At 37.4% G+C, this 576716-nt stretch overlaps 1 protein-coding gene and 1 non-coding gene across 2 annotated transcripts; both read right to left on the bottom strand.

The window, feature by feature from the left end:
- Positions 1–142685: 142685 nt before the first annotated feature.
- GPR158 (G protein-coupled receptor 158) lies at positions 142686–569382 on the bottom strand. The gene is made up of 11 exons (XM_045462585.1): positions 568432–569382; positions 532091–532196; positions 370897–370999; positions 339847–340070; positions 279962–280030; positions 202871–202980; positions 172800–173038; positions 156509–156647; positions 151049–151154; positions 147826–147972; positions 142686–147097 (listed from the first exon to the last, which is right to left on the bottom strand). Exons 1-11 carry the CDS (start codon positions 569322–569324, stop codon positions 145622–145624), a joined length of 3612 nt encoding a protein of 1203 aa, XP_045318541.1. The 5' UTR covers positions 569325–569382; the 3' UTR covers positions 142686–145621.
- On the bottom strand, positions 194809–194915 carry LOC123592276. The gene has a single exon (XR_006709674.1). It is a non-coding gene; the product is annotated as a U6 spliceosomal RNA (small nuclear RNA).
- Positions 569383–576716: the final 7334 nt, after the last annotated feature.

Here is a 576716-nt window from a genome sequence, read left to right as displayed (position 1 = left end):
GAACCAGAATTTAGAATCATGATAATAAGAATACTAGCTGGAGTCAAAAATAGATTAGAATCCCTTTCTGTAGAGATAAGAGAAGTTAAAACTAGTCACAATGAAATTAAAAATACTATAACTGAGCTGCAATCACGGATGCTGCGGTGGCAAGGATGGATGAGGCAAAACGGAGAATCAACGATATAGAGGACAAACTTATAGAGAATAATGAAGCAGAAAAAAAGAGGAAGATGAAGGCAAAAGAGCACAATTTAAGAATTAGAGAAATCAGTGACTCATTAAAAAGGAACAACATCAGAATCATAGGGGTCCCAGAAGAGGAAGAGAGAGAAATAGGGGTAGAAGGGTTATGTGAGCAAATCATAGTGGAAAACTTTCCTAACCTGGGGAAAGACACAGATATCATCAATACAGCACATTTTCCCTCTCAGATATGGTAGCCACAAACACTCTCTCCTTGACTTAATCTAGCCAGGCTCCTCTGAGCCCTCTCCTCAACTAGACCTTAACCTTGGCCTATAAAAACTGGAACAAACACTAGTTTGTAGTTTATAATAGCTCAAGGCTGTATCCCTAGGATGACCCTAGCCATCCTTAAAGTGCCTGCCTGAGAAAACTCAGGGTTGCCAAATGAATTGTTCCAGCCAACACATGAGGAGACAGCCCTGCCACCCAGGATCTGTGGGAGGGTAGGAGCCTAACTTGGATAAACACCGGTCAGCAAACCCAGGTAGGTTCCAATAGACCAAACCCTCCCTTCCTGCTTGTTGTAATTTTTCACTTCTCTGACTCTACTGAGCTCCTGCTCGCCGCCTCCTGCCACCCCATTCTCTCTGAAAAATGCCGAGTCACTCTGTACAAATCAAAGTTGAGTTCAGGTCATGCTTGGCTCTTGTCTTTATTACAGTAGTTATTACCAATTAAAATCTGTCCTTCCTGTTTTAACTAGTGCCCCCCTTTGCTTATCATTGACAACAGTCTGTATGATTCTTCATTCAGTTTCAATTCCCTTGCTTCTCCTCGGTGTGAAATGAAATCCAGATAAGCCACCAGCACTAGCATCTATTCCCATTGTTTCCAACAATGGGCGGAGGTCTTGTTTCACCATCTGTGCCAACATTTTGGAGTTCCTGCACCCTCTGCTTGCGAGACACAGCTGTAGACATTTTTGCCCCATGTTTCCTCAAACCCAAGTTTGACTTTGCCTCATAAAGACCATCTTTCTACATTATGGTTTCGGACTATAACTGTCTCCTAGATGAAATTTGTGTTTTTACTTTAAATTCTCTGTGATTTTTAGAATGATGTTAAAAAGGCAGAAAGGCAACACCATTTCCAGTCCGCCATTTTAAAGTTAAATTTTGGATTCATTTTTAAGATTAAATTCACTAAGAATACAGATCAAATCTAAGACTTAATAACCTTAGATTTATCGAAATCACAATGTTGGCCAGTAGTACCGAAGCTTTTATGCATTCATAGGGCTAAATCATCTCCACCATAGGCAGATGGGGTGGTCCCAAACACAATGGCCTGAATGATTTAAATTTGTTCCATGGAAAATATCATTAAGGTCTGCAGTGGGAGAATCTTTTTCCACTAGCACTACTTGTAGGCTATTACTCTTCCAGTTGTAAGGAGTTTAAAATGACCCATAGCAGAAAATGGATAGAGCTGGAGAAAAAGCAGCCAGTAGCTCCATACATCTCTCCCTGGTGTTACCCTTTCAAGGGAGGAAGACAGAAGTATTCAGAACATCCTGGAAAGAAGTAAGACTCCCTTACTAATCAAGTCCTGGGATCAGTCAAGGGGTAAGAGCAGTGGTCTCAGGTGAATATATTTTACTGTAAAGGCTGTATGGGGCACACAAATAAGGTACAATATTGAGAAAAACCAAGTGGAGTCCAAATTTTGATGCTCAGAGGATGCCCTAGGAAAAACCACAACTATTATCTAATTCAGTCACACCAGGCTTAGTTGCTGCTCTCAATGTGCCAGATTCCACATGTAAAAATTTTCTGCTTAGATTCTTACCAGTTCATTTCTTTACCCATTCACTCATTTATTCATCAAACAGTTTTGGGGATAAGTGTGGTGGATTACCACCGATGAATAGAGCAGAGGAGAATCTTCATCCAAATCAACTTCTCCTAATGAGTAAGGACTTCCAGACTTGAAAAAAACCTTAATTCTCCAAACCAGCCTCTAAGGAACAATACAGTATACCTATGTTTTAACAGAACATTATAAAATCAATAATCATTCTGGTTTGTTTAAATATTAAGAGTAGGGATGATGACCTGTGTCCCTTTTCCCCAACCAACACCTAGCGTTATCATGTATGCAGCAGACCCCCAATGAATATTTGTTAAAAGAAAAAACGTATGTGTTATATATATATATCATAGGTATATCACAGTATATCATGTCACATATCTACCATGTTAATTGAATAAGGAATTACTATGTAGGAGGTATTGCTACGATAAATCATAGTTGTACTAGCAAGAAAGCAAATAGTATATCTAAATGGCTAAGAGAGGTAATCATTTATCCATAGAGGTGACAGGGTGACATTATCCATTTATTAGCAAATTAGTTATTTGTCACACTCAAGGAAACCAAATATTTTCTTATTTTCCCAAAGATTGGACAATAAACTTCCTTCCATAAATGCTTTGGATCTGTAAAAATACTCATTAGTTTGAAGTGACAGAATTCTCTGGAAACCAATTCAAATAGCCTTTCCTGTCAGCAAGGTGACGGAACACATTTACTTGCTCAAATGCCCTAGATACCAATGTCAACTAGCAATGGCTTTGCTAAAGCCACTGGCACAAACTTCTTAATTAAAAGAGTCCATCTAAAACAAAATTGATGAACATACTGCTTTTTATATTCAGCTTTATTCAAAATTTTGGCTTTTAACTTTAAAATATGCTATTCTATTGAAAGTTCTTCATTGCGAAAAAACAAACAAACAGAAAAGGGTGGAATGAAATACAATAAGAAGAAGAAGGATTATTGAAACAATATATGGAAGTCTCAAGGAAATGAAATAAAATTGAGTTTCATGAGAACTATACTAATATCTGGGAAGTCAGGAACCAAATTCCATCTCTCTCTCTCTCTCTCTCTCTCTCTCACTCCCTTCACTCCTCCTGTGCTCCTTCTTCGTCTCTGTGTGTGGGATTCTTTGGCCACATGGACTCTCCTCTCCCCATTCCCTATACCTCTACTACAATTTCATCTTTGCACGTTGACTTCCCCAGCTTTCTTTTACTGTGGTTCCCTTTTACTGTAAGTAGTTGTGGCTTGCCATGGCGACCTTTAATTTCTGACTGTGGCTTCTGGTCTCTTCGTCCAAACTGTTGATAATCAGAGATAATCAGATGGTCTGCACTACTTGGCTCTTTGGAGGTCAGGCACCCATCCCTGGTCCAACTTGTTTAAACTATACAACATAAAATATGGCTGGAGGGTGGTGACGGAGTGGGTGGCAGGAGGTGATAGGCACTTTGAGCTCTGCCACCACATGCAGCAGTGGTCAGAGAGATAGATCTTAGAGGTCAGAGGTCTTAGAGGTCAAACCCCCTTCTCCTACCAAAGTCCATGTGTCTCAGGAAATGGAAAGTGTGTATTGAGTTCAGACTTCCTCTTACCCTTGCCCCACCATTGATTTACTCACTTTCATTAAGTACTTACTGAAGATCTGCTATTAGGCAGACACTGTGCAGTGGGGGAAAAACAAAATTTTTATCTTCTTCATTGCTCAGGAGAAGTGTTTAGATTCTGACATGATCTGTTCATGTCAAATGGAAGACACTGAAGAAATGATTACATTTCAAAAAGGCCTTCCTTCAACCTAAGTATTTGTCACTAGACATAATCTAAATTGGGGAAGAAAGACACTTGGAATCTAAGGGAATCTGGCCTTGACCCCAGGCTGACCCTTCACGGGTGAAATATATAAATTTAGGCGAGCCAGCTCAACATACTCCCTCAGTTTTCTCATCTCAAATTGGGACACATGGTATCTGCTGTTCATACCTCTCACAGATGGTTCTTATAAGAGGGTAAAAACTTAGATTTTCTATATGTGAAGTGATAAGACTTATAATTACTTTACAAAAGGTTTCCAAGCAAAGTTTTGGATGTGAGGGAAAATCTGACCATGGCCTGATCCATCCCACCCCTGCCATATTGCTTGCATTTATTTATTTATTTATTTATTTAATATATTTTTTTTACTCAAGTATAGCTGACACACAATGTTACATTAGTTTCAGGTGTACAACATAGTGATTCAACAACAGTATGTGTTAAGTTGTGCTCACCACAAGTGTAGGCATCTGTTACCACAGAACGCTATTACAATATGACTGACTATATCCCTTAGGCTGTGCCTTTCAGTCCCATGACCTACTCATTCCATAACCGGAAGTCTGAACCTCTCATTTCCCTGCACCCATTTTGGACATTCTACCCCCCAACCCCTCTGGCAACCATTACTTTGTTCTCTCTATATATGGGTTTGTTTCTGCTTTTAATTTGTTTGTTTACTCATTTGTTTTGTTTTTTAGATTCCACATATGAGTGAAATCAGGGTATTTGTCTTTCTCTAGCTGACTTATTTCATTTATCATTATACCCTCTAGGTCTATCCATGTTGTTTCAAATGGCAAGATTTTACTCTTTTTCATGCCTGAGTAATATTCCATTATATATATACCACATCTTCCTTATCCATTCATGTACGGGAGGACATTTGGGTTGATTTCATATCTTGGCTATTGCAAGTAATGCAGCAATAAACATAGGGGTGCATATATCTTTTTAAATTAGTGTTTTCCATTATATTGCTTTTAAAACATGATTGGACATCAGGGTCTGTTTGGTTTTTTTTTTTTTTTTTTAGTCATGTCATTTTAAGGGTTCTAATGTCCAATATGGTGAAGTATTTCTATACACACTTGATTTTTTTGAAAATCCCTAAAGAAGAAAAAAAAAGTATAGGTATTTCTTAAATAGATATAAAATTATCCCAATTTTTCAGTTTCTCCAGAAGTATGCAGATGAATACAAGCAGAATTGCCTGGGAAAAAACCTTACAATAATCTCCAGTATCTGTCCAGTCCTTCTGTATAGCTACACTCAGACTCTCAAAATCACATAATCACACAGCTCATGCTATGAGAAAAATCCATTATTGTCCAGTCCAGACAAAAGAAAATGAATTTCAACTGAGGCCAAAGATATTTAAGTGAGACCTATGACAGACTCTCTAAAGGTACTTACTCGTATCTAATTCTAGAATTCTTTGGAAACTTCATACTGAGGAGCAGAAGCTGTTCCATGAATTAAGACAGATCGGTTTGTTTTATCTCCTTGTTCTGGTTCTGTCTGTTCTAGAACATTCTCCTTCAACCTCTCTGCCTCTTACTCTTGGCCTTCACTGCCTTGGGACAGATGCCTCATCCTGTCAGGGCCAGTCCCCTCCTGTGCCCTCTGATAGCATCATTTTAGAAACTGTAATCATTCTTTGTTAACTGACAGTTGCCCTAGGGCTCTGGCCCCTGGGGAAATGTTCCTTCCCTGCTGACACATTCTAGAGCTTAATGTAATGTCCCTATATACTTAAAGCAGTGCCTGTGCATAGCTAGAGCAGTGCCTTGTGTGGAAAATGCCTCCCAAGACCTGACTTGAACTTAGAGGAGAAAGAAGGAGGACATGCCAGCCTGGGGGATCGTGCATAGAATATGTTTTATGATTCTCTTCCCTCTGAAAAAGGAAAAGTAAATGCACACCTACTATGTTTAAGCTTAGATGTTGGGTGTTGGTTTAAAGGACACGATGGATTTGGGGCGCCTGGGTGGCTCAGTCAGTTAAGCATCCGACTTCAGCTCAAGTCATTCATGATCTCGAGGTTCATGAGTTTGACCCCCAAGTCTGGTTCTGTGCTGACAGCTCAGAGCCTGGAGCCTGCTTCAGATTCTGGGTCTCCCTCTCTCTCTACCACTCCCTGCTTGTGTTCTGTCTCTTTCTGTCTCAAAAATAAATAAACATTAAAAATTTTTTAAAATAATAAAAAAATAAAGTACACAGTGAACCAGAGACAGCTGGTCAGAAAAAAAAAAAATTGTTTTAATCTGATGGGAGTTGAGCCTGCTGATTAAGGCAGACTCTAGAGGCAAACTTCTCGAACCTGAATCTTACTAATTTGCTTACTAGCTTTGTGAACTTGGGCACATTCTTGACCTCTGTGTCTCAGCGTCTTCATTTATAAAGCGGGGAAATAATTGCACTCGTCATATCTTCCATTCTGACCAAGGAGTCTTTCTAAATCACAGATCTGCTCCTGTCTCTTCCTTTAAAACAGAAAGAATAAGGCAAAGAACAAGGCAAACTGGGCCTTCTTGAGCTTCCCTTGGCTCCCTTCCAGCCCCCTTTCCTGCCCTTGTGTGTGGATGCCCAATTATCCATTCAGTGTGTATGTATACATGGCATGCCAGCTATGGGACCTGTACTGTTGGGCATTTAGCAGGACCAGCAGGTGGCATGCAGCCATGCCATGTGGTAGGCCCAGTTTGGATTATATCGATGCATAGCGTCCTAACTGGTGTAAAAGAGAGACAGAAGTCAAAAAAGAAAGATTCAGTATGTCACACAAAGTGCGGTAGGACAATGAAGTGGGTAAAGAAAGAGAGGCCGGCGAGGTAGTAGGCATTTGTCCTTTTACGGTGGATGGTCAGTGAAGCTTGCCTGATAAGGTTAAGTAGGAGCAGAGACCTGAAGCAGACAGGTGGGGACGTGGGGATCCTACAGAGCCTTCAGGGCAGAGGGAAGAGCAGAGGTTTGCAAGAGAAGTTAGGAGGATGCTTGCTGGGTTTGAAGATCAGGAAGGTTGGGGGGTGGGGAGGCCGGGCTGTGGGGAGCCATGAGAAGAACAGGGGTGATGAGGTCAGTGATGCAAGAAAGGGCCAGATAATTTAGGGCTTCGAGACCATCACGAGGACATTGGATTTTGTTTTGAATGAGATGCAAACCATAGGCAGGTTTTTAAGTGAGGAGCGTCATGATCGGATCCTGGTTTTAGGTAATTCGTGTTGCTGCTGTTGCTGAGAATAGCCCTGAAGGGGGCGGGGACAGAAGCAGAGAGACCAGAGGTGGGTGCCACTGTCTATCCCAGAGATGTTCTTCCGTGGCTCCTGGGCTCCAAGCTTCTCCGCGGTAGGCTCTGTGTCTTTTTGCTGTATTTTCCCCATCTCCTAGCACACAGCCCTGCAGAGAGAAGGTATCCAATAAACATTTGTTAAATAAATAAATGCTTCTATGCCATTGCAAATGTGTTTCTCCAATCCAGCATGCTCTTTCTGCCCCAGTGGGCAGTTCAGCCTTCAAAGCAGCTCAGACAGACATTGTTCTCTTCAGCAACCTAGTTAGACCTTTAAATCGGAGTCTCCGGGGAGACCTGGGGAATTAGTCTGTTCTAAAAGCTTGGCAGGTGATCCTAATGCGTAGCCAGGGTTACACAAGGAATCAAAAGGAGGGAACAGAGAGAACAGTTCTCAGAACGTGTCTGTCTCGGAGCACAGAGAGTTGCAGCATAGATGCTGTTCATTATCGGCTCCGACTCCTTTTCCTGGGGAGTGGTCAGGGTAACACTTACCTAGCCGGCTTGTTTCGGTCAACTTTGCAAATAGCTGCTTCCGGTTTGCCAAAATGAGAGAATTGGTTAATGTCAGGTGAGTGGTAAAAAGGCCAAGTCCATCGCCACAACTCTTGCTGGGATAAGGTGGTAATTAATTAGGAATAAAAATGTGGGCTGGAGAAAATGGTTTTTGTGAAGCAATGGAAGCGAAACAGGTGAATATATTCCTCCCTTATTTCCATTACCTTAAATCTCTGAGGCCTCTGCCTGGGTCTGGAATGCCACCCATAGAACTTGAATCCTTATCAGTGTTTCGCAAAGCAAGGCTTGAGGACTGCCTGCATTAGTGTCCCCGGGTACTTCATAAAATGGGGTCCTGCGCCTCATCCCAGATAAGTGAATAATCGCTGGGGTGGCATTTGAGAGCCTGCATTTTAATTAGATATTGCTTATTTATGTGGCCTCGGGGTGTTTTTCAAAGAGACAGCCCCTCTTGATAAATTGCCCTGGGTTCTCTGTTGGTTTGTTTTCACAATGCAGGAGGCATCAAAAGATGGTCTATGTTTCTTAAGTCCCAAGAAAAGTGCATGGAAAGAGCAAACCGGATTCTGCAGAATGTGGCACCCCAGACGGCAGACTCATGGCCAACAATATCTGAAATGAGGCTACTTCTGCTCCCCTAATTTGTCATTTTAGTAGTCAATAGCCTTTTGTTCCAGCAGGTAGAAGGGCGCTCCAAAGGGCTACAGAAAAGGAAAGGTTTTTTTTTTTTTAATTTTTTTTCAACGTTTATTTTTGGGACAGAGAGAGACAGAGCATGAACGGGGGAGGGGCAGAGAGAGAGGGAGACACAGAATCGGAAACAGGCTCCAGGCTCTGAGCCATCAGCCCAGAGCCTGACGCGGGGCTCGAACTCACGGACCGCGAGATCGTGACCTGGCTGAAGTCGGACGCTTAACCGACTGCGCCACCCAGGCGCCCCAAAAAAGGAAAGGTTTTTAAAGGTAGAGAGGGAGCGGAAAAAAGGAAATTATTAGCAAAGAATCCATCGTTTTAGGCGAGGTCGCCCTCCTAAGGAGAACCAAAGGGGTCCACCAGTACCCTAGTGCTGACCAGGAAGTTCCCATGTAGACTGGTGAGAGATAACCTGTCTGGGCGGGGGCGGGTGAAACCACAGTCTGGTTAGGTATTAAATCTTGGTTTACTGAGTTGGGGCTTTAACCTAAGCGATGGCATTCTGGGCCTGTGTTTCTTTCATTTATGTATTTATTACAGTGTATTTATTTATTTTGAGAGAACAAGAGAAAGCACAAGCGGGGGAGGGAGAGGAGAGAGCAAGAATCCCAAGCAGGCTCCGCACCGACAGCACAGAGCCAGCCTGTGAGGGGCTCGAACCCACCAATGTGAGATCGTGACCTGAGCTGAAGTCGGATGCTCAACCGGCTGAGCCATCCAGATGCAGGAGGTGGTTTTCTCTCTAACAGGGGGCACCGCCCACCACTTCCTAGCAGAAATCCCAGGACGAAGGGAACCAGCCTTGTCTTTTAAAAAATGAAAAGAGGGGCGCCTGGGTGGCGCCGTCGGTTAAGCGTCAGACTTCAGCCAGGTCAAGATCTCGCGGTCCGTGAGTTCGAGCCCCGCATCAGGCTCTGGGCTGATGGCTCGGAGCCTGGAGCCTGTTTCCGATTCTGTGTCTCCCTCTCTCTCTGCCCCTCCCCCGTTCATGCTCTGTCTCTCTCTGTCCCAAAAATAAATAAACGTTGAAAAAAATGAAGAGAGTATTTCTTGTCATACAAACCACATGTGAATCCACATGGTTCAGGTTTATGAGATTAAAAAAAATTTTTAATGTTATTTATTTATTTGAGAGAGAGAGAGAGAGAGAAACAGAGTGTGAGTGGTGGAGGGGCAGAGAGAGAGGGAGATACAGAATCTGAAGCAGGCTCCAGGCTCTGAGCTGTCAGCACAGAACCAGACCTGGGGCTCGAACTCATGAACCTCGAGATCATGAATGACTTGAGCTGAAGTCGGATGCTTAACCAGCTGAGCCCCCAGGTGCCCCAGGTTTATGATATTTTAGAATCAAATCTACAGATTGGATATTAGCGCTCATGAACAATGGCTTCCTTGTAATGAGTTGAAGCCTGGGATAGAGAACAGCCCATGATCTGCCACTGGTCACCTGAGGCCACCTCCAAAGGTTGGAATGACAGCTCCACCAGCCATGAGATACGTGGCACAGAGTCCTAGGCCAGTTGTACAGGCAAGTATCACATTTTAAATGTTTCAGATTCTATGCTTCGAGTAGGCACTTACTGAATACCTGCTGCTGTGGCTGGTGTAGCAATTGGCCACGAGACAGAGCTACCTTCCCAGCCAGCCAGCTGCTGTCTGTTTTTCACGGACTGTTTGTTGGGATCTGTTGTGTGATAGACACAGCCTCACAATATGTGGTGCCAAGATTTGATCTGAAACCAAATGGAAAATAACCAAATAGGTGGTAAATATCCAGGTGTTTCTGGAGTTACAGTACTGTCACCCTTGTTATCACCAGAGAGAAGGAAACTTGAGGTGAAACCGTAAATTGTTCATAAAAAGGTCAGAGGCTAGAACAGAGAGAAGGAGGAGTGGCTGGTTAAAAACAATCCAGTGTGGGTAATTGAAACAGACCTTAAAAATTACACACAGAAATTTGACAGAGCATGAGGGGATATACTAGTGTAACTTTTATGGGTAAAGTTGTTTAATTAGTATAAATCTTCCTTTAAGATGAAATGCATCAAAGGATAAACAGATGGCTGTCAAGTGAGTACGTTCAATAAATTGGCCTACACCTTAATGTTAGCCATGCTAGCATAATGCCTGCTTGCTTAATTCATCCAGTGGTGTTTATCCATTATATAATAAAGATTTATTTATTTTTGAAGGGTGGGGGACAGAATATCCAAAGTGGGCTCTGAGCTGACGGGAGACAGCCCGATGCGGGGCTCGAACACATGAACCATGAGATCATGACCTGAGCAGACGTCAGAGGCTCAACTGACTGAGCCATCCAGGTGCCCTAAATCCATTATATAATAAATGACAGTGAGAACTGATTCAGAGTTGATTCTGAAAACACCCAATTCTCTGTGACAGCGAATGTAACCATCCTTTATAATGCTGACCTACAAAACCAGCAATGGCTCCGTTCAGGATATAGTATCAGTATTCATACATCCCAGAGCAAGAATTTCCTGTCCTCTTTTAGGTCCTAGCTGGACTAACAATCAAATTTGACATGAGACAGGTAAACGGGAGAAAATCACCTTTAATTTTCTATCTACGAGGAATCCCTCACAGACATGGAATTTCAAGGATAGTCAGGCAAAATAAAGTATATACGCCATCCTGAAATAATAAGACAGACAGTAGGGGTCTGGGACTTCACAATGGAAGCAATGCAATTCACAGGAAGATGAAAAAGAGTAAATGTTTGGTAAACAAGGGTTTGCTGTGGCCTGAGAAACAATAGGACATAAAGGACTTTGATCAACTAGGTTCCTCCCTGTCCATCACCCCTAGTTCATAGTGTATGCAGTTCTTTGTGATGTTAACTCCCTGCCTGGAGCAAGTCCTCTCTCTAAATTCTTTTAGGCAGCTCTGGGGGAGGTAAAGATCTTTTCCTGAATCTACTGGATTTTGATTGCTTTTTAACTCCAAATACTCTTCAGGCAAGAGAGGCTCATCCAAGGGTGGCTGGTCCTAGATCTCTGGCACAGAAGTCCAAACTATTAAAAAAATAATAATAATAAAAACAACAAAAACAAATTAAAAAATTAAGAAATTAAAAAAAAAAAATTAAAACAACAACAAAACAAACATTTCCATCATGAGTCCAAGGATTCACACAAACAGTTAACTGAAATGAAATTGAAAAAATCTTAAAAATCTGACCTCTCTGGCTCCTCTTTCTTGAGCCTAGTCACCTGACCTCCGGTTCTTTTCTCTCGCTCTTGCCTAGACATCGCCAGTCAGAACAGCAGGATTTAGGCTGACCTATTCACCCCCAAAAGCCTGACCCCCAAGTATCATCATACTGGGGATCAGGTTTCAAAATATGTATTTTGGGAGGATACAATCGTTCAGTCCAAGCACTATCAACTGCCCATCTGATCTATGGTCTTAGTGTCACACCTTCTCTAAGACAGTGACTTAAGAGGTTTGCTCGAGGAGTTTCCTCACAATTGAAACTTCTTCATGGACCCAGAAGCTACCACTCACATAGGGGCTACAACATGTGGCAACCCATAGTTTCTCTGAGATTCTTTAGTAGATTGTTGGAAATGCAATCGGACCGACATAGAGAATTCACATACTGAAAAAAAAAAAAAAAAAGATCCACATACACATGATAAAAATTACTCTATGAGTAATGTAGAAATGCAAATGTTCATTTTTCTTTTACCAAGTCGACAGATGTTTTTTCAGTGATAATTTGGAGTCTTGGTGAGCATGCAATAAAATAGGTCCCTCCAGTTACTACTCGGGGGGGAGAAAAGAAATATTCCTGACCTGGTGATTCCATTGACATTAAATTGTTCTAAGGAAATAATCATAGATGCGTACTATAATTTATGTACAATGTTGTATTCTATAGTTTTATTCATGAGTGAAAAATAGAAATAAAGTAAGTATTTAACAATGGAAGGTTAAGCAAATTATGGTAAATTTATGTAATGCGACAACACTATGCCGCCATTTCAAAAAGCGCCTTTATTAATACCTAAGGATGTTAAAAAATACTGTGTGTATAATTTTAGATGAAAAGATTAGGTCACAAAACTGTACATGGCATGAATCTTATTTTGTTTTTTTAAAAATACACATACACAACATGCATAGGAAAAGCTAGCAAACTGGGCGTAAATATTTCCTGGAAATAATGGTGGCTATTTGTGATTAATAGGATTATAGGTAATTTTGGCATTTCTGATTACTTATAAATACTTTTTCAAAGTTTCCACAAAGATCAGGTATTACTTTTATAATCAGAGACAGTAAATATTTTTCTAGTCAGAAAGACAGTAAACATTATTTCCTAAAGGAGCTGAAATAGGGAGCCATCCCCTAGGGGATAACAGAAATATCACCGGAGTTCTTCCCCGAGGGATTCACAGAATGTGGTCACCTACGTTAGGGACAGGATGAAAGCAAGAAGAGCCCATCTTTGCAACTTACATTGAATTGGTTGTGAAGTATGCTCTTTGGGTCCTTGGAACAGCAAAGGCCAATGCCATTTAGAGATGGAAATGAGTGAATGTTCATCTCAGGATGGGAATGCTCTATCAAATCTGAGAAATTCAAGTCTGTGGCACCAGGAAACAACAGAGTCCTCTCTTTTGTATGGTCTGCTAGGTGCAGAACCAGCTGATGGGCTTTAAAATAATGTGAATTAAGTAATGAAAAAAATGTTCATTCATCATATACTTATTTATTCTAATTTATCTGACCTGGAATTCGTGAAACCTGTCCAAGGAAGGCACCATGGAAGGCCTAGGCTTACATCAAAAATTAGTTTGAGAAAGGAAAGAGAGAAAAATAAACCTCGAGCACAGCATCAGCTAATCAAAGATCGGGTTGTCCCGCCTTCCCAATTTCATTAAATCCAGAGAATTCTAAGGCTGAATAGGAACAAACTATAAACTATAGCATCATAGAACTGTAAAGACTTCACAGATTGTCTCTCCCAATCAGCATCTTTTACAGATGAAGGAACAGACCCTGCAGAGGTGAAGAGCCTTGCACGAGATCACACACCAATTTAATAGCAATCAACATGAGAATTCGGATCTTCTGACTTTCAGGCTACTCTCATTCCGCTACAACATACTGGTTTTCAGCGAGAAATGTCGCATTTGATCTGTTTCATTTGTGTATGTAGTCATGGAATGTCCCCACCACCATAGCAAGTGAGCCTGGGTGGCAGGTACAGTAAATAACACGTTCTCTAAAAATGCCACCTTTCTGTGCGATGTATTTTTATCCACTCTGATAGGTCATTTTCACATCAAGCATTATATAACACCCTTTAAAGTTAATTCTAAAGACCTCAAAGATCCTCATTTTCCAGCATGACCTATGCCATCAAAGTTCTGATGTACTTTTTTTTTTTTTTTTAATTTTTTTTTTTCAATGTTTATTTATTTTTGGGACAGAGAGAGACAGAGCATGAACGGGGAAGGGGCAGAGAGAGAGGGAGACACAGAATCGGAAACAGGCTCCAGGCTCTGAGCCATCAGCCCAGAGCCTGACGCGGGGCTCGAACTCACGGACCGCGAGATCGTGACCTGGTTGAAGTCGGACGTTTAACCGACTGCGCCACCCAGGCGCCCCAAAGTTCTGATGTACTTTATAGAAGGGTAGTGACTTTTTTTTTTTAGCTAAAAGCCACAAGCTTTTCGGTATCACATCTTGTGTAATGGGACTTTTATAGCCTGATGTGAGAGATCACAAATATACTCAGGTACATCCAGGTCTGAATAAATCAACCGGATCTCAAAAAAAAAAAAAAAAAAAAAATCTAGAAATATTTATTTATTTATTTAGAAAGAGAGAGTGAGAGAGCACAAGCAAGGGAGGAGCAAAGAGAGAGGGAGAGAGAGAATCCCAAACCAACTCCATGCTCTCAGCATGGAGCCTGATGCAGGGCTCCATTTCATGAACTGAGATCATAACCTGAGTCGAAATCAAGAGTCAGACGCACAACTGACTGAGCCACCCAGGTGCCCCTAGAAATATTTTTAAGGTGGGAGGGCAGTTACAAGAATAAAATGTGTATAAGGATAGCTAATATTTATTGAGCATATTCACTGTGCTAGCACTTTATAACATCACTACGTTTAACCTTCACAAAAGCCCAGTGAAGTAGGCATAATTAATTATTTTCCAAAGTTTACAGATAAGGAAACTGAGGCAGAGAGTGTTTAAGTTAAGTAGACCAAGGCAGATCCAGGATTTTAACCAAGATAGTTTGTTCGCTCTATCATCCATGTTGTTAATAACAATGAGGATAAATATGCCTGACTTATGAAATGAGAGGGAAAAGAAGTCGCTAAGAATTTTAAGAGTAAAGCCCTGAATATAAGCCCTGATCTTTCTTTTTATCTATAAGCCTGAGGGTACAAAAGTCACAGTTAAATGCACCTATAGCAAACAGATTTCTTTTTTTAATATTTTTATTTTTGAGAGAGAGGGAGAGACAGGGATAGAGAGTAACGAAGTATGAGCAGGGGAGGGGCAGTTAGAGAAGGAGACACAGAATCTGAAGTAGGCTCCAGGCTCTGAGCTGTCAGCACAGCCCGACATGGGGCTCAAACTCGTGAACCGCTAGATCATGACCTGGGCCAAAGTCGGATGCTTAACCAACTGAGCCATCCAGGCACCCCATAACAAACAGATTCCTTAATATTGATTTTGTTAGCTATTTCCTGGACACTGTGAGACCATATGCCTTAATAAGATTGCTAGTATAGTCAATTCACTATGGGATAGTATATTTAATTTGAGGGCTTATTGAGAAACCACATGGGAAAGACATAAAGGAACACACAGAAGAATCCTCATAGTATTTTTTTTCCTCCAGGGCCTCATAATCCAGTGGAGGAGATGGGCATATATGCCTCTGATGATAGCAGGGACAACAATAATTGCCATTGTAATCAATAGTATGCAATGCCTGGAGTGCTGTTTTGGGTGTTTATGTTCTTGTTTCTAATCTTATGCATTTTGAAGATTAAGAGAGAATGGTAATGTCTCCAAGCAAGACACTAGCTATGTTCTTTGGAATTGTGCTGGGCAAGCCTTTGAAATTAAAGAGTAGTAAATCTAAATATTATCATTTACTATGGCTATGACTAAACCTTAATAAATATAGCACATTAGTTTTTTCCTGAAGATCATAAATAATAGCTATGTTTTTCTCATTCCCTCCCATCCTTCCAGACCTAAGGTCTGAGGCTGGATGCTTGGTTCCTGGACCTGTTTTGAAAGCACGCATAAAGCAGAACTACAGTTGTATTAGTTGCATTATTAACTTAGCTCCATGCTGTTTTGTTCCCTACTTAATTATGATTTATGCATCTCATAACCTCATACGTGGTCAATCGTTAACTTTGCCTTTTTTACCCTTACTCCCTGTTCACCCACTGATTATAGAAACCTAATGGGGACCGGATGGTAACATTTGTCTTGAAATTATCTGATGTACCTGATTGTATTAGGTCCCAAATGGCACCTCATTTTCTGGAAGAATGCATGACTCCAGATTGTTTCAAGCCCTCCACCTCAGGGTTTCAAGAAACCGTTTACTCTCCTCTCATATATTCACCTTCTTCCCCAAACATACATAAGCTGTCCTTAGGCTCAACAGGGCAAGACAGTTTGGGGAATGACCCCCTCCCTTCTCATTGGGCTACCCTGCTGACAATAAAGCTTCCTTCGCTTCAAAATTGGTGTCTCAGACATTGGCTTACTGTACACTGGGTGCACAGACATGTTTGAGTTCAGTAACAGCTTCATCACAATGTTCGGCAACAGTTACGTAAATGTGCTTATAATGATGTGGTTATAACTCCTGGAACTCCTCAACTTTTCCCTGGTCCAGACTGTTAGCACTAGGCAGATATGGATTACGATCTCCTAACCAAAGACCAGATCATAAGAGAAATATACCCTTCTAGAAATTTCAACTTGGAAGGAATCTCATTCATTCAATAGAAATGTCAAATGTTTACCAAGTGTCAGCCCTGGGGATATACTGATAAGCAATATAGACAGTTCCCAGCAGTGATGTGCTACAGCTGGTCTGTTAAATTTTCAGGAACAAGCTGGTAGCCAGCATGTTGGTGGCTGGTGAGTATTTAATCACAGAGATGAGCAAACTCAGAGAGCTGGTTGTTTAACATTTACCGGCATGTTAATGGTTCCTGTACTTATAAACTTAACTCTAGAGGGAAGGGTATTTATAGTATAACTATAACATAATATAATAACATATAATATAACAACTATAACATAATTGGAAGTGTGATCAGCAGTAGGAAAGTTGAAATACAGGGTGCAGTGAGAGTTATGACAAGGGAATCTGGCTCATCTCAGAGGTGCTTAGAAGTAAAAATCAGAAGTAAAAAAAAAAAAACATTCCTTCTTAAAATCAGTTATATTCCTTCTTAATACGCTCTCAGCACTGGTCTTGATACCACTTTGAAACCCATTTTAAATCTCTCTTGTGCAATAATGTACTACCTGGTGCTACAGGCAGAGCACAGTCTACAAAGACATTTGAACTCAAAGTGCACCTCCTATACTTGCCCGGTGGTTTGTGTCTGCACAAATCACCTAATTTTACTGAACTCAGTGTTTTCATCTGTAAAAACAGGATACTGATTGTTAATTTCAGAAATGAGAGAGGGGACATCACTACAGATTCTATGGATATCGAAGAACACTGTGAACAACTCTAAATTCTATGACCACAAATTTAATAATCTAGATGACATGGACCAATTTCTTGAAAGATATAATTTGCCAAAACTCACGCAAGTAGAATTAGACATCTAAATAGAGCTGTGTCTAGTGAAGAAATTAAGTCAATAACGAATAATTTTCCAAAACAGAAAACATCAGGTCCAGATGGGTTCACTGGTGAATTCTACCAAACATTTAAGGGAGAAATCATACCAGTTGTCTACACTCTCTCTCAGAAGGAATACACACCAACATGAGACAGACATTACAAGAAATAGAAATGCAAAGACAAATCTCATTAACATAGGTGCAAAACTCCTCAACAAAATGTTAGAAAATCAAATCCAACAATGTATAAAAAAGTTGTACACTATGACTGGGTAGGATTTGTCCCTGTTATACAAGACTGGTTCAACATTTAAAAATCAATTTGTGTAATCCATCACATCAACAGGCTGAAAAAGAAAATCACATGATCATATCAATAGATACAGAAAAAGCAACTGGCAAAATCTCGAAGCCATTCATGAGAAAAACTTTCAGTGAATTAGGAATAGAGGAAATTTTTCTCAGTGTGATAAAGAATATCTGGGGTGTCTGGGTGGCTTAGTCAGTTAAGTATCTGACTCTTGATCTTGGCTCACGTCTTGATCTCAGGGCTGTGAATTCAAGCCCTGCATCAGACTCCACGCTTAGTGTGAAGCCTACTTAAAAAAAAAAAGAAAAGAATATCTACAAAAACCCTACAGCTTACATCATACATAAGAGTGAGAAATGAGAAGCTTTCTCACTAAGGTCAGGAACAAGGCAAGGATGTCCCCCCTCACCACTCCTTTTCAATATTCTACTGGAAGTCCTAGCTAATGCAATAAGAAGGGAAATCAATCATTGGGAAGGAATAAATAAAACTGTCTTTGTCCACAGATAACATGATTTTCCATGTAGAAAATCCAAAAATCCAAATTTTTGTAGTAAACATAAAATATCTTCGGGAACTAATAGGCAATTACAGCAAAGTTGCAGGATATAAGGTTAGTGTACAAAAGTCAACTGCTTACCTATATATCAGCAATTAGCAAGTAGAATTTGTAATTAAAAAGCACACTACCATTTACATTAGCACCCCCAAAATAAAATACTTAGGCATAAATCTAACAATGTATGTACACGATCTCTATGAGGAAAACTATAAAACTCTGTTGAGTAAAATAAAAAGGACTAAATAAATGCAGATATGTTCCATGCTCATGGATAAGAAAAGTCAATATTGTCAAAATGTCAGTTCTTCCCAACTTGGTCTATTATATTCAACGCAATCCCACTAAAAATCCCAGCAAGTTATTTTGTGGGTATTGACAAAATCTAGAGTTTATATGGAAAGTCAAAAGACCTAGTATAGCCAACACTATATATTGAAGGAAAGGAGCAAAGTTGGAGGATTGATACTACCAAACTTCTAGAATTACTATAAAGCTACTGTAATCAAGACCATGTGGTATTGATGAAAGAACACATAAATAGATCAACGGAACAGAATAGAGAGCCCAGAAATAGACCCACATAAATAAGGTCAACTGATCTTTGACTAAGGAAGAAAGACAATACAATGGAACAAAGATAGTCTCTTCAACGAATGCTGCAGAACAACTGGATATCCATCCACATGTGAGAAAACGAATCTACACACAGACCTTATATCCTTCACAAAAATGAACTCAAAATGGGTCACCGACCTAAATATAAATTGCAAACCTATACAATTCACAGAAGGTAACATGGGAAAAAACCTAAATGACCCTGGGTATGGTGATGACTATTTAGATATAACTCAAAAAGCATGATCCATGAAGAAATCATTGATAAGCTGGACTTCATTACAATTGAAAATTTTCTGCTTTGCAAAAGACAATGTTGAGAAAATTAGAAGACAAGTCATAGACTTGGAAAAAATAAAAAAAATTGCAAAAGATACATCTGATAAAGGACTGTTATCCAAAATATACAAGAAATGCTTAAAACTAAATGATAAGAAAACAAACAACCTGATTTAAAAATGGGCCAAAGACTTTATGGACACCTCACCAAAGAAGATATACAGAATGCAAATGAGCATATGAAAAGCTTCTCTGTATCATGGCATCAGGGAATTGCAAATTAAAACAACAATGAGAAACTACTACAGACCTTTTACAAAGAGCAAAATTCCAGAACACTGAGACATCCAATGCTGGTGAGGATGTGGAGCACTAGGAAATCTCACTCATTAGTGCAAAATTGCACAGCTACTTTGGACGACTGTTTGGCAGTTTCTTACAAAACGAAACTTACTCTTACCAAATGATTCACTAATCACTCTCCTTGGTTTTCACCCAGAGGATTTGAAAACTTATGCCTATACAAACACTTGCACGTGGACATTTATAGCAGCCTTATTCATAATAGCCAAAACTTGGAAGCAACCAAGATGTCCCTCAGTAGGTGAATGGTTTAATAAAGTGTGAACAGTGGAATCCAGGAAATGAAATCTTGCTCAGTGCTATAAAGAAATGAGCTATCAAGCCTTGAAAAGACATGGAAGAGCCTTAAGTACATGTTATTAAATGTGTACTCTGAAAAGGTTACATACTGTATGAGTCCTAATATATGCCCTTTAGACAAGGCAAAACTATAGAGATATCTTAAAAGATCGGTGGTTGCAGGGATGGTGTAGGGGAAGGGATGAGTAGGTGGAGCATGGAGAATACATAGAGCAATAAAACTAGTCTATATGATCCTCTAATGATGGATAAATGTCATTATAGATTTGTCCAAACCTATAGAATGTACAACACCAATAGGGAACCCTTACGTAAACTGTGGACTTTGGGTGATGATGATGTGTGCTTAGGTCGATCAATTGTAGCAAATGTACCACTCTGATAGGGGCGTTGATAACGGGGGAGGCTATGTATGTGTAGGTGTAGGGGACATATGGGAAATCTCTGTACCTTCTCTTAATTTTGCCGTGACTCTAAAACTGCCCTAAAAACTGAAGTCTTAAAAAACCCACAGGATAATGATGATATTTTGCAGCATTGTTCTGAGGATTAGGTACAGTGGACATATTTCAAATGACTACACATTATAAGTGCTCACTAAGTGGTGGTATTATTTTTATCTTATTTTTATTTGTGCACTGTTTTTAAAGTTTATATTTTGAGAGAGAGAAATCATGTGTGCAAGAGGGGGTGGGGCAGAGAGAGAGAGAGGCAGAAAGAGAGGGAGAGAGAAAGGGAGAGAGAGAGAGAATCCCAAGCAGTCTCTGCACTGTCAGTGTGGAGCCTGAGTGTGCAGGGCTCAAACTCACGAACCCAGAGATCATGACCTGAGTCAAAATCAACAGTCGGACACTTAACCGACTGAATCATCCCCAGAGCCCCTGTGCACTTGTTTTCATTCAATCTTTCAGATTTCAAATTCCTGGAGGAAAGGCACTATATTTTATTTCCAGTATATGCTAGAAGTTGACACATGATAAATGAAAATTTCATTGAATTAATTTATTCTTTTTAAAACAAATTTTTTTAGTGTTTATTCATTTTTTAGAGAGAACGAGAGAGACAGAGCACAAGCAGGGGAGGGGCAGAGAGAGGGAGACACAAAATCCAAAGCAGGCTCCTGGCTCTGAGCTGTCAGCATAGAGCCCAATGCAGGGCTCTGAACTCATGAACCCTGAGATCATGATCTGAGCCAAAGTTGGACGCTCAACGGATTGAACCACCCAGATGCCACGAATTAATTTATTCTTAATTGAATTAAATTGTCCCTAAATGTCTATTGGCAGAGAAAAAAAATTATTTCAATTCAAATGTAGACTATACACTGCTTTCCTGTATTAGGATCAAAGATACCATTTGTTTTAAAACTAAAACAAGGCAAAATGTTGACAGGTAAAAACTGTATTTAATTTTCTACTTAAGATAACCCAACTACTAAATCGTAACTACTGAATGATACTTCCTCATTATGACCCTGATAATAATAATCTGTTGTTTCATTGGATAAATTTTCAGAGGTAGAGTGCTGTGTTCACCTATGTAACATACATTCCTCCTAGGTATCTTTCCCTCCCCCCCCCCCCATAATTCTTATTTCCATATTCCAGATATTTTGTCAAAGCCATTTCTAAATAGTGGAGGAAACTGATTTTATAGTCATACAATTTCAGAGCGGCAAGGGATCTTAGCAATCAAGCTTTATTTTGCAGGTAATTGAGATAAAAAAAGAGATAACCAAAGGTCACACAGTGAGGAAGATTTTTGCAATGGAATCCAGAGGATACTCTTTAAGGGAAACTAGAAAATATGAGTTATAGGGGCGCCTGGGTGGCTCAGTCGGTTAGGCGTCCGACTTCAACTCAGGTCACGATCTCGAAGTGCCCCGCGTCGGGCTCTGGGCTGATGGCTCAGAGCCTGGAGCCTGTTTCCGATTCTGTGTCTCCCTCTCTCTCTGCCCCTCCCCCGTTCATGCTCTATCTCTCTCTGTCTCAAAAATAAATAAACGTTAAAAAAAAAAAAGAAAATATGAGTTATAAAAATAGGCCCATGAAACCATTATGGAAAACGAAAGAAAACTGAAAACCTCTCCCTGCTGGTACCGAAACCGTAGAAGCAGTAAAATATGAAAAAGCATAACAAGAAGCAGTATGAAGAGGCAGTAAATATGAAAACTATGAAATAAATATGAAAAATAGGAAAAATATGAAGAAGCAGTAAAATAGGAAAAACTGAAAAACATGACAAGTGCAAAATAAGGAGAATGAAGAAACCAGCGGACCAAATGTGAAATTCACTAGCGAAATATAAAAATGGGAGATGAAAAATTTGGAGGGGGGGGGGATGTTTTCTTTAGGATGCATGTGGATGACCCAATTTGAAGCAATGGCCATTATGCCTTTTTTTTTTTTAAGTTGCCTTTTTTTTTCCTTTCCAAACGTTTCAATTGTAATCCTGCAGTCTCTCTTGTGCTGGAAAACCTCCTCAAATGCTAAACGTGTCATGCGCTCAGATATGCGGACGTCGATAAAGTTCCCTAGCAGAGCATGGTTTTTCCTCTTTCCTTTGCGTAACCAGTTTTGCTTAATCCTTTCAGATCTGAGCCTACCGATTTTATATTTCTAAGCAATTAATTTTTTGGCCCGGGCGCGCGATCCACAGGTGCGGATGACTGACAGCGCGCTGATAGGCTCCATCTGTTGGCGGCTGATAATGGCCTCCTGGGGGCTCGCGGTGCCGGCTTCACACACGGAAAAAGCAGGCAGCCTAATCTATTCGCAGGCAGGCGGAAAAAGCCCTGCAGCGCGCATTGTTATTCGACAGGAACAATTGGTTACCGACAGCACTTTTAGAGGCACAGTGGGGAGGTCCGGGAAGGGGGGCAGTGTTCCCACAGTGAGTGATGTTCCTTTAGAGCCCGCAGTGACTTTCCTCTTTGGGAAAAAGAAAACAACAAAACAAAACAAAACAAAACCACAAAACAATGGGGCACCTGGGTGGCTCGGTAGGTTGAGCGTCGACTTCGGCTCAGGTCCTGATCTCACCGCCCCGCGTCGGGCTGTGTCCTGACAGCTCAGAGCCTGGAGCCTGCTTCGTATTCTAGGTCTCTCTCCCTCTCGGCTCCTCTCCCGCTCACGCTGTCTCTCTCTGTCTCTCAAAAATAAAAATAAACATTAAAAAAAATTTCAAACGAAACAAAACAAAAGGATGACACTGGAGAGATGGGAATTTTGTGATATTTCTAGGAGTAATTCCTGTCTATCCTCGGCTTCGTACTTTATAAAAGAAAGATGGGTAAAGGAGGTAGTTTATAATCATTACAATTTAGTTGTGATGTAAATAAATGAATACTGAAATGGTAGGGCTGGCTTCAGAGCTTCTGGAAAGATTTGGTTGAACTCCTGGATTCTTCCTGGATGTAAAGGACAGCATGGGTATTGTATTAAGGGCACCAAAGTGCAGGTGACCCTCCACTTAAACAGAAAGACAAGTTAGGCATGCATTTAGGGTGGGTGGAATGGGGATATGACTTTCAATGCTTTAACCCTAAAACAGATATTCTACATAGGCTACAGACAAGCAGGGCAAAGATTTCCAAATCAGAAATATTTTTTAACATTTTCTTAAATTATTTGTAATTAGCAAATATTTCAGATTTAGGCAAATAGTTGAAGTGGCCAATTTGCCGGGGGCGTGGGGGGGTGGATAGCTGAAGCCTTAAAAAAACATGAAAATTCTGTGCCTTTCTTGTCTCATGACTTTGTTCCCTCAGACACCATTTAGGGATGATTTAGCTTCATCTGGGTGTACGCCCCTCCCCACCCTTGCCAAAAGAAGCAAGGATTTTGAAGCAGTCAGGTCTACTTTGATGTTTCGCGTTGGGTTTTTAAAAAAGCCATCATTGATGGGGCGCCTGGGTGGCTCGGTCCATTAAGCTTCCAACTCTTGATCTTGGCTCAGGTCATGACCAATGGTGAGTTTGAGCCCTGTGTCAGGCTCTGCCCGCAGAGCCTGCCTGGGAGTCTGTGTCTCTCTCTGCTCCTTCCTCCCTCTCTCCCTCAAATTAAATAAATAAACTTGAAAAAAGAAAAAGCCATCATTGAGATAGCAAGTGGAATTTTTCCCCTTTAATTTCATCCTTACCGCCACCCCTATCCTGCCATCTTTCCCTCTTCTCCCTTCTCTTTGGAACTCAGTAAATACAAGACCTCTTAAGGAAGACGTGCACATCCAGGACCCTTGAAACCATGCTTTTGGTAACACTTGGTTCCAGGGGACACCTCAGACTCACTAGCATCACTTAGGCTCATCGACTTGCATCTAACCTCTTCCCTGGGTGCTTTTATCTACTTCGGAAAACAATCTACATGGAGATTTGAGAATTCCTAATGGGTAAGGAATTTAAACGCCTATTTGCTAGTAATAACATAAAATGCCTTGTTAACCTCTATCACGGCTAATGGCTAGATGAATATATTTCCATAAGTGTTTCTTTTCTACTTTTAGACTCAGGACTAACATCCACCTACTGGAAAGGTTCAGAGGTGATGCAAGCAGAATAATTAAGTCTTGTGTCTAAATAGCACCAACACCTCTGGACCTGAAGTGATAAAAACAGATTCAAGATTCAATAGGTCACATTCATCCAGAGAATAGGATAGTGGGGGCAAGCATTTTGGTTGACACGGTGCTAAATAAGTAGTTTATATTTCCAATGGATTATTTGCATGATAGACATTCATTTTTATGGTCATAATAATTGACATGACTCCAGGTATCTGGAAATACGACTTCAGAAAAAATCTCTATGACTCATTTTGATTTTTGATTCCCAGTGTCCAGTTGTGTTCTTGGAAGAAAATATAATCTAGTCATTTCTGAGATGTTTCTTCTATCGAATCCAGAGATTTTTCTGTCGATCCATCTCTACATGTTATTTCGTTCTCTATTCTACATTCCAGTCCATGGTTTGATCCTGCAATTCTCAGACGTGGTCTGGTGAGAGTTCTGCTCCTGTCACACCTGTTCCTAGCGGGTGGAGGGACGGAGGTATCTGGGTCCAGGAGAGCTTTTTCTGTCAGTGCAGAGAGACTGTCCGTGGTCACATGTCGTCACATTATAGACGGTGATTGTCTTGGCTGAGGCTCTGCCCTAACCTCACCTCTGAGCCTGTGGGAAACTCAAGGTCATCCGTGGGCGTAACACTGCCCCATGATCCCCTCACCAACATCTCTGTGAGATGCCAACTCCCAGAGTAGGAACTCAAGAGACACTAATTCTCTCACTAGTTTCTTCAACTTTCCCTCCTGTCTCCTGTCCCAACAATTTGAGGGGTTTTGGCAGGAGAGAAATTTTCTTCTCCATCTCCTTCCCTCCTTTCAGGTTTTCTTGTCTCATGCCTCAAGTGTCTCCTTAGAAAGCTGAAGTGTGTGGGGGCGCCTGGGTGGCTCAGTCAGTTAAGCATCTGACTTCATCTCCGGTCATGATCTCATGGTTTGTGAGTTCAAGCCTGGTGTGTTCCCTGGGTACATGGTACTGTATGGAAAAAATGTCCCAAAGCAGATGGGAATCTGGGAGAAGTCAGGAAAGGATATAAATAAAGGTTATTTTCTGGTTTGGAATAAATACCTAAACCCAACTTGGTGTTTGAAAACTTCTGGGGACTATGGTTTCCCCACTGAGAGGTTGGGCTGCTGATGGCAATGAACAATTTCCCCTGGAAAGAGGCAGGGGCTCCTTCTCTTGGGCACCGAGTGACCCAACACTGGATTGGAGCCACCAGATCAGACTGAGGGTTAGAGCTCTCCTGTGCTCTTCCCACGCTGGTGAGGTAGAGGAGAATGGGCATAGCATTTGCATAATTTTTGACAGAATGAATGAATATCTTCGTGTAAATTATTTCCCTTTTCTACATTACCTGAAATCCTTTTCCAAAGATCTAGAAGTTTATTTATTTTTGAGAGAGAGAGAGAGAGAGAGTGCAAGCAGGGGAGGAGCAGAGACAGGGTGACAGAGGATCCAAAGCTGACTCCAGGCTGACAGCTGTGAGCCCAAAGTGGGGCTCGAACTCATGAACCGTGAGATCATGACCTGAGCCAAAGCCGGATGCTCAACCGACTGAGCCACCCAGACATCCCTCTTTTTCCAAATATCTAAAGTCCCAGAAACACAAAAATGGATTTTCAATAATACCCATTGTCTTACCCAGTTTGTGCTGCTATAATGAATTACCATAGCCTGGGTGGCTTACAAAACGAACATTTATTTCTAGCTGTTCTGGAGACTGGGAAGTACCAGGTCAAGATGCTGGTAGATTTGGTTCTGACGACAATGGCCTTCTGATTTGCAGATGGCTGCCTTCTTGCCATGTGCTCACCTGGCAGAGAGAGAGAACAGGCTGTCCTGTGTCTTCTTAGAAGGGCACTCACCTCCTTCATGAGGGTGCCACCCTCATGACCTAATCATTTCGCAAACACCTTTGTGCTAAACCTGCAATGCACAAAATAGGCAACGGATGTCAGCCTTCTGTGACAGTCTCAAGTGACCTCAGGGAGAAATTAAAAAAAAACACAACAAGAAGAAATGGAAAACCCGTTAAGCTGAGGTAGGCAAGCAATACTTTTGAACAATCAGACATGATAGGAATATAATGTATTGAGGTGACCTAAGGGTCTTTCTTGTGTCTATGTGGAAATTAAACCTTAACTTTTACAACTATAACAAATCATACCTTGGGACATGCAGGTGTTTGGAGAGCTGGTCACAAGCAGGTGTACCCTTTTACCCTTTCGTGTATATAATCGTAGCTAACAAGCTTCGGAGCAGTTCTCCAGAGCAATCTTAAAGACTGTCTCCCAGGCTAGAGTCTGCATAAGACAACCAATAGAGTGTTTACTAATCCACTTTCAGGTTGGCTTTCTTTCAGTGGACAGGCCCCATCTCCTAATACCATCACATCTGGAGTTAGGATTTTGGCATATGTATTTTAAGAGGACACAAACACTCATTGATAAACTTTAACAGCCCTGGACTCGCTTTCCTCATCTGTGAAATGAAATCTGTGCTGAGACTATGCTCTCAGGTGCAATTTTGTTTAGCTGTGAGAAAAATCACAGATTCCAAGCCTAAAAGAAATCAGTGTGATTGCAGTTACTTACAGGTGTGTGTGTGTGCATATGTGTTCACTGCACCCTAGACTGTGAACTTCTTTAAAACACAGATTTGCCTTTCATCCTTATATTCCTAGTGCTGGATACATATTAGGTGTTCTGTGAATGTTTGTTGAGTGAATAAATGAAGAATAAATGCTTATATAATAATTCAGGGAATAAATATAACAGAAATTAGGTTGAGAGCCTGTGGTGTATTCTATTGCACTTTTCCGTTTGGTTTTCATGGAAACCCTACTGGCATGAAAATGTATGTTATTTCCTCAGATTCTGGTGAGGGGTACACATGGGGCCGAGTTTTGGGGCAGAGGTGTTCCTCCGTGAGCTTTCTTTTGTACCTTTTTTCAAATCTGAAAAAAAAAAAGAAAGAAAAAAAGAAATGCTTAAATCTACTTTGTTTTATCAAACAGTTAACACATTGGTTTTGACTGGTAAGCTCTTGAACTACCCAGGGGCAAATGTTCTGGGCATCGACTGAGCGTCTAAACATGTATTTTGCAGTGATGTAAATATAACTGTAGGAGATTAGGTAAGCTCTTTACTGGGCATAGAGCATTTTAGGAAGCTGCTTGGCTAAATAAACCTCTACTATTAACTCCTGCTACTACCCTTAACTTACCTCTTTTTAGTGTTGCAGGGCAAAAACCTGACTAATGGAGCATTTTATTCCAATGTTTCACTGAACTGATTTAATTGATTCCAATTCCTAAGGTAGTATTTAACCAGAGCAGTAGATGCAGCTTTTACCTTCATAAATGTGTACTTAAATGTATCTTCCTTTATGAGGTAGCAAGCACATATGCTCCATTTTGCTGTGTGAGTAAACGGTTAAATGTCTTGCAGGTTTGCTTTGCCACCCAGGGTGAGAAAGAAAACAAATCATTTATCCTCAGAAGCTCCCATGCGGCATGAAGAAGGGTGTGCTGCTTTTAAATAGATTTCTGTAGCAAAGTGCATAGTCATTTGAAAGCCAGTGACGTATTTTGAGAATTATTCATTTCCTATCTGTCAGCTCCTACCTTTGGAGTTTGTATTTTCTTCTGGTTCATAACAGGGAAGGGCAAGCTGACTCACTGCTGCCCCCAAGTGTCATTTGAAGAGATGGGCACAGGGACGCCTGGGTGCCTCAGTCGGTTAAGTGTGTGACTTCAGCTCAGGTCATCTCCCGTGAGTTCGAGCCTCCCACTGGGTTCTGTGCTGACAGCTCGGAGCCCGGAGCCTGCTTCGGATTCTGTGTCTCCCTCTCCGTCTGCCCCTCCCCGGCTTGTGCTCTCTCTCTCTCAAAAATAAATAAACATTAAAACAATAATAAATAGTAATAATGATAATAATAAAAGTAAAAAGCAAACCAAAGAGCCACTCAGCATAAAAGCAAAACACATGATCAGAATCCATGGTCCATCTTGAATTGTCCTTTCTGTTGCTATTGAAAGAGAATACCTTATGAAATGAAATCACCTCAACCAATATCTTTGGAGAACCTTCTCTGTGCAAAGCCCTGTGTTCTGTGTAGAGGATACAAAGAAATAGGGACATGATCTGAGCCTTTAAAGGCTTTTAAACAAGCTAGAGGGACCTGAGTGGGTTAAAGGTTAAATAAAAATGACTGATAGCTGTCACCAGAGATAACCTTAAAGAGTCTAATCTGTGTAGCTGATTTTTAAAACTGTAATATATACAATATCATTTTAGGGAGCACTGTGCTAGATCCTTTACATTTGGTATTTCGTTCAGTCTGTACAATAACCCTGTCAAAAAGGTAATAGTGTACCTTTTCATCTTTTCTCCTGAATGAAACTGAAGCTTTGACTTGAAAGCAGGGTCACCCAGCAGTGATGTGGCAGGAGCTGGAAGCTGCTTTTGGTGTCCTGACCTGAAAGCCTTTGTTCTCACCTGAGCTGCTTCAGGGCCACCGATGCAAGGGAAGGTAGTTTTTATGCAAGTAGAGGTGGCCCCGTGGGGTTTTCTGAAGACTGGGATTTCAATGGCTCATCTGAGCTCTCGTAAAACTCAGAAAGCTTTAAAACGAAAGAAGTGAGGAGTCAGGGAGGGAGGTATTGGCTCTTAAGATGAAGTCAGCAGCACTGGTTGGTTTGGTCAAAGGAGAAAGAAGCTTTCAATTTGTAAGATCTGGATTTATAAGCTTGGGTTTGAATCCCAGCTCAGTCACTCATTTAATCTGTGACTTGGAGAATTCCTTAAACCCAGTTTCTTCTGTGGAGGGAGGATATAATAATGCCCATCCCGACCATGCATCAGACATGTGCGAGAAGTCCGTGGTCCGTGGTGGGGCAGACTACATGTCAGTTCTCTTTTTCCTCATGGAAGATGAGTAGGAGTCTCGAACCCAGTGGTGCAAGACCATCAAGTCCAGACAAAGAAGAGACTACAGAACATGGAATCTCTCTAAGAGGAACTTTTATAACATATCCAGGCTCCTGGGGATGCCGCAGTTTTATAGATTATGAGATGCATACTTTCAAACACCAACTAGAATGTATTAGTTTCCTTCCACAAATGTCTTTGATCGGATTCCTACACTCCTGGGAACATAGCTGAAGAAAACACAGAAGATGGTTAGAAAAGATAAAAAGAAAAATTACCAAGGTCTTCCTAGGTCAGATTTGTAGCTTATTTATGAGCATCTCTAAGCCATTCATTGCCATATATAAAATTAGGTCATATCTGGGGAAACCCAGATTATCACTTTGTTCTGCTTTGCCCCAAGATTTTTTAAGGTGCTGTTGATTTAACAGGTCCCTGTGGGCGACTGGGCCCTATTCTGCCTCATGGCGAAGTCCTTCTCTTGAAAAACATACTGTCAGTGCCACACAATTTCAGCACTTTTACAATTACTATTGCTGTAAGTGTAATTTCCCTGCTGACCTGAAGCAGTTAATTTGCTTTTCTAAGGACCCAGCTTAGGACTGAGCTGTGACTCGGGCTGTCGCCTGCATGGGGAGATGGAAATGAACGTAAGCAATTTGGTCATCTGCTCTTGGCTTCATGGGGCTCTTTCTGCCTGAGTGAAACTTCCCTTTTGCTGAAAATTGCAGAAACCAATAGGCCCAATATCATTCTAATGTTACTTGTTTGAATTTATGCCTCCCCTTTTAAAATATATATATATATTTTTATTTTGGAAATAACCCAATTAAGAGTTTTTCACACTCTAGCTAAAAGAGTTGGTATTTATGTCTCTTTATCAGAGGATTTCAATTCATGGGATTCATGCTTTTTCACCAGTAAATAGTCCATTCAAGAGCACTTTTTAGCTTATATGAAATTTCTAAAAGAAGAAGAAGGAAGAGGAAGAGGAGGGGAAGGAGAAGGAGAAGAAAGAAGAGAAGGAGGAGGAGGAGGGGGAGGGAGAGGAGGAGAAATTTCTCTAATGCTATCCTCTCTTCCCAAAGAAGAATGCGATCTTAGTCCTTCCTATTACATTTAGAATTCATTGTGTAGTCTGTGAAACTCCAATATGAGATTTCTACTCTATTCATCTTACCCTTTTCCTCCCATTTTCTCCCATTTTATGTCCCTTGGTGCTCACTTCTCTTCTTCCTCAGATCAGATTCCATGGCCCATCGTTATAACTCTCCTGTGTGTGTTACACGGTCTCTTGCCCCCCTTTCCTTCGTCCTACTCACCTGACAGAACCTCCATGTGGATTCAACCCACTTCTCTGCTTATTCCACTCTTGTATCCAAGGAGCTGAATGCAGTTGGAGAAAGACACAACCATACTGGCTGTATGGTGGTGAACTTAGGGAGCCAAACTTCTCAAGGCACTCTGGGTCCTCCGCCAACCCTGGCCATGTCACCGACATTCCCAGACGACCCTTCACTGCCTCTCTCTTCCAAAACTCTTGTTTCTCACTCTAGTTGGTTCCTGCTTACTGCTTTCCTGAGATGACAGAAGTGATCAAAAAAGAACTTCCATCTATTATCTTTAAATTTCTCAATCTGTCTGTGTCCCTGCCCGTAATCCTGCCTTCCCTTTGGTGACAATGAATAAACTGCCCATAGCTCTGGGCAGCCACTTGTGCACTAAATCCCATGTCTAAGTGTCATCTCCTAAGGACAATGCTTCTCCGACAAAATCTTTTAAAGACTCGCTTCTTTTCACCTCCCTTCAAGCTACTGCTCCATGTCTTGGTTTCTTTTTTATACAGAAATTCAATAGAAGATTTGTCTTTTCTGGCTCTTCATACTTCCCCACTTCCCATGCTCTCTCAGATACATTCCGATCGTTTTCACCCCCTTCTTACCAAGACATCATACCTTCCTTAAATACCTAAGTTAATAGATGGTGACTTTGTGGCTTCTAACCACTGTTCTGAATAAAATCACATGGTTGCTTTTTGGATCCATTTTCACTTAATTCAGAACTGCCATGCTGCTGCAAATGGCATCTACCAATGTTTTTGGTTTGAACAGTTACAGGAAGACTCTTTTCAATGTGGTTGAGCAAACCTGTTAGCTCACAGGAAGTGCTGTGGGAGCTTGGGTGACCAGGAGTGGGACAGAGTAGACTCTAAGCGTTAAGAACCAGAATTCAGAGGTAGGTGTGCCACAGACAGAGAGGGGGTCCTGGTCTGACACATAGAATATGAATGGCATATAGCAACAGAAGCAGGAAGAAATCTTGGTAATAATTTTTTTAATGTTTATTTTTGATAGAGACAGAGAGACAGAGAGAGAGAGAGAGAGAGAGAGAGAGAGAGAGAGCATGCATGAGGCGGGGAGGGGCAGAGAGAGAGACACAGATCCCAAGCAGGCTCCAGTCTCTGAGCTGTCAGCACAGAGCCTGATGCAGGGTTCAAACTCATGAGCTGTGAGATCATGACCTGAGCCGAAGTCATATGCTTAACGTACTGAGCCACATAGGTGCCCCGAGATCTTGGTAATAATTTGATCTCACAGAGATTCAACATGAACTAGGGCTCCTGACAATTGATGATCAGGAATTACTTAGACATTTTAGCAAGAAGGCAAGTAAGCATTCTAGCAAGTGGAGCCCCCACTTATTCATTGGCCAGTGGTGTTTCACGGCCCTACTCCAGTCCTGAGGTGGAGCAAGTGCCTGGCAGGGAAGAGTCAGGGCTCCTAGCTCGTGAGGTGGGAGGTGGTGGGTACTTAGCGGGTAACCAAGGCGGTGACTAAGGCACTGTGGTCAAGGCTCAGTTGGGAGTCAAGGGATGAGAGCTGACCTCACAGCAAGAATGCATCTGGTATGTCGTGCCATTTTTTTCTGAGGCTTCTTAAATCCTACTAACCTGAGCTCCGGATTAGTTCTAGGAATTAAGGCAGAGGACAACCGTATTCCTGCGGGAAGAGAAAGGTGTGACGGATTGAATCAGTATCACTTATCCTTTAACTAACAACAGTAAACATGCCTACTATTTACCTTTTGAAAATATTCGCATCAGTTGAAGTCCTGGCAACAAACTCGAGGTACCTCAGGTTGTTCCCAGGAAGGGAAGACCTAGAGCGGTGTGTGCAGGATTAAAGGAACACACCGAGGATGTTAGCGACACAGAGACTAGCAACAATGTGAGGCCACACCACTGGTAGGGCAGAAGGGACAGGGAGAGAAAGCAATGTTACCGAAGCCCAGTGAGAGCCAGAGGGCCAAAGGGGTCACCACACAGAAGCCAAGAGGGACACAGCGACTTCCCAGGTGTTAGGGAGAAGCTTGACAGAAACAGAGAAAAAATACCCTTCCTTCTCTCTCCTCTCATCTATGGATTCCTCACAGTGGCCAAACCCAAAAGACTGCCAGAGGACAAGTGAGCCCAGATGAGATGGTCTACAGTGTGAAACCTCCCAAGACATGGAGCATGGCTGAGACGGATGGAGAAAAAAATGTGGGGCAAAGGTGATAGCCCACACAGCACTCTGCTCTTGCTCCCTGGTGCCCCCGGGGCCACAGAAGGGCCCTTAGGATAGCTGGAGGCAGAGACATTACTTATTCAGCTGGACTGTGAGCCCCTCAAAGGCAAGGGGAAACAGGACAGGCATTTGGGGCTAACAGGCCAGGTTCAAATCCTGGCATTACTTGGCACCTCACCTAATCTTCCAGAGTCTTAATGGCCTCCTATGTGAATCGAGCTTGCAAGGTTATTACGAGAATTAGTGCTGGTATATTTACGACCTTCAGCTCGAAGCAGACTATTGCTGTATTACAAACTACCCCAGAACCTAATGGCTTAAAACAACAGGCATTTCTGGGTGGACCTGGAGGGTATTATGCGAAGTGAAATAAGTCAGAGAGAGAAAGACAAACACCATGATTTCACTTATATGTGGTATCTAAATAAACCAAACTGATGAACAAACAACAGCAAACAGACTCTTAAATATGGAGAATAAATGGGTAGTTGCCAGAGGGGAGGTCGGTAGGCCAGAGGGTGAAAGAGAAAAAGGGAATTATGGAGTGCAGACTTGCATTTAGAAAATAAGTCACAGAGATGAAAAGCACGGCATAGGAAATACAGTCAATAATATTGTGATATCGTTGTATGATGATAGCTGGTGGTGGGCACTGAGAAACGCACAGAATTGTTGAATCAATATGTTGTATGCTTGTAACCAATGTAATATTGCATGTTAATCATACTTGAGTTTAGAGAAACCCAGATATTTCCTCATCTTTCCCGATTCTGTGGTTGGCGGGGCTCAACTGGGCAGTTCTTCTGCCCGTCTTCCTTGAGGTGTTTCATGCCGCTGCAATGGCAGGTGGGGCCCAAACCTCCATGACGATTTGCTCGCATACCTGGTGCTTGTGCAGGGGCTGCTGGAAATGTGTCTCAGCTGGCTCTCTGGATCGGCTGGGCCCCTCTCTTTCCATGGTCTCTGGGCCTCTTCTTTTCCATATGGTGTTCCCAGGAGAGCAGGAATCTCTTACATGGAGGGTGAGGGCTACCCAAAATGCAAAAATAAAAACTGTTAGGCCTTGTCAGGCATTAGGCCTGGGACAGGTGGAGCGTCACAGGGCCATCCCATGTTCAGTGTGGGAGGGGAATCCAAAAGGGCATGGACACCACGAGGGCTGCCTTGCTGGGGCCACCGTTGGGGACTACCTACCACATGGGCAGTCAGTTAATACTAATCATCTTTGAGAAACTCTGATATTCCACCAATGTATGTTTTGATTTACCATGTGTATCCTCAGTGCCTGACACAGTTCTCAAAAAAATTGAAAGAATGAGTCATCACTAGAAGCTCTGGAGCATAGTGGAGGAGATTGTGACCTGGCCACTGGAACCAATGTGAGCCAGCCAAATCCTGGCTTTTGTCACTCACTAGCTGCATGATCTCTGGCAAACTGTTGATTTTTTTTTTTTTTTTGTGCTCCAGTGTCCTCATCTGTAAAATGGGGATATTAATAGGATCCACCTAAAATAATTTTGTGAGGGTTCAATGAGGTGATAGATGCAATGCGCTTAGGGCGGTGTCAGGCACCCGCAAAGCATTCAGCAAGTGTATCATTGTTATGATGACCTCCAACACCCGTGCCGAGGGCTCCACGAATCTTTACTGATGAATAACTTGTGGCGACCAAGGAAGAATTGACTGAAGCCTGAAAAGGGCATCTCATTCCCCTGGCCTTCTCTTTTTCCTTCTTCAGATTCAAGTTCAAAGAATGACAGAAATGGGACCCCTTCTTTGAGTCATGTATTTTTTCCCAATCACAGAATGCCAGGTCAGGAAGTTGTGATAGTGCAGAAGGGCCAACCTCCTCTGGCATTTAGTCCCTGGGAGGAAGATGAACATAAAAGAGGGAGAAAACAATTATTTGCAAAGGAGGCCCCTGTGAGAGATATGTTCAGGCAACCCACCTCTCACCTTACCCGTGAAATGTGCACCTGAGCCCATATATAAATTGACTGATTGACTGGAATTCAGATACTTCATTCTACAAATGTATTTTTATTTATAGTCCAGGTGAGAGAAGGAGCGCTTCCTTCATCCATAAGGATAGTGGTTGAGCTGATGTCAAAGAACAAAGATGGAAGTGAAAAGAGACAATGAGAGAGAGGGAGTGGGGTGGGAAGGAGAACCTCATGTATTTTTGAGCATAGGACCAACCTAAATTAAAAAAAAAAAATTGGCACTTGACATCAATTTTTCCTGTGTCCGTTTCTGAGCTCTTCTCCATGCTGTCTCCAGCACCTTATTGTAGCTCCTACTTTTTCTTCCACAGGGACTTAGACTCCAAAATTATTTTCTACACTCTCTCTTATCAAAATGATCTTTTCCTGAGCACATTTGGGAATTAGACATTAGAAGTCGTGCATATTGATTCAACTAATTAACTTTACAGTAACAGCTCTTCAACAGCCCATAAAGAGTCCCATTTTTTTCCCCCAGTGTGTTTTTAAATTGGTGGAATATCAGAGTTTCTCAAAGTAAAATGAGAAGCAAAGTTTTGTAGATTTACGTTGCGTATGCAACTTTTGCCTCTTTGGGCTTCATTCTCACCTTCACTTCTGAAATCTGTGAGGTTCACCATCATCTTCCCAACGTGGCAGCAATATTAGGTGGTGGCAGAGGGATACGAGGTGGGAGGGGGGACATAGCTTTTTGTTCCCTTCTCTGAAGGAATGAGTTGTTTCTTTCTTAAAAAAATGTTCATTTTTGAGAGACAGAGAGTGCAAGCAAGTGGGGGAGGGGCCGAGGGGAGAGGGGGACAGAGGATCCAAACTGGGCTCTGCACTGACAGCAGCAAGCCCTGTGTGGAGCTTGAACTCACAAATGGCAAGATCACGACCTGAACCAAGGTCAGATGCTCAACCGACTGAGTCACCCAGGTGTCCCTGGAAAGAGCTGTTTCTAAGTTAGACGCTGCCTAAATCCCTCAGACTCTGAAAACCTCCCTGGACTGACACAACTTTCCAACCCAAAATGCTAAGTGTTTAGGCTCCTTTTCAAATTCTTTCTATAGCTTTGTTAGATAACAACTGTCAGAATGAGTGAAGGGAACACAGGGAAGAAGTAGCTTACTTGGTGATTAATTGGGACTGGTCCATATTTAATCACAGCTCTCAAACTCAGGCTGTATAATTTGAGCTTCACTAATAGTCTTCATGATTTGTCAGCCACTTCTACAGGCTATCTTTGAACTAAGAGCCTAGCTTATCTTTAGAATTAAAGCAGGCAGCGTTAGCCTCAGGTCTTCAATTTGGTGTGAGTCATTCAGTGGCTAAATCAAACAATGTGTCAGGAAGCAAATTGGTTTCCCTGGACCTCAGTCACTGATAATAATAATGAGCCAGACAATTCCACTTTAACTTCTTTGGGATAATTCCCCAGTACCTTGACGTGTGAATTTCCATGAATATATTCGGGGCCTAAAAGTACACAAATCACTTTGGGTATTACTATAGAAAGATGTGCTTGACATTTAATACTCTTCCTGGAAATAGATATGTGGGCAAAAGGTAATAATTCCGGTGGCCTCCCTCAAATCATATATTTTCAGTGACTCTGCTACCAATTGTCACTAGAAGAACACATCATACTTATCCATGATCTTCAGCGTCTCCCTAATCGCATTTTTATCATGAAGATCTGCCTTAAACTCTTCATCTGTGAATAAGGTTACCCAGTTAAAAAGAAGTTGTATTTGCTTAAATATTGACAGGCAGGCAAATCATCAACCTCTGAGAGTTATTAGAGAAATATAAATAGCATTTATACATTCAGACAGTTCAAATCAAATTTAGATGGGAAGAATGTATTTGTAGTTCTGAAACAGGGTTACAGCACCATAATATCGTTTCGAAAAATCCAAATGCTAATGTTCATAAAATATAAATCCAGTATGATCTGAAGTAGCAGAAATGATTTGAAATTAAATCACTCCTCATAATTCAATATCATGCTCATCCATATAAATAAGAACGTTTGAATTTTCATTACTTCTCTGTCAATCCGACTTTAACATCATTATCTTAATTCTGTGCTGGGATCATCTGAAAAACAGAAAAACTTTGCTGAATGCAATTCTGTAAAACACTGAAATATCATTTCATTGTGCATTGAGGGGTGAGGAGGAAAGAAATAGACATTCGTGCCTAAGATGATGCCTGGCCTATTGGACAAACTTTGGATAATTGTTGTGATGATAAAAAATTAAATCAGTTATATACTATTTTCAACAGTGCGAAAGGTATTAAAATTTAAATAGAGAAGAGAAAGAATTTAAGTTGTTGCTAAGGAGAAATGTGGGAAAGAAAATATCACCTGGAATTTAGCTTGAAGATTAAACACTGGTAAATAACTCAAAAAATTAGTGGAAGTCACAGGGACACTCAAACTAAACAAACTGGTGGCTTTGTGTAGACACATAGACATGTGGTCAAAAGACCTCACCTTTGAAAATTTTCCTCTTGCCTTTGACATCCTCTTAGCAGAACAATGAAATCCCTACTGTGTATACTTAATTTAAGCATCTATATGAATATGAAGTTCCCACTCTAGAAATTTATGGAAATCACCCTGGGAGACAATAAAGGGAATATTGCATAGGACCTCATTTTTACAGATTTGTTTTTCTCTGAAAATGAGGTTCGTATAAGGGAAGGGAAGCAAAAATAATATAAAAACGGGGAGGGGGACAAAACATAAGAGACTCTTAAATATGGAGAACAAATAGAGGGTTGCTGGAGGGGTTGTGGGAGGGGGGATGGGCTAAATGGATAAGGGGCTTAAGGAATCTACTCCTGAAATCATTGTTGCACTATATGCTAACTAACTTGGATGTAAATTAAAAAACAAAACAAAACAAAACAAAACAACAAAAAACCCAGCCACATCTTAAACTCACCAAGTTGTGCACATTTAATATGTATAGCTTTTTGTATGTCAATCATTTGTCAATAAAGTGGTTTAAAAAAACGAGGTTTGTGATCCATCATCATTGTCCAAGTGTTTTTTTATTTTCCAGAAACTTTTGAGATGATTGCCTCTTATAACTCTCCAAACAAATTTTTTTACAATAAAATTTTCGTTTTAGGGGTGTCTGGGGGGCCAATCCAACTCTTGGTTTTGGCTCAAGTCATGATCTCACAGATGGTGAGATCGAGTTCCATGTTAGGCTCTGTGATAACAGTACGAAGCTTACTTGGATTCTCCCCCTCATTTTGCCCGTTCTGCCCCACCCCCCTTACCCACTCTCTCAAAATAAATAAGTAAGCTTAAAAATATCATTTTAGGACAGCTTTAGATTTACAGGAAAACTATAAAGATATTACAGAGTTCCCATGTACCTCACATTCACCTTCCCCTATTTTAAGACGTCAGAATTATTGAACCAATATTAGTGCATTATTATTACCTAAATTCCATAATTAATTCAGATTTCCATATTGTCAACCTGGTGTCCTCTTCCTGTTCTAGGATCCCATCCAGGAGAACATGTTACATTTAGTCATCTCGTTTCCTTAGATTCTTCTGGAACATGATGGTGTTTCAGACTCTCCTTGCTCTTGACGATTTTGACAGTTTTGAGTACTTAATGGTTGGGTGTTTGTAGACTGTCCTTCAGTTCAAGTTTGTCTGATGTTATTCTCATGATTAAATGGGTTGTGGGTTTTCAGGAGGAAGGCTATGAGATAAAGTTCCATTCTATCAACGTGACTTGTCTCTGATGCTAACCTTGATCACTTGTAGAATTTGTCAGGATTCTTTACTTCAAAGATGCTCTTGTCCCTTGTTACCATTTATAAGAGAGTCATTGTGTGCAGCCACATGTAAGGGGTAGCTATCCTCCACCCCCTTGAGAAAGGAGTGTCGACATAAATTTTTCAGACTTCTCCTATATGAGAAATTTATCTATTCTCCCCCATTTATTTATTCATTCAATTATTTACATCAGCATGGACTCAAGGATATTTGTTTCTACTCTGGGTTATAACTCAATACTACATTATGTATTTTGTTCAAATTGTTTAGGTTTTGCCCATTGGGAGCTCTTTAGGTTGATTCCCGTGTCCCTTTTATACAACCCCCATTATTGTATTCCCTTCCCTTTAAAAAACTGTTTTTAATGTTTATTTGTTTTTAAGATAGACAGAATGGGAACAGGGGAAGGGCAGAGAGAGAGGGAGACACAGAATCCCAAACAGGCTCCAGGCTCTGAGCTGTCAGCACAGAGTCTGACGTGGGGCTCGAACCCACAAACTGTGAGATCATGACACGAGTCGAAGTGAGATGCTTCACTGACTGAGCCCCTCAGGCACCCCAATCCCTTCCCTTTTTTTAAACACAACTTCACCTGTTGCTCCTCACTCATCTTTCACATTTCCTCCCCCAGCTCTAGAATCAGGTGTCTTTGTACCTTTTATTAGAGAATGGTATTAGACACCAAAATCTGGGTGCTAGTTTGCTTGTTGTTATTAGGTTGCTTCTAAGTCCTCTCAGCTGATGCAAAGATATATCTGTGCATATACTAATGTGTTGACACGTCTTTAAAATATTTCTATATGTAACTATCTGTAGCTATACGAAGCTGAACATGAGTTCATATAAAATCTCACCAACTGTAATTATTGGGCACTTGCAAACCTCTAACCTCCCACCTACTCTCTATTTTCTTAATTGCTCAATTCCAGTATACAGATATGGTGGCTTCAGAATTGTTAACTTGTATGCCAATGGGAAACCACTTTGTTAACTAGAGTGCAACGCTTATCTACACTTTGTGTTGTTTGTTTTGTTTTCTTTGTTTGCCTTTAGAGTTGCAGACTCCAATCATTTCCAAAGTTTCTTAGGTCAGTTTCTTTTACCCTACTACCTGCACTTTCACACATTTTTAATAGAGTTGGAATCTTGGTCACATTCTGCATTCCATCCTAGGACACCCTTGAATTCTAAATGATTTTCATTTTAATTCGCAAACATTGAGATTCTTTCTTGTTGCAATAAAGTTGTACAGGCTTTTAAAAATGCATAATGTGATTTGTGTACCATTACAGTATCATGAAGAATGTTTTCACCAGCCTTAATATATCCCTGTGCTTTACTTATTGAACCTTCCTTCCCTCCCTTGAGCCCCTGGCAACCACTGACCTCACTGCTTCTATAGTTTTGCCTTTTCCAGAATATCACAAATGGAATAATATAGTATATAGCCTTTCAGACTGGCTTTTTTTTTCACCTGTAAATATACATTTAAAAGGTTCATCTGTGTCCTGTGTGGCTTGCTAGTTCATTTTTTTTTTTTTTTTTTTACAGCTGAATAAGATTTCCCTATATAGATGAATTACAATTTGCTTACGCATTTGATGATTGAAGGTATCTTAGTTGCTTGGTTGGGGAAATTACGAATACAACTCTTATAAACATTCATGTACAAGATTTTACGTAGTCATAAGTTTTTATAGACTTGGGTAAAAAGCTAGTAGTCCGATTGCTGGATCCTATGGCAAGATGATGTTCAACTTTATAAGAAACTGCCAAACTGTATTCCAAAATGGCTGTACTGTTTTGCATTCCTAAAAGTAGTAAGTGAGAGTTTCCATTACTTTGTATCATTACCAACAGTTGGTATTGTTCATTTTTGGATTGTAGCCTTTGTAATAGTGTATGGTGGTATCTCACTATTCTTTTAATTTGCATTTTTTATGCAAAATTATGTGAAGCATATCTTCACACGCTTATTTGTCATCTGATACGTTTTTGGCCAGGTATCTGTTTATATGTCTTAGCCATTTTTTTTTCAACGTTTATTTATTTTTTTTGGGGGGGGACAGAGAGAGACAGAGCATGAACGGGGGAGGGGCAGAGAGAGAGGGAGACACAGAATCGGAAACAGGCTCCAGGCTCTGAGCCATCAGCCCAGAGCCCGACGCGGGGCTCGAACTCACGGACCACGAGATCGTGACCTGGCTGAAGTCGGACGCTTAACCGACTGCGCCACCCAGGCGCCCCTGTCTTAGCCATTTTTGAAAATAAAGCTTTATTGGTATCTAATTCACATATCACAAAATTCATGCTTTTAAAGCATATAAGTCAGTAGTTTTTAATGTATTCACAGAGTGGTGCAACTATCACCATTCTGTAATCCCAAAACATTCTCACTGTGCCCCAAAGAAACCCTATACCTATTAGCAGTCATCCCCATTCCCCCCTGGTCCCAGCACCTGGCAACTACCAGTATACTTCATGTGTCTAAAGATTTGCCAAGTCTGAACATTCCATATAAACGGAATTTTACAATGTGGGGTTTTTCAAGTTTGCTTTCTTTCACTTAGAATGATGTTTTTAAGTTTTACAAATGTTGTAGCATGTATGAGTACTTCCTTCCTTTTTATGGCCAAGTAATATTTTTAATATACTACTTTATAGATATGTAATATTTGATTTATCCACTTATCAATTTTTGGACGTTTTGGCTATTCTGGCTATTTAGTTATGAATAATGCTACCCAGGCTTTTGGTGTCAGATCTAAGAATGTATTGTTAATTCTGAGGTCATGAAGATTTACCCCCATCTTTTCTTCCCAGAGTTGTGACCTTGGGTGTCCAACTTCATTCTTTTGCATGTGGATGTCTAGTTGTTCTAGCAATTGTTGAAGACAATACTCTTTCCCTGTTAAACTGTTGCAACTCAAGTGACTGTGAATATTTAGGTTTATTTTTAGAGTCTCAATTCTGTTCCAATGTATATGTTTATCCTTGGGCCAGTATCAAACTTTTTTGACTACTGTAGCTTTGTGGTAGGTTTTCAATTTTTGAAATTGGAAGTCTGAGTCATCCAGCTTTGTTTTGCTTTCTCAATATTGTTGTGACTATTTGGAGCCCCTTGTAATTCTATATGATTCGAGGACTGGCTTTTCTATATCTGGAAAAAAATAAAGCTGTTGGAATTTTTATAGGGACTGTATCAAAATCAATATTAAGATAGCAATCTTAACATTCTTTCAATCTCTGAATATGTAATGTCATTCCATGTATTTAGGTCTTCTTTAATTTTTTTCAGCAATGTTTGTAGTTTTCAGTGTATGAATCACTTAAATTTACTCTACATATTTTATTCTTTGATGCTATTGTGAACAGAATTGTTTTCTTAACTTTAAAATGTTCAACTTATCAATTTTTCTTTCATGGATTGTCCTTTTGGTGATGTCTCTAAAACCCATTACCAAACCCGAGGTCACATAGACTTTCTCCTATTTTCTTCTAGATGTTTTATAGTTTTCTATTTTACACAGAAGTCTGTGATCTGTTTTTAGTTAATTTTTTTGTAAGTTCTGTGTCTAGGTTCATTTTTTTTCATACAGATGTCCACTGCAAAAAAAAAAAAAAAAAGAAAAAAAGAAAAAATCATCCCTTTGTAGAAAAGACCATCATTTTGTCATTGAATTGCATATGGGTGCCCGATTCTTCCAGGGTCATCTTTTGAAAAGATTATCCTCTCTACAGTAAATTACCCCTGCATCTTTGTCAACAATCACTTGGCTGTATTTTCATAATTGTTGCTGGGAAAATGGATATCCACATGCAAAAGAACTCTATCTTACATCATGTACAAAAATTTACTAGGATCAAAGAACTAAATATAAGAGCTGAAGCTATAAAACTCTTAGAAGAAAACTTAGGAGAAAAGCTTCATGAATTAGATTTGGCAATGATTTCTTGATAATGACGTCAAAAGCACAAGGCAACAAAAGAAAAAATAGGTAAATAGGGCTTCATCAAAATTAAAACCTTTTGTGCATCAGAGGACACAATTAAAAGGGTAACAAGAAGCAATAGAATAAGAGAAGATATTTGCAAATCACATATCTGAGAAAGAATTAATATCAAGAATATAGAAAAAACTCCCAACAACTTAATAACAACAAAAAACAAATGGCCTAATTCAAAAATGGGTGAAGGACTTAAACATTCCCTCATAGAAGGTATACAAATGGTCAATATGCATATGAAAAGATGTGCAACACCACCAACCATTAGGGAAATGCAAATCAAAACCAAATGAAAAACAATGACATACCACTTCACACTTACTAGGATGGCTGATATATATATATATATATATATATATATATATATATATATATATATATATGAAAAAAGATATAAAAATAATGTGTTCATGAAAATGTGGATAAATTGGAACCCTTGTATGTTGCTGGTGGGAATGTAAAATGGTGCAACCACTGTGGAAGACAGTTTGACCATTTCTCAAGAAGTTAAACATGTAAGTAGATCATATACTCTATTCACTCCTAGGTATATACCCCAAAGATGTGCAAGCAGGAAATCAAATAAATATTGTACACCGATGTTTATGGTAATATCCTTTACAATGGCCAAAAGGTGGAAACACCCTAAATATTCATCAACTGGTGAACGGATAAACAAAATGGTGTATAAACATACAATGGAATATTATTCAGCCTTAAAAAGAAATGAAGTTCTGACGCACGCTACAATATGGATGAATCTTGAAAACATTATGTTAATTGAAATAAGCCAGACACAAAATGACACATACTGTATGACTCTACTTATACAAGGTACCTAGAATAGGCAATTCATAGAGACTGGAGAGTAGACTAGAGGTTCCCATGGTTGGTAGGGGGAGAGTAATTGTTGCTTTATGGGTACAGAGTTTCAGTTTAGGGTGATGAAAACATTCCGGAAATGGATAGTGGTAAGAGTTATACGACACTGTGAATATACCAAACATCACTGAATTGTGATGGGTGCCCGACACTGTTTTAATCACGTTGTGATTAAATGTCTCTGTTATGTATACTTCATCACAATAAAATGTGATTAAAATGTCTCTGTTATGTATACTTCATCACAATAAAAAAGTCTATTGAGTATATTTGCGTGTGTTTATTTCTGGAATACCTATGCTGTTCTATTGACCTATGTATCTATTCCTTCCTAAAAATCACATTGTCTTGACTACTGTAGCTTTAAATTTCTTTTTTTTTATTTTTTAACGTTTATTTATTTTTGAGACAGAGAGAGACAGAGCATGAACGGGGGAGGGTCAGAGAGAGGGAGGCACAGAATCTGAAACAGGCTCCAGGCTCTGAGCTGTCAGCACAGAGCCTGACGCGGGGCTTGAACTCACGGACTGCGAGATCATGACCTGAGCCGAAGTCGGCCGCTCAACCTACTGAGCCACCCAGGCGCCCCAGACTACTGTAGCTTTAAAGTAAATCTTGAAATCAGGAAGTGTGAGCATTTTAATTTTGTTCTTCCTCAGTATCATGCTCCACATTCTTTTTAGTCCTAAATTCCATTTTGTGCCGAGAAGATGACAGAAATAGAACATTTTGCAACGGGCAGGTCTGTAACCACCCTGCAAATGAAAAGTACATACTGCATGATTCTATTTTCATGAAGTGTCAAACCAGTGTATGGTAGAAAAAAGAGCACAACAGTGATTGCCTTTGATGGTAAGGGCAGGGATTGGCTGGAGACTGTGTAGTAGAAGTTAAAAGTCTACACCAGCATCCTTCATTGCCCCAAATTCTATGACCTGACTGAGAAAGAGAAGCCATAGAGACAACAGAAGCAACACTGAGAAAAATAGCATGAAAACTAGAAGTATGTGGTTTCATAAAAGTCAAAACAAGAAACTGTCTTAAAAGGAGGTGCCTCATCATGTCAAAAGCTTTCCATATGTTGAGCAAGTTCGAGACTGAGCTCTCTCCATTAGATTGCACAATAGGAAAGTTGTTAGAAGCCTTGTGAGAACAGTTCAGTGTCCTCAGGGTTTGGGAACAAAACAGGATGTCTTATGCAAATTTAAACCTATGATTTCTGAAAATCTGACAAGAAGGCCTTAAGCAATGAAAGTAATTATCGGAAATAATACAGTGTGACGGCCTAGAATATTATTTTTGATTTCTGAACTGGTCCCTTATGTGATAAAAATAACCCAAGCTTGCCCCCCTTTTCTATTCAAATATTTCTACATCTTACAAGAAATCTCTCATAATAATAGAGAATGTCAATTAAGAAACCTTATGTATAATCACAGTTTAGGACAAAGTATGGTGTCGCATCATTAAAATATTTTAAGTTTACCTTTTTCCTTATTCTGGAAGTGTCAACATAAGGCCAATTCCAGGACCAGGCTATGGTTTCTTCATTTGCTAAAAGTCCCTCTGTGGGAAATAATACTCATTCCTCCCCCCCACGTAAAGAATGGTATTCTAGGTTGAAAGGCCCTTTGAATTTTAAAACAATTGCGTACCATCTGGAAGCAGAACAGCAAGGTCCTTACTGTTTTCTTTATTCTTTTTTAAAAATGTTTATTTATTTTTGAGAGAGAGACAGAAACAGAACTTGAGCGGAGGAGGAGCAGAGAGAGAGGGAGACACAGAACCCAAAGCAGACTCCAGGCTCTGAGCTGTCAGCCCAGAGCCCTATGCTGAGCTCAAACTCACGAACTGTGAGATCATGACCTGAGCCAAAGCCAGACGCTTAACCGACTGAGCCACCCAGGAGCCCCTTGGTCCTTATTAGTTTCAACTGTGACAGCCTCAGACAAAGTGGAGCAGGGAAATGATGTTCTCTCTGCTCCTGCTTCTCCCAACATCCTCTAAGGCAAGTACTGTTTCTCCACAGCAGTGGTTTAATTTTAGGAAACCTTATATTTTTATAATATCAAAGCCCACAACCCCAAATGCATCTCTCTCTAGGTGACAATCCTGAGTTTATGTACCAGCCTCCAAGAACTTTCCAAATGCTTACTGATATCTCCTCCCTTCATCCCCACAGCCCAAGGAAACTTGCTATGAGTCATTTGAAATGCCTGCATACCTGCTCTCACTCTGTACTTCGCCCTGGAAAGGAGGCTTTTTTTTTCTTTTAATGTGTATTTAGTTTTGAGAGAGAGAGAGGGGTGGGGGAGGGGCAAAGAGAGAGAGGGAGACCCAGAATCCCAAGCAGGCTCCAGGTTCCTAGCTGTCAGCACAGAGCCCAACGGGGGACTCAAACTCGTGAATCAGGAGGTCATGGCCTGAGCCGAAGTCAGACGCTTAACAGACTGAGTCACCCAGGTGTCCCAGACATTTTTTTAACATAGGAAAAGACCTTGGTCCTCAGTCCAAAGAGATTTTAAGACAAAGGCCTTAAGATAAAAAGGCAACTATATGTCATCTCATCTGCTACTTGCTAATCCTGATTCTCTTTTAACTTGATGTCTGCTTATGTTAATAATAGTAGTAATCATTAGTATTTTTAAAATTAATTTTGTATATTTTTTAAATTTACATCCAAATTAGCATATAGTGCAACAATGATTTCAGGAGTAGATTCCTTAGTGGCCCTTACCCACTTAGCCCATCCCCCCTCCCACACCCCCTCCAGTAACCCTCTGTTTGTTCTCCATATTTATGAGTCTCTTATGCTTTGTCCCCTGCTTGTTTTTATATTATTTTTGTTTCCCTTCCCTTATGTTCAACTGTATTGTCTCTTAAAGTCCTCATATGAGTAAAGTCATATATATTTGTCTTTCTCTGACTGACTAATTTCGCTTAGCATAATACTCTCTAGTTCCATCCACGTAGTTGCAAATGGCAAGATTTCATTCTTTTTGATTGCCGAGTAATACTCCATTGTATATACATACCACATCTTCTTTATCCATTCATCCATTGATGGACAGTTGGGCTCTTTCCATACTTTGGCTATTGTTGATAGTGCTGCTATAAACATGGGGGGTGCATGTGTCCCTTCAAAATAGCACACCTGTATCCCTTCAGTAAATACCTAGTAGAGCAGTTGCTGGGTTGTAGGGTAGTTCAATTTTTAATTTTTTGAGGAAACTCCATACTGTTTTCCAGAGTGGCTGCACCAGCTTGCATTGCCACCAACAATGCAAAAGAGATCCTCTTTCTCCGCATCCTCGCCAACATCTGTTGTTGCCTGAGTTGTTACTGTCAGCCACTCTGACAGGTGTAAGGTGGCATCTCAGTGTGGTTTTGATTTGTATTTCCCTGATGATGAGTGATGTGGAGCATTTTTTTATGTGTCGGTTGCATCTGTATGTCATCCTTGGAGAAGTGTCTATTCATGTCTTTTGCCCATTTCTTCACTGGATTATTTTGCTTTTTGGGTGTTGAGTTGGTAAGTTCTTTGTAGATTTTGGATACTAACCCTTTATCTGATATGTCATTTGCAAATATCTTCTCCCATTCTGTTGGTTGCCTTTTGGTTGTGTTGATTATTTCCTTTGCTGTGCAGAAGCTTTTTATTTGATGAGGTCCCAGTAGTTCATTTTTGCTTTTGTTTCCCTTGCCTCTGGCAACGTGTTGAGTAAGAAATTGCTGCGGGCAAGATCAAAGAGGTTTTTGCCTGCTTTCTCCTCAAGGATTTTGATGGCTTCCTGTCTTACATTGGGGTCTTTCATCCCTTTTGAGTTTGTTTTTGTGTATGGTGTAAGAAAGTGGTCCAGGTTCATTCTTCTGCATGTTGCTGTCCAGTTTTCCCAGCAGCACTTGCTCAAGAGACTGTCTTTATTCCATTGGATACTCTTTCCTGCTTTGTCAAAGATTAGTTGGCCGTATGTTTGTAGGTCCATTTCTGGGTTCTCTATTCTGTTCCATTGATCTGAGTGTCTGTTCTTGTGCCAGTACCATACTGTCTTGATGATTACAGCTTTGTAGTATAGCTTGAAGTCTGGGTTGTGATGCCTCCTGCTTTGGTTTTCTTTTTCAAGATTGCTTTGGCTATTTGGGGCCTTTTCTGGTTCCATACAAATTTTCAGATTATTTGTTCTAGCTCTGTGGAGAATGCTGTTGTTATTTTGATAGGGATTGCATTGAATATGTAGATTGCTTTGGGTAGCATCGACATTTTAACAATATTTGGTCTTCCTATCCAGGAGCATGGAATCTTTTTCCATTTGTGTCTTCTTCAATTTCTTTCATAATCTTTCTATAGTTTTCAGTGTATAGATTTTTCACCTCTTTGGTTAGATTTATTCCTAGGTATTTTATGGATTTTTGTGCAACTGTAAATGGGATCGATTCTGTGATTTCTCTTTCTGCCACTTCATTGTTGGTGTATAGGAATACAACCAATTTCTGTGTGTTGATTTTATATCCTGCAACTTTGCTGACTTCATAAATCAATTCTAGAAGTTTTTTGGTTGAATCTTTTGGGTTTTCCATATAGAGTATCATGTCATTTTTGAAGAGTGAGTGTTTGACCTCCTCCTGGCCGATTTGGATGCCATTTATTTCTTTGTGTTGTCTGACTGCAGAGGCTAAAACTTCCAATACTATGTTGCATAACAGTGGTGAAAGTGGACATCCTGTCTTGTTCCTACCTGGTTATGGGTCTGTTCAAATTTTCTTTATCTTCCTGTTTCAGTTTTGGTAGTGTATATGTTTCTAGGAATTTGTCCATTTCTTCTAGATTACCCATTTTATTGGCATATAATTGCTCATAATATTCTCTTATTATTGTGTTTATTTCGGCTGTGTTGGTTGTGATCTCTCCTCTTTCATTCTTGATTTTATTTATTTGGGTCCTTTCCTTTTTCTTTTTGATCAAACTGGCTAGTGGTTTATCAATTTTGTTAATTCTTTCAAAGAACCAGCTTCTGGTTTCATTCATCTGTTCTACTGTGTTTTTGGTTTCAATAGCATTAACTTCTGCTCCAATCTTTATTATTTCGTGTCTTCTGCTGGTTTTGGGTTTTATTTGCTGTTCTTTTTCCAGTTCCTTAAGGCGTAAGGTTAGGTTGTGTGTCTGAGATCTTTCTTCCTTCTTTAGGAAGGCCTGGATTGCTATATATTTTCCTCTTAAAACCACCTTTGCTGCATCCCAGAGGTTTGGGGTTGTGGTGTTATCACTTTCATTGACTTCCATATACTGTTTAATTTCCTCTTTAACTGCTTGGTTAGCCGATTCATTATTTAGTAGGATGTCCTTCAGTCTCCAAGTATTTGTTACCTTTCCCAATTTTTTCTTGTGGTTGATTTCGAGTTTCATAGCGTTGTGGTCTGAAAATATGCATGGTATGATCTCAATCTTTTTGTACTTACTTAAGGCTGATTTGTGTCCCAGTATATGGTCTATTCTGAAGAATGTTCCATGTACACCGGAGAAGAATGTATATTCTGCTGCTTTAGGATGAAATGTTCTGAACTATCTGTTAAGTCCATCTTGTCCAGTGTGTCATTCAAAGCCATTGTTTCCTTGTTGAATTTTTGATTAGATGATCTGTCCATTGTTGTGAGTGGGGTGTTGAAGTCTCCTACTATTATGGTATTACTATCAATGAGTTTCTTTATGTTTGTGGTTAATTGATTTATACATTTGAGTGTTCCACATTTGGAGCCTAAATGTTTACAATGTTAGGTTCTTGGTGGATAGATCCCTTGATTATGATACAATGCCCTTCTGCATCTCTTGACACAGTCTTTATTTTAAAGTCTAGATTGTCTGATATAAGTATGGCTACTCTGGCTATCTTTTGTTGACCATTAGCATGACAGATGGTTCTCCATCCCCTTATTTTCAATCTGAAGGTGACTTTAGGTCTTAAGGGGGTCTCTTGAAAACAGCATATAGATAGATCTTGTTTTCTTATCCATTCTGTTACTCTATGCCTTTTGATTGGAGCATTGAGTCCATTGATGTTTAGAGTGAGTACTGAAAGATATGAATTTATTGCCATTATGATGCTTGTAGAGTTGGAGTTTCTGGTGGTGTTCTCTGGTCCTTTCTAATCCTTGTTGCTTTTGGTGTATATATATACATATATATATATATTTTTTTTTTTTTCTTTTCTCCCCTCAGAGAGTTCCCCTTAAAATTTCTTGTAGGGCTAGTTTAGTGCTCACAAACTCGTTCAATTTTTGTTTGTCTGGGAAACTTTTTATTTCTCCTTCTATTTTGAATGATGCCTTGCTGGATAAAGAATTCTTGGCTGCATAGTTTTCTGATTCAGCACATTCAATAATATATCCTGCCACTCCTTTCTGTCCTGCCAGGTTTCTGTGGATAGGTCTGCTGCAAACCTGATCTGTCTTCCCTTGTAGGTTAAGGACTTTTTTCCCTTGCTGCTTTCATGATCTCTCCTTGCCTGAGTATTTTGTGAATTTGACTATGATATGCCTTGTTGATGGTCGGTTTTTGTTGAATCTAATGGGAGTCCTCTGTGCTTCCTGGATTTTGATGTCTGTGTCTTTCCCCAGGTTAGGAAAGTTTCCTTTATGATTTGCTCACATAACCTTTTTACCCCTATTTCTCTCTCTTCCTCTTCTGGGACCCCTATGATTCTGATGTTGTTACTCTTTAATGAGTCACTGATTTCTCTAATTCTTAAGTTGTGCTCTTTTGCCTTAATCTCCCTCTTTTTTTCTGCTTCATTATTCTCTATAAGTTTGTCCTCTATATCGCGGGTTCTCTGCTCTGCCTCATCCATCCTTGCCGCCGCAGCATCCATTCGTGATTGTAGCTCAGTTATAGCATTTTTTATTTCATCCTGACTAGTTTTTATTTCTTTTATCTCCACAGATAGGGATTCTAATCTATTTTCGACTCCAGCTAGCATTCTTATTATCGTGATTCTAAATTGTGGTTCAGAAATTTTGCTTATATCTGAATTGCTTAAGTCCCTGGCTGTCATTTCATCCTGCTCTTTCTTTCTTTTTTTTTTTAAATGTGTATTTATTTATTTATTTATTTATTTATTTATTTATTTTGAGAGAGAGATTGACAGAGTGTGAGCAGGGGAGGGGCAGAGAGAAAGAGAGGAAGACAGGCTCTGAAGCAGGCTCCAGGCTCTGAGCTGTCAGCACAGAGCCCGACATAGGGCTTGAACCCACGAACCGTGAGATCATGACTTGAGCCAAAGTCAGACGCTCAACAAACTGAGCCACCTAGGTGCCCCATCTTCTTGCTCTTTCTTTTGGGGTGAATTCTTTTTTTCATCATTTTGAAAGGAGAAAAGGAATTAAGGAGGTAGAAAAAATTAAAATTAAAAAATTAAAATTAAAAAAATTAAAATTAAAAAATTAAAAACACACAAAATTGAATACATGATGCTAGATCCTAGGTGTGTTTTGGTCTGGGCATTGAAAATGGCTTGATAGATTAGAGGAAAAAGGGGAAATAAGAAAAAAACAAGGAAATCATTTGAAAATTTGAAAAAATGAATACACTGAAGTAGACTAAAATGAAATGATGGAAGTAAACTAGAATTTGAAAAAATTTACACAAAGTTAAAACAAAAATATATAGTAAAAAAATTAAAGAAACAAATCTTTAATAAAAATTAAAAATACAGATGGATTTTTCTTTCTGTATTCAAGAAAGAAGAAAGAAAAGAGAAAAAAGAAATGAAAAAGAGAAAAAAGAAAAATAGGAAATCGTTTGAAAATTTGAAAAAATGAGTACACTGAAGTAGTCTAAAAGAAAATGATGGAAGTTAAATAGAATTTGAAAAAATTTACACAAAAGTAAAAAATATAGAAAAAAATTAAAGAAAAGTGTTTTTAATAAAAATTGAAAATAAAAATGAATTTTTTCTCTTTCTGTATTCAAGAAAAAGAAAAGAAATGATAAAGAAAAAAGATAAAAGAAAAAAAAGAAAAGTGAATATATGGACCTGCTAACAGACTGAAATATGACTGAAATTATTTCGTTTTCCCTGAGGAGTCAGACTGTGAAGCGCTTTATAGTCCATAAACTAAGCAGGCAGTGAGACTTATGTTCTTGATGAGCAAGGTTGGACCAGTTGGGCAGTGCTTAGTGTAACGGCTCCGTTCTCCACTAGATGATGCTGCCAGCCTACTGGGGTGGATTGTTGTGGCACCCATAGGTGTGTATGCGCATGCACATGAGTGGTGAAAATGGCAGCACCCAGCTACCCAGTCTCTAGTATCGGCACTCTGTTCTCCCCAATCAGCAATTGCGCGCCTGTCCTCTGTCTTCAGCTTTCCTCCACTCCCCACTTTTACACTGTCCATGACCAAGCCCCAGGTAGTACCTGTCTCCTGAGTTTTGTCTCAGATGTGGCTGTTTTCCCCAGCCCCTTACTTCTGAGGGACTGTGGCCTTGACCCATTCCACCCCTCTGTGGAGGGTCTCTCTGAGAAATGACCAAATGCTGGTCACACCCAGGAAAGTTCGTGTTACTGTGCTGCTGCTGAAGCTCATAGACTGCAGCCAGGTGCCAGACTGCCCGAAAAAGTTTAGGAGAAAGTGAAGCAGCAGCATTTCAGGGATTATGGAAAATCACAACACACATCTGGCACCAGGCTTCACCCTTAAGAACCTTGTTCCAGCACCAGTGAATGTGGCCATTCTCTGGGGTCTGCTGGGCCCAGGTTGCCTTCCAGCCTCTACCAAGTGTCCTTCCAACAATGGAACCACTTCTCCCCATGTGGCCCAAGAACCTCCCAGACCCCACTCTGCTCCTGGGGATTTGCCCTTCCCACCAGAGCACTGCCAGGTATTGAACTGCGGAGTTGCAGACTTTGTGCTACTTGTTTACAGTCTTAATGGAATCTAAACCCTCTCCTTTCTCCTTTCTCCCTTTTTAGTTCAGTCCCTGTGGCTGTTTCCAATTTTCCACTTTCTCTCCCCAAGTGCTTTTGGGGAGGAGTGCTTTTCCCATATTCTCCCCCACGGTCTCCATCCTCTCTCCGCACTCAAAAGCACCTCCCTGCCCTCCATAGCTTCTCTCTCCCCAAGTTCACCTCTCTGTGCCGTGTATTTGCTGAATTCTGTGGTTCAGGTTGTGAAGATTGCTGTGTTAATTCTCCAATCAATTTTCTAGGTGTGCAGGATGGTTTAGTGTTGGTCTGGCTGTATTTCATGGACGCAAGACACACAAAAAACTTCCATGCTCTTCCGCCATCTTGCCTCCCTCCTTATCATTAGTATTATTAGTATTTATTGATCATATCCTATGTCTCAGGTATGGTTCTAAGTACTTTACTCACTTATTACTCAAAAACCAGATGTAGTAGGTAAAATTATTATCTTCTTTTCATAAATAAAGAAACCGAGACCCAGTACGGTTAGGTAATTTGCATGAGGGCACAGAGTCCCAGGGGACCCCAGCCAAGGTGGGACTGGAGCAAGCAAGCCTAGATTTCCCTTTGCTGGAATTGTGCCCAGTCCGTGACTTCCTTTGGTGTAAGTCACTGAGGAGCAATTGTTTCACCCGCTGGACAACATCAAGGAGCATGAGGTCAGGGAGCAACAAAGGGGCAGCCTTCAGTTCTGCAGGCTCTGTAAAAATCAGCCAGGAGAAGATGCTGGAGAAGGAACTGCATATCAGTGTCGTTTCTGCCCAGAGCTCCAGTTTCTAATTTCTTTTACTTGTCTGCACTCTGGAGGCAGAATCCCACAGTGCCAGAGAAGCAAAGAAAGAAAATATGAAGAAAGGGAGAGACAGACAGGAAAGAAGGTACAAAGGAAGATAGAAAGACAGAAGGAAGGAGGGAAGGAAGGAAGGAAGGAAATAAAGGAAGGAGGGAAGGAAAGAAGGGAATGAGGGAAGGAGGGAAGGAAGGAAGGAAAGAAGGAAGAAAGGAAGGAAGGAAGGAAGGAAGGGCGGGCATGAGGGAGGGAGGGAGGATTGCAGCTTTCACTGAATTCAGGGCAGGTGGTACCTTCCTCTGCCTGACCCAGTAGAGTATTCCTGCTGTAACAAATACTCCCTTTGTTTGGAATAACAAATGTTTTGTTCAAATGTTAAGGTGCTTAGGATTATTACTTTTGTTTTTAGCAAATCCATAAAGACGAAAACTCAACACACGTAATTTGGAAGGGAGAGAACAGGCAAATGCTAATGTAATTAACCACCACTGTGGAAGGGAAAAAAAAATAGGAACAAAACCAGTGTTTTTGAGTAGAGACCCATCTAGTGGCCATGAATGGATACACTTACATGTTAAAAAGCAATCACCAAGGAACTCAAAGTAAAAACCAGTGAGATAAGAAGCAATGAAGAGAGGGGCCTTGGGGCGCCTGGAATAGCAGAGTTTCCCCTTGTTGATGTATGATGTCTCATCACCGTGGCACGTACCCTCCCAACTCTCAACTTTGAGTTGAAGGTTTTCTGGGCAGGAGCCCCTCCAAATATACTTTAATTAGAACACTTGGTGCAGGGGCGCCTGGGCGGCGCAGTTGGTTAAGCGTCCGACTTCAGCCAGGTCACGATCTCGCGGTCCGTGAGTTCGAGCCCCGCGTCAGGCTCTGGGCTGATGGCTCAGAGCCTGGAGCCTGTTTCCGATTCTGTGTCTCCCTCTCTCTCTGCCCCTCCCCCGTTCATGCTCTGTCTCTCTCTGTCCCAAAAATAAATAAACGTTGAAAAAAAAAATTTAAAAAAAAAAAAAAAAAAAAAAGAGAGGGGCCTTGGCAGTTTCCATCTCAGTTCCCTCTTGGTCTGTTTCTGGGACATATTTTTACAACTGTAGTTGTACAATCTATCATGCAAAATACTTTTTCTTTTTATTATTTGAGAGAGAGAGAGAGATCGAGTGGGGGAGAGGGGCAGAGGGAGCATGAGAGAGAATCTTAAGCAGACTGCTCTTTCAGTGTGGAGCCTGATGCAGACCTCCATCCCACGACCCGGAGTTCATGACCTGAACCAAAATCAAGAATCAGACACTCAACCGACTGAGCCACCCAGGTGCCCTGCAAAATAGTTTTTCAAATGTGCCAAATTTAGAAACTATTAAAGGTAACTTAAATGATATTATCTTCAATCTCAGATCACATTTACATTAGTGAAGGAAGTAACAAATAATTTAAAAATATAGAGATAGGGTGAAAACTCAACACATGTAATCACCCTATCATACTCATCACCCTATCAATGGTGAAACTGGGAAAGGAGTCTTCCATAGGCCAGAGGTCCACAGATTTGTGTGAGATGGAGAACAAGTGACAGTGTAACTCAATACGAGCCATCCTACCCCTTGATCCATGGCACTTTGTTGTCATGCCCACATAACGTCTCTTGCTTTTCTTATTTGTTTCCTTGTATCCCCATTCCCTACCCTCTTCCTTCTTTCCTCACAAAGACTTACAACTTTAACCCTGGAAAATGAACAAGTAACCTAAATGTTACATTTGAAGAAACCATTCAACACTGTAGCTAAAACAGTCCGTTGTGTCTGAATATTAAGTTATCCCTCATTTTTATGTACGTTAGTGCAAAATATGTTTTGTTGTTTTGAATACATGTGTTTTGTTCTCTTTTCTCTTCGTTTTACATTGAAGTAAATTTTATGTATATTGAAATGCACAGATCTTAAGTGTGATGTTCGATGAATTTTGGCAAATATATATACCGTGTAGCTGATACCTCTATCAAAATATGAAACATTTCCATAAGCCCAGAACATTCCTTCATGAACTCGCTCAGTCAGTGCTTTCCCTCCCTTCACTTAGAGGAAACTGAACCCACTCAATTATCAGTTAGTTTTACCTGGTTCAGAAAGTCACATAGATGGAATCACAGAGTATACGATCTTCCATGTCTGGCTCCTTTCACTTAATTTAATGCTTTTGTGTTTCATTCATGGCAGGAGTTTTGGTGTTTTTTTTTTTTAAAGTTTATTTATTTTGAGAGAGGGAGAGAGAGAGAGAACTAGCAGGAGAGGGGCAGAGAGAGAGGTAGAGAGAATCCTAAGCAGGCTCCATGCTGTCAGTGCAGAGCCCAATGCAGGACTTGATCTAGTGATCCGTGGGATTGTGACCTGAGCCGAAATCAAGAGTTAGATGCTTAACTGACTGAGCCACCGAGGAACCTCTGTTTTGTTTTGTTTTGTTTTGTTTTGTTTTAATTGAATAGTATTCCATAGTGTAAATATAGCACAATGTACCTGTTCCCTGCTTGATGGACATTTGGGTTGTGTCCAGTTTCTGGCTATTACAAGAGAGCTTCTATAAACATTCATGTGCAAATATTTTTGTGGCACATGTTGCCATTTCTCTTGGATAATTACCTAGGAGTGGAAGGCTGGGTCAGGGGGTAGGTTTATAGTTACCAGCTATCTAAAACGGGAGGGTGATGTCCCATTTCCACACACGAAGTGTACTGTTCCAGTTTCTCCACATCACATCTGCAGCAACATTTAGTGTCCTCTTTCTTTTTAACTTTAGTGGATGTGAAGGAGAATCTCATTGTGGTTTTATTTTCTCATGATTAATAATGTGAGCATTTTTTAATGTGCTTATTTATATATCTGTTTTTATGAAGTATCTTTCAAACCTTTTGACCATTCTTTTACTGGCCTGATAACCATTTGATCACTATATACAGTTATCTTTAATAGATTCTGCCCATAAGTCCTGTGTCAGATTTATATATTGAGAATCTTCTTCTCCCAACTTATGACTGACTTTTTCATCTGCTTAACAATGTCTTCTGATAAGCAATTATTTATTTATTTATTTATTTATTTATAATATGAAATTTATTGTCAAGTTGGTTTCCATACAACACCCAGTGCTCATCCCAACAGGTGCCCTCCTCAATACCCATCACGCATTTATTTATTTATTTTTAGAGAGCGAGAGAGCGAGAGAGAGTATGAATGGAGGAGAGGGGCACAGAGGGAGACAGAATCTTAAGCAGACTCCGTGCTCAGTATGCAGGCAGACACATGGCTCGATCCCATGACTCTGGGATCACGACATGAGCTGAAATCACGAGTCTGATTCTCAACTGATGAGCCACCCAGGTGCCTCTGATAAGTAATGCTTAACCATATTGCAGTCCAGTTTCTCAGTGTTATATCTACGTTTAGTAATTTTCTGCTGAATTGTCCAGGAAATCTATGCTTATTCCAAGTTCATGGAAATGCTTTCTTGTCTTCTAAAACTTTTTAACTTTTATGTTTAGCTTTATGATTGTTCTTGAATTAATTTTGTGTGTACTGTAAGCTTTGAGTGAGATTTATTCCCCCCATGTGTTTACTCAGTCATTCAGGCACTATTTTTTAATGCTTTGTCAAAAGTCAATTGATCATTGTATTACATGACCATTTGTTGACTTCAGCAAAGATGTGCATAATTCAGTTTCACTCTGGATTGCTTCAATTGACTTTTACTTGTGTAGAATAAGCATATGACTGTACTTAAATGATCATTTTTTTTTGTTTTCTGCCCCCTTATATTTAAACTAAAAATTCCAGGGGCTCCTGGGTGGCTCAGTCGGTTCAGTGTCCGACTTCAGCTGAGGTCGTGATCTTGCGGTTGGTGAGTTTGAGCCCCATGTTGGGCTCTGTGCTGACAGCTCAGAGCCTAGAGCCTGCTTTGGATTCTGCATCTCCTCTCTCTCCGCCCCTCCCCTTGCTCATGCTCTGTCTCTCTCTCAAAAATGAATAAAAATTTAAAAAGATAAAAAAAATAAAGTAAAAATTCCAAGAAAAGACAAATATAAACTACTGACATGTGAATGTTGGGGAACAGAAACATTCAGTCCACAACACCTTGTTACGAATAGTACTCTATAAATGCCAGTCTGGTCAATTTCTGATAGTGTCATTTCAAATATTTTTTATCTTTAGGGTACCTGGCTGGCTCAGTTGCTAGAACATGCAACTCTTGACCTCAGGGTCATGAGTTCAAGCCCCACATTGGGTGTGAAGCCTACTTAAAAAAAATGGTAAAAAATCACAACACGAGCAACAAAACCCTTACTGCTCATTGTCCACTTGCCATATCAATTACTGGGAGATTAGTGACAACTCTTTAACTGTGACTGTGGATTGCTTATCTTTCCTCTTAATTCTGTCAATTTTTGCCTCACAGTTCTTGATGCTCTGCTTTTAAATCCATTTTTGTTTAAGATAACGTCTCCTTGATGACTTAATGAGTGTATCATTATGGACTATTCCTCTTTACCTCTTCTAACAAAAATTTTTTTTTAATGTTTATTCATTTTTGAGAGAGGGAGAGAAAGGGGGAGAGAGACAGAGACAGAGCATGAGTGGGGGAGGGGCAGAATAGAGAATCCGAAGCAGGCTCCAGGCTCCAATTTATCAGCACCGAACCTGATGTGGGGCTCAAACTCACGAACCAGGAGATCATGACCTGAGCCAAAGTTGGAGGCTTAACTGACTGAACCGCCCAGGCACCCCCCCTCTTTATCTCTTCTAATCGTCCTCATCTTTAAGTCTATTTTATCTGCTATTAGTAGAGATACACCAGGTTTCTTATGCTTAGTGTTTATATTCAACATAGTTGTGTCTTTATATTTAAAATGCATCTCTGTAGACAATAGATAGTTGATTCCTGATTTTTTAGTTAGTCTAATGGTCCTTTACTTTTAATTGGAATATTTATTTATGTTTATTCTATTTATTGTTATGGATGTATTTAATCTACCATTTTGTCATTGGTTTGAATTTTGTTTTGTTTCTTCTGTTCTTCTTCTTCTTTTTTCTTACTGATTTCTTTGGGATTAATCAAATATGTTTTAGCATCCATTATGGGTTGAATTGTGTCCCCCTCCATTCATATGTTTAAGTCTTAACCCTACAGAATTTCATAATGTGAACTTACTTGGAAATACTTTTGTTAGAGATGTAATTGGTTAAGATTAGGTCACACTGGAGTAGGGTGGGCCCCTTACTGAATATGACTGGTTTTCCTTGCAAAAAGAACACCATATGAAGGGAAATACACACAGAGGGCACCATGGGAAGACTGGAATTATCTATCACGAGCCAAGGACCTGCAGAAGCTGAGAAAGAGGCCTGGGACACATCCTTCCCTACAGACTTCTTCAGAGGGAACATGGCCCTGCTGACACCTTGATTTTGGACTTCTCGCCTCTAGAACAGTAATAATAAATTTCTGTTGTTAAAGCCACCTAGTTTGTGGTACTGTGTTATGATGGGCCTCAAAAATTAATACAATATTCCAATTAATGTATTTTATTGGATTTTTTATTCTTTTTTTTTTTTTTTTTTTTTTGAGAGACAGAGCACAAGTGGGGGAGTTGGGTAGGGGCAGAGAGAGAGGGAGACATAGAATCTGAAGCAGGCTCCAGGCTCTGAGCTGTCAGCACAGAGCTCAACGTGAGGCTTGAACTCAGGAGTCATGAGATCATGACCTGAGCTTAACCAACTAAACAACCCAGGTGCCTGGGGTTTTTTATTCTTTTAAAAATTATTTTTAATGGTTGCACTAGGGATTAACATATACATTCTTAACTTATCTCAGTCAATCTGTAATTAAAATTGTATGACATTAGGGGTTCCTGGGTGACTCAGTCAGGTAAGCATCCAACTCCTGATTTGGGTTCAGGTCATGATCTCATGATTTGTGAGTTTGAGCCCAGCATCAGGTTCTGTGCTGACAGTGTGGAGCCTGCTTGGAATTCTCTCTTTCCCTCTCTCTCTGCCCCTTCTGCTCTCTCTCCCTCAAAATAAATAAATAAACTTAAAAAAATTGTATGGCAGGGTGCCTAGTGGCTCAGTTGGTTGAGTGTCTGACTTCTGATCAGGTCATGATCTCACAGTTTGTGAGTTCGAGTGCCACATCGGGCTCTGCGGATCAGAGCCTGGAGCCTGCTTTGGATTCTGTGTCTCCCTCTCTCTCTGCTCCTCCCTTGCTCATTCTGTCTCCCTCTCCTTCAAAAATAAATAAACATTAAAAAATTTTTTTGAAATTGTATGACGTTACTTAAAATATAAGAAGCTTACAACAGTATAATTTTATTTGCCCCCACCTGTCCTTTATGCTACATTTATCATATATTCTATTTTTACATTTTCTATAAAACCTGTAATATAATGTTTTTTTTTTTTTTTTTTTAATTTTTTTTTTCAACGTTTATTCATTTTTGGGACAGAGAGAGACAGAGCATGAACGGGGGAGGGGCAGAGAGAGAGAGGGAGACACAGAATCGGAAACAGGCTCCAGGCTCTGAGCCATCAGCCCAGAGCCTGATGCGGGGCTCGAACTCACGGACCGCGAGATCATGACCTGGCTGAAGTCGGACGCCTAACCGACTGCGCCACCCAGGCGCCCCAGTAATATAATGTTTTTTATGATTACTTTAGTCACTTGTTTTTTACATAAGTTAAGAGATGAAAGAGAAAGAGAGTCCTATATATCTTCATCCACATACTACCATTTCCCATACTCTTCCTAGTTTTCTGTGGATGCAAATTTCCATTCAGTAACCTTTCTCCTCAGTCTGAATAGCTTATTCTAGTGTTTCTTGTGGTTCACGTCTCCTGGCCTCATATTCTTTCAACTTTCATTTATTTGAAAATATCTTTGCTTCAATCTCATTTTTAAAGCCTCTTTTTGGGGGCATAGGATGCTGAGGTGACAGGTTTGTTTGGGTCATTTCATTGCATATCCCCCTCTCCCCCCCCCCCCCCCCCCCCCCCCCCCCCCCCCCCCCCCCCCCGGGCTGTGGCTGGTGGGAAGTCAGTGGTCGGCTGCTTTTCAGGTTAGGTGTGATTTTGTTTGTGTTTTTCCTGCTTGGGATTTTCTGTGTTTTTGGGTTCTGTAAATTGGTTTTTCATCACTTTTTGGAAAACTTCAGCCACTATTTCTTCAAATATTTTTTTTTTCTGTTCCATCATCTTCTCTCTTTCTGACAGTCCAATTACATATATGTTCAGAGGGTCTTTCAAAGGCCACTGAGGCTCTGTTCATTTTTTATCTTTTTTCGCTCTGTTCTTCATATTGGATCATTTCTATTGATTTCTCTTCAAACCACTGACTTTTTATTCCGCCGTGTGCAATCAATCTTCTGTTAAGCCAATGTCGTGAATGTTTTTTACTTCAGTTGTTGTGAGTTGTAGTCCTACCATCTCCATTTGATTCTTTTTATAGTTTGTTTCTTTGCTAAGATTCCCCATCTGTTCATTAATGTCCTTTAAGTTCTTGACTATATGTATAATAGCTGCCTTAACATCCTTGACTACTATTCCAAAATTTTTGTCATCTCACAGTGAACTTCTATTATTTTTTCTTTATTATGGATCATATTTTTCTGCTTTTGTGGACAGCTATTAATGCTATAAATTGTATGATGGGAATTTTAGTTTATGGATTGTAGTAAGTTTACATTATGTCTTCTTTCTTTAAAGGTGTTTTGTGTTGTAGTGTAAGTCCTCCTACTTTGTTCTTTTAAAAAAAAAAGTTTTCTTGGATATTCTGACTCTTTAGCATTTCTATATGAATTTTAGAATCATCTTGTCAATTTCCTGGAAAAAAATCCTGCTGGGATTATGAGTGAGACTTTATTAAATCTATTGGTCAGTTTGAGAGAACTGACTTCTTTTCAACATTTGAGTATGTTGATGAGTATATTCATGAACTTACTTTATTCCTACATTTAGTTGTATTTTCTTTAATCGTACATAAAAATGTTCAATAACACTTTGCCTATATGATTTATAAGTATTTTACTGCATTTATTCTTTTGTATTTACTTTTTTTCAGATGTTATAATGTCACTTAAAAATTATTTTCTATTAAGTACTCAAATATAAAAATGTAATTGATTTGTATGTTGACTTTTAAGCAGTGACCTTACTAAGTTTACTTATTAATGCAAATGAACTGTGTACAGTTTTTGACTGTTTTATGTATTAATAATGCAAATAAAAATAATGGCACTTTTATTACTATGCCTTCAATTCTTGTATCTTTTGTTTCTTTTTCTTGCCATATGGCACTAAGACATGGTACAATTTTGACTCAAACTGATAATAATGGGTATCCTTGTCTCATTTCTGGTCTCAGGGGAAAGCTTTCAATACTTTACCATTCTGTATGGTATCTATAGATATTATACATATACACCCTTGATTAGCTTTATATGTTTTACTTCTATTAGTAGTTAAATAAGAATTTTATCATAAATGTTAAGTTTTTATTATTATCTACTTTTTCCATGTCTATCGAGATGATCATGCAATATTTGTTCTTTATTCTCCCAAAGTGATAATGGATTATTTATTTATTTATTTATTTATTTATTTTTGGTAATAGATTTTTGAGTGATAGAGCAAACTTACATTCCAGGAGTGAATTCAACTTGTCTTCTTTCTTTCTTGTTTTTTAAGAAAAAAATTGCTAGATTAGGTTTTCTAATGTTTTCTTCAAAAATTTTTGCATCTGCATCTATGAAGTATATTTGTGTTTGATTTACATTTCTTATAATGTTCTTGCCAGGTTTGTTATGCTAGTCTCATAAAATTAACTGAGAATTGTTCTCACTCTTTCTAGTCACTGGTGAATCTATGTAAGATTGGTTAATTGTAACTCCTTAGGATTTGCAAGTCAGGTCATCTACATCAACAATTTTGTTTGTTTTGGGGCCCAACGATTTTTATTATGGATTTTATCTTTCTAATACATATAAGAATATATTTTTTGTGTTTCTTGTGTCAGTTTGCTTCATAGTATTTTTTTTTAGGAATTTTCTTATTATGGAAAATTTTGAATATCACATAAGTAAATGGTGTGTGGTTTGATGAATCCCATGTACCTCTCACCCCCACCCCCTCAACAACCAGCAGAGCAAAAACACTGCTTTCCTTTCATGCCCCTACCACCAACTCTGCTCTCTTAATATATTGGAGCAAATCATTGGATCATCCCGTACAGTGGCACTGTGGTATGCATCTCAATGTGAGATGTACATTTTTTAATTAACTGTATTATCATCACCACACCTACAAGATGGTGACAATTCCTTGGTTATCCAATGTTTGGTGCTCACATTTCCAATTGTCTCATAAATATCCTAATTTTTACATTTTGATTGCAATCCTTTGCTGTATCTTTTAAGGGTTCCCCGTTATTAGCTTCTTTATATATTTAGGGTGTAGATTCATGTCTCTTTCCATGTTTCCATGTTTTCGTGTTACTTTTTGCTTTAAAAAACATCACACTTGCCAAGAACTTATCAATTTTTTTTAGTCTTCTCAAAAATTTAAATTTTTGTCTTATTAACTATCTATTGTACTTTGTTAGCATTAAGTTTTACTCTCTCCTTTATGTTTTTCTGCCTTCCATATTATTTGGTCTTAATTTGCTTGTTCTTTTTCTATCTTAAGACCAGAACCCCCAATTAATTTATCCTCAGCCTTTCTTCTTTTTAATATTTGTAGGTAAGGCCCTTTAAGCAGATTCTTATCTCTACTGCACATTTTGGAATGCTGTTTTTATTATTCTTCACTCCAATTATTTTCTAAATTCCAGCATTATTTCTTCCTTGATCTGTGTTTATTTATAAATGTATTATCTAATTTTAACCATTTTGGGTTTTTCTAATTATCTTTTTGTAATAAATTTCTAGCTTAATTCCACTGTGGTCAGAGAGCACACTCTATGATTTTAATTCATTAAAATATACTGAGACTTGCCTTATGGCCCAGCAAATGGCCAATTTAATTAACTATTCCAGGTGCTCTTGAAAAGAATGCAATTTCCTGGTGCGATATTTTATAAATGTCAAATCACTCAAGTTGCTTAGTCATTTTGTTCTAATATTTTATAGCTTTACTTTTTTTTTTTGTTGGTCTTCTTGTATCAGTACTGAAAAGGAGAGTGATAAATATCCTCAAATATGATTATCTATTTGTGTAATTTATCGTTACTTTTTATATCATTTAAATATTTTGAAAATACGATATTGGGTGCATATTGATTTACACTTGTGTCTTCCTGAAGTACTGCTTCTTCTATCTTTTTAAAAAAATTTTAACTCGGTTTATTTATTTTGATAGAGAGAGAGCACATGAGAGAGGACCTGAGCAAGGGAGGGGCAGAGAGAGAGAGAGAGAGAGAGAGAGAGAGAATTCCAAGCAGGATCTTCACTGTCAATGAAGAGCCCCATGTGGGGTTCGAACTCATGAACTGCGAGATCATGACCTGAGCCGAAATCAAGAGTCAGATGCTTAACCCACTGAGCCACCCAGGTGCCCTCTGACTCTTCTATCTTTATGAAATGTTTCTTTTCCTCTTAATAGTGTTTCTTGCCTTGGAGTCCATATTTCGTGATTTTGTTTTCCTTTGGTGTTTTCATAGAATGTTACTTTCCATGCTTGTACTTTCAAGCTTTATATTCACTTTTATTTATTTATTTATTTATTTATTTATTTAATATGAAATTTATTGTCAAATTGGTTTCCATACAACACCCAGTGCTCATCCCAAAAGGTGCCCTCCTCAATACCCATCACCCACTTTCCCCTCCCTCCCACCCCCCATCAACCCTCAGTTTGTATATTCACTTTTAAAGAAACTCTTGTAAGCCATGTATGGTGTTTGCTTTTAAATTGTTTTATCAGTTGTATCTGGGTATAATTTATGTACAATAAACTGCCTCCATTTCAAGTGTACAGTTCATGGGTTTTGACATATATACACCCATGAAAATATGACCACAATTCAAGATACAGATTTCCATTCCCTTCCCCCCCACCCTCACCCCCCGCACCAAATACACACTTTCTTGTGCCACATTATAGGCTATCTCTTTGCATTCTTGGTCAGGCAACTACAGATCTGCTTTTTGTCACTCCAGATTAGCTTGCATGTATCAGAATTTTGTATAAAGGAAATCATATAGTATGTACTCTTTTATGATGAGCTATTTCTCTCAGAGCAAATGATTTTGAAATTCATTCCTGTCATGTGTGTGTGAATCAGTAGTTTCTTCTTTTATTGCTGAATAGCACTCCGTTATGAGGATGCACCACAAATTGTTTTTTTGGTTTTGTTGTTTTGTTTTAAGATTTTATATTTAAGTAATCTCTACCCCCAAGCTTGGGCTCAAACTTACAGCCCTGAGATCAAGAGGGGCATGCTCTGCTGACTGGGCCAGCCAGGCACCCCTACAAATTGTTAATTTATATAGATGTCTAGGTTGTTTCCATCTGGGGCTATAAAGGAAAAAAAAAATGCTGTGAACATCCCTGTATAAATAGTGGTAAAGATTTGTAAACTATGTTTTAATTGACTTGGGGTTAAACCTTAGATGTGGAAGGGTTGGGTCCTGGGATGGGTTTATGTTTAATCACCAACACTTGATGTGGTAAATCTTTTTATGTTTAGCCCTTCTAATCGGCTATCTCATGATCATGGAAGACATCTCATTGTGATTTATATCCCCCCGCCCAAGTCAGTAATGACATTGAGCCACTTTTCATATATTTATTTGTGGGTACATAGACAAAAAGAAAAATAAACAAATAGTGCCATTGACCCAGTCCCCCATGCCCCCATGGGTGTTTTAATTCCTGAGGCTGTGTCACTGTCTGAATCTTAAACATTAGCATGACCCTGGCTGGCATCTATGTTTTCCAAGGGCAGTAAAGCCATCTGAATAAAACCAATTTATCATTATTGTATCTCAAATACAGTTAGATAGTTACTGCTGGAACTTCAAAAATTCTCTCTAAGGAAATAGTCTGACAATTTTTCAGGAAAGCATGTAAGATCACAACATTGTTGACAGCCACAAAGATTGCAAACAGACTACATGTTCGAAATGTCCAACAAATGACAATCAATTGTACAAATTATGATGCCTTTACAGCATCATAACTATGCAAACTTTAAGTAAACGCAGTGTGACATCTATGTATGTGGAAAGTTTTTCACATTGTATTTAGCCAGGAAAGCTAAGTTTTAAAAGTATTTAATAATAACAAATAATACATCAATATATAAATATATTTTATTGATTGATTGTGTTTACGTTAATATATTTGCCTACCTACTTACCTACCTACCTACCTGAAGGTTGTTAATAGTTTTCCACTAGTTGGTTGCTTTTCATTCTTTCTCTCTTTTTATGCTTATCTTTTGCATTAATTCATTTGGTTTTTTTACAGGGTCAGCCCTTTTTATGGAACAGTCCACGGTGGTATGACTGGCTCCAGGCGCTCCAATCCTGTGGTCAGACCCTGAGTGCTGTTCTCTTCTTGCCTTTGCCTTCCCCTGGGCTCCTTCATTTCGACATGATAACAGCTGGTCAGCAGCAGCTCCAGGCTGACAGACCACAAGCAGAAAGGGGCCATCTTTGTCCCCGTATGTCAAACAAAAGTTCACTTCTGGAAGTGAACAAATTTACCTAGTCTGGCTCCTGTGCTCCCGATAGAATATGAGGACTAGAGAGGCCTGAAGCTGGAGGGGTTGACCAGCAATCCTCCCCAGCATGTGGACGGTGGCTGAGAGAGGAATGAACTCCAAAATCCAACTGCACTGAGGTGGTGAGGGACGTGGATATATGGAGGACAGGTGAAAGCACACAAATGTTCATTACATCTGTATTTTATAAAATTTTTTACAAGATCCCTATATTTCTTGTGTATATATAAAGCAAATGAGGGCTAGCGATACTAAAATGCTCAGTCCCTCTCCATTCTGGGAGCTTTTTCAAAGTGCACCTTATGTCTTCTTCATCTTTATGCTCCCTGAGTAAGGCACAATTACTAACACACTGTAACTGGTCACTGTATTTGGAGAGTCAAAATACCTCATTTTTAAAAATCCTTACTAAAATTGGCCACAAGATGTCCCCTCAGCTCTAGAAGATGCTTTCTCTATGTCCACAGACAGGCTTTTATCATTTCCATTGATTTACTTTGAGGACATTAACCAGGTGATGTCTAATGAGATTTTTGTTCTCAACCTGCTTTTAAAACGTTATGCCCCTGAGAAATCAGGCATTAAGTGTTCCGCATAGTAGACCTCTTCAAACCAGAGTTAAAGGAATATCAACAAATGCCAATTGTATATTTGTCTTTGAAAGGTCCATATTAAACTATGGTTTTCTCAAATTGTGGGAATCCTTTGTGGTCACTTTGAATTCCTAAGTTATCAGAAAATGTTACTACTGTGACATGGCATTTACCTGCAATATTATTCTCTGTAAAAGCTAATTAAAAGTGAAGAAGAATTAAGGAAATTAGGTGCTAGCCGTGTTTACTGTGAGATATAAGAGGGATGCAAATATATATTATTTGTAAATATGTGCTCTGGAGAATGCTGAGTGAGTCTACATTGGAATTAGGGAGGCTTTCTTAGTCGTATCAAACACGTCTCAATTGTGGTTGCTCTGAGCCATCACATATTTATTTGTTGGTACATAGACCAAAAGAGAAATAAACAAACGGTGCCATTCACCCGATCCCCTGATCTCCCATCTCTGGCCCTGGGGTGCCAGTCATTCATGGCAGTTCTCTTCCTTACAGGTGCCTCATGGACACCTGAATAATGACAGGTGGTGTGAAACAGATAGTTTGTTGCCTGAAGGATTCCTTAAGTGGAAGGTGTTCTGAAAATAACTTCTAAACCTAACACTCGCATGAGTAGGAGGAGAAAAACAGATATGCTAAAAGGATCAGGAAACTTCTAGAGGCAAACAAATTTTATGCACTTATAAAGTGGGATCCATTTTATAATTGGGATTTTTATTTTAGTTGGCTTAGAAGATTTTTTCAAATTGCTTTTGATTTAATTATTCATTAAATTCTCTCATTACAGAAAATTCAGGTACATGTTGACTAAGACTGAGTCTTTCTTTTGAAATGAAAGAGGTGGGAAAATGAAATATTCTCACTATTTTTTAAATCCATGGACGGATAAGGTTATGGATTGAATGTATTCTTCCAAAATTGATATGGCCAAGTCCTGACCCTCAGTATCCCAGGAGATGAGGTATTTGGAAGCAGAGTGGTTGCACATGTAATTAGTTAAGTTGAAGTCATAGTAGGGGAGGGTGGGCCCCTATTTCAATGTGACTGGTGTTCTTATAAAAAGAGGTAATTTGGACACAGACATGCACACAGGGAGAATGCCGTGTGAAGACTGGACCCAGAAGCCTGGGAGCAGAGAGGAGCCTGGAGCAGGTACTTTCTAGGGTCCTCAGAAGGAAGCCATCCTGCTGGCACTTTGATCTCAGACTTCCGGCCTCCAGAACTGGGAGACAATAAATTTCTGTTGTTGTTTAAGCCATCGATTGGCAGCACTATGTTATGTCAGCCCTGGCTGGCTCATACAGGCAGTAATTGCCATAAGGACGTGATTAATGTTAATAAAAACTATAAACAGTGTATGCATTGCTTATTTTTCTAATTCTTTTTCTTTTTATTGGCATTCATCCTTATTTGGTATTTAGCCGTTAAGTGGTCATGATTTTAATTTAATCTTTCCCTGGGAAACCAACATGAAATAATTTTCTCTAGAGTCATAAGTAGATTTGAGTCCAACCCCACTAAATAATAGAATTGTGGCATCATCCAGGATATCTTATTTTATTATAGATCAGAGAATTAAGGTAGAGAGGTTTAGGGGCAAAGCTAACATGAAGACAGTTTTCTGTCCCCAGGAGGTAAAGTGGGAAACTTTCATATCTCTTCTATTTTGATTGATTGCCTCGTAATACAAGGTTAAAGATAGAGTTTTCTAGCCACAGGGGAAAGAGACATATTCTGGGTACTCTTGAACTGCCATGACAAGCAGAATATAGATGAAGGAAGGCCAAAAATCTTGAAACTACACTTTTATTAGCGAATTATCCAGAAGCAGGTGGGAGCTCCGTACTATCTATCGTCCCTGTAACTGGTGTCTTCCCTCTAATTAAGGGCAAATGAAACTCTCTTTGGGTCAAGTCACAGCTCATCTCATGACTGTTCCACATATGTATATGCATTTCTTCTCAGCCCACTTCTGTTGTCACCCGCTCTTTGCCCCACTAGGTACTATATTCCTGTAATGGGCTGAATTGCATTCCTCTCAAATTCAAATGTTGAGGGGCGCCTGGGTGGCTCAGTCGGTTAAGCGGCCGACTTCAGCCCAGGTCACGATCTCACAGTCCGTGAGTTCGAGCCCCGCGTCAGGCTCTGGGCTGATGGCTCAGAGCCTGGAGCCTGCTTCCGATTCTGTGTCTCCCTCTCTCTCTGCCCCTTCCCTGCTCATGCTCTGTCTCTCTCTGTCTCAAAAATAAATAAAAACATTAAGAAAAAAAAATTTAAAAAAATTCAAATGTTGAATTTGCCAGCCAGGAGGCTGTCTTGGAGCCAGGGTCTTGAATATGTTAAGTAGCTTTAAATGAGGTCACTAGGTTTGGTCCTGATGCAATAGGACTGGTGCCATAACAAGAAGACATTAGAACACAGATATACACAGGAGGACCATATGAAGACACAGGGAGAAGATGCCATCGACAAGCCGTGGAGAGAGGCCTCGGAGGGAAATAACTCTGCCAACACCTTGATCTTGAATCTCTAGCCTCCAGAGCAGCGAGAAAATAAATGTCTGTTGCTTAAGCCACCTGGCCTACGGTACTTTGTTATGGCAGCCCTTCCAGATGAATGCAACTTCTTGAGGACCAAGTCAACTTTTAACTGCCACTACTCAGGACATGGCATATTTTAAACTGTTTTCATTCTTACCCTTAAAGACTTTATCCTCAGTTCCAAGCATGGGAGCTACTAAATGCACTGTTGTCAGTAGAATTAAACCAGGAGAAAAATATGAGATTATATTATGATTTTTTAAAATTAAAAAAAAAATTTTAATTTTTGAGAGAGAGAGCAGGGGAAGAGCAGACAGAGAGGGGACAGAAGATCTGAGCAGGCTCCACACTGTCAGCACAGAGCCTGATGCAGGGGTCAAACTCATGACCCATGAGATCATGACTTGAGTTGAAGTTAAATGCTTAACCAAATGAGCCACCCAGGTGCCCCAATATGAGATTATATTTAAGTACAGACATAAGTATTTCAGTATAGCTGAGTCTATTATTGGACCCTATCTCCAGTTAACTTATTTTATGGCAGAAGTACTTGTAAATTCAATGATTTTGTCTTTTCTAGGGTCTGGAGTAAGGGGGCTGGAGTCCCATGTTCTGAGCATTATCAGTCGATTTCCTTCCAACATGTAATTAATTATAGCTCCTCTTAATCATAGGGAGTTTGTAAACCAACCCATCATCTTCTAGTCATAGATGATGGATGTTAATGGAAGCATGCTATTTATCCTCCCAGGTTGCATATTTCTGTGGTCACAGGAGTTTTCTGGCACCTGAGCCCTAATGCAGAGGGATTAGTTTAGTTGCTGTGGCAGAATCAGGGGTGTACAGTTTTATCCCATAAAGCCTTTCAGAGTCCCTAAGCATGGAGGTGTCTGCAAGGGACCAGACTTGCCATCATGACTTCCGAAAATTTGGCAATGACCTTAGGTTGTTGTGGGAGGCACAATAATGGCCCTCCAAAGTTAAGCCACCTGCTGGGGCACCTGGGTGACTCGGCTGGTTAACTGTCAGTTTGTGAGTTCAAGCCCCACGTCAGGCTCTCTGTTGTCGCTGCAGAGCCTGCTTTGGATCCTCTGTCCCCGTCTCTCTCTGACCCTCCCCCCTTCTCTTTTTCTCTCTCACTCAAAAAAAAAAAAAAAAAAACCAACATGTTAAAAAAAGCAAAGGGGGCATCTGGATGGCTCAGGCGGTTAAGCGTTCTATTCTTTTGACTTTGGCTGAGGCTCAGGTCATGATCTCGTGGTTCCTGGGTTCAAGCTCCGCCTGGGGCTCTGCTTTCATAGTGCAGAGCCTGCTTGGGATTCTCTGTCTCTGTTCTCTGCCTCTCTCTGTCTCTCTCTCAAAATAAGTAAACAAACAAACAAACAACAACGAAGATAATCCACAACCTAATCCGGGAACCTGGGGATATCTTCCCTTACCTGGCAAAAGAAAGTTTGCAGAGGTTAGGGATCTTGCAATGGGGAGATTATCCTGGATGGTCCCAGTGGACCAGCGTAATCACGAAGGCCTCATAAGTAAAAGAGGGAAGTGGCAAGCATCAGAGTGTGAGTGAGGGCAGAAGCAGACATCCAAGCGATGTGATCATGAGTCAGTGAGTGCAGGCCGCCTCTGTAAGCTGGAAAGGCAAGGCATGGATGGATTCTCCCCTCCGGCCTCTGGATGGAATGCCGTCCTGCCTACATCTTGATTTCATCTGCATTTTGTACTTCTGACCTCCAGAACTGTAAGATAATAAACTTGTGTTGGTTTAGCTGCTACAGTTGTGGTAAATTGTCACAGTAGGTATAGGAAACTGATAAGACTGTCCAGTGATGTGGTTACTAAGCTGTGTGTCTGAAATTGCAGGACTTCTAAAACCTGAGCTGGACAGAACCCAGGATCCCAAACAGCGGTTCACCACCAGCCCAACCCTCAGATTCTCCCCGTGTGAGGACATAAGGCCCCGGGAAGACTTCGCACTTTCTGCCTGTGAATGCTTCTAAAGAGCATTTGAGTAATCTGGTCTAATCATCTGGTATTTCTGCTCATCTAATTTAATCAGACCAGATCACACTGGCCTGTTATCTACTTGATCTGATTATTTAACTAAACTGATTGATTAATTTGGTAAATTAATTCATAACGACACATTAATGTTTGTCAATGTCGAAACAAATTACTTCATTTAGAAAATGCTTTTTTTTCCCCCCGGGAAAATCTTTAGGTTTATAAAGGGTCATGCCCAAGACCAGCAAGGGACTTTGTGGTTGTCTGGTTCTTTTTTGTTGGGGAAGGTGAGGAGTTGGGCAGAGTCATCCATAAACCACACCAGCCTCTGCTGGAGAGGGACAAGGGGGAGCAAAGACTAGCCCCAACTCATTCATGAGACAACTCATTCATAGAAGAGACAGTGCGGAAAGGGGCATCAAGGGGATGAGCCCAAGGATCTGGTTTTTCCTCTGCTTCAGTGAAGTTTTCAAACTTCTGTTTGGAGACCACTCTTGGGCAGAGATGCATCTGAACTCCGTGCATATGGTAGATGTACAGTGGGCATCAGGTGCCATCTCTACCCTGGGGTGCCCCAGCATAGGAGCAGAAGTGTGTGTGTGTGTGTGTGTGTGTGTGCATGCGTGTGTGCATGAGTGCGTGCCTGTGTGTGTGATGGGGGGGAGAGGAAGGCTGGCTTCGACTACTGCTGGTGCCCAATCCCAGCAGGGACACAGAGTGGATTTCGGGGTGTATACCTTTCAGTACCCAAACAAGTGCACTGAGCTAGCGAGGGCAGATGACCGAGAGCTGGTCACTGTGTGCCCTGGGAAGTTTCTCCCACCTTCAGGCCACAAGAATGTGACCTCTGAGCATGTGCTTAGAGATGACACATGCAGATCCCATGACACAGTGCCAAGCAACCAAGGAGACATGCAGTAAATGGTAGTGGTGAAGGTGGCGGTGATGAAGTCGATAGTGACCATACTAAGGAGGTGATGTGAAGTGCTTACCTCTCTTAGTTTTTCTTTTCTGTTCCCACTTCTTTTGCCTGACATTTCAACACTTTCTTGTCTCTCTTTCAAGCAAAGCATTGCCTTTCAAAGTACGTCAGGTTGAAGAATCTCTAGAACACCCACAACCTTCAGGGGAAAATCTAAACTGAAAAGTCTTGCCGCTAAAGCCTTTGAGCCAGTCAGGAGTCTGGATCGTCTAAAGTAAGACCTTGGTGGAGTGCCTGGGTGGCTCAGTCGGTTAAGCGTCCGATTTCGGCTCAGGTCATGATCTCACGGTCCGTGAGTTTGAGCCCCGCATCGGGCTCTGTGCTGACCGCTCAGAGCCTGGAGCCTGTTTCAGATTCTGTGTGTCCCTCTCTCTCTGACCCTCCCCCGTTCATGCTCTGTCTCTCTCTGTCTCAAAAATAAATAAACGTTAAAAAAAAATTAAAAAAATAAAGTAAGACCTTGGTGAGGGGCCTCTTGTGTTTGTGTGTGAATGAAAATTCAGGAAAGGGCGGGCCCTTCTTCAGCATATCCGGCGTGGGTGTGGGCGGGCAGGTCGATGCAAACATACATGTGCCCCTGGCTGCAATGTACTGCCTCCTTGACCCCAACCAACCACTGCACACCCACTCAGGCGAGAGTAGGATCTTGGATGTCTCGTTTCCCCTTGGCTCGCTTCCAATAGAAGTGGCTTATCTGGAATAAACCCGAGTAGTGCCTGTGTAGGAACAAAGCAGCAACATCTTGTGTGGTTCGACCACCAAGGACCAGATTCCCCGCTGCCACCTGGATCCTGAAACGCTATTGGAGTCTCCCAACAAACTAAAACACGACCCTTGGGAAAATGGGTGACACCTTGGTTGGTTATTTTAAAAAAATTTTAATGTTTATTTATTTTTGAGAGAGAAAGACAGAGCACAAATGGGAAAGGGACAGAGAGAGAAGGGGACCCAGAATCCCAAGCAGGCTCCTGGCTCTGAGCTGTCAGCACAGAGCCTGACATGGGGCTCGAACCCACGAACTGTGAGATCATGACCTGAGATGAAGTTGAACGCTTAACCACTGAACCACCCAGGTGCCCCAACAGAGATTTTTGGGTTTTTTGGCTGAGATTCTGCAACAGAGAATACGGACTGGAGGTTAAAAGGAGGTTGAATCCTAGAGCCATATGCCAGAGCCTGTATCCCCTACTGGGTAGGAACACAAGCTCTGTTGACAGACTGCTGAATTTTGTATTCCAGCTATGCATTTACTACCTGTGTGTGGTTGGACAAGACTAGACCTACTTGTGCCTTAATTTTCTCGTCTGGAAAATGGACCTAACAGTACCTGCCTGATAGGTTTGTTCAGTCAATACACTTTAAATGTTCAAGAAATATTAGCAACAAATCATTATCAGCAGCAAAACACCTGAATTTGAGGTCTGCACTTAATACATGCTCTCTTGGGATTTACTAGCTTCTGAGGGAACAAACTTCATTAACTTCCTGGATTTTATCTGTCATGGATGCACATTGTAGGTGATACCAAGGGTGAGCAGACACGGCCACTGATTTTATCTTTCGATGCCAATCCGGAAAGTGTAGAACTGTCATCTGGAAGAGGTCTCGCCCAACTTCTGAAAACGAATGCCCACCCTTCCTTGGATTTGCTTCACGTGTGTGCAGGGCTCGTCCCTCCCAGGGATTACCTGGTTATCTCCCAATTTGACTGGAGACCCAGGAGTCCGACGGCTGTGTTTGCCATTCCCTTTGGATCCTGCACAATGCCCAGCACAGGGTGCTGCTATACCCAGCGCATGAGTTCACATTTCAAAGAAACACTAGCTTGGTCAGGACTTCTGCCTTCACTCCTTTTCATACCTAATCTGCCCAAGACACATTTGCCTAGCCTTTCCTTTAAGATTATCAACTGTCCATAAAATCTCTACCTGATAGTTTTATGTCCTGCAGGGCATATAGCTTCTGCCCTTTTGTGGATGTAGGCAGAGTTCTTAGGACAGAGTTCACAGAATTACGGAGATATGGGGGTCATGACACCTTGTAACCACAGTTAGGTAATATCTGCACTGTTTCATAGAAGGTCTACACAGCTCTGAAATGGTGAGTTTGTATTTATTTTTTTAAATGTTTATTTATTTTTGAGAGAGAGAGAAACACAGAGCACAGACGGGGGAGAGGCAGAGAGAGGAGGGAAACAGAGAATCTGAAGCAGGCTCCAGGCTCTGAGCTATTAGCACAGAGCTGTACGTGGGGCTCGAACTCACTGACGGCAAATTCATGACCTGAGCCAAAGTCGGAAACTTAACTGAGTGAACCACTCAGGTGCCCCCAAATGGTGAGTTTTTTATTCCATCGAGTTTTAATCACATTTCATGGGAAATCAGTACAGGAGCTAAATGAGAGATTTAGAGGAAATCAGTTATATACAAATGTAAGTAATTTGCATCCAATAATTATAATAGCTAGTTTACTAAGCATTTTCTATGAGCTCTTTATAAGTATTAGCCCATTTTATTGACAAGGAAACTGAGTACTGGAGAGACCAGGTACACATTACCATTACACAGCCACATGAGATGAAGGCCAGCATCAAATATGACCGGGTGGATTCTGAAAGGGTTTGCTTGTAACCACAATCCAAACCCAGGGAACAAGAGAACAAACAAATGGCTGTATTAGTTCCTGATTGCTGGCTAACAAAATCCTCCAAGACTTAGCGGCTTGAAACAACAGACGTTCATCGTCCCCCAGTTTCTGTGGGACAGGACTCCAGGTGTGGCTGAGCTGGGTCCTCCGGCTCGGCCTCCCATGAGCTTGTGGTGAAGCTGTCTGCCGGGGCTCCACTCAGCCTAGGTTGTGACCTCCCTCTTGGCTGCTGGCAGGCCTCAGTCCCTTGCCACCTGGGCCTCTCCATCAGCCGTCCTGTGTCCTCACCGCGTGGTCCTCAGTGCTCCCAGCCGCAAAAAGCCCCTGGAGGCAGAACCCAGTCTTTAATCCTCATTTCAGAACTCACATGCCACCAGTTCTTTAATCATTAGAATTAAATCAATAAGGGCAGTCCACTCGGAAGGGGAGGGGATGACCAGGGGCAGGAGGACCGGGCAGCAGGACCCTCAGCCACAAGAGCCTTTGGAAACTGGACAAATCCAGCAACACAGGCACACTTCAGGCCCAAATCGTCAGGGAGGTTTCTTCTGCATTTTTCAATGGACAATGCAGGGTTTTTTCTCTCTCTTCATTTAAAGAAGTAAAACCTTCTTAAATTTATGTTTTTCTCAAAACACCAAAAAGGAAGTCTACATTTCTGCCCTTTCTGAAATGCGCCCACAGTATGGAAGAATCGGCCCCTAACTTTCGTGTTGAGTTTTTCTTGTTGGACGATGAGGAAGTCACCCAGGGCGAGATCTCTGCCAGACCCACAGCCGCCTCTGTAATCTCCCCATCTTGAAGGGAGCAACTTTCTATTGGGCACCCCTCGCCTCCCTGCCATTTTCATTGTGTAGCAATGAAAACTAGGTCAACCTGTTCTTTCATTAAGTTTTACCCAAATATAGCACCGTCAATTCCAGAGTGGTTTTTCGGGGCCTGGTCAGTCAGTGAGAAGAGCCTGAGGAACCTTGGGGGTTGCCATGGCAACCGCCAGATAAGAAGGGAGCTGAGGACACAAGCAGGTTAAATTAGCTGTCTTCTGTCACACGGGGCTGCCCGGGGGAGGACCGCCTCTGCAGTCCGGAGCCAGACGGGGATGCTGGATGCATACAGAGCAGCAGCCCGGGAGGCAGGTCAGAGTGGGCCGCTTGCAGGGCCCAGCGCTCCCGAGGCAGCCCTTCCTGGTGGGTGGGTGCTGGGGGCGACCTTCTGTCCAAGCCACCCCAACATCGGTCTCCCTTTCCAGAACCCCCCAATCTGCGTGTGCCATTCACTGACCGTCTCATGCCAACAACTTCCGAACACAAAGGAGGGACTGGCTGGGCTGGCTGGGCTGCAGGAGCCGGGGCCTCGGGGCGCCAGGGACCCCCGACGGCCTATAGGAAGTGCGCCCCCTGCCGCACAGGGGAGACAGAATTGTGCAGCAGGCCGCTCCTCCACAGGGCCTGCGCTGTCTCTCCCTTTCTTTCTCTGTATTTTTAACTCAACCTAAATAATTTTTCTTTTCTTACAAGATGCTCGTTGCCATCTGCTGACCAAACGCCATCACTGCAAATAACACTGCAAAACCTGAGCGCCTGGAGAAGGGACGGCTGCGTGGGGCGGTGTGCTAATGCTCCCGAGATAGCTCAGACCAAGAGACGTCTCTGTTTGTGATCGCTGTGGTGATGGACCGGAAGGGTCGTTGCAGTGTGGCTTGATAGGCGGTTGTAACAGTGGAAAAGGAGGACACAAATGCCAAATCTTTGAGTGAATTACAAAAGGACATCCATCCTTTTGCCCCTTGACATGCATAAACAAAGGGCAAATATCACAAATCCCAGTATTCATTTATGAAAATTAGTTGAGAATGTCATCGTTTAATGCTTTAAGGAGGGAATGACAAATGTAGACATAACGATATAAAATAAAGGGGATGGGGCGCCGGGGTGGCTCCGTCAGGTAAGCGTCCGACTTTGGCTCAGGTCACGATCTCATGGTTGGTGGGTTCAAACTCCACGTCTGTGCCGACAGCTCAGAGGCCAGAGCCTGCTTCAGATTCTGTGTCTCCCTCTCTCTCTCTCTCTGCCCCTTCCCTGCTTGCTGTCTCTCTCATAAATAAACATTAAAAATATTAAAAAAATATAAACTAAAATAAAGGGGATAAACCTGTGTATCTTTAGGCCCTATCCAAACAGAGTTTGGGCTGTGGGGTTACAGAGGAGAGAGGTCAGAGGAGGGCAGGCAGACCCCCATGTGCACAAATGGAGGTCCGCATACCATATGCTCAATGTTGAAGGAGAGATGAAGGTACAAACTGTTATATAAAATGTCCTATCCTCCTTCCTTGACAAATTGGCTTCACAATGACACGGAAGGTCAGGTTTGAATTCAGAACTCAGATTCCTAGATGTTGAGTGCCAGAATGTCAACCTACAAGGAGAACCAGCCTCTGTGCCCCTTCTTTTCTCATGCCTGGCTCCCTCCCAGGTGGTGAGGCGGCTACAAATGTGTGGGTATCCCACTCTCACGTCCCAGTTGTAGCTGATGCCCCCTCCCAGGAGAGGGCACATACACACTGGACGCCACCAAGGCCCTCCAGAGCATGGACCCTGTTAAGAAGGAGGTAGAGATGTGGCAGTTGACTTGAGACTGTCGGAGTAGATAATTCCAGGGTCCCACGTACACAGAATGTGTGGTCTAGGAGGGGGTGCATAGGTTCCAGGGTTCATGGCCCTGGGTTCCTTGTCCGATGGTGAAAAAGTGGGCTGAGGAGAGGCAGAACTGTTGTAAAGTATGGAGCTGGGGGCAGGGGCTCCTCTTGCCCACATTCCCCGGGAGCACTGACGTGACAGGAGGTAAGAGGCAGGAAGGCATGGCTGGGAGCAGAGAGTGGGAATGTCCTCTGCTGTTCTCCCCACACCTACTCTCTATCCCTCCCTTTCTTGACCCTGCTCAAATCACACATTATTCAAAGTTATTCATGCTAGGGGCACCTGGGTGGCTCAGTCAGTTAAGCATCCAACTTCAGCTCAGGTCATAATCTCGTGGTTTGTGAGTTCAAGCCCTGCATCGGGCTCTGTGCTGACAGCGCAGAGCCAACCCTCCCTCTCTGCCTCTCCCCCACTTGTGCTCTCTCTCTCTCTCTCTCTCTTTCTCAACATAAATAAATAAAACAAAGTTATGCATGCCCCCAACACACCTTTACAGTCTCCCGGCAAGATATCATTAAAACTCTGCTGTCTGGCTTTCCAGGTTTGTGTCATTTCCCCTTGTTCACTTTTCTGAAGAGGCACCAAGGATGGGTGTCATTTAAAATCAACAGAATCATTTGGGTATTTGTGCTTGCTGTTTGTTTTTCCAGGAGTTTTTATCAAGCCAAGATGTTGTAATTTCATTTTTTTATTTTTATTTTTTCAGATCTGAATGGTTCTTGTTCCAGATTTTATTTTTATTGAGGTAAGATTGGTATATCACATTATATACGTTGTAGGTATACAGCATTGTAATTCGACTGTATGTACTACAAAGTGATCATGACCCAAAATCTAGTTACCATTCGTCACCATACAATTGACTCCCTTCACCCATTTTGCCCACCCCCACCGCCTTCCCTTCTGGTAACCATCACCAGATGGTTCCCTTCTCATAACCATCAGTATGTTCTATGCATCTATGAGTTTGTTTTTGCATTGTATTGTTTCATTTTTGTTTGTTTTGTGTTTTTAGGTTCCATATGTGAATGAAATCATATAATGTTTATCTTTTTCTGTCTGACTTATTTCACAGGGCACAATATCCTCAAGGTCCATCGATGTTGTTGTAAGTGGAAAGATTTTATTCTTTATGGCTGAATAATATTCCATTATATATCTTTCTCTATCTATATCTATCTATCTATCTATCTATCTATTATATCCTCTTTATCCATCCATATATCAATGGACACGTAGATTGTTTTCATACATATCTTATCTAATGTAAATAATGCTGCAATGAACATAAGGGTGCATAAATATTTTCAAATTAGTGTTTTTGTATTCTTTGGTAAATATCCAGAAGTGGAATAGCTGGGTCATATGGTAACTTTACTCTTAATTTTTTGAGGGAACTCCATACTGTTTTCCACTGTAGATGTACCAATTTACATTCCCACCAACAATAAATGAGGGTTACTTTTTCTCCACATCTTCACCAACACTGTTATTTTTGTCTTTTTGACGGCAACCATTCTAACCTTTGTGAGGTGGTATCCCATTGTGGTTTTGATTTTCATTTGCCTAATAATTAGTGATGTTGAACATCTAGTAACGTGCCCATTGGCTATCTAACACTTTGTAACTTAAAAAATTTTTTCAACAGAGATGTTCTTCTTCTTTTTTTAATGCTTTTTTTTTTTTTTTTTTTTTTTTTTTTTTGAGAGAGAGACAGAGCGTGAGTAAGGGAGGGTAAGAGAGAAAGAGGGAGACACAGAATCTGAAGCAGACTCCGGGCTCCAAGCTGTCAGCACAGAGCCTGACATGGGGCTCGAACTCACAAACCACAAGATCATGACCAGAGCCAAAGACGGATGCTTAACTTAATGGACTGAGTCACCCAGGCACCCCACAACAGAGATGTTCTTAAAATGATCTACAGAGTCTACTTCTGTGTTGTCTTTCTGACCTTATTCCCTACCCTGTTTCCTTTGGTTTCACAGACTGCAATGGTGCTCTAGCCTCGTTGTGTGCAAAGAGACCTCCCTCTGGTACACACGCTATAACAGACATAGGAAGGCAGGCATGGCTGTTTCGTTTCTGAAAGAGCATGCCAGGGCTGACATAACAAAATACCACAGATTACGTGGCTTACACAACAGAAATTTATTTTCTCTCAGTTCTAGAAGCTGGAAGTCCAAGATCAAGATATCAATGGGTTGGTTTCTCCTGACGCCTCTCTTCTTGGTTTGCAGATGGCCACCTTCTCCCTGTGTCCTCAGGTGGTCTTTTCTCTTCTTGGTGTCTCTCTGGGTCCTAATCACCTTTTTTTTTTATAAATATACCAGCAAGACTGGATTAGGGTCTCCCCTAATGACCTCACTTTAATGTAATTACGTCTTCAAAGACCCCAGGTCCAAATATAGTTACATTCTGTGTTAGTGGGAGTTAGGGCTTCAACGTGAATTGGGAGGGAAAACAATTCACCCCATAACACCCCGGTACTCAAAGAAGAGGTTTAGAATAGCATCAGCAATGAAGGTAAAGTCATAAAATGTCATAAGAATGTCCTGAACTGAAGAAAAGAAGGACTGGACATGTACAAGGAACAGCTTCACCTCAACCCTTTCATTCTTAGGTCCTAGGTCTTTACACTACGTATGTTTGTGTAGCCACACAAAGGAGGGAGTTCTAAAGGTCATTGGCTAAGATTGGCCAAAGAAAGAGATACTGTGGCTCATCTCCTGGCACCTCCAAACGACATAAATGTATTCATGTTTCTTTGTGGCATTCCTCATGGTTGAGAACTCCCTTTAAGGGGCCTGCTTTCCTGGGCCTTGGGAAAACCATTCTGGCAGGTTGTGTACTATCTCTCATCACGAACCTCACCGACTCCTTTTTTCTTGGCCACCTCTGGTCCATTTTTAGTGCAAGGTTCCATCGTTTGGCACCTGTTCTTGTCACTCTATGTACTCTCCCTGGGCCACCCATGTTCCACGGCTTCAACTGCAATTTTGATGCAAATGATTTCCAGTCTCTGTTTCTAGGCTGGATGTGCCCCACATAGATGAAACAGGAGCCTTCACACTTAGCGTGTCCAAAGCCAGATTAATCAGCTTCCTCCCTGAATCTGCTCCATGTCGTATCTTCTGTAATCAGTACAGCCAGAAAGCTCGGAGCCAAATCAGATTTCTCCCCCTCACTGAGTCCCACAGACTGTTTTCTTTCTGTTTGATGTATCTATTGATCCCATCCACCCTTCCTCTCACGTCTGTGCTCTTCCTTCTGACCTCATCGTCCAGATGATTATACTTTCTTCATTTCATTTCTGTTCACTTGCACCCTGGTCATTTTCTTAGCTTTAAAAAAACATTAAAAATGAGCGAATTAATCATTTTGACTATTGGTCACATTTGATTCAATTCTTAGTAAGTCATTGAATGAGTTAAACCTTATAGAGTTAACAAATATTTCTTTTTCTCAAATGAGTCCATTATCTTTTGAGGCAACCACTATGTTGAATTTAGATTATAACCTTCAAATGAATTTTTATTACAGTTGTATGTACATACATGTATCCAGAGCAGGCAGCATGTATTCTGTTGTTTTAAATTTATAGAAATGGTATTATGTGTATTTTAAATGGGATTTTTATTTATTTATTTTATTTTATTTAAAAGAGAGAGAGAGAGTGCACAAGTGGGGTGAGGGGCAGAGGGAGAGAGAGAGAATCTTCAGCAGGCTCCATGCCCAACGAAGAGCATCATGTGGGGCTCAAGCCCCCGATGATGGGATCATGACCTAAGCTGAATTCAAGAATCAGACACTCAACCTGTTGAGCCAACCAGGCACCCCTCTTAAATGAGATTTTTAACTTATTTTTATTTTATTATATTAAGTTTTTTTTTAAGTTTATTTATTTTTGAATTTTTTTTTTCAACCTTTATTTATTTTTGGGACAGAGAGAGACAGAGCATGAACGGGGGAGGGGCAGAGAGAGAGGGAGACACAGAATCGGAAACAGGCTCCAGGCTCTGAGCCATCAGCCCAGAGCCTGACGCGGGGCTCGAACTCACCGACCGCGAGATCGTGACCTGGCTGAAGTCAGACGCTTAACCGACTGCACCACCCAGGCGCCCCTAAAGTTTATTTATTTTTGAAAGGGAGAGAGAAAGAGAAAGAGAGAGACAGAGTGCGAATGGGGGAGGGGCAGAGCGAGAGAGGGAGACACAGAATCTGAAGCAGGCTCCAGGCTCCGAGCTGTCCGCACAGAGCCCGACACGGGGCTCGAACTCACCAACCACGAGTTCACGACCTGAGCTGAAGTCAGACGCTTAACCAAGTGAGCCACCCAGGCACCCTTTAAGTGAGATTTCTTATTTTGTCATTATAATGTAGAACCTATCCCTGTCAATATATGTGTCATGTGTATGATGTATCTGTATGTGTATATACATATTTATGTCTACCTGTCATTTATCTATCTAGACAACTTGTTCACTCTTCTGACTTCAGAATCCTGGTCCAACACATAAATACATCACAATTAATTATTTATTCCTCTGTTAACTGTTATCTACATTTTTTCCAGTGAGCATCATTTGACATGTTTCCTTGTGCACACACACAAAATTTTTCATTGGGGTATACTTGAAACTATATTTTGGGGGTCATATTAAGACTTAAGAAAAATGGATTTTTTTGGAAGAAAATATGGGGACCGAAGCTGGAACAAAAAGGCAGGGATGACAATACCAGGTCCCCGCCTGGTCCTATGTCCCCCAGGGGCTCGGGTCTCCCTTGTGGCATCTCTGCTCTTCTCTGTCCATTCCCTTCTCTGCCTGCTGGCTCCTTCGGCGTGTGGATTTCTGCTTCTTCATACCTGCGGCTCTCTAGGGGTTATAGCCCATCATTGCCTAGCCTCCATCTCATGGCACCTTCAAAGCTTCTGACACCTCTGCTGAGTCTCTCTCTGTGCACTTATCATGTCCAATACTTTAGAACCATCATCTGGTTGGTCTTCCTGAGCCAGGCCGTGTGGCAGGATGCAAACTCCCCGTGGCTGCTGGGCACTGGCGGGGGGGCGGGGGTGTGAGGCACTGTGATACTGATCTTTGCAATAGCAGGGCCATGGGGAGGAGGCAGCTTCCATCAGGATGAGGGGTGAGTGTTGCAAGCACTCTGAGGTTTGGCCTGTCCAGCATACTCCCCTTTCCCCTCAAAACTCAGCTAACATATGTCTTCCTCCAGGAAAACTTCCTGATGTAGATGTAGATGAGCTTTTTTTCTCTCATGGCTCCAACACATACCTCTCTGATAATATTAATGACTTTGAGCTATTATTTCCGATAGATGGTTAGTTACCTTGATAGCAGGAACCACATCTCCTTTGGCTTAGACCAGTGCTCAGCGCAGTACTTGACCTACGTCAGATAATACATGCAGGACTCTGAGCGCACCAAGAATGCCCGGGAGACTGGACTAGTCAGAGAATGCTTCAGGCGTGAACTGGAGCTTGAGCTCAGCAGTTAGTCTGATGGCGTCGAGCTTTTTCAAGGTCGTAACTGATTTTTCTCCCGTCACTTCAACCTGTAATCCAGACAAGCTGGTCTTAATCCCATCACAACCTGAGCACACCTTCTCTGACCCCTTCCTCAGCTCTCTCCTTCATCGCCCACCACTTTCCACCCCCCACACCAACAAGTCCACATCCACGACTTCAGAACTTTTCCAGGTGTCCAGGTCTATCCCGATTCGATCCAAGAGCTCCGGAGACCAAGTGAAAGAGGAAATGCCAACAAAAGGTCAAAGAGGTCTTGAAGCCAGGAGAGGAGACCAAGTGAGTCAGAGGGAAGAAGGAGGCGGTTGGAAAGTGGAGTTGGCGTTGAGACGGGAGGGATGGCGGCTGAGGTGAGACCCTGCGGGCTTGATGGAAAGAGAGGCCGGGAGGTGGGCCCCAGGTCACTGGGGGAGAGGACAGGAGGGAGGAAGGGACCAGGCCAACTGTGGACACAGACTCACCCTGAATGCTGATGAGCATGGCACTGAGGAGCCACCAGGGAAGGAGCTGCCTCATGAGGAAGCGACGGGGAGGGCAGCTCAGAGTTCTGGAAAGGGCTGCAGCAAAGAAGGGCAGTGGTGGTGGGCAGAGGATGGGAGAATTTCAGAGGGGACAGGGCTAAGGGTCTGGAGTTGCTCTTGGGGCAAGGAGGGTGCTTGCTCCCCCTGCAAGGCAGATGCAAGGAGCCCCTTGAGCGGGTTTGCAGGAGGCGGTGGCCTAGGGGCAGATAGTAAAGGGATGTTTCAGACAGTCCGTGGAGGATACAGGGATTTGGCCTCAGACTGACCCTGATCCCAAAGGGTGTGGCAGAAGTGGATCAAAAGCTGAAACTGAAGGAAGGTGAGGTCAGGAGAGCAGCTTTGCAAAGGCCCTGGTTGTGGGGGTCGGCAGGGAGTCCAGGCCTTTGTGGAGACCGACTCTACAGGGGGAGGGTGCACTGGGAGATGCCTTCAAGGGTTGGGGTCCTGTAGCTGATGTGTTAAATTAAGAGTATTGCAGATTATGCCCTGCAGAGTGAGAACACACAAGCCACCCACATGACATGGGGTCGGCAGGAAGCTCCCTCGGCATCCGAACTCCCACTCTGGGGAAGTAAAATCCCCGGGGGGGTCATTCGACTGAAGGTGCAGTTTCAATACATCCAATACATCCACATGGAGGAAGGAGAGTCATAAGATTTGTTACTTACAGATCCCAGCAACAGAAGGGCTCAGGGGGCCGGTGAAGGGCAGTCCTCCGTCCCAGGTCCTGAGCAGGAGACAACGGGCGGGGTGGCCAAAACTCATACTTATAAGGTGGCTGGGATGGAGGTCACTAACTTTTTGAGGGCTCCACTCTAAGTGGCTATTGTAAAAGGTGCCCCTGGAGAAGCAAAGCGGGGTCTTGGGGCAGGAATCTTAAACTCGGGTCCTTCTCTAAACTCCAGGCTCGCTGTGAGCAGGGTGGTCCTACTGGAAAATGCTGGGGCAGCAGCTCAGGCTCTAAACAGTTCTCTTCTGGCCACTCGCTAGACCTCTCCAGAGAGAGAGGGTGGTCGTGAATGAAGCTCGAGGGGTGGGCCCGGGAATGGAGTTCTTCCCAAGCACCTGAAGAGTTTTGGGGGCCTCTGATCATTGCTGCCAACGGCTAGACAGACAGATGCCGGAGTGGGGAAGTCTCACCGCCTTGGGATGTGTCACCAGGGCTGAGAGTGGTTGACACCGAAGAACCAGGGTCTGGCAGGAGGTGCCTGCTCCACGATCGTGGCCGTGGCCGTGGCTGGCTTTCCTCCTTTCTCTCTCCCCTCTTAACCATCCCTGTGCCTGGTGCCAGCTTTTGCTCCAGGCTGGAGGTTCGCACAAGTCTCCTGGTATTGCCGGGGGGACCTGGTGACAGAGTTCCCGAGACCACAGGTCAGGTGGGCCAGGGGCGGCTCCTCTGTCCTCCAGCCAGCACGGCGTCCACTCTTCCCGAGCGGCCACAGGGCCCTGGACTCCCTCACCTACCCACTCCTCCACTCCATTTCATTTTATTTTCACTGGTGTCCACACAGCACACATGCGTTTCAAACTTTCACAAAGAATTGCCCACCACCTTTGCTCCTCTCCCCAGGAGAAAAAGTCTCTTCTGGTGACCGTTCAAAAAAAAAAAAATTATAATGGACATATTATTTTACTACAATTATTGCACAACCTATTTACCCCAATTAGAATTTAAATTTCCTACAGGTGACTAAAATTTAACTGTAATCTAGGGAAAATTCCACTTTAACAAGGTAACAGGCTTTAATAGAAAAATAGCCAGTGTTAGAACAGCCTTTGCTTTTTACACAGGTCACAGGTCAGACATTTAGATGCATTAAAACCTGAATAGTTTTGGGGCGCCTGGGTGGCGCAGTCGGTTAAGCGTCCGACTTCACCCAGGTCACGATCTCGCGGTCGGTGAGTTCGAGCCCCGCGTCGGGCTCTGGGCTGATGGCTCAGAGCCTGGAGCCTGTTTCCGATTCTGTGTCTCCCTCTCTCTCTGCCCCTCCCCCGTTCATGCTCTGTCTCTCTCTGTCCCAAAAATAAAATAAACGTTGAAAAAAAAAAAAAAAAAAACCTGAATAGTTTTGCATATTTTCTTCCACATATGGCTCAGGCACCTAAAGGGCACAGCCTTGTTTGGAGGCAGGGTCACGGCTTCCCCTGGGCTGCTAAGCAACAGGCTGAGAGTTCTGGCCTCACTCCTCCCACATCCCTCACCCTAGACACTGTCTGGAAGCTTGCAGAGACCCAGGAGGGAGCCACAGCCTCCTGGCAGCATTCCAGGGATCTAGTCTAGGGTCATAGTGGAAATACAACACAGACTGGATGCAGAAGTTGTCCTGGGAAGGCAGGTTCCGCCCACAGGTCCTGGGGGTCACAAATCCCATAGCTTTCTCCCCAGGAATACACAATAGGTCGCTGGGAATGGAGGCCCTTTGGGCTGTCTCTTTATAAGGCAGACCTACACCATCCAGAATCGGGCTCAGTTTTGGGTTAATGCCAAGAGGGCTGCCCTGCCCACCCTGATATTCCCGCTGCAGCTTGTTCTACCAATGAGCACTCCTATACTGGGTCTCCTGTGTTTTATGGTAAATGACCATGTCCAAGATTAAACTCATAAAATGATTCAATTTCTGAGTTAGGAGTAATCCAAAGCCTCCTCAGGGTCTGCCCCTGTGAAAGCTGATCTCAGGGGCTGAAAGATCACATTCTGCAGTGAGATACTACGTCCTGGGACCTCATGGGGACGCGCAGGGCTGGGCAGCTGGGGAGAGGCGAGGTGGGCTGAGGGAGTGCCCGCCATCTGACGGTTGACGATTGGAACTGACCATGGCTGTGGAGAACTCGCGGACCATCTAGGCATGCAGACAGATATCATTCTTCCCTGACTTTTTGTCATTTGTGTGGTGGCCTCTTATCTCAAAGGATTCTTCAGGAGGTCCTACATAATTTTCCTGCTGGACATCCTTGCGACCGTGATAGAGATATTGACCTTTCTCTCTATCATACTCTTCAGATATGTTTCGTGTTGCCCCCGCTTATTCTCACAAATCTTGTTTTTCTCCAAAGCGGTCATGGAAACGTGGGCTTCAGTCACTGTGGCTAAACTGTTATTATAAGTGAACCTTTGGATGTGACTCTTCCCCTCACTCAGGAGGATCTCCAGGCTCATCCATGGAGAAATCTAGGAAAGAGCACAGGGCCACCAAGAGAGCTGGTGAAAATGTCACCGCAGGGAATATCCATAATGGCATTTTATTTTTTTAATGTTTATTTTATTTTTCAGAGAGAGAGAGAAAGAGAGAGAGTGTTTGAGCAAAGCAGGGGCTGAGAGAGAGGGAAACACAGAACCCAAAGCAGGCTCCAGGCTGTAAGCTGTAAGCACAGAGACTGACATGGGGCTTAAACTCACAAATGGTGAGATCATTACCTGAGCAAAATCAAAAGCCAGATGGTTCAGCGACTGAGCCACCCAGGCGCCCCCATAATGGCATTTTCAGACAGCTCATGTATGACAACCAGAGATCACCCTAAAGTGTGATCCAGCAAAAGCGGGAGTTATCCTTGCTGCCAACTGCACTTGGCTGGAGGGGCAAAGGTGTTTTGGGCCACCCCCATTCTACTGCTTCCTTTGAAGATTTGTAGGGTGAATTTCACAACAGTTACAGTTTTCTGTCCCCAGCAAAGTTCATGCTGGCGTTATAGTGATCCCCCTGGATGATAGGAACAACTGTGGTGTGAGCAGACATGAGATAGTGTCTGTCACATAACAAGCTGGGCCACGGCACACAGCTCATTCCTCCACGTTCATCTAAGGCTTCGTTTCTACCAGCATCTTCACACCATTTGATTGATTTAATTGCTGACAGACCACATCTAAATAGTGGCATAAATCAACAGTAACACGTAGTTCCTCACAATTTTGCGGGTTGACTAGGTAGCTCTTCTGTTTCACATGATGTTGACTGGAGCCCTGGAGTAGGTAGAAGGTCCCACATGTCTACACTCAACTGGCTGCCAGTTGATGCTGGCTCTGGTTGGGAGCTCACACTGGGCTGGCAGCCAGGGCTTTCAATTCTTCTTCCAGTGGGCCATGTCACATGACTGATAGAGCTTCCTCCCATCATGGTGGCAGGGATTGAGAAGATGAAAGGGATGTCCTTCACCCATTCCCATCAGGCCTAATGTTTGGAAACTCAAAAACTATAACTAGATGAGCTTACAAATTTTGGGGGGTGGTGATGGAGGGGATGGTAGGACCCAGAGATTACAGAGAATGCCAATTAGTCAATATTTCAAAATAAGGAAACCCTACGTATGCTTACTTTAACACTACATGGACTTTGAACAATACCTTGTTTCGTTGAGGTGCAGCGTTTTGGACCTTGATCTAAGTTTCCAATCTATCTTTCTATAATTACATCTGTCATTTTAACTTATCACAATATGACTAGAGGTTTCTTGCTGCAAGAATTCATTATGAAATTTGTTAATTTAGGTTAAACTAAACATGTTTGAAAAAATAACATATATTGTATTTTTGTAAAAGCATTTTATCTATCTAGTAGACAGAATAATGACTTCCCTTCCCCCCAAAGTGTTCATGGGGATTAAGATCCCCAGAACTTGTGAATTTGTTCCTTATGTGGCAAAATGGACTGTGCAGATATGATTAAGGTTAAGGAACTTGGAATGTGGAGTTTGTTCTGGATTAATCTGGATGGGCTCAGTGGTTAATGAATCCTCAGAAGTGGAGAACGTTTATCAGCTACAATCAGAGACAAATACATGGTCACAGAAGCAGGATCAGAGAGATGCTACAGTGTTGATTTTGAAGGTGGAAGAAGGGGCTGGAAGCTGGAAAAGACAAGGAAACAGATTCCTTCCTGGAGCCTCCAGAAAGGAATATAACCCTGCCGACACCTTGATTTTAACCTAGTGAGCCCGGTCTCAGACGGCCTACGGGACCGTAAGATAACACATTTCTGTTGTTTGAAGCCACCGAATTTGTGCAAATGTCTATCAGTTTACTTTTTGTTAATAGTGATTGTTTCTATGTGATGCCTTTTATTTCAAACTTTTTTTTTGTACTTTTAAGCATTGCTTAGAATTTTTAAGAGAAGCGTGCACAGTTATTTCAGACTATTTCTCAGACTTCTGAGCAGGAAGAGGAAGAAAGGAGTAAGAAACATGTGAGGCAAAAGAAGAGAAGAAGAAAATAGAAGATTCTGGGGCACATTTCTATGCAGATTTTGTAGCCCATTGGGCCCTGATGGCCGAACAAACCCAGCCTCGGTTAGAGGAGGCTGAATGTGGGGCAGAGTTGGGTGGTGACTCTTCTGCTGTCCAGTCACTGCCTTGTTTGTAGCTGCTACATAATTAACCCAGAATCTGCCCCATTCAAGAGGAAGCTTGGCATGGGGGAATTTCAGGGTGTTTTTTGGCTTAAAAAAGTCCACAGTGAATTAAAAAAAAAAGTTGCTTGTGGTGCTGTGAATCCTCACTCAGTATCCTCTGATGTGTGCCTTCTGGAGCTTTTCATTTCCCTTGTACAGCAAAACTTTAGTTTGTGAGCATAATTTGTTCTGGAAACATGCTTGTAATCCAAAGCGCTCGTTATGTCAAAGCGAATACAAGAACCACAGGCTCAGTTGTGATCACGTGATGTTCCGTGTCACATAGTGCTCCTATTGGAAGACACTGCCCATCTATCAAGTTAAAATTGATCAGAAATGTTTGCTCCTCTTGTGGAAAACTCGCAGAGCAAGTTCCTCGCAATCCGAGGTTTTACTGTATTACATTTTCCTTCCTTGACTTCCTTCTTTTGTGCTCCCCTGCCCCAGTTTGATTGAGAAACAATTGGCACGCATCACTGTATAAGTTTAAAACATACGACATGACAGTCTGATAAACGTATGTTGTGACATGGTTACCACGGGTTCAGCCAACACCTGTCATCTCCTACAGACACTCCGAAAAGTAAAGAAGAAAGAAAAAGTATTCTTGGGATGAGAACTCTTAGGATTTACTCTCCTAACAACTTCCCTGCAGGTCATACAGCAGTGTTAGCTACAGGCATCATGTCGCACCCTTTTTTCTCTTACAACTGTTAGTTTGTATCTTTTGATTTCCGATAAGAAGACCAAAATGCTTTGTGGCTTTTGCGCGACTTCTCCTAGGCAGTGGGATCCCGCCCCCGGCATCCGGGCATTCATCCGCATTCCCTCCACGTCTGCATTCCCTTAAACATCTCTTGTCGCGTCTCCGTGGCTCAGATCCTCCTGTGTGGCTTTCCATCCTGCTCAGAATAAGAACCAAAGTCCTACCTGTTGCCTACAAAGCCCGTCACAAGCCGGTCCCTGAGGCCTCTCTGATTCTACCTCTGTTACCGTCCTGCCTGCCTACCACCCCAGCCACACGGGCCTCTTCATCCCTGGAAGAACACACCCACGTCAGGCCCCCATCGCCCGGTTTCCTCGCTGCCTCTCTTTCCCCACGCAGCTGGGCGTGGAGGTGGGGCTGCCCCTCACACCTTCAGGTCTCTCCACAAATGCCCATTTTCAGAGAGACTTCCTATCACTCTGCATAACCCTCCCAACTGTCATGCGTTCTCTCCTATAACTTTCTTTTTCCTTAAAATTTTTTTTAATGTTTATTTTTGAGAGAGACAGAGGGTGGGGGGAGCACAAGGGCATGTATGGGGGAGGGGTAGAGAGAGGAGGAGACACTGAATCCGAAGCGGGCTCCAGGCTGTGAGCTGTCACCACGGAGCCCGATGCGGGGCTTGAACCCACGACCTTCGAGATCATGACCAGAGTCGGATGTTCAACGGACTGAGCCACCAAGGTGCCCCTATTTTTCTCTAAAGAACTTGGTTCCAACTGTCATTATCTATCTATCATCTATCTATCTAGAGACCTATATGTTCTTATGTGTCTATAGAAAATAGTGTTTCTAAACACAGGGACCAGAGGATGCCTGCTTTAAAATCACTTAAGGGTCTTCTTCAAAATGCATATTTCTGGGCAGAGTCACTGAGCCTCAAAGCCTGGGGATGGGCTGTGACATGTGCATTTGCAGCAAAGTCCTCAAGTGATCCTCTTAGTAGAACTCGAAATCCATTGCTTTGTCACGTTTTATGAAAGAATGGGTACAAGAGAGAACGGATACAATGCAAATGGTTGAGCTCCTTTTAAGAACTGACTAGCATTTTTAGAGGGAGAGAAAACATATCACATAGAATAATGTAAAAAAAAAAATCACTAGAAACACACAATATCATGCAAACTGAATGCATCAGTGGTGGCTACCAATCATGGTCAGCTCTTTAAAAATATTTCAGGAAGTTCCAGGTCTCCAGGGCTTACACAACCAGTGTTATAATTGAGGAATAAGCCTCTTTATCATTTTCCAGACTCTCAAATTTAGGCAATTTAAGATTCATCCATGGCAGCAGAAACCGCTATTATTCTGAGCCAATAGCGATAAAACTAATGACAACTTCCTTTCCTTCTGAGAAGAATTCAATATCTTCAGGTCCCTCCTATTTAACTTGATGTGGGATTTTATCTTACAGACACGGAAGCCTTTGGAAGTCATTACACAGACCTAACAAAACACAACCCAGACTCTCTGGATGAACCAGTGTGACAAACACTCCTTAGAGGAGTCTGAGACATAGGACTGGTCGGGTTTTCAAGTCATCGATGTTCCTGGGTAATTACTAATTATTTTTGCCCTATTCATTCACTCCAAAATATTTACTGAGACTATATCAGGTTATGATGACAACAATAAACATTATCATCACCGTTGCTAACCTTTTTGAGCACTTACGGTGTGTCTGGATTGTTCTGGTACCTCACATGTATTAACTCAGGTAATCATGATGGTGGCCCACTGAGGCAAGGGCTGTTATTATTGTCCCCAACTTATAGATGAAGAAAACACAGCACAGAAAGGTACTTACATAGATGCTGAGGTAATAAATGAGATTAACTGAAGGCACCTACATAATAGAAAAAAAACAAAAACAAATTCCACAGAAGATAATGCCAAGTTATGACAGGCACAGGGATGAAAAGGTGTGCAGCAGGGGAACTGTGGCGGGGATGAGCGTTTGTGTTGAATGTTAAATATCTTAAAGGAATTCTAGACTCCAAGATGGCGTATGGAGAAGAATGGGTGAGGGAGAGGGGGTGAAGGCATTCCAAGTAGAAAACTCCCCAACACTGTAGCCATGCAGAAAATGGCGTGTGAGCCCATGGGTTGGAGGCGCCTATGCCCACTACAGCTCAGGGTTTTGGGGGGTGTCACACTTTGCTGGACTAGAGGCGTCACCCTGAACTCTAAATTCATGTTATCACCAGTCAGCCCAACTGACTGCTCTATTTGCCAGATTGCCAGGGCACTGACCACAACACACAGACATACGATGTTAGTAAAAGGGTTTTTTAATTTATTTTATGTTTATTACTTATTTATTTATTTATTTTGTAAAATCTTTATTTTATTTTTGAAAGAGAGACAGAGCCCAAACCGGGGAGGGGCAGAGAGAGAGGGAGACACAGAATGCGAAGCAGGCTCCAGGCTCTGAGCTGTCAACATGGCGCCTGAGGCAGGGCTTGAACCCACGAACTGGGAGATCATGACCTGAGCTGAAGTCAGACACTTAACTGACCGAGCCACCCGGGCATCCCAGTAAAAGTGTTTTTTAAAGCAGTCTACCAATTATGGAAACCAAGCCTCAGGCCGAACCCCATCATGACTTACAAATCCTGATTAAGGAGCATTTTCATTCACTGGCGCGTGAGTGGCCCTTGCTGGTCGCTGCCCTCTCCCAAAGGCACCCTGGATAACACCGGGGAAAGCTCGAACGTCTTCTCCGGTTACTTCTCTTGGGCCCAGAGCCATCGCAATGAAGTGTGCAAGCAGGGAAGCCCCGCCCCCGCCCCCCGCCCCGCCTCTGCTTGACCCTTGGGGTGCTAGAGCTCCCGGGTGATAGAGCGAGTCTGGAAGCTGCACATTCTAGGCGATGCCTCTGAGTTTCCTGTTACCTGGTGAAGGGGAACAGAGTACTGAGACCTTGCTACAGCTCAGCAGGGCTGTGTATGGGAATGTTGTCCTCTCCAGCAGTATTTTCATCCACCTTCAAGATGTGGAACCCTTTTTTATTGCTGCTTTTCCCTCCTTATTTCACCTTCCATCGGAATCAAAGCAACATCGGATCTTAGGATAACCAGCTCAGATTGCGGTGTTGTCCTTTGTATCCTGCAAGCTGGGTGGAAATTCACCCATGGTTGATTTAGATAATCTTCCACATTAGACCCTCACCAGAGAGTATTAGAAATATCTCGGCTGAGAAGGAATTTTGCCCTTTTATATAAAGAACAGCTTCTTTAACTATGTGAGGAGAACTTTCCCCTGGACCTAAAATAATAGAATTCTACACTGAAAGAGGGGTAAGGAGTGAGGCAATGATACAGTGGGGGTGGGGCTGGAGTGGGGGGTGGAAAATGTGTGCATGGGGAAAGGAAAAGGGCTGAATAAAATGTTACGTATAAGGCTGGGCTCCCTTTCCAAGGCTGAGGGAAGAAGGAGTTTGGCAAGTCTGAGTCTATTTGTGTAGGGTTCCAAGACCTTGGACACACAGGGTCTTCGTGGGGTATTTTCCACCTCGTTAACCCTGTTCATGCATGGCCATTCTCCTGGGGATGATTTCCTCTGCAGTCTATCAAAGTCGAAGATAAAATATTTAGAGTCTGTAGAGAAAGCTTGGATACAGTAACAGTGTAGCTTCATTTAAATGGCTTTCACCCTCCCGTGCCACAATTCCGGCCCCACACGGTGCTTGACCAACTACACGGTGTATGGCTCCTTATCCTTCCCATCCCCATGTATGCAATGTAGGCCATATGTATGTGGGTGAAAAATCTGGTTTTCCTCTGAGAACAAAATAACGAAGTGTGGGCATGCAGAAGTCAAGCACAACTGTATGTAAACAAAGTCACTCTAAGTTCTATTTGATTAAAAGAGTGGATTATGAACACCCAAGTTCAGAGATGGGGACACAGCTGGTGCAAAGACTACCCCTTAGGAGGTGCTCAGAACTGAAAGGTGGTAGACAGTAAGCCTGGGACACAGCCCAGAACATTCCCGGGGAAGGTGCGCTGATCTTCCGGCTGACCATGCCAGTGCCCCGCAGACACCCCCAGGGATTCCTTTCCATCTTAGTGCAGTTGGTCTGCCTGCGTGCTTTTGCTTCCGACAGCCGGTGCCTGCACCTCTTTGTCTTAAGTGCTGACCTGAGGCCAGTGCTGACCTGTGTTCAGGTTGCCAGAACCTGCTTCACCTGCCCCTGTGGGCAGCTCTAACCCGATGACTGTGGGAGCAGAAGTAGAAGTACTCCAACTCCTTTGGGTGCCTGGGTGGCTCAGTTGGTTGACTTCAGCTTAAGTCATGATCTCTCGGTTCATTCGTTCGAGCCCACGGGTGAGAGCTTGGGGCTCTCTGCTGTTAGTGAGCCCGTTTTGGATCCTCTGTCCCCCTCATTCTCTGCACCTCCCTGCTCGTGCACTCTCTCTCTCAAAAATAAATATATATTTTTAAAAAAGGGGGCGCCTGGGTGGCTCAGTTGGTTAAGCAGCCGACTTCGGCTCAGGTCGTGGTCTCACAGATCGTGGGTTTGAACCCCCTGTCAGGCTCGGTGCTGATAGCTGGGAGCCTGGAACCTTCTTCAGATTCTGTGTTTCCCTCTCTCTCTGCTCCTTTCCTGCTCGCATTCTGTCTCTCTCTCAAAAATAAATAAACTGTTAAAAATAAAAGTATTCCAACTCCCTTACCCCTGAATGGGACATTTTGACGTGGGAACTACGCTGTGCCCAGAGTTCTCCTGTGGTACTGAACCCAACTTAACTGCCTGGGGATTTTGCCTGATAACTCACGTTTGCCTAGCTTATTTTTTTTTTTTTTTAAGATTTTATTTTTAACTAATCTCTCCACCTAACATGGGGCTTGAACTCACAACCAGAGATCAAGAGCCACATGGTCTGCTCCCTGAGCCAGCCAGGCGCCCCCACTTGCATTCTTGTCCCATTTCCCTACTCACCTACCAGTTTTTCCTGGAAGCACATTCTAACTATCACTTTTATATACATTTTTGTCTCAGAGTCCGCCTGCATCTGGGGAGCCCAGCCCAAGACAGCAGGCATCATAGAGCCAGCCTGAGCCCGGTCACCATAGGTGAGCCAGGTTATTACAGAGCAGGGATATTAGCCATTCAGATGATACCATTTCCTCTCCTGCCCGCATCCTTTGATTCCATGATTACCAAACCACCTTCCAATCGTAATTCACCTTCCCATGTGCCTTTTCTATAAGAAGAGATGTTTATTAGCAAGAAAGAATGTGTTGTCCATTGGGAAGTTTTATTTCTCACTGTATATTTGGAGTTTTAGGTTACAGATCAGTCTCTCCCATGTCACTAAGGTAAATCTGTCCCCAGGAGTGAGACCACGCCTGGGAAACTGACAAACCGTGTTTCAAAACCTACAAGGCTGGGACATTGGGAACCACATCGGGCGTCACCTTGAGAGGCCTTGTTTTGGAAGCCACTTGGCCTATCTTAGCATTTTCTCTAGCAGGCTCCTCTTTAACTTCCAGAAACTTCAACACTTTGGTCTTGTGACTGGGCAGGGTTGAAGACATAGCTGTTAAATGTTTCCTTCACCTCCTTGACAGGAATCCCTTCCTCTTAGTCCTCTGAGAAGCAGACAAATTCTTTGGTTAGATAGATCCAGATTTGGAATCAAATCTCTTGACTCATGCAATGCATAAAATCCTTTGCTTGCATTCCGAGAGGTTTATCATTTGGATATTAAGGAGAGAAATATAATATTACTCTTGTGGGTGCATCACAGATATGGAGTGAAAATACAAGCACAGAGAGCCTTGAGAACTTTTATCTCTGTCTCCTCCACAACAGACAGACTCACGATCTATTCTTTTGCTTCTGTGAGTTCGGATTTATAGATAGGAGTGGTTTTTTTTTTTTTTTTCTTTTCCCAAAATGAAGAAGAAAGCTTGAATTTTGATGAATGAGTTTGCTTTAAGGTCTTGAGTGATTGATTACAATGATTAGTAGGCATTTGTAGGTACAATCACACACTGGGAGCACACATAAGCATATTAATGTATTTTTCCAAATAAGCTTCGCTTCACAAGAATCTTATTTGAGTGGAGGGCAATACAATTATCATCTTGTTTCTCCGTTTCTGGACAGAAGTTCCAAATTCACGTGCAGCATTTAATTTTCTCACCTTTCTCCTATATACCCATCACAGCGGGTGGCCGCTCCTCCTGGGTTAAAAACTGTAATATGTGGAGAAGCCACTCCCAGCTGGCCCAAGGAGAGAAGTGTTAGCCTTTCTGATTCCCGCTGGGAATTTTGCCTCCCAGACCTGCGTCCTGGTCTCAGAGCTCATTCACAGGGCAGTCAGCCTCCCTGCAGTTCTGGGGTGTGGCCACTGAGGGGCGCTGCTGCATTGAGTTCCACGGCGGAGAAACCAAACTGAAAGTTGCCAAAATCACTGACGATGAGATCACTTCCTCTGTGTGTCTTTCCATTTCAGGGAATGTTTTTCAATTAAAACTCCAGACACAGACAATCATCATTCATGGCCTGCCTCCTTCTGAGCTCGGTTGGAGGCCAGGGCAGGCAGGAGCAAGGCTCTTTATTTTGAGGAGCTGCCTGCGCGGTGGAAAGAGAAGACAGGAATAGACCGGAGGGAAGTAAGAGAATGGGGACTTAGCAGATGCTCAGAACCGTTTTTCTTTATAAATCTCTCTGTCCACTTCCCACTCTCTTCCTTGCCACTGAAGGCCATTAGCACTCTATTTTTGTCTCCGCGGAGGCTCTGGGCCTGGCCCACCCTGCTTCTCCTCCTGGCAGATTATCTCGTGAGGGCAGTACTCCTGGGCTGAGGGTTTGACATCATGAGTTATTTTTATCCCAGTAGATTGCAATATCATAACAGCATATATCTTGAGCCAAAGAACGGCCCCAAAGCTGGGGAAATTATCTCAAAGGTAAACTCCCTGATGTCAAAATGCCATTTAAGATACACTATTTAAAGCCATTGCCAAATGAGCCACAAAAATAGACCCATCTAGAGTGTGGCCTGGAAAACAGTGCAATATATTCTCTAGCTTCATCATCACCAAAAGAAGTGCTGAGGAAAATGCTGTGGTATGTCTAGATGAGGTCGATGGCCACCTGGCAGTGATTAGAATTGGGGTCTGAGAAAGATGCCCCCATCACCCCAGATCTACCCAAAGGTGTCCTCTTTGCTGTAATTAAAATTCTACTCCAATTAAAATTCTCTTATTGTGAATCTCATTGGGTCAAATTGTGATGGGGGCGGGGAGAAGCTGTGTAATGCATGAAGCCTCAGCCACAGGCAGGTGTGACCTCTAACTGGAGAACCTTGGATTTTGAGGCAGGGAGAGGAAACGGAGCTCAAGACGGTGCAAGATGGGGGCTCCAGCGAGAAGCCATGCAACTGGCTGGGACCCCGAAGAGGGTTGGGTGTAAGGGGGAAATAGCTGGATCACCGAGGGGCACCAAAGACAAACTGCAGGCAACAGAGCTTAGCCTTAAGTTGGACCACGTGAGATGGGCACTTTTGTTGGCCAGAATCCATGGAAGATCTGGAGCCAAACAGTCTTGAACCCAAGGGGGCCTGCCAGCAATGGGGAGCCCAACTCAGGCTGTGCCAGCTCCTGACTCAGAATATTGTGCCCGCACCTGTCACCCCTCCCCAGCCTCTTCGCGTCACTGTCCTTCCCCCAAACTTTGTGGGTTGTGGCGTGCGTTATCCTTAAGTTCTCTTCTTCTTTTTTTAAAACATGCTCACCAGATAACAGCTCTACGGAAGACACCCCATTAATAAGTGTGGCCACAGTGCTGGTTGTTTTACAATCAATGAGGTGATAGTCTTGGCACATTTCCTGGCTCACTATCTTATTCCTGCCTTTCTTGTTTCCAATAATCAGATGACTCTGTTGGGTGGACAGGACATCGAGGGACTGCTGGTCTGTAAGATCAGGAACGCGGGAGAGTCTACAGGAGCACAATTTTGTCAGGAACATGTACCAGCCTCTCTACTTCAGATCAAAAAAATTCCAGCCATATAAAGTCTCATTGGATTAGGCTTAATTTGAGGGTATCTGGAAGATGGAATCATGCATGACATTTACAGGCATTTGCATGGCTGATCAACTAAAATAGGTGGTTGTGGTTAAGGAACACTCTAAAAAGCTATGACACTGTGCCCCGAGTCAACTACTAACTCGGCGGGGAGCACCCAAGACACCATGACGAGAGACGTTGTTGTTGGGAGGCTGTGAATCGTATTTTCAGCAACTCACTGAGAGTAGAACCTTGAAACACAGGCCAAACGGGATGCTGTAACTTCCTGAAGGGATAGGAAATGAAGAAGGGTCAATCTTCTCTCTCTCAAGATTATCTCCTATCAGCAAGAAAGCCGGAGAGAGCTTGCCGATATGCTGCCGGATAGGTTCCTGTGGAAGGGCGACTCGTGAACACCACCCGGCAGGAAAAAGTCCACAAACACAGAAGCTCACATAGGACCAATCTGACAGATCAAAGTGCTTTCGCTCTTACATGTTCAAGGTTTAGAGAATTTCCATAAAATCATAGAGCAGAATTTAAAAATTTCTCAGAAAATAGTGTGGAATAGATACCACCTACTCACATCCCATTCATCCCACATCCAATCCCATTCATAATATTTTTTGTCATGCTCATCCCCCCCTTGGCTTTCCATTTACTAGTGAATATTTGCAACCCCCGTCATCCTGCGTAACTCATCTGTAAACACTCCTGGGATTCATCCCAGAATTGTTTAGCTCCAGAAAACCTTGCTTTAAACTGTGACAAAGTGGTCGTACCTCTTGGTGTTGTCACCGCTATTAAAATGTATTGAGCATGTGGTTTATAAAGTGCTGGCTGTCATTCACCTACCTCAAGATAAATAGATCTGCGAGGCATGGGTATGAGATAACAAGGATGATGCCAACAGTGGCACCAAGTATATTTTAAAACAATAACCTCATCTTGGGAATAAGTGTATAGGTTCCCGCAGAGACTATTTTGAAGGGGAAAATACACTCACATGTTTGGTTCAGTTGTGGTCTGTGCATTCGTATATCAATTTCATTTTTTTTTTTTTAATTCACAAACTTCTGGACCTTGCTTGGCTCAGATCACTTCTGGAAAATGAACATCTTCCATTTGAGAGACCTTAAAAGTTAGCATTCAACTTCTCTTTGCAGAAGTTTCTCAAGTAACTAGGTTAGCATGTGAAAATCTTTTTAACCCAGGGTTTTAGAGATACTACATTTATGAGGATGGTAAATGAAGGTATAACATTCAAAGAGTTTAGGAGCCGGCTTTGGGTCCAGGCAGCGCTGGTCTGGAGTAGAACCACTCACCAGCACTGGTAGGCCCAAGCTGAATTCAGGGTTAGTTGGTTCCAGAGCCAAATTTTGACCATATCTGGTTTCCAAAAATGGCCATTTCCTTCGATTCAACTCGATTTTAAGCTCTGCTGCCTTAGGCTTGTGGCTGTAATTTGAGCCACAAACCAGTATTTAACTTTCATAGGCGGGTTGCTGTAGTTAGTGTGGTACCAGAGAGCAGAAGATACATAACCATTTATAAGTTCAGGAGTACAGCATGTGCTTTTGCCTTCTTAGTAAATGTCAGAAAATACAAATACCAAAGGTCAGATCCAAAGTAGCCTGTGTCCTCCCTAGAGGTCTGAGCATTGTGGGTCCATGATACTTTCTCTACTGTAACAAAAGAATTATTCTCTTTGACTCCTTTCCCAACACACTATTCAACTGAAGGCTGATGTTTATTTGACAATGAGCATCTATTAGGTACAAAGTGAATGGGTGACTCTGACATAATTACAGACAGTTACACACAGCACAGTAAATGCCTTTCAAAGCCACTTGGCCTGCAAAAATTTTATTCGGCCTGCAGTAGGCACCAATCACATCAATGTTTATCTGACTCTTTTGTACCGCACACATTTTCTTTTCTTGAGTCATTTCCCAAAGCGAAGAAGAAACCAACTTCTGCCCACAGAAAATATATTCAGAACTCTCATTAAGCAGCTTTATTATACAAGCATCTTAAGGACAAACCAAAAGGGAAAGCCAATTTGCAATTGGACTCAGGTTGAATAACTGGCTTTCATTTTATTGTATGCTCCAAGGAAGGAACTGAATCTAAAAATCTGGCATCTTTTTGATCGCATACCACCCTTCTAGACTCTTAGTAAGATGGTCATTTTTTCCCCAAGTTAAGACAGTTGCTTACTTTTGTTGTTGATCTCCATACATGTCAATTTAGTGGTTGACAGAAGGAATCTCAAATCCTAAAACTTATTCTCATGATCTCCAAAGTTTTAAACTGCACTGGTAACGTTCTTTAGTATATAAGGCATAATATGTATGTGGGGTGAAATAATCAGTAATGAGAGCAGAAGTAGTTCGTATTTCAAGTAGCTTCTTGATAAATGCACTTTTGGGGGCCTCTTTTTGGGTAGACTGCATGAAGATTACTTTTATTGGTGATGTGGTAGGCAGAGAAATTGTATAAAAACCAAGGCAAATGGCGACTTCGCCTTTTTCTTATTCTTCACTTTTGCTGAAGTTGTTAGCATTATCATTGATATATGATTTTTTAGCACAAATCTATTTTTCAAAATTTTCATAATGTTTATTTAGTTTTGAGAGACAGAGAGACAGAGTGTAAGCAGGGGAGGGGCAGAGAGAGAGGGAGACACAGCATCTGAAGCAGGCTCCAGGCTCTGAGCTGTCAGCATAGAGCCCAATGCAGGGCTCGAACCCACGAACCCTGAGATATGACCTGAGTCAAAGTAGACTGAGCCACCCAGGTGCCCCTCAGCACAAATCTTTTTAAGTCAGCTGTTCCTTTTATAAGGATGCATATATATATATATATATTTTTTTTTTTAATTTTTTAAAATTTATTTTGAGAGAGAGAGAGAGAGAAAGACAGAGCAGAAGCAGGGGAGGGGCAAGAGAGAGAGAGGGAGACACAGAATCCAAAGCAGGCTCCAGGCTCTGAGCTGTCAGCACAGAGCCCGATGCAGGGCTCGAACTCACAGACTGTGAGATCATGACCTGAGCCGAAGTCAGATGCTTAACCGACTGAGCCACATCTACTTTAAAAGGAAAAAATGTAAAGTACAAAGTCATCTCATTCAGCGTGCTATTAAATTGCAATGGATCACAATGCATTGAAATCAAGCCATCGGGTGGGTCCATCATCAGCTTAACCTTGTGGGACTCCCAATTCCTTTGATAAGGGGTTCCTTGAGCCTTTCATGTGGCATCCAAACCATATAAGACCAATATCCACTAGTATGTTACTTTTCTTTTTTAATAATTTTTCTTTTTTAAACATAATTTTTTCTTCTTTTAAATAAAATTTATTATTATTTATTATTATTTTTTAGAACCCCTTGTGTGGGAGGGCTAACTTTCAATAGGTCACAGTGAGGGAGGTCCTGGACTATGGATGGAACTGTCCCCAGAAGCAGATCTTCTAGGAATGGGTTAGTACCAGCTTCCCCACAGATGCTCATTGCCCTTGGTGAGGGGTGAGTGGGGATGAGTCCCCCTTCCGGCCAGCTCCATTTCCCTGGTGGAGGGGCTTTCCACTCTAGACCCTGGTCCTGACAGTGGCTGGTGCTGGGGTGGGGACTAGCCATCCTAAGTCAACTGAAGCTCCATGGCACTGCCCTGTTGTGCCTGGGTGGATCCTGATGTGGAGGTCTTGTGTCATAATCCCACGCACGGGTGGTAGATCAACTAGGATTTCATTTTATTTTTATTCTTTTAATTTTATTTATTTATTTTGAGAGAGAGAGAGAGAGAGTGAGTCCAGAGAGTGGCAGAGAGAGAGAGAGAGAGAGAGAGAATCCTAAGCAGGCTCCAAGCTGTCAGTGCTGTGCTCAAATGGGACTCTAACCCATGAACTATGAGATCATGACCTGAGCCAAAATCAAGAGTCGGACACTCAACCGACTGAGCCACCCAGGTGCCCCTCAATTAGTATTTTAAATAGCATTAAAAGGATCTCTTATTTTTAGATAAAGAAGACAAATGGAAATAGAATACCAACATTTCCTACGAAAACCCAAGGAATTATCTTTTTTTATTTGCTGGCCCACCCCTCTTAAGAGCACTGGTGTAGATTACTGTCTCTTAAACTGGTCCATGAGCCACCAGCACCAGAATTATTAGAAATACTTATTTAAAATGTAGATTTTCCAAGAATCTGCTTTGGATGAAACTTTTCAAGTGTTTGAAAGTACAGTCCAGTAGCCTTTATTGAATAATAATACATATTGAGTGTGTGTTGTTTGACAGATACTTTCTTAAAGTATTTAATTTATAATTTAATTTAATTTAATTTAATTTAATTTAATTTAATTCTTGGACCAATGCTATGAGGTACAGATTATTATGCCCATTTTACAAATGGAAAAATTGAGGCACAGAAAGGTTAAATAACCTGCCCAAGGCTATGCGCTGATAACTGGCACAATTGAGATTCAAAACCAGAATTGGTATTCAAAATGCTCTTAAACACTATGAATACTAGTTCTCTGGATGATTCTTACGTACACATTAGGTTCAGAATCATTGATTTACATGATTTTCGGAACATCTTGAAACTGGATATATATGAAGACCATACTTGGCTTGCTGTTTCTGGGTCAGATGACTTGTAAGATCAACAAGGAATTAATTGTTATTAATAATTAAAATCTGAATGTAGATTAGTAAACTAAATGTCCCCGGAAAGTAGAAAACCAAATATGCCAAGATATACACAGTATTTGATAATTTCCTCAATTAGTTTACATGTAATGTCAATAGGTGTACTTAACATTGCAGTTTTGTTTTTTCCCCCCTCACACGGGTTTTTAACAAAAAAGAGGTCACACACATACCCATATGTCACTTCCTAGCAAGAGTACTTGAGAATACATGTTTCTAGAGCAATGTCCCTGCCTGGATCACAGCATCAGGAAAAAAAAGGAAGCAGCTCCATTTGAAATGTTTTGTGCAGGTGGGGTCTATTTTTAGTCTCTCCTGCTGTACCTGTGAGGTGGGAGTACGCAGGACATTAGAATCTCCTACTGGTACACAAAGTGCCCCATTAATGCAGGGGCAGCAATAAAGGCACAGAGCTGTTGTCTCAGGTTCCCAGTGCAGCCAGGCTCTCTGGTTGAGTCTCACCTTAAGGCAACTGGAGGTGGATGTATGAGTGATACATGGTCTTTGATCTCACTCCTTTGATGTAAAAAGTCTAGGTCAGTAGCCCAAAGGTGCCATAGCATCACTAAGGGAGTGTGTTAAAAATACAAACCCCAAGGGGCACCTGGTTGGCTCAGTCGGTTGAGCATCTGACTTTGGCTCAGGTCATGATCTCGTGCTTCTGTTCATGAGTTTGAGCCCTACATTGGGCTCACTGCTGTTACGCAGAACAGGCTTCAGATCCTCCGTCCCCCTTTCTTTCTGCCTCTCCCCTGCTCTCTCTCTCATTCTCTCTCAAAAATAAATAAACATTAAAAAAAAATACAGCCTTTTTGGACCCACTTTCAGAGATTCTGTTCAATGGGGTCCAAAATTCAGCAGTTCATGGAGTCCAGGCAATTCCAGAGCAGGTGATCTGATCACCACGCTTTGAGAAACAAAGTTGGAGAAAAGAGTCGTTTATCACTAGAACGGATATAATTCGAAGGGAAGATAACACTTTTCGATCACATAGAGCAACACAGAGGTGGGTCTCAAAAGCTGGAGGGTGGGGGAGGAGAAAACAAAGGCTGAGGAAAACGGTGAGTGTGAAAGTCAGGGAGAGGGTGAGGCTAACTCCCAAAGGTCCTTCCTCCACTGCCTCTTTCTTCAGTTGAGAATGACAGGAAGAGAGAATAAGGACCAAAGAGCCACTGGATGCCACCCTGGTCTGGATGACTTTGACGGCCGAAGAAGGTGATGAGGCTGTTTCAATATACTTGAGGGTGTAACTCGGAGGCCATGTTTTGATTGCCATGCAGGGCCACGAGGAGGCTGCTCTTGGGAATCAGAGTGAACAAATGGGGACTGAGGGACACTGGATTGTAGCACCGAGAGGGTGGGTGCCCTCTGGTTCCTGCAGGAGGATGTGATTGGGTTGTTTGAATAATATCATGGGGACTAAAACCTGCTACTCAGGGATTAGCAGGAACCTTGTCTGGTCCTCTTGACAAGGAGGTTTGTTTGGCTAGTGAGCCTTATCCACAGGAGCAGAGAGCATGGAGAGGAACTTGTAGTTAGGCCATTTAAGGCTCTCCCAGTTTCTGATGTCAAGGCAGCACATAATATTTGTGATATTGTTATTTATAATAAGAAAAATACATATTTAGTCTTCATCCTGTTCCTGGCACGGAGCTCCTAGAATCCTTGGAATTTCCGAAGCGTTGAGAGCAATAAAAAGGTGTCTTTTGTGATGTTAATAAGACAACTCTTAGAAAGCCCCTAAATCACAGAAGGATAGAGGCTGGTTGCCAGGGGAACCCTCCAGGTAATTAGAGGGTCGGAACTTTGCGTCCCACCTCCCTGACTCCTGGGGAGGAGAGAGGGGCTGATGATTGATTTTAATCACCAACTGCCAATGATTTAATCAATTGTGCTTATGTAATGGAGCCTCCCTAAAAACCCTAATGGGCTGGGTTCAGCGAGCTCCCAGGTTGGTGAACACACGGAGATTCGAGGGGATCGGTGCCCTCAGAGAGAGCATGGAAGTTCCACGTTTTCCCCACACCTTGCCCTATGCATTTCTTCCATCTGGCTGTCCCTGAGTTATATCCTGTTATAAAAAACTGGTAATCTAGTAAGTAAAATGTTTCCCTTAGTTGTGTGAGCCTCTCCAGCAAATTAAGCAAACCCAAGAATGATGGGGAGTGTTGTGGGAACCTCTGATCTATAGCCACTGGGTCACAAGAACAGGTAACAGCCTGGACTTTTGAGTGGCATATGAAGGGGAGGGACAGTCTTGGGGAACAGAGCCTTCAATTTGTGGAATTCGTCCAGGAAGATGCTGTCAGAGTTGAACTGGATTGTAGGACTCCCAGTTGGTGTCGGAGAATTTACTTTGGGGGTGGGGGGCGCACTCATGGGAACTGGTGTCTGAATCATAATATTCATCTTAGGCTTCACCACAGGCCGGTTGTCTACTTGCTTATGTTCTAAAAACAAGACGTAGTGGAGAGATGGGATGGATGCCTGTCCATTCAGTTGAGAGTCCCGATGAGATATTTCCAGATTTACAAAAATTTCCTCTTATCAGATGACATCCCCTTTGACGGCTGTGCTCTCAAATACCAGTGCTCCAGAGGAAAGTAACCTTGTCTTGTCAGCAGCTCAGCTTTTCATCAAACCTCTCCAAGGAGGGATCTTATATGTATTTAAGATTGAAAAATATGGGGCCCTTGGGTGGCTCAGTTGGTTAAGCGTCCAGCTTGAGCTCAGGTCATGATCTCACAGTTCGTGGGTTTGAGCCCCGCCTCTGGCTCTGTGCTGACAGCTCAGAGCCTGCAGCCTGTTTCAGAGTCTGCATCTCCCTCTCTCTCTGCCCCTCCCTGGCTAGTACTCTGTCTGTCTGTCTGTCTCTCTCAAAAATAAATAAACATTAAAATTTTTTTTTAAAGATTGAAAAACTATGATAGAACTACTAGAATTTCCCCCTAGATAAAGCTGGAATTAAGAGTGCAGACTGAATCTACCTTGTTTTAACATCCTTCAAACTTTATTTTGGCAATGAGTCTCTAGCTGACTTTCAGGGATAGTAGAAGAAAGAGACCTGCACATGATTCTGCTGTATTTATGGAAGGAAGTGATTGAGAATGTCATCCACTTACTTCTTCACTCAGTGTTCTCTATTTTCAGTTTCATGTAAGAAATTTATTTCAAGCTTAAGTGTAAGGAGAAGATTTCCTTTTGCTGGTAAGCTGGCATAACTTTTCCAAATGCTCTAAATATCTGGGTATCTGTTCCAGTCTTTATCTGACGCTTTCTCTTGTATCCATCGTTCCTCTAACTCTACTGGCTTGTATTTTCCTATTGAATTTAAACCTACGTGTATTTAATTTCTAGAAGTATTTCTATTCTGTTTAACTAAACTATTATTTATATTATTTTATGTTGCTTCAAATCTTTTGTGAAATTAAGTAGGTATGTAGATAGAGGATAGATATAGATAGGTAGATAGATGACAGATAGGTAGATGATAGATAGATAATAGATGATAGATAGGTGACAGATAATCGATAGATAGATAATAGATAGATGACAGATGATAAACAGATAGATAGACAGATAGATGATAAATAGACAGATGATAGATAGATATATGGATGATAGATAATAGATAGATGACAGATAGATAGATAGATAGATAGATAATAGATGATAGATAGATAGATAGATGATAGATAGATAGATAATAGATAGATGACAGATGATAGATAAGAATAGATAGATTAGATAGATAGATAAGAAAGATAGCAGTTCATTTTTTAAAATTAAGGAAGGTGAGTTTCTTTCCCTTATCATTTGCTTCTTTCCTGAAACCTTCCCTGTGAAAGTAACTCCAGACCAGGCACATTTAGTTACCTATAGTGCTACACCGTTCTTATTTGCAGTGTTTCTGTCTCTAGACTTCATTTACATGCATACTGTTTTTACTGCTCAGTGTTTAAGTGACTGCCCCATTATTTTCATCTTTGGTTCAGTGGTGACCATGAGCAAGACCTCATCCTTGGGTCATGGAAATGAAAATGTTTCCTAAACAAGAAAGCACTGTGCAAATTTCTTCACCATGGCAATTTGCAGTAGTGTTCTACAGTCGTACCTAAACTCAAATTACAAGCCTTGGTGTCACAAGGGAATAGCAGAGTTTCCCCTTGTTGATGTATGATGTCTCATCACCGTGGCACGTACCCTCCCAACTCTCAACTTTGAGTTGAAGGTTTTCTGAGCAGGAGCCCCTCCAAATATACTTTAATTAGAACACTTGGTGCAGGGGCGCCTGGGCGGCGCAGTCGGTTAAGCGTCCGACTTCAGCCAGGTCACGATCTCGCGGTCCGGGAGTTCGAGCCCCGCATCGGGCTCTGGGCTGATGGCTCAGAGCCTGGAGCCTGTTTCCGATTCTGTGTCTCCCTCTCTCTCCGCCCCTCCCCCGTTCATGCTCTGTCTCTCTCTGTCCCAAAAATAAATAAACGTTGAATAAAAAAATTAAAAAAAAAAAAAGAACACTTGGTGCAACAGCTTTCCTTTCTCTTTGGGGTCACACATATAGTTTGGGATGTATGAAGAGAGATAGATATTTATTCGGAGATTAAAAAAAAAAATCTTCCATACTGATTCCTGCATAATTTTCAAGTAGAACATACTCAGGCATTCATCCAAACACACACTTCATCTGTCATCGTGTCCGTGGGGTTAGATCAGAAATATCGACAATCAGGGGCTCCCGGGTGGCTCATTCGGTTAGGCGTCTGACTCTTGACTTCGGCTCGGGTCATGATCTCACAGTTCGTGGGTTTGAGCCCCGCATCGGGCTCTGCTCTGACAGCTCAGATCCTGATTGGGATTCTGTCTCCCTCTCTCTCTGCCCCTCTTCTGCTTGCTCTCTATTTTTCTCTCAAAATAAGTAAAAATAAACTTAAAAAAATTTAGAAATATCGACGATTAAATAGAAGAATGACTTACATTAGAGCCAGGGCCCCATGTGAGATATGTCTTTATTTTATTTTTTACTTTTTTGGATTTTGACTGTATGAACAACTTTAGCTTGTTGTCTGCTTTATGTTGTTTTCTTTAATGCTGCCGCTATGGGGTTTACACCGATCTGGGTTTACACCAGTTGGGTTTATAACAATTTAATAAATAAAATGTTTTATAAGCCAATTGAACACCAAAACCTTGGTAGCTTAGGAATAGGTGTTTGAAGAAAGCAAGCAAATCCATAATGGAGATAAAGGATGCAAATTATGCAAAGTTCAGATAGTTAGATAAAGTCTACAGTTCTTAGGAGGATTACATAGGAGAGCGGATGTAAAGCACACAGCACAGGGTACATGTGAGAGTGAAATAAATGATAGCATGGCAGGCTGTCTCAGCTGAGCACAAACTGAGATTCAGTTTGCTATTTGGGAAACCAGTGGATTCTGAGCACAGATACCATTGTAGGGACCTACCGCAGATTTCTATGGTGGAATATTTACCAAGTTGCATATTAAAATAAAATCAGGGGCGCCTGGGTGGCTCAGTCAGTTAAGCATCCCACTTGGGCTCAGGTCATGATCTCACGGCTTGTGAGTTCTAGCCCCGCCTCGGGCTCTCTGCCGACAGCTCGGAGCCTGGAGCGTGCTTCGGATTCTGCGTCTCCCTCTCTCTCTGCCCCTTCCCTGCTTGTGCTCTACCTCTCTTGTGTCTCTCAAAAATAAACAAACATTAAAAAAAATTTTTTTTTAAGTTTAAAATCAAACCAAGGGCTCTAAGTTGGAAATCAGTGACAATGCCAAGAGAGTCAGTGGGCTGCAAGGATTTCTGAAGTGGACCACAGTGCAAAAAAGTGCTAAAAAAACAGAAACACGCAAAGGAAGTGGGAACCCTGGGCTTGTATAAGACTGTAGAAAACACGAACAATTTCTCCAGGGAGAAAGCAGTCTAATAAAGGAGACAAATGATGGACATGTAAACAACAGGATGCAATAAAGAATAAATGTAAGGGGTTCCATGTTAGAAAGCTGAGGAGGTCATTCACACATGAGTTCTGTTAGAGCCAATTCCAAACTAGTGGAGCCTCCCTGGAATTCTTCCTTGGCTTCAAGTGTCCTGACTCGTGAGCATAAGAGAAAGAAAACGGCTTTATGAATATGTATTTTAGACCGTGTATATCTTAACCTGTGCTAAATGGCACAGTTGAGCTGCAAATTCAAAGAAATGAATTTTGCCTTATTCAAAGAAATAGCTCTCATTGCAGTGTCTTCCAAGCAACTGTCTTTTGTTTTGATCTTTCCTTGACCCAAATTCATAAACTCATTGAATTTTAGAGTTTTATATAACCTGAAAGATAAGCTTGTCTGACCTCTCCATTTGGTTAAGAGCAATGATTTTTGCGTAAAACAGATTTGGATTAAAACCCCTGCTCCAGAGCTCGGAAACTTTGGAGAATTTACTTAAGTCCTTTTAGCCTTGATTATAAAACTAAATATAAAAATGAACGCAAAGTGCTCCGTACGATAATTTCTCACAAGTGATAGTTGTGGTTATTATTATTTGTAGGCCCAGGCAGACTAAGCGACTCATTCAAGGCCACACAGCTCATTGTGGAAGAATTCAGGTTAGCAAAGAGATTCCCAAGCAGGTATTCTTACCATTACTTAAAATTAGCTTGTGTCTTCTGCCCTCCCCCGCCCCCAGCCAACAATCTTCTGTTTCTCAAAAAAGGTCACCTTTCTTCTGATTGCATTGCTGCCTGAAATGTTCTTTCAACGTTTAGTTGATGATTGTTATTTATGGAATGCTGGACATGTACTTCAAGGAATGAACTGCTTCTCCAGAAAGGAAACGTGTATTTTTTTATTGGTTAGATAATGTAAGTAGACGAGAAACACATTGGGTTGCCATGTGGGGGATAAGAACAAAATGTAGATCAGTATCTCTTAAATATACATTTGTCATTGCTGAACATTCCAAAGAAAGAACAGTGAGTGAGGAACAAGAGAGAACAAAATTAATATATATATGTACACACATACATATACATGTTATACCCCTGTTTTACTGGGCTCCAACTGTGTGCTCAGGCACTCTATTAGATGTTTATAAACGTTACCTTGTTTAATCTTTATCATAATCTGTAAGGTAGATATTGTTACACTTATCAACAAACAGAGGCTCAGAGAAGTTAAGGCACTCACCTGAAGTTACAAAGCTTGGAAATGACAAAACCAAGATTGAACTAGTCTGTCTGTCTCACAGACCAGTCATGACGAATGCGTAATATTGCATTTCTCTATTGTCTATCCTAAGTGAGCGCTAAATGGAAATTGAACTGGAGAAATCTCATTAGTAGACCCATGTGACTTCACATGTGACTTCACATAAAGGAGTAATGAAAATCACCAAGCAAGAGTCAGATTTACCAATCTTTATCTGGCCAAAATTTTGTCTGTGAAATGGACCCTCCACTTTGAGCGTCCCTTCTCACTCATCTGATCAATAGAGCTGACTGCTATGCCAGATCTGAACATGAAGTTGGGTTCTGAGAGGGTAGAATGAAATTAGGATCCTACTTGCTGTCCACCAAAACCCATTCTCCTCTTCTTACGTGTTGAGGTAGCTATACCATGGCTACCTGGCTACATTCCATGTTCTAGCCTCCCTTGTGGTTAGGTATGGCCATAGAACCAAGTTTTCACCACAAACGTGTGAGTTTTTGGACTTAGGCCATACGGATGGGCTCTCCTCCATTATATTCTTTCCCTACAACTGGCTGTTCTGGAACAGAAAGTGGCAGAAATCCAACTTTGATCATGCAGGGGAATGCGTGTGAAGGATGATGCTACAGTGACTTGAAAGATACTTTGGAAGGAGCTGCCTTGCTCACTCGGATCTGCTTACCTTGAAACTGTCAGCATAGACAGAAATTCCTATGGACTTTAAGGCACTGTATGTTATAGTCTCTTTTCTGGCAGTTGTCATAATGTAAACAGGGACGAAATAATTGGGTAAGATTCCCTGGAGAATTAGGCTTGAGTTGGACCTCAGAATACTCATTAAAGATTAATCACATGAACAGAAAAAAGGCAAAGACAGAGAAAAAGACTGTTCTTTTAATTGTCTTTCAGTGATTAGACACTCCCCTACCCATTATTAAATAGGACAATAAAATCTATCTGTGGTGAAAGTCTCACTTTAAGACAGAGCAGAATTTATTAAAAGTAAAAACCATCCTCTAAATGCAAATTTTCAATAGAAGTAAGTAACTTTACTTTAACTTTCATTATAGTGTCTAGACCTGGTTTCTCTATCCACGTTTGGAGGAAGTTTTAGTAGAAAAGAAAGGGGTCACTGTGGTTCTATTTGTGATTACATAAAACAGTAGGATAAAAGCAACTGTAGCTCAATGGTGCAACTGAAAAAAGTAAAAGCAATTACAATTTTACTGTATCTGTGTTCTGCTGTACCCTTACTTATGTAACTCGTTATACTTTATCTTTTTAAAAGGAAGTTTTCACTCAAGCCATGATGGAGGAATTGGAACCAGACTCACTGTCTTGCCATAAACAACGTGAAAACTGTTTTGAGACATTAGACCAAAAGCAATGCAGGACTAAAATGCTTGTGAGCTTATTGTGAGCTCGGCTTTCTGCCTGGAGGCACTTTCTGGACAGGAGAAACTTGAACAGATCATGGTCTCACTGAGTGGAGACACAGTGAGAGGAGGGTATACCAGCAAAGAGGTCCAGATCCACGCATGGAGGTCGCCTTAGTGCTGTGGAATACTAAATTGCACATGCAAAGGGTAAAATTCGATGAGGTGAAGAGAAAGAATGGCACGGGATGTGTGTGCTAGCAATTCCCACAGTTCACAGGGGCTGGGCGGTGTGCAGCTTTCCGTCAACCACAGTGGAGTAAACACCTGGAGGATCAGTAGAGTTCCTTGGAAGGTCACGGGTTTTAAAAAAATTAAATGGATCCAAACTAAATTAAACTACTCTGAAGTGGTTGTATGTTCGAGAACAATGTCCAATGCTCTTTAAAGACAACAAAATCTAGTATTCGACATCGTACTAATCACAAAATCTAACTTCCAATAAAAAAACGTACGAGGCATATGAAAAAATAATAAAATGTCATTCTTAATTTGGGGAAAAATATATCAAAGATCCAGAAAAGATAGAGATGATAAAAGTAGCAAAGACTCTTAAATATTTGCTATACAGGCACTAAAGGATTTAAGAGAAAATATAAACATCACCAGGTAAGATATGGAAAATCTATTTTTTTTTTTAATTTTTTTTTTTCAACGTTTATTTATTTTTGGGACAGAGAGAGACAGAGTATGAATGGGGGAGGGGCAGAGAGAGAGGGAGACGCAGAATCGGAAACAGGCTCCAGGCTCTGAGCCATCAGCCCAGAGCCTGACGCGGGGCTCGAACTCACGGACCGCAAGATCGTGACCTGGCTGAAGTCGGACGCTTAACCGACTGCGCCACCCAGGCGCCCCTGGAAAATCTATTTTAATGAAACTTACAGAGTTGAAAAATGCAATGTTTAAATGATATTTTTGCTGAAGGCAATAAACAGTAGATATTAAGAGATACAAAAGAAAATAGCAATGAACTCGAGTTCATACTCTCCAAATGGAGTATAGAGAAACCAAAAAGAAAAAATTAAGACTCTCAATGACCTGTGAAATGATATCAAGCAAACATGTGCCACTTCATTCCTTCATAATATGAAGGTTAGAAAAAATATTTTTAAAACTATAGCTCAAAAATGCATAAATTTGCATATTTTGGCAAAGTCATAGGGTTCAAGATCAATTATACTTTTTTATTTTTATTAAAAAATTTTTTTTAACATTTATTCTTGAGAGACAGAGAGGCAGTGCATGAGCAGGGGAGGGGAAGAGAGAGAGACACACAGAATCCAAAGCAAGCTCCAGGCTCTGAGCTGTTTGTCAGCACAGAGCCAGACGCAGGGCTGATACCCATGAGACCATGACCTGAGCCGAAGTCGGGCACTCAACTGACCGAGCCACCCAGGCCCCCCCTATACTTTTTAAAAAAGTGTATTTATTCATTGAGACAGAGAGAGAGTGTGAGTGGGAGAAGGGCAGAGAGAGAGGGAGAATCCTAAGCAGAATCCCATGCTGTCAGCACAGAGCCTGGTGTGGAGCTTGAACTCACGAAACTGTGAGATCATGACCTGAGCCAAAATCAAGAGTAGGACGCTTAATCAACTGAGCCACCCAGGCGCCCCGAATCTTATGTATGTAGTATGTATGTATGTATGTATGTATTTACATATTTATTTATTAAGCACGAGCAGGGAGGGGAGAGGCAGAGAGAGAGGGAGAGAGAAAGAGAGGGAGAGAGAAAGAGAGGGAGAGAGAATCCCAAGCAGGCTCCACGTTCAGCATGAGTCCCAACACAGGGCTCAATTCCATAACCCTGGAATCATGATGGGAGCCAAATTCAAGAGTTGGATGCTTAACTGACTGAGCCAGGTGCCTAAAAAACCAAATGTACTTCTATATACTAAAATAACAACTGGGAAATAAAACCTTATAAAATCACAACATTTAATAGGTCATCTAAAAACATGAGCTACTTAGGAATAAATTTAACAAAATATGTGCAAGAGTTGTACTCTAAAACATAAAAAAAATGAGAGACAGTAAAGATTATATAAATAAACACAGAGATCGAGCATGCTTAAGGATTGGAAAGTCAATATGTTAAGATATCAATTCTTGTGGCAATGAATCAATTATTGTGTCTATAGTTAGCAGTACTGCATTGTATGCTTAACATTTTGTTAAGAGGGTAGATCTCATGTTAAGAATTCTTACCACAATAAAATAAAATAAATAAAGTAAAATATAAAATAATGTCAGTTGTACCCAAATTGTTCTATAAATTGAATGCTATGTTAATCAAAATCTCAACGGGATTTTTTTGTGGAAATTGGCAAGTTGATTCTAAAATTTATGTGGAATCCAATGCTAAGGGCAGAGAATAGTCAAAATAGTTTTAAGGGGGAAAAAGAATCAAGTTGCAAGACTTAGAACTATCTGATTTCAAGACTTTCTAACAAATAACAAATCAGCATAATGTATTATTTGCATGCAGATAGATATATAGATCAATGGACTAGCATGAAGAGTCTAGATATATAGCACAAATGTATAGGCAATTGATTGCTTATAAAGGTGGCAAGATAATCCATTAGGATAGTCTTTCCAACAAATAGGTGTTGGATACATGAATAAACATATATTAAATAAAAAGAACATCAAACTCTGTTTCTCATGTCATATGCAAAAATTTACTCAAGATTGTAGTTAGACCTAAGTTTAAAACCTGAAACTATAAAACGTCTAGTGACAAACAGGAGAAAATCTTTGCAATTATGGAGTAAGCACAAAACAGCTAGCTTGGAAACAGTTGGCAGTTTCTTTTCAGTTGAAAATACACTCCCTATATGAGACAGCAATTCCATTCTTAAGCACTTACCCAAGAAAAATGAGAACATATGTCCACAAATATCTCTGGATGCTAATATTCATGGTAGCTTTATTCATTAAAGCCTAAGACAGAAAATAACCCAAATGTCCACAAGTAAACACATTGAGGTATATGCATATGATAAAACGCCATGAAGCAATGAAAAGGAATGGATTGCTGATGACATGAGGTATGGATTGAATTTCAAAAACCTTCGGCTGAGTTTTAAAAAAGTCATGGTGTTACTTCATTTATATGAAATTCTAGAAAAGGCAACACTAATCTATCGTGACAGAAGACAAATCAGTGGTTGTCTAAGACCAGGATTTGGGGGAGGGGTTACTACAAAGGAAACAATGGAGTTTTTATAATGACATAGATGTTCCATATCTTAATGTGGTTGTGGGGGGCGTCTGGGTGGCTCAGCCGGTTAAGCGTCCGACTTCGGCTCAGGCCATGATCTCACAGTATGTGAGTTCGAGCCCCGCATTGGACTCTGTGCTGACAATTCGGAGCCTGGGGCCTGGAGCCTACTTCAGATTCTGTCTCTGTCTCTCTGCCCCTCCCCTACTTACTCTCTGTCTCTGTCTCAAATATAAAAAGTAAGCCACACACAAAAAAATTTAATGTGGTTGTGGTTATGTGGAAATATACGTCAAGTTCCTTAAACTGTAAAATAAATAAAAGTAATATTTCTTAAAAGGGGGAGTGGTTCTCTGTTTTCTTTTCCCCCCTTGCTTTTCAGAATAAGAAGCATTGAGCAGAGTTGCCTGGTTACTTTCAATCAGAAACTCCTTGAAAAGTCTGTTGATGAAGGGAGAATCACAATTAGGCCATTAGAACAGCTTGTTTGACATCTAAATGTAGAAATTCCTACGGGGGAAAAAAATCACCATTTGAATTACTGTTGTGTATAAGGAATGGCCTGGAGAGAGGATGTCGTGGCAACTTTCAGGTAGGGTTACCTTTCCCGGGGAAGTGAAGGGCACAGGATTATGAGCTCATCATTGACAAGGATTCTGAAACTTCATTTTTATTAATACATTGTTGTTTGTGTGGCAGAGGGATTGCTAGGCTGATTGGGAAGTCTTTCCTGCACTGAAGAAATAGCACCAATTAACAATATTCATCGGCCACTTCAGCTCTGCAGGTTCAGGCTCATTTAATTTGACAAAAGAAGCTCCTTTTTCCTGAGTAGGGAGTTTTTCTCTGCCTCTAGCCCTGGTTTATGGGTAGAGGTGGTAGAGGAATTTGCTTCCAGCTCAGCCATCTATCTCCCCATCTCATGCTTTTTACCAGGCCATGGCGTTGCACACTTCAAGGGTACCCATTTCAAGACCTTCTTGTTTCTTTACCACCAAAGTCACTCTCCATATGTTGTTAGCCAAAGGCCCCACTGCAGTGTTGACTGGGTGTCTTTTTTCTCTCACTCTTAATATTGCTCTCTTTCCCTTCAATTCTCTCTTCCTTTCTATCCCTTTGTTCTTCCTTTCTTTTCTTTTATTGAGGACTTCGCCAGTCCCTGGCATATGTTCAACTATATGCCCCCCATATGGAATGATGGTAGACTGGCCCAAGCCATCATATGGAATGATGGTAGACTGGCCCTATAAAAAGTGACAATCATCAATTGTGGGTAAAAGAGAAGATGATAAATATCCATCACATCACAATGGAATTGATTTTTTTAAAAGTATATTCTTTGCCATGTAGTGGAAACAGGCAGACACAAAACAATTTATACTAAAAGAGTGTGAAAGACATGAGCAAAACTTTTAAGGGTGATTGACAGGTTCATTAACTTGACGATAGTGATGGTTTCATGGGAGTTTATTATGTCAAAACTCATCAGATAGTACAATTTCAGTATGGACAGTTTATTTACATCAATTGCACCTCAGCAAAGGTGTAGAGCAAGCAAATAGTCGAAAAACATCTATGACTTAAAAATAACCAGCCAGGCTATCATCACCTGCAGACAAGTGTACGTGGAACTTGGGCGTGTTATTTACCAGTTGCAACCTTACTATATGAAAGTCTCATTTTACCTTAAAAATTTATAGTGTGAAGATGTATCTAATGAATGTTGACTGCTTCTTGGGTGCTCTCATGCAAGCTTATCTCATTGTGAGCTGATGAGTCGCATAAAAGCTGCATCATGCCTCCTGATCACACCCACTTCCCCAAATAAGATTGTTTTAACTCACTGTTCCCATATTTTGAAGGGTACTGTGAAAACATACGAAGCAGAGATGTTATCCACCCTGAACCCCAGTAACTTTATCGTCCAACGTTGTCATACATGCTACCGGAGCTAATGTCCTGAGGTCACCTACGGAGGGCTTATTGCACATTGATCAATGCTATTGACCACATTGGTTTGTGAGGAAAATTTTCCTTTATCCACCTTCAAATAGACAACACTATGAGTAATCAAATATGAATGATGGAAAGATAACCTTACTCCTCAAAGCCCCTTTATTTATTTTTTCTTTTAACAACGTATTATGCCTAAAAGCAGAACATTTTGACAGAAATGAACATAGATTATGTGGATCGTCTATATTCTCTGTGTTAGACTCATTACCCTATTAACAATCCATGATTATGTTTTGTTCTGATTATGGATTTCTGTGCAGCAGACTTATTGTTTGATAATATTGGAAAAAATGGTTAAATGTGGTTATGTGTACTTGCTTTCAATAGCTTTATTGAGGTATAATCTGTATACAAAGAACTGCACATATCTAATAGATACAATTTGATGAGTTTGGACATATGCAGATGCCTGTGATTCCTTCAACACAATGAAGATAACAGATCCAACATCTCCCAAAGTTTCCTGGGTCTCTCCCATTTTGGTGGTAGGAATATAATCTGAGATCTACCGTCTTAAGAAATTTTGAAGCGCACAATACTGTATTGTTGACTACAGGTACTATATTGTACAGCAGATCTCTAGGACTCATTCATCTCATGTAACTGAAACTTATCCCCCTTAAACAACAACTGTGTGTTTCCTACTCCCTCAGCCCCTGGCAAGCACTATTGTCTTTTCTGCTTCTATGAATTGGACTATTTTAGATACCTCGTATAAATGGAATCATGCAGTATTTGTCCTTCTGTGACTGGCTCATTTCACTCAGCAGAACATCTTCCAGGTTCATCTATGTGGTTGCAAATGGCAGAATTTCCTTTCTTTTTAAGGCTGAGTAATATTTATAGTGTGTGTGTGTGTGTGTGTGTGTGTGTGTACCTTATTTTCTTTACCTATTCATCCATCGATGGACACTTTTGAAAAACTTCCCCAGAGTAACCATAAAGAATATATGTTAATGATAATAATTATTTCTCCATGCTTACTGTGGAAGCTGGAGAGCTATAAATCAAATGTAAAGCTCTGTTTTGGGGGATGTTAAGAATGCATCCTGGGTGCTCTCGTTACCCTGGCAGCAACTTATTTTTCTACCATTGTTTTCTCTTTATCTTCGTGTCTTTCTTTAAATCTGTTGTATTATTCCAAGCTTCCACCACTCCTTTTTCAAATAAGGTGGGGTATAAAAAAAAAGGAATCACAAACGTCCCTTAGATGTGAGAAATGCGAATCCTTTCAAGTGTTATTTTCAAGAGCCTCAAGGCAACACCAGGATAACAAGATAACATGAAAACTGTAGAGATAAATTGTGAATCTAAGTGAGCCCCAGGGTGGCTTTTACTTACAAATCATACTTCTCAGAGGGTTGGACAGACATAAGCCAGGGATTCAGAGACAGAGAGCTCTGAGACCAATGCTTGTCTCTGCCTAACAATGACATGTTCGCCGCAGAACAAGGATACACTGGGGAGAGCAGTGGCATGGAAGGAAGTCTATTTCAGAGGGAAATCATTGCAACGTCACTGTCCAAGCATAGCAATAGGTCATGACTATTAACTGATGAACCTGGAGAAGAAAATAAATCAGTCATAAGAGATCATGTGTGATAACCACAAAGGACTGATGAGTAACATTTTCCACCTGGATATTAATGCATTCTTAGTGTTTTTGTTGTTGTGGTGGTGGTTTCTATTTCTGGGGATTTTCATACAATAGAGGTATTGTATATGTATGTATACAATATGTATTGTATGTATTGCGGTGCAGGTATGACACTGCAGCAGGTGTCAGCCCTAATAGCCCTTCGCTTTGGTTGTCTTCACGAGGAGTCACTGCATCTAGTACGACGCCTTTCTTAGAGGGCCCACAACGGAGATGGGGTCCGGAGGAACACACAGAGCAGCCTTTCAGCTAGGGCCAAGCTTCCATGCTACTTTATAACCCATGCAGAATGCATAGAAGGTGAGGATTGGAGCCTGGTGTCTACTCTGTCATACTGAACAAGAACACCGTTAGGTTCATGTGGCTCTCATGCCGTGGTGACTGTAGATGTGGGGAAAACCCACATCTAAGCCTGCAAATGTCTCAGGGTGACAAGATGAAAACACTAAGGATGACCGATCACAGCAACCAACTAGACTTAGCCGTAGCCAGTAAAATCGTTTCCTCTCTTGGCTTCTGCACTTTCTCCAAGTCTGGCTCTTGCTGGTGGGTGGGTGCAGTGCCTCTTACTACTTCCTGTTCAGCTTGACGGATTAAAATTGATAAATGCTCACATAAACTCTTAAAACTTGCAATGCGACTTGGTTTATCTTTTAACAACTCGATTCAGCTGATTCCCAAGCAAAACCCTAATCCAGCTTTAGGTAATTGGCCTTACCAATATGGACATTTCCTTCTCATATTACTGAAGTCAAATAACTTTAGAGCTTAACTCGTTATTTAATATTAGAAGCACTATTCATATATAGCCTTTATAACCCTAGTTTTGAGAAGATCTTGTGTTAGATTAAGTGGATGTACCATAACTGAATTAATCATTTCCCTATTGTTAGATATATAGGTTTTTTTTCCTCATACTATTATATAGTTTCCTCAAACTATTATATAGTTTCGCCCCCAATTTTTTACTATTAAAGATCAGAAATACTTTGTGCATGTGATTTTTTCCCATATTTTGTAATGTTTTATTCGGCTACTATTTCATAAATTGAGGATAAGCCTATATAAAAGGTATACATCTTTTTTATTGCTTTTGATTCATATTGCTTAATTACTTTCAAAAAGGACTAGAACAATTGCTAGCTGCAATTGAAGATATGCTTACTATGAGTGATATCATTTAAAACAGCCTTTCTTTAACAGGAAAAAAAAAGTACCTGTGCAATTTCAAAGGAATCCCACATTGCCCACTGTATACTGGTATCTATTTTCTGCTTTGCAATATCTAGAAAACCAATACTGATCCCAAGTGGACTGGGAACATTTCCTAAAGACACATTCCCTGGACCACAGTTGTTAATTTCTGACTTGTGAATGCAAGCTGCTCAAAATATTGGGATCCGATCATGTACTTTCTAATTAAACTCAGATCCTGATTTGGATCATCTTGTGTTTGGAGAGGTTAAGAGCATCATCAGTGGAGAGAGTGTGGAGGCAATGGAAACACTGTGCAATTAATGTTCTTATCTTTTTTTTTATTTTAGGTAATGGCACTTCTGTTTTTCAGAATAACATCTTCAGGGAAAGCATATTGAATTCAATCTGTTGTGTGAATATTTTCAGTTAGAGAAGGTACAGTATGTATGTATAAGTGAATGTACAGGCTTCTTATGATTTATTTTTGTTCTATAGCAGCCTTGGAAATAGAACTGAGCTTTTTATATAGCATCTTCCAGAATCAGGGTAGCCCTAAGCTCTTTATGGAGCAGTCATTTGGGCTATGTCTAAATATGGCTCATCCTTATAGTCAAAGATAAAAAGTTCAGATAATAAACCACTTCATTTTTCTACATGACATCATGTAAATGGTTTTATTTGGGGCTTCCACAATTGCACGGCTATTTTTGCCTTTGCGGGTGCATTTTTTGCAAGTCTCAATGTCCTGTAAAAGTAGTAGGCTATCAAGGATGTCCCAGATGAATCTATGGGTAGGGAGTGGGAATACCCTTCTTGGAAAACAATCATGGAAACAGTCATGGGATCTGCACAGAACTGGAAACTTCAAGATATTGCCCAAGTATGTAAGGACAGACCTACCTCAAAAGGAGCAGCTGTAACTTGACCATAGTGGGGGAATTATAGTGGGAAGTAATTGAAGTAGTAATTATTGCTGATAATTTTTTGCCCTGCCTGCTGAAAGTACCTATCGGAGCTCTTCAGTTGCCTGGTGGGTAAATGTATATATGCAACACTTTCTTCCTTATGCTCAGGAATAAATTTAGTAACCATGTTTACCAAGAGTACCCTTTTATAGCCTGAACCACACATTTTGGTCTGTGTTGCCATATTAATAGCAATGCTTTGCATTTGTTCATTCAGACTTTTGAAAACCTACTTTTGTATTATCTATACAATAACATCTCAGTCATTAGCTGCTACCTCCTAACGATCTCTCAATTTCCGCTTCTCCCCACTACACTTCTATTTGAAACTTTTGTTATTCTTGCTTATACAACTATAGTTGCCACCAGGCTGGTGTTCCTACTTATTACACTCTTGATTCTGTTGTGACCTATTCTTCATAGAAGAGCTTGAGTAAGCTTTAAACGTCATAACTCATGACGTGTCTCTGCCCTGCTTAACATCCTTTATTGTTTTCCACGGTGCTTATAAAAAAACCTGAATGCACAAAGGCCCTATGTGATCTGGCCTCTCCCAACACTTCCAACTCATACAGCTCCCTCCTATCTCATGACCACAGCAGCCTTTGTAAGTTCCTCAAGCACAACCCAAACTGCCCTCCTGAGGACCCTTGCATCCGATGCATCTGAAAACCTCTTCAGGTGGCTGAATTCTTCTTATCCTTTGGGATCTAGCTAAATCCCAAAGGATAGTTCATGGAGTAGTTCATCTCCAAGAATCCTGCCCTCTAAAAATGAGGATTTATGGAGAATGTGAAGCCCGGATTAGGTTCTATAGCTATGGAAGCATGGAACCTGGAATGAGCCTAGTTTTACCACTCCTTGTCCACCACTCCTGCCATAATTTAAGCCAATCTGTGTTTTATAGACATTCCTCTGTCACTAACTCGGGAGATCCTAAATTATAGGGACATTTCTTCTATTTTTGTTTGCTTGCATTATTTTAGCTACAATGGTTAGGAAAAGAGGGAGGATGTTGCTGATGTTGAGTAGTTTCCTAATGGCTGAGATTGATTCTGGCGGGATGGGTTTTGACTACTTGACAACTGATAAAGATGCATGCTTATCAGCTTCCAAGGAACCATGCACCCTTGGGTTCTTTGGAGAGAGGTGAGGGCTCACCTTGCTGTGTATTTGTCTGTATTTGTATTTAAAAATGATCATAAAACAACTCATCATGAGTTCTTTGATTTAAAATGGAAACATATTTTAGGTTCATTTTCTGCCCTTAAGTAATATTTCCTCTGCACTAGGATATTACAGAGTAAACAGGTCATTTTTCCTCTGGGATATATATTTTTTCATCCAAACATTGTGTTGCAAATATAATTTTTACATCCATTTGTGACTCATTCTCACTCTCTTAACCTAGAGGCTCCCCATTGTCGGCTGGTCTCCTCTGAGTTATTCATCCAGGTCTTGAGCAGATTGTGTACATATGGCATGTGTCACCTTGGACAAAACTGAAAAAGGGTGATAAAAAAAGAAGCAAACACTACTTTCTCTAACCGTTAATAAGTGGTACGCATTTGCATCTCAGATGTTTTCATGGACCTTCATTTTAGAATACCTGAATCACAGAATGGAAAGAATTCTTAAAGATATTTAGGCCCCTAGCCTCACAGATGCATTACATCTTGGCTGTATTGCCACCATGTTTCTTCCAGCCTTACCACCTCAGTAGTGGGAACTTACTCTCTCCTGGGGGGACACCATCTTTGCACAGAATTGTTAGAAAGTTAAGGTAACCCTCAACTTTTGGCTATTACCTTGGTCAACAAGTAACATATTCTTTCATCCAGGTCCTTGAGTAAACACTAAAGAGCCAAGAACAGAGGACAGTGGTTGACTTCTAGAGAACTCTAGAACCGTCAATCAACATGGGCTGTGTCCTATAATCTGGCTGCAATGTTTAATGGGGACACCACGGAAGTCTTTGGCAATTAAGGTACACTATATATCCCATCCTATTAACATTCCTGGGTGAACCTCCCCAGTCTAGGAAACTTTGGTGACCTCATGTTGTCCTCTGACATGGGGTAGTGGGCAATGTTATTGAGTAAGCTAAGCCCAAGGTAAGGATTTGACAAAGATTTATATAGATTAACACCTCTTCTCTCATTGCAGATTTTCCAAAATCTCCTCAAAGTTCCTTACCTCTTTATCTCCATAACAACACATGCCATGATGATCCATAAGAGAGCCTGATAATTCGATTTTATCACAAACTGAGAGATGTTCATCTCTTCATGTGTCTCCTGATAATGGTATCTCCCTTCCTTCTGGGGCTCTTGACATTTGGAGATGCATAGTACATGCCCAACCACACTAGAAAAATCACCAGGTGAATCTAAAGCTCCCCATGTCTTCCTGCACTAAGGATATTATGTTTATGTGTCTTCTCCACAATAGTTAGCATTCACAAGAACCCAAATTCCACAATTTATATGAATCTTGTATCTCCAATGTGGAAAAGGTAAAGGATCCCAGCTGTACAAAGGTAATAAAAGAAGGAATGTGGATTCTTGCTGGTTGACTCCAGTGAGGGGAAATGGAAGATTATTGAGTTCTGAAAAAAGCATAGGCCAGGAAAACAAGGAAAGGAAAAATACAGACCAAGCTAGGTTGGCTATAGCCTGAAGCTGGGTAAATATAGCTCACCTCAATTCTGCTGGAGCACACCCCTCCCCTCCAATTTAGCTTACTTTGATAATGTATACACTTGTTTGTAACTGCATCAAAAAGGAGATGAGGTTAGCCTGGCATGACTTAACTTGTTCTAACTGAACCCATGCTGGCTGCTAATGATCGCTTTTTTTTTTTTTAAATGCTCCCAAGCCATCTGTTTAATAATCAATTCTAGAATTTTGTCTGAGAAGAATCTCAATGCTAGTGAGGTGGAAAGATTCCCCAGGCAAAGATCAAGAGACATAGGTTCTAGGGCCAGGCTCTGTCACTAACCAGTTGAATGTTGCTAGGCCAGCACCTTATTTTGTCTTATCCCATTTCTTCTCTAAAATGAGTGGGTCAGAGTAAATGATTTATATGGTTCCCTCTGGTTATGAACTTATGATTCCTCCACTACATTAGTCTATAGTTCTTGGAATCTGCTCTTTCCCCTGTTGAAAACCAGGACTTAAAGCAATTATAGTCATTAAGCCTTTCTGTTCTGTGGGTTCTAGATTCTGCTCTTTCACTAACTTGTTAGTAAACCAGGAAAGTTGTTAAAATTCTATAGGTGTCAGGTACTTCAAAAATGAAGGTGTTTAAACCATAGCACCTCGGTAGCTCAGTCAGTTGAGCACCTGACTTTGGCTTAGGTCATAGCCTCATGGTTTGTGAGTTTGAGCCCCACATCGGGTTCGCTGCTGTTAGCACAGAGCTTGCTTCCCATCCTTTGTCTCCTTCTCTCTCTGCCCCTCCCCCCTCTCAAAAATAAATAAACATTAAAAAAAAAACCCAGATGACATCTGCATTTCAGAGCATGAGCCCATAATGCCTAGAGAATATTGAACATTATTTTTGTGTCCACATCCTGCACATTCTTTTTTTTTTAATGTTTATTTATTTTTGAGAGACAGAGAAAGAGTGCAAGGCAGGGAAGGCAGAGAGAGAGGGAGATACAGAATCTGAAGCAGGCTAAGGCTCTGAGCTGTCCTCACAGAGCCTGAAGCGGGGCTCAAGCCCACCAACCCTGAGATCATGATCCATGCTGAAGTCAGACGCTTAACTGACTGAGCCACCCAGGAGCCCCACACCCAGCACATTCTTGAAGTAACCAAATATTGTGTGTTTGACCCTGGAAAAGAGAAACAGACTCCCAGGTTGGGCAGCTGGGCTAAGCTTAAGCATTATCAGTCAAACAATTTACTGAATACTATTTAGAGTGACCAGTTGCTTTCTTCCTTGCCTTAGATTGAAATAATCTTGAATTTCTAATTCACACTAAATTTTTAATTTAATTTTCCTTTTTCCAATTGAACATGAAGGTCTGCTGCTTGGCCCATTTGCACTGACTGAGGGCAACATGTTTATCTCAGAGAATGTTACAAAAGCTCTAAGGTAACAGTGAGAGGCATCTCTAAAGCTGCTTCTGTTTTTTTCTTTCATAGGTAATGAACGCTTTGGGTTATAGAGCTATTTTATTCTGGCCTGATGGTGTTGCATGACTCAGTGTAGATGATTCCCACAGGAAAGTCTGATTTTCATCCTTTGACTAAAAACTAAAAATAGAGCCTTCAACCCATCCTGGACTCTCAGCTGTCATATGCCGCAGAACCTGGGCACTTGGCATGGTTTATTGCAGCTTAAAAAAATGACTGTATTCTTTAGGTTAAAATAAAGAACAAACAAATATAAGTGTGCGACTCTGGGATGTTGTTTCATTTCCTATTGTCTTTATTCTCAGTGAGTTATGCAGCTGAAGGCAATTTTCCTTTCAAATTTATTTAAATGCAATTTTTTTCAAAGGTGACTGTAAGTAGGTATGGCCAGGAAAAGATATTCTGATTAATCACAGAGTCTTGTTAAATGTGCCTTCTCAAGAATAATAAATGCTGATGGAATTTCACTGTTTACATAGTCTCATTGTGGGTGGGCAAATCATCTGTTAGCCCTTCAGGCATAGGCAGAACAAGGTTGAGTATTTCGCCTCAAGTCACAGATCCAGTGAGTAGATGAGCTAGAACTGGGACCTAGGATTTATATCATTAGCCACTTCAATCTTTCCACTCTTAGCACCCCACAAGTGCCACTCCGCCACAACAAAGTGTCAGCTAAAGCCAGTGCGATCTTCTTCGCGAACCCTGCCCAGGGCATTCGTGCACACACAGATCGTCTCCGTCTCTGAGTACATCTTGGAGTTCATGTTTGTGCCACACAGCTGAAACCCCTTCTTAGTTCTCTGTAGGCTTCTCATAGGTTTATGTCCTGGCTAGACTATTTCTTCTGTAGAAACCTCCCTCAACACTGAGTGCCAAGCTGAGTCCACAGTAGGTTGACTAGTTCAGTTCCAGAAACATGAGCTTACAGGCCAGAGAAGAAAACTATGCCATCCCTGGAGGGAACACATGGGAATTCTCCCGTACTCAGCCTACTTCAAGGCTTGTTCTCGTCACGTGGCTGGATTTCTGCGTGCAACCCAATTAGTCATAGACTCGCCACATTTCGTCAGTAGAAAGATAAAAAAAGAACAATTAAACCTAAATTAAGTCCTCTGAGACCCTGGTTGATAAAATCCTATTCTTAAAAGTTTCCCTGGAAAAAGCTTTCTAGTGTCTCACGATGAATCTAGTACATGATCCTATGGTTAGGAAATTAATTTGACTTGCAGAAGCAACCAGTTTGACTCTTTTGACTGAATTAGTTGGTGAATTCAGTCATATAATTCATAGAAGCAATTTTATGATATTCAAATTGGGTTTATATGCTTCTGTAGCAAATGTTTTTTGCAAATCTCCCTTGTTCAGTTCCAGCTGATGCTGTGGGAAGTTACTAGTAATGGGCATGAAGCCCTAACACAGAGCTGCTGCAGATGTCTATCTCATTAGGTTTTAGACCAACCTGCTGAGAGTAAAGGGGAACTGGCCTATTACATCTTTTTCAAGAACTGGCTTAGGGAGGGCAGACTTAGTGAACTTGCAATTACACAGTTAGGAGCAGATTAATTGCAAAAGCCATTATGTCCATTAGTTAGTCCCAATATTTTCTTGTTGGAGATCAAGAACATGACATTGAAAATCACGTTGGTGGACCGAGGACATTCTCTAAACCTGTATTTCCATTTTGTGTACTTTGAAACTATGCCAGTTATTAATGTTTCAGTTCCAAATCCACTCTTCTTTGCTCTGCCTTGTGCTACTGGAGACGGACCCTAGAACACTTCTCCTTCATCAGCAGGTGTGGTGTTAGGGCTTGACGTTAGAGAGCACAGGAGAGACACTGAAAGAGGAAGGCGCTTTTCTTCCTCTTTCTGGTGCTGTTCTCTTCTTGCTTCTAGGGCATGACAATGGCGGGTATGTGAGACCCAGGGGTGCACACCCTCTGGTGATTTCCATCACCACCCAGCAAGACATTCATTCCATCAGCCTATCTCCCATCCTAAGGGCCATTTCGTCCCACCAGTCGTGGCTTGTGACATCTCAGCAAACCTCACCAGGCAGTGGGCTACACATGCACAGAAACATCCTCTCCAAAGACATGAGTCTCAGCTGCGGAGTGGAGCCTTTTCCAAGTTTGTTACCACTTGAGCACTTCTCTCAGCCCTAGGGGTAGTGGCTGCACTCGGCGCCTGCTATTTCTGTTTATTCGTAGTTCTTTGGGCCTTCTTTGAAGTTGATCCCTTGTTACTAGTTGATAATTTTCCCAGTCAAAATCACTAGCGTGGCTTCTGTTTTTTGACTGGACCCGGACAGATATAGAACCCTTTCAAGAATAGATCATTCTCGGTCTCTGATCCATTTGGCTTCAACTGTGAATTCTCTCCTCTGTTTTGGCCCTGGTTATGGGTTGGTATGGACTTTGCTCCCTGGGACTGACACAGAAAACTCTTCATGAAGGTCACGTAGCAGGAGTGGGAACCATGGGCATCTGGACTGGTTCCTTATGTAACTTTCTTGTGCCTTCAGGACCTGCTCGACCCTGATCTCATATAAACCACTTCCATTTGATGATGGAGTCTGCTAATCACACTCACTCTGGCTTGGCAGGTCAGATAACACTCAGTTCATGATGCGCTACTCAGGTCACATGGCAACTTGGCAGCTCATGGTTAAGCATTCAGTCTTTGCTAAGACCCAACAACAAGCCAAAAGCTGATTCTCAAGTGGAAAGTAATTATCTGCAGAGGATGGTTGCTCTAAGATCCTTGGGGTCTGGAGTATGATTGGCCCATAGAGGCTGCCAAAGGCTCTGAGCAGTATCTTTATCTGCCACTGACAACTTAAGCACCGGTGGGTCTGCTGGACCCATTCCCGCAAGTGGCGGAGCAGCCTGCAAACAGCGTAGGCTTGTTGCAGAACCTTCTCTTGTTCTGGGCTCCACTCAGAACTGGAAGCTTTTCTAGTTATTTGGTGAATGGGCCAGAGCAGCACACCCAGATGAGGAATATGTTGCCTTGAAACTCCAGAGACCCACTAGGCATTCTGCTTCTCTTCCGGTTATAGCAGGGATTCGATGTAACAATTTATCCTTCACCTTAAAAGTGATATCTCGAAAGGCCCCTCATTCCTGGACCCCCAGAAATTTCACCAAGCTGGAAATCTTCTGAATTTTTGTCAGATTGATCTCTCACCCTGTGACATGCAAATGTCTTACCAATAAGTCTAGAATTCTTGCTCAGTAGTTCCAATTAGCATTATATCATCATTGTAATGGACCATTATGAAATCTTGTGGAAAAGAGAGGCAATCAAGGTCCTTGTGGACTAAATTATGACATACGGCTGGAGGATTGATAAACCCCTGAAGTAAGACAGTGAAGGTGTGTTTCTGGTCTTGCCAGCAAAAAGCAAACTGCTTCCAATGGTCTTTACTAATTGGTAGGGAGAAAAGCTTTTTCCAGATCAATGGCTACACACCAGGTACCAGGGGATGTGTTAATTTGCTCAAATGAGGAAACCACATTTGGAATAGCAGCTGCCATTGAAGTCACCACCTGGTAAAGTTTATGATAATCCACTGATATTCTCTAAGAACTATCTGTTTTCTTCACAGACTAAATAAGTGAGTTGACTGGGATGTGGTGGAAATCATTGATTCTGCTTTCTTCATGTTTTTGATGCTGCTGCTAATCCCTGCAATACTTCCAGAAATGCAGTATTGATTTTGGGTTACTATATTCCAAAGTAGACACAATTCTAGTGGCTTCCACTTGGCCTTGGCCTTTGCCACCATGGTCTATGGGTCATAGAAACAATATGGAGATTCTGCCAATTGCTGAATATTTCTAATAATATTTCTAATAATGCATTTTGGAATAGCAGAAATATCTACAGGATAAGCTCAGAGACTAACCCTGAGATATACCTGAACTAAGACTCCATTGATCACTTGATTTCCATAGGCCACTACTCTTTTAAACCACAACAACATTTTGTATTTCCTGGAATTTGTGTCTAGTGTCCAGTGATCTCTGAAAGTCTGATTATTTCCTTTTCCCCAATGCATAGTCACCCCTGTGAAAGGCTCTTTCCCCTCTTTGCAGAAGGCCAGGAGAAAGATTAATAGTATCAATTTTTGGCTGCATAGGGGGGGCCTTCTCCAAGGACCTGGTGTCCTCTTCATACCAGGGCTTCCGGGTATGTGAGCTGGCTCAAGTCTGGGAACTGACTCAGGGGCCGTGACTCTCTGTTTTGATGATTCATGTTAGACTTCTATCACTTGACCTAAAACTTCCCCACATATGCAAATCAAGGAAGAATTTAGTAGACTGCCCACCTATTTCTCTTAGGGAAACTATGATCAAGTAGCCTGTGAGTCAGGATGTTATGATTGCTGCTTTGTCGCTGATGTTCACTATGATAACCACTGGCAAGTTGTTTTGGTGATTAATTTCCACCAGTGGTTCTTGCCACCTGGAATCCAATTATCTCTCTGACATTTAAGGATCCTAGGTCAGTGATAGCAGTTCACCTTATAGTTTTGAACTACAGAAAAAAGTGACCACAGAGTTCTTCTAGGATGCTGAGGTTCCCCTCACAAATGGATTTTTCATAGTCATAGTGAAAGTTATGTCCTCTGGCCCCCTGGCTGGGTTGGGGGGGGGTTAGCTGATAAATCAACTTCAACATTCCAATCTCCCTAAGCCTTTATATATATTTTTCTCTAGTACATCAAGGAAGTTCCAGTATTCAACTTCATTTAGTGTAGGCCACATTTAGGTTCATGTTTCAGTCAATCAAAAAGACAGAGCCCTTTCTAAGTCCTCAAGTTACAATAGTGAATCCAGAATCGCTGTTTAGAAGGCCTAATAAATTCACCCTGACCCAACTTTATATTCCTGTCACCATTATCTCACACTTTAATATTAATTACTACACATATTCCCCATATTCTTGTCTGTATAAACTAGAAAAATTGTGTCGTCTTTTGGAATGTAACACATGTCATAAGTCACCCCTTTTGGGAGCCCTGCTAGAACTTGAGTCTAGCTATGGGTCTAGAAGCAAAGAGGAGTGGTATAGGCATGTTTTGAGGTAAACCAGTTATGTCTTTCAAGGAAATTCCTTCAGAGGAGGCCATTACAATTTCATCAGGCAAAACTGGATTAATCTCAGTTGGGGGTGAAAGGGCCGTTTCTACAAATCAAGAAGACTCAGTGTCCCCAGCTTTATCAGTATCTACTCATTTGCCCCATTTCAGTTTTCAAGACTCCATTCCTTCCTAATCAATGCCTTTACTTTAATACCTTGTAAAGTTGGGAATTCAATTTGCATTGTAATTCAGTGAGTTGTAATGCAACTCACTCACTGCATGAGATTCTGGGTTAGGTTTTCATAAATCCAAATCCTATGGCTACAAGAGGTAAATATTTCCTTCAAGGAAGACGTAGAAGCTTTCAGGTGATTATGTGGTGCCGGAGGTGGGAATTTGAATCTCTGAACGCATCTTTTTCTTTCCCCATGCTGTCCACAGCAGTTAGGAACAAATAGCCAATCTTATTATACTTGTCAATTTGGCAAAATGTTCTAACATATCAAATGTTATGATATGTTCTGACATATCAAATGTTCTGCCATCCAGAAACTACTTTTGTAAGTATTTGATTAAAAGTGAGATTTTACACATATTTTATGGAAAAATTAGAAAAGTCTTGAATGTGTCAGAAAGAAAGAATCATCCCACCAAAGAAATAGTCTGGGGATTCTGTGTTAGGGAGACAAGAGGAAGCTAGAGGACCCAGAGAACATGGCACAGGAGGAGCCTGAAATTAAGTGCAGTGGACTGATTTTCCAGAGTATTTTCAAGCTCTTCTGCTCAAGAAGCCTTTCCACTTTGGTATTACTCAAACACCATTGCTAATTCCCAGCTTTGAAACTGAACTCCAAACTTCTTTAGTTCTAACTTTCATTTCTGTAGTATACTACTACAATATTTAATATTTAGGTAACTCTTTTTCCAAATTAATGTATTTTTCTCTTTTGTATTTCTGTGAAAATTAGCATCTCCCTTACAAATCTGATAGAGTTATCTGCCTAAAATGGGGATCTGAATGAGGATTATTCAGAAGGAATCTAAAAAGAAATAGTTAGGGGCGCCTGGGTGGCGCAGTCGGTTAAGCGTCCGTGAGTTCGAGCCCCGCGTCAGGCTCTGGGCTGATGGCTCAGAGCCTGGAGCCTGTTTCCGATTCTGTGTCTCCCTCTCTCTCTGCCCCTCCCCCGTTCATGCTCTGTCTCTCTCTGTCCCAAAAATAAATAAATGTTGAAAAAAAAAATTTAAAAAAAAAATAATAAAAAGAAATAGTTAATATTAAACTTCTGCTATTCTAAACAGGATTTTGCAACAAAACACTATGCTTGCATGCCTGGTTTGATGTAGGGAAAGAGGATTTTCTAAACTAGGCCTGGATGATATGGATCATAGAGTTAACTCCTTAAAGGTAGAGGACATAGTCCTTCCACTAATGAGGGAGTGGGGAAAAATATGATGAAGGAAAAACTAGAAGCCTACCCCTTCTAGTCTGGTGTGATTGTAGGGCAGAGAAAGGAGAAAGAGGGAGAGAAAGAAGGTCATATACCAGGTTCTCATCCCCCCACCAAATATAACTTCTGGTTGAAGCATCTGGGGTGGAGGAGTGGCTTCATGAAACACAGAGAAGCATGGGACAGTCCAAGTTCATGGCATACTTGTCCCAGGGGCCAAGGGGAGGCTGCAAACCCTCAGGAGAAAGTCTATATGGGTCGTTCTGGCCCGGGGTGGGGGGGTGATGGCATGAAGGCGGTGACAGATGACAGAAGGTTGAGTACAGCAGCTATTCTGAAACTCATGGCCCATACTCGGTGTGCAAGAAAGTTGGATGACTGTGTGCCCCAGGTATGAGATGTGGAGGTGCTAAGAGTACCCACCAGTGGGCTGAAGTGCCTTGGGGTAAAAATTTGCTGACGAATGAAGAAACAAGGATTTCTAAACCTGGGCCAAGTCTCTAGGCATGCAGGCTCCAGGATGACAGTGGTAAAGATTGCAAAAGACTGGATGGAGGTGATTCCTCCATCATCTGCCCAGTGAACAAACCAATCAGAACCAACGACCACGTCTCCCTCTCACCATGAGAACCCAGTAAGACCCTTCCCACACCCAGATGCACTGGAGAGAAGGGGAGGGGCAAAGTATGACATTATTTACACAGAAGTTCATCATACCAAAGATGGACATTATGCTAGGTGAAATAAGCCAGTCTCAGGAGGACAAATACTGCATGATTTCACCTCTATGAGGCATCTAAAACAGTAAAACCCATAGATACAAAGAATAAAATGGTGGTTGCCAGGGACTTGGGGAGGAAGAATGAGAAATTACTAATCAATGGGTCTGAAACATCAGTCATGCATGATGAATAAATGCCAGAGATTTGCTGTACAACATGGTGCCTACAGATAACAATACTGTGTTATACACACTTAAACATCTGTTAAGAAGGTAGATCTTGTGTTAAATGTTCTTACCACAACAACAAAAAAAGAAAAGAATGCTTACAAACAAAAAGGGAAGTGCTGAGATTGGAAGGAATTGAAATAATAATCATTTGCAAATCACAGTTGTCCCTGTCTCCCAGACTGGCTGGTGGAGGCCTGGAAGAAGAACAGAGCATTTCTGTGGAAGAGTAACTACTTTTTCTCTATGTATCTAAGTATAGGCTTATTCTGCTTCAGTTTGTATAGTAGTTCATTCTTGATTACATGGCGGTCTGAAAGCCCCTGAAGCAAACCAAACATTCTAAATGAAAATAATAACAATTTAAGTTGATATTAGGGATAATAACTGGATTTTTCATCTAAAAAAGGTAATTTTCTAGAAAACTGCTTTAATTATTTCTTCACAATGACTTGTTATGGATTTGATTCACAAAAAATTAAAACATTTAAAACACATTGCTTTATGAACGATATATCTCTGTTAGATTTCTCTTGTATCTCCTGGCTCCTAAAGGGAGGAGAGTAAGTTTCCTTTCAGTGAGTGCGACACATTTTACAGTGGTCACAATGTAAATGTGGTGATTGGAGGCCCTTTTTATTCACTGGGGATGATACAACACATATATGTTTTATAGAAAAGTATGAAGAAGGGCAAAGCAATTATGTTGCGTATTTAATTATACATACGGGCAACAACATCGTGATTTTCAGTTTGTTCAGGTTTCTGTTTTGTTTGTTTTTTGTCTCTACATTTCAGGACCCCAGACTGCCCTATTTGTTGAGGGCACTCATGCTACAGTTAGTCTGTCTGCACTTGGCTGACTTCATCACTGTTCATCTATTATTCATGCCATTCACAGTTCCATCTCGCCCTATTGTTTTTATTTCTTCCTTACTGCCTCCTATTTCTCCTTTCCCCCTCCTTTTCGGATACTTGCCAGTTTGATGCTCCTGGCACTAGGCTTTAACAACCTCATCTATTTACATCAGGCTCTTCTTTCCCACTGGACCTTCTGTCTTCTGTACTTGGAGCGTTTCTTGGTTATTTTGGCTACCAGTCATGGTCAACCACTAACTCACATCCAAGTTTGGGGCTGTTCCTGAACCCTGAGGCTGTTAGACTTCCCACGCAAGGAAAACATAGGTATTATAATTCAAATAAAACAAAAACAGATACAAAAAGTCAAGATGATGGAACCAAAATATCTGTCAGATGAAGCTTATAAGGAGGATTTTAAAAGTCAAGAGAGAATGGCTGCTAAATGGTCAATAGATCCTGAATAATTTACTTATATTTAATTTATGTTTGAGATGCAAATGAAGCAAATGGATTACTAGAATTGTGTTATTTTAATTTTTAATTTTTAATTTTTTTGAGAGAGAGAGCCTGCGTGCATGTGGAAGCAGGGGAGAAAGGCAGAGGGAGAAGAGAGACTCTCAGTCTGGCTCCATGCTCAGTGTGGATCATGGGATCGACCCTGGGATCATGACCTGAGCTGAAATCAAGAGCTGGACACTTAACTGAGACACCCAGGTTCCCCAGAATTGTGTTATTTTAAATGAAGGTGGAAACAAGTATATAAGTACTTTCTTGATAAACTAAAAAGATGGGAATAAATATGATTGGGTCACAGCATGGGATGTACCTTTAGGAGGACCCACAGATGAGTAGAACACCTGTGGGAATTCCTAGAACAATGAGCTCTTTGAGCTGGGGAAAGAGGTGCTATGTAAATGCCAGGTTATTTTTATATCCTTGTTACTTAAGATGCTCCAAAAAGGTCAAACATTAGCCAAAGAGAACAGAATCTTAGAACACACATGTTTTCCAGCTTTTAATGGACTAGACCCATTCATCTGGAAGAAGTTTACCAGAGGGGTCTCACAGACAAGGTAGAAAAACAAGGCTACATATTTTTACCAAAATACTAATAAATTAACTAGGTTTTAGTCCTTATAAATTGGTCTCAGAAGGATTTGAATCCTAATGCATAAACAACTTTCTATTTGTTTGGTAGATGTGGGGGATTTAACAGATTCAGAAAGAATATCAAATATCTTAAAGATAGGGAACATGTTCTTCAAAGTTCAGTTCTCAGTTCATATAAGGAGCTCAAGAAAAACTCATTGAATTGATTTGGTTGGAAAGGAATGTTAGCCCACTGTGAACTGGGCCAAACCAACAACTCAGTGAAGTGGACTGTCATTTCACTATCTTCTTGCTTAAATTTCATATTGGAAAGAATTTCCCTCAAACTGGAATTGTCTAATTCAAATATTACTTTTAAATGATCATTTCTAGCAAAGAGGAGCATTATATCCTCATGATGATCTTATGCTCAGTTTCTTTTGGATTTTATCTTAGACTGTTAATTGTACACCTTATAAAAGGAATATTCTTGATAAACTTTCTGGGTATTCACAAATTGTTCTGTTAAAACTTAGACTACCACCTAGAACCACCCACTGTAATGCCACCATCTACCACGAGGCAGCAGAAATGTTGCTTTATCATCTCTCTCTAGCTGCCCAGGGTCAAGTGTATATTGTGAACATCAAACAAGTAAATTATATTAATGTTATATCATAGGAAAGCCTAAAAAATGCAGTTACCATCTTGGACCGAGGGGATAAAACATGGAAAGAGAAACCGAGGCTACCAAATGATTTACATGCTGTTATGTCTCAAAGCATCACCTTCTGCAATATCAGGTTTTTTTTTAATTTTTAAAAAAATTTAATTTATTATAGAGACAGAGAGAGAGAGAGTACACAAGTGGGGGAGAGGGAGCCAGAGGGAGAGAGAGAGAGAGAGAGAGAGAGAGAGAGAGAGAGAGAGAGAGATTGAGAATCCTAAGCAGGCTCCACACTAACTGTGGAGCTCGATGCAGGGCTCAGTCCCACCATCCTGGGATCACAACCTGAGCCAAAGTCAAGAGTCAAACCCTCAACCAACTGAGCAACCCAGACACCCCTGTGATGTCAATTTTAAGAAGGGGTGACTGCTCAGGTAAATTGGTTGAAGGTAGTCAGAAAATTCAACTTTGTCCCTCAATGTGCACTCCTCAGGTGGATATTATAATATATCATACACTTCATCGTCATGACAGGCAGATTACTTCACTTTATAATTTCTCTTTTCTTGAAGTGCCACTATAAAATTAAAACTTTCTGTGCACCCAAAGCCCACCATGAGGAGTTTTACACCAAAAGAGCTTCGGACCTGTAGTATCACTGATTCCACAGTACTTGATAAAGCTGGTACATTCCAAGAGTAGACTTAAGATCTGTATTTAAAATGGAACTTTCACTCATTTGGCACCGCAAGTGGCAGGTGGAATGAATTATTATATAGATCCTTCAAAGAATGGATTCCTCATTAACAGGATGGTTTCCTATTCTATAAAAGGCCATTTCTCTCCTCAACAATTACTCTATTTGTGGCATTGCCTTCTCCTCATTCACCTCCATTGTTGAAAGGTCCAAAGTAAGGGCTATCATGATGGAATTTAGGCTACAGTTTGGTCAATCAATTGAACAGACTTTCAATATCAGTCAGCTTTCACTGGGTTAAGCTGTGCTAACAAAGAACCCTAAATTCTCAGCAGCTCACAAAAACAAAGTTTCATATTTTGCTCATATTATGTGTTGGCTGCAGAACTGCTATGATTTTGCTGAGCTCTGTGTGGCTCTGATCCACATGTCTTTTTTATTCTGAGATCTAGGCCAGAGGAGAAGTGCCAATGTAGGACATGCTGTTCTTGAAGCAGAGAGAAAACAACCAAGAACCACATGAACATTCTTAAAGCTCTGCTTGAATGTGTCTAAGCCTGAAGTCAGTGGGGGAAGGGAGTCCCCTCCTCCCCAGGAAGGCCTTGCAAGTCATGTGCCTGTGGGTAAGGATGTATATATAATAGTCTCACAGGGAAAGCTGTATATAAGTGGGAACAATCTCACATTCTAAAACAGTCCATATTCTTGTTCTCTTCCTTCATCAAGCAAAATACTCATTCATCCCTTTTTCAAGGAAAACACAGTCCATTTCTATTTAGTCACTCCAGCAGATAAAGCTTTCCTTGATCTAGAGTTCTGTGAACTACAAAGATGAGTTACTGCCCCTTCCCATCTTGTATACAACAAGAAACAATAGTTTCCCATTGATTTATTAAAGAAAGTAGTGCAGAAATCTATGACGTTTACATGCACTATCAAATTTAAAGCAAAAATTCTCTTTAGTCATATAGAAGGCATTGAAAGCCAACATAGCTTACATTACCTTTGCTAACATTCAAGCCACTGTCTGAGATAAACTAAATACTGGCCTCCTAGACCATAGCACAGAGGTTTAAGCTGGGTCCATTCATATTTTTGACAACATCAGAGTTTTGCCTAGTGTTAGCCTTGTCCTTCTTTTGTTCTTGCTATTAGGTATACTTCTACTGTCTGTTCATCTCTTAAAAAAATGTCCAAGCCACCTGGGCATAAATCCTGCCCCTTTAAATCGCGCTCTGGAAGGCTTCTTCAGGACTAACCTCAGATACCTCAGAACCTCTGTAACGTTCGTAATGATGCTATATGGCCGTTGTTTTGTGTGTTCTGGTCCCAGGCCAAATGGTCCAGAAGCCTGAATTTCATTAATTTCAACTCGAAACCAGGAAGGGATTTCAAGAAAAAATAAAAGTTTTATTCTAAATTTAACTTTCTTATATCAGCTGCCTGCTACAAATATTTTCTTGTCCTTTATAGAGACACAAACTCCTTGCTTACACAACACAGGCTTTCAATGAGCTATCTTTACTCCATTCCCGGTATTTCACCTACCCCTTGGGATCAAAGATAATAAAAATTTCTTAAGTTAAACACAGTTTTATGAAACAACAGGGGATAATTACCAGAGAAATAAAACGCAAAGGGACCATGATGCATTTGTGCAATATTTGGACTTGGGAGATTTGCTCTTTCAATATATAGAGAAGTAATGGGATGTAATGCATATATGTAAAATGGGCCAAATTTCAGGAAAACTGAATCAATTTTAAATTGATGTTATCCTTTTTATTTTAAATACAGTGAGAAAGTTGTAAACATCAATGTGGAGAAATCTATAGTACATAATTTGTGTTACTCATGCTATTTCTTCTCTGACTAGTAGTAATTGTCTACTCTCCAAGTTGACATTGAGTTGAGCATCAAGGGAGAATATGGTGTATTGTACTCTGGAGATCATTTTGAAAGGGGAGGCATTTATTACACAAAATTGACTCTCTGGATTAATCGTCCACAAATCTTACTACATAGTTGCATTTTATACTTATTATGTTTGATTCCATTAGTCTTTAGGCTCATAAAATTTATTTAAAACTTGGTCTCCCAAAAATATTTCGACCAGGCTTCTAATTATATATGATCATTAATAGCTACTTCTTAAAGAATCAGAGCTATTTATTCCCAGCAAGGACTAATAGTGAGAAATTGAGCCAGTCTCATGATTCAGAAAGCAAATTGCTTTCCAGCATCTGATTCAAGGAATGACCCTAGCTTCATTTTGCTTTTTTTTTAATTATTATTTTTTTAATGCTTTTATTTATTTTTGAGAGAGAGAGACAGACAGACAGACAGAGAGAACAAACAGGGGAGGGTCAGAGAGAAGAAGAAGACACAGAATCCGAAGCAGTCTCCAGGCTGAGCTGTCAACACAGAGCCTGCTGCGGGGCTCAAACTCGTGAACTGCGAGGTCATAACTTGAGCTGAAGTCGGACGCTTAACTGACTGAGCCACCCAGGTGTCCCTCATTTTGCTTTTTGAAGTACATTCCATGACTCCCCCACGCCCCGAACCTGAGAACTCTATAATTTTATATTAGTATAAAATATATCAAAAAATTAAGGGGATGGGGATTAGTCACACTGCTGTTCCCTTTCATTTGTTTGTCTTCTTTCTCTAGATAATTTTAAATTTGCCAAATGTTTGACCAGATGTTAAGAAGTTTGTTTAACTATATACATTCTAGCAAACAGCTTAACACATTCAAACCCAAAGTGAAATTATACACACAGACACACACACACACACACACACACACACACACACACCTTAGTCATAGAACTGGAGGGGTCCTGAGATACCATCTCCCAAAACCTCTCATTGTCTAGGTTAAGAAATGTAAATACAGAAAGCTGAAAAGACTTTCCCAAACCAAACATACCTGTGGCAGAACCAGGTTTCAGAAACAGTCTTGAACACCTAGTTTTTTTCTTAATTCATTCTTTTACATATCAGCAGTATTTACCACTATTTGTATATGTTATAAAATATCTATAAAATATCTCCCAACTAGAAGATATTTGCAAATGAAATATAAGATAAAGCATTAGCATCCAAAATATATAAAGAAGTTATCAAATTCAACACCTGAAAAACAAATAATCCAGCAAAGAAATGGGCAGAAGACATGAATAGACACTTTCCAAAGAGGACATCCAGATGGCCAACAGACACATGAAAAGACGCTCAACATCACTTATCCTCAGGGAAATACAAATCAAAACCACATTGAGATACCACCTCACAATGGTCAGAGTGGCTAAAATGCACAACTCAGGAAACAGATGTTGGTGAGGATGTGGAGAAACAGGAACCCTCTTGCAGTGTTGGTGGGAATGCAAACTGCTGCAGCCACTCTGGAAAACAGTGTGGAGGTTCCTCAAAATACTAAAAATAGAACTACCCTATGACCCAGCAATTGCACTATTAGGAATTTATCCAAAGGATACAGGAGTGCTGTTCATAGGGGCACATGTACCCCAATTTATAGAAGCACTTTCAACAACAGCCAAGTTATGGAAAGAGCCCAAATGTCTATCAACTGATGAGTAGATAAAAAAGATGTGGTTTATATATACAATGGAATACTACTTGGCAATGAGAAAGAATGAAATCCTGCCATTTGCAACAATAGGGATGGAACTGCAGGTAAGTGAAATAAGTCAATCAGAGAAAGACAGATACCATATGTTTTCACTCATATGTGGAACTTGAGAAACTTAATAAAAGACCATGGGGGAAGGGGAGGGGAAAACATAGTTTCAAACAGAAACTATTGACAATAAATTATATTTAAATAAATAAATAAATATCTCCCAACTACTTACACGTTTTTAAATTTACACTTTGAAAATGTTTTTAAACTTAAAGGTATAGAAATGTAATTAAAGCAAGTAGGTCCACAGAGCAGAAGGAAAGGTGTGTTTGTTTTGCTTTAGCCTTTTCATGGCCTCTGGGTCTTTAACCACCGAGGAGGGTACGCTGCTCTGTGTGGTGACTCTCTCTGAGTAGGTCAGATAATGTCAGAATTGAGCAAATAGATGATTCTTCTACATCTTTGCTGGAGGATGTAAAAAGAGACAGTGTCTATGTGTATTTGAATAACAGCCTTTCCAGCTTTCCAGCAAGTGGTTCCAGCAGAGTCATTCTGCTGACTTTTTTATCCAAGTGGTTATGAAACCAAGTTTGTACATGAGTATTCTTGAACAATTCTTCTTATAGTTTTCTCATTGCTTTCCCAGAAAGCAATTCCCGTATAAGGCACCCTTTTACTCTGGTTTAATACTGATTTATTTGCATGGCCTGAGAACCGCAGTAATAAATCCAAGTTTCTCATTTACTGTATGGACAGAGTATTGTAAGAAGTGGAGGGACAAATTCTTAAGCTACATTAGTCACCATTTGTGTTCATAGTTACTCGTCTTTAAGATATAAGAAAAGGAGAAATATCTTTCGTGATATTTTCACTATTTGGCAAATTTAGATAACTTTTGCAATATTCCAAGTTACAAAAAAAGTTGTATGTATGTACACATTTCTTTCACATATAGCACCTTTAGGGTTACTGAATGTGTACAATGACTCCTATGTAACATGAAATATATGGAAATGAAATCCTACAGTCATGGGGCACCTGGGTGGCTCAGTCAGTTAAATGTCCGACTTCAGCTCAGGTCATGATCTCATGGCTGAAACCCTGCATCGGGCTCTCTGCTGTCGGCACAGAGTCTGCTTCAGATCCTCTGTCCCCCTTTTTCTGCCCCTCCCCTGCCCATGTGCTCGCTCTCTTTCTCTCTCAAAAATAAATAAATGTGAAAAAAATCCTAAAGTCAGTCAAATATCCAAATAGTTTGTTCAAACTATCTCATTTCTCAGAAACATCTGAATGTTTAACATCAGGATCTATTTTTATGTGGATCATCTTGTATAGATCCTGACATGCTTTATTTTTCAGAAAGTGTTCAGAAAGAGTAGCAAGTTTCTACAGCCAAATATTTACTTTTTATGAAATATGGAGATGTCTTTTACAGCTCTAACAAATTGCAAGACCAATTAGTATTCAACATTTGAGAATTTTTGTAGCTAGTCGTCATCCAACTCCTGAATTTTTCTTTCTCTCCAAGTATATTTTAGATAATGATTAGTAATCAAAATTTGAATTGGCAAATATTTATCGAACTCCAAGAAAAGCACACTGCTTGAAATTGGGGATCTACAAATGGATCACAAAATTCCTCACCCTCAAGGAGCCCTTAATTTGGCAGATTATTCAGAGAAGCATGTGACTAAATTGTGAGTCAATGCAATTACAGACATAAGCAAATTCCTAAGGTAAGTATGGAAGAGGGAGGAATTCATTCTGATCTGGGGCATTAGGAAAGTGTCCCCACACAGGAAGTGGGGCATTTGTGCTGCTCCTTGAACAGGGTAAACAATGCAACATCTTGGGGTTCCTGGGTCAGTCCTGGTTTATGTTTTTGTCCAGTCACAATTGTAATACTGCAGTTGCACAATCAAAGGTTTTCTTTGGACAATACATTATATAATCGCAGTGGTACTGATGTTGACAGGGAAAAGAAGGAGGGAAAAGATTTTAGATGGACCAAGCAGCAAGTCAAAAGGCCTTGAGAAATAAAACCCCGTGGTATGTTTGGGGGAAAACTATGCATCTTTGTTTTATGTACTCAAAAGAGGGCATCTTCCCCCTTTTCCTATTACTGTTTGAACTGAAATGGGAGTATGTTCTAGAAGAGTATGTCCTGAACTTTTCTATTTGCATTATTTGACTTCTTTTTCTTTCCAGGAATGTTACTGTTATGCAACACAGACCCCTTTCTATATTTATCCCTCATTTTCCATTTTCATTTGATCAGTGTTATTTCTGACAAAGTACTCTTTTCACATCACAGAGAAAGAGAGGGAAGTAAAAAACCAATTCATACATTTCATCATCTGCCTTCTAACCAGTTAATATTGAATTAGAACATACAATTGTGCTTGAACTTTCCAAGCAATATATGCTACTTTCCAAGAAGCATATATTTGAAGAGAAAATAACTAAACTTTGATATTATTTCTGTTTTTATAACTATTTAAGGCAAAAAGGTTGGAATTTGCTGAAATAATAAAGCAAATCTTAACCAACCTGTAGTGTTTTAGAACAACAGATTTACATTATTACTTGCATGATAAAGGCCATTTCCAATGGAAATATTTCCCTTAGGTATTTTTTAACAGAAAGTTCTAAATTTAGAACAAAGAAACAATTACTAGCATTATGCAAATATATGGAAAAATAATACAGTCGTCAACTAAGCAATTCCAACAACGGATAAGACTCTACCTTCCTTATCACATGAGAAGGGACAGTAGACTTGACTTTCATGATTTGTTAATTGCCAGCTGCTTTTGTCTTAGCCCTTTAAGGTCAAAGAGCTCAAACCACTGATTCTATGTCTAAGCACAAAGAATATGTAGAATACAGGACACACATGTCTAAAGAGATGGGGAGGGATGTTCTCAATGACTTGGTTACTGGAAAGGAGCATCTTGCTCCCTCTTCTGCCCTCTTGCCTCATCTGCTTCTCTGCTTCAGAGAGCTGCCATTCTCACATGGGAAGCTAAGTCTATACTGCAGCTCTTTTCCCAGCCTGGTTTAATATAAGGTCTCCCCACAGCATGAATTTGCTATTCTTTTCCACAGCTTTTCTTGTGGGCAGGTGACAGGAGGTCTATAGATTTTCAGAGAGGGCTTTTAAATTTTTTGAAACGATCCAAAGTGTCAATAAGCTTAGAAGGAACATTTATACTTGATATAGTTATCTACTGCTCTGATTTTCTGACCTCATATAACAACACCAATACCATTTGAAGACTCTAGTTTCAGAAAATAACCAATAAAATCTTTTCCTCTCCTCTTTAGGCCCTCACCTTCCCTTCCTTTGACTCTTCTAACTGATGTAGCTGCCTGCAGTCTCTTCCCACTTCAGTCCATTCCTGGGCTGCTCCCCAAATGATCCTTCTACATGACTTCATTATGACCCAGTTTAATGCTTTTTGATAGGTCCCAGTACTGCAGGATAAGGCTGTAGTTAATCCGAAGCATGGCGTGCGAGGCTGCGCGCGATGACTTTTCTAGGGTTACACCTCCTGTTTATACCTGATGCCTTTGCAGAATTTCAGCCTTATGAGCTTGCACTACTAAGCCTCCCCTGACTCCATGACTTAGTCAGGCTGTCCTCTGTATTACTGCAGCAGTGACTGGATACTGGACACGGGATATTGGAGCTCCTGTTCATCTAAAGATCATCACCATTGCTTAGCAAGTTGCCCGTGTGTGTTCAGATAATTAAAAAAAGGTAACTGAACTACTTCCCATTTAGGCAGAGCTGTCTTAAATCAAAACCACTAGTCCTAACAGGTTTTATTGGCTCCAAATGGTTACCTGTTTGAGGCCACATCTGGCTGATCACATATTTCTGTACATAAGCATATGAGGATGTATGTGCATGTGTACCAAAGCCAAAGATACATGGGATTCCTTCTCAAGTTGGTTAGGTGAAATAAATTTGATTCTTTTGACAGACACACAAATCGCCATGAATCACTTTCATATAAATATGTTTTATTGCAGAGAAGTTATTATTATTTACATGCTGTAACACATCACAACATAAATTTACCAAATATTTCATGGTGGGATGCTGTAGGTTTCAGATAATAGTTTCAGAAGAACCACAGATTAAGTGAAGAGACTTACAGCTTTATTGACTCTACAACTCTCGGTTGCTAAATGCTAGAAGTCAAAAGGCAGTGTTTTTCAGTCCTACCTGTCACCACTTGCATGCAGAAACCTAGGAAGCAAATACAAGAGAACTGTCGAGTTTCAAATCCAAGTTGCCACCAAAGTTTACAATGGGCTGAGTTATATAATTCATGTCGTAAAGCATTTAATTCTTGCATAAAATATACAGTTCTATTAAGATTGGTATAAATCTACTTATTTATAAACCCTGGCTTAAAAACAAGGACAGGATGCAGCCTGCACATGCATTGAGAAGGACAACCTAGCAAATGTTTGTGACCTTAACAGTGTTTATTCACTTTCTTACTGTTATCGATCTAGGAAAATAACCTCAAGAATTGTAGATTTAAACTTCTCTTGGTGATAAGCAATGGCAATGAAACTCTAGGAAAGACCCTAGGCACTCTCACTGATTTATGCTGGTGGAGAAAAATCTATGGACTGTAGACTGTCACTAAGGTATAATTTGGCAAGTCTTCTTTAAGCCACATCTCTAGCAGGATCATCCTGAAGTGCAATAAAAAGTCACTGATGCTTGACTGCTTATGTCTCAAAAAGCGAATAAAGTGCTCACAGACCTTGAACATAAGTGAAACAAGCAGGTAGACCTGGCAATTCCTATCCAAGTTCACAAATATACCTTAAAGTTGTATTCCAAGGTTACTGAATACATAGGCCTTGACTGAAAAGGAAGAAAAGAAGGAAATAAATGAAGGAAATGCAGAAAAATAGAATCTCTATATCTCTTCAAACCTACCCCACCAACCTGAGTAATGTACAAAGTGAGCAAATGGGTGAGGAAGATTTATGCACAGCTTTGCAAAATGGTGACACGCTCATTGACTCCTGAATAAAAATCGTTGAGAAAATTTGATGATGAATAAAGAGAAGTCCTAGTTTCTACCCTCCACTGAGAATGATATTCTCTCAGATCAGCCCCATATCTGCCTTCTGATTCTCTTTTCTTGTCTTTCATCCTCCTAGCATGTTCTCCTTGCTTCTCATTAAATGAAAAGTTACTTAGGCTGGAAATGTCCTGGCCAAATAAGCCGCCAATACTCCAGCGTTTAGCGGGGAGAGAAAGGGAAGTCTGCATTCTATTTCTAAGTAATTCATCTTTAACTAAGATGAGACTGAGCTTCAGATCAGAATCTCTTCTCATGATCACATCAGTAGGGCTAAGTCAGCAGCTTAGGATTTCCATGCCAAATGATCAGCGTGGAAGGCAGTAAGTTTTACAAATTTCGCTCTGGGAGCTGTTTTGCTTTGCACATGAACCTGGCATTTTTAATTTTGAGCGAGGTGGCAATATGTAGGACTTGTAAGTTTTCCAGTGCTTGGGAGAATGAAGAGCCTGTACCACCTTACAGGCTTTGAATAAATCAGGTTATAAACCTCTTTGGGATTTAAGCCCAGCAAGTGCTACCCCTAGCTGAAGCAACGAGTAAGAGTTTATGAGAATAAGTAGTTGGAGGTAATTTAAAATATATATTCGGTCTGCATAATAAAAATATATCCATACAATGATCTTGATGCTATCATAATTTTTCTCTTTAAAAAAATACTCCCTTGAAAGTGCTATCAGTAGCTCCCTTTCTGTCTGTGTTTTGAAAGGCAAATTCCCTGGCTCTGCAGGGAAGAGAATTACTGTTGTAATTCTCATGTCATTCCTAGAGTCTTCCCTTTCGGTGGTGATACTAATGTGCAGTATATTTTTCTCACTCTTAGCTTCTTCCTTACGAAATGCTGCTAAGTATGAAATACTGAAAAGAGTTAAAAGGGACAATAGATTGGAATGAAGGCGTTACCTGTCTCTGACTCTGAACAAACAATAGGTAAGTTGTCCTTTACTGAGACATATGACTAGAGTAGGACCGCTGGGTCTCAGAGTCCTGACAAGAAGTGCAAAACAAGTAACTCAACTTGTATAAAAAACCCTGATTAAGACAGTATAACAAACCATGAGGTGAAACAATAGAGTCAAATCCAAATTCACAATATATATAAACCACAGCCAGAACGAAAAGAGTTTATCATAACAGTTATGGCTTCCCAAGCCAGAGAAAGCTTACTGTACTTCAAGAATCAACTAAAGTTGATAGATAGCAGGTATTCTGTAACTTGCGAGAACAATTGAGTAGCTGCAGATTGCATAAATGTGTTGTGTCACATAATATCAAAGTTATTTGCAAAAGTTATACAACCTGGAATGCTTGAATATGAGACACAACCATGTACTGAAACATACATTTATAAGAAAATGAGAGCAATCATTAATATAAAAGGTATTTTTGGGATGCATTAAGTTAGCAGTGCTATCAAGGTTAAATAGGTAAAGTAAGTTCAGTTAGCTACTTAGAATTTCGGTCGTATATGTCTATACCTTCTTCTTCTTTGCACAATCTCATACTGTGTCTTCTGGTTTGCCTTGCTTAGGATCTTCAAAGGGCCATGGGCAAATACTGATCAGGGGCAGACGGTGAGGGCTACTCTCCCTACATGCCGAAATGTAAGGATTCTCCTCATGTCCTCAGGGGAAAGACTTCTCTAGGCCAGTCTAATTCCTCCATCGTGATGTTGCTCTGCCCTCCAGGTCTTCTTCTGCCCTTGTCTTTCCCCTTTCCCTTGACTGACAAATATTCTTTGGGAATTTCTATCTTCTGTGGAATTCAGGGTTTCTTCCTTCTTCTCCTTTTCTTTCTGGGGATGCTACGCCCACAAGTATCCCAGACCTCTTATTTCCGAGGCCCTGCTATCTTATTTGCACTTAAAGTGGAAGAGGCAGCAGGTAAAGCACTTCTTTCAGCATTTGGTAGATCTGGGGTCTCAAACTCCCAAGGACACACCTCAGCTCGCGATGTTAAAGGTTGCTGAAAGTTATTACTTGAGTTATAGGAGCCAGGCACATTTTCCTCAGGGGAAGATGTTTTTTGTTCCTGGTCTCCCATTTGGTTGAGATTTCGATTCTCCACTTTTGATGCTACAGCTTTGGGGGGCAGCTCTTCGTATTGCCCAGCACACACGTTTATCGCATAACGCTGACCGCCATTCTCATCTTTAGCCCTCCCTGGGGGAACCTGAGTCTTGGAAATCAAATTCTTCTCATCTTCCAAAACGGGCTGACCTTGGCTCTCCCAAGGGCATACCTCAGCCTTGTCTATGCTCGTCTGATTGGTTTGCTGACATAGTTCAGCTGCCTTAGGCTTCTGATGAGATTTTTCCTTTAAGGAAAAAGTTGGGTTTTTCTCCATTTCAGAAGCTGCAATAGATACGTGTTTTTGAACTTTTGATTCTGAAGGCACGGGACCAGGGGCCAGGTCATAAATCTCCCAAGGGCACACTTCCCCTATGTCAAAGTTGTTCTTCATCTGGGTGGTGCCTGGGCTCATCTCAGAATTGGCAGTGGACGGGTTGACCCTTTGTTGCTTCATAATCCCAGATTTCTGAGGTTTTCTTGGCTCCTCCAAATGACTGGAGTTTGGGGGGGCAGAATCTTTAGTCTCTGCATTATCTGAATTTGAGTATTTTCTGTTTGCTTCTTTATCTTTTGGCAGAGGTTTCTGGGAGTTAGCACGTTCTTCCAGGCCTGATGTTTGGGTTTTCCCAGCTAATCCAAGAGTCTTCTCCTTGGCACTTGCTATGACACTGAGAGACTTTTGTAACATGGACGTTCGTGGGTGCCCCTGCTTCTTCTCTGAGCTGAGATTGTGAGCACTTGCTGACTTACACACCAAAGGCACAGACTCTGTGGACTCGGCCTCACTGTTTTCTTTCAGTTTTTGTGTTAATTTTTTACTTGACAGAGACTCCAGTGTGGAACGTTCTGTAGACTCCTCTTCTTGGCTTTCCCCCGGTAAACTGCTGGACTCTTCGGTGTGCTCCCTCACATGATCGTAAGTGCTGTGGGATTTCTTCAGTGAGAAGACTCGGTTTTTCAGGGACTCCTCCTTGGGCTTCCCGGTGTTACCTGAAGACTCTTGCGGGTTCTTCCTGACCAGGGCAGTGCTTTTGGCTGTGCTGTGGTCTGTGACTTCCTTATCCTCTTTGGAACACTGCCTGCTGACCGTCTCTGGGATCTCGGTGATACGCCTCATGATTGAACGGCCTAAGCCCTTCTTGGAGCACCGCTTTTTCTGGAGGTGGGGGTTATTTGTAATCATCTTCTTCCTCTTATATATTTCCAACTGGGCATAGAGTTTCTTCAGCTCATCCTGCCAGAACAAGAGCAAATTCACAGAGATGTGGAACTTAGTGATTTAGCAAGATAATATTACTAAATGTAATTTGAGGTTTATTAATTTGCATTCTGTTTCACATAGCGTTTGAACTTTAAGACCTGAACACATGCATTTTACCCTTGTTTCATGGAGCAAGCCCTTGGGACTTACGAGTTGTGTGTGCCAGACTCAACTGGGATCACAATAAAAACACAGCATATTATCTACCGAGAAGCCATACCCCTAAACGATATTGGAAGCATCATGTAGCCATTGATAAAATTACCCTTAATGGTAGATCAGATCTAGGGGACAACAGACCATCAGTTACTGAAAGCATCTTCTTACTCCAAATGCTGATATGTTGTCACAGATTATTCTCAGTAACCCATTCTCTCTGCTCACAGATCTGCCTTTCCATCAGCAAAATGTCATAAACGGTATTAGGGGACCAGTGTAGCCAGTTCATCATTATGGCTGCTAATAAAAGTCAGCTGAGACTATCAAGATTGGCCTGTAGAATTTCTACCATAATAAATGTTTTACACCTGAATTAACTCCCTTTGATGTCTTTGGTTCTTACAAAAACACACATTCCCCTTCCCTTTTTCTCTCTGACTCACACATGCACACAGATGAGCATACACGTACATCAGCCCACATGGGCTTGCCTGTATAAACAGGGTTAATCCGAAATAAGAAAGATGAAATACTGGTATTACCCGAATGTCTTCTGGGTCTAAGCTGTGCTCACTCCATGCTGAATTGATACTGCTGTTCAGGTAGGATCCAGACCGGCCCATGTCTAGCTCATCTTCATATGCTTCTGTAGCAATGTCATCTCGTGGGTTATTGCTTGAATGTGAAAACTGCAATAGATAATATGAGCTGTAGACATTAGCCCACTATAAGGCAGAGCATAATAATTTTCTAAAGGTTCTAATGTTCATATCATCTCTTCGGCTTAGAACTCTTCACAAAAGATCTGCCGCTATGTTTGTGTTTTGCTTTCCATGTTACATGCTAAAGCTCTTAGGCAACATTAATAAGTGGTTCCTTCTCTGACTACTATTTTCTTCTTTGTCTTTTCTCCAGGCTCCCGGTGTTCACTTACGCTACTCCTCTTCCATTATATTTGCATTTTGAAAACAAAAATAGGTAGAAAAACCCAAACAAATGTTTTCCAAGAGTGGCAATTTAAACTCCCCGGCAGTTGGATGGAAATATTTTTTGAGCAGTAGGGTCTACCTTGTGTTCGTCGTTTTGTTTCAAATAGGGGACACTGTATTTCATCTAAGGGCACAAGTGGCTCTGATCACAGACAGTGACTTTCTGTCTACTCCACTTAGCTTCAAAAAAGTTGCTTCTAAGACTCAGGGGACAAGGGATCTTAATTCCAACCTCAATTGTGTTGACAGTGATATCTTGAACAAATCGTGGAAACTCTCTGGAGCACAGAGCCCTCTCAGCCTAAAGTGATGATATCTAACTTTAAAAGTCAGAGATTCACTGAACTTACAGAATTTTTTCTCAAGCTCATTATTCTCAAGTTCCTCCTTCACCGAACATTTTGAGGTATTTTTATTATTTTCATGTGGCCTTTTGATATTTTTCAGTTTCATGTACTCTTGCTATCTCTATTCTTTTGCAGGGAGACTCAAAACAATCCAGCCACTTCGCACAATATATAAACTAAGTGACTATTCTATGAAAATTGAGAGAAAGGTTTAGGGAAATGAGTTCTCTTCTCACAGCTTATCATCAGCTCAAATACTCCTTTAAAAAATTAACAGATCACCCTTTGATGATACAGAGCAATTTCAATGTCAATACTTGTTAAAATATTTATGTGGGCTGGTGAACATCAATATAAGATAACTAATGTGAAATGGCAATTCTCTACTTAAGGAACCGTGAAGGTTTTGTTATAGGGACTGGTTGAGAAACCACAGAAATGGGTGAATCTTGCCTTCACTCTTCTACTTATGTTTGTGGTTCCCACATGTGTCAGGAACTTAAGGCCATAAAGATTAATAGAACACAGTCCCTATCCTTCCAAATCTCACAAGCTACTAGTGAATCACTGAGAGGTTATTGATAAGAATGGACTTGTTTTTGTCAAGCACAGTCTTAGAGGTGACCATGAGTTTAAGAAACAGTTACTTGTCAGATATTGTCCATTTTCTACTGCATTATATTTCCTTATATCCATCTAAGATAATATTTGAAATATTTATCTTATCTTTTCTGTTTCCCCCTTCTCCAGAACATAAGTACCACAAGAGCACATACGTTATCTGTTCATTACTCTTATTCTAGTACATAGACCAGTGCTTGGCAAAGCCCCTCAATGATTTTTTTGTAGTTATCTGAAGTTGATATATAATTCATATACCATGAAATTCTCAATTTCAAATCATACAATTGAATGATTTTTGGTATATTCACAGGGCTGTGCAACCATCACCACTATCTAATTCCAGAATATTCTCATCACCTCCAAAAGAATCTTGAACCCAGTAGGCAGTCACTTCCATATCCCCTCTTCCCTAGCTAGTGGCAACCACCAATCTACTTTCTGTCTCCATAGAGTTGCCTGTCCTGGACATTTCATAGAAATGGAATCATGCAACCTTTTGTGTCTAGCTTCTTGCACTTGGCATAATGTTTTCAAGGCCTGTACAAGTTGTAGCGTGTATCAGTGCTTTATTCCTTCTTATTGCTGAACAGTATTCCATTGTATAGATACACCACATTTTGTTTATACATTTATCAGTTGATGGGCATGTGGGTTGTTTCCACTTTTTAGCTGTTATGGATAGTGCTGCTAGGAACATTCATGTACAAATTTTTGTATGAACACGTGTTTTCAATTCTTACAACTGAATAAATAGCCTGAGTATACAGTATATCCATCTAATAAAAATGTAATCATATAATGGAAAGTATGAAAATGGATAGGATAAACTGCAGTAGCAGACTAGCCCATGGAAATTGTGGCTATTTGGTATAATTCAAGTAAGGAAAAAAGTAGGCATTTGACTCTGTTTACATTTGTTTGGGCTTTCAGTCAGGCTGAATTTCATTTAGTGTTTTGGTTAATTGTGAGAGGAGGTAAAGCCTGGAGTGAATGATAAGAAATCACAATTCTTGTCTCAACCATGCTAATAATATATTGTGTGCCACTTACACAGATACATAGTGACCTAATATTTTGTTTTTCCATGGGCAAAAGAGGAAAATAATAATAATGCTCTAACTTGTATGTTATTCTCTCACACTCTGCGATCATATTATTTCACTGTAAGCAGCTTTATGGCTATCATGCCCTAGATGAGGAAACTGAAACTCAGAGAGATGAAAGTCTCAGCTAATGATTCCCTACTGTATAACTAGTGTGGGCAGAGCACATATTGATAATTCCCCCCACTTCAGTATGCTGTCTAGATAAATCTTTGTCAGCCCATCTTTATTAAGCAGGATTCTTCTATACACAACATTATAATTATTTATTTCTATTTATATAAAAATTTTCTGAATGTTTGCAATACAATGCTTCTTGAATATCAATCCAAACAAGAGGACTCTTAGAAGAGGCTAATTCTTTTCAAAAAATAATTTTGATGTTATGGCTACAGTCAAAAGCCATCTTGAGCCCATAGTTAAAACATAACTGTGTATCAAAATATTTGAAAAACAACTGAACCAGACGATGGGTTTTGTAAAAATTGAAGCATTTAATAATTATATAGGATATTTAATGAATTCCAAAAGAAAAGAGACATCTAGTTCCCTGAGGAGAGAGCTTTAAAATTATTTTAGAGCGTCAAGCAAATCTCCACACCTCTCTTGGCCTATATGCCAGATATTTTTTTAAAGGAGAAACAACTCCATGCTTATTTAAAATAATTGTCTTGCAAGAGAAAAGTAATGTTAAAGGAGTACCTTTGGAATCAAAAGCAACCCAATGGTGACTGTCACAGTCAAATGAGTATGTGCAAAATACAGCATTAGCATCCAGTCAGACTGAAGTCTTGAGGCAAGAACGAATCTGAAATGAGAATGCACCAAGTTAGTAATCCAACAAGATCTCTATTTAAAACCCTAGGATACTTGGAAACTTTTTTCTTTGGTGTATTTAAAAAAAACAAGCAAGCATGGAAATGGTTGTATTGCTGTTTCTATGGCATATATTGTCATCACAGGAGAATAAGGCTCAAAGTGACTGCAATTGGATAAAGATATGAACTCTTTATTATTTATTATTTTAAGTTATTAGTAAGAAAGACAGCATATAGATATATAATGTGCTAATCATTTCCTGGAATTATTATTTTGTATGTAAATCGAATGTCTTAAATTTAAAGCAACGAACACTTATGAATTCAAAAGAAGAATGGGCTTACAAACTGGTGACTTCAGGAAAATTTGGGCTATGAGACACATCCAAATAACTCTCGATTCTAATTCTCTACATTTGAAAACATTAATCAAGAAAAAAAAATAAGAAAAAAAAAAGAGTAGGTAATTATCTGTCTTTGTGAATGACCTCAAAGGCTTCAATGATGAACAATGTAATGGAAAAATGAATATACTAATGGTTTGTAAAACGCCTCTTCTAAAATAAAAAATTTAGTTATTGTAAAGTATCAAACTGTTTTATGATAATTTAAAATGCCATATTTAAAATCATATCTTGCTGAGTAATTTATAAAGTTGTATTCTAGGAGAGTTTGCAGGAAACTTGTATAGGAAAACTTCAGTACTGAGATCTACTCTGGTAATTGCTGGAATATTTTCATAAATCATTAGGTATATGTACAAACAAACTCATGTTTTAAGGACTCATTCTTTTGCAGAAACCAGATGTTGCTTTTATCAAGGCCCTTTGCAATTATATTTTTCTTTTAATTTTTTCCCATCTACTGTTTATCCACGAAAAGCTAAATATGAGATTTTACTGCATTTGGAATTAGACAATCAGCATTTTGATTCAGTGATATACATCATCAAATTTAAAAAGCTGATATCTTGGGGCGCCTGGGTGGCGCAGTCGGTTAAGTGTCCGACTTCAGCCAGGTCACGATCTCGCGGTCCGTGAGTTCGAGCCCCGCGTCGGGCTCTGGGCTGATGGCTCAGAGCCTGGAGCCTGTTTCCGATTCTGTGTCTCCCTCTCTCTCTGCCCCTCCCCCGTTCATGCTCTGTCTCTCTCTGTCCCCAAAATAAATAAACGTTGAAAAAAAAAAAAAAAAAAAAAAAAAAAAAAGCTGATATCTTAAGACAATGCTTATGAACATTAACATATATAATGTTATATAAACATATATGAATCTAAACATAGAAGAAACTAATTTTATATCTGCATTATGCCATATTCATGACAAATTTACTAAGTAAATTAGTATTATTTATACTCAGAATTTCCACTAAGTGGATTTCTTCCTCATTTTTACCTCTATCCTATCCCCCACTCCCCCAAATACCAAGTTTCTCACCCCCTCTCCCTCAAATATCAAGTTAAAATGGAGGCTCAAGAGTTGTCCAAAATGGAGAGGTAGTTTCCCTTGTGTTTGGAGACATAGACAAAATGGACTTACAATACATGCATAGAAGTACAGAAAACTCACGATAGCTCACACATTACTAAACAGGATTTTATGAATTAACATCTTCTCTAATTCCTTTGTCAGAAAAGTGGCTTTATACCGGCCTTGGATATGACTAAATGAATATCCACTCTGTTCAGGGATGAGATATTTTTTGACAGAGTCTCTGTAGGGTCAGGTGAGATTTTTTTTTCTTTTTTAAAGCAGTGAAATAGGATCATCATCCTCAGTAACAAGTTACAGTATCTGAAGCATAGAAGCAATATAAAATGTGGCCTGGAAAATGATCTCATCCCAAACTGCTGGGGCCATTTCCAGTTCTGGGGCAGACAGTTATATGGAAGGGGATGGGTCTATAGTCCACAGGCTCACGCACTGGGGATTCCTATTCAAATGCCAGTGAACATTATGAATGCCAGTGAATGCAAGTGAATGTTAGCCTGACAGTATCTGGAAGGAACAATGCTTACATGTATTTTTAAAATGGTGAGTCTCCCAAAAAGTAATTTTGAAGTACTGTATACGAACATCAATTTTCCCTAAATTAACCAGCTTTTAAATACTGCTGGGCTTGTTAGGTTGCAATTCTGACTAGAACGATCTTAAGAGAAATTGGGTTTTGCAGTCATTTTAAAGATTGGTTTTCTTTGAAAGACTATTTCAGCTTCTAAAAAAATAGATCTAACAGTCAGGACCATAGAAATATTCAAAAATTCAAGTTAGGAAGAAAAGCAAACCTTTTAAAATCTCGCACTTTCCCAAAGCTCTGCTTTATGCTTAGTGAAGGATTATAGAACAGATTAAGCAAAATGCCTTCTGCATTATGAGACTGCCGGACTTAATCCTTTTAGTTTATTTGTTTAATCTGGCAATTTGATGGGAATAAAAGTAAATCTGTATATAAATATGCAGTTATAGCTTTACATATTTATGTATGTATATATACATACATACATACAGTTATGTATGTATAATTTTATATTTTAAGCAAATAAGAAAGAACAGATATGTCCTATTGATAGAGAATATCTTTGCTGACGTTGGATGCCTTATTTAATATTATTTGATTCTATTAAAAAATTACAAAGATGAACCCAGTTTATTTAAATTATTACGTTCTTGTTTCTTATTCTTGGACGTTACCAACATTGGAATCATAGCAGGTACAAATTCAGTCCACATGTAAATAAGAAATTGTATATACTTGACTCCTTTAATTATTACTGCCTATTACTTGCTTCTTGCTCATCTCCCTAAAGTCAGTGTTCTGTAGATTTAGTGTGTCAAACTATAATTCTATCCTTGGCTGTTTATGACCATACGAGTTAAATTTCTGAGAAAGTAGCTAATATATACTACGATTCTTTGAAGCCAATATGCTACAATCTAATTGAAAGGTAAGTTAAATTTGGAACTTAAAATGTAGGGCTTCCCACGCAGGTGTTCTTAGGCTTGCCTAAGAAAATACCAAGGCCTACCAAGGCTGGTCACCCTGCTGCCATTGGAAGTCCTCCCTGTTCAAAACTTATAGGGGACTACATAGTTGTCTGGAAGAAAATTGATCTTGTGAGTATGGCATGTCTACTAACACCAAATCTACTAGGTTCAACATGAACAATTCAGTCAGCACTTGTGCCTATGTGCACCCAGCTCATCATTTACATGGTTCATCTGGCTAGGCTAATGGGTTGTTTGGGACTCTGTAGGAAAGACCTAAGCAAAGTAAGAAAACTAATTTTGTTTTAAAGCAAGCTCGATGCCCAATGTGGGGCTTGAACTCATGACCTTCAGATCAAAAGTCGCATGCTCCCTGATTGAGCCAGCCAGGCTCCCAAGAAAATTATTCTCAGTGAATATTTAGCTTGTGTTTCCTAATATGTTAACAGTGTTTATCACTTTTGGGTGGTTGGATTAGGGAGTTTATTTTTTATCATTTTATGATTTATCTGTAATAACCACCTATTGCCTTCTTAAGAATTTTTTTTTAAGTTCATTTAAAAAGTGCTTTACCTTGCCTACTGCTGAAAAGACTTGGACCAATTGAGAGTTTAAAATCCATTGAAAAAATAAATCAATAAAATCAATCAATCAATCAATCAATAAAATCCATTGAAAAAACATTTAACAATGAAAATTGAAAAGAATAAATCTTCAAGTAGAAAAGGATAAGAATCAATTTAGGCAACTGCTTTAAACAGATTTAATTTCGTGGGCAATTTGGTTCTAAGAAATACAGCAGCTGATTGTAGGGCAAAAGTAGGAAGGCCTTTGCATGACATGGTCACATTCTGGCAACAGAAGACATTTAAACTCATCTTCAATAAGCCTCTTGGTATGCTTAGAACTCTGCAATTGGTTCATTTATATAACATTTAACTTATAAATGGTTCTAGAGAAGCATGTTTGTTATACCTTGAAACATATGTGTTTGATATCCTGGACACAAAAAACAAAAATGCAACTTTTCTTGGGAGATGGTTTGGGAGAACTGTGAAGACTTTGGGGCTCTGCCCATGGCAGAGTCCTCTCTGGTGCTCACTACACTGTGCACAGAGGACACCTCCTCTCGTGTCCTCCAGCTCTAGTCTAAATAGGATCGAGAGAGACTTCTTTTTGCCCAGTTATAATATCATATTTTGCTTCTCATCTTTCCTTCCTCTTCTCGTTTTCTCTTTTCTCTCTCTTTTGAGACGGGTCAAGACAAAGCAAAGAGGCAAATTCCCTGGATTCCTAGCCCTTTGATGGAGGCTCCAAGATGATCAAATCATAAATACCCCCTTTCTTACTTAAAAGATAAAAAGTGTAGGTGTGTCTAAGGCTCAACTGCTCTCTGCCATCATCTGTTCCTAGAAGTGCAAGATATAATTTTATAATTATTGACTAAAGTGAGAAATGATAAATATCTTCCAAAACTTCCACAGATCCACACCTTCCCACTCTGACTCCCACTATTATTAATGTTTTTCCACTGAGGGAAATGGCTGAATATTTAAAATTTCTCATTGTATTCTTAAGTACGTCCTAACTTTTAATATATGTCGAGCAAGTGAATGACATCTTTTTTGTTACTTTTGAAATTATAGGATTTCTTTTTTTGTTCTCACTGAGGTTTTCATTTCATTTTCAGACAGGCATAAATTCTCAGAAGATAAGTCACACATATTTCATTTTGTTCACTTATCATCAGCCCCTTTCTTCCTCCTTTGTACTCACCGAGTACAGAAATATAGGGGATACCCAAAAATGGAGGGCCAAGCATACATGCGTACAATAGAAGGTCACTGCTAAACCCCATTGCACACAAAAATCTAGTCCTTGGCTTGGAATGGTTTTTTAGTTTTGAATTCAGCAGAATAAATACACATAAATTGTCTACCTGAATATTGATTTTAAAAGCGTAACCCCATGCATTAAACATGAATGGAAACACAGATAATTTATTATATCAACTTTATGATGTATGCATGTGTAGCTTTATATCTTCAGAACAAAAAGTATTACATATCATAACAATATTCAATGACATTCCTGTAAGTGGTTTGATAGAATACAATAATACAGAGTAATTAACCTTCAAAATAAAGGTAGTAACAAAACATCAGCAGGAACTAAGAACAGTTAAAAAAAACAAAACCCTACATTCATTTGCCATTTCTGTGACAAAGATATTAGTCAGCTTAAAAACATTATCCTTCCTGAATCTTTCCATGATGCATTTTACCCAATTTTGCTATTTAAATCAAACCACAACACATCGGAGAAATAAAACAGTTATTTGCTAGCTCTACAGAGCACTTGCCTAATTGTATGGAATATAGCAGAGATAATGAGCTCATTGTGAACTGCGACAGCCATATAGCGTGGCTCATGAAATGCTGATGGGACTGTCCGCACTGCATAGCAGAGATAAACACCCCACAAGAGGAATAAAAATTCAGCTGTGAGAAGAAAAACAACAAAGAAAAGAACAATTTTCCATTAGTTTTATAGGCGAATAAAAATGCAAAATTTAAGTGCTTTAGCATGCATTTTGTGTCTATTACAGAAACATAAGTTTAGCTAGAAGTAGATGCATACAAAATGTCATTCACATATGAATACATGTGACATACATTTAAGATTTTATTCAGTGTGTAGACTTTTCAAAGGTACACTTTGGTTTTTGTTTTCTTGCTTTTTTAAAAACAGTGCTTGGTGTCTCAGATTTTTCTTTTGCTAATGCTTGGCTTTTTTCCTGAAACAACTGTAAAATTATTTTCTACATCTCCAACCTGAGTTTAAGATATTCATGGAGCATCTGGGTCATAATGAAGTCATCAAGGCCACAAAGGCTTGTATTGTGTTCATATGTAGCTTCTAGAAATGTAAGGTCTTACCGCATTGAATCTGGTTCAACAACATAAAAATATCCATTGCTAGAAATGTGAGAAAATAGGTTGATAAACATTCAGTGGCATGTTTTATAAATGAACCATTATTTCTTCACACATGACAGAAATCCCATCTTTTGTGGGTGGAGTGCTGAAGGCTTCGTAAAATTCATAATCACCTTGTTTGTGGGATCAAGCCAGAAGAGACAAGCATAGTAAAGCGGTTAAGGATAAGGGCTTCAGAATCACATTAGGCCTGATTGGAAATTCTGGCTCTGTCTCTAATTAACTTTGCATAATCTGAGGCAATTTAACGTCTCTGGCCACAGTTTTCTTATTTGGAAAATGAGAATAATAAAAAGTACATATTTCATGAGATTATTTGCTAATGAAATTAAAAAATGGATAAAAAGCACATAATATAGTTACGGACATGGTAGATATCAGATAAGTAAAGGAATACATAAAAACACACATTAAATGGATCTTATTGTTAAACATCTCGTTTGACTTTTTTTTTCCAAACTGAACATCACTACTTTAACCCTTTTTGACCAATAATTGCTACCATCCATTTTATCTGTCTTAGCGACATGACCTCACTGTAAGATAGTATCTACAGATAATAATATCTAATTAATAAGATAGATAATATCTAATTAATATCTAATTAATAAGAATAAAGAAGATAATATCTAATTAATAAGAATAAAGAAGAAAGCTCTAATTTGGAGAAAATATTTCATCAAATGCATTACCTGGAGGTAACCTACTTACTTATCTACTGAGACACTGACTTCCATTCCCATATGCTAAAGCTGTTTTACCTGCCAACCTTTCAGCCTATTTCTGTCAGTATTTAAACAATAGGTAGTGCCCTAATTATTGAAAATCCCTTAAATAAACACATCTGTCAAGAGATACTCTAAAACCCTGATGTGGTTAGAAGCCAAATAAAAAATAAGGCACACTCCAAGATCTCCATGAGATTTATTCAGTCCCAATTATTCAGTATGTTGGCCACTGGCCATGTGCTATAAATGTTCTTTCCAGCCGAGTTCTACTGGATCAGGAAAAGCAAATCAAGAAATGCTGAGGTCTTCATGTAGAACTTTCCTTCCTAACTCTTGTATTTCTTTTCTTTCTTTCTTTTTTTTTTTTTTTTTAAGTTTATTCATTTATTTTGAGAGAGAGAGAGAGAAAAAAAAAGAGAAAGTCCGGGTTGGGGAGGGACCAAAAAGGGAGAGAGAATCCCTAGCAGGCTCTGCATGGTAATCGCAGAGCCTGACATGGGGCATGATCTCACAAACTGAGATAATGACCTGAGCTGAAATCAAGAGGCAGATACTTAACCGACTGAGCCACCCAGTGGCCCTCTAACTTGTATTTCTGTCCATGGTACTGCTATTGCCTCTTCACCCGGGTTGAAAATCTCAGCTGCCTTTCTTTGGTACATTTCTACTTTGAGTTGTTTTTCATAGGGACCGTTCCTCCCAGTGCCCACAGTGACTACCCTTTAAGTGCCTATCATATTGCTCTTTATTTGTTACAGTTATTTTTCAACTGCCGCATCTAAACCTGGCTTCATCCTGTGTTCATTCATTCTTTATTTTCTGAAACTCCACTTTGATCACATCAGGATTTGTCCAAATCCCTGGCACTCCACTTGGGTTAGCTGATTCACATTTCCATTATAAGATTCACTCATACTCACTTAGGACCCTGGAAAGAATTCTTGCCCCAAAAGGAAGACTACAAGGGATTCATGCCTGGGCAGACATGTCCTCACATTTAAGCCTTTCTTGCTACCCAGGCTTCATGTTAGTTGCCCACTTTGCTTGGCCTTATTCTTTTGTGTTTGTATATTTCTCACCCCTGATTTATCTAGTTGTTAACCCCTCAGGTCAGGCTTTTGTGAGGTATTGCATGCATTGTCATTCAGATATCTCTAGTGGCTTACTATTATTTTACGAAGGCTTGGTCCTGACATTCCTAGCTCCCTGTGACTTCATGCTATACATCCAACATGACCTTCCAATACTCCCTAGCATGAACTCTGAGCTGGCCCAGGAAGACTGATTGTCCTCTGACCACTTCAAAGATTCTTCTTGCTTCTGAGTCTTTGTTTATGCTATTGCTCACACCAAAAATTTCTTCTCACCCACATTTTCCAATCTTATCCAAGTTTTCAATGTCCAATTCAGGTCCCACCTCCATCACAAGGCCACCTGAATTGATTCTGCCTTGCACTGAATTTTCCTTCCTCTAATCTCTTATGGGTTTTAACTATTGATATTGCACAATGCAGAGAATAATGCCACAGGATATATAATGGAGAGAAAATTATTTGTGGAGTCATGTTAATCACTCCCTTCTTTAGCCCCAAATAGTTATGACCTTCAGGAAAAGAAGCAAGTCTTATTTATTTATTTACTTACTTTTGAAATTCAAGTATAATTAACATCCAGGGTTATATAAATTTCAGGTGCGCAATCTAATGATTCAACAAGGAATCGAGGCTTTCAATGATTTTTTCTGCCTTTGCCCACACAGACAGCAACAGTATGGAGCATACATAGATAAGATTCAATAAATATTTGCTGAATTGAAAGAATATAAATGATATCACTTTCATGTTATTAGAGATGTAGACTTTCTGTTACCTTGTCACTCCCTCTAACACTGCAGGGATTACAGACGTGTAAAGGTCATACCGGCATTTTTATTAATAGTGCTAACTGCTGTTTACTGATGGGCCACGACGTGTATGGTAATGTGCTTGCCACTTAGGAATAATGAATCCAGAAATATTGTTAAACAACCACCAGCACAGAAGTGTGCTGAAATGGAAGGATTTCCACGTAGCAGAAACTATCTCCTTCTGAAGACACTACCTCCTGCCACTTACTGCAATCTTTTTACATAATGTTATCTTGAGGATTAAAAAAAGGAAAACAGGTTAATTAGGGTGCTGTAATGTATAATTATATTTAAAAATAAGAGATAAAGTAAGATTCCTCCCAACAGCTAAGCTTAACATTAAAATCATTTCATTAGCAATATCAAACAATATGCTCTGGCTGAAAAACAATTTATTATTCAAAGTACCAATTAAACTAAATGTGATATATAAAAGTTGTGCTTGGGAAAAAAAAATCAGTTTCATATAATTAACTTCAAACTAACACTGCAATTAGGAAAGAAAATATGCAGATGTTACCAAATTTTGCAGTGTTATTACGTGGGAGTTGAAATATGTGTTGTGCTTCTGCTTTAGAAAATAATTTCTGCTGTTAAATGATTTTGATGGGAGGCATGAGTACAGTTAGAGAGGGAATTGCATTTATATTCAAAGACCCAAGTGGAGCTTTCAGAAAACTGAGGTATTTTGCTTTTTAATCTATAAGGGATACCAGTTTGAAAGTGAGCTACCATAGCCTTTAAAAAATTTATATATGATAGTGAAAGCGATTTCAAGTTATCTTTCCAAAGGGCTGGGGTCAAGCAAAGTGAGAATTAGTATCAGTTCTTTGACACTGAAGACGCCTGGGCTCTGTGATCTCAGAACACCCACGATGGCTGAGAGGAAAACAACTTCAGAGTACAAATGTCTCTCAAGCTGTGGTTCCCTGCTTTGCTGTGCTGCAAAGGCATTTTTGTCTTAGTAACATTTTATGCTTCTTAGCCCCTTTAAAATTATTTTTATGTGGCACAAGTAAACATATAAATGACACATTTAGGTTGAATTTTCCAAGAATTTCTGTTTTTTTTAAAGAATTTTTTAAATGCTTATTTATTTTTGAGAGAGAGAGAGAGAGAGCAAGGAAGCATACGCAAGTGGGGGAGGGGCAGAGAGAGAGGGAGAGACAGAATCCCAAGCTCGCTCTGCGTTGTCACCGCAGAGCCTGATGCAGGCTCACGAACCGTGAGATCGTGACCTGAGCCGAAATCAAGAATCAGATGCTTCATCGACTGAGCCACCCGGGTGCCCCTCTAAGTATTTCTTTTAATGTCCTCCTCTGTTTTCCTCTAAGTCCTTCACTTTCAAAGTTTTCTGGTTTTGTGCATGCGATAACATGGTAGGCAGCACAGAAGTTATCATGAAGTATGAAAACAACTTCAATAATGCTTGAGAGTAACTCAAGTTCCAGTGTTCTAGGCCTCAACTGGCATACAGGAGCCTTGATATTTGGGAGGCTTAGTTGCCTTTTTTTTTTTTTAAATAAGAACAGTTGCGAGAGTTACAATGCTGAAAACAATGAGAATGATACTCTTGATAGAATTTTAAAGCTAGAAGTGACTTTATTAGACCATGGAGTCTGGGGGTGCTGTTTGGAGTGTGTATGTGGCTGCAAAGATGGGTGGTTGGTGAACTGCTGTGATTCTGCTTGCCTGAAGTCCCTTTATTGAGCTTTGGGACAGAGACTGAAGCAGTAGAATGTGGGTGGGTTTCACAAGGAGGACAGTGGAGGCAGGAATGTCTGCTCCCTCCTCGGCTCTCTGGAAGCAGTGAGTCACAGGGATGGGCAGCGCTGGGCTGCAGAACACGCCTGTGGAGAACCCTGTTGTATCCCTGTTGCCATCCCTGTGGTCACAGCAAAGTAGGGCCTGGAACACAGGCTCCTTAGTTCCTGACCAGTGCTCTCTAAATGACATCTTTAGGCTAAGATGAGGATGCTCTTACTAACTCTATTCTTTGCTCTATTATTAACAGAGGCATAGACAAAACCTTGGGAAATATTTTTTTTATCCTATTGAAGAAAACAAATATTTTCCCAAGCAACAATTGTTTGCACTTTAAATAATTGGTATGCTAATTAGGAAAAGCTAGTAATTCCATTCGGAATTACTTTTTGTCCCCTGAGTCTGACTTTGTAGCTAACATCTGTTGAACGTGCCAGGCACTGTACTAAATGCCTTTTGTACATTATCTACATGTATGAAGGCTTTATTGCAGGCTGGGCAAAATGTTGAATGTCCCAGTTTCAAGCTCGGATCACAGATACCATGTCATAATACTAAGGAATATGATTGTTAATCATGTGAACTATGTGGTGACTTGATTATTCCTCTCTTACACTCACTGCTAAGGAGTTCTCCAAGGCAAGCACTGCTGTGAATGGTCACACATTTGCAGGTTGGCTTTTCTTTATTGCTTCCTTTCATACATCTCTAGAACTTGGATCAAGTTTTTCACCATCTCCACTGCATCTTGAGTGGGAAAGTTAGAGAAGGCATATATTTTACCCCCTCTGTCTCTGGCACGTACATTTAAAGTTCTTAAGGTTTGATATGGGGTGATAGAAATTTAGTGAAATTCAGAAGCTCCAGAGTCTATGGACACACATTAAAGATCATGAACGTAGGAAGAGCTCATAAAGATAAGATAAGATTGGGGAACTTTCAGGGCACAGGGTCAATGTCACAAGGCACAGGGTCAATGTCAGGACAGTAAGTTGTGTCTTCTAGTAGAGTTCCTTCCATTTCCCTCTTGCCGTCATTTGCATGTGTGTTGTTTGAAGAGGGAGCTGCAGTCAGGATTATGTGTTACCTTTAAGAACTACATTTAGAGGCACCTGGGTGGCTCAGTCGGTTAGGCTTCTGCCCTCAGCTCAGGTCATGATCTCATGGTTGGGGGTGGTAGTTCGAACCCTGTGTCCCCTGTTTCAGGCTCTGAGCCTGGAGCCTGCTTCAGATTCTGTGTCTCCCTCTCTCTCTGCCCCTCCCTGCTTATGCTCTATCTCTCTGTCTCTCTGTCTCTCTGTCTCTCTCTCTCTCAAAAATAAATAAAACATTAAAACAATTTAAAAACTATGTTTAAAACTGTCAACCTGTTTTAAAGACTGACAGCATTGACAATTACTTACCTTTGGGCTACATCCCTAGATTCGCACATACTTTTTTAAGGGCTAGCTTGAGTGGTTTTAGGATGATTGTGTGTGGGGGGGGCTATATTCTGTTTATATTCTATCTTTGTGAAAATTATTTTACTTCTTTGAGATGTAGTTTTTTATATGATGTTAAAGGGGAAAGAGAAAATAAAACAATTTATTTTATACCTTAGTTTTATACTTACAGTGCCATTATCTCTTCTGGAAGTTAAAGAAATTAAGTTCCTTGTTCAATTTCTAGCTTATAAAATCTTTTGAAGACAATTTTGCTGAGTTAGGCTTGGCTCAGGACATTACTTGACCACTGAGTGGGGGACTCACATGGTCATTACAAATCTGCCTTTTTCTTGGCCTAAAGGTCTTTTTCTTATTTAATTTATCCCACAGTTTCCACTACTTTGGGGAATGGGTCTCAGTGAGTTGAAACTGAAAAGCCCACAAACCTTTCTACTCCTGCATATTCTAATCTCAGAGGAAATGGTGGTACCAGGCTCTTCATGATTACTGCAGAGATCGGAATGGGTTGAGCTGTAAGAATACAGGGAAGCTTGCAGTCCATAGGGATTAACAGCTTGTTATTTAAACTGTGATAGTCTTCTCAGTACAAGGAAAAGATCTGCCAAAATCTTCTTGACAACTGAGTTTAATCTATAGGATATTCTGTTCAAGCAACTAAAGACAGCCTTTTTTTTCCTTCTTAATGTTGCTTCCTCCCTTGAAAGTTCCAGGGCTCCCTTGGAGCTGAAACCCCTGAGAAGAAATTATGACCACCATGAGTATCTTAGATTCTCTTGCTCCCTGTCCTTTAGGAGCTGTCCCATGAGAATCCCCAGCCCTAACCTCAAATCTCCTAAATTTCCAAAAAGAAAAGTAGCACTGTAAGGATAAAATTAAGATAGAAAATAATTTGTCCTGTTAGCCCTGTAGCATCATATAAATAAATACTCCTCAAAGATGTAACAGACTTTTCAGAAGACATGGTATACAGATAAACAAAAAAATACCCCCCACTTCACTCTTTCTAAAAACAGTCAAGCAAGACGCTCCAAAAGCATGTGTGAGTTTCTAGCAATGCAGCCCAAGCCAAGGCAAATAAATTGTCTCTGTGGTCAGGCTTTTATCCTTTGATTGAAAATTAAAAATACATTTTTAAAGTGGTAACAAGTGATGCAGTGTGGATGAAGACGTATGGTACATTAGACTAAAAGAAGATGTATGTAAATGAATCTACATCATGAACATTAATCTAAGTCAGATGAAGAGGAAGTCTAATCTATTTTCTCCCACACTCATTAAATGGTGTTTATATCACATTTCACCTGTCATAAGATAGACTAATCTTCTACGGTAATTAAGTATTTACATCCTCAGAAACAATGACTATTTTAGAATTTCCCTATATAACTCAGTAAGAGAGTTACTGTGTTCTTGGTTCCTTCTAAACATTGGCATATGACTAACTAAATGACTGGACACATTGTTTTGTGTGTTTAAGATATCATACTAGGAAGGAAGAGAAAAAGAAGAGGATGTCAGTGAAGAAGAGAGTAAAGATTGTGTTTCCCGTAGTGAAAACATTCCATGTGGAATTCATGGAAATGAATTAGAACTTTTGAACAGTGGAATAATGAATATTGGGATTACTTTAGAACCACCAAATATTTAAAAATTCCCAAATGAAATGGGAACCCAAGCTCAACATGCCTGTTTGATTATTGCTTAGGTTTTTCTCTATGTCTTTCTTTCAAACTTGGTGAATAAAAGATACAGCAAGGGATGCCAAGCTCTAAGAAGTTTCCAAAACCACAAGATACCTCATGCACTGGTGGACTTTTCACAACTATGAAGACATGGACAAAGATCTTAATTTATAAAAGAGTCCTTATCAGGGAATAGTTATTAAATCATATAAATGTGGTTGAGAAGAGTTAAGCCATAACGGTGATATAGAAAGATACAGAGAATAACAGAAGGTAAACAGAAACCTGGATATAATTTTTTTGTATATATTCTTGTGCTTGATTAAGGAAGGCGGCAAAATAGCTTTATTCTCAATTACATCTCTTTTATTTATTTTTTTTTTTAATTTTTTTTTCAACGTTTGTTTATTTTTGGGACAGAGAGAGACAGAGCATGAACGGGGGAGGGGCAGAGAGAGGGAGACACAGAATCAGAAACAGGCTCCAGGCTCTGAGCCATCAGCCCAGAGCCTGACGCGGGGCTCGAACTCACGGACCGCGAGATCGTGACCTGGCTGAAGTCGGACGCTTAACCGACTGCGCCACCCAGGCGCCCCAACAATTACATCTCTTTTAAATCACATTAGATTATCATCACCTAACTTCTAGAAGAAACCAAGGAAACATTTCAGTGCTTGCCTAGATCTGAACTAAAGCTTGATGCTGAGATTTAGCCATGGAATAGAAGTTCCACATGTCCGTGACATTACCATCTATCAGTCACCCTTTTACAGCCTTGTTTCTTGTAGGTAAGGTATATGTCTGCTCACTTATTCTAATTTGTCTTGGTCATTGGTACTGTTTATCTTCAGTCTATGTTCTGAATGTGTAGTCAGATACTGACTGCTAACCAATGAAAGAATGAACTCTACTATATCACCACCTCTATTAAATTTATGTATTCCATGGGGTGCCTGGGTGGCTCAGTTGGTTGGGTATCCGACTTCAGCTCAGGTCACCATCTCATGGTTTGTGAGCTCAAGCCCCGCATTGGGTTCTGTGCTGAGAGCTCAATGCCTAGAACCTGCTTCAGATTTTGTGTCTCCCTCTCTCTCTGCCCCTTACCTGCTCGTACTCTGTATCTCTGTCTCTCTCTCACAAAAATAAATAAACATTAAAAAATTTTAAAAATAAAAAAAATTAAAGAAATTACGTATTCCAAACTTGGAAGCCCCATGTTGGAGGACTCTGCCTGCCAGCACTAAATCCAGGTGAAAAAGTATGGTCTTCCTTACTCTAGAGGTGACCTTATAAAGATAATTCAGGCATGAGAAGTTAATTCTACTCATGTGTTAGTTTGTACCAACAAATTAGGAAACTCATAGGGTAAAAGAATTTTAACTTTTTAGCCATGAAAAATTTAGTTGCTATTGTGCAAAATCTTGACGAGGCACAACTGACTAGCAACTTACTAAATAGGGCAAATAGATTTGGAAAAAAAAATCTGAGAATCCTACTACCAACATTTTTAGGATATTTATTTGCTGCCTCCATTAATTTAGAAGAATGTTTCTCAGTCCCAACTCCCTTATCCTTTACATAGAATAGTGGAGTAATAAAAATTATTTATCAATAGCATATCAGTTTTATTCTACTTCAATATTTGTAAGTGAATTATGTAATGTTTAAAAATATATATAATTTTGTTTTGCCATGTCAAATTTGTACCAATCTCTTATTTTGACTGTTGGACAAGTCAGAGGTAGAATTTTATAAAAGGGCTCAGGGCTGTCGATTTAGTTTGTATAACTTGCTCAAAAATACCTCCCAAATTTGAACATACCATTAAGTGAATATGGGGACCATTGTGTAACGGCTGGATTTTTAGCTTTATCATGTTTCTTCACACTCTTCTAATCCTGACCATAGAAAATATTACAAGATAAAGGGAGCTTAGCTCATTCTTTATTCTTTCAGCAAATATTTATCAAGAGCTGACAAATACTTTGTTAGGTGTCAGGGATATAATGAGAACAATCCAGTTGATGTTGCTGGGGAGTATTATAGCTACCAGCCTGGGAGAGAAAGGAGGGATGGGCATATGTAAGCATATGAGCTGTAGATAATGTATTGAAACATACTCAGAAAATTCAAAGGGGTGAGTCACAGGATGATAAATAGTATAAGTTTTATAGTATTTTTTTATTATCGTTATAGATGATCTCCAAAGAGGTATGGCAGCTAGTCTGATCCAGAAGTATTCTGGAACATTCACATTTTGAAATTCATTTTCCACCAGATTAAAAAAAAATCACTAGGGTTACTGGAGGGGTTGTGAGAGGGGGGATGGGCTAAATGGGTAAGGAGCACTAAGGAATCTACTCCTGAAATCATTGTTGCACTATATGCTAACTAATTTGGATGTAAATTAACAAAAATAAAAAATAAAACATAAAATAAATCACTAAAAATCTCCCAGACTTCTGGGCCTGGAAAACACCCTCACATTGTCCCATGTTCACCTGTCTTTTATAGTTGCAATGTTTACACTTCTATTTTATTTTTTTTAATTTAATTTATCTTCAGTAATCTCTTTGCCCAACGTGGGGCTCAAAATCCCCACCCTGAAATTAAGAGTCACATGCTTTACCGACTGAGCCAGCCAAGTGCCCCACACCTTTATTTGTTTTTCATGAAAGCTGACCTCACATTTTTTTTTGTATAGGACAAACATGATTATTAAGAATTATAGATATAAATAACAATGGGATTCTGAAAGTCATCATTTTCCCCTTTCTATGTTTTCAAACAAAGAAACTCAAAGAAGAAACTGAGTCTCATAGAGGTTTGGAGATTTCGCAAGCAGTCTCTACACCTGTTTCCTCCGTCTGAAACCCTGTGGCAGGGAAATCACCTGTCTGAGCAGTTCTGGAGATGCCCTATGCAGTGGGCATATTCTTTAAATGTATGACCCATATTTCTACCTAGAGTTCTACTTCAGTGGGAAGACTAGTACTGCACTCTTTCAAATGGTTCCCTATTTTGTATTTTTAAAAATTAAATCCTTTTTGACAGGGAAAGCTAACCCAGAATGCATGTTTATAAATATATTAACTATTACTTTCTCTTTTTTTTCTAAATTGACTCCTGACATTGATGTAAGTGTACAGAGCTTCTTGACGAAAATTTTCCACAACCTCCAGGTAAAACCTATCTATTGCTTCTCCACAGCCTGTCCCTTATATAGAAACATTTCCATTTAGGAAATGGAATAATTTAGCTTTTAGTACAGGTTTCCTCTTGGCTGACTGAAGATATAAGAATTTACTCTTGAATAACAGTCTGAGTATAAAAAAAATCTAAGGGCAAACACGCTACTTATAGAAATATATAAAGAGAACTGCAAAGAAGCATCTGCTGCACATTAGAAAACACTAAATTAAAAGAGGTTAAATACAGAATATCTAGTGCTACATGCACTAGAAAGAAAAATCAAAGATGCATGAAAGATAAATAAATGGAACTGCTGTAGGGTAGTGTGAAAAAAAATCACAGCAACCACATGTCGCTGATTTTTTAAGCCAGTCCTAATTTCAAATATTTGTTCCTGTTGTGAAACTTTGTGTCTTGACTTTTCTTTAGAGAAACGTGTTGCTGGAGTTTTTGAAACTATGGTGTTCCAGTAGTTTGTAGGAACAAAACAATGCCTGAAGATAACAAAACAAACACCACCACCAATTGACTTCCTCTCATCTCATGGTCTCTGCACCCTACCACTAGTCCACTAGTCTTTTATTTTCTGAGACCCTAATGCTACCATTTAACATCTGTGGCAATATTAGTTTCACTAATGCCTGCCTCTCAAGTCTTGCTACTTTTATCTCACTGCTAAAGCCATGCCCCAGATCTTCCAATCATAATCTCTCCTCTTAGCGTCTCTCTCCTCACCTTCACGGAGACCTGCTTATCATCCAAAGAAATGCATTTCCAGCAGCAGTTATGGATCTGTATTTTTTTCTTGTACTTCCTACCCCGCAGTCCTCAGGAAAGTGAGTGCAGGGTCCTCCTTGTTTTCTGTGTATCCCCTTCTCTGGTGTTATCCAGAATTACCGTATTTAAAAAATGTCTGCTTTTTCCATAGTTTCATCCTTGCTAGCGGAAAAATTTGCCACCAGGTAAGCTGTCTCTCTGGAGGAAAGCAGAGTCTAGTGGCAGGAAAGTACAATAAAAACAGCCCATGAATCTAAAGAACTATCGCAGAGGGAGCAGTTAAATAGCCTGAGAGAACGTTGTGGTCAGAATGGAATTCTTTTTTTTTTTTTTTAAGATTATTTTGAGAAAGAGAGAATGTGCATGTGTGTACGTGAGTGGGGGAGTGGCAGAGAGAGAGACGGGGAGAGAATACCAAGCAGGGTCCATGCTCAGCACCGAGTCTGATGCAGGGCTATTAGATCATGACCTGAGGCAAAATCAAGAGTTGGACGCTTAACTGACTGAGCCACCCAGGTGCCCCAGAAGGGAATCTTTTAATGAATGATTTGGGAGGTAGGGGAGTATCAGAAGACAGGAAAGTCATATAAAGTGAGAGAGGTCACTGGAGATAAGGGGGTTAATGTTGGATGAGGGGTTACTTTAGGTGATAAGAAGAAAAAATAAGAATGGATAGAAATACAGGAAGATCTATAGATATGTAGGTAAGATTTGGAAACAACTGATGTCTAATTGCTCCTACTTACTTTTTTCAAGGAGGAGGCATCTAACAGAAAAGAAGTTTGAAGGTATGAAGAGGGAGTACAATATAAGACTTGAAATAATCACTGCAAACAATGTTCTAATGATTGATCAGGGAAACAGTATTATGGAATGCCCAGAACACAGCTGAGATAAGTGACATGTGTTTTAGTATGTTCATCTGATTACTTCTTTGGAGTCAGTAGTTCTACACTTTAGAATAGCATCCAAATTACCTAGAAGGCTTGTGAAACACAGACTGCTGGGCCCCGCTATTCTTTTTTTTTTTTTTTTCAATATATGAAGTTTATTGTCAAATTGGTTTCCATACAACACCCAGTGCTCATCCCAAAAGGTGCCCTCCTCAATACCCATCACCCACTCTCCTCTCCCTCCCACCCGCCATCAACCCTCAGTTTGTTCTCAGTTTTTAAGAGTGCTTTGGCTCTCTCCCACTCTAACCTCTTTTTTTTTCCTTCCCCTCCCCCATGGGTTTCTGTAAGTTTCTCAGGATCCACATAAGAGTGAAAACATATGGTATCTGTCTTTCTCTGTATGGCTTATTTCACTTAGCATCACACTCTCCAGTTCCATCCATGTTGCTACAAAGGGCCATATTTCATTCTTTCTCATTGCCATGTAGTACTCCATTGTGTATATAAACCACAATTTCTTTATCCATTCATCAGTTGATGGACATTTAGGCTCTTTCCATATTTTGGCTATTGTTGAGAGTGCTGCTGTAAACATTGGGGTACAAGTGCCCCTATGCATCAGTACTCCTGTATCCCTTGGGTAAATTCCTAGCAGTGCTATTGCTGGGTCATAGGGTAGGTCTATTTTTAATTTTTTGAGGAACCTCCACACTGTTTTCCAGAGTGGCTGCACCAATTTGCATTCCCACCAACAGTGCAAGAGGGTTCCCGTTTCTCCACATCCTCTCCAGCATCTATAGTCTCCTGATTTGTTCATTTTTGGGCCCCGCTATTCCAGGGTCTGACAAGCAAGTCTGTAAATGGGTCCAAGAATGTGCATTTCTAACAGGTTCTAACAGGTTGCTGCCATTGGTTTTGAGAGCACACTTTTGAGAGCCACTGCTCTTTCTCCATCTAATGATTAGGTAGAATCAAAACCCCTGAATTTGGTACATCTATATATATCTATATATACCTTTAGGAGATGTATCTATATCATCTATATCTATATCTATATCATCTATATCTATATCTATTATTTATAATCTATCTATGTATATCTATACATGCCTTTAGGAGAGAGTTATACATATCTCTCTCCTGAAGGCAATCTAGATTGACTTTATGGATTCATCATCACATCACATTCCTGATTCTCCAAATTCCTATAACAGGTTTTCAAGACTCACAATAAACTTACATATCCAGCATTAGTCACAATGTATTCCAACATAATCTTCTTTTCTAGTTGGGCACTTCCTTCATGTTTCATACAATTTCCATCCACCTTCACCACTATTCCTATCAAAGGGAATGTTCTCTGTGCCACTTTACAGTAACCTAAATATTACCCATGGCTCAAAGAACTTCTCTTTTATAAAGATTCCTGGGTTCTGGTCCAGACTGTTGTCCTCCTTTGTTGAACTACTATTGTAACAAGAGTCTTCACCACATAATTTTGTTTTTAATAACTTTTAACAATTTCCATTTATTTATACAAACTAATAGTAAGCTATTTGGTGAGAGGAATAAGGGTTTTATTCATTTTATGTCTCCTGCAAAATGTTCAACACAGTATCAGAGAAATTATAGATACCCAGTGGGTCTTATTTATTGTATGAAAATTTACTTATATATAACAAAGTTTATGGAAAATAAATTACAGATTGCTGTCAGCTATATATTCTTATTCACTCTATATAGACATCAAATATCATAAATATGATTTTCTTTGGAGTGTAAAAGAAATTTTTAAAAGGCCTTGAATACATCTCAAAACCAAGATGTACAAAATACAAAAAAAGGCTAGGTAAATAGGCCATGCTTTCTGCTTGTTCATTCCCTACAATGATGTATTTTGAGTATTATAAAACAGAAAAGAAATATAGTGGGCTTTTCTTCACAGTAATATGGGGAAATGATTTTTCCTAGCTTGGTTAACTTGGATTGAACAATATAAAATAATGTCAGAGATTTATGTTGAGTAGAAATCTTTTATCTATATAACTTTTTAGATTTTCATATCCATATGAAAGTCAGAATCAGATTAGTTCTACGCTTTATCTTCTGACATTGATATATACTGATACGGATCTAATTATAATTTCTGATCTCTTCTTTGATATTATTCAAAATAATGATGTTTGGCTTTATATATTATCAATATAACCATTCTTTTATATACCCACATTGCTTTATTCATACAGATATCAGGCCCAGAAAATTTCTAAAATGTCTTGCCCAGAAAAATATTATTACATTTAAATTATAAACTAAATACATATTTTATTAATTAACTTCTGGCAAAATGCTAAATGTGAATATTCAACCAACAATCTCCAAGTCTGGGGAGACAGAAAATAGGAATTAAACTCATGTGTTTATTTTTTACATCTGCCAAATAAAATTAAGATTTGTCCTGTGGTTTACTGAGGGGAATGACAACAAAATAATAAAAATTCGTTTTCATTATTTTTTGTATCTTTAGAGGCCTAGCTTAAAATAGCCTAATGTTAACAGCAGAAAAATTCCTGCTGATTTCTCTTCCTCATTTTTCAAAAAACCAAGATGCCAGAGAAACCCGTGTTTCTGGCCTAAGCCTTTATGTGATTCTCCTGAGTTCTTTAGTTTCTAAGTCATCAAACTCTCACTAATCCCTAAAACGCATGGCTTCATTTTTGTGTAATACTGGACCTCCAGAGAATTCCTAATAAGTTGTCTTCAGATGAAAGATAGATTAATTAATCATTTTTCAAGGAAAGTCTCTACACAGGGAGTACCCTGGATCCTAAGTCTGATATATCACAGGACCAAACCTATATAAAAAATTTCAGCATGTCTCCTTTTTTTTCCCCAACTAAAGAAATAAATCAAGGGAACAGCTACTGTTAATCTAATGGGAATACAGTGAGAAGGTGGAAAATAGAAACTCTCTGTGCAAAGAAGTTGCCTTTATTTGCTGCATTTCTCCTTCCTAATTTCCTCAATTGCATTTTCTCAACAAAACTACAAAGCTACATAACTATGAAAAAAAGAATGGGAACTCAGAAAAAGTTTGCATTCCACATGTCATTATTGTCCTTTTCATAATATTGCTTTACCAAAACCATATCAGGTGAAATTACTTTCAGTTTGGTAAAGGGGAGTGGTAAGGCTTCTACAGAAGTCTATTTTAATGCCACTGGAAAAAGGACAAGGCAAGCGCACAAACAAGTGACCACATACCAACTGCTGTCATGTAATCCCAGCGCTCAGTGAGGCACATGTTGAAGATGAGGTGATCAGATGTTTGCCCTTGGCCAATAAGTGAAATCTGCCTCTCCAAATTCTGGCAAACAGACGAAGTCCAGCCAACAAGAAACCAAAATACTACCAGGAGCATTACTGCCAGCATCCTCATGACCCGTCCACCAGTCATATACGGAATCCGTTGGGCTGTTCGTGAAAGAAACACTTTCAAAACCCTGGAAAAGCAAAACATCAAAATGTGAAGGTAAGCTTAATAGTCAGAAAGTAAAACTCCACAATATTTTATTTTTCTAGGTGAAATTTAAACCCACCCACACCCTACTTATGCAGTTTTAACATGAAAAAACCTCAAAAACAGTATTGCTTATATTTTCACTTAATTTCATTCTAGTTTTTAATCTTTCAATAGCAAAACAGATGCCTACATTAGATGCCAGTGAGTCAACAAATTTGCAAAGGATGGAATTCCTTTGAGTATGTATTAATATTTCAAGGAAAATACTCAAGATCTTAAAAAAAAAAGATCCATAGGCAAACATTGCTCACACAGGGTTTCTAAGGGCTCAAAAATAGTCCTGAAAGTAAGTAGTTGGGTTTTACAATATTATACTAAGTCAAAAATTTCCTTAAACCAGTTTTTTTTAACAGTAGAATGTTACAAAAGTTATTTTCTGAAAATTATTCTAAATGACCTCTCTCTCTAATTATTTCATTACATTACCAAAAATAATAATGAAATAAAAATGAAAACAATGAGAGAGGTATTTAAATAGGGTAACTGAATTAAGATCACCATATTAAGGAAGAGGATTGGGATGACATAAAATGGATCTGGAGAAACTTAACAGAAGACCATGGGGGAGCGGGTGGGGGAAATTTAAAAACAGAGAGGGAGGGAGGCAAACCGTAAGAGACTCTTAAATACAGAGAACAAACTGAGGGTTGATGGGGGGTGGGGGAGAGGGGAAAGTGGGTGATGGGTACTGAGGAGCACACTTGTTGGGATGAGCACTGGGTGTTGAGTGGAAACCAATTTGACAATAAATTTCATATTAAAAAAACTAAAATAAATAAATAAATAAATAAATAAATAAATAAATATTATTTTTTCTATGTATGCAATTCAAATGGATAGCTAGAGTTGAGAACTACTGGGTTGTTATATCTAAGAACTATTCCATTTCTAGTTATTGTGTGAAGGCAAAATCCAAAGTTACTGTACAGGTCCTTCCATTTACCCATTTCTTTAACTTTATCCCCAGAATATTCTTAGCTGATTTTAACTCCCCACTCTCATTCTGAAATTTTATGTCGCAAAATTGTGACTTAAAATAAACTACCATGAATGGTTCATGATACTATGGGGGTATCCACAATCAATTTCCAAAAGGCAAAAATAAATTTATTTTCCCAAATTTCTATTCTGTCCTTCATCTCATTCTTTATAAAATTTTTATGAAGTATTCCTATGAATTCTTCACAAAAATCATTTTAAGTCCAGAAATGAAACATACACACTAAAAATAGCCTAGATGTCTTATACTATTTTTTCTGTCTCTATAGACCTTCAGTAGCTCTTCCAGAATCAACACAATACACCCAGCAAAGAAATTTATTTTTTTAGCAGACTTTTATTTATCCTTCTTTCCCCTATATCTTTAACTCCATTGTCCTTCAATGTCCTTCAACTAACACACAGCATGAAGTTATTTAATACTGAATAAAATACCCTCAACTTTGCTGTGGAACAATGTAGCAAGATATGTATAAAAAAGAGTACAGCAGAAGACCTCTTTAACTATTCTCCACTCAACTAGAAGGGTTATTCTCCATTCTCTATGTAAAACATGCTGAGTACTGCCCATGTCATGCTAAATGCTAGCAGCGACACTTAACTTGCTACCTCTGTCTGGTATGCCTCAAACACTTCGACTCCAATAAGTTGAATTGCTACTTGTTAAGAATCAGTTGTATGTGTCCCCAAATTGTGCCCATTGTTATCAATTTATATAATTTAACCAAATTATAAATAAAATAATTACACATGACTGAAACAAAAGGAGACTTATTTGTATAAAATCTGTCTTGAAAGCTTTGGAAAGACTCCATGTAGGTGAATCATTAAATAAGCTGTTAACCTAGGGGAAAGTGAGGAAACTTTAATATATTGGGGTGGTCAAAAAACATAAAAATCTAGAAAGATTCTATGCTCAGAATGCTTTAAAAAATCTTTAGATTTGTGGTCTTACTTATTTATTTATTATTATTATTTTTTAAATTTATTTATTTTTGACAGAGTCAGAGTGCAAGCATGAGCTGGGGAGGTGCAGAGAGAGAGAGGGAGACAGAATCCGAAGTAGGCTCCAGGCTGTCAGCACAGAGCCTGAAGCGGGGCTCGAACTCACAAACTATGAGATCACGACCTGGGCCAAAGTTGGATGCTTAACCGACTGAGCCACCCAGGCACCCCCAAGTTGTGCTCTTATTTAAAGAACCAGTATTGTGAACAGTAGATAATGCACTACAGTAATTTATGTTAGAAAGAGAACAATGCACTCCAAACGTCAGACCCATAGTCAAACAAGGGGCCTACTTAAAAAACATTGGTAAATGATTATTTGTGTGTTTTAAATTGTAGTCTCTTATACACACTTTACTTTAATGCCTTTCAGTTTTAAACAAGTTTATCAATTTATTGACCAGTGACTAATCCCCATAAGAAAGGCTTCTACTGTAATTAGCAGATCAAAAAATTCAGAGAACTCTTAGAAATAAGAGAACTTTTTTTAAATTAATGTGTTTTGCCAGTTCCAGTCTTATTTTCTGTAGGAGAAACTTGCAGCCACTAGGTACACATAACTGTTTCTGGTCATACCTGGATGAATTCTAAATTTTGAATGACTAGGAGCTTAAAAGAGGAAATCTGGCTCATTTTTATGGTCTTCTATATTTTGGCTAGGCAGAAAAAAAAGAGAATTGTTCTAATTTTAGACACAATTTGAATTGAAATAGAATTATAATAAACAAATATTTATACAGTGACAATCATATACTGGGTATCATGCTAAGCAACATGGGAAGAATACATTTCTAGAAGCTTACAATCTAACTAGAATCAAGTGTAGAAACAGCCATATAAACCATATAAAACAGCATATATTCTACATTGAATGTACCTAGTAAGTCTAATAACCTAATAGAATAGGTTATATTTGGCCTGGACTTCAATGGATACCAACAGAAATGGAGGAAAGTGGAGAAGATATAAGGAGATATTCTAGCTTGAGAATAACATAACATAACAAAGTACAAAGCAGGAAATGTAAGTTGCATTTTGCAGAGGAAATCTATATGATCCCACTTTGATAATCTTTTAATCAATAAATCTGAATTCTAAATTATTAGAAATTTTCATGTTTTCCAGGTGATGTCTTGGGTATTTATTGTATAGTCTGAGAATTCAAGATTATCATAGATCCCATAATCTCATTTCCAGAGAGGAAAAACCAAAGCCAAAGGCTTCATGGGTCTCCTGTTATTAGTTTTATTGGCTTTTGAATACTAGGAAACACACTAACACAATTGTGCACTTCAGTCTGAGCATTTCAGGATATTGGGTTTTGTAAAATGGAAGAAGATGAATTTTTCTAGCATTGTTTTCAAATAAAATGAGAAAAGTCTGCCATATCTTTAAAAAACAAGCTCTTGTTAGTTTATATGGGTTCACTCCCTAGATAGCAACTTCTAAAAATGAAATCCTTAGATATGCATTTATATGAAATACAGCTGTAGGAAAAAATACAATAATTAAATTTCTTAGATTACTTTACTATTTTTTTTCATAGATAAATCTTTAGGATACCATCTGTTCAGAAGGTTTCACTGTTTCTGAAGGAAAGCAGTAACATATACAAGAAGATTGCAAGAAATTGACAGAGTTTAAAAAGGCATATTTAAAGAATATATTCAGTTCTCATTATTAATAGTAGATAAATTCATGGAAATGATGTAACAATGAAAAGGGCAACCCAGGAATTGGCTGTCACTGGAGTATCTGTCTCTACTTTTTCACTTCCCACACATTTCTGGTTTGGGCTCATAAAACTCCACTGTCAGGACTTGTACTTCTCCAAGTATCTAATTGATATTTGTACTCTTTTTTTTTTTTTTTTTTTTACTTGATCTCTCTCCAGCTTTCAGCATGGCTAAAGCACTTGGCTTCCACTATGTCACATCCTCTTGATTTTCTTCCTATTCCTTTGTCAGCATCTTTTTAGTTTCTGATACAGATTCTGCTTCTCCAGTCTTCCCCTTAAGTGGTAGTGTTTCCCAAGGACCTCCTAAATGTAGCCATCTAGATCTATTTCTTACTTTAAATATTGTACCCAGGGAATTCCATTGACACCCCTGTTTCAGTTGTCTACATGCTGGTGAGACCCAAATCCATATCTTCAGTTTAGATCTCTCTCCTGAGCTCAAGATCTTTCTACTCAGTGACCTACTAGACATCAACAGGTCCCCAAATGAAATTATCCCTCTTTCCACTCCTTCTTCCTCCAGCCTACTTTTCTCCTGTGTTACTTATCTCAATGACTAGTATCACTTAATTGATCGAGGCAGAAACCTAGGAATAAACTTTAATTTGTCTCTGTCACTTACATTCCAGACATGAAATGAGTGATCAAGAATTTAATTTATACCTCTTCAATATCTTTCAAATCCTTCTCTTCTTCTCCATCTTCACTGCTAAACTGGCTCCTGGTCATCAACCTGCTCCTATAGTAGCTTCCTAACTAGTCTACTTACTGGTCTTGCCTACCTTCAATCCACACTCCACACTCCACACTGAAGCCACAATGGTCACTTCTGATCATGTTACTCCCTGTTTATAGTGCTTCAGTGGCTTCCCATCCAAATCCTAGCTCCTTAATATGGTAAAAGACCTTTAAATGCCTTTGAATATTGGTTCCCCCTTGTCTCAGCAGCCTTATCTCTCACCACTCTCCCTTTCCTATAGACCTGCAGGTCCCTGTGGACTATATCTGAACCTTTGCCCTCAGTTTTCCTCACTGCCCCCCCCCCCGCCCCATGCCAACACCTAATTTTGCTAATTTCTACCTATTATTTCAAGGTTCAGTTTAGATGTTGCTTGCTCTAGGCCACTGGTTCCCAAACTGGTATCATCAATATCATCTGGAAACTTGTTAGAAATGCAAATGCAGTTATCTACCTGCTCCCAGCTTCATTATAATTTAGTAAACATACATCAATAGGCAATTAAAATACGATGGTTTTGGGGAATAGTATCAGCAAAAATGATGGGATAAAGAACCCACAAGTCCATCCACCCATAAAAACAATGAATAAAGTGGCAAAAACTATTAGAATCAACTTTTTTGGAACCCTGGAAAAGAATCAAAAGCTTATAGCAACCAGGGGGATGCTTAACCAAGAGAAAAACAACTGAATCTGAGTAAAAAGTTTTGTGACATTTTAACATACTGTTCTATCCAGTGTCCTATCTCCCACTCCCCAGATCAGTAGTGGACTTGAAGACATCCCCCATTCTCATCACAGGCAACTAGGACTAGGCAAACAAAATACACCTTTTTCTTAAAAAATTGTGGTTGTTCATTTTGACCTTTCTGGTGGCTCTCTGGAGGACTAGTTCAAAAGGCCTGCCTTTATTTTTTTTTAATTCCAGTTATATTAGTTTCAAGTGGACAATATAGTGACTCAAGAAGTCTATACATTACTCAGCATTCAACATGACAAGTGCACTCCTTAATCCCCATTACTATTTCACCCATCTTCCCACCCACATTCTCTCTGGTAACCTTCAGTTTTTTCCCTATAGTTAAGAGTCTGTTTCTTGGTTTATCTCTCTCTCTCTTTATTTCTTTGCTCATTTATTTTGTTTCTTAAATTCCACATATATGTGAAATCATATGATATTTGTCTGTAATTGACTTATTTTGCTTAGCATTATACTCTTTAGCTGTATCCATGTCATTGTAATTGGCAAGATTTTATTCTTTTTAATGCTGAATAATATTCCATTATATATATATATATATATATATATATATACACCCCATCTTCTTTATCCATTCATCTATCAGTGAACACTTAGGTTGCTTCCATAATTTGGCTATTGTAAATAATGCTGTGATATAAATATAGAGTATGTATCCTTTCAATTTGTATTTTTTATTTTTGGGGTAAATACCAGTAGTGTGGTTACTAGATCATAGGGCAGTTCTATTTTTAACTTTTTGAGGAATTGCCATACTGTTTTCCACAGTGGCTGCTACTAGTTTGTATTCCCACCAACAGTGCAAAAGGGTTTCTTTTTCTCCACATCCTCACCAGCATTTGTTGCTTATGTTTTTATTTTTAGCTATTCTGACAGGTGTGAAGTGATATATCTCACTGCAGTTTTGACTTGCATTTTAAAGTCACCCAACTGGGAACTCTCCCAAGGCTGAGGGTCACTTGACTAAAACATTTAAAGGCAAATGGATTGGTTGATGTCACTTGGGGCAAGAGGTAACAGTTAGGACAAACTATTGACTAAACAAAAATGAATGAAGGCTGGGAAAGAGATATGCTGGGCAAAAAGGGCTTTGAAAAGTTCCCAAATATTCCCGGGCACCTAAATAGCTGAAAAATACTCAGAAAAGACCCAAGAAGGCCCTAAGTTCTCATATCCTGTTGACCCGAGGCTCTGTAGAAGCAGGAAGTCTAAGGCAAAGTGGTAAAGTGCTTGACTGAGTGTTGAAGACATGTCCCAATATACACATACACACACAGTCCGTATGCAAAAAATAAGAAATTTAAAAGAAGTTTTTATTTGTTTCAGACTTTAAGGAAATCTCTGTTAAATAACTAGCTCATCACTAAGTCAACAGAACAGAGACTTCAGTGGTTATACATAACAAAGGATACAGATATTACAGAATTAGCTCAGAAAAGCCAGTAAACAAATAAACAAAAGCAACTACAAGAAACAACAGTAAATGCTGGTGAAGATGAAGAATCTGATTCCAGATTTACCACATCATAATATTCAAAATTTCCAGTTTTCAAAAAAAAAAAAGAGACATGCAAAGAAACAAGAGTATATGGCCCCTATGAAAAGAAAGAAATTAATAGAAACTGCCTCTGAGGAAGCCCAGGCATTGTACTTATTAGACAAAGATGTTAACTGTACTAAATATGGTCAAAAAGCCAAAGAAACCATGCACAAAGACCTAAAGAAAGAATGATGTTTCACCAAATAGAGAATATCAATAAATAGAAATAAAAAGGAACCAAGAAGAAATTGAAAAGTTGAAAAGTACAATAACTGAAATGAAAAATTCTCTAAAAGGATTTAAATTCTCTAAAAAGATTTGACAATGTAGAAGGAAGAATCGGTATATTTGAATATAGGTCAATTGAAATTGTACAGTATGAGGAGCAGAAATGAAAATAAAATGAAGAAGAATGAATAGAGCCTGAGATACCTGTGGTACACTACTAAGAATATTAGGATTTACATAATGGGAGTTCCAGAAAGAGAAGAGAAAGAAACCAGAAAGAACATTTGAAGAAATAATGACTTAAACTTCTCAAATTTGACAACAGACTTAAATTTACATATTTAAGAAGCTCAAGTAATCAAAGTAGGACAAATTCAAAGAGACTCACATTAAGACACATTACAATCAAACTGCTGAAAGCTAAAATGAAGAGAAAATCTTGAAAGCAACTGGAAAAATGTTACCCATTACATACAAGGGATTCTTAATAAGATTAAGATCTAATCTCTTATCAGAAACTATGGAGGCCAGAGGGCAGTGGGATAACATATTAAAAATGCTAAAAGAATGCTTGCTTCAGCAGCACATATACTAAAAAAAAATGCTAAAAGAAAAAAACAAACCTGTCAACAAAGAATTCTATTATCTGGCAAAACTGTCTTTCAAAAATGAAGGAAAAATTAAGACATTTCCAAATAAACAAAATGGAAAGAGTTTACCATTAGTAGATCTGCTCTAAAAGAAATACTAAAGGAAGGGGCATGTGGGTGACTCAGTTAAGCATCTGACTCTTGATTCTGACTCAGGTCATGATCTCATGGTTCATGAGTTCCAGCCTTGCATCGACTCTGTGCAGACAGTGAGGAACCTGCTCAGGATTCTCTTTCTCCCTTTCTCTCTGCCCTTTCCCCACTTGTGCATGTTCTCTACCTCTCTCTCTCTCTCTCTCTCTCTCAATAAATAAATAAACATTAAAAAAAAGAAATATTAAAGGAAGGCCTCTAGGCTGAAATAAAAGACACTAGGCAGTAACTGAAATGCACATGAAATAATGAAGAGCATTGGTAAAGGTAACTATAGAAATAAATCTAAAGGTAAGTATTAATGTATTTTTGGCTTATAACTATTCTTTTTTTTCTTATATAATTTAACAGGCAACTGTATAGAGTTATAAGTATAAATCTATGTTGATGGTCACACAATGTTGAAAGATTGTAATTTGTGACACAAAGTAAAAGGGAAGCAGAGTGATATATGGCAAAGGTTTTGTATACTATTGAAACTAAACTGGTATTATTTGAAACCAGGTTTTAATATATTTAGAATATTAATTTTTTTAAATGTTTATTTTTGAGATAGAGACAGAGCATGAGCGGGGGACGGGCAATGAGAGAGAGGGAGACACAGAATCCAAAGCAGGATCCAGGTTCTGAGCTATCAGCACAGAGCCTGACGAGGGATTCGACCCACAAACTGCGAGATCATGACCTGGGCCGAAGTGGAAAGTTTAACTGACTGAGCCACCCAGGAGCCCCTATATATTTAGAATATTAATTGTAGAATGTGAATTGTAATCCTCAGGGCAACTATTAACAAAACAACCACATATAGAAATAGATGAAAAGAGAATAAATATGTAGAAGTGCTCTTACAATAAGAGCAGGTAGTAATGAAGATATTGAGGAATAAAATGATAAAAGATACATACAAATAAATACCAAAATGATAGGAGTATGTCTTTCCTTATGAGTAATTACATTAAATGTAAATTGGTTGAATTCTCCAACTAAAAGTTAAAGATGGGAGAATAGATTTTTTAAAATGATCCAACTGTATGTTGTCTACAAGAGATTCACTTTGGCTCCAAAGAGAAAATAGGTTGAAACTTAAAAAACAGAAAAAGATACTCCATGCTAATAGTGACCAATGAAGAGCTGGAATGGCTATGTTAAAAAAATAGTTTAAGACTAAGTTTGTTAAAAAAGACAAAGACACTACAAGTTATAAGTATCAATCCATCAAAATATTAATACTTGTAAATACACATGCACCAAACATCAGGGCCTCAAAATATATGAAGCAAATACTACAGAACTGAAGAGAGAAACAGAGTTCTACATTAATAGTTGAAGACTTCAATATCCTGATTTCAATAATGGATAGACTGTCTTGACAGGCAATAAGAAAATCGAGGGCTGCAACAACATTAGGAATCAACTAGATCTAATAGACATGTATATAAAACTACATAGCAGATTACACATTCTTCTCAAGTGCACAGAGAGCACTGTCTAGGATAGACACAAATTAGGCCACAAAACGAGTCATAATATATTGAAAAAGATTAAAATCCTACAAAGTGTTTTCTCTGACCACAATGGATTGACATTGGAAATAACAATGGAAGGAACTCTGAAAAATTAAAAAATATGTGGAAATTGAATGGCACACTCTTAAACAACCAATGTGTTAGAGAAGAAATCACAGAAGAAATTAGAAAATAGTTTGAAATAAATCAAAATGAAAACACAACATACCAAAGCTTATGAGTTTTGAAAAATTTAGTGTTTAGAGGGACATTTCTAACTGCTAATGCCTATATTCAAAAGAGAAGAAATATATCAAATCAAACTTTCCACCTTAAGAAACTAGAAAACAAAGAGCAAACTACATTGAAAAAAGCTGAAGGAAGGAAATAATAAATATTTGAGTCGAGTAAGATGAAATAAATAATTGCAAAACATAGAGACAATAAACAAACAACAGCTGGTTTTTTGAAAAGATAAACAAAATTGACAGATTTTTAGTTACTCTGACAAAGAAAACAGAAAATTCATATTATTAGAATCAGGAATGCAAGGGGAGGAGACATTACTAGCAACTTCACAGAATAAAAAGGATTATAAGAGAACACTTATGAACAACTGTATACCAAAAAAACTAGGTAACCTAAATGGAATGGGCTAATTACTAGAAACACACAAATTACCTAAACTGACTCAAGAAGAAGTAGAGTATCTCAAAAGATCCATAATAAGCAAAGATATTGAATCAATTATTAAAAACTTTCCAAAAAAAAAAAAAAAAAAAACAATCAGGACCAGATGGCTTCACCAGTGAATTCTACCAAACATTTAAAGAATTGACACCCATTATCTTCAAACTCTTCTAAAAGTAGAAGAGGGATAAACACATTCTGTATTATTTTATGAGCCCAGCATTATTTTGACTCCAAAGCCAGATAAAGACATCACAAAAAGACAATTACAGACCAATATCCCTTTTGAATATACATGCAAAATTCCTAAGCAAAATACTAGCAAATCAAATTCAAAAGCATGTTAAAAGAATTATATCCCATGACCAAGTAGGATTTATCCTGGGAATGCAAGGTGGTTTAACACACAAAAAATAATCAATATAATATACCATATTAATAGAATTAATAGAATGAAAAATCCCACATGATCATCTTAATTTGTGCAGGGAAAAGCATTTGACAAAAATCTAACACTCCTTCATGATATAAACATCAATAACTAACTATAGAAGTTAAATTCTTCAACTTGATCCATATTGGGCTTCTATGAAAAACTCACAGCTGATATATTCCATGGTGAAAGACTTAAATCTTTCCCCCTAATATCACAATCAAGGCAAAAAAGTTGTTCTCACCACTTCTACACATCACTGTACCAAAAGTTCTAGCCATGGAGATTAGTTGAGAAAAAGAAATAAAAGGCATTCATATTGGAACAGGAGAAGGACAGCTATAAGTAGATGACATGATCTTATATATAAAAAACCCTAAAGAATACACACACATGCACACATACACACACTATTTGAACTAAAAACCTAATTTAGTAAGTTGAAAAATACAAGTTCAACATACAAAAAAAAAGTTTTATTTCTGTATACTAGCAATCCCAAAATGAAACTGAGGAAACAATTCCATTTACTATAGCATCAAAATGAGTAAAATACTTAGGGGTAAATTTAACCAAGGAGGTAAAAGATACGTGTGCTGAAATCTACAAAACATTACTGAAAGAAATTAAAGAAGACCTAAAGAAATGGAAAGACAATCAGTGTTCATGGATCAGAAGACTGAATATGGCAATACTTCCTAAATTGATCTATAGATGCAAGTCAATCTAGAGATTGTAATGCATTCCCTACTAAGATTCCAATTGATTTATTTTCAGAAATGGACAAACCGATACCAAAATTCATATGAAATTGCAAAGCACTTCAAATAGCCAAACGATCTAGGAAAAAAACCAAAGTGGTCTTGGACGACTCATACTTTCTGATTGGAAATGTTGCTATAAAGCCACAGCAAGCAAAACAGTATGGCACTAGCATACGGATAGATATGAGTAAATTAAAGTATGAGCAATTAAAGGTAAATTTTATTCAATAGAATAAAATTGATTATCCAGAAATAAACCTTTACATCCATGGTCAACTGTTTTTGACAATGGTGTCAAGAGCATTCAATAAAAATAGTTTTTTTTTTTTTAACAAATGGTGCTGGGACCAGTGGATATCCACATGTAAAAGAATAAATTTAGACCTCTACTTTACATATTATACAAAAATTAATTCCAAAGGTATAAAACCCAAATGTGAGAGCTAACACTATGAAATGCTTAGGAGAAAACAGAGGTAAAATTTTTGATCTGGGATCAGGCAATGGTTTCTTAAATATGATATCAAAAGCACATATAACAAAAGAAAAAATAAACTGAACTTCACAAAAATAAAAAAAAATGTATATCAAGGCACACTATCATGGAAGTGAAAAAGAAAACCCCCAGAATTGAAAAAAAAATATTTTCAAATAATTTTTCTAATAAGGGTCCATATCCAGAATATATAAAAAACTCAGAATGCAACAACAAAAAGGCAAACAACCTAATTAAAAATAGGCAAAGGACTTGACATATTCAAAGAGATATAAATGACCAATAAACACACGAAAATAATCTCGACATTGTTAATCACTGAAGAAATGTATATCAACAGCACAGTGAAATACCACTTCACACAGACTAGGACAGTTATAATAAAACTAAGTGGATAATAACTGCTGAAGATGTGGAGAGGCTGGAAGCCTCATACATCTCTGCTGGAAACAGAAAATGATACAGCCCCGAGGAGAACAATTTGGTGGAAAATGCTAGACATAGATTTACTACGTGACCCAATAATTCCACTTCTAGTTCTTATATACCTATGAGAATTGAAACATAGATTCACACACAAAAAAACCCGTATGTAAGTGTTCATGGTAACATTATTCATAATAGGAGTGGAAACAACTCATCCATCAAATGATGAATGAATAAACCAAGTGTCGCACATACATACAATGGAATATTACTTGTTAATAAGAAGGCATGAAGTACTGATACATATTACAACTTATCACATATTACATATTACAAACATATCAGAAACCACCTGAGCCCAAATCAAGAGGCCGACATTTAACTGACTAAGCCACCCAGGCGCCCCTAGTCTTTCAGTTTCTTTACCATACATTTATAGATAAAAAATAGTACTAGGCCATAGGGGACCACAAAAAGATGACAAAATTCTTTGCAAATATAAAGTTACTCTTTTGTATGTGTGATTACTTATAAAAACAAGAAAATAAAATTCTCAATAACTAGTTGCATGTTAATATATTTAACCTATTTTAGGTTTCTCATAAAAAAGATGCTAAACAATATAAATACAAAAAATTAAATATATAAAAACTCTAAAATCACCATTGCATTCACCTTCACCTTAACCCACAGTAAAATACACAAAACATATTAGCTAGCAAGTAGAAGATGCAACCACAAAAGAAATTCGGATTTGCTATGTGAGTATGTAATGACTCTTCAGTTTGTCTGACCGGTAGTATTTTTAACTTTTTAGATAGTATTAATTACCCTTAAAATAGAAGAACTTTCAGTTATTGTCAGTGAAACTTTTGGAAATTAATTATAAAGTATTCCTGTGATTGCTCTTTGGTTCTCATAGTGTCTAGGTATTTACACTTTGTTTCACCACTAGATTTTAAACTCTGACTTAGGGGCGCCTGGGTGGCGCAGTCGGTTAAGCGTCCGACTTCAGCCAGGTCACGATCTCGCCGTCCGGGAGTTCGAGCCCCGTGTCAGGCTCTGGGCTGATGGCTCAGAGCCTGGAGCCTGCTTCCGATTCTGTGTCTCCCTCTCTCTGCCCCTCCCCTGTTCATGCTCTGTCTCTCTCTGTCCCAAAAATGAAACTCTGACTTAAACTTCTTTGCAGGTCCCAGAGTACCTACTACATTGCCTTGCCTATTATACAATATCACAGACTCATCTGTTTTTACATGCAAATTGATTCCTTCATTAAAACTATAATATATGGTCCAAGTAAAACAATAGAAAACTATAAACAAACAGAGAAAAATGAATGCCTAAAGTAGCACTAGCTGTACAGAAACACTTAGCATTTTGATGAATTTTATTCTCTAGTATTTTTTCTATATGTAAGCGTGTTTTATGATATTAGGATTACAATATATAATTTATGAGCATTTTTTGTCATACAACATTCTATATTTGTAAATACCATGACATATGATGGCACATAATCTTTTAAGCACATCATTATTTTTTTTCATTCTAAACTACAATCCAATGAACATTTTTTTTCTCACTCCTTCAAAGCCCCCAAAAGTCTAAGAATGGAAAATAGAAATCTAGTGCATTAACTTCTATACATATCAGTTGTTACTATCTATATTGGGGAACATTGTTTCATCTCTTTTATCACGTTTAGAATGGATTGAAAACTAATTGAAAAGGGAACTTACAAGAAAGGTGGTATACAAGGTCAAACAGATTTTTTAAAGATATAAAGTTTCATATTTTTATACTGGAACAGATGCCAACTTAGGAAAACTTTTCTAGTGACTAGAGAACATAGGAAAGATTTTATCTATGTAAACCTGGCTATAATATGAGAAAAGATCATAAGCCTTCTGCATATGTACTATTTTCTTTTTAAAATGTTTTTAATGTTTACTTATTTGAGAGAGAGAGAGAGAGAGAGAGAGAGGAGAGAGAGAGAAAGAGACAAAGTGTGAGTGGGAAAAGGGCAGAGAGAGAAGAAGACACAGAACCTGAAGCAGGCTCCAGGCTCTGAGCTGTCATCATGGAGCCTGACATGATGTGGGGCTTGAACTCATGAATCATGATATCATGCCTTGAGCCAAAGTCAGATGCTTAACTGACTGAGCCACCCAGGCACCCCAAGCAAATCTACTATTGTTGGCAACTTAAGAAGTATATGTGATTATAGCCTTCAAAGCCCCCTTTTTCATGAGCTTGACCTATTTTTTTAAGTGCCCCTCACAACATTCTTTGCTTATAGACTAGGACCTGCTGTATTCTTGGGTTAGTTTCTCTCTACTGTGTTCTACCTCCCCAGCCCCTGACAAACCTTTCTCTTTCAGGTCACCTTCCTAGGCTGCCTGACCGAATACTGTATTTTATGGCTGACACCTGGAGTGTAATCTATGTTTATGCATATGTTTGGCCTACCTATACACCAATATTTTAAGAACATTATGAATAATTTTTGCAGATCAATTTTTGTATACACTTTTCTTTAGCTTTCAAAAAAATAACTCACTTTTTAAAAAGCTCTTGATACATATTACCAAATATTTTCAGTGGATTGTACCATTTATGCTCTCTTCTTCAGAGTATCAGGGTATCTTACTCCTTGGATAGTTAATATTATGAACAATTATAATTTAAAAAAAAAAACCCTTTCTCCTGAAATAAATGAAATACTGATCCATAATTTCCCATTGTATTCAATTTTTTTTGCATTCAGTTTTATAATTTGTTGCAATTCTTATAAATTGAGATGAGACTGTGAGGTAATTTTTTTTTAGACAAAGAGCTAATTTTCAAAATTATTTGTTGAATTGGCCATTCTCATTCTGTTGTTTTGGAAAGCTTTCTCTAAAAGTTTTGTAGTGCTTTCATATCAACCCTTAAGATTATTCCTAGGTATTTCAGGTTTACATTTAAGATTGCGAAGAGGACATTTCCATAATTATCTTCTCCAATTTAAAGGTAAATAGAGGGGCGCCTGGGTGGCTCAGTCGGTTAAGCGTCCGACTTCGGCCAGGTCACGATCTCGCGGTCCGTGAGTTCGAGCCCCGCGTCAGGCTCTGGGCTGATGGCTCAGAGCCTGGAGCCTGTTTCTGATTCTGTGTCTCCCTCTCTCTCTGCCCCTCCCCCGTTCATGCTCTGTCTCTCTCTGTCCCAAAAATAAATAAAGTTGAAAAAAAAAATTAAAGGTAAATAGAAAGCTATTCTTTCTTATACAAACCTATACATCTTGCTTAAATTTTCTTGATTGAACTTTCATGAATGTATGAATAATTCCTTTTCAGAGATATAACTCATATACCATAAAATTCTTCATCTTATGGTAAATTTATGAGACATGGTAAATATGGTAAATTTGACTTTTATAAATTTATAAAATTCAGTTGTTTTAGTGTATTCATAAAATGTGCATCATAACCCCTATCTAATTTCAGAACAGTTTCATCACCCCAAAACGAAACCTCATACTCAATTGTTACTCCTCATTCTTCTTTTTCCCCTAGACCCTGGCAACCACGAATCTACTTTACATCTGTACAAATTTGTCTATTATGAAATATTCTGAATATTTCACGTAAATGACATCATAGACTATGTAGCATTAATGAATACACTTCATTACTTTTTCCACTGAATAATATTTCATTGTACAGATAAACCATGGATTGTTTATCCATTCATCAGCTGATAAACACTTGGGTTCTTTCTAATCTTTGACTTTCATGAATAATCTTATTATGAAAATTTGTTGTATATATTTTTTTCTGTTTGGACATGTATTTTCAATTCTCATGGATATACGCCTAAGAATGGAACTGTTGGGTGATATGGTAACTTTATGTTTAATATTTTGAGGAACAAAATTGTTTCAGAACATGGCTGTACCATTTTACAATCCCACCAGCAATGTATGAGGTTTTCAATTTCTGCACATCCTCACCAATACTGTTATTTTAAGACTTTTTGACGATTAAAAAAAAAAAAGAAGACTTTTTGATTATAGCCATCTTTATGGGTTTGAAGTACAATCTCATTGTGGTTTGAATGTGATATCTCAAATGACTAGTGAAAAGTTAAGCATCTTTTCATGTAGGTATAGGCCATTTGTATATCTTCTTTGGAAAATTGTCTATTCTATTCAATTCAATTCCCATGTTTAAAGTTGTATTGTTTGTCCCTTAGTCGTTGAGTTGTATTACTTCTTTACATATACTGAATATCAGACCCTTATCAGACTTGCAAATATTTTCTCCTATTCCGTGGGTTTTCGTTTCACTTTTTTTTGGTGTGCAGGTTTTTTTTTTTTTTTTAATTTTAGAGTGAGAGACACAGAGAGAGAGAGCGCATTCAGCACAGAGATGGATGCGGGGCTTTATCCTACGACCCTGGGATCACGATATTAGCCGAAACCAAGAGTTGGATGCTCAAGCAACTGAACTTCCAGTTCTTTCCTTAAAGTTAAATTTATTTACACAGAACAAAATACACAAATCAGTGCACAAAACAATGACTTTTGATGAATGCAACAGCTTATATAACCCACACTTCCATCACTTCAGAACAACTTGCTTATTCATTTTTCTGTTGCTGGACATTGAGTTGGTTCAAATTTGGGGCTATTATAAAAAAAAATCCCAAGCAGGCTCTGCACTGCCAGGGCAGAGCCACATAGGGCTTAAAACCATGAACTGTAAGATTCTGACCTGAGCCAAAACCAAGAATCAGATGCTCAACTGACTGAGCCACTCAGGCACACTTGTTATTGAGTTCTATGAGTTTTTAAATATATTTTGGATTATTAAACCCTTTATCAGGTATATGAATTGCAAACATTTTCTCACATTCAGTAGGCTGCCTTTTCATTTTGTTGATGGTTTCCTTTGCTGAGCAGAACCTCTTTATTTTGATGTAGTCCCAGTTGTTTATTTTTGCTTTATAAAAGCTTTCGTGTTTGGAATCAGATTCAAAATTCATCGCTAAGACTGATATCAGGGATCTTACTGCCTATGTTTTCTTCCAGGGGTTTCATGGTTTCAGGTCTTACATTCAAATCTTTAATCCATTTTGAGTTAACTTTTGTGTATAGTGTAAGATAGTGGTCCAGTTTCATTCTTATGCATGTGGCTGTCCAGTTTTCCCAGCACCGTTTATTGAAGAGACTATCCTTTTCCCATTCTTGCTTCCTTTGTTGTAAATTAATTCACCATATGTCAATGGGTTGATTTCCGAATGGTCTTCTGTGCCACCTCTGTGTGTTTTGATTGCCGTAATTTTGTAATATCTTTTGAAATTAGGGAGCATGATGCCTCCAGCTTCGTTCTTTCCAATTGTTCGTGTCTGCAATTTCTTTCATCAATGTGTTATAGTTTTCAGTGTACAGGTCTCTTGGTTAAATTTATCCCTGGGTATTTTATTCTTCTTGATGCAATTTTAAATGGAACTATTTCTTAATTTCTCTTTATGATAGTTTGTTATTAGTGTATAGAAACACAACAGATTTTTGTATATTTATTTTATATCCTACAACTTTACTGAATTCATTTATTAGTTCTAATAGATTTTTGGTGGTGTCTTCAGGATTTTCTATATATATCATGTCATCTGCAAGTTGTGACAATTTTACTTCTTTTCCAGTTTTGATGCCTTTTATTTCTTTTCCTTGCCTAATTGTTCTGGCTACGACTTCCAATACTATGTTGAATAAAAGCAGTAAAAGTGGGCATCCTTGTCTTGTTCCTGATCTTAGAAAAAAGTTTTTCAGCTTTTCACAACTGAGTACAATGTTAACTGTGGTTTTGTGATCATATATGGCCTTTAGTATGTTTAAGTACATTCCCTCTAGATCTGCTTTGTTGAGAGTTTTTATCATCAATGGATGTTGAATTTGTCAAATACTACTCTGCACCTATTGAGCTGATATGATTTTTACCTTCATTCTTTCACTTTTTTTATTGAAGCATAGTTGATACACAATGTTACATTACTTTTAGGTGTGTAATATAGTAATTTGACAAGTTCATACATTATGCTATGATCCCTGCAAGTGTAGCTACCATCTGTCACCATATAATGCTATTATAATATCATTGATATATATATTCCCTGTACCTTCTATTCCTGTGACTTATTCTTTGCATAACTGGAAGCCTGTATCTCCCACTACCCTTCACCCATTTTGCCTATCCTTGCACCCCTGTTATTTTGTTACTTTCTCGATAGTATCCTTTGATGCACAAATGTTTTTCATTTTGATAAAGTCCAGCTTATCTACTTTTTTTCTTTTTTTGCTTGTGCTTTAGGTTTCTCTCCAAGACTATGAATATTTGTGTTTCCTTATAAGAGTTTTATAGCTTTAGCTCTTACATTTAGGTCTTTTATCCATTTGGAATTAATTTTTGTAAATGGTGTAGAGTAGAGGTCCAACCTCATTCTTTGGCCTGGAGAAACTTGGCATTGATCTGTGTGCCTCTTCCTCTTGCTGTAGCTTTGAAGTAAGTTTTAAAATCAGGAAGTGTGAGTCTTCCAACTTTCTTCTTCTTTTTTAAGATTGTTTTGGCTATTCTAGTTCCTTTTCATTTCCATACGAATTTTAGAACCAGCTTGTCAATTTCCACAAAAAAGTTAGCTGGGATTTTAATAGGAATTAGGCTGATTCAATTTAGGAAAGATAGAAATCTGAAAATACTGAACTTGCCAAACCATGAACAAGGGATGTCTTTCCATTTATTTAGGTCTTCTTTAATTCTACAGTGTTTTGTAGTCTTCAGGGTACCTTTCTAGCAGTTCTGTTGTTAAACTTATTCCTACATATTTTATGGTTATGCTATTGTAAATGAAAATTTCCCCTTAATTTCAGTGTTAGTCTGTGGCTAGTGTGTAAAATACAACTGATTTTTGCATGTCTGTCTTGTACACTGCAACATTGCTAAACCTGCTTATTAATTCTAATAGTTTTTGGTGGATTCCTTAGGATTTTCTCTACAGAAGATCATGTTATCTGGAAACAGTTTTACTTCTTTCTCCGATCTAGATATCTTTTATTTCTTTTTGGAGCTTAACTGCTCAGGTGAGAACTTCTAGGACAATGTTGGCTAGAAGTAGCAAGAGCAAACATTCTTGTCTTGTTCCTAATCTTAGGAACAAGGGGTAAAGACTTTAAGGGGTAAAGACTTCAGTCCTTCATCATTAAGCATGATGTCAGCTGTGGGTTTTTCATAGATAACTTTTATCAGGATGAGGAAGTTCCCTTCCATTCCAAGGATGTAGAGTGTTTTATCATGAGAGTGTGTTGGAGTTTTGTCAAATGCTTTGTCTGCATTTGTTGGGATGATCATGTGGTTTTGTCATTATGTTAATGTACTCTATGACATTGATTGATTTTTGTATGGTCTAAATCCCACCGGGTCGTGATGTATGATCCTTTTTAGAGGTTGCTGGATTCTGTCTGGATTGAGATTTTTATGTCTATATTCATAAGAGATATCGGTCTGTAGTTTTGTTTTCCTGTGATATGTTTATTTATTTTTGGTATCAGGGTAACATTGGCCTCTTACAATGAATAGGAAGTGTTGCCTTATCTATTTTTCAGAATGGTTTGCAAAGAATTAGTGTTAATTATTCTCTATATCATTGATATAACTCATCAGTGAAGCCTTCCAGTACTGGTATGTGGGGGATGGGAGGGGCGGGAGGGGAAGATTTTTGATTAGTAATTTCAATGTCTTTACTTGTTTCAGATTTGTTTAGATTTTCTATTTCTTCTTGAGTCAGTTTTGGTACTTTGCATTACCTAAGAATTTCTAGAATAGTTGAGCTTCTAGTGTTAAATTCCTTGTTAGCTCAAATCCAGTCTTTTGGACTGGACACATGTGAATTCTGTGTGATGGACATTAGGATAACCAGAGGCCAAGCAAGCCAATGACACGTTAGAAAGTATTATACAGGTAATACTATCTAAAATCACAAGCTTAACAATAGCCATGTTTAAAGGAAAGTAGTCTAAATACACAAATTAAAAGACGGAGGTTGTCAGATTAGACTTAAAGATGCAAGTCCCCACCATAAGCTTTCTGCAAGAAATGCACATTAAATGTAAAACAAAGGTTTGGGGCGCCTGGGTGGCTCAGTTGGTTGAGAGACCAACTTCGGCTCAGGTCATGATCTCATGGTTTGTGAGTTCGAGCCCTGCATCGGGCTCTGTGCTGACCGCTCAGAGCCTGGAGCCTGCTTCTGATTCTGTGTCTCCCTCTCTCTCTGCCCCTTCCCTGCTCATGCTCTGTCTCTCTCTGTCTCAGAAATAAATAAACATTAAAAAAATCATTTTTAAAAATAAATATAAAACAAAAGGTTTAAAGTTAAAATAATGGGGAAAAAGATATAACATGCTAACACTGATCAAAAGAAATAAAAACTGGTTATATTAATATCAGACAAAGTAAATTTTATAGCAAAGAATATTACCAGGGACAATGAAGGTCATTTCATAATGGAGTCAATCCTTATGGATAGGACATGAATCCATGTCCTATGAATAGAACCGAACAACTCCAAATGTTTATGCATCTAAGAACAGAACTTCAAAATATCTGAAGTAAAAACTGAAAGAACTGTGAGGAAAAACAGGCAAATATGAAATTTCCAACTATTCTCTCAATAGAACAAGTAGAGAGAAAATTAATAAGGATATAAAAGATGAACAAAATTATTAAACAACCACAAAACCACAGAAGACACATTCTTCCAAGTGCCCGTGGAACATTTACCAAGATAGATTATATTCTGGGCCATAAAATGAGTCTCAATAAATTTAAGAGGATTCAAGTCATACAAGGAATGTGGGCTGACCAGAACAGAATTAAATTAGAAATCAAAAACAAGGATTTATGGAAAATCTCTCAAATATTTGCAAACTAAATAACCAATAACCTGTGGGTCAAAGAATAATTCAAAGTAGAAATTATTTTGAGCTGAATGAAAACGTAAACACAACTCAGGTATTTGGGAGTGGACACTTGTAAATGCTGGGGGAGGGGCAGAGGAGTAACCAGAGGCCAGGTGAGTGAGTGGATGGCGCATCAGGAAGGACATAGGTGTGTCCACGTAATAACATCAGCCGAGCCCCTGTCTCTGGGCCCAGACAACGGCAGGCAGATGGCAGCAAACAGCTTGCAGAAGCAGACTGTCTCACTGTGGCCTTTATTATTTATTTATTTTTTAAGAAATTAAAAAAAAAAAATTAAAAAAAAATTTTTTTAATGTTTATTTATTTTTGAGACAGAGAGACACAGCATGAGCAGGGAAGAGGCAGAGAGAGGGGGAGACACAGAATGTGAAGCAGGCTCCAGGCTCTGAGCTGTCAGCACAGAGCAGGACGCGGGGCTCAAACTCACGAACTGTGAGATCATGACCTGAGCCGAAGTCGGATGCTTAACTGACTGAGCCACCCAGGCGCCCCAAGAAATTTAAAATTTTTTTGATGTTTAGTTAATATATTTATTACAGCACATTGTTAGTCAAAAGTGTGGAAGCTTCATGAATTTGCATGTCACCCTTGCACAGGGGCCGTGCTAACCTTCTCTGCATCCTTCCAATTTTAGTGCATGTGCTGCTGCTGTGAGCACTCACTGTGGACTTTAAAGCCTGGCTGCCCTTCTTTTTGCTACATGAATGAATTAATCTCATTTCCCACTTATTCTCTCACATGTACTTCACATGAGGAAGAGAAATATTTCCACTTGAGGGCTTACAGTCTCTAACAAAGAACATTAGGATAAAGTATTTATCAACTATAGTCCAAGAAGTACTAATTCTGAATTACCAGATGGGCTCTTATTTGGCATTTTAATGTTAAGGAACACACAGAGAATTGCACACACACATATACAAGGTGACACCATACAATCCAGGCAATAAAAAACATCCCATGTTTCCAATGTGGCACATAGCCCCTAAACTATATACTCTAATTCAAACCTATTTCCAGAAATCTTGACATAAAATGCTCCTGCTGTGATTAGAAATTAGAGCCCCCATATATATATATATATATATATATATATATACACACACACACACACACACACACACACACATATATATATATATAATCTCAAAAACAAAAAAAGGAGTTTAATATTAAAAAGCTTTGAATGTAGATATTATACAATAAAGGGTATTTAAAAATTACGCATCACAAAAAATCAAGTAGGACATCTGAAGTCAGACAAAATAAGTGACGCTTTAAATCTCTTTAGTTTTCTGAGAAATGTTCCCATTTTATTCATGTCTAATATTTAATATGTTCTGAAAAGTAGAAAAATTAAAAAATGAATTTTGTTTTTATTTCTAATTATACTGAAAAGGTGCTCATTGATGTTAAAGGTTCTGTATGAATACAGACCTCTAGTTAATAAAAGACATCTTTTATCAATATGCTTACATATCCCAAGTCTTTTATTTCCTATAAGTAGATTAAATTGAGCATATTAATTCATAAATGAAGCTATTCAAGCCAACAACCCTTAATTAGCTTCTGAAAGTGACAAGAATATACCAACATAATTAACAATATTTAGGGCCATTCAGCTGGGCCAAACCTTTGGGTCCTGTAGGAAGCCAGACAGGGCAGCGTGAAGTCATTAGAAGGGGCAGGATGGGGAGGAAGGAGCAGAGGGAATTGTCTTATCCTCCAGCTGGAGATTTTATAATCAAAGAGTAACTCCTTGGAGCTTAGGGGACTCTATTTTCATGGTTTCTGCGGAGCCATTCATAAGGACTAGCTGTATACAAAGTCCCACAGGACTCAGTCTCAAGACAGCTGTGGACGGATTACAAGTACGCCAAGAAAGGGGAGATGAGTATAGGAAGGACAAGTGAAAGGACACAATTTGCTTATTTCTCAGGTTTTCAAGGCCTCACTTTTTCTAGGTCCTTCCAAGCATATGAGTGATCAGAATGACAGAAATGTAGGGCTTGCAAAGCTAAGGTATGTAACCACACACTTTCTGAAAGTTAGTTAGAATCAGGAAAGCACGCAAATAGTTCTGTGCATTAGTGTGAGTCTTTATGGTGCATTCCATGCCAATGTTTCTTGAATTAATGAAATCATGAGGTAAATTTATATTGTTAAGAGCCAAATGTCTTTTGATCTTTCCTGTTTCATTGCAAATAATTTAAAATGGTAAAAATATCTCTAGGGAAACTGTTTCAATCTTAATCTCACAAAGCCTACCTAGGTTGGCACTCAATGAACTAAGAAACAGGTAAAGAGAAAGTCAAATTATTTACAAATCTAATTTTTTCCCCAAACCTCTTAAAATGCCAGTATTAGACATAGTTCTGAAACATGAATTTGAAACTTATTTTCTAAATTTTCATCCTAAGCATGTCATTTTCCTGTACAGCACCCAGTTATTTTCCAGTAAATGCAAAGTGTGGGTATAGAAGGTAAAGTCTCGGGTATTTGGTAGTCTGCCTCTGAAGCTAAGTAACTTTCTTTGAATTTGGAACTTACTTAGTTTTCTATTAACAAAGAGTCTCTGTTTAATCAAACTTTAGCCAGGCTCTTCTGAACCTTCTGCTCGACTGGGCCCAATCTTTGGACTTCCCTTGTCTTTTTGTTTGTTTTTCCTAAAATTAAGTTTCAATTATTCCAATAAAAGGATATAATTGCTTCAATTACTAATTAAATTTTGTGTAATGACTATATTCTCTGTAATTTATAAATGCCTAAATTTCAATTTGCAACAAATTCCTGAGATAGTAGGTTTCAAAATACATAGAAGCTCAAGGTGTGTTGTTGTTTTAATCCACACAGTAAAAGAGAAAAAAGCAGAAGTAAATTCTCTTTGGATTTCCCTTTTCTTTACACTGCCCAATTGTAGCAAGATTCTTACTAAGTCAGTTTTGGGAGAATCTCCCACCCTTGATATCTGAGACCACCTTGGCTTGCCTTTGTCAAGACTCCTATCAAATTGGTTTAGCAAGAAATTCTCCTTTGCCTCTGATGCTTTCTCTTAGTAGTTTTCCATCCACTGCTCCCTAACTGTTAATCTCCACTATTCCTTGTTATCTTCAGAGTTGAGCCCAATCTCTCTCTCCTGCTGTAAAACTCCATTGTCATTGACCCCTGAATGGAGTCTGTCTCACCATTCTTTAATGAGTGTCAGAATAATTTTTTTCTTTAACATTGTCCAAATATAACTCTAACAGGAAAAGAGACCTTCCTCAGAAGCTTATGAGTTCCTTTTCTCTGAGACAATATGGTTCTCAAGAAATGTTACTATGAGTAATTCTCCATGTGAAGGTATTCTAAATCCAGAGTAGGCAGCCGGAAAAGATGATAAATCACAGTGAACTCAGCAGAAAGGAGGACCTGAAATCGTCATCATTATCATATTCCATATGGCAAACTCTTCCCATTTCCTAGTCAAAATGCAATGTCCGTGGTTACATGCTCAAAGGATGTTTAATTGAGACATTATTTTGGTTGAGGTGGGCAACTGGCTAAAACCATTTTGAAACTATTTCATATTCAAACCCCTATGGACCATGATTTGGGACCTTCAATATCATTCATCTGTGAGCTGGAGTTAACTGCAAGAGTTTTAGAGTAATCTTGTGTATGCCCAGAGGCATTTGCTCAGCCACCTAAGAACAAAAGTTGTTATTTTTTTGGCTTTCATAAATGAGGTCTAACCAACACCTTGCTCAATGGTCTGTTAAGGCAGATGGTTCTGCAGCTAATAGACAGTCTAATTTGCCTAAGTTCCTATCTCAAATTGCCTGCCAGCCAGTGGTTATCATAAGTTAAGCTAAAGAAGGAAACCTTCATCTTATTACAAGCTCTTAGCTTCTTTATATAGTCCCACACTTGCTTTTCTTTCTTTTGCTCTTTCAAAAATTTAACATACCTTACTGTATTTTATGTATCCTTTTAAAGAATACATAAAATAAATAAATATAAATATCATCCAGTCACTTTTCAAAATTTACTAGGAAACAACCAAAAATAAAATAAAATAAAATAAAATAAAATAAAATAAAATAAAACCCTTCTCACAAAGTGTAAATATTTGGTGCTAATGAGCACAGTAGAGAAAACTGCTATGTATTGTGTTGTATCTAGAGCAAGGAATACTGAATAATGTATGAAGTGAAAATCCCTCATCCAGACCCAGAAGAAGGCTTTTTCACAGCTTGCTTAAATATTCATTTTAAATATAGTACAACAAAGTCTTTTGTTTTTTCCTTGATAAGCCTTGGAAAAAGGAACACAGCAATTTGTCTCCAGAAACCATATTATAGGGAATAGGAAAATGTTCCTTTAGCATTAAGTTTCTTAATCTCTTTCCACCTCCTTTCCTTTAAAACATTTCCTCGTTTTGCCTCCTGAAATTATACTTGGCTTTTCTGCACCTAGAGATACTGCCTTCCCAATTTTCTTAAACCAACTTAACTTAGCAAGTAATCTGTGAACACACACATCCATGGAGGTGCTAGATGTTCTTTTAGATCTGTCTTACATCATTCATGTCCCAAGTCAAACATATGTATGGTTCCTGAAGGAAACTCCTTTTTATCAATGAAACTCCTTCATTTTTTCCTACTCCAGCACTATTTTCCCTTTTGATCCATATTAAGCAAGCTAAAACATGATCATTCTTCCTTCTTTCTTTCTCCAAAAAGGAACAAATAGTTTCAGGTTCGAATAAATTGCACTGCCTGAAGGTGGGGCAGTGGGACTGGTTTGCCCTAGGGTGTAGGTAACAAAGGGACTGATTTGCCTATAGATAATTTAAGGCAATAATAAGGACAACTAAAAGTTGGTCTGCTTTTTATCTCCATCATGTGTTAGTGATCCTTTGGTTTGGCATTGTAGTCTTTGACTGCGTGAGTCTCAAATGTGGGGAGACACCACTAAATTAAAAAGTAGAAGATTTGGTAAAAGTACATGGAACTTTGAAGTCCCCATCCCAGGCTAACAGTATCATCTCTGTGACAGAGTGAGAGAGATCTTGTTCCTTTTTCACATTTGCTTCAAGTTTTCTGAGATACTGGAATTCTGTAAACACTACAATCAATCAATGAGAAACCAGGAGATGGAGAAAGAAATGTTCTATTACTAAGCCTTGGGGGAAGTGACTGAAATAAAACAAAAACTCAGGTCTTTTTTGCCTGTCCTATTCTCAAGCGACTATAACATTCATCTTATATGTCTGTACTGATAATTTCCTTAGACTTTTCTGCCTAAAGAGTTGGGTTTACCTTTAAAAAAATCTTGAAATGAAAAATGAAGTTTCTGTGAAAATGATATATGGCATTCACTATGCTGTCTTGATTCCTCAATCTACCTTGGGTCAGGTTCTCTAAAGCCTAGTTCTGTGACTTTCTATCCTTCCAATGAATTTCCTTTTTGCTTAATTTAGCCATAGCAACCCCTCCCCCTTGATATATTTACATATATTCCAATCATATTTAATCTTTACAACAACTTTACAAGTGAAGTGAGATAACTGATTTTCAGATGTTAACATAATTTATTTTTGGTTTTGTAAATAGGATTAAAATTCAAATTTGGATTTGTTAGGATTTATGTCTTTCCTCTTTATCATGTTACTACAAAATCTTAGAAGTCATTTCTTCAGGGCCACATGTTGCTTGAATCTAAAAGATACCAACCAAAGACACCCCTAGCTGCTCCATTCACTATAACCCATTCATTCACTTAACAAATATCTAAATATATAAATATGGGCAAGATGCACAACTAAGGATGGAGAATACAAAGCTGGTTCAGCCGTCACTTTCATTGGGTTGTTCACATTCTTCTTGGATACTAACTGTTCAGTTTTATAGACTTAAACAATACTGGAATCAGTTCAATTTAAACAATATGGAAAAAAACCAGAATATAATATGAAGCCATATGTTTCAGACAGGATAAGAATAACTCAGCTCATTAAGTTAGAAACAGTTTCTATTCAATTTAGACTTCAGTGGGGGTAACTCTTCACTACAATGACTTCTAGAGATACATAGAAAGATAGAGCTTTAATTCCAGTCTTTAAACAAAAGAATGATGAACTAATCTAGTTTCTCAAATTCCAATCATTTGCAGACCCCACTCAAGATTTCTGCCTAGGTCTGCGTACAAGCTATACATTCTTTAAATCATTTTCTATTTATTGCTTTAAAATATTTTAAAGGAGGGGCGCCTGGGTGGCGCAGTCGGTTAAGCGTCCGACTTCAGCCAGGTCACGATCTCGCGGTCCGTGAGTTCGAGCCCCGCGTCGGGCTCTGGGCTAATGGCTCAGAGCCTGGAGCCTGTTTCCGATTCTGTGTCTCCCTCTCTCTCTGCCCCTCCCCGGTTCATGCTCTGTCTCTCTCTGTCCCAAAAATAAATAAACGTTGAAAAAAAAATTTAAAAAAAAAAAAAAATAAAATAAAATATTTTAAAGGAAACTTTATATTGCTACTTTCAATGAAGAACCAATAATCCAGAAACAGAAAGTAAGTATACAAGTGCAATGAGAGAGTTAATAGGTTATATCCAGACAGCACTGCAGTGCACAGCTCTGAGCCCAAAGCTTGATCTATTCTTTGTTGCAAAGGAGGATTAGAAACTGTTTGGCAGGTGTCAGAGACCTACTGGCTCCACACTAATTTTTCTCTTGGATATAATCAGAAGGATGGAAAGAGAACCTAAATGGAAGTAATTTTCTCATTACATGATTCAGTGCTATTTAATACTATATTTGCATCCCACCAAACAGCCTCTTACAGACCAGAGTTATATGGTCTAGATACTTGGGGACATACAGTGAGTCAGGGGCCTATGAATGAATGCATTATGTGTGGAGAGAACTGTTGGAAGCAGCTTTCAAGGCTGCATCTGACATTTTTATTCATTCAATCATCGACTAATGTGTATTAAACACCTCCAATGTATCAGCCATTGTGTGAAGAGGTGGGGATTTAATGGTAAGACCCTCATTTCAAAAAGAAAGTAAATTAGGTAAAAATGAAGAAGATAATTAAATAAACAAACTGTATTACATAATAAAGAACCCAAGAGATGCCAAGTGTTAGACTCACAGGGAGAAAGATAATTTTTAAATCTCAAGAGATCATCCTTTCTCTCAGGATTTCTAGAAGGCTTATTGTCTGTTATAAGCAATAACAATGATTACTCATTTTCTTTGGTGAACACCAGCTGAAAACAGCTATCATATAAGGAATGAAAACTGGAAGACACTTGGAGACTACGAGAACACAATAGCAAAGCGTGCTGTGGTGTGGGAAGAATAAAGCGAATGTCAGAAAGAACAGTAGAGATTTGTCCAATCCTTTCCATTTATAGGAAATAGAAGCCTATGCTTTCCTAGAGTTAGAGGCTGAACTGAGATTTAAGCTGGATTTCCTAAAACCCAGTCCAATGTGCTGTGTACTATAGGACATATATAAAAGAAAGGAATCTTGAGAGTTAAGGATATTTACATTTATTCTGAAAAGACAGTCTGGAGCATTCCCAGTAAATAAGTAAAAATGAAACAAGACAAACAAACAAAACAGAACAAAAAGCAACAACCAGAAAAAGAAATGGAGCTTCTTGTGTAATAGACAATACAATGATCACATTTTAAGATTGAAAGGGGAACATTTAAAGATAAATATAACACATATTATAGCTCTAAGATAAGCTGCTTTCTGAGCCATATTAAAATACTTTTATTGAGAAACACGATCAAATTAACATGGAAATATGAATGGTTTCCTATGGTTATAAAAATGACTTTAAAGCTAATCAGCATAAAGGTTTTCCTCTACAGGGCTGCAGATTTATCGTGCAGGAGAAATTACGATCTCTCTCTGATGGTCTTTGGCACCACTGCATTGAGAGAGCTTGCAAAGAGGAGGCATGGGAAACCTTTTTGTGCACAGATAATATATTATATTGCCTATTTCTTCTTCCTATTTATCATATACATTAAGAAAAGTAGGTGGTTTTGAAACTAAGTATAAAAGAATTCATACTATTATCTAATTTACAAGGTTGATAATCACTAGAGCACGCTGGTTAAGGAGGAAAGTCAAGAACACCATTTTTTTTTTTTGAAATTCACTGATAGAATATCAGCCGATCACCCTGGGGCATGTGATTGATGAATGAAGAACAGTAGTTTATGTCAAGTAAGCATATTGCTGAGTTCTACTATGTAAGGATTCTTTGGTAGCTCGGGACCTGGACTATTATTTCAGCGGTACTGTCTTTGTCTTCCTTCCTATTCTTAGCTAGTAAATACTGTCTTGCATTCATTCTAAACTATTTTTTATTCAGAATTAAAATTTTCATACCTAATGGCATATTTTATTAAAGCATGTTGTTCAAATTCAGTTGTATTAAAGATTCTCCTAGAGATTCTTCATAATATTGCCCTGAAAATGAAAAATATATATCATCTTGCTATCTCAATTCTTGAAATTAAACCATTTATGTGGCTGACCCAGCTTGCAATGACATGCCAAGACACTTTGATCCTCTCCTGGGAATGAAAACTTAGGAAACATAATGTACCTGTGAAGCTTGAGAGTGACAGTTCCATAAACAGTAGCAAAACCAAGAAGACGGACCCATCTTAGGAGAATACAGCGAAATGTGCTTGGCTCAAAGTACAAAATAACAACCTGTGGGATGAGAAGAGAAAGAAAGAGACCTTCAGGATCAACTGATGACCCATAGACTAAAATCAGTGTTTCATAATCTGATGTTTAACACATATGAATTTTAACATAAGCACACATCTTTTTGAACAAAACTTTATATTGTTTTGATCATTCATTGTCCATATCAAAGGACTGTAGAGTCTCCCTATTGTTTTCCAATCAAACCTAAGTTCCTTAACTTTTAACTTTCAGGAGTTTCTATCAATTGTCTCTAAGCCTGTGGTACATTCAAACCTAACGCTCTTTATTTCCCCAGAGGGCCAGCCAGGCTGGCCTCCATTATGATACTTCGCTGGAGCCTTGCTGATTCCCACCTCCACACTTCTGGCAGTACCTTTCCCCAGTCTGAACTAGCCCTGAGAGGATTAGCCCAATCTCCCACTCTGTAGTACTTTCTCCACTTAGTACTTGGCTCAATTGCTTCACTAACTCCTCTCTTCTCACTCCAGAGTTTTCATCGAGTAAATATTAATGAAGCATTTACCAGGAGCCAGACACTCTACTAGAAGCTGTAGACACAAAGGCTAATAAGAAAAAGAGAGACCCGGAGGTGAGGAGTTGTATTAATGTAACAGGTGCTGTCTGAGCATCTGTGCAGGTTCAGTGGGGTACAAAGAACACGTGGCCACTTCAGGGGTGGTCAAAAGGCATGTGCAAGGCACTGTATGTGCTACCTTTCATACGCTACTGGTATTTTGGTTTTGAACAAGCCCTCATAGAATAGGAATTGGTTTGGCCCCACTTAAGCAATCCAAAGAATAAATGTTGTTGAGAAAAATGTAGACTTTGATGTTAGAGCAGCTGCCCTGAACTGATTTTGCTGAAAACAAGGTCATCATAACAGAAAAAACTCCTCAAATACTCACCCCTAAAACCCTGAGTGTTATTTTACATTTTTCTACCCTAAAGATGTAAATATTGGGAAACATAAAGCATGGCTGGGGGACATGGGGTGGGTGCTGACATCTTCTCACTGATATCTTACAAATGAAGCCCCACTCTCCAGCAGGGCCAAGAATGGCATTACCTATAACTCTCTGCTGGTATTTCCCAAGTAGTTCTACCATATGAAGATATTAAACTAAGTACTTCCAATACCATTAGAATTACATTCTCAAGGAGTGGGAAAAAGGCTGGTATTATGAAGAAATCAAAGGAAGGTAAAAATAGGTGTGGCCCTGAGATAATGTTGCTTTGTGTATATGTGGTATTTGCCTTTAATATTCTAATTTACTAGGTCTACGCTGAGGATAGAGATAAAGATGTTATTTTAAAATTCAATATACCAGGAAAGTATTTGGAGTCATCCAAAAATTGATACATAAAAAACAGTTCTTTTATGGATTATTTTCACAAAACAAGTTAAAATTCTGTAAATGCATATTCTAAGTTTTATTTAGCTCACATATTTTAGAAATAGTTCCTTTACACAAGGGTCTGATAGTAATTATAAGTTCTGCAAAAGAGGCTGTATTGTTTAGTAAGGAATCTGAGCCTTAGGAAGAAGTGAAAATTTAGGAAGAAAAAAAACAAATAGAGAAAACTTGATAGAAGATTAAGGGATTAGGGGATCACATGTGTTCCTTCTAATGGCACAGAGAAATGACACATTAGAAACTAGAGAGAGAGAGAGAGAGAAAGAGAGAGAGAGAGAGAGAGACCTAAAGTCTAGAATATACAAAAGCTCAAATGTTTCCACTAGAAATGGTTCTAAAGATTATTCTAGCACAGTAGATTCTTGGAAGCTGAAAAATCCTGTGACTTATTGCAAAGTTTTCCATTGCACACCAAGCAATGGATAAGGGAATGAATAAGCAAAGGTGACCAATGTAATATACAAGTTTGCATATCTTTTTATTTTGAAGGAAAAAATTGCTCTTGAATTATTCAGGAACTACTGTTCTAGCTTCCAACTTTTATTTCACAGATGAAGAATTAGAGGAAGAATTAATGAGAGATTGAGTCGGTCAGAAATAAATGAAAGAATAATAGTCCATTTTTTCAGTATCTACAGATGAGGTATAAGCTTAAAAATCATAGAAAGTGAAATTCTGTTGAACTTAATAAAATATATTGTTAGAAATGGTTCAGCAATAGTGAAGTAGAACTCCTAATTTTGTAGTAGAGAAACACAGGTTCTGAATCCAGTCTCCCTGGGTTCCAATCCTGGTTCTCTTCCTTACTAGTCGTGTGGCTTTGACAAATTACTTAACATTGCCTTGCTATGCCTCAGTTTTCCCATCTTTAAAATGAACACAACACTAATACTTCTAGGTGGTACTGTTTTGAAGTTTGAATGTGATAAACATAGTGCCTGCTACGTTGAGCATTCAATAAAGTTTGGCTAATACCATTAGGAGAGTTGATTTATGCATGCTTTGTTCTAAAAGTGACCATTCTCACTGCAGTATAATTATATCTTATCTCAGTGAATTCTTTTCTGATTGTTCCACCCACTCTCTCTGAATTCCCCTTATCACATTTTGACTGTATACTTTTTTACTTTATCTTATACTGCAGTTAACTGTATGGGGGGAGGTCTTCCTGAATCAATGTAAAATCAGAAAAGGCATGCTTTTCCATATATTCCATGTGTTTCACACACAGAAAATTTAAATATGTTAAATGTTTGGTCAATGATTATTTTAGTCAATTTAACAAAGAAAATATTATATACAAAATAAAGTATTTGAAAAGTCCAATTACAATTCACTAATCATTGTGATTCCAACTCACAATTCACTATTTATTTACTCTGTGTGAGGCAGTAAGTGATTTAGAAGTCATAAGGATAAATCCAATGTGCATTAGGTTATCAGGTTATAGTTTAGAAGAGCGGATGTTATGTGTAAATGATAAAAATAATGGCATGATAATACCAAATGTTTACATAGCACTATTGCTAGACATGAAATTAAGCATTTTTACAGTATTTACTTATTTAATCCCCACAATACCTTACATAGTAGGAACGTTATTTTACAGAGGAGGAATGACACATAGAGAATTTAAGAGATGCGCTCAATGTCACAAGCCAGGAAATGTCAGAGCTAGGATCTGAATCCAGGCAATTGAGTTGCAGGGTTCACATCTTGCCTCTCTAAGTAGTTCTACCACATGGGGGAGGTGACAAATGCTAACATACTGTGAATCGAATCATATTGAGGATTCAGAGAAAAGGGAATTACTCTCAGTGGAAACAAGTGAAGTTATCCTGAGTAACAACCTGAGGGGGAGAGGGTTTAAGTATGTAAGCAAATAGGAAAGGGGGAGGGAGCCCAAGACAAAGGCACAGTTGTGGGAGAGCTTCAAGAGCATAGAGTATATGCTTACAGCCAGGAAGACATAAAGGGCAACACTAAAAATCAAGCTTTAAAACAGAGATGGAACCAGCTTTGAATAAAAGAGTGAGGAATTCAGATTTTATTCCCTGAGCAGACATGTCATTAAACTTCTTTAAATTGAGATCAGAAGTGTGTTCCAGGGAGTTAATCTGGCAGCAGCATGCGTGAGGGTCGGATGCTATGTAAGGGGAAGATACTGAAGGTGAGAGGGCCAGTTGGGAGAAAAACAAAACAACACAAAATGAATTCATCATCTTCCTCACCAAACTTTTTCCTGTTCTTGTATCTTATTTCAGCATCCCCCTTTGTTCCAGTCCCCAGATGCTTCTGCTGCCTTAACTCTCTTGCATAGAACATTTCAGTGGCTCCCAGGGCTCTTATGAAAAAGTCTAAATTATTTAGGATGATAGACACCAGTTACCTCTATTTAACATCAGTACTTTCATCTATGCCAACCCTCCAATTCTTGCATCTGCTCTCCCTTCTGACTGGATGCTCCTTAGACAATCCAACTGCCTCACCTGTGCGTGGCTTATTCTTACTCACCCTATGGGCTTCAGTCTAAATCTCTCTCCTTCTAGAAAGAGGAGACCTTCCCTGTGGGCTCAGCACACTGCCCCTACTTGATTATAGCACCAGATCCACAGCACTGAATTCGATTTGTAGGCTTTGTGACAACCATGTTTATCACGTTCAATTCTGTCGTAACGTCACTAGCAGTGCTGGCACACAGAAAGTGCTCATAAATATGTGTTGAATGAAAGAAAACATACAGCTGTAGGAAAATGGTAAAGAAGGATATAACTACTGTCGTGAGGATGGGAATTCAGGCATTCAAGAGAATAGAGGAAAGAACACGCTGATTCATGAAAATTGGGCAGCTGATTATTTGTTGAGGCAAAAGAGAATAAAGTATCAAAAATAATGTGAAGATTTTAAGCTTGGGTGACTGGGAGGATGATTGTGTTTGAAAGGAAACAGATAAAAAAGAAGATGCATGAGTCTGGGTAAAACTATGTTAACTCTGCTTAGAAACCTCCCCACCCCCACTTTATCCTTCCTGGATTGGTGCTCCCCAGACTGAGTTGGATTTTCATCTTCTGCACATTAGTTACTTGTGCTGAATTCTGAGCTTTTCTTCATTGCACTCACCAACTCTACTTTGATATAATTGTTTCTGTAATTCATTTGTTAAATGTGTCTACTTGCTAGTTTGTAAATTGTATGAGGGCAGGGATCGTAACTATCTTACTCATGATTACATACTCATTCCTTGGTATCCTATCTGGCGATGGTATGTGAGCCTTAAATGTATGTGGAATGAATGAGATTTAAGAAAGGAAGGGAGGGAAGGAAAGGGGAAGTAAGGAGGGAGAAAAGATGATAAGTTTATTTTTTGATGCACTGAGTGTAAGTTATCAACATCCCACCCAGATCTAGCTTTTTAGTAGTTAATATACTCTATAATGAGAAAGAAAGAAAGAAAGAAAGAAAGAAAGAAGAGAAAAGAGAAGAGAAGAGAAGAAAAGAAAAGAAAGGAAAAGAAAAGAAAAGAAAAGAAAGAAAAGAGAAAAAAGAAATACTAGGAAGTTTCAATGTCTTTCAAATCCCAGTATTTCACCTTTTCTTGTTAAATACAATGTATATAAATGTATGGATTAAAAAATATTATAGATACCCCTTCCCAAATTCTGAATTATTGACACATTTTATAAAAACCTTCATAACAGAAGAAATGGAGAAAATCTAAGCCACTGAGCTGAAGACTTTATGAATGATGATGATAATACAAATAGCTGCCATTTCATGTAGCAATAATAATAGCTCCCCATGCCTCCCACACACTGTTAGTATGATAGATATATTCCTTCCAAGATATACTTTACTATTCTCATTTTAAAGATAAAGAGACTGAAGTTTGATGGGGTTAACTAATTTTCCCATGGTTATCAAAAATAGTATGTTTTCAAACCAGAATCCATAAAAAGTTCCTCTACTAGAAGAACTGTCTGAGGTATATTTTCAAAGTACATATTTCAAGAGAAAACTTTCTGCATATTCTTTCCAGTACTAGAGGATAATGGTAGATATAAAGATACTTGGTGTGTGAGAAGCAGGACATAAGTGTACCACTTTTGTCCTTGAGTAACCTAAGGACCAAAGACCATGCATAATTGCTGGATGAACGAGCACAGGGTATAAATGTGAAGTAGGTTTAGAAGGGTAGGGTGAGAGAAAAAGAGACCTCTGTATATTTTAAGGACTGGTTCTTCAACATTGGAAGATTTTTCAGAGTGGGATACTCGAAGCATCGTGTTTTTAAAAAGCACTACTGTTGGGGCCTCTGGGTGGCTCAGTAGGTGAAGCGTCCGACCCTGGGTTTGGGCTCAAGTCATGATCTCATGATTTGTGAGCTCAAACCCCTGCGCTGACAACGTGCAGCCTGCTTGGAATTCTCTCTCTCCCTCACTCCCTGCCTCTCTCTCTCTCTCCCTCAAAATAAATAAATAAACTTAAAAAAAAAAAGCACCACTGTTTTGGAAATGGCCTTCCAAGTCTTCCCTTCATTACAAACAAATCTATATAGATTATTCACCCATATCATCAAATACGAATTTTTTTTTAGCTAGTTTTGAAGTCAGCTTGATTGCCTATACTCTTTGGATACTGAACACAGCTAATGGGGGAAGAAAAGAGAACCACAAGAGAAAAGAAATATCAGCCTTTCCAAACAGGCACAAAATAGAGGAACATTTTTAAATAGAATAACTTTCTTTTGCAAATACAGACGCAATATCAGAGACAGAAAATTAGACTCTGCTGTGTCAGCTCAGTAGGTGTGAGGCCCAGCGCTTTTGGAAGAGGACCGCTGAGAAGGTAAAATGGTCAGAAGCTCGCACAACCCAGTGCTCTTCCCAGAGCCTTGAGAGTAAAACGTGTGAAGCTCTGGTTTTAGGCCTGATATTTTAAGGATCTGGGCAACAGCTTCCTAACAGCCTGGGACACAGTAGTTCTATTTTCCTAATCGACTGGTCCAGTGTTATTTGCTTCAGTCCAGTGAAATTGGTTGTGAATTAAACTAGTCATATAGGTGAACGAGGCGCAACATGCTTTGGTGTCTGTGTTAGTAGGTGTGTGTGAACCGTTTTATTTACAGAAGAAAGAAAAAGATTACTGGGTAATGGGAGAGTAACAGGTGCCAATGACAGGAGTTTTGTTGATGAAGTTGTCCTCTGATGAGGATGTGAAGGACTTCTAAAGCTTTAAGGGCTCTCTCTGCCACTTCTACAATTTCCTTCTGCTTTGCCCAAGGAAAAGTCTTGCTAGTCAAATATTTTCCAGGGCTACTCAACCTTCTCCAGTTTACTCTCTCCCAACACTCCTTACCAAACAAGTAAAGGATAAAGCTGATATCTTGACGGAAGACAGTCTGCAAGGTAACGCTTGGAAATATCTAATATTAAATCCTAGTACTTAATCCAACTGGAATTGCTATCTTTTGAAGTAGGAGGCTGGGAACAAATCGTGTGAGTGGAACTACATATATTGAAGCACTTTTATACAGGATTTGCTTTATAAAATAAGTAGATTCAAAGTTCCTTGAGTGTGTTCTAAAATCATTTTTTCTATATTTGGCAAGAGATATGATTCCACACACAGGAAATATTTAGGATGAAAATGTATGTCTTGTGAATGTGTAATTATCTAGAGTTGGATCCAAATGACAAAAAAATAAAAACTACTTAATACAACTTTACACTTCTGCAATTACCACACAAATGAAAGGGACTATGGCTGTGATTATGTCTTTACACAACTGTGGTCTAGAACTTATTACTTTGCACTTGGCTCCTATTACTCCAAAGCAGCAAAGGAAGAATAAATTAATAGAGTAAAACATAATATATATATATATATGTATGTATATATATATAACTTTTAAATATTTAAAATGTAGAGAAGTAACATTTTGGGGTTATTGTGATAGCAGATGAGATATGTATGCCTGACACAGCCCCTCTAAAATCTCCAGTATAATACCCTTCAAAATATAAAAAGAAATTAAAAGGGTCACAGCTGTAAAAACTAAAGGCAAAGATGACAAGATCCCAAAGTCTCACTGGTGATTCTACTCACTGCCTGGTAGATGGTATCGAATTAACAAGCACACCTTTTAAATAAAACATCACATGCCTCATCCTCTGAACCAGAATAAGATCTGAAAGCCCAAAAATAACAGGGAAAGATTTTCATTCCTACTCCTTGTCAGGGTCTAATTCTGTGACCCCAGAGGCTTTTACTAAACGATACAAACAAATTAAAATGTCCTTGGTTGTGTCCTCACTGTGAGAGGACTATTTCTACCTCAGCCAGTCCTGCAGCCTTCTAGTCCATGACCACTTCTCCCCCATCGGCTGCCCTCTTCTCCATCCATTCACCGATTAGAACTGCCAGGATGCGGTACTCAGATATGTGATACTCAGCTGTCTAAGGGAAAGCACAGGCAAGGTGGAAGGAAGAACACTGAGAGAGGATGCTGCGAGAGGGAACAGAGAGCCTCCCGAGTCTGTTTTCCTATCTCTCCACAAGAAAAGGCACTTTGTGGAAATACTCCATCCCAACAATAAACATAGAAACAAATGACTATCTTTGTCTTAAGCTTTTATAACCTCAGTTTATGTGTTCAAAAGGAATAATTTTCTGGTCAAAAGTAAATTAAGGTGCATAAAGAGATTATACCATCCTTAATAATCAAGTTCTCAAAAATATTAATGAATACAGTGAAGTTCTTGGGATTTAAGTGAAAAAACAAGCAGCATATAAAATATAGAGTTTAAGTATGATACTGATCATGCTTAATATTTATTTTTATAAATGAATATATATACACACACGTATACATAAATGATAGTATATCTACTCCCCGCTTATTACCTTTAATACCCTTAATTTGTTCCACAAAGCAGGGCATGAAGGGGTACCCATAAAAGCCAGTGGGGGAAATGAATTGTATTGTTTGCTCCTATTTAGAAGTCCATCCCAAAATTATGTTTTCTGCAATTATCAAAAAAGCAAAAACAAAGAAACAAAAAATCTAATGCTATGGTTCTGCTTCCTATTTTCTCTCCTGATGCTCTTATGAGTGAACTGTATGTTCCTCTAAGAAAAACATACACTACACATACACTAAACATACACATGAGCGGAATGGTGAGATTATGACCAAAGTATTACAGTTAAACCATTTTGTCACTATGAAAAAAAATGTATATTCTCTGAAATGGTCATAAACTCTTGTTAGGCTCCAGTTGAAAACCTTATTGTCAATATTTATTAAGGGTTGGTTTTGAATCAATACAAATATATACTTATGTGTGTGTATGTATGTCAATCTAAGTATCTCATGAACTCAACAGCGTTGCCAGTGGGTCTCTGGTTTTAGTATTAAGTATGCACATACTTCTCAGTATTTTAAAAATTTTCTATAACTAGAAAAAAAAGGCTAATTTAAGTAAACAAGTATTCCAGTATCTCTTACAGGAGCTTAATAAATGGTAAGACAACACGAGATAGCTGAATCTTTTAGTTGAATCCATGCAGATAATGGGAGCATAAAGTTAAGCTTTCCAGATCCTCTCCTAAAATTTAACAATAAGAAAGGTATAGTTTATCTGATACATTGGCAGAGAGGCAAAAAAATATACCTCCTGAGAATGAACAGGTTCAGGAACAAATGAGCTCTAAATATGATCAATGATTTTCATATTCAGTTTTTTTTTTATAATGGACAAAGAATAGTACAAGAGTTGGTAAACAGGATGGTAATGAGAGGCCATTGGACATTGGGGGACTTTATTTAATTCAGAATATAAAATATATGCAGCATGTATCCTATGAATTTTTGCTGTGATTGCTGGCAGAATGATACACCTGGTTTAGAGCTAAATAAAAATAAACAGACACACACACACACACACACACACAAACACACACACACGAGATGAATTAATTAGCTTAAGTAAAACATATATGAAGCAGGAGAACAGATCTGATAAGACACAAAACTTTAAATATGAAAATTCTCATCTGTAAAATAGTGCAAATGTATGAGTTGCCTACCAGTCAAGTGGAAGGAGTTCTGCAGCCTAGTGCAATGAATAAAAAAAAGGAATTTGGAGTTAGCTGCCATAAATGCCAGTCTGAGCTCTACCACTAATTAGATATATAACCTAGAACAAATCCCTTAAGTTCTGTGGAATTCAGTTTCCTCAACAGTTTAATGAAGATAAAGCAAATCCTATAATATCTATAGAATCACTTAATAAACCACAGATAAATGGCAAATGCCAGTTTTATTATTAACGTAAGAATTACTTTTGATATTTGTCACATTTCAGTCAAAAATGTGTTTAGTCCTCTTGTACATATATCTTCAAATACTAACAGAAAAGAAGCTTCTGAATACTGTGGAGTTGAGAATGTAGTACATGCAGAATGAGAAAGACACATAAAGCAAACTATGTTCTTAAAGCAGTAGCAGAGCTATTAGCACGATTGGTGAAGGCAAGGAAAGCCAGGTATATCTGTTACCTATTGATATAACAAATTCGATAAACTTAACACCTTAAAACAATACATATCTACTGTCTCACGGTATCTGTGGGTTAGCAATCTAAGCATCGCTGGTTTCAGGGTCTCTCATAAGACTACAATTAAAGTATTAATCAGGGCTGGGATCTCATCTGAGGGCTCACGGTTCTAAGCTCATGTGGTTGTTGACAAAATTTGGTTCCTTGAGGGCTGAAGAAAGTGGGGCCCTGAGCTGGCTTTTGGTGGGAAGCCAGTCCCAGTTCCTTGCCATATGGACCTCTCCAACATAGTAATTTGATTCACTGAAGCCAGCAAGAAAGAGTCTGTTTGCAAGATAGATGTAATAATCTTTGTAGCCTCATCATGGAAGCGACATTCTTCATTTCACATTGATGGGTTTTATTGATTAAAAACAGGTTAGTTAAACAGAGGGAAATGCACAGGCTGTGAATACCAGGAAGCAAGAATCACTGGGGCCATCTTAGAAGCTATCTACCACAAAAGGCAACCCTACTTTTATTTTTAATATATATATTTTTAAATGTTTATCTATTTTGGACACAGAGACAGAGCATGAGTGGGGGAGGGGCAGAGAGAGAAGGAGACACAGAATCTGAAGCAGGCTCCAGGCTCTGAGCTGTCAGCACAGAGCCCGACGCAGGGCTCGAACTCACAGACCGTGAGATCATGACCTGAGCCGAAGTCGGACGCCCAACTGACTGAGCACCCAGGCGCCCCTAGGCAACCCTACTTTTAAATCATCAGGAATGCTGTTATTTTCAAAGTGAATGATGTAAGAAGAGTATGGAATCAAAAGCCGTTACATAACTAGAACATGCACTTAGAGAAAGGATTATATGAAAAATAATTTTAAAGGAGAACTCTTTAAAAGATGAAAAGGAATCTACCAAGGCTGCCTCTCCATGGAGTCCAATTCATTGTTAAGTTCGTAACTCTGGGATTGTTGCACATAGCTCATGACTAGAAGCTGTGGAGAAACAACTTTTTTGTTTGGAATATTTTTAAACAATGAGAAAAATACGGTCAGGGTGGTTTGGGAGAAATAATTTGAATCTTTTCAAGTATTTATGTCTATGTTTAAATTGTGACTAAGAAAGAATGCAAACTTCAAGTTAAACCTGGCAGATTGAACATGTGTATGTCTGCTACTTCTGGAAACTCTAGTTGATGATGTTACAACAGTCAAGACCAAAGAGAGGATGAGTAGAAATGCCAACAGATGACAGATATCAACAAAATTCTGCAAGATGGAAAGCAGATGGCAACATATAACCAGATGAAGAAACCAAAGAAGCAGAAACATGCATCCAAAGAGAGAGAAGCCTCTCAGAGGTCTGTCTCATAATCTTTTCGAAGGGAGATGGGAGATGGATAATAACAATAACAGCATCTAATGAGTGCTTTCTATGTTCCAATTACTTTTAAGGTGCTCTACATGAAACAACTTACTTGTTCCTTACACAAATCCTTTAAGGTGGGCATTATTAACATTTCCACTTTACGCACGGGGAACCTGATGGGCAGAAAAGTTGAGGAATTTGGACAAGGTTACACAGCTAATAAGTGACAGAGCTGGGTTTAAACCTGGCCCGAGTCTATAGGACAAGCTCATTATCATGATGTCTCGCTGCCTGCCATCATGTAGGAAAGAGTAATAAGTTAAAGACAGGGGCCTTTGATAGAGGCTGGATATTGTAGAATGCCTGGTCACCAAGAACTTTGACCAGCTTGTTTAGTGTAGCAAACATGGAGGGGTTAAACTGAATAATGTTTATAGGGTAAAAGTAATTTTCAAGTAAAAAGAAATGGAAAATATAACTAAAGATCAGAATGCAATTAACAAATGGGAAAATGGGGAGCGTGGGTGGCTCTGTTGGTTAAGCAACTAACTTCAGCTCAGGTTATGATTTCATGGTTCGTGGGTTCGAGCCCCACGTCGGGCTCTGTGCTGACAGCTCAGAGTCTGGAGCCTGCTTCAGATTCTGTGTCTCCCTCTCTCTCTGCCCCTGCCCTACTCACGGTCTCTCTCTCTCTCTCTCTCTCTCTCTGTCTCTCTCAAGAAATGAATAAACATTAAAAAAAAAAAAAACCCAAAAAGCAAACAAACAAAGAAACAAATGGGAAAATGAGTGCTGAAAACCAAAAGCAGAATGATTCATGAAGAAAATTGTGAAAGAAAAGAGTGACATCACAGAGACTGAACTACTGAGTCTGAGAGAAGAGATAGGCATCATCAAGGGAAAATTTGGAAGCCAGGAACCAATTCAGTGGTCTTCAACTCTGAGTCAACATTAGAATCACCTATCGTGTAAAACCATGGGAAAGCCCAGGGTTCACTTGTGGAAACTTTGAGTTAGGAGTTTCAGGGCACAGTTTGAATAATCTGAATTTTAAAAAATGCTCTTAGGTAGTTTTAATTTAACAAGGGTTAAGAGCTGCTGGTTTCGTTTAGAGCCCAGAAGCAAAGCACACATGGAGCTGGTGTAGCCACGGTTCAGACCAAGACTAGGGAGGGGTGAAGAAAGTGTCCAAAAATTAATAAAATACAGTAAGAATTCCATTTCTAAAAAAATGTCCTACATATACATGCATACAAAATATGCAAATATTTATGTCCAATATTCACTAAAGCATTATTCACAATAGCAAAAACATTGAAAATATTGTCTACCCAGAGGGGATGGCTTAAATTTATAATTCATGTTACATACATACAAAATGGGAAACAAAGAAATTTAAAATAATTAAATGGCTGATTCTGTTGCTACAAAAACATCTTTAAGAGAAACCATTTGAATGAAAAGAAAGTTGCAGAACAGTAATAAAAATATGCTTCTGTTTGTATATATGTAAAAAGGAATATATGGAGGCACACAATTAACTATTAAGATTATTTACCTTTGGGGTGGGTGGATTGGAAGAGGCAGGGAGAGGGGGATTTTTACTATTGAATTTACATCCTTTGGTACTAGTTGATTTTTTTTTTTTTTGCAATGAAGATATATTACTTTTATAATACAGGAATGAGAAAATGCATAAAAAGATTTCTGACATTCACTGTAATCACTATAAATCTTTATTTTAACATTTTAAGGAAAGAATCTCATGGTTGTCCTGACAGCTTTACCAGTCTTTGCCACCCAGTCTGTGACACACACACACACACACACACACACACACACACACACACAGGTTCTTGGGAGGACACTGCACAGCTCTTTCACCGTTGGAGTCAAGGCAAAGTGGCCACTCTACCTGCAGTCGAACCCTGAGTTTGAGTTTGTCATCCACGAGGATGCCTTACTTGAAACTGGTTTCAGGGAGGCTGCAGGTGAACCTCGCCTCCGGGGTGTGGGAGGCTGTTTCTAAACATCCGGATGAGAGAGCGAAGTGGAGAAGGTACAATATGTGATATCTATGACATTAAATGAAGATGGAAAGATACAGAAAAATGACAGAAGAGAAATGGGAATATTTTAAAACCCCCAGACCTCAATACAGTTACAAGGTGCAAAAGAGTTTGCACACACAAAAAGGACTGAAGTACAGCATTTTGAGAAGAGAAAAAAATGATAAAGTGATACAATATACAATAAGATGCTTAATAACCAAAACTTTTTTAAAGCCAAGAAAAGAATATATAAAAACTTGATCAATGTGCCATTTCTGGTCCTCAGGTGGCCCCTGTCCCTTGGCCACGCCCATCTGTTTACCTTAGCTTTATGGGTCATCCTTTTCATTGACAGTCTTGCATAGACCATTCATGGGAAAAACCGTCTTTCTGTTTATAGTTCAAAGATTGTTCCAAATTTGTTGAATAAAGTGTGCAGAATATATAAAACATTAGGGTCCATGAACCACAACCTCACTAAAAGTCTGAAAAAGTAATTATTCAAGCTGCAGTCACAACCCAGAGTCAGAATTGGCCTGTCAGTCGTAAGTGTGCCTTCACCATTGCCATGACCAACTCTCAAACCCCAGGCAGAAATGTGCATGTGTTTCTTGAGAAGCAGAGGCACATAGTGGAAAGATTACAGTATTTGAAGACCCAAGGGACTGCTCTGCCGCTTACCAGCTGCATGGCCTTCAGCACATCATTCTGACCATCACCTTTCTGACCATCTCCTTTCTCACCTAGAAAGCTGAGCTAATAATCCCTTTTCTCTCACCTCCATGGGATGGGAAAAATGTATGTGAAAGCACTATGTCCACTAGAGGAGTGTAATTGTTTCATATATATATATATATATATATATATATATATATATATATATATAGGATTGATTCCTTAAAGATTGATTCCAAACTGTTTTCATTTCTCTTTAAAGTGAGCATTGAGTGATTCTACCTGATCCTTATAAATTCTCTGTCAATGGCAAAGTGACATAAAAAATATCAGATCACTATGGTGAGGGAACTGCTTAGCCAGCCTGATTCAGTCTGAGTCATTCATTGCCTCGCCCCTCTTGGAGAGGACACATTCTTATAACTCAGCTCTAAATAAAGGAGCTGAAAATAAAAATCTAAGTTTAACTGTAGGATGCCATAAAAGCTCTTCAGCATTTGTCAGTAAGCAATAACAAATGGGTGTTCTCCGTATATTTTCAATCCTCCTTGTATTCACTTTCCGGTCCTGGAGTACTCTGTTTAACACACAGTCATTACCAATAATAAAAATAAATCTGTACATGGGATTTTTACTGTTTATTAAATACCTGATTATTTGTTTCCCAAACTGAGATACTTAGGAGGTTAAATGACCTGCCCAAGATGACAGTAATTTAAACATGTCAAAGGTGGAATTACTCTAAACTGTTAACATTTTCAAAGAATGTTCCCCCTCCTTTTTTTTTTAAGTTTGTTTGTTTGTGTGTTTGTTTGTTCGTTTATAGACAGAGCACACATGGGCAGAGAGAGAGAGAGAGAGGGAGAGGGAGAGAGAGAGAATCCCAAGCAGGCTCCACACCATCAACACAGAGTCCAATGCGGGGCTTTATCTCATGAACCGTGAGATCATGACCTGAGCTGACATCAAGAGTTGGATGGTTAATCAACTGAGCCAGCCAGGCACCCCAGTTCTCTCTCCATTTTAATGAAAAGTTGTTTGGTCTCCCAAACTTGCATTTCCTTATTGGTGAAAATCAAGTGACTAATTGCCCCACAACCTAAGTATTTCAGAGTCAGTGTTCTTCAGATAAATGTTCTATATTTACACATACACCTTCTCTCTTTGAAATTCTTGCAATAACCCCCTCCTCCGCCCTCGTCTCCACAAGAACTGAACTCCACGTTGTTTCACACACACAGAACTTTCTTCCACAACTCCCACTCTACCCTCTGCACTTCCACACACCCAAACTTCACCTTGAAGTTCCTCAACTTCATTGTCTTTCACCTCTGGTCTTTCTCAGACTGGAGGCGATATACACGGCCATGTGCTGGATCACGTGGAATATGGTATCACCTGGAAGAGCTGTCTTTTGAACCATATGCCACAGGCTCCAGGCCATGGAAAAAAGATGTTTAGTCTAAGAATACTACTTGCGTTTAATCCTAATTTCCTACTTCATCCGTGCTACCTTGAGGACATCTTTACCTCAGTGAATGGAAATTATACTCCAAATTTTGTTAGAAGTTTTCTATCCAAAATACAAATCTGATAATATCTCATCCTTGCTTAGAAACTACTTTTGGCTTCCTGTTTTATTATTAAAGTGTACCTGTTTGTAGTGGTATACAAATTCCCCTTCTTATTTGTCTTCACAATTCGTTTTTTAAAAAAATTTTTAACGTTTATTTTATTTTTGAGAGAGACAGAGACAGAATGTGAACAGAGGAGGGGCAGAGAGAGAGGGAGACACAGAAGCCCAATGCTGTCAGAACAGAGCCCAATGTGGGGCTCGAACTCACAAACCATGAGATCATGACCTGAGCCGAAGTCGGACACTTAACCGACTGAGCCGCCCAGGTGCTCCTCTCCACAATTCCTTATTAGTCTTCTCTTCCAATACCATCTAACAACATATCCATGTGCTAGCCACATGCAATTTTGCAGACCCAAGTGAGCACAGACTTTCATAACTCTGTGTCTGTATTTGTGCCGTCAACTCTAGAACATTCTTTCCCCCTTTTCACCCAGCTACTTCCCTACTCTTTATTCCAGAGAACAAATATTTACTTGTTTCTGTAGCCTTTCTTATATTTCATAGGTAGTAGCCTCTTTCTCTGGGCTCATATCTATATCATGGAACATATTACATTGCATAAAAATACCATTTTTAGATCTCTCTCCACTGGAAGTATGTTCATTTTCGCCTACCGAGTGAATGAATGAGAAGGTTTTTCATTTAGGAATCAACAGCTCTAAATTCAGCTGCCTCTTGGGGCGCCTGGGTGGCGCAGTCGGTTAAGCGTCCGACTTCAGCCAGGTCACGATCTCGCAGTCCGCGAGTTCGAGCCCCGCGTCAGGCTCTGGGCTGATGGCTCAGAGCCTGGAGCCTGTTTCCGATTCTGTGTCTCCCTCTCTCTCTGCCCCTCCCCTGTTCATGCTCTGTCTCTCTCTGTCCCAAAAATAAATAAACGTTGAAAAAAAAAAATTAAAAAAAAAAATAAATAAATAAATTCAGCTGCCTCTTTAGGTTTAACAACCTAAATGCACTAAGATAGATTTGGAGGCCCAAGAATATGTCCAAGTCACAAGGAAGGAGGAGGAATAACTTTTGCTAGATTTGCTACTGTGTTCTCATAAGGATGTGTGATAAATCACATAATTTTAAAGTCTTCAATAAAAAGATAAATTATTTAAAAAATATTTTTCTTGCAGGTTGTCACAATGCTTAAGATACCGGCCATTAGAATCATTCTCTGTATCTTCAAAAGATCCCTATCAAAATTTATCTGAAAGGATTAGAGTGATGATAACTAACTGAAAGCCACTTCGGACAGAACAATTCTGGTTTTCTTTTTCCTTTATTTTAAAGTTTGTTTGTCTGTTGGTTGGTTGGTTTGGAGCACGCATGAGCTGGGGAGGGGCAGAGAGAGGAGAGAGAGAATCCCAAGCAAGCTCTGTGCTGTCAGCCTGTGAGATCATGACTTGAGCCCGAATCAAGAGTCAGACACTTAACCGACTGAGCCACCCAGCCGCCCCTGGACAAAAGAATTCTTAAAGGAATAGGCACAGGATGGGGAAGTTTTGATGGAAAGCAGAAGGGAAGACACGGGTCAGGACACGGTCTCCTGCTTGGATGGGAAGATCCCGGTGACACAGGCTCTCGGATGCCAGAGAGAGCTGGCACAGAGATGGAAGAGTTTGGCGCTGATGCAGGAGGAGATACTGAAGGGAGAGGCAGAGAGAGACTGAGACGAAGAGGAGCAGATCCTTGGCCTGCTTCCAACTGCTTCACGTGAAGACGTCTTCTCTCTCCGGGGGTACGGTCACATCAAAATTGCTGAGTTTAAGCAAGACCTTAAACAGAATTTTAGCGTGCATATTTTTCTCGGCATATGTGCTTATTTATCTGGATGGCTGAGGAGCGCTCTTTAGGTATTTTTAACCTTTCCTGCTTGCTGCTGACTCAATAGCAATAGTGTGCTCTTGCAGCATGCTGTCTGTGGGGGTGGGGGGGCACTGAGGGTCAGAGCGGGGGCAAGGACACTTAGCCACAAAAGCTTCAAAGGGCTATCAGATGGGCCTACCTTTCCACAGTGTCTAGTCAGGTGCTAGGTTCAGTGCATTCTGCATCTGTAATAACCTTTCATGACCATAGGTCAGTTTGGGCTGTTTTTGAACTCTACAGAAATGGGATCACTAAGCATGTATTCTTTGGAGATGAATGACTATCACATTTTTGGGCCAGTACGTGGTTTCACACTGGCATTACAATACTCCCATATACGGGGAAAGGCTTCAGAATCTTAAGAAATTTTTTCACAGGTATAATCTCATTTTAGAAGCTACACAGCTACAGTTCCACTCTGGCTCATCACAGAGGTCCAAGAGAGATCCTGGTTGCCTCCCTAATCTCCTGACTCTCCTGTTGCACCCTAAAAGGACTAGGTTGGAGAGGCAAAAAGCATGGATCATGTGTGAGTGCGATAAAACTAGACTTTTTTTGTGGCGTCATACTGACGTTGTTAGGTAAGAAGGGCCAGTAGGGTTCCTTTTGTTGTTTTCGGCTTGTTATTATTTGGTTTAAATCAAATTGGTGGGAAAGTAAGACAAAAGTGTTTGAAAACTACTTTTGGTCATTTGCCAATTATTAGAGAGGATCAAGAAAAACAAACAAATAAACAAACAAACATGGGGAGAAGATGGGAGGTAGATCTGGGAGGCAGATCTGGGAGGTAGAATGTAAAACAGAGAGGGGACCAATGAAAGGAAAAGATCAGGCCCAGCTTCCATGGGCCAGGAATGAAGGAATGAAGGATGGCTTGGCCCCATCAGAGCAGTCACTAGGCCAAGGACGATAAGCAGCTTCCTATGTTCTGTTTAACCCCATCACAACCTCCGCAACACAACTACCATGGTGTTTATGTGTTTCACCACAATGTTTTGGCATTTTTTTTGTATCAGGCACCCTTCCATGATGCTTCTACTTTCTACTTGTGTGAACTAGTAAAATAACAAATTACAAGTGAAGGCAATGCCTGAGTAGCCATGGTAACCACCAATGCACCTTCCACCTTCCCCTCACAGCAATGGAAGGCCTACTAAAGATGCGTTCTGAGGACCAGAAGTTTTAAACTTTCATAAATTCCAAATTATCCTTTCTTTTTATGTTCAGTGATTGGTGTGTTCTCCCATGGAAATTGTTACCTACCCCAAGATTGTCATCATTTCCCCCCCATATATTTATCCAGTTATTTTAGAACTGTTTGTTGAAAAGACTTTTCTTTCCATGTTGAATTGCCTTGAGTCCTTTGGAAAGAAATCCAATGGCCTTAGGGGCGCTTGGGTGACTCAGTCAGTTAAGAATCTGACTTTGGCTCAGGTCATGATCTCACTGTTCATGAGTTTGAGCCCCACGTCAGGCTCTGTGCTGACAGGCAGATCCTGGAGCCTACTTTGGATTCTGTGTCTCCCTCTCTCTCTGTCCCTTCCCCTCTCATGCTCTTTCTCTCTCAAAAATAAATAAACATTAAAAAAAAAAGGGAAGAAATCCAGTGACCTTATATGTATGGATCTATTTCTGGCTACTTTATTTTGTCTGACTGATCTATTCATCTACCCATAGTCCAATTAATACTGTCTTGAGTCCTGTAGTTTTAAAGCAATTCTTGAAATCTGATAGTATAAGCTTTGTTCTTTCTACATATTGATTTGACTAGTCTAGACCTTTTGCTTTTCTATATAAATTTTAGGATCAACTTGCCAATTTCTACAAGAAAAGCCTACTGGAGTTTGATTACAAGTGCAATGGTTCTACAGAGTAATTGGAAGAAAACATTCACTTATTTAATGTATGGACTTTATACATTCTTCCACTTATTAGGTGTTATTTTCTTTTGTTAATATTTTGTAGTTTCCAGTGTAGTTGTCTTGCACATTTTTGATACATTTATTTATAAGTACTCGGTGCTTTTAGATGCTACAGTAAATGTAATTTAAAATTCTTCACTTTCTAATTGTTTGCTTCTGTGTATAGAAACAACTGATTTTCGTATATTAGCTTTGTATCCAAAAGCCTAGCCAAATCACTTAGTGAATTTAGTTCAGTAGTTCTAGTGTTGTAGCTATCTTTAGATTTTTTTATGCAAATAAGTATGTTGTTCAAGAATAAAAACTGTATTACTACTTCCTTTCCAATTTGTAGCCTTTTATTTCTTTTTCTTGCCTTGTTTCAACTAGCCAGGACCTCCAATATGATGTTGAATGGTGCTCGTTTGAATAAATATCCATTTCTAGTTCCTGATCTTAAGGAAAAAGTACATATTTCACTATTAAGTATGGTTTCTAGATAGATGGTATTTATCATAACTGAGGAAGAACTGTTTTATTTTGTTTTCTGAGAGTTTTTATTATACATGGGTGTTGAATTTTTTTCAATGTTCTACATCAATTTAGATGATCGTATAAGTTTTCTCTTTTATCCTATTAATATGGTGAATTATAATATTTGATTTTTAAAAATCTAACCTTGAACTGTTGAGCTAAACACCACTTGGCCATGAGGTATTATCATTTTATCTATTTCTAGATCCAGTTAGCTAATATTTTGTTAAGGAATTTTGAATCTACATTTATGAGGGTTATTGTTTATTTGCTTTTCTTATAATATCTTGGTCAGGTTTTGGTATCAGGGTATGATAGCCTCATAATATGAATTGGGAAGTATTCTCTCTTCTATTTTCTGAAAGTGTTGTGTAAGGTTGACAATCTTTCTTTCTAAAACCTGTGATAGAAAAGGCTAATAAAGACAACTTGGCCCATAGTTTTCTTTTTGAAAAGTTTTTTATTAAAAATTTAATTCATTTAATATGAACATGCCTATTCAGATTTTTGATTCCATCTTTCGTCAATTTTGGTAAATTGTATTCTTCAAAGAATGTATACACTTCATCTAACTTTTGAAATTTGTTGGCATACAGTTTTACTCTAATATTGTCTTGCTACCATTTTAATGTCTGTAGAATCTTGAGTGATATTTTCTCTTTAATTTCTAATATTGGTAACTAGTGTATTCTTTTCTTTCTTAATCAGTCTTACTAGAGATTTGTCAACTTTATTTTTATTTTTTTTAATTATTTTCATGTTTACTTATTTTTGAGAGAGAGAGAGAAAGAGAAACAGAGTGCAAGCAGGGGAGGGGCCGAGAGAGAGGGAGACACAGAATCTGAAGCAGGCTCCAGGCTCTGAGTTGTCAGCACAGGTCCCAATGTGGGGCTCGAACTCACAAACTATGAGATCATGACCTGAGCTGAAGTCAGACGCTCAATCGACTGAGCCACCCAGGTGCCCCGTCAACTTTATTTTTAAAATAAAATATTAGCTCTTGGTTTTGTTAGCTTTCTGTATTGTTGTCTGTTTTCTATTTAATAGCTTCTTATCATTATTATTCCTTTTTTTCTACTTATGTTAGCTTTAATTTGTTCTTTCTGTAGATTTGTAAAGTGAAAGCATGAATCATATTTTGTTTCTACATAGTGTTTCTACATTAACAGATAATCCTATAATGTCTCTATAAGCACGGCTTTGGCTGCATCTAAGTAATTTTGATATCTTGTATTTTCCTTATCATTCAGTTTGACATATTTTCTCGTTTCCATTGTGATCTTCTTATTTTACAAACTGCATTTTTAGACAGTTAATTCTCAATTTGAGGCTAAGTTACTATATTATTAATTACTTATTTCACTCAGTTGAGGTCATAGAATGTATGTCATATGATCTCCATTTTATTTATTTATTTATTTATTTATTTATTTATTTATTTATTTATTTATATTTTAGAGACAGAGAGATAGCACATAAGCAGGGGAGAGGCGAAGGGGGGAGAGAGGGAGGGAGGGGGAGGGAGGGAAGGAGAGAGAGAGAGAGAGAGAGAGAGAGAGAGAGAGAATCTTAAGCAGGCCTCATGCTCAGCATGGAGTTCAATGAGGGCTTGATCATAGGACCCTTTGATCATGACCTGAGCAGAAATGAAGAGTTGGATGCTCAACTGACTGAGTTACCCGGTCGCCCCTGTGATATCCATTTTAAAAAATATATTGAGATTTACTGTTTGGCATAGCATTTGACTATCTGGATGAATATTTCACATGTACTTTAAAAGAATTTGTATTCTTCCATTGTTGAGTTTAGTGTTCTATAAATAGCAATTATGCCAAGGTTTTTATATCTTTTACAATCTTACCTGATTTTTGTGTGTATGTGTATAGTTGTATTATTTCTCATCAAGACAGGAGTATAAAAGTATATGACTTGATCGTGAATTTAGCCATCTTTTAAGTTTTGTTTTGTTTTGTTTTTACTTTATGTATCTTAAAAGTTCTGTTATTTATGTGAATTCATGTTTAGGATTGCCATGTCTTCCTGATGAATTGACAGTTTTATCATTATGATGAAATGTACCTTTTTACCTCTGTTAATATCTCCTTATTTGAAATCTATTTTGTCTGTTATTAACAAAGCCACTCCAGTTTTCTTATGCTTTGTATATCTTTTTGAATCACTTTATTTTTCATCTTGTCTGTCTAACGTGCATCTTTTGTAAACAGCATACAGTTGGGCCTTGCTTTCCTGTGTCTGGCAATCTATGCTCAAGTGCTGCCCAGTCTGTGAGTGGGCTCCCAAAGCCTCTACTCTCTGCACACTTGCCCTTTAGTCTTGTTTTGCCTGAATCCCAGAAGGTACTTCCTTGTTTTCCTGGCAACTGTGGACCAGCACTTCCTGGGTAATTCAGTACATTTTTCTCTCATCTGGTAGGCTGTAGCCACACCTTCTACAACAAGGTCTAAACTCCTGTCTTGCAGGGAGGCGGGGTTGCGGAGAGAGGCCTGGGTGGCTCATTTGATTAAGTGTCCAACTTTTGGTTTCGGCTCAGGTCATGATCTCATGGTTTGTTGAGTTCGAACTACAGGCTCTGCGCTGACCATGCAGAGCCTGCTTGGGATTCTCTCTCTCTGCCTCTTCCCCACTCTCTCTCTCTGTCAAAAATAAATAAATAAACTTAAAAAACAAACAAACAAACAAACACAAAACTCTTGCCTTGGAGATGGAGCCCCTTTTCAAGTTGTCTTCTCTTGGGCACTTTCTCTCAGCCCCACGATGCCATTTAGAGTTCTCTTTATATCTTTATACTTAACTCCCCTGTCATAGTTTAATAACCATATTAAATTCCCACTGTTCAAATTCCTGAATAGTTTCTCTCCAGATTGGACTCAGACTGACAAATCCCCCTCCTATGGCCCCATCATTTTGACAGTGTATCCCCTCAATTTCAAACTTCTCTAGAAGAACTGAAATCTATGCTTTAACACATCATGACTAGATTTCAGGTGTTTGCTTGAGTTCTAGCCTGGATCCACTGCATCAACTGGGGGGGTGTCCTCAGGGGAAAGTCAAATGATGGATTGCATCCAGTGCAGTTCTGTTATCCACAGGTTAAATTCCTTCCTGTCTCTGCCTGCCTTGGGTAGTTTTCCAATACCTTCAAATAGTTATGTTTTTATATATTGTCCAGAGTTTCTAATTATTATGTGGGGTTAGGTTAGTTCAATATAAGCCACACTGTTATTATTCAAATAAGAGTTGCTGTGAGTTTTGTAAACAACTTTAGTGTAAAATAATTCACATTTCATCACATACATTCATTTAAATAACCATCCAATTCAATGTTTTTCATTCTGTTCACAGAGTTGTACAACCATTATCACGATCTATTTTTGAACATTTTCACCACCCCAAAGAAACCCTATACCAAGTAGCAGTCACTCTCCCTTTGTCCTCTGTTTGGGGCCATCTACTTTCTGTCTCTGTAAATTTGCCCATTCTGAAAAATTCCTATAATGGAATTATGCAATAGGTGGTCTTTATAAACTGCTTTCTCGGATTCAGCATAATGTTTTCAAGGTTGATCCATGCTGTAGTATATATCAGTACTCATCCCTTTTTATTGAGGAATAATATTCCATTATATGGATATACTGTATTTTGTTTATCCATTCATCAGGTGATAAACATTTGGGTTATTCCTACTTTTTGGCTATTGTGAAAAATGTGAATATTTACAAACAAGTTTTAGTAAGATCATGTTTTCATTTCTCTTGGTTATACACATAGCAGTGAAATTGTTGTTATATGGTAACTCTGTGTTTAACATTTTGAGGAAATTCCAAACTGTTTTAGAATATGGCTTGCATTGTCTTAGATTCCCACCAGCAATGTGCGAGCTGCCAACACTTACTATTGCCTGTCTTACAGCTATCCTAGTGGATATGAAATGGTATCCTACAATTTTTGATTTGCATTTCCCTAATGATTAATGATGCTGAGCATCTTTTCATGTTCTTATTGCCCATTTGTATATATTCTCTGGAAAAAATCTACTCAGATGCTTTCCTCTTTTTTAAATTGGGTTTTCTGTCTTTTTATTATTGTTATAAGAGTTCATTACATATTCTGGATACAAGTCCCTTATTAGATGTATGATTTGCAAATATTTTCTCCCATTCTATTTTTTTGTTTTCACTTTCTTTTAAAAATTTTTAGGGGCGCCTGGGTGGCGCAGTCGGTTAAGCGTCCGACTTCAGCCAGGTCACGATCTCGCGGTCCGTGAGTTCGAGCCCCGCGTCAGACTCTGGGCTGATGGCTCAGAGCCTGGAGCCTGTTTCCAATTCTGTGTCTCCCTCTCTCTCTGCCCCTCCCCCATTCATGCTCTGTCTTTCTCTGTCCCAAAAATAAATAAACGTTAAAAAAAATTTTTTTTTTAACGTTTATTTATTTATTTTTGAGAGAGAGAGAGAGAGAGCGCGCGCAAGGAGGGGATGGACAGAGAGAGAGACAGAGACAGAGAGAGAGACAGAGACACAGAATCCAAAGCAGACCCCAGGCTCTAAGCCTAACTCAGAACAGAGCCTGATGAAGGGCTTGAACCCACTAACCCACAAACCGCGAGATCACGACCTGAGCTGATATCAGATGCTTAACCAACTGAGCTACCCAGGACCCACTCTTTTCACTTTCTTGATGGTGTCCTTTGCAGCACAAAGTTTTTTATTTTGATGAAATCCAACTTATCTATTTTATCTTATGGCTTTGGTATCATATCTAAGAACCCTGTCTAACCTAGAGTCATGAAGATTTATATCTGTTTCTTTCCAAGAGTTTTATAGTTTTAATGATTACATTTATATCTTTGATTTATTTTGAGTTAATTTTTCTATACAGTGTGAGGTAGGGATCTGACTTCATTATTCTGCATGTGGATATCTTAGCTCTTCCAGCATCATTTGTTGAAAAGTCTTTCTTATCTCCATTCAACTGTCTTCTCACCCTTATGAAAAATCAGTTGGCCTTAAATGTAAGGATTTATATTTAGACTTTCAATTTGTTCCACTGATTTATATTCCATTGATCTATCCTTTTGCCAGTAACTTATGCAGTATCTCTTGATTACTGCAACTTTGTAGTAAGTGTGGAAATTAGAAAGTATGATTCCTCAAACTTTGTTGTTCTTTTTGAATATTCTAGGCCTCTTGTATAGCCATATAAATTTTAGATCAGTATGGGAAATTCAGCAACAAGATAGCTGGCATTTTTATAGGCATGGCATTGAATCTGTAGGTCAATTTGGAGAGTACTGACATATTAATAATAAGCTTTCTAATCACTGAATTCCATGTATGTAGGTTTTTTAAATCTCTGTAAATGATGTTTTGTAGTTTTCACTGTACAAGCCTTGAACTTTCTATTAAATTTATTCACAAATATTTTATTCTTTTTGGTGGTATTTTAAATGGAATTTTCTTATTAATTTCATTTTAGGATTGTCCATTGAAAATATGGAAGTCAAGTTGATTTTATCCCATAACCCTACTGAATTGTTAATTTAATAGTTTTAGTGTGTATTTCTTAGAGTTATCTCTATATAAGATCATGCCATCTGCAAGTAGAGATAATTTTACTTCTTCCTTTATAACCTCTATGCCTTTTCATTTCATTTTCTTGCCTAACTTCTCTGGCTAAAGCCTCTGGTACAATGTTTATTAGAAGTGGTAACAGTAGACATTACTGTCTTCTTCCTGATCTTAGGGGAATATTCTGTAGATGTCTGCTGGATCCAGCTGATTTATATTATTTCCTTGTTGATCTTCTGGTTAGGTGTGCTATAGTTTATTGAAAGCAGGGTACTGAAGTCTCCAAATATTGTTATTAAATTATCTATTTCTCAACTACATGACTTTTTTTTCAAACTGGGAAAACTCATTAGTTTTGAGTTTTGAGTTCAGCTCAAAAACTCACTAGTTTTGAGTCTTGAGGCAAGCTCCTCATCAAAAACTTCTATACCATTTTTCAGGCCAACCATGGATGGTTACAAAGTCTTTACCTGACAGGCCTCATGGGGAAAAGTTGCCATCGCCACAGCAGACCTGATGTACAGTCTTGATGCACCACAGTCTCTGTAGGGATTTACAGGCTAGGACTCTGGCCCTCTGGACAGTCATGTTCTACTCATATATGCATTCTTAGCATAGGTACCTAACCCTGAGATCTCCTGACTGAAGGACCTTTAAGACACTCTTCTCTACTCTGATTCAGTACTCCGTACTGTTCCATTCTTAGCCTTTCCCCCAGCCCCCAGCCTCAGGGCTCTCTCAGCAGTGAGAAGATTCCCCTTGTCTGCTGATTCATCTGACCCTCTCTTGGTGCCATTCCATGGGGTAAAAAAGAAACAATGGGGAAGCCAGGACTTTCTCTTGCTTAGTTTCTTGCCTCTACTACTGCCAAAAGTGATGAAAGGCTTGTCTGTTACTTTCATTTTGGCTTGTTGCCTTAATCAGCTATTCATTCGGACACCTGGCAGCTCAGCTCTCTCCAGCTCAGCTCTTGACAGGACTCTTCAATGCCGCTTTATCTTTTTATTTTGTGAAGAGTTTTTTTTTTAAACAAATAAGCTGAGAATAATATAACCTTGTCATTTGCGCACCACACAAATGAATAAATGTGAATAGTTTTGTTATTAATTGCTTTGGGTTTTTAAACAAAACAAAACTTTATCAATATCAACTAGATTGTTCCTAATTCCCTTCCACTCTCTCATTGACTCCTACCTTCTCCAGAGGCAAACACTAAAATGAATTCGATGTAAATGCATCCACAACATGTTTTTCTACCTTTGTTCCACTTATATGTATTTATAAATAATATATAACCTTATTTTGTGAGCTTTAAATTTTGTATATAAGTGGTAAATTGTGGATTAGCCTTTTTAAAAAATTTTTTTTAATGTTTACTTATTTTTGAGAGAGAGTCAGAGCACAAACAGGGGAAGGGCAGAGAGAGAGAAGGAGACACAGAATCTGAAGCAGGCTCCAGGCTCTGAGCTGTCAGCACAGAGCCCAATGTGGGGCTTGAACTCATGAACTATGAGATCATGACCTGAAGTGAAGACAGATGCTTAACCAACTGAGCCACCCAGGCACCCCTGGATTATCCTTTTACAATGCACAGGTCTCCCTTTATAATGAATTATATTCAGTGGATCCAATTTCCATCAAGGCAAAGTTAAATCCATACCTCTTTTCTAATCATTCATTTTCCCCCAATTCCCATATCTCATTATTAAAGCAAACGAGAATTTGATGAAAGTTGACATTACAAGGGATAAGAAAGCTATATGTCTGTTGGAAGATTGCTTTTTATGAAAAAGTAAGCATAGAATTTCCTTGAAAACAGAACCCAAATAGATTTCTAGAGCCCTTTAAAAACAGGGGGATCTGTTACATACCCTGACCATGCCAAGATATGGTCTCCTACTTGGGAAGTAACAGAATTAATAGAAACTAGTTGAAACTGCTTGTTTGACTATTTTTGGACATTTCCCCAAACTGGCAAGGAATTGTAGAAGTAAAAAAGGGCTTCTGAGATCATCTATGACAATTGTCTTAACTTACTAAGTAAGAAACTGAGACCCAAAAAGATTAGCCAATTTGTGAAAAGTCATTCTGTTAGCCAAACCAGGACTTTAACTCAGGTCTCCTGATTCCTAGTTCACTGTTCTTTACACCAATTACTAGTTACTAAACTGGGCTCCGTAGAAGCATCCCAGGGGTTATTTGTAAGTGTCAAAGTAGAAGATCAAGCAAATTAGTCTCTGGGCCTCTCTCCTTTCACCCAGGGTGCTTCAACTTTCAGTGTCTGTTATCATCTTGTCACAGCTACCATTTGTCCATGTAGGGTGCAATGACTCCTTAAATGCATGTTGACAACAGTCCTCATATGAGCTATTATTTGTGTGATGTTTCCTGCCATTTCTTTCACACCATTAGCAAATTGCCATTATTTTTGCAAAATCCATTCGATGGAGTCTCAAAAGTTCATCTAAACACTTAGATTTTACTGGGCCAAATTGCCCAGTAATATTATTATCACCTTTGTATCCATTTGTATATCATGCTAAAATAAGTAAAATGGAGGCTTTACAATGTGGCTATTTTAGTTTAGTTAAAATGTAAAGCTTCTACATAATATCATCTTTAGAAGTAATTTATTAATTGTATGGGATATACATTTTTTATTCTTCTTTGGGCTATTTTATCAAATAATGGCACATTAGTAAACACTGTTGTTGTCCATCCAAACAAAATTTCTGTCTTCACTTACTAACAGAACTCAGATGTCATCAAGGGTTATCCATCTCTGTGGCATACTGTTTTTTTTTCAAAGATGAGTACACTGATCTCTGTCCTAACCCTTATGCTCTTCTTACAATGTACTGTTTATATGTCTCCTTAAGCCTTGTAACTGCCTTGCCCAACAGAGTATGCTAGAAGTAATGTTACGGGACTTTGGAGTTGGGTCAAAAGAAGCAATGCAGCTTACATCTGGCTCTCTTTTTCTTGGGATGCTTGTCCTTGGAACACTGACACCATTTTGTAAGGAAACCAGGCATCCACATGGAAAGGCCAAGTGTAAATGTTCCAGCCACCCCTCCAGCTGCTACAGTCTTCCAGCCAACAGTGAGCATCAATGTTAGATGTATGAGTGAGAAGCCTTCAGAACATTTCACCCTAAGCCTTTAAGTCTTCCGGCTGGGGCTCCAGACATTGTGGAATAGAGAAAAGCCACTCCTGCTGTATCCTGTCAGAATTCTTGACCCACAGATTCCATGAACATAATAAGTGGTTGTTTTATGCCACAAAGTTTTGATGTAATTTGTTATGTAGTCATGGTAACTGAAGCAACACTGCACAATAAAGTCCATAATATTCAGGGACACTGATTTTATATCGATCCCAGGGGTGGGCTCTAATTCAGTTAAGCATGGTAATCATGGTAATCATTTGCCATGTGACATTCAGAAATGTCTAGAGACATTACTGGCTGTCATGACGGAGGCAGTTGTGCTTCCGGCATCCAGAGAGTAGAGGCCAGAAATACTGCTAACCATCTTATAATGTTGGAAAGCTCCCTCTTACCCCCAACAAAGGATTTTCTAGCCCAAACTGTCAATATTACCAAAGTAGAAAATCTCTGGACTAAGGCAATCAATAGCCTCATCTATATAGACCTTAGCAATTAGTAGCTATTTGTGAAAGAAATTCTTGACAGGCGGAAGAAAAAAAGGTGCTAAGACATCTTATCAAAAGAGGTTGATCATATTTGAAGTATCTAGTTCTGAACATTAAGATTAAGTTGGAGAAAAATGTTTACAAAAATACCAACTATACTTTGTCTGTCAATTGCCCTGGGTAATAATATTTAGATTGGAACCCCAGATTTCTGAAGGTATAAATATTTGAATATTTTTGTTGGTCAAAGAAGCTTTGGAATTTCCCTCTTCTTCCTTTGGCATAAGGAGAAATTAATGGATGATTCTGGTAGTTTTGTTTTAAAATAATGTGTTCAAGTGGTTATCGTCATGTCAGATAGTTGTTACAGTATCATTAGAATTTAAAAGATAATTCCCTGATAGAGTGTATCCTTTCCTGATTTGTGATATATAACTTACTTTGAAGAATGCCATAAACCTATTTTTATAGCCAGATTGATGTTTCGTGTTTTTGTTTGTTTGTCTTTTGGTTTTTTTTGGGTAGAATCTGTAAAGCATGGATTTCTTGTCATGAAAATTACTGCTTTGCAGCATAAACATTAGGCTCTCAATTACCCATATTATTTTTTAAAATTTATTTTATTTTTTATTTTAATGCCAGTATAATTAACATACAGTGTTATATTAGTTTCAGGTGTACAATATAGTGATTCAGCAATTCTCTAATTACTCAGTGCTCATCATGGTAAGTGTTTTCTTAATCCCCTTCACCTATCTCACCCGTTCACCAACCCACCTCCCCTTTGGTACCCATAAGTTTGTTTTCTATATTTGAGAATATTTTTTTCCCTTTGTTCGTTTGCCTTGTTTCTTAAATTCCACCTACGAGTGAAATCATATGGTATTTGTCTTTCTCTGACTGATTTATTTCACTTAGCCTTATACTCTCTACATCCACCCATGTGGCATGGCAAAATTTCATTCTTTTTTATGGCCAAATAATATTCCATTACATATATACCACATCTTCTTTATCCACTGATCAATTGACACTTTGGTCAATTCCATAATTTGGCTATTGTAACTAATGCTGCAATAAACATAGGGGTGCTTATATCTTTTTGAATTAGTGTTTTCATATTCTTTGGGTAAACTCCCAGTAGTAGAATTACTGAATCATATGGTAATTCTATTTTTAATTTTTTGAGGATCTTTCATACTGTTTTCCACAGTGGCTGCACCAGTTTGCATTACCACCAACAGTGCATGAGTGTTCTTTTATTCCCCGCATTCTTGCCAACACGTTTTTCTTGTGTTTTTGATTTTAGCCATTCTAACAGGTGTGAGGTGATACCTCATTGCGGTTTTGATTTGCATTTCTCTGATGATGAGTGATGTTGAGCATCTTTTCATGTGTCTGTTGGCCAACTGTATGTCTTCTTTGGAGATATACGTGTTCGTGTCTTCTGCCCATTTTTAATTGGATTATTAGTTATTTTGGGTGTTGAGTTTTAGATATTAGCCCTTTATCAGATATGTCATTTACAAATATGTTCTATTCTGTAGGCTGTCTTTTTGTTTTGTTGTTTCCTTTGCTGTGAAGAAACTTTTTAGTTTGATGTAGTCCTAATAGTTTATTTTTGCTTTTCTTTCCTTTGCCTCAGGAGACATATCCAGAAAAATATTGCCATGTCCAATGTCAAAGAGGTTACTTCCTGTGCTCTCTTCAAGGATTTTTATAGTTCCAGTTCTCACATTTAGGTCTTTAATCTACTTTGAGTTTATTTTTGTGTATGCTGTAAGCAAGTGGTCCAGTTTCATTCTTTTGCATGTAGCTGTGCAGTTTTCCCAACACCATTTGTTGAAGAGACTTTTTCCCATTGCATAGTTTTTACTCCTTTGTCAAAGATTAATTGAACATACAGTTGTGGGTTTATTTGTAGTTTCTCTGTTCTGTCCCATTGACCTATGTGTCTGGTTTTGTGCTGTTTTGATTAGTATGGCTATGCAGTATATCTTGAAATCTGGGGTTGTGATACTTCCGGGTTTGTTCTTCTTTTTCAGGATTGTTAAGGCTATTTGGGGTCTTATGGGTTCCCTACAAATTTTAGGATTATTTGTTCTAATTTTGTGAAAAATGCTGTTGGTATTTTGATAGAGATTGCATTGATCTGTAGATTGCTTTGGGCAGTATGGACATTGTAACAATATTGGTTCACCCAATCCATGAACATTGGGATATCTTTCCATCTGTTCGTGTCATCTTCAATTTCTTTCATCAATGTTTTATAGTTTTTAGAGCACAGGTATTTTGCCCCCTTGGTTAAGTTTAAAGTATTTTATTACTTTTGGTGTAATTGTAAATGAGACTGTCCTCTTAATTTCTCTTTCTGCTACTTAATTATTAGTGTATAGAAATCCAGTGGATTTCTGTATATTGATTTTGTAGCCTGCAACCTTACTAAATTCATTTTTCAGTTCTATTAGGTTTGTGATTCAATTACCCATATTCTACTGATAATATTATATCCCACTCCATTTCAGAGCTCTGGTGTGGTGCTTTCTGAAGAGTGGTGACTTTTTAACTAGGCTCCTCACCATTGTGTAGTAATTAGTGCTGATCACAAATTTTCTTCTCTCCCCTTCCACATAATGGTAAGATTACACTTCTACTGTCTCTTAAAATTAGGAATGGCACGCGAATTTTGGTCAGGAGGTGTAATGCGGCTGCAATGCTGCATAGCACTGCCTGAATCTCAGAATAAGCCTCTGGCTGATCCATGATAGATGGATAACCTGAGCGTGAAATAGATGGTTTTGTTTTATTTATTTATTTATTTATTTATTTATTGCTTGTTTATTTTTTTTTTATTTTTTATTTTTTTTTGAGGTGAATCTTTTTTTTTTTTATTATATGAAATTTATTGTCAAATTGGTTTCCATACAACACCCAGTGCTCATCCCAAAAGGTGCCCTCCTCAATACCCATCACCCACCCTCTCCTCCCTCCCACCCCCCATCAACCCTCAGTTTGTTCTGTTTTTAACAGTCTCTTATGCTTTGGCTCTCTCCCACTCTAACCTCTTTTTTTCTTTTTTCCTCCCCCTCCCCCATGGGTTCCTGTTAAGTTTCTCAGGATCCACATAAGAGTGAAACCATATGGTATCTGTCTTTCTCTGTATGGCTTATTTCACTTAGCATCACACTCTCCAGTTCCATCCACGTTGCTACAAAAGGCCATATTTCATTTTTTCTCATTGCCACGTAGTATTCCATTGTGTATATAAACCACAATTTCTTTATCCATTCATCAATTGATGGACATTTAGGCTCTTTCCATAATTTGGCTATTGTTGAGAGTGCTGCTATGAACATTGGGGTACAAGTGCTCCTATGCATCAGTACTCCTGTATCCCTTGGATAAATTCCTAGCAGTGCTATTGCTGGGTCATAGGGTAGGTCTATTTTTAATTTTCTGAGGAACCTCCACACTGCTTTCCAGAGCGGCTGCACCAATTTGCATTCCCACCAACAGTGCAAGAGGGTTCCCGTTTCTCCACATCCTCTCCAGCATCTATAGTCTCCTGATTTGTTCATTTTGGCCACTCTGACTGGCGTGAGGTGATACCTGAGTGTGGTTTTGATTTGTATTTCCCTGATAAGGAGCGACGCTGAACATCTTTTCATGTGCCTGTTGGCCATCCGGATGTCTTCTTTAGAGAAGTGTCTTTTCATGTTTTCTGCCCATTTCTTCACTGGGTTATTTGTTTTTCGGGTGTGGAGTTTGGTGAGCTCTTTATAGATTTTGGATACTAGCCCTTTGTCCGATATGTCATTTGCAAATATCTTTTCCCATTCCGTTGGTTGCCTTTTAGTTTTGTTGGTTGTTTCCTTTGCTGTGCAGAAGCTTTTTATCTTCATAAGGTCCCAGTAATTCACTTTTGCTTTTAATTCCCTTGCCTTTGGGGATGTGTCGAGTAAGAGATTGCTACGGCTGAGGTCAGAGAGGTCTTTTCCTGCTTTCTCCTCTAAGGTTTTGATGGTTTCCTGTCTCACATTCAGGTCCTTTATCCATTTTGAGTTTATTTTTGTGAATGGTGTGAGAAAGTGGTCTAGTTTCAACCTTCTGCATGTTGCTGTCCAGTTCTCCCAGCACCATTTGTTAAAGAGGCTGTCTTTTTTCCATTGGATGTTCTTTCCTGCTTTGTCAAAGATGAGTTGGCCATACGTTTGTGGGTCTAGTTCTGGGGTTTCTATTCTATTCCATTGGTCTATGTGTCTGTTTTTGTGCCAATACCATGCTGTCTTGATGATGAAAGCTTTGTAGTAGAGGCTAAAGTCTGGGATTGTGATGCCTCCTGCTTTGGTCTTCTTCTTCAAAATTACTTTGGCTATTCGGGGCCTTTTGTGGTTCCATATGAATTTTAGGATTGCTTGTTCTAGTTTCGAGAAGAATGCTGGTGCGATTTTGATTGGGATTGCATTGAATGTGTAGATAGCTTTGGGTAGTATTGACATTTTGACAATATTTATTTTTCCAATCCATGAGCAGGGAATGTCTTTCCATTTCTTTAAATCTTCTTCAATTACCTTCATAAGCTTTCTATAGTTTTCAGCATACAGATCCTTTACATCTTTGGTTAGATTTTTTCCTAGGTATTTTATGCTTCTTGGTGCAATTGTGAATGGGATCAGTTTCTTTATTTGTCTTTCTGTTGCTTCATTGTTAGTGTATAAGAATGCAACTGATTTCTGTACATTGATTTTGTATCGTGCAACTTTGCTGAATTCATGTGTCAATTCTAGCAGACTTTTGGTGGAGTCTATGTTTTTGTTTTAAACTGCTGAGAGTTTGGGATTGTTCCACAGCATAGCCTAATTTATCCTGTGTGATACACTTTGATAAAATGGACATTGGCCATTCTTTGTGATAATTATATCCTCAAATGATAAAATATAACATTTACTTTAATGGTCAGAGTACAAACTCTTAAATCTATGCTAACCAATATGTAGCAAAGGCTAAGTTGCAAGAAAGAATAATGATAATAATAATAATAATAATAATAATAATGCCTTTCAGATATTCTTAAGTATATGAATTAAAGCATACTATCTGAGTACTACATACTGATGTTACATTGGGTGAGTCCTTGCAGATTTTGCTGAACTGCATTTTAGTGTCATGCTATCAGCCTCCCTGAAGACTGTTTCAGGAGATACTCCTATTTCTCTATTGCTTTGTCAGAGAAACACAAAAGCAAAACAGAGCTGTCTCTTAATGAGAATCTCTGGCACTCAATATGCTAAAAGTGGTTTGTTTTTTTAATCTCAGAGAAGCTCATATAATGTAACTATGTTTCCCCCTTTGTGCTAGTTATTAGCAAGTTCCATGTCAAATATGTGGTCCATTTCTTGTCAAGTTATGAAACCGCAGAGCATATGGAATATATCGAGAGGAAAACAAATCATAATCATTTTTGTACCAAACTTTCCTTTCCTTTTGATTTCTTCACTAAAATGTTCTTTTAATTTCTTTTTTCTTTTTTTCTATGTTTTAATTTCTGAGCTATTTTTATTACTTTGATGCTCTGTAGACAGCTCTATAAAGTTTTCAAAAATCTTTTTTTTTTTTTTTGTGCATGTGTTTTGTAATTACTGAATTATTTTGTTACTTTTTTGGAGACATTTCTGTCCACTTTTCCAAATTTTTGGGTTTTTTTGTACATCTCAGAATAAAAATTAAGTCGATCAGTTATCAGGGTAGCTCCTTCAGTCTACGGCCATATCACTCTGAATGGGCCCATCTTGTCTGATCTCACAAGTGAAGCAGGGTTAAACCTTGGCTAGTACGTGGATGGGAGTGTAGCTCTTTTATTGTTATCTGACACACTTACACTTTGATGACACAATTCTATCTATATTGTAAGGCTGCATAGCAGAAAACAGTATTTCAAAAGGCTTTTTTTTCTTGCTTCATCAAAATAAGATGCTTCAAAGATTGCCTTCTAACTCACTTATATTTCATAAGTTAATTTTGCCACCCTGCTGTTGGGTTAAGTTAGGAATATACCAGTGGATATCTACTCCTTCGGCATGAGTTGGGGTCCACTTTCTGGAGGATAGTTTTTAAATGACCTCTATGTGACTATAACTTAAGAAGGCTTAAAAGAATATACCTTTCCAAGTAATATTTATAGGAGACATAGCTTATTCTCTTAATGCTATCATTGTCTTAAACATTTTCTGTAATTCTTCTTTGATGGTTACTTTTAAAAGCATATGCAACACATAAAAAAAACTGTCTTGTGACTGGCTGGCTATGGTGGAACTACAGAATTTAAAGACAAATCACAATTTTGTGATGTATGTATATCGAACCTGACATTAAGTTTTCCAAGAGATACAAATAGTTCAATTCAACATTTATTGCTTAAAATTTATTAGACATTGTGTTAAGAACACAAGGAAAACTGAGATTTGCATTTGCCATGAAGGAATATAGAATCTAAAGGAGGGAATAAATCCGTGCTCCAATCATTTCAATGTATCAAAGGTGTTTTGATTGAGGAACATGCACAAAGATTGCCAAACTCAGTGAGGAGACTTCCTTGATGAGAAAAAATGTTTTAAAGAACAAGAAAGTATTATCCAGTTGAGGAAGAGGAAATGGGTTTTTGCATGAGGCACATACAAAGGCATGAAGGCGTGGGATAGGATTACGGTTGTAGGGAAGTACAAGCACCCTCTTATTTGCCGGTGCACAAAGTGTGGAGTAGTGGGAAGAGAGAGGCCAGATCCGAAGAGAAGGGCAAATCACTGAGGGTCTTGTATGCCATACCAAGCAAATGAAATTTCATCGTAAAGTTAACCAGAAACCACTGAGGAGTTTTACACAGTAGAGTGACATAGTTGAATTTGTGTTTTTGAAAAATCCATCCTGGCATTTGTTTGGAAGATGTATGGAATTGAAGTAAAAATTGCAAAAGAAATCCAGAGATAAGAGACAGCAAAGGGATTTGGAGGGTCAGAAGATGAATGCACTGAGTGTACTTTGAGGCTTAGAAACTTGGTAGGAGAGTAGGGAACCTCTATTCAAGGGAATTTGATTTAAAGCATGGGGCACATGTAAAAATGGCTTGTTTTTCCAGAAAGAAACTATCCTAAATTTGCATTCAGTTCATGTTAAGGAGTTATCATACAATTTAGAATTCAGTGCTTAGAAATAGTGCATGAACTCTTGAATCTGGTTAGATCTGGAAAAGACCACAGAGCTTATGCTATACATCAACTTTACCTCTAAAAATGAAAAACAGAAAGGAGAAAATATACAGACAGGCTTTAGTTGTTATCACTGTCATCAAAATAAGAACTAACATTTATATAACGTCTCGTGTTTAAGACCCTCTTCTAAGCTTTACATATATTATCTCATCTAACCTTCTTAACAACCCTATGAGGCAGGTACTATTATTATTCACATTTTAATGATGAAGAAATTGAGGCATATAAAGATTAAATCATTTTCCTAAGACTGTACAGTCAGTGGTGGAGGTGGGATTGAATTCCAGGTAGAATTCCTGTAAAGATCACATGTAAGGCATGTAGGTAATGGTTTATCCAGAAATAATGTTCATGTTTCTAATACAGTGCACATCACGACATGCAACAGAATAAAAATTTCTATTAAGAGATTAAAAAACATTATTATATGAATTTAGAGTTAGAATATTCAGCCATGATTAAAAGGTTCAATCAGTAGAGAAAAGCCACATTCCTGCATGTAGGAGTTGATGTATGATATAAAGAGCGAGGTCCTCAATAATGTCAATCACTCTGGAAAGAAGACCTGTCCCACAGAAAGCTGACTCAGGAGGAATAGGAATGTCCTAGACTGCCATAGAGTTGAAATCTATCTCTGTTGGTCTTGACTCTGAAGGTGGTAAGGATTTAAAGGTATTTTCCATATGATGGGCTGTACAGTGGTGCTCACCATGTAGAAGCTGGCCAGGGGTTAGGAAGTAAGGAACCAGGCTAAAGGCTGGGCCTGGCATCTATTTCTGGGCCACAGGATGAAAGCACTAAATTTCTTGGAGCTAATTGAAAACCAAAACAAGTAAAGTTGGAGACTCAACATTTCTAGAAAAAGGCAGAAGTACTTAGTTGGCCACTAATCACTCTAGTTTCTTTATTCTGTCATTTATTCATTCACTCATTTACTCAACAGATTTTGAGTTTATGTGACAGGCATTGTGCTAGGTAAAGGACAATATATTAGTAAATAAAAAATGCAGTTCCTGAACTCATGGAGTTGAAACTAAATGAAGGAGAGACCCATAAATAAGTAAACAAAACAGTATTAATTATAAATTATTATAAATGTTACTGAAGAAATAGCATGCAAAGATGGAAAACAACAGCGAGGAAGCTTACTAAGGGTAAAGTACGCCAGAAGGCCTCTCTGGAGAAGTGATATTTAAGGCATGACAGGAAGTCATTCTTCAGTCATGTGATAAGTAGTAGACAATAATTCTAAGCAGAGATCATAGCATGTCTAGACTCTGTTTAGAGTCTGGTGTATTCTGAGGAACTGACAAGGAATGGGAAGAGCCACATAGTCTCCTCCTAATACTAAATACTGGAGATTCTGTTTTAGTAAGGGAGCTAAATTCCTTTGCCTGGGCTAATTGATAGGGCACTGACCTCAACTCTAGTTTTCTTCACTCTCAATAATGTAGAATCTGTTACAAGGACAGAGAACCACATGTCCATACATGCTTAGATATCTACGATAAAGGTTGGGTTTTTTCTTTTATTAGTGTTAAAACAGGATTGGCTTAAATTTTGATATCCTATGTATTCCTAGATTTTCCCCACACTATAAAGTTATACTTATGATTTCAGATCAAGTATTTTAAAATTACTGTCCCTGAAACTTTTTATCAAGGAAGAGAAGTTTCTACCCTTTGGATAGCATTATCTACAACTGAAAAATAGGAAAGGTGGCTTGGGAATTTTCTCTAGAAGTTTTGGGTAATTCTATGGGTTAGATAAATAATAATAATATAATAAATCTATAACAACAAATAACATAAAGGTATTAGTGAGCTAACTACATGTGTTTATTATTTTTGCCATGCCAGTGTCTACAGGAAGGAATGTTTTAAATATAAGAGTGTTTACAGGAAGGAATGTTATAAATACCACAGCACCTTTAACATGTGAAGGGCAGGTGGGGACAAAAGTGTCTGAAAAAAAGGTATAAATGTAACTCAAAGACTTTCCTTGCCTAAGATTTACTCACAATCCATTTTCCTGACAACAGAGGTGGCCCTGCCTGTAGACTATATGCTTGGGAGTTACCTCTTCTTGGCCTCTTCATTCGCACACTGAACTTTTACAGAATGGTCCGCCAATACTGGAAAACTGCCAACTGTATAGGGCATCATTGCCCACCAGGGGCAGGGAAAACAAGCCAGCATATTTTCAGTGCTTGGAAGACTACGAACGGCAAAGTGGTTCCACCTTGGCCCTCACTCACCGTGCTGGTACCAGGGCAATCCTATAAGTGTGGTTCTAAATTACAGCATCACTCAGAGCTTTGGTTAGATGCCACACTTAACCTTGGTTCACCTCAGATACAATAATCTATGTCAAGTGCCTGACACACGGTAGGTGCTCAGTACACGGTAGTGTTCTCCCCTGCCACGGGTCCTGGGGAGGGTAGTTTATTGTGGAAAATACCCTGGATGTATCTACTTTAATCTGCTCTGCAGTTAGCTTTGAAAAGGATGACTGTTCTGAGATTATATAAGCCTATCTCTGTCTTAGGGGAAGCTTAAAATAGTCTTCGATTGAGGCATTCCTTCTTTGGGACTAGCCCTGGGCTCCACTGTTTCATTTCAAGAAACAGTAATCAGAGCTGGTAATCTTCCCAGGCAAAAGGTGCCCGACAGAGCAGCACCCGGAGGAGGAGAGTTAGCAGATGGGCTTTGGAGGCTGGAGTTTATAGAACTCAGGGACAAGCTCTGGGATCGACCCGGGGAAAGACAATAGTTTGCAGCTGCTGGGGGTGCCAGATGTATGGAGAGCAGTCAGAAGATGAAATGGAAGGGAACGCAGGGCCTGGTCTGAGAGGTTCAAATCCTGGCTCTGCTCTTCATTAGCTGTATAAGTTGGGCAGCTTCTTTTACATTTGGTCCTGTTTTCAATACTAAAGTGGGAACTGATTTTTCCCAGCCTGTGTCACAGGACTTCAGCAGTATTTATTTATGAGGCAGAGAGTGTCAGGCACCCTCACCAATCTGATTTGCAGGTTCAAGTCTAATCTCCTCAGGCATTTTCCTGTCTCTCTGAGCACACCCTGACCACAGGTGCATTCCCAAGGCTGTTGTACAAGGGCTACAACCCAGTCCATAGCGCTTTTCAGATTGTTTTCATCCAGGTTCTGTATATCCCTTCAACAAATATTTCCTACTTGCCTCCTGTCAGGGAGAGTTAAGTGTTGACTTAACGGCTGCAGACACACTGACAAAGGTAATGGGATGCTACCCGAGTGCAAACTGTGAGTAATTTAGTAAGGGAGAGAGACAGTAAATACACAAACATAAATAAATAATTTCAAATGATCACGAAGAGGGGAAAAGCTAGGTTAGGTGATAGGAAATAACAGAAAGGAAGGGTTTTGGAAGACGGTTAGGAAAGGCCCCTCTGAAGAAGTGGCATTTACGGTGAGACCTGGGAGATGAAGAGAGGGAGGCGCTGTGCTCCTCTAGTGGGGATACACAGAGTGGCTTCCCTGTGAGGACTCCCTACACTGGGGCCAATCATCCTCTCTCCTCCCAAAGTGGCCCTGACTATCTCGGTTCTGAGCCACAACCTGTGGGATTTCTCCCACCCGGTTTGCCCAAGGCAGGTCAGTGTCCCACTCTTTCCTCTGCCCTTTCTGGCTTCCATATCCTACCAGGAATTATTTCCAGAAAGCATCCTTCTGTTTATGAGCGTGATAGACTGAAACCACTGCTGTGCTGCATAACTGCAAGTCTTAAAGCACGTTTTCCTTCAGTGTGAATATGGCCTGATGCCAAACACAGCTGGAGACCTCCAAGCAAACTATTTTCAGAGGAATAAAATGTCCAAATGATTCCTGAATTAATTTGATCTCACAACAGCAACCTAATTTTTTCTTCCATTCTTCTACCTTGCAGCAGTTTAATTTATATGCCAATAAGCTGCCATGTGCAATAACTTTGCAATTGTAAGCCCTGTTCATTTATCAGTCACTTCACACTGTGTATACCTCTCCAAGATTTAAATGCGTTCATCTGCCTCAATAGAAGCCAAACCAGTTCTATGTGTCAGCAAGGGAAACATCCAGAGAAAATCCACCAGCTTTTATGTTTTAATTCCAAACAAATAAATGAAAACTTGATCATTTGGTTAAGATCGATCATCTTAAATAAATCACTGTGTAAAGGTCATATGTGCCGCATCCTAGAGTAACTTAATAAGGGTCCTGTCCCACTTTCTTTCAGGATTTAAAAGTGATAGAAATCTAATCTATGCTTTCATTTCTTCCTTTTTTTCTGCCAAAAGGCATGGAGTGATCCCCAGGTGTTTAGAAAAAGTCAAAGTAGACCGTAGACCATCAAATTAAAAGCAAATATCACTCTAAAATCCAATGAAGGTCTCACACTGGTGCTTCCTTCCATATTTACCTGCAGTACATAGGCAATGTAATTTAATAAAATATGGGTTTTAAAAGAAATCTGCAGCCCTCAGCAAACCAGATTCAATTAATGATTACCACAGACTACGGGCTCAATCCTTAATAGGGTAAAGGGCAAGAATCAAAACATACTTTTCTCGCTCTTATCTTCTTTTGGGATTATGGTACTAATCTTCCTGAGGTTAACATGTAGCTGAAGAGAATATTCATAAATGTCTGACCTCCTGAGAAAAATGGGATTCATTCTGCTTTTTAACAATCTGGTTAACTGTATGCTAAAATGAAATAAAGTGAGGGCAATTGACCTGTTGGATGCCAAGACTTCCCACTGAATTTAGAATAAAATCCCGACTCCTTCTACCACCAAGGCCCTCCGTAACAGCCTTGTCCACCTCTTGCTCACTGTGCTCCAGGCCCTCTGGGCTTGCTTTGGATTCTCAAACCTGTCACAGTCTATTCTTGATTTAAGGCTTTTTTTCCTTGCTAGTCTTCTTGCCTGGGGTTCACGAAAATGGCTCCTTCTCTTCATTTGCATTTTACCTCACGTGCCACCAGCTCAGAGTGCTCTTCTAACTCTGCCTCTTCTGTTTGTATTCTCCATAGCGCTCATCATCATCTGGAATCCTTATCTGTTTGTTAGCTACCTTTATCTTCTGACTCCTCTGCTAGACTCTAAGCTCCTTGAGAGCAGGGGTCTTTATCTCTTACTAACCATGATATCCTCAAAAAGCGAACAGGTAATTTAGACCACAGGAAATACAAAAAGGCAAGGAACAAACACATGCTCTTCAGGAACATCTCTGGCTCTTGAATGGCTGAGTCAACATATCACCTCAGCACAGACATCCCAGGGCGCATGACACCAGCTCTTCTGAGTGGTGGGGACAAGCGTCCTTCAGGAGACTCTGCAAACAGAACTGGAGCGTCTGGGTACGGAACTGCAGATTCCACTGTATTTCAGGGCAGGTAAATTCCTTTCACTGACTCACAGTGAACCTTGTACAGACTCTTGAAACTACAAGTCATCATTTGCAAAATAAAATTTTCCCAAGATCAGAACTTGCAACTTCTGAGAAAGGATGAAAAATAAGTGAAATATATCTACTTTTATTAGTTTGCTACTAAGTCAGTCTTCAAGCTAAAATGAAAATCATTTCATAGCATTCAGATGCTTCTATGCTTCCCACTTTTCTAGATTCCTGAGAACTCCACTCTGCATTCTTCCAAGTCTGAAATATCTTAGTCACCCCAAAGGCTTCCTTAGGCCCTGAGAAGAAAACCATCCCCAGTCCCCAGGGCCATCCCCAGTCCTTGCAGGCTTAAGGCATTCTTAAAGCTCTCAAGCACATGATTCACTGCTCTTGAGTCTTAATGCCCAGCATGTAATGCCTTTTGACACAAATCTGACAGTTCTGCAATCCAGTACCTGATAACATTCCAATGTCTTATAAGCAGAGGCTGCTCTAAAACAAGGCAACTGTATTTGCCTCCCACATAGTACTGAATTGAAAAATGGTTTGCTGCCCAGGTGACAGATCGTGGGAGGGTCATTAGTCACATATAATATCTACTTTTTCTGCCAAATTACAACCTAAAATCTAGATACAGAAATCCCGGGTTTACAAATATTAGTCAGACACTTGGGCATAAAGCTAGCTCCAATATTATGTAAACATCTATGGATTCACTTTCAACACATTGCAGTAGTGAGTCTCAACCTTGGGTGCACAGAGGAATCATCCGGAGAGGTTTTAAAATGCTATCACTCAGGCCTCGCTTCATACCAACTATACTAAGTTTTTTGGGGGGTAGGATTTAGATGTGAGCAACTTTTAAAGTTCCTAGGTGCTTCCGATGTGTGACCAATTTTGAGAACCACTGATTTATAGAAAGATCTCTATTTAGAACCAAATATGCCTTCTGGTCTTCATTTAAAACCCTATATAATGAATGACTGCATTTATACACAACACAAACACATACACAGAGGCAAATACAATCTATGATGGAAGAAGTAGGGGTAGTGGTTACTCTGATGGGCAGGGAAGGTCATAACTGGAAGGAAAATGAGGGTGTATTGCAGGGGGAGGGGAGGTGGGTGATAACAGTCTGTTTTGTTTTGGTTACATAAGTGTGTTCAGTTTGTGAAAATTAATCAAGTTGCACATTCATGGAATGTGCACTTTTCTGCATATATGTCAAACGAAAGGAAAAACTATAATTACAAATAAAAACTTCCCCCTCTCTTTTCTCCTTATACTTCCTTTCTTTTCTCCAAATTGGTATTTTAAAATGTTATTTCCAAAATGCTAAACTGGTCCAAGATTAAATAAAGCTACACTTTAACCTTGAAATCATCAATGTTAAACTATTTTAACAAGGTTTAGTGCCATATTTAAGAGGAAATGAAGTGGTCTCTTTCAGCATTATTGATCAATGGCAGTCTTTGTTCTTTTCTTTCTCTTTTTTTTTTAAACAATATCCATAAAAATTTAAATCTACATTTGTCTTCTTCCTTTAGATTCTAAACTCCATGATGGCAAGGACCATTTCTCCTTTGTTCATTATTCACCAAGCTTATCACACAACATATAGTATTTGCTTAATAAGTATTAGTGGGGGGATGAAAAAATGAAAAACCAAATCAATGAATACCTGGAACAGAAGCTTTCTCCTTAAGGGTCCTATCTTTTGAATATTTTATGTATATTTTTTCTAATCTGTGTACAAGCCGATACTGACTAAAATATCTTTTTGGTAATACCACCTCCTGTTTTGGAATCATGGTTAAAGCTTCCCTATTACCAAACTGCAAATTCTAAGTTGTTCTGCTGTTGATAGATACTTTATGTTCTTATTCCTCATAACCCTACCTTTTAGGTACCTTGTGATCAAATGCATTTGTAAATGCTGGCTTTAACAAAGTTAATCATAGTCTTTAAATACCCATATGCATTTTAAGTCACCGGGAGGGCATACACACTTAGCATGCAACACTTTCCAAGTTTATTTACCCACAGAACACTTTATTCAGAAGGCATCTGCTGGATTACTGTTTCACAGAACCAGTGTGGGAAACATTAGCTTCCGTTATTTAATGAAAACTCCTTAGCCTTATATTCAAGGACTTCAAGGATCTGGCTTTAGCCTTTCCTTCTGGCTTTCTCCCCCGCCCCCCTTTTTTTCAGTTCTACACACCAAATATGCTTTGAGCTTTCTTATAGTAGCATCTTAACACAAACCACCCTCCACTGAGATTCTCCTCTTTGCCTCCTCTACCTCCTTTGTCAGCTCAGATACTAGCTTTTCCAACTATACATTTCTGATTTCTCCAGTCTGTGGAATTCTGTCTTATAAACGTCTGCTGTTACTGTCTACACAACTCATTTGGCAACTGATGAAATACTGCCAATCAATGAAATTGTTTCTCACTGATGGTAAAGTTACCCAACTGTAAAAATGTTTATGTACAATTTCCTACAACACTACGAACTCCATGAAGACAACTCTGTTCTCTTCTTGTTTATCCCTCGGATTGTTTCTTTAGGATAGTAACTGTTGAACATGGGTTAATAACTATTCTAAGGCTGGAAGATAATCTTTATCTAGCCCAAAATGACAATGAGAATAGCTATTTCAGCTGTTAAAATTCTCTCCTTTCTCTCAAATGCCTCTAATTTTTCCAAGCATTCTTTCCCAGCTAATTGGAAAAGCACCAATGGTTTCCACTAACTTGACAATTCCCTAGAGTACTTTACTTTTAACCTTGTTAAACACCTGCTTATATGCAGAAGTAAAATTAAGTCTGCTTAATTTGTTTTGAATAAAATCTAGCAGACAGTCATGTGTAGTTAAACACCTGCTGTAAAGTTGTAAGGAGAACTGTGGCCATATCTCTAAAGTGTCTCTCCATTTCTCATGGCCCAAGACAGTGGCATTCCAAAGGATGCCTTTATTTAGTCGATGTTCAGAAGTAACTGGAGTATATATGGACATATACGGCCAAGACCTCTCAAAGTTTTACCTCATTAATCTGCAATCACAGCAGAACAGAGAGGCCAGAGCCTAATTATCAGAAGAATATTAAGTGATTGACAGGGAGATAAGGGTAATTAAGCAATATTAAGAATAAAGTGCTGCATTTTCTTTAAGTCAGGACTCTCAACTGGGAGTGAATTTGCCTCTCAAAGGACATCTGGCAATGTCTGGGGATATTTTTGTTTGTTACAGCTCCGGCGGGGATGTTACTGGCACCTAGTAGGTTGAAGCCGGGATGCCACTAAGCATCCCACAATGCAAAGGAGAGACCCCACAGCAATATGTCAGTGGTGTCGAGGTTAAGAAGCCCTGATAAAAGGTAAGTAATGGAAGTTAATGAAGCATGGAAAATTCCTCAGCTGAAGGAGAGAAGAAATGGGGTTATTGTTTAATTTAAATGCATATCGGTAATTTTATAACGTAGGCTAATTTCAGTGAAATTAATAAAAATTTTAGGAATCTCCACTGTTTTCTGTAATAAATGGAGATCAAAGCTGCAGAAAAATTTCATAGGAAGCAGACTTACTTAACATACAACTCATCATCACGTGGAGGTTTCTTCTTATAGTTAAATGACCTAGCAGTACACAATAAGTTTTTAAACATTAAAATGAAAAGAATGACATCTTAAAATGATCTCAAGAATAGCACAAGTGGCAGAGTTACTCATGAAATACTGCCTGCTAAGTCAATAAATAAATCTCATTAAACTGAATTTGTTCTTCATGTACTTATATATCTAAAAAAAAGTGTGCTATACAAATCTCTAAATGGTGAGATAATTTTCTTCTCTTTGCTTATCTGCACCTTATAAATTTTCTACAGTGAATCAGTTCCCACCATTCACCTCTGGCTCCAGGCAACCACTGCTTTCCATTACCATTAATTAGAATGGTCTTTCCTACAGTTTCATATAAATGAATCATACAGTATATACTTTATGGAATGGCTATATGCTCTTGTTGGTGAACACCCTGGTTGTTTCCAGCTTTTGCTTCTTAGGATAAATGAAAAATAAATAAAACTTGGGGAGACTGGGTGGCTCAGTCGGTTAAGCTTCCAACTTCAGCTCAGGTCATGATCTCACAGTTTGTGAGTTCATGCCCCACGTCGGGCTCTGTACTGACAGCTCGGAGCCTGGATCCTACTTCAGATTCTGTCTCCCTCTCTCTCTGCCCTCCCCCACTCACTCTCTGTCCCTCTCTAAAAAATAAATAAAATATGTAAAAAAATAAATAAAACTTATTTAAGAATAGTACATTAATTTTAAAATATTAAAATTAAAACATTTTTAATGTTTATTTATTTTTGAGAAAGAGAGAGAGAGAGACAGAGTGAGTGGGGGAGGGTCAGAGAGAGAGGGAGACACAGAATCTGAAGCAGGCTCCAGGCTCTGAGCTGTCAGCACAGAGCCTGACGCGGGGCTCAAACTCACAAGTCACGAGATTGTGACCTATGCTGAAGTTGGATGCCTAACGGACTGAACCACCCAGCTGCCCCTAAAATATTCACATTTTTAAACATAAATGAGTTCATATTCTTTAATCCACTCAGAGTGATGCACTTTACAGAAACAATTAGAGATTTATATAAGTAGTCACATACAAAGTACTTCACTGTGGAGTGGTTTAAAATAGCCTAAAGCATTAGGGAAAAAAAAGAAAACGAAAAAGAAAGAGAAACTAAAGGTTCAGCAAGAACTAAATAAATTTTGGTAATATAGTACATCCATGCAGTAAATTACTATGCAACTGTTATAAATGATAATGTTGGTGCATACTTAATGATATATGTAAATGAAATTTAAAAAAGATAAAAACACTATTTGAAGTAGGATTCCAATTTTTCCACTTAGATAAAAGTAGTATCAACCAAAATGCATGCTTATACTATAAAAATTTTCTCTGAGTATGGGGATACAGGTGGTCTCTGCTTTTTTTCATATAGCTTTCCATTTAATAAATTTCTTTTTTGTAAATTTTTTAAATGTTTCTTTATTTTTGAGAGAGAGAGAGAGACAGAGACAGAGTGCAAATGGAGGAGAGGTAGAGAGAGAGGGAGACACAGAATCCAAAGCAGGCTCAGGGTCCGAGCTGTCAGCACAGAGCCCGGATGTGGGACTTGAACCCACGAACAGCGTGATCATGACCTGAGCCAAAGTTGGATGCTTAACAGACTGAGCCACTCAGGTGCCCCTCTATTTAATAAATTTCCAAATGAAGCATAACAATTTATGATTAGAAAAAATATAAAAATTAAAATCTATTGAGATATTAGTGAACAAGTATTTGAATTAAAATTAATTCATAATAGAGATCAGTGAGTTTTATCTGTATATTGATTTATGTTATACAAAACAAACATTATTTAGCAGTATCTCCACACATACCAAAGATTCTTCTCTCTACCATAGAATATCTGGTAGATTTTATTTTTGGATTCCCTCTCCCTCCTCTTTCCTACAAATCAGTATCTAGGCAATTGAGGGCCCCAAATGCAGAAGTTAACTTTCCTCTCTAGTGTGTAAAATTTTCATGACTTTATTATAGATAAGTTTGTTTTAACTCTAAAACATTCCAGATATTAAATGACATTTGCGCTTATGTGACATTTTAAAAATGACTCATATCTTAAAAAAAAATTTTTTTTATTTGAGAGAGAGAGAGAGAGCGTGCACAAGCCAGAGAGAAGTGCAGAGGAAGAGGGAGAGAGAATCTTAAGCAGGCTTCATGCTCAGTGCGGAGCCTGACACAGGGCTTGATCTCACAACCCTGGGATCATGACCGGAGCTGAAATCAAGAGTCAGACACTCAACCAACTGAGCTACCCAGATACCTCAAAAATGACTTAAATCTTAAAGGAAACATTTAGAATGGTTTAGGCTATAATAGGCACCCATTTATGAACTTTGAAGGAAAGCACAATACACAAATAACTTCAAAATCACCTTATATACTTTTTTGTAAATAAGAAAGCCCTCAAAGATCATCTATATTATCAACTCTGACTAAACCGTGTCATCTCACCAAACTGTCACAAAATACACACCTTCACAGCTTTGGTATTCCAATTGTAAGTTATATTATAGATGTTTAATTCACTAGTCTAAATGGATAACACAATAATTTTCCAATACAGACACTAAAAATCTGTGATAGATAAGGTCACTCAGAAACCTGGCTGCTTATATCAGACACCGCAGGAACATCTAACTAACTCAGACCCATTCTTTCACTCTGTGTTTATCCACCTAACAAGTCCAGGGAGTTTCCTGAGTCAATAATGGGCTACCTGCTCTGTGTCCCAGATGCTCTCCTGAAAGATTAAAAAAAAAAAAAAAAAAAAAAGCCCCTGACTCAAACTATCCTTCAGAGTGAATTCAGTCAGTGAAATAATTTAAAAAATAATTCTTTTAGAAAATACCCTAAGACTACCCTCCTCTAAGAATGACATTTACAAAGAGCAGCACGGGGCTTATCTGAGTGGTGCAGAGATAAACTTGGCTAGAATAGAATGGTGCTGGGTTATATAAAAGGGAGAGGAATTGAGTGAGTAATGCTGAGTCAGATGAGGGAAGACAAAAGCAGAGCACAGGGCTCTCACTGCAATTGTGTTTAAGTAGGTCCCATACTAGGAGACCTCTCAAAGTCTAGCTCCTCAATGCTCCTTGAACAAAGGCATCTATGATTCAACAATAAACACATCCCAAACTTCTCTTTTTGTGAAAGGACTAAATGTCAATAAACTTTTTAAAATCAACCAGTAAATGTGGTGTTCTTCTAAGTTGCAATTCTGTACATAAAGATTTTTGTAAGCATTGTAATTTCACTCTTTGTAAGTGCCAATTTTTACTCAAATCCAAAAGATAATTTTCAAATATTAAAAAATAAAACATAAAGGGTAATTTAAGAAAACAAGTCTTTTAAACACAAATTTATTATATTGGATAATAAGTATCATTAGCATCAAAGTAGGAAGAGTTCATTTTTCATTTACTGGATAAGTGGATTGCCTATTGTTTGTTACAAGACCAATAAAGTAAGCTCATCATGATGAATATTTTCATTTTCACCCTTTCATGTAAAATGTCAGCTTTTCTCTAGTAACTTCCTCTGTGTGGACAGTCTTCCCACTGCATGTTCAAAGAGACTTGGCCATAGGTAGATAACCCAGACTCATGAAGTCTATAAAGTTTTGGATTAGAGTATAAGAAAAGAGCTTAGAGTCCAGATATAAAAATATTTTTCTTGTAAAGGTAGTGTTTTATCTAAAACTAAAGGATGAAAAGAAGACCAGGAAGATTAACTCTTTCATTATAACACACTCTCAGTAGACAATGAGTAGTGTACTCTAACAGTTTGTATCTCCTAAACAGCATGTGACAAAATTAAAAAAAAAAAAAATTAGTGCCACTGAAGAAGCAAGAGATGGTGGAAGGAAGTCTGTAAGCAAGGGGTAGTGTTTTATAGAGAGAACTTGCCCTCTTCTTTTCTGTGTGAACAGTGTTTTTGACCCAAGAATGTTCTTCATAGCACCAATGGCGATGACAAATACAGGAAACCACATTGACCACATAAATGTCCAACAACTGAGGGTATCAACAAGTTATCTTTGTAGTAGAATTATGGGTAATTTTCTTATCTTTATACTTCAATTCCTAACTTTTCTAAAAATGAACACTTTTATAATAAAAACATTAAAATTATATTAAAAATTTTGAGAATAAATCTGAATTCTTTTAGGGATATAGGAAGAAACCAGGTGTGTTACAGTGATCCATACATGATAATTTATCTCAACAATTTTGAGAAATGTACATTTTTTTGAGATAGTTATTAGTCAATGTTCAACGAGGCTAAGCTGCAGAAACAAATCAACTCAGAAATCCCAGTGACAAACCAAGACTGTATGTCACTCTTACAAAATCCAATGTGTCTTAGGCAATCCTCCCCTATCTTGCAGCTACCCCATGTAGAAAACATGTCCTCCAAAATTGCCCCGGCAAGGGGGAGGTCCAAGATGGTGTCACAGGAAGACGCCGAGCTCATCTCCTCCCATGGGCACACCAAAACTATAATGACAAATGGAATAAATCCTGATGAAAAAGAACTGAAAACTAGCTGAACAGCACTCTCCATAAGGGATAAGAGGAATGGGTAGGAGAGGCAGAGACAAGGTCTTTGCCAAAAACCTTACTGCTTGCATGGCAACACACCGTAGGGAGGGATCTCGTGGGCCACAGCCTCTCCCTGAGGAGCGAGGAGTTTGTGCTCCACTCTGGGGCCCTGCACCAGAGAGATGAGTCTCCCAAAATGTCTGGTTTTAGAAATCAATGGGGCTTCCTTCCAGGTATCCAGGGAGTTGTGGGGATCTGAGATATTACTTTTGAGGGACTCATGTGCAGACTCACTCATCCCAGGAACCAGTGCAAAGGCGGCAGGTTGAGAGATGATTAGATTATGTGAAAATGATTCAGTCGCTCATTTTACAGCATCTGCCGGAGGGGCAGGGATTAGCAGGGATTTTCCTCAGGGACAGAGACATTTAAAAGTATCATTTTTTGTGTTCTGCCTCCACCTTGCTAGCTTTCGTCGGCATGCCCAGACAAAACCTTGCTAGGGAATGCACTGCCCCAGAGCTCATCTCAGGGCTCGCTAAGGTTTCAGGTGTGCCCTGATCCCAACACCCTCCCACAGCCTTACTAAAGCTGGTGGGTAAGCACAATCCACACAGGAGGTGTATCTTGATTGCCTGGCTCTGGTGACGATAGGGGCTTATACTCCTGGGCCCCACAGGATCTTAACATTCAGAAAGACAGTTCTGGGCAGGGTGTCATACCTAGAACACAACACAGAGAGAAGACCAAAACACACCTCTAGTCTGCACATGAAACAGGTCCGATTAATTGCCGTGGAGCTTCAACTGAAGGACAGACTTCAGGTTTAGTACACCTCCAAAGGCTACAGAGGTGCTCATGGGGAACATAGGCAGGGGGATACCATGTGTGCACCCTCCCTTGGCCTTGTCACAGCTTGCTGTTACTTCCCTGAAAGGAGTTTATACGTTTGCCTGAAGCCCCAATTCTTGCAACTGTTGCCCAAAGGATACCTTCAGATATCTATAATTGTGGTCTCATGGGAACACATATATATATTTGCATACTTTTTAAAAGTAGCTGTTGCCTGAAGATCTGGCTTCTACTCAGAGAAGCTGAATCTAGTTTCTGACTGAGATCACTCCCTTTGGAAAACTAACAGGTCTTGGCATAACCTCAACAATTGGGACCTATCAAGAATAAATCAGGCTATTTACATAATCGCAAAGGTGTAAGAGACAAGTGAGAGCTAGGGCAGGGTGGAACAATGAGGCTCACCTTCTATACAAAAATACACCTTCGAGAATGGGAAAGATTGCTATTTCACCTGATACATAGAAACAAACACAGAGAATCAAGCAAAATGAGAGAGGAATATGTTCCAAATGAAAGAACAAGGCAAAAATCTCAGAAAAAGATTTAATGAAATGGAAATAAATAATCTGCCTGATAAAGAGCTCAAAGTAATGGTCCTATAGATGCTCATCAAACTCAGGACAAACACAGTAAAAACTTCATGGAGGTAACAAAGAGAAGTCATAGAGCTGAAGAACGCAATTACTGCACTAATACTATACTAAAAAGGTTCAACAGCAAACTAGTTGAAATAGAAGAACGAATCAGCAGCTTGTAAGATAGGATAGTGGAACTCACCCAAATACAGCAACAAGAAGAAACGAGAGTGAAAAAAAAGTAAAGATAGTTTAAGAGACCTAATGTACAACATCGAGCACAATAAGATTTGCATTATAGGAGTTCTAGAATGAGAAGAGAGAGAAAAAGGGGTAGAAAACTTACCTGAATGGCTTAAAACTTCCCTAACCTGGAAAGGAAACAGATATGCAGGTCCAGGAAGCAGAGATTTCCAAATAAGATGAACCCAAGACATATTATAATTAAAATGTCAAAAGTTAAAGAGATATTCTTAAAAGTAGCAAGAGAAAAAGAACATGTTACATAAAGGGAACCCCCCATAAGACTATCAGCAGAATTCCTGTGAGGAATTCTGTAGGTTAGAAGGGAGTGGCATGACAGATTCAAAGTGCTGAAAGGAAAGACCTGCCAAGCAAGAATACTCCACATGGCAAGGCTATGATTCAGAAAGGAGGAGAGATAGAAAGTTTTCTAGGCAAGCAAAAGATAAAAAAGTTAATCACCACTATAACAGCAGTATAAGAAATGTTGAAGGGCCTCTTTAAGCTAAAAAGGCAACAATAACAAGAAAACATATGAAAGTAAAAGTCTCACTAGTAAAACTGAATATATGTATAAATGGGTAGTGGATTAACCACTTTTAAAGCTAGTGTGAAGGTTAAAGTACAAAAGTAGTAAAATGAATTAGGCAATAATTAGTTAAGGGATACACAAAATTTTAAAAATGTAAAATATGACATCAAAAATATAAATATGTGTTGGGGCGCCTGGGTGGCTCAGTCGGTTGTGTCTGACTTTGGCTCAGGTCATGATCTCACAGCTCGTGAGTTTGAGCCCCACGTCGGGCTCTGTGCTAACAGCTCAGAGCCTGGAGCCTCCTTCAGATTCTGTGTCTCCCTCCCTGCCCCTAACCCACTCGCATTCTGTCTCTGTCTCTCTCAAAAATAAATAAACATTAAAAAAATTTTTTAAATAAAAAAATAAAACATAAATATGTGGGAGGGTAAAAATAGACATTTTAGAATGTGTTTAAATTTAAGTTGCTATGAACTTAAAACAGACTGCTATGTTATATGTAAACATCATGGTAACCACAAAGCAAAAACCTACAGTAGGCACACAAAAGATAATGAGAAAGGAATCTAAACACAATACTAAAAGAAATTCACCAAACTCCAAGACAGCAAGAGAAGAAGAAAGGAACAAAGAGGAACTACAAAAACTGCCAAAAAACCACAGAATGGCAATAAGTACATATGTATCAATTATTACTTTAAATGGACTAAATTCAATCAAAAGACACAGAATGGCTGAATGGATTGAAAAAAACAAGGCTCATCTATATGTTGCCTATAAGAGACTCACTTCAAATGTGAGGACACATATAGACTGAAAATAAAGATGGTGTGGGAAAAGATTTTCTAAACAAGTGGAAATGAAAAGAAAGCTGATGTAGCTATATTTATATCAGAAAAAACAGACTTTAAAACAAAAATGCTGTAATAAAAGACAAAGAAGAACATTATATAATGATAAAGGGGGATCAATGCAACAAAAGGATATAACATTTGTCTGTATATGTGCACCCAACATAGGAAGACCTAAATATATAAACCAAATATTAGACCTAACGGGAGAAATTGACAGTAATACAACAGTAGTAGGAGATTTTAATATCCCACTCACATTGGTAGATAGATCATCCAGAGAAAAAATCAATAGGGACACATTAGCCTTAAATGACACATTAGACCAGGTGGACTTTATATATAAAACATTCCACCCACAAAGAAGCAGAAAAGACATTCTTCTCAAGTGCACATGAAACATACCCCAGGACAGATCATATGTTAAGCCAGAAAACAAGTTTCAATAAATTTAATAAGACTGAAAACATTATGAAACGTCTTTTCTGACCATGTAGTATCAAACTAGAAATTAATTATAAGAAGACTGCTGTAATCGCAAAATTAAATAACATGTTACTGACTAACCAACAGGCCAATGAAGAAATCAAAGGGAAAATAAAAAAAAAATACCTTGAGACAAATAAAAATGGGAATACAAAACCCAAAATCTATGAGATGCTGCAAAAACAGTTTTAAGAGGAATATGCATAGCAATACAGGTCTACATCAAGAAACACAAAACAAGTCTCAAGTAAACAATTTAACTTTATACCTAAAGGAACCAGAGAAAAAAGAACAAACACAAACCAAAGTTTTTAGAAGGATGGACATAATAAAGATCAAAGTGGAAATAAATGAAATAGAAGCTAAAAAAAATAAAAAGAAAAAAAATATCAATGAAACTAAGAGCTAGTTCTTGGAAAAGATAAACAAAATTGACAAATATTTAGCTAGACTTTACCACGCAAAAGGAGAGAAGACTCAAATAAATAAAATCAGTAATGAAGGAGAAATTATAACTGATATCACAAAAATCAAAAGATCATAAAGACTAATTATGAAAAACTGTGTACCAAAAAACTGGAAAATCTGCAATAAATAAATAAATTCCTAAGAAAACACATCTTTCCTGGACTGAATCATGAAGAAATAGAAAAATCTGAATTGACTCATTAGTAGTAAGGAGACTGAATCAGTAATCAAAAGCCTTTCAGCAAACAAAAGTTCAGGCCCATATGGCGTCACAGGCAAACTCTATGAAATATTCAAAGATTAGTAGCTAATCTCAAATCTTCCAAAAAATCGAAGAGGAGCTAGTACTATTAAACTCACTTTATGAGGCCAGCATTACCCTGATACCAAAACCAGACAAGGACACACCACACACACACACACACACACACACACACACACACACACACATTACAAGCCAATATCCTTGAACATAGATACAAAAATCCTCCACAAAATATTAGCAAATGGAATTCAAAAGTACATTAAAAGCATCACACACCATGATCAAGTGGGATTTATTCCACAACATCAGCATTTCAATCAATGTAATGCACTACATTAAGAAAATGAAGAATAAAAGTCACAAGATCTTCTTAATAAATGCATAAAAATTATCTGACAAAATTCGACATCCAGTCATGATAAAACTCTCAACAAAGTCATAGCTAATATACTCAATGGTGAAAAACTGAAAAGTTTTCCTCGAAGATTAGGAACAAGACAAGGAAGCCCACTCCCACCACTTTTATTCAATACAATACTGGAAATCCTAGCCAGAGCAATTAGGCAATAAAAAGAAACAAAAGTCATCCAAATGGGAAAGGACAAAGTAAAACTGCCATAATTTGCAAATGACATGATTTACATTATACTAATAATAAATCCTCATAAAGAGAAACTAAGAAAACAATACCATTTACAAGGACATCAAAAAGTATAAAATACCTAAAAATAAATTTAACCAAGGAGGTGAAAGACTTGTACACTGAAAACTATGACACTGATTAAATAAATTGAAGACACAAATAAATTCTGTGGTCACGGACTGGAAGAATTACTACTGTTAAAATGTCCATGTTACCTAAAGCAATCTACAGATACAGTGCAATCTCTATCAAAATTCCAGTGGCATTTTTCATATATCTATAGCAAATAATTCTACAATTTGTTGGAATCACAAAAGACCCTGAATAGCCAAAGCAATCTTGAGAAAGAAGAACAAAGGTAGAAGTACTATGCTCCCTGATTTCAAACTATACTCCAAGGCTATGGTAATCAAAACAGTATGGTACTGAAATAAAAACACACACAGATCAATGGAAAAGCAGAGAGCCCAGAAGTAAATGAGTACATATATGGTCAATTAATTATGACAAAGGAGGCAAGAGTATACAATAGGGAAAGAATAGTTTCTTCAATAAATAGTGTGGGAAAAACTGGACAGCTACATGCAAAATAGTGAAACTGAACCTCTAGCTTACACCATATACAAAAATTAGTCAAATTTAGTCAAAATGGGCTAAAAGGTTGAATATAAGACCAGAAACCATAAAACCCCTAGAAGAAAACATAGGTTGTAAGCCCCTTGATATTACTGTTGGCTATACTTTTTTTGGTTCTGACTCCAAAGACAACTGCAACAAAACTAAAACTAAATGACTGGATGACTTACATTATACTAATAAAGGTTTTCTTTTTTTGCATTACATTTACTTTATACTAAAAATACAGCAAACTAAAATGCTTTTTCACAGTGAAGGAAACCATTAACAATAAATAAAAAGGCAATCTTCTGAATGGGAGAAGATATTTGCTTATCATACATCTAAGAAGGGGTAATTACCAAGGTATATAAAGAATTCATACAACTCAATAATGAAAAGTTAAACAATTTGATTAAAAATGGGAAGAGGATTGGAATAGGCATTTTCCCAATGAAGATGGGCAATAGGCACTTGAAAAGATGCTCAACGTCATGAATCATCAGATAAAGGCAAATCAAAACCACAATGAGATATCAAATCACACCTGTCCGAATGGCTATTATCAAAAAGACAAGAAATAACGTTAATTGGAGAGGTTGTGGAAACAAGGGTGGAAATGTAAATATAAAATTGGTGCAATCACTATGGAAAATAGTACTGAGGTTCCTCAAAAAATTAAGAATAGAATTACCATATGATTTAGCTATTGCATTTCTGAGTGTTTATCAAAAATAGTGAAAGCATTGATTCAAAAAGATACATGCACCTCCCCATGTTTATTGCAGTATTATTTACAGTAGCCAAGATATGGAAACAATCTATGTGTCCATGGATGGACGAATGGATAAAGATGTGGTATATAAATGCAATGTAATATTTCCCAGCTATAAAAAAGAATGAAATCTTGCCATTTGAGACAACATGGGTAGACCTAGAGGGCATTATGGTAAGTGAAATAAGTCAGGTAGAGAAAGATCAATATCTTATGATTACACTAACATTCAGAATCTAAAAAAATGAATTAATAAAGAAACAAACAAAAGAACAGACTCAAATATAGAGGACAAACTGGTGGCTGCCAGAGGAAAGATGGATTGGGGGATGGGTAAAACAGATAAAGGTTATTATTAAGAGGTACAAACTTCTGTTTGTATAAAGATGAAAAATACAGCATAGTCAATAATATTGTGATAACATTATACGGTGACTAATGGTAACCACACTTACAATGAGCACCAAGTAATGTATAGAATTCTTGAATCAATATTTTGTACACCTGAAACTAATATAACATTGTATGTTAATTATAATTGAATAAAAAGAAGAAAAAGATCATTAAAAAAACCTTTGTACCTTATTCAGTGCCCTATAATATCTAGGAATTCAATTTAAAATTGGCTTCTCAGAATATGTCTTCCTAATACTTAAAAACTATCATCACTCCAAACACTATAAAACTTATCACTGCCATCTGCCTAGTGATTGAGGAAAATTTAGAGTATAGAATATAAACAAAAATAGAGGCAAACGCTAAATATATATGATGACAACCAACAGTTGTGCATAATTGGTCCTAGCCCTAGCCAGATAAAATTTCCAGCCTTTTAAATGTGAAGCTTCCTTAAACGAACTTCTTTAGCAACTATTCCCATTTGACACATCTCTGACTTTAAAGAAATGTGGAGCATTTTGTTAAACATCAAAATTAGCAATTTGTAGCAATATTATCTCCCTTAAAATAAAAAAGCCTCATAGCAAAAGGAATAAAGCTTAGAGTACAAACCATCGCTTCCTACCTAGTTTTAGCACACTAAACCCAGTGTGCCTACACTATGTAGTTTAAAATAACTTCCAAAGGTCTTTAAGTCATCAAAACTAGTGCACCCTAAAAGGAGTTGAGCTGTCACCAGAAAACCCCATATAGGAAAATCCATCTTAGGTGAGTCCCTCTTTAGTAGTTATCTAAAAACCACATAGATTAAATAGGGACTTCCTTTCCTGTCTGAATCACATCTGTTACATAATTACTTTTTTCCCAAGCAAGTGAAAGAAACAAGAAGAGCTATATAAAGATTACAATTAATAATGATAGGCAGTTTTCCACTAAATGAAGTCTGCATTGTGAATTGCATAATCAGTACCTCAGTAACCTTAGTTCTCTCCTCAAAAGTCATTGCTAGAGTCAGAGACATGATTTCTTTTATATGCATATATATTATCTTTATAAAAGATATATTCTTTTAAAGGTAATATATATGCATTGAAGAAATACAGAACATGCAAACCAGCATTTGGAAGAAAATAAAAATCACATGCATGGCAGAGATGAGATCTCATAACACAAAGAATTCCCTTCTCTCAGTTTTTTCAGTTAAGCACATGGCCCCCTATGTTAAACAAACGAACAAACAAACAAACAATTTCTTTTGAAGCAAAGGGTGACCACATAATGAAATTCTGACAAATGGGGCTAAATGAAAGAGAAGTATGGTATTCTCTCCCCCTTCACACTTTCTTCCCACATCCTCGCTTCCTTAGATGAAGATGAAATGGTTAGAAGGGAAAGAGGGAATGGGTCACCCAGGATCCCTATAGCTGTGAAATAGTTTTGGACTATTCACGACCATACTTCTTTTTATGGGAGAAAGACAGTTTAGCATTTTAAAGCTTCTGTTCTTATGTTCCTTGGAAATTTCAGCTAATCCTGACCCCAACACCTGTATCTAATCCTAATGCCACCATACTGTTTGTTATCTACCTTCTGAGTTTTTAAATAGTCACAATTATGCACTATCCCTTTAAATTTTTACTTTTAGTTAAGTCAGCTAGTGTACTTCTTTATTTCACATGGGAACTCATGGAGCATATGGGAGATTTCCTTCATTTAAATACAGTGTTATTTTTTTTGAATTGGAGTTTTAAGTAGGTGTCAAAACAAGGATGCTTTTCCTTTTGTCGGAATTTTCAATGTTAGGGGCAGCAAAATCAAATACTATATGGAAAGCCGGGCAGTAAACGTACTCTGGATGAATAAAGCAGGTCAGGTGGGACTATGAAAAACGAAAATACATAGGGCACATCTCTAACTAGGGTAGCTACTATGCAAGTCCAGCAGATGCCTGGCATTAAGGGAATGAGGGACCTGTATTTATAATCAGAAAAAAAAATGGTCTTTTAACATAAACTTTGCTAATTTTTAATGTATGTAAGTAATTATAGAAAAAATGATTAATCCCTATGTAGGAGAGTAAAGTTATCTGAAGGACAAATTCATCAAATTCATGGCATAGATACTGTAAAACATTTTTTTTTTTTTGTCTTATAGGCTGATGATATTTAAAATCCAGCTTTGGATATTAGAGTGTCTCAAAGATTTTTAGCAGCTCTAGCTGGATTGGGGTTGCCTGACTGGTGTGCTGAATGAGAATTTTTGATGATTGGTGTGATAGGCAGAATAACAGCATCCAAAGATATCCATATCTTAATCCCAGGATCCCAAGAGTACATTATGTTTGGTCTCCATTTATTTATTTATTTATTTATTTATTTATTTATTTATTTTTATTTTTTCAATATATGGAATTTATTGTCAGATTGGTTTCCATACAACACCCAGTGCTCATCCCAACAGGTGCCCTCCCCAATACCCATCCTCCACCCTCCCCTCCCTCCCACCCCCCATCAACCCTTAGTTTGTTCTCAGTTTTTAAGAGTCTCTTATGCTTTGGCTCTCTCCCACTCTAACCTCTTTTTTTTTTTCCTTCCCCTCCCCCATGGGTTTCTGTTAAGTTTCTCAGGATCCACATAAGAGTGAAAACATATGGTATCTGTCTTTCTCTGTATGGCTTATTTCATTCAGCATCACACTCTCCAGTTGTTTTGGTCTCCATTTAAAAGAGCATAGGGGTGCTCAGGTGGCTCAGTTGGTTGAGTGTCCAACTCTTGATTTCGGCTGAGCTCATGATCCCAACCCACGTTGGGCTCCATGCTGAGCATGGAGCTTAAGACTCTCTCTCTCTCCCTCTGCACCTCTCCTCCACTCGTGCTTGCTCTCGCTCACTCTCTCCCTCTCTCTCTCCCTCTTTCTCCCCCTTTCTCTAAAATAAAAAATAGAAAAAAAAAAATTTTAAAGAGAGTAAAAGAAAGGATTGCTAAAATACCAGAAGGGACTAAGTGCCTAACATGAAACATAAGTGCACACAATTCACTTTATTTGCTATATGAATTCTCTCCCTTTTTGAGGGTGTAGACAGAAAATTCCCATTTATCTGATAATGAGATCAGCTGGAAAACTCCAAAAATAACTATTCATTTCACTTTCCTGGTAATTAATATTTACTGTATTTTACCAAACACTTTGTCTATGACAGATTGACACAATGCAAAACTAACAAATGAGTTAAAAACATTCACTCATTCACCACACATAGTTTGAAATGCATTGCTAAAGGCCAACGGTTTTCAGAGTGTGGTTCAATGACCATGGACCAGTAGTTACCAGCATCCCTTCGGAACTTATTTGAAATGCAAACTTTCTTTTTTTTTTTTTTTCAACGTTTATTTATTTTTGGGACAGAGAGAGACAGAGCATGAACGGGGGAGGGGCAGAGAGAGAGGGAGACACAGAATCGGAAACAGGCTCCAGGCTCTGAGCCATCAGCCCAGAGCCCGACGCGGGGCTCGAACTCACGGACCGCGAGATCGTGACCTGGCTGAAGTCGGATGCTTAACCGACTGCGCCACCCAAGCGCCCCTGAAATGCAAACTTTCTGACCGTAACCTAGATTACTGAATCAGTGGGGCTCAGCAATCTGGGGTTTAACAAGCCCTTGATGATTCTGATGCTTGTAAAGTCAGAGAACTCCTACTTTAGGATATGCTACTTTGTTAACTAATACTTACACATCTCATAATTGCACCAGGCACTATTGTAAGCATTTGCATGCATAAAATCATCCAACCGTAAGTTTATAATCCCCATTTTACAGATAGGGCAATGGAGGTCCAGAGAGCTTAAATGACTAACTAAGGTCACACAGCTAATAAGTGTCAGTTACAGTGGCTCCACAGTCCATGCTCTTCACCACTATACTATAAAGCCTAATATTGATCAGATAAGTATACAAGAGATAAGGTGTTTACCAGCTAGTATATTAAATTTATCAGGAAACAACTGCTATAACTTAACTTAAGTTATAGCAATTAAAGTTAAGTAACAATGCTAATTTTGTTAGCATGTCAACCATGAAGACAGGGTTCTATAACAGGGTTTTATCAGAGCTTTTTATATCATAATACCAGGTAGCAACCTTTTTATTATGCAGATGCTCTGCATTGTTGGCATATCTAATGCCTTGTTTACAGGAAACTAGAAAAATATTCATTGGATTCTTACTATATGCCAGCAATTATGTTACACATTAGAGAAGGCGAAGATGTATAAGATATAAGATAACACATACAAAGTACTTCAGACATTGATATGGAGAATCACAAAATAAATGTCAGCTCTCATATCATTACCTTGTTGTTTATAATGGAGAGGGAAACACAGGAACTCAACTCTAAAACCACACATAATACAGCGATACTGCAGTAGAGAAATGATGGTGTAATACTTATTCTGTAGTACTTTTTCCCTAAATTCATTAACAGTGTTAATGAGAGAGATAATCTCCTTCTTCTCTCCCTTTCTCTTAATTTTTTTTTTTATTTGAGAGAGAGAGAGAGTGAGAAGGAGAGAGGGGCAAATGGAGAGAGAATCTTAAGCAGGTCCCAAGCTCAGCATGGAGCCCCATGTGGGGCTCGATCCCATGGCCCTGGGATCATGACCTGAGTTGAAATCAAGAGTTGGACGCACAACTGACTGAACTACCCAAGCACCCCTTTCTCTTTTTGCACCTCCTCCCTGAAGTCCAGGACTCTGAAGGCAGGACTTCATTTCTCAATGTTTTCAGAACATCACCATTTGACTTTTTTTCAGGACGGAATCATGGCTTCATTTCTTTCAAATGCAAAGGGGCAGAAATAAAATATATTTTTCTAAGGAAAAACTGAGAAGACACTGAAAGTGAAAAGTGAGACTTCCTTGAAGCCAAGATTCCCAAGGTGAAAAAAAAATGCCATTTAAACATTACCTGAAAATTGTACAATTTGCCAACATTGAGCATTCAACTTTGACTTTCAACATTCTATTTAAACAGAGTAGGACAAGAAGGTGAAATAAAAGGGCAAAATGTTGACCAAGTGAAGGAAAAATAATTCCAGTACTACTCGATATTGTCAACAGTTGCCAAAAAGTCTAGGTTATTAGGTGTGTAATCCATTTTTGTAGCTTAAATTTTTTAATTAAAATTCTGTCTGAGCTTATATCACAGATCAATTCAGTGTTAGTCCTGAAGATCTGTACTGTCTGTCCAGAGTAGGTAATTATCAAATCTTTCATTTGCTTTATGATGGCAGAAATAGCCCAAGTGACTGTATGACTGGTACGGTGACAGTGTCTGAAGAATACACGGACACAAGCGTGCCTGAATCTGGACGGACTAGGACTTGAAGGATAGTAATCATCATCTTAGTCACTATTCTATCAGAGACAGTCATTTGGCCATAGAACGCACAATTGTTTGGAGGAGATACATGATCCAGACCACTGTATACTGTGGAATAGTTATCCCCAAATCTGAAAAACCACTGTCAATTATTAGAAAGTTGCAGTTTATTCATAAGGGCTCCCAACCAACTGCACTGAGATACTGTCTGAATCTAGTGCGAAGTCCTGAACAACAGGAAAATGAGAGAAACAGCCAAAATTTACACATTCTCAGAGAGGACCCAAGTTCTAATGTTTGCCCTGACCCCTGGCTTTCATTTGGTATTTATAAAGAGAAGTCTTAGTACCTCCTTTTTTTTTTTTTTTTTTTTTTTACCAACACAATGAGTGAACTAGATGTGTTCTGATCTAAGTTCAAACTCTCCACTTATTGGATACCGTATTTAAGGACTATTTAAGGGCTTCCTTTATGACAATATTCACTTCTCTCCTGCACCATCATTTTCCATCTCTATGGGATCATCCCATAGCTCTGCAAGAATGTAATTTAGCTCATTTAAGAAAAAAAGTCTCTTGACCTACAACTTCCTTCAGTACTCCAATTCTCTACTCTTTACTGTAAAACTTGTAGAAAGAGGGTTTTACTTGCCGTCTCCATTTAATCTTCTCCATTTATCACTCACCTCTGTTCTGAAACAGGTCTAGTCAGTACCACCTCAACATTCCAAATTCAGGAGCCAATTCTTGTTCCTCATTTTAGAAGACTAATCAGCAGCATCCAAAGGAATTAATCACTCTTGTCTCTGCCTTTCTTTAGACATAATGTGTATATTCAATTGATCCTACTCGTACTTCCCGGCTAGGTTATTCCCAGTCTCCTTTACTGGATCCTCTTCATCCTCTGCACCTCCAACCATCATGGCATATCCATCCATCTCTCTCTCTACCCACCTACCTATAATCTATCTCTCGTGGTTTTATATAGGGAGAGAATAGATGACCATACCCATTTATCCACCACTCTGTTTAAGAAAGAGAATATTACTATTGACTACAAGCTTCCTTTATGCCCCTCTTCCTCTTTGATCCCATGCTTTTCCCCCCCTTCTCCAGCAACCATCATCCTGGATTTTGTGTTTGTCATTTTCCTGCTTTCTTAAGGTTTACCTCATATGCTCATATTATACACACAGACACACACACACAATTTCACTCTGTATAAATGGAATCACACTTAGACAACATTATGAGATTTTTAACATGTATTCTTTAAGGCATACATTATAGGATTTATATTATTAATTACAAATATTTTCATAGGTATTATGTGGAAAAGGAGGTAATAACATTGAGCAAGATAGAGCAGATCTCAAAGCCTTCATATGAGATGTTCACTGTGACTCCGTAAGTAGGGGCATATGCCATATGCGCTTAACCTCTTCTTTTTTTAGAGCATCTTTTACGTTAGAGCATCTGACGAAATGCTGTGCTTTATACTGGAAGGCGAAATGTGCAACTGCTTTGAAAGAATCCATATAATCAGCAAAGCCTCTCCTACCCTCTTCACAATAAACAACAGCACTTGTATGCAGGCTGTGTTAGGTCACATGCGGACTCAGTGGCATGACTGACGTGAAATGGACAAGAATCAAGATCAGGACAAGTGTTTTTTCCCACATTTCTGTAAGTATGATGAAAAGTGGACACTTCCATATAGAAATTAAAGTGTGAAGAATGAAGAAAGTCAAAGTTAAGTTTAAAGTAAGTTTTGGATGAAAATGTCATCTGAACATGTCTATGTTTCAGTTAATCATATTTATATTATTGCTGAAGCCTAGAGATGGCATTCAAAATAAATTTCATTTTGGAATACTCATGGAGAGACAAATAATGGAAATTTATACACATTTGATCATAAATTACCTTTCCTTTAAATAATTTATATTAATATAATTATAATAATGATTAATAATTAATACATTTTAGGTAAATGTATTACTGAAATAAATATATAAATTGACATATTTTCTGATACGTTTTAGGAAAGCAATCTGTTCTTTATCCCAGAAGTTCACACTGACCTTTCTAATTGAAGCTATGGGTCCAAATGATTTCTTCAATCACACTTATATCAGCCTGAGACTGCTCTGAGGTTAGGTTTTTGTTAATATGATTCTATGTAAGTATTATGTCTTGATATTTTTTCCTGTTTTGCTATTTTAAGTAATAAATCTGCTTTATTGAATTGTGACTCTTCAGTGACACTTTGTAGTCCCTGACATTTAAGGTATGATTTGCCATGTCAAAGCGTCATCTCCTTGTCATTTAAAAAAAAAAAAATACTTGCTACTCTTTTAAATGATGTTTCTAAGTCTTCCACAACTGTTTCCTATAATAGCTTTGAAGGGGAAACTATTTTTTAAGACACATTGCTAATGTCATGTCTAGCAACTATTTTTCTGTTTGTAACTATTTTCTGAATTATCTATTAAACATCTTTAAGTGTATTTTTACCTTCTTATGTCAAATTATTCATGCATAAGGCTACAGAGAAAAACTTAGACATCACAGTATTGGTAGTTTGTTAATATGAGAATGTTTTCCAGAGACTATTAAAGTTATCTTAAATCACAGGTTCACATTTAATATCTAACCCTAAAGTATACATTTGTTGGCTTTTTTATTAACTGAAAATAAACTACCAAATTTCAGAAATAGTTAATTACATATGTGTCTTGGGCCCGCACAGGAAAATTTAAGATACATTTTTATAATCAGAGGAGAAATAATAACCATTGATAAAGAGACAAAATGAGTTTCTGCTGTGCTTTTTCCCATGGGCAAAGACATTATCCCAAAAATTCTAGCAAGGGAGTTAGAAATAAACTGATACTTTACCCTTTTTTATAATTTTTTTCTTACTAGACAGCTATAACATGCTAGCTATGACATTGATGCAGAGGTACAATTTCTTATCTTTTGACTCAACCCATCTGACTGTCAAAATCTCTATCATTGCCAGAGCAAGCATCTCCTTATTTGTTGCTATTAAGGCATTTTCAGGATAATTTATTATGTGCTTAGTCTACTGCCAAACTGTGACATTTCTGCCTCCACATCACCGCTGAATCTGTTTCCATTTGGTTCCATTGGAGATTCTCTGCAATTGTGGTGGTTTATTCTCACTTTAATGTCCTAATTTTTGAGTTAACCTCTCCCTGTGTATTATAAAATAACAAGTTCCTTAACTTCCTTTCAATGAAGGCTTGACATTTGAGCAAAGATTTAAAGAAGATGGGGAGTTACCCAGGGATATATGTGGGTTAAGTTAACTTAAGCAGTTAAGACTGCTCCAGGAAAAAGAAACAGCCAATGTCAAGGCTGTGAGGGTAGGTGCATGCCAGACCTACTCAAGGAAGAACATCAAAACCAGTACTGTTGCAGCAGAGTGAGGGAGGCAGAGAGGAGGGGAGTATGAAGTCAAAGAGAGTGGGGCCAGGTCACGTAAGACTTTGTAAGCTAGGATTAAAGCCTCTATTTTGGTCTAGATTCCTTCCTACCTCTCTCTAGGGAACTCAGAGATAGACAGAGATATACAGGCACACAATTATATAGGTGTATGTGCATGTGTGTCAGTTGCTTTAGTTAGAATTATGTTGAAACTCAACAATTTTCAATGTGCGATAAAGGAAGTAGATGCAGCAGACAGGGTCCTACTCTTCAAAGGCTTACAATTTAAAAGTATAATTATAACAGATCTATTCACTGAAGAATGAATATTTGGCAAAGGAGGGCCAAAAGGGAACTGGTGAATTTTCCTATAGAAACATAGTGTCTTCCCAGATTGGAGAGAGAGATTTGGAGATGTCATCTTTGTTGATGTACCTAAGTAGCACACTAGCCAAGGAAATTATCCAGAGCTAAAAAAGTGTGGTAAAAGAGGAACACGAAGCCTCAGATTATAGTATAACCTAAATTTGTGGCTTCATGTGATCTCAAAATAAAAGTAGCCTGCTTCAATCTATTCCTTCTGTTGCTCTCCATTTAATTCTTCATAAAATAGCTACCTATAAAAACTGCTTTCTTCAAATATGAAAAGTAGCAAGTCAAAACCACAATGAGATACCATTTCATACCCGTTAGTATGGCTATTAAAAAGAAAAAAAAAACAGAAAGTAACAAGTGTTGGTAAGTACGTAGAGAAACTGGTCCTCATGAGTTGCTGGTAGGAATATAAACTGCTGCAGCTGCTTTAGAAAATTGCTTGGCAGTTTCTTAAGAATTGAATTACCATATGATCCAGCAATTTCACTCCTAGGTATATACCCAAAACACTGAAAGATGGGCCCCGGATACTTACACGCCAATGTTCATAGTAGCATTATTTATAATAGTCAAAAGGTAGCAACAACCAATGTCTATCAACAGATAAATGGTAAATAAAGTGTGGTATTATACATACAATGGAATATTATTCAGCTATAAAAAGGAATGAAATTCTGACTTATGCTACAACATGGATGAACCCTGAAAATATTTCGTTAAGTGAAATAAGCCAGGCATAAAAGGACAAATTTAACTTGGGATGATGAAAAAGTTCTGGAAATAGTGGTAACAACTGCAAAACACTGTGAATGTACTTAATGCCACTTAATTGTACATTAAAATGATTAAAATGGTAAGTTTATATTTATGTATATTTTACCACAATAAAAAAGAAGTACCACACGCGCGTGCACACACACACACACACACACACACACACACACACAAAATCAGAAAGGAACCAGCACATACATACTCTTTGTTTAAATAATGGAGAAAAAGGCATATGAAGAATGGACAACAAAAGTGACGTTACCCAAGAATATTGGCACAAGTTCAAATTAATTCTCACAGCTTCAGAGAAATTACAAAAAATATGTTCCTTCTGATAAAGAATCTTAAAGAAAGAGACAATAGAATCAAAGAAGAGATAAGAAAAACAGAGAAAGCGATACAATTGCTCCAAGAAAGCTGGAGAAGAACTGAGAAAGTGAAAATGAAAATAACAGTGGAGAGGTTAAAAGAATATTAGAATCCATTCAAGCAGAATAAACACACCTGAGAATAGCATAAAGGTCACAGAATAAAGGTTTGATGGAAATACACAAAGCAGGGGCGTCTGAGGGTGGCTCAGTTGGTTAAGTGTCAGACTTCAGCTCAGGTCATGCTCTCAGGGTTCGTGGGTTCGAGCCCTGTGTCAGTCTCTGTGTTGACAGCTCGAAGCCTAGAACCTGCTTTAGATTCTGCCTCTGCCTCTGCCTCTGTCTCTCTGTCTCTCTCTCTCTGCCCCTCCCCTGATCATGCTCTGTCTGTCTCTCTCTCTCTCAGAATTAAATAGACATAAAAAAAAAAAAAAAAAGAAACACACAGGGCAAAATAGAAAACAGCAAAAATATACAGGTGACTAGAAACACTTATAGATACCAAAGGAAAAGAAAACCCAATGTATACATAATTCCTGTTCCTGAAGAAGGAACAAGTTAAATGTATATATATTTAAATTCCAGGAATAGAAGAGGTCTTACATCTATATATTGAAAAGAAAAACTATGATCCAAGAAACAATAAATAACACAGAATGATAAATTTCAAGGCAATTTCTAGTTTATTTAATTGCAAAACTGAAGAATGACTTATTGGCACGTAGGCAGAAATATTAAGTCATCCACAGGAGGGAGAAATCAGGCTATTTCAAGAGCTGTAAATATTCAGATGATGGATGTAAAGTTCTGAGCAATACAAAGTGTGTCTTGAAATTTTTATACTCAAGCAAGTTGTTCTTCATGTATAAGGACACTAGGTAGAGATTCTCAAGCATATAAAAATTCAAGAACTATAGAGCTTTTCCTTCATGAAAAACCTATTAATGAAAACCAAGGGACAAATTAAAATAAAGAACTGAGTAATGAAAAGCCAGGTTACAAACATTAGTGGAAAATATTAAATCTATTTAATAAAGACCTAAGACCAAACAAGTATGTGGATAATAGTTTTAAAACTGCATATTATATGCATGTTATAAATGCTGACAATTCAAAGATTATTAACTAACAAAAATCAAAAAGTGGAAGGAAGAGGCAAAAGGAACTGTATTTAAATTTGATTTCTTAGCTGTCCCAGCTTAAGTCAAGTGACACTATTTAAAGTTGAAACATATAGATAAGTGAAAAAGAATTAACCCAACTTTTAAAACATTTTGTAGTCTTTTTTAACTTTAGAAACCTATTAGGACTAATAATGTTTGCTGTGAAGATTCATTTATCTAAAGCTCAGTAATATCTTTAGTTTCACTTCAGTTTTTGGGTTAAAACAATAAACATTACAATTAAGTTTCTATGAAAAATGTCATATATGTGTATCCTGATTTCCACCATTCACCCATTTTCTATTTCAATGTATAAATGTGTATACACAGATGTCTTAAATGATCAAATGTACATTGTGATTATTTCTGAATGATAATGAACTTTGGTTGTGTTTGGTTGTGACTTTTTCTTTGTGCTTAGTTTGCAAACAATGGTAGTATATTTCACGAAAACAACAGAGTATTTTTTAAGAAGAATACAGTCTAATTGGTATTTATTTTAGCAAAAATTTAAACACTGTTGCTTTTTCACTGACAAACTAAAGCCAGGGGTCCAATTCTCAATGATTTAAGGCTCTCAGTTTATTAAAACTCTTTCAGCTAAAGGAAGATTATTAATTACCGACTTTTGTAAGTAGATGACCACACCTACCAACTATCAGTCTTCTCTCTGGTAGGCTGAGGGAAGTGTACAGGAACAAGTGGATAAATGGAACCACAGAGAATTCCAAGACATTTATAACCATGTCTTCGATTCCTCTAACCTATCCTATAAAAGAAAACAAAATGGGCGCCTGGGTGGCTCAGTCGGTTAAGTGTTGGACTCTTGATATCTGCTCAGGTCATGATTTTATAGGTTCGTAAGTTCGAGCCCCACAGTGAGCTCTGTGCTGACAGTGCAAAGCATGCTTGGGATTCTCTCTCTCCCTCTCTCTGCCCCTCCCCAGCTCCCTCTCTCTCTCTCAAAATAAATAAATAAACTTAAGAAAAAGAGAGAACAAAGTGTCTTAGTGTCAAACTCTTCCAGCTCCCTTGAAGGAGGTGGTCTAGTTTTTGTCTTTTAATCTCCACATTTTTAACCAATATTCCTGGAATTTACTAGCAGTTTGGGATTAAGAATCTTCTATTCCCCGAAGAAGTGGCTCAGTTGGTTAACTGTCAGACTCTTGATTTCAGCTCAGGTCTGTGCACACACTCTCTCTCTCTCTCTCTCTCGCTCTCTCTCTCTCAAGATAAATAAATAAATAAATAAGAGTCTTCTATTCCCATACTCTTCAAGCTACCTTGGCATGAAACAACTATCCCCATACTACTGTTTTCTTGATAGTACTGCTATGCTCATGAATATTTAACTTTCTTTCCAATTTACTTTTTCCCTTTCGCTCTGGTATCCATCCAAATGGATCTAAATGACAGCAAGTAAGATGCAGTCTACATAAGCTTAAAAAACTGTGTTTTAAAGATGGAATTTTTGAGCTGAGGAGAAATCTCCTTACAAAAGCCTCTAGATAACTGAGGTTTGAGAAACACTGGCCTAGCTGTAAAATTGGGAACTTGGTACCCTATGTTTGTCACAATGGAACTGAATCTGTCTCAGTACTGAATTGCTAACATTTCTCCCTAAAAACAACCAGGGCTCCTTGGTGAAAAGGCTGATTCCAGGGCTGGGCTAGGGAAAGTACTTTCTGTTGCGCTATAATGGAGGAAAGGGCTCAGAATAATTGGGTAATATGGAAAGAATGCAGGAGCCAGCTTCAAGGGGCTCTCACTGGCCTTATTTAGGTTAATTTGAGCTTTAAAATAAATAATAATGGAAATAATAATAATACTAACAACAACAATATGCTCAGCTGCTCTAGCTATATATTCCCATGATCACATTCTCACTCTCCCTCCCTGATTTCAACTGTCTCTCCTTTATTTCCCTCCTTTGAAGCTCTATGCTCAGAGCAATACTGTCTTGTTTTCCCTCTGCTTTTGAATGTTGTGTGTACTTTATACTAGAAGGAAAACAAAATCTGAGTTTTAGTTTTAGTCTTTGGGGTGATCAATTAAAAAAGCAATCTTTGAACCCTCTTAGGTCCTGTGCCACTGAAACCAAACTGACATGGTCTATAGGGTTATTTGCCAGGTTAAATATAAAGTAGCCATTTTTGTAAGTCAAATGTCTCAGAATCAGAAAGTTCATATGGTTCAATAACATGGTCCATCCAAGCTCACAGGAGTTTTACATGGGTTCTTACAGCCAGCACTTAAGCTATTTTAAATTGGTTCCCTGTTTTATCTTCTTGCCTTTTATTTCCTTGGAGACCTAATATGGAAAGGTGACTGATCAGAAGGTAGAACATGGGTGTCCTTGATTACCTGGTCTAATGTGATCTCAACCACATATTCACACCCGCTACCACAGGTAGCATCACAGAGTGAAAGGAGTCAGGAGACTAGATTCTATTCTGGGCTCTCTCACTACTTAGTTGGATAAGTTATAGTTTCTGTCAGCCTGTCCTTTCATTTGCAAAATATAGGTTGAATAAAGACTAAGTTGTATCTGATATTTCTTCCTTTCCTAATATTTTTTAGCTCTTTATTATAGGGCCTGGGGTCGGGTAGGGAAACAACGTGAAAATTAGTATTTATTTATACAAGTATGAGTGTTCTTTATAAAAAGGCACATCAGCCAACCAAATAGCTAATCAAGGTTACCAGAAAAAATTCACCTTATTAGCTGAAACTGTTGGTTTACTCAAGTCAAAAATGAACTTCGAGACTCCATATCACTTATTATGTTTTACCAATTGGTAAAATGTCATTTTTATGTAATTTAATAGGTTAAATATACTTTAGTTGATTTTTAAAAGTTCTTTTTTTCTTTCCTCTAGAAATTGTATTGGAGTTTTTAGGTGATTATGAAGACTAATCATTTGTTCACAAATATATGGACTTCAAATCATGAGTCTCTTTTGAGAATCTGTAAGAAAATGTTTTAAATGCTTTTGCTCTCTGCTATCCAATTATAACAGTGCTAAATTTAGTCAGATTTTGGTTTGTCCTCATCTGCACAGTGATGATAATCTCTAATTTGGACTTCCCAATATAAGCATTGTTATGAAATCGTCTGTAGTCTAAGATTGCTTAGAAAAGGCAAAAATAACCTTAATTCTTGCAAATCTGAACAACAATATGCAGCATAAAAGAAGAAAAGGCTCATTGCATAACAACTCGGCAGAGCAGTGAATACCCAAAGCTTCCTTCCATGGAGTTACCCATTGCTGAAAACAACTCTCCTTTATTCAAGCACACTTAAAAAAAAGAACAATAAACTATAACTCTCTTCAAAACTTTCATGAGCAATTCTGGTAGAGACCACACCAGGAACAGAGAAAGTAGGTAAGGTATTTAACAAATAGGAAAAGTATAGGTCACATTTATATCATCAAATGATTAGACCTTTGGGCTATACTAGATTTACTGAATCAAAAAGTCTAGCCAGAAGTTATAAACTTCATTTCTGTAAAACACAGAGAAGTCAAAGAGCCCTGGCCCAATAAGCAAGTTACTTCTCTTGTCAAGAATGATTTATGCATGTGCATCCATGCACATATACACACCCCATGTAGGAAAAAAAAAACCAAAACACCTTTACTATCAATTTCCGATACATCATCTCTCCAATTCTTTTACCTAAAACAAAATTACTTTCCTTTCTAGACTCAATCAATAGTATATTTTAATCTCCTTTTTTTCCCTGTGTCTTATGTTCTATCCAAACGTTCATTTAGTAACCTGACCCATTCTGTCTTCAGAGCATGAACACTAACTTATTTGAAACCACAAGGCACACAGTATAAACTTGGGAACTATACATTAATATCTCCCAATGTAAACTGGGGAACTTACAGAAAAATACATGTTATAGAAGATGAAATAGATAGCTAATTAAGCGCGAAGTCAATACGATGAGGTATTGTAATGTTTCTGTTGGACACTATTTGTTTGGTAAGTCTTCTTTTCTGTTATTCTGTCCCAGGCATATTAAAATTATCAAGCAGAAGTGCTATCATTATATTTCCTTTTTAAAAATGTTTATTTATTTTTGAGAGAGAGAGAGAGGTCATGTGTGCAAGCAGGGGAGGGACAGTGAGAGAGAGGGACAGAGGATCCAAAATGGCTCCGCATTGAGAGCAGAGAGCCTGAGGTGGGGCTCGAACTCAGGAACTGTGAGACATGACCTGAGCTGAAGTCTGATGATGCTCAACCAACTGAGCCACCCAGGCACCCCTATATTCCTTATAAATGTCCATTCTTCTCCCTTCTTTTTCTCTGTATCTGATAATCATCAATAGGTATGGGTCCATCAGATGTCTTTCAAAATTGTATCCCAGTCAATGAAAGGGTCTTTAATAACTCCTTTGAACATTTATTAGCCTAAAATTTACTATTCTTTCAAATGTCCTTGCTTCATAAAGTACTTCATTCATTGAAGAGGCTTTAAAATTCCTTTATAGATTTCAGGCCTATGCTCAGTAATACAACCACTTCATTTGAATAAATATGAACCTTATAAATAAAAATAAAGCCAAATTATGCTAACATCTCAAAATAACATTAAAGAATGCTTTTGGTTTTGGTTTTTGTTTTTGAGAGAGCGAGTGAGCATGCACACATGTGTGAGTGAGAGGGAGGAGGGGCAGAGGGAGAAGGAGAGAGAGTGTCTTAAGCAGGCTCCTGAGCACAAAGCCCAACATGGGGCACAATCCCATGACCCTGAGATCATGACCTCAGCTGAAATCAAGGATTGGATGCTTAAGTGACTGAGCCACCCAGGTATCCCTAAAAAGTTTTTTTACTGACTGTTAGCACTAAAGTAATATTAATAAGGATTATCATTCTTAGTCCTCCACAATCAAGCAGATTCTATTTGGAAGTTACTTCAGTAGGACAATAGCCACTAGTTTAGGGTACAGTTCTAAATTCATCCAAGTATAATCTTTTTCATTCATTCATTGCATATATACTGTGCTTCAGATATGGTGACAGGTTCTGGGTTGTGAGCAAAGTAAATGTAGCATCTCCTTGTTCTCAAAGAACTAGAGTTTGCACAGGAAAATTACATTAATCAATTAATTGCACTTGTGAATGTACACTTACAAACTGAAATGGGGGTTGTCAAGAAAGACAGTGGGATTTCATGAGAAATTATTGTAAGGAATTTGACTCTGATTGGGGGGTCAAGGAAAGCTTTCCTAAAAAAAGTAAGAAGCAGAAATCTGAAGAATGACTAGTTGTTAATTAGGCAGAAGAAGTGGTGAGATGGAGGTAGGGGAAGGAAGAGAAGACTCTTCAAAATTGAAGGAAAAACATCCTAGGACAAGAGGCATATTAGTTTCTTATTGCTGCTATAACATATTACCACAAACTCAGTGGCTTAAAACAATACAGATTTGGGGCATCTGGGTGGCTCCGTCGCTTAAGTGTCTGACTTTGGCTCCGGTCATGATCTTGCAGTTTGTGAATTGAAGCCCAATATCACACACCCGGCTCTCTCTCAGCATGGATCCTGCTTCAGATCCTCTGTCTCCCACTCTCTCTGTCCCTCGCTGCTCACACTATCTTTTTCTCTCTCTCAAAAATGAACAAACATTTAAACTCCCCCCTGCCAAAGCACTACAGATTCATTATCTTACAGGTCTGGAAGCCAGAAGTCCAAAACGGATCTTACAGGGATAAAATCAAGGTATTCTTCAAGAGGCTCTAGGGAAGGATCTATTTCCTTGCCTTTTCCAGCTTCTAGAGGCTGTCTGCATCCCTTGGCTTGTGGCTTCTTTTATCCATCTTCAAAGTCAGCAATAGCCAGTCCAATCATTTTTCATGATACCATCTTGGTTCTCTCTCTTCTGCTTCTCATTATCATTGAGGACCCTTGGGCCCATCTAGATAATCCAGGATAATCTCCTTATCTTTATTTAGTCCTTTATTTAACCACATCTGCGAATTCCCATTTTCCACATAAAGTAACATATTTATAGGTTCAGGATGGTGGCCATTTTGGGGTAGCTATTATTATACCTACCATGAGAGAGATTATGTATCATTTATAAACTGAAAGAAGGTCAGAGTAGCTGGGTGCAGAAAGTGAGAAGATAAATGGTATTGGATGAGGCTGAGGAGGTGGGCAAGCACCACACTATACACATCATAAACCGTATCAAGGGTTTTGATCTTTATTGTAAGAACAGTGGGAAGCTAGCTATCAAAGTAGTGAAAAATTAGATGTTATATTTTAAAATATTCCTCTGGCTACTGGATAGAAAATGTATTTTAAAATAGCAGAGGTTTAGGAAAAAGATGACGGTGACTGCAGCTGCAGATACTCAGATAATTTTTATTCAGATTAGTGAAGTCATTTCAGTCTTTTAGTCCTAATTGGGTGATTCTATAACTTTGGTTAAACATCTTTCTGGTAGTTCTACAGGGAAGACAAAATGTTACCATGTACAACTTGCCATTTACAGTCCCAGGCATGATAAAGACTCTTTATATTATATTGCTTCTATTAATTACTGTGCATAACTCCATGCTAGTAAATCAGACAACTTCAGTAAAAGAGATGATTTCATGGAAAAATTAAAATGATTATACCCAAATAAATTCTATCTTAAGAGGAAATATAATTCAAGAAGTAGAAAACCTGAATAGATTAAGAACCCTTATAAACACTGAGTGAAGGCAGAGGATAAAAAAAATGGGATAATGGAGCAGGCAATGTTATAATTTGTTGCCCATTCCAAGGATTTTGGCTTCTACTTTAAGTAAAATGGGGACTCATAGAGACCAGGGAGAGACTATTACAAAAATCTGGAAGAGACTGATAGTGGTTTAGACACCAGGATGGCAGCAGTGACTGAGACGGGGGAGTAGCTGGGTTCTTGGTATGTTTTGAAGGATTTCTGATGGATGTAAGAAAAATAAAGTTGTCAAGAATGACTCCAAAGTTTTAGCCTGAGTAATGAGAGGGAGAGAGTTGTCATCAATGGAGATAGGGAGACTGACTTTGGGGGTGAGAGAGATCAAGTATCTCAGTTCAGAGCATGATAGGGAATTCTGGTAGACCCTCAAATGTATTGCAGAGTAAGCAGTTGAATATGAGTTTGGAGCTCAGGGGAAAGGTTTAAGCTAGAGATATAAACTTGAGAGTCATTGTATATAAATAGTATTTTTTTTTAATTTTTTTTCAATGTTTATTTATTTTTGGGACAGAGAGAGACAGAGCATGAACAGGGGAGGGTCGGAGAGAGAGGGAGACACAGAATCGGAAACAGGCTCCAGGCTCTGAGCGATCAGCCCAGAGCCTGACGCGGGGCTCGAACCCACGGACCGCGAGATCGTGACCTGGCTGAAGTCGGACGCTTAACCGACTGTGCCACCCAGGCGCCCCTATAAATAGTATTTTTAAATACTTTGAGGCTAGATGAGATCACCAAGGGAGCATGTAGACTATGAAAAGCTCTATGAGGACTGAACTCTGAGGCACTCAAGTATCAAGAGGTAGGAAAGAAGATGAAGAATGAGCAAATTAGGCTGAAATGCAGCAGTTAGTAAGGTAAGAGGAAAACCAAAAAGAACATGATGCCATAGAAGCCCTACCTTTTCCTTCTCTAACTTCTACTGATCTTTCAGATCTCAGTCAAGTGATATTTTATTCCCTAGACCTGGTTAGTTGTCTCTTCCAAGTGTCTCCACAGCATCCTGCCTCCACAGCACCTTAGTTGTTTTTTTTTTTTTTTCAATTATAATTGTCTATACTTACTCATCTCATTCTATACATTGTAAGCTTCCTGAGAGAAGAAATCAAATTTTTGTCACTCACAAAATATTCCCCGATTAGCATAGTACTTGACATGTAGTAACTGCTGAATACAAGTTGGTTGAACTGAATTAGTAAAATCGGTACTTACCTTCTGGTTACAGACAGGTTACTATTGTGATAGGAAGAGTCTACTAGGATTATCTATGCCACCAATACCACACATACATTCATTTTGTTTATTTTTCTATGTAACCATTTAGAATTTTTCAGCACGAAGTTTTTGGTATGTCTCATGGTTTGATTCAAGTAGAGGGGGAAGAAGAAGAAAACCAATATTTATATGTTTATGGTAAGCATACATACCAATCATACCTTGACAAGTTAGCTCACTTAAGCAGTTAACCCCATACTCACAAATTTCAGAATAAAAGTATGATTAGCTCCACTTTACACTTTATTTATTATATAAATATAAAGATATGTGTATATAAACATATACATATAAGCAAGTAACATTATATATGTGAACAGTTATATATATCATATATTATATATACGTGAATAGTTATATATATCATATATACATATATATGTATTTATATATATGTATGTGTGTATATAAACTAGTGTGTATATAAAGAATTATAAACTAGTAATATATGTGTTAACAGTTATATATATCATATATATCATATATATGTATATATGTGTACATATATACATGTGATATATATGATATATATGTATGCATATATGATATATATAACTGTTTACATATATAATACATTACTCATTTATATTTATATTACTGCCTGAGCAAAATAAAATAAATGGCTATTTTTAAAATACAATTATGTTACTTACCGGAAAATATAGAAGCAGAGACCCAAAAAGAATTGTTTCCAACAGAATAAGGCCCGATGCCCTGATGCTCTAAAAGAAAGAAAGAAAGAAAGAAAGAAAGAAAGAAAGAAAGAAAGAAAGAAAAAAGAAAAAGGCATTGTTAATTTACATTCCTAGCAATGGAAGAGCTTACCTATTGTGACAATGCCTCAACCAGTGAATGAAAAATGGCTAGTATTTCAGACAAGAGACCTTAACTGAAACATGCGAAAAGACTCACTATAAAGGTGGTGGTGGATTTAATGATATTGCCAGTGGCTTTATGGAATTTTGTGCCCTAAAATTTTAATCCATGAACAAACTGAGCAGCTGAGAACACTAGAAGATGCTTTCAATCCAAGAAATACACAGACACAAAATATCTTGCTTGTATTTCTGAAACATCAATCACTAAATGCAACGTGAAATATATACAAAATTATACGTGGTGCAAACATAGTATCTTCACAGGGAAATAATTTGAAGTAGTAGCAACAGATTTTGCAACAACAAAAAGAAGTTGAAAACCCAAGCCACAAGAGTCCATTCCATTAAAACAATGTCAGGGGGCGCCTGGGTGGCGCAGTCACAGTTAAGCGTCCGACTTCAGCCAGGTCACGATCTCGCGGTCCGTGGGTTCGAGCCCCGCGTCGGGCTCTGGGCTGATGGCTCAGAGCCTGGAGCCTGTTTCCGATTCTGTGTCTCCCTCTCTCTCTGCCCCTCCCCCGTTCATGCTCTGTCTCTCTCTGTCCCAAAAATAAAATAAACGTTGAAAAAAAAAAATTAAAAAAAAAAAAACAAAAAAAAAAAAAAACAAAAAAAAAAACAATGTCAGATAAATGACAGTCAGAAACAGGAAATTATAATATCTCTTCAAAACACTGCTGCTAGGACATTGTTAGACACAGAGGAATACTTTATGTAATCCCTCAAAGAACTCAAGGCTTTCATTAATCTAAGAATTTGCAATGGAGAAACAAGTTTAGACAGTGAACAGACTTGATTATTCAAGTGGCTTCTCACTATTGGTCTTTATTTTAGCTACCAGATGCTTTTAAGTGAAAAGAAAATTTCTATCAGCAAGACTTTAAGTGGGTTTTGGTTGGTAGAATTTCTAAGATTGCAAATTACATAAATACCTAATTATGAGTACTATTTTTTAAACTTTACAAAAAGATGACACTAAGAGTGAGAGTCCAAAACATTATACAAGACTGCTTATAAAACAATCAATGCAATATTTTTTTTTTTAAAAAAAAGGATAGGAAAAGAAGTTGCAAAGCTTAACGGAAAGGACAGACATTGGAGTTATCTTCATCTCAGTTTGAATTATGAAATAATCCCTGTGAGTTAGGCAACCTTGAACATCAATGTCTTCACCCATAAAATGTGTATCCTAATCTTAACCTTATTAAATCTGAGTTTAATAAAATATGAAGTATACATAATGGCTACTATTATGCCTGATACTTAGTAAGTAGGTATGCACTCTTCAAAGTAAAAAACAGCACCAGGATGATTAATTTGAAATTCACAGAAAGAGATATAAGTAGCAGTCATTTTTTTTTTCATGCTTGGGATCCAAATGGCCCCAGAAAAGCTAAAAGTGGAGGTCGAGAACCCAAGAGTTTTTTTTCTTATTTTTAGGGCCAGTAGTTTCTTAGCTATGTTACGACCATTATTACCACATAGCAGTGGTAGTGGTGCATATATTCTTACAGTAAATAACCTGTTTCCTTTTCATTTGGTAATGTTGAGCAATCTTCATAGCCCTTCACTGCCTAGCTCCTGGCTGAGCAGAGGAGGCTATAATTTCAAATTATTAATTGGAACTCCAAAAAGTAGTTCCATAACCAAATGAAAGGCCTATTGAAAATGTGCTCTTTTAGCACTCTCAACAATAGCCAAATTATGGAAAGAGCCTAAATGTCCATCAACTGATGAATGGATAAAGAAATTGTGGTTTATATACACAATGGAATACTACGTGGCAATGAGAAAAAATAAAATATGGCCTTTTGTAGCAACGTGGATGGAACTGGAGAGTGTGATGCTAAGTGAAATAAGCCATACAGAGAAAGACAGATACCATATGGTTTCACTCTTATGTGGATCCTGAGAAACGTAACAGGAACCCATGGGGGAGGGGGAGGAAAAAAGAAAAAAAAAAAAAAAAAGAGGTTAGAGTGGGAGAGAGCCAAAGCATAAGAGACTGTTAAAAACTGAGAACAAACTGAGGGTTGATGGGGGGTGGGAGGGAGGAGAGGGTGGGTGATGGGTATTGAGGAGGGCACCTTTTGGGATGAGCACTGGGTGTTTTATGGAAACCAATTTGGACAATAAATTTCATATATTATAAAAAAAAAATGTGCTCTTTCAGCACTCTCAATAATAGCCAAATTATGGAAAGAGCCTAAATGTCCATCAACTGATGCATGGATAAAGAAATTGTGGTTTATATACACAATGGAGTACTACGTGGCAATGAGAAAGAATGAAATATGGCCCTTTGTAGCAACGTGGACGGAACTGGAGAGTGTTATGCTAAGTGAAATAAGCCATACAGAGAAAGACAAATACCATATGTTTTCACTCTTATGTGGATCCTGAGAAACTTAATAGGAACCCATGGGGGAGGGGAAGGAAAAAAAAAAGAGAGGTTAGAGTGGGAGAGAGCCAAAGCATAAGAGACTCTTAAAAACTGAGAACAAACTGAGGGCTGAAGGGGGGTGGGTGGGGGGGGGAGGAGGGGTGATGGGTATTGAAGAGGGCATCTTTTGGGATGAGCACTGGGTGTTGTATGGAAACCAATTTGACAATAAACTTCATATACTGAAAAAAAAATATAAAGATAAAAAAAAGAAAATGTGCCCTTTCCTTCCTTTTTTTTTTTTTTTCAGAGAGAAAGAGAGAGAGAGAGAGAGAGAGAGAGAGAGAGAGAGAGAATGTGTGCACAGGGCAGGGGCAAAGGGAGAGTAAAATCCTAAGCAGGCCCCATACCTACCCTGGAGCCCGATGTGGGGCTTGATCTCAGGATCTTGGGATCATGACCTGGGCTGAAGTCTAGAGTTGGACAGCTTAACTGACTGAGCCCCCCAGGGACTCCATAATGTGTACTTTTCTCTTCAAAATATTCTTGGGCTGAGTTGGCTTCATGGCTTCACAGAACGAATAGGTAGCTAATAGGTGGGTCTTCAGGGACAAAAAAAGAAACCTCATGCTCCCTAAAAAATTTCCCCGTTGTCTTGGTACTGGAAGTTCTTTGATCTAGAACAAACCCTTTTATTTTATACCTGGTGCCAAGAATTAATATACTAGTGTTGTAAGTAATATGTTGACTTAAGTTCAAAGCAAAGAACAGAAATATTTTCTTAGAATCTAAGTGATAGGATGAGGAAGGAGAGAGGAGGATTGAAAAATGAAGACAGTGCAGTTACTCTGGAAAACAGTGTGGAGTTTCCTCAAAAAGTTAAAAGTAGAACTACCCTATGATCCAGAAATCACAGTACTAGGTATTTAACTAAATAATACAAAAATAAAATAAAACAAAACAAAAACACACTAATTCAAAGGGATACATGCACCTCAGTGTTTATAGCAGCATTATTTACAATAGCCAAATTATGGAAACAGCCTAAATGTCCATTGATTAATGAATGGATAAAGACGATGTAATACACACACACACACACACACACACACACACACACACACACACACACTGGAATACTACTCAGCCATTAAAAAGACTGAAATCTTGCCGTTTACAATGGACATGGACAGAACTAGAGAGCGTTTTGTAAGCAAAATAAGTCAGAGAAAGACAAACACCATACGATTTCACTCATATGTAGAATTTAACAAATGAAATAAAAAAAGGGAAAAAAAGAGAAAGAGGCAAACCAAGAAACAAACTCTTAGCTATAGAGAACAAACTGGTGGTTATGGAAAGGAGGTGGGTGGGGGGATGGGTTAAATAGGTGATGGGGATTAAGGAGTGCACTTGTGATGAGCACTGGGTGTTATATGAAGTGTTGAATCACTGTATCTTATACCTGAAACTAATATTACACCATATGTTAACTAACTAGAGTTAGTAGAAAAACTTAAAAGAAAAAAAAAAAAAAAAAAAACAAAGATGGACAAGAGAGATGATGAGCAGAATAACAGAACCCAAAGAAAAATTTCAACTCCTTCACAGTTGTGCCTGACATAGAAATGGTGGTATGAAACCCTTTCCACCAGAATTGCTAACTGCAAAACTCTTAGAAAACTTTATTGAAAGATGATCAACAATTACAATACACTATTTATATAAAACACTAACACACAAATCAATACCATATATTTTCCAGATATATTTAAATATACCAAATACAGATCTGGAGGATACATACCAAGCTGATAACAATGTTTTTTTTTTTTTTTTCTGGAGAAGTAGATAGATTTGGGTATAGATCAACTTATTCAAAAACATTTTAATTTCTTTGGAGATTTAGTCATGCATTGCTGTGTAATATGAATTTTAATAATTTAATAAGTAAAATTAAAGAAGAAATCTAAAATGTGTCATTTCAAGTTATTAGAAAATTCCACCATTAGGCATCATAATATACCAAAGGGCCTAAATGAAGCCCTTCCTAACTAATATCTACTTAAAAAGATTTTATTCAGTACCAACTTCCTGCATAAAATTATCAAACAGTATTTTTATGATACTTACAGGTGAATATAAACCTGGGGGAGTTATCATTGAGCCTAAGTCTCTCCTTTAGGATCTATAATGCCTAATGAATATAATTCCAGAGTTTACAAGAGAGGTGTACAGATTCCACTTCACTCTACCTCATCCCACCTGCCCCATTTCTTAAACTTTCTGAACTGACTTACGAGGATTTGTAACAGATATCAAACTTATATACTAAAGAAAAGAGCTCATAGTATGATACCAATCTTATCGAATTATGTCAAAGTCAATTTCTAAATTTCATAATCCTTGGATGCAAAGTAGAGAGATGTAAAATGAACCACAATTGCAATCGCCACAAGATTTGCCCATGAGGTAGGCACCCAAAGGAAGCTAAGTCACTGGAAGTAATAAGGTGACAAGAATGCTGAAGTCTGAATTTTTTAAAAAACAATTAAAATGCTTTGTCATTATTTCCTTGATCCTACAAGGACTAACTACTTCATTTATATTTTTAAAACATTTTTAGCCACTGGGGAAATTAATGTATATCTTACTAAAACAGTGCAGCTATTTTGAATTATGGCTGATTTCTTTAGCCTGGTAGTAATTAAAGTTTCTTTCTATTACAAAAGGAACCTCTGAGCAAGAAGGTATTTTTACACAGCTGTACCTCAGAAGGCAAAATGAAACTACAATAAAGCAACAGAATTAGATTCTGAAGAGAAAGAACTGGCATAAGTTTGGATTATAAACCAAGACTATAAATCTATATTATTTACAAAAAGAATTAGCTGTGATAGCAAGGAGAACGGACTTCTTCTATTTCTATAGAGAAATCCACAGACTGGGAGATTACAAATAAACACCTGATGAAATAGTTACACAATAATAAACTGGAAGCAAAATGTAAAAGTGGTCCTGAAAAGAAACCTGACATTGAGAGATATGAGGACACTGTTTTTCAATAATTTTATTTACAGTGATATTAATAAATGAGAACAGACTACATCCAGTTTGGCAGACTATATGCAATTAGTTTCTCTTAAGAAAATCTGTGATGAGGGGCACCTGGGTGGCTCAGTTGGTTAAGTCTCTGACTCTTGCTTTTGGTTCAGGTCAAGATCTCATAGTTCATGAGATTGAGCCCCCATTGAGCTCTTCACTGACAACATGGAGACTGCTTGGAATTCTCTCTCTCTCTCTCTCTCTCTCTCTTTCTCTCTCTCTGGTCCTTCCCCACTCGTGTGTGTGTGCGTGTGTGCTGCGCGCTCTCTCTCTCTCAAAATAAATAAATAAACTTAAACAAAAATCTGTGGTTAAATATTGAAAAACCATTCAGATTTAGAAAAATTTGTCAAGGAACAATTGCCAAAAATGGGGTCGGTTCAAATCAGTATTATTTTTTCCAAAAAAATTATCAGCAATAAAAAAGGTACAAAAAAAGCGGAAGGATATGTTCAGGACAGAGATTGGTAAAGTGAAATCAAAGCAATCCAGAGTTTTATTTTAATTATTTTTAATTCTGCATTCAAGCATAATTAACATATAGTGTTATATTAGTTTCAGGTATGTGATATAATGATTCAACACTTCTATACATTACTCAGTGCTCATCATGATATATATACTCTTAATCACCTTCACCCATTTCACCCATCCCTCCTACCTACCTCCCTTTAGGCAACCACTCCTTCTATATTTAAAAGTCTGTTTTTCTGTCTTTCTCTTTTTTGTTTTGTTTCCTAAATTCCATATATGTGTGAAATCATATGCTATGTGCCTTTCTCTGTCTTCACTTAGCATTATACCCTCTACATCCATCAGTGTTGCTGGAAATGGTAAGATTTCATTCTTTTTTATGCCTGAGTAGTAGTACGTTGTATATATATACACACACATACACACCACTTTTTCTTGATCCATTCCTCTATTAATGGACATCTGGGTTGATTCTATATCTTGGTGATGGTAAGTAATTCTGCAAGAAACATTGGGGTGCATATATCTTTTCAAATTCATGTTTTCATTTTCTTTTGGTAAATACCCAATAGTGGAATTACTGGATCATGTGGTAATTCTATTTTTAGTTTTTTGAGGAACTCCCATACTGTTTTCACAATTGTTGCACCAATTTACATTACACCAAGAGTGAGCAAGGGTTCCTTTTTCTCTACATCTTCACTGACACCTGTCATTTCTTGTGGTTTTGATTTTAGCTATTCTGAAAGGTGTAAAGTAATATCTCATTGTGGTTTTGATCTGCATTTCCCTGATGATGAGTGATGCTGAGCATCTTTTCATGTGTCTGTTGGCTACCTGTATGTCTTCTTTGGAAAAATGCCTATTCAGGTCCCTGCCCATTTTTTAATTGGATGGTTTTATTTTTTAGTATTGAGTTGTATAAGTTACTTATATATTTAGGATATTAACCCATTATCAGATATATCATTTGCAAATATCTTCCCCTATTCAGTAGGCTGTCTTTTTGTTTTGTTGATGGCTTCCTCTGCTGTACAATAGCTCTTCCTCTACAAAAGCTTTTTTTTTTTTTTTTTTTTTTGGTGCACTCCCAACATTTTAATTTTGTTTTTATTTCCCTTGTCAAAGGAGACATATCTAGAGAAATGTTTTTATGGCTCATGTCAAAGAGATTACTGCCTTTGCCTTCTTCTAGTTTTATGCTTTCAGGTCCCATATTTAGGTCTATAAGCCATTTCAGTTCATTTTTGTGCATGGTGCAAGAAAATAGTTCAGCTTCATTCTCAGTTTCTCATTGTTTATTGAAGAGAATGTATTTTTCTTATTGTATATTCTTTCCCACTCTGTCATAGATTAATTGATCATAAAAGCATAGGTTTATTTCTGAGCTCTGTATTCTGTTCTATTGATCTGTGTGTCTATTTTGTGACACTACCATACTGTTTTGATTACTATACCTCTGTAGTACATCTTGAAATCCAGGATTGTGATACCTCCAGTTTTGCTCTTTTTCAAGATTGCTTTGGCTATTGGATTTTCGGATTATTTGTTCTAGTTCTGTAAAAAATGCTGTTGGTACTTTGATAGGGGTTGCATTGAATCTGTAGATTTCTATGGCTAGTATAGGCATTGTCATCATATTGGTTCTCCCAATCCGTAAGCATGGAGTATTTTTCTGTTTGTATGTTTCATCTTCAATTTCTTTAATCAATGGTTTTAGTTTTTACAGTACGGGTCTTTCCCCTTCTTGGTTAAATTTATTCCTAATTATTTTATTATTTTTGGTGCAATTATAAATGGGATTGTTTTCTTAATTTTTCTTTATGTTACTTTATTATTAGCGTATAGAAATGCAACAGATTTCTATATATTCATTATGTATCCTGCGACTTTACTGAATTTATTTATCAGTTCTAGTATATTTTGGTGGAGTCTAGAGTTTTTGACATATAGTATCATATCACCTGCAAAAAGTGAAAGTTTTACTTCCTCCTTACCAATTTGGGTGTGCTTTATTCTTTTTTGTTGTCTTGTTGTGGCTAGGACTTCCAGTACTAAGTTGAATAAAAGTGGTGAGAGTGGACAGCCTTGTTTTGTTTCTGATCTCAGGAAAAGCTCTCAGTTTTTTAGCATTGAGTACGATGTTAGCTGTGGTTTTCCTATATGGCCTCTATTATGTTGAGGTATGTTCTCTCTAAACCTACTTTGTTGACATTTTTTAACATGAATCTTTGTCAAATTTGTCAAATGCTTTGTACTTTGTCAAATGCTTTTTCTGTACCTACTAAAAATGATCATATGGTCTTTATCACCTTTCTTATTAATGTGATGCATAACATTGATTGATTTGCCAACATTGAAACACTCTTGCACCCCAAGAATAAATACTACTTGACTGTGCTGAGTGATTTTTTTGATGTATTGTTAGATTCAGTTTGCTAGTATTTTGTTGAGGATTTCTGCACCTATGGTCATCAGAGATATTGCTTTGTATTTCTCTCTCTCTCTCTGTCTCCTATGTATGCATGTATGTATATATGTATGTATGTATGTATGTAGCGTCTTTATCTTGTTTTGGTATCAGGGTAATGTTGGCTTGTTGAAGGAATCTGGAAGCTTTCCTTCCTCTTCTAGTTTTATAAATAGTTTGAGAAGAATAGATAGTAACTCTTCTTTAAATGTTTTCTAGAAGGGTGCTTGGATGGCTCAGTTGGTTAAGCATCCAACTTCAGCTCAGGTCATGATCTCATGGTTTGTGGGTTCAAGCCCTGCATTGGCTCTGTGCTGACAGCTCAGGGCCTGGAGCCTGCTTTGGATTCTGTGCCTTCCTCTCTCCCTGCCCCTCCCCCACTCATGCTCTGTCTCTCTCTGTCTCTCTCTCAAAAATAAATAAACATTAAAAAAATTTAAATGCTTGCTAGAATTCACCTGTGAAACCATCTGGTCCTGGAATTTTATTTGTTGGGAGTTTTTTCATTGCTGGTAATTGGTGTTTTCTAATTTTCTATTTCTTCTTGATTCATTTTGGGAGGTTATATGTTTCTAGGAATTTATTCATCTTCTTTAGATTGTCCAATTTGTTGGCATATAACTTTCACAATATTTGTATTTGTGGTGTTCTTTGTATTGTGGTGTCAGTTGTAATTTACCCTCTATTAGTTCTGATTTTATTTATTTGAATCTTCTATCTCCTCCTCTTCCTTCTCCTCCACCTATTCTTCCTCTTCTCCTTCTTCCTCTGGCTAAAGGTTTATTAATTTTGTTGATCTTTTCAAGGAACCAGCTCCTGGTTTCATTGATCTGTTTTCTTCTTTTTTAGTTTCTATTTCATTTATTTCTCCTCTAATTAATGATTTCCCTCCTTCTACTTGCTTTGGGCTTTGTATTTCTTTTTATAGCTCCTTTAGGTGTAAGATTAGGTCATTTATTTGAAAGTTTTTTGTGCTTCTTGAGGTAGATCTATATTGCTATAACCTTCCCTCTTAAAATTGCTTTTGCTGCATCCCAAAGATGTTGAACCATTGTGTTTTCATTTTCATTTGTCTCCATGTATTTTCTGATTTCCTGGTTGACCCATTCATTATTTAGTAGCATGTTATTTAATCTCTATACATTTGTGTTCTTCTTAGATTTTTTCTTGTGATTGATTTCTAGTTTCATATCATTGTGGTTGGAAAAGATGCATGATAGAGCTCAATTGTTATGAATTTCTTGAGATTTATTTTGTGGCCTAACAGTGATGTATTCTGGAGAATGTTCCATGTACATTGGAAAATAATATGTATTCCATTGTTTTGGATGCAATGTTCTGAATCTGTCACATCCATATGTATCATTCAAAGCCACTGTTTGTTTCCTTGTTGATTTTCTGTCTAGATGGTCTATCCATTGATGTAGTGGGGTGTAAAAGTCCCCTACTATTTCTGTATTATTATTTATTTCTTCCTTCATGTCTGTTAATAGTTGCTTTATGTATTTGGGTGCTTTCCTGTTGGGTGGATAAATATTTACAATTGTTGTATCTTCTTGTTGGATTGTCCCCTTTATGATTGTGTCGTCTCCTTTTTTGTTTCTTGTTATAGTCTTTTCTTTTAAAGTCTATTTTGCTCAATATAAGTAGTGCTACCCCAGCTTTCTTTTTGCTTCTATTTGCATGATAAATGTTTTTCCATCCTTTCATTTTCAATTTGCATGTGACTTTAGATCTGAAAATAATCTCTTTTAGGCAGTATATAGATGGACCTTCCTTTTTTACCCATTCAGTTACCCTGTGTCTTCTGAATGGAGCATTTAGAATATTTACATTCAAAGTAATTATTATTTTTTTTTTAATTTTTTTAACGTTTATTTTTGAGACAGAGAGAGAGCATGAACGGGGGAGGGTCACAGAGAGAGGGAGACACAGAATCTGAAACAGGCTCCAGGCTCTGAGCTGTCGGCACAGAGCCCGACGCGGGGCTCGAACTCACGGACCGCAAGATCGTGACCTGAGCCGAAGTCGCACGCTTAACCGACCAAGCCACCCAGGCGCCCCTCAAAGTAATTATTGATAGGTATGTATTCATTGCCACCTTGTTACTTTTTATGATTGTTTTTGTAGTTATTCTCTGTTCATTTCTTCTCTTTCTCTCTTCCTTTGTGGTTGATAGCTTTCTTCAATGATATACTTAGATTCTTTTCTCTTTAATTTTTATCTCTGACAGGTTTTTCATTCATACCATTAGGTTTATATATAACAACTTATGCATATAGCACATTCCAATTAAGTTGATGGTTGCTTAAGTTTGAATCCACTTTAAAGTACTAAATTTTTTCTACCCCTGCCATGTTTTATGTATATGATGTCATAATTTACATCCTTTCATTTTGTGAACTGAGTTTTATAGATATAATTGATTTTAGTGCTTTTGTGCTTTAACCTCCATAATGGTTTTATACATGATTAATCTACTTTTATTATGTTTGCATACACTTGTGAAATGTTTTCCTTTCCTAATTTTCTTACTCGTGATTATGTCCTTTTCTTTCCTTTAACATTTCTTATAAGACTAATTTAGTGGTAATGAACTCCTTTAACTTATATTTGTCTGGAAAACTCTTTATCTCTCTTTCCATTCTGAATGATAGCCTTGCTGGATAGAGTATTCGTGGACGCAGGGTATTTTGTTTTGTTTCAGCACTTGGAGTATATCATGTCCTTCCCTTATGGCCTATAAAGTCTGCTGAAAAGTCAGCTGATAGCCTTATGAAGTTTCCCTCGTATGTAACTGTTTTCTTTTCTCTTCTTAAAATTTTCTCTGTATCACTACTTTCTGCCAATTTAATTGTTATATGTCTTGGTGTAGACCTCCTTGGCTTTTGTATTGTTGGGGGCTCTATATGCCTCCTGGATCTGGATGTCTGTTTCTTTTCCCAGATTAGGGAAGTTTTCAGGTATTATTTGTTGAAATAAATTTTTGTCCCCTTTTCTCTGTCGTCTCCTTCTGGGATCCCTAAAATGTGAATATTATTATGCTGGATGTGTCGCTGAGTTCTCTTAACAAAAATGCTGATGGGTGCCATTATTCTGTTTTGTTTTTGGTGTTTAGCTTGGATGCTTTCTATTATTCTGTCTTCCAGTTTGCTGATCTGTTCTGCTTCCTCTAGTCTACTACACTTATTCCCTACACTTATTCATTTATTCCCTACTACAAAATTCCCTGAATTTTTAATTTCAGTCATTGAGTTCTTCATCTCTGATTGGTTCTTTTCTATATTTTCTATCTCATTGTTGAATGTATTACTGAGATCCGCCATTCTTTTCTCAAGTCCAGTAAGTATCTTTCTTTATCACTGTTACTGTGAATTTTCTATCAGGCATATTGCATATCTCCATTTCATCTAGCTCTTTTGCTGTGATTTTGTCCTGTTCTGTCATTTGGGACATATTTCTCTGATTCCTCATTGTGTCCAACTCTCTGTGTTTATTTCTATGTATTAGGAAAGTCAGCTACATCTCTTGAACTTGAGAGTAGTGGCCTTATGAAGAAGAGATTGTGTGGTGCCCTGTAGCACAATGTCCCCTTCACCAGAACCTGGCACTTCAGGGGTGTCTCCTAAGTGTGCTGCATGCTGAACCATGTTTGCCTTCAGTTTTGTCAGCTACAATGGCACTCTTTGCCTGTTGTGGGTAGAGTTTGGTCTCTCTACTATTAAGTGGCCAGTTTGTGGCCATCTTGGCCTACTTGGGTTAGGCAATATGTCTGCCCTCAGTACACTACTGGGTTCACAGGGAACTGTAGGATGCTTTCCCTGTGTTCTCCGAGATGCTTTCATTGGGAGGCAGGGCCAGCAATCAAATCAGTTGTCTGCCCCCAGCCCATTGCTAGGGTTGCAGTTGAGCTGGTGTATGTGGTTTTCTTCCCCTCTCCCTGGGTAAGAGACCCTTTGAAGTGATGCTGATCACTGTCAGGTATGCTTGCAGAATGAGACATGTCAGTCACTGCTTGGAAGGACTCCTAGACAGTGGTGCGGGTTGGATGGGGCAAATCTACAGGAGAATGCAGGGGCAGGGCATGCTGTATTAGCAACCACGGTGGTAAGTGTTCATACTGGTTCCTGCAGGTGTCCTTGTATCTGGGCTGGGGAGTTGGAATAATGGCACTCACCAGCATTTTGTTCTTGGAGAAGTCTCTGAAAGATCCCTGCACCTCCAGTGAATGTTTTGAGACTAATAAATAAATAAATCTTCTTCTTGTATACTTTCAAACTGCTCCCTCTATGCTGTATCTGAGATGGGTTGTTTTTTTATGCTGGCTCTATAAGGGTGGGGTCTCAGTTTCCTATTTCCTTCTAGATTTTCCAGTTGATTTTTAAAGTTACTGTGTTAAGCCCCACTGATTGTAAAACCTTGCAAAGTTAAGCCCCTCTGGTTTTCAAAGCCAAATGTTTTGGGGACTTGTTTTTCTAGTATAGGTCCCTTATGTCTAGGGTGTCTGGTGTGGGGTCTGTTCATCTCCTTGTCCATTCTTGTGGTGTCCCCCACTATGCTCAGTCTCTTGGGTTAGTTTCATTCTTGACTAGGACTCTGTCCTTCCTACCATTTTCAATATGGCCTCCTCCCTGTGATTAACTGTAGATAGTCTATTTTGCCAGTGTTCCATTCATTTTCTGAGTTAGTTCCACTGACGTATCTGTTGGGATGAGGTAAGTTTAGGCTCCTCTTACTCTCCCATCTTCAAGAACAGTACCACAGAGAATTTTAAATGCATGTAATAACGTATATGAGCTTTATATCCAGACAGTTTGGAATCTCATCATTGGCTGCTTATCAGCTGTGTGATCTTGGGCAAGTTTCTGAACGTTCTGAACTTCAGTTTCTTCATTTAATAAAATGGATGTAATGATGCCCCTCCTTGCAGCACTGTTGCAAATACTGGCCATAACACTGCCCAGCATGGAGCAGGCACTCAGTCAATGGTACTTCATCATCAATGTTTCATGGACAGATAGAGAAAATGAGATCAACAGTCTATCTAAGATCACTCAGCTGATGAGTGACAGAACAAGGTCCCATTATCAACTGCTGCTGATTCTTAAGTCAGTGTGATTTCCTCTGTACATCCAATCTGACCCTCAGTCATTTTCTTACCCAAAGGAACAGAATTACATGTAATATAATAACAAAAACATGTAGCACTACTAAAGCATTTTAAAATAAATAGACACAAGTAATAAACAAATTACAAGTAAGGAGTTCAGTTCAAATGTTATAAAAAATTACTATTCAGTTTAAAATTCTTGATGGTTTTATGCAAAACATTAAAAAATTGTCACACTGCCTTAACTAGGAATTCTTCCTAATTTCTAAAAGTTCACAAGAAAGCCTGTTTTCACATGATTTGACAATTTGTAGTGGAGCTGTTTAAGACATTTTAGAAAAATTAATTTATCCCAAAATAAAATCCAGACTAACATATACATTAAAGTACTGTATATATATTAAGTATACACATAATGTATATATAAAAGTATATACATACACATAATGTATATACTTTCATATATATATTATGTGTATACTTTCATATAAACATTATATATGAAACATATACAGTTTCTTATTCTTTAAAACAGTACAACACACTGAGTTTTAAAATTTCTGGTATTTTTATGCATGTGATATTAGATAGAACAGGTCATTCATTATTAATTATGATTCACCATTTAATGCAGGTTTGGCAGGATTTACATGAGATACCTGTCCATTTGCTTAGCTTTGTTTCAAATAGTGTGAGCATACAAAGGAGTTTCCTCCTCCCGCTCCCCACGGAACTTCAGTGCCTGATATTATGGCTCAAAGTTGCTGACACTCACAGCAAGTGCAGAGATGCAGAATAACAGATGCATGAGAGGGAACATTTTGGATAACCTTTACTCAGCCAAGCTCATCTCTCCTGCGTATGTCCTTAACAACTTAGTACCAAAGCTCTTTCTATCAGACTTCTTCCCACCTCTTAGCACCTCTCCTCTGCTAAGATGCCACTAGGATACATTCCTGAAATATAGATGATCAGGTCCTTATTTGTCCTCATTTTTTCCCATAATTTACAAAAATAGCTTTGATGTCTTTGTATCTATTTGCAAACTTCAATTCTTTTTCTTTTAGTACTAATAAACAGAGCAACTCATATTTCACATAACGGAGATAAATTCTCTAAATGTCAAAAAAGCATACACAGTGAACTTCACAAACTAAAGAATTTTGCCTTGAGAAGGATTACTGTATACCCTTAAATAAAGTGGCATGAAATTACTGAAACAAAATATGTTATCTGCTTAGACTTCTATTATTGATTAAAAACTACTGAGATTGATATATTTTCAAATAAAAAGTTGATAATTGAAAGAACAAATTCCTCCTCATGAAGAATCCAAACAGAATCATAATAAAATATTAAGTATTTTAAAAGATATTAATAAGATAAAACACTTTACTTCTTCAAATAATCTGTTATAGAGATGAACTCAAATATCGTCTAGTTTGACATCATTTTTTAAACATAAATATATTTTATACTTGAATAAATTCAAGAAACTTCATAAATCATTGCTCAGTTTCACCTAATTGCTAAGTAGCAATCTTACTTCATCATTTGAACATTGTCCAATTTCAGAATTTTTTTTCTTTTTCAGTCTGGTATGTTGAAAACTGTGGTCTGTAAGGTAACTACTTTAAAATACTGCTGCTCACACAGAGACAACAGAACCCATCAAATGTTAGCCAGAGAACATCAGCATCTCTTCAATCGCCTTATTTAAGGAAAAAAAAAACCAATGTGAGAACAAGAAGAGAATTGATCAGAACCGTTAAGGTTGTCTTGAACACATCATCTGTCTTCTATAGCATGTTTAGGAATACCTGGAATGACTAGGCAACATGTAAAATAAGGAACATTTCATATATTGTCTGATATTTGGAAATAGTCTAAACAGGCTACGACTTGTTTCTGTTCCTTCAACTCCACCTTAACACAAAAGTTTTAATTCTGACAAGACACTTAGAAATGTCCAAAGAAATGTCAAAGATGAGCATTTCAGTGAATAAACCAATAGATGATTTAATGATGTATGAGATGCTCCTTATTTGCTAAAGTTAGCAGTTCCGAAATTTAAAAGAGCAGCATTATATCTGACAGGCAACAACAAAACAAAACAATTGTTACTTAGGTGCAAGGGTGATAGAGACAGGAACTCAAAACTCAACCTCTAAAATTGTGTAAATACCTCTAGATGACATGCAGTAAATTGGATTCTGATTTTCCCCAAATTAAGGAGAAGAATCATTAAACGGGCATTATGGACGGGATTCAGTCCACACAGAGTGCATCATTCTTAAACTTGTTTGCCCGAAGACAAAGTGGAAAAAAAAGGAGGGATATATTAACTAATCCTGTTTACATTTTGATTGTCAATTCTGTTTTTTTTCACAATCCATTAATTGTTTTCTGTTTATTCATTTGAGTTTATTTCACATTGAACAGACTACAGAATTTTGCCATTCTTTATGGTATCTGTTATGATTTCAGCTTCATCTGCCTGATTTGTTACCAGAATAATCCTTTTTTTTATTTAACTTTATTTTTTATTTTTTAAAATTTACATCCAAATTATTTAGTATATAGTGAAGCAATGATTTCAGTAGATTCCTTAATGCCCCTTTCCCATATGTTTTTGAAATCATAACATGTTTGCAATTAGATACTTGATATTTTAGAGTTGTATATATTACATTATAAATATGGTTCTGCAAAGATTTTCAAATAATAAATTCATAATTTTTAATCAGATAACAAATGCTAACCCTTCCATACAGAATTCAGAAAGGTCACAATAACGGAGGGATATTTTAATTAGGCATTCTTCTCTGTTTGCATCCTACTTAGTTACTCTTAGCTCTAAAATATATTATAAAAATGTATTAGGATTAGGCTATCAGCTCAGAAAGACACAAGAAATAATTAAGAACATTTAGACATTTGACAGAAAAGAATTACTAAAAAGTTAAAACAATGTTATTTTAAAAAGCAGAAAAAAGTTTTACAATGTAATAGATTTTTAAAAAGCAATTGTGTGTATCCTCATCAAACACAGAACTATTAGGGCATCTGGTGGCTCAGTAGGTTAAGTAGGTGGCTCTTGATCTTGGCTCAGGTTATCTCGATCACATGGTTCATGAGATCAAGCCCCGCATCGGGCTCTGTGCTAACAGGGCAGAGCCTGCTTGGGATTCTCTCTCCGTCTCTCTCTGCCCCTCCCCTGTTCACACATTCCCTCTCTCAAAATAAATAAATAAACATTAAAAAAAAAGGAAATTGCCTTTAAAAAAGTCTTTAAAAAGACCCAAACTATTACTAAAGCAGTCTTCTAGAAGTAATCAAATTTTGAAGTTTTTTAAAACTGATTATTCCAGGTCTTTATCTCTAGCCTAGACCTCTTTCTGGAGCTCTAGACCCATATTTTCACTTTCCTATAAGAGAATTCTATGTGAATGACCTATAGGCACCTGAAATTGAAGATTTCAAAAACTAAAATTTTCCAGTGGTTAATGGTAATCAGCTAATATTGTGTAATAAAACTCTCTGAATATACATCTACAGGCTAGAAATAAATGAGGTAGGTTTTATGACATATTCAAATACCTTTGGTATTTCCCAGAAGTCCTAAAATTTCACTGACTTTCTCACCAAATAAATTAATAAGTAACCAAATAAATGATTACAATGAAAAGCAACATGCATGCTGATCCATATTCAAGTGGAGAGGAAATTCTTCACTTTTATTTTATGCGTTTGCTGTATGATTTAGAGAATAAATTAAATAATCAACATCTTAGTAAGTGGAGGAAAAGGGAAAGGAAGAGAAGCACAAGAGGAGGGAAGTAATAGAAACCATCTGTTTAAGTTTGGTTTAGCATATTAGAGGGTCTTGGTTTCATAAGGATAAAATGGAGGAAGCAGATGGGTAGGTGGAGGCAGAAGTGGGCTCAAGCATAAATGAAGTCACTGTTCTCTGAGCTTCCTTGCAAATGCCCTCTGGGGTCCTTCTGCCCCTGTGCTCTTCTGCCCTCAACTCTTCCACTTCAGACAACCAGTACCCTCAGGGCACCCTTTCTGTCACCTCATCCAGGCCTGCCCTCTTCAAGCTAAGGCACGTATTTCAAAATAATTCCCTTATTCCTCTTAATCTTCAACTTGTAATTTCTTCCATGCTTAATCTTACTTACTAGTTATAAACAAAAAGGATATGATAAATGCCAATTAGGGTGTCAGTGACTAATAATAATTAAAAGTTTGCTCCTCCAGATAGGACTTAGAAGATAAAACAGATAGCCAATACTTAAAACCTAAAGGCAGCGATCTTGAACTCTGAAAGTTGAGAGCTATTAACACAGTGGGTCTTCTTATGCCCCCAAAGAGCCTATGACCCTTTCTGCTAAGATGCCCCCTTTCCTCTAAGGTTGCTCCTTTATATAAGCAAACCATTCAGAGGATGTAGAGGTTCCTTTTAGGAATGAAGGATCCCATCATTCTCATCTTTTGTTGAATTTTTTTTAAAAAGCAATTCATATTTCAGAAAAGGCTTTTATTTCCAGTTGTGCATCTAAATCCATCAAGAATAAGTCTATCTAACCACAACCACCACACATCTGTGCCTCAGTTACTCCCCTAAACCTCTGTTAAGGGCAGGCTAAATGAGTAGGTTTGCTTCCCTTTATTAATGTCTTTCTTTGAAGCAGAATTTTGTATAATATGGGAAGTGACTTTATTTATTTATTTATTTATTTATTTATTTGTTTGTTTGTTTATGTTTCATGTTTTATTTATTTTTGAGAGACAGAGAGAGTCAAAGCATGAGCAGGGGAGGGACAGAGAGAGGGAGGGAGACAGAAAATCCAAAACAGGCTTTAGGCTCCATCCAAGCCATCGGCACAGAGCCCGCTGCAGGGCTCGAACTCATCAACTGTGAGATTGTGACCTGAGCCAAAGTCAGACACAACCAACTGACTTTAAGTCAGGTGCCCCTGGAAGATGACTTTAAGATACATCTTTCACTATGTGATAGGTTTCATGACATGCTGTGTACGTATGACTCCAAGGACCAGAACAGCAGCTCTCTTCTACCCCCATGAATGCATTTCATTTACTATAGTTTTCTCTTTGTTTCTTTGTTCGCTACATTTTTAAGCCCATGAAAGACAGAAAATGCATAAATTCTGGGAATAAAAAGAAAAAAAAACAACTTGGGGGAAAGCAGGTATATCCAGAACCACTGTATTAGATAAAAGAGGGACCTCGAAGTATATCTAGCATTGCTAGTTTGCTCATTCAATGGCATTTTCCCCAATTGAAGATACCTTTTGACTTTAACAAAATGTTGATAATAAAAGTGATAGCAATGATAACAATAACAGTAATGACAGCAGAATTTTTGTACCAGCTAGTATTCCACACAGTTTATGTTAATTAACCCTCACAAAAACATTTAATCCTCACCACAAATCCCCATTTTGTAAATTAGGATGCCTGAGGCTTTGAGAGGTCAAAAAACCTGCTCCAGGAAATTGACAGAGGCAATATTATATAGTGGTAGCATTCAACTTTGACCCTCTCACTTTCAGAATTCAACTATGTAAAGCTGTCATTTAAAATAGCATCGGGATAGAGGCCCCTGAAACAACCTTTACCAACCTCCCACTAAAATACAAAGATGCATGTGCAATAGAAAACTGTAACCCTGCTGTGAACAGGGAATTCAAAGCAGAAATACAAGTAGAAATAAAAATGTGAAAAAGTACTCATCCTCACAAGTAATCATGAAATGTAAATAAAAATTGTATTTCATTTTGAACCCATTAGACTGAAAAAGTTACAAAGATTGATAACAAAAATCACTGATTAGAAAGCCAGAAAATGGGCACTTTCATACTGACAAAAATCCAAACTGATGAAGCCTTTGAATAAGCAGTTTTGAAGTGCCTATCAAAATTTTAAGTGTCTGTACTTGATTATACCAGCAATTCCACCTCCAGGGAATTTATCCTCAGTAACTATTTGCATGTTTTCACAAAAATATACGCACAAGAATGTTTACCAAAGCACTGTTGGTACAATACCTGGTGAAAAATTGAACAATTGGAATATCCATCAATAGCAGAGAATGTAAACCATGCTTCATCCATATGAATGCAGCTATTATGCAGCTATTTAAAAATGAAAAAGATATGTACAGGCACGACAATCCTGTAATATTGAAATAGAAGTAATATTGAAGTAATATTGAAATAAAAAAAACTTTTTAGCAAAAGGTATGCTTAGAGTGTACATGCATATATTTAACCCTTGATGGTATATATCTTCTGGGAAAAGGCAGAAGTGGAAGGAAACAGGGGTCTTTCTTATTGCTTTATAATTTTTCATTGTTAATTTTGTATAACAACAACAATGCATTCATTTATTATTCAGCTAATAATCAACTAAAAATCCTAAATGTTAACCAAGGAAGGGAAAAAGAAGAAAGGGAGGGATGTGGAAGGAGACCTACTCAGAGTAGGTATAAAAAAATCAAAAAGCCAAAGAAACCAAAATAAAGTTTTGGAGTCTGTTTACAAGAGACTTAATTACAACCCTCAAGAGGAAAGGTATCCAAGCATCATCTCTAAGGTCTGTCGTGTAATAAGCATTTATAGTTATGGGGAAAGGAAGTAAGATAAATGAAGGAAAAAAGGGAGGGATGATGGAAAAAGCGAAGTCCAGAGAAAAAAGGAATAAACAAAAATTTATCATGTAAAAGCAAAAAAAAAGTAATAATCATAATGCCAATATCTGTTGAAGTGAAATGTAAGGTAGCATGAAAAAGGAAAAAGAGGATACTTTTTAAGGAGGGTTCACCCCTAAGTGCAGAGCCGAACATGGGCTCTCATGAGATCAAGATGGGAGCTGAGATCAAGAGCCGGATGCTCAACCAACTGAGCCACCCAGGCCCCCCAAAAGAAAATACTTAATGTCAATCGGTTTTATCGTTTTCTGAAAGCTCTAACAGTAGAAACCTTGAACACACTGTGCCACGTAGCCCCTGGAGCCTCCTCAGCCCCGTCTGCACTTCACTGCCCTTTGCTCACGATGCTTCTGCCAACCTGGCCACTTCAGTTCTGCAAATGCAGCTGCTCCCCACCTTAGGGCTGTCAGAGCTCATCCTGTCCCTTCACCCTGGCCTAGTCCCACCTCCCTCTCCAACCCTCGTCTAGCTCACTTCAACTCATTCCTCGGGTCTTAATTTCATGGACTTTTCATACAATAAAGGTTTTTTGAGTGCCTTCCCTGTATCAGACAAGGTGGCAGACACAGAAGTTTCAGAGACTTTTCTGAACTACCAACCTGGGTAAGGTTTCCCACACTTTATGTTCATTGCACACAATATGTCCATGAGTGGCACTCTTATCACAACTGAAATTCATGTTGAAAGCAACGTTCATAAGCATCACTTCCTAACAGAAAGAACATCTACCATAAATAAACCTACAAGTCTTGGCGGTGAGGCAGACATTCTTCTTAAAACCAGGCACAAGGTAAGGATACCTGATATTACATTGGTATTTCACATGATTCCAGAATTTCTATTAAATACAATGAGATAAGAAAAAGAAATAAGAGCTATAAGGACTAGACATGAGACAACATTATGATCTGGTAAGAAAGCTGTCCTAAAGAAATAATCTGAATCATATACAAGATGTTGTTATAAGAATGTTCCATGCACAGCATTATTCATATTGGGAGAAAATTAGGAACAATCTATATCCTGAGATATAGACAAATGGTAAAATAAATTATGATATACTCTATGATGTAATAATATGTCATAAAATTCAAGGTTTTGGAGTGTACTTAATGACAATAGAGTATAGGACTATAATTTTTATATATGGAAATATTTTATGTTAAATTTTAAATGTTTTTAAGTACCGAATTGTAGACTTCTAAGTGATTTTTACATTACTTAAAATTTTCAGCGTTTTTCAAACTCTGTAAAATATCCTTGTATTGCATTTATGAGATGCAACGGTTTAGGACTCTAATTTCACACAAGGATGGAAAAGATTAAACTGTTAAAACTGTTAAAAAACATAACATAACATAACATAACATAACATAACATAACATAACAAACAAAACATAACATAAAACTGTTAAAATTAAAGAGACTGACAATACCAAATGTAGAGAAGATTTAGAGCAAATGGAATTTACATAAATCAATAATGGGAATATAAAACGGGAATTTATTTTTTTAATTTAAAAAAATTTTTTTTCAATCTTTATTTTTGAGAGAGAGACAGAGAGACATACTATGAGCGGGGGAGGAACAGAGAGACAGGGAGACACAGAATCCGAAGCAGGCTCCAGGCTCCAAGCTGTCAGCACAGAGCCCGATGCAGGGCTCGAACTCAAACAGTGAGATCATGACCAGAGCTGAAGCTGGACACTCAACTGACTGAGCCACCCAGGTGCCCTATAAAATGGGAATTCAAAGCTGTATAACCACTTTGGAAAATGGTTTAGCAGTCTCTTACCAAGTTAAAAATACATCTGCTCTGTGACCAAGCAGTTCTGCTTATAGATATCTATCAAAAACATTTGATCACAAAAAGCCTTCAACAAGAATGTTCCCAGCAACTTTATTTATAATAATCAAAAAGCAGAACGACTCAAATACCCATCCAACAGGAAAATGGATAAACATATTATATAAAACTCACACACTGAAATACCACTCAGAAATGAAAGGGGACAAGGGCTGATGCACACGACCAAGATGAATGTCCAAAACAATATATATTAAAGAAGCCAGGCCCAATAGAGAACATATTGCATGATTCCATTTACATAAAGTTCTAGAATGAGTATAGCTAATCTATAGTGATAGAAATGTGAACGAGGTCATCTCTGGGTAGGGGTGGAAAGAGGCATGGGGATTGACTAGGAAAGGACATGAGAGAACTTTCTGGAGCTAATGGAAATTTCTACATCTTGACAGAGGTATGAATTACAAAGGTGTATGCATTTGTCAAACTCACTGCACTGTACAATTAAGATCATTTCACTCTGTGAATTATATTTTAATTAAAAAATAAGTAATACGAAAGGATCTGAAACTCACGCTAAAGGGTCAAAGATAAAAATTAACAGAGCTTTTATCCCTCAAATCTCATGAAGCTGGTGCCACCAATTTGCAAGACTTACCATACAAGGAGTAAAGCAGCAGAGAAACCTTTACTCTATAATTTTCTGGTATTTCTACCATTTGTACCTTCATTTTGTGTGTTATATTAGCTTACATTGAAGCTAGTAACATTTCCAAACTTCTCACTCATTTACATCTATCTGATCATCTGGCAAAGACAGAAGAAAGCCCTACAAGAAAGGGTACAAGAAATAGAAAGAAGCTCATAATTCTCTACTTACACTCTATCAAAGATGAGAAACACTCACACACATAGCATGGTAATTAAATATATAAGCTTTGCCGTTTTTATGACTTGAGCCTTGCATAATGGTTCTGCCACTTACTGGTTCCGGGTCTTTGAGCAAAGTTTATTTTATTAGTATTAGTTTTAGTTTATTTTAAAAGCTATCAAAATTCAAATTAAATATGATTTTTCAGAATAAACTATAGTAAAATATATCATAACTACATAAAACATATATACCTGCTCATTTCTTAGTGCACATAACATTTATTTTGAAAATAGTCTTTAGAAATCGATTGTTAAATTCTGATTCTGTTCTCCTTAGGTATAAACAATTTTGCCCTTCAACGAATTCTTAAATTTAATTCTGATATGAGTAAATTTTTGCTAATATATTACAATTGTGTTTAAATTTGCAATAACATTTTTATGACCTTTCAGCTGATTAGTCACTTGTTTATCTGGTCTCAGATAATGCCTTTTTCTAAAAGGGCACCATAAATAAAGCAACAAAACCCTCATTTGCTATTATTAAAACCGATGGAAGATTTTGTTGGATTATCTTCCCTGTCTTATCTACCAATTAAAAATGTCACTAGAAAAAAAAAAGTTGCTGATTTGCCTTTTGGTGAACATAAAAATAAAACAACAAAAAAACATTATATCCATTTACTGGTGAACATTTAGCTCAAAATTCATATCAGAGTCTGTTCACGGTACCTAGTTGTTTACAACTGGTTTTGGCAAACACAATTTTATAGTTATCCAATGTAACAAGAAAATAGGCTAGAATATAGACAACAATATTGTATTACAATCATCAAACTTGCTAAAGGACTAGAACATAATTATTCCAACCACTTAAAAAATGATAATGTAATGTGGTAGAGGTGTTAATTATCACTACAATGGCAATCATTTTACAATATATAAATGCATCAATTTAACATGTTGTACATCTTAAATTTACATAATGTGATTCATCAAATATATTTCAATAAAAATAGGCTAGAGCTTGATTTGAGCATGACAATTATGAAATAATAAAATAGAGTATTTTGGTTTACATAATTAAAATGGCCATAATCACATGTCCAGTCATTAACATGAATGGACCACATGCCAGATAAAGTACAAAAAGTTCTGAAACAGATATATATGGAAATCCATGGGCAAAGTATGCTCTCAAGTGAGTAAAATTAAGGTTGTCATTAAAACAGAATGGGTCCATTGGTGCTATATCAGTTAAAAAACTGTCTAAAACCATATCCAAACTTTCCTATTTTTTAATCACTGCTTTTGGAAGACAACAACTCTCTCACCATATGCCTATGGTCTGAAAGCACATATCTGGAAGGCTGTTCTTGAAGCCTTGCAAAATTTACAAAGATTTTGTGACTTCCTGACTCACAGAAAGCTGTAAATAGAACCTATTTTAAGGCATTTTAACACTAGTTCTGATACCAGCAGAATAAATAAATCAGTGTAAACGGACATAAAAGTAATTTGATTACTTTCTCTTACTGAATCTTAAAATTCAAATCCTTCAGGTGATTCAAATTTTGGATAAAGACCTAGAATAAGGGTTTTCTTTTCTAAACCCTCCCTGGGTGATACGCAGTAGGAGTCTGCCTCTCTTCATACCCTTTCTCTGGGGTACCGCTTTCATTCCCATAATCAGTTACCATCTCATCACGGTAACTCAAATCTAAATACTAGGTCTGATCTCTCTTCTGAGCACCAGTCCTGTCTCCTCCAACTAGTTTCATGGATGTCTTCATCTTAGCATGTCCAAAACCAAACTCCTCTTAGTCCATTCAAACCTGTTCGTTCGAAATCCTCTTTCTTTGTTAACGGCTTCACTGTGTATAACGAAAATCAAATTAGAAACACGAGAGTCATTCAAGATTCCTTTCTCTCATCACCACGGCCAGTACTATGCTGTTTCTTCTTACGAATTATCTTTGAAAATTACTCCCTCTCTCTCACCCCTACTGTCACTGCCTTAAGTCATGCTTTTCTTCATTTCTCTGGAAACAATTATAATGGATTCCTAAACGGTCTCTGTATTTCCAGTCCCCACGTTCTAGGTTACCTTCTGCATTCAGCCAGGGAGATTTCTGTAAAACATAAATGTACTGTGTCATTTCTTTCTTAAACTCTTGTGATGACTTACTGTATATGAATCCAAATTCCTTATCTCAGCAATTAAAGCTCTTCATGTTCTAGTTCCTTCCAACCTTTCCACCTTCATCTCCAACACTCCATAGACCACATGCTGTGTTCTTCTGGGTTCTTTTTAATCCCAAGAACTTTGCAAATTTTGTTCTTTTACCTAAAAACTCCTACTCATCTTTCAAAGCAGTTCAAATACTGCCTTTTCTGGAAAGATGTTCCTGATGTTTCTATTTAGAGTCAAGTGTTACCCCTTTTGTATACCCACTCCTATTTACATTTGTACTTGTTGTTAATGTATTTATGTCTATCTTTTTCACCAGCCACTTGGAGCTACTAGAAAACACCTCACAGAAGACACAGAGTGCATTCCTATTACATGAAAGGAAGGCTGTATACTCCATTTCCATTTCAAACTTAGACATGAAATAAGTTGCAGGAATAGTTTTTCCCCAAATAGTTAATAATACCAAATTGCTACATAACTGCATGAGGAATATGTATGATTTTTAGTATGCTTACTTAGATGTAGAGAAGTTGAGCCTCCTCCTCAAGAAGCATAATCTGGAAACTTCAAATAGTGGACCAGAAGCATATATACCATGACTAATGTTCTCTAGTGATGCTACCTCAAGATTGCTGATTTTAAATTCAATAATGTCATGTATGGAATTCTCAAATTTCCATCTGGACAAGAAAGAAAGAATACACTTTGGAGTTGAGAATTGAATAGTGACATTATTTCCCACTGGTGTTTTGTTTTTCATTTTCCCCATTCTTCTATTCAAAATGCACACACACATACACACACAGTTCTGGCTCTCATGGAGTACTCAGTTATTTAGGAAAGACATACATCACAGACTGAGGTAGAGATTGTTGCTCTAAAGCTATGGTTCTTAATGGGGCAGCAGATATTTGACGATGTCTGGAGACATTTTTAACTGTCATGACTTAACATCTAGTGGATAGAGGTCTGGGATGTTACTTACAACACACAGGACAGCCCCCCACAACAAAGAATTATCTAATTCAGAATGTGAATAGTGCTGATGTTGAAGAGCCCTGTTCTACAGGAAAACTTCTCAGAACTGCAATAGGACACAGAAAAGAAATCCGGATGGGAATGAGAGCTTAAGAGAGGCTTTATTGAGAGTGATGGGTGAGTTGAGATGTGAAAGACTAGAAGGAGAAAAAAAGAGTTAAATAGGTGGAGTGGTAATGGATACAGAAAATTGACAGTGTTCCAAACAGAGAAGCCACAGGTATTATTAAGTCCCTGGTGCATGGTTTATCCAATGACAAGGGTGTAGCTTAAGTGCCAAAAGGAAGGGGAGAGAAGTCAGTGTTGAAGTAAAGATAGCCAGCGTCAGGCATGCTTGAACTTGTAAGTATGGGTTTGGATTTTGGTCTCTATCCTATAGCACTGGAAAGTCATCAAAGGGTTTCTGAGGAAGCGCACAAGTTTTAAAATGACAAAACTGAATTTAGAAAAGATCTCCCTGGCTGCAGGGTAGAGAGAGGATACTGAATGAGAATTCCGATGAATGCAGGGCACTACAACAAGGGGGAGGCGGTGGAGATGGAGAGAAGTAAATCCGTTTGAGGGTGCCAACTTGACAGGGATTTACGATAGACTGGCTATGAAAGCTGAGGAAAAGAGAAGTGTCAAAGATGATGCTGTGGTTCTTACTTACTCTCTGATGGATGGTGGTGGCATTCCCTGAGACAAGAAAGAGTGGCAGAGGAAGATCCAGAAGTTGGTCGTTAACATACTGATGAATTGAGGCACAAGCAGAAATATCAATTAGGCAGTTGGGACCATGGGTTCGCAGGACAGAGGAAATGTCTGTGATTATTTAGGCACAGATAATAGGAGAGAGGGTCTAGGGTTCAGCTGAATTCCAGCTGCCTCTGTTATTTATATGTGATTCTCATCTGCTGTCTGTGTTTGTTACATCTGTCTTATGTAATCATGTCTTTTAGCTTATTTCCTATACTTATCTCACTGGTGAGCCACTGGTGTTTGCCTTCTGCCTTGCTGGTTCATTTGTTGTTGTGCCTAACTGCTCATTTACTTTCACACAGCATTTCTGTTGGCTTATTTGTGTCAAAGACAAAACAAAACAAAACAAGAAACAAATCTAAACTTCCTTTCTAGTTTGTGTAGCCTTTATTGTCTCTCTCAGTCATTCCATGCTGCTAACATCCAGAGTAGCCTAATCAAGGGTCGTCCTCGATATTTGATTTCTTTTAGAATCAGCTTCCATGTTTGCCTCCTCTCTACCTTCACAGACATTTAAAAATAAATTTTCCTATTTCATGGTAAAAGGAAAAGAGGGATAAAGAGATTGTGAATTTAATTTCACTGAGTGAATCCTGATTAGGGGGGAAGGGCCCCTTTTTCTCTCTTGCATGTTCCATTGTCTCTGAAATTTGGTGCCTTTAAGGAATACCACTTCCTTTGGTTTTATTTCTCCCTGACCAAGGAAGGCCAAAAAAAATAGATTAATTATGATTTCTAAAAGGTTTAGTGTTCATGTGATTGTAAAAAGTGTAAATTAATGAGAAGAATGGATGAGAAGAACAGTTTTTAGGCTTTACCTTCAGCCATGGAAGAGGATATAAAGAGCAATTCTCAAGGTTATAGGTCAATGGCTCTCAATCCTAGAGGTATATTAGCAACACATAGGACAATTTAAAAAATTATATGTGCTTGGAGACCCCATTCCAAGAAACTTTTTCATAAGATATGAGAAGGGGGTCTGTCTTCTCATTCACATTTTAAGGGCCACACAGAAGAACCTGAAATTGATTGCCTGATAGATTTAAGTGACACCAACCTGATCCAAGCACACGAGACTTTACTGGTAGTCGCCCACCAGCAGCAAGCCACTAATAATAGTGTCTAGACGGGCCAGCCAGAGTCCAGGAGTCAGGAGGGTGAGAATTGTGGGATAAATTCCAAAGCAAAAAGGGTACCCCAAATCATAAAAGCCAGAAGAAGGTAAACTGGTTATCTTGGCATTGCCAGCACATGCTATTCTTTTCTTTTTTTAATGTTTATGTATTTTTAAGGGGGCATGGGGGAGAGGGAGACACAGAATCCGAAGCAGGCTCCAGGCTCCGAGCTGTCAGTGCAGACCTGATGCCGGGCTCAAACTCACGAACTGTGAGATCACGACCTGAGCCAAAGTCAGTCCCTTAAACCGACTAAGCCACCCAGTTTTTTTTTCCAAATGTTTATTTTCGGGGGGGGGGGGGGGGGGCAAGCAGAGAGAGATCAGCGTATGCTCTTCGGCTTGCTAACTGAATCTGGTGCAGAGACATACTGTAAATAGGAGGAGCCAGGGCAAAGCAGCAGGACCATGGTGTTAGTGAAACATGTGTGTATGCTGAGTTAAAGAGGTAGACTTGAGTAGGAAGAAAACATTTTAGAGATGAAAGTGTTGAGGCTCCAAAAGAAGTTGAGTAAACAATAAATATGGATGATAGCAGCTTCCATAATAATTATGTATTAAATTTCTACTGCCATAAGGCAATAAAGGTTATGGCATTTTTTTATTTCCTTTAAGGTTCTCTGCTATTATCATTCACCTTGCTTCCCTTCTTTTCTATTTTTCATAGTAAAAATGAGGCCACATGTTTTCGAAATGAGACTGAGTCCTACCTCCAATCTATTTTAAATTTGGGTCCTAGAGCTAAAAATTGGCTGTATTACTCAAGTGGCAAAAATGCTCCTATCTGAATATTACATTCTGGAATAGAAAATAACATATACCCTTCAAAGCCCTCAGCAGTATTATAAAACAGTATTATACTTAAATTTAGTAATATTTTGTAAAGAAATGATAAAATAAACTGGGAATTCATGAGAATGGGTAAATAAACTTTAAAGACTTTTTAACTTCTCAAAAATTCTGCATATTTCTAGGATATGAAGAGATCCTGGCCTTGCTAATTAGCATTATAAAGATAATTTAAGTCTCACAGACTTTGCAAAGCAAAAGAAGGAAGAGAAAAATGGTCAGTGAGAATCTTACTTCTCTTGAACTTAAACTTTTTCTCAACTGGGCTTTCTTCCAAGTGAAATAAAAGTCTCTCTGTCAGATGTATTTCTTAGGCCCTATTGGTGGGGTGCTATTATAAATAGTTAAGAGGGGAAAATAGAAATCTATGCTTTGCTTCTACAAACACCAACTAGCAAACAGTCAATTAAAGGAAGTGTTTCGAGAGGCCTTCTTTTTTCTCTTACTGGCTACTGTACAGGAATCCAGCTGTAGGCATAGTCAGTAATGTCTTTTCTTAAAACAGCCTGACTCCACCTGTCAGGGTTAAGCGCCACTCTGAAGATGGTGGCCGAAGCTCGCGTCCTCAGCTAGCATTCAGTCCATTTCTCCCCTCTGATCTGTAGTAGAGAGAGACAAGACAGGTAATCTGAAGGAAAATCCAATATTGAAGTGAAACCCCAGAGCAACTTATCACTCTGAGATGCTGCAGACAAGAAAACACACCCAGAACAGGTCCCCTTTTGCCCTCAGGAAGCCAACTTATATATTTATAGGTGTGTGGAGGAGAGTATGATTTTTATAGATGTGGAAGACAAAGGTAAGACAGAACCTTGGTTTCATGACAGCTCATCTCTGAAAATCTCCAGCAGAAGGAAAAAATGTATAACTCCTTGTCATGGTTACCCTGCCTGTTGCCTGAGAGCCCTGTGATTCTAACTGGGTGAACAGAGAATGCTGAGGGACAGAAAGTACCATAGATACAAATACAAGGAAGGAAGGGGGTATAAATGAGCTCTGAAATCTCCTTAAGGGATAGTGCCTGGCCTCTAGTTTGAGAAATGCTGACACAGAAAAATTATTAGGAGTCTCAAAATGCAGTCTCAAAATTGTACTCTAGTTGAGCAAGATCAATCTTTCAAGTACTGACAAAGTTAAATTGCATATGAATTAGCAGTGGCCCAAGAGCTCACCTCCAAATGAAATTTTGTTCAGTAGAGTAAAAATGTAAATAAAATTTAAAATTATGACCAAGGCAGCTAAGCCATGCTTGTCAAGGCCAGCAGACCTCAGAACCAAGAAACAGAGTAGGCCCTTGGAAGCTATATTTGAAATACAGATTGAGGCCTAGCTGTCCTATCTCCTTGCTCAACTATTCCGCCTCTGGAAATTGTTTTGAAACTTTAAGTTCAGGATCTGAAAGGCCTGATTATGTCACAAAGAGAGCAGCAGATCAAGAAACTAGCAAATGCTCCGAATCAGATTCACCCTTGTGGCTGACAGAAGTGACCTCACGGTAGAATGAAAGGGCACCAAGGTGACCTTTGGCCAAACTGTATCCAGGCATCCTGACCTGAACCTTACTTTCCAGCACTGAACATTTGTTCATTTGGGTCTAGGATTTTTAGCATTCCTTATAAAAAGACAAGTAGCTCTGGAATGTGTAGCAGCAATAAGGAAGGCACTATGGGAATAGAAACTAGACCAGGCAGGTGCTGTATCTGAAGTGACAGCCAACGTTTTTTCAGTAAAGAACCAACTAGTAAATATTTTAGACTTTCCAGACCTTACTAGTTCCATCATAACTACTCGCGTCTGCTACTGTAGTGTGAAATCAACCAGAGACAACATGAAGATATGCGAGTGTGGCTGCATTCCAACCAAACTTCATTTGTGGATACTGAAGTATAAATTCCATATAATTTTCAAGCCTCACGAAACATTCTTCTTTTGATTTTTCTTTAAAGCAGGTGACAGGTCATAGTTTGCTGACCCCTGCTGTGTCAGGAAGTGAAAGTCACAAAATAGATCTCCCTGACTTCAGTTTTAACTGTGATAGGCCTAACTCTACACTGAGCTCCTACAACAGAAAGGGCTCAAGATGACACGTAACTGTAACACTCCCACTAACGTCTTATAAAATTGCTGTTTTCATTGAATTTAGAGGATGTTGTTCATCTAATTATGAGTAAACAGTGGTTTGCATTATGACCTCAGGAGTATCTTTAGGCATCATTTTCTCCATTTGTAACTGAAGATGCTAATTACTGTTATTTCCCTCCCTCCTGGGGACTTCTGTAAAATTAATTAATGTTCACACATATTAATGCTGTAAATGCACTAAGAAACTTGGAGAGTGAACATTTTGTAAATCTTCTTTAAGAGAAAACAAATGGACACAAAGCAAAATGCCTCTTGTAAAATGTCTGTACTTCCTTGAATGATAACCATTCAGTTAACATAACTTCCTATGCTGGTACTTTCTATCTTTTCAACGCTGTCTTTCCTTCCTTTCAGCAAAACTTCAGAGAAACACCTGTGCTTTCCAATTTGATCTGAGTTCTCAGCAATCCTTTTATGTGCACCTGGGCGTCCCTTACTTTCCCTCCAGTGGCTATGCCAAACGTTCGACTGTCCCCTCAAGTCTCCGGCTCACTCCACTCAAGAACACTCTGTAAATGACCTTATTCCAAATCTCAGACAGAAAGTGCAAGAATTTCTTCAACTCTGTGGCCTCATCCCCAAATTATTGATATCTGCTTCATCAGCATCACTGTTTCTCCATCTGAGAGACAATTCAGATTTTCTCTGGTCCAAAGTGAATATCTCCACTTCTACCTAGGATCCTATTCCCTTCTGTTGCCCATGCGACCCTGTTTCAACAAATATTCCATGTTTTCCCTAAGTTTCAACCTGTTCTTCTCTCCCTTCTCTGATGGTTTATAAATATGTTCCCACATTTCAAGATGAAACTCCCTCAACCCAGAGTTTCCTCTTTGGTTATTTGGTCATGCCGTCTTCCTGTTCACTTTAGAACCAAGCTCCTGGAAAGAACGCTGTACATTTATTCTCTGCTTTTCTCTCTCTTATCCACCTATGATTCCACTACACTCTGACTTCTGTGACTACCACTGCTCAGAAACTGCTCAGGCAAAATTTTCAATGCCTTCATAATCATCAAATCCATACAGGCATTTTCATCTGGGATTTCTTACAAATGTGAGGGAGTGATCTAACACTTTTTCTCTGTAGGACTAGACAAATGTTCTAACTCTATTAAATGCAATCCCAATCAAAATTCCAATAGGATTTTGTGTTGGCTTTGACAAGCTTTTCCTCAATGTTAAATATGGAAAAGACTAAAAATATCCATAATATTTTGAAGATTAAGACTACCAGCTACCAAACACCTACGTTCCAGTGAAACAGTGTGACATGGGGACAATAAGCTGTTTTAGCACTCATTTTTCTTCACTGCTCTGTGTTATTTACTACTTCTAATAACTCCATCTCTTTTGAGCCACTTTCTCTTTGTTCCCATAAAATTCCTACATCGGAGTTGGTTCATACATCTCACTCCTCTGTCCCCCTTCCTCCTTTCCTTTCTTCTTTAAATTGCTAAGATTCTGTTTCAAATGCCTTCTTTTCTTACTCTTTACACTCCCCTGGGAAAGCTCAGAAGTTTTCATGGTTTTAACTATCACCATCCAGCCAACTCTGTTTCCCTGCTGTCTTTCCAAATAAGATTTCTTAGAAGTTTCAGGAACGTGTGCTTTCTCTAATTCCTCAGTCATGACATAAAAGTATACTGTTAAGGTTGCCGGTGACCTCTGTGTTACCAAATCCACAGTGTACTTTTCTCCCCTCATTTTATTTTCTCACTGTAGTATTCCCCATAGTTGTTCACTCTCTCCTTCTTTTAAATACTACCTTCTTTTGGATTTTGTAATCTGATACTGATCTGGCTTCCCTCTATTCTCTTTGGTCACTCCTCAATTACTCAAAAAGGGTTCTTATATTTTACTTTACTTTGAATTGTTGAAGAGCTCAGAGCTAAGTATTCTCTTCTTTTTACATTTCCTGTATGAGGAATCTCATTTATTCTCACAGTTTTAAATTTCTATGTCTTAATGTTTATGAGTCCTAATTTATAGCTCTAGCCTAAACCCCTGCACTCAGCTTCCAACTCATACATGTAACTGCCCACCTAACAACTCCACTTTGATTCTCACAGATGGGTTAACCATTAGGGATGCCAGATAAAATAAAATACATATTAAATAATTCATATAAACAATATATAATGTTTCAGTATTAGTTTGCAATCTTTGCCACAGACTTACATTAAACCACTATTCATTGCTTATCTAAAATACAAAGGTAATTGGGAATCCTGGTTTTTTATGTGCTAAATTTGGCAACCCTAGTTAAATTTACATTCAAAATGGAACTCTTGATTTTTGCTTCCTCCGATCTTCAAACATTCTTTTTCCAGTGTTTCACATTTTCTTAATTTTAGTGGATAGTACTATTCTTAACCCAGTCCCTCAAGCTATAAAACTGAGGGAATCAAACTTGATTTTTCTTTTTTCTTCACTTCTTACATCAAATTCATCAGCAAGCCCTGTCAGTTCTATTTTTAAATGTACCTCAGATTTAGCCACTCTTCTCCATTCCCACTGCTACCATTATCTCTTACCTAGACTAATTCAATAGACTTCTTATTTCTCCTCACTTTTACACTTGTCCCTTACTAATCTGCTCTCCAGAGAGCAGCTAGAGAAATTAGTTTAATACCTAAATGGAATCATTTATTCCCTTGCATCAAATCCTTCAGTGGCTGACTGCACTTTAAGTAAAATAAAACTCTCCACTCTGGCCCATAGAACTCTGCATGGCTGGCACCTGACTCTCTGTGACCTCATCTCTGTCCATTCACCCTCTCAGCCACTATTTGCCATCCATTCTGGCTTTCTTCAGTTCCCAAAACACTGCAAGCTTCTTGACACTTTGGCATCTTCCCAGATGTGGCTTTCTCTTCCTGGAATAACTCTCCTGTCCCTATTCTTTCGCCTCCTCCTCCTGCTTATCCGTAGGACCTCAGATACAATGATACTGCCTCAGAGTAGTCCTCCTAAACAACCCATCTGCATAGATTTTCCTCAACCCCGTTCTTCTCTCCAATCTTATTCTCCTTTCTCACTGTTTCTTTCCTTCATAGCACTTATCAGTTCTGGTATTTATTAACTTATTTACTCACTTACCTTTACCCCACAAGATTATGAACTCCACTCATAGGATCACAGACCCTGCCTGTTTTGTTCATTCCATAAAGAGTGCCTGGGAACTTAGTGCACCCTCAAAAAAGACTGAATGAATGAGTGAATGACTGACAAACTTAATTCTGTGGTTCCATGACCATATGTCTAACAAACGTCTTTAGCCAGATCAACAATTCATCTCAATGGCCTATAAGATAAAATCCAAAATGCTTAGCCAGATTTTTCAGGATCCATACTGAAATATTTGAATTTCTCTGGATGTGTCATGTGCTCTCCAGTGTCTTTGTACATATGTCTCTCTGCCTAGCCTGTCCCTCTTACCTCCCCTCTGATCAGTGAAATTCATTTTTCAAGATTCTTCTCAAGTGTCACTTCTCTGAAATCTCCCAGACCACCCCCTAACTACTCTTATTTTTATGCCACCATCATATTCTATACATAGCCCTATTAATAGCTAACAATTATTGGCACTTCCACAGGTCATTAATTTATAAGAAGCTTATAAGCATCCCATATATTTTAATCTTCACCACAGCCCTATGAGATTAGATTAATTATTATCCCTATATTATAGAGGGGGAAACTGAGATAAAGAGAGGTTGGTAACTTACCTAAGGTTTAAGAGTTCTTATATGAGAGGCCAGGACAGAGACATAGATGGATTTTAGTCTGTGACCTTAATCACTATTCCCTATTGTCTTGCCAAGAACTCAAACACACTACAGTATATGTCTTTATATACATCCTGTATTTCCTTATATCCATCCCCCACTACATTGTGAACCTCTCATGGGCAAGCCAGTATCAAAATCACCTTTGTAAACCTAGCTAAATATTCATGAATAAACAGTTAATGAAAACACTAATTTATAATTGTGTAAAATCCTTTACGTATATTTGAATGGCTTTAAAAATGAACATCTAAGGAATTTATTTAAAAAACCAGATTCATCTCACAATATTTTTCAAATGGCAAGCAATTCAGTTTATTAGTACATCTATTTTTAATGAGTTATTTTTAGCATACTTATATGTAACTGACCTTACCATCCAAATATGCATAAGTAAATGTAAGTGCCTCAAAAAAGGAATCGAGTTTTGATCATTTAAGCATTTTGTCTCTTAAGGCATACACAAACATGTTATAATCAGTCTAGTTCTTTATAACTCATAATTAGTATTGCTGCCACCAGATGGAGTAGGAGGCTATTTAAATGGTATTTCTTAAGCGCAGAAAGAAAAGAGATCCCTTCAGCTAAACTATTTTTCTCCACTCTTTTGCTTCTCCCCATGTTTACCCTTACCACTAACCACCCCGATATGCACATACATACATTCACATTTGCATTCACACACACACACACACACAGCCCTAAATCATTAAGTATGAGTTTCTCCTTGGGTTAAAGTACTAAATGATGCCATTAGAATGTAAAACTGTCTGGTAACTCAAATGAGCAGAGCCAAGGAACATATAAAGCCATAAAAATGGTGCCACACAAGAAGTTCATTTAGTTAACTAGTAAGCCATGGCAAGAATGAAGCATAAGACATATAAGTTTTGATGGGGAATAAGGGAATTTGGAAAAAAGAATGCGTGCAGGCCTAGAATTTGGATTATTACAATGCGGTCAGTGTTGGCTGGGTCTACTTATTAGATTTTAAGATAAAATTGTGTTGTAACCATAGGACAGATAGTTTAGCACAGTAGCTAAGAACTATCATGAGTTATAAAGTCAAACAGAGCTGAATGTTAACCCTAGCTTGTCCAAGTAACAGTAGACTGGTTTCTTAAATTCTTAATGATTTGGTTTACTCAAACATAAAATGAAGATATCTACTTACATGGTGGCTATAAGAATTCTGTAGCTCCAAATTCATACCTATGATGTTACACTATTTCATTTTGATAACAGCACTTACTACCACCTGATACATTCTTCTTTATTTCTTGTATTACCTATCTCCAGTGTCAAATGTCAACTCCTCAAAGGCAGATTTTATTTGTCCTGTTTAGCGTTATACTCCCAGGATGGTTAATAGTTCCAAGCATTCAGTAGATGCTCAGCCGATGGATGATAAATGGAAGAAAAGAATGGAGGGAGGGAGGCAGAGAAGGATGGCATAAGAAAAGACGAGGAAAAATAAAAAATGGAAAATGCTGAAGTTTTTATTTATTTATTTATTATTTTTTAGAGAGAGACAGAGACAGAGAGAGAACCAGTGGGGGAGGGAAAGAGAGAGTGGGACAGAGGATCTGAAGTGGGCTCCGTGCTGACAGTAGAGAGCCTGATGTGGGGCTCGAACTCACAAACCCCAAGATTATGACCTGAGCCAAAATCAAGAGTCAGATGCTTAATCAACTGGGCCTACCTGGTGCCCTATAAAATGGAAAATGCTAAAATAAAACTTTAATAAATGGTGAAAATGTGGTGGAGAAGGTTATGATTAAATAACTATATTAAAACCATTTTCTCCTATCACTTAGTATTCTAAAAGATCACTTTTATGGGCCACGTATTGAATTGCATGGATGCCACAATCCAATTTTCAAAACTTAATTGTTCACAGGTTGTTTATACTATACTGATTTGATAAACATACATACACATATTAATAGATCTGTAAATTCTTATGTGCATACATATGATTCCTTTAGTGAAGTCTTCTGGAAGTAAAACTACTATGAGTTTTTAAGTTTATTAAACAATCCCAAATTTTATCTAAAAGTTTCTACCAATGTACACAACTCTCAGCAATGGATGGGAGCACCTAGGCCCTAACATCTCACCAACACAGAGCATTATTATTATTATAAAAGTACATGTCTTTGCTTTAATTTTCATTTTGTAATTACTCATGAATATAGAGAATGCATTTTTATACTGTTGTTGTTTTTACAAATTGCTTATGTGTGTTCTTTGCCTATTTTTCAATTGGATATTCTTCTATTTCTTACTGATTTCTAAGAGGGTTTTGTTTTTCTATTAAGAATGTGAATACTCGGGGCGCCTGGGTGGCGCAGTCGGTTAAGCGTCCGACTTCAGCCAGGTCACGATCTCGCAGTCCGTGAGTTCGAGCCCCGCGTCGGGCTCTGGGCTGATGGCTCAGAGCCTGGAGCCTGTTTCCGATTCTGTGTCTCCCTCTCTCTCTGCCCCTCCCCCGTTCATGCTCTGTCTCTCTCTGTCCCAAAAATAAATAAACGTTGAAAAAAAAAATTAAAAAAAAAAAGAATGTGAATACTCTACGACCATAGTATATCAAAACCCTTTTTTCCTAATTTGCCTTTTACTTTTTTTTTAATTCTTTAAATGTTATACTTATTTCTAAAGCTCACTCTTTACAATTTGAAAGCCAGAAAAAGTAGACATTCCTGATCACTAATAAAAGTAGCTTTAAGGAAAGATAACTTACAAGTGAACTAAATAATTTCCTAAGTAACTAGAGGAAGAAAAGAGATGAAACTCTAAATTTGAGCTTAGGGACTATGCTCCACTCAGAGCTCATAAAATATTTTTGTGTCAACAAAATACATTGGGGGGATAAATACTGTGTGCTGGGATGGAGACCGTGATTTTTTAAGATCAAATTTCTGGTCCTTTTATTAAAATATACCACATATATTTGTCAGAAGAGAAGTAAAAATGAGTAAGAATTGAAAGCATTACATTTTATTTGAAATACACTTACTTTTAAATACTTAGGGAAAGGCACCTGTCGAAATACACTTCAGACTGCATCAAGTTCAAAATGCCTTAGTAAATTATGGAATAGGATAACTCCTAGTAAATCCATTATACTTTGGATAAACAGCAGTTCATCATCTGCAGAAACCCTGAATTTTGATATAATTCTTCAAGAGGTGGGCTATCCCTAGACAAAATAGTTTCATGGCCATTATTATTGCAAAGGTCCTCTCATATCCTAAGTTGATAGTTTTTCTTTTCTCATTATTTCCTCTGAGCCTGACACTCCTAGAGAAGTGGCAAATAACGTGGTGCGCCTGTCATCAGTTTCCCTGCTAACATCTAGGGCTGCTAATGCTAGCCAGTAACAACCTTTCAGAATAAATCCGTTAGCTGCCTCAGAATCTTTTTTAACACCGTGCTCCAATAAACTGAAGGGAGGGGGCAATCAGGTTTTAGCTCAAGTTCCCCTCCTCATTAGCATGACAACGAATCCTACTTACACAGTACCTGCATTTTAAACTTTTTTTTTTTTTTTAACGTTTATTTATTCTTGGGACAGAGAGAGACACACAGCATGAACAGGGGAGGGGCACAGAGAGAGGGAGACACAGAATCGGAACCGGCTCCAGGCTCTGAGCCATCAGCCCAGAGCCTGACGCGGGACTCGAACTCACGGAGTGCGAAATCGTGACCTGGCTGAAGTCGGACGCTTAACCGACTGCGCCACCCAGGCGCCCCAGTACCTGCATTTTAAATAGGAAGCCCTTAAAGACTGGAAAGCTTTCAGGATCAAAATAAGTGAAGCCCTAACACCTTGGGGACATTGGCCTTGATGTTTGGAACAGGGATGCTTAGCCCACACTTCCTTGATCACACTCTGCCTTGCGCCTACTTTTAATGCTGGGGCTGGCCCTACTCAGACTTCTTATAACTTGAAGAAGATCATTTGAAAGTTAATTCAGAAAACATGTTTATATTTCTCCAGTTTTCAAGTCTAGCACTTCAGGTTTCTTCATACATACGTTTAAACATATTCCATGGGAGGAAAAATTACACAAATGCTATCAGGCATCATGTTACAGAATCAAATATTTTATTTTAAATGATATATGCTTTGCTTAGTTCTTATCTTCTTACCCCCTATAAGGACAAAACTACAGAATTAAAAGTTGTGATACTTTCTTTTTTAGTAACTCTTGGAATGGCCCAGAAATTCTTTCAGTGAATGAGTCCATATACACACATAGTCATAAAAACATTCATCTCACATTAGCTGGTATGAAATGATTCCTATTTGTAGATTCAATACTCCCCTACACTGCTTACTACATCAGGCAGGTTGGATTCCAGAGTTCATATACTGTTGTTGTTTTGTTACTGTTTTCCAAACTCTTGGACCCACTGAGTTCTCTAAGTCCAGGGACGATGACACCTATGTCCACAATCTGTTAGTTAGAGGAATGATGGCCTCAGCAGGTTACAGATAATCTTTCTATACAATTAGTATACCAAATTAAGAATGTGAATCTCCCAGATTCAAAGAATCATAGAATCTTAGTGCTTGGAAATTACCTCATCAAATTTACCATTTTAAAGACAAAGGATAAATAAAAGGACAAATAGCAGCAGAACAGTCCTTTGACTCCTAGGTCACAAAAAAATAGATATTAAATACATTGATTTTGAATACAATTAGAGTGCCTTTCATTTGGAAATTAAGTATTTTATAAAGACTCCTATTTCCTCTTTACAATTAACTTAATGTTGTTTGGCTATATTGCCTATAAATTTATTTCTTCTTCAAACACATCCTATCAGTGAAGTAAGTGAATAAAATAATCCAACATAATTTATTAATGAAGGTAATTTGAAAATATTCTAAATTTTGTTCTGTAAGTGAAATATGTTCCAACCCATCTGTGTTTCAGTAAGAGGCAAGTCTATAAAACAATACTCTTATTTGTTTTATGTTGTATACGAAAGCCTAGATGAAGTAATTGTTGTAGGAACATAATCAGTCATGCTTAAATTCACAACAACTATGAACTCGAGCTGACACAATCAGTCTTGCACTGGCAGCTAGGTTAAATGGAAACATATATATTAAAGTAAATATTACTTTAAGAAAAGTACTAATATTAAATATATTATGAGGTTGAACAAATATGCAAGTTGAATACAAAATCTGCAAAACTCACAAAAAAGAATTCATATAAATTCCCAGAGTCTATGACTGATATAAAATGCCAAAGAATATAGGTATTCCTGGTAAGATAGCAGGGTGGGCAAGATGTATCAGGCAAATTCCTCTCTTTCCCTTTCCAAAACTGATATGATTTTAAGATTATACAAATGAAAAAAAAAATCTATCTTCGCAGTGAGAACCATCAGTGAATGATGTCAACGTAACAGTAAACAGTAAGTAGGTAACTACAATACTGATTGAAAAAAAAATATTACAGTCCGACCAGTGACCAATTCTGAAAAATCCAATTCTTTGTCATTCCCTCAGCACTCAGTGGATTAGTGGCAGTATAAATGAGTGTACAGAGAACAAAACAAACTTGAAAACAGTGTGGGGAGAGGTGGGAGAGGTGTCAGGAGATACATGAGTTTCCCTTCAAAGTGATTGTTCCTTATCAGCAGTCCAAAGAGTAAATGCTCCGAATTTCACTAATAGGATGCTTTAGGCTCCTTCCCAACCCCTCAAGCCCTTTGCTGCATCTCTAACTACTAACTGTCTATTTCCCTTTAACTTAAATCTGGGTTTTGTAGTTACTCTGCTCCTCCTCCTTTTGACTATAGGCTAATACTGTAGAACATAAGAATAAACAATCCAAATAAGTTCAACTGAAAAGGATAAATTCGTCATTTTTGAGGAAATATCTCTGAAATAGATTGATAGCAAAAAAAAGAAACAAATCATAGAAACATCTGATTTGAGGGGCGCCTGGCTGGCTCTGTCAGTAGAGTATGCGACTCTTGATCTTGGGATCTTCTGAGTTTGAGCCCCAAACTGGGTGTAAAGATTATTTAAAAATTAAAAAAAAAGTCTTAAAAAAAACACCCACAACATCTTATTTGAATTTTTGGTCATGTTCAGGTGAACTTTGCACTGTTTGAAACTACAGTAAGCAAGATTAGAAGTAATAGCTGCAGCAGTATTACTGAGCATGTACCAGGCCCTATGCTAAGTGACTCATATGTATGATCTCATTATTTTTCACAAAAACCCTTAGATGTATATCACAACTGTCCCCATTTTACATATGATAAAAGTAATTTAGAGAGACTAAGTGATCTGTTAATTAAATACAGAACTATGTAAACTTAGGGTCACACATCTAGAAAATGGAAGGACTGGGATTCTAACTCAGGCTATCTGACCCCAAAACCTTTTCAAATCAAGATAGAAAACATAAGGAACAATAGTACAGAAATTAAAAACAGTTGCTGAATTTTATAATATCCTGTAGATGGGGGACAGCAGGTTGGAAGGTGCTAAAAATGGAAAGAATGAAATAGAAGACAAACAAAAGCATCTCGAGATGGGAAATCCTTCAAACACATCAGTGAGAATATTAAAAAAAAAAAAAAGAAAGCAAGCCTTGAGATCCAACCTATACTTAATAAGAGGCCTTCAAAGAGAAGCCTGGAACTAGAGAAGAAGAGATAAAATAAGAACTAACACATGGGAGACTTCTTAGTATCAAAAAACCAAAAAACTTGATCTGAAGTTTGAGAGTATAGATTTCATTTTTTGCAACCTCAATGAAAAAAGAGCCATAACATGATGGTAAAAGTAAGTAAAGAGGTTAATACGTATTCAGACGAGAAGTTTTGTTCCATAAAGGACAAAAACTGGGCCATCCTGAAAATTGCCCACAATGCTTCTTTTTGAAGCATAAATGAAGCAGCGATAATAGAGCTTTGAAAGAAAAAGAAAGTAACCCCCCATTTCTGCCCTAGCCAAGGTGTTGTCATGTAAAAAGTCACAGTTGGTGGGGGTAGGGAGGTCAGATATGACGTAGGTATAGAACTACCCTTTTTGAAACAAACCACATTAAGATACGTATATTTCATAATGAAGAAAGATTGGCCAAAAGTCAGAACTCAAAGGCAATAAAGCACAACTGGAAATATATATAGTGAGCAATTAAACCATATAAACATACAGGAAGAAGTCTAAACAATCGATTTAACTGCAGCAAAAGCCAAAATATGTTAAGGAATTGTTTTCCCTTTGAAACACATGATGGCTGTTATTGAAAACAGATGGAAACTAACCACAGATTGCATGTTAATAAAATGGGAAGGAGGAGATGAGGAAAAATAAAAGTGCTAAATTTCTTATATATATTCAATAATGGGGAGGGAAAATACTATAATTATGATATTGGGTGATATTTTATTAGTTCCATAGAATTAAAATACCTAATAAGTTTAAGATCAACCTTGTCATCCTTAGGAAAACAGAAATGAAGGAAAATATCATATATCACAAATATACAGAAATAAATAACATCATCCTATGTTGGGTAGTAGTAATGGACCAATATTAGAATGAAGTTTAAGAAAAAAATTTTGTAAATCAGTATGCATCTTCTATAGTCCCTCTACAGCTGCAATGAAGGTACCAGTTCTTGGCTTCCAACAATTCTACCTCTTTTCATGTATTATGCTGCACCTCTCTTCCATAAAAAGCAAAGGAAATGAAAGGCATTAAAGTGGAATATTACTTATTATAATTACTATTATAATATTACTAATTATAAAAGGAAAATTTTAGAGATGATTGACTGGGACTATGAAAGATAACCTGTGGAAGTATACACATTTAATTGAAGGATGGTACAAATCACAAAATCTATTTGTAAAAAGTGATATATCACAATACTTAAATTTAGCCAAGTAGACAAAAGAGTTGCACACTGAAAATGACAAAACGCTGCTGAAAGAAATGAAAGAAGACATAAATAAGTAGAAAGACATTCTGTGTTCATGGATCAGAAGACTGAATATTGTTAAGATGGCAATAGCACCCAAGGGATCTACAGATTCAGTGCATTCCTATTCAAGATCTGATGGTGTTTTGGAAAACGTAGAAATTCATTTGAAATTTAAAGGGCTCCCAAATAGCCAAAATAATCTTGAAAAGAAGAACAAAGTTAGAGGACTCACACTTCCTAATTTTAAAAGTTGCTACAAAGTTACAGTAATCAAGACAGTGTTGCACTGGTATCAAGGCATAGGTCAATGGAACAGAAGAGAGACCCCAAAAATAGACCTTCATGTATATAGTCAACTGATCTTTGATAAAGGTGCCAAGACCAGGCAATGGGGAAATGATAGTATCTTCAACAAATGGTGCTGGGAAAAAACAGGTAATCTCATGCAAAAGAATAAAATTGAATCCTGACTTTACAGTATACACAAAAATTAGCTCAAAATAAAATGAAGATCTAAATGTAAGTCCTAAAACTCTAAAACTTCTAGAAAAAAATATAAAGGAAAAGCTTCATGACATTGGCTTCGGGAATGATTTCTCAGATATGAGACCAAAAACATAGGCAACAAGAGAAAGCACAGGTAAATTGAATTTTATCAAAATTAAAAACTCTTGGGTATCAAAGGATACTTTCAAGAGAGTGAAATAACAGCCCACAGAATGACAAAATATTTGTAAATCCTACATCTAATAAGTGATTAATATTCAGAATATATAAAGAACTCTTACAACTTAACAATGAAAAACCAAACAACTGGATTCATAAGTTAACAAAAGACCTGAATAAACATTTTTGCAAGGAATATATACAAATAGTCAATAAACACATGAAAAGATGCTCAATAGTCACTAATCTTTAGGAAAATGCACATCAAAACCACAATGAGATAGCACTCTCATTCATTAGATGGCTATTATTTAAAAAGTAAACAAAATAACAAGTGATGGTAAAGACATGAAGGAACTAGAACCCTCATGAATTATTGGTGAAATATCAAATGCTACAGACTCTGTGGAAAAGAGTTTGGTGTTTCCTCTAAAAGGTAAACACAGAATGATCATATGATTCAGTAATTCCATTCCTAAGTTATATCCAAAGAATTGAAGTCAGCGACTCAAACAAATATTTGTACACCAGTGATCATGGTAGTATTATTTACATTAGCCAAAAGGTGAAAAAAAAACCCAAATGTACATCAACAGAAGAACTGATAGAACAAAATGTGGCAAATACATATAATGGAATATTATTCGCAGTAAAAAGGAATAAAGCTCTGATACATGCTCCAATATGGTTAAGCCTTTAAGACATTATGCTAAGTGAAATAAGCCAGATAGGAAAGGACAAACAGTGTATGATTCCGTTTATATTAGGTACTTTCAAAAGACAAATTTGGAGGGGCAGAAAGTAGAAGAGAGGTTACCAGGAGGGACAGAGTTCCAGTTGGAATGATGAAAAAGTTCTGGAGCAGATAGTGATGACGGTTGCACAGCGATGTGAATGTATTTAATGCCACTGAATTGCAAGCGTAAAAATGGTAAATTACATGTTATGTATATTTACCACAATAAAAAAGTAATACATCTTCCTTTATTTCACCAACATAGGCATTAGAACATCATAATTAGCCTAATAGAATTTCATTAACAAATCAGTCACACTCTATATTAAAAGCATCTAATTTTCCAAACCAAAAATGTGCAGCTATAAAATCCCTTGTCAATTAATTGCTAATTAAAGAAAAAGAACTACTACAGCAATATAAGGGAAAACACAAACCACAGTTTGTTCACTTTTAAAAAATGACTATCACTTTTTTCCCCCCAAACTACTAAGCTCAAACAAACCATGCTAAAATTTACTAAGAATAAATCAAGCAAACAATTTTTTTTTCAGAAGTGGAATATGCTGCTGTTCCTTCCAGTATATCTTTTCTCCTCCAAATTTTTCACTTGGAAATAAATCGTGCTAACACTTGACATTATTAAGCTTTAAGGAACCATACTCTGTCTTCAGAATAGCTGATAGAAAAATATGTTACTTGTCAAATTATTTGTTTAAAACTGTAGAAGGGCGCACCTGGGTGACTCAGTTGGTCAAGCAACCGACTTCAGCTCAGGTCATGATCTCATGGCTGGTGAGTTAGAACCCCACATCCGGCTCTGCTGACAGCTCAGAACCTGGAACCTGATTGAGATTCTGTGTCTCCCTCTATCTCTGTCCCTCCCCCGCTCATGCTCTGTCTCTCTCTCTCCTTCAAAAACAAACATTTAAAAACATGTAGAAATAATTTAAAAATATTTAACATGCAGTATCTTTTTTTTAATTTAATTTATTTATTTTTGAGAGAGAAAAAGGGGAAGAGAGAGAAAGAATCCCAAGCAGGCTCAGTCAGCATGGTCAGTGCAGAGCCTGACATGGGGCACGAGCTCACAAACCATGAGATCATGACCTGAGCTGAAATCAACAGTCCAACGCTTAACAAACTGAGCCGCCCAGGTGCCCCAATATGCAGCATCTTTAAAATACTGTGTTAAAATTGCTGTTTTAGATCTCACTAGGGTCAAAATCATTCAGTTTGTTGACAGATTTAATCTTTAACCAAGGGCACAAGGACAAATGTACATAATTAGTTTTCTAAATGTTTGTGCAGAGTAAAATTTAATTTGCTCTTTGTGGTATCCTACTACAAACCTCACCTAAAAATATAATGGAATCTAGTTTGTGTTGTTCCAAATGATAAAACGTTAAACCAACCTTCAATCGATGATTATTGGTATGTAACTGCAGAGTTGGTATTTTTGACATGGGTAAACCTCATTTAACTAAGTGAACCTATAATTAGGCTTCCTGGGAGAAGCAGTGAAACTAAAGGCAAATTTCTGTATCATCTCATGTCTCCTAATATTTCATTTTAGAACAGAGAACTGTTTTCTGTTACCATTACAGTACATTTGCATGATGTCTGATATACAGGATCAGCTGTTGGATTTGATGCTGCCATCACTGTTTCTATTTTCGATCTGTGAATGTGGTTATTTCTGTCACTTCACAGAAATAGTCTAATTAAAAAAAGATGCCTAAGTTCACAAATGGTTCATTTCTAATAGGTCCTTAATGAAATATAGTTTCTATACTAAAAGCATTTAAGATGCTATATACTATAAATTCTGGTGGAACTGGAAGAAATAATATGGTTCACATGCTGGAGAAACAGGAAAAGGAGCATAAGTCTCAGATTCTAACCTCTTTATAGGTGCATGTCTGAGTAGATGCCTTAGCCATCATTACTGCGTATCACTTCCGTCACCAGCTTGTCTCACTATTATATTACAGCACATAGCTTCCCACTCAACAGAAATATGAAGAAGAAGCTGCCATCCAATCTTCACACCTCAAACTTGGGGTCGCCCAGTGAATACCTTTTGAAAACTCAGGAACCAACAACACTTCAGAATGTTTATGTGATGAATGTGCAGTCCTCCCATTTTTCTAGATCCAGGATGGTGAAGAAATTTCATGCATAGGACCTGCTTAGAGTCCTGCTTGATGACAGGGGATCTGAGGCTAATTCTGGATCAAACGGGAAAGAAGATCAAATATGTCTATCACTGCCTTGTAGTGATGGCATGTGTGATGCACACTGGCTAACTCCAATCTAGATATTCTAAAGGTATCCTTGCATTACATTAAATAGCAAAGAACAGGGTATCAGGACCACATTTGTGATGCCTCTACAGAATTGATTTACCTAAGCTATATTTAAACATTAAAACTTTAGCACAGAGAGGAGCCAAGATGGTGGGACAGCATGGGAGTTTTTTGTGTCTCGCATCTATGAAATACAGCCAGATCAACACTAAACCATCCTGCATACCTAGAAAACAAATGAGGATTCACAAAACAATCTTCACAACCTGAACCACAGAACTCAGCAGGTACACACTGCAGAGAGGTGAGGTGGGGGAGAGAGAAGCCGCAGAGGACCGGGAGCTGTTTTTGCTTGTGGAGAGAGGATGGAGATGTAGGGAGAGTACAGGAAAAGCACCCTCCCCAAAAGCAGCTGGGAGAGAAAGTGGAAAAGTGGAAACAGCTGCAGGGACTGAAATAAAAAGGGAGAAAGGAGAAGGTTTAAATTCCATTAAGACTCTATAAACAGGGGAAGTGCAAAGTCTGAAACTCCACAGCTCAATACCTGGCAGTTCTCTGGTGAGAAGGGCAAATCCCCAAGAGCACAGTGAAGTCTGGGGGGTCCCTCGGGCCACAAGGGGAGAGGCAGTTAGTCTGCTGGGAGCATATGTGGTAGAGGTTGTGTGGCCCCACCACAGGCAAAGGCCCCAGTGGACCCTGGAGAATAATCACATTAGCTGGTGCTGGAACAAGGTCATTAAGGGTGAAGCCTAGTGCTAGATTTGTGTTGAAATTTACCATTATCCCTGAAATGCTGCTGCTACACGATCACATGAACTTTTCCTGGGGTGGGCTGGCACCGAGGCACAGTCTCTGGGCATCGGCAGCAACATGGTGCCACAAACATTCCTGGGTGCGACTGGAACCCAGCCATTGCTTGGTGAGACCCTCATGCAGAGAGGCAGAATGGGACAAAGGCGCAGTCCCTCAGAAGTGAGGGGTTGGATGGGGTGCCTGGGTGGCGCAGTCGGTTAAGCATCCGACTTCAGCCAGGTCACGATCTTGTGGTCCGTGAGTTCGAGCCCCGCATCAGGCTCTGGGCTGATGGCTCAGAGCCTGGAGCCTGTTTCCGATTCTGTGTCTCCCTCTCTCTCTGCCCCTCCCCCGTTCATGCTCTGTCTCTCTCTGTCCCAAAAATAAAAATAAAACGTTGAAAAAAAAATTAAAAAAAAAAAAAAAAGAAGAAGTGAGGGGTTGGAAACACAGCCGCATGTGATATAAAACTCAGGAAGGAGGTGCCACCTGGCAACCTGACAGCTTGATCACCGACAGTGTAAAAGTGGAAGTGGACAGAAGCCAGAGACAAAGGACCAGCATATGATTGCTGATCCAGGAGAACAGAGTTCCAATACTTGAGACTGGGTAGCTGGGTGACACCACTTTCACCCCTCCCGCGAATGAGCATACACACCTACCAGCACCACAATCTACCCCAGTAAGCTAAGCAGTGCTATCTAGTGGAGAACAGAGCCATTACACTAAGCCCCACCCAACTGGGCCAACCTTGCTCTCAGGAACACCACAAGTCTCCCTGCCTGCTTAGTTTATGGACTATAAAGTGCTTCATAGTTTGAATCTTAGAGGAAAATGATGTAATTTCACTCGTATTTCACTCTGCTCACTGGTCCCCATATTCAATTTTTTTTCTTTTTCTTTTCTTTTTCTTGACTACAGAAAGAGAAAAAATTTATTTTTATTCTCAATTTTTATTAAAAATGTTTTACTTAAAAAATGTTTTTCTTTCATTTTTTCTTTTTTACATTTTTGTAAATTTTTCAAATTCTATTTTACTTCCATCATTTCATTTTGTTTTATTTCATTGTGATCATTTTTTCAAATTTTCAAATGTTTTCCTTTTTTTTTTCCCATTTTTTTCTCTAACTTATCAAGCCCCTTTCAACACCGAGACCAAAACACACCTAGGATCTAGCATCATATATTTGATTTGTGTGTGTGTGTGTGTGTGTGTGTGTGTGTGTGTGTTGTTTTTAATTTTTTAATTTTAATTTTTTTTAATTAAAAAATTTTTTTTACCTAATTCATTCTTTTTCTTCCTTCAAAATGACAAAAGGAAGGAATTCACCCCAAAAGAAAGAGCAGGAAGAAATGACAGCCAGGGACTTAATCAACACAGATACAAGCAAGATGTCTGAACCAGAATTTACACTCACGATAATAAGAATACTAGCTGGAGTCAAAAATAGATTAGAATCCCTTCTGTGGAGATAAGAAGTAAAAGCTAGTCAGGGTGAAATAAAAAAATGCTATCACTGAGCTGCAATCACGGATGAATGCCATGCCAGCAAGAATGGATGAGGAAGAGCAGTGAATCAGCGATACAGAGGATAAACTTATAGAGAAAAATGAAGCAGAAAGAAAGAGGGAGACTAAGGCAAAAGAGCAAGATTTAAGAGTTATAGAAATCAGTGACTCGTTAAAGAGAAACAATAACAGAATCATAAGGGTCCCAGAAGATGAAGAGAGAGAAAAAGGAGTAGATGGGTTATGTGAGCAAATCATAGCAGAAACTTTCCTAACCTGGGGCAACATACAGACATCAAAATCCAGGAAGCACAGAGAACTCCCATTAGATTCAACAAAACTGACCAACAAGGCATATCACAGTCAAACTCACAAAATACTCAGGCAAGGAAAGAATCATGAGAGCAGCAAGGGAAAAAAATCCTTAACCTACAAGGGAAGACAGATCAGATTTGCAGCAGACCTATCCATAGAAACTGGGCAGGCAAGAACAGAGGGGCAGGATATATTCAATGTGCTGAATCAGAAAAATATGCAGCCAAGAATTCTTTATCCAGCAAGTCTGTCATTCAAAGTAGAAGGAGAGATTAAAAGTTTCCCAAACAAAAATTAAAGGAGTTTGTGACCGCTAAACCAGCCCTGCAAGAAATTTTAAAGGAGATTCTCTGAGGGAAGGAAAGGTAGGTAGGTAGGTAGATAGATAGATAGATAGATAGATACCAAAGCAAAAAAGACTAGAAAGGACCAGAGAACACCACCAGAAACTCCAACTCTACAAGCATCACAATGGCAATAAATTAATATCTTTCATTACTCACTCTAAACGTCAATGGAGTAAATCATCCATTCAAAAGACATAGGGGAACAGAATGGATAAGAAAACAAGATCTATCTATATGCTGTTTATAAGAGACCCACTTTAGACCTAAAGACACTTTCAGATTGAAAGTAAGGGGATGGAGAACCATCTATCATACTAATTTTCAACAATAGAAAGCCAGAGTAGCCATACTTACATCAGACAATCTAGACTTTAAAATAAAGACTGTAACAAGGGATGAAGAAGGGCTTTATATTATAATTAAGAGGTATATCCACCAAGGAGACCTAACAATTGTAAACATTTATGCTCCAAATGTGATAGCACACAAATATATAAATCAATTAATCATAAACATAAAGAAACTCATTGAAAATAATACCATAATAGTAGGGGACTTTAAAACCCCACTTACAGCATGGACAGATCATCTAAACAGAAAATCAACAAGAAAACAATGGCTCTGAACAACACACTGGACAAGACGGACTTAACAGATACATTCAGAACATTTCATCCTAAAGCAGTGGAATATACATTCTTCTCCAGTGCACATGGAACATTCTCCAGAATAGATCACATACTGGGACACAAACCAGCCCTCAACAAGTACAAAAAGATCAAGATCATACCATGCATATTTTCAGATCACAACACTATGAAACTCAAAATCAACCACAAGAAAAAATGTGGAAAGGTAACAAATACTTGGAGACTAAAGAACATCCTACTAAAGAATGAACGGGCTAACCAAGAAGTTAAAGAGGAAATTAAAAAGTACATGGAAGCCAATGAAAATGATAACACCACAGCCCAAAACCTCTGGGACACAGCAAAGGTGGTCATAAGAGGAAAGTCTATAGCAATCCAGGTCTTCCTAAAGAAGGAAGAAAGGTCTCAGATACACAACCTAACCTTACACCTTAAAGAGCTGGAAAAATAACAGCAAAAAAAGCCCAAAACAGCAAAAGACCGGAAATAATGAAGATTAGAGCAGAAATCAATGCTATTGAAACCAAACAAAACAGAACAGATCAATGAAACCAGAAGTTGGTTCTTTGAAACAATTAACAAAACTAACAAATTACTAGCCAGTTTGATGAATAAGAAAAAGGAAAGGACTCAAATAAAGAAATCAAGAATGAAAGAGGAGAGATCACAACCAACACAGCTGAAATAAAAACAATAATAAGAGAATATTATGAGCAATAATATGCCAATATAATGGGCAATCCAGAAGAAATGGACAAATTCCTAGAAACATTTAAACTACCAAAGCTGAAACAAGAAGAAATAGAAAATGTGAACAGACCCATAACCAGTAAAGAAATCGAATTAGTAATCAAAAATCTGTCAAGAAACAAGAGTCCAGGACCAGCTGGCTTTCCATGGGAATTCTACCAAACATTAAGAAAGAGTTAACACCTATCCTCTTGAAGCTGTCCCAAAAACTAGAAATGGAAGAAAAGCTTCCAAACTCTTTCTATGAAGCCAGCATTACCTTGATTCCAAAACCAGACAAAGACCCCACTAAAAAGGAGAACTATAGACCAATTTCCCTGATGAACATGGATGCAAAAATCCTCAACAAGACATTAGCCAACCGGATCCAACAATACATTAAAAAAATTATTCACCATGACCAAGTGGGATTTATACCTGGGATTCAGGGCTGGCTCAATATCCACAAAACAATCAATGTGATTCATCACATTAATAAAAGAAAGGACAAGAACCACATGATCCTCTCAATAGATGCAGAGAAAACATGTGACAAAATACAGCATCCTTTCTTGATATAAAGCCACAAGAAAGTAGGGAGAGAAGGATCATACCTCAAGATCATAAAAGCCATCTGTGAAAGACCCAATGCTAATATCATCCTCAATCGGGAAAAACTGAGAGCTTTCCCCCTACGGTTAGGAACAAGACAGGGATGTCCACTGTCGTCACTGTTATTCAACACAGTATTGGAAGTCTTAGCCTCAGCAATCAGACAATACAAAGAAATACAAGGCATCCATATTGGCCAGGAGGAGGTCAAACTTTCACTCTTCACAGATGACATGATACTCTATATGGAAAACCCAAAAGATTCCACCAAAAAACTGCTAGAACTGACCCATGAATTCAGCAAAGCTGCAGGATATAAAATCAATGCACAGAAATCGGTTGCATTCCCATACACCAACAATGAAGCAGCAGAAATAGAAATCAAGGACTCGATCCCATTTACAATTGCACCAAAAACCATAAATACCTAGGAATAAATCTAACCAAAGAGGTGAAAAATCTATACACTGAAAACTATAGAAAGCTTATGAAAGAAATTGAAGAAGACACAAAAAAATGGAAAAAGATTCCATGTTCCTGGATAGGAAGAACAAATATTGTTGACATGTCAATACTACCCAAAGCGATCTACATATTCAATTTCAAACAACACCAGCATTCTTCACAGAGCTAGAACGATCCTAAAATTTGTATGGAACCAGAAAAGACCCCGAATAGCCAAAGCAACCTTGAAAAAGAAAACCAAAACAGGAGGCATCACAATCCCAGACTTCAAGCTGTATTACAAAGCTGTAATCATCAAGGCAGTATGGTACTGGCACAAAACCAGACACTCAGATCAATGGAACAGAAGAGAGAACCCGGAAGTGGACCCACAAACATATGGACAACTAATCTTTGACAAAGCAGGAAAGAATATCCAATGAAATAAAGACAGTCTCTTGAGCAAGTGGTGCTGGGAAAACTGGACAGTGACATGCAGAAAAATGAACCTGAACCTGTGTGTATACATACACACACACACACACACATGCACGCACCCACACATACACACACACACACACACACACACACACACACACACAATGGAGTTTTACTCAGCAATCAAAAACAATGAAATCTTGCCATTTGCAACTACATGAATGGAACTATTATGCTAAGCGAAATTAGTCAGAGAGGGACAAATATCATATGACTTCACTCATATGAGGACTTTAAGACACAGAATAGATGAACACAAGGGAAGGGAAGTAAAAATATATAAAAACAGGGAGGGGGATAAAACATACGAGACTCTTAAATATGGAGAACAAACAGAGGGTTACTGAAGGAGTTTTGTGGGGGGGATGGGCTAAATGTGTAAGGGGAATTAAGGAATCTATTTCTGAAATCATTGTTGCACTATATGCTAACTAACTTGGATGTAAATTAAAAATAAATAAATAAATAAATAAATAAATAAATAAACAAACTTTAGCACAATATCAGGAAAATTAACAAATAAAGCTATGAAAATTATTATATTTATTTTCTGTAAGGATGTTTATCATTCAATACATTTAACAATATTTTCTATTTAAGAATCCACAGGAAAAATATCTCTGAAGACTTAATGATAGGCATATTCAAATTTCATCTGAGTGACTGGTCAGTTTTTATCTTGTGAACCCTAACTTGCTTTTTTTCTCCTCTTTGCACTGTTGCTAGAAAACCCCAGAAAGTTTTTTCTAGCAACAGGCTAAAAACAGTATACCTGCTCTCATGGAATCATTCCATATCTTAACCCCACCCTTGACTTCAACTAATTTTTTTCTACCCTTTTTTCACTGAGCCTCAATCTATTAATACTTTTAATCTTCTAGAAATTTTTATTATGGGTGCTGGTGTAAGACAAAATATAAATACATACCATCCTAATGGGTTACTTTGGGCAACTGACAATCTCCTAGAGGCTGGGTTTTCTTTTCTATGAAAAGAGGGGTTACTTCATTCTAGTTCTCATATTTTGTCATCTTTCTAAATAAAAACCAGGAAATTAGTAACAAATTGATTTACATGACCAGCTTTTAAACTGTTACCATTGCAATAATACAACAGGGAGCATACATTCCATGACTTCATAATTGATAGTCTCTCAAGATTTCTGTAACTTTCTCATTTCTAAGGTAGAGGTTGGAACCTTCCTAGAAAGGTCAATGATATAGATAAATATAAATAGTAAATAGCTATAGCTTACTTGTACACTTAACATCTGAAAAATAACAAAAAGCCACATATAAATAAATGCATAGTAAACACTTTTTAAACATAATTATCTATATAGAAATACCTGTGTAATTGCACGTGCATATGTGAATTGGCACTTGTGGAGCTTGGGTATTCAAAACATTTTTTTTTTAACTGAGACCAATTAAGTGAAACTGTCCTGCCTACAGTTTAGCATTCCTTCCATTCCTTCACAGTGAAGAGTTAGCCAAAATAAGAGAATCTGTGTTCTGTTCATTTCAGCTATATCTGGACAATCTATTAGGATTAGTATAAGATGATCATTTACAATTATAAAGACAGTTTAAATGAATTTATTGCCTGGAATCCCACTACTTACATCAAATAGGCATGGCTATATTTTTAAACACCTTACCTTTTAAGCTATTTTAAATGTCATACTTAGCCCCTAACATTGGAAGGAAACAGATTATTAATTTCACAAAGAGGTCTAAAATAATATAATAAATAATATGTATAATAAATATAATAAAATAATATAATAACAAAAGACAAATGTCTATTAAGGTACTCTATATAAATTATCTCATTAAATCTTCAAAAGTATCCTGTGAGGCAATTAATTAACTCCTTCAAAAATTTTTATAATAGGGGCACTTGGGTGGCTCAGTTAGTTGAGCATCCAACTTCAGCTCAGGTCATGATCTTGCAGTCTGTGAGTTTGAGCCCCACATTGGGCTCTGTTCTGACAGCTCAGAGCTTGAAGCCTACTTCAGATTCTGTATCTCTCTCTCTCTCTCTCTCTCTCTCTGCCCCTTCACCACTCATGCTCTATCTCTTTCTGAAAAATAAATATTAAAAAATTAATTAAAAAATTTTTATAATAGCTTTATTGAGATATAAATCCTTTTACAGTGTACAAGCCAGTGGTTTGTAGTATACTGACAGATTTGTGAAAGTATCACCATAATCTACTGGACCAAAAAGAAAGAAAAGAAACCCTGAACACCTTAGCAGTAACACCCCATTCTACCCTCCTTGTATCTCTTGACAACCACTGACCTACTTCTTGTCTCTACCAATTTGCCTATTCTGGACTTTTCACATGAATGTAATCATGCGATATATGATCTTTCATGACTGTTTTCTTTCACTTAGCATGTTTTCAAGATTCATCCATGTTGTAGTGTATCAGTACTTCACTCCTTTTTATTGACAAAAAAATTTGCCATTTTATGGATGTACCACATTTTATTTATTCATCCATCAACGGATGAACAGTTGGGTTGTTTCCGTTTTTTGGCTATTATGAATATGCTGTTATCAACACTTGTGTGAACATTTTTGTGTATACAAAGGTTTTATTTTTGTTATTAGTTTCAGCTGTACAATATAATGATTCAACAGTTCTATATTCTTCTCAGTGCTCATCAAGGTTAAATGTACCCTTAATCCTCTTTATCTATTCCACCCAGGTACCTCCGTTCTGGAAACCACGAGGTTGTTTTGTGTGTGTACACACACACACATACACACACACACGCACGCACACACCACATCTTCTTTATCTATTCATCTCCAGATGGACACTTAAATTGCTTCCATATCTTTGCTATTGTAAATAATGCTTCAATAAACATAAAGGTGCATGTATTTTTTTTGAATTACTGTTTTTGTTTTTGGGGGGTAAATATCCAGTAGTGAAATTACTGGATCATAATGATAATTCTATTTTTAATATTTTTGAGGAACATCAATACTGTTTTCCACAGAGGCTGTACCGGCTTGCATCCCCACCAATAGTTCATGAGGTATTCTATTTTCTCCACATCCTTGCCACTGCTTGCTATTTCTTGTGTTTTTGATTTTAGTCATTTTAGACATATGTTTTCAATTCTCCTGGGTATACACCTAGGACTGGAATTATTGGCATATCATAACTCTATGTTTAATTTTTTCAGGGACCGCTACACTGTTTATATTCCCAATAGCAATGAATGAGAGTTTCAATTTCTCCACATCCTAAACAACACTTGTTATTGTCTTTTTTATTTTTATCTATGCTAGCATGTGCTATAGGCTTGATTGGAATTTTCCTAATAACTAATGTTATTGAGCATTTTCATATGCTTATTGGCCATTTGCATATCTTCTTTGGAGAAATTTCTATTCAGATCACTTGGTCCATTTTTGAATACTGTTGTCCTTTTATTATTTATATGTTCTGAGTACTAGTATAGTCTGTAAATATTTTCTGCTATTCTAGGGGTTGTCTTTTTACCTTTTTGATGATGTCCTTTGATGCACAAAAGTTTTCAATTTTGATGAAGTCCAATTTATTTATTTTTTCCTTTTGTCATGTATACTTCTGATGCTGTATCTAAGAAACCTTGCCTAACCCAGAATCATGAAGATTTATGCCTATGTTTTCTTCTAAAAAATGTTTCTTAGTTTTGGGCCTTATATTTAGGTGTATAACCCATTTTAAATTATTTTTTTATTTGGTATATTAACCCCCATTTTTTAAGTTTATTTACTTATTTTGAGAGAGAGAGAAAGAGAGAGAGAGAGAACAAGTGGGAGAGGGGCAGAGATAGAGGGAGAAAGACAGAATCCCAAGCAAGCTCTATGCTCTCAGTGTGGAGCCTGATACGGGGCTTGAACTCACAAACCCGTGAGATCATAACCTGAGCCGAAACCAAGAGTTGGACGCTTAACTGACTGAGCCACCCAGGCGCCCCAACCCCAATTTTATAGAGGAAGAAACTAGTTGAAGTGAGGCTAAGCAATTTTCCCAAAGTATAATGGCATTCAAGGGGCTGGACAGGATTCAAGTACAAGCAATGTTACTCTAGAGTCTGCACACTCACCCACAATATTATGCTACTTCTACATTGCACACAATGTCTTTCTCTTTTGTCAAAATAGATATAAATTTTTAGATTATAAGTTGTTTATTCTTTATACTATAGTGGGTAGGCAATGCAATGGGAAACTTGTAAGAGAGGCATCAGTATTACTTCAAAAGTAATGATCAGTTTTCTGCTTTATGCAAAAAAATGCTGTAAAGACACAAGAGAACTTTAAAAAGCAAAGCCAATATCTACATGTTATAAACATGCCATCTTTACACTGGAAATGGTTTACTGCTTTCACAATTCTCTTCCTTTTGGTAACTGAAATCAGAAGAGAAAAGTTCACCAAATGTTTCCTTTCTTCAGTATACTAGATCTGTATTCACTGACTATATTAACCTATATCATTTCCTAAAAATATTCCCCCTTATATTATGTCACATTCTGTGAAAACTGATTCTTCAAAAAGTGACCATCCTAAAACTACATAACATCTAATTTATTTACTACAACTAGTTTGTAGCTATAGAAATGTCACTAAATGATACACGAAGATATCCATTCTCATGAAAACCTTATAAAGTAGCATTTCATATGACGACCCAGAGAAGTTTGAAAGGTTAGTAACTTTGGAAATGTTAAGTAACATTAACATAGATCAAGACATTGGTCCATCAAGAACTATCTCAGTGCTCAACATCGCTCCTCATCAGGGAAATACAAATCAAAACCACACTCAGATATCACCTCACGCCAGTCAGAGTGGCCAAAATGAACAAATCAGGAGACTATAGATGCTGGAGAGGATGTGGAGAAATGGGAACCCTCTTGCACTGTTGGTGGGAATGCAAACTGGTGCAGCCACTCTGGAAAACAGTGTGGAGGTTCCTCAAAAAATTAAAAATAGACCTACCCTATGACCCAGCAATAGCACTGCTAGGAATTTACCCAAGGGATACAGGAGTACTGATGCATAGGGGCACTTGTACCCCAATGTTTAGAGCAGCACTCTCGACAATAGCCAAATTTGTGGAAAAAGCCTAAATGTCCATCAACTGATGAATGGATAAAGAAATTGTGGTTTATATACACAATGGAGTACTACGTGGCAATGAGAAAGAATGAAATATGGCCCTTTGTAGCCACGTGGATGGAACTGGAGAGTGTGATGCTAAGTGAAATAAGCCATACAGAGAAAGACAGATACCATATGTTTTCACTCTTATGTGGATCCTGAGAAACTTAACAGAAACCCATGGGGGAGGGGAAGGAAAAAAAAAGAGGTTAGAGTGGGAGAGAGCCAAAGCATAAGAGACTCTTAAAAACTGAGAACAAACTGAGGGTTGATGGGGGGATGGGAGGGAGGGAAGGGTAGGTGATGGGCATTGAAGAAGGCATCTTTTGGGATGAGCACTGGATGTTATATGGAAACCAATTTGACAATAAATTTCATATATTATAAAAAAAGAACTATCTCAGATTTCTTAATATCCAATATAATATTCTACCCATTATATATCATTAACTCCATTTAGCACAGCAATCATTAATGATTATAATCAATTAAAATTTGTAAAGAACTGTTATCCCCTGTGCAAATGAATTACACTACATAGAGAGATTTCAGAGTAGTTTATTAAATAGACCTTTTAATTCTACCTGCTCTGCCAGGGATAGGTTTTTTAAAAAAAGGATTGTTATCTAGGTAACAGTGGTTAGATATTTCTCAACTCCACTTGCCTGCTTCTTTATTACATATACACTTTAACACATATTTTGTTGCAAAAGAAAAACAAGTATTGGTTAAATGAAGAGCATTTTGCCCATTTGCACTTTCTGGCTAACTTAAAGCCTGATTTTAATTTGTGTTGTATGCTTCTGTTAATGAAACTGTCTATTTAAAATAACTATTAAAGTCTATAACATTAACATAATGGACACCTTCTCCTAGAATCTCAATAGAGGGTTTTCTTTTATTATGTTAACTTGAGGTCTTGTAATAGATGCCATTCACAGAGAGTTGTTTTATTTTTTTTATTTTTTATTTTTAAAAATTAAAAAAAAAATTTTTTTTAAACGTTTATTTATTTTTGAGACAGAGAGAGAGCATGAACAGGGGAGGGTCAGAGAAAGAGGGAGACACAGAATCTGAAACAGGCTCCAGGCTCTGAGCTGTCAGCACAGAGCCCGACATGGGGCTTGAACCCACAGACTGTGAGATCATGACCTGAGCCAAAGTTGGTTGCTCAACCGACTGAGCCACCCAGGTGCCCCGAGAGTTGTTTTATTTTTAAAATTTCTAATGCGAACACTTTATGCTTCCAGTAAGCTTGGTTATCTAAACCAATCTGTATAACTTTGCTAACACGAAGGGGTCATTTGAATTTGGAAAAGCTGGAAACTTTAGACTTTGTGTTTTTTTTTTTCTCTCAATACAACAAATAAGCTTCTGAAAGAAACAGAACCACAAATTCTGACAACAACACTGGCTACATATAATTCATTGGGTGACCAACTGAAGACAATTTCCCAGAAATGTTTACCCTGGACATTTTAGCATTTCCTCCACCCCTAAGAAGCATACAAATGTTTATACTATTCTTTGATTTCTCAGAACAGAACCAAAGGGCAGCCTCGCTCAAAAGTCATATAAGCCCTTTGTAGGATAATGTGCTCAAAAATAGTCGTCCATTTCCCAATGGTTAAGAGAAATAAAAATGAAATATAACAAATACCAAAAAGCTTTCTAGATATGAAAAAATTAACAATACATTGGCTACTAGCAAAATAAGTTCTTCTAGAAGCCAAAGAGATAGAAAAGAGAGTTCTTCAAGGCAATAAAGTACTGAGGCTCCACACTAAATTGGGGGAAGCATTCTGTAGAAGAAAATGTTATAATAAGGTTCCATATTTTTAAACCCTACTTCTCTTAGGAAGTTAAAGAATGTAACGTTCATACTCTGGTCTAATTATATGGGAATAGGAAGACTTCTGCCAAACAGAGAGGCAACTGGGGCTTGGAAAAACTCAATTTGTTTGAAAAAAGAAGTGGTCACTTCGTAATAAAAAGGAAGTACATAACCAGGGTACCTGGGTTTACCTTTGCTTTGCGAAAGTGGTAGACCACGAGCATGCTAACGAAGTCGAGCAGCATACACAGGGCTTGGAAGGAGATGATAGCAAGTCGCAAATACTTATCCTCCTGGACAAAGCAAGGGCTGTCATCAGCACAGTAGGGGCAGCCCTCTCTGCAGGGTAGGCAGACATGGGCTTCTTCTGACACATCTTTTGCACTTCCTGCCAAAGGGTGATCCGGATCCCTTCCTGAAAGTTCCAAATAAAACCACAGTGTCATTGCACCTCTGAGATAGGTGAGATTGAGTACACATAACACATCCTCACCTCTCCATTCCTTATCCCTTTTATTAAAGACTTTTTAGCAAGCTTCTTGCTAGGGGAGAGAGTTACTTTGCTTTTAGACTCAAACAAAATTTTTTTTTATCACTTTGATTTAAAAATGTCATTCAGAGTAACTGAGAAAAATCAGCAAAAGTGTAACTAAAATTCCTCAATGGCAAAGAAGAGTTTTCTGTTATATCATTATCTACCAATCACCAAATGATACTTCCTATGGCACAAATCATATTCCATAAGTATTTGTTAAAGAATTAACCAGAAGGAAGGAGAAGAAAGTTCTCTCTTTCCTGAACCAAGTCATACCCAACACTTTTGGAACTTCTTGACCTAGATGGCACAGAATCCAAAATGAGGCTTTGATTGCTCCTTACTTCAGCAGGGATCTCATCTACTAAGTTCATTAGGTCTAAATTGGATAAAATGGCACTTAACCGACAGTTGTTCAGTGTGTAATTGCCTAATGATGGTGCATCCTTTGCCCAGAGTATAATCCATACTTACAGGCTATCATGTAATTTTCCACTTTGTCTACTCATAGGACATTTCTCCACTATTAACTAACTGCCACTATTGACCCTCCCTTTACTTTTAGATTCTTATTCTCAGTTATCAAACTTAATTTAGCTCTGAAGCTCAATAGGTAAAGATTTTAATTGTTGAGTTGAGTTTAACATTGACAAATATCCAATTAATAACATAAACTAAAAAAAAATATTTCCAACTCCGAACTCAATATGAAAGACATTAGGGAATATATACCTGGTTTAGTATATAATATAGCCACCCAGTTTAGTGTATAACACAACCACCCTGTTCAGTATGTAACACAACCTTGATAGATTGAGGAATCTGAGAAAGAGGTTGTTCTGATTAAAATAGCATTTTAATAATATAAAGTTTAATAGAAAGTCTTTATAACTTTCAACTCTTGTTGAAGAAGGTTCATATTCTTTCTAAAATGTATTTGTCTGCTTTCATTCCTTAATATATAAAATAGAAAAAACATAATTGAGTATTTCTTGATAATTCAGTATACAATGCTGTTTAAGAGTGACTATTCTGTTACACAGTGAAAAGTATATGAATTTAGGTATCCAGAAGATATGGTTCCCATTCCTAGGCAGCTCTGAGATATTAGGCAACTCACTTGACCACTTTGGGTCTTGGTTTACTTATGTACAAAATGTGAATTGCTATGGGGATTAAATGAGTTAATGTATATAAATCAGAGTGCCTATTTTAACTTCTTCAAATATTGAAGATGCAAAGAGGAAGTAGAAATCGTTGGTGCCTTAAAGAAAATTACTATTGTTCAAAAACAAGAAAGTTAGAAGCTTCGAAGAGCTGAGGTAAGGAGGAAGTAAATGGGAATGATAATCTCCATTTTAGAGAAGCTAACTTTGAGGTCCAACTCATTGTCCAAGAGTAATACACAACAAGAAGTGAACAATAATATAAGACTGGGGTGTGGGAGAAGGATCAGAATCAGAGAAAGAACCTACAGAGAGCTCTGGGAGTGGATAAGACAATAATTAGGTAATGTAAAGACGGAGAATAGATATGTGCAAATTTTTACAATTTCATAAAAGAAAACAGATTTATTGGAACATACTGGAATGCGATCAAAGATGATGACTGAGGAAAGGCTATGAGGCAAAATGACTGTTTTATCCTTCGTTGACCTTTAAGATGGTGGTTCCCAAGGAACAATAAAGACTGGAACTAGGTTGTTGGGGCTTAAGGAATAAATATGTGATAAAATAGAATATTATTTCAATAAATGCTCCTTTGAATGAAAAAAAAGCCAGAAAAGTTCATAGTTAACAGGAATAATGATGAAGTAAAAAAAAGGATGTTGGTTTTGTGTTTTGTTTTCTTCTATTACAGGTAAGTTCTGTAAAAGGAGGCACTGGAAAGACTGGTAAGGATAGGATGGGAGGATTGGATGTAATCAAAAGCGCAGTTGGAGAAATTAACTGTAAGAATAACTGATGGCTTTTCTCATCATCAAAGGAAAGAAGTAGAGATGGATTAAAGATTTTTTTATTTTTATTTTTTTATAGAGAGGAGAATCAGTTGAAACCTGTTCTGAAATACAGACCAAAGAAAATGTGGAAGTCAATTGTGTAGTCTTATACTTGTGAACAACTCAGGTAGAATTGGTGTTGAGAAAGAAGAAAGCCGGTCTTGAGGATGAACACAGGAAAGATTCGAGCAGCACTATTATACAAGATGACTACTTGGATCACTTCGCAGAAAAAGAATCCATTTAGAATAAGATGGTATGATTTACTAGGAGATCTAGTCAAACCAGTTTTTTTCTTATTTTCTACAATTACCAGTAGCATAGAAACTACTTCGGAGACAGAGCAGTTAAGGAGAGAGAATAAAGAAAGGATTGTGACAGCGGCATTTTAGGGAAGGAGGAAAAGCCAATACAAGGCTGTGTGATGGACCTACAGCCTTCACTCCTTCAAGGTGGCTGGTGCTCAATCCTCCAGAGACCTCCTGAGTCTGAGCCAATCTAAGGGATGAAAGAGGAAAACATTTCTTCATCATTGATCTTAATTGATCAAGGGTAGCCTTCAGAGTCATCAACTCTTGTACATTTTTGGTTGTGCACTCATAACTTTGGAGCAGATTCCTGCATCTTGTGCCATGACTCTAGTGATGCCCTAGAGTAGAACAGAAACTTAAAAGTGTGGTATGAAGTTCCAAGCTGAGGCAAAATATAATACAACTGTATTTATGCAAAGCTCTTCAAGGCTTTCAGGAAACAGAGCAATGACTGGAGTAAGAGGTAGGGCCAAGTGGCATTTGAAGGTATTAAAAACAGGTATCTAATATAGATAAAAACTTGAGGAATGATAGGGCACACATATCAAAAGCTACAAAGTACAAAAGTGTAGGATACTAAGAAAACAATAACTTAATTAACTCTGAGTGCAAACTGGATAGTCACGTGAATGAAGCCAGAAAGTGTTATTGTACTGAATAAGATAAAGAAAGTTGTCAAAGATTTAGATGGTCTGATGATGGTGACAAAAATGTCAAGACTGCTAATGACAAATTTGGAAGACAGAGGTCAGGATTCCCCCTTCTGACCAAGATGGAAGAATACGGATGGAATTTACCTTCATATCAGAAACAATAAAAAGAATAGAGAAAATATTAAAGTTATGGTTTTATAGACTGGACATCTGGTAACAAGGGACAGTAATTCCTAACAAGTGCAAATGCCCTTCAATAAACCAAACTCTATAAATAGAATCACAACAAAAATTAAATTAGTAAAAAAAGAAAGTATCTATGGAAAGTCTTTATTTTGTGAAATAGCCCTTCTTAATCCACTCTTTGCTTATTGCTTTAGCTAAACAGGCAGAAATTTTCTCATTTAAGTTTAAGAAGCTCTCAGCTGTCTATCAGCCAAGAAGTGTATACTATTTACTTTCTATACATATTAAACTTGAAACTTCACCCATATCTAATGGCATAATTCTCCCAGGTGGTATGAGATATAGCACCTGAATTACTCAAATAAGAAAAATACAATTGACCCTGAACAACATCGGTTTGAACCTCATGGTCCACTTATGCATGGATTTTTTTCAATAAATATATTGGAAAATTTTGGGAGAATGTTGACAATTTGAAAAAACTTGCAGATAAAAAAAAACTTGCAGATAAACTGTATAGCCTAGAAATATTGACAAATTAAAGAAAAAGTTGCATATGTAATGAATGCATAAATATATGTAGACACCAGTCTATTTGAACATTTACTATCATAAAATATACACAAATATATTACAAAATTTAACATTTAGGGTGCTTGGGTGGTTCAGTCAGTTAAGCATCCGACTTTGGCTCAGGCCATGATCTCACGGTCCATGAGTTTGCGTCCTGTGCTGGGCTCTGTGCTGACAGCTCAGAGCCTGGAGCCTTCTTCGGATTCTCTGTCTGCCTCTCTCTCTGCTCCTCCCCCACTCTCGCTCTGACTCTCTCTCTCTCAAAAATAAACATTAAAAGAAATTTAAAAATTTTTTAGCATCAAAATGTGCATATATTTACAGACAACACATGAAACCATCCCACAGTGGAGAGAAATGTAAACAAATGTAAAGATGCATTATTAAATCATAAGTGCTTAAAATTAACTGCAGTAATAATTTTGTAGCCACCTCCTGATGCTATTGTGATGAGCTCAAGCATTGCCAGTATCTTCCTAAAACCTCAACTGTTGCTAATCATCTCTGCATGAGCATTTCGTCTCTCCAGTAAATTGTGTAGCACATAAAAAGTGACCTTTCAGGGCTCTCACGTATTTTTTTTTACCTGTGTTTAGGGCAATACCGTAAACCTTGAATAACACCATGAGACTCATACAGAGTGCCACTAGTGATGCTAGAAGTGCCCACAATAAATTTCATATTGAAAAAATAAAAAAATAAAAAAATAAAGTAAAATAAAATAAAATAAAATCTTAAAAAAAAAGAAGTGCCCACAAGAAGCAGAGAAAAGTCATGACGTTACAAGAAAAAATTGAGTTGCTTGATATGCACCGTAGATTGAAGTCTGCAGCTGCAGTTGCCTGCCATTTCAAGATAAAAGAATCCAGAGTAAAAACAATTGAAAAAAGAAAGAAAGAAAGAAAGAAAGAAAGAAAGAAAGAAAGAAAGAAAGAAAGAAAAAAGGAAGGAAGGAAGGAAGGAAGGAAGGAAGGAAGGAAGGAAGGAAGGGAAAAAGGAATTTGTGAAGATGTTGTTGCAGCTATGCCAGCAGGCACATCCTAAAATACATTTCAATCTCATATTGAAAATGCAGCTTTTATGTGGGTGCAGGATTGCTATAAGAAAAGTATACCTACGTACTCTAATATGTTTTGAAAAAAAAGTGAAGTCATTAAAGCAAAAGGAAGGTGAGGGATCTAAAGCTGGAGAACTTAATGCCAGCAAAGGATGGTTTGAGAATTTTAGAAAGAGGTTTGGCTTAAAAAATGTCAAGATAACAGGAGAAACAGCTTTTGCCCATTAAAAGTAGTAGATGAATTCTCAGATGCCTTTAAGAAAACCATCGAGGAGGGGCGCCTGGGTGGCGCAGTCGGTTAAGCGTCCGACTTCAGCCAGGTCACGATCTCGCGGTCTGTGAGTTCGAGCCCCGCGTCAGGCTCTGGGCTGATGGCTCGGAGCCTGGAGCCTGTTTCCGATTCTGTGTCTCCCTCTCTCTCTGCCTCTCCCCCGTTCATGCTCTGTCTCTCTCTGTCCCAAAAATAAATAAACGTTGAAAAAAAAATTAAAAAAAAAAAAAAAAAAGAAAACCATCGAGGAGAAAGGATATCTGCCTGAACAGGTTTTTAATGCAGATGAAAATGCCCTGTTCTGGGGTGGGGGGTTAGGGTGGTTTGGGAAATGCCACAAGAGATGTTTATTAATAAGGAATAGAAGTGAGCACCAGGATTTAAGGCAGAAAAGGATAGGCTAACTCTGCTCTTCTGTGCAAATGCAGTCAGGTTTATGATCAGGACTGCCCTTATCTATACAGCTCCTTGTAGGGAAAAGATAAACACCAGCTGCCAGTCTTTTGGTTGTACAGGAAGGCCTAAACAACAAGAACCCTTTTCTCTGGATTGGTTCCATCGATGCTTTATTCTTGAAGTTAGGAAGTTCTTTTCCAGGAAGGTACTGCCTTTTAAAGTTCTTTTGATATTGGATAATGCCCCTGGCCACCCAGAACCCTATTGACTTCAACAGCAAAGGCGTCAAAGGGTTCTACTTATCCTCAAACACAATGTCTATAATTCAGCCTCTAGATCAGGAGGTCATAAGGATCTTTAAAGCTCATTACATGGTACTCTATGGAAATGATCATCATGGCCATGAAAGAGAACCACAACAGAGAGAATATCATAAAAGTCTATAAGGATTATGCCATTGAAGATGCCATCGTTGTTATAATGAGAGAGCCACAAAAGCCATCAAGCCCCAAAATAAATTCCTGCTGGAAAAAGAATGTGACAAATGTTATACATGACTTCATGGGATTTACAACAGAGCCATGGCAAAAAAATGTGGGGAGGTAAAGAGAAATTTAAGAGTGAATGGATACCATGTCAGAGGAATTAACAGAAGGCCACTTGAGGGAGATTAGTGTGGCCCAAGAAGTGCCAGATGATGAAGAAAAAGAGGAAGAAGAAGCCGTACCAGAAAACAAGTTGACATCACACAATTTGGCAGAAGCGTTCTGATTACTTAAGGACTTCTTTTAACTTCTTTTACTACAAGGACTATTATCTGATACAGGTGCTAAAAGTAACACAAATCATGGTAGAAGGATTGGTACCATATAGAAACAGAGAAGTGAAAAACAGATATATTTGTGTAAAGTGGCAGCAAGTGTGTCTGATTCTCCTGCCTCCCCTTCCCCACCTATGCCCCCACCCCCACCAAGACAGCAAGACCAACCCCTCCCCTTCTTCCTCCACACCCAATTCAACATATAAACAATGAGGATGAAGACCTTTTTGCTGAGCTAGTTCCACTTAATTGACACTAAATAATAACCATGCCATACAGTAACTAAACTTATTTGTTGTATGTGTATGTGTCTTCATGTGAAAATCTAGTAACTGTCAAGCAAGAACTATATGAGACATTTCTGTGTCACCATCATCATCCTCACTTAAGTATTCTTTATATAGAACATCATGTGCAAGACTTATATGGAAGTGGATAACCTATTCTTCCAAAGGCATCCAGTAAGTGATATTTAATATAAAATTAATAATGTGTTAGTTTTCTTACCATTTTATAACTTTGCTTCCAAAGAATTAACATTACGGTAGAGTCTGCCTCTCTCTCTCAATTGGAGAAACTGTGTATGAGCCTATTAAGTGTTTTTTTAATGTAACAATGTTTCCAAGAAAATATTATGAATATGATTATAATACCGTATGCCGTAAACATTTTATATGATTCATCCATTAGCATACAGGGTTGGCTACCATGAAGCAAATGTATTGATTACACTAAATATTACTGCTTCTTTATCACTGCCTGAACTGTAGTATCTATAAATAAATATGAATTTATTTTCCATATTACCTTTTCATTTTTGATGTCTAGTGTTAGTAATACATTTAACATCTACAGTGTTTCGTATTATATAAGAAAGGCGGGGCGCCTGGGTGGCGCAGTCGGTTGAGCTTCCGACTTCAGCCAGGTCACGATCTCGTGGTCCGTGAGTTCGAGCCCCGCACCGGGCTCTGGGCTGATGGCTCAGAGCCTGGAGCCTGTTTCCGATTCTGTGTCTCCCTCTCTCTCTGCCCCTCCCCCGTTCATGCTCTGTCTCTCTCTGTCCCTAAAATAAATAAACGTTGAAAAAAAAAATTTTTTTTTAAAAGAAAGGCAATATTGATGTAGGTAATGACAGATGATTCATCTCAAAAACAAATGTAATAAACTTATAGTACCAATATAGTACACTACTGTAAATGTATTTTCTCTTATCATTTTCTTAATAACATTTTTTCTCTAGCTTGCTTTATTGTAATAATAAATTATAGCACATAATACATATACAAAATATATGTTAATCAACTCTAGTTTTCGTAGGACTTACAGTCAACAGTAGGTTATTAGTAGTTAAGCTCTAGTTGGGGGAGTCAGGAGTCATACGTGGATTTGTGACTGTGCAGGGGGTTTGCACTCCAAATCCCTATGTTGTTTAAGGGTTGACTGCACTGCAAAGTGTTAAGTGCTCTGATTACTTGAGCTTGTTGGTTTTTATAACACAACCATGACAAGCAGTCACAGTCACAGTCACATTTTAACTACATTTGACAAGTTCTTCAGCTTTGTTAAATTTTCCATCATTTTTAACCAATCGAAATTTGAGAGTTTCTCTTTGCCTAGGACCAAATCTGTGGTCCACTTCTAGTAAACGTAGAAAACCTAAGCTTATCCCTAATTTTTTTCATGACCAATATTTTACTCTTGCCCAATTTCCTCATCTTTAATTGTTATTCTGTTGCAAAGTATAATTCTGTAAGGTACTCCAAATCATTTTTGGAATGAGTATGATATAGAAAGCACTGATAAAATAGTACCTCAAGTTTTACAGACTTTGACAGAAACAAATTATTGTTCAATTCAACAACTATTTTCTGAGTGTCAAATGATGTGTCAGGAACTGTTTTACTGGAATAAATCAGTGAACAAAACAAAGATCTCTGTGCCTGTGGAATTTGTGTTCTACTGAGGGAAACAAACACAACCAATCAACATAATGGTAAATAATATTGTATGTAAAACTGAGAAATGCCAAGAGGAAAAAACAAGTACAGCAAGGTCAGGGGCATCAGGTGAGCTAGGGGTGAGAGATGCAATTTTAAATTAGTGGTTAGGGTAGATCTCATTCTTTTTTTTTTTTTAACTTTTTTTAATGTTTATTTATTTTTGAGAGCAAGAGAGAGAGAGACAGAGTATGAACAGGGGAGGGACAGATAGAAAGGGAGACACAGAATCTGAAGCAGGCTCCAGGCTCCAAGCTTTCAGCACAGAGCCCAACGTGGGGCTCAAACTCCCAAACTGTGAGATCATGACCCGAGCCAAAGTTGGACTCTTAACCAACGGAGCCAACCAGGCGGCCCTGGGTAGATCTCATTCTACAAGTGATATCAAAGCAAAGATTTGAAGGAGGTAAGACAGTGATCCATTATGACTTGTGATCGGAGAGAATTCCAGGCAGAGAAAGGAGCCAGTATAAAGAACCTGAGGTGGAACCATACCAGGCACATGTAACAGCAAAGAGGCGAGTGTGGCTAGAGCAGACTGAGTGTGGGGCAGTACAGTGGAAGATGAAGTCAGAGAAGTAACAGGGCCAGATCATAAAGGGCATATGTGGGTCACTTGTAGGGACTTGGATTCTACCTTCAGTCAGATAGCCATGTAGGATTTTGAGTAGGGGAGTGAGAACGATACACCTAATGTAATTATAGGATTACTTTGGTAATGTAGAGGATATAGTGGAGTGGGCAAGGATAAGAAGGAGGGAAATTAGTGAGAAGCTTTGAAGTAATCCATGTGAGACTTAACGGTGGCTGGGACCACAGTGTAACAGTAAAAATTGGCTAGATTCAGATTTTTCTGATGAGTTGGTTATGGTATGAGAGAGAAAGAAAAGAGTCAAAGACGATTCCTATATGTTTGGTGTTAACAAGTGGATGGATGAAGTTACTAACAACCAAGAGAAGAATGCATGTGGAAGTTTTTGGAGAAGGCCGTAAGTTCAAACTTGACATTTCAGTTTGCAGATGCCTACCAGAGACCCTGGTAGTGATGTGAAGTCTGGAGTTTGGAAGAAAGGTCTGCATTGAAGATACAGACACAAAGGTCATGGGCATATAGATAGAATTTACAGCCAAAAGACTGGGTCAGATTACCAAGGGAATGAGTATAGATAGAGACAACTCCTGGGGTCCTCCAATATTAATGTCAAACAAAATTCTTAGTCAGGCAAAACTTTCCCTGGCTCTGACTCAAATTTTAAAGGCTACTGCATTATTTCTTTCTATAATTGTAAATTCAAAAAGCTTTAAAAGAAGAACAGCCAACCAGCAGACAAATATTTTCTCTGTGCTTAAATGTGACTTACCACCATCAAAAAGTTAAAGCTGCTTTGGTTTGGGTTTCCCAAAGGCAGAGCCTGAGATAAGTACCTGAATATAAGGTAGCTGATTTGGGACCCAGAAAACAAGAGTGAAGGATGAGCTAGAAACAGGAAAGAAAGGAAAGGCAATGAAAAGTATTGAATTGGATAACACCATGGAGAATGAATCTTCCTGGGAGGACCATTAAAACTGCAAAAAGCACTCCTCAGATTTGTCTCTCCAAAGGATGGGAGAGGCTGGCCCATTTTTGTAGCAACCAACAATCCCACTGGTTGATAGCTATTCCCAGGGGACTTCAATTTCTCTGCACTCCTGGATAAGTGCTTAGCAAGCTTAGGGGGCATCAGAGAAAGCCCTGAGGCCAAAAAAGGGAAGAAATTCTGTGGGCATTTGAGGTAAGGTACTGGCAGCATGTCCTGTAACTATCATAGTAGCTAAAATATGAAGTGGGTCAAGCGTATGTGATACAGGGTGGGAAAAAAACCCCCACAAACCAACAAACAACAACAACAAAACCCAAAACCCAAAACCCAAAACCCAAAAACAAAAACAAACTACAATAGCTTCTAGGTTCCAAAGTCAGCTGTTTCTGGTGTCACTCATATAGAAAAGAATTTGAATGGTACCCCTCTAGATTTGAACAACATGCTTAACCAGAAGCTGGACATAGAGAGATGAACAAGCTTGGAGCCTGGCAGGTCACACAGATGATTCTAATTATGCTATTAAATACTTTCCTATACATTCACAAAGTAATTTACTCTGCAGAAGTAGCTTATCTTTGCCTGTGGTCCTTTTCTTTTCTTTATAATACTATGTCTCTATCAATTTGTTGAAGATTGTACAGAATACAATTAATTACTCCCAATTAAAACTATTTTATTTAAAGAGTAGAACCCTCTCCAGTTCACTCTTTGTTATGTAGATTTTAACTGAATTGAAATATGGTGAGATGCCCTAATAAAATGGATTGATCAAACTACCCAAAGCGGATTTTTAAGACCTGGAGGCCCAATAAGCTTAAATCACGATCAGAGGAACAACCTTACTTTCACATTAGCAAAAAAATAACAAAACAGTTTCTCGTTTCAGATTTTGCCGAATTCAACAACTCAGATTTGTAGGGTACTGTCACAGGCTCACATAAGACACTCTGTAACATTCTAAACGTTTGGGTGTAAGATCAGTTATTTGTTTCCTCTCTGTAAGACATATCCAAGGATTTTTTTAAAAATGGAAAAAGAAAAACTCTCTTTTGCAATTAATAATGTGGTACATTTGTTGTCAGAGCTTGGAAAGATGGCAGAGGAGGAGGACCCTGACCTCTCCTCATCCCATATGGGGAAGTAGATGTCATCCACATCCAAGTCAATAAACCGGAGAGTGATCTGAAGACTGGTGGAACAAACTCCACAACTAAATATAGAGAAGAAGATGCATCTGAAAGGATAAGAAGGTCAGAAAGGTGGAGGGAGGTTGCCTACAGGAGGGAAGAAGCTGTGATGAAGGACAGTGCAGAGAAATGGGTCCTAGAACCAAGCAGCTCGCACAGGGAAGACTAATCCCCAAAATGATTGGTTTTGAAAACCAGAGAGGCTGAATTGTGGGAGTTTGTAAGACCAGGGAGAGGGATTGGATTCCAGAGCTTTAAAAGTCAGTGGACTCAGCAGCGGGCCAGCCAGGAGGGTGAGTCGTAGGTGGTCTCTGTCCTTAAAAAGAAAGCAGCCTGAGCTGAAAGGCAACCATCAAAAGCTGAGAGGCGGGCTGTGCCACACACCCACAAGTTTATACAAGGCAGGGGTGGGGTGGTGGGGGTGGGAGAAGGGGAGCAGATCTGTTCATCCTCAACATTTCAAAGCATGTTGGAAGACTTCTCCAAAAAAGTGATAGAGCTGGTAGGTGCCATTTTCCTTCCCTGCTCCCCAGCACAGAGACACCTGCAGGAGGCAGAACTCTGCAGATACTTGCTATCTAACCCGCTAGCAGTGTACCACACTCACAAATTCTCCTGAGGACTCCTATGCTGCAAGCCTGCTAGCCTTAGCCCTGGGCTCAGGGCAAATTTTGTTAGCATATGGGCCCCATCCAGCTACTGGGTACAGAATTGCCACAGCATACCAAGCCTAGCCACTGTGCCACACCCCCAGCCACCCTGGCCCCCAGCTACCAGCTGGTGCATCATTTTAGGAGATCTGACATTGGACTAGTGGCCCAGTGCAAGTTTTGCTAACACCCTGTCACACTTCCAAGTTCCCTGGCAGGCACACCTCCTCAGAGCTGGCCTGCCTGGGTCCCACTAATACCACAAAGAGTAAACCCAATGCAGGCAGATAGTCAGTGAAGATGACTGCACTGAAAGGAAAAGTGACTCTGAGACAACAGCAGGGCATAAGCAATATACATTGGATACTCTCCTGAAGTTTCAGGTACTGGTGAACAAGGGACACTGCACTTCAAGGCACTTCAGGACCTCTTTTTCAAAAATTTACTCCTTTCAAGAGCAGAAGACATAGTTGACCTTATTAACACAGAGATATGAACACAGAGAGGCAGACAAGTGAGAAGACAGAAAAATTTATCCCCAGTGAAAGAAGAGGACAAGGCCATGGCCAGAGATCTAAGTGAAACAGATATATCATAGAGAATTTAAAGCAATGATCATAAGGATACTCACTGGAAAAGAGTGGAAGGCATGAGTGAGACCCTTAACACAGAGATAAGGTATAACATAGCAGAGAGAAAGGACTCAATAAATGAAATGAAAAACACACTTGATAGAATTAACATCACAGTGGAAAAAGCTTGGTAATGAATTAGTGACCTAGAAGACAGAGTGATGGAAAGTACTCAAGCTGAACAAAATAGAGACAAAAGAATTGTGCAAAATGAGACTATACTTAAGGAACTCAGAGACTCCATGAAATGTAATAACATTTATATTGTAGGAGTCCCAGAATAAAAAGAGAAAAGGCATAAAATTTATTTGAAGAAATAATACCTGAAAACTTCCTTAATCTGGGAAAGGAAGCAAACACCCAGATCCAGGAGGAACAGAGAACTCCTATCACACACACACACACAAAAGCAGACCCACACCAAGACATATTGTAATTAAATTTGCATAATATAATAATAAATAAATAAATTTAAAGCAGCAAAACAAAAGAAGTAGCAACTTATAAGATAAAACCCATTAGGCTAGTAGTTTTCAACAGAAAGTTTATAAACCAGAAAGCAGTGACATGATGAATTCAAAGTGCTAAATGGGAAAAATCTGTAGCCAAGAATACTCCATCCAGCAAGGCTATTATTCAGAATAGAAGGAGAGATAGAATTTCCCAGACAAACAAAACCTCAAGGAGTTCATGACCAGTAAACCAATCCTGCAAAAAATATTAAAGGGGACTCTTTGAGTGGAAAGGAAAGACAAAAGTGACAGTATGAAGGTAGGAAACACAAAAGCAGTACAAAAAACAGTCAAAGTACTTATTAAAAAGGGGCTATAAAATATAATAATACATACCTAAAATGTAACGAAGAAAGGAGAAAAGAATGGGTTCAAACTTAAATGACCATCAACTTAACATAGACTGCTATGTGCAGAAGAGGTGATATGCAAACCAAATGGTAACCATATATCAGAATCCACTAATAAATACGTAAAGAATAAAGAAAAAGAAATCCAAATACATCACTAATGAAAATCAGCAAACCATGAAACAGAGAAAGACAAGAAAGGATCAGAGAAAATCTTGAGACAAAAACAACAAAATAAGCAATAAGATGGCAATAAATGCATATCAATCAATAATGATTTTGAATGTAAATGGACTAAATGCTCCAATCAAGAGACAGAGAGTGACAGAGACAGAGGGTGACAGAATGGGTAAAAACAAACAAACAACAAAAAAAAAACAAACAAAAAACGATATATAATCTGCATATAAAGACTCATTCTAGACATAAAGGCACCTACAGATTGAAAGTGGGGGGATGGAGAAACATCTATCATGTAAATGGTGTCAAAAGAAAGTTGGAGTAGCAATATTTATATTGGACAAAATAGACTTTAAAACAAAGACTGTAACAAGAGACAAAGGAAGACACTATATAATAATAAAGGGGACAATCCAACAAGAAGATAGGATAATTGTAAATTCATGCACCCAACATAGGAGCAGCCCAAATACATAAAACTCTTAATAACAAACACAAAGGAACTAATCGATAATATTACAATGATAGCAGCGGACTTTAACACCCCATTTACAACAATAGATAGATCATCTAAACAGAAAATCAACAAGAAAACAATGGCTTTGAATGACACACATTCTTTTCAAATGCAGATGGAACTTTCTCTGGAATAGATCACATATTAACCCACAAAACAAGCCTCAAATTCAAGAAGATTGAAGTCATACCATGCACTTTTTCTGACCACATGCTATGAAACTAGAAGTCAACCACAAGAAATTATCCAGAAAAGATCACAAATACTGACATTAATTACATACTACTAAACAATTAATGGATCAACAAGGAAATAAAAGAAGAAATTAAAAAGTACATGGAAAAAAATGGAAATGAAAACACAGTGGTCCAAAACCTCTGGGATGCAGCAAAAGCAGTTCTATGAGGGAAAGTTATAGGAATACAGGCCTACCCCAAGAAGCAAGAAAAATCTCAAATAAACCACACTAACCTCACCCCTAATACAGCTATAAAAAAGAATAACAAACAAAACCTAAAATCAGCAGCAAGAAGGAAATAAAACAGATCAGAGCAGAAATAAATGATATAGAAACTAAAAAATAATAAAACTGCTCAATGAAACCAGGAGTTGGTTCTTTGAAAAGATCAATTAAATTGATAAACCTTTAGCTAGACTTATCAAGGAAAAAAGAGAAAAGACTCAAATAAAATCACAAATGAGAGAGAAGAGATAACCAATCAACAGAAATATAAACAATTATGAGAGAATATTATGAGAAACTATATGCCAACAAATTGGACAACCTAGAAGAAATGGACAAATTCCTAGAAATACAAAAACTATGAAGCTAGAGACAGGAAAAAATAGAGATTTGAACAGACCGATAACCAGAAAGAAATTGAATCAATAATCAAAAAACTCCAAACAAACAAAAGTCCAGGACCACACAGCTTTACAGACAAATTCTACCAAACATTTAAAGAAGAGTTAATACATAATCTTCTCAAACTATTCCAAAAAGTATAACAGGAAGGAAAACTTCCAAATTCAATCTATGAGGCCAATGTTATCCTGATATGGAAACTGGATAAAGACACCACTAAAGAAGAGAACTACAGACCGATATTCCTGATGAGCAAAGATGAAAAAATCATCAATAAAATATTAGCAAACCTAATTCAACAATACATTAAAAAAATAATTCACCATGATCAAGTGGGATTTATTCCTGGGTTGCAAGGGTGGGTCAATATTCACAAATCAATCAATGTGAAATATCACATCAATAAGAACAAGGGTAAGAACCATATGATCATTTCAATAGATGCAGAAAAAGCATTTGACAAAGTACAACATCCATTCATGATAAAAACCCTCAACAAAGTAGGTATAGAAGAAACATACCTAAATATAATAAAGGCCAAACATGAAAATCCCACAGCTAACACCATCCTTAATGCAGAACAACTGAGAGTTTTTCCTGTAAGGTCAGGAACAAGAAAAGTATGTCTATTCTCACCATTTTTATTCAACGTAGTACTAGAAGTTCTAGCCACTGCAATAAGACAACAAAAAGAAATAAAAGCATCCAAATCAGCAAGGAAGAAGTAAAACTTTCATTTGCAGATGACTTGACACTCTATACAGAAAACCTGAAAGACTCCACCAAAAAACTGCTAGAACTGATGAGCAAATTCAGTAAAGTCACAGTATACAGAATCAATGTACAGAAACCTGTTGCATTCCTATACACCAATAATGAAGCAGCAGAAAGAAATTAAGAAAACAATCCCATTACAACTGCACCAAAAATATTAAGATACCTAGGAATAAGCCTAACCAAAAAGTTGAAAGACTTGTGCTCTGAAAACTATAAAACACTGATGAAAGAAACTGAAAATGACACAAAGAAATGAAAAAAACATTTCATGCTCATGGATTGGAAGAACAAATATTGTTAAAATGTCCATGCTACCTAAAACAATCTATATATTTAATGTAATCTCTATCAAAATACCAATAGCATTTCTCACAGAGCTAAAACAAATAATCTTAAAATTTGTGTAGGATCACAAAAGACCATGAATAGCTATAGTAATCTTGAAAAAGAAAACCGAACTGGAGGCATCACAATTCTAAACTTCAAGTTATATTACAAAGCTGTAGTAATCAAAATTGTATGGTACTGGCATTAAAAAAAGACATAGATTAATTAAACAGAATAAAAAACCCATAAATAAATCCTCAACTAAACGGCCAATCTTCTACAAAGCAGGAAAGAATGGAATGGAAAAAAAGACAGTCTCTTCAAGAAATAGTGTTGGGAAAACTGAACAGCAACACACAGAAGAAGAAGAAACAGGACCACTGTCTTAACACAATTCACAAAAATAAGTTCAATATGGATTAAAGACCTAAATGTGAGACAGAAAGCCATAGAATTCCTAGAAGAGAACACAGGCAATAATCTTTTTGAGGCTAAAATGAACAAATCAGGAGACTATAGATGCTGGAGAGGATGTGGAGAAATGGGAACCCTCTTGCACTGTTGGTGGGAATGCAAACTGGTGCAGCTGCTCTGGAAACCAGTGTGGAGGTTCATCAAAAAATTAAAAATAGATCTACCTTATGACCGAGAAATAGCACTGCTAGGGATTTACCCAAGGGATACCGGAGTGTGATGCATAGGGGCATTTGTACCCCGATGTTTATAGCAGCACTTTCAACAATAGCCAAATTATAGAAAGAGCCTAAATGTCCATCAACTGATGAACAGATAAAGAAGTTGTGGTTTATATATACAATGGAATACTACTTAGCAATGAGAAAGAAAGAAATATGGCCTTTTGTAGCAATATGGATGGAACTGGAGAGTGTTATACTAAGTGAAATAAGTCATACAGAGAAAGACAGATACCATATGTTTCACTCTTATGTGGATCCTGAGAAACTTAACAGAAGACCATGGGGGAAGGGAAAGGGGAAAATTACAGAGAGGGAAGGAGGCAAACCATGAGAGACTCTTAAAAACAGAATAAACTGAGGGTTGATGGGGGGTGGGAGGGAGGGGAAAGTGGGTGATGGGTATTGAGGAGGGCACCTGTTGGGATGAGCGCTGGGTGTTGTATGGAAATCAATTTGACAATAAATTTCATATTTAAAAAAAATAATCTTTTTGACATTGGCAGTAGCAACTTCTTTCTAGGTATGTCTCCTGAGGCAAGGGAAACAAAAGCAAAAAAGCACAGTGAAGGAATCAACAAACAAAACTAAAAGGCAACCTATGGAATGGGAGAAGATATTTGCAAATGACATATTCAATAAAGTGTTAATATCCAAACTATATAAAGAACTTATAAAACTGAAAACCCAAAAAACCAAATAATCCAATTTAAAAATGGGCATATGAGATGAACAGACATTTCTCCAAGAAGACACATAGATAGCCAACAGACACATGAAAAGATGTTTAATATCACTAATGTTCAATAGCAAATCAAAACTACAATGAGATATCAACTTCCACCTGTCAGAATGGCTAACATCAACAACACACACACAAGAAAAACACAGGTGTTGTTGAGGATGTGAAGAAAAAGGAACACTCATGCACTGTTGGTAGGAATGTGGTAGGAATGCAAACTGATGCAGCTACTCTGGAAAACAATCTGAAGGTTCCTCAGAAATTAAAAATACAACTACCCTACCATCCAGCAATTGCAGTACTGGGTATTTACCCAAAGAATACAAAAACACTAATTCAAATGGAACACATGCACCCCAATGTTTATACCAGCATTATTTACAATAGTCAAATTATGGAAGCAGCCCAAGTGTCCATGAGTTGATAAATGGGTAAGGAAGATATGGTGAGTGTGTGTGTGTGTGTGTGTGTGTGTGTGTGTGTGTGTGTGTACAACAGAATATTATTCAGCCATAAAAAAGATGTGAAATCTTACATTTTTTTAAGTTTATTCATTTTTGAGACAGAAAGACATAGTATGAGCAGGGGAGGGGCAGAGAGAGAGAGGGAGACACAGAATCCAAAGCAGGCTCCAGGTTCTGAGCTGTCAGCACAGAGCCCAATGTGGGGCTTGAACTCATGAACCACGAGATGATGACCTGAGCCAAAGTCAGACACTTAACTGACTGAGCCACTCAGGCACCTCCAAAAGATGAGAAATCTTAACATTTGCAGTGAAATGGATGGAATTAGAGAGTACAATGCTAAGTGAAGTAAGTCAGTCAGAGAAAGACAAATGCCATCTGATTTCACTCATTTGTGGAATTTAGAAACAAAACAGATGAACAAAGGGAAAAACAGAGAGACATAAAGACAAGCCAAGAAAGAGACTCAATTTTTTTAAATGTTTATCTATTTTTAAGAGAAAGAGAGAATGTGAGTGCGGTAGGAGAGAGGGAGAGAGAAACAGAGGATCCAAAGGGGGCTCTCTGCTGATATGGGGCTCAACCTCACGAAAGAACCACAAGATCATGATCTGTGCCAAAGTCGGATGCTTAACCAACTGAGCCACCCAGGAGCCCCCAGACTCTTAATTATAGAGAACACACTGATAGTTACCAGAGGGGAGGAGGATGGGGGTATGGGTTAAATAGGTGATGGGAATTAAGGAGTGCACTTGTCATGAAGAACACTGGGTGATGTATGGAAGTGCTGAATCATTATATTATACACCTGAAAGTAATGTAACACTGGATTTTAGCTAATTGTAATTAAAATAAGAACTTAAAAAAAGGGACACATTTCTGAAATTTATTGTATTACATTTATATAATTAAAAAAAAAAATTGGCCTCTCTGCCTTCCTTCTTTCTCTTACCAGAAAATATTATTCCTAAATGAGACTTAGATATCATTTCTGCATTATGATAGAAAAAAGATACATTCCTTTCAGTAATCCAACTTTGTTACTCTTTATATTTCCTAATTATGGTCCCCTCTACATTGGCATATTTTGTTATTATCACATTGTGATCGCAATGTCCTCCAACTCTTATTTACTGGGGAGACTATGTTCCTTGTCTATATTCAACCTATTGATATAGAAAACTCAAGGTAGCATTCAGGAACACAATAATCTCAGACTGTCCTGTTGAATAGCACGTTCCTGCTGTCCCTAGCTGGACTTAAACCTGTCTACTTTCTTCCATTATTCTCTTCACCAACTGACTATCATGATCTATACCAACACAGAAAAGTTTTCATGCCTAATCCAGTTTGTCTCACTTCTCTTGCTGATGCTCCAACTCCTTGTAACTATCTTTATCTGCCTGTGTTCTTCTACTTGGCTAACGGCTAAAGTTCCACATGTGTATATGCTGTACCCAAATAAACCGTGAGCTCTCTAAGAATATGACAATGGTTTTATATCTTTATTTTCCAACCTAGATCAATAGTACAAAAGACCCAGAATACTAGGCCATAGAAAACAATCATGAGTGAGGGACATACAACAGAAAAAGCTCATACAATGCATTCTCTTCCTCAAGTAAGGCTGAAATAACAGTTAATAGATATTATGTCTATTGAAATAGTAGCAGCTAGATATAGGTTGGAAAGTGACATAAGTCCAAACCATTCTATATTTCTTCATAAAAGTAATACTACATTATGTTGGTTAGACAAATGCTTCAATATTTGTGGATAAAAGCAATTTGTTAGAAAAATTATGATCACATTTTATTTTTTAAGTTCCAAAGTATCACAAGATCAACCCACAAATGTCAAATAGTAAAGTGTTATCATGAGCAACTTCCTCTTTAATAATTGCCTTGACTTTATTTGAGTATGAAAAATCATGAGGTTCTGTACAACAGAGTTGTAAAATAGAGCGGAAGAAAAACCACAAGTCAGAGACCTGATTTCTAAAGCGCAGAAAAGCTAAAATTGAGTATGAAACTTTCTACATTCAGTATTTCCTGGAGGACTCAAAGCACAATTAAATAGTCTTCTAGTTTTCAAAACCATTTTATCAATTTATGCTGAAGTTCTCTATCCAGGACAAGGGAATATATTAAGCTAGTAGAAATCATAATACTACCGAATAACAATAATGGGCTTCTTGTTAATCTACTAAGTGGTACCTTAATTTATAATGGCTTAAAATTTTAAGTTCGCAGAGGATAAGGGCCGTGATTTAGACACCTCTTTATGCACTCAGCACTGGAAACAGTATTTTATACATACTGGATACTCAGCAAATGATTGCTAATGATGAAAGTGCTCTTCCAAAAGAATAAAAGACCTTATCTGTAATACAAATGTATAGTTGAAAATATACAATCCAATAAACCTTCTTCAGGTTCTCAAACCATTTAGTGGTTAAGAATTTATTTATAAATGTTATGTTTCAAGATGCTGGACACAAATTAGAAATATATGTTAGGAATAGAAGTCATTATAAGTGTCTTTGGAACCCATAAGAAAGTGTGTTTAGAAATCATCTTGGAGAATAATTTGATTTGGGAATCTCAGTTCTGAGCAACATGTAATCGTCCTCTATGCACAGAATCTCAATCTGTTTTGCTAAAGCATAAAAATGCAGATAATACTTGGAACATTCAGATAAAACAAATGCTTTCCTGAAGACAAATGACAAATATGAAGAGCTATTAGCTTTGGCAACAGACAGCAGCTTTTCAGCTTATTATATGGATGATCAGTATGCTGCCTTGAGCAAAAATATAAAAAAGGACAGGAGAAGGTTATAGTAGCACCACAGGATACCTGAGGGATCAAATATTCACCTGTGAACATGAGCCCGTTGAGATAAATTGTGAAATTTGTGAAGAGTATGTTAACCTTTTTGCTTACTTTAATTTTACTACATTGGCATCAGAATAACACAAAACCCTGGGGCATTTTTATGTAGGTATAGTTTTTTTGTTTGTTTGTTTGTTTGTTTGTTTGTTTGTTTTTGAGACAGAGAGAGACACAGCATGAACAGGGGAGGGTCAGAGAGAGAGGGAGACACAGAATCTGAAACAGGCTCCGGGCTCCGAGCTGTCAGCACAGAGCCCGATGCGGGGCTCGAACCCACGGACCGTGAGATCATGACCTGGGCTGAAGTCGGCCGCTCAACCGACTGAGCCACCCAGGTGCCCCTGTAAGTATAGTTTTATATATATATAAATTCATAAAAATATAAACTGTAGAACAGGTAAGTAAACCATAGTACATTTGCTCAGTGGAATTCTATGGAACTATTATGTTCAAGAAAATTATATATCAATTTATCAAATAAAAAAATTCCATATATCCTTTACTTAGATGCACTATTTATATTCCACAGCATTTACCCCATCATTGATATTCTCTAGACAGATGGATAGATGTTTATAGATTTTATACGTGTACAATTTTTTTCTGAACCACTCAATAGTTAGAGATACTTCATCCCTTTACCCATAAATACTCCTGTTTGTACATCCTAAGGAAAGAGAATTCTCATACAAAACCATATTCCAATTATAAAAGTTGGGAAGTTTAGTATTGATACAATATTTTTTTATGAATAGTCCATATTAAAATTCCGTCAGTTATCACAGTTATGTCTTTTGTGGCCATTGCCATCCAACCAGGATGAAATCTAGGGCAAGGCAATGCATTTACGTGCCAGATCTCTAGTCTCTGGTACGGAACGTTATTAAAATGAAGTCGTTTTTCTAGTCTCCCAAAAAACTTTTCTGATCAGTTTGCAAGTTTTGATGTTTCATAACATTTTTGTTTCACAAAGTATGAATCAGTGAAATTTTAAAATTGTATCACACAGCAAACATGCAGCTATGAAAAATAATGTATACTAGATGCATGTAACAAATATTAAAGCATGTGCCTGTATGCTACTCTTGGCCACATTGTTTTACATTGAATAATACATGTAATGCTTTACTCTCTATCATTAAACTAGGAAGTAGAGATGATTCCTTAGTGAATACTTCATTTTATGGTTCTTTTAAACTCTGTACTACTTTTTGATATTCTTTTTTAAAACAAAATTTTAATGTTTATTTGTGTTTGAGAGAGAGGGAGACAGAGTGCGATCAGGGGAGACACACAGAAAGAGGGAGACAAAGAATGTGAAGCAGGCTTCAGACTCTGAGCTGTCAGCACAGAGCCCAACGCAGGGCTGGAACTAGCAAACTGTGAGATCGTGACCTCAGCCAAAGTCAGACATTTAACCCACTGAGCCACCCAGGCGCCCCAGCTTTTTTATATTCTAATAGAACAGTTAACACTATTAACAATGCTTTTCTAAATATTTCATTCTATTTGGAGATTTAGAAAAATCTTCTACTGAAGAAATATAGGTAATTCAAAATAACAAAAAAAATGTAGAGATCGAGTTTTAAATAATTTTCTTAGATATACTATCACTTTATTAAATCTGAATTTCAGTTAATAGTGTTGTCATTCCTAGCAATACCTGTTCCCACAAAAAAGTTCAGCAAAGATTAAACTGCATTATTTACTAATTAAAAGTTGCCCTTATAATGTTAAGCATTAATAGCTTAAACTTTTTCCTTCAACACGGTAATGTTATCAAGAGAATTGCAAATGACATCAGTAGGTAACCTTAGAAAACCTATATGCAAAGTTCTATTTGAATGCCTACTACCAAAACAAAAATTACACTCTATTTACAATGAGAAATTTTGTCATCTAGTGTGAAAATTCAAGCGGTAAATATGGTCACTGCTCATGAAACACTACAACTTTTCAGAAATTTCTTAAAATCAGCTTTTTGGCTTGGTTTTCTAAAGATTCAATTAATGCACAAATTAAAGGGGTACTTTTCTTCTGCCCCTCCTTTTTTTGATTAAAAAAGAACATACATTTCTCTTAATCTCTTAGATTGCTATTTTTCTTGGAATTTTCTTGGAATACAAGTATCCTGGAATAGAAGTATCAAATTTATAGATCAAGATGTATCCACATTTTTGTGACTTATGATACATATTGTTAAAATGTACCACAGAAAGTTTTCTTCCTATGTTTTATGGGAAAAAAAAGCATTGAGTTTCTGATTTAGAAAGGCATGAGTAGGGCACTTGGGTGGCTCAGTTGGTTTAGCATCTGACTTCAGCTCAGGTCATGATCTCACAGCTTGTGGGTTTGAGCCCCATGTTGGGCTCTGTGCTGACAGCTCGTAGAGTGGAGCCTGTTTCAGATTCTGTGTCTCCCTCTCTCTCTGCCCCTCCCCTATGCGTGCTCTCTATTTCTCTCTCTCTCTCTCTTTCTCAAAAATGAATAAACATTTTTTAAAAAGTAAAAAAAAAAAAAAAGGAAGGAATGAATTGAAGTGGGTAGGATGGATTGAAACAGAAGTTACATATTTCAGGTCTCTATAGTACAAGCGTCAGATAGAAATATCACTACGGTATTGTTTTGCTGGTTAAGAGTCTTAAGTGCCAGCAGGATAAAGCTGTGTTTTCAGAAGAGCAAAAAGATAACATTTGAATATTTGAGTATGGAGAGAAAACATGCCAACCTTTTAAGGCCAGTTAAGTCATAAAGCTCTTACGTTTGATCTGATTTACTGATTGAACAGTGGCTGTATTTTACTCAAGACTTTCTTCATTTGTTGCTTGTGGATATTGCAATATGTTTTGAGAAGATGTGAGTCTGTCCAGTAATCTTAGAAACCCCTTTTTATACTCACTTTTTTTCTCCAGTGCTTAAAACAATGCAGAGTCAATGCTCAGTAATATTTTTTGACAGACGGGTTTTTCAGACATATAAATCAGTCAATAAACCAATCATTCAGATTGGAGGTACTGTAACCCTCCATGATAGGAACTGGTTATGGCAGAGGAAGATACAGCCTGGACCTTTGCAAGACTAACTCAGATGCCCATATGTCATGACCCCTTCCTCCTTCCATTGTAAGGCATGTGAGAAAAAGATGAATCACAGACAAGAAACATAATTCAGCTGAAAGTAACAGAGAATCAAGTCAATGAGAGTTCAACACTAGCTGTAGGTACAAATAACACTCATCTGAAATCACCATTAGGGTAAACATCTCCCTTCTTTCCATACGCATATTTGCTTTTTCATTAGAAGTAGAGGGAACATATTCATCGATCAAGGTTTGGAGTTACAATGCAGCAATGAGCTAACCATCGGGAGATATATTGTTATTTGTTTTTTCATGGTGTAGGATGATAAAGTAATCTGTCTTCAGTTTTCAGCTTGTTAAAATCACATCCAAAAATCAAGTGGAAAAAGGTACATGCACATGAGTAACTCCAACACATTCGGTAGATTTCTGTGTATATTTGGTTCAAGATCTATAATGTCCACAAGAAGAGAAGAGTTGGCTGAATATGGTTATACCTAGACTATTATACAAAAAAGATTTCTACTGTTAGGACATGAATGTATATTCGCATGTCATAAAATCAGGATTAGCTAATATGCCATCATATACTTACATCATGAATGGCTAGTTGTAAAAATAAGTTTGACCTGAAGCCCAGTGCAAGCATTTTAAAATTTATATTCCCTCACTATGAATATAATCAGAGGTCCAGTGTTTCCCTATATTTCTATGTGCTTACTGATGCATATATTCATTTTTTCTATTGTCTCCTACATTTTAGATCTTGGAAAGATTCTGATATGACTTATAAAATTATTAAAAACAAAATGTATTTTTTTTTGGCTACAATTTATTCATTCAATCCCCACAACATCCAATATATAAATACTATAAATAAAAGGACTAAATTCCCCATATTCACATTAAAATAATCACTATCATTTGGGGGACATGGTATATTATCTCATTTACTCCTCAAAACTAGCAAAGAATAGATTCCACTATTCCTGCTTTATGAATATGGAAAGAGAATCTCAGAATTTAGGAGAGACTTGCCCAAGTCTCCAAGACAAGATTTAAACCCAAATATGTTTGACTCAAAAGCCCACTCATACATTGTTCTGAGTCAATTATCTAGAATTGTGAACAATTCCTCTAGAGAAAGCACTATGGGCTGCTGTAAACAGTGGAATGAATGTTGGGTGGGAAGCAAGCTGAGTATATTAGTTTCATATTGCTGCTATAAGAAATTCCCACAAACCCAGTGTCTTAGAACAATACAAGTGTATATTGCTTCCTAAATGAAATATAATATAGTTATATTCATTCTTATAGTTCTAAAGGTCAGAAGTCTGACATGGGCCTCACTTGGCTAAAATCAAGGTATCAGCAGGGCTATATTTTTTTCAGAGAATCTAGAGAAGATTCCATTCCCTTGCCTTTTCCAGCTTCTTGACGTCACCTACATTCCTTGGCTGGGTTCATTCCTCCATCTTCAAAGCCAGCAATGTAGCATTTCTCTGACCCCTCTGGTGTCCTCACTTCTATCTCTTACCACAGCCACAAAACTTCTCTGCTTTTCAGGACTCGTGATTAGAATGATCCTGATAATCCAGGATAATCTTCTCATCTCAAGGTCTGTAACTTAATCACATCTGCAAGGTCCCTTTTTGCCGTGTGAGGTTGATATATTCACAGATTGTGAAAGTGGAACATACACACCTTTGAAGGGTGGGAAGGGACATCATTCCGCCTATTACAGCGAGCTAATATGTGACTGATAGTCACATCTCCCTGCCAGAGGGCCTTTTTTAATATTTTGGGGAAGACGATTGTTTACAAAAGTGAATCTCAAATTAGCAGTCCAATAAAGTAAAATAATGTAAATAAATAAAAAAATATTTTTTAATCTATTGAAGTAATTTTCAGCTAGTAGGAAAAAGGAAGATTTTTGGATGACTGAATATTATAGATTTTAGCAGGGTCCGTTTTAAAGACAAACTGAACTGAAAAAGTCTGGGACGTGAAAATATGATCCTCTGCTGGGAAGTGGAGCATATACTAGATGAAAGGAATCAAAATGGAGAGATACTTGAGGAAAGAGGAAAGCAGAATAGACAAAATCTTCTAAATAATAATCATAAAAATAACATTTTTGAGCATTTAGTATGTGCCAACTACTATTATTCAAACTTTAAGTTTATTCTGGAATCCTTATAACAATTTTATAAAGCATGTGGTGTCATTCCAATTTTACACAGGATATAAATGAAGGTTAGGGAAGTTAAATAATATAGCACAGTGCAAGTGATTAGCAGCACCAGCATTCAAACCCAAGTTAGACTTATTCCAAAGACCATGCTCTTAATCACTGTGCTAACTTATGAAAGAAATTCAGCTCTGGTAGAAATTTAACAACCAGGGATGTCCAAGACTGTATGCAGCATGTCCCAACAGTTGAAAAGAATACAGTCAAAGGAAAACAGATTAAATGCAATAGTCGACAGTCCAAAAACATTAACGGCATTGGGAATTCTTCCACTGGCAACCCACCCTAACTTCCAGACACACTGAGTGACTGGACTCCATTCACTATGAATAAGATTGATGAAGGAAGACTTAACAAGTGAAAATTAGTCAAATGAATGAGGCAAAAACAAAAGCACAAGTAGATGGATAACCACGCTACTACAATTGGAATAAAACTGATCAGGACTAATTTTACACCACACCAGAAGTGAATCAGACCACAAGGTTGAAGTCCTACCAATAGCAAAAGTGATGATGCTGATAATGAGAACATGATGTTCAAGCTCTCTTCATCTGTTCTAAATCTGGGATCGGTATTAGAGATTGATAAAGGACTTAGTCTGCATAAAGTCAAATATCTCCAGCTCTCCGATCATGAAAAAAGGAGGGGTAAACTTATTCCAGAAAGGTGAGCCTCGCTTAACAGTTTGCTCAGCATTCCTGTATCTTACCTGCTTTCAAAGAGCTTCTCCTTTCCTCCAAGATAATACCTTTTTAAAATGTCTACTTTCTTGTCTTTCCCCCTCCACCATCATTAGCACCAGAGTTGCCAAATCAGGGACTGTGATCTTTAAGTATGGGTCATTGGTAAGTTGGATTCATCTGGTAGGTACATAAACTGAATCAGTCAATTAAAAGACAAGAGAAGTAAAACTGAAAGGTTGGGAATGTATCCACAGAAAAGAGAAAAGAGGTTTCACTGGAGACAGAACTCATACAAAGACTGATGCATTTGAGAGAGATGAGCGTGTCATAAGCTTCTTTTACATCAACCTGGAAGTGCACAGCCTGAATTTGAAGAGACAGTTACACATCAGTACTTGGTTATTCTGAAATCCTGCTACTATCCAGATGTCAGATCCTATTAGATCACATATGACCATCAATTTCAAGAGAGATCCAGAAACACAGCTCTGGGCTGTCAGCACAATTTTAAATCATGTCATTTAAACACATCCGTGTTGGTCTTTACAAGCCCTTTGTTTACTGTGGGTCTTACTCTGAATAAATATTTTAAATCACTTCATATTTTAACAGGATTTCTAAGTCACATCTACATTTTCTATAAGACAACAGCAGTATATCTCAGCTCCTGTCTCCAAATGTGATAACCAGACAATAATAGATGTGGGAATTTCAGATGTTGACTTTTAGATTTACAACTGTAAATTAAGTGAGTTTTATCTTTGAGGTATTGTGTTTTCTGAATCCCATTCTCCTGATCAGGCAACAAATTTCCTCCTGTTGCCTCTAGCCCCCAAGTATTCTTCCTACTGCCCTACTCAATGTGTCACTGGTTGTTACACTTCTGCCGTCCTGTCCACGTAGAATTCATTCTCCAAAAGTTCTAGTTTTAAAAAATTGGTTATTGTAGTATGATAAAATATGTGACAAGGTGCTAGTGATCAATGATGTTTAAGGATTGTCACTGCTGTTTGTTCACATGCATGTGTGATTATTCACTTATTTAACTATATCGATGAACACTTGTTACATGCCATATACTATGCTATCAGTTTCACAAACGTTATCTCAGTTTTGGGTCTTCAATGCCTTCTTTACTGTTGGTTCCAGAGCTATACCTAGTCATTCCTTAAGTCATGGGTAGCTCCCTAAAAACATTTGAAAACAACTGTCAATATGAACTTCCTGGATGCTATGATGAAAAGGCAATATAGCAAAACACAGATATATATAGTATATGTTTTGATAATAACAAAAAATAGAAAAAATGTTTGGCAGTCCTCAGTTGATGACCCTGATAAGTTATAACTTGCATTCCTGGTCAGACTGTTGTATTTTTTCTTTAGGACAAGGAGTAAATAATAGTGGTTTTTCCTGCAACCTGACAAGACCATCAGGAAAGATAGTTTTGGTCAAGGAACACTTTACTGACTTCAAATTGTAATGTGTAGCTAGCTTTCTGCTCTGTCATTGAGGAAGGTCAGGTCTCATTAAGTATGTGCTAAGGTCAAAGCTGAATCACAGCTAAGGTCTAAATATAGATCATCTTTCTAAAAACTGTGGCCTCTTTTCCATGGCTGCAGTATGTACAACACAGGAGTCTGATTTACACAGAGAAGCCGCCTTTTCATAGAGAAAGTAGGTCCAGTGAAAAACACTGGCTTTTAAAATAAGGAAGAAAGTAGGAGTGTGCAAATTAAATAAAGATAAGTTGTTAAAGGTTAACTAGTTTCTCCTGGTGGTGTTGTAAGCAAATAGCATAGTCATTCTCTGGTTCTAAAATATTTAGATGTTTTATTTCAGTCACATAGTGGGAGCTGAGAACAAATGTGGGTAAACCAGATACAAAATACCTTCATCGAACATAAGCTAAAACCTATTCTCTTAATTCTTCAGTGTTGAGTCATATGTTATGTCTGGACGATAAATGTGAAGAATGTCAAAGTGGCTCTGGTATTGCCATGGGTTGGTACACACAGATGCAAGGAAAAGCATATCCATCCTGAAAATATGTTATCATCACTGCTATTGCATGAGTTTTCTATTGCTACATAACAAATGACTGGAAATTTGGGGGCTTAAAATACCTCTTCATTATTTCCCAGTTTCTGCTGATCAGAAGTGTGGACACAGTGTAACTGGGCTCTCTGCTTGGGGTCTCACTATGCTGAAGCCAAGGTTTTGGCCTGGCTGAATTCTCCTCTGGAGCTCAGGTTCCTCTTCCACATGTTTTCAGGCTTTGTGGAAAATTTTGTCGCTTGCAGCTGTAGAACCGAGGTCCATGTTTTCTTGGCTGCTGCCCATGAGATTTGCTCTCTGCTTCCAGAGGCCACTCTCAGGTTTTAGCCATGTGGCCCTCTCACGACAAGGTAGTTTCCTTCTTCAAAGCCAACACTAGAACCTCTCTTCAGTCTGTTACTATGGGAAGGAATCTTACTGAGTGCAATGTAATCACATAGGTGACTATATATCACCTTTGCTAGATAATATAGCCTAAGCAAGGGAGTAACCAACTAACTGTATTCCGAGGTCCTACCCACACTTAAGAGGAAGGTATTGGACAGAGCGTGTGGGAACAGAATCTTGGAGGCCATCCTAGAATTATACCTTTAACTACTAATCAGAACAAGGGCTGAACTCTGAACTATACAACTGAGGAGAGAGCAAAATGTTACTCATCTCCAGAGCCTAAAGTTAAATGTAAACAGACTCAATTCCAAGAATAATTTTTTCCAGGAGAAAATAAAACAAAACAGAAAAACCTCCGAATGTCTGCCAAAATTCCCAGAGGAAGAAGCTCAGGTCTCAAGCTCAGTGTACCCTTTGAACGATGCCTAGTAGAAATGCAAACTCCTATATAGACCAATAATAGGGGCTGCCAAGATTTGTGAATGACTATCAAAAAGATACCTGCACCTCAGTTTCCGTAATCCCAAACTCTAACTTCCTATAAAACCGCCCCTTTTACCACTACTCTCTCTCTCTCTCTTTGTTACCATATCCAATAGCTACAGGCCAATGTGCTTGTTACCATATCCAATAACTGGCTACAAGTGCAATGTGGCAACATTGCATTCTCTAGAGATAAAGTAAAAAAACAACATTCTAATTGTAGCACTGACATTTTCTGGAATAGGAATATAATACCAGATAGTCAAGTTTTGATTCTGGAGTATACACCCTGTATGATCACCTCCCCTGGAATGTGAGTGGACCTGTAAATATGATGAGATAGTCTCTCCTTCGAATAGGTTACATTATCTGGCAAAGTGATGGGATAGTCACTCTCATGATTACATTGTGTTATAGAAGCTTCAATCTGAGCAGAATGAGGAAATTCTTTTGCTAGTGTTGAAGAAGTGAGCTGCAATGTTGTAAAAGGGTCACCTGGATAGGACTTTAGGTAACTTTTAAAAGCTGAGAGGAAGCCCAGACTGACTAACATCTATCCAAAACATGGTGGCTTCAAGCATACTGTTCCAAGATATTGGCCTACATGAGTTTTCAAGAAGACCCTGGGCCTCAGATCAGATCATGTCCCAGATGACACCTCAGTTTTAGCCTGGTGAGTCAGGGGACCAAGCTAACCTCTGACTAGAAAGGGAACCAATGAAAACTGTGTGATAATAAATTTGTGTCAACTTTGTGGTATTTCTTTATGCAGCATAGAAAACTAATACATAAACAAATTAATAAATAAATAAACTAGCAAAATGAGATTTAGGAACTTCCTGCAGCAACCGCTCTCAATAGCTAAATCCCAAATGAGCTTACTGCATAGCTACACTATTTTCAGGAAATGTACTGAAAACCAAAATATACACTTTTTTATGGTACTCCAGGGTACTACAGATGACAAACCAAAGCAAAAACTCCTTAAGGGTTGAAAGAATGTCAAACCAGTGGGGACTGAAATAAAGAACCCCAACAAAGTTAAAAGAAAATCTGAATAACTAATAATGGTGTATATTATGCATACTCATATATATGCACAGAAGCAAAGGGCACTTACTTGGGAGGTTGTTCAGTGAGAAGTCTTGAGGATGATAGAATCCTGCTTTGCAAATGCACTGATAGGCTCCAAGCACGAATCCTAGGCCTTTAATTGGCATACACTATGAAAAAGAAAAGACAGCAGTATAGTTGACCAGTTTATTTCACAGTATAAAGACTCACAGATATCCACCACTGCAAATGGTAACAGAAGTATCACGTTTTCCAGAAATAAAGTATCTCTTTTTTGAACTATTATTTTAGATTTGTTTTTCAACAGACATTTTATTTAGAAGCAGCAAACTGAGTTACCTTTCTAAATACATGCCGGTTATGGTTGCAGGCACCACACAACTTTAACTCATTCAGTTGCCAAAGGGAGTAAATTTCTAGGCGCAGCTTTTGGGTTTGATGCCCCAAATAATCATCTGTTTGCTTTGAGAGGTATTTCCAAAGCCTATAAGAATGTCTTAAAAGAGATTCCATGCTAAATACTTCTATCAAAGCAAAGGCAAGTAGGTAGATAGGTAGATAGGTAGGTAGGTAGGATGTGAGATGTGAAAATTGCTTCTCTGAATTAAATATTCATCAAATTTTCATCCTTGGAACAAAATAACACAAATGGGTGAAATAACAAAACAAGTAAACTTTAAAACACAAATTTAAAAGAGAAAAAAAGATGGAATAATGACACCAAGGGCTCTTTACCTAAAATCTGTTTTATAGATAAGTGTTCTACATGTACATAAATCTAGAAAATTGATCATTTTCCAAAGATGTCACATCAACAGACATAATAGGCATCTCCCAAAAGCTTAATCTTGGTTTCTTTCAAAGAGATCCTTAAATCTCATAAAATTTGGCTTGACATACTTCATTTCTGCTACATTTCTTTTCGGCCCTCTACTAAGATGCCAATCCTTCGACTTTTAGCCATAATAATCAATTAGAAAATATACGATCTAATGGATTTCAAAGTTATAAAATGTCCTTCTGATACAGAAGCCCTTAAGAGAAAACTCTAAATAATTTAAATAATAATTATATAACCTAAGCTTCAATGATTAGTATCAAAATCAAAATTACATACCATGAAAACTCCAAGAAATAGAAAAGTATTTTTATCTAAGGTAGCAAGAGTTAATACATGTTCTAAATTCAGACAGAACAAGAAAATATTAACAAAGAGCTTTCTAAGAGATCTCTTTGAATATTTTATTTCATGACTTCTACCCCCACACTTTTTCTTTTTACCCAATACACAATTTTCAATTGAAAGCATAGTTCTTGACCCAGAGGAAGATACAAGAAGAGATAAGTACCAATCAATTCAACTGAATTGGCAAGTATTTATAAATTAGAAATTAGGCTTAGAAAATTCCTATAGAACCTCACTGAAATAACATATACTATTTAAAAAGACCCAGTTACACAATAGGTCAGATCATATTTCTGAACGATATAAATAAAAAAAACAATTATAGCATTTATTTTGGAGAAGCACTAGTATTACAAAAAGAATGTATTATGTATGTGGTCAGTTAGAAAATATGGATTTGAATTATGACTTTATTACTAACTACTCTTGTGAACTTAGGATGTTCTTGTAACTTCTCTGAACCTCAGTTTTTTTTTTAATTTGTAAGAACAACCATTCAGTCAAATTCATGTACATTTTGAAGAAGGCAGAAACACCAAGATGTCCTAATAAATTAAATATAGGGTTTGAAAGGAAGAGAAGAATAAAGGACTTTATTCTGGTTTTCTGGCCTGAGCAACCTTAAGACAGGAGCTGCCATCATTGAGTGAGGAAAGGCTCTTGATAGAGTAGATTTGGAAGAAAGAGCAGAAGTTCAGTTTTGCAAATGTTAAGTGTGAAGTGTCTATTTAAAATTTAATTGTAGATATCAAATAGGCAGGCTGATAAAGTAGTATGGAGCTTAGGAGAGATGTCCGGGCTGTATAATTTGGGATTGATTTGCACAAAGATGAGAGATAAAGCTATAGAATCAGGTAAGACTAGATCACTAAGAGAGTGCCTATTGGCTATGAAGGACAGAGGTCCAAAGTGGTGAGAGGACACCCTAGAACTAAAACATTAGGCAGAAAGGAAAAAACAAAGGAAACTCAGAAGACTAATTCAATGGGGGTATCATTATCTCATTAACTAGATTGAGATTCTATGAGCATAACATGTGAAATTTCTTGTAAGTTACATTTGGCAAACATTCATCCAGCATAGATTTATCCAGGTAAACTAAGTCTTACATACTAAGAATACAGTGGTGTAGTTTAAATACTCTGCCTCACTGGAGTTTGGAGGTTAATGCTATTCCTTCAAATAACACTAAATTCCCTGATAATGTGACAGCACTGCAAGTTTTCATTTGAAAACTTTAAATGTTTAAGGCAGATCTGAAAGTTTATTAGAACAAGAATATCTCTTTACAATAAACTAACTCTAAGGTTGAAATAAAAATAAAGGTTAAAAAATCTAACTGATCAGATAAATATGACCAAATATAAAGTCTCTTAAACATTAAAAAAAAGTTTTCCAATCTTACTATGGAAAACACAGCAATGTGAATTATTCGTTACCTCAAACTTTTTTGTCCTTTTCTTAAATTACTTTATATTTTCAAAGGAAAGTAAAAAGCATTCAGTCAGTTAACATCAATATAAGAATATCATCCTGCTGTACTTCTTCCAAGATTGTAGGACCCCATGGAACCCAATGTGCTATTACTTATATACATCTGTCTTACTTAGAATATAAAAGTGATCCAGGCTTATTTTTCTATTAATAATTATAAACTTGCAATCAACTTGCAACGCTTTCTTGCTCCATCCACCATCAAGATTCCCTAACTTTGCCATCTCCCAACCAAACTTACACATTTCCAAGATTAGGTAACTAGGTTAGTATTCAAACTAGTTTTTAAAATTCTACATAAGTATGGTGACTCCAAACTAATTTTTAAAAATCTACATAAGTATGGTGACTCCTCAACCAATGTTGACCATATTTGGACTGAGGAGCTGCTTTCTGTAATTTTTCTGCTGAGGGATTTAGAATTTAAAAAAGATCTTCAACCTAATATAGGAAAAAATTCTTCAGAATTTTACTCTAATTTAGCATTCATTTAAAAATATTCATTTTATGTATTCAAGACATTCATGTTAGATATTCAAATCTAAACCTTTCTACTTTATCTTCATAGAAGTCCAAGAAAGTAGAAATGGAAAAAAGCAACACTTCTTCCTCCATGAAGGTAGCAGTTCCATGATAGCCTTTGATAAACACTAAGCTTCTTATATTAAGACTTACAGTATCTCTGTGAGTGAGGTAGCTACTCACAAGATTGGATGCCCTCTTTGATGAAACCAAAATGCTCATACTTACCAAGACATGAGCAGAGATATATTAAGGATAGTCTCAACAACATACAATTAAAGTCACATTCCTAGGAGTAATTCAGATCCGAATGGAAAGAGATGGTGGTCAAGAGTGTAGAGCAAAATAGATTCCCAGAAATATACAGCCTATCAAATCTGAGTTATGAAGAAATAAAAATTCTGAACAGATTTATAACTAGTAAGGAGACTGAATCAGTCATCAAAACCTCCCAATGGAGAAAAAAAGCCCAGGACCAGGAGGCCTCAGTGGACAATTCTACCAAATCTTTAAAGAAAAATTAACACTAAACTTTTCCTCAAACTTTTCTAAAATAATTCCTATTTCATTTTATGAAGCCAGCATTACCCTTATATCAAAGTTGGACAAAGATACTATAGGAAAAGAAAACTACAGATGAATATTCCTGATTAATATTGATGTGAAAATCTTCAACAAAATAATTGCAAACCAAATTCAGCACATTAAAAGGACTACACACCATAACCAAGTGGGACTTATTCCTGTAATGTAATGATAATTCAACTTACAAATCATTCAATGTAATACACCACTGTAATACACCACTGTAATACACCACATTGACAAAATGAAGGACAAAAACTACATGATCATTTCCATTCATTTAGAAACAGCATTTGACAAAATTCAACACACTTTCATGATAAAAACATTCACCAAACTAGGAATAGAAAGAAACTATCTCAACATAATAAAGGCCATATATGAAAAGCCTATGGTTAACATCATACCCAATGGTGAAAGCCTGAAAGATTTTCCTCTAAGATCAGAAACAAGACAAAGCCACTTCTTTTTTTTTTCTAATACATTTTTATTTATTTTCAGAGATAGAAGGTGGGAGTATGAGTGGGGGAGGGGCAGAGAGAGAGGATGAAAAAGAGAATCCCAAGCAGGCTCCATGCTGCCAATGTGGAGCCTGATGCTTCTCAATCTCACAACCATGAGATCATGACCTGGTCTGAAATCAAGAGTCAGACCTTTAAGCAATCAAGTCACCCAGGCACCCCAGGCCACTGTCACTTCTTCAGCATTACTGGAAGTCCTAGGCAGAATAATTGGAAACAAAATAAAAGGCATCCAAAAAAGAAAGAAAGAAGGACAATTATCTGTTTGCAGAAGACATGATTGTATGTGTAGAAAACCCTAAAGATTCTATCAAAAAAAAAAAAAAACCTATTAGAATTAATAAATATATTAAGGTAAGTTCTAGGATACAAATATAACATACAAAAAAATTCATTTAAGTTCTATACACAAAACAATCACAATCCAGAAAGGGCATTAAAAAAACAATCCCATTTATAATAGCTTCAAAACTAATGGGGTGCCTAGGTGGCTCAATTGGTTAAGTGACCACCTTCAGCTCAGGTCATGATCTCGTGGTTCATGAGTTCAAGGCCCATGTCGGGCTCTGTGTTGACAGCTCAGAGACTGGAGAATGCTTCGAATTCTGTGTCTCCCTCTCTCTCTGCCCCTTTCCCACTCATGTTCTATCACTCTCTCTCAAAAATAAATAAACATTAAAAAAATAAAAAAAATCGGGGCACCTGGGTGGCTCAGTCAATGGAGTGTCTGACTTCTGTTCAGGTCATGATGTGTCTCTTTCTCAAAAATAAATAAATATTTAAAAAATAAAAAAAATTAAAAAAAAGAATAACATACTGAGGAATAAACTTAACCAAACTGAAAAATACAAAACATGGCTGAAAAAAATTAAAGATGCAAACACCTGGCCTGATAGCCATGTTCGTGGATTGGAAGACATAACACTGCTAAAATTCCCATGCTACCTCAAACAATCTCTATTAAAGTCCCTAAAAAAAATCCCAATAACAGTTTTTACAGAAACAGGAAAAAAACATCCTAAAAATCATATGGAATCTCTAGAACCCCAAATAGAGCAACCTTGAAAATGGAGAACAAATTTAGAGGTCTCACATTTTCTAATTTCAAAAACATTTACAAAGCTAAATAATCAAAACAGGGTGGTATTGGCATAATGGCAGAGGTATACAGCAATGGCACAGAATACAGGGCCCAGAGATAATCATATATAAAAAATCATAGATACATAAATCATATATAATGATCAAATGATGTTTGCAATGATGTTTCCCCAGCCAATGGGGAAAAATGGGCAATCTCTTCAACAAATGGTGCTGGGGAAACTGAATATCCACATGCAAAAGAATTAAGCTGAACTCTTACCTTATAGCATACACAAGAATTAAATTCAACATGGATTAAAGTTCTAAACATAAGGCCTAAAACCATGAAATTTCTAGAAAGAAACAGGGGAAAACCTTCATGATACTGGGTTTGGGAATGATTCCTTGGTTATGGCATCAAAAGCACAGGCAACAAAAGCAAAAAAAAAAAAAAAGCAAATGGGACTACATTAAATTTTTAAAAATTTCATTCAACCTATAGAATGAGAGAAAAGATTTGTAAACCATGTATCTGATAAGGGTTTAATATCCAGAACATATAAAAACTACAATTCAACAACAAATCACCTGATATAAAAATGAGCAAAAGATTTGAATAGACATGTCTACATAAAGGACATACAAATGGCCAAGATGCACATGAAGAGATGCTTGATATCACTAATCATTAGAGAAATGCAAATCAAAACCACAATGAGGTATTAGTCTATACCCGTTAAGATGGACACTATTGATCAAACAAAATAACAAATACCGGTAAGGCTGTGGAGAAATTAGAATCCTTATGCACTGTTGGTGAGAATATAAAATGGTGCAGCCACTTTACATGTTTTAAGAAACAACATGGAGTTTCCTTAAAAAATTAAAAACAGAACTGCCATGTGATCCAGCAGTCCCACCTCTAGGTATGTATCCAAAATAGTTGAAAGCAGGATCTTGAAGAAATGTTAAATAATCATATTCACTGCAGCATTACACACAATAGCCAAGAGGTAGAAACAACTCAAATGTTTACCAATGGATGTGCTAATACATACAACGGAATTACTACTTAGTCTTAAAAAAAGAAGGAAATACTGTCACAGGCTTCAACATGGATGGACCTTGAAGATGTTATGCTAAGTAAAATAGGCCATTCACAAAAAGATAAATACCATATAATGTCACTTATATGTGGCATCTAAAGTAATTAAATTCATAGAAAAAGAAAACAGAATGATGGTTGCTAGAGACTGAGAGGGGAAATGAGTTATTTAGTGGACATGGCATTTCAGTTTTGCAAGAGGAAAAAGTTCTAGAGATCTGTTACAAAACAATGTGAATATAGCTAACCTACTGAACTGTACACTTAAAAATGGTTAAGATGGTAAATTTTACATCATGTGTTTTTGCCACAGTTAAAAATTTTAAAAAAGAATTTAGAGCAAAATGGTCTTTTTCCTCAACAATGTGTATGTAAACATTACAGATCATGTTGCAACACAGAATTGGCATGGTACGGAATTCATCTCAGCTCCTGGTGAACATAACCACAAAACAAAACCTGGCTGGCTTGACAGCCATGAAGATTTTGTATGAAGGTACTACTGAGCAGTGCAGTGGCTAAAACAAAGGCTAAACTTAGGTATGTTGGGCATTTAATGGAAACAATGCTTGTGCCTAAGGATCATATTTACATATAATTCTGAAGAAAAACCAATTTGCACCCAAAGGAGGAGGCAAAAAAAATGCAAATACAATAAAACTGATATAATTTGGGGCGTCTGGGTGGCTCAGTCGGTTGAGCGTCTGACTTCAGCTCAGGTCATGATCTCGCAGTTCTTGGGTTTGAGCCCGCGTCAGGCTCTGTGCTGACAGCTCAGAGCCTGGAGCCTGTTTAGGATTCTGTGTCTCCCTCTTTGCTCCTCTCGGGCTCACACTCTGTCTCTCTCTGTCTCAAAAATAAATATAAACATTAAAAAAAATTTTTTTAAACATATAATTAAAAATCCTCTAGAAATGGGTCTTTCAATACCTTTCTTTAGAGTTTGTTTTTGAATCTTCTTAAAATGTAAAACACTTTTTGTCTTCTCTGAACTGAACACCATGAAGAGAATTTAACATTTTCTTCCTGAGTCAGAATCATTACTCTGAACACTAGGTACTAAACTATGCTGAAATACACTAATGCCCTCTGGAGCTGTTCAAAGTTTATGGCTATTTTTTCATACACTAAATACTAAGACTGCTGAACTTTTTGAGTTCTTATGCTTAGTTTTTATGTTTTTTCCTTTTTCCTTAATTTGAAAACCAAGTGTCATATTTTAAATGTAAAATATGCTAGAACTGTCTTTTCCCTTCTAATTTATAGTTATAATTACCTGTATACCTGGAAACTAGATCACCAAGCATAAAAAGCAAGAGTATTTGAAATAACAAATAACAAAGCAAGAATAAGTAAGATAATAGTTAATATTTTCTAAGTGTTTACTATATGCCAGACACTGTTCTAATGCCTGCACAAGTATTAATACGTTTCATTCTATATCAATTTTATTATCTCCATCTTAAAGATAAAAAAGTGAGGCACAGACCATTAAAGTAGCTTGCCCAAAGCCACAGAGCTAGTGACTGACAGAGCCTGGATTCAACCCCAGGGCTCGGGCTCCAGAGTAATAACTACTTTCCACAAAATACGGGTGCATAGTAGCATTCTAAAAACAAGAGTGGATGTCACCACTTGAAATCTATCTTGATTGTTCTAAGACTTTTATTTTTCCATTTTTCTGGGTTTGGGGCAATATTCCAAATGGATCATTTTGCTGGATTTTGTATGAAGTTACTTTAGCTTCAGGTAAGTGAAGATTATTAACTTTAATATATATATATACGTATATATATATATGAATTTAATAATTATATATGATAATTTAATATATATGATATTAATATTATATATATATACATATATATTTTTTATTAATTTTTTTTAACATTTATTTATTTTTGAGACAGAGAGAGACAGAGCATGAATAGGGGAGGGGCAGAGAGAGAGGGAGACACAGAATCCGAAACAGGCTCCAGGCTCTGAGCCGTCAGCACAGAGCCCGACACGGGGCTCGAACTCACAGACTGTGAGATCATGACCTGAGCCGAAGTCGGACACTTAACCAACTGAGCCACCCAGGTGCCCCATATATATATATATATATTTTTTTTAAGACATGCAGTTAATTCTTGTACCTGTTACAAATCTTAAAAATAAGCCTCTGCCTTCCCAATGCAGAGTTCCTTAGCTCAGATCTTATAAAATAAATCTTCAATTTAGGGCATACCAGTAAAGTATGTCTTCTATAACTGAACTCCTGAAAACAGAAGCCCCTCTGGGTCTAAGGAGAATCATGAGGCCAGTTCATAGATGCTTAATCCCAAACTAAACTCAGCAAACACAGCAATGGAGACTAAGGCCTTCCATGGTAGACTAGGCTGTCATTTCTTTCCCTTTAGTGGCAAAAGCATGCCTGTTCTGCTTAGACAGAAGCCTTGCCTAACTCAGACAAGATTTCCTGCTGTATTGAACTGACCGAACCTTATTCAAAATGCAGATGGCAACAACCAGAGGGACAAAGGAAGAGTCTTGATATTGGCAAGATGAAGTAGTAACTTCATCTTCTAGATTATTTTTAAAAGCAGCTTTTTTCTTTTACTCCGTCTTTGTAACTTGTGAAGAAATACTGTAAAATGTTGAATGTGTTAATTTGGGAGTGGGTTTGCGGGGACATCATACCAAAACAGGTGGCTCTTCTCCACAACTATTTGCAAGTTTATTAAAAACAAAAGGAAAATACTCTAAGCGAGGAAATCTAAAAGGCCTCCAGGCAATGATAGGATACATATCACCCACAAATTTCATCAAACAATCCTCCAAGAAAACAAGAACTCATGAATAACAAATCATGCCGTTGTTCACCAGGGAGAGAAAGAACTATGCTTTGTCTCTATTATTCATTAGTTGCTAGAATCTAGTTTAAAAAGTATGATGGACTGGGGCAGGAGAGGGGGAGAGGAATGAGGGGATGTTTTACTTCATGATATGGTTAAAATTAAAAACAAGAAATTTTTCTATCATTAATTTTTGACATGTGTTTGTTGTCAGTGGAGCCAGCTCTCAAAAAACAGGGCTAAACGATGACGATGCAGCATCTGGCTCAGACACATTGTAAGTCTACACACTTCACACTGACACACAGCAAGATGCTTTGTGGGAGTTGAAACTGACTCTGGGAAATGTCAGGATTGTATCTCATTGAGTAAGCAAACCCAGCTTTCCAGACCCTACTACAGAAATAGCCCTGAAGGCTCAAGAAACCTAGTTCTTAATGTGCTCAACACTTAAAAAAACTACACTGCTCTGCCCTAAACTCCAAACTCACGAAGAAGCACCTATGTTCTACCTTTGATACCCTGTGTTTCCTGTGGCCACAGCTCAAACCACTGAGAATTTTCTGTTCATTCTTGACTTAATTTAGCTCTTGCTTACTAAACTTCATCGTATGCTATTTGCTTCAGTAACAAAGAGGAACAAAGTTCTCAGAGAGCACAACCCACAAGCACAAAAGCAAATCAGAGTTGCTGTATGGTGCTGTGCCCTGTTGACCACTAAATGGCCTCCTAAAGCCACTAAAAGGTATGTTTGGAGGAGTCCATCTTCAAACATTTTTATAGAATCACTTGTTCAAATATAAATTGCTGTTCTAAGAACAAAAATTAACAAAAGAATATATGTAATATGATTTCAATTTTATAAAATTCTTTTATAAAGTCCTGTTTAAGGATATATACATATGTGAAACTAAAGAACAGAGTGATAACACAAAATTCAAGATAATGATTACTTTTTGGTGGGGCAGATGAGTGTAGGATGAGGGAGGAGTATACAGGGAGTTTCTGAGGTACAGGTAACAAGCTATTTTTTTTTAAGTTTACTTCTTTGTTTTGAGAGAGAGAGAGAGAAAGAGAGAGCATGCACAAGTGGGGGAGGAGCAGAGAGAATCCCAAACTGGCTCTGCACTTGAGCACAGAGCCAGATGCAGGTCTTGATTTCAGGAACTGTGAAATCATGACCTGAGCTGAAAAAAATCAAGAGTCAGACTCTTTTTTTTTTTTTTTTTTTTTTTTTTTTTTTATTTTTGGGACAGAGAGAGACAGAGCATGAACGGGGGAGGGGCAGAGAGAAAGGGAGACACAGAATCGGAAACAGGCTCCAGGCTCTGAGCCATCAGCCCAGAGCCCGACGCGGGGCTCGAACTCACGGACCGCGAGATCGTGACCTGGCTGAAGTCGGACGCTTAACCAACTGCGCCACCCAGGCGCCCCTCAAGAGTCAGACTCTTAACCGACCGAGCCACTCAGGTGCCCTGTAACAATCTATTTTTTAACCTGAATAGTTGGTACAATCTTTACTGCAATATCCCAACTCCAAGCACAGTGCTTGACGTACAGTAGGTACCAAAAAATATTACTAAAATGAGAGAAGGAAGGAACAGACTTTAATTTCTAGCTATGATACATTGTCGTGTAGCAGGATGACGTTCCCACCAAAAACAATGAAAATGTCTAGATAAATGAAAGAAAAAAAAAAAAGAAGGGAGGGAGGGGAGAAAGAAACAAACTAACCTACCTACCCATGTGGAGGCATCAGAAAACTGCAAATGGAGCCAAAATTGAAGGGCCAAGATCATAGAAAGAAGGAAAATGCATAGATATTCCATATTCTCCATTTCTGAGTCAAACATAATATTTGATAGTATGAGGCAGTGGGGAAAGACTAAGAATCTGACAGATGGAAGCTGGTAAGAGGTAGAGAAGCCAGAAAAATTAGATAATCTCACAGGCCTGAGGATGAAAAAAATAATCAGTTTGGGGGCTGCAAAAATACTCAACCCTAAAGACAAAATCCCAGAGATAATGCGAGGACAGAAGACTAAGTGTCAAAAATGTTTATTAAATTTTTAAGTTGCCTAAGTTGCAAGTCCAAGAAGCAAAGCAGGAACGGAAGAGAAACAGGGTTGAATTTCTGGCAACAATACAACGTTAAACTCCTGAACTGGAGTTAGGACCTTCCAAGGACAAAGGGCTCTAATAAATATCCAAGGTTCTCAGTAAGCCCCTGGAATACCATACCCTGGCAATAAGAGTAAATAAATATTCTGAGCTTTTCACAGACTTCTGTCCATTTTGGTATACATCAAGCACTACTTGGGTTAAGGTGATCTCTCCCTATCTAGTAAAGCATCATAGACAGGATAGAGCCTCTCTGGAAGAAGGCAATGCATACAGAACCACTATGACAACATAATATCTGGCATTAACTCTCAAATTACCAAATACACCAAGAGAAAAACAGACAATATAAACTGTTTCACAAATGAGTACATACTCAAGTTACTGAGAGAGATTTTTAAATAATTATAATCACTATGTCCAAGAGAAGACAATATAAAATTTCCCCAGCGAATTAAGAGTACACTTATTTTGATGAGTACTCAGTAATATATGGAATTGTTAAATCACTATATTGTACACCTGAAATTAATATAACACTGTATGTTAACTACACTGGAATTAAAATAAAATTAAATTAAATATAAAATATAAAATAAAATTTCTCCAGGGAACTGGAATCTATTTTTTTAGAAAAAGAGTAATATAGACATTCTAGAACTAAAAGAAAAAAAAAAAACAAAACAAGATTGACCACCAGAAAAGAAAGGATAAGCCAAGTCAAATAGAGATTAGCAGAAAATATCCAGTCTGAAGTTTAAAAAATAAATTAAATAACAGAAAAGAACACAAAGAATATATGGTTTATAGTAAATCTGACATATATGAATTTGGAGTCATATAAAGAGAGAAGAGAAACAAAAGTGGACATTTTTCCTAGCAATCTAGTTTTATATCTAAGTGCTTGTTAAACAAGCATGGTCATTTTGTGAACTATTCTGTATGTATATTGGACATCAATAAAAGTTTTAGAAAATAGCCAAGTACACTATGAGAAACCACTTCACACACTTTAGGATGGGTAACATAAAAAGCAAACAATAACAGGTACTGCTGAGGATGCTACCATCCCAGTGGGCCTGGAGGGCACAGCATCAAATATTGTTCTTGAACCTTAAGATCTAATGAAATTTGCCTTGCTAAGTTTTGAACTTGCATGAGACTTCTCTCTCCTTTCCTCCTTCTGATTTCTCCTTTTTATTTATTTATTTTTTTAATTTTTTCTTAACTTTTATTTATTTTTGAGACAGAGAGAGACAGAGCATGAACAGAGGAGGAGCAGAGAGAGAGGGAGACACAGAATCCGAAACAGGCTCCAGGCTCTGAGCTGTCAGCACAGAGCCCGACGCGGGGCTCGAACTCAGGGACCCTGAGATCGTGACCTGAGCCGAAGTCGGACGCTTAACCGACCAAGCCACCCAGGCGCCCCAGATTTCTCCTTTTTAAAACAGGGATGAATGTCTACCTTATCCCTGTTCGTTGTCGAAAGTCTTCAGAAAGGAAGCCTGAACCCGAAAGAAGACACATAAATAAGAAAAAAGAAATGTTAAAAACAGATGGTACCTTTAACATACTTCATTATTTAAAAATTTTTATTTAAGTTCCAGCTAGTTAACATACACAATGTAATATTAGTTTCAGGTATACAATACAGTGATTCAACACTTTCATAAAATACCTGGTGCTCATCACAAGTACACTCCTTGATCCCCAACACTTGTTTAACCCATCGCTCTACCCCCTCCCCTCTGGCAACCATCAATTTGCTCTCTATAGTTGAGAGTCTGTTTGATGGTAGGGGGCACAGCCGGTTAAGCATCTGACTTGACTTCTGCTCAGGTCATGATCTCGCGGTGTGTGGCATAGAGCCCAAATCGGGCTTAACGCTGGCAGCACAGAACCTGTTTGGGATTCTCTCTCTGCCCCTTCCCTGCTCATGCGCTAAATAAATAATAAATAAGTCTGTTTCTTGGTTTGCCTCTTTCTCTCTCTCTCTCTCTCTCTTTTTTTTTTTTTTTTTTTTTTTTTTTGATGTGGATAAAGGAACACCCTCTTGCCCTGTGAGTAGGAATACGAACTGGGTGCAGCCATTCTGGAAAACAGTATGAAGGTTCCTCAAAAAGCTAAAAATAGAACTGTTCTATGGTCCAGCAATTGTACTACTAGGTATTTACCCAAAGAATACAAAAATACTAATTCAAAGGGATACATGCATCCCAATGTTTATAGCAGTATTATCCACAATTGGTAAATTACGGTAACAGCTCAAGTGTCCATCAATTGATGAATGGATAAAGAGAATATGGTATACATACAATAATGGAATATTAGTCAGCCATAAAAAAAATGGAATCTTGGGGTGCCTGGGTGGCTCAGTTGGTTAAGCATTCAACTTCAGCTCCGATCATGATCTGACAGTTCATGAATTTGAGCCCCACATCAGGCTTGCTGCTGTCAGTGCAGAGCCCGCTTTGGATCCTCTGTCTTCCTCTCTCTTTGTCTTCCCCACCTCCCAGCCCCACTGCTCTCTCCCTCTCTCTCTCTTTCTCAAAAATAAACATCAAAAAAGAATGAAATCTTGCCATTTGCAATGACATAGATGGAGCTACAGACTATTATGCTAAGTGAAATCAGTCAGAGAAAGACAAATACCATATGATTTCACTCATATATGGAATTTAAGAAACAAAACAGATGAGGAAAGGGAAAAAATGAAATACATACTTCAAATAAAACATTAAGATTGTCAAATTGAGTTGAGCAAACTCAAAGGCTGCTAGCAAGAGATACATTTTAAATAAAGACATGGGGTGCCTGGGTGGCTCAGTCAGTTAAGCATCCAACTTTGGCTCAGGTCAAGATCAGAGTTCATGAGTTCCAGCCCCACATCAGGTCCTGTGCTGACAGCTCAGAGCCTGGAGCCTGCTTTAGATTCTGTGTCTCCCCCTATCTCCCTGCTCTTCCCCTGCTCTTTCTCAAAAATAAACATTAAATTTTTTTTAATAAAGACATAAGTATTTTAAATAAAAGGATGGAAAGGATATTATCTTATTTGGATATCCACAAATCCTGAAATAAGGATTTGAATAAAATACTTTATTTCATAGGTAATTCCATGAAACTGCAGAAAGGAAGTAAAAGAGACAGGAAAAGAAAGACAGAATCAAATAAATGATGCTTCATCTAGAGAATTGCCAGTCTGATAATTGGGACTTAACTCCTCTAGAGAATTCTGGAAACCACCTTAGAATAAGAGCTAAGCTACCTAAACTAAGCTAAAAGCTACCCACCTGAGTGTGGTTTACAGCTATTCTCAAGGATATTAATTCTCTGGCACTTGACCTTTCCATAGACTAGCCAACAGACAGTCCCTAGGCAAATGGAAATCCAGCCTGTGCTCTACAATCAGTGGGAAGACCGATAGAAAATGAGTGGCATGTTGGCAGATATGCAAAGAATATAGCATGTAAACATATACCAAAGAAAGCTGTGTAGGTATACTAGTATCAAAGTTGATTTTTTTTAAGTCAAGAAGTATTACTAGAGACAAAAAGGATATCAAATTCTTAGGAATATATTACAATCTAAATCTATCTGCATCTAAAAAGATAGTTTCAAAATATATAGAGTAAAAAATTAAAGATGTCTGAGTAACCTCTTCATATACAAAAGACATACCTCATTAAGAGAAATTAAAGAAAATATAAATAAATGAAAAGATACACCCATCTTCATGGATTAAAAGACTAATGATTGTCAAGATGTCCAATCTCCACATTTAATCTATGGGCATAATACGCTTCCAATAATATGATCGTAAATTTCATATGGAAAATTGTAAGGAAATAGGCCCCTTGGCAAAGGGCCAAAAATACCAAGGGAACTTAACAACAACCCCTCAAAGAATGGCTTTCTAGGATTTCAAGACTCTTTGTAAAGCAACAGTAATGGTAATAATGTGGTATTGGCATGAGTCAAGAAAAATTATATGAAGATCCAAAATAGAAAGTCTAGAAGCAAACCCAAGGAACATGTGATTTATGACAAAGGTGGTTCTGGAGAGCAGTAGAGGAAAGAACAGTCTTTTCAATAAATTGTGTTGGGTCTCAAAATGAACAAATCAGGAGACTATAGATGCTGGAGAGGATGTGGAGAAACGGGAACCCTCTCGCACTGTTGGTGGGAATGCAAACTGGTGCAGCCACTCTGGAAAACAGTGTGGAGGTTCCTCAAAAAATTAAAAACAGACCTACCCTATGACCCAGCAATAGCACTGCTAGGAATTTACCCAAGGGATACAGGAGTACTGATGCATAGGGGCACTTGTACCCCAATGTTTAGAGCAGCACTCTCAACAATAGCCAAATTATGGAAAGAGCCTAAATGTCCATCAACTGATGAATGGACAAAGAAATTGTGGTTTATATACACAATGGAGTACTACGTGGCGATGAGAAAGAACGAAATATGGCCCTTTGTAGCAACGTGGATGGAACTGGAGAGTGTGATGCTAAGTGAAATAAGCCATACAGAGAAAGACAGATACCATATGTTTTCACTCTTATGTGGATCCTGAGAAACTTAACAGAAACCCATGGGGGAGGGGAAGGAAAAAAAAAAAAAGAAGTTAGAGTGGGAGAGAGCCAAAGCATAAGAGACTGTTAAAAACTGAGAACAAACTGAGGGTTGATGGGGGGTGGGAGGGAGGGGGGGTGGGTGATGGGTATTGAGGAGGGTACCTTTTGGGATGAGCACTGGATGTTGTATGGAAACCAATTTGACAATAAACTTCATATATTGAAAAAAATTGTGTTGGGTCTCATGGCTATTCATATGGAGAAATATGAAACATCTTCCTATTTCTCAACATATATAAAAATAAGATCTAAATGTGCAACACAAAACAAGCTTCTAGAAAAGAGCATAAAAGCACATCTTCATGATTTAGAGGCAGTATTAAATGTAAAAAAATACATTAAAATTTAAAAATACTTTTGATCAGCAAATAGATAAAATTTATAAAGTAAAAAGTCAAGTTGCAAAGAGAAAGTATTTCAACATATATGACAAAAAATAGTTCATATCTAGAATATGAAAAAATTTACACATCAAAACATTCCAATGTAAAATTGAGCAAAAGTTTAAATGGCATGTCACAATGGTTAATAAACATATAACAGTTTCCAATCTCATCAGTCTTTAGAGAAAAGCAATTTTAAAATAACTAACACATACCAAAATGGCTAAAACTTAAAAACTGACAATCCAAGTATTAGTGAGGAAATAGAATAAGTAGAACCTCATATAATACTGGCAGACATATAAATTGATACAATTCTTTTGGAAATTGAATTTGGCATTACCTACTAAATTTGAAAATAACTAATCCTGTTATCCAGCTATTTCAATCCTAGGTATATACCCAAATGAAAGATATGCAGTCTCCAACAGACATGCAAAAAAGGCTGCACTGTTTCTCTAAAACTTATAAAAAGCCAAATGTTCCTCTAAAGTAGAATGAATAAACTGTGCTCTATTGACCTAATAGAATACTATACAACAATGAAAATAAACTAATGCTATATGTAACTGCATGGATGAATCTCTCAAACAATGTTGAATAAAATAAGTCATGTATGCTACATTATTCTATTTACATAGTGTTTAAAAACAGAGAAATGCAATGTTTAGTGTTAAAAGGCAGGACATTTGCTAATTTGGGGAATAGTCAGGACAAGGTGATGGGCAGGGGCACAAGAAGGCCTTCTGGGTGCTGGTAATGTTTTTTGTCTTGAAATATGGGGTACTTAAAAAAGTGTGTTCCTTTTGTGACAATTCATTGTGCTGTATACTCATGATTTTGTACTTTTACACAATGCTTTTTATTTCAATAAACATTATAAAATTAATATTATGCCATACTTCTGCCTCCTCCCACAAATCTTTTAGTTCCCTTCTCTTTCACCTGTCATAGAAATTCTAATTTTTATTATTTTTATTTATTTGAAAGAATCATAACATTCTGTTCATTACGATTTTGCTAAAAGAGAAAGGATCTATATACTGATATTGAAGGAGGAAGCCTCTGGACATTAAAAGCAATTATATAAAAAATTATGTAAAATTCAGAATGTGTTTGCATGCACTCAGTACTTGGCTGCCTCTCAAGTATTTAGAATCTCAGTGTACATTTGCATTTCCCCAGTGAAATTTTAGACGCTTTTTCAATAGTAATTAGCAAATCAGCTATAAAATAAAGGGCATAGGGCTAAACCAAAAGCCAGGAACCACACTGCCTATTAAATGCTAAATCAAACTAAATGCTATATTCTCAAGTGGCATTGAGCTTTTCTTTTATGATGGGGAAAAAATAAAATATTATTTATCACTCACAAAGAAAATCATTTTAATTGGTATAATTGCTATCATTATCAGCTGAAAAAGATGCAAGATTCTTTAAACAATTTATCTTATCCTAGAAAAAATTTCAAGATGCATGAATGTCCTTAGTTCATCATTGAACTGCACACGAAAAAGTTATTTTTCTAAATAGGACTACTTTTAAGTAAATATTTAACAATTAAAATATTGATGATAAATCTTCTTTAACTTTATAATTAAAATAAGCCTCTCCAAATAATCTGTATAACATTCAAAGTCCTGCATACACTCCTTAAAATCATAGAAATCTAGTATGCTTTTGCCTTTCCTGCTGTTCTAAACCTAATTCTGACCAAAACAAAACAAACAAAAACAAAACAAAACAAAACAACAACAACAACAAAACACATTTGGATGGAAATATAAAGTAGCTATACCATTTTAGCATTCCTAGTATCTGCAAGTGTCAAATGTCAACTATAAATGACATGTACCCTAGACTTTAAGAAGATAGACTTTTAAAAACAGGCCTTAAAAAAGAAAAGCAAAGCTGGAGGCATCACAATTCCAGACTCCAAGTTATATTACAAAGCTTTAATGAACAAAACAGTATGATACTGGCACAAAAATAGACAGATAAATAGAACGAATAGCAAACCCAGAAAATAACCTACAATTCTATGGTCAATTAACCTTCGACAAAACAGGAAAGAATGTCCAATGGAAAAAAAGACTGTCTCTTCAACAATGGTGTTGGGAAAACTGGATAGCTACATGCAGAGGAATGAAATTGGATCACTTCCTTATATCACACAAAAAATAAATTCAAAATGGATTAAAGAACTAAATGTGAGACCAGAAACCATAAAATTCCTAGAGGAGAACATAGGCAGTAACCTCTTTGACACTGTCCAGAGCAAATTGTTTCTAGATATGTTTCTTGAATCACGGAAAACAAAAGCAAAACCAAACTCTTGGGACCTCATCAAAATAAAAATCTGCACAGTGAAGAAACAACAGAACTAAAAGGCAACCTACAGAATGGGAGAAGATATATACAAATGACATATCTGATAAAAGGTTAGTATCCAAAATATATGAAGAACTTATAAAACTCAAGACCCAAAAACCAAATAATCCAACTAAAAATGGGCAGAAGACATGAACAGTTGTTTTCCAAAGAAGACATATACATGGTCAACATGCTCAACATCATTTATCATCAGGGAAATACAAATCAAAACTACAATGAGGGGCGCCTGGGTGGCGCAGTCGGTTAAGCGTCCGACTTCAGCCAGGTCACGATCTCGCGGTCCGTGAGTTCGAGCCCCGCGTCAGGCTCTGGGCTGATGGCTCGGAGCCTGGAGCCTGTTTCCGATTCTGTGTCTCCCTCTCTCTCTGCCCCTCCCCCGTTCATGCTCTGTCTCTCTCTGTCCCAAAAACAAATAAATGTTGAAAAACTACAATGAAATATCACCTCATACCTATTAGAATGGCTAAAATCAACAATATAAAAAACAACAGGTGTTAGTAAGGATACAGAGAAAGGGGAACCCTTCTGCACTGTTGGTGGGAATGCAAACTGAGTGCAGCCACTATGGAAAACAGTATGGAGGTTCCTCAAAAAGTTAAAAATAGAACTACTCTGTGATCCAGCAATTGCACTACTAGGTAATTACCCAAAGAATATAAAAATACTAATTCTAAGGGATGCATGCACCCTGATGTTTATAGCAGCATTATCTGCAATAGCCAAACTACAGAAACAGCCCAGGTATCCACTGACTGATGAATTGGTAAAGATGTGAGACACACACACACACACACACACACACACACACAAACACAGGAGTATTACTCAGCCATAGAAAAGAATGAAATTTTGCCATTTGCAAGAATATGGATAGAGCTAGAAAATATTATGTAAGTGAAATAAGTCAGCCAAAGAAAGACAAATACCATATGATTTCACTCATATGTGGAATTTAAGAAACAAAAAAAAAATGAGCAAATGGAGAAAGAGAGACTGAGAGAAAGCGAGAACTAAACCCAGAAATAGATTCTTAACTGTAGAGAACAAACTGATGGGTACCAGAGGGGAGTAGAGTGGTCGGTGGGGGGATGGGTTAAATAGGTGATGGAGATTAAGGAGTGCACTTGTGATGAGGCACCAGCTGTTGTATGAAGTGTTGAATCACTATATTTTCACCTGAAACTAATATAACACTGTATGTTAACTAACTGGAAATTTAATAAAAACTTAAAAAATGAAAAAAAAAGGAAAAATTATTCAAGAAAACACACGTAAAATTCAGGAAAAAAGAATATTCAAGAACACTGGGAAGTTCTAAAAAGTACCATTTTGACTCTAGAATCAGAAAACTAAATCCTTTTAAGGAACACAAAAGTTACTAAGCATTAGCATTAAGAGTTTAAAATTTTAAAGTACCTTCATTTCCTTTTTGATAATGTCTGCAATGCCCAATCAGGGAAATACACAGAAGGCATACATATCAACTTCACCAAAGCATTTTCCATTACTTTAATTTTTTTATTCATGAAGAAATATAAAAGGTTTGAAGATATTATTGAATAATCATTAAAAGAAGCTCTAATTAATGAAAGGAAACTTATGGCAGTGCATTCTAAGGCCTTTGGTCGTAACACTATTTTCCTTAATATGTTTAACAATTGCTTGGATGAAGCATTAAGAGGATGATATTGGAGAATTAGTGGGCAAGAACATAGACTCTGGAGTGAGGCACTTTAGTTCAAGCCCCAGAGTCACTAATTAATAGCAATGGAACCTTGAGTAAATTACTTAATCTCTTTAAATCTTATTTTCCTTACCCAAAAAATGGGAATAATAATGTCTTCTCTATTTCATAGAATTGATTATTTCATTTTACAAATACTCATATGGTGTTTATTATATGTTTAACATTATTTTTAAATGCTTTATAAATATTATTTTACTTAATCCTCATAGTAACTCAGCTATTTATGATTATCATCATCCTCATTTCACAGATGAGACTGGGGTAGAGAGATTAACTTGGTTCAGGTCACATATCTAACACATGGCAGAGTGCAGTTTAGTTTAGATATATACAATGTCCATTCATATAGAATGTCCATTCACATTCATTAAATGTTAGAACTCATCATAATCATCATCACTGGAGTGATATTGAATTTACTAGATGAATTTACTAGTGAGTTTAAATTAACTGAAAGCAGAAATAGAAAGGGCAATAGTTTAATTAAAACAAAACAAAATTTAACACAAAAATATAGGGTCCTATGATTGGATTTATAAAAGCCAGTTATATAAATTGACAAATTGTGATATGGCTGCCAAAAACTACTAAAACAACCTTCAGCTGCATTAATGGTAATAAAGTAACCTAGAATTAATAATCATTCATTCATATATGGATTACTGATTTCAATAGTTGAAATTCAGTTTAAAGGGAGGCTCTACACTCAAACTGAAGTGATACAAAAAGAAATGATCTCCTTCCCCCACAAAAAAACAGGATTCAATTACAATGTACACAAGAGGCACCTCTATGTGTATTGTAACATTATTAACAATAGCCAAGATATGGAAGCAAATAAGTGCCCATCAATAGATGAATGGATAAGGAAAATGTGGTATATAGATGCAATGGAATATTATATAGCCATAAAAAGGGTGAGATCACGCCCTTTAAGACAACATGGATGGACCTGGAGGGTATTATGCTAAGTAAAATGAGTCCAAACTGAGAAGAACAAATGCCATAAGATTCCACTCATAAGTGGAATTTAAAAAATGAATAAATGGGGTGCCAGGGTGGTTCAATTGGATGAATGTCTGACGTCAGCTCAGGTTGTGATCTCACGTTTCATTAGTTCGAGCCCTGTGTTGGGCTCTGTGCTGACAACATAGAGGCTGGAGCCTGCTTCGGATTCTGTGTCTCCCTCTCTCTCTGCCCCTTCCCTGCTCACACTCTGTTTCTCTCTCTCAACAATAAATAAACATTAAAAAAATTAAAAAATGAATAAACAAAAAGCAGAATCAGACCTATAAATACAGAGAACAAACTGACAGTTGCCAGAGCCAGGGTGGTTGGGGGGTTGGGCAAAATGAATGAAGGGGAAGGAGGATTTCAGGCTTCCAGTTATGGAATGAATAAGTCATGGGAATAAAAGGCATAAGGAATACAGTCAATGATATTATAATAGCAGTGTGATGGAACAGATGGTAGCTACACTTGTGAACATAGCATAATGTATAAACTTGTCAAATCACTAAGTTGTGTACCTGAAACTAATGTAACATTGTATGTCAACGATACTCAAACATTTTTTAAATAGAGGCACAGTTTAGATTCAAACATAAATAGGTTGAAAACAAAGGACAGAAAAAAAAATGTATACCATGAAATCAAAAAGCAAAAGAAAACTGGTGTAGCTGTGCTAGTATAAAATACTGTATAATTTAAAATAAAAGTTGGCACTGGAGATACAGGAGGATAATTTAGAAGGATAAAAAAATCAATACATTAAGAAAATATAACAGTTATTAACAGGCATGCATCTAAAAACATAGCCCCAAAATACAAGAAGCAGAAATTGACAACTGAAGGGAGAAACAGAAAATTTAATAATCGTAAGAGACTTCAATGCCCCACTTTCAATAATAAATAGAAAAGGTAGATAGAAGATCAATGGAAAATTAAATGACTTGAACAACATTATAAACTGAACCTGGCTAACAGACATCTAGAAAACAGTCCATTGAACTAATATAGAAGACACACTCTTCTGAAGTACATGAGAAACTTTCTCCAGGATAAGCCATATGTTAGACTATAAAACAAATCTCAATAAACACAAAAGGATTTAAATTATACAAAATATGTTTTCTGACCAAAAGAAATAAAATAAAAAATCAATAGCATAAGAATATTTGGATATTCACAAATAAGTGGAAGTTAAAAAATACCCTTAATTAACCAATCAAAGAAAATGTCATAAGGTAGATACATTAAGATAAATAAAAATGAAACCACAGCATACCAAAATTTGAGGATACACTGAGGATGGTGTACAAAGGAAAATTTATAGCTATAAATGCCTATATTAAAAATTAAGATTTCAAATTAATAACCTAAATATCTGACTTAAGAAACTGGAACGATGAGGAAATTAAAACATGAAATAAGCAGAAGAAATAAAAAGTATAAAGATTAGAGTAGAAATAAATTAAATAGACATTTTTTTTAAAAAATAGAAAAAAATCAACAAAACTAAAAGTTGGTTTTTTGAAAACATCAAAATTGGCAAACTATTAACTAGATTTGCCAAGAAAAGAAAAAAAAAGGGGGAGAAAAGACTGAAACTGGTCAAATCAAGAATAAAAGAGGAAATATTACTATCAACCTTACAGAAATAGAAAGAATTATAAAGGAATATTATGTACAAGTGTATACCAGCAAGTTGGAAAGCCTAGATGAAATAAAATTAAACTTAGAAAAACACAAACTACTAAAGCTAACTTAAAAAGAAATAGAAAATCTAAATACACCAAAAACATGAGACTGAATAATCAAAAATACTACCCACAATAAAAAGCACAGGCCAAGATGTCTTTACTGGTAAATTTTACCAAACCTTTACAGAAGAATTAACACTAATCCTTCCGAAACTCTTCTAACCACAGAACAGGAGAGAACACTTCCAAAGTCATTTTATGAGGCCGATATTATCCTGATACACCAAATCAAAGATAACACAAGAAAAACACAGATCAATATCTCTTAGTATGTAGACACAACAATCCTTAAGAAAATGCTATCAAATTAAACCCAGTGGATATTAAAAGAAATATATACCATGATTATGTTCCATTCATTACAGGAATACAAGGTTGGTTCAACTTACGAAATCAACATAATACACCATATTAACAGAATAAAGACAAAGACCACAAAAAAAGATCATATCAATAAACATAGAAAAACCATTTGGCAAAATGAAATGTCATCACAAAAAGAAAAAAACAAACTAGAAATATAATGAAACTCCCTCAACTTAATGGAAGATATCTATGAAAAATCCACATACTGATTAATGGTGAAAGACTGAAAATTTTCGGCTTAGATCAGGAACACACCACTTCCACCCAACATTGTAGTGGAAGTTCCAGCCAGGGTGACTTACAAAAAACAAACAAACAAAAACAACACACACATACAACAAACAAACAAACAAAATCATGCAGATTGAAATGGAAGAAGTCAAACTATCTACTTGCAGCTAACATCAGCTTATATATAGAAGATCCTAAGGAAACAACAACAAAAAATATTAGGACTGATAAACTAATAAATTCAGTGAGGCTCCACAAGTCTTGAAAAGTGCATTTGTAATAGTATCAAAAAGAATAAATTTAAAAAAATAAGTACAAACTTGTATCCTAGAAACCAGAAATCATTGTTGAAAAAAAAAATTAAAGAAGACCTAATAAATGGAAAGACATACCATATTCATGGTTTGGTATACCTAATATTGTTAAGATGACAATACTACTCAAATTGGTCTACAGAGTCAACAAAATCCCTACCAAAATCCCAGGTACCTTTTTTTTCAGAACTGATGAGTTGATCTTAAAATTCATAGGAAAATTTAAGGGACCCAGGGTAATCCAAATAATCTTGAAGAAAGAAAAACAATCAAGAAGGAAGAGAAAGGAAAGAAAGAAAGAAAGAAAGAAAGAAAGAAAGAAAGAAAAAGAAAGAAGGAAGGAAAGAAAACCTTGAAGAAGCAAGCCCTCTACTTCCTGATTTCAAATTTACCACAAAACTACAGTAATCAAAACAGTGTGGTACTGGCATATAAATATATACATCAATGGAATACAATTAAAGGGTCAAGAATTAAAGAACTACATTTATAATCAATTGATCTTTTGATTGTGGTGTCAGTACAATTCAATGAAGAGAAAGGATGGCCTTTTCAGTAAATGGTTCCATGACAACTGGATATTCACATGCAAAAGAATAAAGTTACATTTCTGTCTCACACCATATACAAAAATTAACTCAAAGTGAATCAAAGACTTAAAACTATAAAAATATTAAAATAAAATATCGGGGTTAATATTTATGACTTGGATTTGGACATCTATCCTTATATTGACACAAAATAGATGAAAAGCAAAAGAAAGAATAGATTGGACTTCATCGAAATTAAGAAACTTTGTGCATCCACAAATATCATCAATAAAGTGAAAAGGCAACTCACAGAATGGGACAAAATATTTGCAAATCATATAACAGATAAGAACTCTAACAATTCAACAATTAAAAAGAATCCAATGAAAAATATGACAAATAATCTGAACAGATATTTCTCCAAAAAAGATAATAAGCCTATAGGCAAATGAAAAGATGCTCAACATCATTAGTCATTATGGAAATGCAAATTAAAACCGCAATGAGATACCACTTCATGTGCACGAGGATAATTATAACAGCAACAATAACAACAACAACAACAACAACAACAACAACAACAACAAAACAGACAATAACAAATGTTGGCAAGGATATAAAGAAATTTGAACTCTCCTACCTTGCTGGTGGGAATGTAAAATGGTATAAGTCATTATAGGGAACAGTTTGGAGAGCCTCAAAAAGTTAAAAAAAATGAAATTAACATATGATCCAGCAATTCCATTCCTAGGTATACACACAAGAGAATTGAAAACATATATTCACACATAAACCTGTACTCCAATTTTCACAGCAGCATTATTCATAATAGTGTAAAAGTAAAAATAATCCCAGTGTCCATCATCTGGTTAACAGATAAATAAAAATGGAATATACCTGTACAGTGGAATAATTCAGCCATAAAAAAAAACCTAAATACAAATCATACTATAACATGGATGATTTCTAAGCGAATGAAGGCAGATATAAAGGGCTACATATCACATGATTCCATTTATAGGAAATATTCAAAATAAGAAAATTCATAGAGACAGAAAGTAGATTAGTATTTCCAAAGGCTGGACAGAGAGGGTAATGAAGTGTGACCACTAGTGGGTACAGCTTTCCTTTTGGAGTGACAAAAATATTCTGGAATTAGATAGTAATGATGGTTTCACAACTCTAAATATACTAAAAACTGTTGGGTTGTACATTTTAAGAAAATAAAAAATAAACTTTAAATTAAGGAAATAGAATGATCAGGAGAGCATTATACAAGTTAGACTTGGAGAAACTAGAAATATTTAAGTCAGAGAAAAGTGAAGACTCTTTGGGACATGAACACTGTCTAAAACACTTTAAAATCACATAGAGCTATAAATATCTGTATTGTGCAAGATATATTAATATATTTCTCTAATCACCTCTAAGGATGTTATATAAATGAGCTAAAGATGGCTCCTTTATACTGGCCCTATGTTATACTTCTTTACAGCAGGCTCACAATTAGTTCCAATCCACCAGAGCCAAATCCAAGTTTTTATACATCCAATCACTTTAAATATTGCCCAAATACGCATATTTTTAGCCACTTAGGACCTGCCTGCTTTGCATACCCTGCTAAACTGCATCCAACACCTGCTACTCCCAGTTTAGACAAACCCTGACTCTATAAAGGACCCCAAGCCTCTGCTACCCTTTGGAGCTCTCTGACCCAGAGACTTCCCATCTTGCAACTGAGCAACATCACCCGCAGGCATAAGTCCCCCTTTCCCCCAGGAGTTCCCTTGACATCTCCTTTTGAGTGGTGACCCTGTCCTGCTGGCTCTGGAGAGTCTGCTGTGAGGAATTTCTTTCATACAACTGTCCAAGAGACACCCAAATAAAGCACATTCTGTGTTTTTGTCACCTCATGGTTCTGTTTTTTCTTTGATCTGTCCCCAAGTGCTTCAACTCACTGCAAAGCCGTTACTTCTACTGACTGAACCTACATTTTGGCTCAATATAAAAGAATGTCTATTAGTTAAAGATGGTCAAATACAAACATGTGGTGAGTTCTCTGTCCTTCCAAGTATTCATGCTTAGTGGTTAAGCACTTACCAAAGATGCTCTGAAAAAGAAACAAAAACTAGATGAATGGTTTAGACTAGAAGAATGTTGGTACAGGTCCCTCCCTAATTTTAAAATTCTAGAAAATAATCCATGACCAAAGTATTTCACCAGCAATAACTGATATTGGTTATTTCCTTAGCACATCTAAGTAATTCAGTTTAACTATAGTCAGCAACTGGTTTTCCCACTGGAAAATAAGGGAAATCAGATATGTGATCTGAAAAATGACAATGATTTCTTGATTTTTAACACAGAAATGAAGTATGATTCACCAATTACTGAACTTGTAAATAATCTTAAACTTCATGAAGAAAATACAATGGTTTCTAACTATTTGTTAACACAAAATTGTTATTAAGGTTCCAGTGATAACTGGTAAGAACTACATTTGGTAAGTACAAGTAACAATGTGAGCCTATTAAATAAACAAATAATCAGCCACAAATGTTAATTACATCAATTTTTCTTATATAAGAAAATTACTATTTCGAGGAAAAGGAAGCAAATTATGATCATGATGAAAACGCTTCAGCAGAAAAATTGTAAAACACTTACAATATATTTTAACATGAGAATAACCAATGAAAAAAATACTCAGTTATTTACATAAAAACATAGTTTCCTCTAGAGAGCATAAGTAACTGTGGGAATTGAAGCAAGATATTCAGGGATTTTCACAAATGAAAGTACTTTACTATCGAATTAAAATTTGTTACTTTGTAGACTTGAAAAGATTCACTGGACATTGGTAGATCACTACTTGAACATCATTGAGCCTTCCCTCAGAGGAAAATTCTATTCAGTTGTGAACGGAAGACCTTCTTCCGATCCCACAATAAGACCTAGTAAGCATAAAGGTGAGAAAGGTGGCAATTGTCCAGAACTCTAAATTTTATATTTCAAGACTGTGATGTCAATTTTTATTATAAAAAAATCAGTAATGGAAACCTTTTGTTATTTAAAACAAAACTTGGCCTCTGTTTTGTGCTATATTCAACATTCTAATTAGGCTAAATCTACCTTACAAAGTAAGGTGTAGGAAATAATCATTGTAAAGTACTTTTTAAATACCAGTGTACATACATGCTAAATAATAAGCTTAAGTACTACAAAAATTAGCTATTTAGTAAAAAATTGGATTTTCTTGGAGAACCAAGTACTCAACAGCAGAAATCTACCTCCCCTAAATTATACATAGTTATAGGTCTAGGGGTTTCTGACCAAGGGGCCAGGACTGGGAGGGGTGGTGACTCAGGTATCCGAGTGGTTCCGGGCAGTGGCTACTTCCCCATCGTTAGAAAAGAAAGAAATTTATTGGTGGCTTTAATGTACCAGGCCAGGGTATCACCCTTAACAGAACCAAGTCCCCGCCTGAATCAATTAAAAAATGCAAGGAGACAGTAGCTACCTTTAATCCTTTGTCTCTTGTCCTTTTTTTATAATGACACCATTTAGTCCAATTCAGGAAGCCTTGCAATCCCCTCAGACCTTCATTAAGTCCTATATTGCGCTTTACCATTTGTCCCAAGACCATGTCTCCCCTGCCCCCCATCCCAGATTCTCAGGACAATTTAACATGAAAATAAAGTTGTTTCCTTGCTACCACTGCTGCCCACTGCCTTAGGCAGAAGCTGTCACAAAGAGGGCTTAACTCTCCCTCCCTCAGTCTTAGTTGGAGACTTCTCAAAAAGGGGTCACATTTTATTTCAAATGTTAGATACCCTAATTGAAACAAAGAAAAAGTTTTAAACAGAATCCCAAGAATACCTTCTCTTCACAGGCATATCCTGTGCTTAGGAGACATTTAGAGTGAGCGCACAGTTAGGCTGTCAGCCTTTCTCTGTCAGCAAACACTTGTTCAGTCTCCAGACTGGGCACAGATGTCACCTTTTCTGTGAAAGATTCTCCCTCTCACCCGGGGAGAGTTGACTATTTGTTCTTAGCATTTTGGTCACATTTCCATCATACATCTTGCAATACTCATAAGTACCTGGCAACCAAATATTTGCTGAGCAAATCAGTGAATGAATAAATGAATGAATGAAAGAGACTGAAGCCAGGAAATAAAAAATCCTATGATGAGCACATGTATATTAAAACATATAGTCCTGTTTTAAATAGGACAGGAAAGAAAGGAGGACAAATCCTAGCAAAGGTGGAGGAAAGGTCATCACCCCTGACACTCACCAGCATTCAGATCTAACCAGAAACTACTGTCCTGTCTCCAAGGCAACCAACTCTTAGAAAACCTTAGGAAATAAGAAATTGACTTCCCTGTCAATACACTCCTCCCTGCAGTATGAACTGATAAAGCTTCCATTCCCTCACCTTCCCTGTCATTCCCACTTCTGATCCTGGCCCTAATCCTTTTAAAATTAGTATAAAAATTGGCCAATGGGCTAAGTCAAGAAAATGGTGTTGTATCTCCACAAATATCACCTTCAATACTATGCTCACAAGTAAAGGGCGGGTTAAAGAGAAGTGAAACAAAGATAGGAATTCAGAGGACTTTTGACCGAGTCAGATAAGGAATATTGTCAATGTATTGTTAGCTAGAAAAAAGGGGTCCAAGAATGATTTTAATCCATTTCTCTAATTGTCTTCTCTGACTATAACCCTGCCAACAAAATTTATGGCCATAACTACATTTTATCTAAAAAATATTGAACTTTATTAAAAAGCATTAATTTCTGGATATTCACAATACATAGTTATTAATGAAAGAGATCATCCTCCATGCCCCCTGATTTTTCCAAGTTAGGGTCAACCCAATTAAGATAAAGCCTACTTCATTCATCTTTTTGTCAGCTATGCCTAGACACAGTTCATTAGCTAAACATGGAAATTCAGCCCCTGTCATCTTATAGTTCCAATTCATTCAACTTTTATTGTCACCAGGTTCATCTTTGCAACAAGTCAAACCACTTGCACAAAACAGGCAAGACAGAGTTCCATGGTATTATTCCACTAGCAAAATTTCCAGATGAACTTGGCAAGTACAGCTTTCTTCTAGTCTTGCCAGAAAAGAGCACCAGTTTGATTTCACTGGACCCTGGAGTAGCTGTAACTTCTGTGGGCTAATAATGCTCCTTTCCAAGGATGTCCATATCTTAACAACCAAAATCTGTGCACGTTACTTTATATGGCAAAGAGATTTTGCAGATGTGCTTAAGGACATTGAGAAGGGGGATTTATCCTAGATTATCCAGGTGGGCCCAGTATAATCACAGGGTCCTTCCAAGGGAGAGGCAGGAGGGTGAGAGTCAGAGAAGAAAATGTAAGAGGAGGCAGGGCGGGGGGGGGGGGTGGTTAGTGTGAAGCTAGAAAGGGTCAATAAGCAAAGGAATGCAGGAAGCTAAAGCTGGAAAATGCAAGAGCAAAGATTCTTTCCTAGCATCTCCAGAAGGAACCAATCCTGTTGACATCTTGACTTTAGACCAGTAAGGCTGATTTCATAATTCTGACCTCCAGAATGGTTAGATGATAAATTTGTGTTAAGTAACTAGGTTTGTGGTAACTTGTTCAGCAGCAATAGGAAAAGAATGCAACTGTTTACAGACATTTAGAATTGGATTGTCAACAGTGAAATAATGAGAAACATCAGGATTCCAGTTGATTGATTTTCTTTGGGATCCAACCTAGAATTTAACATTCTATAAATTAAACAGCCAGAGTGAATCTTCAAAGCAAGTTTCAAGTGGCCTGAAAAGCCCAAAATTGAAGCTTCTTCTTTTACATAACACATCCTAGCCCCCCACCCCCAGATCTATAACTTGAGGTGTGGGGCTCTCCTCTTCATGGGGGTGAGGAGATCATGTATATTGAATTAAAAAGAGAGAACTTTTGGAGCATATTACAGACTCATTATTTGTGCACTCCAGTAACAATTTGCTTTGATTTCACCAGGAAAGATAAGCACTCAGTTTCTATTTGCTTGCCAATGTGGAGTGCTAGGTAGGGCCAATAGCATTGCCTCCATTAACTTTATCCACCAATGTACTATCTGTAGATTCTTAGCCATTAATACTATAACCTGTTTATGAACTATTGTAATACTTACTAAAGAGAATATAAACTTGTTTTTTTCTCATACATGAACAAGACATAATGTGGTCTTCCTTCCATCCTTCCTAAAATATCATTTCTAGGTAATATTTATAGTAACAGTATGAGCAACCTTAAATGTTTTCTCTTGTCAGCATCATTCATATCTTATTCATAAAATAATATTCAGGAAGTCAACAGGTCTACCTATATAGGCCTTCTACCTAAGATTTTCAGTGCCGGAAGCCGAGCTCTCCAACCAGCCTGACGGCAGGGCCCGGGGGGTGGATGGATCGGGACTGCAGGGTGGCCCCTCCGACAGTGAAGCTTCTTGTACTCCCGCTTTTATGCAATTTGGTCTTAATAAAAGTACCTGGGGAATTGTCTGTTGGGGAATTGCCCTCGACAGGCCTCCTGGGAAAAGAACCATTAGGGAAAGAAAATAAGGTTCCGCAAGGAAATTGTGCGGCCTTACGTTTAGCCCTTGCCACCCCGTATAAAGACTCCTCTACCTAAAGGAAGGATAGCCTCACACATTTGCCAGCAAAGGAGGAATAAATGGATTTAAAAGCCCCACTGCGGCAACAAAGGAGTGTATCTATGGGCACAAGTTACTCCAACCCGTAGGCCCACCTGTCCCCCAGGAGGCATTCCAGATGATGACTGAACCTAGTCGGTTAAGGTACAGAATGGTTCGTTAGTTCCTAGGTGCATTGTCTCACTGAGAACGTATAAGGCATAGGTTCCTAAGGCCCTCTTGGCCCCCTCCTGGCACCTCAGACTCAGGTGAACACTTTTGTTCCTCAAGCCACAAGTGGTTCAGGGAAACAACTAAGAGGCCATGTCCCTGTAACTGTTCCACTTGGGGTGTTGAGAGACGACCTTTCATGAAAACAGCAAAGCAAATGCTTTACAGATTATAGACAAACGTAGATACACAATGAAAATAATGTAAGAAATTAATCAACAAGCAAAGGGCAGGAGGGAACGTTATGAGAAAATAACCATGTTATCCCTTAAAGGGTGATTACACATAGGAACATTTTTAGAATTAGGTAATGCTAGAAAACATAGATGACGCACGCTATAAGGAAATTGCTAGCAAATATAATGCCATGTTTGCCACAATAAAGCGGCCAGTTCAACACACTGCTGTTGTCTGTGTCCATTCTTATTTTTGTTTTATTTTTTTTTTCACTTTTTCGCCGACACCGTTCATCCTTCAGGAACCCCTGGACCTGCTGGAGCTGGACTCTAGCATTTCAGGAGTCAGCTAAGACCTCTTTGCACTCACATGAAACATGAAAATGATATAACCTACTCACACATCACAATTCTGAAAAATAAAGAAGCCGAGAATAAAAAAAATTCAGGGAAAATAATTTTTCAAAATAGAATAATCCAGAGAATAGAATAATTCAGAGAGCTGCATGAACTCTTCATCAACTTTCAGGCAGCATAGGCCCAAAGCCCTAAATGGTAGCCAAGAAGTGTAGAAGACGAAGGCATGCACACACCACAATAGGCACACAGGTCCCTTAATAGACATTTGCATCAAAGGCTTATTATCAGCCCAGTAAGGCCCACATGAGTGTTGAATGTTGATAGTGATGGTGGTAGGGACAATATGGCAGAGTGGAATAAAGGCTACGCTTCTCACACTGGCACTGCTTATAACAAACTATGACGATAGTCAGGTGATTCAGCTTGCCTATTCTTCAGCTTTTCTATCTGTAAAATTATAATTGGGCCATATAATCACCAACATCATTTTCATTTTCAAAATACTCTAAGTCTTCTGAAAAGGTCAAAATACTATGCAGAAATACATTGAAATATTGGGAAAATATAACACATAAATGAATTATTAAAATATGTAGCCTATGCCATTATCTGTACTCCATAGTGTCTTCCAATTTTCTAAACAGTCCTCTATTACAAAAAATAAACCAAGTATTTTTGAACTCCTAACAAATGCCAAATGCAAAACGATGAAGAAAGAAATGATGGCTTTCACAATGATGATGATATAATCTATTATTTATTATGTATATTATATATGTATATCTATTATTACCAATAATGCTTTAGGCACCATGGTAGGCCCCCCAAAAACATCCACATCTTACTTCCTGGAACCTATGAATGTTACCTTACATGGCAAAAGGAACTCAACACAGGGTGACTAAATTAAGGGCCTTGAGATATAGAGATTGTCTTGGATTATCAGAGTGAGTCTAACCTAATGCAGATTCTTAAAAGTGGAGAACCTTTCTGGCTGTGAACAGAGGGAGATGTGACTATGAAAGGAGAGTCACAGGGATGCTACACTGCTTGCTTTGAAGATGAAGGAAGGGGACCGCAAACCAAGAAATGTAGAAGGAAGGTCTCTAGGAGCTAGAAAAGACAAGGAAATACTCTCTCCTAGAGCCTCCAGAAAAGAATGAATGCACCTCTCCCAATGAGACTGGTATCAGACTTCTAATCTAAAGAATTTATAACCATAAGATTATGAATTTGTGTTGTTTTAAGCCACTGAATTTCTGTAATTTGTTATAACACCAATAGAAAACTAATACAGGTACCAGATATGTTAAATACTTTACAAGCATCTCAGTTAATCCTCAACACAATCCTGTGAGGTAGGAATTATAATTATTATTAATTTAAAGATGAGACAACTGAGTCTTCTGCAGGTTATGTAACTTTTCCAAAGGGACACAAATTATAAAAATCAAGCCAGGATTTGAACTTGGGTGTATCTGACTCCACATCTGCGTTCTTAACCTGATGCTCCAGTCTTTTCCTGCCTGTGTTTGGAGGATACCAGAAAACAAAATCTAGGTCCTTTGTTATCTCTTGAAATGACCAGGTTCAAGTTCTGTAACTCAAAATTCTGACTTATTTTCTTCTTTTGTTTCAGGAATTTCCCCCAACATGAAGTCTTCACAAGCAACAAAACAAGGGTGAATTCAGTCTTGCCTTCAGAAACGCAACACGCTGTATATTTATCAAACTGCATTTTGATTTCTTACCTAAATGCCCCAGAGGAAGAACGGGATGAATGCCTTACGAAAAGGCCCAAGAAATCTATAAGGAGCATATATACCTGGAAAGAATTGGACAAGTTAAATGTACATCTGAGAACCCTTACCAAATGAGATGTGTTACTTTGTGTGCTTGACTCCATCTTTCTTTATAAGAATTATTTTTAAAATGGTCTTTCAGACATACAAAAGAGGAAAGTTTTCTTATAATGAACACTTGTAATTTTGAGGTGTCAGGAATAATTCCTAAAGCTATGTAAAAGTGATTTGCCTTTTTGGGAGAGTGTGGGTTGGTGACTTTTACTTTGTCAGGTGGCTTTAAGAGCATTAAATCTGAAATTTAATAAATCATATCCAGTTGTTTTATCATCCCAGAACAATATTTCTTTGTTCAAAATAATTATGAGAGCACCCAGAAACATGAGAGCTTTATAAGTACTTAAAAAATGGCTACTGAAACTCTCAGGGGTAATTTGATGAAAATGTAACTCTCACCACATACAGCATATATAAGCACAGACTTGTTATATCCATTTAGGGGTGACTTGGGTCAGCAGCTCAGCTCCAGACCCGTGACTTTAGATATGCTACATTTAAACTCCACTTTCCTCATCTTTCCTCATTATCTTGGGTTCCATCTACTCAGTGTGCTCTAGAAGCAATACAAATTGCTCAAAGGGTTTTAATCCAACACTTTTCTAGATACCATGTCATTGGCTCCCCCATACCCCACAAATATATTCCATCCTACAAATGCCTTGCTGCCCAATGCTAAAATGGATTGTGATGCCCTCTGGGGGTTTTCTGGAATAGAATCAGTTATTTGGGCTATCTCTGCTTTGATTTCCCTATTTGTAAAGTATAGCAAGCCCCGATTAAGACATCTTAAATAGCTAAAGTACAAACTATGGTGAAAACCAACAGAAGCCAGCAGATTTTGATTTTTCCAGGATAAATATAGCTAATACTAATGACTTCTAAAAAAAGAAACAAAATAAAATCAAGCAGATTTATAGCATCATTAGTATATCCGAATTATTAATGATCATAAATAATAAGGATTATGACACTGGAGCTAATATTGCTTCATGTTTAAACAGCAAATCTTTTGCGTCTTTCCCTTGCAATATTTTAATCTGGCTTGTGTTTAAATTTATGATTAGTAAAAATACAAATGGCTACATAACAGGATTATGAGAAATATGGATCTTTTCCAGACTTAGGCTTTGGATTCACAAAGGGTACTCTTGCCTGATTTCACAAGAGATCAAAGTGCTACAAAGATGTCTTTAACTTTTGTTCTATGACAGAAGTCAGAAATCATGTCAAGAGCCTTGCCACACAGTAGGATGGGCATGAAAAACGTTTCTATCAGAGAGAGACTTAGTAGAGTTCCCACTGGTCAGCCAGCAGGAGGGTCCTTTTTTCTCTGTTTGCAGAATGTTGCCTGACAGAACCACTGAGGGATAGGTTGGATGGTCTGCTATGGCAATACAGGACAGATGGAGTCTGTCCTTATTTACCTAGCAAATATGGACACTGGCTTCCCTCTCAACACAGGGTCAAATATAGCAAATGACATTCATTTTGGAGAATGCAGCTGCATTACTTGAATATAGTAACTATGAATAGAACTAGCATTTCTAGTAAATGATGATGTAAATGCTTCATGTTTAGACATTTACTTTTTAATATAAAGCATTTGTAATGTTTTATCTTGAATGGAACAAACCATAAAACAGGTGGAGAATGAGATTCTGCAGCCTCCTTAAAAAAATCAAGATAATTAGTTCTTAATTTGATCTCCAGCCCCAACAAAATAACACAAAAAATACTGTCAGTGAATTCTCTGTGCTTTCATATTTTGAGATCTATTTTAAATCTAATGCTGTACAATATGAAGAGTGTTTCCAGCTGCTTGAACCTTTAAAGCAATGAGTCCTGATGAATGTCTCTTGAGAAGAATGCCAAGCACAGAGAAATAATGAAAATTCAGATACTAATCAAGGCAAATGTGACCCAGTAGCTTCAGATTAGTGTAGGAGGTCTGAGTAATATTCCAGCTTCTATTGGTAGATATGCACAATGATCTTAAGTAAAACACCTAATTTAATAGCACCTCCCTCTTCTGTGAAATGATAATGAGATTTTTTTTTCTCTATTTCTTGGGAACATGCTGAAAATTATCAAGGGTCCTAAGTCCATAGAGCTTATGTACCTTCTAGCAAGATAAATAATTACCTGCCAGGAGTAATATATTTTAAATAATGGTCTTCAAAAAATGCTCCACAAAATGCCTGCCTAAGAATTGCCATGGGTGCTTGTCCAGCTTTCTGGGAGACATTTAGATCTGTTTAATTCAAAATATCTTGGAAATTAAGTCCAAAGATTTGCACTATTGAAAATCACCATAGATGATCTTTATGCATTCTAAATTTTAGAAACTACTGAACAAGATTTTGATCAATCAGGATGACTTGTAAGGTCACCAACTCTACGATTTTAAGACCAAACTAGAACCATACACTAAAAAAGGTCATTTTTGTAAAATTTGTAGTATTATCTCTGTAAGCAGAATAATTGAATTATGCTAACAGATTTAGGCAATTTAGCATCTTCATAAAAACATACAGATAGTAACAGATGTAGTCAAAACAGTCTTTCATATTCAATTTTAAGTGGGTTGACTAAAATTAAATGAATTGGGAACCATATCAGGTTTTAGTCATCTGCTTACTCTCTTCCTTCTCCAATTAAGCCAAAATTTAGAAGCAAGAGTCATACTTTCTTTTACCTCTTAAAATGTCTAAACATCAAATTTTAGAAGTTCTGGATGGTTTGCTTAAAAAAACAATGTTTATTTCTAATACCTGAGCATATTAAAAGAGGTGACCCAGGCACATTAAACTTATCTCAATATGACCAATATCTAAATCTTACTCTCCTTTAAAACAGAAAGTTTGCTAGTTATCTAAACAACCTCATTTTGTTTAATCAGAGACTTTCATTGATGCTTTACATGACTTGATGAGTATTCTATCAGAAAACCCATGAAAATGCAGTTCTCTCTATAGATGAACAAAGCTCAAGTCCCACTTATCCCTAGCATACTCCCCTCAGGGCTGAGGCAGACAACCGGAACTGTTGCTTAACAAAAATCACAATTGATAGCACCTCACACCTGTCAGAAAGGCTAAAATTAACAACCCAGAAAACAACAGATATTATCTAAGATGCAGAGAAAGGGGATCACTTTGTGCTTGGTGGGAATGCAAACTGGTATAGCCACTGTGGAAAACAGTATGGAGATTCCTCAAAAAATTAAAAATAGAACTACCTTATGACCCAGCAATTGCACTACTAGGTATTTATCCAAAGGATACAAACAAAAATGCTGATTTGAAGGGGCACATGCACCCCAATGTTTATAGCAGCTCTGTCAACAATAGTCAAATTATGGAAAGAATCCAAATGTCTATTGACTGACAAATGGAGAAAGATGTGGTTTATATATGTGTGTGTGCACACACACACACAAATATTACTTGACAACCAAAAACAATTAAATTTTGCCATTTGCAAAACATGGATGGAACTAGAATGTATTATGCTAAACAAAGTCAGTCACAGAAAGACAAATATATGATTTCACTCATATCTGAAATTTAAGAAACAAAAGAGATGAACATAGGGAATGGAAAGGAAAAATAAGATAAAAACTGAGAGGGAGGCAAATCATAAGAGATTTTTTTTTTTTTCAACGTTTATTTATTTTTGGGACAGAGAGAGACACAGCATGAACGGGGGAGGGGCAGAGAGAGAGAGAGAGAGACAGAATTGGAAGCAGGCTCCAGGCTCTGAGCCATCAGCCCAGAGCCCGACGCGGGGCTCGAACTCACAGACCGCGAGATCGTGACCTGGCTGAAGTCGGACGCTTAACCGACTGCGCCACCCAGGCGCCCCTCATAAGAGATTCTTAAATACAGAGAACAAACTGAAGGTTGATGGGGGGGGGGATGGGTTAAATGGGTGATGCGCATTAAGGAGGGCACTTGTTGGGATGAGCGCTGGGTGTTACATGTATGTGAGGAACCACTAAATTCTACTCCTGAAACCATTACTACACTATATATTAACTAACTTGGATTTAAATTTTAAAAAAAGGCACTGAGCTTCTGTGAATGCATTAAAACCAAGAAGTATGCAAAATCAGGAGCTCTGCAACAGATAATATGAGTTACTTGGAAAAATAAAAGAACTTAATCCTCACTCTTATGCTACAATTTATATACAACAAAGCTTTGGGAAATAAGTAACTAAGCTCTGTCCCTATATAATCACCAGCAAAGAATAACACATTCCAAAGTCAGTGAGAAGAATTGTATGAAACAAAAGAAAAAATTACAACTTTTCCCTAAGAACATACACTAAAATTTTAATAGTGATTCTCTTAGGATGGCAACATTCATGTGCTTTTTATTCATTTTTGTTTGTGTTGCAATTTTTTGTGCCTTCTAAAAGTTTACAACAAAACTAAATTACTTTTCCTATAAAAAATAGAGTTGTAAAAAGTGAGAGTTGCAAAGATGGTCAGTTATTTAGAAAAACACATCTCTAAGAGTTGTTAAAGAAAAGTGATATCAGGTAAGTGTCAGGATCCAAAGAAGGCAACAGACTACAGAGCTGAAGAAACAACACTAAGGAACAGGAGAGGGAATGATGTAAGGAAGTGGAGGCTAATAACAAGCATGCTGGCATCCAGGCTTTTCAATGTTCCCTTCAGTATTTAAAGGGCTAGTACACAACTCAGGGCTTAATAATGAAAGTGAGGAAATAAGAACCTATAACAAATTTAGCATGCTATTATAGAGAACTAATACCCAAGGAATAAAATAAATTCTGTTCACACAGATGCGCATGCTAAATTTTAGCGTATTTCAAGCAGATATGGAGGTACCGTGTATTTGTATCACTAAAGATGGTACTAAAGGAGAAAATAATTCAAGACCACTAGGTACCAGGAACTCTGTCAATTAAATCACAGCTTATTATGAAAAGAAAAGTGGAGGCATTTAAGGGAAACGGGGGGAGGGTCATATGCTCAACTTTCATTTTTTGTGTTTTTTTTTTCTTTTTCTTTCCTTTTTTGTCAGAAAATGTATTAGGGATGGACTGAACTTTGGAAAAATGCTACAAAAGATTAGCACAGATCTGTAAAAAGGTGTCAGGCCAAAATCTAGAGCAAATATTACTTGGTGGAAAAATATTCAAAATACTGGTTTATGAAAGAGAGGAGGAAATTACTGGTTTGCTTATGTCAAACAAAAACAGGAACAAAAAAGAACAAAGGAATTTCCATTGCTGGTAATATGGTGGCCCAAATATTATGATGGGCACTCCCACTTCAAGTGAACCCCCAATAAAATACACCTATGTTCTTTCTTCTTTCCTGATTCCCTTCTTTTGGATTCATTATTCATCATTCTGGTGTTCCTATATGTTACCTGCATAGTTATTCATCCTTTTACTATTTCTTTAGATGAAGGTTTCCCTAGAGATTATAATATCCACTCTTGACTTATCAAAATCTAATATAAATTTCCTTCCTAGACAATGCATGGACATTAAAACAGACAAGTAACTTTCCTTCCAATTTATACTCTAGCATATTTTTATAGAACATTATTACTATTGGTTAGTACAGTCAATATTAATTTATATCTACCCGTGTTCAATCTATTCTACTTCAATCTTTCCTATTATCTCCAGACTTCCACTTGGAATCATTTTCCTTTGCCTGAAGAATACTTGTTAATATTTCTTTGGTGTTGTTCTGATGATGAATTTTGTCATTGCTAGTCTGAAAATGTGTAAGTAACTTCATTTATGAAAGCTAGAACATTCTAAGTCAGCATTTATTTTCTTTTGGCATTTTGAAGATGTCATTACAATGTCTTTTGTCTTCCACCCTCTATGATAAAAAGCCTATTTTCAGTCTTATTGTAGCCCCTTAGATAACAATGTTTATTTCCCTGACTGCTTTTAAGATTTTGTCTTTGCATTTGGTTTTCGCCCTTATACTATTATAAGGCGAATACTTGTAGTTTTCTTTATTTTTATCTTTTTAAGGTTGACAGTACTTCCAAAATCTGTGGTTTGAGGTTTCTCATCAGTACTCTGAGCCACTATTTTCTTCAAATATTGTTTTTGGTCCATTCTCGCCTTCTTCTTCCTCTGGGACTTTAATTGTTCCTATGTTGTATATTCTTATTGCACTCTCTCTGTTTCTTAAGCTCTTTTCTACATAGTTTACCTCTGTCTCTCAACTTTTATAGCTGGATCTATAAATCCACCTGATTTATCTAAAAGCTGCCTCTACAAAACACTGGGATCAACTGAATATACATATGGAATCAATGTATTTTTATCACCACCTTATACCTTCATAAAAATCAATTCCAGGCACATTTAGGTGGCTCAGCTGGTTAAGAATCCAACTCTTGTCTTTGGCTCAAGTCATGATCATGGTTTGTGAGTTTGAGCCCCATATTGTGCTCCGGACTCATAGTGTGGAGCCTGCTTGGGATTCTCTCTGCCTTTCCCCTGCTCACTCTCTCTCTCAAAATAAATAAATAAACATAAAAAATTTAAAAATAAAAATAAATTCCAGATATATGAAAGAAATAATAAATCTGAAGAAAACAGAAAAGAATTTCTTCATGACTTTAGATCTTGGGCAAAGATTTCTTAATCACAACACAAAAACAGTAACTATAAAGGAAAAGTGATTAATTGGACTTTATTGAAACTAAAACCTTATTTGTCTACAGAGATATCATTAACAGAGTGAAAAGACAAGCACTACAGGCAAAGAAGATATTTCAATACCCTAATTTGACAAAGGACATTATGTAGACTATAAAACAAATTTCTATAAATCAATAATGAAAAGAACACATATTTTGGAAAAATATTAAAAGACTTAAATATGAACTTTAAAAAAGAGTATATTCAAATGTCCAGTGAACATACAAAAAGGCACTCAATCTCATTAGTTATCAGGGAACTGATAATTAAAACTACAATGAGACAGCATTATACAATATCAGATAGGCTAAAATTAAAATTGACATCATGTTGGCAAACATGTAGAGCAAATTTTATTTTCATATATGGATGGTAGAAGTATATATTTATACAATCACTTTAGAAAACTCTTTGACAATATCTACTGCAGAGGGATATTCACTTACCTTATGACCAAGCAATTCCACATCTAATTATATACTCAATAGAAATGTGTGAATATATATACAATTAAAGATGTATATGAGAATGTTCATAGCTACATTATTCATAGTAGCCAAAATCCAAAGTCCCTCATATTAGAATGGATAGACTATGGTATATGCATATAATTAGATACTAAATAAAAATTAAAATAAATTGCTATTGCTATGCATAACATGGATGCACCTCACATTCCAAACTGTTGAGCAAAAGAAGTCAGACACAAAAGGATGCATAGTACATGACTCAAATATATAATATGCAAAAACAGGAAAATTTATCTATAAGGTTATAAAAGTGGTTACCCTTGGAATGAGGGGATGGTGTTGATTAGGGAATACAGACAAGACTTTTGGGAAGCTAGTCATGTTCTATGTATCTTGATCTAGGTGGTGATTTACATGGGTGTGTTCACCTTATAAAAACTGATACGTACTTCATAAAAACCTTTTGTCAGTTATGATTTGTACAGTTTGCTGTACATATAGTACATTTACAGTAAAAGAATGTTGAAAGCTAAAAAATAAAAGTTAAAACTTAAAAATTTTAACAAATTTTAAAATTTAACAAATACTGTCAAGTATCACCGTGGTAAGGTTTTGGGAGATATCAAATGCTGCTACATTTTCAGAAAATACTCTGTATGAGAATTTGTGTATCTATAGGATCCGCATTGTTATAAATTACTTACATTTTCCATTTATATAATTTTTAAATGCTATTATAAAAAAAGTACACAATGAGTAACATTATTTAGGATGCTTTTAGCTAATATTTAGGATGCTTTTATTATTCAAGATGCTTTTAGCTATACTAGAAAATCCTGACTCAACTGAATGACACCAATAAGGAATTTATTATCCTATAAAAGAAGCCAAGAGGTTGGCAATTCCAATGTTGGCTAATTCGATGTCTTAGCATCTCTGCTGCATCTGACTGCTTTGCCATCTTCATGTATCAATTTTGTCTTGAAGCTTATGACTTTATGATCACAAGATGGCTACAACAGTTCCAAGCATCATAGTGTCCAGAAGCAAAAAGGAGACCTTTTCTATTTTAGGATAAAACGTTTCTCAGAATTTCTTCAGCAGACTTTCCCTCATGTCTCATTAGTTACAGATTTAGAACATGCCCTTACTTAAACCAATTACTGGTAAGGGGAATAGATGAGTGCACAAAATTGAGTAAGATTTATCAGGATCTAATCCTTTGTCTTTGAGGGGTAAGCAGATACCTGAATAGAATCAGAATTCTGTTAAGAAGAAAGGGGAAGAGGGATAGGGGGTGGTTGTTGCAAAGGCAACCAAAAGTATCTACTATAACAGCTAACTGAATCACAATAAAGGAGGCACAACATAAATGTTTTTTAGGTATCCTTTAAAATATCTGTAATGCTACTAGTTTTTATATATTCTCTCTGGTTTTATTATCTACATATTTTTTATCTTGTAAGAATTCAAGTGTAAAAGTTCAAGTAAAGAGATTGGCTTATCCACATTTTTTGTTTTATTTTTATAAGATAGGTAAATAAGCTAAACACAAGGAATTCATTTTTCAAAATATTTGCCTATTTAACTATTTGAGTAAATATACACATAGCTCCATCACCCATATCTTTGACAATAACAGTACTATGACAATTATCCATGTTCACAAACAACAACAACAACAACAACAACAACAACAATAATAAAACAGCTAACTTTATCGGTTGCTTACTGTGTGCGAGTACTGTGTTCACCACTTAAAATGTAAGGAACTCTTATTGAATTGTCAGAGCAAATCTTTTAGGTACTACTGTTGTCCCCCATTTTGCCAAAGATAAAACAGAATCACAGAAAGTTCTTTAAATTTCCCAAGGCTGCACAACTAGTTAATGGTGGAATCATTTAGTCATATTGATGACTGGCAATTTTAAAAGATTACTAAGAGGGCACCTAATATAATAAGTTAATTCCTGGTGCATATCAAGATTTTTTTAAACAATATAATGACTTCATCTTAGAGAAGCAAACTTGATACAACCAAGGTACTGGGTTATCAGTAAAGTATAAACAAAATGACAACATTGTTCTAGAAGCTTCAAGAAAATAACAGTAGGCCTTATTAGAATAGCCTTTCTTCAGACTTTGTAACACCCTGGACAGAGAGGAAGTAATTGTCTAGAGAAAAGGTCTTAGTTACTGGACAAAACCCCAACAACAAGGTTAAACTCTTGTGTTTAGAAATATTCTACAGGACCATAGAGCAATAGCAGTGGGTGATTTCATTCTAACAGATAAGCCAGGAAATATTCCAGTTACCATATTGAGATATTTTAGGTCAGATTCATGAATAACATTAGAAAGTCAACAAGTTATTTATAAAAACAATATTCCATCACTTACAACATCAACAAAAGGGTGCTATTACATCACCCCATAACCCCAGAAATTTCTATTCCTATGCAAAAAGCTATTAGTGAGTAGTTAAATATTAATGAAGAATGTAGTTGTATCTTTGGCATTAAACCAAGTTTTAGCCATTAGTAAATCATGTATTTATGCCAAAAAATCCAAGTATAGGCTCATTTGCTCTCCCTCTGTTCAGTACTAACTCAAAAGTTTGTGTTGGATTGTTCTAGAAACATAATATTGCAAAAAAATCTGTAGACTGCACTTATTTCCTGAATAAGTGAACTATTTGTAGCACTTACGGTCTTTCCGTATCCTAGAGGTTTGTGCAATATTCCTTGTAAAAATAATGTGGAAAAAGATTATTTTAAAAAATAAAAGATTTCATGGACCTTTTCTATCTAGCCAGCTGTTCACCATCAGATAGATCTTATTTCTTCTGACCTCTCCTAAACCTGACATTGATTCCTGCCCATTCCCTGACTTGCACATCAGTAATGAAGATACACTTGATTTTGGCTTTTTAAATGTTTTGAAAAGATGGAAAAATAAAATACATAAAAGCATAAAGCAGTGAGTCAAAAAATCTCATTTAGTAATATTTGTCTTATACTGCCCTTTTCACATCTAGTGTCCATTTTATTCTCACCAGGACTTTCATAGTAGTTAGTAGTAGTAAAGGAGGTAATATTTACTCCACTTTATAAGGAGAATTGGGTCACATACCAGTTGAATGTGTGAGGGTGATCCATCTATTCAGAAACAATCTGAAACCCAGGTCTGACCTAAGGTTCAAGTTCTTCCTATTCAGACCTTGCTTCTTTCAGATACCATATTTTTTGCACAGTATGAAAGAAACTGAACTGCTTATTTAAAAACTGAAACTGACCTGGCACAACAGCTCTGGACTTCCTCAGAACTCTCGATGTCAACTCTGTTGTCAGATTCAACAAAGCTTCACAATGACAGGATACTGAGCCAAGTTGGGAAGGACATGATTCCAGTAAGAAAAAATTGATGATTATAGACTTTGAGAAAATGGAAATAATAGAATAAGCTGACAATGAGTTCCATTTTGGGCTCTTATTTTAATATTTCTTCCAAATTCTACTCATAATATACTCCCTATCTAAATTCATAAAAATGTTTAGCTAGCCACAAAATAATTCATTTAATACCTAAACTTTGGGAGTATTATTATGATGATGATGAGTCAAAATGTGAAATAAGCCTACTTCTAGTTGTCATTTTTTACAAACACCCTATTTTCCTTTCAATAATTCCATTTTAGCTTTTTATAGATAAAATATTCCCTTTTGATTTCTAGTAGGAAACCACTCTCCTTAAAATTTCTTATAAATGGAAGTAATGCATTTCCTTCATAGGAACCATATTATATTTGAACTGCAACATATAGTTTAAAAAAAAAAAAAGCAGCACTTGAGGAACCCCGCCAAGAGCAGAGGGAGCAGGGTGTCTCTGAGCTGTCTGTACTTGGCCCAGGACACTTGAAACTAAACCCAAATGGCATCGAATAAGCAGCTCACCCAGTCATTTTCTTTCTGTGAAGGATTTTCTCCAGGAAATCATCTCACAATTAGAGTGCTATCTTCTCTTAGCAAAAAGAACCACCATGTGCTTTGAGAGTAAAATGTTTTGATATATAACTTCTGCTTATATGTTTAGTTAACATGTCTTTGGCCAATTCTCATTTTGGAGGGAATTTAGAAACTAGTAAATAATTGTTCTTTTCCTTTGGAGTGAAAATCAATTTTTAATCATTTATTCTCCCTTCTTTATGGTATCATGCCCAATCACGTAATTCCAGTGGGACAAATATGTCACTACAGCACTCACAATCTACCTTAGAGATGAGCTCTGAAGTGACCGATAGTCAAATGTTACACGATTAAAATTAAGAAAATCTTAAAATACAATATGTGGATATGTATATACAACAGTGTATGGTAATTCTTTTACATATTAAATTTGAGAACCACTGGGATACCTAAAAAAGAGCCAAGAGAAAGACTTCCTGCAGAAGTGTGGCCATTCAAACCATTCCGCATTTAAGACAACCACTGACTCCCTAGCTAATAGGCAATGGGTAGAAACTTCTAAAGTGTTCCTGTTTGCCTATAGTATTTATTCCATTCTCTTTGGATATTAGACCTCTATAACCTCAAGTAATATAAAGCATGTTTTTTGTTGTTAATGGAATTAGAGAAAATGAACAAGTCACCTGGGAAGAGTTATGTTCTAATGCTAACTTTAAGGTAAAAAATAAAATCAACTGAACCTCAATATTCTTTGAGTGTCTTTCATCTACAAGGCCCGATGACCCTACAGACCCCAAGAAAGTGAAGTTCCTTTCTGTCTGGTTTCTCTAAACTTGCTCTCAAATGCCCCGTTCATCCTCAAGAGCCTAGGTAATGTCAGACAAGGGTTAATAACTCAGGCATACCATCTTGTCCCTGCTGCTCCAAGCCACCTTTAGTTGCCGATGCTGGGGGAACCCTAAAATGTACTGGAAACATTCTTAATGTGGAGGGTAACTACCCTTCCTTAGTGGTAAACAGATGTTATTTCTAGGATTAGCATTGATTTTTTTAAGTTATAAGGAGAAATACTAAATATTGAAAGTTAATTTTACATTTAAATGTTCTCTTTAAAGTTAAATAGACTTACATAGAAGAAAGATGGGAAGAGAGGCAGCATGGTACGATAGAATAATGACATGAAAGTGAGAAAATGCAGCCAAATTTCTTTAGGTCAGAAGCTATAACTTTCAGTAATTTCTGTGTTTCAAGGGCCTACCCAAACACAATGCCTGGTTCCTTACAGTTTTTCAATGCATATTAGCTAAACTGGCAATGGTTCCAAAGCCTGTTCGGTACATAAGGATCACCAGAAATATGTTTCCCTTCCAGATCTACTAAGTTGGAATCTCCAGTGATAGGTCCCCAGAAATATACTTGCCAAAAGGTCCCCTACGTAATTTTGATAAACACATTCTACGAATATCTTTTAAGTTTAAAGCCACAGAAATATATGTATATACTTTTTCCTTGGATGCCATATGTTAACAAAGGACTTTTTCCTTTTTTATACAGTTTTGGATTCCACTTTTTTAACGTTGCTTTGTCTTAACCTTTTATTAGAAAATATTTTAAACATACACAAAATAGAGCAAATAGTCAACTGCCACGCACTTTTCAACAATTATAGGCTCATTGCTAGTCTTAATCTATACTGCCACTCTCACATATGATTTTGAATAAAATCCCATAGAGAACAAAGGATTTTTTTTGAACCATGATAGAATGGGTTCTTCTCCAAATAACGTCACAAGAAACTGTGGAAAATGCAGCCTGCGTGACACAAGTCTCCACCCTGGAGTGCAGAGCCTGGGATGAAACAAGCCAGATATACTGATGAAAATCATAGGCGATGGTGGCAATTTCTCTTCAAAGTCATTGCTTTTAGCCTTTCTTATGGTTCGTTTTATTCCCTATACAATTTTAATATGCTACCACATCTCTTGGAGTAATGTTTGAGTCAGTCTGCTTTACTGCTATGGGTTCACGGATAGAATTCTCTTGTTCATTTCTACCTCTAATGATGATAAAGCTTACATAGATCTGAACCAGTAGATCACATCAAAACAACACTAATTGGTGGAAAAGTGTGACATCTGTCTAACTTGAGTGCTAGAATTAAGTCAGCAAAGAAAACAATTACTGGAAATATAACTAAATGTGTCATGCCACATCCTAAGATGGTGTTCCCTTTCTTTCTTTCCCTTTTCTGTCACAGATTTGAAACTAGTATTAACCCAGTAAAGAGAAGCTACTGTTTTAAATGTAAACATAGACATTTATTGTTATATTACTATTTACTATAATCCGTTCTTCCAGTATAGGACCAAATGTGGTAGATTGCTGCATTCCATTCAATTCCACTTGATTCTCCTTGGTAGTTAAAAGAATGATGTTTTTCCAAAAGCTGAGTTAAGGCTTTAACCATTCAGATGTCAGTCAAATTGCAACAACTTATCGTTGAGTTAACCTGGTTTCATATTTGAAGAAAAGGTTTTCTTAATGAAGATGTCAGATAGTAAAATTCAACCCCAACAAAGACCATAGGTAGTTTCCTAAGCATTCCTAGGTTCTAATTTCTAAATATCATTCATATAAAAAATATAATAGGATCAACCTCACAAGACTAAAAGTCCTATATGGTATTCCTAGGGTAGCCTGGTATTCTTTGCTTTTGGTCTGTCTCTACTGTACAGCTACTTATTACACTGTGCAAGGATCAGAAAGGAACACGGAACTGCTTCCCCAGACTTGAGTTCTCTTATGCTAACTTTCAGTACATGTGACTTTCCTTCTGTGCTTTTTCAGCAATTATAAAAATTCTGTTTTAATAAATGTGAGTCATTACTGTTGGGGACATTTATTAAAAGTAGGGTAAGTGTGTGGAATAGAAAAGAAAAGTAAAAGGATAGGTTAGCTGGAAGAGAAAGGTTTTAAAAACTTAAAAAGAATAAATACAGATGTTGTACAATGCTACATCTGTTAGAAAAGAGGATAATGGATAATATATGTAAAAGGTAACAGACTATCCTCTGGGGCTGTAGCTTGGGAGAGACATAGTGGGTTCCAAGAGCTGGATTCACATGTCCAAATCACAAAATCTGAAAAATATTGAATATTTGTACAGCAGGCTAGGTAATGGAAATAAAACACCTCTTACACACACCTACAACAAAGCAAAACAAATTTATAAGCTTTTCAACCAAACTACCAGGCACAACAACTATAGAACACTACCAGTGAGCTAGAAATAGTAAATATAAAGTAATCCTATGTGGAATTATTATTAAATTAAGATGTAGAAAATGTCATTCACATTTTATTCTTTAGTATGATACATTAATTATTTCATTTCCGTGGGCAAAAAGAAAAATTTATAATAGTTTTTATTATTTACCGGACATATTGGCACCCAAATCTACATTATGCTATCAATATGTTCTTCAAGGTTTCCAGAAACTGAAGAAATGTTCCAACAAAATTAACACATAAGGTGCCAAATATTTACATGGTGGAATATATATTTAATAAAGTACAATTATTGAAATTTACAAACAATTCCCTACTAAAGTAAATAAAGTCTTTCTGAATCTGAGACTTCCACTCAATCATAGTTCCAAACATGGGTTCTAGGATCAAAACTGTGAGGATTCCTTGGTATCTAACATTAAGTACTGCCTGCATATATTTCTCTTCCTTCATTATCAAGACAGAAATTAGTGCCTTCCTATTCTAGAATATCTCAAGGAAATTAACTCTCAGACCAATGGGCTAACCAAATTGTAGGGACAAATTATACATATTTTAGCCTTATCTGTAGACACACTTTTAACACCATTATTTTTTAGATCTTTGTCATCAGTTTCAGAAATGGCTTATCTAGCAACCAAACTATTGGTTACGGTAGAGCAGTATATTCAATATGAATGTCCACTAATAGAGTTATTATAATAATATGAACTTCTAAAAAAATACAAATTTTAAGAAGATTCTGATCATCCTACCAAATATAGTAATGATAAAAAGATTTGGTATTTCCAGGCAAGCCATTCTGAATTTCAGTCTCTTCATAGTTTTCTTCTAACCTTTTTGTCAACTTCTCAGTTTCCAGTCAAGCTCAATAGTTAAAAATGAAGTACACAGGCAATTAACTCCCCCAGCAATAGTAACAGTTACAAAAGCCAGCATGGCAATTTACATTTGGTTAGTGCTTGATCACTCCTGCCTTCCATCTCTAAGAAACATAAATCCCAAAACCCCTTCAGAATGCAAGTCTAGCACAGATGGAAGGAGTTTTATTTCACTTGGGAACTGAGAAGGCGAAGTCATTCCAAAGTGGAAGAGAACATAACCAGCCCAGTGTGCACCATTTAATTCAATGATTCCCTTGTGAGGTACTTCATTTGCTGGTGCACTGCTGACAGCAGAAATGCTGCTTAGCACAGCAATATATTAGCCATTTGTGAGGCATTAGGTTAGCAAATACCTAAGACCATGGAAAAACTGAAAAAGTCAATGGAATCAGGTTGTCTGAGTGACTCTGAATCAAGGTTTGAGAATACCGGTTTTAAAAATGGGCCCACCTGTTGGGATGAACACTGGGCATTGTATGGAAACCAATTTGACAATAAACTATATATATTTTAAAAAAATGTGCCCAGATGCATAAGTATCTGGCATTGCAGATACTTAGGGAGGTTTTTCTTCATTCCACTCTTTTGAATGAATAAAACAAATGTTAAATGCCAATCACAGGTTTTATACCCTAATTCTTTCCCTTTCTCCCCATTTCTTCACTTTTTGCTTTTTTCTCTGTTGTGTAGACTTATCTGTGGAAATTGTAGAGAAGAATGGAAGAAAAATATAAAAATTATCCTCATCCTCACCCCTATACTTTTTATCTGCCTCTCCTGCTTTACTTTTCTTTATTGTGCTTACGATCATCTGACATTTATATTACTTATTACTCACACATAGTAAGCATTTAATAGAAAACAGATCTGCTGATAAATAAACATCTGTTTGCTGAAAGTGACATTGCAGTGTAGGAGGAAAATTAAGATTTTAAGTGTGTAAGTTATGGCCGTAATTAGCTACAGGGAAGACGGTGGAAACTATTTGAAATTTATCTACAGTATCCCTCCAGTCTCCTTTACACAGCCCACCATACCCTCTTCAGCTCCGTCTCTTCCGTGACTACACATCCCTGGCACTCAGTACCCTCGTGCTGAGTATGGTAATGGTGATGGTTAGAATCTGATAAGTGCTCCGTTTGTCCCAGGCACTGCAGCAGACATTTCATATATTTTATCTAATTGACATGACAATCCTGTACAATCAGAATTTTATACAGAAATAAGAAAATCTCAAGTGATCTTTTTGTGTGTGTGTGAGGATCAAATCGGCTAATATATGTTAGGCGAGTAGAAAAGTACCCAGCCAGAAGCTCTATGTATTTGCTACTACAACTACTGTTATTATTGCTTTATCTTCATTTTGAGGATGAAGAAACTGACTCAGAGTGGTTACGGAGTTGACCAACAATATAGACTGTGAAATTAAAAGAACCTGAATTGTAACCCACATCAGCGTGGCTCCCGGTCTGTATTTTTTCCACCATGTGACACTGATACCAGCTGGCTGTTCAAGCTTTTGACCCAGTGTTACTGTTGAGTCTGCTCTCTCACTGGCATATGCCATGGCCTGCGTGTTTGAGAGCAGAACGGCCCCAACTTCTGGGGTATTACCCCAGGACTACTTTCTGATACAAAATAGTAATTCTGAGCTAATATTTTGATGATGCAGTTTGTTTTAATCTAGGTTTTCCCAAAATATTTTCCACAAAACAATACTTCCCCCAGGTGCTCCTTGAAGTGGTTGACCTGGGCAACTAAGTATGAGAAATAATAATTGTATATTTTTCTTATAGAGGCACAAAGCATTCTGGTATTTTAACAGTTTTGAAAGTCTGAGTAAATAAATCAGTCTTTTTTGAATTATTTATTGGTTTATTTATTTTTAAATGTAGTACTGTGAATGTATGTATGAATTCGTGTATGTACGTATGTGTATATTTATTTATTTGTTATCAAATTGGCTAACATACAGTGTAGCCTTGGCTTCAGGAGTAGATTCCCGTGATTCATCATTGACATACAACACCCAGTGCTCATCCCAACAAGAGCCCTCCTCAATGCCCATCACCTATCTTCTCCACTCCTTCACACCCCCACCCTCATCAACCCTCAATTTTTTTCTCTGTATTTAAGAATCTTTTATGGTTTGCCTCCCTCTCTGCTTGTATCTTATTTTTCCTTCACTTTCCCCATGGTCTGTTAATTTTCTCAAATTCAACATATGAGTGAAATTATATGATACCTGTCTTTTCTTATTTTGCTTAAGACAATACCTTCCAGTTCCATATATATTATATATTATATATATGTATATATAATATATAATATATATGTACATTATACATAATATATATATGTATCCTCCAGTTCCATATATATATATATACATATATATATACACACACACATATGTACATATATACACACATACATACACACACACGCCACATCTTCTTTATCCATTGATACATATACATATGCATACACATACACATATATACATATACATATGTATGTGTACACATATGTATACATATGTATACATACACACACACACACACACCACATCTTCTTTATCCATTGATGGACATTTGGGCTCTTTCTACACTTTGGCTATTGTTGGTAGTACTGATGTAAACATTGTGATATATGTGCCCCTATGAATCAGCATTCCTGTATCCTTTGGATAAACTCCTAGTACTGCTATTGCTGGGTCATAGGGTAATTCTATTTTTAACTTTTTGAGGAACCTCTACCCTGTTTTCCAGAGAGGCTGCACCAATTTGCATACCCACCAACAGTGCAGGAGGTTTCCCCTTTCTCCGCATCCCCACCAAAATCTGTTGTTGCCTGAGTTGTCAATTTTAGCCACTCTGACCGGTGTGAGGTGGTATCTCAATGTGGCTTTGATTTGTATTCCCCTGATGATGAGTGATGTTGAGCATCTTTTCATGTGTCTATTTGCCATCTGGATGTCTTCTTTGGAAAAGTGTCTATTTGTGTCTTCTGCCCATTTCATCACTGGATTATTTGTTTTTTGGGTGCTGAGTTTGGTAAATTCTTTATAGGTTTTTGATACTAACACTTTATCTGATATGTCATTTGCAACTATCTTCTCCTATTCCGTTGGCTGCTTTTTAGTTTTGTTGGTTGTTTCCTTTGCTGTGCAGAAGCTTTTTATCTTGATGAGGTCCCAATAGTCCATTTTTGCTTTTATTTCCCTTGCCTTCAGAGACATGTTAAATAAGAAGTTCTGTGGCCTAGGCCAAAGAAGCTGCTGCCTGTTTTTCCTTCCCTGCAGAATTTTGATGGTTTCCTGTCTTATATTTAGGTCTTTCATCCATTTTTAATTTATTTTTGTGTATAGTGTAAGAAAGTCATCCAGTTTCATTCTTCTGCATGTTACTGTCTAGTTATTCCAGCACCATTTGCTAAATTTCACAAGATCATTAAAAAAAATCACTACTCTGTAAAGGACACTTTAAGAAATATTAATCCCATGTAATGGATATAATATTAGGAATTTCAGACCACAGGGGAAACGTTGTGTTGCTAAGGAGTTGTCTTTACAGTGACAAAAATCATACCAGACTCCAGTAGTTCTATCCATGGGCCCCTAAAAGACAGTGCAATCTCATGTCATGGAGCTAGAGAATATCTTAACTCTCTTATTTATAAACAAGGAATACAGGACCAGAATTGTTAAGGTATTTGGACATAATTTTAAGTTATAAAATACTTTAGGAATTGGTTTGGAAAATGAGGAAGCTAATATTTTACTTTTGAATCTAACAATTATTTAAAGCAGACAAAATCAATTAAACTCCTTATCCTTCCGTTTTCCTTCCCCACAAAAGTTTTTACTCTCAGACCACAGAGGCTATTATCAGAAATTGCCCGGATAGTTCAAGGCTACTTAAAGCTTTTAGGGAAAACTTCATTAGACTCCTTAGATAACACAACACAGAGTAGATTACAACTTTGATACACTTTGGACATTTTTTTATTTTAACATGATTGGAAATGCTCATTATTGTTCTTGCTTTTAGGACACCTATCTACAAGTCACTTCTAGGCAGGATCAGTAGGAAAAAAAAATGATAACCAAAGGGTATATAAAAATTCCCTATTAAAAGCGTTCTTTGTTAAAACTCCATGGGGATACCAATCATCTCCATCTCCTCTCCAAATTACCCAAAATAATACAAAAGAATGTAAGTAAAAATAGTGTACTTTCTGTGAAAACATAGCTGCAAGATAAATCCTTAATATCATTCCAAAGGCATCCCTTTCTTAATTTCTCCTATGTAGATAGGTTAGTTCTAAAACTATTATGGGTCTTTGTGTTTACTAAAAAAGACATTACTTTTGAGACACCTGGATGGCTCAGTCTGTTAAGAGTCCAACTTCAGTTCAGGTCATGATCTCTCAGTTCATGAGTTTGAGCCCCTTGTCAGGCTCTGTGCTGACAACTCAGACCCTGGAGCCTGCTTTAGACTCTGTGTCTCCCTTGCTTTCTGCCCCTCCTCCCCCATGTCTCTGTCTCTGTCTCTGTCTCTCTCTTTCTCAAGAATAAACATTTAAAAATTAAACATTAAACAAAAATTAAAAATAAAGACATTACTCTTAAATTGAAACCCTCAAGTATAAATGTTTATTAGGCATTACAATTCTGTAGAAATATAAGTGTCAATATATCTGAAGATGCTTTCCAATTGTAATGTTCAGCTTCCTAACAAAACTTTCAACTCAGTACACTCTGGTTTCACCCTAAGAAAAATTCATGTTTAGTTTTTTTTTTTTGTTTTTGTTTTTGTTTTTTTTTTTTTTAATTTTTTTTTTCAACATTTATTTATTTTTGGGACAGAGAGAGACAGAGCATGAACGGGGGAGGGGCAGAGAGAGAGGGAGACACAGAATCGGAAACAGGCTCCAGGCTCTGAGCCATCAGCCCAGAGCCCGACGCGGGGCTCGAACTCACGGACCGCGAGATCGTGACCTGGCTGAAGTCGGACGCTCAACCGACTGCGCCACCCAGGCGCCCCTCATGTTTAGTTTTAAATTGTGTATCTCACTCACAGAACAGGAGAGTATTCTATAAACCATCTCCTATAACTTTCTCATTTTAGAGTTGAGGAACTCTCTCTGATACCTAGAGAGATTAAGTGCTCTGAACAGATTTACACAGCTAATTAGTGGCTAGCAAGGATTAAAAATGACTCTACATATACTCTCCAAAGGCCTACCTTATAAATTTCTTAGTAATCCATGTATGTACAAGTCACAGATCGATGCCAGTGTGTAATTATTCACATATTAATCACATGTAATCAGAATGTTTTTATGTTAGATATATTAAGGGAGGACTGGATAAAATTCACTTACTTCTACCTGAGATTTAGAAAATATTATTTACTTACATTTCTTTTTTTTTAATTTACATTTCTTACACAATAGTTTATCAGAATGAAAAATTCTGCTGCTGTGACATTATTTTCAGAACTGTTATTTTAGTTCAGCCCCACAATGCTGATGTATCCTAGGAATGCTACCTAAATGACATTTCAATATTAAAAATTCATGTGTATATGCAAGCAGCAAGGATTTTGTGATCCACATTTTTGGAATAGCTAAGGCCATATTCACACACTAAGTGTCCCATAGCAGGTTGCCAATTTATAAACAAAAAGCTATCTCTATATTGAGCACAGCAATTGTGAAAACAATTATTACCACTAGAAAGATCATCTCCGTGTGGTTTCAGATGCCATTTCTAACAAGTGAATAGCTCAGATGACTAAAGTGCCACAGTCCTGTGAGGAACAAACTCACAGATGGTCCAAGTAGCCCCTCTCTGTTCCATGTTCACAGTCTGTAAGTACCTGGAGTTAACACTTAAGTAAGGTTAATATTTTACATAAAAGATGGTATCATCACTGTGATAAATCTAGCTAGGAAAAAACTCAATCAGCAATTATTTATCATCATTATAATACTCTTTTGTTTTACATAAAATTGATCCATTTGGTAGCAAATAAGATTCCTCATTAACTAAAAAGTATAATATGGCTTTTACTTATTCTCAGAACTTTATCTACTCACGTTAGGTTTTATCCTAAAGACCGCAGTATACCAAGTTCAAGAGATTCTCTTTGAACTTCTGAGCCTTTACGTTTAGTATTCTGTTTGACAAATCCTTATTGAAAATCAATTATGTCCTACATGTTGTACTTGATTCTAAGAATAAGAAAAGTGAATAAAGCAAGGATCCTGCCCCCAAAATATTCAATTTAGTGGGTTAGGCTATTATGTACATAGTCATTTCAGTATACTGTGACAAGTGTGATGATGGAGGTATTGACAGGATCATAAGGATGGACATTGCGGGCTACCTATTCTAGACTAGCAGTCAGTCAGGAGAGAACCCTAATGGATGTGGCATCCAAGAAGAGTCTTGAAAGATGAGTCAAGGGGCGCCTGGGTGGCGCAGTCGGTTGAGCGTCCGACTTGAGCCGGGTCACGATCTCGCGGCCCGTGAGTTCGAGCCCCGCGTCAGGCTCTGGGCTGATGGCTTGGAGCCTGGAGCCTGTTTCCGATTCTGTGTCTCCCTCTCTCTCTGCCCCTCCCCCGTTCATGCTCTGTCTCTCTCTGTCCCAAAAATAAATAAACGTTGAAAAAAAAAATTAAAAAAAAAAAAAGAAAGAAAGATGAGTCAATGTTAAACAAGAAAACAAGGAAAGCAAAGGCCACTGGAACACAGGAATGCAGGCATTCCTTATTGTATTGCAGCTGACCTTTTCCGCATTTCACAAATATTGCATTTTTTACAAATTGAAGGTTTGTGGCAACCTTGTGCCAAATCTATCAGCACCATTTTGCTAACATTTGCTCACTTCATGACTCTGTCACATTCTGGTAATCCTCCCAATATTTCCATCTTTTTCATTACTATTATATTCATTATGATGATCTGTGATCAGTAATTATGACTTGCTGAAAGCTTAAATGATGGCTAGCATTTTTCAGCCATAAAGTATTTTTAATTAAGGTATGTACATTGTTTTTTCAGACATGATGCTATTTCACTCTTAGTAAGCATAGTGTAAACATAACTTTTATACGTACTAGGAAAACAAATAATTCATATGACTCACTTTATTGCAATATTGGTTTTATTGTGGCGGTCTAGAACCAAACTGGCAATATTTCTGAGGTATATGCCGGTAGACTGACAGACCCTAGTACATGTAGAGAATTATGTACAGTTCAGTCCCCTTGCAGCTAAAAGTCTGGAGGGATTAAAAGAAAGTCTTCCAAATCATATTTAAAAATTTAGAGTTTAATTTTTAGTGCAGGGATTGTAAATTGTGTAGAAAACCCAACACCTGAAGACCCCGAATTGCTTTGTTTCATCAACATGACACTGCTTTAGAACTTTTACTTTTGAGTACTTCGAGGCATGAAATACATTTTAGCCATTTTTACAGGATATAGTAATTCACTAGGGTTTAAAGGCAGTTAACACATTTAAAGCACAAATGAAACATATTAGGTTTTCATTTTTTAAATAAAATACAGTGAATATAGCTATGATCACTGTGATCAAACGAATAAAAATATTGCAAAACATCTTCCAAAAACCACATATATCAACAATAAGAATAAACAAAACCTGAAATAAGTAAAACCAAGAAGAATAAACATATACGTGCATTATGACTAGAATACAGGGAACACTATAGAAATCAAATTAGTTCTATGTAGAAAAATCAAACACCATTTACCAGTGGAGCTATTTCTTAATGTTCTATCTCAAGTCTTTAAGACAATAAGCCAGAGTCCAGGGAAAACACTATACAGAAGAGAGAAGAATGGAATGGAAAGTTTGTGATTAAATTCAATTACCCTTGGAAAGGGAAAGTCCACCCTAGATGTGAAAATATTGGGAAAAGAAGCCCAAATAAATCAAACTGTTAATAATAGATAAAAGACATTAAAGTACATGGGATTACAAAAGGCAGTCTTGAAAGGGCAATGCTGATGGAGAGAGAAATAAAATGGAGAGAGAGGCACCCATTGGAAGCTTTACCATAAAGGGATAGAAACGCCAGAAGATAAATTCAAGATACTACAAGACACATGTGGGAAAAAACAAAACAAAACAAAACAACACAAAACAAAACAAAATGAAACTGTATGGCACACATCATCCCTCTATCCCTCACTACTTTCCAAAGAAGCCATCGATAAATAAACTATGTGTAACTCTTACCAAGAGAAGTGAGTGGTTCTTGAACCAGAAATCTCAAAACTCATATCAAAACTGCCAGCCCTGTTCAAAAAAGTATAGGAACAAACAAAGCTTGTGAATAAAATACAAATTGAGAATCAAAATAATTCAGCTGATGAAAACCTAAATATAAAGCAAAAGAAGACTATGGCACAATATTCTCAATAGTATTGAATATCTTCAAATAAGTATTTGGAGGATATAAAAACAAATATTGAGCCAGAAATTTAGAAACGAAGAAGCAAAATTACCAAAAAGAAGAAAGAAAGAATGGAACTCAGGGTTTTTTTTTTAGATAAGTAAAGAAAAAAATGAAGACAAAAACCAACTCATAAATAAAGATTAAATTACAAATACCCCATACAAAATGAACTGAATGAAAATGAGTATTGAAAAAATTTTTAGGGATGAGCACTGGGTGTTGTATGGAAACCAATCTGACAATAAATTTCATATATTAAAAAAAAAAAAAGAAAAAATTTTTAATGAAAGTGAACTTTAAAAGACATAAAAACAACCACTAAATGAAAGAAGAAATTAAAGGGGAAATGAAATTTCTTGATACAAACAAAACCAAGAGTTTATCACTTAACCAACTGAGCCACCCAGCACGCCTGAGTCACGATTCTTTAGATATGATACTACAAAGCACAAGTAACAAGATAAAGAATATAAAAGTAGGGGGCAACTTCAGGTCAGGTCACAATCTCACAGTTTGTGGGTTCAAGCTCTGCATTAGGCTCTGTGCTGACAGCTCAAAACCTGGAGTGTGCTTTGGATTCTGTGCCTCTTTCTCTCTCTGCCCCTCCCCTGCACACACTGTGTCTCTGTCTCTCAAAAATAAATAAACATGTAAAAAATTTTAAAAATAATAAGTAGGAGCATATCAAACCACAAATCTGTCCAGCAAAAGAAACCATCAACAAACTGAAAATAAAACCTACTTAATAGAAAAAAATATTTGATTATGGAATAGTATAAGGGATTAGTATCAAAAATATATAAAGAACTCACATTAGTCAACAGCTAAAAAACAAATAAACCAATTAAAAAATAGGCAAAGAACCTGAATAGACATTTCTCCAAAGAATGTATGCAGGGGCACCTGGGTGGCTCAATCAGTTAAGCAGCCAAGTACTGATTTCAGCTTAGGTCATGATCTCCTGGTTGCAGTATTGAGCCTCATGTTGGGCTCTGCACTGGGCGTGGAGTCTGCTTAAGATTCTCTCTCTCTCCCTCTCCCTCTCCCTCTGCCCCTCCCATGGTCACACTCCCTCTCTCTCAAACTAAATCAACATTTACAAAATAAAAAATTAAAATTAAAAAAAGAAGATAAGCAAAAGACCAATAAGTACATGAAAAGATGATAAGTATAACTAGTTATTAGGGAATTGCAAATTAAAACCACAATCAGATATCACCTAATGCTTGTTAAAATGGCCATCACTAAAATATTAGAAATAATAAATGCTATGTGGATGTGGAAAAATGGGAACCCTAGTATACTGTTGGTGGTATTATAAATTGATACAGCCACTATGCAAAATACCATGGAGAATTTTTTAAATTTTTTTAACGTTTATTTATTTTTGAGAGACAGAGTGTGAGTAGGGGAGGGGCAGAGAGAGAGAGGGAGACACAGAATCTTAAGCAGGCCCCCGGGCTCTGCACTGCAGGCTGAAGAAGTGAGCCTCATGTGGGGCTAGAACTCATAACCGTGAGATCATGACCTGAGTTGAAGTCGGATGCTTAACTGACTGAGCCACCCAGGCACCTGAGAAACATTTAATTAAAAACAGAACCAGCATATGACCCAGTAATTCCACTTCTAGGATTGTATCCAAAGGAAATGAAAACACTTACTTGAAAAGATAACTATACCCCCATGCTGCATCCCCATATGTGCAGCATTATTTATAACAGCCAAAACATGGAGAAAAAAATAACTAAGTGTCTATCAATGAATGAATGGTAAATGGAATATTATTCAGCCATAAAATAACCAAAAAAATCTTATCATTGGCAACAACATAACTGGACCTTGAAGGTATTATGCTAAATGAAATGAGTCAGGGAAGGAAAAATACTGTGTGATCTCATTTACATGTGATACCTTTAAAAAAATCTCATAGAAAGAGTTCAGGCTTGTGATTATCAGGGGTGCAAAGTAAGCGGAGGGGAAACTGCAGGCAGGTGGTCAGGCGGTACAAACTTCTAGTTATAAAATATGTAAGTTCTAGGGGTATAAATGTTCAACATGATGGCTACAGCAAACACTGTTATATGATATGTAAGTAAAGTTGTGAAGAATGTAAATCCTAAGACTTCTCATCATCACAAGAAAAACCTTTCCTTTTTTTCTTTCATTTTTATTGTATCTATATGAGAAGATGGATGTTAGATAAACCTATTGTAATGTTTCACAATATATGCAAATCAAACCATTGTGCTATATGCCTCATATTTATACAATGATGTATGTTAATTATTTCATGAAAAAACAAGGGTGGAGGACATGAAAAAAGTCAAAAAGAAAGTAATTAAGATAGTCAGAGATGTATAAATGTAAAGTTGAGGTCCCTGATATAGGAAAATAATACTGTAGGAAAAAAACTAATATTTAAAATTATACACCAAAGAACTTTCTAAAAGTAAGAAGACTTGACCAATGTTTCCCAAGTGGTGTGCTTAGGCATACCAGTATGCTGAGATAATTCACATGCATGACATGGAATATTTTAAGCTTGTGAGGAAAACACAATAATATTTGACCATCTGTTGAAAATCACACAAACGACTACTTAAAAATCGTTCACAGGGGCGCCTGGGTGGCGCAGTCGGTTAAGCGTCCAACTTCAGCCAGGTCACGATCTCGCGGTCCGTGAGTTCGAGCCCCGCGTCAGGCTCTGGGCTGATGGCTCAGAGCCTGGAGCCTGTTTCCGATTCTGTGTCTCCCTCTCTCTCTGTCCCTCCCCCGTTCATGCTCTGTCTCTCTCTGTCCCAAAAAAAATAAACGTTGAAAAAAAAAATCGTTCACAGATTCAACATTTGATACTACTACATTTTTTTTCATGGCATCAAATCTTTGTGAAATTGAACTGTCAATAGTTGTTGTGGTAAAAGGCAAATACTATCTGAGAACTAATGTGCAGCAGGCAAGATCCAATTTGATTCTAAGGTTTGAAAAATTGTACAGTGTTTATCAGGTTTACATATCCAAAGTAGCTGATCTAAGTTAGTTGAAAACTACTTTCAAATGGCCACCAAGTTCTCAGGACATAATACTTACTGAGTTGTTTGGACCAGAGTACTTCATGAATAGAATTATTATACTTTTTTTTTGTCTCAGGGTTTCATGGAAATATTTCTGAGACTCTATGGGTACTATGTATTAAGAAAGTTAGACACCTCTGCTTTAATCCATATTTGGAAAGCACTTACCAGATATCTTGGAAAACTGATCCTTAATGATCAAGTCTGAGACACAGCCTATTAAAACTATTAGATTTTAGGAGAGGAGTTAAGGATGGCAGAACAGCATGGAGACCCTGAGCTTATCTCATCCCTGAAACACAGCTAGATCAGTGCCAAACCATTTGGAACACCTAGGAAATTGGTCTGAGGATTATCACAACAATCTGCATAATGAGCCACAGAACTTGGCAGGTACATGGTATGGAGAGATGAACTGAGGGAGAGAAAAGCCATGGAGGGTAGAGAGCTGTTTTTGTGGAGACAGAACAGAGAAAGAGAAAGGGGTAGAGTACAGTGCATCAGGACTGTGCAAGAAAAGTACTCCCCTGAAAGTAGCTGGAAGAAAGACAGAGAAAAAGTGAAAACACTCAAAGGTGACTGAACAAGCAATTTGTTTCCCAAAACCATTGACAGGAAGAAAGGAAAGGGTTTCAATACCACGAACATTCTATAAACAGTGGAGCACAGAGTCTGAAGTTCCAGAGCTCAGGACCTGGCAGTGTTCTGGTGAGGAAGTAGGACAAATCCCCAGGAGCAGGCAGTGGGGTTTGAGGGGTTTGCCACATGGGGAAAAGCAGTTCCTCTGCTTGGAGTGCATTTGGTAGAGGCCATATGGTCTCCCCACAGGCAAAGGTCCCAGTGGACCCTGGAGCAGCCACGTTTACTGGTACTGGGACAAAGACGCCAGAGTGCAGTGAAACTTGGCACCAGCTGTGTGTTGTGATTTGCCATAATCTCTGAACCTCTGCCACTGCATCATCCCAAGAACATTTTCTGTGGCAAGCTGCACCTGGCCATTGCTCAGCAAGATCCTACCCCAGAGAGTGGAGTGGGTCCAAGCCACAGGGGTTTTTAAAGTGTGGGATTTTGAAACACAACTCCATCTGAGATAAAACTGTGGGGAGAGGCAGGCAAACAGCTTGAACAAGGATGGGGTAGAGGCAGGGAGCAGACAGAGGCCCGAGACAAAAGAGGGGTGCTTGATCGCAGGTTGGTGAGAGTATGAAGTTCCTGTGCCAGAGACTAGGGAGCTGGGTGAAGCCATTTCCACCTCTCCTGAAAGTGTGCATACACACCACACTGATCCACCCCAGTAAGCTAAGCAGTGCCACCTACTGAAGAACAGAGCCGTTACACCAAGCACTGCCCAACCACACCCTCCAAGCATATTCCCTAGAAGACCAGCACAAGTCACTCCACCTGGTTAATGTACAGACTATAGAGGGCTTCATAGTTTCAGTTGTAGAAGAAACTGGATGTAACTTCATTCGGGTTTCATTCTGTTTGCTGGTTTATTTGTTTTCTCTGCTTCTGTTTTTGCTTAAATTGTTTCCTTTTTCTTTCTTTTCTTTTTCTTGGATATAGAAAGAGAAAACTTTATTTTTGTTTTCTTTATTTTATTTTTAAATTTTTTATTCAATTTCATTTTGTTCTACTTTATTATATAATTTTTTTAATTTGAAAATTTTTCTTACCTTTCTTTTCTTTTCTTTCCCTTTTTTCTCTATTCTATCAAGCTTCTTTCAACAAGCAGACCAAAACACACCTAGGATCTAGCTTCCTTTACTTATTTTGTTTTTTTTTAAATTTTTATATGTTATTTTATTGATTTTTTTTCTTCCTCCAAAATGACAAAATGAAGGAATTTACCCCAAAAGAAAGAATAGGAAAAAATGACAGCCAGGGGCTTAGTCAACACAGATATAAGCAAGATGTTTGAACTAGAATTTAGAACCACGATAATAAGAATACTAGCTGGGATTGAAAAAAGCATAGAATCCCTCTCTGCAGAGAGAAAAGAAGTAAAATCTAGTCAGGATGAAATAAAAAAAATCCTATAACTGAGACATCAAGATGGTAATTTTGAATAGATGCCATGACAGCAAGGATGGATGAACCAGAGCAGCATATCAGTGATATACAAGATATAATTACAGAGAATAATGAAGCAGAAAAAAAAAGAGGGAAACAAAGACAAGAGATTGATACAAGACTTAGAGAACTTAGTGACTTATTAAAAAGGAATAACTCTGAATCTTAGGAGTCCCAGAACACAAACAGAGAGAAAAAGGGGCACAAGGTTTATGTGAGCAAATTATATTGGAAATTTAGCTAATCTGGGGAAGGACACAGACATCAAAATCCAAGAAGCACAGAGAATTCCAATTAAATTCAACAAAAACTGACTATCACCAAAGCATGTCATAGTCAAATTCACAAAATATACACCAAAAGGAAAGAATTATGAAAGCAGCAAGGGAAAAAAAGTCCTTAACCAATTAGTAAAGAGAGATCAGGTTCACAGGAGACTTATGAAGACCTATCCACACAAACATGGCAGGCCATAAAGGAGTGGCAGGATATATTCAACATGCTGAATTGAAAAATATGCAGCCAAGAATTCTATATCCAGCAAGGCTATCATTCAAAATAGAAGGAGAGATAAAGAGTTTCCAAGACAAACAAAAACTAAAGGAATTTGTGACCACTAAACCAGCCCTGCAAGAAATTTTAAGGGGAACCCTTTGAGTGAAGAAAAGACAAAACAAAAAAGACCAAAGCAACAAAGACATCACCAGAAACACCAACTCTACAGGCAACAAAATGGCACTAAATTCATATCTTTCAGTACTCACTCTAAATTTCAATGGACTAAATGCTCCAATCAAAAGACACAGGGTATCAGAAAGGTTGAGAAACAAGACCCATCTACATGCTGCTTACAAGAGACTCATTTTAGACTTAAAAATATATACGACAAAAAAATATATGATGTAATACCTTGTATATTTTCAAAGCACAATGCTATAAAACTCGAAATCAACCACAGGAAAAAATCTGGAGAAACCATGAATACTTGGAGATTAAAGAACATCCTACTGAAGAATGAATGGGTTAACCAAGAAATTAAAGAGGAAATTAAAAAGTACATGGAAGCCAATGCAAATGAAAACATGACAGTCCCAAATCCCTGGGATGCAGCAAAGGTGGACATAAGAGGGAAGTATACAGCAATGCAGGCTTTCCTAAAGAAGGAAAAACACCTCAAATATACAACCTAACATTACACCAAAAAAAGCTGGAAAAGGAACAGCAAATAAAGCCCAAAACTACCAGAAGAAGGGAAAAAAATAAAGATTAGAGCAGAAATCAATGATTGAAAACAAAACAAACAAACAAACAAACAACAATACAACAACAACAAACAGTAGAACAGATCAATGAAACAAGGAGCTGGTTCTTCGAAAGAATTAACAAAATTGATAAACCCCTAGCCGTATTGATCAAAAAGAAAAAGGAAAGGACCCAAATATATAAAATCACGAATGAAAGAGGACAGGTCACAACCAATACCATAAAAATACAAACAGGGGTGCCTGGGTGGCTCTGTCGGTTGAGCGTCTGACTTCAGCTCAGGTCATGATCTCACACTCCGTGAGTTCGAGCCCCGCGTCGGACTCTGGGCTGACAGCTCAGAGCCTGGAGCCCGCTTCAGATTCTGTGTTTCCCCCTCTCTCTGCCCGCCCCTGCTCATGCTTGGTCTCTCTCTGTCTCAAAAAATAAATAAATAAAAACATTAAAAAAAATTAAAAAAAAAATATAAACAATAATAAAAGTATATTATGAGCAATTATATGCCAATAAATTGAGCAATCCAGAAGAAATAGACAGATTCCTAGAAACATATAAACTACCAAAGCTGAAACAGGAAGAAATAGAAAATTTGAACAGACCCATAACCAGTAATGAAATTGAATTAGTAACAAATATCTCCCAACAAAGAATAGTCCAGGACCGGATGGCTTTCCAGGGGAATTCTACCAAACGTTTAAAGAAGAGTTAACACCTATTCTTTTGAAGATATTCCAAAAAACAGAAATGGAAGGAAAATTCATTCATCCAGCATTATCTTGATTCCAAAACCAGACCCCACTAAAAAGGAATTACTACAGACCAATTTCTCTGGTGAACATGGATGCAAAAATTCTCAACAAGATACTAGCAAACGAGATCAAACAATACACTAAAAGAATTATTCACCATGATCAAGTGGGATTTATTTCTGGGTTGCAGGGCTGGTCCAATATCTACAAATCAACCAATGTGATACATCGCATTAACAAAAGAAAGGATAAGAACGACACGATCCTCTCAATAGATGCAGACAAAGCATTTGACAAAATGCAGCCTCTTTTCTTGACAAAACCCTCAAGACAGTAGGGATAGAAGGATCACACCTCAAGATCATAAAGGCCATATACAAAAGACCCACTGCTAATATCATCCTCAATTGGGAATAACTGAGAGCTTCCCCCTAAGTTTAGGAACACGACAGGGATGCCCACTCTCAGCCACTGTTACTCCACATAGTATGGGAAGTCCTATCCTAAGCAATCAGACAACACAAAGAAATAAAAGGCATCCAAATCCACAGAAAGAAGTCAAAATTTCACTCTTTGCAGATGACATAATACTCTATTGGAAAACCCAAAAGATTCCACAAAATAACTGCTAGAACTGATACATAAATTCAGCAAAGTTGCAGAATATAAAATCAACATACAGAATTTGGTCTCATTTGTATACACCAATTATGAAGCAGCAGAAAGAGATTTCAAGGAAATAATCTCATTTACAATTGCACCAAAAACCATAAAATACCTATGAATAAACCTAACCAAAGAAGTGAAAAATCTATGCACTGAAAACTATAGAAAACTTATTAAAGAGTTTGAAGAAGACACACACACACACACACACACACACACACACACACACACACACAATGGAAACATTCTATGCTCATGGATTGGAAGAACAAATATTGTAAAAATGTCAATACTACCCAAAGCGATCTAATATTCAATGCAATCTCTATCAAAATTACACCAGTATTCTTCACAGAGCTAGAACTAACTTTCCTAAAATTTCTATAGAACCAGAAAAGACCGTGAATAGCCAAAGCAATGCTGAAAAAGAAAACCAAACCTGGAGCCATCACAATTCTAGACTTCACGCTGTATTACAAAGCTGTAATCATCCAGACAGTACAGTACTGGCACAAGAACAGATACATAGATCAATGGAACAGAATAGAGAACCCCAAAATGGACCCACAAACATATGGCCAACTAATCTTTGACAAAGCAAGAAAGCATATCCAATAGATAAAAGTCTCTTCACCAAATGGGTGTTAGGAAAACTGGCAGTGACATGCTGGAGAATGAACCTGGAACACCTTCTTATATCACACACAAAAATAAACTCAAAATGGATAAAAGACCTAAAAGTAAGGGAGAAAGCCATCAAAATCCTAGAGGAGAAAACAAGCAACAACTTCTTTGACCTTGGCTGCAGCAACATCTTACTTGCCATGTCTCCAGAGACAAGGGACACAAAAGCAAAAATGAACTATTGGGACCTCATCAAGACAAAATCTGCACGGTGAAGGAAATAATCAGCAAAACTAAAAGGCAACTGATGGAATGGGAGAAGATATTTGCAAATGATGTATCAGATACTAACCATATTCTGGTTAGTATCCAAAATCTATAAAAAAACTTATCAAACTCAACACCCCCCCCCAAAAAAATAATAATCCAGTGAAGAAATGGGCAGAAGACACGAATAGACACTTTTCCAAAGAAGACATCCAGATGGCTAACTAGACACATGAAAAGAAACTCAACATCACTCATCATGGAAATACAAATCAAAACCACAATGAAATACCACCTCACACCAATCAGAATGGCTAAAATTAACAACTCCAGCAACAACAGATGTTGGCGAGGATGTGGAGAAAGAGGAACAGTTTTGCACTGCTGGTGGGAATGCAAACTGGTGCAGCCACTCTGGAAAACAGTATGGAGGTTCCTCAAAAAATTAAAAATAGAACTACGATACAATCTAGCAATTGAACTACTAGGAATTTATCCAAAGAATATAGGAGTGCTGATTCAAAGGGGCACGCGCACACCAATGTTTATAGCAGCACTATTGACAATAGCCAAAGTATGTAAAGAGCCCAAATGTCCATCGACTGATGAATGAATAAAGAAGAGGTGGTTTGTACGCATATACACACATATGTATACACACATATACACGCATATACACACATATGTGTATATATGTATATATGCATACATACATACATATCACATCAGAATATTACTTGGCAAACAAAACGAATGAAATCTTGGCATTTGCAACAATATGGATGGAACTAGAGTGTATTATGCTAAGCGAAATAAGTCGGTCAGACAAATATCATATGATTTCACTCATATGTGGAATTTAAGATACTAAACATATGAACATAAGGGAAGGGAAGCAAAAATAATACAAAAACAGTGAAGGAGTGGGGCGCCTGGGTGGCTCAGTCAGCTAAGTATCCAACTTTGGCTCAGGTCACGATCTCATGTTTCATGGGTTTGAACACTGCATCGGGCTCTGTGTTAACAGCTCAGAGCCTGGAGCCTGCTTCAGATTCTGTCTGCCCCTCCCCTGCTCATGCTCTCTCTCAAAAATAAGTGAATATTAAAAATAAAATAAAAACAGTGAGGGAGACAAAGCATAAGAGACTCTTAAATACAGAGAACCAACTGAGTGTTTCTGGTGGGGTGTTGGGTGGGAGGGAAGGGATAAAGGGGTGAGAGGCATTAAGGAAGACACTTGTTGGGATAAGCACTGGATGTTATATGTAAGCGATGAATCACTAAATTCTATGTATGAAATCATTATTACACTGTATGTTAACTAACTTGGATTTACTTAACTAACTTGGATATTATATATATATATATATATATATATATATATATATATATACACACACACACACACACACATATATATATATATGTGTGTGTGTGTGTGTGTGTATATATATATATGTATATATACACATATATATATATATGTGTGTGTATATATATATAAAATCTTTAAAAAACTATTAGGCTATAAAAATAAAGAAAAATAGAGGTATCAGGAGAAAAATCAAATAACTTACAAGAGCAAGAATATTAAATGGACATCAGACTTCTCAAAAGCAAATTACACAACAAGGCAACAAAAGAATAGTGTTTTCAAGAATTAGAGCAAATATGAAACATGATTTTTATATGCAGCCAAGCTGTCCTTTGAGTATCAAGGGTATAGAAAAATAGTTTTAAACGTGGAATAACTCATGAAATAGAGTACACACGAGCCCTTCTTATGCATTCTACAAGCAAATGTGTACCATCTATTTGTAGAGAAACTTCACTTGTATATATAAGGCAAAAAAAGAAAAGAGATGAAGACAAGGATATTTTAAAAAATATGTTCTAAAAATGCATAAATAGTCCAACTAAAACATGACACAGAAAAGGAAAGAGAAAAATAAAGTAGAATAAACTCTTACTTTTATGGGCAAGAGGTCAAAGGATACAATTTAAAAATGACAAATTATATAACAAGAGGTGAAATAAAAATGTAGATTCTAAAACCATTACAAAGTGTATTTTAAGTACAAAAGAAGTTACTAGAAAAAATATCAACCATCCTAAATACGAAGAATATTTTAGAAATTAAAGAACAAAGCAAACAAATCACAAAAAGGAAAATTTCCAGGAAATAAAACAACGCAGTATTAGTGAGTTGAGATACAGAAGTCATATCAATAAATGAAGACTGTCTTTACAAACCTATTACAAGATAAAACCTTCAAGCTGGTTCACAAATAAGAACCAACTACATGTTACATATTTAAAGAAACATCTAAAAGAAAGTGATTCAGAAAAGATGAGACATATAAGGCAAAGGGAACCAATAGTGAAGCAGGAGTTGTGATTTTGCTATAAAATAAAGTACATTCTAATCAAAAAACTCTTTTTTAAAAAAAGCTAAATGCTACAATTCATAATAAAGATATCACATTCATGGATATTCATGCACCACTTAGTACACCAACCACGTTTACAAAGCAGAAATGAACAGACCTGAAAAAGAGACAGAAAAATAATTTTAAAAAACTTTAACACACCACCCATAGTATAAGACAGGTTAATGGACAAAAACCAAGATATAGCAGACCAAACTGTATAATCAATAAACTGCATCTTACAGATATATATCAAACTTTTATCCTCATTAGTTAGAGAATATGCCTTCATCTTAAGTGCATATGAAATATTAACAAAAGTTTACTATATAGTAGTCATACTGAAAGCCTAAGTTTCACAAAAATAGAAGTATTAAAGACAATGGTTTCTGACAAAAATTCAGTAAAGCTAGAAATTAATAAGAAAATAAAATACAAAGAGGCCCTTTCTACTGAATATTAAGGGTAGAAGTCCCTTCTCTACTAAACAATTTGGGTGAAAGGAAAAAAACAAATAGATATTTCAGAATTTCTAAAGACAGTGATAATAAAAACACTGCAAATTATTATGGCATACATTTAAAATAATCAAGAGAAAAATTTTTAGTGTTGAACACTTTTGTTAATAAAAATAAAAGGATGAAAATAAATGTTAGAGAAGCTAGCTATAAGCTAGAGAAAAAACAACAACGCAAACTAGAAGAAATAAAGTGAGGGGAATAATAAAGACAAGCACAAAATTCAATGTGGTATAAAAAAGAAAACCATTGATCCAATTAATAAATCAAAATCTTGATTTCTTGAAAAAATGACAAAAATACTTTTTTTAAAAAGCAGAGAAGTAAAAATGCAATACAAGAAATAATGAGAAACCAATTACTCAATTTTAAAAATTTAAAATGATGCAAATCTCTATGTTAATAAATTTGAAAACCTAGATAGAATGAATTTTTTTTCTGAAAAAAATACAATTGACAAAATTTACTCAATTAGAGAGAACGCTTCAAAAGACAGATTTATTACTCATAAGTAGAGAAAATTTTGAAAAATCTCAACTAAAAAGCTCCAGGTTCTGATGGTTTCACTGAAGAATTCTACCAAACCTTTAATGATTAAGCTACCCTAATGTTTCATATATTATTCCAGAACAGGATAAAAAAAAAAGTCTTCCAAATTCTATGTATAAAGCAAAGGTAATATTAAAATCTAGATGTATAGGGGTACCGAGGTGGCTCAGTTTGTTTAGTGTCCAACTTTTAGTTTTGGCTCAGGTCTTGATCTCACGGTTTTGTAAGTTCAAGTCCCAAATCAGACTGTGTGCTGCCAGTGCAGAGCCTACTTAGGGTTCTCTCTCTCTCTCTCTCTCTCTCTCTCTCTCTCTCTCCTTCTCTCTTGTCCCTCCCCCACTCATGGTGTCTCTGTCTCTCTCAAAATAAATAAAGTTAAAAAAAGTTTTTTAATCTAAATGTGTAAAGACAATAGAACAAAAGAAAACTATCAATCAGTATCATTTATCAATATCATTTAAAAAATTAAAATATTAAACTAAATCAAAAATCCAATTCTACATTAAGATATGTATACATCACTATCAAAGGAGATTTATTCCAGAATTATATCAATGGATTAGTCCTTTAATATAATACAACATAATAAAACATCTAAGAAGAAAAATGATATGATTATGGCTATCAATTTTAAAAAGTAAAAATAAAAAATAAAAAGTTTTACTCTTTGGTAAAATTTAACATCTATTTCTGATTAAAAAGCATTTAAGAAAACATGAATTGATATATACTCTTTCTACATAATAAAATACAAAACTTAGTTTTAAAACCAGTATCTTAATGGGAAATCACAAGAGATACATCCTTGAGATTAGAAATAAGATAAAGATATCCACTCTTTCTACTACTATATAACATTGTATTGGAGATAATAGTAAATGCAATTAGAAAAAAAATCTATTAGAATAGTGGTTCTTTCTTTTTTAATGTTTATTTATTTTTAGAGAGAGACAGAGTGTCATCACAGAGCCTGATGCGGGGCTCGAACCCACCAACCATGGGATCATGACCTAAGCCAAAGTCAGGTGGTCAACCAACTGAGCCACCCAGGCGCCCCTAGATTAGTGGTTCTTAAAATGTGGTCTGCAAACCCAGGTAATTCTAAGACTCTTTTAAGGGGTTCACAATGTCAAAAGTTTTCCCTAAATAATACTAAGATATTACTTGCTTTTTCTACTGTATTGATACTTGTACCGATGGTGCAACAGCATAGAGGTTAAAACTGCTGGCATCCTAGCATAAATCAAGGTCATGACGTCAAACTTCACTAGTAACTATTATATTATGTACTACCAGGAACTAGAAAATAAATCAAATATCACTTAAGGATGTCCTTAATCTGGGGCAACTGGCTCAGTTGGTTAAGCGTCCAACTTTAGCTAAGGTCATGATCTCTCAGTTCGTGGGTTCAAGCCCAGCATTTGGCTCTATGTTGACAGCTCAGAGCCTTGAGCCTGCTAAGGATTCTGTGTCTCCCTCTTTCTCTGACCCTCCCCCACTCATGCTCTGTCTCTCTCTGTCTCAAAAAATAGACATTAAAAAAAAGAATGTCCTTAATCGAACAGCAAAAATTATTAATATTATTAAATCTCAAGCCTTGAGTACATTTCTTTTTAACATTCAGTATGATAATAGGGGAAGTATGCATATAGGACTTATGTTGCATACCAAATTATAATTTTTGTTTCAAGGAAAATCACTTGTACAATTCTTTCAGTTGTGAGCTGAATTAGCACTAATTTCATGGAACACCATTTTCCATGACAGAAATTGACAGATAAATTATAGTTATTCAGATTAGATATCTGGCAGATATTTTCTAGAAAACACAAAAAGTGAACTTTAAGAAAAACAACTGGCAAGATTTGCTGCCAATGACAAAATTCAAGTTTTAAAAATCTTATATCTACCACCATGAACCTGACAGTTTTCCAACAATTTAAAGGCTTTTCTGATGAGATCAGTAGCAATTTTAACAAATATGTTTTTTTTTTCTATTTTATAATGTAATGTGTTAACAATTGGAATAATTGCCTAACTCAGTGAAACAATGATCTCTAATACACGTGTAACAAAGTCATGCATGAGTAAAAGACACATTCAAACTGCAAGATACATTAATGGGTTTTAATGTAACATTGTACAAAAATATATTAAAATTGTTTCAGGCTTCCATATATGGAATGAGTTAGTCACTCATATAAAAAATGTCACTGTAATAGCATTGTATGATAACAGTAGCTACACTTGTGGTGAGCATAGCATAATGTGGAGACTTGTTGAATCACTGTTGTACACCTGAAACTAGTGTAATATTGTGTGTCAACTATACTTCAATTAAAAAAAAATAAATTTCAGATTCTATATTACAAATAATATTGGAGAAGTTACCACAAGTCAAATTTTGGAGTATAAAACAGAATATCTACAATTCTCTGAAAATATTAATAAAATACCCCTTTGTTTTCCAGCTACATATCTATATGAGGCCAGATAATTTTCATATAGTTCAACCAGAAAAAAATAACGTAACAGACTGAATGCAAAAACAGATATATTCTGCTTCTAAGCCAGATGTCAAAGGGATTTATAAAAATGCACAATAATATCAATATTGCCACTAACTTAATAAAGTAACTCATTTCCAAAAATCTGCTAGCCTACACAGGATGCACCATTGTAATTTTTTAATTAATAAATACTTATAATTTTCTGAGTCTTAATTCTAATAAATATTAATAGGCAACTCACATAACCAAAATGTCTTGGGGGAACTCAAAAATATTTAAGAGTGTAAAGGGGTCTTGGAGACCAAAAAGCTTAGGAACTGCTGACTTCCAGCGTTAGAATGGAAAAGCAAAACTATTTCTATTTATGTAGAGGTTTTAGAAACCACAGAGCATCAATGATAAAACTACTTTAAGTAACACGAGAATCCAATAAATTATCAGAACACAGAATTAACATACAAAAATCAATATCCTTTAAATACACAATAAATAACCCAATAGAATGGATATAGTAAAATAAAAGCATTTACCATAGCAAAACAGAAAATAAAATACCTTGAATAAACCTGACAAAAAAGGCAAAGCCTATGTGAGAAAAACTTTAAACTTCTGAAACTTCTGAAAGGCACAAAAACAGTCTTAAACAAATAAGATAATGTAGGTAACTTATATCTTATGTATATGTATATATATATATGTATCTATATGTATATATATGTATATATGTATATATATGTATATGTATATATGTATATGTATATATATATGTATATATATGTATATATATGTATATATATGTATATATATGTATATATATGTATATATATATATGTATCATATATATATATGTAGGTAACTTATATCTTATATTATATAAGATAATGTAGGTATCTTATAAGATAAGATAATTTAGGTAACAAACCTAAAAAGTTTTTTTATGAAGTTACTAAGATTCATGTGTAAAAAGAAGTATGTAAGCTAAATTATGAAAACTGAAAAATAAATACTACTAGTGTGAAACTAGCCTAACTAAATATTAAAATTTTTAATTCTCCATAATTCAAACAATGATATATGAATAGACAGACTGGAGACTAGAACAGAAGTCAGCCCAATACAGAATTTTAGTAAATAAAGGTGTCATCTCAGATTGCCGGAATTAAAAAAATGTATGTATTATTAAATGGTGCCAGGACAACTAGATAGGTATTTTGGGGAAAGACAAAATAAAATCCATACCTCATAACATTTACAACCCATGTATATCAGAGATCCCAAACAAATAAAACCATACAAGCTCTAGAAAAATATATCAGTAAATTCTTGTATAAACTGGTGGTAGCAGAGGATTTCTAACTATGACTTAAAATCTGGAAGCATAAAAAGAAGATAAATTTCACTACAAAAAAACAAAACTTTTGCATGGCATAAAAAATACAATAAGCAAAGTCAAACACTATTGAACTGGGAGAAAAGATTTTTAACATCTCTCACAGATAAAGCAAGCCTACCTCTGATAAAGAAGGAGCTCTTAAAAACTTACGGAACAATAAAAACTACAAAATTTTGCTTAAAAAATTAAAGAAGACAAATAAATGGAAAGACATTCCATGTCCATAGATTGAATATCACTAAAATGTCAATACTACCTAAAGAGATCTACAAATCCAATGTAATTCCTATCAAATGCCAGCAATGCTTTTTGCAAAAATAGAAAAACCCATCCTAAAATTCATATGGAATCTCAAGGGACCTTGAATAGCCAAAAATCTTGAAAAGAACAAAACTATAGTTTTGGAGTCACACTTCCTGATTTCAAAACTCACTGCAAAGCTACAATAATCAAAACCATGTGGCACTGGCATAAAGGCCAACATACAGGTCAATGAAATAGAAGAGAGAGCCTAGAAATAAACCTAGAAATAATGTGTCAAAACCACTCAATGAGAAAAAATAGGGTTTTTTTTCCAACAAATAGTGTTAGGAAAACTGGATATCCACATGTAAAAGAATAATGTTAGACCTTTATCTAACATCATACACAAAAATTAACTCAAAATGGGTCAAAAACCTAAACATAAGAATTCAAACTATAAAAGTCTTAGATAAAAACAAAGCAAAAACTTGAAACCTTAGATTTGGCAATGATTTCTTGGATATGACACCAAAGGCACAAGCAACAAAAGAAAAAATAAATTAGATTTCATAACAATTCAAAGTTTTGGGTTCAAAGGAAACAATCAACCATGTGAAAGGCAATCTACAGAATGCAAGGAAAGGTGTGTAAACCATTTGTTTGATAAGGGGTTGATATTCACAGAAATTCATATCCATAACAATATGAATGTACTTAATATCACTCAACTGTATACTTAAAAATGGTTAAGACAGTAAATTTTCTGTATGTATACTTTATAATAAAAAAATGAAAAAAAATTAAAAGGATGAATAACCAAAAAACCCCACCAAAACCCTGAAAAACATGAACAGGTAATTCAAATATAGCCCATAACCACATTAAAAAATATTCACCTTCACTAAAAATAAAGGAAATATACATAAATACCAGGCTGAGATATTTCTCACATATAATATTGGCCAAAATTAAGATGACAACACGTGATGTTAGTGAGGTTGTGGGAAAACAGGCAATCAACCTTGCTAGTATGAACACAAAATGGCACAACCATTTGGAGGGGAATTTAACAATATCTAAAAAAACAATATATGTGTTTATGTTTTGATACAGTAATTCCGTTTTGGGGAGTGTTTCCTAAAGATACATCCCCAACAACATGGATATATATCTACATAGATATATAGAGATACACACACAAATACACATACACACATATACACAGTTGATCCTTGAGTAAAGCAGGGAGGTTAGGGCATCAAACCCCCCACGTAGTCAAAAATCCACATGTAACTTTTGACTCCCCCAAAACTTAACTACTAATAGACTACTGTTGACCAGAAGCCTTACCAATAACATAAACAGTATGCTAACACATATTTTTTATGTTATATGTATTATATACCATATTCTTATAATAAAGTAAGCTAGAGAAAAGAAAATGTTATTAAAAACATCATAAAAGGGGGCACCTGGGTGGCTCAGTTGGTTAAGTGTCTAACTCTTGGTTTTGGCTTAGGTCATGGTTCGTGGGACTGAGCCCTGCATCTGGCTCTGTGCTGACAGCATGGGGCCTGCTTGGGATTCTCTCTCTCCCTCTGCCCCCGTGCCATATATTTGCATTCTCTCTCTCTCTCTCTCTCTCTCTCAAAATAAACTTAAAAAAAAAAAAGAAAATCATAAAAGAAAATACATTTACAGTACAGTATTTATTGAAAAAACTCCATGTACAATTGGACCTGTGCAGTTCAAACCTGTGTTGTTTGAGTCAATATATTATGTATAAGACTATGAAAGCACTGCAACAGTTGCAAAATACTGGGAATAATATAAAAGCTAAAACATAAGTATAGTGAAATACATTATGAAACATCCACACAATGGAGCACCATACAGTCTGGGAAAGTATGAAGATGAATTCTAAGAACTAATATGGAACTATTTTCAGAATATACTGCTAAGTGAAATTTCAAAATACAGAAGAGCATTGAGAGTATGGTACCTTTTGGGTATGAAAAAGGAGGACTAAGAGAGAGAGAGAGAGTATTAACTCATTTGTGGGGGGAAAAACACATGATAAATAACCAAATAAAATAGTAAAATGATCTACCTATAGGGATAAGTGGAAATAGAGAGGAAAAAGGGGGTAGGAAAGAGTTCTAAGAGATGGAGTAGGAATTAACACTTTCCTGAGAATTTCTTTTTGAAATTTTGTCTTTTGAACCATATTAACATTTTAACATTTAAAAACAAAAATATCGGGGCGCCTGGGTGGCGCAGTCGGTTGAGCGTCCGACTTCAGCCAGGTCACCATCTCGCGGTCCGTGAGTTCGAGCCCCACGTCAGGCTCTGGGCTGATGGCTCAGAGCCTGGAGCCTGTTTCCGATTCTATGTCTCCCTCTCTCTCTGCCCCTCCCCCGTTCGTGCTCTGTCTCTCTCTGTTCCCAAAAAAATAAATAAACGTTGAAAAAAAAATTAAAAACAAAAATATCAATGAGAATGGGGATTAAAAAACACTAAAATGGAATAACAAGAAGCAAATTTTCTTTTTTTTATGTTTATTTGAGAGAAAGCATAAGCAGGGGGTAGGGGGGTAAAGAGAGGGAGACACAGAATCTGAAGCAGGCTCCAGACTGAGTTGTCAGCACAGAGCCCAAGGTGAGGCTCGAACTCACCAACTGTGAAATCATGACCTGCGCCAAAGTTGGATGCTCAACTGACTAAGCCACCCAGGCACCCCAAGAAACAAATTTTTGAATGAATATAACTTCAAAATATTTAGACTACCTGTCTTCAGATTAAAGACAAGAACTATAAACAAATGTTGAACTTCAATTAGGAAGTCCATTTATCACAGTGGATGGCTCAGTGATTATGAAACTGCTTTAGGTGTATTCTAGGATTGAGGATGAGGAGAGCTAGGGGTCTTGCGTGGACAGTGAGAATATTATAGTGTTAATTTGGAAGTAGAGGTAAAAATATGTACTCATAGAAGTTCATAGACACAGAGACAGAGAAAAGGGGTGGGAAGAGAAGCATTCACAGATCCCTGAAAGATCCCAGAATCAATACTCTCCTCATAGTAATGAGCACAATAGCATCCAAATTGTGTTTTCTAAATGCCATTCTCCATTAAAAGGAATCAGGGCTCCAAGGATGAATAACTGATTCCAGAGCCATGGTTGAGAAAGTATAAGGTGAGCCTGGAACATCTTGTGCCAGAAAATAAGAAAATGCTCATGAAATAATGGGAACAGGTCAAAAGGATGCAGGAGGCAGACTGAAGGGACTCCTACTGGCCAAATATGGGACAATTTGAGTATCAAAATATATAATTATAGCAACAGATTAGGTATTAGTTTTTCAGAGCTGCCACACAAATACCACCGACTGGTGGCTTAAACAATAGCAACTTATTTCCTCAACTCTGTGGGCTAAAAGTCTGATCAAGATGTCAGCTGTATTCATTTCTTCTGAGGCCTCTCTCCTTGGCTTGTAGATGGCCATCTCTTCCATGTGTTTTCAACACGGGGCCTTCCCTTTGTGCATGTCTGTGTTCTAATCTCACCTTGTTATGAAGACACCATTCATACTGGATGAAGGCCCACCCTAATGACCTTATTTTAACCTAATTACCAATTTAAAGACTATCTCCAAATACAGTAAAATTCTGAAGTACTAGAAATAGCACTTCTATATATGAATTGTGGGGGACAAAATTCAGTCCATAACAGATTAAAACAAATTGGATAAAATAAAAACCATGAGTCCAAACTTTTATAAATAAATGAATTATTTAAGTAATGGGAAAAAATTCATTACAGAATTCCAAGGGGCTATCTATACAATCTCAAAGTATCTCCCCACAAATAACAGAAAGAAAAATAGTAACTCCACAGTAGAGAAAACCAGCATACACTAGACTCAACCAAGGCTACAAAATTAACGTAACAATAATGGGACAAATAGCTATCTTATACCTCCCAACATAATGATTGCAAACGATTCTGTGATATTCTTGACGAAAATGTATGATTTATATCTAAACATGAGGAAACATCAGATAAACCCAAAGTGAGGAACATTCTATAAGTCAACTTGTCTATGTGCTTTAACAATGTCAAAGTCATGAAAGACAAAATGTACTGAGAAACTGTTTCCAAAGAGGAAACTAAGAAATATGATACTTAAATGCAAGGTGTAATCTTGGTTTGGCTCTTGGCACCCATATTTTTTTTAAGCTATGAAAGATATTATTCAGATAATTAGTGAAATATAAAGCATTGGGATATATATATATATATATATATATATATATATATATATATATTTACTCCTCATCATTCATAGATTCCATATTTGTGAATTTATTCTCTGGAATTTATTTGTAACCTCCAAATCAACTGCAGCAATTTCACAGTCATTTGTGGGCATGCATAGAGTAGCAAAAAATTTGAGTCACTCAACACACATATTCCAAGCTGAGGTTAAACAAGGTGACATTTTATGTTGTTTCAGCTGTCATATTATAAACAAATGTCCTTTGTATGGTGTATTTAGTGCCACATTTTTCACAGTTGAGCTTTTTGTTGGTAATTTTACTATTTAAAATGGTCTCAAAGTACAGTACTGAAATGTTGTCTAGTGTTCCTAAGCACAAGAAGGCTGTAATGTGTCTAATAAAGTACTTGCTGGTTTCCTTTAAAAGAACAATGGTTAGCCTCCATCTCAAATGCTGACACCTAAAGGTCGCCCTAAGGAAACTACTCTTCTAACTCTCCACAGTGACCTCTTTGACATTAACCACCCTGGATTGTACATAAATTTTCCATATACATATATATATATATATATATATACACACACACACACACACACACACACACACACACACACACACATATGTTTAAAATATTGTCATTATCTTCAAATTACAAAAAGCTTTCCTGTTGTTTCAAAATGAAATTGTCAAAAAGAATATAAATCATTTTTGTTTAACTTCAACTAGTATCATCCCAAAATATATATTTGAAACCTCTCCCAAGTAGACAGTGATAAAAATTTTATATCATGTGTCTACATGCTTTTTTCATAAATAAAAGATGGTACAAAGTACTTCTAATGTTCCCATTATTATCAAGACTTAGTTGAGCATTGCTATTTGTGATTCAATTTACATTTAAATTTCAGCCTTTTGGAAAGTACATCTAAGTCCCTATTGAACAGTTTCTCAAAACCTTGTTTTACATACAGATCAATGCAGTATTTAGGCTCCACCTAAGTTTAACTAAAAATGCACAATTAAATATAGTTCCAAACACTTGCCACATATTTATAGATGTAGAAAAGAAACAAAACAACTCTAAGTAATAGATACAGCATATAGTAAAGATAGGAACATATAAAAAAAAATGTATGCGCATGTGAACACACTGTGAAAAAGTAGAAAAAGACTAATTTATGTCCTTGTACTTTTTCTTAACTTCATTCTATGCATTATGACAACAGAGGCCATGTCTGTTTTGCTCTCAGTTGTATCCACAATGTCTCAGCAAGTATTTCTGGAAAAATAAATAATAATATAAAGACCAGTTTGACTACAACTGAATCCCAATGAGAGATACGGAGTACTAAGTGAAAACTAAGGTTGGAGACGTATAGCCAAATTACAGGGGGTCTTAAAACCCCACTAAGACACAAAATTAAAGTGATATATGTAGTGGGCGATAAGGATTCATTGTACATGAGGGAAGTAACCTCATGAAAATTTCATTTGAGGGAAATGATAGAGATATATTAGCAAAATGAGAGAAAAACATGAAACAAAATAAGTTGGGAGGCAATTACTATAGTCAGTGTCAAGTGATAAGAGTCTAAGTGTGATAATAATAGGAATAGAGAGGAAGAAGAAACACCAAAAATATTTCAGATAACAAATGAAAATAACATTCAATAATAATGCCATTTGAAAAGTCATTTCATGATAACTTAGATTCACTTTTTTTAGAGACTCCTCTCTCTCTGATTAATTTGCCTCCACTTCTACCTCTGATACACTTACAAATAAAGAGACTTGAGTTACCCAAAGCCATATTTCTGATTTAATTCCATTACGTCTCAAGGCAACTTATAAATTCTAGGTTTGTCTATTCCTTAATCCTGCTCTGTACAAAATCAACCAGCCAAAGTAAAAGGCCAAAAGCAAGTGGCCAAGAAAGGCTCCAGACATCCACACACTTTCCGACTGTCCACAGTACCCTTCTCATCTTCTTTACTTTATTACTTGCAACTTATTCTTAGCACAACACAGGCATCTCCTTTACTAAACACATGTTCTGATCCAACCAAACTGAGATGAATCCTTGTTTCTGTGTCTCCATAGGATTGTCGACTCATTTATATCAATGCAATGCTAGGTATCTGGGAAAGCATTCTTTAGGGAAAGAGACTACATACCCCACCCAATCGGGACAGATTTGCCATCATAGTACTTCTGAAGTAGACTGATTTCTATTAACCAGTTCTCTCCATCTTAGTTGACCTAACCAAATTCTATAGGGAGATTGAATCAAGAAGACAAAACAAGAATAAGACAATTATTTTCAAATTGTGCTTCACAAAGTGTTTTTTTAAAGCCACCCACCAAGGGTGTAAGATGATTTGAACAGTGAGAGCCCTAGGAGTTCTTAGAATAACTTTCTAAGAGTCAGGGACTACGTAAAGGTAGAATGTGCCATTCCAAAAGGGTAAATTCTTGACACAGACTAGATAACCACTTGTTAAATTGCTACAGAGCATATACAGAAATCAGAAGATACCTGGATTATATTATCAGCGTTGTGCTTTATATGCTTGAGGTTTATCAGATTATTTATAGTCCTCCGATGTTCTCATATTCCGAGAGGCAATGTCAAAGAAAAGTGACGCTAAAATCTACTTTATAACCTATTACTTATTTAGCCAGTGTGACTTTGGGCAAACTCCGTAAGTTCTTTGATCCTCATTCGCAGAGCTGTCTTGAAGATTTGTAAAAACATATAAGGAAAAAAAAACACATAGCTGCAGATACACACACTCGTATTCAATAAATTGTAGCAAGTGTTAGCAAGCTAAATTTTATTCTTTCTCTCATTTGTATGTGCACTTAGCTTCTCCATAAAAGCAAAAGTATTGAGTCTCAAGACAAAAGTAAACTGACAGGGATAAATGATAAATGGCATAGCTTCCTTATGTACAACGCATGATTATTCTGAAACAGAAAATAACATGACACAATGAACATCACATTAGAAACTTCTAATTTCACCCTCAATCTATAGTCATTTGGAAAATTTCCAATGGCTTTGTGGTTTCAACCAAGTTTTTTTCTTATTTCCAGCTTTAGGTAAATAAAATTTTTCTGACACCTGGAATATAGTTTCATGCTTGTATCACTTACTTATTATTTATTTATTCTAGATGTTACCACAAAGTTCCCAATTAAAGACCAGACACATTTTTTTCTCTAAATAACTAAGATAATAATAGTATTAGCATCATGGTTAATATAGAGGGAGATTCTTTTAAGTCAATAAATTCTGTTTAAAAAATCTATTTCTAGCTTTAGAGGAAAGGTATGTATATCTGGCTGAAAGAAATTGGAATAGAAGGAGTATCAATAATTGGAGGACATGAGGATGAACATATGGCATGAGTAGGCCTCAGCTGAACTGAAATAGCGACAGCTATAATGGCCATTGAGCACTAGCCCCATACCAAGCCCTATGCAAGAGTCACATGCCAGTTAACTCTTATGTTAGCCCTCAAAACAACTCTATGAGACAAGTTTTCCTATCATCCCTCTCTCACAAATGCAAAAACTAAGGCAAAGAAGGGATGAGTAGTGTGGTCAAGGTCATACAGAATGTAAGAATGGTAGATGAAGTTGGCCTTCTTCTTCTGGAGCCAGCAATCTGAAACACTGTGTTAGACAAAGAATGAAATATCTCACCCTTCTTCAACCTTCCCAGCTGGCTACCTCAGTTTTGTATAGGAAGAGATATTTGTGTCTCAGGGAATCCCTTCGGCAATCTTGAGTGTAGGTATCTGTGAGGGTAACACTATAAGATAGTATCTAATATTATCTAACATTATCATAGTCGAGAAAACTGAGACTCTTAAAGAGTAAAGACACTTGCCAAGGTAGATAACTTTAGAAAACTGTGAATTTGAGATTTTAAGCCAGGTATTTCCAAACCTGAGCTCTGTCTGCCACACGCTTTTTTTAATGAAAACTATTAAGAAAATCCACCATAGGGAATAAACATGAAGCTGCTTAGAAAAACACAGCAGTCACAACTTAATTAAATAACAAACACTGCTTTATGTATAGCACTACACATATGTGGGGGTAGCCTAAATCACAATAACTTCTTACCAGACAAGGGCAGAGGAGGGAATTATATGACTAACTCTACTGAGTATAATTGGCTAAAACCCCCAAGCCCTTTACACACACATTGCTTCTAGGCCAGATCTCATTGATTCCTGTATTTGTACAAATAATATGGAGAGCTATAAGGCAGGGTTTCCCTTTTATCTTTGTTAAAACTTACCTTGTTAGATCTAATCCAACCCTCTAGGTTAATAAACAAAATAGGGGTTCTAAGCTGAGATTCATTTTGACTCACTAAGAAAGGATCAGCTACCAAAATTTTTTAGCCAAGAAAGAGATTTTTCATATGACATGTATTAACTAATTAACAGTTTGGGGTACTATTATTTCAAAGATGCTGTCAAAACCTTTTAGGAAGCTGTTTCAGTCATTTTAATATACTATTTTCCTTCCCAGGTCTGTCTATAAATTTATAAACTGGATTATCACATTCTCTTTGTGCAATCTTTATCTAAATTATGGTAAAAATGTGGGTCAACACAATTAAAGACAGAGATCTTTTTCATCTGTTTCTAGGTCCCTAGAGACCTCTCCCTGGCAGTGCTGTCTAATGAAACTCTATGTGATGATAGACATTTTCTAAGTCTTTGTTGTCCAATACAGCAGCCACAAGCCACAAGCAGTTATTGAGCATTTAAAATGGGGCTAGTGCAGCTGAAGAGCATAATTTTTAAATTTAATTTTAATTAATCTACATGTATTTTTATATAGCTACATGCGGCTAGGGCTCACTAATTGGACAGCAGAGCTGCTAACAACACACCATGAACCGGCATTCACAAGATAAAAGATTTGATCTAATTGCTACAACCAATTACCAATTACGAATCCTTAACTGTCCTCACATCCTCACAGCTAATTCCCCCATTTTGATGTGTGGCTATTATGAAAGGCTTTGCCAAATTTCATGTTTGTGATTACTACATTTTATTCACCTACCAAACTAGGAACTAAGTCAAAGAATAAATTATAGCAGCCTGTGTATTGTTTTCAGAACTTATTTTGTATCTGATTGGTGCTTCCTCTTCTAGTTGTTCACAAATGGTTTTCAAAATCTACTTTAAATTTCTGTGCTCAACATGTGGCTAGTGGCTACCATAATGTACAGCTCAACTACAGATACCACCACAGAAAGTTGTATCGATCAGCACTCCTCTGGAGCAGGAACTGGCAAGCCACAGCCTGCAGGCCACATGCTACCTGTACTCTGTTTCTGCAAGGCTAATGAATTAGAACTTACATTTCCATATTTAAAGGGTTGTTTAAAAAATATCAGACACAGATTGTATGTGGCTAACAAATTCCAAAATATTTACCCCTTGAACATTTCAGGAAGAAGCTTGCTAACCCCTGTCCGAGAGTAAGAGGTATTCTAATCCCATGTAGGGAAGCCTAAAAGCAAGCCCCCACCCCCACACATGATCCACAGGAAAAACAGTTTTGTGGTTGAGTCCCACCAAATTAGAGTAGCTAAGGGAATATTTTTGACTTTTCAATGGAATACTTTCAGGAATAAAAAGTAACAAGCTACTGATAGATGCAATAAACAAATCAATCTTGAAGATGTTACACTTAACAAAAAGTCTGGACACAAAAGAACACCTACTGTATGATTCCATTTATATGAAATCCTAGAACAAGTAAATCTATAGTAATAAAATTAGATGAGTAGTTGCCTGGCACAGGAGATGGGGAGAGACTGATTGCAAGGAAACACTAGAAAACTTTCTTGAGAGATGAAAATCCTATACATCTTGACTTGAGTAGTGGTTACACAGGCAAATAGCTTTGTCAAAAGTAGATGACCTTTGCTGAATGTCAACGATGCGTCAATTAAAAAAAAAACTAGATGACCTTACAATGTATTTATATATATATATATATATATATATATATATATATATATATATGTATATGTGTAAGTTATACCTCAGTAACGTTTATTTTAAACATCTATTCTAGAATCTCATTTTAAAAGTCAATGCCAAAGGTATCAATATGCAGTATACAATATTTGATTACCCTCCCTTTCTAAAAATCAAGAATCAGTCTTTTAACATCTTCCAATGCTTTAACAAAATCTCTTGATGTAGGAAATAATTCAAAGCAAGTAAGTCTTCACTTATAAACTCTTCACTCACTCTGGATAAATTTTCCTTACTAATATTCGCTTTTACTTTTAACCTGAAGATCTTTACTTTGGGAAAGATTACTGAATCAAGACCAAATTTGAAGAATTTGACCAATTAAATCAATATTTATAAAGTTTGGGCCCAGATATTAACATTTTCTATTTTGTTTCTAATGAATATCAAGCAATGAGAATTGCTTTGGGCAGTACGGATATTTTAGTAATATTTGTTCTCCTAATCCACGAGCATGGAACGTGTTTCTATTTGTTTGTGTCACTTCTGTTTCTTACATCAGTGTTTACCATTTTCAGTGGACGGTTTTTACCTCCTTGGGTAAGTTAATTTCTAGGTATTTTATTATTTTGGTGCTACTGTAAACATGACTATAACTTAAATTACCCCTCTGCTACTTCGTTATTAGTGTTTATAAATGCAACAGATTTCTGTATGTTGATTTTGTACCCTGTGACCTTACTGAATTCATTGACCAGTTCTAGTAGCTTTTAGGTGGAGTCTTTAGGATTTTCTATATATAGTATCATGTCCTCTGAAAATACAAACAGTTTTACTTCTTCCTTACCAGTTTGGACGTCTTTTATTTCTTTTTATTGTCTGATTGTGATAGCTAGGACTGCCAGTACTATGTTGAATAAGAGCAGTGAGAGTGGACATCCTTGTCCTATTCCTAACCTTAGAGGAATAACTCTCAGTTTTTCCCTAGGAGTATGGTATTAGCTGTGGGTTTTTCACATATGGCCTTTGTTATGTTGAGGTATATTCTCTCTAAATCTACTTTGTTGAGAGTTTTTATCATGAATGAATGTTGAACTTGGCCAAATACTTTTTCTGCATCTATTGAGATGATCATATGGTTTTTATCCTTTCTCTTATTAATGTGATGTATCTTGTTGAATGATTTCAAATATTAAACAACGTTTGCATCTGAATAATTTAATGTACTATTGGATTCAGCTTACTAACACTTTGTTGAGGATTTTTGCATCTATGTTCATCAGAGATATTGGCCTATTGTTCTTTTATTTTTGTAGTGTCTTTATACAGTTTTGGTATCTGGGTATTCCTGGCCTTGTTGAATGAATTTGGAAGATTTCCTTCTTCTATTTTTGGGAATAGTTTGAGAAAAATAGGTACCAACTATTCCTTAAATATTTGGTAGAGTTCACCTGTGAAACCATTTGGTCCTGGACTTTTGTTTGTTGGGAGTTTTTTGAAAACTGATTCAATTTCATTGCTAGTATTTGGTGTATTCAAATTCTGTTTCTTCCTGATTCAGTTTTGGGAGGTTATATGTTTCTAGAAATCAAATTCTCTATTTCTTCCTGATTCAGTTTTGAGAGGTTATATGTTTCTAGAAATTTATCCAGGTCTTCTATGTTGTCTAATTTGTTGGCATATAATTTCTCATAATATCCTGTTATAACCATTTGTACATCTGTGGTGTCAGTTGTTATCGCTCCTTTATTTCTGATTTTGTTTGAGTCCTCTCTCTCTTTTTTTTTTTTAATGAGTCTGGCTAAAGTCTTATCAATTACATTGATCTTTTCAAAGGATCACCTCCTAATTTCACTGATCTTTTCTATTGTTTCTTAGTCTCTATTTCATTTATTTCTGCTCTAATCTTTTATTATTTCCTTCCTTATACTGACTTTAGGCTTTGTCCTTTTTTTAGCTCCTTTAGGTGTGAGGTAAGGTTGTTTGAGATTTTTCTTGCTTCTCTCTTCTGCTTTTCTTTCTTTCTTGTCAGTATTGCTATGAACTTCCTTCTCAGAATAGCCTTTGCTGCATTCCAAAGGTTTTGGACCATTGTGTTCCTTTTCTTTTGTCTCCGTGTATTTTTTTTTTTAATTTTCTCTTTTGATTTCTTAGTTTTCCCATTCGTTGCTTAGTGGCATGTTATTTAGCCTCAATGTATTTGTGTTCTTGCCAGATTTTTTCTTGTGATTGATTTCTAGCTTCATACCATTGTCGTTGAAAAAGATGCATGGTATTATTTTGATCTTTTTGTTTTTGTAAAGATTTGTTTTGTGGCCTAACATGTGATCTCTTTGGGAGAATGCTCCATGTGCAATTGAAAAGAATGTACATTCCACTGTTTTGAGATGTAATGTTCTGAATCTATCTGTTAGATGTATCTGGTTCAATGCATCATTCAAAACTACTGTTTGTTTCCTTGTTGATATTTCTGTCTACATAATCCATGCATTGATGTAAGTAGGGTGTTTAAAGTCCCCTACTATTATTGTATTACTATCAATTTCTTCCTTTATGTCTGTTAATACTTGCTTTACTTGTGTGCTCCCATGTTGGATGCATAAATATTTACAATTGTTATATCTTCTTCTTGAAGTGTTTACTTTATGATTATGTAGTATCCTTCTTTATCTCCTGTTATAGTCTTTGTTTTAAAGTCTATTTTGTTCATAAAAGTATTGCTACCCCAGCTTACTTTTTGCTTCCATTTGTATGATAAATGCTTTTCTATCTCTTCACTTTCAACCTGCATGTATCTCTAGGCAGCAGACAGATAAGTCTTGCTTTTTTATCCATTCAGTCACCCTATGTCTTCTGATTGGAACATTTAATGCAATGTTCCAAATGTTCCAAATGAACATCTGTTCATTTAATTGAAAGTAATTACTGATAGATACATACTTATTGCCATTTTGTTACTTCTTTTATGCTTGTTTTTATAGTTCTTCTCTGATCCTTTCTTCTACTGTTCTCTTCCCATGTGGTTTGATGGCTTTCTTTTATGTTTGTTTTTATAGTTTTTCTCTGATCCTTTCTTCTACTGTTCTCTTCCCATGTGGTTTGGATTCCTTACTCTTTGCCTAATATGACAGGTTTTTGATTTGTTGTTACCATTAGATTTATTTATATCATTCTAGGCACATAGTATTCAATATTAGGTTGAATATCACTTAAATTTGAACCCATTGTAAAAAGCACTAAATTTTTACTCCTCTCCCCCACTGCCATGTTTTATGAATAGTGTCATACTTTATATTCTTTTATTTTGTGAATCCCTTGACTGATTTTTCTAGATAGAATTGACATTACTGCTTCTGTGCTTTAACCTCTGTACCTGTTTTATGAGTGTTTAATCTACTAGTTTTATTATGCTTGCATGTACTTGTGAAATTTTTTTCCTTTCCTAATTTTCTTACTCTTAAGTGTGGCCTTTTCTTTCTTTCCACTCACAGTGTTCTCTTTAACATTTCTTGTAAGGCCTGGGATTTTCTTGATCTCTCCTTCTAAGATCTTGAATGATAGCCTTGCTGGATAGAGTATTCTTGGCTCCTACTGGTGTCCAGATATTTAAACTGTGGAGGAAGACTGCAGTATTTAGACTGCACCTGCCAGTTCTTTACTTCTTAAAGAAGTCTCCTAAAGATTCTGCTCCTCCAGCTCCAATGTACAATCTGAGATTAGTAAATAAATTTCCTTCCTGTATACCCCAGGTTCTTTTCAAACTGCTGATTCTATACTGTATCTTAGTGGGGTTATTTGTTATGCTATAGGTCACCTTATTTTAAAGATGGAGAAACTAAGGTGTGTGACACAGTTTATATTAGTTGAAACATTTTCTTGAGGAATATTATTTTCAAAACAATTTTTCCCCTTGTCAACTCTCCAATTCATATATCCATATACCTTTTTCTAAATTCTCACATTATATATTTTTTTTCAACGTTTATTTATTTTTGGGACAGAGAGAGACAGAGCATGAACGGGGGAGGGGCAGAGAGAGAGGGAGACACAGAATCAGAAACAGGCTCCAGGCTCTGAGCCATCAGCCCAGAGCCTGACGCGGGGCTCGAACTCACGGACCGCGAGATCGTGACCTGGCTGAAGTCGGACGCTCAACCGACTGCGCCACCCAGGCGCCCCTAAATTCTCACATTATATTTTGAAGGGATTAGCAATTTCAAGTTTAACCATAAGCATCATAGACAGCTTATATTGATAGCACACAAGTGGTTTAACTGAGCAAAGAATAGCTGAGAAAGTTAAGCTCAGAGGCCACTAACCCACCACATTAGTCTTAGCATCCAACAGAAAAATACCAATTGATGAAGCAGTGATGTTTTCACTCTGATCAGACAGTGCTTCATTTAGACAAAACTAAATGAATTAAATTGGTTTTATTTCTGCTATATGATCTACCCTTTTCTAATACTATCTGTCTCTTTCCTTCTCTCTCTACATCTCCCTCTCCCTGCCTCTGTCTTTCTCCCTTGGAGTTTCTTTTACTTCCATGTTTCTCTTCTTTGGAGCAGAAGAGGTTACCTGGAAATTAAAAAGTTTAAGAAAATAAACTGGTTTCTTTTATTCTCAATCATGCCAAAGGGTACATTGGCATATAAACATTGTTAGACTAATAAAATCATTACTATCTATGAAGTAGAGCATGCTATGTAAAAACCTTTACCAGGAAAATTTTCCTTAAGATTATTTATATTCAAATGGCACAAAGAAAATTTTATTTTAAGATGTGTGGTAGGTAGAATAATCCCCACCCTCCAAATGCCCACATCTTAATTCCTAGAACCTGTGAATGCTACTTTACATGGCAAAGGAGAAATAGGCTGCAGATGAAATTAAGGTTGCTATTCAGCTAAGGTTGTTTACTTTAAAAGAGAGATTAACTTGGATTATCCAGATGGTTACCGGACAAGCGAGACATTCTGACTAAGATTTTGACATTATATGAATAACAGAAAGGTCCAATATCTTTCCCTGTAAATTTATGTTTTAAGAAGGCAAAGAGAGAATGTCATTGCCTATAGGAAATTACGCTTCCATGTTCTTAACATGGCAAAGAAGGAAGTTCTTGCCAACATTAGAACATCTGCTAGAGTACTATCTCTTTTACTATTTAAATCACTGGCCTTTTACCTGATGAGATTACACCAAAATCACAGACAATGGATTTTCTTTCCATATTCCTCTAGTAACCTATCTTGTCACCTGTGATGGTACACTTTTTCAACTCATTACCAAAGATAAAGTGATAATAGCCAGGTAGCCTTATTCCCAGAAAATATGAAATGACTCACCATTATCAAAGCCAGCCCAGTGAGTCACAAGCATGACTCAGAAAATTCAGCAGGAAGATACTTCTATGAACTGAAATTATCTTGCTGAGAAAACTAGGTTAATTTAAAGAAGGATTTCTACTCCCTTTTTTAATTATGAGAGTATTAAGACATGATTTAAATACTGATTAAAAATTTTGTTAAATGATGATGACTCACAAACTTTCTCCCACTATCCTCCCACTAAAGATGCTTATGTTTTCTTACTTTTAGTCAGCAGTCCTTCCCTTGTTTCAAATAACTGGAATCTCATTAATCTTTTATTAGTTGATTGATTATACAACAGCAAAATAATATAGTTGGTGCAACAATGACAGGGCAAAAGAAAATTAATTTATTTATAAGTAAAAACCTACATCATTTAAAATATGAGAAGTTATCAATTTAAAGAACTTTATTTAAAATCCCCAAATCAGGGTTAAGATCCTAAACACCTGTCTAGAAAAGTATAGTACCTACAAGAACCTAGCAAGAAATCTGGTCACTATTCTTGCCAACTTGCTTCAAAAAATACACTATCAGTAATAATAATATGGGCTACCATTTTTTGAGAGACTAATATTTACTAGTCACTGTGTTAGGTACATAATATATCACTTTATCTTTAAACAATAATTAACCTCATTATGAGGATTATCCCCATTTATTTAAAACCTACAGAGCCTAGGCAGAATGAACCTACTACCTAAGTAGGAGAGTCTGGAGCCAGGTTTGGTTTCATGGTCAGATACCTCTCCTGACGCCACAGAGCATGTTAAAATGTAGGTTTTTCTTCATAAAACAAAAAAGATAAAAGTAGAGAGTAAACTACTTTGTGTAAATTCCCCTATTCCCTATTAGAAAAGAAATATTTCATAGGCAGAAGCGTATGAAGGATGCATCTTTTACAGTTATTCCACAAAGGAAAAACTACAAAATTTCAAAGGGTCATTTAGAAATCAATGAGCTTATATCCCTTATCAGGAACAGTAGAATACATATAATCTTTTACAAGTAGCAAAAGATACCTTTTGCATACTGTCTGTGTAATTCATAATATCTCTCATCCATTTCCTGATGGGAAAAATCACATCCAACTCACTGTGCCTGATTTCTCCTTCTGTCATTTGTAATCCTTGTATTTTTATCATCATCTATCATTGCTTACTTTCTTAATGAACCACATAATTCTTGACAAATACATGACTTTTATAACATAGTTCCTAGAGAAAATAAATCAGCTTAAGAAAATTAAGTTTGTGTTTTGTCCAGCAAACAAATTTCTTCCTCTTTCTATACATATGTGTCCATGTGTATGGGTATGCATGTTTCTGTAGAGAGAAAAGCAACTTTGTGTATGAAATCTGGCTCGTGTTTGTAGAATTAGATTAATACCTTTAAAATTCATTCATTCATTTATTAATAGGCCTCAAATTTTGTGCTCTTTCCACAAGCTGCTAAACTTAGCTCTATTTCTGGTTGCCAAATCCTTTACTCCCTCATTCAATACTTCTGTTATATAGAGCTAATATATTAAGAATGAAAAGAATGTTCAGGGAGGTTGCATTGAAAAGCATAACTAGATCTAAGGTCAATGAAATGCTTTAAACCCTCTGCTCATCATGGGAAAATTTATCCAAAAGTAAAGGGGGAAAAAGTGTCCATTCAAAGTAGCCTTGAAAAAAAAGTTAAGACAAAGGAGCAATCAACTCATCCAAAATAGATTTTTTAATGTTAAAGTAAACAGAGTTATTAAATGTTCTCTTAAAATGCATTATGGTATTTTATTTTGGTTCTATAGTATTTGTCAATACCAAATATATAAAGCTACATATAAAAATGTTTCATACAGCTCCATGAAACCCATGAGTATATTTGATATTAGAGGGATGTTGAAGCCACTGTATCCTCTTTATGATGAGAAACAAAAGAAATTTCTCTATGGTCTCAGGATTAAGAATAATATTTTGTGCTTCCCCTAAACAACTGGTCTTTTAATCTATTATACACTACAAATCAGGAAATGATCCCATTTCCCTCTTTGTGATGTTGCTCAAAGATAAATCTGTGGCCTACATTTAGAATCTAATGGATAGATTTTGTATATTACCTCACACATTTCTTCTTTTCCTACCTTTCCCTCTCTTTCTCTTGAATTCTTTCTTTTCCTATTGGTTTTTATTTTATGCTACTTGCTCTATTTTGCATATCTTTGGAAGCTAACTTAAATCTTTTATTTTTAACAAGATGGAGAGATTCACAACACAAAATACAATACATAATACAAAAATTATAATATAAAAATGCAGATTATGGCTGTAATTATGTTAAAAGTATGACTGAAGTATACAGAAGATGATGTGCAAATATTAAGATAATTGCACGAGGGGCGCCTGGGTGGCGCAGTCGGTTAAGCGTCCGACTTCAGCCAGGTCACGATCTCGCGGTCCGTGAGTTTGAGCCCCGCGTCAGGCTCTGGGCTGATGGCTCAGAGCTTGGAGCCTGTTTCCGATTCTGTGTCTCCCTCTCTCTCTGCCCCTCCCCCATTCATGCTCTGCCTCTCTCTGTCCCCAAAAAAATAAATAAACGTTGAAAAAAAAAAAAAAAATTTAAAAAAAAAAAAAAAAAAAAAAAGATAATTGCACGAGACTGTCAGTACTATAAACCTTTTACTTTTTTCTAATTATGCCATATTTTTATTAAGTTTTTAATATTTTGGTTAAATTTTTATTAAAGTAGAATTTTATTTTTAATGTGTACTACTTTGGTGCACCTGTACAACCGAAGAAATATACTATATTTGGTCCAGTTAAGATTGTGTTTTTAAATTTTTTAATGCTTATTTATTTTTGAGACAGAGAGAGACAGACAGAGTGGGAGTAGGGAAGGGGCAGAGAGAGAGGGAGACACAGAATCTGAAGTAGGCCTCAGGCTCTGAGCTGTCAGCACAGAGCCTGACACAGGGCTTGAACCCACGGACTGGACTGCAAGATCATGACCTGAGCCGAAGTCAGACGCTTAACTGACTGAGCCACCTAGGCACACCTAAGATTGTGTTTTAATTACACATTTCAGAGGGCAATTTTATTTACATAACATATAGTTATCTAGAAGAACTGAAATAAACAAAAATTACCCTACTTAAGTAGGTTCCAAGTGAGAGAATATATGGCAAGAAAACAAAACGAAGAAAATACTCTGTGAAATGCCTTGCTTTATACACACGAAAACTTCCCTGCTGTAAAGTCATTTACCACCTGATTATCTAGTATATTTCTACCGCTAAAGACAAAAAGCTATTTTTCTATTATTTTTTTCTGAGTACTGATCTATACTTTCCTTGAATGATTTCTATTGCCGTTCCCTTTCCGTTTGAAATCACAATTTCTTTTTTCTTACATTGATAAGTTATCATAACATATTATCATCATATGAATTGTACTCTTTTGCTTTTAAGCTTTATCAATGGATTCTGCAGCTGTTAGTACACCTTTAAACACTGGATTACATACATTAACTGTCTTGCCTTATACTTCTCTTCTTAAATTCTAACGTCTGAAGACAAAATTTGCTCAGAGTATTCCAAATGACATACAAGAAGACAGTAGTAATAGGAATGCAGTCGTGTTAGAAAATTGGGAAGAATGTATATGGAATTTGTTTCTAAAAGTCAGTGTTATGAAATATCCTTGACATACCGGATAAAAAGAGTTATATTGAATTTAAGTAAGTTTTCCTATCTCTTAGTCTTTCTGTGTTGTATGGTTGTTACTATAGTGACAGCCAATCCTACATTCAATTATTTAACCTTGACATTTTTTTTAACATTTTTAAATTTATTTTTGACAGACAGAGAGAAACAGAACACAAGAGGGGGATGGGGCAGAAAGAGAGGGAGACACAGAGTCTGAAGCAGGCTCCAGACTCTGAGCTGTCAGCACAGAGCCGGACACGGGGCTTGAACTCATGAACCATGAGATCATGACCTGAGCTGAAGTCGGCCGCTTAACTAACTGAGCCATTCAGGGGCCCCAACCTTGACATTCTAAGCAATGTTACCTTGTGCTTATTACATTTTTGTGACTTCACAGGGTCACTGATTGTGTGATTATTTTATTGTCAAGGTAATTAATGGAAATGTTAATTAACATGGCTCATGATAATGAAGACTTAGAGAGTCCAATTTCTTATAATTAATTAGTCTTGATTTGTCATTCTATCTCCATATCTTATTCATGAATTTAAAACTAGCTTTCCTCTAAGGTTATAAACAACCATAACAGGATGTTTTTCAAATTTAAATTACATTTTTCATAATCCTTCAAAATATAGTTTCTTTTTTATTTTTTTTAATGTTTATTTATTTTTGAGAGAGAGAGAGAGAGACAGAGTACAAGTGAGGGAGGGCAGAGAGAGGGGGAGACACAGAATCTGAAGCAGGCTCCAGGCTCTGAGCAGTCAGCACAGAGCCCGACGCAGGGCTTGAAGTCGCAAACCGTGAGATCATGACATGAGCCAAAGTTGGACACCTAACCAACTGAGCCACCCAGGTGCCCCTCAGAATATAGTTTCTTAAAAATAACAACAACCCTTCACACTTGTGGGTCTGTACCAGTTCTTGATGCACATCTAGAAGATATTTAAATACTCTCTCCTTTGCCTGAAATGCTTTCTCCTTACCTGCTTGGTGGACCTTCATTCATATTTTAAATCTACCCCCTGTTATTTGTTTGACACTCTCAGAGCTGTCTCTTCTACATTAAACTCATACATTTACTTGCATGTCATAATTGTTTACATATCAATCTCTGCACTAGAAATGAACCCATTGGGAAACAGAACTATGTCCTATCCATTTTATGCCCCTAGTGCCCATTATTGTATCTTGCATATAATAGAAGTTCAATAAATGCTTGTGGGTGAATAAATGATCCAATCTGATCCTCATGTAACATGAGGTGAAGGCGAGAAAACAGAGGCTCAAAAACATTAAAACATTTGCCAGAGGCCAAATTGCTAATAAGTCACAGAACACAATGAATAAGTTTCTGACTCCTGTCCCATTTACACACTCTCCTGTGTATACATAACCATCACAGAAACTTAAAGAAGAGAGAAAAGGAAGAATATAAGATAGAAACTCTGCCTTTAAGAGGTATATGAATGGTATATGGAAATAAACACTGTGTTAAGTAGAAGAGAAAAAGTAGAGGTAGAGCCACAATAATGAATGATCCGTACATTTAAGATTCATTCACTCAGAGGACTAACAAGACTTGATAAGTTATAATGGAAAAAGTCTAAGTGGTACAAATGGCTTCTATAATCATATGTAAATGTACTAATTAACAAACACCTATAGGGAAAGAGCCTTTTGATGGAAAATTCTAATCTGTGGGTATTTATATTTTTCTGTCTAAACAAAGATAGATATTTTAACTTTGGATATGTTCTGTTTTTGGAGATACAGATAGATATAGATATAGATATAGGTAGATATAGATAGATGTGATATAATAAAATGGACACTTAAAATTACTCTCACCTCCACCATTTGAGTTGAACCTATAAATAAATTCTAGTCCAAGTGAAGAATAGTTAAAAAAATAATCTCTAGGTCTTGAAAGTCTAGAAAATTTTCCATATTTGAGTACATTTCTTCTCAGTAATACAAATTAAAGAAAATCAAGTGATCACTTTTCTTCCCAATAAAATAAATTGAAAGAAAAAAATCAAATAGATGCACTTAAATGAGTGCCAGGGTCACTAGAACTGTACTCTCATTTGTAATCAAATGTTGTTACGAAGTAAAAAATAGGATGGCAAGTGGAAGATCTTGATTCTATACTGAATCAGCCACAAACTGATCATATACAAATCATATACAAACTGGATCATATACAAACTGTGTATAAGCCCCGGAAAAGTCCTTTAACTCATCTGTTAAGATTTCTTGTTTGTAAAATGAAAAAGCAGGATTAAATGCTCTTCAAAATTCCAAATTACCTGGATTTGTCACCTTTTATACTTTCTTTTCTTGAGAAGCAATAAAGCTTAGTGATTGAAAATACAGGTTCAAACCCCAACTGACTACTTAGAAAGCATGTCATCTTGACCAGGTGACTTACCCTTACTGTGCCTCATTTTCTTTATCAGTAAAACATTAAGTTGTGGTGAGGATTAAATGAGTTAACATGTGGAACATGCTGAAAACAGTGTTTGGCACATAGTATGCACTATATATACGTTAGCTATTATTATCTTACCACTCCAACTTTCACCAATGGTGACATGGTGGATCTAGGTGTGCGAAAATTATGTTATACTGGGATTCTGCTTGAGCTAGTCCAAACCAAAGGCCTTGGTAATTTGTAGACTACATTCCATAAATATAAATTCCACATTTTCAAAATTTCCCATTAAGACGTAATGGATGGGTACTATCAGCTTCTGTGGGAGATGCAGAAAGTTGGAAAGAACACTAGTCACACTCTTAACACAATAAACAACAACCAAGAAAATTCTGGACAATCTGAAAACTCCCAACTTTTCTTGAACTCTTTAAAAAGCTGAAGTGGTATGGCAACAAACTCCAACCTAAAATCTAAAGAAAGAGCAACAAACTCTAACCTAAAATCTAAAGAAAGAGCAACAAACTCTAACCTAAAATCTAAAGAAAGATAAGCAAAACAAAAAAGAAAATGTGAGCACCCACTTATCTGGTACAGACACCAGTAAGAATTCAGCTAAAAATTTTAATAAATTGCCAAAAGTTAAATGTGGGCTAGCAAGAGAGTAAAACTATTCGGGAGCCACATATATAAGAGGAATTCACAGCACTTTAAGGTTCTTCTCCAAGTCCTGACCTGCTTCTCTTAAGAAAAAATGACTGGTGAGAGTCTTAAAAAAGGATTATTCATGGTGTAGTCATGGAGGAAGGTACCAACAGACATTTCAAAAACCACATGAATGTCCACCCAGTTCCATTTTTCCTTTTTTCCCCTATAGAACAAATACTTTCCAATACTAGTAGAAGCCCAACAAAGATATTTACTTGTAGGGCACTGGTGAAAACCCACTGAAGCTAAGAGAAAAAAAGAGGTAGGTGGGAACCTATACATCTGGAAGAGGGATACCCAGTCCAAGACCTAAAACTGGGGATGGAATAGGAACACTGATAAAGTCATGCCCTGAGACTCATGAAAATAGTGCCTGCCTAAAACAGAAGCTTATTCAAAACTGCAGCAAGCCCCCCACCCAACCCTCACCACAAAGATAATAAACATCAAGTAACAATAACATACTGCACGGATACTGGGCAAGAAAGCAGAAAGAAACTCTGTCTAAAGTACAGCACAAAGGGAAGATGTGAAGCTGAGGGCTGAAGATTGAGAAAAGAAATTCATGGCAAACTGCATCACTCTAAAAACAAGATAAAAACTACTAGAATTTGAAGCATATGGTGCAATGAGGGTAACTACATGAACAGCAATCCCAACTCCAGATCAACTTCTGTCCACATTGACTCAAGAGTACACTGAAGGCTTAGCAGAAGGAAAAATACATACATTTCTAGGCAAAAAATATATTTCTTCAGTTGTTACTATCTTATACCCAATGTCTACAGAAACTATTAGGGAATCTGGACTACTATTATTAACAGGTTAAAGGCTCTAGAGGAAAGGGCAGACAAAATACAAGAATAAGTAGGTACTTTCAACAAAGATGAAAATTATAAGAAAGACTCTAATGGAAACATTATAAGGAGAAACAGACTTACAGAATTAAATAACGCCTTTCACAGGCAAATCACTGGACTTGGAAGAGAGCCAAAGAAAGGATCAGTAAACATGAAGATAGGCCAATAGAGAAGTACCAAACTAATACAAGAGAAGAAACAGAGTGGAGAAAAATATCAGAACAGGGTATCCAAGATTTATGGGAGAACATAAAATTCAACGAAAGATTCTGAACCACAGATTCAAAGGGCCTAGATAGCCCAAAGTAAAAGATAAGCATAAAAAATATAGCACCAACCAGAAACTTGGATCTGCACACACACAAAAATGAAAAAAGCTACAAATGGAATAAATTAAAGAAAACATGAAATCTGTTTTTCTTATTTTTAAATACTCTATAAGATCATTGAAAGTCTAAAGCAAAAATAGTAGTATTTCATACTATGCATTTATAGTGTGTAGAAAAGTAAAAGAGCACCACAATAGCACAAAAGATGAGAGGAAAGAATTGGAAAAATAGCATATAGTTCTTGCACTATAAGTGAAACAGTATAATATTTGAAGGTAATTAAGATGTATATTGTCAACCACTGTAAACCACTAAGATATTTTAAATAAAAGGAGATAAATAATAAACCAATACTGGAGATAAGATTAAATAATAAATAATATCCAGTTTTTAAAAAAGAAGTCAGTAAAAGAGGGATAAAAAGAGGAATAAAACAACAGAATAAAACTAGAAAATGATATGCTTTTAATCTAAGCATATAAATAATTAGATCAGCTATAAATGATCTAAAAACAAGTTAGAAGAGACTGATTGAATGAAATAGCAAGACCCAAATATATGCTATGTATAAGAAAACCTATATTAAATATAAAAACAAAGATAGGTTAATGGGGCATCTGGGTGTCTCAGTCAGCTGAGCATCCGACTGTGGATGTCGGCTCAGATCAGGATCCCAGGATCGTGAGATTGAACCCCACATCAGGCTCTGCACTGAGTGTGGAGTCTGCTTAGGATTCTCCCTCCCTCCTTCTGCCCCCTCCCCCACTTGAACACACACTCTCTCTAAAAAAATTTTTTAATTTAAAAAACAATAAACAAAAAAAGCAAAAATAAGTTAAAAAATAAGGACATAGAAAAAGAAATATTATTCAAACATATATTAAAAGAAAGCTGGGATAGCTACATTAATATCAGAAAGTAGACTTCACAACAAAGAATAACAGATAGAGACATTACATAATTAATGGTAAAGAAGAATTCATTCTCCAGGGAGCCATAAAAATTCTAAATATGAATGCAACAAACAACAGAGCTTCAAAATATATTAAACAAAACCTAATCAAACTAAAAGGGGAAACAGACAAATCCACAATTATATTTGGAGACTTCAAGACTCCTCACTCAGCAATTGATAGAAAAAGCCACAGAAAAGCAGTAAGGGCTATCAAAGACCTGAACAACACTATCAACCAACTTGACCAACTTGACATTTGAAGAACACTCTACCCAACAACATAAGAATATACCTTATTTTCAAGTGGTTATGGACTATTCACCAGGACAGACGATATTCAGGGTCACGAATTTCCTTAAATGTAAAAGCATATACGTCATAAAAGTATATTCTGTGACTAAAAAATAATTAAACTCAAAATCAGTAACAGGAAAATACCAAGAAAATCCTCAAATATTTAAAATTAAACAGCCAAATAAGAAGTTTCAAGGAAAATTAGAAAATATTTTGAACAACAATAAAAATACAACATATAGAAATGTATTAGATGCAGCTAAAGCAATGCTTAGGGAGAAATTAATAGCATTACATGATTCAGTCTCAACTTGGTAATCTAAGCCTCTGGTACAAAAAAATGAGAAAAATAAGATCAAATTAAAATCAAAGCAAGAAGAATAAAAACATAGGCAGAAATCAATGATATTGAGACGACAAAAACAGTAAATCCATGAAATCAAAAATGGATTATTTAAAAAGATTCATAGGGGTGCCTGGGTGGATCCATCTAGTGAGCATCCGACTCTTGATTTTGGCTCTGGTCATGATCTCAGGGTTGTGGGATCTAGCCCTGCATCAGGCTCCATGCACAGCACAGATCTCTCTCTCTCTCTCTCTCTCTCTCTCAACCTTTGCCCCTTTCCCTAGCTTGTGCTCTCTCTCAAATAAAAAAAAAAAATAAAAAATAAAAAATTTTTTAGAAGATTCATAAAATTGATGAATTTCTAGTAAAAAAAAGACATGAATTATCAATATCAGGAATAAAAAGGCGACATTATAAATATACATGTCAAATATATTTTAATAAAAACATTATTTTAAAAAACAACTATTGGAGAAAAAAAAAGAAAACTCCAGATTCAGATAGTTTTACTGGTGAATTATATCAAACATTTAAGGAAGAAATAACACCAACTATACACAAACTCTTCCAGAAGATAGAAGAGAATGAAACATTTCCCAAATCATTGTTATGACAGTATTACTCTGATGCCAAAACCAGACAAATACATTACAAGGCAACTAGAGACTGATATTCTTGTTATCATAAACTCAAACGTTCTCATCAAAATACCAGAAAATAAAATTCAGTGTTATATAATAAGAATAACACATTAAAAATAAGACTATCTAGAATATACAAAGGGCTCTGAAAATTAAAAATAAGAAAATAACAATTCAATTGGAAAATGAGCACCAAAAACCCTGTATAGAAACTTCACCAAGATGATGTAATGTAAGATGTAAATAAGCACATAACGACGTGTTCCACATCATTAGTCATTAGGGAAATGCAGATAAAAACCAAAGTACACACCACTACACAGACTAGCAAACATTTTTTAAAAAACTAAACTCTGCAACTGCTGGTGAAGATGAAAAACAAATGGAATTCTCAGATACTGCTAATGGGAATGCAAAATGAAAGAGCAACATGGGAAAACAAAGTATCAGCTTTTTATAAAGAGCTGAAATACATTTACCATATGCCAGTGCCACTCCTATTACTCAGCAAGAGAAATAAAAGCTATGTTCACACCAAAATTTGTATATGAATATTTATAGCAACTTTATACATAACTGTTACAAACTGGGAACAACCCAAATGTCCTTCAACTAGTAAATGGATACACAAACTGTGGTATAACCATTCAGTGGATACGACTTAGCAACAAAAATAAACTACTAACATATACAAGATGAATGAATATCAAGTGCTGATGCTAAATAAAAGAAGCTGGACACACAGGGCTAAATACTATATGGTTTCATTTACATGACTTTCTGGAAAAGGCAACTTTTTAGGGAGAGAGCAAAATCACAGGTTGCCAGCAATTTCAGAGGCGTCTCCAACACAGTGAAATTTGGGAGAGTAATTGGTCCATTCATTCTATAACCTGATTATGATAGTGAATACTCCATGAATTTAGCACAACTCATAGATATGTATATAAAAGCAGTTAATTTTAATATAAGTTTAAAATTTTTAAACTTGTAGAAGGAAAATAGTCAAGTAAAATTATTATTCTTATTTGGATTATAGTTCTATAGCTACACTGGTTTTCTGTGATAAATACCTTCACGTTTAATACTAAGGTGAGAAATGTCACTGGATATTTGTTGATTTTATTAAGCTAACTTTAGGTTTTATTCATTTTCCATATTGTCTTCTATTTGATTAATTTCTGCTCTTTACCATTTTCTTCCTTTTACTTTCTTTGAGTTTATTCTACTCTTTTCCTAATTTCTTTTTTTTTTTTTTTTATGTTTATTTATTATTGAGAGACAGAGAGACACAGAGCATGAGCAGGGGAGGGGTAGAGAGGGGGAGACACAGAATCTGAAGTAGGCTCCAGGCTCCGAGCTGTCAGCACAGAGCCGGATATGGGGCTCAAACTCACAAACTGTGAGATCATGATGTGAGCCAAAATCAGACAGTTAACCGACTGAGCCACCGAGGAGCCCCCAAATTTCTTATGTTGGACACTTAAACTCATTAATTCTCAGCCTTTTTTTTTTTTCTATTATAAGCATTTAAAGCTATGAAGTCATTTCTAAGTGCCACTTTTACTACATCCCAAAATGACGATATGTATTATTTTCACTATTATTTAGTTCTAAGTATTTTTATTTCCATTTTAATTTCTTCTTTTACCTATGAGTTATTTAGAAGTGATTTAACCTACAAAAAGAAAGAGAGGGGATTAGTTCTTTTTAACTGGTGACTTATTTAACTGCATGAGTAGTGTATGTGGCATGTTCAGTATAAAATGAACTCTTCAAAATTGGTTGAAATGTGATTTATGGCTCAAGTCAATTTTTGTAAACATTTTCTACGTGACTGAGAAAAATACATTGTCAGTTTGGAGGTCCGGAGTTTGTGTATGTATGTACATTGAATCAAAGTTCTCAGCTATGTGGTTAATCTTCTATTTGCTTATTCATTGTCTACTCCCCCATCAATTTCTGATATCTCCCATCCTTATGGGTGGGTTAGTCAATTTCTCCAAGCAGTTCTATAAAGTTTTGCTTTATATAGTTTAAAACTATTTTATTAGGTGCATACAAGTTTAAAGTTATCTCTTCCTTGATGTAGTAAAACTTTCCTTATGGTGTAGTGACTATCTTTGTAGCCAATAGTGTTTTTGCTTTCAAGTCTAGTTTATATTACATGAAGACATCTATGTCAGCTTTCTTTTAGTTAGAATTTGCCTGGAATATGTTTTTTCATCCTTATTCTGTCAAACTATCTGTGTCCTTGTGTTTTGACTGTGTTTTATCTAAAAAGAATATAGCTGGATTTTCTATTTTTAATTCAATCTGTCAATCTATTCTAACAAGCTACTTTGATTTGCATTTATTTATGACTGTAATCTTTTGATTTGTTTCTGCCATCTTACTTGCTTTTTGTGTTTTATTATTAATCTCTTGGCCTAATTTGTCTAGCTTCTGTGGAATTCCTACAAATTTTTCTCTCTTATTCCATTTTTATCTTCTAATGTGAAGGTAGTTGTACACCACTCTTCTTTCAGTGATTTTACATTTTACCATGCATAAAAGGCTGAAATTAATCAGTAGTAGGACAGTCTAATGGTTAAAGCCATGGACCCAGACCAATCACCTGGATTCACATCCTGTCCTACTTCTGTGGCTTTAGTTGTCAGTTTTATCACCTGTAACATCTATAAAATCACTTACCTCCTAGGGTTATGAAGGGCACTGATGTAGGTTGATATACATATACCAATCAGAACACTCCTGGTATATCACAAGCACTAAATTCATACAAGCTAATAATAGTAGTGACAGTAGTAGTGTCATTGTTATCATTTACCCTCCTCTTAAAGCATACAAGCTCAGACCTGATTAATTCCTTCCTAGCTTACATATTTTCATCCAGTATTTTAATTATATCTTGTATTTTTTCTAACATCACAAATTATGTATTATTAATGTTTTACCCAGAAAGTTTAATAATTTCCTACATATGTACTATTTTCTTTGCTCATCATTCTTTTTTTCTTTAATCTCAGAAAAAAATCTTTTCTTTTTTTTTTCTTTTCTTATCTTTCTGTCTTAAGTACATCATTTAGAAGTTCCTTTAGTGCAGGTCTGCTAATGGTAAATGCTCTCAGCTTGTTATTTAGTTACCCCTCATTCTTGAAATACAGTTTTACTGGGTACTCAATTATAGTTTTTTTCTCTCAGCATTTGAAGATACTAATATTCTAGTTATTATTGTTTAGTATTTGTCATTTTTCACTCCGGACTACTTTTTATATTTTCTCTTTTTTATTATTTTAGTTTTACCATGATGTGTTTCAGAGTTTCTTTTTATTTATTTTAAATGAGATTCTCTGGGTTTTCCTTGATCGAAGAATTTATCTTTCATCAGTTTGGGAATTTCTAAGGCATTATTTCTTCAAATATTACCTCTTCCTCCTATTTTTTTTTCAGTCTACTGATCTGGGTAGCCATATGTTCATACTTCTAATTTAATTCTCTATATGTCTTAAACTCTAATATTTTCCATCTATTTCTCTGTTTTTACATTCTAGATAACTTCAAATCAATCTTCTAGTTCACCAATTCTCTCTTACCTGAGTTTAATATGTTTATAACTTAATTTATTAATTATATCTTCATTTCTAGAAGTCTGTCTTTAAATCTTTGTGCCATATTTGATAATCTCTCATGCATTGCTCGTTTTTTCCTTTCTATCTTTATATTTTATATATATACTGTATCATTATATTGGCAATGCCAATATATGAATTATTTAGAAATCTAATTCTGTTGTTTATCATTTTCACTAACTTGCTCACAGCTTCCTAACATGGTTGTCACTTTTTACTATATACTATTTGGTTAAACACAGCCTCTGGGAATTCTGAGGTCTTGGGCCTCAGGTGGTTCTTCAGTAAAGATTTGTACTTGGTTCTGCTAGGCATCAATCATATGGGCCTCCAAACAAGAATTACTTTAAAATAATATCATGGCTTGGATTTTTCCTACTAAATAGATAATTTAAATTCAAGCTCCGGATCCAAATGAGGGAAAGCCTAAGGCCTGAAGTTGCAAATTCTCAGGAAAGCTTACTCCCCTCCCAAAACCAGAGTTACCAAGGTGTCAGAAAGGTTACTTACCCAATTTGCCAGCCAAGTAGAGTTTTTTCTAGGCCACTTTCTTTTAAGAGTCCTATCCCTTTGAAGGTCTAAGTTTAGCCACTTTTTGATGGCCTTAGGTCTAGTTGCCACAGAATTCTCCACCAGAAAGCTATTAATCCTCAAGACAAATTTCCTCATTAAAGCATTTGTTCCCACAGTGACCCAAGTTCCCCAACTTGCTTATTTCACTGGCTTAAGCTCCATAATTTCTTGAGGTTGGATTTTGATTTGGGTTTTTGTTTTGACATTTGGGAATTTCCCTTATGTTTTTACAAAATCAGTTATTAAATTAAAATTATGTTTACTTTAAATAAACATTACAAAAAATTTTTTAATTAACTTAATAGACGATATTAACACTCTGGGTGTGGGGGAAAACTCTTTAGAATATACGCTTCACTGTTCTTAGTGACTCTGTGACAAATCTGTTCAGAAATTATTCTACTTGCCTTTGCTTTACTTGATTCAAAATTTGGAACTTATTCAGGTGAGTTTCTTGTTCAGGTTTGTAATAGAGAAAGCATCTTTCTTGATTCAAAATGGCCTCTGTGCTTGGCAGATTCTGTTCACTGGGAATATCATTTTTCATGCACAGAATGTGACACTTCTCTCACTCAAGTTAAACTATTCCTCTTGCCTTATCTCTTGACAGATGAAGTCCAACTACCAAGATTTCTAGTGATCAGTTTACACTAGTGCTCTGTGTTCCTTAGTCTCTGCCTAGGTTTTTAGAGTGGTGTGATTTTATCACCATTGTATGTTATACAAAATGGCTTACATCCAAATTTAAATAATTATTCAATTGAATTGTCACATAGGAAGGGCAAAAGACCTCATTATTATACCCATTCTAATAGATACTTTGAATATATCCAACAACTATTAAGCAAACATTCCAAAGGAAGAAGCAGAAAACAGTTTTAGCCTTTTTTTCTTGCTTTGTTTGTGTGTGTTTTCGCTAAATCAAAGCTGAGCAAGACAGAGAGGAGTCCAGTGAATATTAACTGCACATGGGTAGGTTCTGCTCAAAGTACAGCAATACTACCATCCACATTTTAATCATCAGAATTCACACCGAACAGTGTTATCGCAGTAAATGCTAATTAAATGTACTATGCCTTGACACCCAAAATAAAGTGTTACCAAATTCAACCTCAAGCGACAGAGATCCAATTCCTCTGAAAGCTACAATTTTCACAAAAGCTCACTCAATAACAAATGTACTTTTTGGTTGTTTTCCCACAACATAAAATAAATAGAAACAGACGTGGAAAAGCAGTGAGACTATTTAGAACAAATGTCCCAGCTACAAAACAATTTGCTCTTCAAACAAATAACTACAATATACATTTCTATAATAACATGCCCTAAAAGGATCAATAGTCTGGAAGTCAGGATATCTGGGTCCCTACTTTAGCTCTGTCAACAATTAGGCATGTGATCTTAAACAAATCACGTCACTTCTCTAGGCATCTTTTTCTTGACCCATAAAATGACAGAAGTGAGTGAAATGATCTAGCTTTCCTTGTGGGTACAAGTTATATGAATTTTTAAAATATGTGTAAGTGCTTTTTTAATGGCAGAGGGCTATATGACCATTAGCCCTCTAATCATGGCATTCTTTGATGCCACATGTGAGCTGGGGCAATGAAAGATGAATAAAATGTCTGGCAGCATAAGTACCAAGGATCCACCTCTCAATTCTCCCCCTGAAAACCTCTCCAATCTCTCTTTTCCTGGTGGCATGTGAAGGAAGGGTGTTGAGAAGATTGTTATTTGTATGAAAGTATTTTCTCTCTTCTGCTATTGTTGTAGTTGTTAATGAGGGGCTAAGGCGGAGAACAGATGTTTCAAGAGTTCAGTGGGAGAAGTTAGTATATAAAAAGAAAAGGATCATTATTTAATAAAGTGATGGTTCTAATTGTTTAGTGTGTATTAGAATCACCTGGGATTCTTAATAAGTCAGGAATTCAGTAGATTTGGGAGGGGCCTCAAAATCTGTTTTTGACAGGCATCCCAAGGAAGTCCTAAACTTTATTTTAAAAACACATCTCTCGGGGCACCTGGGTGGCTTAGTCGGTTAAGCATCCGACTTCGGCTCAGGGCATGATCTCCCGGTCTGTGAGTTTGAGCCCCGCGTCGGGCTCTGTGCTGACAGCTCAGAGCCTGGAGCCTGTTTCAGATTCTGTGTTTCCCTCTCTCTCTCTCTGACCCTCCCCCGTTCATGCTGTCTCTCCCTGTCTCAAAAATAAATAAACGTTAAAAAAAAAAAAAAAAAAAAACACATCTCTCAACAAAGCTCAAGTATGAAATTTGTTGTGAAACTGTGGAACAGTGCCTATAAAACTAGACGTTATGAAAAACTTTTAAGATGATGTAAACAGGGGCGCCTGGGTGGCGCAGTCGGTTAAGCGTCCGACTTCAGCCAGGTCAGGATCTTGCGGTCCGTGAGTTCGAGCCCCGCGTCAGGCTCTGGGCTGATGGCTCAGAGCCTGGAGCCTGTTTCCGATTCTGTGTCTCCCTCTCTCTCTGCCCCTCCCCCGTTCATACTCTGTCTCTCTCTGTCCCAAAAATAAATAAACGTTGAAGATGATGTAAACAAAATCTCAGCACACAATCCTTTAATACCAACAAGCTATAAACAAGATTCTAGAACTGAAAATATTATTAAATTCGCATAATTTTTCCTAAACAAATGGCCCCACCACTTTTTCAAACAAGGATAACTTTCTGTAATTCTAGTAGTATTACTCTCCTGACAATATAATTCCTTTTTCTTTGTCACCATAACTCAGCTTTTATAAAGCTTCTCTTCTCAGGACATGCAAAAGTCATGGTTTAGGATACAGATTGGGGATTTACAATTTGTGTGTGTGTGTGTGTGTGTGTGTGTTTTCTATATTTACAATTGGGGATTTACTTAATTGATGATAATACATCATAGAACACAATAAAGGTAGTTTAGTTCATTTTGTAACACCTGGTAGAACTGAAATACTTCATAATATCTCTACAGTGCCCATCTAAATAGATATATGGTTTTGGTGGTTTACTAACATCAAGCAAAATTAATTTTTAAAACATGTGCATTAATGGGTTTTAGATGTATCAAAAGGGTGAGTCATATTCTAACCTCAGAGACATATATTCACCTACCTTGGAATTTGATAATTTGCTTTAGTTGTCACCAATTTCCTCATGATAATCTCTACATAGTGAACACTTAGAAGAAAGTTGTTTTACAAGCCAGACACAGTCACCTATGTTGCTAACTAATGGATACCAATTAGAGGATGCATATAAATTAATCTTCACATAAAATGATCTTTTCACTGAAACTCTTTCATGCCCTCTTTATATGGTTACTATTTGGAGACACAGTGAATAGCTTATTTTAGAAGCAAGCCTATTTCATTATTCACATGTTACAAAGGACTTGGTTGATCACATGTAATATGTACATGTTTTCTGGATGTATAGGGAAAATGAGTATCTCCTAAAGAAAAAAAAAAGGCTTAGAAAGAGTTGGATAACGAAATCAAAACAATATTAGGTGTTGTGTAAATAATTTTATTACAAATGTTGACTTCAATAGCAAAATTAATGGGCTAGACGGAAAGAAAAATACCTCAAGTTTAAATGGACCATCACAACCGACTATTGACTTGACTCTCCTAAACCACATAAAGCAGAGAAAAATCACCTTGAGCAAAAACAATTTTCTTCAATGCTCAAAGAAAGTACAGAAGAGGTACAGTGAACTGGAAAGCAAATAACTGCTTTCTCCCTAGTAAGTTAAAGTCCTGAGTAGACCCGCCTATCTAGACTTCTTAAAGTACTTTAGTTATAGTTAGGTATGAATTATCTCATTTTTTACCCCCAAAACTATGTTTAAAGTAAGGGAAATGTTATTTTCTATACATAATAGGAAAAGAAAGCCAAAAATCTTTACTTCATCTTGTGTGCACAAAAAAGTTAAGATATCAATTCCCTTAACAAAGACTTTGAATGTCGTTAGGATAGATTTTCAACCGTAGCCCATTTGTCAAGTAAACTACTTCTCCATGGGTAAAAGCGAGGATACTCTAGTTAGACTGCATAATATGCCATTCTCCTTTAAGAAACACTGCTACTGAGAATGTGGTTGCCAGTGTTGGAGGTGTGACTAAAGCGGTCTGATGATCACATCCCAGACAGCAAACTAGACAGCACAGGGAAGGACATAGATGACATAGGAAATGCAACTCCAAAGAACCAGAGAACAATTACAGTGACATTAAAAAATAATTTGGGAATCAGGATATCTGGATTCTAGTCCCAGTTATGACATGTGATGTGACCTTGGGTAATACATAGCCTTTCTTATCTTAAGGAATCCTCCCAGCTCTTATGTTCTAGAATCCCATAAAATTATGATGTTGACATATGCATGGATCTTAGCTATAATTCTAGAAGCTCAACCTTGATTCAAAGCAGTTCTGGATAATATTTTAAAAGTCTAGTACATCCCTGGATAACCTTCCTCTAATGTTGCAATTTGAAGGAACATTTGCTGTTCTATTTCTTTGCCTCACAAGCAGCCAACATTTTTCCTCCAAATTAGGCTTCCCCTCCCCATCCAATCTCTGATTGCTGTGTTTATCCTACTATATTTTGACTGTTTCTATTTCCATTCCATTTTGTACAGGAGGACCAACTTGTTTCTTGATGAATGAATCTCCTGAGAGAAGTAATCCATTTTTATAAACATTCTGGGAAGGTAATTTCCGCTGAAAATAGAAAGCTGACATTTGTACATCTTTCTGTCTACATTTATGGATTGACTTAACCATAAAAGCATGTAAATAAGAGATGGGGTCTTGAGACAGGATAACGAAAAAAGGCTAGAGAAAAATGGACAAAGAAGGAAAGGAGAGCAAAGGAGAGGAAATGGAAAATATAGGAAATATGATATAAATCATCTGCCAAAGCAGTGAGACACTATACTATCTCTATTGTCTGAATAAGCACCAAATCCAAAATTTTTCTAGTTAACAAAATGTGACAGGGGAATCGAAAAGGCAAAGAAGCCAACAATATATTACTAAAAATAACACTTCAGAAGTTTAGCAAAAATATACAAGACTCAAATTTAAATGACTTTAACTGTTTGGCAACATAACTAAATTACATTAATACCACTGAACTAAGTGGCTGTATTATCCTATAGCTCAGAAATGATCCTTTGCCCTCTGGTCATTAGGTGCCCTCACTTGCCACTGCTGGTTCAGACAGCTACCCTCTAAGTTCTCTGCTGGCAAGAAGTATGCACACTGGCTTAAGGTGACCCAGGAGGCATTTGTTATCACCAACGAACAAACTGAGGGCACTACTGGGTATTTTTGCCCAAAAGAAATGTATCATGACAATGTGATATCATGTGTGTAACTTAAATACTCTGGAATGTAACATCGTATAGGCAGCCTTCAAAAGTCCTTGGTTTATATAGTCACATTATAAACCCCAACTTCACCTGCCATAGGACACAGGTGTGATAAGGGTGAATGGAACAGAGTGCTCGTCACCACTCCAAGGAATGCAACTGAAAACAGACAACTCTCTGAAAACTGGACAGTATGTAAATGAGACATCTTCCATTGATATTTCTTTCATTCAATATTTGAGTGACTATTATGCTAAGCATTGTGCTAAGAACTGAAGATAAAATTAGGGGCAGAACAGACCCATATGGCTTAGAGTTTAATGGAAAAAACAGACACAAGTAAAATCATCACATAAATGTGTAATTTAAAATTATCATAAAACTATGAAGAAACATTGGCCATGACAGCAAATAACAGGAAAACCAAACCTAGTCTGAAGTTAGAAGCTTCTCTAAGAAAATGCTGCTTGAATAGGTTACTGAAGGACAAAATGAACTAACTAGATATAAAAACAGGAGAAAGACATCCAAGAAGACATAACTGGGCATGTAAGTGTCCTGGGGTGTGAAAGAGTGTGGACATTGAAGGAGCTAAAAGAAAGCCCAGCTAATATCACTGGAGCAAGAATAAGAGCAGTGGGATGAAAATAAAGAAGTGGTCCAGGCTAGTGCATGCAGGAACTTCCCAGGCCATGAAGAGGATTTTGAACTTCACCTTAAAAGCAGGGATGGCATCAAAAACTAAGCAGAGGAATGGCATATCAGCCTCTTAACTCTCTTAACTGCAGGGAAAAGAACAGAGCAGAGAGGACAACAATGCATATAAACAGATCCATTAGAAAGTTCAAGCTCTGGGTAATCTGAACAGAGGTGTTGCTGGGTAGATAGTAAGAAAAGTAGACAAAAATATCCATGAGATAAAATCAACAGGCCTTGGATAAGGTGATGAGGAAGACACAGATATAAAGGAAGATTCGTAGCTTTCTGACTTGTGCAAGTTGATATATGGTGGAAACATTCACTTGGACAGAAAGCATGAAAAAGGACTATATTGGAACAGGGTGGCATTTATGAGGTCAGCTTGGGGTATGTTGGGTCTAAAGTGCCTGTAGGACATCCAAAATTAATGCTTTGTTGGCACAAACTTCTGGCCTTGTTGCCTGGTCCTTCTCATGTCTCCTCTCCATGTACTTTAAGCATGCCTTCTTGGAAGTCCAAATGTTGCTCTATTTTGCAGAAAAATTCAACAGTACCAATCCTACTTCCAAATTTAGCTCCAAGCCTTCCCCTGCAAATAGGGGGGGGGAAAATCAAGGTGCTTAGGGAAAACAGAAGGCCATTTATACATCAGAAACACAAAAACCTACAGAGTTCTTCTGGCAGAACCTCCTTCTTTGGAAGGTTCATATGGTTTTGAGGGGTTTTCCAGTTTATAAAAGTATCACTGACATATATCCCTTTTTAAGGTATATAGCATAATGATATGACTTACATATATCATGAAGTGATTACTGCAATAAGTTTAGTTAACACCTATTACCTCATATAGATACAAAAAAAAAAAAAGAACAGAAAAAATAATTCCTCCTTGTGAAATCCTTGTGGTCTACTCTCCTAACAACTTCCTTATATATTATACAGTAGTGGTAATTATAGTCTTTATGTTGTACATTAAATGCTTAGTACTTATTTATCTTATAATAAGAAATTTGTATCTTTTGACCATCTTCCTTTAATTCTTCCTCCCCCCTCCACCCCTGCCCTGTTAACACAAATCTGACCTCTTTGTCTATGAGTTTGGGGGCGGGGGGCGTTATTTAAATGCCACATATAAATGAAATTATATGGTATTTGTCTTTCTCTAACTTATTTCACTTAGCACAATGCCTTGTAGGTCCATCCATATTGTAAAGGGTTTCCTCTTTTTTTGTGACTGAATAATATTGCATGCATTTATATCTTATTTAGTCATTCACCTGTTGCTGGAGAATTAGGTTGTTTCCATTTCTTGGCTATTATAAATAATACTGCTATAAACTTGGGGGTGCAGATATTTCTTTGACATTTCATTTCCTCCAGATATATTCCCAGAAGTAGAACTGCTGAATCATATGGTAGTTATATTTTTATTTTTTTGACGATTCTCCACACTGTTTTTCATAGTGGCTGTACCAATTTACAATCCTACTAACCAGGCACAATGGTCCCCTTTTCTCCACATCCCTGCTAACATTTGTTATCTCTTGTCTTTTCATGATTGCCATTCTAATAGGCATGAGGTGATATCTCATTGTGGCTTTGATTGCATTTCTCTGATGATTAGTCACATTAAGCATCTTCTCATGAATTTCTTGGCCATTCATATGTCTTCTTTAGAAAAATGCCTATACAGGTCCTTTCCCCCTTTTTAATTTAGATTATTTTTTGCTATTGATTTGTATGAGTTCTTTATATATTGTAGATATTAACCCCTTATCAGATATATGGTTTGCAAATATTTTTCCCATTCCATAGGTTGTCCTTTCTCTTTGTTCATGTGATTTTATATAGCAATCATGCCTTTTTACCCTACGTATGTAACAATGCACAAATTAATGAATCTTTCTGAAGCTACATGGAGTATACCTAAAAAATCTTATTTTACATCTTGATGAATATATGTTTAAAATCTAAAATGTCCAGAATCCACTTCAAGTTTCCCTATTTTCCTACATGAACGATCTGTTCTATTCAAAATAAAGTGAATCTTTCAATTAATTGATGTTGTTAAATATTGTAAGAAAATCATTGATTTGAAAAAAAAAAAAAAGTGAAATGTCAACCCTGTGCCAGGTCCTATGTCAGAGTATTGAGATGATAGGGAATACAGAGAAAGTTACATAATCTCCATTTTATAGGTGAAGAAAAGGAGACAAGAAAAAAATTTAATTTGTTTAAAGTCACAAGTAATGTTTTAAGCAAGTTATTGGCAAAAGACTAAAGCCCGGGTTTCTTGGCTCCCACCTTACAGATCATCAAAAACTAAATAACATAAGGATATATGTATCACCTTAAATTACTCAGGAATTTCCTAACACAGCTCACATATTTTAAAGTCTTAGTTTACTCGAAAATAATTTACTGAATACCAATGACATTTTATTAACCTTATTTGATCCTCATCATCAAGGCAATATGGTTAACTCATGGCTAACCTACTCTTCTATATCCTCCCTAGTTCCTGCCTCCATTTATATGTGGATTATAGAAGTCTGTGCACAAAAATAGAAAGTATGCTGGCGGCTGTTCTAAAAGAAAGGGCAAAACTGAAAGAAAAGGTTCCATCTAGAAGAAACTGCTAAGTGTCTTGCTGTCTGCTACTAGTCGACTTTTAATGTCTTGGAAACACTGACCCATAGCTTTCAGGGAGATGGTCAGCTTAACTGAGGTACAATTTACATACAAAAAATTGATTGTCTTTAAGTATACAATTCAATAAGTCTTAACAAATAGAAATATATAAGCTCTCAGGAAACTCATTTATAAATCTGGTTTAATCCATGAAGACATACTCAATTATGTTATATAAAATTGCAAAGACTTCACAGATATTCTAAAGCTCATCTATGTACCCTCCTTGATAGACCCTGGGTTAAGAGCCTTTGATCCCAAGTTAAGTATTCCCTTATGGGAATTACATTCAAGTAAACATTCTTTTTCAGGTTGAACAGTGTACTCTTTATCCTATTCATAAGATAAGGAGTATTCTTTTATTTCACTTGATTAAGTATTCACCTGATCTCACATACAAAGTATTCAGAAAGTTCTGATGTGCAATACTGAAATATATATTCAGGTTGCATATAAAGGATGCTTTTTTGCATACAGTCTACTTGAAGATACTACCTACAAAAAAATATTTATGCTTCAGTAGCACAAGGACTGGTCCATACTCCCCACAATTCTAGTTTGCACCAATTTTAAGTTATTTTGGTAAATATTTCTATTTGTAGTGGAAGACATGTGATAATAAATGAAATTGAGAATAAGTTAAGGAAATCTAATTTTCATAAAATCTCCACCACTTTGGATAATTCTGCAATTTGGTTAACTCAAATGACATTTACTTAGCACTTCCTGTGTGCAAAGTATGTTAGATAGAGTGGAGGACACACACAAAAGGAATAACTCCCTACTCACCTATTTTCAAAAATTGTAACCATAAATTTGGGCTCTATCATTAAATATGCAAAAATAACATTACTCGTAGTTAGAGCAACACTGGGTTCAACCACAAATTCAAAATTAAAGAGGTTTCATTAGGAAGAAAGTTGTCAAATTAAGACACATTTGTAGCAATGAAATTATAGTGAGGTATGAACTTCTTTCTTACATACTGTTCCAAAATAATTCCATGAAAATGATAACATGAAACCTTCATAAACACTGTAGGTATCTTTTATACATGATGGTTTTTAAATCCTGAATGTTATTTAATTATCTTTGCTTCCATGCTATAGAGTTAACCAGTTCCAGAAAAGAGGTTTAAGTCACATTTGACTGAAATTTAAAGAGAAATAGAGGGTAGAAAGATGAAACAGAAGAGAAGTAACACCATCTCTCATATTTTCTTAAATGGCCAAATGAAAAGTACTGCCAATTACAATTTAATCCAAATAAATTATTTAATTTAGTGTCGCAATTAGGATAAGACCATTGCTGAATGTAAATTAAACACTTTCAAGCAGATTCCAGATTAAAATCTTTATATCCATTTTCAGGCACTAAGGAATTTTCTTTGCGATTCTTTCCAGGATCATTCTCTTCCTCATCAAAAGATATCCACGAGGTTATGAACTGCCCATATCATTTTTAAAACATTATCATTCAGTCATTCAACACATATTTATTGAAAGCAGCTACTATTTATAGAGTTTATTTGCTACCCTATGTGGTAAGTAAACCTGTCTTTTATCTTTCTATAACAAAAAAGAAAACAAAGAAACAAGTTGCTCAGGAAGCTTAAAACATAGACAATTGAAACCACACTGTATTCACATGAAACAGTTGATCCCAATTTGTTTAACCGCATTAAAACCCAGTGATCCAATTATGGTATGGCTAACAATACACTACAAATCAATTCTTCTCTCCTGCTCTTCAGATCCGTTTGGATTTTTTTGGCCCTTCACAGTAAAGGCCTTCATTCTACCTTCTATGTATTGGCTTAAAATGCTGAGGAATACAAACAAGATCCTACCATCATGCAGTGAAAGACAACTATTAATCAAATAATTAACACTTAAAAATGTAAATTACAAACTGAGGTGATTGCCCTGAAGGAAAGAAACTCAGTTCTATGAATATCTTTAACAAAAGACCTAAATGGTCAGAGCAAGATTACTAAAGGGGAAGAACTGAGCTGAGATCTGAAGGCTAAATAGGATTAACTAGAAAAGTGGGAGGTTGAAAGGATGGGCAGTGAAAAAAAGGTTTCAGATAAACAAAGAACACGTCCTTAAAAATCCAGTATGGCTGAAACAGAGAATCAGAAGAGTGTGGTAAATCATACCAATTCAAGAATATTGATGTTTATTCAAATAACATAAAGCCAATGAAACGTTTTAAGCAGTGGTGTGATATCAGATTGTCATTTTGAAAATATCACTCTGGCATCAAAGTAGAGACTAGATTGTTGAGCGAAGAAGATCAGAACAGTTATGAACAAAACCAAAAAGGAAAAATTTTATTTTCACATCCCTCATTATTCTAGTTCTTATGCCAAAAATTTCCAACTAGGATCAGCCTCTTGGTAGAATCCCAATTTTCCAACCTGTTCCCTTCTGGTCTTTGATTCTCTCACTGCTTTGCTATGTGCTTTCTACAATTAACTAATCAGAGCTAGGTGCTTACAGATCCATTGAGTACACCATCTCTCCCAATTCTTGCTGTGAGCCATTATTTTAAGAGACAAAACTTGCTGTATTAAGATAGGTTAGCTAGTGCTAACCCATTAAAAATTAATTTACATTAATTAATTTATATTAATTAAAAAATTAATCCTGAAATCAGAGCGAATGTATGCAGCACAAGTTTATTTCTCATTCATATTACATGCCTAACTCAAGTCTATAGAAGTGAAAGGAACAATCCAAATGACAGCCCTACCTTAGTTTAAAGCTAGGTTCTCTTTTCTGCTTATTATGGATCTTTGATAAGAAATACAATTGCTGAGAAGTCTGTTTTGCTTGCTGTTTGCTATGAGCATTGTGAGACCTTTCCTGAATGTAACCCGCTGTGTAGTAGAATGGGTTGTAAACCTTCCTAAATGTAGTCTGATATGTAATGGAATGAGTGATTGTACATAAACTAACCGGCGTTTCTCGCTTCTGTAATCTTGCTTGCTTAACACATTCCTCCCCTTCCCCCTTCCCCCTTCCCCCTTCCCCTTTTTCTCTCCCGCCACAAGTAACGGACAAAGCCTTCCCGCCAAAGGACAGACAAAGGACGCCCAATCAGAAAACAACAAATGTCCTTACTTTAAAATCGACTAATCAGGCCCCTCATAATTTGAAACCTCCCCTGTGCTATTTGTCTCTGTCTATAAAAACGCTGTACCAACCCTGATCGTGGCCTCTTGCGTCACCGGCGACGAGTGCACAGAGGACCAGGTTCGAACCTGCAATAAACGACCCTTGCCGCTTGGCTTTGACTTACGACTCTGGTGGACTTTTGTGGGAGGTTTCGGAACTTCGGGCATTACAGAAGACTGCTCTACATGGCCACTTAGGGATTCAGGATATTGAAACTTCACTATATGGAACACATGTGCATGCTGACTGTAGCAGAAGAGACAGCGTGATACATTTTATGCCAGCAATAAATACTCAGGCTCAGAAATAACACACATCATTTCTATTCACAGCCCATTTTCCATTGTCCAGACCAAAACACAGCTCAACCTGAGTGTACGGGGGTTGGAAGGTACAGTCTTCTATGGACTTAGAAGAGGGAAAGAGCTAAATATTGGGAAACATTACCAAAGCCTAATATATGCTAAGAAAATTCTTTTTGTTCTCCTCAAAAGAATTCCCTATTTTATGATATTCACCTACAAGAACAAACAACAACAAAAACACTGCGTTTAAGTAGAATTCATTTCAATGAGATACACAGAGAGATTGATAAATACAGACAACAATAAAGAAACATACTGTCTTAACACATTTATGCAGCCTTATCTTGAATAAATGTACCATTTTAGTTAGACTTCTTGAAATATTAAAAAGAGGTCACAGGGTCAGTTCTACTTTCAAGCAAGCATGAACCCCATGGATAGGAGTGGAGACCAGAAAAGGTACTCTTTTAAATATCACTGTGACAAGTTTTAACAACACTACCTTGACATATGAAGGATCTGCCTGATATTATTGGCAAAGGTAATCAAAATGGAAAAAACATTATGATATCAGTGTAGCAATTCATGTCAAAGTCTTCATTGTCCCTTGTTCTGCTTCTCTCTGCCATGTTAAAGAACCACCACAAAACTTAGGGGTTTCAAACAAGTATATTTTGTTCCCACTCAAAATTGTGTGTGGATCAGGGTCACCTGGGCTGCTCTTATTTGGGTTCTTTTACATAGTTGCAATCAGGTAACAGTTGACCTGGGAGTCATGTGAAGGCTTGACTGGTCTACACACCGAAGATGTTTCTGTACTCACATGTCTGGTACTTCTGCTGGGATGGCTATACACCCGTGAACTGGTCAAACATATATCATATATATCTTTCCCAGTGACTCCTTCAAATACCTCACTTGAGCAGCCTTACAGAATGGAAGTCTCAAAATTAGCTGGACTTCTAACATGGCAGCTGGTTTCCCCTACAGCAAGCATTCCAAGAAATCAGGGCAGAAGCTGCAGGACTTTTTAAAACCTGGCTTTAAAATATATATGCATCATCAATCTGGTTACAAACAGCCAACCCAGATTCAATGTGTAAAAGACTAGACAAGGGTATAAATACCAGAGGGTATGATTCATTGGGAGAGAGGGATCTTTGGAAACTAGTTACCACATAACTGGTTTAGGAAATAAGAGCTACAGTCAACAATGCCTGATGTGTGACAATTAGAGATGGCTTTCTTGAAAATAAACCAGAAATATGTCCAATAGGGTGAAAATTCAGGTCTTCAAATACCAAAAGATAGCATTAACCAACAGACAACATTATAGAAAACTTATCACACCATGTACTGGAATGTACAGCCACTTCTAGGCACACAGGATCATCACACAGCAGCAGAGCTTTCGAAAAATAGTAAAAAGCAGCATCTTCAAGCATGAAATAAAATTGTAATAGCATCTTTGAAAAGGAACTAAATCTATTAACAAAACTTCAGAAAAATCATTTTATGAGATGTGGAAATAAGAGCTTTCTTTCTCCCAGGTTTCCTTTATCTATACTCATTTTCTCCTGAAACTCAAATGTAAAATACTGAAACGTTACTCAGAATGTCTTCCAAAGTGCATCGCAATCATTAATTAGTTATTCCACACAACGTTCCCCAGAGGAAAATAATGATAATTATCCATTATTATGGAAAGCAATAGCCGGCTTCTAAAGACCAACTTGCCCAAAGAATGTGATTTTTCTCCAAAGCTTTCCAGACCACAACTCTTACCATTAAATCATGAGAAATCTGCCATTCCTAGTTAAGCCATCTGTTCACTTGGGGAGATATCTTCTATCTTGTAGACACTAAAATTAATGTGTTAAACTAATCATGTGCTAATATTGTAGTTAGATCTCTGTTTACTCTACTTGGTTCCAAGCCCTAAAAGATACATAATAAAGCTCCAAAAAGTGAAACAACTTGTTTTACTTGCAGGAAATAATGTCATTATTACTTCCCCTGAAGAAATCATTGTAAGTTTAAAATTGTGTCACAGTTTTAGATGCTCTAAGCGTTACATTAAAGACATAAAACACAGCATTTTAATAACATGTTATGGTTAATTAACAAACCCTGACCTAGAACAAAATCTGTGACAACCCTACCTCTCTGTTTTGCTATATCTGGCCTAAATGCTCTTGTTATTTATTTTCTCCTTTTTTCTTACCTCCAAAGGGAAAAGGGTGATGACAGTCATAGCGGTTAAAAGCATGGATCATTTTATAGATAAAAGAGTGCTTTTCTGAACAAATCTGCATTATTCAAAAAGATAACTGACTCTGCCATGTTAATTGGCTCTAATTTATTCCATTGAAATTACATCATTTTCTGTGCTAAACTATTCATAATCTAAGCATATCGCACACTGATTTGCTGAGACTCTGAAACTAGTCTATCAGAATTAATTAGCGAATTAAGAGACTTTGCACTAAAAATTTCTCAGCAAAGGAAAACAAAATTGCATCAGCATACTGTGAAAGATGTAAAAGAAAAAAAAAAAAAACCAGAATGTAGTAAAGAAAAGTAAAACAAGCTGAACATTTTCTTATTCAGTTGACCACAGGTAGAGTAGATTTAGTTACACAAAAAGCACATTGTTTTGAAGAGGGTCAAGAGCATTAGAAAATTGTTTTCTGTGAATGTGGTCATCTGGCCTCAAAAGCAAAAGGTTTGGCTGAGGAAAATACAAAGGCAGGTGAACAGGAATAGACATGAATCAAAATGGGCAGCCAGATTTTAAGGAGTTGTTCTTAACCTTGGCTATGCAATGGAATCCTGTGGGAGCTTTAAAAATTACTGATGTCTCAGATATTCTAATCTAATTTATCTGGAGTGTTACCTGAGCATCAGGATTTTTAAAAGCTTCCCAGGTGGTTTCAATGTGCAGCAAAGTTTGAGAACCACTGATTTAAAGGTTAGCCATGGTCAGGTAGGCTATAGCTCAGGACAGGAAGCTGTCACCATAAATAAAGACAAAGGGGAAATAAATACTGATTTTAGTAATGTAGCAGAATTGATGTTCATGGAATCTCCTCCTGGTATAGCACAACTAAAAATGCTAAATGAAATATTTTAAAATATTTTTCCTAATGCCTGCCTGGTTGACAAAAAATTAAGAGAACTCTCAAGGGCCAGAATAGAAAGAAAACACAAATCCTCAGAAATAAGTAGCATGGTGGGGCGCCTGGGTGGCTCAGTCGGTTAGGCCTCCGACTTCGGCTCAGGTCATGATCTCGCGGTCCGTGAGTTCGAGCCCCGCGTCAGGCTCTGTGCTGACAGCTCAGAGCCTGGAGCCTGTTTCAGATTCTGTGTCTCCCTCTCTCTCTGACCCTCCCCGTTCATGCTGTCTCTCCCTGTCTCAAAAATAAATAAACGTTAAAATTAAAAAAAAAAAAAAAAAAAAAGAAATAAGTAGCGTGGGAATTGGCAGTTGCTTTGAAAAATATGGCAATTCTTGCTAACCTGGACCCTGAGTTTTTAATCAGCTACATATAAAGAACAGAAGACAAAGCCAAAGGCCCTTTTAGAGTAGAAGGTCAGATTAGAGAAGCTCCCTTAAACCTGATGCTTTCAAAGGATGACATTCTCAGAAGATGGGAGCAGGGGGAAGAGAGAAACCCAAAAACTGTCCCACCAAAAGAATAATACAAATCATTCTTAGCCTTAACTCTGGATTCTTCAGAAAAAAATAAAAAAGTCTACCCTGCATAGGAATTCATATTAACTGAGTGTCATAAAAAGTCTTAGGCCAAAAATTAGTTGTAAGGGTCATGAGATGATGGTGACCACATTACCAGGAGCAAACACAATTCCTCTCCTGAAAGAAAACACTTTGATCCAGGGATCAAAAGATATCTACTGATGATATTCTGAGAGAAATGGCCTCGACATACATGAAAAAATAAGCTTCTGTGAGAGAGAATCATAAGGAAAAGAGATAAAGAATCAAACCAAAAACTGTAATTATCAGATATAAAATGGAAAATAAAGCAAATTCCTTAACCTAAATAAAGTACATCTTCCAAACAGAAAACCTCCTGCAAACATCATATACAGTAGTGAAAAAGTTGAATCATTCTTTAAAAGCAGGGGAAATACAAGGATCCCCATTCTCATTAGTTCTATTCAACATTGTACCAGAAGCTGTAGTCAGTGGAATCAAATAAAATAATGAACAATATGAGGAGTGGAAAGAAAATTGGCATTGTACAAAGACAATAACCCCCCTAAGGAAAAGCATTAGAATTATTAAGAGAGTTTAGCTGGTAAATTGAAATTCTACACATCAACAGTAGTTAGAAAATGGCAATTTTTAGAAACATACTATTTACTGTAGTAACACAAAAGTAAGGTAACTAGGAATAAATCTAAAAACCGATGTGTAAGACTGAAGAGAATATTATCAACTTTAGCTTAAGATATTAAAGATGACCCAAATAAAAGGAGAGATAAATAGGAATACAATATTTTAATTTTAGTTCTCCCCAATTGGATGTAATACAATTCAGTCAAATTCTAAATGAGGTTTTATAGAACTCAAGTTGATTTTTAAGATTTACATAGAAGAGGGATAGCCAAAAAAGGCCAAGACACATCTAAAGAATCAGGCACAAGTTTTTGTTCTGCCAGATATTAAATCTTATAATAAAGCTATAATAATTAGGACATGTGATGATAGGACAAGAATGAACACGTAAAACAATAAAAAAAAATACAGAGCTCAGAAACAGACTCATATGTATACGGAAATTTCATACAACAGAGCAGACATTGGACATCAATGGGAAAAGAAACAAAAAATTTATCTGAGACAATTAGTTATCCATATTGGGGGCTGGCAAAATACAGTCCACAAGCCAAACCCAGTAAGCTTTCTGCTTTTGTAAATAATGTCTCATTAAAACACAGCCATGCCCATTCATTCAAGTTTTGTCCTTGGTTGCTTTTTTTTTGCTACAGTGGCAGAGCTAAAAATTACAACAGGGACTATATGACCTGAAAAGCCTGAATTTTTACTATTTTGTCCTTTATAGAAGTCTACAGATACGGGACATTAAAAACATTAGAATGAATTCCTACCTTCTGCCATAATAAAAATCACATCCAGATAAACAGAGAACTTCAACAGGAAAGGCAAAATTTTAAAGCTCATAGAAGAAATTATTCAAAAATAATATTTCTATGATTTGGGGATAAGAAAGGATTTGCTTAAAAGATGTAAAAAGCACAATTCATAAAGGAAAAGTTTTTAAGTATCTAATAAAATTAACTTCGGTTCCTCAAAGACACTATCAGGAGAATTTTTAAAATACAACCTACAATCAGATGTAAGATAATCACACTAAGCCACCAAAGGCTTTATGTATACAATATATAATTAAATCCTACAAATCAAGAATATGAGCAACATGAAAAGCAAATAGAAAAAAGAAAACAAAACAGTCATTTTACCATGTAGTAGAAACATAAATGATCAATTAACATAAGAATAAAAAGTTTATCTCATTAGTAGGCAGGGAAATGAAAACTGAAACCACAATGAGATGCCATTTCACATCTTCCATATAAATCAAAATTAAAGAATTAGACCATACCAAAGGCTGTGAATGTGGCAGAGCACTAGAACTCTCATACAACACTGGTGAGAATACAAATTGGTAGTCACTTCAGGAAACACTTTGGCACCACAGATAAAGTGGAGGCTCCGTCTAGTGTAGGACCCAGCAATTCCATTCCTGAGAAGAATTCTGGCACACATGCACCAGCATATACGTGTAAGAATGCTTTTTGAAGCACTGTTCTGGGTAGGAAAAGGCAGAGAGGACTGAAAACAATACAAATGTTCACTGACTGCAAAACTGGTAAATTGTGGTATATTTATACAGTAGAACAGTATTCAACATCGAAACTCAATGAATCAATATATAGCTACACACATCTGTAAGGATAAATATTAAAAAGTTTATAGTAAGCAAAATAAGAATAAATTTTATTTATATCTCAAGAACCAAAACAAAAATGTTATCGTTTAGAGATATAATAAACTATGAAGAACAGCAAAGACATATTTGAAAGTTTTTTAAAAAACTCTTTCCTAGAAAAGAGTGTTCATTTATTGGTAGATAGTAGCAAGAAGATGCATGTTGGGAGAAACCCACGGGAGGCTTCAAACATTTATTTTAGAAGCTGAATGGTATTTACATGGATCTTGATATTATTATTACTATTATTATTACTGTTAAAATATATAAATCATTAACATGCATACTATATTTCATAATAAAAAAGGAAGAAATAGAGGAAGGGTGAGAAGGGAGGGAGAAAGTGAGGAAGTCAGCAGTCTAGTAGCCATGTTTAAAGGCCAAAGGAGGGGCGCCTGCGTGGCTCGGTTGAGCATCCGACTTCAGCTCAGGTCACCATCTCGCGGGCGGCCCGTGAGTTTGAGCCCCGCGTCAGGCTCTGTGCTGACAGCTCAGAGCCTGGAGCCTGTTCCAGATTCTGTGTCTCCCTCTCTCTGACCCTCCCCCGTTCGTGCTCTGTCTCTCTGTCTCAAAAATAAATAAACGTTAAAAAAAATTAAAAAAAAAAAAATAAAGGCTAAAGGAGGCCTCTGGTTCAATAGAAATTTTGTACTGAAGCATTCTCTTTTTTTTTTAAGCTAGAAAATTAAGATATAGGAATTATTTATTTTTATTTTTTTAATGTTTATTTATTTATTTTTAAGAGAGAAAAAGACAGACAGACAGAATCGCAAGCAAGCTCTGTGCTGTCAGCTTAGAGCCTGACGTGGGGCTCAAACTCATGAACCGAGATCATAACCTGAGCCGAAATCAAGAGTTGGACACTCAACCAACTGAGCCATCGCGGCACCCCAAGATATAGGAATTATTACAGCGCTTATAATGTAACTAAGTTTTATATTAAGTATATTTTGAACACAGATATAAATGAATAAATAAATAAGCAAATGCATGCCTGCATGCTTTATGTAGGGATGATCTAGTACCCTGAAAGAGCAGTTTCTTACACCTAGTTTAAGAATCCACTTAAAGCTGTTTGTCTGAAATGTTTTAGACCTCTCCATTTGGCCCTAGGTACCAAGTGAAATTCTCTGGTAGCTAAAAGGATTTCATGGAATTAGCTTGCTAGAGACTAGATTATTTTTATTTCTTAAGCACATAGCCTTGGAATCAACTGGTAAAACCACATTTTAGTCCTATTTTGTAGAAGAAAGTCATTTACATAGTCTTAAATTTTAGGAGGTATATATAAGGAGCAAGGATAAGCAACAGAGGGGAGGATTTTTTTATACTCTTCAGTTTCCCTAATCCTGTTGGACAAAAGACAACGCTTGGTTCAAGGACAAGAAACTTCCAAAACAAGTCTAATTTTAGAAGTAGATATACTTATATGAACATGGACTTATATCACTTGCAAACCATAGCTAAAAATTAAGGGCCATTCAAAATAAACATTCTTACAAATTAATGACATAATATGAATACAAAGTGATTTATATTTAGTAAGCAGAATAGACAAAATGTTAATACATAAATAGGCATCAAAGATGTTTTCAAACCTTGAGAAATTAGTTTGGATAAGTGAGAAAAGGAAAAAAAAAAAAGATAGCAGATGCCGTTTACTTACTGTGTTGATTAAAAGGGCAGAATTAGTACCTCCCTTACTCTTACATACCTCATCAGTGTTTTCTGGCAACCATATATTACTATTGGCTCGCATGGAATTAACTGTTAACCAAAATTTCTACATCTTTTTCATATTTAAAACGTTTGCTAAACCATCTACTCACCAACCTCTATCTGAGACAATGTTTCTCATTTAGGAAAAACAGCAATGCTATGCAGAACTTTATATTTATCCTTATCAAACTTTACCGTGTTAACTTTAGCCAATTGTTTTTATTCTGTTAGAATACTTTTTGGACCTCAATTCTGTAACTGTAATACATTTACTAACACCGTTAGCTTTCTTTCACCTGTAGATTTGCTGAGCATATCTACATGTTAAACTAGGACATGGAATAGAACAACCAAGGATGACAACTAAAGCACTCTACATTTAAAGATCGGATTCTCCAGGGACACCTGGGAGGCTCAGTCAGTTAAGCATCCAACTTCGGTTCAATCCATGATCTTATGGTTCGTGAGTTCGAGCCCCACATCAGGCTCTGCACTGACAGTGTGAAGTCTGCTTGGGATTCTCTTTCTCCCTCTCTCTCTCTGCCCCTCCCCTCCAGGTACTCTCTTTCTTTCTCTCAAAAATAAATAAACATTTAAAAAATAAATAAATAAAGATCAGATTTTCCAATATAGAATACATGATAAGGTATGCTACATTCCAACAGACTCTTGGACACCATCTCTACATAAATGCATATCTTTTTCTAAATATCTTCGTAATATTTTTATGTCACAATAGTAATTAAAGAAGCTATTTAATACTTATTTGGTTGCCAAAAATACATTTTTTGAAAAGCCTACAGTACTCAGTAATTATATAGTAAGGGCTCTGGGGAACAAATGCAGATGGCAGCCACAAGGTTATTGTAGTTATGGACCCACAAGGCCTCTGTCACAGCACTCACTAATGTACCTTTAATTCCACACTCTGATCCTGAAACAATGCTGAAAATAGAAACTCATTGTGAAAAGACATGGCACAGGTAGTAGGCAGAATGCTAAGATGGCCCATAAGATCCCCTCCCCCTTTTACACACATTCTTTTTAGGATCCTCTCCCCTTGAGTATGGACAGGTCTGTGAATATGGTGGATTTTACTCCCAAGATTAAATTATGTCATATGATACAGATAAAGGAATTTTGCAGACTTAATCCTGAGTCAAAATGAAGTTTATTTTTTAAGTTTATTTATTTATTTTGAGAGGGGTAGGACAGAGAGAGAGAGAAAGGGAGAGAGAATCCCAAGCAGTCTCCACGCGGTCAGTGAAGAGCCCAATGTGGGGCTCAAACTCATGAGCCGTGAGATCATGACCTGAGTTGAAATCCAGAGTTGGATACTTAACTGACTGAGCTACCCAGGAGGCCCAAAGGGGAGATTGTTTTGAATGGGTCTGACTTAGTTAGGGAAGAGTTATTCAAAATAGACTGGGATTCAAAGTAAAAGACATTCTCCTGCTGGTTTTGAAAAACTAATCCTTTATGTTCTAAAAGAACTACATGGCTAGAACCTGAGACAGCTCCCCTAAGACCTGAAAGTGACCTCTGGCTGACAGCCAGAAAGAAAACAGGGACCACTGTCCTAAAACCAAAGAAAGTAAATTCTAATGACTTGGATGAGTTAAGAAGAAGACCCCAAGTTCCCGCTAAGACCACAACCTCAGGTGACATGCCTGAGACCTGCAGAGACCCAGGCAAAGGACCCAGTTATGTTCTGCCTAACCTTCTAACCTACAGAAACTGAGATCATAGATTTTTGTTGTTATAAACTGTTAACTTTGTGGTAATTTATTATGCAGCAAAACAAAATTAATACCACATATGAGAAATAAGACAGTCATTTTGGCTCTGCCATCGAACAATATACCTGGTAATTTAATGCTTAAAGCTAAACTGAGATAAATTGATAAGGAAACCTGGGAGAAAAACAAGATTCAGCTATCATTGTAAAAATGATCTACAGGGAGGGCGCCTGGGTGGCGCAGTCGGTTGGGCGTCCGACTTCAGCCAGGTCACGATCTCGCGGTCCGTGAGTTCGAGCCCCGCGCCGGGCTCTGGGCTGATGGCTCAGAGCCTGCAGCCTGTTTCCGATTCTGTGTCTCCCTCTCTCTCTGCCCCTCCCCCGTTCATGCTCTGTCTCTCTCTGTCCCAAAAATAAATAAACGTTGAAAAAAAAAAAAAAAACACTTAAAAAAAAAAAAAAATGATCTACAGGGAGCAGTACTGGGAGCTATTTGCAGAGAGAGAGAGAGACAGAGAGAGAGACGGGGGCGGGGCGGGGGGGGGGAGAATGATTATCAATCACTTACACAACTAGAGAGGCTGATGAAAGCAGCATCTAGGAATAGCTGGAGTCCAGATCCATAGAACAGTTGATGCCATTACAAAACCTGCAGCAAGGATTTCCAGGAAGTAACAGACTCAGCAGGACTATACCTAAGACTTTCTATGTTGATTTCAAGGACTGAGTATTATAGCAGTTGTGCCTCCAAATTAGCTAACTCTCTCGAAAAAGTGAGTTTAAAATTTATCTAGTAGATATTTTTAAAAGAGGAGAAAATTTGGTAACACCTTTGGAAATAATCAATAATCGAATATACTACACCAATATACTTTCAAAAGCACTTTTAGTCTCCAGACAATCACACACTCAACTGTTTTGTAACAAAAATAGCAAGGTATTCTGAATGTAGATCTTTAACATTTGTTCCCTTTCCCATTGCCCTTCTTGAAATTTCTTGTTTTACTATATATAATGCAGTGATACCAGTGCAATAACAGTATTAGAAGTAGAATTTGTTTTTTCAATCCTAAATTATTTGTTATTTTATAATTTACTGAGCTCCTATGAATTTATTCTTATGAGGCTTTCAGAACTTTCTGATTCAGTGACTGTCAAAATACCTAAAAAAAAAAAAAAAAACTTTTACCAACTATTTTAAAATATAAGCAAACCAAAATTCTTCAGGGAACAATACTATTTTAAGCTAATACAGCTATGTTTTTGTCATGTGATAAGAAGCTTTGCTCTTCAGGATCTGCTACATTACACACTATTTTTAAAAACCCACTTTAGAGACAGCCAAAGCATAAGAGACTCCTAAAAACTGAGAACAAACTGAGGGTTGATGGGGGGTGGGAGGGAGGGGAGGGTGAGTGAAAGGGTATTGAGGAGGGCACCTGTTGGGATGAGCACTGGGTGTTGTATGGAAACCAATTTGACAATAAATTTCATATATTGAAAAACATAAAAATAAAAAAACCCACTTTAGAGTCAGTATCAGCTCATACAGTTTTGTAAATCAATTTGTCGTGTTTTACCATAAAGGAAACATTTTTATCAAGGAATTTTTGTGGATGTTTCAGCAGAATAAAAAAGAAATAAAACAACAAACTTGTATAGGCAAACTTGGTTTTCTTAGTATTTTATAAATACAACAATGAGCCAAAGCCCAAAGTACAGGTGGCGGCATAAATCTTTAAAAAACACCTTGTCCCTTAGTACTTAGCCACAGAAGTTCGCTCTCATAATCCGTAAGTAAACGGCATACAATAGTTAAATCTCTTGGATTCGTACACACATGATCCTCCCATTGGAAAAAGCAAGCTAAATGCTAGACTTGAGACAATCACTTGGAAATATCAAGAATGGAACTTTATGATTTCTACAGTTTTACCACTCTGATGTATTGGGGGGTTTTGTTGTTGCTGCTGCTGTTGTTGTTGTTGTTGTTGTTGTTGTTGTTGTTGTTGTTCTGAGATCAGGAAATATTTTATTGATCTGATGGAGAGGGGATATTCATCTAGCAGTTTGACTGCTGATATTCCCCTGACCCTCCCATGTCCTTCTCACACAGGTGTGTGAAAGAGACCCTTTTATGGCAAAGAGGTTTTCAGAGTACTTCCAGCAACAGAACCAGGGACATCCCTGGGTGTGGCCTGAGGCCTTCATCCCGGGTGCTGGCTTTCAGTGTTTTTTTGTACTTGCCAGTCATCTCCTTGGGTAACAGGACTTGCCCTTCCACTTCACAGGTGCACTTCTGCAGGCAGTACTTTGGGGGGGGGGGCAACGTGGGCCAGATGAGAAGGCTGCTTTTTCTCCCACTGCTCTTCCTCAAAGGTTTCCTCGTTCTTCCCCAATTACTTTTATACATAATTATTAAATTGGTAAAAAGCAGTGGACAATATTCAGTTTGCTTATTTTGTCCCAAGGCAAGTTTTATATATTTTTTAATTAATTTATTTATTTTGAGAGAGAGATTGAGCATGAGCAAGGGAAGGACAAAGAGAGAGGAAGAGAGAGAGAATCCTAAGCAGGCCCACACCACCAGCATAGAGCCCGATGTGGGGCTCAAATCCATGAACCGTGAGATCATGATCTGAACTGAAACCAAGAGTTGGTCACTTAACCAACAGAGCCACCCAAGTGACTCCAAGTTTTATAATTTTCCATCAAAAGGAAAACTTTTCTTTCTCAGACAGTTATCCCATCAACAAATCAGAGGCATTTTATATATCATTAATTGCAGCATTGCCCAGAAATTACATATCATGGCTTCATCATGGCTCATATGCTTGGAGAGAGCATCATCCATTGGAAAAATGTATCACATCTTACCAATATCTTCTCCACAGTAGGCTTATGAAAATTAACACACTTTCTATAATTATATCTGCCTATATCAAAGAAGATTCTGAGTGCATTACTCATAACAATCAACTCCTTCCCAATCTCCTTAAAGTTGAAGGTAGAATCACAGATTTAGGATTCCTCTTATTTAAGCTTTCCATGAATGTGAGGATGATTTTTCATAGATCTTTTAAGCATGCAAGCAATATCTCTTAATATTATATCCAATAAGTAATCTTCTCAAAGAAGAACCCCCTTTCCCATTATTCTAATGAAGAAATTAAATTTTAAAGTCATTATAGGTTGTTGAAGAAATTATTTTGTACAAGACTAAGTTCAGGGTTCAAAGGTATTAAGGTAACAGATTGGTAATATAGTTGATGTGACACTTTAAAAATCAATAAATAACAGATTGTCATCTTGATGGAAAGTCTCAGTACAAATGACGTTTCCAAGAAAAAGAGAATGGCTCCAGTTAGTGCTAGAATGTTGGAAAACCAAATTAGATCTTCTGGCACCATTTTGTTATACATTCCCCAAAATTTCCAAGTTAGCTAAACCATGTCATTGACCCTCACTGAAGCATCTCAGGCTTCCAAAGGAATGATTTCAGAAAAATCAGTTAATTTGAAGACCACTCTTCAATATCTATTAACAAATATATGAATTTCTTCATTAATTGACCAGAACGCCTATTCTGAACATGTCAGCACAGAATGAAGACACTATAAAAAATCTCCTATGCTTGCTAAAGTGCCACATCCAAAAGCCCTCATTTATTAAGCAGATGCATAAAACAGTAACTATTACATTTATAAAAAGAATTTTATTTTCTGAAAAAGTCACTAGAAATTAAATGCCAGGTCTTCTAGCATTCAAAAATTTCTTTATTGATCATTAATTGCTTATGCATTGTTTGTTCCATTTATGCTCTCTATTTCCATGAGCAGTGAAACCTCAAGCTCCTGAAAGACAGATGCCATGTCTTTATCATTCTATTCTATCCCCCATGATTGTACTTCAGAGTCTTTCACTGTTGAATTGATCAGAGGATATTAAAGGTTTAGCATTTATCTTTTTTAGAGAAGGCATTTATGTTTTTATTATTTTGAGAGAGCATGCACCAGAAGGGAAGGGGCAGAGAGAGAGGGAAAGAGAGAGAATCCCAAGCAGGCTCTGCACTCTCAGTGCAGATATGGCACTCGAACTCAGGAACCGTGAGATAATGACCTGAGCCGAAGTCAGATGCTTAACTGACTGAGCCACCCAGGCACCCCTAAAAGCTTAGTGTTTAATTTTTTGATCAGTAGTGCCTCAATCAGAAGTTCTGATTAAAGAATTGAAAAGTCATTTCTGAAATTAAAGCTAAGTCACATTTTTAGAAAAAAAAAACCTTGTAGACACTTTAAAAATCACTATAAATGAGCTTTTCCCAAGGACAGAGCAGGCCAAAGGCTTTACACGAGGTTAAGGGAGCTCATTCACCATCTTTATTAAAGAACCGACCCTCAGAAAATATATCACTTGAGAGTAGATTTGTCATCCGTAGAGACGTGGCTGTGTACCAAGGACAGCCCTGTCTGCTTTTAATGGGCAAAACTGAAGGGAAAACAAAAATTTCTATTTAAAAAAAAAAAGTTCAAATTAACTATGGTGTGTCTTATAATAATAAATAATGAAGAGAGGGCAATCTAATTTGGGACTGATTGAACTATACCTACTCTTTAAAAAGCTCCATGACAGGACTTCAGTAAGCAACTATTTTTTAAGTATAGGGTTTAAAAAAAAAAAAAAGAATTTTGCCACAATCTTAGAGATTGTCAATTTTGTCACAAACCAAGGTTGAGAATCACAGTCTTACACCCACCCACCCCCCACACATATTTATACACACAAAGTAACTAGAATTCAATTTCGGTTGAAGAACAGGTCACATTCCAGAAATAGATCAACAGTTTCTAGGTTACTATTTATGGTTTTCTTTTGTTTCCTTTTTTTCATCCTCTCTGCCTCTTAACACTCTACCTTAAATGCTAATAAAAAAAGGAATCACTGAATCCCATGTTATGACTCAGAGGACTCACTGACAGGAGCCGTAACCCGAGCCAGGAGCCACCCTTGAAGATCTGACCTAGGATGGGCCTCTTCAGTGTGTCCCAGAGACAGGTTGTTTGATTAACACCTACACCAATTACCCTCTTGGGCTCCTCTTTACTCCCCCTTCAGTTGATGTGGCATTGCCTTTGGATATCTTGATGAACAAACAAGCTTTTAAAGACATTTCCATGTCCTTTCTGAAGAGCAATTGTAGAACTAGTAGTTAGAAGAAAGTCTAGTTTAGAAATAAAAATTCTAAAGCAATGACCAAGATGTCATGCCCTAGGAGCCAGTAAATGCAAAATGTGATTTCAAAATTTGCTGAGAACTATTACATTAATGAATCAAGTGACCACATCAGTCCCAGAATCATTTGTGGTGCTAGAATAAAAATCTACCTCTGGAAAAGTAAACCAAATACTTTCAGATTCCTCTGGATTTCCACATACCTTCCCTGATCTTGTTTGGATATCACCTTCTGTGTTCTCAGATATGAATTATACCTACATAGGTATCACTTAGAGAGTCTCAACTTCTAGCATATATACTGTACTATCTTAAAGCTGGTGGGCAGAAAAAGATCAAAGAAAAAGCAGCAGCTCCTGCTCTAGGTTATCTCTGGTTGTACTTGAGAAATGGGGCACAGAGTCCCAAGAAATGACCAAACATAAAGACATACTGTGGCTACCAAATACACAGAAGCAGAAAGAGTGGTAATAGCAGGGTGGAGTAATCCACTGGTGCCTTTTGATTATGAGCTAAGCAAGGGTAGTTATTTATTTGCTTAAACCCAGATAATTAAAAAAAATGAAATGTCTATGAATATTGGATAGGAAGGATAACTACTGTTCTATGTAACTGGGGCAAGGTTAAAACTGTTGAGACTCAGGACAGGAAGATTAGGCCTCCAAATGCCTAGAAACATCGAATACCCATCAGTTCTCTCCCAATGGTAGTTATCATTTCCTGTCTCTTTTCTTCCTATGTGCTAGAGATACATAGAAACAAGGGAATAAATAATTATTTTGTCTTCTATATATAAACATCCATGCTAAACATAAAGGGCCCATAAAGGAAACCCTCAAGTCACTTAATATTACTGGAGATGGAGTATTCATAATATCAAAGATCCGTTAAACAAGCAATTTACTGATTACCCATTTTGTGTCAACCAACACATTCCTGACTGGCACTGGGGACACATTAAAGAACAAGTAACATAACCCAAGTAGAAGAGCATGATCTAAGAGGGATTATGGACACAATTAAATAAAAGTTCATGCACTATGAGAAGTATTCAATGCTATGAGAACTTATATTAAGGGGATCTCCCTTTGGGATCAAAAGATGTATTCCCACATGTATTTAACCTAGTTTTAAAATATGAGTAGACATTAGGCAAAGTAGACACAGGATCATATGATCATATGCATTCAATTAAGTTTAATTGATTCTTCTTGCTAAGAACTTCACACGAGGGGTACGCAATTTGGGAGAGGCTTTACAGAAAAGATCCACTTAAGATGAGCTCCGAAACATACATAGTAATTTACAAGCAGAATGCATAATTAAAGACCAAATTGACTGGCATAATAGAGAAAATTCCTTCCATTTTAGAGCAAAATGTAGCTTGCTTCTATTGATGATCAATGAAGTAATAGGGCTTGAATTGGGCTTTAAAGAACTAGTAAATTTAACAAGGGTAAAATAATATCCAACGCACAGTAAATACAATAAGTACAGAACTAGAAAAAGGAATTTTTATGACATGTGAAAGACTGTATGACTTGAAAAGTAGTTACTGGGAAAGAGGTTAGTTAGCTAAATTGAATAAAATCAATGTAGATGGCTTTGAGGGCCAAGATGACATGATTCCACTTGATCTAACATCAGTAAGAACACTTTAATCTGTTACTGCCTTCTGTCTTAACTTCAATCTTGTGAATTATACCTAAGACCTTCACATTACAAGGGCTATGAATTCCAGATCTGGTATAGGAATGGATATGGCCAGGAACTGGGCATCTCATGGTGGATCAAGGTAAGTACCAGCTAAATTCTGGGAGTTACAGTGAAGGACAATGTACAGACCCACTGAATTTATTTCTATTTGGATGTCTTAAAACTACTCTTACGATGCATAATTTCTGAGATTCCCTCAAGATGATACTAAGTCTCTGCTAATTCAGGTTTCACCGATCAAAAAATAGTAAAGAAAGAGAGAGAACATACAAAACTTATTCAGTTGAAATAATTTGTCTTCTGAAAATTGGTATAGTATTAATCTTAATTAAAATAAAATCAATCTATATCTAAAACATTTCGAATCAAATAAAGCATTATCTGAAGAGACAAGTGGATACCTAATCCAAAACTCAATCTCAAAGTTTTATTAACATTTAGTTCCAATGTTATGTTTTTCCCTAGTGATAACTTCCTATATACCTCGTTCATTTATCTGTAGGAAAAGACAAAGAAGATCAAGAATTATATGGAGCAATATTAATCTCAATCCAGTTTTCCCCCAAGGAATTCAGTCATTCAGAAAATACTGATGTTATGTTTATATAACTTAATTTATATTTTTTAATTTTTTTAAAGTATATGATTTTAATTCATGGTTTCTTATTGCCATGAAATTAATGGTCACCTTTCTACCGGCCATATTTTGAAATTTTACTTTATTTCAAAATCTGGTGCCTTCCATGAAGCTTCTGAGACTGCTTGCTGAAATAAAACTTCACCAGGTATATTGCCAATATTTGTCTATGTCTGTGGATTAACTACACTTAAGTGTGGCCTAGGTTGCAATATGTTCTCAACAGCTGCTTACTGCCTCCTCTTTCGGGTTTCCCTGCAAATTCCACAAATTCATATGGCAACTAAAGGTCCTTTGAATTGGTAATTTTCTTGGAAAATTGTCATGTTTAGTTTATATAAACATTTCACTCATTCAAGACAATCATTTACTCATTCGGCCAATATTTGTTAAATACATACCAGATATTGGCTCTCAACAATTTACTAAAACACTTAAAAAAAAATGCCTGCACTGAGATGTCTCACCTAATGAGGCTGGGTACAAAAAATGTGTTTGAATTGTCCAACAACTATCCAAGTGACATAAAAATTCAACTGTACCACATTTAAGAATTCATTGAACACTCTAAGTTTACTGACGTGCAGCACATCATATAACAAAATAAGAAAACAGTAGAGTTGTTATTGTATTCTTATGAAAGTGCAAATTTCAGCACTGGATAGTAACTGAGTTAAAAGTTACATAGAACTAACTGAGGGTGGATGAGGGGGGGTGGGGGAGAGAGGAAAATGGGTGATGGGCACTGAGGAGGGCACTTGTTGGGATGAGCACTGGGTGTTGTACGTAAGCCAATTTGAAAATCAATTATATATTTTTTTAAAAAGTTATATAAGGGAAACAAAAACTCCAGAAATTTCCTGAGCACAAAAAGCCATACCCAAATATATTTTCAGAATTCATCATTTTTCCAACCCTCTTATTGAAAACATGAGGAACTCATTTAAAGGAAAAAGTCTACTTAACTTCTCAACAACCAATGAAAGGTTTAAAAAAAAATTGAGAATATTGGTCAAAATCAGTTGGGTACCATTTACTTATTCATCTCTTTTCTGATGAGAACATTTAAGATCTACTGTCAGCAACTTTCAGTATACAATGACTTATTAGCTATAGTCACTCTGCTGTATATTAATTAGAACTTTTTCTTCTGATAAATAAAAGTTGGCACCCTTTGACCTACACATTCCCATTTCTTCCTCCCCTCAGATGCTGGCAACCACCATACTATTATCTGTTTCTATGAAACTAGTTTTGTTTTGTTTTTTAGATTCCACATACAAGTGATACCATATGGTATTTGTCTTTGTCTCTCTGGATTATTTCATTTAACATAATGCCATCCAGATTCACCCAAGTTGTCCCAAAATGAGAGGATTTCCTTCTTTATTATGGCTAAATAATGTTCCATTGTACATACCACATTTTCTTTATCCATCCATCCATTGAAGAACATTTAGGTTGTTTCCCTAAATTTGCTACTGTGGATAAAATGTTACAATGAGGATGAGAGATCAGATATCACTTCAAGATACTGACTTCATTTCCTATGGCTATTTACCCAGGAGTAAGATTGCTGGATCATATAGTAGTTGTATTTTTAATTTTTTGAAGAACACTATATTGTTTTCCATAATGGCTATATCAATTCACATTCCTATCAACAATGCATAGGAGTTCCCTTGTGATCTCTTCTGTTTTTTTGTAATAGCCATGTGTGAGGAGAGATCTCATTGTAGTTTTGATCTGCATTTCCCTGATGATTTGAGATGCTGAGCACTCTCCCATTTATCTATTGGCCATTTGACATCTTCTTTAGAAAAATATCTACTAATATCTTATGCTCATTTTTAAATTGTATTAGTTGGTTTTTGCTATTAAGTTGTAGGAGCTCTTTATATATTTTGGATATTAGCCCCTTATCAGATATAGGATTTGCAAATGTTTTCTTCCATTCTGTAGGTTGCCCTTTAAATTTATTTTCTCCTTTGCTGTGCAGTAAGTCATTTCTGCTCTAATCTTTATTATTTTTTTCCTTCTGCCAACTTTAGGTTTAGTTTGTTCTTCTTTAATTTAGTCCCACTTGTTTATTTTAGTTTTTGTTGCCTGTACTTTTAGTGTCTTATCCAAGAAATCATTGCCAAGACCAACGTCAAGGAGATTTTTCCCTATGTTTTCTTTTAGGAGTTTTTGGATCTCAGGTCTTATAAGTCTTTAGTATACTTTGAGTTAATTTTTATAAATTGCATTATATAGGAGTCCAGTTCCACTCTTTTGCATTTTGATATCCATATTTTCCAATATCATTTACTGAAGAAGGTATCTTTCCCCATGTGTGTTCTTGACACTCTTGTCAAAATTAGTTGACCACATATGACTGGTTTTATTTCCGGGCTCTCTATTCTGTTCTATTGGCCTGCATACCTGTTTTTATGCCAGTACCATAATGTTTTGATTTAAAAACTTTGTGATATATTCTGAAACCAGAAGTGTGATGCCTCCAGCTTTGTTTTCTTTCTCAAAATTGCTTTGTCTATTCAGGGTCTTTTGTGGTTCCATACAAATTCTAGTTAGTTTTTTCCATTCCTGTGAAATGTGTCATTGGAATTTTAACAGGGATTGCACTGAATCTGTACATCACTTTGGGTAGGTGGACATTTTCATAATATTACTTCTTCCAAGCCAAAAACAAGTATATTTTTCTAATTATTTGTCTCTCCCTCAATTTCATTCATCATTGTCTTATAGTTTTCAGTATATAGGTCTTTCACCTCTTTGGTTAAGTTTATTCTTAGGCATTTTATTGTTTTTGATGCTATAGTTAATGAGTTGCTTTCTTAATTTCTCTCCAGGCAGTTCATTGTTACTGTATGGAAATGCAACTGATTTTTATATATTGATTATGTATCCTGAAATTCTACTGAATTCATCTATTAGTACTAACAATTTTTTTTGATGGAATATTTAGGATTTTCTCTATATGAGATCATATCATCTACAAACAGACAATTTTACTTCTCCCTTTCCAATTTAGAGGTCTTTATTTTCTTGCCTAATTGCATGGCTAGGACTTCCAGTACCATGTTGAACAGAAGTAGCAAAAGTGGGCTACATCCTTATATTGTTCCTGATCTTAAAGAAAACGTTTTTCACTTTCCACCACTGAGTATGATTTTAGTTCTGGGGTTGTCATATATGACCTTTACTATGTTGAAGTACATTCCTCTTATACCTAATTTGTTGAGAGTTTTTTTTTTTTTATCATGAAAGAATGTTAAATTTTACAAAATGATTTTTCTGCATCTACTGGGTGATAATATGATTATCCTTCATTCTATTAATGTGGCATATCACATTTATTGATTTTTGTGTGTTGAGTTACCTTGCATCCAAGAGATGAATCCCACTTGATCATGGTGTATGATCCTTGAATTTGGCTATTATTATGTTGAGGATTTTTACACCTATGTTCATGAGAGATATTAGCCTATCACTTTCTTTTCTTGTAGTGTCCTTGTCTGGCTCTTCAGTATCAGGGTAAGGCTGACCACATAAAGTAACCTTGGAAGTGTTTCTTCCTCTTCAATTTCTTGGAAAAGGTAGAGAAGTATTGGTGTTAATTCTTTCACTGGTAGAATTCATCTGTGAAGCCATCTGGTCCTGAGGCTTTCTTTGTTGGAAGGTTTTTGATTATCAATTAAATCTCGATACTAATAATCAATGAGTTCAGATTTTCTGTTTCTTTATGGTTCAGTCATGGTAGGTTATACGTTTCTAGGAATTTATCCATTTCCTTTAGGTTGTCCAATCTGTTGGCATATGACTGTTCACAGTGGTCTCTTACAATACTTTGTATTTCTTTTATATCAGTTGTAATATCCCCTCTTTCATTTCTGATTTTATCTATTTGAATCCTGTCTCTTATTTCCTTAGTGAGTCTGGCTAAAGGTTTGTCAATTTCATTTGTCTTTTCAAAGAAACAGTTCCTAGTTTATTGAATTTTTTTTTAATTGAAGTATAGTTGATATACAATATTACATCAGTTTCAGGTATGATTCAACAAGTCTATCATTGATCTTTTCCAGTGTCCTCATTTATTTCTGCTCTAATCTTTATTATTTTCTCTTTCTGCTGACTTTAGGTTTAGTTTGTTCTTTCTTTTATACCTCCTTGAGGTATAAAATTAGGTTGTTTATTTAAAGAGAACTTTCTTTTTTCTTTTTTTTTTAACATTTATTTATTTTTGAGACAGAGAGAGAGAGAGCATGAACAGGGGAGGGTCAGAGAAAGAGGGGGACACAGAATCCAAAACAGGCTCCAGGCTCTGAGCTGTCAGCATAGAGCCCGAGGCGGGGCTTGAACCCACGGACTATGAGATCATGACCTGAGCCAAAGTCGGATGCTCAACCGACTGAGCCACCCAGGCGCCCCTTAGAACTTTCTTTTTTCTTAATGAAGATGTTTATCACTATAAACTTTCCTTTTAAAACTGCTTTTGTTGCAACCCCTAAGTTTTGGTATGTTGTATTTCCATTTTCATTTATCTTAAGATACTTTTGACTTTCCTTTTGATTTCCTTTGATTTCTTCTTTGACCTGTTCTTCAGAAATATGTTGTTTAATTTCCACATATTGGTGAATTTTCCAGCTTTCCTTTTGTCAGAAAAGATACTTGACATGATTTTGATCTTAAATTTGTTTGTTTTGTGACCTAATATATTATCCGTCCTGCAGAATGTTCCATGTGTGCTTGAGAAGAATGTATGTTTTTCTGCTGTAGGATGAAACATTCTGTAACGTCTGCTAGGTCCATTTGGTCTAAGGTAAAATCCAACTCCAGTGTTTCCTTATTGATTTTCTGTCTGGAATATCTATCCATTGTTTAAAGTGGTATGTTGAAGTTCCCCACTATTATTGCAAAGCTGTCTATTTTTGCCTTCAGATCTCTTAATAATTGTTTAATATATTTAAGCATCCAAAATTGGGTGTGTATATATTTACAGGGTTCATCTCTTGATGAATTGACTCCTTTATTATTATAGAAGGGCCTTCTTTGTCTCTTGTTATAGCTTTTGATTAAAGGCTATTTTACCTGATTTAAGTATAGCTACCCCCTGCATTTTTAGTTTCCATTTCAAGGAATATCTTTTTCCATCTCTTCACTTTCAGCCTGTAAGTATCACTAAAGCTTAAATAAGTCTCTTCTAGGCAGCATATAGCTGTTTTTTTTTTTTTTTTTCTTTCAATCCACTCAGCAACTCTATGTCTTCTAATTGGAGAATTTAAAGCATTTATATTAAGAGTAATTCATGATAGATAAGGACTTACAATCACCATTCTGTTAATTACTTTCTGATTGTTTTGTAGTTCCTTTTTTCCTCTCTCACTGACTTTCTTATGAATTGATGATTTTTGTAGTAATATGCTCTTATTCTTTATTTTTTACCATTTGTGTGTCTATTTATAGGCTTTTGCTTTGTGATTTGAGGCTTTCATGATATATCTTATAGTTAAAACAGTATATTTGAAGCTTATAATAACTTAATTTCAATTACATAAAAGAAGTTCTAAACCTTTACTTGCCCCCTTCACATTTTATATTGTTGATGTCCCAACTGACATCTCTTTACATTGTGTACCAGTTAATAAAATATTGTAGCACTAATCATTTTTAACACTTTTGTCTTTTAACCTGTATGCAAGAATTCAATGTGATTTATACACCACCACTGCAACATTAGAGTACTTTGAATTTGACTGTATATTTACCTTTACCATTGAATTTTCTTCTTTCATATGTTTTCATGTTACCAATCATGTCCTTTCATCTGAAATCTTGAAAAATTTCCTTTACCATCTCTTGCAAGTCAGGTTTAGCGGTAACAAATTTTTTTCTGGGAAAGTCTATGTCTCTCTTTCATTTCAAAGGACAACTTTGTTGGTGAACTATTCTTGGTTGGCAGCTTTTCCTTTGACCATTTTGAATAGATCATCCCACTCTCTCCTGGTCCACAAGGGTTCTGCTGAGAAATCTGCAGATACCCTTATTGGGATTCCCTTGTATGTGCCAAACGACTCTTCTCTTGCTGCCTTAAAATTTCTGTCTTTGATTTTTGACAGTTTGATTATAATGAGTCTCACTGAAGGAGCACTTGGGTGGATCAATCAGTTAAGCATCTGACTTCGGCTCAGGTCATGATCTTGTAGTTCGTGAGTTTGAGATCCACGTCAGGCTCTGTGCTGACAGCTCAGAGCCTGGAGCCTGCTTCGGATTCTGTGGTTCCCCCTCTCTCGCCCCTCCCCCACTCACAATCTGTCTCTCTTTCTCTCAAAAATAAACAAACATGAAAAAAAATTGTAAACAATAATAATGTGTCTCAATGAAGATCCCTTTGGATTGAATTTGTTTGGAGATCTTTGAGCTTCATGTCCTTGGATAGCCATATCTTTCCCCAGATTTGAGCCATTTTGGGTTATTATTTAAGTTTTTCGTCCTTTTTTCTCCCTCTTCTCTTTCTGGGACTATTATAATGTGAATGTTGTTTTACTTGATGGTATCCTATACCTCATATAGCCTTTTTTAACTCTTTTTTATTCTTGTTTCTTATTCTCTGGTAACTGAATAATGCCAAAAGATCCGTCTTCAACCCAACAGATTGGACCTAATCTTGAAGGTCTCTATTGCATTTTTTATTTTGTTTATTGTATTTTTCAGCTCTAGAATTTCTATTTGGTTCTTTTCTTATTTCTATCTTTTTGTTGAACTTCTCATTTTGTTCATGCATTGTTTTCTTGAGTTCATCGAACTGTCTGTGTTCTCTTGAATCTCACTGAGTTTCTTTAAAATAATTAATTTGTATTCTTTTTCAAGTAACCTGCAGATTTCCATTTCTTTGGGATCACTTACTGGAAAATTATTGTGTCTTGTTTCCTTGTTTCTTGTTTCTGACAGCTTTGTGCTGATATCTACTCATTTGAGAGAGCAGTCACCTCTGCACTAAAGGAAATGTTCATTTCTGCACTATAAAATACGGTAGTTACAAGCCACATATGGTCATAAAGCACATGAAATGGGTTAGTGTTACTAAGGAACTGAATTTTAATTTTATTTAATAAGACTTAGTTTAATTTTAAACTTAAATAGCTACATGTAGTTGGTGGTAAAGAAACAGACATCAGTCAATGAGTAAAAGAATAAAGTATCTTATTAATAACTATACAAAGGAGGTATTATCTTTCTTCACATATAAGAAAAGAAAGAAGAATAGAGATCAAATAACTTGCCTAAAGTTTCACAGCTAATAAATGGTGAAATCAGGATTTGAACCCAGATACCTACCCACAGACTTTACGCTCATAATTATTACATGGAAATCTATTTTCTCAGATGATTTCAGCTAAATAACCTGGTTTTCAGGTTTTTGGTAAATTTATATAATGTTATATGATACTACAATAGATTATATGCTCAGTACCAATAACTAGTGCCTGAAAAGAGTTACTTCCATGCTGTGAATTATATCTTAAGTATTTATGAAGTTATATAAAAAATATTTCTTATATAGGAACAATGAGCAATCTTTTATGCTTCCAAGTAGTAACCTCCTGAAAGTTAATAATAATCTATGCTACTTATTGACTTAACAGTATAATTCTAATGCAGCAAGTAATAAGGAAAGCTTAAAGGTTACTCCTGCTTCACAACAACTAAACATTAGAAAGTACATGTTTGAGACATAATGCTCTACAAAACATTCCAAAGATCCACTAAAAAAGGAAATAAAAGGTCAGAAAAACTGTATCTATGGAATCAAGCCCGAGCCAAGGAATGGACAGTCAAAAGGGGCAAAGTTACCCAGGGGCAAATATTTTAGCAATGAAATTAAGACTTTGACCAGCCACAAGTAAAGAAGAAAAATCCTAACTGTTTTGCTGATCAGAGACACTCAGAAGTGGCTTCCCATGTCCCAAATCAATAGTACCGCTTACATACAGAAAGAAGCAGAAACAAAATCTAAATTTTCCTCATTGAAAATAAGATTAAGCACTGAATAAGATTAAGCAATGAGCTCACAAACAAAAATACCAACTCAAAAAGAAAAAACAAAACAAAACAGTTTTTATGAATGAGAACCAGAAGAAACACCTGACAATATTTTTACTCTCAAAAATTGTTTCTATAGAAACTATAGGGAAAAACTATAGACAGCTATGCACACACTGTTTTAATAAATAAAGGGCATAATTACAAAGTCAGGCAACCAATACAATACTGTTAGACATAAACAGATTTGGAGGAGAAAAACATAACACTTACTTATGAAATTGTTAAAAAGTTACCCAAACAAGTGAAGAAAATAATCAACTGATTAAAAAGTAGAGACAATTAGCTGTACTGGAAAATATGTCCAAAAATTACCTACCCTCAATATAGCACAGAAAAACAGGAAATTGATATGTGAGAGGAATGTTAAAAGATACAGAGAACCGAAGGAAAAGATCTAACATATATGTCTCATTGGAATGTCAAAAAGGGAACGTGAATGGAGAAAAAGTAATATCCAAAGAGATAATGGATGCAAAATTTCCAGAATTGATACAAAAGGTGAACCCATCAATCCAGGAAGCATATATCTCAGGTGGAATAAATTAAACAAAACAAAACAAAAAAATCTATGCTTTAAAATATTATTTTTAAAAATCCTGAGAATGTAAAAGACAAAATTAAAGGTACTTATAGAGACAAGGTAGAGTACTCACAAAGTCATGGCAATTAGAAAAAACAGCAGACTTCTCAACAACAATAGAAGTCAGAAGGCAGCAGAACAGTATCTTTAAAATGTCGAGGAAAAATAACAAAACTGTCTAGCAAAAATATCTTCGCTAGATGATGATATGATGATGATGATGATAAAAGAATGATAAAATAAAAATATTTAAATATAAGAACAGAGTTCACTACCAAGAGACCTCAGTAATTGAACCTCAAAAGTATGGACTTCGGGAAGAATAAAAAGGATCCTGGAAGGATAACCTAAAGCGCAGGAAAGGCAATGATAAACCTGCATTTTAAGGCAAGCAAACACTTCTTCAAATATTAATTTTCATAATACTTTCTAATTTTTAGATTTTAAAAGAACAGAAGTGGGCTTCTGAGGTAACTAGGACCAGATTTACCTTGCTGCCTTAGCCAAATAACAAAAACTGGAAAAAAATAAATAAAACATCATTTCACAACAGGCAAAGCCAAATACTCCCTAGGAGGAGGAGAAAAATGAGGTAATCCCTATGACTGCCCTAGTTTACTGCCCGCAGAGTCTTTTAGGCTGCAGCACAGAAAAAGGTAAACTAAGTAGTCTCCCTGAATGGAAAAGACAAAGTTGTTAGTAAGGCCAAACTGGCTAGAATTCCAAGGAATTGTACAGCTGGTAGAATTTGTAGAAAATGTTATTAAAAAGCTATCACAAATAAAACTTTATATGTTCAGAAGACACAAGATGGTGCACAAAGTACAAGAATGTCTCCTGAGAGGGGCATGTGGGCAGGTGTTGGGAGGGCGGTAATGAAACTCTCTGGAACCCTGGAAGATGAATCCCACTAGCTGTCCCAGCTGACTGTGAGTGCCATCAAAACTCACTGGAGAGTGGGACACTGGGCATCCTGCATGCCACTGGCTGTAGCTCACCATTGGGGCCGTAATAAAAAAGCATCTTAGAACCAGGAAGAAAAGCCTCTTCTTCATTCAGTGTCTCTCCAATGCCGTCTACCGAAAAGCTTAACATTGTCCTAGCTGGCAAAAGAGAAATGCTTACAGGGCTCAGCTCCAACATCACAAAGCCAGGCAAAGAAGAACGGATATGGAGCAAAGACATAAATTGACAACTAGTACAAAGAGGATACAAAACATTTAAATCTCTAGATTTCCACCTATGTATGACAGGGAAGATTCAACTTGGTGGTTCACTAATAAAAAACAGAGCTCTGTTTTAGCTTCAGATAAAAGAATAATGAAAGTATAACTAATGGACAGAAGCTCAACTCACTTCAAATTTTACTAGTAATATGTCACATCTCCATTTCTCTGTTCTTACAGACTTAATTTGTAGGCTTATGGATAGCATAACTGAGACATCTTAGTAAAATAATATTATCTAGTCTAAACTACCCAGATATATTACATATATAAAATAATATACATCTCATATTCACAGACTTGCTGATTTACTTGCTGCGCGCGCGCGCGCGCGCGCACACACACACACACACACACACACACACACACTTAACCTCACTACTTATCAAAGAAATACAAACTGAAGCAAAGTTAAGCACAAACTTTTTACTCATCAAACTGACCAAGAATAACTAATGTCCAGTAGAGGGTATGAGAAATGGGAAGGCTAAAAACTGATGAAGGTAAGCTTCTCCAATTATACATTTATATATGCTGCAAAATTTGTTGTCAAGAATATAACCTAATTTTTAATTTGGTGGTTTGGTTGTGGAGGAGGATTTAGCTGAGTAGTATTTGTAAAGCTCTCTATTTTTATGTCAAAAAAGAACAAGAAATGCAATTCTTAAAAGCATCATGTGTTTGTTCATCCTTTCAAATCTAGATAAGTGACAAAAACACTCGACAATGGCAAATTGAGAATAATTACTAGTCAATTTGTAGAGCCACCTACTCCGAATACTTTACACCCATTTTACAAAATGTATCCATCACAAATGGAAAACAATAGAAACTAAAGCACATAACTAAGTCATTGTGGCATGTACAGAGTTTTTATTTTATTCTAAAAATAATAGTTGATTATAGTATTTGTGATAATAGAAGTTCTCTAACAAGAAGTAAAGCCATCAATTTTAATTGAACCTCTATTCATTTTTAATTAGAACTGCTTACAATGATTAAATCAATGAAGTAAATTTTAAATGTAGTGAAATATAAAACAAATTAAAGTTAGACCTACAATCTATATATTTGGGAAGGTTTTCAGAAACCAGGAAGAATAGCATGAGCAACTGCTCTCTGCCTGGAATTTTCCATTCCTGAAGGAAAATTGAGCGCCTGGCAAGCTCTGGTGAAATTCATCTAAATCTTTCTTGTAGGTGTGATATAGTGATGACACCAGCGACCCTAAGAGATACTCTATTACAAGAATATGGTATTATACATGAACTTAAACTACAAGAACAGCCTTACCAATAAGATGTATGAGTAAGTCACAGCCTTTGCCTCAAGATACTCTTGCATCAGCAACTGATCGGTCCAAATTCTTCACTGATATGTAATTTATATAAATTTTTAAAAAAATATCTGAACCTCAGTTTTCTCACCTATAAAACTGGAATAGTAATAGGTATCTTCTAGGACTGTTCTGAGGATTAACTATACCTTTATATGTATTTATATATACACATACGTATACACACACATACACATACGACAAAGTGAAAGGGCAGGCACCCAATTGCAATTGACAGTAATCAAATCATTTTTATAATATTTTTATTTACTTTTATTTTCTTAGAGAGAGAGAGAGAGTGCACACGAGCAAGTGGGGGAGAGGAGAGCAGGGAGAGAGAGAGAGAGAGAGAGAGAGAGAGAGAGAGAGAGAGAATCCTAAGCAGGCTCCACACTCAGCATGGAGTCCAATGTGAGGCTCAATCCAAAGACCCTTGGATTATGACCTGAGCCGAAATTAAGAGTCAGACACTCAACTGACTGAGCCATCCAGGCACCCCTATCAAATCATTTTAATACAGCATTATAGGTGGCACATAGGAAAGAACCTGCACTGCCATGTGGTTTCTGCCTTCATGGTACTTACCTGAAGTAAGTGGTACTTACTCTGTTACTTCTGCTTACTCATGGTACTTCTCTGCTAGAGAAGACAGATATAAATAAATAATTATAAATAACTAATAACTTCAGGGGTACAAAGTGCTATGGAAAATAGCTGATATTTATAGAGACTGTACTGTGCAATGCATTTTACATATATCATAATATCATTCCCATTTAAAGATATTTGAGCACAGGTTAGGAAACATGGCCAGTCTGAATTCAAAGCCAGCACTTTTAACCACAATGCAATACTATCTCGAAAATAAAAATACTATGCAGTACTGTACAGGGGTGCCTGGGTAACTCAGTCAGTTGAGCATCCAACTCTTGATTTCGTCTCAGGTCATGATCCCAGGGTCATGGGATTGAGCCCCACATCAGGCTCCACACTGAGCATGGAGCCTGCTTAAAATTCTCTCTCTCTCTCTCTCTCTCTCTCTCTCTCTCTCCCCACCTCTCTCCCCCTCTCCCTCTCTCCCTTGCTCACGTGCTCTCCTTCTCTCTAAAATAAACATTAAAATAAATACTGTACGTACATTTTATACATACATTTTATATGATGTTATAATCATCATATTTTTTGGGGCGCCTGGGTGGCGCAGTCAGTTAAGCGTCCGACTTCAGCCAGGTCGCGATCTCGCGGTCCCTGAGTTTGAGCCCCGCATCGGGCTCTGGGCTGATGGCTCAGAGCCTGGAGCCTGTTTCCAATTCCAATCTCTGCCCCTCCCCCGTTCATGCTCTGTCTCTCTCTGTCCCAAAAATAAATAAACGTTGAAAAAAAAATTTTTTTTTAAATCACACTGGCAGCAGTGCAGATGATCAATTGGAAAGGAATAACACTGAACACAGGACAGTACTGGAAGCATCCAAGAGAGAAATGATTAGTACTAGAACAAAGTCAGTTGTAGTAAGAATAAGAGAAGAAAACAAACTGATGAGCTACTGAGGTAGAATTGATAACACTTTGCAAGTGACTGGATATGAAAGTGAGGAAAAGGAAAAGCTCGACACACTGCCACCAGAGAGACCTGGCTACCGAGCACTTTCATAACTGAAGATTTAATCAACCCTGGCCCAGGAGGAAAGGCACAGGATTTCATTTCCACTCATCCCCACTCATTACCCTGCCCTTAGCTGCAACACATTCCTCACAGTTGCAAAGGTAACAAAATATCATTGTACAGTTACCAACTGAGAATTTAATCTATTTAAAGAAAAATCTGTGAAGTCTTTCACTAAAGAACAAAAAATAATCTGGAATCTCTATTTCAACAAAGAAATAAAATATTAAATTGACTTTTCATTTTAGATATATACGTGGGATTCATTTGGTCCTAAGAATGTCCTGACTGAACACCAAAAACGATGTTTACTGAATTCACAATCCGTTAGTTAAAAACAAAAGTTAAATAGCTTACCCAATGATAAGAGCAAACTTAAGAAGAACATTTTCAGACATTACTTGAATATGTCATTTTTTAATAAACAGCATTAGCTAAAGACATATTGGTCTTTTGGGCTGCAGAATTCCACAGGATTCCGCATGCTTTAGCATGTAAATGATCCAATTTACATTTAAAATTCCAACATGGGAGGTGTCATCCTTTGACATTTTGGTCAAATTTGTTAAAAAATTAACGTGAAAAGTCTAAAAGTTTCTTTTTTTATTCAAATTATCTAATAAGTGAAATAATACATGAAGATTTTTACCTGGAATGCAGTCACTATAGTTAGAAATACACAAACAGTATGTGATATTTTATTTTAGACAACTTGCTATTTTAACTAATGTTATTGTTGTCTTTCTGTCATCTGCCAATTCTGAGGACACAGACTGAATTCAGTGTGACCTGAGGCTGAAATTATCAAGAGGGAAAATGGAGGGGGTATGGAAATCTGCCAGCAGAATCATCAAAGTACGGAAGAGAAAGAAGGAGAAACCAAGAAGTAGAGTCAACATCAGAATTATACAGTAGCTTATAAATACACTAGATCAGACCTCTCAAATTCTTTGGTCTTGGAACCTCTTTATACTCTTGAAAATTATTCAGAATCCCAAAGAGCTTTTATTTATGTTGACTATATCCATTGATATTTACCATATTGGATATTAAAACTCAGAAATTTTGAATATATTTAATAATTCATTTAAAAATAACAATAAGCCCATGTTAACATATTTATGAAAAATAACTATATTTTCCCAAACAAAAAAATCATTAGTTGACATTTCTGCTTCATATTTCTTTCTGCATTCAATCTGTTTCTATACCATATCATAAAGCCTCTGTATACCCATAAAAGAATGAACAGTTCAAAATGCAAATAACATCTTTGAATTATTATGAAAATAGTTTTAACTTCATAAACTCCCTCAATAAGATCTTGAGGATCCTAGGGGTCCTAGGACACACTTTGAAAATGACTGCATTTGACAAACATTTTTTTTTTCAATATATGAAATTTAATGTCAAATTGGTTTCTATTCAACAGCCAGTGCTCATCCCAAAAGGTGCCCTCCTCAATAGCCATCACTCACCCTCCTCTCCCTCCCACCCCCCCATCAACCCTCAGTTTGTTCTCAGTTTTTAAGAGTGACAAACATCTTTTTTTTGAGACAAACGTATTTTAAAAGGTAGCAAATGAAAGTGACTTGCAGACCAGCACATAAACAAAGCCCGCAAGCACAGTGGCTCACCTTATAGTTCCAAGAATTTGGGGCTTCAATAGAACTAGAATTTCAATGGAGCCAAGTCTATAGAGACAATTATCCGTTATCCTATCTCCAAATGTAAATATAGAATCAACCCTATAGAATTTCCTCCAGGTAATCATGGAATTGTACACACCAGCAGGAAAAACTGCTTTTGCATTCATGAAACAGAGATTGTACTGAAAAGCCAATAGTAAAATCTACTGAAATAATTACATAATCAAGATTAAATCATGGCTTTTCTTCAATACAATAATTATGGTAAGATAATAGAAAGCACTGCTGAGGGACAGCTCTCTTTCCTAAAGAGCTATAAAAATAAAGTAGATATCTACTTTCAATGTGTGGACATTTAAAACAGTATAAGATACTACTTTCTGGAGACAATACATGAAACAAAAGCCTTTTAAGGTCTCCCCCAGACTTATGAGTCCTTGAGTATTTTTACTCTGGGCTCTGATACATCCGACATTCCCCCTTTACACGCTTTTCTAATTCATGCACAATAACTGCTATAAATATCCATTTAAAGTTTTCTTTGTTTTTCCTCTTAATCCTTCTGTTTTCAGTGTTTGGGCTGCAATTCCAGGCCCTACCCTTATACCTGTTTCACCAGTTCCATTCACTGTTCCATTCACTGTTCCATTCACTGTTCCACACACCTATATGTGAGTTCACATTTGGAAATACAAAAATTTAATTAAATGTCACACATTCTTGTGCATTATAAAGACAATAGCAACCCAAACTATGAGTAAGCTGAAAAAGGGCAAAAACATAATGACTTCAAATGACAAACAATTTTGAAACAGACACTTGCAAATTACTTTGAGGGCAAAAGCACTTAAGTTATTTCAATACTTTATGTTCTGCTTGTATCATCAACCACCCACTTGTTCTCTCTCAATCTATAAACCCTGGGGAGGGAAAAATAATGATAAATCGAAACTTGCCCTGGATGAATACACATAAATGACTTGGTAAAGACACCAAAAAAAAAAAAAAATTAGAAAGGTGGTAAATAAGGCTTTTTCTTTTAAGAGGAAAAAGGGATATCAAAGCTAGAGTTTAACTCTTGTATAATACAGTCAGTTAAAGCTTTCTAAATCAGCCAAAGGCTGTAACTAAGCAACATGATTCTTCACTGTGCTCAAAAAGGGGGCTGTCAAGCATCAGGAGCCTCATTTCTCACTGAAAGCTTTGACAAGTTTCCACCATATTTTATATAATTGTAGCAGAGGGAGTGCCAGATTAGATCTGATTTGCTGTCATAATGGGATTTTTTCCCACATAAGCTAATGATGCAAAGCTATATTTAACCCCAAAAGAGTCACCCTCAAGCACTTACTGTATATTCTGATTGCTTCTCATATCTAGAATTGGACAAGTAGCAATTTTTCTGCTACTGAATATGACAAAAGCAAAGGTTTAATAGGTAGATTTTTTTTTCTCCTGATTGGCTCCATTATAAATTTAGCTACAAATTCCAAATATGTTCACTAGCTTTTCTCACCAAATTGAGAAGATCAAGAAAGTCTGTTACTTTGACTTCATATCCATTAGTGTATGCAAGTCAACCCTCTTGCCCCGCCTACTGTGGCCAGCTGAATATGCTGTTAATTTCCCACCTTAAAATTGGACCCACTCTCACCCTTGGTCACAGAGAAGTTTGAGAGTATTTAGGGTGTTTGTCTTCAGCAATGGTTTAGAGTCTAAAATGTATTTATATACTATCATAAACACAGTGGCTCCCTTTGGTATCTCTGTATTCAGTGAGCTGCAATCCTCCATATTCACCACTGTTTTATTTCTACACTCTGACTTGTATTCTAATTCCCTGCTAGAAGGGGGTCCCTTCATTTAACACCTACCTCCCCTCTTAGCTCATGTCAGGACAATATGTACAGCCCTCACCAACCTCTGTCTAAGGAGATGGATCATATCCCTTGAGTTCTGTTTCAAACTGGACATTCCTACCATCCCAAGTCATTCCATAGAGTGAAACAAGAGTACCACTGGCAAGAAACTTCTGAGGCTGCCACTCACACACCTGCAAGATGGAACACTCTGTATACTGACCTTAATCCAAATTTGTATGTGAGTTTGCCACATGTCTTGGAAATTTGTTTTGACCACCTGAAAGCTGGATCAGTTTGACACCTGATGTCTCATACAATAGGTCAACAAGTTCAAGATTGGTGATGCAATATAGTGATACGGAATGTATACAAAGCAGTGTTATTCAGGAGTAGATACCAAACATCATGAGTTTGTCATAGTTGAAAAATGGGTTTCTCTCCTACTCTGAGGTATCTGATTCCTTCATAAGCAAAAGTACCAAATTAGCTTAATGAAAAAAAAAATGAACGATACTCCCCTAGACTGCCTTTCTGGTTCAGGTTGTCCCAGACTAACAATCTAATGTCAGCTGAATATCTCTGGGTGTTTCCTTCTCACTTTCATCAAAATTTATTAGTCCTGCATCACCGTGCCCAAAGTGCTTAATAATTGGAAATAAAATCCTATAAGCTAGCTCAAACGAAGGTGGCAAAGATAAATAAGAGTTTGCTTTGCCATTATCACAGAGAAAAATCAGAAAATCTCAGGTTTGAGAAATCTCACAGTCAGTGTGAGAATTCAAGGTATCGTCAATGCAAGGAAAATCAGTGTTGTGTTTGGGTGGAAGCACCTTTGAGTGTTTCCCTTTATAGTATGCTAGAAGTAAAAAACCTTAGGGATGCAGAAAGCTTAAGAGGCACCAAGTGCAACTTTATAACCATGTTGCGTGAAATTTTTATGAACCCTGCAAAATTCTGTCAAGTGGTACCTTTCACTGTTGAAAATACTAAAGCCTACAGCATCCTCATGAAGTAGTCATCCTGGCACTGTGTGATTAACTCCAACATTCACATTTACAAATTCATGTTTAAAAAATATATATTCTCAATTTTTGAACAATTCTGATTGTTCAAAAGTTCCGCTTATGCTGAGCTAAACAGAGCCTTCAGTAGTTCCTACTGGCTTACTGATAAGTCAGTCACTTATCTGGGTCCTTTCAGAAAACACATAAATAGTCATTTAATAGCTCCTTTCATGTTTGAAAACACTTGTCAGATCATCCACAGGTCTTCTCTTCCCTGGAAAAACATCTTTAATGTCTTTGAGTCTTCAAAAACCAATGTTTCAAAGTCCTTAGTGATCTTTTATTTTAAATTTCTATATTCCTTGTCATACTATTTGAGGTAATTTCTGTTAAGTTTAGAAGACAATGAGATGTGAACCTCCAAAGACCTAGACTAAGGCTAAGCTGGCTTTTGCTATTGCTGTTTTGCAGACATACCATACTACTGACTCATATAGAACTTTCAACTGTTCTCCCAAATATTACTGTTCACATGTGCTACAACTAAACCATATCTTTCTTCCTATGTTCAAAAAGATAGATTTCTGTATTCATATTCAGGATCTTACCTTTGTTCCTACTAACTTTCATCTTGATAGACAGGTCCATTTCTCCAACTCAGCAAAATCTTTTTAGTCTCGGATTTTTAACTTTTGATGAGAGTTATTCTTTTTTTTTTTTAATTTTTTTATGTTTTTATTTTATTTTTGAGAGAGAGAGAGAGTGGGGGAAGGGAAGAGAGAGAGGGAGCCACAGAATCTGAAGCAGGCTCCAGGCTCTGAGCTGTCAGCACAGAGTTCAACGTAGGGCTCAAACTCATGGAACGTGAGATCATGCATGACCTGAGCTGAAGTTAGACGCTTAACCGACTGAGCCACCCAAGTGCCCCTGATGATTTACTTATTCTTAAATGCTTGTCTCCTATATCATTTTTCAAAGACTTGATGAACTTTCCAACCAGCACAAGGTCCCAAATAAAACCCTACAACAAACTGCTATGACCTTCACTGCAAGTTAGCATCAGTCAATTCAATCACTTCTTAAACACAAACCCAAAGCCTAGGCTTAATTCCTCTCTTCAGTGAGAGGGATGTGGGATTTTCAAAGTGGCTACTTAATGCAATGCCTATGTACCATGTCTAACGTGACACTGACATAGGACAATACCCCCTAATCTCTTCTATCCAAACCCCAAAGTTAAATGTATTTCGTAATCTAAAACTCCTTGTACATGCTCACTCTTAGTCCAATATAGATTTATCCCATTATATGTTTCCTAGAAAATAATAGAAGATAGTTGCATAAAAAATGTGTTCTGGAATCAAGCAAATCTGAATTCTAATTCCAACTCTGCCAATTACTAACTGTATGATTATAGGCAAGTTATTGAACCTCTCTAGGCCTATCTCATTGGTAAAATGGAGACTATAAAGATAAAATTTATGTATGCAAAACACGTGGAACAAAGCAGGTGGAACAATTTTTGACCAAAAGCAAGTGCTACTAAGAAACTGCAGTGGTCATTAGTATTAATGTTAAGCTTTATTTTTAAGATTTTGATAAAATCTTGGAGTTGAAACAACAGAAAAGTGAAATCCACCCACAGTTTATACTGTGGATTCATCCACTTCCAACTGTAACCTTTGATTTGGAGGGGGTTGTTTGTTTGCATTGGCAATCCTCACTGGGAGCCAAAAAAGAAAAGGAGTTTCTGGATATAACAGGGAGTCTGCCACTTTCTCATAGATACTCTCAGGATTCTTCAAATTGACTCGCTTTCTCTATTCTCTTCTTTCCAGCTCCATAGAGTTCTAGATAGAGATACCATGAACAGTTAAAAGATAGATTTGTCTTTTGAGACTGCATGTGCCCTATCCCTTTCAGTCTACCCACTTTATACAATTAATGAGCTGCCTTACAGAAATCACTCTGCACATAATTCCTATAGTTACAAATATCACGTCCTAAAATTAAAAGGGCTTGTTTTCAGGGTATAAAAGTTGGCTGCTTCTTACCAGTTTTCTACTCAGCTACTTATACAGCTCAAAAAGACTTTTTTTGCATAATATCACTTCACTCTATATCCCAAAATTCTTATTAATTCTTAAACCCTGCTGGAGGACCTGATTCTTTTCCTTATTGTATATCATACATATCATTCCATATCAATGAATGAAGAATGATATCATCATTTTATTTTTTTAATTTTTTAATGTTTATTTTTGAGAGAGAGACAAGACAGAGCATAAGCAGGGGAGGGGCAGAGAGTGAGGGAGACACAGAATCCAAACCAGGTTCCAGGCTCAGAGCTGTCAGCAGAATTCAACACAGGGCTTGAACTCACCAGCCATGAGATCATGACCTGAGCTGAAGTAGCTGAACTTACTGAGCCACTCAGGGGCCCCAATATCATCATTTTAAATAGAAATACAGTACTGTGTTTTTACCATGCATCATAATTAATTTAACCAATTCTTTCTTGTTATGCATTTAAGTTGTCTCTAAATTTTTATTACAATAAACAATATACTATAATAAGTAGTCCAATACATATGTATTTATGCCAATTTTTTATTATTCCCTTATAAAACTTATTCAAAGTAGAAGTAGAAAGAAAAAGAACAGATGGGATAAGGAAGAATGCAATTCACAATGGTGATACATTTCACCATATTTCCAGAAAGTCTGAGAACAATTTGCATCCTTATCAATATTGCATGAGAATGTCCACTTTGCTAAAACTTCACCAACACTAAGAATTATATTTTTTTTTACCATTTGCCAATTCAATAAGTAAATTCTTGTACTTCTGGAAGATGTGTGAAGACTTATCTTTAATAATAGGGATTATTCATTCCTATGTCTCAAAAATTACTATATGTATTTTAGTCCCTTAGCAAAGTTAGTATTTAAAAAGCTAAAGTCAATTGATATAATTTTAAGCTCTCTGGTTCCCTCTAGAATGAAATGATTTCTTTTCAGTTATAGATTTCCTCTGTCTTGTTGACCACTGTATTAAATAATACCTAGAATATAGCATTGCTAAATAAATATACATTGAATGAACGAAAACAATGAATTTGAATTAATCTATTAGAAAATGTGTCCAATGGAAGATAAAACATATATCTCGTTAATCATATATTAACAAGAATAATTGTTCAGCAAACTTTTAAACTGGGCATCAAACAGAGAAGCCTAAGGTATCTAATTAGAGGTGAAAAGACTAAAGTCAGAACTGGGTAGCACGAGACAAGGTTAGAAATAGTGGTCCACAATTTCACCAGAATCTAAATACAAACCAGTTTTCAACTAGGCATAAGGAAAAACATACAGTATTCTGATAGTGATTTTAGATTTTCCTACCAGTGATTCCCTTCCTCTTCTTTTCCCTCTCCCTATCTCTCTCTGTCTCTGTCCTTCTCTTTCCCCTACCACAAGATGGCGATAGCCACTGTTGAACTCTTAGATCAGTTGCTGAAAACCTCTTTTCTCTAAAGGATAAAGCCAACTTTCCCTTAACTGAATTTTTATGTACCCCAGTACTGTTATTTTGGAATAGTGATTCCTAACCCTACTTTGGGAATAATTCCAGATATCTCGTCCAAATAATTCTCAGGAGCATAGTGGAAAAACTCTGAAAACTGTAATCAGTTTCTATTAATTTAAGAAAGAAGGACTATGTAACAAAATCAAACACGTTAGGGCTTTACAACTTCAGAAATAAATGGATCCATACAGTAGTAGTATGGCCTGTTTTTGTTAAGTCTAGTAAAGTAAGGATACTCGCCCGAACCAGGGGATATTTATCCTTGGAAGAAAGACTTAGAAGCAGACTGACAGCAATCTTCAAATATCTGAATGACTACTAGGAAGAAAAAAAATTAACTCAATTTTTGGGTAATTCCAGTGGGAAATATCAAAAGCAGTGGCTGTATGTTACAGGGAGTCCACCTAGCAACAGAGTGGGCTGCCTCCATTAATTCAACAAATATGTCAGGTTCTGCTAAGCACCAATGAACACCTGATCACTGCCCTATATTCCAGCAGGAGAGTACGACTTCACGTTAACCATGTTTTGTATTAGCAAAAAGGAAAAAGAAAAGTTTCACTACAAATACAGTAGAAATTTAAATATGTAAAGATTGCCAGTATTTACTTTTCACCATTTACTAAAAGATTTTTACAGTTTTCAGTGTAAAATAATGGCATTAAAAATCATTTGCAAGTTTCTCAATATTTATTTTCAACTGAGTTAATACAGTAGATCATAAGAATGCCTATATAAGCCAAAATTCATTTCAAGTTTCTCCTTAAATGTCCCTTAGTGGATTTAAAGTCAGTGTTACTATAAGAGGAAATTCAGAGATTGGAAAAGTTTCAATAATCTTTGTGTTTTGACTTCACTATAAGCTAGACCATATTCTAGAGGATAACTGTCCACTACACTGTTCAATATGGTAACCACTAGTTACATGTGGCTATTATACATTTGAAATCAGGCTAGGAAGGACCTGAACTCTTAATTTTGTTTAATTTTAACTGATTTACATTTCAATAGCCATAATGTGGCTAGTGACTATCATATAAAACAGCAGAGTTCTAGAGATAGGAGGACAATAACATGTGTAAAGCAGAACCTTTCTAGAGAAAAGGAGATTTTAGAGAGAAGAGATTGGTGAGATTGCAGCCACAAGAAGAGAACTAACACACAGCTGTGTCTATGCAATTTCCCTCAGTCAAATTGAATTAAATAAGAGATCTATGGAAAAGGACTCTATATCCTGCTGTAGCCAAATGAGTAAGCTATATTCTGTATATGAAACAGCTTTCAAAAAGAGAATGATTAACTCCTTCTGCTTTCCTTAGATTTTTGCATTAAATTTCTTTTCTTGCATACTAAATGAGATCTTTTCTTACATTTTCAACTTTCTAAAAATATATCTTTAGAAATTAATTAGATTTAATGTAGTAAAGAGTTACAAGTAGAGTCTCATGTAAACATTCAGTAGAAAAAAGAGATATCAGAAAAAGTATCTTAAAGCTATACAAAACCATTGGCTGAGCCAACAACACAACCATTCTGGTGATTCCAGATAGAACCATAAATCTGATAACCTCAAGATGTAGTCCCCACAGCAGAGGGCACAAGGTTAATTGGCATGTCAAAAGAAAATAGAACTTCTATTTATATTTAACCTTTGTATTTAAAAAAAAGAAATTAAGCTTTACTAATTTAAGACTTGGATTGACATTAATGCTCTTACTCAGTCCACATATCATGGACCACAATACTGATAAGTCACTGGAGGGATCCTGAAGGAATGCTAGGAATTCCATGACAGAAATATTGACAGTGGTTAACTGGTTTCTTCACTAGCTTTCAAATTTCAATGTATTACCATTTACAATTGACCATCTAAGTGTATTTACAGAGTATATTTTAAGTCGTAAAATATTTACAATTCTTCCTAAAGAGATGGTATGTGACCTGGAAAACCTTTTCCCATACAAAGATTTTCTGGTTATCTCAAAGGGAACTACTGTTTCTAAACTCAAAGATTAGTTATGCATTACTCTTTAAAAACAAAAGAAAATGCCCCAAATTTGCTGACCTGCTCTATGATGACAAGTGGTTGTCAGTAGTGCCTATGCAGCAGGTACTTTCAAAAATATAAGCTGTTCCTTCAAAGGAAAAGTAACATTTTAATAATCCATGAGAAAGCCTTTTCAAATGAGCATTTTGAAAACGGGTACAGTATTTGGAAACATTTTCAGTGTTTTTGTTGCCAGAAACTATTAATACTCATTAACTGTATAAAGTTGGAAATAAAAGTGTCTAATCTGTTTGAAAATATTCTTCACATAAGTTTGAGTGGACTTTTTAACCTATTCCCTTAAAATTTTTAAATTCTAACTTTCCAAATAGTTTGTAAGGACCAACTGACATCAGGTTAGAGGAAAGACTACCAGCTGAATTTTGCAAAAACCTTTGTAAAGTTGGTAGATGGAACCGAAAAATGAACATTGTAATTTAGAAAACATAGTCAACAATTTATTTCTTTAATTTGGAATAACATATTCTTGTGAGGAATATTTTCAACAACCATGACAGACATTAAAACAAAGTAAAAAATAAACTGAACTTAGAGACCTCTGAATCACTGCATTACTAGGTATTAAACTTTTAAAAATTGATGAAGCATAATTGTGAATCAGTTCACTATTCTCGTTAAAGATATAATTTAATAATATATAATATACATTAAAATATTTTTTTAATGTTCATTTATTTTTGAGAGAGACAGAGACAGAATGCGAGTGGGTTGGGGGCAGAGAGAGAGGGAGACACAGAAGCAGAAGCAGGCTCCCGGCTGTGAGCTGTCAGCACAGAGCCCGATGCAGGGCTCAAACTCAGTGAGATCATGACCTGAGCCGAAGTCAGATGCTCAACCGACTGAGCCACCCAGGCGCCCCCAAAATATTATTTTATCTTTATCTCAAACTAAGTTTTCTAATTTATGATATATAGAATATATAAATATAATAAAAGACTCATATACTTTGTAGATGAAAAATACACATATACTAATGGGCAGACACTTAAAAAGTTTTAAGGCTACCGTCCTACTTTAAATAATGATTAAAAAGTTTTTATAATGGAAATAAAGTAAAAGAAAACTTTTAAAACAAAAATGAATATTGATTATTTTAATGTTTTTAAAAACTATTCTGTAAGAGAGTATTTTGTGTACTAAATGCAAACAATATGAAAATGGGCCAAGGATTATTTAAGTGAACACTGACAACATGATCAAATCCCTATTGCAATGATCTGGTCACTTACAAAACAGCCAGAATAATCCTGCAATCCAGTTCAGGATGTCGGTTCAGATCCTGTTTTACTCTGCCCTTTGAAAAATACATAGTGGCCTCCTAAGGGAACGTTTGGGTCCCTGTAAGGACCCAAACTCATTGAGAAATCGATTTCCTCATAAACCATCCCATGCTTTTCTAAAATGCTCCTGAGGCTTTTGTCATTGGTCACATGCCACTTGTCTGTTTCAATCCGACTCACTATTCTGGCTTAAGATACCCTGCAGGCTAAAAATTCAACACACCAGAAACATTTCAAAAGTGAAAAGTTTGCCTCAATATAACTAAAATGTGTGACTTCCACTAGTATTTGCAAGAAAAGAATGTGAAACATTGGCAAGATAAAACCCACAATAAACATGATGAGTATCTCTGTTTCTAATGATATGCATATTCATGAAGATAGGCCCCTACACCCTAGAAATATGAATCATGTTAAGTACTTCCCAAAATAAGCCAGTTTACACAGTGATCTTTGGGGTCCGTAACAGAAGACATGTGACAAGGAACAAAGGAGAGCTAGCGCAGATGAAAAATACCCTGAACAAGTGATTTTTCTTTGTTTTCCCAAGCAATAAAAATGTCAAGAGAAGCCAGATCCTAGTCTCCAACTCATATCAGTACAAGGAGGGACTGAAAGACTATTGGTAGTCCCTAGACTGAAGATGTGATGTGGAATGGTTGTAGGTGCCTAGAGTGACAAGCATCAACTAAAGAATCTTAGAGAAGTCCAACACAACAGTGTGAAGAGGTCCACAGAGGCCGGTGCAATTCAGACTACCCACCAAGGACCTCATGGGCCAGGACACCAACATCTCCCACTCTCCATTCTAGCACCTGAGCAGGGGAGAGGGTGAAGAGAGCCAGAGTCTAAGTCAAAATATGCATTTTGTACATTCAGTGTTTGTCGATACTATTTTTGATCATTAAGCCTCTTTCTACCACATTTTCAAATGAAATTCATAGAACTGTCCATTGTTTTATAGGACATGTTTTCCCAGTTTTTCCTATAGGAATCTAGTAAATACAATGCTCCCATATATAATGGGAGTTACACATTGCAACCTAATCTTTCTTAACCAGAACAGAGGATAATATTTTATCTTGAAATAACTTATTTGAAAGCTTTAAAAAGACACAACACCCAGAAAATTAATAATCTTGGCGCAATGAAAATAAATCAACCTTCCAAAAGAAGAAAAAAGTTCTTCCAATATAACCATCTAGTCAAACAGAAGTGCCAGAAGGAAAAAACAAACAAACAAACAAAAAACTATACCAAGATTATTGGAGGCAAGCAGCAACTGTAACAAACTGAAAAGTAAATACCTCCTTGTTTGTAGACAGACTACTTATTTGAACCATCCAGGAACACCACTGAAACAAGGCTATACAGAAATGAGCCCATAGCCACACTACAACATCCATGCAGAAAAAAATTCCACCCTGGCTGAAAGACAAAGCTAAATAGCTATATGCTATTGGCATGGAGATAATAATCAAGCTAAAGGTGTTCACTGACCAGTGATTGAGATTCCTATCTTTAGAAATGCCAGAATGAATCCAAAGGGAAGTGGAAACTCAGAAAAGTTCAAAAATCATGAGAAGAGAGAAAGGAAGCAAAAAGAGGACCCTAACTTCTATGAATTGGTAAGACCAACACCTTTCACTTACATAATTTGAGTCCCAATTTGGGGGTGAGGGGAGAGAAGGAAGTGAGGGCTGTGTGGAGGGTTGGCTATGTGAAGATGTACAGAAATGTGGGAGGGGGTATGGGAATACGCAGGAATGTACAGAGGATACTAAGGAAGTAGGAGTCACAGGGATATGGCAGGGATATGTGACGGATTTAGAGGGAGGTGAGGAGTTATGAGGATTTCTTGGGGTTTTAGTGGGTGGGAGGGTTGAGAGATATTGTGGTAGGGAGTATGGGGATCGGAGGAGGTATAGTATAGGTAGTGGGGATGTGTGAAACCGTGGAAGATTATTTGGGGAGTGGCGGGGTATGAGGGTATGGGAGTACATGGGTTGTATATGGCAGGATATGGGAAGGCTGCACATGGGAAGCATGCAATGGGCATATGTACATGCATGTACACCAGTGTACATGCCTGTGCACTTTTTTCTCTGTATAATGGCACAAATAAGCAATCACTGATAGTATCCTTCTGCTTTAAAATTTCTTACCTTAAAATTAGACTACGTATTGAACCTGAAACTAATATAACACTGTATATTAACTCTACTGAAACTAAAACAAAATTAAAATTAAAAAATAAAGATCATGTAAGAAGGTAAAAAATGCACTACATAAAATCATCTTCACAAGAGCAAAAATCAAAATTGAAAATTTAAATTACTACATTTATAGCAATATCCCCTGTATTTTAAATAAGTTAAGCTGACTCTCCTCACAAATTCATGGACTCAAAGGTAGGACAGCCCAAGTATTCGTTTAAGATCAGGAATTTTATTGTACAGCTGTTTCCAGTATTTGGCGACCTGAGAGATAGATACTGAAAATGAAATCAGGATGTCATTGCATTTCTTCTCTGAAACTACAAAAGACAAATAACAGTCTTATTTCCACATGTATGATCTCTAGGCCTATTCTTTACCAACCAGGGTCCTATGAAATCGAGCACAGATAGGAGCTGCAAACTGGAAAAACATACACAAGTATACATGTTTCATATCCAGGTCCCTGTATAGTTTTCTCCTTGTTCTCAAAAATTGCCCTGCCATACTTTATTGCTTTCCTACCAGATGGCAGCATGTCTGAATGTATAGCTTCTACGTTTCAACAATCATCACACTGCATAAAAATGTGCATAATCTGGTTGACCCCTCCTGGGATTTCTCACTTCATGGCTATTTTAATTGGAGCCCCATTCTGAAGAAGAGGGTCAGACTTTAAAGCAAAACTTCAGACATATTTTTAGCTTCAGCCAAATGAACAGTTATTCTGCACAACATTTTTTACCCCTCTTCCAGTTCATTTGGCAACATTCAGAACTGCATAGGAGATTTTTCTTTCCCAGTAAGATGTCTCCTGTTCACTTACCCATACAAATACAATATAATTCAAAAGTTATACATTTCCGAGCTTCTGATTTCAGAGGACTTTATCTTCATGTTCTTACCTCTGAATTGTTAAGGTGACATTTGTGAGTTCCTGAAAACCAGCCATCACTTGAACATTGGTCAATGTCCACTTTCTGAAGATTTATGTCAACTTTCATAACACCCCTTAAAAACAGAGAAAGATAAGAACAAATTAATCTGAGTCTTTACAATTTCTACCGCTGTGCTCCATCCCAGAAATCAGACAAATCAATATAAGAGTGCACTAAAAATTTTCACATCGCCCACTCACATCCAACTAAAGTGTACCAAGTGAAGATAGGCACACAGTACAACAGAAAAAAACAAGTATTAGTTTTACTTAAGTCCCAAAGGCATGGACCCTGTATTGTTCACTGTTTTCAACTCCCCATATAATGCCTGGCCCATAGAGGTGCTCAATAAATATTCAGTTGATTGACTGAATTCCTGACAGTTTTGCTCTGGACATGGTAGCAAAGTTGACTCTAAAATAACAACTGCCCCCCAGTACCCCTTCTATTAAAGTAAACCAAAACAAGGCCTTCATCTCATTTCTTTCTATTCCTATTTCCCAATGCAGGGCCAGGGATAGGGAGATGGGGAGGGGAGGATAGCATCTCTTTCCTCTGATATTCCACCACAAAGACTCTAAGCAGCTCTTCAGGTCTCCCAGTGCTCCAAACCAGAGATTTGCACCATCTACAGAAGTGCTGATTAGCAATTTTCTTCTCTTAACTCTGGAAACAAAAACACTGCATTTCACTTAGCCATTTGAGAAAAATCACTAAGAAAGAGAGCTCACAAATTCAGAGCCAAGAGCAAAACTGCAAAGAAAGCTCTAATTTTATCTAAAATTTTTCCATTTTCTCCAACCAATCTTCTTACATTTTCATTTTGCTAAGATCCCTCTCTTCTATTTTTCACTACCATGAGCACTACTAGCAGCAGAAACATTTTTTCCTACAGTGAACTGTCACCACCTGCACTTCATTTAAATAAATATTCTATGTTCTGGGCCTTAAAGCTCAAAGCTTTGTAATGTCATTTCTCACAAACTTGAGCAAAGCAAAAACACATTTTCAAGGTCTCTTGTTCCCAATTTAAACTATTTTCATTATGACATTATTAAATATGTACAAATATCAAGTTAGGCTCAAACTCTTCGTATCATAGTTCTTGTACCTACAAAAATACCCACAAAATTATGAAATAAATGCAAACAAAACTATAAATTCAACAAAATTTAAATTTAAAATATTAATTTAAAAACACCAATGAATACACTTGGCCAAACTAAATAGAATAGAATAGATATAGGTATAGAATATATATATATATATATATATGGAATATAGATAGATATAGAATATAGAATATTCTATTCTATCACCTATTCTATCACCTATTATGATTCATTTCTCTCTTTTCTCCCTTTAAACTATTGTGAAATCTTCCCACAAAGCAGTTTAATGTCATTTGGGCTTAATTTGGGGTGAATAAGTCACTTATGTTTTGTAAGGCTGCCTCTGATCTTTCCTTATTTACCTGAAACAAACTACTACACTAAGTAGCGCTAACATGGTCCAAAGAGATAGAAAACAGAGACACCAAACCCTCTGGCTAGTATTTCGTTATCGAGATAACCCAGAACATGTGTAAATTAATTTTTCAGAGGATCACTGAAATGAAAACCCAAAAATTATCATAGAAAACTTACAAATCCTTCACAGAAACAAACTTCAATTTGCAAAAGACACAATTTGCAAGCTTGTGGACCATAATTCTATAAAACAAATGGCTGTTCGTGTGATAAATTAATGAATTCCCAGGCAACCTAATGCCTTAGCCAGTTTCCTCCCTTGCTCTTTCAACAAATACTTATTTCTGGTATGAACACACCACTATGAGAGATGCCACGGAGGTGAACCACATAGGCCCAAATATAATAATGTCAGAATGTTTAATGGAGAAAAGATGGTAAATTCTGGGGGATCTGGGAAGTTATCATTTGGGGTATACAAGGTATTCCATTAAAATTTGTTCATTTTCTGATTGCCTTACTTGCAGGACTTTCACTAGAACTATGTTCCACATAGCTCATGCCAATCATGCTGGCCCACTGCAAGCTCCACTTCATGCTCTTTGAAAAACAATACATTCATTTTTTTCAACCATTCAATAAGTATGTCGAGGCTTACTTTGGGCCAAAACTGTTCTTGGCTTTTGAAATGCAACAGAAAGGAGGGGGGAAAAAGTCCCTGCCTTCATGGAGCTTCACTGTAGTGTGGGTCATACTACAAAGTAAAAAGTGCGATTCCAAAAAAAGAAAAAGAAAAACTTCCAGCAAGTCAGTGGAATGATTAGGTTTTTGATTTTGTTTTTTTTAAAGAGTGGACAGGAGACTTCTAATTCAACCAGTGACTCAAGGTATAATTACAGCAGGTTCATACCACACTCTCCATTACCAGTCAACGTCAATGACACAAAATATCCCCCTGAGCTACTACTGTCTAGTATATTTTGGTATTCTGCCACAAATGGCTTATTTGGAATACATCTGTAAGTAGTAAACTAATAAAAACTATACATTTTTATTTGTTCCACATCTGTCAGGAATAACGAGGTCAGGTTTTCCTCAACTATCTGACTACACTGATTTTAGTTACAAAATAGTGCACATCTTCCCACTCAGGAACATTGGCCACTTTAAGATTCCGGGAGGCTGCAATTACTCTGGTCCCTTCAAAGGGAAACTGGCTTAAGAAATAGGGATCTTAATCACTGAGAGTTTTCCCTCTTAATTCTAGGTTCATATGCAAGAACCAAAAGTCACCGCAGACCGTAAACAGCTCACGAAGCTTTCTGGGGTTTGTGCAAAACCACCAAAGGTAATGAGTCGTGCGTTTACCAGCTGGGAATTCAGTGCTGACTCATCTTCATTAGCGCCGCTGTGCTGCCTTGGTGCCTGGAGACCTACAAAGCCCTCGGGGAGGTGCCGTTGACTTCCTGCAGGGGAAGTGGAAGTTTGGGGGACTAGGTGGGAAAAGAACGCTCGCTGGGTGGGAAAAGGTATCCTGCCGAAAACCACGCAGAGGCAAAACCACCCACTAGCTACCCTGAGCCCACAGCGGGTGGGCCGGGTAAGAGCCCAGCAGCCCCTGAGCGGTGCGTCCCCCAAGCGCATGCCTCCTGGGGGCGGAAGTGCTGCTCCCACATCCGGTGAGCGGGTGCCTCTGGGAAGCTCTGGGATTGTGTAAGTGGCTGCAGTTCCCTGGTGTGGGGTCTGGAAAGCAAGGGCCAAAAAAGCCAGGCGAGTGGCCTCCAGAGAAGAAAATATTGTAAATTAATCTCCCAACACCTGGGTGTTTAGCTGAGCTGCAGACCAGCATTTTTCTCTACCTGACACCTGAAATGCCACAAGCCTAAAATGGGATTCGTCCTCCACCCAAATTTGCAGTTGCCCCCATGTTCTTTTTCCATGAATGGCTTCCATCCTTCCAATTATCCGAGTCGATAATCTGTTGTGAAACCCCCAAATCAAAACAATTACCAAGTTCCCTAGATTGTACTGTCTGAATGCTTCTTGCATCTTAACCCTTCCCCTCCTTTTCTGCTACCACTGCCTTGGTTCAGGTCTTCATCTCTCACAAGGCTAAAAACATTTTACAATAGCTTACTGATTTGGTCCTACCTCGTATTGCTCCAGGTAAAGATACTGGTTTGTAGGTGCTGATGTTTATTTTATTTAGGGTCCTTCTTTAAGAAACACGTGGAAAATCATGAACACATGTATCACAATATGACCTTTGGCCCCATATCTTTGTGTTTTAACTGCTGGGTGGGTAGCAAGATCATTACCAGAAGCTATTTGTATACCAGGATGGCTAGCAATAACTTAGCTATATGTAAATGTAACTACAAACTGCTTTAATATAGATAAATAATCCTGAACTTCCCCTTAGCTGGTTTCCAAAATGCCCACAGCCTAGGGAAAATGTAATAGAAGCAAGTTACAGTAGTAAGAGACCCTTGCAGTTAAAATATCCTCCTTTTAAAAATTTTACAGAAAACGGTTGACCACAAAACTCATTGCTAGTGCTCATTCCAGGACATTAGAAGGTTTCCACACAAGCAAAGGGCACTAGAGCTTAAGCATCACACTGTGCTGTCCTTGCAATCTTTGAAATATGTCAATCTGGGGCACCTGGGTGGCTCAGTAGTTTAGCCACGACTTCAGCTCAGGTCATGATCTTCCTGTTCACGTGTTTAAGCCCCGTGTTGGGCTCTGTGCTGACAGCTCCTAGCCTGGAGCCTGCTTTGGATTCTGTCTCTTCCTCTCTCTCTCTCTGCCCCTCCCCCATTCACGCTGTCTCTCTGTCTCTCTCAAAAATAAATATTTTTAAGAAGTAAAAAAAAATTAACAATATGTCAATCTGATCCTAACAATTCCCTGCTTAAAATCAATTATTTCCCACTGTCCTAAAGAATAAAATCCAAGCTCTTCGGTATAACATTATATTCAGGCCCCTGCTACTATTAATGTTTCCATCCACTCTTCTGAATACATTCTTTGTTTCAGACAATTCACAACTATATGTGGGTCCTTAAAAATTCATGTTGTCTCAGAAAGCCATTCTTTTATACATGTCTTTATACCTGAAGTCCCTTTGCCTAAACTATGCTCTACCTATCATAACTCCTACTTGACTCCTTTCTAAAGCCTTCCATGAACTCCAAATCTGATTTAGAAGCTACTTCCCCTCTCTCTCTCTCTCTCTCAAAAAAAAAAAAAATTAATTAAAAAATTTTTAACTCTCTCTCAAAATTAAATAAACATTAAAAATATTTTAAGAAAAAAAACAAAAAACAGGGATGCCTGGCTGGCTCAGTCGTTTTAGTGTCTGACTTCGGCTCAGGTCATAATCTCACAATTCTTGAGTTCCAGCCCCACATCGGACTCTGCTGACAGCTCAGAGCCTGGAGCCTGCTTCAGATTCTATGTCTCCCTCTCTCTTTGCTCCTCCCCTGCTCATGCTCTGTCTCTCTCTCTCTCTCTCAAAAATAAATAAACATTAAAAAAAAATTTTTTTAGAAGCTACTTCTCTCTTCTCCCCATAATACACTGTGGTTACCTTCTTCATATTTTAATGATGTTTTTCCCACCAGACTAAAATTTCCATAGTCCATACCTTTGTAATATTTCCCCTAAGTCCTGTGTGTGTGTGTGTGTGTGTGTGTGTGTGTGTACATACCACATCTTTATCCATTCATCAGTCAGTGGACATTTGGGTTCTTTCCATAATTTGGCTATTGTTGATAATGCTGCTATAAACATTAGTATTTCTGTATTCTTTGGGTAAATACATAAAAAAGAATGAAATCTTGCCATTTGCTACAACAACATGGATGGAGCTAGAGAGTATTAGGCTAAGCAAAATAAGTCAGTCAGAGACTTCACTCATATGTGGAATTTAAGAAACAATTTCACTCGTATGTGGAATTTAAGAAACGAAATAAACAAACATGAGGGGAAACAAAGAGGAAAACCAAGAAACAGACTCTTAACTATAGACAACAAATTGATGTTTACCACAGGGGACATGTGTGGGGGAATGGGTTAAATAAGTGATGGGGATTAAGGAGGGCACCTGTTGTGATGAGCATTGGGTGTTGTATGTAAGTGTTGAAGCACTAAATTCTATACCTGAAACCAATATTACACTGTATATTAACTAACCGGAACGTAAATGAAAACTTAAAAAGAAATTTCCCCTGTCTCCTAAATCAGCCCACCCCAAATATTAACCTTGAAGAAACTGCAGATGCTAGAAAGAAGCCAGAAGTAGTAACAATGATGCCCTCCCCGCAAAGAGAATACCCAAGCAAACTGAAAACTATAATGAACTACTATGGGTGAATGGACGGAAAGAAAGACTGGATAGGTTGAAGGAAAGTTTTTAAATTCTGCTTTTGCTTCCTCCTCTAGTACCTTGGACAATAATTTCCTGCTCCATTACTACCAAAAAATTGACACCAACAGCCCATATAGTCAATATTGATGGGAGTACAGGGAAGAAGTTCTGCCAAAAAAGATGTTACAGATGCTGGTAGACCAGCTGCCATCAGTCGTCTATCCTAACAACCAGAACAAAATCTGGTGGCTAGAAGTGGGTTGCTGACATAACAAAAACCTAAAACATGTGGCTCTGGCTTTAGCATCAGGCAGCGGCAGAAGCTGGAAGGCTTTCAAAGAGATGGCTAATAAAAGCGGGAATATGTGGCTAAGTCTTTTAAGACTTTGAAGACATTGTGTTTTAAGACAATGAGGAAAATGGTATCGGAGCAGAGGAAAAAGGAACTGTTGGTACATAGTATGTGGAAAGTTTGGCAACACTGTCACCTGTGAACAACTGAACTTGTAGATCTACCTAAGGAAGTTTCTAGGCCAAATGCAGAAAGTACTACCTGGGGTTTTTTTGGCTATGATAGATACAAAAAGAAAAACATGGACTAAAGGAGGAACTGCTTAGTTTTGGTTTGGGCTTTTAAAAGTTTGTAATTGTGGTAAAATATACATAACACAAAATTTACCCTCTTAACATCTTAAAAGTGTGCCGTTCAGTAGTGTTAAATCCATTTGTATTGTTGTGCAACCAATCTCTAGAACTCTTTTCATCTTGCAAAATTACAACTCTCTACCCTTTAAACAATAATTTTCATTCCCTGCTCTGCCTAACTCCTAGAGTAAAACCATTATTCTTTTTTTATATCCCTAAGAATTTGACTACTCTGGGTACCCCATACAGTTGGAATCAGACAGTGTTTGTCTTTTTGTGGCTGGCTTATTTCACTCAGTTTAATGTACTCAGGGCTCATCCGCGTTGTAGCAGGTTTCAGAATTTCCTTTCTTTTTACATTTATTTATTTTTGAGAGACAGAGAGAGAAGAGCACAAGTGGGGGAGGGACAGAGATAGAAGGAGACATAGAATCCAAAGCAGGCTCCAGGCTCTGAACTGTCAGCACAGAGCCCTATGCGGGGCTTGAACTCACAAACTGTGAGATCATGACCTGAGCAGAAGCTGGATGCTCAAACGACTGAGCCACCCAGGCGCCCCTCCTTCCTTTTCAATGGAAGAGTATTACAGTGTGTTTATACACTGTGTTTTGTTTATTCATTCATTTGTTGATAGACACTGAGTTGTTTCCACTTTTTTGGTTGTGAATAATGCCTCTATGGAGCTATTTAGTTTTTGAGTAAAATTTAGAAAAAATATCAGAGAGCCAGAATTGGGGGGGGGGGGGGGCGGGGGGAAATATTGCAAAAATCTCTTCTAGCAAAAGATTCTTGGAATATTAAATGGCTTCAGAGCAAAGAACCACTTTAGGGGGGCATCTGTAAAATCCTTCATTAAGACGTCAGAAAGATGTAAGGCGGTGTTTCATAGAACCTTTCAGCTAGACTAAAGGACTCCAAATGGTCTTCCAGGTATGCCTCATAGACACTCTCTGTTAAGCAATAGGGATTCTAAGATTTTTAAGGCTTTATTGCACAATAGCCACAGGGCCCAAGATAGAAAATTGCCTATCTTAAAAAGATTTAAAAATCTGGCTTCTGTCTAATAGAGTGAGACCCAGTAAGATTCATAGAAAACCCAGAACATTCTTCAATGAATAGCATAAGTAGGAGTACTGTCATTCTAAATTAAAAAGAAAAGAAACAGTACAAAATAAAGATACTTCCTCCTCCCCACACTTCCGTGGACAAGAAGGAAGCCAAGAAAGCCATTCAGTTGGAAACTTAGTCAATTTCTTAGGGAAGAGGAAGGATGGTTCAGAGGACAGAATCAAGAGCTCAGAGGTAAAGGCTGAACCTTCAGAGAACTATTCCCAGGGAGCAGGGTAATCAAGGAATTGGTGATATGCGTTGAAGTGGATTTCAAAATTGCCACGATCTAGTAGCTGCTATGTGTAACCTGTTCCCCTGTTTTTTTTTAACTGGAGTGTTATTGTAGTTGTGCTATCCCTTACCATCATCATATAGTAAGGGAGGATAATGGGAAAAGGAGACAGATAATATTTCTTTATAGGTCTTCAGATTCAGAGGTAGTATACTTGAGGGACCATACACATGAAGACTCATGCTCATCTAGACTTCATTCAAATGGCTTAATCCTGACTTTAAGACAATACCACAATGAGATGAGACTTTGGGAGTGAGGGGTGTGAAGGGGGTAAGTATATTCTGCGTATAGGAAGCCTAGCTATCCTGAAATTATCCTGCCATGAGGAAATACAAGATGCCAGGTGAAGTGAATATGGAAAGAGAGTGTACCAAGAAGTTCCCATACATACACCAGCTACTTGAAACATTTCAGCCCAGTTGTCAGATGTGTCTTAGAAGTGGATCCTCCAGCCCCAGCCACTCCAACTGATACCACATACATCAGAAACAGACCACCCAGCCAAGTCCTTCCCAAATTTGTGACCCACAGAACTGTGAAAAAAATATTTGTTTTATACCCCTAGGTTTTACAATACATTTCTTATGCAGAAATAGGTAACTGGAAGATCTAACGAATATAGATGTCTTATATTGGTAAAAGGAACAGTAGATTAAGAAGATATAGCCATCAAGAACATATGTGCACCTGAGTGTGTATGCACATATGTGTGTATTTTTATGAACAACGTATATAACTTAAGGGAGAAATAAATTGTTCAACAATTGTAATCAGAAATTTTCACATACCTCTATGAGAAACTGATAGGTCAAACAAAAAGCAGCAATGTTAGCAAGTATCTAAATATTATAATTAGTAGAGTTAAGCTGTTAGGCATCTATAGAACTCTTTGCATGACAGATAATTCACTTTCTGTTTTAACATTCACAAAATATTTACCAAATATTTATCGAAAATAAACCAGAGATTATATTTCAAAGGGAACCTCAAATTCCAAAGGACCAGTGTCTTATACATTATAACTTTATGTCCTTGAATCATAATGCATGAAATTATGAATTACATGTCTTAAAAGGCTACCTTTAACGCATTTCATATGTTTGAAAAATAAAAGCAAATTACTAAAGAACCCTTAGTTTTAAAGATAAATTAATAAATACTCAGTATTGAGTAGCAATGAAAACACTACAGATAAAGAAACTGTGGAACATAGATAAAAATAAAACTGGGGGCACCTGGGTGGCTCAGTCAGTTAAGCGTCCAACTTTGGCTCAGGTCATGATCTCACACTTTGTGAATTCAAGCCCCGCATTGGGCTCTGTGCTGACAGCTCAGAGCCTGGAGCCTGCTTCAGATTCTGTCTCTGTCTCTCTGCCCCTCCCCTACTCGCTCTCTGTCTCTCTGTCTCTCTCTCAAATATAAAAAATAAAACATTTTTTAAAAAAAAGTTTTTTAAAAAAAAGCCTGGGTGGCTCAGTCAGTTGAGCGTCCGACTTTGGCTCAGGTCATGATCTCACAGTTCGTGGGTTCGTGCCCCGCATCAGGCTCTGTGCTGATCTCTTGCTCAGATCCTGGAGCCTGCTTCGGATTCTGTGTCTCCTCTCTCTCTACCCCTCCCCTGCTCTCTCTCTCTCTCTCTCTCTCTCTCAAAAATAAATACATGTAAAAAAATTTTTTTTAAATGTTAAAAAAATAAAAATAAAAAATAAAACTGGAAGGAAATTTTGTTGCTTTAAATACTATACACTTATAAGGAAACAAGATTTTTTTAAAAATCTAAATATTTAATTCAAGAAGGTGGAAGTCAGCCAAATTTGGAGCTATTTCAGCAAAAAAATAAAAATGACAATATTGGATTCAACCCCCAAAATCAATATCTATAAGTCCATGCTGAAATAAGTGATCAAATTAAAAAGTGAGGAAAAAGGGAAAACTCTGTTTCAAAAGAATTCCAATCCATAAATTTAGAAAGAATTAGGGAAATAGAAAATCATCATTGGAATACCACATAAACAATTGTTGCAGGCAAGACCTACTGATAAATCCTAAAATTAGTGGGAAAAACTTTAAAAGGAAACAGTATATTTGAATAACTTCAGAGCATCTCCCCCCAAACATTCATTACTATCTTGGTATTAATGTGTACCCAAAGTTCTTTGATACTACTCTCTCCATGAACAGGAAACTACTTCACCTCTCCTTGGTGGGCTTAATTTAGTAACTCACTTAAAAAAAGGGGAAAATAGTAACTTTAGCATAGAGAAAGCTGGCAAACTATGTGTCTTCACATGGTCTCCACATTAACCAAGTGATCAAGGCTAACATCACCTATACTAAAACATATTGGTATTATGTATTCTGTGATATGATACAATGAGAAAGACAGTTTCTGTCTATTGTATTCTTCTCCAAAGTCCATAATGTCAGTCCAATCATGACAAACCATCAGACAAATCCAAACTGAAAGACACTGAACAACATACCATGCCAGCACTCTTTAAAAGTGTCAACAAACGGTTCATAACATGAGAAGTATCTTTAAAGGACAAGAAAAGACCCAGAAATTATCACAGATTGGAGGAAACTAGGGAAACATGACAACTAAATGGTATGTTAGTTTGCTAAGGCTACTATAACAAAGTACCACAGATTGGGTGGCTTAAACAACAGAAATTTATTTTCTCATAATTCTGAAGTCTAGAAGTCCAAGATCAAGGTGTCAGCAGGGTTGGTTTCTTCTGAGGCCTCTCTCTTTGTCTTGTAGATAACCATCTTCTCTCTGTATCTTCATGTGGTCTTCCCTTTTTGCATGCCTGTCTCCTAATTTCTTCTTCTTATAAGGAGACCAGTCATATTGGATTAAGGCCCATCCTAATGACCTCATTTTAACTTAATTACCTAAAGAGGTAACAGACAAGGATCTTGTCTCTAAATACAGTCACATTATGAGGCATGGGGGTATTAGGACAATCAAGATATGAGTTTTTGGGAAACACAATTCAGCCTATAACATATGGTATCCTGTTTTGGATCCTGGAAGAGAAATGGGACATTAGTGGAAAAACTGAGGAAATCTGATTAAGATATGTAGTTTAATTAATAGTGTTGTACTAACATTACTTTCTTAGTTTTGATAATTTTGCCCTGGTTACATAGATGTTAACGTTATCGGAAGTTGAGTGAAGGGTATGTGGGAACTGTCTATACGATCTTTTCTAATCTTCTTAAAGTCTAAAATTATCTCAAAATAGTTAAAACTTTTCAGTTATTAAAAAAAACTAAAGTTCTTTAAAAAGATAAGAGATTCAAGTGTTTAAAAGAAAATATGCAAATAAAAAGTAGGCAAATGAAAAATAAAAGGAATGTTTTAAAAAACTGTTATGATTAATGATTCTCTAATAAACTTTTAAAAACTAGAGTTAATGGACAAAGGACACATTGGTAGAAAATATAACATGGCAAACTTGCCCCAAGAAGGAGTATAAAACTTAATAGGACAATAAGCATAAAAAATTGAAATCTTTCACTTCTCAGAAAAGCTTCAGGCGTCTATGTTTTGTCTATGAGTTCTACCAAACTTTTAAGGAACAGTTCTTATATCTTTACAAGATATAACAAATTAAAAGTATAACAAATTAAAATATAACAAATACAATGCATTTTATGTGATTTTGATTCCAAAACACATGAGAATAATACCATATATATATATATATATATATATATATGTGTGTGTGTGTGTGTGTGTGTATATGTGTATATATATATATATATATATATATATATATCCATTTTAACTAAATGTAGATCCAAGAATCCTAAAGGAAATATTGGCTAAACAAATGTTAAAATATCTTAAAATAATTATACATCATGATCCATTGGAGTATATCTCAAGAATGAAAGGATGTTTTAACATCAGAAAACGTATCAGTGAGGTGAGATTACAGCAGAATAAGTGGACCATAGACTTGCCTCATCCCATGAAGGCAACTAGGTAACTATCAGATCACCCTAAATATCCCAGAGATTGACCTGAAGACTGGCAGAGCAAACTCCACAACTAAAGGTAGAAGAGGCCACATTGAAGAAGGTAGGAAGTATGGAGATGGGGTTTGGGAGAGAAGCAGATTGTGGCTGCTGCAATGGGGATGGAGTGGTCTTGGAGAAGGATGAGAGACAGACTAGCACACGGGGGAGTGAATGGCAAAACGAATCCTCATAGCAATTGGCTTAGAAAGAGGGAGAGCCTAAATTTCATGACTTCTGGCAACGAGGAGGTGTTTAAAGCCTAGAGTTTTAAAGGTTAGCAGGCTTGGCTGCTTTAAAAATCTTTAAAGGTTATAGAGCTTGGAGGGCACTGCTCTATACATCTATACAAGGAAGTCAAACAACCCATGGACACACAGCATGGGAAGAGTAACCTGAAGAGTGCCTGGGGCACAAGTGTGGGGAGGTTATTTGTTCATCTCAGAGTGAAACCTAGAGAGACAGTATTCATGGAGAGACCCCTCCAGGAGCAAAATAATTGGCTGGTGTCATTTCCCTCCTTTGCCCCTCCATATAAGCACAGGACCAGCCACCAGTGAGAACTAGTACAGCTCTGACACTACTTAAATTGCTCATACCAAGCCCTTTCCCATCATGCTCCAATGATACTGCCGTTCCCAATCATGCTTGCTTTCATCCCAGTGCAGCGGAACTTCTCCCTCAGAGCAGCCCAGATCCCTGCAAACACCGCAACTCCCATTGTGGGAGTTTTGCAGAGCCTCAGTTACTGTGGCAGTGGCAACAGTCTCATTTCACAAACATACCAGAGCACACCTAGTTAAAACATGCTACATTCAGGCCAGGAACCAAACACTGCCCACAACAGGCAAAGATAGCCTCTGTAGACAACTGGACTGAAGGATAAAGGTAGGAAACAAAATGTAGAAATGAATACTTCTGTAAAAAAATCAGTCAAGGAACTCACAAAATAAAAGGATATATGTTATTAAAATATACACATAAAGCATGGGGAGGGGACAAGAAAATAATTGATTCAAAATTAAGTGAACATCACCTTAATATAGATTGTTATATGCAGAAGAGGCTTTATATAAACCTACTGGTACTGATATATCAAAAACCACTAAAAAATATGCAAAGAATAAAGAAATCCAAATATATCAGTAAAGGAAATCAGCAAACCATGAAAGAGAGAAAGACAAGAAAGGATCAGAGAAAATCTTCAGAAACGACTACAAAATAAACAATAAAATTATAATAAATGCGTATCTATCAATAATTACTTTGAATATAAATGGACTGAACATTCCAATCAAAAAACATAGGGTGAGAGAATGGATAAAATAACAAGGCCCATCTATGTGTTGCCTATAAGAGACATTTTCAGCCTAAAGCCATCTGCAGGTTGAAAGTGAGTAGATGGAGAAATAAGTATCATGCAAATGAATATCAAAAAAAGCTAGAATAACAATACTTCTATCAGATGAAACAGACTTTAAAACAAAGATTATAACAAGAGACAAAGAAAGACACTATATAATAATAAAGGGGACAACCCAACAAGAAGATATAACAATTGTAAATATTCATGCCAACATAGAAGCACCCAAATACATAAAACAGTTAATAACAAATATAAAGGAACTAATCGATAATATTACAATGATAGTAGGGGACTTCAATACCCCACTTATATCAATGGAGAGATCATCTAAACAGAAAATCAATAAGGAAGCAATGGCTTTGAATGACACACTGGACCAGATAGATTTAACAGATATGTTCAGAACATTACATCCTAAGACAACAGGATACACATTCTCTTCAAATGCATGAAGAACATTCTCCAGAATAGATCACATATTAGCCCTGACAAATCAAAAAAATCGAAGTCAGGGGCGCCTGGGTGGCGCAGTCGGTTAAGCGTCCGACTTCAGCCAGGTCACGATCTCGCGGTCCGTGAGTTCGAGCCCCGCGTCGGGCTCTGGGCTGATGGCTCAGAGCCTGGAGCCTGTTTCCGATTCTGTGTCTCCCTCTCTCTCTGCCCCTCCCCCGTTCATGCTCTGTCTCTGTCCCAAAAATAAATTTAAAAAAAAGTTGAAAAAAAAATTAAAAAAAAAAAATCGAAGTCATACCATGTGTCTTTTCTGACCACAATGCTATGAAACTAGAAGTCAACCACAAGAAAAAATCTGGAAAGACCACAAATACGTGGAGGTTAAATAATATGCTGCTACACAATGAATAGGTCAACCAGGAAATAAAAGAAGACATTAAAAAGTACATGGAAACAAATGAAAGTGAAAACACAATGGTCCAAAACCTTTGGGATGCAGCAAAAGCAGTTCTAAAAAAGTTCATAGCAATATAGGTCTACCTCAAACAATAAAAATCAAGCAATAAAAATCTCAAATAAACAACCTAACTTTACACCTAAAGGATCTAGAAAAAGAACAACAAAGAACTCTTTACCATCAGAAGGAAGGAAATGATAAAGATTAGAGAAGAAATAAATGATATAGAAACTAAAAAATTAAGTTATAAAGTAGAACAGATTAATGAAACCAGGAGCTGGTTCTTTGAAAAAAATCAGTAAAATTGACACCTCTAGCCAGACTTATCAAGAAAAAAAGAGGAAAGATTCAAACACAATCACAAACAAGAGAGGAGAAATAACAACCAACATCACAGAAATATAAGAGAATATTATGAAAAAATATATGCCAACAAATTGGACAACCTAGAAGAAATGGATAAATTCCTAGAAACATATAAACTACCAAAACTGAAACAGGAAGAAATAAAAAAAATTGAATAGATTGATAACCAACAAAGAAATTGAATCATTAATCAAAAAACTCTCAACATACAAAAGTCCAGGACTAGAATGCTTCATAGATGGATTCTACTAAACATTTAAAAAAATTAACACCTATTCTTCTCAAACTATTCCAGAAATAGAAAAGGAAGGAAAACTTCCAAATTCATTCTATGAGGCTAGCATTACCCTGATACCAAAACCAAGTAAAATACGACAAATAAAAAAGAACTACAGGCCAATATCTCTGATTTCTAAAAATCCTCAACAAAATACTAGCAAACTGAATTCAACAAGTCATTTAAAAAACCATTCTCCACGATCAAATGGGATTTATTTCTGGGTATCAATGGTGGTTCAATATTCAGAAATTAGTCAACATGATACATCACATCAATAAGAGAAAGGATAAAAACCATATGATCATTTCAATAGATGCAGAAAAAAAACATTTGACAAAGTACAACATCCATTCATGATAAAAAACTCTCAACAAAGTAGGTTTAGAGGGAACATACCTCAACATAATGAAGACCATATATGAAAAACCCACAGCTAACATCACCCTCAATGCAGAAAAACAGAGAATTTCCCCTAAGGTCAGGAACAAGACAAGGATGTCCACTCTTGTCACTTTAATTCAACATAGTACTGGAAGTCCTAGCCACATCAATCAGACAACAAAAAGAAATAAAAGGCATCCAATTTGGTAAGGAAGAAGTAAAACTTTTAGTCTTTGCAGAAGACATGATAATATATAAAGAAAACCTTAAAGACTCCACCAAAAACCTGCTAGAACGGATAAATATTTTTAAAATATCTATACTACCCAAAGCAATATATAGGTTTAATGCAATCTCTATCAAAATACTAACAGCATTTTTCACAGAATGAGAACAAACAATTCTAAAATGTATATGGAACCACAAAGACCCTACATAGGCAAAGCAATCTTGAAAAAGAAAAGCAAATTCTGGACTTCAGGTTATATCACAGAGCTATAGTGATCAAAAAAGTATATGGTACCAGTACAAAGATAGACACATAGATCAATAGAACAGAATGGAAAACCCAGAAATAAACCCACAATTTTATGGTCAATTAACCTTCAACAAAGCAGGAAAAAATACTGAATGGGGAAAGTCTCTTCAACAAAAGTGTTGGGAAAACTGGGCTACTTTCTTACACCATACACAAAAATAAATTCAAAATGGATGAAAGACCTAAAGGCGAGACCTGAAACCATAAAAATCCTAGAAGAGGACACAGGCAGTAACCTCTTTAACATTGGCCATAGCAGCTTTTTTCTAGATATGTCTTCTAAGCCAAGGGATACTAAAGCAAAAATAAGCCATGGGGACTACATGAAAATAAAAAGCTTTTGCACAGTGAAGGAAAAAAAATCAATAAAACTAAAAGGCAACCTACTAAACAGGAGAAGATATTTGAAAATTAAATATCTGATAAAGGGTTAGTATTCAAAATATATAAGAACCTACACAACTCAACACCCAAAAAAACCAAATAATATAAATAAAAATTGGCAGAACACATGAATGCACATTTCTCCAAAGACATACTGATGACCAAAAGACACATGAAAAGATGTGCATCATTACTTAGTATCAGGGAAGTGAAAATCAAAACTACAATGAGATATCACCTCACACCTGTCAGAATGGCTAAAGTCAACAACACGGGAAACAACAGGTATTGGTGAGGATGTGAAGAAAAAGGAACCCTCTTGCACTGTTGGTGCAATATATTATGTATATTATATAAAATACAATTATATATATAATACATATACATATGCATATATGTATATTATATAAAATACAATTATATATATAATATTAGTCATAAAAGAGAATGAAATCTTGTCATTTGCAACAACATGGATGGAATTAGGAATATAATAATAATAAGCATGTCAGAGAAAGACATACCACATGATTTCATTCATGTGGAATTTAAGAAACAAAACAAATAAGCAGAAGGGGAAAAAAGAGACAAATCAAGAAATAGACTTTTAACTATAGAGAACAAACTGATGCTTAGCAGAGGGGAGTGGGTGGGAGGGATGAGTTACATGGGTGATGAGGATTAAGGAGTACACTTGTAATGAGCATTGGGTGATGTATGGAATTGTTGAACCACTGTATTGTACACCTGAAACTAATATAACATTGTGTGTTAACTAACAAATTAAAATAAAAACTTAAAAGACCAAAAAAAGAAGAAGAAAGAAAATATATCAATGAAATTCACAGCATTAATAGAAGAAATAAGAATAATTATATGATTGTTTTAATCAAGGTAAAAAGCCATTTTCCAAAGTTCTACCACCCAATTTTCTTTAATGATGAACTAGAAATAGGAGGACACTTTCTTAACTTGATAAAGCTTGCTTCTATCAAAAATAATTAAAGGAGAAACTTTTTAAGATGTTCCCTTTAAGTCAAGAATGCTTACTATCTCTGATGCTGTTTAATATAGTACTGAAAGTCACAACTAATTCTATAAAGAAAAAAAATGATATGTAAAGTTCAGATGAGATTAAACCATCATTATTTGTAGAGGATCATTTATCCGGCAATAAGTCAACAGACAAATATGAGAATAATAAGAAAGTGCAGCAAGATTAATGGACACCAGATCAATGTACAAAAATCAATAGCATTTATCTATACCAAAATCTGCACCAAAAAATTATAACTAAAAAGATGCCATTTAAAATAGCAACAGAACCCATAAATTCTGTAGTAGGTAACTTAATCAAGAATCCACAAAACCTCTATGAAGAAACTTTGAAGCTCTAATGAAAGACAATATAGATGATCTTAATAAATTGAGAGAGAGCCCATGCTCTAAGAAGGAATAATTTACTATATTAAAAATGTAAATTCTCATCAAATGCAGCTATAAATTTAATGCAGAACCACTAAAATTCTACATAGAATTTTGAAAAACTTGATAACTTAAGTAGAATAATAAAAGTTGTGAAAAGAAAAGAGGTAGGCCTTGCCCAAGCAAGTATTAAAACATACTGCCCTACCATGGCAATAAAACTTAGTATTAACAGAAAAACAGACATGAGAAACAGTGTAACAAAATAGAGAATTCAGAAACATACATATGCATATAAGGCATTTACATGTATGATAAAGATGATAACGTTGGGAATCTGGCTCACTGAATGAACAAAAATAATACCTGGATACCTACCTAACCATGTGCAAAGGTAACTCCAGATGTTCAAAACCTGACTGTGAAAAGTAAACCTTTAAAGTTAGTGGTTGATAACATAAAAGAATATTTTTGTGATGAGGTATTGAAAGCTTTCTTAAACCCAAAAGCATAACCTGTAAGGCAAAATTTTAAGAAAATAACATCAGAAATTTTTGAAAATTCTGTTCAAGGGAAAAGGTAACTGAAAGGTGACAGACTGGATGATATTACAATGTACAAAATTGGCAAGGAAATATTTTCCTATTATGATTCCTGTATAACAAAAATATATAAAAGTAGAAACTTTTTAAGATGTTCTTTTTAAGTCAAGGCAAAGGATATAAACAAGCATTTTCTAGAAAAGTAAACCCAACAGACCTACAATGTGCACATGAAGAGATGCTTAAGCTCATTAGTAATCAGAGAAATGTAAATTAAAACAGTAGTGAGATGTCACTTTGGATTCATTAAACTGGCCAAAAAATTAGAAAGTTGCACAACACCAAGTGTTGGCAGTAACATAAAGCTGTAGGATCCCTTATGCCCTAGTGGTGAGTATGTAGACTGATGCAGCCTGTCGAGAGAACAATCTTACAATATTTTGTAAAATACGTTCACTCCTCTCTGCAACCCAGAAATCCTGGTCTTGGATTTATCTTTCAAAGAAATTCTCACTTAAATCTATAAAGGGGTATATAAGCTTATTACAGTGTTATTGTAATTTCAGGGAATTGAAGACAGTCTGGGTGCCCATCCCTGGGACTGGACAGTTTCTACACACTATGCAGCAGTAGAGTACCATACTGCAATAGAGAAATGGACTGGTTATATATATAGCAACATGGAGAGATTTTTAAAACAGAGTTGTGGGGGGGGGGGCCTGGGTGGTTCAGCCAGTTAAACGTTCCACTTCAGCTCAGGTCACCATCTCGCGTTTTGTGGGTGCGAGACAGCTGTGCTGACAGCTCAGAGTCTGGAGCCTGCTTCATATTCTATGTATCCCTCTCTCTCTCTGCCCCTACCCCACTTTCTGCCTCTCTCTCTCTCTCTCTCTCTCTCTCTCTATCTCTAATAAATGTTTAAAAAAGGGCTTTTTTAAATGTTTATTTATTTTTGAAGGAGAGAGAGAGACAGAGTGTGAGTGGGGGAGGGGCAGAGAGAGAGACACAGAATCTGAAGCTGTCAGCACAGAGCCCGACGTGGGGCTCGAACCTATCATGGCCTGAGCTGAAGTCAGATACTCAACCAACTGAGCCACCCAGGTGCCCCTAAAAAAAGTTGTTTTTTTTTAAAGAGTTGGGTGAATAAAAAGTAAGCAAAACAATGAGCTATATAGCAAGTATTTAATTAAAATTATTTGCACACAAGTAGCATATGAAGAGAAGAGCATATCTCATAAATGGGATGCGATCAAGGAAAAGTGAAAAGACTTTTTTTAAAGGGGAAGAAGAGCTATTTTCTTTCTTTTTCCATCTAACTGTAGAAGAGTCTACATTCATGTTTCAGTGACTTAAGTAAGCTTTGTGTAGTTTCTTCACTTGAGGCATCTCATCCTCAGAAAATATCTTCAGAAAAGCACCCAGCATCTGTATCATTTAATTCAAGCATATAAGTACAAGAAATACAAAAGAACCAAGAACATAATCTGATGCCCTCTAAAACATCTAGAAAATTTGACAAGAGTCTGTCTCAAAGCAAGGAAATGTTCTCCTCCCCCATGCTACTTTGCAGCAGACACGTCCAAAGAAAGCTTGCCAAAACTTTACATAGTGACAAACGTCTTCCATCTGTCTGGCTTCTTGTTCTTGGAAGGTTTTTTGGCAATCAGGTCACACCTTCCTTGGGAAGATCTGTACATTTTGTGTGAAAAAAAAAATAACTCAAGTGTGATTTTAAAAAAAGAGAAAGAACCAATAAATACAAAATGAAGTAAGGTCAATCAGGAGAAATATCTATTTTCCATCCACATATACAATCTTTGCATTTTGAGGCTCCTCAAGGAGATATTTTTTTTCAAACTTAAGTGTAGCATATCTCTTCAAATTGCTAGGGTTCAGAATTTGTTAATAGCGTTTTTCTTTCTGAAAAATACATTTTGAGTCTGCCACTTTTATAGAGGTCGCTGACTAATGTTTCATTTTGTGGTTTTCCTTCGCTGGGATTGTTTTGAGCTTCATTTTATTTCAATTTTAAATAACAAGAGGACAATTTATTTTATCAAACACATCCACAGTGTTCCTTGTGTCAACTCTTTGGATATGACTATTTCTGAATGGGGTACAACAATCCCTTTTCAGGGGGCCCAGTACAAAGAGATCCCCTATACTGACCCATTTTTTCCAAATAACAATCCTATAAAAGAGGAAGTATCCTCTCGTTTTATAGATGAGGAAAATAAGGTTCAGGCAAGTTATATAATATGTCGAAAGTCATACTTTTTTAATGTCTAGGAAGGAAAAAATGACAAAGTATATCTGTCATGGAAAATAAATGTTTAATTTATGTCTTAAAATATAAAATAATGATCTCATACCTTCAGTTTCCTGTTGACTTAATTAAAAGTGCCATTTATGTTAGTGTTTGGCTGCAATATCTAAATGAAAATATCTTTGTATTAATCATTTCTTAAATTACTAAATCTTTTTTTTTCTGTTGATTCTTATTCAGATGTTCAGGTCAGATTACCCAGATGATAATCTGCACAGTGTATGTGTGTGTGTGTGTGTGTGTGTGTGTGTGTGTGTGTGTGTTTACTCTAAAGGCTACTTCTAATCCAGAAATAATAGCAGTAAATAAGGCCATAAAGTAGATAAAAAATTTTCCCATTGAAAGTAAAATAAGCCACCTTGGTTAGGAACCCAAGATGTGAACTAAATATAGAGTTTACCTGGATGCTTTGAACCCTATGTTTTAAGTTATCGTTTATTAGGTACTCGTTAACTGTCAGACATTATGCTAGACAACCTTAAAACGTTCTCACTGAAACTGTATGTGATTGATATTATTTCCCCAGTTTACGTTACAACTATGTATTATCAACATCATTTTCCCTAAATAATAGTTAAGAAATTTGGGACAAAAAGAGATGAAATGGGTTGCCTAAGGAAACATACCTAATAAGGAAAAGGGCTGTATATGATATCCATATCCTTGGTATAAGTGTAGGAAGACTGGTCAGAAGACCCAAGTTTGAGCTCTTGTTCAAGTTGGTGAGTTGAGCATATATTTCTCTACCTCATCCCTCTATATCCAATTGTAATGGCAGTTGGATATGGAGTCTCTTCCAACAGACTTTTCAGAAAGATTTTAAACTCAAAGTCAATTGGTTTCAAGAGTAGAAGTAGAAAATGAGGCAGACATCAAGATAATGAATTGAAGGACTTCCTTCTAAACAGTCACACAAGTTATTCTCCTTTGTGTGCTGTAATGGTATGTATTCCCAAACCGAAACCCAAGAATGATTCTGTAAAGAGATGGAAAAAAAATGCCTGGGAAGAGCTAAAGTTTCTAAAATTGGTTATTAGTTCTCCTAGAGTAAAGGTCTAGGGTGGCCCAGAGACTCCCAACTTCCTTCTCAGGCACTCTAAAGAAAATGAAGCCTCACGATCAAGGGAGAGTTCTACTGAGAAACTAGACCTACACATCTGAGAAGGCTCCGTGTCATCTAGCCATGTAAATTAACTGAGCCCTTCAATCATAAAACTGATGACTAAGGATCACATTTGAGATGAACTGGTAGCATAAAGGAGAAGAACTGGTATGAAAAAGCAAAACAACTAAGCCAGGAACAAACAACAGTAATTCAGGCAACAGAAGACAATTTAATAGGTATTTTAATTTTCTCAAAGAAATTTAAGAAAATGATCATACAATTATGAAGAACAATCAGAGCAAGAAAGAGTTTGTAGAAATTAAAAGAGATTGACAAATGAAAATAAATTTACTAAAAAGGAAGAAAAAATAAAATCTCCTAGAAGGGAAAGTAAAAAGAAAAACATGGAAAAATGAGAAAAAAGTTAAGAAATACAGAGATCAACCCAGAAGGTCAAATACCTAACTGTTAGGAGTTCCAGAAAGAGAAAATGGATGGGAGAAGGTAATTTTAAGCAATGACAAAAGAAAATTTCTGAGTGGAAAAGTCTAAAAGGGCCAACTAAGTGGTATGGTTGATGAATAAAAAGAATCACATCTAAGCACATCATCATGAATATTCAGAACCCCAAGGAAAAAGAAAAGACCTTAAAAGTTTCCATGGGGAGACAAGAAACAATTACCTACAAAAGTGTAATAAATCAGGTTAATATCAAAAATGTTTTACCACCATCAATAAATGCTAAAAACAATGTCTTTAAAATTCTGAGGCTGAAATGACTTTGCACCTATAATTCCATATTCTGACAATCAATCATGCGCTAAGACATGTTTTCAGACATGGGAAGACTTAGAAATTTTATTTAGAAAGTACCTGAAATACTTAGAAAGTATTTGAAATTGTGCTCCAGGAGATGAAAAAATAAAAATTCTAGAAGTAACAGAACCTGCGTCCAACACACAGTTGAATTCAAATTTTCAGTAATTCGAAAAGATTTTCCATGATAGTTATTCTGCAGAAAACATGAGACTCCAACAAGAATGGCTTCAAAACAATGTGAAACTATTTAAAGAAATAGTATGATTGATTAAAAAGTTAGATGATATTAGAGATAAGTAAAATATATGGTTCCTTTTTCTTTCTTTAAGAAGAAAAAGAAAGGCAGAAGCCAATTCCAAGGGTGGGGAGCAGTATGTGAAGTCTCCTTGCCGACACTTGCAAACTAAAGGTAGCAGGGTTTCGAGCAACTGATCTAGAGAGAGATAATCCATTAGTTCTTGGAATTTGGAACATTCTGAAAATGCACAGATTCAGTTATTCAAGTTTCATTTCTTAGAGGCAATCAATAGACAAAGCACAGAGGGTTTTGGTTTTTTATGATTATTATTTTTTTCTTACTGCAGTGACAGGTTATAAATTCTACCATCTTTAATTATCTAAAAATACTGGAATAGCAAGAGAAGTAGGAAGACAGAGAAAGAAAAGTAAACCATATAAGATATTATTTAAAATTTATGGGTGCAAAAAGCAAGGTAACCAATAGATTAAATTCCATATTTGTCATGTTAGAGAAGGTAATGATGATTATTTTATTTCCTAAAACCCATAAACCAGATTTTCATTGTTAATGCTCATTAAAGATACACTCCTACCTATACTTCCCATAATGCAAAGTCTACCTCCAAATTCATGTCCAAATATTTGTGGTCTCTCTTCTGACTCTTCCAATCTCACTTCTATGCCTTGTGCCTCTCACAGGCAGCCCCTGACCTCTACATCTGAGACCTCACCATAAAGGACAACAAAGTATGTCAGGAAATGCCAAATGACAAGACCTGCCAGCTACCAGCTTGAGAGAAGTCAGGGATCTGCAGGACGTCATTCCAGGCATGCTGGTGAAGAAAAAGATGCTTCGCCCAGGAGTTAACCTGCTGTGTCTCTGCCCTTATTCTGCTGTCTGTGTCTGGAAAAGGCTTTACGTACAGGTTTGAGCCAGGGAGCAAGAAAAGCACCCAGCTTCTTTTTGCAAGAAATTTTGGATTTTTTATTTCTACCTCCTTTGCCTCTCAAATTCCAATTTGTTCATTCACATTTGAGAATGGAGCAACTAGAAATAGCTTATTCTTGGGGCACCTGGGTGGCTCAGTTGGTTAAGCATCTGACTCTTGGTTTCGGCTCAGGTCATGATCTCATGGGTTCATGAGATAGAGCCCCGTGTCAGGCTCAGTGCTGACAGAGCCTGCTTGGGTTTCTCTCTCTCCCTCTCTCTCTGCCCCTCCCCCGTTTACACACACACACACACACACACACACACACACACACACACACTCTCACTCTCCCTCTCTCTCTCTCAAAATAAACTTTAAAAAATTATATATATATATATATATATATATATATATATATAAATAGCTTATTTTTTTACTGAAATCTCATCAGAGAGACTGGAAAACTCAAACTCCCAGAGCTAAGGGAGGCAATGGCAAGAAGGCCAAGAGTAAAAGGAGGAAAGAGAAAAAAGCACCAAAATAAGATAACATTACAACCAAACCATCCAAAGGAAAACAGTGTAGATTCATCCACAATTTACAGATTGCTAAGGGGTAGAAATGTTTAAAGCACTTAATATGTTTCTATATTACCACAGTCTCTTAGCCATTTATTGAACACCTTCTGCATATATTACACTCATCTTCTATGTCATTACCCACCTCTCAGTACATTCTAGTAACACTTTCTTTCTATTCTTAGACCATTTGAAGCTCATTCTTGTCTCAAGACCTTTGTTCTTGCTATTTCCTATTTAGATCATGATTACCTCAACTTGTTCCATGCCTGTCTCCTTCTCATCCTTCATTTCTTAACTCAACAGTCTTTCCTGACCATCCTATTTAAGGCAGCCCACCCTGCCTCTCAGCTATTCTTTATCTCATTATCCTATTTATAACTTTATATCACTTGTTCCTATCAAGAATTATTTATTATATTTATTTTTCTTATTTATCATCTATCTCCCCCCACCCCCACAAAAAAATCCATGTTATTTTCATTATTATATCTCCAGCATCTATAGTCCTAGCCAGACACATGTTATATACTCTATAATGTTTTTTTTTAAAAATACTACATTCCACACATTATGCTAAACTAAATATATATAAAATATATATAAACCATATATATACTATATATATAAACCATATATATACTATATGTACATATAAACCATATATATACATATATAAACATATATATACACATATATGTAAACATATATATATACATATATATATACATATATATATATATATATATATATATATATATATATATGACTGTTTACTCTTTACAACCATGAGAGGTACTCTATACGCTTTCAAGATAAAGACATGGAAAGAGTTGAGTAACTTGCCCAGTGTCACATGGTAAGCAAAAGTGAAAGCTCATGGATTCAAGTATACGTTTATAATCCTAAAACCCTTCCTCCTAGACACTATTCCATACCGCCTCCCTGAAATAATGCAAGGTGATTTCAAGAGGGACTGAATATGGGAAGTCATAAAATGTGGTTCTTGCATGTGAAGGCCATGTAGAACTGGTTGGGGAAATAGGACTTTTATATTAAGAGACCAGAAACAGCTGTTTTCATGATAGCCCCTATCTTAACAGTGAGAAAAAGAACCCAAAATAAAGAGAGGGAGATACAGCACACTACTCTGTGGCCCATATTCCAAGGCTCAGTACCTGTGATGTCTCTGCCTTCATGAAGAACCTGCTATTCATTCTACCCCTACCAATAGGATCGTTCACAATATTGAATTGCTTCAGGTATTCAGAATTGCCTGTATCCAAATCCTTTGGATAACTAAAGCTGAAGGTGCTAAGCATCTACAATTTCTAATTTTTATTCTTAAAATTTTGGGAAATGGATTATATATGTTACAACCTTATTAAACGCTTTTTGCCTTTTTCCAAGTTGGTGCTTAAGGATCAGTTGCCTCTGAATTACAAAGACTTTGTTTTAATATAGACTTCTGAACCTATCCTCAGATTATCTTATTCACAGGGTCTGGGGAGGGCCAAGGAACATATTATTAGGCTTTCCAGATGATCCTGATGCCCAGCCATGTTTGAAGTCAGTGAATAATGAATATAAGTTAACCTTTATTTGATGACTCTGGGTGTTTTTATTTGTGCCTACGTTAAATTACAAGTTCACTGCAGCCATAGCTAATGCAAGTGATGGTCACTTCCCTGGGTGTCAATTTCCTCACTCGTAAAAGTAACTATAAATTGGGTTATATTATCTCTAAAATCCTTTTTACTTCTAAAATTCTAATTCTTCAGAAAGAAGCTTTGTCAGGACACCGACTAAAATTTGCTTCTTTAAAGAATGACCCCACCACCCACACACACGTTTTCTTTTCAAAATGCATCCTTTATGGATAAACCTTAGATATAAAACACTTAACCATGAGAATAATAAAGCCATATTAGTAACAAATTCTACAAATAATTTGCCAAGTTGTTCTTTTTGAACCCCGATGATGTAAAAATGTAAATTAATATTACATTGATTGATGAAAATTTTCCAGTCCTCTCTCATATCAGGTTCTATATATGAAATGATATTATGTTCCCAACAAGTAAGAAAATAAATAAATAAATAGAAATGTGATCTGTCAGACTCATTCACGAACACATACACATACCTATACATACAGAACCCTTGAAATAAATAGTCCCAGAAGAGAATAATTATATGAGTTCTCTCTACACCAGCAGCTTTCAAACATAGGCTTTTTGCCCCCAAGGAGATATTTGGCAATGTTTGTACACATTTTTGATGTCTAGGAGGTCCACGAGGTTGCTACTAGCATCTAGTAAGTAGAGGCCAGAGATGCTACTACACATCTTAAAACAAACAAGACAGCCCTCACAACAAAAGATGATCTGGCCCAAAATGTCAATAAAGCCTAGTATGAGAAACCCTGCTCTGTGCAGTGGTATGAGGCATCAAATAAAGGAAATCCAAACTCTTCATTCAGGCAGCTGACTAGACACAAAAAGAAGAAAAAGAAAAAACACTTAACTCCACAATTCCATTTAAATCTCACCAACCGAAACTAGTTATGTGGCTACACCATGAAGTTTTTATTTACACCGTAAAACCTCTAAGCCCTTTAAAAAAGAAAGATCTACTTCCTCCTGTTTTTGGTCCATAAGTGGTCTTTTTTAAAAAAGCTATTTATTTTTAGAGAGAGGGAGAAAGAGAATCCCAAGCAGACCCCCCACTGTCAGAGCAAAGCCTGAGATCCCAAGCAGGCGCCGCACTGTGAAAGCAAACGATGAGATCATGACCTGAGCTGAAATCAAGAGTCAGTTGTTTAACTGATTGAGCCACCCAGGCACCCCTACAAGTGGTCTTTTATTCTCACTGTCCTAGGCATTTTCCCACAGTGCGAGTGAAATCCTTCACCAGATGGTGTGGGAAAGATTTTGATAATCCTTTGATAATCTAATCTGAAAACAAAAGTTTCTGCCACTTCTGGCCCAATGTTTTGTATATTTCACATACATTAAAAGGACTGTGGGGGTATCTGTCTGCCTCAGCCAGTAGAGCATGTAACTCTTAATCTCACATATGTGAGTTCAAGCCCCATATTGGGTGTACGGATTAATTAGAAATAAAATCTTTATATTCGCAAATGGCATATCTGATAAAGGGTTAGTATCCAAAAATCTATAAAGAACTCATCAAACTCAACACCTAAAAAACAAATAATCCATTTAAGAAATGAGCAGAAGATATGAATAGACATTTTTCCAAAGAAGACATACAGTTGCCTAACAGACACATGAAAAGATGCTCAACATCACTCATCTTCAGGAAAATATAAATCAAAACCACGATGAGATACCGCCTCACACCTGTCAGAATGGTTAAAATTAAGAACACAAGGAACAACAGGGTTGGTGAAGATGAAGAGAGAGGGGAACCCTCTTGCACTGTTGGTGGGAATGCAAACTGGAAAACAGTATGGAGGTTCAAAATAGAACTACCCTATGATCCAGCAATTGCACTCCTAGGTATTTACCCAAAGAATACAAAAATACAGATTTGAAGAGGTACATGCATCCTGATGTTTATAGCAGTAGTATCAATAATAGCCAAACTATGGAAAGAGCTCAAATGTCCATCAACTAATGAATGGATAAAGAAGATGTGGTATATATATACATCAGAATATTACTCAACCATCAAAAAGAATGAAAAATTTTCCATTTGCAATGACGTGGGTGGAGCTAGAATATATTATGTTAAATGAAATAAGTCAGAGAAAGACAAATACCATATGATTTCACTCATATGTAGAATTTAAGAAACAAAACAGATGACCATGTGGGAAAGGAGGAAGAAAAAAGAGAGAGGGAAACAAACCATAAAAGACTCTTAAAGATAGAGAACAAACTGAGGGTTGATGGAAGGATGTGGGTGGAGGATTGACTAGATGGGTGATGAGTACTAAGGAGGGTACTTGTGATGAGCACTGGATGTTGTATGGAAGTGATAAATCACTGAATTCTACTCCTGAAACCAATATTGCACTGTATGTTAACTAACTGGAATTTAAATAAAAATTTGAAAAGCAAAAAAAAAAAAAATCTTTAAAAAAGAGAAAAAAGAGGGGAGCCTGGGTGGCTCAGTCGGTTGATCATATGACTTCAGCTCAGGTCATGATCTCCCAGTTCATGAGTTCGAGCCCCATGGCAGGCATATATTCATCAAATATAAGATACCATTAATTGAAATATGCAGCATTGCGTACCATTAAAAGGAAATGTATGCCGATTGAAAATGACATGCTCTCAATCATAAGACAGATCTCAGTTAAAAGACATCAAAATCAGGAAGAAATACATCTTAGAATTGATAAAACATATTATTCTATACTGAATTACCTTTTCCTCTTTCTCAGATAAAAGCTATGTGTCATATTACTCTATAAAAGTTCTTCCATAGTAATGTAAAAAGGCATACCCATGGGACAAAACACATAAGTGGAGAGAAAGCTAGGTTAAAGAAATAAACCAAAATCTTATGTAATTCTAAGTTTCCTTTTAGGTTATAGATGCACTGGGTACTTTTGCTAACTGGACAGATATTTTTTAATTCTACATTGTCTTGTTGTAGTTACAGTTTTTAACTGGGAAAATTAGAACAGATATTATATGTATTTAAATTAATTAGAAGTAATTGTTAACCATGTACGAGAGAGAGAGAGAGCAAGAGAGACAGACTTCCTTCTTTGACAAAAAGGTAGGTAACAAGATTTTTGTTTGGGAAAAATGATCTTGGGGTCAGATCACTTAAACGAATTTTGTGTTTCCTATAAATTCTACCTAGATGAAACTAGACGTATCCTGCAATTGCTTTGAGACACTATAATATGCTTTGATACAAAAAAGAAAGTCATGGCTCCTATACTCAGTTTGGTATTGTAGAAAACAGAGGTCTTTTAACTGAAGAAGTATTTCATAAAACAACCTATCCACCCAAATATTTTTATGTTTTCTTCCCTGAAGTAAGAAAGACTTGTGGGATGAGTAAATGCCCAGATAAAGTAGAAGTTGCACATAGAATTTTTTTTTTTACTAACAGCTGAGAAGCAAATAAGGCTGACAGACCAGGAGAACAAGCTGCCCTCACCCCCCGCTCCCTGGTACATATGCCAAAGCTGTGGACAAGAGCCTAATAACATTGTCGGCTGCAAACACTCTGAGCATAGCCCCGGTACCAGTGTGCTGCCTATTTGTGCATAGTGGCCATCAAGCTGCCAAAGTTATCAAAATCCCAGTGTACTATTTTAGTAAGTCTGCTAAAATAACCCTGTAAATACCAGTCCAGAACTGAAGGGAGAAAACAAACAAGGCACTAATGCTTCTGTACCAACCAAGTGCAAACTAACGTCAACAGCATACTTCTCGGCATCCCAGTATGTTACAATATAATCATAAAACACAGTGCAGGTTGGAAAAAGGTAGCCATAAAACCCTGAACAATGAACACCAAACTGCTGCCTTTCTTAAATTGAAAGTAAAATTTGACTTATCTTGCAGTTGAGGCTATAAAATCAGCTAGGGAGGGCATCAGTTCCCTCTCCAGAGGGCAGGCATATACTCTTGTTATTTATTTAGCAGTCTCAGAAATCCCATTTCTGCTTCCAAATGTGTGTTCTAGAAAATGGCAAGTAATACTGTGTCACTGCTGCACCACAATAAATAGCCCTTTTCTTTACATTTTAAAGCCAACTACAGAAGTAAATTGAAAATGAGTTGTTATTAAGAGTGGGTAGGTAAGGAGCTTCAACCTAAACATTAGTTATCTTGAGGGAAGTTACACAGGCATACTGATGCCCCTGATTTAGAAATTTGCAAAATAGGAGCGCCTGGGTGGCTCAGTCAGTTAAGCTTCTGGCTTCAGCTCAGGTCATAATCTCACAGTCCATGAGTTCAAGCCCCACATCAGGCTCTGTGCTGACAGCTCAGAGCCTGGAGCCTGCTTTGGATTCTGTGTGTGTGTGTCTCTCTCTCCGCCCCTCCCCTGCTCATGCTCTGCCTCTCTCTGTCTCAAAAATAAATAAACATTAAAAAAAAATTGCAAAATAGCTTCATGTTGACTTTAAGTATATTCAGGGGGTCTTTCAAGATCTGGAAATTCAGGGGGCGCCTGGGTGGCTCAGTCGGTTGAGTGTCCAACTTTGGCTCAGGTCATGATCTCATGGTTTGTGAGTTTGAGCCCCGCATCAGGCTCTGTGCTGACAGCTCAGAGCCTGGAGCCTGCTTCAGATTCTGTGTCTCCCCACCTCTCTGCCCCTCCCATGCTCATGCTGTGTCTGTCTCTCTTTCTCAAAAGTAAATAAACATTCAAAAAAAGATCCGGAAGCTCAGATCATGCTTCTTATTTTGAAATGGTATTCAAAAGAAAGAAAGAAAGAAAGAAACCTCTCATTTCCATTAGTATATATATTTCACTCAGTATACATCAAGAGGGCTTTCTCTAATAAATAAATGACTATGATAAAAACATACATTGAACATATATGAACATGATCTTCATTTAAATGAAAATGGATTAACAGTTTTCAGCATTCTAATCAAATAAAACTTCAAAAGTTAAAGTAACATGTTTAATTATGTACATAATCATAGACTTTCAGGGTTATAAGGAGTCCTACATGTCACCTAAACCAACCCCCTCAATTTATAGATGAAGAAACTGAAAATTAGAAAGGCAACTACTGCCCATAGTAACACAATGAGTCAAACACCACCCAGTCAAATACCACCCAGAAGATGCCAGTATCTTCTGTCTCCAAGGCCCATATTTCTACCCTGATCCACTGTCATTACAAGTGTTCACAATAATGAGGGATGAAACTAAGCCATCATATAAATTATAAACTATTAACCACATGACTTTTAATTCAGCTAAACTAAGAAAGTTTATCTCTGAGGGAAGTACTTGGGAAGCCAGAAGTTACATTACAAAATATTTACTGAACTTCCTGTATGATCACAATTCTTCACTTAGTCACTACAGAATCCCAAAGGAGATGTACTTTACTATTCACAGCTTACAGATGAAATAATTGAGACTGAAAAACCTCAATGGCAGAAGTTCATCTAAAAACTCTTTGATATATAACCCAGGTAGGCATCTCTGCTGTCTACAGGCAACCTCTTTTCACCACTATCATTACCCACAAGAGGGATGTAAGATATGTCTAGCTTGGAGCAAGATGGTCATTTCTTTTATACTGTGAATTTCCCTCTCTAGTTGAATGCAGAGATCTGTACCAGAATCACTGATGGAGGTATATGCATATAGGATGTAAAGGAAAGAGTGAAGTGATCCCTCAGGAGTCAGCAAATCAGTGACATCAACGTTTGCTGTGTTAGTTTATAAAAAGGGGTTTCCACACTATTGTGATCTTTCCTTCATTGCCCTATTGCTTTTTTTTTATCAACATCAAGTCTGACATTCACATGGTTTCCTCTTCCTCTGCATGTTACTTCCCCAGCAATATCATTTCCACAAGGTACCGCACTTATGTGTATTATTCCTGTTTCCAGAGCCTACTTGTTGACCATTTGGATAGACCAATTAAGAATACATAGAAAACAGAGTTATAAAGATATTTGGATAGCATAAACTCCATTCCCACATTTTAATTATGAAGAAGCTGATCTCCAGACAGGTAATACAGCCAGTCAGAGACAAAACTGGGACTTGAGGCAAAGTTCTGTCAAGTCTAATACTCTTCTTACTATACGATATACTTGGTTGTGTGGTTGGCCTAAAAGTAATAAGTGTGTTTGACTTATTTGGGGCAAATATATTATTTCAAGTCATTACTATGTTATATTTTTAAGTAACAAGGTGAAAATAAAGTTGGTAAACAAGAGATAACAGTATAGGATGGCGGAAAGACAGTATGAGCTTCATAGCTAGATAGACCTAAACTTGATTTGGGCTCCCTAATTTACTAGCTGTGTTCCCTTGGGCAGGTTGCTCAACTTTCCTGAAGTTGTCACCACCTGAAAATACAATTACATGCAATGGTATATATAAAGCATCTGATATACAGTAGGTGCTAAATATTACTTGTTCCCATGAAGTCTAACCTACCACAAAAGAGCTGTGCCACTCTAGCAAGTTCCTTTAGCCCTTTGGGTCTTGTTGCCTCCATTGCAAATTGAGAAGATGAAAGAAACCAAGTGAATTCCTAAGTCTCTTTTAGCTCATCAAAAAATAATTAGTTCCCAAGGTTCCTTTACCTTAATATAAATTCAACACCTTATATCCATCCTAAGCACTGAACAGTACAAAGTACCACTAGGAAGATATCTATGATTTCAGCATAAAGGGATCCAACTCCATAGCACTTCCAGTTCCTCAATGAAAAATTATTATGCAAAACCAAAGAGTTAACTTTAAGGAAAACTCTACAAAGACATAACAAACCTAATGTAATAAATATAAACAACTGAGGATATATCTTAAATTATTACTCTCTCTTTTGCTGAGATGGAATATGAGAACTAAAATGTTTACACTATAGAACAAAAGACCCAAGAGACATTTGGTTAAAGCAACTAATGCCATTTTTTGAAAAAAAAGAAATGAGCAATAAATTTCTCTTCCCATGTGAGTCTTAAGCCAGGCTTTTAAACTTAAGACACTTGTGTCATTCTGAAGCAGAGGGGAATAAAATTTACTCGGAGAGGTATTTTACAATGATAAACATTAATATAAGAAGGTGGTTAACCATGTTCTCACATTACTTTTGAATTTCATGTTTGGGATTTAATCCTCTAAAAATAAAATGTTTAAACGTTTGACTATTACATGCAAGATCTGAGAAAATACTAGCTTATCTTAAATGGAAACTTTAACCACATTTTTCTTCCTTTCCTCTTCCATAAGAAAATTTTTATCAATGGATTTTCCATTACAGATAAGGCTTTTGGCAAATAACATTGTGGACGTTCAAAATACATTTTAAATCATGTGTAGAGCTCTTAATCATGGCTTTCCAAAGATTTATTTGAGGTTTACCCTGTAAACATGTCTGTACAATATTATTCACCTGTATTACAGAATGTAGAATGCATATTGTATATCATAAAACACCACCACCAAAAAAAAAAAAGAAAAGAAAAGAAAAGAAAACACTCTGCCTTTTAGAAAGAGACAGAAAAGGCCCGTTTAAATAGTATCTCAAATGTGTGAAATGAACACTATATTTTTTTAAATCAACAGCTGTGTTCTATGAGCCAATTTTTTTGTCCTAAAAGACTATGAAGAGTAAACTATGTCCCCCAGCATGAGTTGTATGCAGGGGCTAAGAGAGCCACAGAAATATGATTTAGGTACACAAATATGAAGTATAGTGTAAACCAGAGGCAGAAGACCTGGATCCTGGTTCTGTCATTACTCTATTGACTTGTGATTTTTGGACAAGTCACTTCACCTTTTTAGTGCTATTTATCTGTGAAACAACAGGAGGACCCATCTGATCTTTAGAAGATTTCTTCTAGTTCCTAGAATTAACCTCTTGTGCGTGTAAGGGGTGCAAGACACCGAGCAAAGGCACTTCAGGAGTGCACTTACTCTGCTCTTCACACATGCTGCCAGGACGAACCAGCTTCGCACAGAGCCAAATACTAAATGGCCTGGCTTTGTGCCTTGGCTAAAGAATACCATTGATGACTGTGAAAGCACTTAAAGAAACTTAGCCAGAGGAAGCAATTTTCTGAATGTAGTCCAAAAAAAATAGGTAGGGGGTGTGTGAGCCCTCACAATCTCAGACCCTTTGTGTTCTCAGCTTTTCATCTCAGCTGGCAGAAGGCACTGAGTTTATTTAGGTGACTCATGCTTTCTGAGCCTTAAGAGAAATGATTCTGAAAATGAATGGCTCTCCCCCTAGACCCACATCTGACCTTTGAAAATACATATATTTTTGTGTAGCAGCTCTATTATATGCAGCATTCTTAGAATACCTTCATAAAACAGAGTTTAACAAAGTGGTTAAAAGTATGAAAAGGGCTCAGATCCTAGCGGTACTACTTACCTGCTGTGGGATCTCGGGAAAAAAGCTTAACCTCTCCCGCTTCAGGTTACTTTTTCTGTAAAATAAAACTAAAGGAACTAAAAACTAAAAAAATAATAAAACCTAACTCATAGGGTCATGAAAATTAATCAAGATAATGCATGTGAAGCAGTTACCACAGAATCTGACAGAAAGTAAATGTTATAGATAGGTAAATAGATGATGATGATAGATGATAGGTAGGTAGGTAGGTAGGTAGGTAGATAGAAAATCTGACAGAAAGTAAACATTACAGATAGGTAAATAGATGATGATGATAGATGAAAGAAAGAAAGAAAGAAAGAAAGAAAGAAAGAAAGAAAGAAAGAAAGAAAGAAAGAAAGAAAGAAAGAAAAAAGGAAAAGAAAGAAAAAAAGAAAGATCAATCCTGGGAACTAGGACTCCCTAAAAAGACTTATCTGAAGGCCACAAACAATTTTCTGGCAGTGAATGGCATCTGCTGATCTTTCCTCTTCTAGCAAACATTATGGCAAAGACTCAAAGCTGTGCTCAGCTCTTACTAATAGGATCCTGCAGAAATCAGGAGGAAATAAGATTATCCTAAAAGTAGGAAAGAGTTACTCTGGCTTAAGACAAGATCTTTAAGAGAGACAGAAACACATGCATGTGCGTGTACCCCCCCCCCCACACACACACACATTTAATGTAGTCACATGGCGGGGGGGGGGGGTTGCTATCTGTATATATATTCTCAAGTATTGCTGCACCAAAAACTACAGAATTTTATAACTGGATGGCTCCCCGGAGACCATCTACTTCAACTCCCTCATTTGGTAGTTAAGTAGCTGAGGCCCAGAGAGGTTAAACAACTCACTGGGGTTCATTCAGCAGGACATGACACTGCCAAGACAAGCTTTCTGATTTCCCCTTTTGCCCACCCAGGACTCAGCCTGGTATCTTTCCCCAGGTCAGCATCCTGTCCTTGTTGTGCCAAACAGAGTATCAAGGCACTCGCACACAGAGGTTTCTCACTTTTGCCTAAGTTCCTAAAAAATACAGAAGCCACCTCAATGCCCAATACCTTCTTGCCAGAACCTCCCAACATGGAAATCGGGGAGGATCCCAGTCAATCTGTGGCTCTCTCCAAGGCTCTCTTTGGAATTTTTACTCTTCCCTTTCTGTTCCTTCCTCACATTGATTCTTAAGTGCTAGTTCTTAGAAGTTCCTCAGCAGAAAGGCCAGGCACTTCCCAGGGCAGAAGTTACCCCCGCTATTTTGCAAATTCTGGTCTCCCCACAAATGCTATACCTTTAGACAGGAAATACAGAAAAACTGTTATTAAATTTCCTCCAAGCTCCCTGAGTGAATTCAGTCAGAACTAATCCCTTCCTCCCTAAGATAACTCAATCCAGTTCATTTATAAAGTGTATGAGTATGTGAAGGACTAGAGAACCCTCAGGTATGCCTGACACAGAGAACAGGACAAAGAGGGGACCAAGGAAGGGAGACTAGGGGGAGGAGAGAGGTGGGTAGAAGGAGCACACTGATCAAACTGCAAAGTGGATCCTGGAGACAACTATGCTGCTGAGACTGACTCACTGCTGAAGGGATAAAACTGCGGAGGGGATATACTCTTTTAGTCACGCTCTCTGGTAGCTAACAGCAGACCGGTATCCTGAACCTCGCACAGAGAAAGCAGGCAGAGGCTACCCCTAAGTGGCAGAACCGAGGAACTCTGTCTTCCTCCTGTTCCCTTTTCTTCCTCATCCAATGCTGGCCACTCTGTGCCTCACGGGCACACCCGAGCTCTCCAGCTTCCCTCCGATCACCCCAGAAAGGGAAATACCCTCCCTGCTCTCCCGTGGGTTGAAATGAACCACAGGGCATCCCCCGAGATTTCTCTCAACTCTGACAAATGCTCCCCAGTCCCCTGCCCCTTGCAGGGAAACTGAACTGAGAGAAGCTTTCACTGAACTGACAAACCTAGGGCGCTTCTTGTCCCTAAGCACAGGCGTCCGCGATAGGTGTCCCTCAGTCTGGGTCTCCGCTGGGAGGGGTGGGAGGCGTTAAGAGTCACAGCCAAGTGTTCCTTCCCCACATGAGACACCGGAAGGAAGACTTTGCTTTTGCTTTTTCCCCCCTCCCTACCTGAATTCCGGGACCAGGTTAGGCTGCAACCCGTAGAAAGCAGCGGAGAGAGTGACCAGCCACCCGGGTTTGTAACTCCCGTTCTCGCACTCCAGATAAGGTGGAGACCACTTGACATGGCTCTTGTCCCCGCCTAGCCCGTCCCTGCGCCGCCAGCTATGGCCCAGGCTCCGGGGCCCCTGATTGGAGCCTCGGCGGTGTAAGTGGGTCCTCCACTTGCGCCGCAGGCCGTGGAACCACTCGGTCTCCAGCGTGGCGTTGGCCAGGTGGTGTGCCGAGGAGGACAGGTCCTGGAGCAGGATGCGACTCTCTTCGCGGGTGGCCTGGAGGAAAACCTGCGGGGCCGGCGCGGACAGCGACTCGGTGCTGAAGGTGATGGCTGCCCGGGAAATGCTGGGCTCGCCCTCCAGGAGACTCCGCACCAGTGCCTGGTACCACTCCAGGTCGTCCTGCAAGTTCTGCTCCCGCGACTTATTGCTCTGCAGCATCATGTTGAGGAAGTTAGTGGCGTGTGTCAGCGTGTCCAGTGCCCCGTGCAAGGAGGGATGGGAGCTGGCTAGGGCTGACGACTTCCCCGACAGGCCCGCCAACTCGTAGCGGCTGGAGCAGTTGGCTCGCTTCAGCTCGTGGGAGTCCCCGCTGTAGAGGTAAGAGGCCACGTCCATGGGCACCTCCTCGGCGAGTTTCTGCGCCAAGATGGTGCCGTCGGTGGAGCGGCTCCAGGGAGCCGAGGAATCCGAGGCAGAGGCTCGAGCCGGCTGCTGGGCGTGCTGCTTCAGCCTCAGGGTTCTCTCTCTAGGGGGATCCAGCCGTCCCGGAGGGTCGCGGCTGGCGCTAGCAGTTCCCAATCCCAGATGAGCGAGCAGGAGGCAGAAGAGTAAGGGATAAGCCATGGTTCCAATCTGCTTCGCAGAGAGGAGAGGAGGTGACGGGAGGAGACACTTTTTAAATTTTGGTCGTCAATTTATCAACAGTTAGACTTTTCCTAGGAGTCGTCCCCCTTCTCCAGGTGGCCGAAAAGGACTTTAAAATAAGAATGTTTTGGAATTGTCCCGGCTGGCTAAGCTACCGTCACAGGAAATCAAATCACCTGTGGCAACGCTGGCTGCACCCGCTCCATAATGGGTCGGCTCGGGATTACGCACCTCACAGCCTTGAGCAGAACAGGTTACATCCCCTCTCTCTCCCGGCGGCTATAGTTAGCCTGCTTACGTCTTTCTGCTCAGCAGCTTCCACTGTCGCTCTCATTGAGGTGTGTTCAAGAGCTGCTGCTGCTGCTGCTGCTGCTGCTGCTGCTGCTGCTGCTGGCGCCGCGGCCGCCAAAGACGCTGCTCCATCATCTCACCCGTGGCAGGTCGTTCCCGCCTCCCGGCTCTGGCTCCTCCTCGTTCGCTTCGCCGCGAGGCGCGGAGTGCGCGCACACAGACCCGCACCGCCAGCGCAGGACCGAGTCCCGAAAGCAAAGATTTCTTTTAGGACGTTAGTCTCTGTGGAGTTTATAGGACCAGGAAGCTGGTTAACTGGAGCCCTTAGGTTTGGCCACAAACCACACTCCTGTCTCCTCTGCTCTGGAGAAAAGCCGGTTTAAAGAGGCAGCTTGGCCTCAACCAAACCCTTGAAGGGCGGCTTCAAGCCGTCTTGTTCTCTGTTTGGTCGACTCCTGTGTCAATCAGCCGACTGCCATTTGTTGGGCTGGGGCGGGAGCTGTCCAGTGCTGAACCCGAGGCGGCTCAGAGGAGGCGCAGGAGGAGGCGGTGGCTCGGGATGCAGCAGCACCGAGTCCTTTCACCCACTCGCGTTCCCTGATGACTCGGAAACCCGAGGGGGTGGGGGTGTGGTGGGCGGGAATGAAGAGAGAAGCGGAGCGTTTGTGGCTCAGAGCGAAGGAAACTTGGACGTACTGAGGAGGAAGGTGTTGGCGTCTTGCTGCTTAGTTAAATCAGCCTTTTCTTTTGCCTGGAAAAGAGGGAGAGAGGAGTTTTCATTTTTGACTTAAATCGAAGGGGAAGGACGTAGGATGGAGACGTGTCCTCCTGAGCATCTGCTCATTTTGGGCAAATTATCAAATCCTCCTCCTTATTGTCGGCTAAAGAAATTATTAAAACCTACTTGCGGAGGTCTTAGCAATGAGGGAGTAATGGAGACATCTACCGGCTGAGCTTTAAGAAAAAAAAAAAAAGCCGTATTTAAGGAGCCTCTGCCTGAAAGGGGGCCAGGATGAAGGGGAGCCTGTGAAAGTGTATGCAAGTGAAAATGTGGAAGGGAGAGGTATGTACAAGGGGGTGAGACTCAGATTGTGAGAGAATGAGAATGAGGGAGTCAGTGTTGAATGAGAAGGGAAGTTGTTCTGACTGGGAGTTTCTAGAATTAATGGATCTAAGAACTAAGGCATCCAGTGAACTATAGATTGGGATATCCCAGCAGAAGAAAGAAGACCCACAGAATAAAATATGTATAATAACAATAAGCTGAATAATATGCCAAGCCCCCCCCCCCCCCCAGTTATTGAGAAATCTCTTAACACAGTCTAATCATTTTATCTGAAACTTTAAAAATGTCTTCTGTTTGGGATGAGCACTGGGTGTTGTATGGAAATCAATTTGACAATAAATTTCATATATTAAAAAAATAAAAATAAATAAATAAAAATGTCCTCTGATAGTCTGAAAATGCTAATTAGTACTGAATATATAAGGCTGTGTGCACCTCCACTTTTCATTGGCACCTCTGTTTTCAAATTCCCCAAGACAAACACGAATAGAAAATCCCAAATTCACTTCACTTCCCAACCAACAAAATGTCACTGGTGGCATTCTGAGGTAGCACTGCTTAGATTTACTTTACCACTTCATTTCATTCTCCCTAGTGAGAAAATATCCAAGCAGTGAAATGTAAGTTCCAAAGAGAAAAAGGTTGTCTGTATTGGTCGCTGTAGTATCTTGAACATCTAGAATATACAGACATGCCTGGTACATAGTAGGCTCTCACTAAATATTTGCTAAATTAATGAATAAACCAGAGGGTCATGATGATGATGCTAATTACTTAAGAAGTAAAGTCTGCCCGATATGTCAGTGATGTAGACTTTTGGAATAAGACTTAGCAATGAGTTTGCCAAATTACAGCACATGGTCTCCAAGTGAGTTTTTATGCATATGCAAAAAACTGTTACTGGATCTATACTTATTTACAAGTAAATTTCATGTTCACAGCCGACTTTTTGTTTAAATTTTTCTTCGCAGTATATGCTCCTTTGCTAAATAAAGGTCATCTCAGTTTAATGCTCTACCATAGCATATATGGCAATAATAACAGAAGGAATTTCTGTTTGTCTAATTTATCAGAATATACAACATGATTTTCTATCTATTTAACCAGCTAGGGACTGAAATGTAATTTCTTCACTAACCGATGTTTTTAGAAAACATACATAATTTGTTAACAGTTCATTAAAATTGTCCAGCATGGGGGCGCCTGGGTGGCGCAGTCGGTTAAGCGTCCGACTTCAGCCAGGTCACGATCTCGCGGTCCATGAGTTCGAGCCCCGCGTCGGGCCCTGGGCTGATGGCTCGGAGCCTGGAGCCTGTTTCCGATTCTGTGTCTCCCTCTCTCTCTGCCCCTCCCCCGTTCATGCTCTGTCTCTCTCTGTCCCAAAAATAAATAAACGTTGGAAAAAAAAATTAAAAAAAAAAAATTGTCCAGCATGGCATTTAAAAAAGAAGTTAAGGGGCGCCTGGGTGGCGCAGTCGGTTAAGCGTCCAACTTCAGCTCAGGTCACGATCTCGCGGTCCGGGAGTTCGAGCCTCGCGTCAGGCTCTGGGCTGATGGCTCAGAGCCTGGAGCCTGTTTCCGATTCTGTGTCTCCCTCTCTCTCTGCCCCTCCCCCGTTCATGCTCTGTCTCTCTCTGTCCCAAAAATAAATAAACGTTGAAAAAAAAAATTTAAAAAAAAAAAAAAAAAGAAGTTAAAATTTTATTAGTAGGTCCTTCTATAAGTAATTCAATGACTGAACGTAACAAAAAGGTTTTGGTTCTGGTACTAGCATTCACCTAAGCAAGATTTATGGTCACTGGAAAGACCTTTAAAGTTCTGTGTCTTAGGACACAAATTGTATCTAGGCTTCATGACTTAACACTGAGGGAGTACTAAATGGTATCTGAGCCACTCTCCAGAGGTACAGCCCTTCCCTAGCTTATGTCTGCCAGGAGCAGAGCAAACTATGAGAAGCCCTTGCAATTTTAGCATTCCCTTCAGTGGCTCATCTTCAGGCTATATTGCCAAATAACTGATGTGGACTAGTTGGGTTTAGAACAGCACTGCCAAAATAGAAATATAATGTGAGCCACAAATGTGATTCATATATGCAATCTTAAATGTTCCAGTAGCACATTTAAAAAGTAAAAAGAAAAAAAAAGAATTTTAATAAATATTTTATGGGGCGCCTGTGTGGCGCAGTCGGTTAAGCGTCCGACTTCAGCCAGGTCACGATCTCGCGGTCCATGAGTTCGAGCCCCCGTCAGGCTCTGGGCTGATGGCTCAGAGCCTGGAGCCTGTTTCCGATTCTGTGTCTCCCTCTCTCTCTGCCCCTCCCCCGTTCATGCTCTGTCTCTCTCTGTCCCAAAAATAAATAAACGTTGAAAAAAAAAATTTTTTAATAAATAAAATAATATATTTTATTTAGCCCAATATATACAAAATATTATTTCAATAAGCAAACAATATAACAATTATTAGCGAGATATTGTAAATTTTTTAAAAACAGCTTTTCAATGTTTTTATTGATTTTTGAGGGAGACAGAGAAAAACAGAGCATGAGCAAGGGAAGGGCAGACAGAAAAGGAGACACAGAATCCAAAGCAGGTACCAAGCTCTGAGCTGTCAGCACAGAGCCTGACATGGGGCTCAAACTCACAAGTCGTGAGATCATGACCTGAGTCGAAGTTGGACGCTTAACTGACTGAGCCACCCAGGCACCCCTACATTTTTATACTAAATATTCCAAATCCAGTGTATGTTTTACACTCACAACACATGGCATTTCACACTAACCATATTTCCAAAGTTCAATAACCACCTGTGAGCAGAGGCTACCATAGAGTGCAAGCTCAAGAACATAGGCATTGTGATCGTGAATGCTCTAGAAAGCCTAGTTCTAGGAGGCCTGGTCCGTTTCATAGGTGTAGATTTAAGGTAACTGAGTAGCAGACAACCCTTCGTCAATGTCATTGTCCATCGATGAAGGAAAGAATCCAAAAGAAGTTTTTATAAAAGACCAAGATTTAACACATACTCATACGCCTCTAAACAGATTACAAAATTCCACACCAACTCACAAAGACATATCATTCACTCTATAAACGTTGATTGAACCTCTACTATGTATCAGGCATTAGGCTCGCTACTGGGGCAAAATAAACACATCTTCTGCACAATGGACCCATGGACCTTACAGTCAAGTGGGTAGAGAGAGAGAAAATTAAAAAAACAAACAAATAAGTTTAAAAATTATATATAGTTATAACTGCCATGAAGAAATAAACACTGAAGTGATAAAAACTGCAGGGTGTGGGGGTGGGAAGCTTCTATATAAACAGATAAAGAAACAAGAGACTTCTGGGAGAAGGTAATACTTGAGCTGAGATCTCAAAAATGAGGAATAGTTAACTAGGTGGTAGGTAGTAGTGAGCTAGCTAAAAATAAGAAAGAATCTTACCTCAGGTACAGGGTATAATCTATGAGTACACTAAGACTACCAATATTCTATCCTTAACAGGAAGGAGTACTGGAAGAAAATAACTACAATAACCTAAAGTTCATATATGATATGAAAAGTATAAACAATTGAGACAAAAAAAATCATTTTATAAAATATTCAGGTGATTATGGCATGAATAGCATCCCCCCCACACACACACAAATTACACGATTATAATTTGTAGATATAGACAAATACCCCTCTGGTCTCAAAAGTAAGAATGAAGTTGTCTAAATACATATTGACACTGCACAGAAACTGGACTGTAATAGAATTGTGCATACAAGACATGTAAGCCTTGTATGAAAAGGCCCAAAGCTTTATCATCACAGTCGAAGAAGTCAATCTAATTGCTTTAGAACAGTGAAATTTGCTCTGATAAAAAAGCAATGTGCAATGGAGTTATGAGGTATTAGTCGTAATATGATTGATGTATCACTATTATAAAAAAGAAGATGTGATGTTTGCATATCTGTAAATGAAAGAAATTAAAGGAGGTCAAAAACTGCTGAGACCAGATTTTATATGAGCAGTGTAGGTAGAGTTATTTTAAAATTTTAAGTGCTGCTTTAAATCATTGAAATCAGCCAGTATTAGGACAGTGGAATATGGTGAATGGACACTGAATTGGCAGTTGGGAAACCAAAATCTACTCTTGGCTCTGCCATTGTCCAGTCACATGACTTTTGACAATTTCCTCAACCTCTCTGAACCCTTTTGCTTCGTTTGTACCATAAAAGTGATGTATTAGATATATCCACAACTGGAACATTTGTGGCTGAATAACAGATAATGGTCTAGGTATATTTTCCAGGAACTCATCGTTCTTAATAGTTCCAGATTTACAAGGTAAATGTTATTTTTAGATGAAATAATGATGAATCTTAGTAAACAAAATGGCACAACCCCAGTCAAATTCCTGATAGAGCAAATGAAACAACAAAGGGACAGCACAGTTTGTTGACAGAACACAAAATCAGATACTCAGTTCTTATTCCTAATCTTCCTGAGATTCTGGATTTCCCTAAGCATATGCTATCCCTGTGCCTCATACGCCCACTTTCAATATGAAGATCATAGTATTTGTTACCCAAGAGCAGTAGTTTTGAAATTTCTGGATGTAGAAGTATCACTAGAGGATTCTGAATATCTCTGTGGGTCTGGGTAGAACTTGAGAATCTGCATTTTAATAAGCACCACAGGTGATTTTGTTGCAAATGGTCCACAAAGAACATGCTGAGAAATACTGCCTTGAGCCATGAAAAGTAACTCTAAGACATTAGGAAAGAAGATGTCCTGGTAAACACAAAGCCTTGCTATAAATTATGAAGTGTAGCCTATGAATAACAATGAAAATAACACTTATAAAGAGTAATCTTTTTGTTAACATCAATATCATCATTACTGTCATCTAAACATTTATACAGCTCCTACTGTAGCCAGGTATTGTCCTAAAGATTGTCCTAAGATTAGCTCCTTTAGTCTTCATTGCCACACTGAGTTTGGTACTGTTACCATTTTACAGATGGGAAACAAACCAACAAAAAAATGAATTGCCCTAAGAAATACAGCCATCTGGCCCCAGATATCATGCTCCTAATCCCTATACCAGTGGTTCTCAAACGTTGATATGCATTAGATCCACCTGGAGAGCTTTTGTCAAAGCACAAATCCATGGCCATACCCCATAAAATTGCTAATTCAGTAGGTCTAAAGTAGGACCTGAGAATTTGCATTCCCTGTGGTAGCTAACAAGTTCCCAGGTGATGCTGATACTGGTGAGGAACCACTCTTTGAGAACCACTGCTCTGTGTCATGCTTTTCATCATTATAATCTGTCACGTCTATATGCTTACACTCATTCCATATATTTCACATGGAAAAAGAAGAAAGTCAACATCAATGGCTGAAAAAAATGCCTGAAATCTGCTTGGGGAAAAAAAAAAACTCTCTGGTTTTCTATTTCCAACTTAGAAAGTTTACCCAAGATGTTTATGTTTTTTACTTAGCAGTTTATTCTCGTCTGCCTCCAGTTTACCCTTAAAACTCTTACTCCTTGTCAGCATCGTTTCTAAAAACACTCCTGCTCTTTCAAGAGCCATCTCCTCTGATTTTCACTATAAAGTTGTGACTTGGGCTGTTCTTGCCTTCCCAATAAAGGCCATCTTTTTTTTTTTTTTTTTTTTTTTTCAACGTTTATTTATTTTTGGGACAGAGAGAGACAGAGCATGAACGGGGGAGGGGCAGAGAGAGAGGGAGACACAGAATTGGAAACAGGCTCCAGGCTCTGAGCCATCAGCCCAGAGCCCGACGCGGGGCTCGAACTCACGGACCGCGAGATCGTGACCTGGCTGAAGTCGGACGCCTAACCGACTGCGCCACCCAGGCGCCCCAAGGCCATCTTTTTTAAGTACTGCTAAATAGTATCATCTACGGAGTCACTTGGGCTTTGACTCAAACTGCCAGTTTTCACTAATGTCCCATTCCACCCCCCCCTAACACACACACACACATACACAATGGTTCTGTA

The sequence above is a fragment of the Leopardus geoffroyi genome, chromosome B4 (assembly GCF_018350155.1).
Source record: "Leopardus geoffroyi isolate Oge1 chromosome B4, O.geoffroyi_Oge1_pat1.0, whole genome shotgun sequence".
Taxonomy (NCBI): Eukaryota; Metazoa; Chordata; class Mammalia; order Carnivora; family Felidae; genus Leopardus; species Leopardus geoffroyi.
This window is presented reverse-complemented; position numbering and strand designations above follow the sequence as displayed.

Bases quoted from the DNA above. Each gene is read 5' to 3' on its own strand.
- GPR158 (XM_045462585.1), bottom strand. From the start codon at position 569,324: ATGGCTTATCCCTTACTCTTCTGCCTCCTGCTCGCTCATCTGGGATTG. The intron at 532,197-568,431 runs GTAGGGAGGGGG...TCTGTTTTTAAG, and splicing joins AACCTGGTCCCGGAATTCAG to GGGTGTTATGAAAGTTGACA. The intron at 371,000-532,090 runs GTAAGAACATGA...TCTTTTTCATAG, and splicing joins GTCACCTTAACAATTCAGAG to TGTATGCCAATTAAAGGCCT.